Genomic DNA, 480191 nt, shown 5'->3' with positions numbered 1-480191 from the left:
ACAGAGAGAACGGGGCTCTTTGCACTAGAACTCGGCTGGTCATTATTTCTATTAGGAAGCGACGCTGGCAACGGCACTGATGCTCGTCTTGGTCAGGTTTCTCTCTCCCATTTCCCTCAGGGGGTATTCATGACCCTCATTACTGTCCTTGAGTCCCCTCCCTGCCCTGTCCCACCTCACCTCCTGCCTCACTGAGAAAAACAAGGTGCGCACAGGTGAGACTTCCTTCCTCTTTCTGCCTTTACCCCATCCCTACCCTCACAGAGGAGGCGCCTCTACACTGACGGGGGCCCATCTTTCCTCCAACCTCTGTGTTTCATCCTTTCGCATCTCTCCACCGTGTTCTACCAGCCGCTTCTCCTCTCTCAGCATCACCAGCCCCTTCTCTCCACCAACTCCTCCTTCCTCTGCAGGTACAGACATGCTTAGGTCTCCAGCTTCTAAAATACCTTCTTCCCCAGACTCTTTATCTACACTGACCTGTCCCTCTCCCTCTCTTTCTCATTTCAACTTCTAGGGGAAAATCTACGATCTTCTCACCTCCCATTTGTTTCTCAACCCAGTGAAATTTAGCGTCACCACCACGACCACTCGCCTGACACTGTTCTACGCAGTCCGATGGACCCTCGTCAGCTCCTGTCTCGCGGGAGCCCTCAGCAGCCTTGCACACCGCTGCCACTCCACCCGGTTGAAACTCTTGCCTCTCTCAGCTTCCATGACGCTCCCCTCTCGCAGGTTCCTCGGATTCCCTTTCGTGGAATCCACTTCCGCCCAGGCCTTAAATGCCGATACGCTTCCCAGGCATTTCTCCCTTGAGCCCTCCTCTCTCCCACTTCAGGAAACCCTCCGGGCAGCCTGCAAGATGCCCAAGCATGTCTGTGCCTACTGCCCGCTGCAGGGTGATGGCTTATATGACATCTTCCCCGGAGCAGCAGACCTCATAGGTAACTGCCTCCTGGGAACCTCCGCTTGGATAAGACACAGTGAACTCAAACTGAGCACGTCCAAAACAGAACGAACCTTCCCACTATTTTAGTGCTCTTTTGTATGTCTTCCCTTTCTTGGTTTCAAACATTCTTGGTTTTAAACTCATCATGTTCTATTGTTTAAACCTATTTATCCAAATTGGATAAACATTTTTATCCAGATATAAATGTCATTCTTCACTCCTCTCCATCACAACATCTTTCACTCATCCCCAAGCCATCAATCCCAATGTGCTGTTGAGTCCACCTTCCCTCCAAGGGCAGCATCTTTTCCTCAGTTCGGACCACCCTCCTGCCGTGCTAATGGTCTCCTGGCATCCAGTCCTGACCTTCTCCCCAGCTATTCTCCCCACATTCACCAGCACGAAGGTTTTAAACAAAAAGCCTGGCGTGTGACGTCCTTTGATGACTTCCTTCCTCACTCCTCCTAAGCGTGGTCCTCGTGACCCAGCCTTGCTGACCTCTCCCCCGCGACACATTAAGTTCCAGTAACGCCACGTCATTCGCTCACGATGATCTTGCCGTCTGAGCAGGAACCCTCTCGTTTCCTTTACGTGCTTCACTCTTACCTATACTTCAAGGGTCACATTAGAGGGGAGTTCCCCAGCGGGACTCTCCCAGTGGGCCCCTGCCCCGCCAATACTCCCAAAGCGCCCTGTGCTTCTGCCCTCCTGCACAGTAGACTGTAAAAGACGTTAGGTGAAATTCCAAAGAACAATGGTTCTTTGAGAGTCAAGAGAGTCAATCCTGAGAGTCAAGCAGAGCTGCCGGCACGGTGCGGCTGATCAATGGGTGCTTCTCAAGACTGAAGCATATTGAAGTCGTGTCCACAAGAGCATGAGCCCTTCTCGTCAAAATGTGGGGGGATGAGAGGGAGGAAGACACCCTTCTGAGTTCTTAAAATCTGGCGGACACTGTGCTGGGCTTTTTCTGGATGTTTTCTGACTTCATCTCATCTAATCCTCTCAACAATTCAAGGGGGGAAGGATTACTGTCTCCAACTTCTAGATGAAGAAACCAAGCCGACTGCTCTACAGAGACTTGTGATTGCTTTTTCGGCAGCAGAGTTGTTTAAAGGTCATTTCATCCTGAGCATTTCCCAGCAGATCCAGAGGTAGCAGGAGTCAGGTCTGCTGATCCAGAGACCAGAGGCTGCCAGCGTGGTCTCCAATCTCTCGCTCTCAACTCCCCACCCGCCGCTTCACCAGCCCAGGATCCGCCGCCCCGCCCCGCAATCTCTGACCACTGCCTTCCTTTCTCCATGTCCCTTTCTAATCAGTAAACAGCTGCAGGAAGCGCGGGAAGGGGGCTCACTGATCAGGTGTCGTCCGCACGAGAGCTGACACAGCAGTGACAGTGGCAGTAACAGCAGCGGCCCAACGCTCTGCTTCAGCCCGGGACACCCCCCATGATACAGCTGGGGCCCCAGGCACCCAGCTTGAAGAGAATGATGGGAAAGGGCAGGCTCTAAGCTGACGTGGGGCCTTCTGGAACTCCCCAGTTCTGTGAGCTCATCTTCTAGAACCATCTTCACCCACCCAGCTTTGCTAGCCCCCCTGAGCCCCTCAATGTCAGGGCCTGGGGACATATTAGGAGGATCTAAGCTCAACCCCCCTTGCCCACCTTCGCTCACACGCACAATACTTTGAAGGATGGCTCACTCCTCTCCTCCCAACAGGCCCTTCCGGTGGGTACCCAGGGATGATGCTGCTGGCGGGTGGCCGCCGCTGCCCCAGGCATCTGACCTCACGGTCAAACTCCTTTGTTCTGCCTTGATGCTGAGCTACGAACCGCCCCTTTTCTCCATCTGGATGATGACAGTTCAGTGTGGACAAGCCTGGGACAAATGGGATGCTGTCGACCCTAAAGCTTGTGGGACAGAGCAGTGAAATAGAAGGGCATGTGACACCCGTGTCTATACCCCACAAGGGCCCCTGCTTGGAGGCCGTGTGGCACAGCAGTTAGAGCATGGACTTTGCAGTCAGGCTGACCTGAGAACGAACAGGGGCGCTAGTGACTACCAGCTGGGAGTTCCAGTAAAAGTGACTTAACCTCTCAGTTTCCTTCATTCTCAAGGGGGAATAACAATACAGGAAACATCTCTAGAGACACGCAATGCACAGGATCAATTACCACTAAGAGCAGAGCATAACCACAAACATGTCAAGCTGTCCCTGTTCATCCTGTCTGCCCGGGCCCCATCCCAGACAGACCAGATTCGAATTGAGGGTTGACCCACGTTTGCATCAGGGTTTCTCTCTTTTTTTTTTTTTTTAATTTTATTGTGGTAGAAAGACATGAGTCACTTAACATGAGATCTACCCTCAACAAAATTTTAACTGTATAGTACAGTGTAGTTGATCATAGGTACAGTGTGGTACAGCAGATCACCAGAAACTTCTTCCCCGTTTAACTGAAACTTTATGCCCGTAGATTAGTAACTCCCCACTCCCTTCTCCCCCAGACCCTGGCAACCACCATTCCATTCTTTGATTCTATGGACTTGACTCTTTTCGATACCTCCTATAAGTGGAATCATGCAGTGTGTGTCTTTCTGTGACCGGCTTATTTCACTGAGCATAATGTCCTCCGGGTTCATCCGTGTGGTCACGTGTTACAGAATTTCTTTCCTTTTGAAGGCTGAATAGTACACCACTGGGTGTCTAGACCGCATTTTCTTTATCCATTCATCTGACGGACACTTAGGTTTTTTCCGCATCTTGGCTATTGTGAATAATGCTGCAATGAACATAAAAGTGCTAATATCCCTTCAAGTTCCTGATTTCAATTCTTTTGGATAAATACTCAGAAGTGGGGTTGCTGGATCACACGGTAGTTCTATTTTTAGTGTTTTGAGGGTACTGTTTTCCACAGCTGCTCCGCCATTTTGCGTTCCTGCCAACAGTGCACAAGGGTTCCAATTTCTCCATGTCCTTGCCAAAACTTATCTTTTGCTTTTTTTATAATAGCCATCCTGATAGGTATGAGGTGTGAGGTCTCATTGTGGTTTTGATTTTCATTTCCCTAATGATTAGTGATGTTGAACATTTTTTTCATATGCCTGTCGGCCACCCGTATGTCTTCTTTAGAGAAATGTCTCTTTGGCATCAGTATTTCTTAAAAGCTCCCCCAGATGACTCCAGTGCACAGCCAAGGCTTGAGCCTTTGTCCTGGGGGAAGGGCTCTGGACTCGAGTTAGGAAACCTGAGCTCAATGTCTTGCTGTGCCCTTGGCTGGCTCTTTAGTCTTGGCCAGTTGACATCCATTTCCTCATCTATAAAATGGAGTCGTTACCCTGCCCCCCCCCCAGAACCACGGTAATATCCCCAAGCCTCAGTTTGCCCCTCTGTAAAATGGGAATAATCCTCTCTCACTGTCTCAATGCCTGAAGATACGTACCACTTGGATCAGTACGTCTTAACTACTGTTTTTATTGTCTGGCCCCGGGTGGTGACTCTGTGCGGTTGAGTTTTGGGGGTTGTTACTGGATCAGCCTGCTTTTACTAGTTTATCACTTCCTTTTATTGAGTCATCTTTCAGTTTATTTTTATTTTATTGTATGTTTTGTTATTTCCCACTTGACTTTCACTCTTAAATGGAGAAGAAGAAACAGAAAGCTCAAAAGAAAAAGTTACAAGGGCAGACGAGACCCCAGTTGACAATTGGTGGGTCTTGATTTCTCTGCTGAGCTCAGCGCGAGTCTTTTCCGTTTCCCCCAAAGCAAGCTCGGAGTCTTGACCACATCCCAGCAGAGATCCCCCACCAGCTCCCTTCAGGTTTAAGTTCTCCTGAAGCATCTCTTCCATTTCTGCTTCTCAGTCCTGGCTACACTTCAGAAAAAATACTGACACCTGGGCACCACCCCAGTCCCATTACATCCAAATCTCTGGGGGTAAAGCCCAGGCATTACTACTTTTTCAACACTTCCAGGAGATTCCAAAGTGCTACCAGAGGGGAGAACCACTGTTCTAATCAAACTTTAGTTCCCTAAATGTGTGTCAGTGCTTGCAGCCATGTCTTACATGCTATTATATATGTTTTTCCCTGTCAAGTACACTCTTTCTGTTCCAACTAACTGGCTAGCTGCTGGTCCTCCTTAAAGCGTTGCTGGAGCTTGTCTTCCTCCCCTGGACTCCTTGGACTGAGTCAGGAGTCCCCTATACCCTGGCACAGCAATCAATGTTAATGTGGCATCTCAGCACCTACCACACTACATCAGTATCTTCTTTCTCCATCGCTCCCACCAGACTAGGAGATGCCCGAGGCGTCCCAATTGTCTATTTTCCCATTGTTGACAACAAGATCAAAAAATACTATGGAAAGAAATGAAGAAATGAATGAAAATCATCTAGTCAGTTGATTCAGAAGAACCTCAGCTCAGAGGACTCCATCGGGAGAGTGCCGAGGGTGGTCCCAAGGAGTATGCAGGGGTCTCTGTGGATAATGAAGAAATGAGTCCTACCGTGCCTGCAAGTAGGGAGAGCCTGGAGCTCCTAGAGAGGTCTACTCATCCGATCCACTCCCAACTCATAACAGTGAAAATAGAACTAACCTCTTCTTGATAAGTTGTGTCCCTGTTATTTTCATCTTTTTTTTTTTTGCGGTATGCGGGCCTCTTATGGTTGTGGCCTCTCCCATTGCAGAGCACAGGCTCCGGACGCGCAGGCTCAGCGGCCGTGGCTCACGGGCCTAGCCGCTCCGCGGCATGTGGAATTTCCCGGACCGGGGCACGAACCCGTGTCCCCTGCATCGGCAGGCGGACTCTCAACCACTGTGCCACCAGGGAAGCCCCTATTTTCATCTTTGATCACAGTATGTGGCTGTGATCACAAGACATTGTTATCAGGAGGCCTGAGGCATGTAACGTCACTAACCCTGCACTGCAGAGTCTCACCCCATCATATTCTTTTAGTTTTGTGTCTCCTTTATTAATCTGTCTTCCTCCTCGTGATGGTTAATTTTCTGTGTCAACTTGACTGGGACACAGGGTGCCCAGATATTTGGTCAAACATTATCCTGGGTGTTTCTATGAGGGTGTTTCTGGAGGAGATTAACATCTTTAAAAATTGAAATGTATTTGACACATAAGGTTGTGTAAATTTAAGGTGTAAGACATGTTAATTTGATACATTTCTATACTGTGATATGATTATCATCATAGTCGTAATTAACACCTTGGTCACATTGCATCATTATTTCTTTTTAGTGGCTGGAATAATTAAGTTCTAGTCTCTTAGCAAGCTTGATGACTGCAATACAATATTGGTGTCTATATTCATTATACTGTGCATTAGATGAGATTAACATTTCAATCACTAGATTGACTAAAGCAGATTGCCCTCCCTAATGTGGGTGGGCCTCATTCAACCCGCGGAAGGCCTGAAGAGAAGGGAAAGGCTGATCCTCCCTGAATAAGAGGGAATTCCCCCTGCCTGACTGCAATTCAAACTAAGACATTGACTTTTTTCCTGCCTGTGAACTAGAACTGAAACATCAGCTCTTCCTGGGTCTGAGCCTGCCAGCCTTTAGACTGGAATGACACCATTGATCCTCTTGGGTCTCCAGCTTACCAGCTCACCCTGCAGTGGAACTCAGCCACTTCCACAACTGCATAAGCCTTATCCCAAATATATATACAACGACGGTTCTAACCACATTTTTATAGTTCCCTGTATGTGTGTTTATATACACAAATCCCATTTGTTCTGTTCCTCTGGAGAACCGTGACCGATACAGTCCTCCGTGAAGTTGGTAGAAAATCACTTAAGAGTCACCAGGTTCCTCAATCCACATTATTCCCTTCCTTGCTGTGGTGCCACTACTGGCTGACACTCTTCCCTCCCCTCCTATGATGTGTGGCTTCCACGGTACAGGGCAGCTGACTGAAAGCAGCCAGACCTGGGCTGGAGTCCTGGTGTCACAGAATTTACTAGCTCTGTGACCTGGGTGGGTTAGTCAGCCTCAGTATCCTCACCCATTAAGTTAAAAGGACTGCCACCCAGGGGGCTGTGGAGAGGATTAACCAGATAACATGCAGATCATCTTACACAGAACCTGGCTCCAAGCAGACACTCAAGAAAAGGTAGTTCTTTAATTATTGTTATTTTGGGGGAGAGGAAACTAACCATACTTTTGAGAACTTCACTTGAATTGACAAAAAAGGCTCTGAGTAAAAGGGCCTAAAGGATATTGCAAAGGGAAAGCAGGAGCTAGTTTTAACCAATCAGAGGCCTCTTTCCCATCCAAGTTTGTGCTGTGTTGGCCCTCGCGGAAGTCACATCTCTGGATGAGCAGGGAATTAATCTACTAACATTCGTCTTCCTGGACTTACATCCTAGGGATTTGCTCTCAGGGAAACCGACACAGCCTAAAGAGAAAGGAGAAACATCCATTTGGAAAAAAGTGCTTGTTCATCCATGTCATACTCTCCCCTCCCCCTCCTGACGTCCTTCAGAGGTCAAATATGGCTCCTCCATATCTGTCCCCATCACTCTGGTCGGTGCTGTCAGCGTATCTTATCTGGGACTACAGTCATTCCCTAAGGGGTCTCTCTGTACATCTAAGTGATAGAACTGAATGCACCAGTCCCCATTTTCAAATCTTTCAGTGGATCTCTATCACTTGCAGAACTAGTTCGGAAGTCCTCCACACTCTGTCCTCTCCCCACTTCTCCAGCCCTTCCTCCCAACACTTCTCTCCCTGCAATGCCACCCCCTGGGCTTCCACGGTTCTGAGCTACCCACTCTTCCCCAAACTTATCTGTCTAGAATCTCTCCTCATTGGGCACCTGATAACTCCATCTCACCCTTCAAAATCAGCCCAGCGTTGCACCTTCCACAGAAAGTGTTAATCCCACTATCTCCTGAACCCTCCAATCTATTTTCCTGCCCCCGGCCCTTGAATTTCTCCCTGTCACAGAACTCCCACATTGCACTATAATTTATGATGTACGCGACTGTAGCCCTGTCTGTGAGCTCTTCCAGAGCAAGGAGTACGTTATATTTCATCTCTGTATTTCCTTGACCTATTAATGGGTGAGGCACCCAAAAGGCACTGAGTAAAGGTTAGGAGAATACATTTAAAAACACACTGGTTGGGGAGGGAAGGAGATGCCCACGATTCTATAGGGAGAGAACAAGGGAGATTTTGTGGTGCTGGGACAGTTCTGTATCTTGATCTGGATGGTAGGTACACAGATGCACGTTATAAAATGACGCGGGGGCTTCCCTGGTGGCGCAGTGGTTGAGAGTCCGCCTGCCGATGCAGGGGACGCGGGTTCGTGCCCCGGTCCGGGAAGATCCCACATGCCGCGGAGCGGCTAGGCCCGTGAGCCATGGCCGCTGAGCCTGCGCGTCCGGAGCCTGTGCTCCGCAACGGGAGAGGCCACAACAGTGAGAGGCCCGCGTACCGCAAAAAAAAAAAAAAAATGACGCGTAACTGTACACACACGTCATCGCAATGTCAATGTCCTGACTGATATTACAGTGGGTCCCTTGGTATCTGTAGGGTTTTGGTTCCAGGACCACCTCCCCGCCCACACCCAGGATACCAAGATCTGCAGATGCTCAAGTCCCTGTAGCAAATGTCCTTGTACAGTTGACCTGTATCCATGGGTTTCGCATCCTCAGATTCAACCAACTGCAGGTGGAAACCCGTGGATACAGGAGGCCAACTGTATATTATGTTGTATAAGGATATTGCAAAGGGAAAGCAGGAGTTTGTTTCAACCAGTCAGAGGCCTTTTCCCCTTCCAAGTTTGCGCTGCGTTGGCCCTCGTGGAAGTCACCAGCTCTCCGGATGAGCAGGGAATTACTCTACTAAACATTGATCCTTTTGGAAGATGTAACCATTGGGGGAAATTGGACGAAGAGGCCACAGGATTTCTTTCTACCCTCTTTGCAGCTTTCTGGGAATAACTATTTGATAATAAAAAGTTTTTTAAGAAAAGGAAAAATGCACTGGCAAGTCTTACTGTTCTGACTCATCTAATAAAATTATTGGGGGCTTCCCTAGTGGCGCAGTGTTTGGGAGTCCGCCTGCCGATGCAGGGGACGCGTGTTCGTGACCCAGTCCGGGAGGATCCCACATGCCGCGGAGCGGCTGGGCCCGTGAGCCATGGCTGCTGGGCCTGCGCGTCCGGAGCCTGTGCTCCACAACGGGAGAGGCCACAGCAGTGAGAGGCCCACGTACAGAAAAAAAAATTATTGGAATTGAGGGGCAGTCAACCCTGGAATTTTTCACAAAGTCTAATTTAAGATTATTTAAAACTGACCAGCTAGAAGGTGAATTATGAGAACACAAACATAACCCAAATGCGCTTCCACATCTGCTTTATTTAGAATCGTAACAAGTTTCTGCGCTAAAGGCCTTGGAATCAGTACCTAAATGGGAAGAACCAGGAGTAGAATGAATCAGGTCAGCACAGCTGTGGGAGCAGAACGAGGCCGCCTGATGAAGCACCTGAGAAAAACAGAAAGCTTCTGTGACTCTATCTGACCAGAGAAAGAGGCTGAATGGGTGGGAGAAAACTGCATTCCTGACCCATGACTTGGGAGGCCCTGGACCTAAAAATCTGAGTCCACATTCTTAGTAACTTGGAAACCCTCATGTGCTGGAGGTGCTAAAAACTGAGGTTTTGGGAAGTCCCTGGCGGTCCAGTGGTTAGGACTTCACGCTTCCACTGCAGAGGGCATGGGTTCAATCCCTGATTGAACTAAGGGAGCTAAGCTCCCTCATGCATGCTGCATGGGACAGCCAAAATAAAATAAAATAATTAATTAAGTAATTAAAAACCGAGGTTTCCAGTAAACTAGCACCTTCAACAGCGGAAGGCCTCCACACACCCAGGGCCTCTGACACCCTGAGATTCCTAGCAACCAGGGTGGGCTCACAACCTGATGATGTCAATAGCCCTAGGAGCCTGGGACCCCTAATAACTGATGTCTCTGAGAACCGTGAAGCCTTTAATAAATTGAAAAACTGAATAACCCAGGGCTTCTACCGACCCAAGACCTATAATAAACTGAGACTCTTAGCAACCCAGATCTCCTAGCAACCTGGGGACTCTGATTATCAGAGACTCCTAGCAACCAGAGAGATTGCACAACCTGGGACCCCAGCACACATCCAACCCTGGGCCTAAACTGCCTCTCCCTCTGCGGTGACTCCACACTGAACCTTGAGAGGAAGTGTGGTCAGAGAGACAGAATCAGGGGCCAAAGACGTGGGTAAAACGTTCTGATTTGGCCACTTACTAACTGTATATCCTTTGGCTTAATCTCCCTGACTATCAGACTCCTTACATATAAAATGAGAAAGATCATTGCAATCTCTAGCTCATAAAATTACTGTGAGCATCAGGTAAGAAGGCTTAAGGGAAAGCATTTTAACAGCTATACATATGCATGTTGCCATTTCCAATTGCACCCTGTCCCCTCCCATCTCAAGACCCACCATACTGCATCAATTTGAAGTCAATGTTACTTCCAAAACATCTTTCCCATGTATTCCAGCTCCATCACCACCACCAGAATCTCAAGCCCCCATTGTCTACATTGCCACCAGTTATCTTTCAAACATGCAAGTGCTATCCTTTCTCTTTTGCCCACAGGCTTCTATTGGCTCCCTTGTTCTTTGAGTCAAGTTCAACTCCTTAGCATGGTATATAAACTCTTCATGATCAAGCCCTATCTTTCCAGCTTCATCTTCAATCACTCTCCCAACTCCCACTTCCTTTATTTACTCTGAAAACAAACCTGAGTTGTGGGTATTCTTCATCTCAGTTTCACAGATAAAGAAAACAGGGCTGACGTAGTTCACGCAAGTGCATACAGCCTGGAAGCAGTGATTTGAAGCCAAGTTGGATTGTAAAACCCAAGTCCTTTGACTGCAAAGCCATTAATGCCGTTTGGAAGCTTCCCAAAAAGCATACTTCTCTGGTAAACTCTCTTAATAAACCAACTTTGGTCTTGTCCCAAAGCCCCTTCACCCTTTTCTGCAAGAGCCGCTGAACAACATTCAGCTTTGGTGGAGCTTAAATTTACACTAGGGGGCGCTCTCCTTGCACACAAAACTATATACATCATCCCTAAGAGACTATCGAGACCACGCCCAGTGATGTTTTACCTGTGGCCTGGCTCATTTTGACATGTGGTTCGAGGTGTAATTCTAGGATAAATGTAATTTTAGGATAAACTGCTTCCATGTTGCTGCTCCGCCTGCCGATGCAGGGGACGCGGGTTCGTGCCCCGGTCCGGGAAGATCCCACATGCCTGCGGAGCGGCTGGGCCCGCGAGCCATGGCCGCTGAGCCTGCGCGTCCGGAGCCTGTGCTCCGCAACGGGAGAGGCCACAGCGGTGAGAGGCTCGCAAAAAGCCCAGATATTAACATTTCAGGGGCTAAATAAAGTCATTTTTATTAACATCCTTCCTGTCAATGGAACAGGTTAACCTAAGTTTTAAGAATACACCTGGTCTTCCATAGGACTCAATAAAGCTACTCTCATTTTTCACTAAAATAAATATGACCTGAAAACAGCTGTATTTGCTGTTTGATTCTCAAGGTTCAGGGTGTGGGGAGGCTGATGGGGACAGCAGGACAATTTCTCATCATGGGTACAATCTGACATCTTCGTTTTATGAACGTGAGGACAAAAATCCCCAAAGGGGAAGCACATTGCTTCAGGGTCCATGTCAAGTAAGAGTCAGGGCAGGGACCAGATCTAATTCTCCAGAACACATCTTCATATTAATACACTCATCTTGTAATTAACAAAGAGGGGCCTCTGATGTTATCGCTCATGGGCTCAGAGGACACAGCATGAACGCTGTACGGGGCTCCTTATGGCGTATGGAAGAGAAACCATACTTGGTTCTATGGGTATGTCCAACCCTCTGAACACCTGTGAGATGGGGGAACATGTACGGATGCCTCTCAGAAGGCCTGGCTTTCCTGATGTGCTCACTCTGGTACCTTCCCCCACGTCTCGGAGATCCTCTCCAGGCTGAGATCAGGGGCCCCAGAGAGCTCTCACAAGGTGCTGGGGGGTAGGGTTGGGAGGAAAGACTTTCTTCTCTTAGACCCAAAACCAATTTCCCTCCCTAACTGCCAGGGGAGAACTCGGCGCCAGGTTCATGCTGTTCAATGGGCCTGAAGGGATTCTCATTTAGGGATGATTTTACCCCCCAGAGAACGCTTAGCAATGACTGAAGACCTTTTTGGTTACCACAAAGTGAGGAGAGGCATGTTACTGTCAGTTAGTGAGTCAAAGGAGGTGAAGGTGGATGCCCTCGACTGTTTAAAGCAGGGAAGGTGGCATCCAACCGCTGAGCCTCAGCAAGAAAAGCAATCCTGTAACACAGAATCTGTCCCATGGTGAAGCCAAGACCATCTTTCATTGATTCGAGGTCAACAAGGATGCAGATAAGTTAAGCTATGCAGAGAACTAACATTCTGAAATGCCACATCCTAAGGCTAAAAGTCTAAAACGAATCATTCAAAACACAAGGAGATGCAACTCCGAGGACTGATCAGAATCTGAACGGCTCCACTGGATCTAAAACCCAGATCGCCAACATCCCGCTAAGGTTCCCACATGGAGGGCTGTCACCGAGCTCAGAACCGACGCTGCATGAAATGCACGGAGTTCAAGGGAATGTATGGCAGATCTGTGAGCTCCCAAGTGTGCATTCCTACTGCTTGGAGGCTGGAGAGAGTCAGGCTTGGCAGAAGAAATAGAAAGGAAGGCAGAGGAAGCAGAAGTGAACGGTGACATCCAATTCTGTTTCCTTCAACATTCCAAAAACAAAGTGGAAACTCACTCTTGTCCAGGTTAATCCTTCTTTTCTCCAAGGAAGCTGGCTTTTAGTTATCATTCAGTTTTCTCATCCAAGGAAGTCACTTGACTGTATAAAAAGGCAATGGAGTTATTCCAGAGGCTTTAATCTAATGGCATTATCAGCACTTGGCCTTAACTTCAATACTTGTCCTTAAAACGTACCCAGTTCCTCTGAGTCTAGGGCAAGGGGTTGAGAACAAGCCAGGGCAAAGCTCAGGACTGGGGTCTGTAGGAGGATTTCAGCTCCAGGGCTGGCCTCTGGAGAAGGCACCCTTAAAGCCTCAAGGGGTTAAGTTCAAAAGGTAAAGCCAGCTCCAGGGTGAAAGAAACAAAGGTCAGGAAAGCTGCTCTGCCTGGGATAAGGGCACAGCAGTGGAAGGTCTGAGCGGGCAGCCAAAGCGACGTGTACAGAAGTCAGTCTTGGAAAATCTGTCCATCTGGGGCAAGACCTCACCAGCAAGTGGGTGGGGAAGGGAATGTATAGAGACTTACCTTATTTCTCACTCTCTTCTCAGGGCCTAACCCAGACACTGGTACCTAATAGGTGCTTGAGAAGTATTTGCAGAGTGAATGAATGAAAAACAAAACCCCTAGAGATACCAAGTCCACACACCTCCTTCTTGCCTCTACCATCCTGCCCTGTGGGGATGAGAGAGGATGCCCCTGCCTGCCTAGGGACTCCTTGGTGATTTATTAAATCACTGATTTTAATTAGGCGCCAGAACAAAAGGACGAACACTGCCAAGTTGCGAAGGACGAGGATGTTGTGGGAGAAATCAAATGGGAAACACGGAGCATGGAGATGGATCTGCTGATTGAGCTCTGGGAGGCTGGGGGGGAGGGGTTTGGCCTTGGCCCCGTTCTACACACAGCAGCCAGGAGGCCTGCTCCAAAGGCGCTGCTGAGGCCATGGTGAAAACCTGGTAATGATAAGAGCCACAGTCCCCCTGCCAGGAGCCTCAGGCCCTGGGAGCCAGATGTTCCACAGGACGAGAACGTCCTGTACCCGAGTCAGGAGGGGGCAAGGAGCTGAGGCTGCTGCAAGGCGGACAAGAGGCGTGTGGAGCAGACGGGGACCCACCCCACCGCCTGGAGCCAAGCAGAGCTCAGCGGCTTGCAGATCGGCCAAACCCCAGCCAGCTTGCCGTCCAAAGCCCAAAATGAATGCTTGTTGTAAGTCCCGGAAATTTCACAGTTGTTTGTTATGCGACAGCATCACTGACTGCGCTATGCCTTCTGAGGGCCTTTTCAGTGCCTTCGGTTAAAGAAAGAGTCTGGCTATTAAAAAGAAAAGTGTACAGAAAATTCGAACACTCCTTGGTTCTCCCGTTTTGGAGAGTCATTTCACAGCTTCCAGCAAAGTTGAAGATGCACGTACGTTAGCGGTCAACTACTCCGCCTCTAGGTGACTACACACTACAGAGCAGGGTCAGAAAACTGCTTCTGTAAAGGGCCAGAGAGTAAGCATTTTAGGCATTTCAGACTAGATGGTCTCTACGAGACTAGAAAACAATTCGACTCTGCCGTTTTAGCAGACACAGACAATACTGAAATGAATGCCCGTAGCTGTGTTCCAATAAACCTTTTTTATGGACACTAAAATGTGAATTTCCTATCATTTTCATGTATCACAAAATATTCTTATTTTTTTTATCCATTAAAAATGTAAAAACCAGGACTTCCCTGGTGGCGCAGTGGTTGAGAGTCCGCCTGCCGATGCCGGGGACGCGGGTTCGTGACCCGGTCCGGGAAGATCCCACATGCCGCAGAGCGGCTGGGCCCGTGAGCCATGGCCGCTGAGCCTGCGCGTCCGGAGCCTGTGCTCCGCAACGGGAGAGACCACAGCAGTGAGAGGCCCGCGCACCGCAAAGAAACAAAAAACAAAAATGTAAAAACTATCCATCGACAGGTGAGTGGATAAACAAAATGTGGTAGATACATACAATGGAACGTCATTCAGCCTTAAAAGGAAGGAAATTCTGACGTGTGCAACATGGATGAACCTTGATGTCATCATGCTAAGTGAAGTGAGCCAGTCACAAAAAGATGAATAGTGGTGTAATTTCATTCATACAAGGTACCTAGTGTAGCCCAATTCATAGAGGCAGAAAGTGGATGAGTGGACAGGGGCATAGGAAGCTATTGTTTAATGGGTAAAGAATTTCGATTTAGGAAGATGAAAAACTTCTGGAGATGAATGGTGGTGATGGTTAGACAACAGTGTGAATGCACTTAATGCCAGTAAACTATACACTTAAAAATGGTTAAAATGGGAACATTGTATGCTAGGTATACGTTACTGCAATTTTTTAAAATTAAGATTATAAAAAGAAAAAATTAAAAATTATTCTTAATTTACAACCCCATACTAAAACAGGTGGCAGTGGATTTGACCTATTGGCCGTAGTTACTAACACTTGCCCTAAAGAAACTCTCTCAGATGTGCCCGGGAGGTAAGTACAGGAGTTCATCACAGCACTGTCTGGGTTATAGAAAAACAACAGGAAATAACCTAAATATTCATCAAGAGGAAAATGGAGCAATGCATTGTGGTAGAATTGTTCAATGGAATACGCAGTGATAAGTGGAGTATGCTATAATTTATATCTAAAACTTAAAGCCCTACTGAATAATGCTATATTGTATCAATGCATACAGAAAAATGTAACGTAAGTGTAAGACCATACATAGGAATGATAAACACTGGATTCACAGTAATAATTACCTCTGAGGAGGAGGGAGAAGAATAGAAATGGGAGTGGGAAATCCAGGAAGCTTCAATTCTATCAGTAATGTTTTATTTCTTTAAATGAGATCTGATGCAAATGACACAATGTTAAGATTTGATAAACTTTTAATGGTGGGTAAATAGGTAGTCATTACGCTCTTTTCTATTCTTGTCTGATCTTTGAAATATTTCACGATAAAAAAATTAATTCATAAAAGGGGAAAAAAGCAAAGGGAGGAACACATTTTTAAGGAAAAAAAAAAAGCCAGCAGTTTCAAAGCATGCCGGTAGCAGCCAGAGGAATAACAGAAGAGGTCATCAGTTCATCTCACTCGTCCTTCTGGGTTTTCTCCACCGGCTTAGAACTCAGGGGGCTGAACCTGATGCAGAGACCCACATTCGGAACCACTGGATGGCTCTGCCCGTGAGTTTGTTCTGTGTGTCTGGAGAAGGAAGGCTGACAGATACCAGACCAGCCAACCCTGAGAGCCATGTGCCAGCCACAGCTGCTTCCCAGAGGCAAACCTGCCCTCACCCACAAGGCACAAGAAGGCATTGCAGGGCTTCAGGGTGTTTCGTAGTGAAAACCAGGTTCTCTCACCAATACCTGCAGAGATGGAAAAGACGGGGCACCTCTCAAGCCTTCTCTTGGGGACGTTGCTTGACCTTAGTTCTAGTCCGTATTTAATGCTGTCAATTAAGATTAGGTTAGATTGAAAGTAACAGGAAACCCAAACAACAGTGGCTTCAACAAGACAGAAGTTTATTTTTGTCTCATGTAAAATAAATCCGGAGGTAGATAACTCAGGGTAGTGTCAAAGCTAGGGTATGACCTGTCCTCCGGTTCCAAGATGGCAGCTGGAGCTCCAGTTATCAGATCTGCCTTCCAAGCAGCAAGACAGAAGAAAGGGAGAAGGACCTGCCTCCTCCTTTTAATTATTTATTTATTTGCGCACGGGCTTTCTCTAGTTGCTGCGAGCAGGGGCTGCTCTTCGTTGCGGTGCACGGGCTTCTCATTGCAGTGGCTCCCCTTGTTGCGGAGCAAGGGCTCTAGGCACAAGGGCTTCAGTAGCTGTGACTCGCGGACCCTAGAGCGCAGGCTCAGTAGTTGTGGTGCACGGGCTTTGTTGCTCTGCGGCATGTGGGATCTTCCCGGACCAGGGCTCAAACCCGTGTCCCCTGCATTGGCAGGCGGATTCCTAAACACTGTGCCACCAGGGAAGCCCTCTGCCTCCTCGCTTTTAAAGGAGTCTTCCAGAAAGCATCCCATGATTTTTCCACTGACATCTCATTGTCCACAACATAGTCAAATGGCCACACTTACTCCAAGAAAACTTAGGAAATGTCTTTTTCTGAGAAGCCATGAACCCAGCTGAAAACCAGGAGCTCCATTACTAAGGAAGCAAAGGAGAACAGATATTAGAGAAGGCAACTTGCAATCTCTGTCACAGTTGCCACCTTACTGTGTCACTCTGAGCAGGTGCTGCCTCTTCCTCACGCTTCAGTCAATGCATTGGACTAGGTAGGTCGGAGCTAAGATCCTTCCCAGATCTGACATCCTATTCTATGCTAAAGTGTTATATTTATGTAAATCATTGATTCCAAAGTTGGAAGAGGCAAGTGAAAGAAGCTAACATTTATTATTTACTCATGAGTGATCGATTCTTTCTCTGTTTAACTCTTTTCAACCTCATCAGTGACTATATGATGTTGGGTGTATTACTGCCTTTTAGAGAAGAGAAAATTGAGGTTCCAAAAACGGCTACACCACCTCCCAAATTCACACAGCTTTAAGTGATGGGACCAGGATTTGAACGCCACCCATGCTTCTTCACTATACCATGCTGCCCATTTCCGTATTTGGAAATAACCCAGAACACAATTCCAGGTCTGCCACTTATTGACAGTGTAACCTTGGACAAGTTACTTAATCTCTCTGTGCCTCATGTTTCTCATCTGCAAAATGGGAATAATAATGGTACCTAGGCTATAGGGTTGTTGAGAAGATTACATGAGTGAAAAACCATAAAACACTTAGAACATGCCTGGCATGTAGAATTAGTCTGCAAGTGTTAGCTTTTATCATATTAGGCAACATTTGAGAGGTTCTGTGAGGGAGAACTGAGGAACAGAGAGGATGTTCCAGGCTGAGGGAACAGCCCAGTCCAAAGCTGGGAGACGGTGATGGTAGAGTCAGGTCTAAAGGCATGAGCAGGAGTCATGAGTCTCCAACTTCCAATACCTAATCGGGGCCTCACTGTGAGGTAGGTCCTCACTAGTTACATACTTGATTTGAACAGATCTCAGGAAAACCCCTAAAAATGAAAAACGTCTATAGATACAAATCTCAAATTTTACCTTGAAGGGAAGGGAAGAATAACATACACCGGCTCCCAACTGCAAGCTCCCCATATGCTAGGAGCATGAAAAGGGGGGCAGCCTAACACCCAGAGCAAAGGACATGAACTTGGGTCCTTGCTCTGCCTGGCCCTTATGGTGCCGTATTCCAGGTGTTATGTCTTAGTATTCACAGCTGGCAGCCAGTCAGCACCAAAGCACCCTGCCCCACCTTCTGAACTTTGTCCCCAAGCAGGAAAACTTTCTCCTCTGTGTACTTAAGAAAGGGACAGCTACACAGTGTCACACCCACGGGTACATCTGGCCACAGTTCTACAGCCAACCGGAGGCCTGAGGGACAGGGCTGTCCTCCCCACGCCAGCCCCTCCCAGGGAGGAGCGTCTCCCTCTGCCAGGGACCATGTGCAGACCCAGCCTTTATAAAACTGGGCGAACCAAGATAGGAGGCAAGCACCTGAAAATGGGACTTCGGAGACCTGGGTTCTTACCCCAGATCTGCTACTAAGCCATTCTGTGGCCTCGGGCCAACACCCTGCTTGCCTTAAACCAAGGGTCAGTGGAAATAATCACAGGCTTCTTGTAAGATCGCTCACTGGTTGTGAATATTAAATGAAATAATGCACGTAAGGTGTTTAAGTCAGCTCAGCACACAGTAGAGACACAGCCCACGCAAGGCCCCTTATTTCTTAAGGTTTCTGTCAGCGTCAGCACTCTCCGAACTGTGATGATAAATCCCGTAAGTGAGGGCTTCCCTGGTGGCGCAGTGGCTGAGAGTCCGCCTGCCGATGCCGGGGACATGGGTTCGTGCCCCGGTCCGGGAAGATCCCACGTGCCGCGGAGCAGCTGGGCCCGTGAGCCATGGCCGCTGAGCCTGTGCATCCGGAGTCAGTGCTCCGGAACGGGAGAGACCACAACAGTGAGAGGCCCGCGTACCGCAAAAACAAAAAAACGAACAAACAAAAAAATCCCATAAGTGATTAGATGGCTTCTTTTTTTCGTCCTAAGCATCCTCAGTGCTTCTGCACTTAATGAGTTACCTTTGGACTCCTCCACACTGTTTATGCTTTTATGACTTTTTATCACACCTTTCCCATGATGACCAGTGGTAGGGGCTCCAGGTAACACGTTCCTCTCCTCTTCTCCAAAAGCTCCAATAAGATAAACCCATGACACAGACACACAAGGATTGTAAGCCAAATGGAAGTAAGTATCATCTTCCCTGGTACGTGGCAGACCTCGAACCACAGGCTTTCCTTTAATTTGTGTTGGAGAATTCAGAACAGGCCAAGGGTAGCTGTGGGACTTCTTAACTCCCAAATCTAGATATTGGAACATATTTCCTGGCACACACCCTGAAGCTTGCCTGCAGAGACGGTGATGAGGTCTGAGAGGAAGCTCAGCTCAGCTATATAGACAAGGATGCAAGCCTTCTAGAAGGTAGCCCCGAGTCTGGACCAAATGTGCTCCAAGCTGAGACAGTAAGAGGAGGAGGGTTTGCTGAGGAGGGAGGGAAGTTGAGCAGGAAGCAGCCCACCCGGCTCCTGATTTGGAGTCACAGTAGCCCTGTCCACTAAAGGCTGACCCAGTGACCATCCGCTTCTGCCCAGCGGTCCAAACACTCCTCTTCCTGGACAGAAGCAAAGAACAGTAGGGAGGGAGACACTACACATCCTCCGACATGCTTCCATTTGAGAAAAGCACATTTGAGAGGAGTTTCTAAAGGAAGGGGAGAAGGAGAGACATTTTCTCTTGCCCGACAACATGGGTCTTCCGTTTTTAGCCTAGCTTAAGCAAGAGCAAATCCCTACCCTTGAAGATGCACACTTGTGCATGCACACACACACACACACAGAGACACACACACACACACACACACACACACACACCTGATCCCACCTGTGCAGACAGCACCAGGTTTAAATTGAGTGGAATGATTGAGTTCTGCCTCCTCGCTGAACTTCTCATCCAGACAGAACACAGAAGTTGGACCAAAGGCACATCCAAACCAGAAAACCGTTGGGACTGCATGCCTTACATCTGGTGTACAAGGAAAGACGCTGCTGAATCTTGTTCCCAGAGCCCTTGTGGCTGACATCCTAAAAATTAATAGAAACATGGTGATTTGTCTGCCATTCTGAAACATAAACCCAACAGACCAGCAGGCCAGGGACATGGGCTCACACTAATAGGGGTTTATGGTACCTTCCGGAGAATGGGATCCAGAGCTCACCCTTGCATGAGCTGCCTGTCCAGTCATCACATCCAGGTGGAGCCCTGGGCCGGCAATGAACTGGGAATTCCTTGGTGTCCTTTCTCCTCTCAGGTCTTCCGTTACTAGCCACACGAACTTGGAGAGTTAGTTCCTCTTCTTGGGCCTCAATTTCCTCCCTGCTAAGTCTTGTTTTCTTAATTTCATAACAGGAACAATAATTGCTACCCCTATGGACTTCCCAGGCCCATGGACTCCAGCAAGGTGGGTATGGGAAGTGATCTCTCGAGGAGAGGGCATGGGGGTTACACAAAGTCCCATCAGGTCAGGAGGAGATTACCAGCCCAACAACAACAGTGATCCTGGGAAAGGAATTTTTGTTCATTTTCCAGGTGGGGCTGGGTCACCTGGAAAGACAACCCAAGAAAGCTTCTCACGGGGAAGAATAAAGCCAAAAGTTATAAGGAGCAAAACAGGTAATCCCATTCGCAGAAATAAATAATGAAGAGCAGAGAGAAAAATGGTAAAGGTGATGGATTGAAACAGAAACCACTAAAAATTAAAAAAAAAGAACCAAAGTGAGAAGTCTGTGTAAACAGAATGGTAATTAGGAGAGAAAGACAGGGTAGCAGGCAGGGGGGAAGGTCAGGTGCAGACATCCCTCGGAAATTCGGTGGGGTGGGGGTCAGAGGGCAGCAGTGGAGCTGAAAGGGGAGAGACAGATAAAGCTGGTGCCAGGGAGAAGTATGGGCAACAAGCAGTGTTCAGAGCTCTGTTCCAGGAGCAAGGAAGGTTCGGAGAGAGTGGGGGGCAGGCTGTGGAGGGAGAATATGGTCTCCCAGCTAACATCATAATTCTAGAACTGAACAAGCCCTAAAACCAAGACAGTGCCCCAAGGACTTGGGGTCTGGCTATCGAGCTCTCCAAACTGCCTCAAGACCAAGCAAACTTGGATTGCTGTCAAGGGAAAAGGAGAGGGCTAGCCAAGGACACAATGCGCGTGTACTCTATATAAAATAGAGAAACAACAGTGCTACTGTAGAGCACAGGGAACTATAGTCAGTATCTTGAAACAACCTATTATGGAAAAGAATCTGAAAAGGACTAGACATAATTAACGGAATCACTTTGCTGTATACCTGAAATTAACACAACCATGTAAATCAACTATACTTCAATTTAAATTTTTTTATTATATTTAAAAATTTTATTTTATATATTTTAATATGTATTCTTAATATAGATATGTATAATGTATAAATATATATTTATATTTTTAATATATATATTCTTTTTCAGATTCTTTTCTATTCTATATATTTTTCAGATTCTTTTAAATTCTATTCTATATATATTCTACATATATAGTCTATTCTCTCTGTATATATGAATCACTTTGCTGTACACAAGAAACTAAGACAACACTGTAAATCAACTATAAAAAAAATTTTTAATAATAAAAATAAAAACAGTACATGTGGAAAGGGCAGTGGGCAGCTCTGACAAGCTGGAGCCCAGTGCTGTGGTTTGATCCCACCACAAGGGGGAGCCAGGCCGCTGGACCAAGCGTGGCGTGAGGGGGTTGCCCCAGCAGATAAGGCAGTGGGTGCCGTGCGGGATGGCAGTGAACCACTCGGCCATCATAGGGGAAATTACAGGGGGACCCACAGAAGAAGTGATGGGGGAATCATCACGCTCAGATCCACAATAGGCTTTGTGCCAGGAGAAATGTCGGCGGGAACTCTGGAAGCGAAGAAAATGCCAAAGATTTGAAAGAAAGAACCTGGAGAAGAAGGTGCCGTGCAGGGTGAGGTTCACATATTAGCCTTGGAAAACTGCATGATGGTGGCCCAAGCGAAGTGTGTCACCCTCAGGCAGGGATGGACCAACAGGGCAAAGACAGAAAGTCATCTGAGTATTTGCTGCTGAAAGAGGAAACACGGAGCATCATTAGTGCCTATGTGGCACTTAGAAGTGTCTGTAGCCACAATTTTTTGAGCACCGACTGGGTGTAGGGCAGTGGGCTAGGCGCTCTACAGACATTAGATCCCTCAACTCACACACACACACACACACACACACACACACACACTTTATCGGCAAGAACATTGAGATGTGAGAGCGGATAAGCAATTTGCCTGAAGCCACACAGCTCGTAAGCGGCAAAACTGGGAGCTGGATGCGGGTTGGCTTGACTCCCAAGGCCACGCTCATAACTGCTCTTCTGTCCTTTAAGAAGACAGAAGGTAACTCTGCTTTGAGAGATGCTTTCATTTCTCCCATCCGACTAAAAATCGGTTCTCTAGAGCGGGAGGGGGCCCTGAGTCGTCTGCTGGGGGCTGAACGAGGGGCTTCTCTTCATTCTTCTCCAGCCGTCTGCTTCCCCCTGCCTTCACATTGTATTCTAATCATTTATTTACACATCCGTCTCATCCATTAGGCCAGTAGTGCTCCCCCCTGGCTGCACATTAAAATCTCTTTTAAAAAATAATAATTCCTGGGTCCCACTCAAGACCGATTAAATCAGAATCTCTAGGGCCAGGACTTTGACTTTTTTTTTTTTTAATTCAATGATTCAAATGTGCCATTGGGTCTGCAACCCACTATTGCAGACTGTGGGTACTTCAAGTTCACGGACCAGGTCATGGGTATCTGAATCCCCAGAGCCCAGCACAGTCTGATCCATCGCAGGGCCTCCATACATGTTTAATGAGAGGATGAACACAGAGAGCACAAGATGAAGATCAAGAATAGAGAAAGGAAAATCGGGGAGGTATTACGCAGAAGCGGGTGCGGAGAAGGGAGTGATATGAGGCTGAGAAGCAGAGACAGTCTTTTAAGATGCCAGGGGCAAAGGAAGAACCTGGATGAGGCTGTCTTGCATAACAAATCTCTAGTTAAAGCTAACATGAAGCTTCAGTGCAGAATAAACAGCACCTGCCTCAGAGAGAAATGAGGGGAAGAGGAGTCAAAACCGTGAGTTTCTCAATGTGCCGGAATGGTGGGCTTTGGGGGCCAGAAGACTTGGTATCGGTGAAAGGAGATGAAGAGGGCAAGTGCCAAAAAAAAAAGAAAGAGGGGCTTCCCTGGTGGCGCAGTGGTTGAGAGTCCGCCTGCCGATGCAGGGGACACGGGTTAGTGCCCCGGTCCGGGAAGATCCCACATGCCGCGGAGCGGCTGGGCCCGTGAGCCATGGCCGCTGAGCCTGCGCGTCCGGAGCCTGTGCTCCACAACGGGAGAGGCCACAAGGGTGAGAGGCCCGCGTACCGCAAAAAAAAAAAAAAAAAAAAAAAGAAAGAGAACAGAACTGTGATTTTGAGAACCACTGAAACATGGCAAAGAATATGACCGGGAAGATAAAACTCACAATTTGAAAATAAAATGGGAAAACAAGGGAAAGCAAGGTTAAGTATAAGAGAGGAATGAATTCCTAAGTCATCTATATGTGTATTTGCTCAAAATGCTATTGTTTCAGTGCTGGGGAAAGAATTAGAGGTAAAGACAATATACAAATGCATTTCTTGATAAAAAATCCTGTGATGAACGATGGAGATAATCGCTGTAAAAATTCTCTGAAAAAAAAAAACACAAAATGTTCTAGAAATGAAAGGTGGCGTGATTATCATTCTAAGGTAGGTGTTGCTCTGTGTGCTAAGAAAATTGGCTCTCCAAGTGTTGGTCATCGGTCAACTAAACAAACGCCCAGAGTTCTCTTAGTTCGGTTTCAGAGAGCTCTCAAAAAGGTAGGCGCTCCAGGGCTGAGTCTTGGAAGAGAACAGTGCTTGCCTAGTATATACACCAGGTACCCTGGGGCCATCTCCAGTTGGAAGAATTAGGTTTAAGTCTCTGGCTGTAACACATAGAGCCAGAAAATACACAGAAATAAAATAAAGGTAGCAGAGTAGTTAAAGGAAAGAAGGGAAATGTATCTAGCATTTATTGAGTGCATACTGCAGGCTGGGCACTGGGCATATGGTATTTTAGACCACCATCAGAATAACTCCACAACAGGGGCTTCCCTGGTGGCGCAGTGGTTAAGAATCCACCTGCCAATGCAGGGGACACGGGTTCAAGCCCTGGTCCAGGAAGATCCCACATGCTGCGGAGCAGCTATGCCCATGCGCCACAGCTACCGAGCCTGCGCTCTAGAGCCGGCGAGCCACGCAACTGAGCCCACGTGCCACAACTACTGAAGACCACGCGCCTACAGCCCATGCTCCACAGCAAGAAAAGCCACTGCAACGAGAAGCCTGAGCATCGCAACGAAGGGTAGCCGCTGCATAGCCCCCCGCTCGCTGCAGCTAGAGAAAGCCCGCGCGCAGCAACGAAGACCCAACACAGCCAAAAATAAATAAAAATAAAATTAATTAATTAAATTAAAATAACTCTACAACAGCCTTAGACTGGCCCAAGATCATATTAGATGTCAGAGTGCCTTAAGGCCCTCTTCTATTTTCACTCCATACTGTTTCCCTAGCATCACCCCATTAGCCATACCTCTAACAATAAGGACCTCTGAAAAATCTCCAGCCCAGTCTTCTCTAAGCTTCAAACCATTATATCAAACTCAGCTTAGATATCTCAAGTGCACCTAATACTCTTCAAATCCAAAGCAGATGGTTTTAACCTCTTCCCCAAACCTGACCCTCTTCTGGCATTTCCTATACCAGTGATTCCTGTTTCCAAACTCTCATAGCCATGTAGGTGTGCACACCTGAAACCCAGGAGTCTTTCCGGACACCCCATCATCCTGCATCACTGCCCCATATCGAATCCATCCCAAGTCCTATTTCTTTTACCTCCTCTCTCAAATGTATCCGCTCCCCGAACTTTCCATCTCCCTCTCCCTGCTCAGACCAAGCTATTGTCTTCTTTTGCCTTGACAAATGCTATAGCACTGGGTCTCCCCTAACCACTCTGGCCCAATCTAACTGGTTCTCCACGAAGAAGCCAAAAAGACCTTTTCGAAATACAAATCTGATTATTTCTCTACCTCCAGCCCACTCCAACCCCACCAGCTTTGAATAAACCATTTGAATGGATTCACATGGCTCTTCAGATAAAGACCACTCTCCTTCCCGTGGCTTAAAAGGTCGGGCATGGTTTGACCTCCTGCCTCATCTTCACCTTTGTCTTCCTTGTCCTTCCGCCAAAAGACCTTTGCGTGGACTGCTCCTTGGGTTTCCATTCCTCCACCTCTGAACGCCCTCTTATCCTCCAGAGACTAGATCCCTTTTAATGGAAGCCTTCCCTGACATCTACATAGATCAGTTTCCCTAATAATGTCTCATAAGATTTTCTCTCTCTTCTTAAAATACTTTAAAAACTTTTCATTTTCCACTGATTCAGAGAATCATTTGCTTGATACCTGCCTTTCCTCACTAGTCTGTGATCCCACGCGGGCAGAAATTGCGTGGCTTATGTCTGCCTTGTATCCCCACCACTTAGACGATGCTGGGCACAGAACGTGTGTCGGATGGAATTTGCAGGAGGAAGGGAGGCAAGCAGGTGGGAAAGGAGATGGCCCTGGAGTGGCAGAGTCAGGATCCAAACCCAGACTCCCTCCTGGCACCAGGGAAGAGAGGGAAAAAGGATGAGAGATGACAGGGACTTCCCTGGCGGTCCAGTAGTTAAGACTCTGCACTTCCACTGCAGGGGGCACAAGGCACGGGTTCAATCCCAGGTTGCGGATCCCACATGCCACGCGGTGCGGCCAAAAAAAAGAATGAGAGATGACATTATCTCCCCACCAACTGGTCCAGATGAAGAGAGGCTAGTCTCTTAAGGGAGTGCAGTCTACACCCGGCCATACTATCCTGAACCCGCCCGATCTCGTCCAAGGGGAAGCAGACCAGTGCCATGGTCAAGTGTGTCATCGGTCTTCCTTTCCAGTTACTTTTGACTCCCAGGCTCTGCCTCCTCAAATGAAACGGCTCCATGAGGCACCGAGAATTATTTGGATTATGTCTTCAATGTTCTCAGAATACAGTGAGAATAGTTTATGGGCCCTGCTTGGCTCTCCCTGATTCTCTTTCCAACCCCGTCTCCCATCCCTGCTTCTTCTCATGTTAGATTCTAACCAAACATGCTATGTTCCTCCAAATCTAACTTGGGACATGTGGCTTCCTCCCCGTGCTGCTCTCCCCACGCTGACCACCTCCTACTAGTCCTTTAAGACTCTCCCTGCCTCTCCCCAGCAGCTTCATCCATCTCTTGGATCCCTTCTGGTTCCTACCTTTAACCTTGAGCTGGGTTTGGGGTGAATAAATGAAGGTTTGGTTTCTTCCAGCCTGGTTGGTTTGTTTGTTTTACCACCACCTCTAACCTGTGACTATTATTATCAATCATTCCCCCACAGCACTTCACTTCTCCAAACATTTCAATGCTATTTATTGGATCATGGATGAGACAGGATTTTCTAAGCATAAAAGCAACGGAAGAAATCACTAAGGGAAAGAAAATCAATACATTTGACTACACCAAATTTAAAATGTCTGGATGTCAGAAACCATTCTAAACAAAACTAAAAGGCAAATGACAAGGCTGGGGAAAGGCTGTGCAATAAATATGACAAAGGGTTGTTATCCTTAATATATAAAGAGCTCATATAGATCGATAAGAAAAATATTAAAATCCCAGAAGAAAAATGGGAAAAGGACATGAATAAGTACAAAGAGCTAATAAACCCATAAAAAATCTTTCACTCCACCAGTAGTCAGGGAAACACAAATTAACACAATGCTAACGATGGTTCATCTATCAAATTCGGATAACATTAAAGGCAGATAAAAATGAAGAGATTAAAAAAATTAATAAAAAGTGTGGAGATCATTTGATTGTTTTCCAAGAAAAAGTAAGCACTTTCTCAACTTTCAATAGCTCCCTACCACCTAGAGAAAAAAGTCCAGGCTCCCGTCCTCACCTTCCTCTCCCGTCTCATCTCCCACCGCTCCCCGCCTCCCCTCTGACACTTGCAGCAATAATTCCCCGAGCCCAGCATGGGATGCCGGCTGCAAAGACTGCCCTTATTCGATTCTCTGTCCTCCTCCACCTCCATCATCTACTATCCCACACAATCTTCTTCTCCCAGGTAACACCTACTCCGCCTTCACAATTCTTCTGAGACAGCATCACCTTCGGGAAACTCTCGCAACCTGGGGTTGGTGCCCCTGCTCCGTGCTCTCATTACACACACGTTCCCTTACCCAGTGCTTACTGAATTAGATTAAAAATGACTCTTTATGGGTTTCTTTCTACCTTAGAGTATATGCGTCTCAAGAGAGGCATTACATTTTTATTCATTTCTGTGCCCCAGGGTTTAATCCATGTAGGTGCTCCACAGACGACTCCTGAACTAATATCAATCATGTAATAAATTCATTATTCCATTTTGCACCATGAATTTTTTTTCTTGCCACTATTCTGGTAAATGCATGTTTTATTTAAAAAGGATAAAATTAAGCCATTTTGAATGGAGAGATAATACCTCAGCCACGCCCCAGCCCTCATTTTAGTGCCCATGTTCTATCATCTTGTGGGTTGTAACCGATTAGTGGGCCATGAAATTAATCTGTGGGTCATGACCACCAATTTTTTAATGAAAAATACTAGAACTAGAAAAGAATGACTCTGGGATCTGCTGTTTCTTTTGTATTGTGGAGTTCCCCATCCACTGAACCCAGGCAGGCAGGAGTGGTGGTGAAGAACATCAGGTGGGGAGTTGAAGTTCCTGCTCTTTTTTTTTTTTTTTTTTTCCCCTGGCCTTGCTGCGCAGCTTGTAGGATCTCAGTTCCCCAGCCAGGGACTGAACCCAGGTCCTGGCAGTGAAAGTGCTGAAAGCTAACCACTAGACCACCAGGGAACTCCCCCTGCTCTCATTCTTAATAACACCACGAAAGTTACTGGTCTCTCTGGGCTTTGGTTCCCTTATCTGTAAAATGGGGATGATAAAATACAGATAGAATGAGACAGCAAGGACCCAGTGATGTTGCAAATCCTCAAAACTGCTCATCAGCATTTCTGATCCAAAGGCACTGTAACTACCTACCAGGTTCAGATGCAGCACGACTACAACATTATCCCGGCCCATCCTGTCCTAACGCCTAGCCTCTCTTCCTCCACTCCTAAATAGTTGCCCACCCTGCCTTTCTACCATGATTGAGTCATGAGCCCCTCAGACTCAGCGGGAAACACGTGCTCAGTGGCATCAGGCACATTTAGGGGTCTTGACATCTAACGTCATAGGGTATGAAGTAAATGACTCTATCTAAATTACAAATCTGACCAAATCATTCCCCAGTTAAACCTTTTCTAGGGTCCCCATTATGCTCAGGATAAAGCTTCAACTTCCTAATATAACATCTTAAGACCCTCCATGATCTGCCAACCTGTTCAACCCCACCCTCACAGCCCACCCTCCAGCCCTCCCCCATCACCTGCAATTCTCAAATGAGTCATGCTCTCTTGGCCCTGGACTTTTCCCACGTGGTCCAGTCTGCCTGGAACACCTCGATAACACTCTGTGCAAAGTCTCCACTCAGGCATCAGCTCTTCCCAGGTTTCTTCCCTATCTCGATCCCGCCCTTTCCCTGTCCCGTGCCCGCTCGGGGGCCCCTGGCTAGGCATCCCTCCCTCATTGCACTGGCCACAGTCACGTTTCAATCAACTGCTCATTTGTCTCTGCTTCTTAAGGCCAGGGACTGTGGCTTTGGTTCCATATCCCCAGCACCTAGCACTACGCTTCCGCCTAAGTAAACAGTACTTGTTTGTGGGAGAGAAGGGTGGAGGGAGAGAGAAGAGGAGAAGGGAGGGAGAGGAGGACAGAGGGAGGAGGAAATAGATGGAAATTCTTCATTTGACACTTTCCCAAAGTGTCCAAGGTCACAACTCAACTCGGGGACTTTGAACTGTAAGTCATTTCCTGAAGATCAGGCTCATGTGGCCACACAGAGTAGAAAGGGTCTCTGAAGAGAAGGAACTCCTGGAATGTGGCGGTCAGAGTAAGCACCAGGGTAAGTCGGATGCCAGGAACACGTGTTCTGTCTGGGAGATTTCACAAGCTGGAGGAGACTCTGGGCTGTGCTCTGGAGGAATGCGAGCTTGGGCAGTCAACCCTGGGAACACCGATAAGGGGCCAAGAGCTTTGATTGCCTTCCTGTTGTGAACATATTTGGGGTGGGGCGGGCACAAGGTTGGGCCAGTGATTCCAGAATTGGGGCTATTTGGTTCCAGAGCTCATGAACAGAGCTTGGACAGAGCCATGGTAACTGGGGTGACACCATCTCGAGCAGCTGCATCAGGGCATGGGGCACTTTGGAGACAGAAGTATTAACATTGGCTAATCGGTACCAGGTACACAATTGGTCATTTCACGCACACTGCTTCATGCGATTGACATACCAACCCAATGAGGCAGCAGCCTTGATTTTACAGGTGAGAGAGCTAAGGACCAGAGAGGTTAAGAAACTTGTCCAAGCTCACACAGTCAATGACTGAGCCCAAATTTGAATCTAATTCTGTCTGACTTCAAAGATCTTGCTCTTTTCACCCTCAGTTCCTATCCCTAATTCCTTCTTCATTCAGAATTTGAGTCTGATGCTCCTACACCAGGGTGAGAGGAGGTGGGGGTCATGGAAGAAAATCATGGAAGATCTATGACAATACACACAGACACTAGTGAACCAGGGCCTCAGGATGTGTCCATCGTCTGGGAAACCACACCTGGCTGGACCCCCAGTGCTTGCCAACCAGTCCCTCCCAAATGAGGAGGCAAGTTCAGCCAACTCCCAAAGGGCTAGAAGAGTCCCACCCCAAAGACAGTGCTTCCACCTCAACCATCAGTCACCAACACCAACCTGATCCAGAGACTTATTTGTCCTGCACCGGAAACAAAAGAAAGGCTACACAGCCGTGGAATCAGAGATCCTGCAGCCTAGCAGATACTTCCAAGGTCTTCAGCCACCTCTTCTCACTACTAAAAGGGCAGCATCTCAGAGCTTGAGGAAGTAGGTGGGCCAGGACTTGTCAGGGTTCAGAGATGCGATGTGGTGCTGGGAAACTTCTCCACCTCTAACCCCACACCTTGTAGATGGTATCTGAGAGATTAAGGGCTCTCTCTGGCTTAGGGCTCTGGTCCAGGTTAAAATGCAGGGACACTGACAACCACGGCAGCCACTGCAACCTTCCAGTCTGCTTATGAAAGCAGGTATTGAAAGGGAAGGGAAAAGACAAAAACAGGAGGACTCTGGATAGCTATTGGTGGAGGCCACAGATAGAAAAGTCACAGTGACTTTGTGGACACTGCCCATTCACAGCTCACCAGCAGGACAGGAAAGTTACCTAGCATGTGTTCAGGGCTGATGGGAGTGGACAATCCAGTAAGGTGTCTCCCCTGTCCTCAGGAATCCCTCTATCCTTCCATGAGAGTTGAGCCCCAGCTTCCCTCTCCTGACTCCACCTCCCCAAGTGGGAATTGGTGTGCACTGTGCTGGAGAGAAGCATCTTGCTTTTCAGGAGAGAATGAAATTGGATGGATGACACATCTCAATGACAAACAAGGCCCCAATCTTGGACTTGGGAACATAGGTTTCTGGTTCTCTAGAATCAGGCTGAGGGATTTGCTGACTTGAATTAGGACACAGAAAATGAAATGGGAACAGACATGGAGCTCCAAACATGCTTAACAGCATAGGATATGAACCAAGGCAGCCCCCAAGCGGGGGCCCTCTCCCAAGAATGAGGTTGGCTCTGAGATCCTGGGAGGAAAAAAAGTATTTCCGGTGTTGCTATATGCTTGTGATGGAAATTACAGAGTTTGGATGCAGTCTAGATTATACAATTGTGATTCTGGGTCCCCCAAAGGTCTCAAGTCACAAAAATGCCCCTCATCTTTCAGTACTTGCCAAACAAGCAGATACCAAAAGAAAGGGGACCCATCTTTCACGGATGTCACTGGTAGTGTGGAAAAAATACTTCATGGTGGTTATCTTCACCTCTGCCTGAACTCTGGAGGGTCTCTGAATATCTTATTTTGAATCATACACACAAGGCATCCTTGGGATTCTTAGCCTCTCTCCTTCCACCCTCAGTCCTCAGACAAATACGTCCCACCACACACCGTGCATCGGAATTTGACTACACAATCACACAATTGAGGGAAAGCTAAGTATATGTTTACTCTCCACCTAGTGGTAGCTAGGTAAAATTGCAGGCATAATGATAAAAAGGGAATGATCAACTCTACGTTGCTCACCTTCAAACCCAAACCTGTAAAGAGAAGGAGGGACCCAGATGCCTCAGGGACTGGGCAGATAATACAAATAAATGAAACAGGCCAGGTGAGAGAGTACAAGTATTGTCAAGAGAGGCAACTCCTACGTAGTTCCAATTGATTGTCCTCTGTGGAAAATGCAGATGAGAGTTGCCTCAACTTCTGATTGTTCGAGAGAAACCAGACATTCTGATTTAATGTGAAACCTCCTGATTCTTAGATGGTGGCTGGATTTTCTTGAAAACACTAGGTGAGCTAAATAAAGCTTACAGTCCTCCAGTTTTCAAAGCTCTGCTGTACAGATGGTGACTGTCATCTCCCCTAACTGTGGGATTAGACTGCCACTCACCAGCCACCACTTGTAACTACAACAGAGGCATCGACTGCTTTACTACACACACACAGCTGAACTCCCCAGCCGTGAAGAACAACTAACTCTACAGGAAGAAGTAGAAGGCACAGCTGAGCCACCCAGCCATGGCAGCAGGCTGGCCCTGTGACCAGCTGCTGGCTGGTAGGCACTAAATGGCCGACTGCTCCTGCAGAAAGCCTTCAGGGCCTGGGAGACCTTTATCTGGCTCTGAAGCCAGGGCTGCTTCTCGAAGGACTTCCAAGTGCTCCTCAGCAGCTGACAGCGACTGGTCAATCCAATCCAGGCCCCCGGTCAGGTGGCAGGCGTTCCTGGTCACCAGCACCAGGTGACTGACAGACAGGAGCAGGGCAGTTGTCCTAGAAAAAACAACAGGATCAGGTTCCGAAGGATCTAAGGGACTTTGCCCCAAAGCCCAAAGGGATAGAGTCTAGACTGGTGTTCCCCAGGCTGGAGTCCCTTCCTTAGGAGGTTGCTGAGCATGTAATTTAAAGAGGGTTCGATGCTCAGAGAAAGTTGGGAACATCTGGGTTAAACAAAGGTAACTGAAGCCCTTCTCAGATGATGCACGTGATAAATCTCTAAGGGGAGAATGTAATACTCTGAGTCTCACTAACTTATTTAAGACTGGGAGCCCACTTTCTGCAACACATCCATTAACATCTCCCAGAAGAGGGTTTTGTGGGACAATTTGGATCTAGTCAAGTGGATAAGCACATCCCCAGCTGCTGCCCCCTTGAAGACAGGATATTCATACCCCACCTTGGGCATCACTTAATGATTCTGAATCAATGAGGCCCAGGGCTGGTTTACCGCATCCTAAATCATTTAATTGCAAACTAAATTGAGGAGGAGGCTTTTTTTTTTCAATATTGAAAGATTCAGTGCAGAATATCTTCTATAGAGTGAGTGTGCACAGTGCATTTGGGAATGCATTACAGATGACTAGCCCATGAACACAGCTGGGCAGTAATAGGAGTGGGGCGGAGAGACCAACTGAATTGCCGTGACCCACAGCCTGTCTGGAAATTATTACACAGTGGGCCTGTGAAACAGTCATATAAATCTGAGAGACAAAGAAACATTTTTTTTTAAGTGGGTTTATAACTGGTAGAGGAACATAACAATCTCAAAAGCCTAAGTACACTTGCGTATTAGGGGAGGATCATGAGACAGGGGTTCCTGGGTACGTCCTGTGGAAGGTGAGCACAGCTTTAGCTGACCTGTCACTTGCATTCTCATTTCCTGCCTACCACCCATACCAGCGACCCACTGGGCGGCACTCACGGCTGAGGCATGTCTGCTTCCGGCACCCAAAGAGCAGACAGAGCTATGGGGGAAGTGGGAGGGAGGGAACGTGCAGATAGGACTTGGCCTGTGTGGACATTTAATCACAAAAATTCAACATCTAAGACTGGCTCTTCCTCCTCTGGGGTTTCAGGAAGAGCCCTGGCCTCCAGCATCCAGCCAGGCTTTGTTCGCTGGTTGGCTGACCATTACCCAAAGCCCAGGCAGCCTCGGGAACCCACCAACACAGCTCTCTCCTCCACAACCTGAAGAGCCGACCTCACAGATCTGATAACACCGGGAGCCCCCAGCATGAAAAGACACTCGCCCACTCCACCCCTCTCACCGGGCATCCAGGAGCTTCGGGTCCAATGGAGGGTACATTGACTTCACAACATCGTCCACTCTGGGGGGAGGCAAAAGGTTTTCAGTATTTCGCTTTTCTTATGGCCTTTCCTCCTTCCTTTCTTTCCTTATCCCTATGGTTCTCTTTTGATATTCCAGACCCAGTCTTTAGGGACTTTAACTGCATTCTCAGACAGGGACTTAAACAGAAAGACTTAAGATTCAGTTTAGAGAATATTTCTTCTGGTTTTGTTTAAGCTCCAATGGTCTAAAAAGTACAAGTTCGCACATCTGGAATGATGTTCAAGATATACGACAACACTTGGACTTCCCTGGTGGCACAGTGGTTAAGAATCCGCCTGCTAATGCAGGGGACACGGGTTCGAGCCCTGGTCCGGGAAGATCCCACGTGTCGCAGAGCAACTAAGCCCATGAGCCACAACTACTGAGCCCGCGTGCCACAGCTACTGAAGCCCGCACACCTAGAGTCCATGCTCTGCAACAAGAGAAGCCACTGCAATGAGAAGCCCTCGCATCACAACCAAGAGTAACCCCGGCCCGCCGCAACTAGAGAAATCCTGCGCACAGCAACGAAGACCCAATGCAGTCAAAAATAAATAAATAAATTTATTTTTTTAAAAAAAGATACACTACTACATTAAAATAGCATATTGCCAAACAATATGTAAAGTCTAATTGACCTCATTTGCATAAAAATGAATAAACAAAAGCTGTGAAATGCAGTGGGCAGGGGCAGTCTGGAGGAATACTCACCAGTCAACAGTGATTGCCTCCAGGAATTAGGATGGGGTGGAATTAGGGGGTCCTTCACTTTTCAGATACTCTATTTCTGCAGTGTTGTAACTTTTAAGTGTTTGTTACTTTTACGTTTAATTTTAAATGGTTAAAGGTAGTTATACAGAACACTAACCCTCCAAGTTTAATTTGGGTTCTAACTACTCCGCTGGATTTCTTTTAGCACATGGTACAGTTCATGGTTAATTTTCTTTTAATCAAATTCTAGAAGGAGCTACTACTCATTCTCATTTACATGGTTCAAGGTTTTCATCCAAATCCTTGCTCTTGGACCACCTGATAGTCAAGAAGCAAAAAATAACGATGTATTGTTTGATTCCCAAAGGCACTTGAAAACAGATGCCCTTGAAAGTCCCTGTCTTGGGACTGAGGGGCTGGTGCGGAAGTACAGAGGTGTGGTCACTCAGTGCCCATCTTAGCCGGCCCCTTTCTCTGCCCTGCAGCTGAAGCCACTCTTCTTGAAACTAACATGCTGTCAACACACTATATGGAATAAATGGAGCAAGAAAAACAGTGGAGACAAAAAACCGCCAGAAGGAGAAAGTGTGAGGGCAAAAGGAGAAAGCAAGGCCCCCGACTGATTTATGGCAGGGATCATTCTGGAGGCAATCCAGGTGCTCTGTAGGACGGGCCAGTGAGCATCAGGTGAGGTCTGCCCTCTGAGCGATGCCAAACCCTGGCTCTAGCACCACTGCTAATCCTGACCACCCAGGACTTCACTGGGACGCAGAAATCTTAATCTCTTTGCTCCTCCGAGCCCTCCTGGCGATGCTGCCTTTGTAACCTGGGGTCACGTGAATTCGTCTGGCCCCTGGGATGGCTCTCAGAAGTAACAAGAAGCATGACGAAGGTCCAGCAGATATGAGCAGTGCAGCCTCTACCAATCATGGGAGGCCAGAGGAAGGTCTGGTGCCTGCCTGCCCAGAGCCTGGGTCGGGGTCTTCAGGCCAAGGGCCGACCTAGGCTGATGCCACTCAAGTAGCCACACCCACCCGGGGTAGCGCCAGAGAAAGCCAGGAACTCCTCGGGATTATCTCCCTCCCACGTTCTCAACTCACTGAACTCCCTGGGCAGAGTTCAAGTGTACCAACTCTTTCATGTTCCCTCCAAGGGCTGGTTCCTCGTGATCTACCCGAGGCCACGGCAACGTGGAAAGCGAGGACCCCTGGAACTTCCTCAACTCGGAAAAACTCCCAACTCAGGCACATCCACGTGCCAGCCACCAGATGGCAGCACCAACTTAGTACCACCCTTCCCTCTAAGAGAAGGGCTTTATTTTCTTCACCAGATCGAGCCCAAATGAGAGGGTGGAGCTGTTGACTACAATCCTGCTGCTTGCCTCCCACACGGTATTCTGCAGACAGCCTGGAATTTGGGAGATCTGAATGATCTCTTCACCTCCCACCCGGTCCTGGAGGCTGCTGGCTGGGCCCTGGATGGGGCCGGGGGTGACAGCACAGAGACGAGGAGCTGGTCTACAGTACAGACGCCAGCCAGGAGGTCACTGCACACAGGGGTGTGGGCACCAGTGGGAAATGTGCTTGCTGGTCCGGAGCCCAGGAAGAAGGTGTGGCAAAAGGAAGGAAAGCAGCCCTGGCTGGCATGGGACCGAGGAAGAAGGAGCCAGTCAGCACTAGTCATGTGCTGGCATTTCCCAAAAAGCCTACAGGAGGGGGCACTCTGGAGGGGAGGGGAGCCGTTTGACACCGCCTTAGCCTGAAAGCCTCCCAGCGTCTAAACCCTCCTGGGTGCCCTGGGAATGTGTAGGACATAAACCACTCAAGTTGCCCCTGGAGTGTCTCAGGAGAGCCTGGTCTTTCCCCCATCCCAGCTGCTGGCCCCTCCCCTCCCCCTCCCCCGAGGCGTATGGGGACCTCACCTGGGGCTGATCCGCTTGGCCACCACGATGATGTCACTGACACTGGCTGAGGTCTTCATCTTGGCCCCCGAGCCCATTGTCATGGCAACAAGTTTTTCCGTGAGAGTGTGACAAATCTACCACAGCAGGGAGGAGAGAGGTGATCAGGAGGGACCCAGCTCCCCCCGAGGGCTTCTGCCAACCCCACAAAGCCAAACACGCCCCCCATCTCACAGCTGAGCCCCCTAACCTAACGGACAGATTGAAGTGAAAAGTACACAGAGATGAGAGGAAATGGGATGGAAGAGGCAAACCCCAGGACACGGCCGGGTGAGGAGGGAGGGCTGGGAACCTCAGATCAGGGTCAGGGTTTCGGCTTAGAGAAGCCTGAGCTGAAATAATCTGTCTAAGAAAAATCATGTGCTCTAATTTCACCTTCTCACTTAAGGGCAAAAACCTATTTTCTCTCTCGATTCCTTCACCTCCTGGCTTCGTCTTCCAAAGCGATAAAGATCGCCATGGGCACCCTCAGAACTACGGATGGAAAAAGGGCAACGGTTCCCTTTAAGCACATCCTCCAAAAGTGGAACTTATTTCAGCACTTTTCTAGGGTAACATTTTCCCATGTTTGTCAAGATGATGATAAAAGGGCCTTGGAAAAAAAGCAGGAAAACAGCAAGACTAGGACACGTGGCCTCTTTCATCGTCCACCAACCATGCTGGCCGCCCCCAAAGTTTTGCTCCCCACTTTCGCACCTCCCCGATGTCAGAACCTGGATGTGCTTCAGGCCCTGGCAAAGAAGTTCCATCACTTGCCTTATACTTGGGGCTGGAAAAGAGAGGGAGAAAGAAGCCCAACAACCACCAAGGCGAGAGCCCAGGCCCTTCCCTCGAGGCCCCATCACAGGGATTCAAGGGCACGTGGCCCAGCAAAAGGGCCTCGGGATCCCAAGAGGAAGACGAGAGGCTCTCCTTTGATCTAAGGAGCTCAGGATGGACCACTGAGTCCAATCCAGTAAGACACCTTCTGGCTGATTTAACCCACACCTCAGCTGTCATTCATTCCCCCTCCTCCAATAGGCAAGGGCAGGGGACAAAACCCAGAGCCAGGACACATCCTGGTTGGGAGAAGGGGGATGTAACATGGCGTCATTGTTCTAGACATTAGACCCGTGTATCTCCATCTGTAACCACATCTATACCCCCAAGAGATCCTTGGGATTCAATAACAAGCCTGGACTCTGGGACAACAATGTCCCACCAGGCTCTTCTTTGTCCCCCAAGAGAACAGCTGAAGGAGAGGTGGGATGAAAGACTTTTTAATATTTTGTACTGAATGACACTTAAAGCTGTCTTTTTTGAAATCCTGAATAATCGCTAGACAGAAAGAGAAATGTGTGGTTCGCCAGGTTACTGAAATGAACGATATTTGCCATTGGCCAAACATTTCAATATTATTATTATCCTATTAAGTAGGAGAGCGTCAGGCAAGAATTGAAAACCAAATGCCAAAACTATAAAAATCACCCCAAACTATAAAAATTTCCCCAAATGCAAATTGGATGCAACTCTCCACCCTGTCCTGGAGGCTGCAGGCATTAGAAGAAAAAGTCTGCCTTCAAGTTGAAGTACTCACGGTTTGGCTTTTTTTTAACACTGATTGTCCCATTTGGCTGACTACTGTCACAGTCAAAGAGGGCTGGTGAACTTTCTAGTAACTGCAGAAGCCCCAGTACAGAACTCAACTTGCTGTGGAGGGCTGAGCTCTCTGTTCATGAAAGAAAGTGCCCCGGAGAAGCTGAGAAGCCCTGCCTTCCCCTAAACACAGTCTCTATTCTGCACACAGCTTTCTCCACGGTCAGTGAAAATGTGGTCAGTGACTGCCTGTATGAGGACCAGGTGGAAAGGGCCTTGAGAATTCTAAAGCAGAACAGACCATCCAGGGGCAGCAGAAGTGAACAGTAGAAACTCCAACTGTCAGGCATGTTACAAAAGGGCCTCCTGCACAGGTCAGCACTCTTCCCAAAGTTCCTTCCCCTCGGACAGTCTGTGGACACAGATGCTTTGGTGAGCACCCCTTATCCTCCTGGGGAAACCGCAGAGTATTACCTTCAAGATGGCAATGCAGTGGGACATGAGACCCCTGGGGAGACAAGAAGCATATGTCAGTACAGGCCCACCTCCCTCCAGCCACCACCTCCGTGCTTCATCCAGTTCTGACCAGTGGGCACAGCTGGACACCACCTGAGAACAGGGGTGCCCCAGCGATTAAATGAACAAGCCCAGGAGCTAAACCGGGAGGCACCTTCTGTCCCATCTTTCCCTTTCCTCTCCCGCACCCAACCATGCTGTTTTAGAGCTCTGAGCTTCTGAGACTGTTTCCTCCACCCAGGGAAGCCTTCCCGGTATCCTCAGCCTGGGCGGTCCGGTGGTTAAGACTCCGCACTTCCACTGCAGGGGGCACGAGTTCAATCCCTGGTGGGGGAAGTTCTGCACGCCGCATGGTGCGGCCAGAAAAGGACCCAGGACAAAAGGCACCCACTCTGGGAAAGCCTTCACGAAATCCAGCCCCACCTCCGGCCAGGCAGCTCTAGATGCCGCCTCCTCCGCGTGTCCGCTGCACCGCGCACAGAGACCCCCCCCCATCATTTCTGAAATACTGTATTTTAGTAGAATTCTGCCTCCACCGCAGTTCCACAGCTGCAGTGCCTGGCCCAGAGCCCGCACATCACACCTGTAAACATCTGCCCAGTGAATGAACGGCTGAGTGGCAGGAAAGGGAGCGGCACACTCTTCTCAAGCTACAGCACCCCCTGGTGGGTGGAGGGATCTCCGAGGGAGACACCGGAGACAAAGGCAGCGTCCCTGGAGCCTGAGGGTCAAATTCACAGGCGCCCCAAGGATAACCCAAGCACATCAGGGTGACTTTAGAATAACTCTGCCTCACATCTGTGGGCCTCAGTGTTCAGGTCTACGAAATGGGGAGAGCAAGGACAAACACCGTGGTGTCATATTCTAAGTTCCCTCCACAGTGAAGGCAGGGGAAAGAGCAGCACATGACACAGTGCTCCTCGGTGCAGTGACAGCGCTCCTGGGCGCTCAGTCGAGGGCTCTGGAAAAGGAGGCCACGCGAGGGCACCCAGGAGCCTGGGTCGTCATCCCCAGGCGGCTGCGGGAAAGCAAACGGTCCCCAAGGCCTTACGAGGCATCTTCAATCCAGTCTTCGTTCTCCAGAATGGCCTCGATGTGGGGGTTGGTGATGACGACATCGTCCAGTTCTAGCTCTGAGGGCTCAGACTGGGTCTCCATGGCGCCGATGAGGTCCACAATGGGCCTGGAAGGAAAGCCCAGCTAAGTGGTTTCAAGATGGACGACCGCTGCTGACTCTCTCCTCATCGAGGCCCACATATCCGCCCGAAAGGATAAAGGGAGGGAGTAAGTTAAAGCAGGGACTTGCCCTGGAGCCAAACCTGAGGCTACTGGGACTGCACTGTGGGCAGGGCACATGGCTAGACAGTGAGTCAAGGAAGTAGGGGCACGAAAACACAAGAAAAGTGAGACAGAACAAGAGGCTCCACTAAGAGAAAGGCAGGGCTACGACCACAAGAATTACAGAGATGTACTAGACAGGGCTGCTCCTGGGGGACAAAGTCATACCCGTTTGTAACTTATTCGCCCTTCACACCTACCTTTAATGGAGAAGCTAAAGTTCCTGTTACTCAAACTGACCTGTTCTGCAGAATCAACTCCTGGGAGCGACCTTGGCCCACCGGCACGGCCCCATCCCCTCCTAGTTATACTAGAGAAGCGGGCGAAGGAAAAATACCTCGTACTTTACAACAGGGTTCCTGAAAACGTGAGACGCCACGGCAGAGCTTTCCTGGGTCATACAAATGGGCATTGACTAATTATTAACCACTCAACAGAGATGCTGATAGGATTCAGATAGAGGGGTAAGAGAAACTAAGGGTTTAGTGGCCAGGGTCCCTCGGGATCTATCAGTTAAAATATCCCTAAACTGAAAACGGCATCTTGCTTAAAAGTATGTTTCACATGAAGAAATCCGAGCAGAGAGAGAGGCGATCCTATGCTGGGCTTTCGCAGCCCCAAGTGTCTGTTGCTTAGATGTGTGGCTGGAATGTGGGCATTGGATTTCTGTTCCTATGAGTTTGGCTGGAAAGGGATTTGGCCTGTCCAAATGCTAAGTGAGGTGGCCAGTTTGGGAGAGATTTGTGCTAGGTGAACATGTTCAGAGACAGAGTCCGAGGTGGCTCCGGATGCTGGGGGAGCTGGAGGACCATTATTAAGCTCTGAGGTCTCTATAGGGAAGGACAGCCTTTGGGTACCATCTTAGAGGTAAAAAGCTGAACGACAGTTGCCCAGCACCAAACTTCTTTTTCTTTTGTCGGGGCCCCAGGGCACAGCCCCTCTCTCCTCCTTCCCCTCCCTGGGCCACTCACTTGGAATCATAGCGCTGCAGGAGATCTCGAGGCCGGCAGTAGCGCTGCCTGCAAACCACCACCAAGGCTGCAAATGAGGCCAGAAAGATGGTGGCCAGCACACCTATGGCAACAATCACCACGGTCTCCATGCTTCCAGGTGGCTGCCTCAGTCCCGGTCAATCCCCCGCATGGGCTGAAGCTGGAAAGACACAAGGGCAGAGCAGCCTGGTAAAGAAGCAACGCTACGTAGTGTGGTGGGGGGATCCTCCCCGTAGGCGGGTTGACGGGGAGGGCAGCTAGCTTCCCCGAAGTCACCTGGAGAGACCTGAGGGCCTGAACAGAATCAAGACCCATGCCCCAAATTTGATCTTTTCCTTTACTAAAAGCGTTTGCTCCCCAATTAAACGGGGATGGCCTTTTCAACCTGGAACAAAAGGAAACATTGCCACTAGCACTGTTGTTTTCACATCTGCCCCAGGCGCATGAAAGAACACCCACCTAAGGAGAAGGGTGGGACTGTAGTTCCTGAGGGTCTACTCTGTACCAGGCACTTGGTATGTGTTCACTCTTCTAACGATCCTATGAGGTGGGTATCAGTATCCCCATTTTACAGTTGAGAAAACTGAGGTCCAGAGAGGTTATGTAATTTGTCCAAGTTTATGTAGTCAGGAAGCAGAAAGCCATCCACTCAAACTGAGATGGACGGTCAGCTCCCTTGACCTTTCTAAGGAGGAAAGAGGATTCTAAAAATTCTGGGGAAAGTTTCGATTGTGAGTTTCAGCGTTGGAAACTTACAACTGGTATTAAAGTGTTTGTTGCCTATTCACTGCCTGCTTTCATTTAGGTCTTTCTTTCACACCTATCTTAAACTCATAAGCTAGAGGAACAATGGCATCTCAGGGAAGCATGTATTCACAATGTTATTTCATTGCAGGTCTCCTACTTGTGTCCTTTTGAGCAAGTCTTCTCCCCTCTCTGGGCTTTTATTTTTCCACCTGCAAAAAAGGGTGCTTTGACCTAGAATTCTGACTCCAGGACAGTACATCTTCTCTGTTTGGATTTAATGCTATGTTCTATGTCTTGGAGGGTCCAAATGCTCCTGATCATCATTCAGTAAGTATTTATTGTTCATTTACTATGCACCAAGCACTGGACTGGATTCTGGAGATTGGAGATAAGTAAGACATGGGCCCCAAAACCTGTGGAGCTGGGGGGAGAGGCAGACGGGCAGACAAACCATTTCAACTCCGTGTGCCTGTGTCACATGCAGAAGTACACAGAAAACAGAGTGCCAGTGCTTACATGCCACTGTCTAGGAAAGCTTTCCTCCCAGGGCAGGTGATGCTTGAGCTGGGTTTTGAAGGATGAGTAGGAGTTTTCCAGGGGGACTTCACTGGCACAAAGTGCCAAGGAAGCCTTCTCAGAGGACTCACAGAGTTGCTCTCCCACGTGATGTTCACTTGCCCAGGGTGAGAAGGCTGGGATCTACCTTTTTCATCTCTGCATCTCTGTGTTTGGGGGGGGGGGGCGAGGGATCCTGCGTCATTTCTCTAGATGTGTTTCTCTATACTAGCCCTCCTAAAGGACTACCTCTTTTAGCCCTTTGTCTTTACTCCTTCTCTCACTTCTCACTCTCTTTATTTTTCCCTGTCTCAGCTTTCCTCTCCACCCCTCCTTCTCTTTCCCCCCTCCCCTCCTCTCTTGCTTTCTCGGTGTTTCCCTTCCCCTCCCCCTCCCCCTGCCCCAGGTCTCCAAGACCACCCGCTTTGTTTCCTGTCTTCCTGTGCGTTTCGGGTGTGTTTCCCTGAGTGTGTAGGAGCTTTTCTGTGAGTTGTTGCTGTCTCCCTCCGTGATCGGTCTGTACGAGTGTTTCTTCGTGTGTTTTCTTTTTTCTTTGTGTATTCTCCTCTGTGAGTTTCAGGATGAGTTTTTCTGTTTCCCTCTAGCGGGTTCTAAATCCGCAAGGATAAAACAGACCCAAGACCCCCCTCCTTTCCCCTGCGCGGCCACCCAGAACACCCACGCCATACCCAGGACCTAGGGAGGGACTCCCACGCGCCCCGGCTCGCGCCACGCGGGGCTCGATGGCTCCGGGGCGCGCAGCTCCGCCTTTCCCCCTCGCGGGCGCCGGGCTCCCCTCCCCCTCCTCTCCCGCACCCCCGCCCGCCCCGCGCACCCGGCTCCAAAGCGGCTGGGGGCGGGGGCGGCCCGCGGGGAGCCCCGGTTCCCAGCTCCGCGGCGCGCCGGGCTCACCCACCTGAGGCTGCGGCTCCGGGACGCAGGCGGGGCGCTCCCGCGGCCGGGCCCCCCGCGATGGCAAAGTCCGGGCGCGGGACTGGCGGCCGTCTGCGAGCGGGGCATGCCGGGAAGGCAACGAGATAAGTCCCGGCGGCCAAACCCCCGGAGGTGGTGCGGGCGGGGGGAGCCGCCGGCCGAGCATCCAAATCCCCCGCTACCAGGCGCCGCCGTCACCGCCAGGCCCCCGGGCCGGCCGGGGGTTGGGGCCGCGGAAGGCCCGGGCAGCTGTGAGGCTGTGGCTCAGCGACCCGACAGGCGGTTCCCGCGTCCCCGCGGAGGCCGGGCCGTGGGCGGGGGGGGGGGGGGGGGGGGGGGGAGGGGGGAGGGGGACGCGGAGGGTCTGGCCGTCCAGTGGGGGTGGGGAGCGCCAGGCGTCTCCACAGGGTGGCTGGACCGGGAGCGAGTCTGCTGTGCTACCTGCTGTCTGGTTCAAATCCTGGCTCTGCCACTCACTAGCTTGTGGGCAACTTATTTCACTCCTCGGCACCGTGGTTTCTTCCTCTGTGAAAGGGACTGCGGCTTGTAAGCATCCTGAGTTAGTTAAATGCCACGATGCACGCAATGCTGGGCCCAGGGTCAATGGTAATCAGTGAGCCACGCTGGGCAGTGACAGGCAGGCCCACCCCTACCAACTGCCTGGCCAGGGACAAGAGTACGAATGCAGGACCCTGGTTGGCAGTCCTGCCCCTTCCGTTCAAACCCTACTCCATCCCATACCAAAGGGGGACTCACAGTGCATTCATAGGGACACAACCTCCACCCTGCAATGAGCCACCCCTCAGGCCTGAAGATGCCCACGACCGGCGGTGCCAGCTGCCTTGGAAGGATGGGGGTCCACACAGCCCCTGGAAGCAGGCTGGGGGCCGTTTGAGCAGGGATTTCCAGTGTCCAGAGTACCAGGAGCATGGTCTAGAAGGATCATGGTCATTCTCCCTTGGCTCGAGCTCCCAGCCCTGTGAGGAAGAGACAGGACCAGAGCAGGACCAACTAAAGCCTGGGGCCCAGGTAACCAGTCTCAGGTCAGTACTGGTCATAAGTACCAAAGGATGCAGACCAGGTCCCAGGCATTTAATGTAGGCTCTGCAATCTTGTAGCCCCTAGGCCACATCCAGCCCACAGAGGTATTGTTTTGGCTTACAGTTTTTAAAAACTCAAATTAGTTGCCAACATTTTAAAAAATCAGGAATTTTACTTATACCTCTAGATGTCTAGCTTCTTTGGAAAATGCATAAGCTCTCTCAAAATGCAGCCCATATTCTTACTGACGGTTGCAGCCCATATTGGGTGCAACCGTCAGTAAGAGAGGGGTGGCTGAATTTCCAGGCCTGTTTTTCCGGCCTACCCCCTTTCCTGCTGGGTGCAACATACACTGTATGCACATACCCTCACACTTCGCGTTCATTTAAGGGCCTGGTCCTGTGGGAGCTGAGGTTACCCACCATTGGCACTCAGGGATGAGAAGGTTGAGCAATGATTTTCTTACCCCCCAAAGGGCTTTCATGGAGAAGTTACAATCCGTGTAAGGAAAATGGGCTGACGGCAAGGCAGCAAACATCAGAATGGGTGACTGGGGACAGTAGGTCTCCATGTCTTGGGGATACCGTGAGAAGAATAGAGTGCTATTTTTGTCTTGGGTGGTTTAGACACCTGTGACTCTGTGGGAGAGATATAAAAAAAAGCCTTAACCTTGGCGGGGGGTTGTAAGTGGAAAAGACTTACCAACACAAACAAAAACAACCAAACGGAAGAAAAATCTCAGCTGCTGCCTGGAGCTGACAGTGCAAATGCCCCAATTAACCACCCACTACCCAGCTGTAGGGAGGACAGGGTGGCACTAAGGTTGAGCCAGTGCCTTTCCTAGTCAGCTGTGTCCCATCATTCTAGTAACTCGTGCCATCCCAATGCCCCTTGAAGTCCCCCCAGATTGACCTGAAAAGAACTTGTGAGTACTCAGTGTTCTTACTTGCGAGCAATAGAAATTGGTTGCTTGTCCCACGTGGAAAGGGATCTTGTTGAAAGCACCTGGGGTGTTCACAGAATCAGCGGGAGACTGAAGACCTGGATTAGGACATGGGCAGGCACCACAGGGGCTCCAAGTGCTGGGTGCCACTGCCCTGAAATGTGACCCGCCCTTCAGCTTTACCTTCATTCCGGATTCAAAGTCCTGGGTAGGACCTTGGTTGCGCAGTAGGAGGCGAGGCACAGGCAGTATCCTGCCTTCGAATATCTCTGCATGCAAGGGAGGTCCCCCAACAAAAGATAAGAGGGAGGGTTGCCAGGCTGCTCCCCACAATTCCAATACTCCTAAATACGGCCTCTCCCCACTTAATCTGAACATCAAATGGTGTAGCAAGAGTTCCCAAATCAAGGACTGAACTCAATGGGTAGCAAGGAGAAGCCAGCAGGTGGGCAGTGGGGCTGACCGTGGTGAGGCTTGGTTCCTGGCCGGTGGGTGCAAGCTCGTGCTCCACCCAGGCAAGGAGTGAACGTTTATTGAGCACCAACTATGTACCAGACACTGATTAGGCATCCTACATACTTTATCTCATCGATCTTCCCACCAACCCTGAATAGATGGTATGATTATGTTTGCAAGGAAGGAAATAGACTCGGAGGGGTAAGGCGACTTCCCCAAGCTCTTTCAGCTTGTAAGTGGTAGAGCAGGAATGGAACTCAGGACTCCCTGGCATCAAAGCCCAGACCACTCAAACCAGGAAACTACCAGCTCTTCCAGTGACCTGGGTATCAGAACACAGCAGGTTGCCGTGGCCCCAGCAACAGCTACAGTAGCTAGAGCCGCTCTATCCCAACTCTGTGTGCACCCCATCCTCAAAAATACACTTCTGGTCCTGGAAGCGAGCCTGTCCCATTGTGATATCCTTTCACTTTGTTTTGTCTTTTCCTTCTGATGCCAGCTGCAGAGTTGTATCTGTGTCATTTGATCTTCCGGGGTGATTCCTTTTGCAGCACCTAATGCTGTGTTATGTCCTAGTAATAACAGATGGGGACAGTGCTGCTTGGCAGGCTGGATGCCAAGCACCTAAGACGCTCGTGCTCATCCACTCAGGGCAGCTGAGCATCCCCTGAAAGGCAGCTCCAAAGACCGAGGTGGGAAAGGAGTGAGGTAGACAGATGTCGATCACCTACCTTCCCCCCAGCCCCCAACCCGTAGCTCTTGGCAGCAGCCCCTTCCTTCCAGACAGGCAGGACCAAAACCCCCTCCTGCCCCAGCAAGAAAAGCATCTCACATGGCCTGTAATCCTCACTAAACCCTCCCGACCCATCTCCAGGCCATCAGAGGGACAGCAGAACGGCATCCTTCACCCTCGCCAGGTAGGCGGTTAAGAGCGGGAGCTGAGCCAGGGAAACTGCGGTCTGAGGTCTGCCTCCTCTGCTTGGAAGCTGTGCGATCTTGGACAGTTTCCTCCAAGTGTCCCCATCTGGAGAATGGGCGTGACAGCAAAACCTATGGCCTCCAGTTGTTTTGAGGATTAAATGAGATGATGCATTTAAAATGCTCATCACAGAGAAAGTCGAATGGTGGCTACCAGGGGCTGGAGGGAGAAAGGAATGGGAAGTTGTTGTTTAATGGGTACAGAGTTTCCATTTGGGAAGATGAAACGTGCTGGAGAGGAGTAGTGTTAACGGTTGCCCAACAGTGACAGTGTGCTTAATGCCGCTACCATATACTTAAAAAGGGTTAAAGTGGTCAAGTTTATGTCATGTATATTGTATCACAGTTTTTAAAAAAAGTGTTCATCACAGTATGACATACAAAAAAATGGGGCCTCTTTGACATTCCTCAAACGTGCCCAGCTCACCCTACATCCTGGCTGGGCTTTGCTCAAAAGTCAGGGCACAGGTTGCCATCAGGAGGGCAGGATCCACGCTTCGTTTCTGTCTCTCGACGTCTTTAAAATTCCCTATATTCCTGGACTCCTTGCTGCTGTTGTTCCCATGGCTCACTCCCTCCCTTTGGTCAGGTGGCTGCCCAAGAGTCACCTCTACCGAGAAGTCTTCCCTGATCCCCCCATCTGAAGGAGCATCTCCCGTTGTCCACACTCCCCTGGCCTGATGTGGTTTTTTGAATGGCACTTTTGCTACCGGACAGTGCACTAAATATTTGTTTATTGTTTCTCCCCGTTCAGAATGTAAGTTCCACGAGAGCAGGGACTTGACTGTCTTATACTTTACTCTGCTGACCTCCAGTTCCTAGAACAATGCCTGGCATTTAGTAGGTGCTCAATAAACACTTGTGGAAGGAATGAACATAAAGCTTAACTATTGTCACTGTCATTCTACCGTGGGGATAGGAACTCTAGACCCATTCCCAGCACTCGGAAGCCCCCTGGGGTGTGGCCGCCAGGGGGAGGTTTAAGGCAGGAGGGTTAAGCCCATGGGAAGCACTCAGAGAGGATAAGGCAGCAGGCACTGGAAAGAAAGGAACGTTGATCTGAATTTGAGTCGCAGTTTTAAATCCCTGATTTGATTCAGAGTTAATACTTGTTTGAAGTGTTCCGGCCCTTTTATGGGCTAGTGAACAGCTTTCCAAGGAGACAGAGGCCAGCAGGGAGGGGTTTGTGTACACGCACGTCAGGCCTCCTCTGAGCTATGGGCGTGGACAGACCACAGTGAAGCCAGTCTGCCTTGCAGGAGCAAAAGCCAGCAAACTCTCAGAAGGGCTGGGGCTGGCAGCAGCGGGGGAGCAGAACCAGAAAGCAGTGAGAAAGGAGAAGGCTGGAGGAGGGCAGGGCTGGGCCAGGATCCCCACTGGGAACAAAGGCCAGATTTGCATTTCCTCTACCTCAAGGCAACTGGACAGGTGGACATAGAGACCATTAATACAGATTTCCCCCAGGGGACATTAGGGCATGTGCTCGTGGGCAATGGAGCGGGACCGGGTGGGGGGTTTCAGGGGGCGGGGGAGGAGCAAGGGAAATAATACTGTGTCAGTATAAGAAACACTTTCATGTACCTTACTTGACTTTTACCACAACTGAGTGCAGGGGGCATTCCCACCACTATTTTAGGGATGTGGAAACAGACATGGGCAAGTGACTACCTGACTGCAAGTTCAGTGCAGACTCTTGCATCTACACCAGGCAGCCCCTAATTTCAAAGTCAAGATCAAGCTGGCGACTGTGAGATAAGAGATGGGGAAGAGGGTGAGAGGTGAGTCAGACAGTCTTCCTCCATTTCAATTTCTTGACCACCTTGGAAACCATCTTCCTCAACCTGCCCCACTCCAGGGTTCATGCCTCAGCGACACATCCTCATTTCACCCCCTTGTGCCTGGACTTAAAATCGGATTGGCTAACCTCTTAAAGTGAAAGATAAACAGCAGGTCTTAGTGAAAGGTAATTAGACAGAATAATAAAAGTATCAATAACTTAGGTCATTGCACAGGGAGTTAGGTGTGCTACCTTGGTCCTGTTTGTATTTCCTGTGAATACAAAAACTAATTCGAAAAGATACAAGCACTCCTATGTTCATTGCAGCATTATTTACAATAACCAAGATATGAGAACCACCTAAGTGTCCATCAGTGGATGAATGGATAAGGAAGATGTGGAATATATATACAATGGAATACTACTCAGCCATAAAAAAGATGAAATATTGCCATTTGCAACAACATGGATGGACCTAGAGGGTATTATGTTAAGGGAAGTAAGTCAGACAGAGAGAAACAAACATCGTACGATTTCACTCATATGTGGAATACAAAAACCAACAACAAAAACATAAACAAAAGATAAACCAACCAGACAAAACAAACACATAAATACAGAGAACAGAGTAGTGGTTATCAGAGGGGAAGAGGCGGGGTGGGGGGAGGATGAAATGGTTAAAGAGGAGCAACTGTACGGTGATGGCTGGTGAGACACTGCAGTGTATACAGAAATAAACATATAATGTACATGTGAAACTGACACAATGTTATAAACCAATGTTAGCTCAATAGAAAATAAGTTTTAAAAATAATAAAGAGGGGTAATAAAATACTAGAGCAAGAGAGGAGGGCTGTGAAATCTGTCTTTAGACGTCTTTCCAAAAACAAGTGTTTTGACAATTTTAAGTGTTTTTGCCAAGAGTACAGAACAGCTCCTAACTGAGGTGCAACGAAATCCTTAGCGCAGAAGTCAAGCTGGTACCTGTGATGGGTGACGGGATTTGGGGAGAAACTGTGTTTCCCTCTAGACTAAGTCAGACCCCAGTGCTTGGGGAAGGAGAATCTCAGGGGAGTTTGAGGCATTAGGACCCTCTCAGCTCTTGAGTCAGCTGGGTTGACAATTCCCCAGGACAACCGTGGGCTGGAAGAGGTTTGTGTCACTACCTGGCATTTGTCTAAACCCTAAGGGTTTAGGCATTCCCAAAGCCATCCTAAGATGCTTGTTCTGGGTCCCCAGGACGGCAGAAACCTAGCAGGGAAGCCCATGTCTGGGCTTATAGCCCCCAGGTTGCCTTCAATGCCTCGATTGTCCACGTCTAGTTACCCACCTGGGCAGCAGCATCTCTACCTCCTTAGAGAGCGCAGGGCCAGTGGTCCAACTATGGAGAGAATCGGGGAGGGCTTGAGTGCCTCCCAAGTGGAGCAGAACGCCCCCTGATCACTTCATACAAGCTGGCTTTGGGGTCTGCTGACAATATAAAACCAAGAAGGTGCACTTCAAGGAGTGGTCACTGGGTGTCACCCCTGCTTCTTAGGCAAGAGCCCTCATGGGTTAGCTAACACGCAACCGTGCTGGAGGGAGACAATTCCTTCTCTGAGATTCAGTTTACAGGCCTGACATCTTCCGTGCCTTCTGTGAATCCCATGAGGTTCTTGCCCCTTTCTTCCCACTCCTCCCCGCCACATCCTGGCCGGCCTGGATTGGACGGCGCCTCATGCGGTAGCTCCCTCGCTCCTCTCTCCTTAGTTCACTCTGCAGAACCCACACTGCATTCTGCAGCCAGGCACTGCAGCAGATACACGTGGTGCAGAAAGTTACACGGCAAGACTGGCTTTGCTTTCAATTCATGACCACAGACCTTAAGCAGGTGCTTAGTCCTGGGGAGCCATTTGTCCACAGATGTCCAAGCTTCACACTTTTAGTCCATTAGACAACAACTTCATATCTTATCTGCAAGAGAAGATATGTCCCTCCTCCACTTTCACTTGTTTCACTCAAAAAAACAAAAGTACTAATTTCCTCATTTTTTCATACCCAATCTCTAAACTTCCCATATTTGTACACATTTTCTCCTCTTTCATTTCTACTCTGAATCCCATCCCCACCATCACCCTCTCAAGGTCCTTGGTCCTTTGCCTTTCTCTACGTTCTTCTGAATCTCCCTCTATGCTGGAGAATTCCATGAGCAAACAATGGCGTTCTAGTACCTATCATCTTCAAAATCTCTGTACCCAGTGACTCTCCGATTACCAGTCCCAGTCTCTGTTTCCTTTCAGTGCTAAATTTCTCCCTTTGTCTCAACACCATCAGAAAAGCTGTCTCCACTGACTAGCTCCCATTCACTCTTCAACCTGCTCAAATCTGGCTGGTACCCACCCTGCTCCAGTGGGCAGATTTCTCAATGTCACCATGATCCCCTTGTCACCAAGTGCAACAGACACAAGCATCTCCTTTTAACACTCTCCCCAGGACTGTGCACAGTGGACTGGACCCCTTTCTCCTCTCCTGGCTTCCACGACACTACCCTCTCCTGATTTCTCACATTTCCCGCCCTTTGTTTCCTTTGTCTTTTCTCCACTACCTGAATCTAAATATTAGAATTTCTTTGGTCTTGGTCCGAATTGTCTTCTCTTTTCCTTTTTATCCCATCTTCCTAGGTAATCACACCCATTCCTGCTGATGTATATGTTGCTATTTTATGCTGATTCCCAAATTTGTATCTTTGGTCCTTCCTCCCTATTTGACATCTCCATTTGCATGTGTCACAGGTATTTAAGACTTAACCTGTCCGGAATGCAAATCTCAATTTACACCTCTCCCAAAACACCTGTCCTCCTGCCTAGAGTCTTGTTCATTTCTATAACCAGCCCTACTGTCCACCACACTGCTCAAGCCCTAAACTTAGGAACCATCACTTTTTCCTTCACTTCTCATATCCATTCCATTAGCAACTTCTATTGATTTGATCTCAAATTCTATTTCAAATCTCCTCACTTCTTTTCATTGCTACCTACCGTCAAGCAGCCCACCATCATCCCTCCACTAAACTCATGCAAAACATTTCGAACAAATCTTCCCATTTCCACGTTCTCCTGAATCTATTCTTCACGCGGCAGCAACAGTGAAGGAAAGGGGCTGTATCTTATTCTGAGTATATATAAACATACATATGTAAAACTTTGAGGTATGCTTAAGATTTATACACCTTACTGTGTGGTAAACCTCAACTAAAAACAACAGAAACCTAAACAAGATGTCAATTCCCTAGTTAAAATCCTGCAGCAGCTTCACACTGCCCTTGGAATAGCAAACCAACCCTGCGTGACTCGGGCTTCTTCTCCAACCTCATCTCCTAACGTACTTCTTTCCTGCTTGCTAGAACCCAGCTGCCCTGACTTTCATTTAGTTTCTCTAACAAGCTGAAAGCTTTCCTGCCGGCCTCAGGACCTTTGCTTATGCTGTTCCCTCAGCCCCAAATCCTTCCCCCCTTCTTTTCCTTCATGTCACATACCCAGGCTTTCCCAGACCACAATGTCTAAAATATATCAGCCCAGACGCAAGAGGGAAGAGATATGGGAACATATGTATATGTATAACTGATTCACTTTGTTATAAAGCAGAAACTAACACACCATTGTAAAGCAATTATACTCCAAGAAAGATGTAAAAAAATAAAATTAAAAATAAAATAAAAATAAATAAAATATATCAGCCCATTTATTCTTTCTGCTCCTAAATTATTGTATTTTTATGCTACTATTATCATTGGTTTTTCCATGGTTGGGACCAGCTTTTACATTTGACTGACACCTATTACATACATGCTATTATGCTAGGTGCTATATAGATAAACAACGTCATGGGTCTTATACTCAAAGAGCAAACAGACCCCTTTTCCCTTTATTTTTTAGTTTCCATAAGTCAAGGTAGGGGTGCTTAAATTAAGAAAAGAAATCCTCAGTTCATATCAGTGCAGCATCCCCTACCTTGGGGCTGGAGTGGGGGGAGCGATGGTAAGTCCACAGTGTAACATGTTGAATTGTGTCCAAAAATACAATAGGTAAGCTCAAAACAGGGCAGATGCGCGCTTAAGAAAAAACGTTAAAAACCGTAAGCAAGCATCACACACAAGAGAAAGTGCCTTTCCTTTATTTATTTATCTATTTTCACAAATTAAGTCGGAGGCTAAAAATGCAAGACCCAGAGACCAGGTGTGTCACACCGAGACCACCACTGCAGCGGGTTCTTCTCAGATACTTCATCTTCCAGCTCAGTCCTCCAACGGACCCAATTTTGTTTGACAAGTGTAATCATTTCAACAACAGGGCCATTCAGATTCACTTCATTTATTCCCAAGCTCTTCCGAGAGCATCTCTGCTTGACTACCTCAAGGATCTCTCTGCTGGTGACGGTTCTTCTGTGGTTGTAGAGGGACAGTCTAACCGCTTCCAGGCTAACCCGTTCCAGCCACCAATCCTCCAGAGCTCCCAGTGCATCCAAGATCCAGGAGCACCCACTGAAGTCTGGGTGGGTCTGGGACAGAAACAGCATAAGGGTGAGACAGAGAAGTGGAGGCTCCCATAGTCAGGAACGTATGGTCCAACCCAGTACCCGAGTACCCATGGCTTCTGTGGATTCATGTGTCCGTGGAAACGTACGACCCACCCAAAGGGACAACAGTAGAGATGTGATGAAGGAAACTAGGCCACTGTACCTGTCAGCTCTCTCTGAGGAAGAGGGAGGGAAGGGAATTTGTAGGTATGTGAGAAAGATAACCTTTGGATAATACAAACTAACTCTGGTCACTTCAACTTTTGCGCCTTGGTTTTTCCTAATAGAAGCAGAGTTAACATCCGGCACCTTCTGAAGATGGAAAATATAGTTTTAACTTCCAGTATACTTTCACACTCTATATTCATATTAGTGAGCATTTAACACTTTCTAATTTCCCGCCTTACTTCCTTGTGCCAACAGGATCTCCAGCCAAGCTGGGAATACTTGCTCTTCCTCAGGTGTGTCCCTATGTTTTCTGGTCCCCATGCCACTGTGTATCTGTCACCTCTACCTCCCATGCCTGCACCCAGCTCCACCTTTCAAATCCCATCCATCCTTTAAGGCTCTTCCCCAAGTGCCACCTCTGGCTTATCTGCATTCCACACAATCCCCCCACTGAGGACCAGAGCACTTTTTGTTCTCAGAGCCTGTGTCACACACTGCCTATGTCATTAGTGTCCTCGTCTGAAGTTAGAGAGGCAGCAGAAACAGTCCAAAGAACGCTGCCCTGAGAATCACCCCTCCTGGGCTCTAATCCTAACTGGCACGAGACATCATGTTAGCAAGTCATAGACCCACACTGGGCCTCAGTTTCTTGAAAGGAAAGGTTTGAGGTGGGATTCTAAACATTCCTCGTGGTTTTCATAATTTACAGGTATTTGCTCAATGCGCCCCCCAACACACACACACACACACACACACACACACACACACACACACACACACACAGCAGGACCGTGAGCCCCTCTACAACAGAGCCCTCATCGTTTTCATCTGAGCTCCCGCAGCAGGTCTGGCTGGCACTTAGGCACTCAACACGTTTATCCAACCGACCTCTGGTTTTATCCTCGCAGCGCCCTGAAAGGCTGACCCAAGGTCACGGACCTGACCCTTTGGAGGCTTGAAGAAGCAGGGCGGCCTGCTAGACCCACAAGGTTTAGGACAGGCCAAGGAAAAACTAATGCTCAGAAGAATTCTTAGTTCAAGTACTCCCACCGAAGGCCTTTCCAGCCAAATGCAGGATCCCCTGCAGGAGCTCACAACGGGGGGCTGATTTTGCCCTCCGGGGGACACTGGGCATTATTTGTGGACACTTTTGGTGGTCACACTGGGAGGGAGGGCGCTACTGGTATTTAGTGGGCAGAGGCCAGGGACTCTGCTCAACACCCCACAATGCACAGGACAGCGTCCCACGCAAAGAACTACCCAGAGCCCGTTGTCAACAGTGCTTGTGGTTGAGAACCCTGTTCTGAATCACACACCTTCTCTCCTTCTCCTGTCATTCCTTAATCCCATTTTCCCTTCTTCTCCCAGAATAAACAACAGATTCCAAATGATACTACTGGAATACAGGGGGCTTCGGTACAATTACAGACATGAGCACTCAGCCTTGCTTCCTGGGCACGAAGAAATAAAATCCCATTAACATATGCACACTATTGTATATAAAATAGATAATCAACACGACCTGCTGTAGAGCACAGGGAACTCTACTCAACACTCTGAAAAAGAATAGATACATGTATATGTATAACTGAATCACTCTGCTGTACACCTGATACTAACACAACACTGTAAATCAACTATACTCCAAAATAAAATAAACATTAAAAAAAAAAGAAGTAATATCCCAAATCAAGCCTTAACACATCTTTCAGAGAATCTCCTTCCTGTCTTCCCCATAGCTTCTCTTGAAGGGGAAGACTTTCCTGATTTTGTTTTCTACAATTTGTATGCCATGGGGTGAGGTGTTGGGTGGGCAGGAAAAAGGAATGAGTGCCTACCTACTGAAAGAAATTTCTAAGTATAATATAGATGACCATTTAATGAAAACCTGCTATTTGCAACTCTTCAAAGCGACAGAACAGACGAGGTGGTGAATCCCCTCTCTGCAGGAAAAGGGGAGGGCAATTAAGAATCACTTAACAGATTAGCTGTCAACAGATACAAGAAAGGGAGACACCAAGGGCTCAGGTGTTCAGAGTTGCTGCCAACAGAGAGAAAGGCAAGTAGGAGAAGATAGCAGCCATTCACAGATCCAGTTTATAGCAGCTGTTTTGCAACCAACTTTTCAGGAACTCAACGTGTGAGGAAGGACTCCTGCACCAGAAGTTGAAGTCAAGGTCACACCCAGGGCCACTAACATGATACCTGTCTTGGCCATTCTCAGTTTGCATAAAGAGAGTCCCAACTCACTTGCTTTAGGATTTTCCCCATGTAACTAAAATATGCCTCCTTCTTCTTCCTCCTCTTCTTCCCAGAGGTGGAGCTGGCCCACCCATCCTTCTCTTTGGCTGGGATATAAATTGTGGGCTTCTTCTTAGGGAACCGTAGGCCATGTAAGCAAATGAAGTGCATGTGGAAGACTTGTCTTTACACTTCTAGCTCAGAGCACTGGCCGTAGGCAAGGGCAGCGCTGAAGAGGTTTTATAGGGAGTGCTGGAAGACACTCTTTCCTAATAAAATCAGTCATTAGTGACTGCACTTGCAAGAGATGAAGGCTCTCAGAGTCCTCAAGAGATATTAGACATAGGGTCTAAAGCCAGCTTGAGTTACCCTCCCGAAGGAGCATGAGGTGGGAAACGCATGTGTTCTTTGGCTCTTATCCCAGGTGAAAGGGAGCATCCGTTTGATGTTAGCAGCCATCCGTTTACCAGGTAATGCTCATTTCAGAAGTTATTCTTTGTATGTGCCTAACTCCAGGTGTTCTTATGACAATGGTTCTTAGCCATGAAAATTTCAATTCAAAAGGACCAGAAGTGGGATCCTGGAAGCTGTATATTTCGAAAGCATCCCAGGTGAATCTAATGACCAGCCAGATTTGGGATTCATGGGTCTATAAGACCTTCCTAAAGCAACGACACCAGATTCGTGGCTGGGGTTGGAGAAGCTCCTCACAGATGTGGTGCTTAAGTCACATGAATTTCTATCTGCCGTGGGAGAGAAATGTCTCTCTTGAAAGGCAAGTGTGTGCCTGGTTATTCAAATGCAATTAGGAACTCAGGAGACAAAGCTTGGATGGGAAAGCCAGCAAGTCACTGTACCTTCAAGACTGAAGGTTGAGAAACTGTAGATAGAGAGGCCGTGAACTCCCTGCAATTAGTATATCAGCTCAGCTACAAGGACGTGACCAGCCTGACACGAACCAACAGATAAGAGGACACCAGAGAACCAGGGTTCAAAAGATAAAAAGGACCAGAATGGAACACTCTTTCCTCTCCCACCTGGTTATGAGCCGTATCGAAGTCCCAGTGGAGGGACTGGTGAATAAGGAAGTACTATCAGCTTACATTTATTGAGCCCTAACTATGTCCTGGACCCCATGCTAGGTGCTTAACATACTTTATCTCACTTAATTATCATAGCAATATTACGAGGTAAGTTGTATGTACTTGAACTTTACAGAAGAGGAAACAGTCTCAGAGGGCTGACGTGACTTGCCTGATGTCACATCAGTGCATAAGTGTCAGAATCAGCACCTGAGCCTTTGCTTCTAACCCCACACTCTACCACCTTCCAGACCTGAACACCAGAGCCCCATGACCCTTATAATTACCCATGTGTGCTCTGTGCAGTCGCTATGTGTATCATTCATTGATGGAGAACTTGGAATGTAACTTATCCATAGTGTAGGCTCAATTCTTCTGAATTAATCATTTGATCACCACCACAGAAGCTAAACTGAACCCTTCTGTGAAAGGAAAAAGTGATTCCCTCTTACCTGGTTGTCAAAGCCACATCCCGCCCACCACTCCAACTCCTCCGCCCATTTCACCAGCTTCCTCTCATTATTTCTCTGTTTAAAACATAATCTATGCCTAGAGCATATATTGTATGATGAAGTGAATTGGACGTTTTAATGCAAAGAAGTAAATGAAAACGGGCAGGTATCATCAAGGCATTGTGGGATGGCGCTGTTCACTGGAACCGGGCAGTGGGAAGGGTCGGGCCAGGAGGGAACTGAATCAGTGCCATAATGTCAAGATGCTGGAGAGCATTTGGGGGAAGCGTGAGAAGAACAGATGTGGTGTTGCCATGGGAATGTAGCACAGAGGGCCTAGCCAGATGGCATTCTCTCGATGCAAAATATTCGGCGACTTTTGATCCCCTGCTAAGTGTAAGGTCCACGGTTATGCATGGAAATGGTGATAAATGACCAATAGGAATCACAAGACTCAGAGGAAAACGTGATCAGAAGACGCACCAACATCTACTAGAAATCTCAGTCTGCTGAAAAGGACATGAAATCAATGATTACCTGCTAATAATTTCCCTATCCTGAAGACAAAAGAAGAAATTACGCTAATAGGCATGCTAGCTCATATTCATTGAGTGCTTGCTACCTGCCTTGACTGATACGAAGCACCTTATGGACGTCATCTCATTTCATGGTTTTAACACTCAGAGATGGGTTTTATCATCTCTTTAACAAAGATGAGGAAACCGAGGCTTATCAAGATGATGTAAGGTGTTCAAGGTCACACAGGTAGTAAGTCGCAGAACTAGGAATTGAGCTGCAATATGTCTGACATCAAAATTCCCATCAATATTTCTCTAAATTAGGCCCCCTGCCCACTGGCAGCAGAATCCCTTGGGCTGCTCATTAAAATGAAGACCTCCCCCAACCCCTAACCTACACCACCGGTACAGGTATCTAAAGTTTGGGTGCCACTGTACTACCTCCGCCTCTTGAGTATGGGAAAAATGCTACTCTGAACTGAAGGGCTATTCTGTACAGAAGGGCTAAATAGATAGCAGTCAGACACAGAACTTAACGTTGAGAAGGCAGAGCTCAAAGAGATCAGAGAAAATAGTGTTAGGGTTCTATGGATAGAAACTCTAAAAGGCAGGTCAGCTCAAGAAAAACAGGAGGCCCTTCCTTAACTGGCTATGACCCCGGCTCCTCTCCTTGGTTACAATTCACTTCAATCTGGTCCTCTCTTGGTGGAACAGAAGACGCAAAGGGCAAACCAGGTTCCTACATATTATGAGTAACAGGGGCAGAGGATGGGAGTGTTGGGAGCTGGCTGACGTACAGGGCACGGAGTGAGTTAGGGCAGTGATTCAGGAGTAAGACGGAGCGAAAGGGTGTTGAGCCCGCTTTTGTGTGGAGACACCGGCGTGGCATGGAGGAGGCCTGATGAGTCAAATGCCGGGCAGATCCAGGCATTGTATTCAATAGCATATGGTGGAGGGGATTCAGGCATTGGGCGGGATACTTGATCACATGGCCTCGGAGGTCTCCTGGGTTTTATGCATTCTACTTTTAAACCATTAAAAATTTTCCCTGTGTCATTTCTTTAGAGTTCAGGTTGTCAGAATTTGGACAGAAGTACTGCTCATCGTATTCTACCTCTAGGTAGTCTGAAGAATGCATCCAGTTGACTGGATAAAGTCAGAGGGTCACACTGTGCACTTTAACATCATCTTATTTCATGATCTTAACTCCAGGAGATGAATACAGCCGCAGCTCACCAGTTGAGAAGCTTCTCATGAATGGCAGGAGGAGATGGGGTCTGGGAGGCAGATGAGAAGATGTCACCTTGAGTATGATGTCACACTCTTCCTGCAATGTCAGTTCTCTGGATACTAATCAAATATTAATGGTGGATGTTATCTGTACTAACTACTTGCTATTCTGTCAGGTGGAGGGAAGAAAGGAATTGGACTTTTCCTGACCCCAGCAATATTTTCTCTAGCCTCTACTCCAAGCTTTTAGAAGAGAACAAGGGGAATGGGGAAAAGGAGGACATCAGCCTCCCACTTAGAAATGGGGTAGGGAGGTCCTGGGGTTACCCAGGGGAGATCTAGGGTGCTGCTCTCCCTTTTCTTTACTACACACACACACACACACACACACACACACACACACACACACACACACACACACACACACACACACACACACACACCGTCTTACAAGTGAGTATTCATGTTGGATAGTGGAAGCAATCCACTACCCAAATCGGAAGTTGTAAGGTCTGGTCTCAGCTCTACCAACCTAGTCAAAGTCAGAAGCTCTTCCTGGGGCTCACTTTCCATCTGTAAAGGGGGACGTATGTTTGATTACATGGCCATTAGGATTCCTTAGAATCCTGCTACTCAAGGTCTGGTCTACAGTCTGGCTGCAGCAGCATCACCAGGGGATCCTGTTAAAATGCAGATTGCAATTCAGTGAGTTAAGATCTACTCAGGTGGGACCTGAGACTGCACTTCTAACAAGATCCCAAGTGATTCTTATACACCTTAAAATTTGAGACATCCTGCCTTAAGATGCAAGCTTCAATCCATGAACTGATTGTGGATGTGTTTTCCCTCTCATGGGATCCTATCACACTCCCAAATTTTCTAGCTCTAGGACCCCTTCCAATGGCCAGAATAGCTTGAGTTATTGATTTTCTGGCACAGGGCACAGAGGAATGCCACATGCTCCCTGAAACATAACCCTACATCTACACATCCCCATTTACAAATAAATTAACTCACTAATTAATTCATCCACTCGATTCAAGAAATATCTAAGGGGCATCAGGCACAGACTGAGGGCTGGAGATAAAAGGATGAGTAGGGCATGGCCTCTGTCCTAGCAAGGCGAGGGACTTGCCTGGACAGCCAACTCCAACTCAGTGTGATAAGCACTCTTCCTCTACCATCTGACCCTGCCTTTCCTGAGGCCTCAAACAATGTGGCTCCAGTGCCAGCTCCGGGGGACGTGCTCTTGGGACGGCCCTTTTCTGGTGACTCACGGGATACTGACAGTGATGGCTTGCTGAAGTTCTTCTCCATTCCCCAATGATTAGGACCTGTGGTGTGATCCCCCTCTTAGCTCAGGGGTTCTTTTATTTTAATGTATTGTTTGGCTGTACCTCGCAGCTTGCGGGATCTTAATTCCCAGACCAGGGATCAAATCTGGGCCACAGCAGTGAAAGCACCAAGTCCTTACCACTGGTCCACCAGGGAATTCCCAGGGGTTCTTTTGGTTTTTTTTTTTAACATCTTTATTGGAGTATAGTTGCTTTACAATGGTGTGTTAGTTTCCGCCCAGGGGTTCTTAACTTGGGATCCACAGACAGGTTATTCTGGGCCTGGATCAGGGGAGTCCACGTGCAAACTGTTTTGCATGTGTGCTTAAGACATTTGTTCTGGGAGAGAAAGTTCCCGTGTTTTCATCAAGGGAAAATGAAACCTAAGAATTGGAAACCAGTGTCTTGTTACTATCCACCTGCTGCCCTGAGACCCTGGCAGTTGCAGCCCCTTTCCTTCTCTTCTTCCTCCTCAGCTGCTATCTCCCAACTTCCTCTGAGCTTAGGTTGATTATGTTAAAAGTAGCTCTGTCGGGCTTCCCTGGTGGCGCAGTGGTTGAGAGTCCGCCTGCCTATACAGGGGACGCGGGTTCCTGCCCCGGTCCGGGAGGATCCCATATGCCGCGGAGCGGCTGGGCCCGTGAGCCATGGCCGCTGAGCCTGCGCGTCCGGAGCCTGTGCTCCGCAACGGGAGAAGCTACAGCAGTGAGAGGCCCGCGTACCGCCAAAAAAAAAAAAAAAAGTAGCTCTGTCTGTAGTATCAGCCATTTCAAAGAGCTAAGGGAAGATCCTTGTCCCCAACTCAGCATCGTCACAGGTAAGCACAGCTGAACCACAGGCACAGCGGGCAAGAAATTCCTAGAACCCGGAACCAGGTCTTGAGCAGTTGGTCCCCCGCCCCTGTCTTTAATAGCTAGAGGTGAGAAGGTGAGCTTCTTAAGTCACTTTCTGTGCTTTCAGGCTATTTTATGACAGTGACCTCTGCTATGAAAATTCCCTTCCCTTTGTGCTGTGAGATGTCTAAAGAGGGAAAGGCAGGGCTGAAGGAGTTGGGGGTGGGTGGGGGGAGGGGTCCACAGGTGGGTAAGTCATCAGTGACACCAGGGAGACAACTGTTGGGTCTGTTTTTACTCTAAAAAATGTAGGCCTCAGAAACCATAGAGAACATATACGCTGTCTTTGATGTATCATTCTTAGTTCAAATCCAACCTTAGGCATGAAAGAGGAGGATGTATGTTTTGGATAATATCTAAGGCAGAGGGTTCTATATCATTTCCATATGGTTGTGAGTGCATTATGAAGTTATTTTGCCACATAAATTCGCCTTTCTACTTCTGCTCTAGAATAATTGGGGCTCATACAATAAATTTATAAAATGCCCTTTGAATATGCTTTGTGACTATGTCCTTCCTGGCCTTCCTGCTTCTGTCTTGTGGGATTTAGGCTGAGCCATCTTCCCAGATACAACGCACCTGGTAAAGAGAGGGAGGATGGGGCAGCCCAGAAACATTCTGGGAAAGTAGAAGGATGGGAGCAAATATTTGCTGTGGAAAATTCAGAGTTGATTTTTTAGGGAGAACCCAGCACAGATCCTCTGCAGCTGGTGTCAACAGCAGACGGGTTTTTCGGACAACAGCTTTTGTTCAGTGTGAACATGTAGCATGCAGGCCTGGCCCCAAGAGAGAAGTGAACACAGCCCTGAGACCTGCCTGCAGGGGCAGGAGATGGGAATGAGATAAACGCTGCACAATGAACGGCTTTTAATGCAGAAAATCTACCAACAAGGGTGGATTTACAAACTCACATTACATAACCCATAGAGTCACAGATCATTCCCTATTCCTTCATCAAGCAAGCGTCTATTAAGAGTTTCACACGCTAAGCCCTGTGCTACTAGGGGCCAGAGCTACATCCAAGAACAGGACAGACACAGCTTCCAGTACTCATGGCCCTGACACTCTAATGTGATAGATGGACAATAGGTTTGTTAAAGTGCATTCAGCCTGTAACGAGGATGACACTTCCAGGGTGCTGTGGGGGCACAGAGCAGGGACTTAGCCAACCCTGACTCAGGAGATCATGGAAGCCTTCCTGGAGGAAGTGATGTTGAGGCTGAGAGCAGAGGGATGAGCAGAAATTAGCTAGGCCACAGGGATGAGAGGCAGGACAAGAGGGAAGAGAATTTCAGGCATGGAACAGGTTGTACTCTCTCTGGGGCATATTTGACAACTAAGGTAAACATGAAATTCTTTCATCTAAATTATAAAAACATATTTAAAATAGAAATTGTTGAAATTATGTTTGGTTTTAGAATTATTTTTGGTTTTAGTGTTTATAATCTCCTAGCATATGTATGACAACCAGAGTGAATAGATAGTCTGTACCAGAGCTTTCAAGGTGTGTGCTGGTTTTCCAGTTCTGGAATGTCTGCAAACTTCCAATGTGACTTTCATTTCTAAGTGTTACATGATTGCTTTCTCTCTCTCTTTTTTTTTTTCCTTTTAAGTATAGTAGATTTGTAATGTCGTATTAGTTTCAGGTGTACAGCAAAGTGATTCAGGTGCGTGTGTGTGTGTGTGTGTGTATTCTTTTTCAGATTTTCTTCCAAAATAGGAAAAAATTATTACAATGTGATTCTTAAAAATAAACCTTTTAGAATTTTAGAACAGTTTTAGATTATTTGATTTTTAACTTTATATTTTGAAATAATTTCAAACTTACAGAAAAGTTGCAAGAAGACTGGAAAAAAAAGGCTTCCATATATTCTTTATACACCAATAGTTAATATTTTCCTACAGCCCCACTGGACAGATTTGGGTTCAGCAAAAGAGCCTCATTGGTCTCAATGCCTGATTTTATACTAATTTGCACTTTAAATTGATTAACTACCCTTTGCATATGTTGTGTATATGTTTTACACATCGGGCTCCTGTACAAGACACTGATTAACACAGGAGTCTCCTTGCTTTGCCCATGTGAAAACCACAATTGCATCCCACCATAGATCCTACCCACTGTACAACTGCTTCTGCCCTAACAACCCAGGGGATATACCTACCTCCATCTTCCAATAATCGTTTCCAATGAGTGTGGTCCCTGGTTGCTCTAAATTGCACAGAATTTGAGATTTCTTCCTTTTCTTTTTGAAACTCAGTTTTACTGTATACTAAAACATACCAATGCAAACATTTTAGGAATGTACCACACTCTATGCAATCACCCACTTAGCCACTGACCCACCCACACAAATGACCCAAGCAAAGGATGGTCCTACCTTGGAAAGTATCTAAACCGGAGTTCTTATTCCACAAACGAGGACACTGAGATTCAGAGAGGTGTCTTCTGAAGAACGAGAGCTGCTAATGGTAGTCAGACTGCAACTCATCTCTGCCTGTGACAGAGACTGGGGTGGCTTTCTCATGGCGGACGTGCTCATGCAGGAGGTGATCAAGCTGTCTTACCCTCTCTCTTGGCCAGGGTGGGTTGTTGGATGCTGAAGCAAACGTGAGCAAGGTCCTTAGGTCTGGCTTAACGCATCTCACAGTCAGCCATAGTTTAGGAGTCCAGCCATGTCTTTCGGGGCTTCTAGATTTCCTGGTAGGTTTTGAAATAGAAGGTGGTCCTAATAGAAACACACGACTGAAGAGGTGCAGCTGCCTTAGAAAGCCATTTATAATAGAGTTTCACTGAGAAAATGCAGTCTCGGTTCCAAAAGAATTTTCTAAGATCAACCAATGTATCTGTAAATTGGAGACCACTTAAAACCCATTCTATTCCATTGAACCATTGTGCATTTCATATGTACATGTGCAAGGCACTACACCAGACTCCTTGGTGTGTGTCAAGGGGGATATGGAGAAGTTCAGGACATGGTCCCATGCTCAAGAAGCCTACAGTTATCCCAGGGAGATGATACATAGATAGATGAAAAACTTAATAACAATATAAGGTAATGTTTGATGACATGCTCAGGTGAGTGGAAGAGAAAAATGGATCACGGAACACTGGAGAAGGAAAGCAGTGTGCCATGTGGCTAAACGCTGGGGCTCATAAGTCAAATGACCTGGATGAAATTGCAGCTTCCCCACTACTTAGGTAGCCGTGCGCAAGTTACTTAAGTTCTCTAAGGCCCTTATAAAAGCTCTGGGCACTTTTGGTACCCCCAACGTGTTAATTATTATTACTCTCTCTCAGTCTGAGCGTGAACCATCATTTTAAGGATGGAGAGGATGTGAGCAGAAGAGGGCTTCGCAGCAGGGTGACAGAATCGTAATGAATTATCCACGCGAGAAGCTCCACAAGACACTTTCGTAACTTTGTTGGCATATACCAAGCCCGGGCGGAGGCGGCAATCCTGGAAACTTGATTCCACCCACCTCCTACGTTCGCACGCCTCGGTACCGCCCCCCTGAGCTCCCAGCGCCTGTCCCCAGAGGGCGCTGCCACCCCTCCGCCTCCGCCCGGCCCGGAGCGCGCCCCCGCCGGCCGCCACGCGCGTGCGCGCCGCCCAGGTGAGGAGGTGGTGGCCTTCGCCGCGGGGGCGGCTCCTCGGCCGGGGGGGCGGGGCGGGGCGGAGAGGCCGGGCCGGGGCGGGTGGGGCGGGCAGCCGCGGGGCCGGGGCCAGACAAGGCCAGAGGCGGGACCAACCGCCGCCGTCTCCGTCTCGTTGTCTCTTCCCCCACAGCGCCGGGCAGCCGCCGCGGGAAAAGCGGAAACTGCCGGGTGAGCCGCGCCGGACGAGAGCGCGCCGAGGAGCAGCGGGTCGGCCTCCGTCCCGCCGAGCCGCCGCGGCGCCCCCTTTCCCGCGCCCCGCCCCGGCCCCGCCCGAGCTCGCCGCGCGCCCCCGCCGCCCGAGCGCGCCCACCTGAACCCGTCCGCGCCCACCTGAGCCCGTGCGCCGGCGCCATGGCGGAGCAGGAGAGCCTGGAGTTCGGGAAGGCGGACTTCGTGCTGATGGACACCGTCTCTATGCCCGAGTTCATGGCCAACCTTCGGCTCAGGTGAGGGCGGAGCGGCCGTGCGCAATGCTGCGAGCTTGCGCTTTCCCGAGAGGGGGCGCCCTTGCGGTGCGGCCGGATTGGGGGTGTAGGGGGTGCACCGAGCGCGAGGGATGGAGTGCGGCCGGATTGGGGTGTCCGGGGTCCTCTGAGCTCGATGGTTGAGCTTTCCCGAGAGGGGACGCCCTGGGGTGCGGCCGCATTGGAGTGGAAGGGGCGTGCCGAGCTCCAGGACTGCGCCTTCTAGAGAGGGGGTGTCCTTGGGTGCTGTCCGGACGGGGGAGGGGGGTGTCGGGGGGAGGCAGCGCTTGGGGCCAGGCAGCTAGTGCGCTGCCCCAGGTAAGTGCTGTGGGCGGGCCGGGTGACCTAATGGAAACAAGAGTAGAGGGAAATGAAAACTTTCGGGAGAGTCGTGGCGGCCGCAAGGCTCAGGGAAGACTGGAGGGTTGTTTTGGAGAGAGCCTAGGGTCTCATCGTGGTTTCACACTTGGTTCTTTTCTTTTTTCGCTTTCGTCTTCTTTTTTTAGTTTTTCCTGGCGTGGTTCCATCGCGTCATTCAGGACGCTATGGAGTGATCCCTGAGCTGTCTGTTCCGGGACACTGGCTATTTTTTAGTTACTCTCTGAACGTAATTAGACGCGTTTCCAGACATCGAAGAGACTGCTCTGCTCTCCAGTGCCAAGATAAACTGTCTGAATTTGACAAGGCATTCATGGTTTCAGTTTTTTCAAGGAGTTGTGGATGGAACCCTTGTGTTACTGACATCCTTGAGAATGTAGTCACAACTCAACGCCCCGAGATGGGCTTCCAGGACGAGTTTGTTTTAGAAAGGCTTCTACATGGGGTTATTTCACTCCTGATAGAGTAATATGTAAGCAGAGCTTTAAAGTAGTTTGAGTTTTTTTTAAAGAAAACATTACAGTAAACGGAGTTTCAAAATAACTGAGTTGGGGGGGGAGGTGTTTCCTGGAAGTTCTGACTCCATTTCTTGTAGGTTTTAAATATCGCTCCATAAATTTAAAAGTGAAAATCTTAACCTCGGTTTGGGTGCCTAACTAATCCCACTTCTCAGTATGAATTCCCCTGTTAACTTTTCTTTTTTTTTTTACGCGGGCCTCTCATTGTTGTGGCCTCTCCCGTTGCGGAGCACAGGCTCCGGAGGCGCAGGCTCAGCGGCCATGGCTCACGGGCCCAGCCGCTCCGCGGCATGTGGGATCCTCCCGGACCGGGGCACGAACCCGTGTCCCCTGCATCGGCAGGCGGACTCTCAACCACTGCGCCACCAGGGAAGCCCTGCCCTGTTAACTTTAAGAATTTTAAAAACTTCTTTAATCTTCAAAATTGCAGTCCCCATAGTCTGCATCTGCTCTTAGCCAGGCTTCATTATGTCCCAGAGTAAGGAGCAGAGGCACAGACCGGAGTTCTACACCCACCTACCACAAACGACTTTGAGCCAGTCCTTGAGTCTGAGTTTCCTAATTTGTAAAATAATGATCTCCAAGATTTTTCTGCCCTTACATTCTTTTTTTGCTTTCACATATCATTGGTTGCAAAGTCTTGTGAGGCTTGACTCTTAAGAAAGATTATTAATGTGAGCCTAACTTAGCTCAGAAGAGAACTTTGCACAGGAGAGAATTTTGCAATTTAATTCTGCATTATGCAGGGTACTTTAGGAGGTAAGGTGGGAGGGTCCAAAGAACCATCAGATGTGTCCTTACCTCTCAAAGACATGGCATGTTTATGAAGACAGGGAGCAAGGTGAAAATTTTTATCCACTTAAATAATAGGTCAGGAAAACAACAGAAAAGTTAAGCTTTGTAGAGCTTAGATGATTCTTTGCCAAGTAATTGTACAACCTAATTGTTCCGGAAGTTTAGCAGAGGGAGAGATGCCTTAGGGTGGCTCAGAAACACCATCTAGAGGAGAGGAGGGGTTGAGAGGAGTTGCAGAGGATGGGTAGGATCTGTGTAGGTGGAGAACGTTCCAGGTGGATAAAGTGGCCAAGCAGAGGAGTGGAGCTTAAAAGCTGACTCTGGGTGTTCGTGAATAAGTTGTCCGGAGGGGAAGGAGTGGGTGTTGGGGAGTTGTGGAAGGAATCGCCGGCTCTCATCAGTATGACGCTTGGCTAATGCCCAGGTTTCTAGGTCTACCTTTATTCCCAATCACCAGGTCCATCAAGATTCGGATGTTGTATGTGTCTCACCTGCGTGTGTACTCGACCACTCTGCGAACTGGCTGCAAGTCTCAGCGCACGGGTTCAGTGATTGTTCATGGTTTATTTATAAGTTGGGAGGGGTTGGTTCCCAGGAGCCGTAAAGGGTAGCAGTGCCCTTGCCTCCTCCCCAGCTGTAAATCCTGATGACCCAGGTGGAAAGCAGGCCGCTCTCTGATAGTTGGAATTTCCCATCAGCCTGTTGTTCCTCCAGACTGTTCCAGTGTTTTAGCTGTATGAGCCTTCCTGTAAGGCTCGTGTGGACCCTTGGATATCTGTGTCCCTCTGCAGAAGGTGACCACAAACCCGCTGTAGATCCAGGTGCTACTATGTCATGTAATGTTTTCATCTCCCGGAATATGGGTGGTTGGTCCATACGGGGTGTATATTTATGGTTGTATAGAGGCGAAATTTGAGTGTATTTCATCTCACAGTGGGTGTGTGCGCACGTGCTCCATCATTCCTGCCTTCCCCAAGCTGCGGCTTCTCCTCTCACTCCCGTCTGGAATGTCCTGTCCCCTGCTGTCTATCTGGCTCTTTCCTTCATTTATGGTCTGTGACATGCATTTAGGCATTTATAGCTACAGTTTCAGGGGTCTGTGTCATCCAAACCGAATTTTAATTTTCCCTACAGTAGCACCCACTGTGACATTTTTTATAGAGAGAGAAAAAAAGGAATGTTTCGGTTACTTTTTTTTTTAAGCTTTTGTGTCATTTTCCATTTAGAATTATCTTCTTATTTTGCTACTAGTCTGGCTTTCTTTTCCTCTCTTGGGTAAAAGCTTTATTTTTAGACATCTGCTACAATCAATGTCACTTTCCCCTTACTGTTATTATTTTTAAAAATTGATGTAGGCATGTGTCTGTGCCTGAGGGTCTGGATGAGGCAAGACTCAATGATGCGGGTGAGTGTGAGTTAGCATATCTGGGAAGGAGTTTCAGTTTGTATTTTACGCTCATACCAGAACCTGCTGGTGTCTTGAGGGCCGCCTTCCCTCCCCCCAGGAGCCTCTTGCTAAGGGAGATTTGTTCTATTTATTTGCTTTTCCTTTCGGTGGAGGCACAGGTGTCGGTGGTTTTGGTGATGGTGGTAAGCTCCGCACTCCACTTCCAAGCGTCCGATCCAGGAGTCAGACGCCTGCACAAGCACCTCCAGCCTTCGCGGTCAGGCCTGGTTCCCGCCAAACCCCCGCATGGCCACTTGAAGGCCCGACCTCGGCATCCCCACCACGGTCTGCTTTCTTCCTAGCCGCTTCCCTTTTAGAGCCTTTGGTTCCTTTTCTCGTGCCTTGGGTCATTCCTGGACTTGAGTTCTAACAAAATTCACATCAGCTCTGCTGCACCCTGGCTCGCAGTGAGAGATCTGCCTGGTGCAGCCACGCGGAACATCTGGTCCTCACTGTGCCCTTACTCGCCACTTAGCCATCCTCGAGGAAGGAGGAATGCGGGCTGCTCTTCCTGAGGACAGTGGCCTGAGACATGTGCTTTTCATGTCACAGGTCGAGGAAACCCACTTTAGGCTTCCAGTTTCTAATTTTGTTGGTGGTGGTTCCTGTTTTGAGAATAAGGCATCTGCTCAGCCTGGTGTCTTGGTTCTTTGGAAATTTAATTTGTCCTCTTTTCTTACCGGTTTTTCTCTTCCATAAAAGCAGTGATTTGAAGCACTGTGTTTACCGAAGCTCCAGGCAACTTCTCACCTTTAACCTAACACAATGTTCCTTTTGTACCTTTGCTTAGACCAGGCTTTCCTCAATCTTGGTGCTGTTGACAGTGGGGCTGGGTCATGCTTTGCTGGGGGGCGGGGGGGGGGGCTGCCCTGTGTGTTGTCAGATGTTTAGCAGCATCCCTGGCCTCTACCCATCAGATGCCAGGAGCACCACTCCCCTCCCATATGACAACCAAAAATATTTCCAGATGTTGCCAAATGTCCCCTGGGGGAGGGGGCAAAATTGTCCCCAGTTGAGAACCACTGGCCTCGGCTGTTCTCACTCCCTGGAATGCCCTGGAATGTCCTCCCCCTACTCTCTACCCTCATCCCTGCCTGTCAGACTCTTCCTTGTCCTGCGAGACCAGTTCTGAAAAGTCTTTCCCAAACCTCCAAGGCAAGGGTTAACCATACCTTCACCTGTGCTCCCAAGATATATGGGCACTTGATCATAACTGTTAGGATTTATCATGCTATGTTGTTTTCTCTGCGTGTCTGCATTCCCACCAAATTGTGAGATTCCCCAAAGCCAGAGAGCCTGTCCAGAAGTGGATCCAGGTTGTGTGGTCCTTTGAAATTCATTACAGTTGGGGAGGGGGGAACCACCTCTGAGAAAAAGAGTATAAGTTATGAATGTCAGATTAGATACACGGCTTTGGAAGGGCAAGCACAAGTGAGTGGCTGTGAAGCAACCCACCGCTAGCCCTTCTGCATTTTCTATCATGCTCCAGAATTGGGCAGCTGTGTGTTCAATACATTTTAAAATGAATGAACTGGGACTCCCCTGGTGGTCCAGTGGTTAGGACTCCACGATTTCACTGCCGCGGGCCTGGGTTCAATCCCTGGTCAGGGAACTAAGATCCCACAAGGCACGCGGCGTGGCCAAAAACTAAAAAAATTAGAATAAAAAAATAAAATGAGTGAACTAAGCCGTCAAATGTTGGCTGATTGTTCTTCAGCCCATGGAATTCTTAACTTAAAAAAAGCATACAATCATCTCAAAATATTGTACTTAATTTAATACAACTTCAGTGTGTGTGGGGGGCGGGCAGGAGCAATGAGCTGCAGAATTCGTAGAAAAGCAGTGAACAGGCGCTCGCTCGCCCTCGCTCTCTCACTCGCCACACAACCTCTGTACTCTTTCTGCAGCTCTTTGATCACTTGGAAAATTAGGACAGAGGGTCCCTCTTGCTTCCTGGGGCAGAGCCTTAGGTACCCTGGTGGTCCTCAAGCACGTGTCAATCTGTGATTGGTTCAGAGCTCTCCTTCAAAGGAGCTGTAGTTCGATTCATAGGAGAGGTGAATGGCACACTAAATCTTTTTGGCTTGCATGTGAAATTCTTTGGCAACCACTTTTAGAGGCCTTCGGAAAAGGACAGTTTGCTCTGGGCCTGTTTTGCACATTGGCTTCGTATTGGGACAAAAAAATGAGAGTTGGGGTTTCAGAGCTGCCATTTGGAGTGAATCGCCCAGCCGTCTTGTTTCCTTTCCTGCTCCGTGACAGATTTCCAAGACTATTTTTATTCGGGGTCATTTGTTGACCCTGGAGACTTCTGAATTTAGCTCCCAAACAGAGCCAGATGTGGGTGGAATCAAGCGCTCAGAAGCTGCTACTGGTGTGTTTCATCACAGGTTCTGAAGGGTTCTTCTTCTTCCTTAAAGAGAGCAGCTTTGACTTTTTGCTCAACTTGGAGACGAAAGTGGTGGATCTGGTATAGATAGAAGTGTGTGTGTTTAATGACTCGCGCAAGCTGTCAGTGTCGTGAATTATCCTAATGTGGAGAGCCGTTTGCTGACATTTTCACCTAAGTCTGAGCCACCTCAGCAAAAAGGACTGGATCTCAAGGACCGGCCTCATTTTATGATAACTCTCTGGCGTCCCTTGCTGTGTTGCTGTTGGGACTGGATTGGGTCATGTGGCACTGCCAAGCCTATCTAGTGGGATCTGCTGTGAACAGTGGCTCCAGCCCCACTGGGGATGAGCCTCGCTGACATGGCCTATCAGAACGTCAATTAGACGCAGGAATGGGTTCAGAGGGTAACAGCAGTTTTAAATACACATTGCAAGCCTCTCTCTTTTTGTCTGTTCAGTTCCTTGGTTGAGATAACGGTTTTCTTTCCTCTCGGTTGGAGGCTCTCTTCAGTTTACCGGCTATGTAATAACTAGGCAGATCTCTTAGTAGGCGGTGTCTCCCCAACTTTAGTTTTTGTCATTTATGGGAAGAAGAAAGGGGAGCACATGCTTGCATCGGAAAGCAGTGAAAAGAGCACAGGCTTCGAGTCCTGACTGGCCAAGGTCAAATCCCAGCTTCACTTTCACTCTTTTTAGCTTTGTACCTTAGGGTACGTTAACTCACCTAAGCCTCAGTTTCCTTATATATGTAAAATGGTCGCCTCTTAGGGTTATTGGGATGAAATCACATGAAGTGTAAAAAGTGCCTGGTCGGTGCTTGGTACATAATTCCCTCCCAACTAATGTTAACTCTGTTTCTGAATCCTTCCCAAATGGCCTCACCTCCCTGCCCTGACCCTGAAGGGCTTGCTAATCTCACCTCTTCCTTCCTCACAAAGACAGAATCAATCGTTTTGGCTTTATTTGGGGGGCAAGAATGAAAAGTGTTCTAGAAGGGGTTGGGGTTACCTAGTGGAGAAAGCAAAAACATTGGAGATAAATAGATCTGGACCTTAATCCTGTCTCTGTCCACCACTACCACCCACGTGGGCTTAGACAAGTTGCTTAGCCTCCCTGAGTCTTGGTTTCTTCATCTGTAAAGATGAAGTGTTACTGCAAAGATTAAACTCTACCACCTGTAAAACACCTAGCGTGGTACCCATAGCATAGCATAGTAGATGCTCAGCAGACGGTCCTCTGTCTCTCCTCTCCATCCCCTCTCAGTGCAGCCCTGTGGATCAAGTGCCCTTGTTGGTCCCAACTGTCTCCGTGACTGTCACACTCATAACCCTGTTCCCTCCAGGGTGTTCTCTGATTTCATGAAGATTGGTGGCATTGGTGCCTGAGATCTCCAGGCACTATAGATGGGTGATTAACTTTAAATATAGTCTTTAAAAAAAAAACCCTCTAACATTTCCTTATTTAACTATAGACCTTATGTCTTTTTAATATAATCTCCTGGCTTTAAAGCTAGCAGCTACTTGAATTCTTGCTGTGTGCTCATCACTGTGCTGGGCACCTTGGTGGGGGTTACTTTATAAAAAGTCATTCTTTGTGGGATAGCTTAATTGGGAGTAAAAGATAACCTTAATAAATAGATCAAGCTCAGGTAGAATATGATTGAACCGAAATGAATATTGCAGACAATCAATTATTTTTAGGGCTTCCTAGAGAGAAGGAACCAGTGAAGCAGATTTTTTAAAAACAGAACTGATGGCAATGTAATTAAGAGTTGTATATATGTTATGTACTAGAGTTCTCAGGGAATTCAGAAAAAGAGAAAATGGGATTGGGAGTAGGTAGACAGTGCTCTGTGGAAGAGGCAGGATGTGAGCAGACCCTTGTTGGAAGGAGAGAGAGTTTCTCATCGGGAGACACCCCTTTCCCCTGGGCCCTGATGTCCTAGCCCTTTGCTTTCTCGCCATCCACTTTCAGCGCCAGTGGGCTGGCCATGCTGCCCACCAGCTTCCACTGCTCGAAAATATCCGCCACTACCCCCACCCCCCGCATTGTTGGCACTTTCTTCATTCCTGTCTTATGCTACCCCCAAATTCTCCCAACTAGAGACTGAGTCAGACTGATAAGAATCCTCTTCCAAAGTCAAATACTTCTAATGCAGCCCAGGCACATGAGGGTAAATTTGCTGGGTCCTTTCTGTCTCATGCTTTGATGAGGTCAGTTAGAAGGAGGGACTGAGAATTTCATTTCTGAGTAATAATTTTGCAGCCTGTCACTGCAGACCCGGGATGGAGAACTGAACTCTGGCGGGAAGGATGGGCCAAAGATAGTATGAGCCCAGTTTATTCTTGCTCTGAGGACAGAGAGGGAGGGCGCCAGAGAAAAACTTGGCTCAATTAAAAAATTAGTCTGTGGCTTATCTTTGGGCCTAGAAGAGGAAATGGAAAAAAAATTTTTTTCTTCCTTTATTTTATGCCTAATTACAGAACTTTTAAGACTCAGCACCCAGACTGCGTGGTGAATACTATGGTCTTTCCATTGTGGGTTAGAGACATATGTGAGCCAGCCTGTGACTCTAATCATGGCTTTCAACATTTCTTGGTGAAATAGAATGGTGCACTGTTGGAAAGTAGGCCATTTTAGAGTAAGGGTTTCTGATAAGTGACTTTAATTGATGGAGAAGGGATTTGAGAGCCTCAGCTGGTTCCTTTTTGATACTTTGCCCACCTTCCCGTCTCCTCCTTGTCTCAGCCTCACCCCTGAGGATACCCCAGTTTGCATTCCAGACACAGAAGCTCATGGGGGAGCAGCTACTTTATGTCTCAGTGAGACAGTCTTCATTCTCCCCACGTTTCTGCCCCTTGGTGCACACAGTATGGAAATGGATTTCGCTTTAGTGAGATTAAAGCATTAATTCTAGTAAAGCTATTTTGCTTTAATAAAAAGATTGTTTAGTGCTGAACATAGCTTTTTTCCAAAAAGTACACAGGCCAATTCAAGGTTCTGTTAAAACAAAACAAAAACTTCTGGAATAGATGGGGAAATGCATCAAGAGACAAACCCAACTTTGCTTTCATTCCTCCTCTCCATTTATGACCCACAGTCATATTACTAAGACTTGGGGGAAAAAATTACCGCTTACATACACCAGGGTCCCGTAAGCGCTAGAAGCCAATGAATTAGTCAAAAAATGGCTTCATCTAAAACAATGAAGCAAACACCAAGAGCAATTCAAACAATTTTTTCCCCTCTGATCACAAAGTCTGCTTTGAGTAACTTGTACAATAGAGGATCGTCCGTAGCCGGGTCAGGGCGATCCCGAAGGGCTTTGTCTCAAACCGCTGCTTAGTGTCCAGTATAAAGTCGAGAAAAATTTCATAGTCAATTAAAATTAAAAAGTCCAACTCCATTTAAAAAAAAAAACCTTACACTTACTTTGGATCACCCTAAAATCGGTTATGTTTCAGTTTGGGCTTTCATGGACATCTCAGTCATTTAAAATTTATTATAATAGCCTTTGATCATGAGGCTGAGTTATTTAGCCTGATTCTGCCATCCTAGCCTATGTTACTTGTAATTAAGAAGAAAACCTTTTTAAAAAAATCCTCAAAAGAACATCTCTAGAGTAGTTCAGATGTCAGGAAGTACCACTATGAGGAGTTTTTTTTTTTTTTATTGCATTCACCCCGTGCTGTCGACTCATATGTGTGTCCTACCTGTAGTCTCTAAGTCCCGAGGGCAACTTTATCTTCTTTATCGCTGAAGGCTTCTTTCCAGGCATTAAGAACAAAATGTTTTCCCTTCTATCAGTGAACGAGTAAATGAATGCATAATATTTCCACATCTTTGATTCCTGCCTGAACTATGTATTTTCGGGGTTTTATGTACTGTATTTTGTATATTTAAATAATCTGATTTTTCTGTTGTAACTCTAGTCTTTGGGGAGATAGGAAAATAAAGCTACCATTACTCTTGGGGGAGGAAAAAAGCACTAAAATATATTTGGGATCCTTGTGAAACGATAGACATCTTTTTTCTTTTCAAAGACGTGTAGAACTCAGACAGGTGGAGCTCGTCATGCATACAACAAGGGGGGAACCTACTTGAGTGGTTCTGTAATCTCGTGTTGTTGCTTACCTTAGCGAGTAGGTTACATTGTTACCAGCATCGGGAGGCCTTTATATAACTTGGTATCATTTGTTGAATGTCTCTAAAGGGACACTCTTTCATACAGCAAATCCAGTGACTCAGATCACATGATTGGTGCTCTTTCAGTCTGCATTCTGTGGTGTCCTGGGCCATGAGAAGCCGTCTTGGAGGCCAGGTAGGAGTGGAGCAGGGCTTCGGCCCCTCTCCTTTCAACAGAGCAGCTCTGCCTCTACATATTGGGGTTCCAAGGAATTTTTTTCTTGATGAGCTAATTTATTTTTATTTTTAATTTATTTTTTCAATGAAGTATAGTTGATTTACAATATTATACTAGTTTCAGGTATACCACATAGTGATTCAATATTTTTATAGATTATACTCCACTTAAAGTTATTACAAAATAATGGCTATATTTCCCTGTGCTGTACAATATATCCTTGTTGCTGATTTACTTTATACAGAGTGGTTGGTATCTCTTAATCCCTACCACTATCATGCCCTTCCCCTTTTCCCTAACCACTAATTTGTTCTCTATATCTATGACCAAGGAATTTTTTGTTTGAGAAGAAATGCTATCACATTGAAAAACCAGTTTGAAAACCACTGTTCTAGGTGCTTGTTTTCCAGATGGCTTTTAGTCTTGCAACCACACACACACACACACACAAAATTAGAAATATCTAACCAAAATGATTTTAAAAGTGGCAGTGCGGCATGCTATAATGAGCAAAGGAAGTATTTCAGTTATCCGAACTTAAGCATGGCTCTACTATATGTACTCTGTGACGTAAACGATGTACTTCAGTTCTCTGAGCCTCTACTGCCTGGTTTTAAAATGGGACTGATCCCTACGTTACGAGGTTATTTCATAAAATGAGAGCATAGATGGGTTGTTTATAGTTGTAAACATATCAAGGACACTCAAATGCTAATGCTGCCTCACGCTTGCTTCCTTAAACAGAATGTAAGGAATGTAATTGAACTTTTTTCCTAAAGGACCTAGATCATGATAGTCATAGTTATGAACAATTGTTTTCACACCTCCGGGGTTTATTGAGACATGTGTGATGTTTTGTTCCACACCAAACTGATGTGAACGATGTAACATTTGAGAGTATATGGTTACATTTCTATGGTTTCTCTTAGTGTGCCTCCCTGTGGATTCTCTGCCCGCTCTTAATCTACAAATGTGATCTGCTCTGGGACTGTCTCATGGAAGGGAATAGAGAGGAGTTAATGAGTTCTGACGAAGACTGAGGGGTTGCCCTGGCTGTTTCAATTCTGGGGCTTGAATTTTGAGACGTCCCTGCTCAGAAGTATCTTTTGATTGCTTTGGTGTGTGAAGCCAAGGCTGAGTTCCGAGTCGTAGGCAAAGTGCTAGTCCACAACTTACTCCTGCCCTTGGTATTTGAATTATTTGTGTGGTTGAACAAACCAGCGCACGCTGCATGGGTTTTTCCACACTGCATGCACTTTATGATTGCTTGTTGATTCGTGGGAGGCGGCAGCTGTTGGCAGAATCTGTTACCATTTGCATCTCTGCCTCCTAGGTTCCTGGTTTATCTGAAACCGTAACTGAAAAGAAACCTGTTCTTTAACTTCATTTATCCTCGGCTGCTGGTTCTCCAATTTGGCTTTGTATCAGAATCACCCAGCTCTTAAAATATCCAGATTCCCAGGGCTCTACTTCCCAGAGACTCTGATTTATTAAGCCTCACGAATGCCCAGTGATTCTCCTGTGCAGCCGGGTTAGGGACCACAATCCTAGGCTACTGGTTTGTCATCCATAGCTGTGTTCTGTTGAAGCTATATGGGATGTGAACTGACCGGTATAGTAACAAATGTATCATGACTTACCCAGATAATCAGTGTTCTTAGTTCTGTTGTGGTTACTAAATCAATTTAATTATTTGATAGTCACCCTTTTTTTTTGGCCACGCTGCATCGCACATGGGATCTTAGTTCTCCGACCAGGGATCGAACTTGTGCACCCTGCAGTGGAAACACAGAGTCTTAACCCCGGGACCGACAGGGAAGTCCCGAGAGTCCCATTTTACTCTTCATCCTTACAACACCTTTTCCTTCACCCTGTGGTTATGGTTGTCTGCTTTTAGCATACCGTATATTACTTTTCCGTCACCAGATTTCCCATACCAAAAAAAAAACCAAGTGTAATCATACCATCCTTATTAATACCTTGATACGTTTCCTTATAATATTTTGTACATATATAAATGTATATATTTAAAAATTTGGAATCTCCCTGCTTAAACAAGATACACTTTTGTAAACAGTTTTCTGATATAATGATGTAGTGTCCTCAGCATTCTTTTCGTGTCCTTAAGTTGTCCTTGAAAGTATGATGGCAGCCACAACGTCCTCATTCTTTTCTGGGTCTGCAGGGGCAACCCAGACAGACATGGTTTCTTCTCCCATAGAGCTGAGGGAGACATGTATGGGGAGACATACAAAACTGGTAAACAACAAAAGAATAATTACAGGTAGTAATAAGTGCTAGGAAGGAATGAGCAGGGTTCCCTCCCAGGGGAAGTGGCAGTGGTGTGTGTTCACGGCCACAGAGAAGGTGTTTTATGAGGAAGTTGACTTTAAGCGAGATCAGAAGGTCGAGGAATCTGTGTGTGTGTGGGGGGGGGGGGCGTGGAGGCAGGTGTGGGGAAGGGAAATCAGATAGGGAAGGGTGGTTGAGGCCAGGCAGAATGAGTCACTAGAGAGGGAGCTACTGATGGAGCATTAGTCAAGACCACACTTTGCAAAGGGCCTTGGGCACGAAGGGCTGAGACTTAAGTGCGCTGGGAAGCATTGAAGGGCTTTCCACATCTTGCAGTCGCTTCAGGTTGATAGCGTGCTTTTAAGTGTCTGGGTTCAGCTGCCCAAACTCCCCAGGTCTGGTGGCTGTTCTGAATGTTTGTTTTCGTCAACTTGGTGAGTGGAGTGAGGAGTTGGCAGTTGCTTTCTACCCTTGTCGTTCAGCGATAGTAAACACACATACAGTTCCGTCTTGATCTGTCGTATAACAGAGCTGTTTCTTGGAAGAGTCAGCCCCAAAACAGTGTTCTGTTGATTTGAAGTCAATCTCAATTCATGACTAATAGGCTACAGCTGATTTTGGGGAGCTGCCTTTTTCTGATTTTATGCTTCAAGCAATAGAAGAAGGATTCTGAGCCATGAATTCCCTGATGAAATCTCTGAGTTGTAGAACTTTAATGCCGGAAGGGAACCTGGAGGTTATCTCCCTGATGTACAGATACATGAAGTTAGCAACACAGAAATTATGTGATTTTTTCCCCCAGGATTCTTCAGTAGTCTAGTGGCACAGTTATAACTGGAGCAAAAATCTCTGGTGTCCTAGCTCTGTATTTGTTCTTTGGCTTCTGTCTTCCTTACCCTGGATTGCTTTGCAATCAAGTAGCAATTCTTTAACTTCCTTTTTCATCCCCCCTTCCCGCCCCCCCCTTAAAACAAACTTACTTGAAAAGATCTGAGCAGGTTGAAACTACGAAGAAGCTAACAATGTAGATATGAGGTAAATCTCTAGTTCTCTTACTGAAGGGCAACAGTACAAATACAAAATAACATTTTAGGAGCCAAAGATGAGGGTTTTAGGAGCCTGTGTTATGTGTCGACATCCACCTGGGCTCTATCAAGAAAAAAGGGGACTTGGAAGTTCTACCCTGGCTCATCCCACCTGCGCTGGAGGGGTGTGTAGTTCTCACTGCTTTATCAGTTAAAATGCCGTTGGCTGCAGTGAAAAGAAAACCTGACCAAACTGGCTTACACAAAAAGGAAGCGCATTATCTCACACAACCAGAGGTCAGTGATAAGAGAGGCTCTGGCCAGAGTCCTTAAGGGCTCTGGCTCCACTAGTCTGTGATTATCTCAGTTTTGTCCTTCTAGGGCTGGTTTCGCCGTCACACTGGCTGAGGATAGTGACAGCCGTTCTGTGCATCTCATCCAGACACAGTACCCTCCAAAGGAAGAAGAGGGAACCATCTGCTTTTCTTTGCTTCTTATTTAGGAAGTCCCTGGAAGACTTCCTTGTGTTTCATTGGTCCACATTTGCTCACATGCAAATTACTAAACCCATCACTGGTTCTGAGGAATGCGGTTATCATGATTGATTTAGAATGCACACAGTTACGTGGAAGGGAGTAGATACTGGAACAAAATCAGCTTCTTTTAGGGAGGAATGGATTTTAGGGGAGAATAGGATATTGAATAGGCAACCAAGAGTGCCTACTCTGTACACTTTTATAAGCTGTGTAGACAGAATGATGTTAATTCAGAAAAGAATGCTCAGTGTGTTGAGGGTACATGAAACTATGTCATTATGAAACTATGTCATTTTTAAATGACTGAAGGAGCCATGGAAGCCACCTAAATGTCCATTGATAAGATGAATGGAAAAGAAGATGTGGTACATATATACAATGGAATATTACTTAGCCATAAAAAAGAACGAAGTAATGCCATTTGCAGTGATATGGATGGACCTAGAGATTGTCATACTGAGTAAAGTAAGTCAGAGGGAGAAGGACAAATATCATATGATATCGCTTATATGTGGAATCTAAAAAATATGGTACAAATGAACTTATTTACAAAACAGAAATAGTGTCACAGACGTAGAAAACAAACTTATGGTCACCAAGGGGGAAGGGGGAGATAAATTAGGAGATTGGGATTGACATATATAAACTACTATATATAAAATAGATAACTAATAAGAACCTATTGTATAGCACAGGGAACTCTACTCAATATTCTGTAATGACCTATATGGGAAAAGAATCTTAAAAAGAGTGATATATGTATGTATAACTGATTAACTTTGCTGTACAGCAGAAACTAACACAGCATTGTAAATCAACCAAACTCCAATAAAAATTAATTAAAAAGTAAAATAAAATGACTGAAGGAATAAGACAGAGGATGTGATAACTTTGGTGTGTTTTCCAGCATCACCAAGCAGTTCTCCACTTCTCAGTGGACACCAACTGGGTGTCTAACAAATTTAATGTGCACAGTTCAGGTATTATCTACAGATCCTACAGGCTAAGGGCTCAGTCCCACAAGACTGCCGCCACTTCAGACAGTAAGTCCAGGCTGTCACTTGTGCTTCGGACCAACCAACTGTAAATTGGAGGTTCCCGCGACCCCTTCCTCAGATTTGATTTAATTTGCTAGAGTGGCTCACAGAACCCAGGGAAACGTTTGCTTATGTTTACCAGCTGATTATAAAGGATATAGGTGAACAGCCAGGTGAAGAGGTACATAGGCTGAGATCTGGAAGCATCCTGAGCACAGGAGCGTCTGCCCATCCGCGGTCTGCAATATTATAGACCAAACTAAAAGAAAAAGGCTGTGTATGTATTGGCCTGAACATATGCCACGATATGTGATATTGGGTTGGCCAAAAAGTGCCTTCAGTTTTTAAGTAAAAATAAAAGACACATTTTTCACTTTCACCAAGAACTTTATTGAACAATGCAGTCACCATTCTGTTCCACTACCTTCTGCCATTTTTCGGGCAACTTCATAATTCCATCTTCCCAAAACTTTTTATCTTTTTAAGCAAAGAACTGTTCCAGGTAGCTTTTACAGTCTTCCAGGGAATTGAAATTTTTTCCATTAAGAGAATTTTGTAAAGGCCTAAATAAATGGAAATCCTAAGATGCAGTGTCTGGTGAATATGACAGATGAATCAGAACTTCCCAGCCAAACTGTAGCCGTTTTTACCTGGTCATCAAATAAACATGCAGTCTTGCATTATCCTGTTGGAAGATTATGCGTCTTCTGTTGACTAATTCCAGACACTTTTCGTGGAGTCCTGCTTTCAGTTGGTCTAATTGGGAGCACTGCTTGTTGGAATTAATCGTTTGGTTTTCCAGGAGGAGCTCATAACAGAGGACTCTGTTCCAATCCCACCATATACACAACATCACCTTCTTTGGATGAAGACTGGCCTTTGGTGTGGTTAGGGGTGGTTCATTTCGCTTGCCCCCTGATCTCTTCTGTTCCACATTGTGGTACAGTATCCACTTTTCATTGCCCATCACAATTTGTTTTAAAAATGGAACGGGTTCGTTACGTTTCAGTAGAGAATTGCATGCGGAAATACAGTCAAGAAGGTTTTCTTTGCTTAACTTACGTGGAACCGAAACATCGAAGCGATTAACATAACTGGTGCAAATGATTTTCAGTGCTTGGTTTGGATATTCTGAGTATGTCGGCTGTCTCCCGCATGGTATAACGTTGATTGTTCGCAATTAATGCCTCGATTTGATCACTGTCAACTTCAGCTGGTCTACCCGACTGGAGCATCGTCCAGCGAGAAATCTCCAGCATGAAACCTCACAAACCACTTTTGACACGTTGGACCAGTCACAGCACCTTCTCCATACACTGCACAAATCTTTTTTTGTGTTTCAGTTACATTTTTACCTTTCTTGAAATAGTAAAGCATAATATGCCAAAAATGTTGCTTTTTTCTTCCATCTTCAGTATTAAAATGGCTACACAAAAATTCACCAGTTTTGATAAGTTTTTTTTTAACTGCACGCTGATATGACAGCTGTCACAATACAGTCTAAAAAAATTGTTTCAAATGAAGTTAGACGACTAAGCGCTACTGGAGCCATCTTATGGGAAAAAAAACAAACGAACTTTTGGGCCAACCCAATATGTTTAATGAAATAGGTGGTATAATTCCATTTTTATAAATAAAGAGGTGAATGGTATCCCTTCCTGTTTTAAAACAAACAAATAAAAAACAAAAAGCAAGAAGAGCCTGGGGCATCTTGCTGTGCTAGAAACAAAAGAAGTCCTCAAGGAATGATGGACAATGTAAAGAAGATAACCACGAGTCCATACTTACATAAACTAATCGGCTAATATCTTGAAATTTGTTGAGGAATGAGATCTTAGTATCTCGTTCTTAGTATCTCACTTAGTATCTCTCTGCAAAATACTCATTAATTAATATCAAAGAAAAACTAGAATATTGTTGCAGTAGAGAAGCCTGGTAGACACCCCCTAAGTAAGTGAGCATAAGGGACTGCATCAGTAATGGGACGAGTCAGATCACATACTACGGGCACAGATGCAGTGAGAACACAGTATCGCATCTTCTGAGACATTCTTGCTGAAGATGCATAACCTGGCTCTAATCAGAGGAAACATCTGGCAAATTCAAATCAAAGGACCAAATAACTGTAATCTTTAAGAATGTCACATTCATAAAAATCAAGGAAAGACTGAGGAACTATTCTAGAATGATATAACAACTGAAGGTAAAGCAAGATTCTGAACTGGATTCTTTTGCTATCGAGGACATTATTGAGACACTTGGTGGAATTTGAATGGAGTTTGAGAATTCGCTGTTGGTAAATGTATCACATATTTCCTGGTTTTGATGATTGTGTTGTGGTTGCACAGGAGAATGTCACCGTGGGAAGCACATATGAATGGGTGGCAGGGCATCAGGTCAGCGCATTGCCCTCAAGTAGCTCAGGAAGAAAGAGGCAGTTGCAACTTTTTTGGTTGCACGTTTGAGATTAAAAAAAAAAAAGTAACTGCTACCTAGCCATCCAATGGGTTCCCAAAGGCGACAGTGAGCCTCTGGCTGTAGGGATTCATTGAAACAGAAGTTGGAAGTTCACCCGCTGAGGCCATTGCAAAGGGATGTTGTACATCTGGAAGGCTGGTCTACGTGGCCTCTGAGGTCCCAGATGCTAAGATTCTGGGTGTTTATATACATATTTTAAAGTAATAGTTGAATTTATTAAATGATGTTTATGCCTTCAGTTATTGCAAATCAAAGGAGCTTGACCTCATACCAATCAGCAGGTGTTACTTAAAATTCTTTGCTAGAGGGCTTCCCTGGTGGCACAGTGGATAAGAATCTGCCTGCCAATGCAGGGGACATGGGTTCGATACCTGGTGCAGGAAGGTCGCACATGCCGCGAAGCAGCTAAGCCCGTGCGCCACAACTACTGAGCCTGCGCTCTAGAGCCCGCGAGCCACAACTGCTGAAGCCCGCGCGCCTACAGCCTGTGCTCTGCAACAAGAGAAGCCACCGCAATGAGAAGCCCGCGCACCGCGTCGAAGAGTAGCCCCCGCTCGCCGCAACTAGAGAAAGCCCGCACGCAGCAACAAAGACCCAACGCAGCCAAAAATAAATAATAAAATTTTCAAACATTAAAAAAAAAAAAAACAGAAATACTCTTAGCTAGAGACTTTGTATGCTAAGGACTGTGTATGACTCCCTACAGGAAACGTTAATGATGTCATTGGGTAAAAAGGGCATTGACACAAAAAAGAATCTGACCCCCATACAGTAGTATATAATAAATACCAGATCAGTGGGACCGATATTCTACAGTTCAGACTGGGGGATGTTTCTGTGAGCTCAGGAAGGCCTTTAAAGAGCTGTGAGATGGGGCTGGGTGCTGGAGCGTGAGTAAGACTTAGGTATGCATGGAGTAAGAGTGGAAGGGGGGCATTCCATGCAGAGGTGCCTCTGTGAAGGGGCACAGTGTGTTCAGGGACAACGAGAGGACCAGTCTGACAGGTTTGGAGGGTGCCTATAGGAGAGCCCTGCTTTAAATACAGTGTAGTCGGGGAGACAGGACTAGCTTCCAGAAAAGGGAAGATGGGGAGGAAACTCATGACGGGGACATCAGCCACTGAGTTAGATGGTTTTTTAATTTGTGAAATTCATTCATTCATGTCTCTGTTAATGCATTCAGTCCTACAAGATAGGTGTTGCACTCATTATATGAATGTGAAACATTGTATTCAGAGAGAGGAAATGACTCTCTGAAAGTCACAGAGCTGATTTAAGAGGCAGTTTGAATCGGAAGCCAGATCAGCATGACTTCAAAGCCCATAACCCTTCCTCTACCCCATCTGCTTCTTACCCATGGGAAAGGAATAGAGGGCAGTGATGTAGACTGGGGTTGCTGACTGTGTGTGTAGAATATTGGAAAGAGTATTGGGAAAAGGAGAATGTCTCTCAGTACCTCCTGTCAGTTTGAGATTGAGGTGCCCATGGGACATGCCATGAGATTATTGGAAAAGAGCATGAAGTGTGAGAAAAGGGCCAAGGACTGAATCCTAAGGAGCATCTATGCTTGAGGGACAGTCAGAAGAACCCCCTCACAGGATCCTACAGAGGAGCGTCCAGGGAGGTTGGAAGTAAACAGGAGAGTGTGATGTCACAGGAGTCCAGAGGAGAGGGTGTGGTTGGCAGAGCTGAGCACTGCCTAGAAGTCAGGGCAAACGCAGGTGGAGAAGCGTCCATTAGAGCCAGCACCAAGGAGGGCATTGGGGACCTTAATATGAGAGTGGCCTCAGTTGCGGGCACAGGTGGAAAACCGTCACAGTGGGTTGAACGGTGAAGGGGGAGGGGAAGGGAACTAGCAACCGTGAAAGGTGAGAAGGCTTTCAGGAAGTTTTCTCTGAAGGGAAGGAGAGCGGGCCGTAGCTACAGGAGGTGGTGGATGGAGTTTTGCTTTTCTCTTACTTTAAGCCTGGAAAGTTGAATAGGAGTAAATGATGATGGGAAGGAGACAGGAGAGAGAGAGAGAGAGAGAGAGAGAGAGAGAGAGGTTTGAGAGAAGAGAAGGGTCTGATGCAAAAGGTGAGACCGCTGAGGAGATGGGCAGGATGGGGGGAGGGGAATGGGGGCACCATGCCCATTGTCTACACTGCCTGCTTCCCCCCACCCCCATACGCCGAAAGTCTCCGTGCGCCCATGCAAGGCGGCCTTGCTGACCGTAGCTTCCTGGTCCCCGCCATTTCCGAAGCACATCATCCACAAAGAGCATCTGCTGCACATTTGCAACAAGGGCAGCGAAGGAATATTCTGTTTAAAGTGGCTCAATGCAGTGCTGTCTGTCTGTGCTCAATTCAGTGCTCAGTTCAATGCTGTTTGTTCCGAAATAGCTTCCTTAAAAAAAAAAATAGGTGTCCAAGGAGAATGAGGGAATGAGAATGAATACACTCAGGCCAAGAAAGCCAGTCCTGCCGAGACCACGGGCCAGCTGGCCTGGGCCAGCGTGGCCTCGGATGGGCCTCAGCCTCATCCAGGGGAGTCTAGGCCACGCTTCTCAGGGCTGAATGTGTTTTGAAACACATGGTGTTTACTCTGTCGTGGCCTCATTTACCACCATTTAATTGGGCATCTGAAGAACTATTTTGATCTGCAATAGCTGACAAAAACTGTTTTGAATAAATGAAGAGCAAAAAAAAAAAAAAAGTGCTAGACCTGTATGTTAGATGTTAAAATGCAAGACGGAGTGAGAGCCCACACTTGGGAAGAACACAAGTTTCCATCAGCAGTGGGATGGAAAAATAAATTGTGGTGTTCATACACTAGAGGAACTAGATAACAACAGAAGGGAATGGACAACAGCTCCATGCGTCAGCACGAATGAATCTCACAGTCATAACACTGAGCAGAAGAAGTTGGACACAAAACAGTCCCTACGCTGTACCTTCATCAATATAAAATTCAAACCCAAGCAACACTGATCTGTGGTGCTGGAAGGCAGGGTAATGGGAGTTTGGGGAGAGGAGAGGGAGCAGTGATTGGGAGGAGGCTAGAGCGGGGCTTCTGGGCTGCTGGGCATAGTCGTCTTAACACAGGAGTGTCGCCCAGGTGTGTTCACTTCGGTAATTCATCACAGTGTGCTTTCATGATTTGTGCACTTTTTTTTTTTTTTTTTTTTTTTTTTGCGGTACGCAGGCCTCTCACTGTTGTGGCCTCTCCCGTTGCGGAGCACAGGCTCCGGACGCACAGGCTTAGCGGCCATGGCTCACGGGCCCAGCCGCTCCGCGGCATGTGGGATCCTCCCGGACCGGGGCACGAACCCGCGTCCCCTGCATCGGCAGGCGGACTCTCAACGACTGCGCCACCAGGGAAGCCCGAGTTGTGCACTTTTCTGTGTGTGTATTACGTTTCAATAAAATGTGTTTTTTAGAAGAGACAATAAGGAAATGGTTGAGGAAACAATATAAAAATCATCAAGCAGTTCAGAGTTGGTGGAAGTCCTTTGACCTTATGCACGGCATCATAAATCTCATTGCAGCCAGTGGGGATTAACGACCAGTTTATCAGTGCCAGCTGAAGGGTGGCATGACTGCAGTGGATTTGCAGAGACTGGAAGAGCAGCTACCAGATACGGCATCTGTGCATATGTGTGAGGTGATATTCACACACGATATGTACACACTTGTATACCAGGCGTCGGTGTCTCAGAGAGACCAGAGCGCAGGTACTCAGTATAGGGTGTGGATTCAGCTAGTGTGCTCACACCCAGCAGTGTCCCAACTCCCTATCTGCAATTTGTGTGTGCTGTGGGCATAGTTACAGATTTTACTGGGCTTCTTCAACCTTTACTCTATGTTTATTGCTTCCCTTCAGATTACTTTCTGATTTCATTTTGAGTCTCGGATGCCTTCGAGAATTGCACACTTACGAGATGTTTTGAATCCCCAGCTCTGCTTCACTGGCTCAGTGGGTTTGTGTGCAGAAAGTACAAACTGATTCTAATATTAGTTTGTCAAATAAAATTAAATCTCTAACCACTGCATGAAGTGTATAGTGTGTCCCAAAGTGAGGCAGAATTATTTTTGGATTATTTGTTGTTGGCAGTTGGCTTCATCAATGATTTCCTGCCTTAGGCCAGAGAAAAAACTAAAGTTGTTTTGCTTGGATGTGCAAGCTCGTTCACTTGCAGGTTTATTTCAGGTGGAACTTTGCTTTTTTGGAGGAGGGTGACTCACTTGTGAGGAATTTTGAGTAGTTAAGCACGGAAGAGATCTGTTTTTCAGGGTTTCATAAATTGTCAATAGTCTCTACTTTGCCAGGATCCATCTTTATTTCTTCATAACCCCTTATGAGTTCGATCTTCATGAAAATTCTGGTTAATACATTTAAATTCCCAAGGGTTACCTATTGCACGTGTTTGGAATGAATGGAGAAGAAACTCTCCATGAAGTGAAATGGAGATTTTATTTTTTTTTAGTTCAGACTGATTCCAGTGTGATTCCAGTTGTTGACATTGCTGGTAAAAAGAGTATTTGACTTTTTCTGTTTTTAGGAAACTAAGACAGTTTTTGCCTATATTTGAAATCAGTAGCTCTGAAAGGTGACTTTCAAACATGTGCCTCAGAGAGAAAAAAAAAGTTAGGGAAAGATTCTTATGAATTAATTTAAAAACGTGTACACTTCCAAAGTGACTACAGGATAGCTATGTAAACTTAGGCAGATACCACACTTCATAATGTTCAACTTATTACTTGTTTCAGTTATTTATTTAGCAAATTTTCCACCTGGCATATGTTGATTCTTAGAGCACTAGTTAAGTTGTGTGAAAAAAAAAAAATCCATAATTTGTTGATCCATCCTGTACTTACCTTATTACCCAAAGTAGGAATATGGGGATGGTGGGGCTGTTTACCGAGACTAGAGGGAAGAAGATTTGGAGTGTGGGAAGGAGGCTAAGACAACAGGTAGAGGCCATGGTTCTTGTGAGTCATCACAGGGAATTGTCTAGAAGCCACATGGAAGCACAGTTCTGAAGCTTAGAAGAGTGACCTGCGCTAGGGACATAGGTGTCAGTCATCTGTAGATGGTGACCTTTGGTGCTTCTGGAGTACATGAGATTACCTGCTGGAGAATGGGCAGGGTGAGAAGTGAAGGCAGACATCACCTTTCAGGAAAAAAGTTTGGGGCCTCTTATTGAATTTGTTTTTCATACCTGGGTTTTTCCCTCTCAAAATACAAATGATCCCTGTCAAAAACTTGGAAAGTGCAAAAATATATAAAGACAATAAGATTCACCAATAATGCAGTTCTCATTTCCCAAGAAAATCACTGTTAACGTTTGGAATATTTCTTTCCAGACGTCTTCCTATGCACATGCTTTCCACACAGTTGAGATACCGCTGTGTAGACAATTTTGCATCATATTTTTTTCCACTTAACGTTAGTTCAAGCATAGTGTCATCTTGTTAAAATCATAAGTAACATTGCATTTAATATTTCTGTGCAAGAATTATTTCTCCTTTCATTATTTAGGATTGTCTTCTTAGCACGGATTCCTAGAGGTAGGATAACTGGGTTAAAAGATATGAACAATGTAAAGTTTTACATTTTATTAAGTGTTTTTCAAAATTTTTTTAGCAATTTCTGCTCCCATTGACAGATGGCTCTAATTAACATTTAAGGGTTTCACTGGAGGAAGAGTTAATAAAAGAAATAGATGAACCAGAAAGTAATGGTATGAGAGAAACTAATAAAAGAGAGCATTCCTAGAAAGAAACAGCAGCAGTAGTAAATGCTGTAGAGAGGCCACGTAAGCAAAGGATAGACGGATCCATTGGGTTTGGTGCCTGGAGGCATCGGTGTAATGGTAGGGTGCTCGCCAGGTTTACAGTGAGCTGACAGATGGATGAAGTAGATATGGTTTATTCCAGAATCATAGCTGTGAAGGGCAGGAAAGAGAGCGTTATTAGGTAGAGGGGCTGCAGAATTGATAGAAGGTGTTATGTTGTTTGTTTTTAAAGATGGGTGAGACGTAGGCCTGTGTGCAGGAATTGATGCTGGAGGACGGGAGAGAGGACGGGGTCCAGAGCCCTAGGGCCACCTCTTTTTCAGAGACAGGAGGAAGGGTGGTCAGGATGGGAGTGGATGCAGGTAAACTGGTAGGAAGTTGGAGGAGTTTCTGTCGAATAGATTTATTTTTCTCTGTGAAAGAGAAGGCAAAGACAGTGGCTGAGAGTGAAGGGAGTGGTAGAAACATCAGCTCGGTGATGAGGTGAGGGCGAACAAGTTTACTTTCTAATGTAGGTGACAGTCCAGGGAGCTGTCTGAGGACAACCGTGGGGATCACCAAGTTGAACCTTCACCAGCGTCGGAGGTTTTCCTGAGGTTGAAAACCACGTATCTGTAGCGTTTCCCATCTGTCAATCTGGGGGATTTCTCTGGCAGTACTTAACAGCCCAGGTGCAGGGGAGAAGCAAAGTAATCAGCTGGTCCTCTGAAAAAAATTTTCCTTGCAAGTATATTTAAATAACTTTAAAGTAAGTACAGGGAGGTTTATTCTCTCATAAACAAGAAAAAGGAAATGGATTGACTCTCATGGTAAGCTGGTGACCAAGGTCCTTCCAGACCTTGATAACTACTCTGTTCCCTTTGAATTCACTAACGCTTGTAGTTAGGTTTTAGAAAAAAAAAAAATTTTTTTTTAAGTGCTGGTAAAAGAAAAGTTGGCATATCCTTGTATGCTAGATCGTAGAAAAGTAAACAACAGGGCACACAGTTTAAGTGAGGAGAAAGAAAAAGAAAAGAAGGCATCATTACTATGCGATTCCTGTTCAAAACTGCTGAATGTTATTGGAGGGGCAGTAATTATTTAGTCATTGGAAGTTTTAGAGAAGCAATGAAAGAGAAGGCAGTAGAGCGCTCACAGAAGCCACTTAGTTTTTGTACTGCCCAGACATTTTACATGAAGGATACTTTTTAAAAAATTATCTTCAAATACAATTTCATTTCAGAGTAAAATGGCTGTGTCCTGTGGTGGTATTGCTGTACAGAAGGTGAAAGGGCAGTATGACAGTTCGGGGCCAATGGTGTGATGTGTTAGAGGATGGGCAATTGTCCATCTAAACATTAGTGGATAATTAGCATTATGTTTATGAGAAAAGTTCACACAGTTTGATTCACTCTTCAAGTATTATAAAGAAACAATAATTTTTTTTATCCAACTACCTTTTTTCTCTCTTACATGGTTTTGAGTGAATCCGTTTTCAGTGGATGCAAACAACCGTTCTCTGGAACAGTAGCTATTAAAATTGGTTTGAAAGCTGCTTGACAATGATGAAAAAAAATATTATTTCCCAAAGGACTGCAGTAAGCCTGATGATTTTTATGCTAGTGGAAGGCCAGTTTTTACCACAAAAATTTCCCTGTAACCTTTCATGATTGAAAACATATTACTTGCTGTTCAAAAACACAGGCAAATTAGTGAGGAGAGTTTCTAAAATAAGTTCAAGGGTTAGACATATACTTTGCAGATGACATGTCATGATAGTACAGTGTATTTCCTTCTGTGTTTTGTTTTAAACTGTAGAAAGTATATGAAACACCACAATCGGGCTTCAGACATGTTTTTACAGCTGTAAGACGAGCACACCTAATTTTTTTTTTTTTTTTTTGCGTTATGTGGGCTTCTCATTGTTGTGGCCTTTCCCATTGCGGAGCACAGATTCCGGACGCACAAGCTCAACGGCCATGGCTCACGGGCCCAGCCGCTCCGCAGCATGTGGGATCTTCCCGGACCGGGGCACGAACCCGTGTCCCCTGCATCGGCAGGCAGACTCTCAACCACTGTGCCACCAGGGAAGCCCACACTTAATTTTTAAGGGACTGTTTGTTTCAAGTGTCTGTGTCTTACTCCAGAATGTTTGTTTCTCACAATGTATTTCTTCTCTTATTTTATAATATTTGTTTATCTGACTTTGCATGGGTCCATAGGAATGTCAGGGAACTTGGCATTGCCTTTGAAATGTTCCTCTAGGAGCCTCTTCATTACAGGGCTGTTCTCTTAAAACATATATTTTAAGGAGCAAATGTGAGATTGGTGCTGCTGGGGTGAGTGAGCCCAACTACAGACCGTGACAATAAGGGTGCAGCAGACAGTAGCTGGATACTAACTGCCCCAAGGATTCACGCTTTAAGTAGTCATTGAATGACCCCACAGTAAACAGTCATGTGCTCTGCTATCAGGGGTGAGTCAGTTCTGGATCCAGCGTGACCATCAGAGCTAGCAACAGAATACAGTGGCCCTTCAAGCCAACTGAAGGCCTCTGGAGCATCCAGAACATTCCATTTCCTTGATCACTCTGAGACCGGACCACCACAGAACCACTTGTTTTCTGAAGGAGATGTCAAGAAAAAGATGAATTAATTAACTCTCTGGTAACTTTTTAGTTTGGCATCACTTTAAATTTCTGAAAAGTGACAGGACCTCCCTTGTACTTTTCACCCAGCCTCACTGATTGTTTGGCATTCGCTTTGCTGCTGCCCCCACCAATAATGTGAGAGTAAGTTGCAGGCATCCTGCCCTGTATCCCTAACACTTGAGTGTGCATTTCCTAAGAACAAGGAGAGTCTCTTACCTAACCCCAGTGCAGATACTGGAAGCAGGAAATTTTACTTTGGATTAGATAATTGTCTCGTATCAGAGTCCATGTTGAGATTTTGCCAGTTGCCCCCAATAATGTCTTTTACAGCAATTTTTTTTCCTGGCCTAGGATTCATACCATATCTCTTTGAGCTGGATTAATCTTAAATGAATTAACTATTTTGAGTGAGACGGAGAGGGCGGCACGTTTTCATTGCATGCTTTTGTTGCATGCATGTCCATTTCAACATCTTTTCTGAAGCAGAGCGACAGGAGATTTTATAGAGCAGCTGTCACGTAGTAAATACTTGTACTTCATGGCTCATGAGCCTAGTACCTTTTTCAGCAGGTGAACTACTTTCTGTATAAGCAACCACTGGTTCTTATGAAGTCTTGCTGTATACGTATTAATGTTTGCTGAGTACACTACTAAGCTTTCTTTTGTTCAAGGCTGTCTTTTTCACATGTGAGAGCTGCTATTTCGTCCCATTGAACATTTTGTATAACTTTTGAGCAAGTTGTATAAGTTCAGCTTATCTGCAGCTTGTCTTTCGCTGAGGAAAGATGACAGGTAGCCATCGTTTTTCTGCCTAAGGCCAGCAGTTGGGCTGTAATTATTCTCTGGGGCATGTGAACAAAGCAGCATATGCTTGTTACTCAAAATCACTCATAACCTCTACCGCGTTTGTTCCATTGAAAATTGCATGACGGTTTTCTGTTCCTCGTGTTTCATTCTATAAGGTGTGGCAGAGCTCTGCTTTCAGTTCATTCTCACAAGCTATGAAGAATTCCCAAAATGAGATTTTTCTTAAAAGACTCGTGGCCTAAATGGAATCACATAACTAAGAAATTCAGTACAGTTTTTAAAGGGTTATTTTATCTAATGTTATGATTCTACAAAGGTGAGAATTATGCTATCATCTCACCTCTGTATCCTGTCTTGATTATTTAAATTGTTATAAATGTTTGGCTACAAAAGGATATAATGTTCTTCCCTAAGTTGACCTAGGAGTGTGCTCTTAATGTTTATACTGTCAACCTATTCCCCTGTTTATTTAATGATTTGAAATTTTGGGATAGTTTTTCTACATAAAATTATCAGGTTTCTTAACTACCACCAATTACTGTAATTTACTTTTTTGCAAGACTGTGTTTCTATTTCAGATGATAGAATTTCAACACATAAAGTACAAAATTAGATTTTTTTCCCCAAGATACATCTAGATACTTACCTATAGATGGACCTGTATTAGTAAGTCTGATGACACACTTTGTCCATATTGCTGACTCTGTAATGCTGATCAGATATAACTTTAACAGTCGTGTGTGTGATCACATGATGTACGTGCACGTTTTGGGTAATACCTGAGATGAAGTTTAAGTAGGCATTCTGCTATTTGACCTTTCAGAGGTCAAGACCAAAGCCACAAGAGGGTGTTACCCTGTCAGCTTTCTTCTCATCTTGTTTCAGTAAGCCCAAGTTGCATTGCAGACCAACTCTGAGGCACAAAGGCTGTGTGGGGCAGGGGTAGACACCTAAACAAAATCTTAGCTCCATTACAAAGGAAGAGGAGGGTGACTAGGTGCTAGGTAGGCAGCCCCCCGAGTTCACTGTACCACCTTTCAGGTTCTTCTGGTGCCCCTCTTCTGCTATTCACCGTTCCCAAGCTATTGCAGCCACCTTTCAGTTATCCTAATTAAGCACAGGGTTTTTTTCTACAATTTTTCAGAGATTCATATCTTGTAGGGAAAGATCATCAAATAATATCTTCCTTTTTTTCAAGAGGGCAAAGCAAGGGTGTAGAAAGCCACCACATGAGTGGAAAATGTTATTGGCATGGAAATCGCATCATTTCTGTGGTGATGGAAATGTCTGTATCTGCCACAGTCCAGCACAGTAGCCGCTAACCACGTGTGGCTACGGAGCCCTTGAAATGTGACTAGTGCAACTAAGGAACTGAATTTTAAATTCTATATCATTTTAATCGACTTAAATTTAAATAGCCGCTTGTGGTTAGTGGCTACCATCTTGGATGGTGCAAGCTAACACCATTATTTACCAATCTGAGACCCTGGGCTCATCCTTCCACCTCTCCTAACTCAGGCTACTTATCTTAAAAGTGAGAATTATGCTTCCCCTGCCTTTTACATAGACTTGAGCACCAAATAACATTGTGGATATAAAAGCGCTTTAAAAATTGTGATTGAAAATGTAAAATGACATTATCAATATTAAGGCACCCCTGTCTTTTTTCCACAGCAAACCTGGAAACAACCGCTTTTTATTGGTTATCTCAGTCCTATTATTTCTCCTGTTCTACTGCTGATTATTTCTTTTAGCAAGGATAAACTTAGAGTCTATTGTATAAATAAGGAAAGGAAACAAAATTAAAATAATTCATTATTTGATAATTTTTGAACCTCATTCGCTCTTAAAAAGGTTTGAGAGTGAATTGAAGATAGATTTGTTAACATGAAAACTTTATGTATAAAAATAATATACAGTCCTTATCTGTTTTTTAATGGAGTCAAGACAGAGTTACAAAGAGGAAAGTAAAAATCACTGCAAGTCTCACCTCCAGAAAAGCCATTGTCAAGGTTTTGGTGTATCCTTCCAGATTTCTTTTCTTGTATATGTATAACGTTTTATAAAACGCAAATATGGGAACATGCTGCTTTAGCCTGCATTTTCCACTTAAAACGTATTATTGATATATTTACATGTCAATACATATACATCTACTTTGAAATAGGTCTCCAATTACAAACATAATACAGAGTTCTACAAAATTAAAAATTCAAGCATTGTATAAATATAAAATAAACAAAGAGAAATTCCCAGAATTCACATCCCCCATGACATTATTGTTCGGTGCATGTTTCTTCTATCTTTTATACACATATTGAATATGTATATACATGTCTACATACACATTAACATTATTTAAATTTTTATTTTTATAAAAATTAGATGATACTATATATACTCTTTTTAAACTTGCTTTTTTCACATAGCAACATATGTTTAATACATTTATTTTATATACAGTAAGTCCCCTACATACGAACGGGTTGCGTTCCGAGAGCGTGTTCGTTAAGTCCAGTTTGTTCATAAGTCCAACAAAGTTAGCCTAGGTACCCAACTAACACAATCGGCTATATAGTACTGTATTGTAATAGGTTTCTAATACTTTTCACACAGATAATACATAAAAAAAAATACAGAAAAACTTTTAATTGTACAGTACCTTGAAAAGTACAGTAGTACAGTACAACAGCTGGTATTCAGGGGCTGGCACAGAGTGAACAGGCAAGAAGAGTTACCAGTTGGAGGAAGGAGAGGAGGTGGGAGATGGTAGAGGGCGAGCTGCAATATCACTCACGTCTGACGTTCATGGAACGCATGTTTGTATCTTTGAAAGTCCGCAACTTGAAGGTTCGTATGTAGGGGGCTTACTGTATTATTTATTGTATTCTATACAGTAGAATATTTAATCAATTTAGTGGTGAGCCGATTTCAGTTTTTTGCTAATAAAGATATAATTGTGCTAACGAATACCTTTGTGTGTGTGTGTGTGTATAAAAAACTGTGTCTTTTTTCCTTAGTATAGATTCCGAGAAGTAAAATAAGGGGTCAAAATGTATGTACCTTTAACATTTTTATATTTATTGCTAGATTGCTCTATAATTAAAGTGATGTTAATTCAATAGAACATGAGAGTGTCTTCAAAATGGGTATTGCCATATTCATTTGGGGCAAAAAAAAGAGTTTTATTATTGTTAATGAATTTTGTTTCTGTTCCTCCTCAGTTGAAGTGGAGCTAGATGAGTTTGTGTGTATGTGTCCTTCGGGGGCTGTAGAGCACTGCCCCCCACCCCATTTTGCCTGAGTACCTTGATGAAACCCACTGCCTTTCCTTCAGTCCTGGTTCCTGGATCTGTAAACTACTTCTTCCTCCCTTATTTCTATCTTTGCATACCACCCAGTCTTAGTCTTACTTGGTGACTAAGAAACGTAAGGCTAGTAGTCATTACGAAGCATTCCATTTGATTCATTCAACATTCCATTACTAATGTGGCAGGTTACTGTGTCGCTTTGAATACATTTTATATAAACACACTTCCCATTTTCTCCTTAGTCACAGGAGTTTGTTCTTTATAGATACTCAGTGTGGTGTATGAGCTTTAGAATAAGAAGACAGTTGTCTACTTCTTGGACTGCCTCAGTCCTTTCAATCAAGAGTATTTCATAGTCTCCAACTACACACAGACATTTTGGCTTAAAACTTGAATTTAAGAAGAATTCCTGTCCTTAAGGAGAATGAGAAATAAAACAAATGACAGTGTAATTATGTGGAATAAAAAAAAAATCTCTCTATTGGAAGAAATAGTGATTTGTGTTAGGAAAAATCTTGGAGCGCTTCCTTGAAGAAATTGGGTGCTTACCCAGGCTTTGAAAGTTGGTGAGATTTTGCGGTCTGGGCACGTGGAATGGGAAGTGTATTCTGAATGAGAGTGGAGAGAAGGCGTGTAAAACGCCGTGGGTGGAAGGTTGAGTCCCACAGCATCTTGGAAATAACATGTTGCTTTCTTTGGATTGGAATAGATAACCCGACCTGAGGAAGAATGCAAGTAGCTTATCAAGGGGGGGTGGGGAGAGAGAGAGACAGAGAGAGATGGGAGCACCCCCCCTTTAAGTGTATACTGTATATAAAGGCTGTGAGGAATAATTGAATATTTCTGACGAAGCAGAATATCAGAGAAACCATCAATCCAGTGTGCATCTGACTCATAAGGGGCCTACGTGATCCCTGTTCATTGGGACGCTGCTGGGATTAACTCTCAGAAACCTTGCAGCTGACTAAACTGGTCATGCGTCACATCCCTGTGCTCTTGGTCATCTCCCAAGATGTCATCTATCTTCCCGTTCTCATACTTCTTTCTTCCTTCTTCCTTCTGACCCGGGATTGTCAACCCAAGCTCCATTGCATCTGTCTTCTCAACCTGAGACTGCACTGTCCCACTGTCCTTCAGGGGCCCTTACCTGCAAAAGTCCAGCCCCGGACCTATCAAGTTGCTCTTAGGGCGGCTGAGACTTGCAGGAGAAAATTCTACTACTGTACAGATAGGTATCAATAAATTTAGAGTTGCTACCCTCACTCAGGTGGTAAAACTGCTGGGCATTCCTCCTGTGCTCTCCTAGGCTGCTCGCCGTCCTTTCACATAGCATCTATTTCATATTCTTTCCACTAACCTCATATTTCTATCCTGCCCCCTCCCTCCTGCATCACTTTCCTGCTTCTCAGAGAGATACTTCTTCGGACCTGAACTATACCAATTCTGCCGGCACATCTAAACCCTGTGCCTCCACCCACTCTTTCCTCCTTCCTTCCTGTCTACTCCTCCTCTGCAAGGCCAGTCCCACCTGCCCTACCATGGACCCTATCTCTTCTCACCCTCACAGGGACACTGACCTCTCTGTTATCATTTTGCTCTTTTGAATCTTCATCCTTGCCCTCTCTCCCAGATTCTTCCCTTCAACATTCAAATCTTGTAGTGAACACCTATTGTTTTTCTGACTAGCATCCCTCCCTGCAGTCTACTCAAATAGTAACTCTGGGACCTGCAATTTAAATACAAGATACTCTTCCCTGTTTTGGCCACTGTTGATTGGTCCAGGAGTGGACACCTGACTCAAGCTGGACCAATCATAGTTCTTCACCAGAATTCTATATTTGAAACGAAATCGTTTTTCTCTCTCTTTTGGTGGCTGGGAATTCAGAATGTGTGTATTTTGGAACTGTTTGGAATTGAATTCTGCTTGAGTATTGAAGAGTAGAAAAAAATAATAGAGAAGAATGAGGTAACGGAGACAGAGAGAATATGAATGAATGAATTTGAAAGAATTACAGCAGAGGGGCCAAAACAGCATTTCATGAGTTCTTTATAAGCAGTGATTGCCAGCCTTTTCCATGTCATGACCCACATACAATAGGATAATATCAATATGACCCATTGAGGGAAATGAATAAGGCTGCGCTTATGGCTGGTGGGTACACCTGTGATCTGAGCACAGATTAGGAAGCTGTATTCTACAGTGTTCTGGGAGAGCATACCTTTAACCCACACCCAGGTGGGGTTACCCTGTTCCAGTGTCTGGTTCCAGGTCTTAGCTTGGGTCACAGCCTGTGGGTCCTATGGGACACCCACATAACCTTCCCATAGATTCACTTCCTCCAGGCCGCCTTCCTGAACTCCCCACAGGCCTCCCCCATGTGCTCCAGTCCCCCATGGGACCTTGCACGCTGTACTCTAATTATCAGTGATTTTTCTCTGTACCCCCTTGTACTTTGAGCCCCAGGAGGACAGGAAGCACATCTCCCTTTTCATCCTGAGAGCCCCAGTGCCTTGAGTGTAGTAAACATCTCTGGAATGAAGAAATTGTGCTCTGCCCAGATAAAAAGATTAGGGAGAAGACTGTAATTGGAGCAAAGTCTTAGGTGTAAGATTCTTTTTTTCTAACAGAGACAACTTTGGGAGCCCTGGAAAGGAAAGTGCATGAGAACTGTGTCTTTTTGTCATTATCAGTCTAGCAGTTTTGTCAGACTGAAATCTTTCAGTTTCCCATATTTTGATTTAAGTTACATATCTCAGCGTTCAAAGTGGAAAATAAGACTCAAACCATTTTCAGAATAACAAATCTCTTGTGAAAAAAATGCCCTTAAAAACCCTAAGAAATAGTGTCCATCGACAGATGAATGGATAAAGAAGATGTGGCACATATATACAATGGAATATTACTCAGCCATAAAAAGAAAGGAAATTGAGTTATTTGTAGTGAGGTGGATGGACCTAGAGACTGTCATACAGAGTGAAGCAAGTCAGAAAGAGAAAAACAAATACCGTATGCTAATGCATATATATGGAATCTAAAAAAAAAAAAATGGTTCTGATGAACCTAGGGACAGGGCAGGAATAAAGACGCAGACATAGAGAATGGACTTGAGGACACGGGGAGTGGGAAGGGAAAGCTGGGACGAAGTGAGAGCAGCATTGACATATATATATATATATATATATACACTACCAAATGTAAAATAGATAGCTAGTGGGAAGCAGCTGCATAGCACAGGGGGATCAGCTCGGTGCTTTGTGACCCCCTGGAGGGGTGGGATAGGGAGAGTGAGAGGGAGATGCAAGAGGGAGGGGATACGGGGATGCATGTATACGTATAGCTGATTCACTTTGTTATACAGCAGAAACTAACACACCATTGTAAAGCAATTATACTCCAATAAAGATGCTTAAAAAATAAAAAACCGGAAGAATAAATATGGATGTAACAAATATGGGCAGTTTCTCTGTTTCGTCCATCGGCAGAGTGATGTGTCCTTTCTTGTTTATCAGTACTGAAGAGTGCTCCGAGGCATAGTTTCTTTCTTATAGGATGGACCTCCTTCCCTGGGTTTCCCTCGTTCTCTCTCTTTCTCTGGAGGAAGCCTTTTAGCCCCAGTTTGCCGTCTATCACAGAATTTCCACGTTCACCGCTCCACTTTGCTTTGGTGTGAGAGAATCCAGACTAGAACTGATTAGTTGAAGCCATACACAGACACAGTTTTGAAGCACCTGAGGTCTGCTTTTAGGATCGTTTTCACTCCTTTGGTTCTCCGGCCCCAGTAGTATGGCTTATAATTATTTCGGTAAAACTCCAGCATGCTTTGAATTCTGGTCAAAGTTTTTTTCTTTATTCACTTCTTGGCTTTTGGAAAAATAAGGTTCTTTCTTCATTGGGACCTAGGCATACCTGTGTTGAATGCTGGAGTTTAAAACGTCCGTCTGGCTCTCTCCAAACAGCTTGGTCTGCCTTCTTGGCTTAGACCTTAGTCCTTTTTGTTTTTGCTTCCCTTTGGCTTTTGGCATTTCCTGTGTTTCTGGTCAAGATTAAGACTCTCCTGTCCCGCCTTTCCCCCTTCATTTTTGTTTTGCTGACAACCATGCATAACCACATAACCTTCCCATAGAGACAGTTCTTCCAAGCTGCCTTCCTGAACCCCCCCAGATGCCTCTCCCCTGTGCTCCAACAGCACCTTGCACCCTGTACTCTAACTGTCTAATTATTTTTCTCTACTCCCTGTTGTATCATGAGCCCCAGGAGGACAGGAAGCACATCTCCCTTTTCATCCTGAGAGCCCCAGTGCCTTGAGTGAGGTAAACATCTTTGGAATGAAGTAATTACGTTCTGCCCAGATAAAAAGATTAAGGAAGTCTTATGTTCCAAAAATATATTATGAAAGGAGATACATGGTTTAGCAGCAGTTATTTAAAAACCATAGGGAAAATGATACATAGAGTTGTCATTCTTCATGAGTTCATTTAAACATTTAATATCATTTTAAATAAAGTCACAGTTGGATTGGAATGGAGTCAGGTGTACAGGAGGGAACTTGGCTAAATAATTTCAATATTAATCTGGAAAAATAAATATGTCATAGTAGCATAGAAAGTTTGAAAAAGAAGTACTGAGTCAGGACTTAATTCTACTACTGGTACCCTAGGTAGGCTCCTTGGCTGTCCTCTTGACTTCTAGTAAATGATTTTTTCATCCTCTTATAGCCAAAGTGGTCTTTCTAAACTACATATCCAAAGCGGTCTTTCTAAAATGCATATCTGAACACTTTGCTCCATGATTAAACCCTTGAGTGGCTTCCCTTGCCCTCAGGATAAAGTACAAAATCATTTTTAAAGTCTTGCGTGATCTTGCCTTTGATGCTTCTTCAGCCTCAGCTCTTCCCACACTCCTCTTCCCACCCTGTGCTCCACTTCCAGTGACCTTTTCTCTTTCACTTCCCGATCTTTTCAACAGGCTTTCTGCTCGGCCATAAGACATCACCTCCTCCAGGAACCATGTCCTCATTCCCCACGTCCAGGTTAGGGGCCCCTCAACTCCCTGTGCGTCTCCTATCATATGCATCGCACTGTGTTGTCACCACCTGTTGACTTGTCTCCGTCCTCCCACTAGTCTGTACATGCCATAAGGACAGGAACCAGGTGTGTGCCTTCACCATTGTAACCTTAGGATCTAACACAGTGCAGGGGCTGAAGGAATATTAGTCAGATGAAATAATTATAAGGCTACAAGAATGGAAACAGTATAATTGTATTGTAAGAATTGACAGACAAATTGGTGGAACTGAAAAGAGCCCAGAAAGAGATGATCACCTGTATAAAAAATTTAATAAGTGATAAAGTATGCATCATAAATCCAAAGAAGGGAGGAATATTTGTTTGATAAATGGTACTTCCACAGCTGGTTATCGGTTTAAGAAAAGATAAGATTTAGAGAGGAGTCCACTACAGTACTGCCCAAAAGGTTGCTATACTAAAGAGTTAAATACTTTTAAAAATAGAAGAAAATGGATGGGAATATTTATAGAGAAATACTCATGTTTATAGGGAATACTTAATAGGGAATATTGTAGGGAGAAGACATTGCTAAGCTTGGATATGATCACAGATTTGACTACATAAAACTTAGAAGCATAAAGCACATTACATCTTGGGGGATGATTGCAGTAAATAAAATAAAATAAAATTATATTAAAGTAGTATGGGAAAGGAAAAGCAAAGCAAAGCTTAATACCTTGAGTGAATGAGAAAAACTCCAAAGACCCCAGTAGATAAATGCACACACACAAAACGAACAGACCATTTGCAAAAGTGAGAAATAAATGGCTAAACAAAAATATTTTCAATCTCACTGGTAGTCATAGAACCAAATATTAAAACAATAAAATACGAAATTTTTTTCTATCAAACTGGAAAAGATTTTTTTTTTTAAAGCCAGAGTCAGTGAGGACATGGTGAGCAGGTATTCTCACGCACTGTTGAGTATCAATATCAGTTGATAAAATTCTTTCTGAAGCAGTTGGGCTCTGTCTGTATCAGTACCAAAAGGTCATATGCATTGATTCAGTAATTCTACTTCTGTGAATCTAGGTTAAGGGAAAATTTTTAGATACAGATAAAGCTTTCAAAGTTGGTAATCAACAAGTTTGATTACAGCAAAAATTAGAAATAATCTAAATATCCAGCAATAGGAAAATAGTTAAATGATGACATATCTAATTGATAGAAAAATACATGACTATTAAAAATGAACATGAGCCACATTTGGGAAAAGATGTTTGCAATACATATATCTGACAAAAGACTCATAGCCAGAACAGGTAAAGAACTCCTACAAAAAAAACAAATAAAAATTAAAAATAACCAAATGATCAATAAACACTTGAAAAGTCCACAGTATCATTGTACATCAGGGAAGTGCAAGCTAAAAACCGCAAAATAGCATTACGTGTTCATCAGAGTGGTTCACATTTAAAAGACGTGACAAAAATCAAATGTTGGTGAGGGCATGAAGCAGCTGGAGCTGTTATCTATTGCTATGAAGACTATAAATTAATTCAGTCAGTTTGGAAAACTCTTTGGCAGTGTCTCCTCAGGTTAGATATATACCTGTCCCATGACCCAGCAGTTCGACTCCCAGGTAGATAAATGCACACACACAAAATGAACAGACCATTTGCAAAAGTGAGAAATAAATTCATTCAGGAGAACGAGTTCATATGTCTACCAAAAGACATATGCATGGTTGTTCAAAGCAGCTTTATTCAAACTAGCCCAAAACTGGAAACAACCCACGTGATCATAAGAACAGGAGCATGGATTAATAAACTGGTATGTTCCTAAATAGAATACTGTGTAGCTATAACAGAAGAACAAATTAGTCATGCACATGACAACATGAGTGGATCTTACCGCCATTATCTTGAACAGAAGAAGACAGACTGAAGGAGTGCATACTAAATGATTACAGTTATATGATGCAAGAACAGGCAAATTAACTGATAGTGAAAAAAGTCAGAACAGTGGTTACACCTGGGTGGCAGAACTGACTGGGAACGGACGCAAGAGAACCTTCTGGGGTGATGAAAGTTTTCTAAATGTTAATCTGTATGAGGGTTACATAAGCCTATACATATGTCCAAATTCATCAGACTGTACATTTTATATGTATGCACTCCTTTACATTTCTCACTGATTTAAAAAAAAAATCAGGAAATAAAGGACACGTGGCCTTGGAGCAGTCACTTCATTTTCTGAAGCTTCAGTATTTTCATCTGTAAGTCATAAGGATGCTTAACTTGCATGTTCGTTGTTAGAATAGCACATGGTCAGTGTGTAATGTATGACAGTTTCTGAGCAGCAAGAAATATTTTTAAATGTTTATGACATGTGAAATATATAAATTGAATATATAGTATGGTTGGAGAAATAGAAAGCAAAACTCCCTTATATGTTAAAAAAATTAATTCATAAGATATACTTAATGAATTAGATGTCGTTGGTGGGATTTTCTTTTCCTATTTTTAGTTTACAAAAATGTTTAATGACTGTTGGTTTCGTAATGGAAACCTATTAACCTTACTTTAAACATTAAAAATTTTTCAGGCAATAGTAATAAGCTCAACAAGAACCAACAATTAGTGTGAACCTGCACATATTAATTCTGTTTTAGGTGAGGTTAATTGAAGAGTGGTAACTATGACAAAGGGAGCGATAGTCATTTGGTTTTAGGGGCCACCATTCTAAAGGGATATAAATAACCTAGAACCTATTCAGAAGAAGCACAGCCAGGAAGGTAGAGAGAAGCCAGGTTGTGATATATGAAAGAAGGCTGAAAGAACTGGTCATGGTTCTCTGGGAGAAGAAATACCCAGGAGGATCTGACGGCTGTTTTCAAATTAGAAAGGCATTCGTGTGACAAAGAGTGTGTTGTCGGGGGTGAGAAGGGTAAGCTGGGACGAAGTGAGAGAGTGGCATGGACATATATACACTACCAAACGTAAAATAGGTAGCTAGTGGGAAGCAGCCGCATAGCACAGGGAGATCAGCTTGGAGCTTTGTGACCACCTAGAGGGGTGGGATAGGGACGGTGGGAGGGAGGGAGACGCAAGAGGGAGGGGATATGGGGAGATATATATATATACACGTATAGCTGATTCACTTTGTTATACAGCAGAAACCAACAGGACATTGTAAAGCAATTATGCTCCGATAAAGATGTTTAAAAAAAAAAAGTGTGTTGTGTTCTCTGTGGTTTCAAGCAGAAGCAGTATCAGCAGGTAACGGCCATTCCAGGGAACCAATTTCAGGGCTGTGTAAGAAAACTCTGTGGCGATTGTATTCATTCATTTATTCAAGACATTGATCGAGTGCTTTTCTGTTGTAGGTGTTCTGCTTAGCCTAGAGTTTGGAAAATAAGTTAACATGTGGTCCCTTCAGTGAGCTTGTGTAGTGACAAAGGAAGCTCTGCAAACAATAACAGATAATGTCCTCAGTGCTGTGATAGAAGTAGGAACAGAATGTTAGGAGAGCATAGAGGAGAGAAGCATTCTCTTCTGCAGGGAATTGGAAGAGGTAACCTTTTCGTGGAGCATTGAATGATGGGTTAATCAGTGTTTGCTAAGGAGCCAGGCAGGGAATGGTATCTGGGGCAAAAAACCAGAGCTGTGTTGGATGAACCTACCAAGGTATGTTTGGGACTAGATTGTTCAGGACTATGTAAGCAATGAGAAGTGATTAAAGAAATTTAGGAAAGGGAATGCAGTGGTGTTTTTGTGGGGGGCAGTAACTCCAGCCACATTGTGTGAGACAGACCGGATGGGGGGAGACTGGTAGCAAGATGCTAGTTGGGGGAATAATACTGCACTTCTCAGGGAGCAGACTGAAGGCTGGGGAATTGAGTGATGGAGGAGCTAGAGGCTTTGACTGTGTATGACACATTCCTGAGGTAGACTCGAGAGGTCTTGATAACAGATTGGTTCATTGGTTTAGAAGGTAAGGGAGGAAAAAAATTGTGGGTGATTCACAGGTTGCCAGCTTGGGAAAAGGGGCCTGCTGACCCCGACCTTATCTACAGGCACCTTTTGATCATGGTTGCAGGGACAGGGGAGTAGGTACCTTCACTTGACTGTCACCTTCATGAGGACAGGAACTGATCCGCTGTTTTCCCAGTGACAGTGACCCTGAGTGAGTGAACAGGTTGCCTCCCAAAGGGTCCTACTAAATTGGCGGCAATTCTTGGACTTCTGTCTTTGGTACCTAATTACTATTGATCAGGTTAAACATGATATCAAATATTATTAAAGTTTGGAAAGCGGACTCGTTTGTTTATTCAACGAATGCTGATTGAGTGCCTACTGTATGCCAGACACCATTCTTGGCTCCGGAGGAAACAAAAAAGACAAAATCCATGCTTTCGTGGAGTTTTTATTCCGTGAGGGGGAGTAGAAGGAGATGTAGTCAGAGCTGGGGGTGGCTTGGAGTCAGAACGTGTGGCATTTTTCTGAGCTGAGAAGCCTTGGAGGGTTTGAGCAGAGGAAGGACATGACCTGACTTACATGGTAACAGAGTCACTCGAGCTGCTGTAAACTGAGCAAACGGAAGAGGAAGAAAGGGCAGAGGCAGGGAAGCCGTGCAGGGGGCCGTGCGATAATCCAGGTGAGAGGGATGATGGTGGCGTGGACCAGGATGTTAGCAGCAGAGGTGGGGAGAAGTTGGATTCTGGACGTTGTTGGAAGGTAGGTATTGCCGACGGATCAGGTGTGGGGTGTAGAGAGAAAATGGGGCAGGCTCAGGATACCAGGAGCTCAGTTTGAACATGTTATGTTTGAAATGCCCAACACACATCCAAGTAGAGACGCTAAGTAGGCCGTTAGATAGACTATTCTGAGGTTCAGGGGAGAAGCCAGGCTGGAGAGAGAAATACTGTGAGTGTAGTTTATGATTTGAACACCCACGACTCAGGGGAGTGCCATACACAACACTACTTTAGAATCATGTAAAGGTCCCTTGGGAAGATTTCAGATTATGTTTTGTAGGCACAAAAACATTTTATATTGATAAGCTGCTACCTTGTACCCAAGTTAAAAGTTATTTGCATTTTAAAAACAGTGCCTTCTTAAATCACGTATAACTTCTTTACATTTGCTTTTTTTTTGTTTTGTTTTTTTTTTGCGGTACGCGGGCCTCTCACTGCTGTGGCCTCTCCCGTTGCGGAGCACAGGCTCCAGACGTGCAGGCTCAGCGGCCATGGCTCACGGGCCCAGCCGCTCCGCGGCGTGTGGGATCTTCCCAGACCGGGACACGAACCCGTGTCCCCCGCATCAGCAGGCGGACTTTCAACCACTGCCCCACCAGGGAAGCCCTACATTTGCTTTTTAGTTTTACTTTATTTTTTAAATAAACATGCCTTTTAAGTCAGTAAAATTGGTGACACTAACAATTTTTTGTGTTTGCGGCCACCTTTACTCTAAACATCCATTCCTTTCTTTTTTTTTCTTTTTGGCCACGGCATGCAGGATCTTAGTTCCCTGACCAGGAATCGAACCCGTGCCCCCTGCAGTGGAAGTGTGGAGTTCTAACCACTGGACCGCCAAGGAATTCCCCCATTCCTTTCCTGTCTTGCTTTGCCCTTCTCATTAATGTTTGTTCACAGACCGCAAGTTAATTTTAACAAATGTATAATATAATTAGGAGATAATGCAGAGTATACCAGACTTAATTCCCTAATTTATGAATGATAGCTATAAGCAGATTGGGAGCTATAAGTCATATCTAAGCATTTTTTATAGCTAAACACTTTATAATATATAAACACTGATATTCTATTTACTGTAGCATTACTTTGAGGACCCTGAATAGTACACTTTAGTAAGGAATTATGAAAAACAATCATCTTGATACAGTGGTATAAAATGAGGATTTGTTTGTTAGTGAAATCTTTCCCCTTTCTTTTAATATTTAGTGTCACACACAATTAATTAGCATTTATTAAGTGTGGAAAGCATTTGGCCCCATCTGGGGTTGGGGTAGTTGCCTCAGACACCATCCCAAAAGGTAAATAGATTGAGTTGGTGAAAGCGTGGAACTTTATTCATTCTTTCTTCTAAGCCTACTATGTTTCAGGCATTTCATTTAATCTAGTAGGTGTTAGATGTAGAGAAACTAAAGATATTCTGGAAGCAGAACACAGTACAATAGAAGTACTCTGATGGGGGAAACAGAATCAAAAAGTGATGAGAGGCAGCAGCAAAGGATCCTACTCAGCTTCACATCAGTGATGTAATGACAAGAGCTGACACTCACGTAACAGTATGTGTGACGCAAAGTGTAAACCCATTACATGTATCAGCTCTGAACAGCAGCCCTACTGAGATTGGTGCTCTGTCTCCATTTGCACTTGTGGAAACTGAGACAGAGATGTAACTTGCTCAAGTTCACAGCAAAGTGGTAGGGCCAGGATTTGACTAGGCAGGTGTCACTCTCGAGTACTTCCTTCCTGCCAGGCACTGTGCTGAATGCCTTATATACATTCATCTAATGAATCTTATACCCCACGTAGAAGATTGTAACCCCCATTTTTATACCTGAGGCTGCAGCAGCTTAGAGAGGCAACTACCCAAAAATCGCACAGCTAGACTAGGGCTCAAGTCCGGCTCAGAATCTGTGCCACTGCATTGCCACAGCTAGAAAAAGTCAAGAGATGGTGAAAGATGCCTTGCATTTATGTGTAGTGACAGTAGCATGCCTAGTTACCTGATCAAGCAATTCAAATCCCAGGAAAAGAAAGCAGCAGGTCAACATGAAATTATGTCAATATTTGTTTAAGAATAATACATAAACCTAAGTACAAATACCCCAACATAAGTTATTTTAAGTGTGTAAAAAAAAAAGTAATCCAATTCTCTGGGGCACAAATTGAGTTAATAAATGCAATACAGTTTTCTTTTTTTAACGGCACACAATTCTGGTTATTATTTTGCATCGCGGCAGTAATTATTGTTTTTTCCTTATTTACTTAGAATTGAGCATATGTTACATTGTAATTGATCCTAAGCCTTCATTTTAAAAACAAATTAGTAGAAGCCTGATGATCACATTCCTCTTTAAACAGATATTTTAATGGAATTACTAAGTATTTCATTATCTGAAAGCACTTAATTCTCTATCAGCATGGGTTCTCCTAAGCAATGTTCACACATTAGTTCGAGTGAGAGTGAAAGAAATTCCATCTGTGAAGATTTCCCTGGGTGTCATTAGTAGAGAGTACCCTTTATAGATTTCCTGCAGTAAAAATTCAGCATGCTCTAACACAGAAAAAAGAAGCAAAAAGCAATTTCTTTGTTCTCCCAGTGAATATTATGTGCTTTGAAAAAATGTTACTCTCTTTCTCAGCAGAATTTGGAAGCATTTTCTGATTCGATTAACACTATCAAAATTGCTGCTTAGAACTGTGCCAAATTCTATTTTCTTTTAAATTTGTGACACTGTTTCTTCTCTCTGTATATTGATCACAAGTCAATAATATATTTAGTAAAACCTCGTCTTTCCCTGCCTTTTGCTCTCACATTAGTATCTTTTAAAACCTTTTTTTTTGTTGTTGTAGAAAATAGAAATTGAGTATTAGGAAAAAGAAAAAAAAAAAACCTGTAATTCTTCCATTTAGTGATAACCGGTCTTAATAGTTTGTGTTTATCTGCCCAGACTTTTTCCTGCATATAGATACAGATATACAGGTAAGAGAAATGCCTATGTGATTTTTAAAAATAAAAATGGATGCCTACCATAAATAGGTATAAGACTGTATCTTTCATTTATTGCTTTTTAAAACTTTTTCCTTTGTCAATAGATAATGTCTCTTCAGCATTATCTCTATCAGCTTCATACTCTGTCTCAAAGCCTTGCCTCTGCCTACCCTGCTTTTAGTCATCCCCACTTGAATCCAATGGTAGCAGTTCCTGGGGGTACTCGGCTGTGATGCATTTTTAGTATTATATTAAATGATAATTAAGTTGTGATAATGCCATTTTCATTGGATGGAGAATTTTGCTTTAATGATGAATATCTTGATTTAAATGTTACCATTTTCTTTATTTACCCCAGTTATTTAGAACACAGTTGAGGTCAGAGTAAAATTTATTTCATGCAAGCTAAAATAGATACTGTAATCAGTTCACTTCATTCCTAGGAGACCCCCCCCAAGCCTTTATTTGGAGCCTTTTTTCTCTCTAACTTTACATATGACTCTAGAGCTAAATACCCTAGAAATTAGGGGCTTCAATTACCCGGAAAATTTGATGACATTGTAATTAAAGTAACTACACCTATTAAGTCACCTCCTTTATCCTTAGAAGAAATGTTTGTTTGATTGATGGTAAGGGGGATGCATTGACCTTTTGATGATGAGTCCTGTGCTCACCTTTTCATTACCCCTTTGCAAATTCCCCAAGGCAGGTATTCCATCGTCTGTGTCTCTGTCTCTCTCTTCCTTTCCTCATTTGTTTAAAAAAAAAACACATGAGATCATGTTCCTGCTCCTACCAAGTGATAGAATAGGGGTCCAACCTCAGGAGTGATGGCAAAGCCCATGGTTTTAGGATTCATGCAGCGTGTAACCTATATGTATAATTCACAGTGGCAAAAAAACCTTTTGATTTGGGATAAATACAGTTTTACCATTCGTTTGAAAAATAGGTATGTCTGATGTTCTGATAAACACCGGCCCTCCCTCCCACAAAAAAGGGCATAAAAGTGCCCCAAGAAGACCTTTCTCAAAGATGCCCTTGAGAGATCGAGTTTCCCTGTTCAGTGTCTGCCCAGCTCCTCCCTGTGAGTCGACTCTGTTTTGCAACTATTTCAAGATCTCATCTTAAAAGTAAATGTTTTGTAGTTTATTTTGGCATCCACCAGAGCATATTTTCCTTCTATCATTTCCATTTTCACTCCTGCTTTACTGTGTCCTGCCTGTGTGGAACTGCGGCTGCGCAGCTCAGGAAGCCCTGAGCCTTGGAGTCGGACCTGGGCTTGCCTCCCACCTCCGTTATTTACTATGAGAGTGTGGCTTCAAGCAAGTCTACCCAACTTGCACGTGCCTCAGTTTTCACGGCAGTCAAATTGGAATATAATAACGTGGAATCAACAGAACGCATAATACAGGATACAACCCCAGAGAGTCACTGTGACCTTCAGATGAGAAAAATGCATAGAAAGTAGCAACTTGCCTCTCAGCACAAAGCAAGGACTCAAAACTTAGCTCTTATACCCCCTGTGCTCCCTTAAGTAATATGAAGTCATTGATCTTGCTCCGGGGCTTACACTGCCCATTCCCCTGTCCCCCTGCCTCCACCCCCATCCTGCCCTTGAGTACAGAATTAAAGAGAACACTGGAATGTGGCATACCACTGCCAAGGGTCTACTCATGCTCTGATGGACTCGTCCACATATGCACCTGTTTCCTGTCTTCTCGTCCGAATAACACACAAGAAAGAAAACAGTCTGATTTACTTACACAAAACAATTACCTCTTAGCCAGAGCCTTTCTGGTAAATGACACCTGCCATTTGTATTACTGGCTTCCACGTCCGCTGGATCACTGGAGGCCTGAACTTGAAGTGTTTTCCAGTGTGCATTTAGCCTCTCCCAAGTTCAGTGTTTTGTCCTTTGTCCAGTATTTAACGGTTAGTGATCGTGTGCTTTCGCCAGTGGTATGGTTCTGACTTGGTAAGGGTTATCTTTTTGATGCTTTCCAATGACATCCCTTTTTCCCCTTGTTGAAAATGTAGTTAATAAGTGAGGATAGGCATCATCTTTCACCTGCAAACCAGACTTATGAAAATATTTTGCAGCTATTTGCTTAAATGAGAGTTTCATTTTAAGCTCACTTTTTCCTCATTGCCTTGGCACGAAAGACAATTCCTTGTGTACATAGTCACTGACTGACTCTTTTGTGAGCTGTAGATTCTAGAGAGGATCTAGAATCTACTAAAGTTTAGTCTTTAAACTTAATGATGTTTTTTTTTCTACTTTGTGTGTGTGTGTGTGTGTGTGTGTGTGTGTACACATTAGTTGACTAGATTGGAGGTTGGAAATATAGAGAAGTAAGGAAAAGCTTTTGTTTTTCAAAAACAATGAAATGCTTCCTACTCTTTTTTTTTTTTTTTTTTTGCTGTACGCGGGCCTCTCACTGTTGTGGCCTCTCCCGTTGCGGAGCACAGGCTCCGGATGCGCAGGCCCAGCGGCCATGGCTCACGGGCCCTGCCGCTCCGCGGCATGTGGGATCCTCCCGGACCGGGGCACGAACCCGCGTCCCCTGCATGGACAGGCGGACTCCCAACCACTGCGCCACCAGGGGAGCCCCCTACTCAATTTTTATTGTGGTAAAATAAACATAAAGTATCATCTTTACCCTTTTGAATGTATATTTCAGTGGCATTAAGTACATTCACATTATGTATAGCCCTCCCCACTATCCATCTCTGGACCTTCTTCATCACCTCAAACCAAAACTCTGTACCCATTCGACACTGACTCCCCTCAGCCCCAACTCATCCCACCCTACCCCCATCCCTTAACCACTCTACCTTCTGGCTCTAGGAATTTGACTATTCTAGGGAGCTCATGTAAGTGGAATTTGACAATATTTTTCCTTTTGTGATTGGCTTATTTCACTCAGCATAATATTTTCAGGGTTCATCCACGTTGTAGCGTGTGTCAGAATGTCATCCCTTTTTGTAATTAATTTATTTTTTTTTTATTTTTGGCTGCGTTGGGTCTTCATTGCTGCACGCGGGCTTTCTCTAGTTGCGGGCAAGTGGGAGCTACTCTTGGTTGTGGTGCACGGGCTTCTCATTGCGGTGGCTTCTCTTGCTGTGGAGCACGGGCTCTAGGTGCGCCAGCTCAGTAGTTGTGGCTCGCAGGCTCTAGGGCGCAGGCTCAGTAGTTGTGGCGCACGGGCTTAGTTGCTCCGTGGTATGTGAGATCTTCCCGGACCAGGGCTCGAACTCGTGTCCCCTGCATTGGCAGGTGGTTTCTTAACCACTGGACCACCAAGGAGGTCCCTCATTCCTAAGGTTGAATAATACTCCATTGTATATACACCACATTTTGTTTCTCCGTTCGTTTGGGTTATTTCCACCTTTTGGCTGTTATGAATAATACTGCTATGAACACTGGTGTGCAAATATCTGAGTTGCTGCTTTCAGTTCTTTGGGGTGTGTACCTAGAGATGGAATTGCTGGATCATATGGTAATTCTGTGTTTAATTGTTTGAGAAACCACCGTACTGTCTTCCACAACTGGCTGGACCACTTTACATTCCCTTGGTTCCTAATAAAATTATATAGACTTAAAAAAATTTTTTTAATAAATAATATATAGCTTTCCAACAATGGTCCTATCAGAATTGAGCAGGAAATCATAGAACGGCATGAGAAATGCATAACTAAATATTGCACTTTTTCGGGGCTTCCCTGGTGGCAGAGTGGTTGAGAGTCCGCCTGCCGATGCAGGGGACATGGGTTCGTACCCCGGTCCGGGAAGATCCCACATGCCATGGAGCGGCTAGGCCCGTGAGCCATGGCTGCTGAGCCTGTGCTCCGCAACGGGAGAGGCCACAACAGTGAGAGGCCTGCGTACTGCAAAAAAAAAAAAAAAAAAATGCACTTTTTCATGTTTCCTCAAGATAATTTTATGTCCATCAAATTAGTTTACCGTTTGGTATGAGTTGTCTTCTGTTCAAATAGAAATTTTCTACTATCGCAATAGTGTGGAAGATCTAGTGCCCACTGTGTTCTAACTCAGCCCAGGATTTTTGGTATCCTAGGTGGTATCACCTAGGTAGATTACACTGTGTCCAGTTTTATTAAATATCAAGTTTCGATAGATTTCACATTTTAATGGTAGCAAAAAACAATTACTGAAGGGATGCACATTTTTCTATAGGTAACTTTTCAAGCCATAGATTTACTCATTTGCCGCTAAATATTTAAGTTTCTATTCTTTCTCAGGTAATAAGATGGTGTTAAAGAAAAAAATATTTAAGGTCACTTGTTAAAGCACAGTAAGGAAGACTGTATTCAAGTGGGGTGCACACTATCTCATAGGGACCACCCCTGCAGTGGGATTTCACAGTGGGTGGAGAGATTGGGCTCAACCCTAAAAACAGCATGGGAATGTAGGAATTTTTAGCCAAGGAGCAGGGTGAGTGTCAGTGGATGGAAAATTACTAAGAGGAAACATTAGGAGTAAGGGGGGTTCTGGCTAAACCTCGTAACAGAATTCTTGCTGGAAACAGGCCAGGGTGATGAGACATCAGTGAGGGGGCTGGCGGGGCATGGAGGGTGAGGAACCTGATCAGATATGGAGAGCGATCAGATAGTGAGGGTGGGGCGTTCTGATTAAACTGACTTAGAAGGGTTCTCGCTAAAACTAGATTTTGCAAGGAAGTGCACAGATGCTGCCTAGGAAAGGCTTCAGGAGCTGATTAGTTTGGTCAAGCAGAGGATCTTTGTCATTGGCTATTGTAACTGAAGTATCCCTAAACATTTTTCCACATATGTCTAAAAGCATTTATGTCAACCAACTTTTATTGACTTGCTGTGTGCCAGGCTCTGTGCTCAATGGGTTGGGATGGGGATGCTGATGACAGACAAGCAAACAGACAAGTCCTTATGGTAAGTTCTGTGAAAGGGGAAGTACCGAGTATTTGGGGAGTGGATGGGAGTAAGCAAGCTACCTAAGATTTGGACATGAGAGGAGAACGTATCACCAAGATCCCTAAAAGACCTCAAAATTCTTCAGGAAATATATTCTCCCTTGAGTAGTCGACTCCCAGGATAAAGTAATAATAAACACTTTCATAGCATTTTAACATAATCTCTTGTTTGTAAAATGAGTATTCTGTTAAGAAAGCAGCAATTATGCTCAGGCTATTAAAATACCAATAGAGTTTCAAAACTCTGAATATGAGCATGTTACTGTACTTAAAGAAAATTCACCCTGAAATAAGGAATAACCTGCATTATAAAGTAGTTTATTATGGGAAAATTTCCCCTGGTTTTACTGAGATATAATTGACATATAACATTGTATTAGTTTGAAGTATACAACATAATGATTTGATATATGTAATACTGTCAGATGATTACCATAGTAAGTTTAGTTAACAACTGTTATGCAGTTAGTTTTTTTCTCTTGATGACAACTTTTAAGATCTACTCTTTCAGTAACTTTCAAATATATAATACAGTATTGTTAACTATAGTCACTATGCTGTACATTACATCTTCAGAATGTATTTATCTTATAACTGGAAGTTTGTACCTTTTGACCATCTTCACCCATTTCTCCCACCACCTACCCCCTGCCTCTGGCAGCTACTAATCTGTTTCCTGTTTCTATGAGTTTAGGAATTTTTTTAAGATTCCACATGTAAGTGGGGTCATACAATATTTGTCCTTTTCTGTCTGACTTATTTCACTTAGCACAGTGCCTTCAAGGTATGTGTTATATGTGTGTGTATATATACACACACACACACACACACACACACACACACACACACCACATTTTCTTTATCCGTTCATCCGCTGATGGATACTTGTTTATTTTCATATCTTGGCTCTTATAAGTAATGATTCACTGAACACAGGGGTACAGATAGCTCTTCAAGAGGGTGATTTTGTTTCCTTTGGAATTGCTGGGTCATATGTTAGTTCTGTTTTTAATTTTTTGAGGCACCTCCATACTTTTTTCCATAGTGGCTGCACCAGTTTACATTCCCATCAACAGTGCACAAGGCCTCCCTTTTTCCATATCCTTGCCAGCACTTATTACCTCTTGTCTTTTTAATGATAGCCATTCTAACAGATGTGAGGTGATAGCCCATTGTGGTTTTGGTGTGCGTTTCTCTTATGATTAGTGGTGTTGAGCACCTTTCCATATACCTGTTAGCCATTTGTATGTCTTCTTGGGAAATAACTATTCAGTTTCCCAGCCCATTTTTAAGTTGGATTACTTGGTTCTTTGCTATGGAATTGAATGAGTTACTTATATATTTTGGATGTTAGCCCCTTATCAGACATATGACTTGCAAATATTTTCTCCTATTCCATACATTGCCTTTTCTTTCTGTTGATGGTTTTCTTTGCTGTGCAGAAGCTTTTTAGTTTGATGTAATCTCACTTATTTATTTTTGCTTTAGTTGTCTTTGCTTTTGGTGTCAAATCCAAAAAAAGTCATTGCCAAGACCAGCGTCAAGGAGCTTACCCCCTGTGTTTTCTTCTAGGAGTTTTATGGTTTCAGATCTTACATTCGAGTAGATTTTTGTGTATGTTGTAAGGTGTAGGGATCCACTTTCATTATTTTGCATGTGGCTGTCCAGTTTTCCCAATCACCATTTATTGAAGAGACTGTCCTTTGCTCATTCTATATTTTTGACTCTTTTGTTTTAAATTAATTGACCATATATGCATGGGTTTATTTCTGGGCTCTATATCCTGTTCCATTGATCTGTGTGTCTGTTTCTATGCCAACATTATACGATTTTGATTACTATAGCTTTGTAATATAGTAATATTCTGTTAAGGAAGCAGCAATTAACTTCCATCATGCTCAGGCAATTAAAAATATCAATAGTTTCAAAACTCTGTGAATATGAGTATGTTAGCTTAATTCAAATTCATCCTGAGATAAGAAATAAACTGTTACAGAGTAATGTCATATGGATATTTTTGTTTTAATAGTATTCAGTACTTCATTTGGGTGTGAAAGTGTTCCACACAAAGCTCAACAAGTATTTCTAATGTCACAGTTTTCAAGTAAGCCACAGCTGAGATGTAACAGAGATATGCTGTTCTCTGGATAAACATTCTCTTCGAATTAATTTGTTTTACATCTTAGTTACTTTTAATTTGGCTTACTTTTTTATCCTTATTTTCTTTTTAATTATTAAAGGAAAACATCTTTCCAACAAGCCAAAGTAAATGAAGTAAAATGGGAAATTTCCGCCCTTCCCACTCCTCCCCCAATGCTACTCCCCCAGAGTAAACACTGCAAGTTTGGTGTATCTCTTTCCGGAGCATGCAAACATTTGGACGACTAACTAGTTACATATATAAGAGGTGGGAGAGAGTAAGGGAGGAAGAAGAGAGGGAGAGACATTGTGTGAGTGTGTTTGTGTGTGTGTGCACAGGCGTGTATACACACATGTATAGTTTCAACTTGAAAAGTAATATAATGTTGTATGGAATTCAGTCTACATAAGAACAAACAAATAAAATTTTAACAGGGACCATGCCAGAATAACGTTCTATAGTGTGGCTCTTTTTCCATTCAATACAATGTGTCCTTAACCTCTTTCTGTGTTAAGTGTATTGGATTCTGCCTCACTCTTTCCACTAGCCACATCATATGTCATTGTTTGGATGTAATCATCTTCCTAGTCATGATTGTTTGTGAAGTGTTGGCATTACAAGCATACTGCAGTGAGTATCCTGTGTGAAAGGATACAGATCTCTTTATTGTTCTTTACTTTTCCAAAGTTGAACTTTAAAGCCAGCTTTTCAAGTTCCAAAATGAAAGTTCATTAAGATTTCAAGTGTGATTGCGTTAAGTTTGTAAATTCAATTTTGGGAGAATTGGTACCGGTTTTCAGAGTTGCTTTGTTCCAACGAGTCCCTTGTGTTCAGCCTATAGTTTGCTTTCACTTTGTGATCATTCTGAGTCTTGCTTTAGATGATTTTATATGATCCTTTATTGATATGACAGATACGTTTGGTCTTAGTTCTATCTTAATTTGTGCAATTTGTTGTTGTTGTTGTTGCTTTTAATACTTCTTGAAAGTTTTTACCCCACATCCCATGTTTGCCTTGCTTTGTGTTGTGTGTTATTTTCCTTCTGATAGTTTGTACATTTATAATTAGTTTCTAGTGGTCTTTTTCCCTGTAGTTATCTTTGTGACTACAACTTTACATTGCCCCTCTCCCGTTCATCACCCAGTTTTTGATTAGTTATATTACAATTAGTCATTTTTCTAGTGATAGTTCAGTTAGGATTGTGTTTGGTTTTTATGGAGTGGAACTCCCACATCAGTGGGCTCACCAAGTAGGGGTTTATGTTCCTCATAAAGTGAACAGTGCAGAGGTCAGCGGTCAGGCTGGTTTCATAGCTACCCGGTGTCATCAGCATCCCTGGCTCTTGGTGCCCCCCCCCCCCCGCCCCCACTAGCCTCCGCTTTTGCGCTCATGCTTGCCTTAGAGTGGAATGCTGGTTGCTCCACCTCCAACCTCTCATCTGCATTCTGGATGGGAAGGAAAAAGAGGAAAAGGGAAAGGGGTGCCTGAACTGGAGAGGCAGAACTTTCCTAGAAACCCTCCACTGTGTCTCATTGACCAGAACTACGTTGCGCCGTCATCCCCTGGCTGTCATCCTGGCCGGGAGGGTGAGTGTGGTTATGGGGTCCGATGCCTCCCTGAACCAAATCGTGGTTCTGTTGGTCAGGAAGGAAGGTGATAGGACATCGAATAGGCAGTTAGCTCTGTAGGGTGCGGTATGTGTTCGCATGTTTAAATAGTAAGCCGTATCTTCTCATAACTTAGACTGTGAGCTGTGAACGGCACCTGCAGACGCCCGACGGGGAAGGTGAAGTCGGAATATTTAAACAAACTTCTACCTTTTTTCCTCTCCTGCATTTTGTTAATGATATGACTGTTTTTAATACACACTGTCACTTTTTTACCACATTTTCATGCCGTCCACTCATGAATCCAGCGCTTGCCTCCCTCCCGCCCTTTTGCTTCCCCTCAGCCCTTGGTTGACTTGGCTCCCCTCGAAGTGTCTTCAGAATGGACTCTCGTGAGCATTTCCATTCCTGCACTTTTCCAAATCCCTGCGTGATGCCTTTATACTAAAGGGATGGTTTGGGTAAGAAAGTTCCCCTGTCGTACTTCCTTTTCTGTGTAATCATTGCTGTGCCGTTGTCTGAGGTTGAATATTACTGAAAGTCTGAGGTTCGCCTAATTTTTCTCTTGCGAGTGACCATGACCTGATTTTTTTTTCTTGTTTTAATATTGATGGAATTATTTTGTTGCTCTTTTATCTTTGAAGCACAGTCACTTCACTCCGATACGTCCTGGTGTTCGTTCTTCTCTATTAGTTTATCTTAGAACACATTTAGCCCTTCAGCGCTTTCAAACGACCTCTTGAATTTCTTGAATTATCCTTTGGAGGCTTTTCATTTCTTTGTTCTTCAGAGACACCAATGAGGGGTATGTTGATTCTCCACGGCCTCCCCCTATATCTATTATTTTCTCTCAAATCCTTTTGTTTTCCATTGCATTTTCTCACTTTTCTCAAGCTCATCTTCTTAGCCTCAGATGCCTTTCAGCAGGGTCTTTGCTCCTTTTTGTTGCTTCCAATGTGACCTTTCTTATGTGATGACTTTTACTCTTCCTTTCCTTTCTGAGCGCCGCTAGCTCATTTTTTTCCACCTTTAGTTGTTGTATCATTTCTTTTCTCTTTTGAGCTGTTTTAAGCTCTTGTTTCATAAAGCCTTTAAAGATTACCTGTAACAAACTACCACAAACTAGTGGTAAACAACAAAGATTTATTATAGTTCTGGGGGTCAGAAGTCTGACGTGGGTGTCACGGGGCTGCAATCAGCAGGGCTGGTTCCTATCCGGAGGTTCTGGAGGAGAATCCCCGTTTTCTCACCTTTTTCGGCTTCTAGAGGCCGAACATACTCCTCCCCTGGGGTCCTCTCTCTCCACCTTCAAAGTCGGCAAAGCCCTTCCCACATCAAATAGCACTGACCTTCCGTTAGTCACATCTCCCTCTAATTCTGATTTTTGTGCCTCCCTCTCATTTTTAAGGACGCTGGTGATTCCATTAGCCCCACCCAGGTAATCTGTGATCATCTCCCTATTTTTTTTTTTTTTTTTTTTTTTGCGTTACACGGGCCTCTCACTGTTGTGGCCTCCCCGTTGCCATAGCTCACAGGGCCCAGCCGCTCCGCAGCATGTGGGATCTTCCCGGACCGGGGCACGAACCCGTGTCCCCTGCATCGACAGGCGGACTCTCAACCACTGCGCCACCAGGGAAGCCCCATCTCCCTATTTTAAAGTTAGCTCATTAGCAACCTTCATTCCCCTTTGCCATGTAAGGTGACAGATTCACAGGGGTCAGGACCTGGACATTTTTGGGGGTAAGGGTGAGGCATAATTCTGCCTACCAGAAAGATCATGTTAAAAGTAATGTCTTTGCTCACAGACATAGAGATCAGACTTGGGTTGCCAAGGGGGAGGGAGGGAAAGGAGAGGGATGGAGTGGAAATTGGGGGTTGGTAGGTGCAAACTATTACATGTAGAATGGATAAACAACAAGGTCCTACTGTATAGCACAGGGAACTATATCCAATCTTCTGGGATAAACCATAATGGAAAAGAATATTTAAAGAAAAGAATGCCTATATGTGTAAAACTGAGTCACTTTGCTGTACAGCAGGGATTGGTACAACATTGTAACTCAACTATACTTCAGTTAAAAAGTAAAAAATAAGTAAAAGTAATAGCTTTGGCCACGATTTTTTACCTGGTCTTGCAAAATTATGGTATGTATTCTTTTTTCATTTCCCACATACATGTTCCTCCCTCTTCCCTCCCTCCACCCCCTCCTTCTCCCTCTTCCCTCCCTCCACCCCCCTTCTCCCTCCCTCCCTCCTTCTCCCTCTTCCCTCCCTCCACCCCCCCTTCTCCCTCCCTCCCTCCTTCTCCCTCTTCCCTCCCTCCACCCCCCCTTCCCTCCCTCCCCCCAGTATTTTTTAGAAGTACTTCTATGTTTGTTCTTAAATAAGAGGAGTTTTTCCTTGACCCAGGCTGTTCGTCTGAGCCGCGGGTTGGAGAATAAGCTACCATAGCTGGTACTTTGAATTTAGATCTGTCCATGGAAATTCATCTCTAAGGCAGGACCTGATTTTCCCGGATCCATAGGGAAGCCCCCTCTTAATCAGTGGTGTGTATTTGTTCGTGTGTATGTACGTGTGGCGGGGGAGGTGACTTAGTTTTATTTCTCTTCAGCTGACAGGCTCCTGACCCCCCTTATTTCTCTACCACAGTACTACTCTTACCTGACTTGTAATTCTTAAAGATAAGTTTCAGTTAGTTAGTTGATTCTGAAATATTCCTAGCAGACAGACAATGAAAGGGATGGTTATACTAGACGTAGGAATTAATTAAGTATGCCTGCCTCCCACTACACCCTTTTTAAGAGTAACCACTCTCTACAGCCTGGCCGAGCAGAGGCTGTGTTTTGAGCCGTTGGATCCCCCCACCTTCAGCCTGCTGCAGCTGGGATAGGACTTGATCCAAAGACGGCCAACCTGTGGTCTTACCAGCAGCCCATGGCTTGATTCAGAGAGTGTAACTCAGCCCGTTTTAAGCACTACGTATGTTATCTAGGCTTAGATTCAAGCTCAGCCAGTTAGTAGTTGGGTCACCCTGAGCACCTCACTCAGGGTTCACGACGCCCCGGCTTCCTTTCTGTAAAATATTAGACCCTATATAATGTTTTGAGAATTAACAATAGTTAATTCACTTAAAGTGCATACAGCAGGGTCTGGCTCATGCTCAAAGCTGCATAAATGGTGGCCATTCTTATTATTCTGCTAGGCATTTGGAATTAGGAAACTGACTATGAGAGTCACCAGTAGAAACGAAAGCTGGCACGTCAGGGGACAGAGCAGAGCGCCTCCCTCCTTTTACGGGCAGTTCCCTGAAGAAGGGGACACGTGCATACGTGAATGTACACAAAGTCAAGGTGGAAAGCGCCTCATCTGGAGAAGGAAGGGAAGGGCTCTGGCAAGTCAAAGCCACGTGCAGGTCAGATTCATGAAGGACCAGAAACACATCAAAGCAAGGGAGCTGTTTCATAAAGGGCGGAGGTGGACTGAGTGAGCAGAGAGAAACAGGAGCCGGGAGATACCCCTCAGTGACCGGTCCCTCGATTTCTCCCCCAGGCTTCCCCTGAGACCCCTGCCCTTCTCCTCACTGACCTGGACATAAACACGCTGGGCCGCTCTCACATCTTGCAACCAAATTAGCCAGACAAAAGCAATGATGACGCTGACCTATACATGATGAAGAATGACTGCCGTGTCATCTCAGATTGCTTGTAGCCAACATTATGAAGTTTTCCTGTGGTGTGACTCTATCAGCAGCCATTGCTCTCTGAATAAAGTGAATAACCAGCTGCCGCAACTTTTCAACCACTGCCGACTTCCTTTTTTGTAGGTGGAACACGTTCCAGGAGTATCCTATTTTGTAATATTCCAGTTGAAGGAAAAAGCAAGGAAGAGGGTGACATCAACCTCTTCAGTCAAATTCTTTTTTTAATTTTGGTTAATCTTCACAAGTTTTTGAACTGAAAATGGGGCAGAACTTCATAAGATTTTTAGAGCAGGAAAGGATTTTAAAGATTTTCTAGTCTCACTACTTTTCGAAGTAAAGGAAACTGGACCCAGTATCACATTGCACACCCCGCCTCATCTAGTACTCACAACACCCGTGTGTGGGACAGTACCCTCTCTTTACAGATGAGGACACAGGCTTGGAGAGATGGACTCCTTACCCAAGATCACAGATACAACAAGTGGTGGAACTAGGATTTGAACCCAGGTCTTTCTGACTACAGAGCATGTTAGAAATGCCTCTGTGGGCTCTAAAGCTCAGGCTAGAGAAGAGCGAGGCTTTTATTTTACATTTCCTTCCCTCTGCGTGGTCTTTCTTTCCACGTCTCTTCCAGAAAAGAAGGCCAGAAATGTACAATTTTTAACCCGCTTTTTAACCTATGAGCTAGAAGGGTCTTGAACGTAGCCATCGACCACTTGCCTCCAAAGCAGTGAAGTATCCTGCAATTAGAGCTCTTCCTACTGAGCTGGAGCTGCTGTTGGAGATCTGTCCAACCTTCCTTCCACACAGTGGCCCTCACGTGGAACCACAGCCAGGCGGCGCTAGGGGCGACGCTCAGAGACTGCTGGGGCCTCAGTGTGCCGTTTGAGCATGACCTGAGTCATATTTGATGACAGATTATTTGCAGGAGGCAAGAGTGGTTAAGAGCTCTGGCTCTAAAAGTAGGCTGCTTCCGTGAATCCCAGCTCTTCTGTTTCATGCTTGTGTGACCTTGAACCAGAATCTGCTGCTTCTCAAAGTCGTGGTTTCTTTATCCATAACAGAAGGGGTATGTGATACATTGGATGGTTGCGAGGATGAAATGCAATCATGTATATAAACCACTTCACACAGGGCCTGCCACAGTCATGCGCAGCAGATGTTGGCCATTATTATACTCCTTGGAAACAGTGTGCAGAAACAGCAAGGAAGAGGTGACATCAGTCTCCCACAGAATCCCCTTTTATTTTGGTTAATTCTTTAAAGTTTTCGAACTTAAAACAAGTAACTTTATAGGCTTTTATAGCTGGGAAGGATTACTTTCCTTGAAAGTGGTTACTTGAAAATGGCAGCTCCTGTGTTGAGCTGACAAGACCAATTTTTAAAACTGCAGTCATGTTATGAGTGTAAAATATTCAATTCAAAGTGCAGAAGATATACATACATTTTATGACCATAATGAAGAGAGGTAGAAATATGTTCTTGTTCCGAGTTCTTTTGTTGCTAAACCATTAAATAATATGGCTGTGGTTTTCCCAATCCTCAGCAGAATAAAGAAGCTTTAATGCCCATATCTTTTTGGACTGAAAAAATTTTATAGATTTTTTAATGCATTCTCATAACATTACTATGAAGTGGCTAGCAGGTGAATACTATTTTTATTTTATTTATAACAATATACCAATATTCGATTTTAAACAATAACTCAAAATTCTCTTCTGGTTCACTACCCAGATGAATAATTTTTAAATATTTTTTGTTCTCATAGACTACATGATTTGTGTTGGGCGACAGTGATTTTTCTAGTTTCCTAGACATTTCCATGTACAGTGGAAGTCTTGGTTTGCACAGTGTACTACCAATTAATGTATAAATTGTGCCAGTGTACAATTTATTATCGTGCAATGTACTTATTGTACAAACTTACAAAATACAATAATGTGGGAACTTCTCTGGTGGCACAGTGGATAAGAATCCGTCTGCCAGTGCAGGGAACAAGGGTTCGAGCCCTGGTCCGGGAAGATCCCACATGCCGTGGAGCAAATAAGCCCATGTGCCACAGCTACTGAGCCTGCGCTCCGGAGCCCATGAGCCACAACTACTGAAGCCCATGCACGTAGAGCCCGTGCTCCACAACAAGAGAAGCCACCACAGTGAGAAGCCTGCGCACTGCAACGAAGAGTAGCCCCCGCTCGCCGCAACTAGAGAAAGCCCACGTGCAGCAATGAAGACCCAACGTAGCCAAAAATAAATAAAATTAAATCTTAAAAAAAAAATACAATAATGTACAATTTACCATTACGTGGTTTTGGGGGGCAGAGTTACACATAAATTTGAGAGGCTGACATTTGACAGGTACAAAAAACCACATGCATTTAGAATCATAATAAGTTGACCTGGAAGGGAATTTAAAAATGATTCCAGACTAGTACCTCATTAAATAGAAAATTGAGGCGCAAATAGTCACTTGTCTGAGTTACAAAGATGAGTTGTGATCGTTTTTCCTTTCCAAAAATTTTTGTGCCGTGGCTTCTATTGCCATTTGTCTTCCCCCTTTTTGTTAAAAATATTAATTTAAAAAATTATGTAAAAAATCCCCTAACAAGATAGTATTGTATTTGAAGAAGAAAGGCTGAATCCTCTTTTTATGATCAAGATGGATTAGGGTTTTGATAGTGCATTTTCCGGGAGTTTTCTACAGTGTCTGCAGTTAAGAGCATCCATCTATTAGATTTAGACCACTTTTAAAATATAAAACAATATCTAAAGCAGAACAAACTCATGGTCCACTAATTGCAAATAAATAGTGTAAGTATTTTCAAAGAAAAAATGCATTCAAGAGTTTTCCTCTCCTCTAGTATTTGAAGATGCTGTTAAAGAATTGCAGTCTATTGCAAACTGGACTGGTTAGGATCACACCGCATTGTTTAAAATTTAGTTCTAATAGTGCTCCAGCAATCAAATGGGGAGAAACCAAAAGAAGTATTGAAATGATTTCAGAGCTCAAGACTAGAAGGAATAATATCGGGCTAGGTTTCCAGTCTTTCCTACCACAGCCTGTCCTGCTCCTTTGGTCTGGAACATTCTTTCTTTAATTTAGTTTTGTTTTTGTTTTTGTTTTGGCCTGCGCAGCTTGCAGGATCTTAGTTCCCCGATCAGGGATCGAACCCGAGCCCTTGGCACTGAAAGCGCGGAGTCCTAACCACTGAACCGCCAGGGAGTTCCCTGGTCTGGAACATTCTTAAACTTCTTCCGCACCTGTCTAGCCCTTATTTATCCTTCAGGGTCCTGCTTTCATCTCAGTGGAAACTTCCCTAAACCAGTGAGGTCTCAGGTTAAATACTATGTTAGCATTCTGCTCTCCTTCATATCTCTCATTTATCTGGATTGTAATAATAAGGTTATTCGTAGTTTTTTAAAAAAACAGTGTTCCTCACTTGACTGTAAGTTCTATCAGCTCAGGAACCAAATGTCTTTTTTACTGCTACAGCCCTCATGAAAAGCATCATGCTAGATGCATAGACATCCTCCATAAATATTAATTGACTGATGGACGAATGGATTCCTTGTTTAGGATGTTGTAGCAAAGAGACGTTGAGAGGACTCAGCTGACTGCTTCACATAGGCCTTCAGGTCACGTTCATTGCTACTAGGTCACTGTGAGGAAAGGATTTGGTTAGGTTTGCAAGCCCAGAAATTTGCTTTGATCATTTTGATTATCAGTTTCATTTGTAAACAAACTTACAAGAAGCTAATTTGTGCGCCAGAATACAACTTTTCAATTTACAGTAGGAAATGTACCCTAGAACTGGGCCTTACAATCTGTGCAGGTGTGGCCGAGACAGTAATCACTGAATAACCTTGTACTTTTTTTTTTTTAATATTTATTTATTGGTTTGGCTGTGCTGGTCTTAGTTGCGGCACGCGGGACCTTCGTTGCCGTGTACGAGATCTTGTAGTTGCGGCATGTGGGCTCTTAGTTGCGGCATGCATGCAGGATCTAGTTCCCTGACCAGGGATTGGACCCTTGCCCCCTGCACTGGGAGTGTGGAGTCTTAACCGCTGGACCATCAGTGAATAACTTTGTATTTCTCTGCATTTCCCAGCCTGGCCTGCTGTTAGGTTGGGACTGCATAACTGGAACTGACCAGTGGATTCTGAGCCAAAGTGATAGCTGTTACTCTGGGGCCCAGGTAGTTAGAGCTGATGTGCTTCCTTCATTTCTTTCTCCTCTGCCATGGCAGCTAAGCCATGTGTTCTAGTTGGCAAGTCTGCAAGATGGAAGAGGACTGGGTAACCAGGATGGGACTTAAATGAGCAAGAAATAAACCTCAGTGTAAGTCACTGAGATTTCAGCGGTTTATGTGTTACCGTAACATAGCCTAGTATTACCATGATTAATACATTAGAAACTTTCTCTTGGTTTATAAATTTCCATTCAGAGAAACAAATTATAAACATGAAGATTGTTTCTTGGGAAAAACCTCCGTATTTGGATCTTACCTGTTCCCTTGAGTTTGAACTACCTCAAACGATAACTATGCTTTATATAAAAATGATGAGAATAAGAGCTAACAAATAAATGAAAATGTAAAACATCTAAGTAATTCGTAGCCCGTAACTGGGATTTTGTAGTACCTTAGAAGTCATGTTCATGATTCCTGTTGAACCACAAGTTTGGCATGTTTCTTCCACTGTAATATTTTTGGTCTCTTCTTGGTAAATAAGAAGAAAATCCAGGTTGAAGTGAGCAACTGCCGTATATCAAGATCTTAGAAATCATCTCTTTTTTCCTACATCCCTTCAGTCTTTGTGTTCCACAACTCTCAGCAGCAGCTTATGCCATAATGTGGGTCTCTTACAGGGTAATGTTTTTCATAAAGTATGTTTTTCAGTAGGATTATATTTGAGTGCTGGAATTCCAGTTCTCTTTGAGATACTCTTAGGCTTTGCCACTTTGCAAAGATGAATGAGTCAGATGTCTTGTCCTCAGAATTTTCCCATCTGTGACGGAGACTGCTAGCTATTCACCGAAACTTGTTTCCTCTTCTTTATGGGCACACCCTCCCTTGCAATTCCATGTCTCGTGGGACTGAGTCCTCGCCAGTGGAACTTCCGAGGTCCAGCCACTTACAAGCCTAGCTCCTAAAAGCCTCCCGCGTGTGATTCGTCATTCTCTGCCCACTTCCGCATCGATGCCCACGGTGACCTGGAAGTCTTGAGCTGAAGATGGAAGAGTTTCTGTGAAATGATTCACTATATGACTGCCAGCAGCAAAGGCCTGCTCCCTCTCCCCAGAAACGTTTGTGTTGGACTGATGTTTGAATAACAAACTTCGCTTGTGAAGCCACTGGAAGTTTGGAATTTATTATTGCAACTAACATCACCCTAAGGCAGCATTTCGTAGCTAACACAGCACTTTCAGAGTAAATATTGAACATTTCAAGAGTGATGAACTTATGTGTTAATTTGTAATGTAACTTAGAAGAAACAAAGGCTTCATTTTAAAATAATCTGCTAGTTCTCAGTCTTTCATAATTCCAGATGACTTGGCTCTTCCTAAAACAGCCAACCAATGGCTACTCTGATTAAGTAGGCCCTTTGTTTATCCTCCTTCCTCTCACACCACTTTATAAGGTCACATTCTGTGTTTACAAATCCAGGGAGCATTTACTCTTACTTGCAAGTGCAGTAGAAAAAAGGAAAGGGATACATGTAAAATGTCAACACACAAGTCTAATTTACGTGGCTGACGCAGACTGTGGCAGGTCACTTTTCGAAAACGTGTCGCTGCCTTGAGAAATTTACCACCATGGAAAAGCTGCTCTGTGTTCAGCCTTCCACCTAATGCCCAAGCCAGAAATCTGCTTATTCTTGATTCGTCTCTCTTTTTAACCATCTCCACCCCCATCTAGTCAGTCACCAGATGAGGTCAGTTCAGTTTCCTAAGTGTCCTTTGAATCTGTCTCCCACTGTGTTCTAGTTTAGGTCTCTATTAAGGGTCCCACGGATGCACTTTCTCCTGACTGGCCTCCTAGTTGTCTCCTGTCTTAATACCTCCATGCCATAGCCAGAATTCGCTTTCTGAAATGCAGAACTCAACACCTGTGCCTCTGTGTTGAGATCCTTCAGTGGCTCTCCCTTTGGGGATAAAGCCTAAACTTAACGGGACTTGCAAGGCCCTGTGCCATCAGTGATTAGTTCTCCTATCTTCTCTCTCACTGTCTTTCCTTCCCTTTACCTGCACTATCTTTCGTGGACCCTGTGCCCCAACCTTATGGAACTTCTTTTCTTTAAACATACCTTCCTCTGTCTTAAGCTTCTCAGCCTTTGTTCCTGCTGTGACCTCTCTGTGGAGCACTGCTTTCCCACCACCCCATCTGTATCCCCTGATCATGCCTCCCCATCCTTTAGTTCTCAACTTAGATGTTAATTCTTGGATCATCTTCTCAGATCCTCAAGGTCTGGGTTAACTGCCCTTCATTTGTACTCCAATATCACCCTGCATTTTCTCTATCATGATAGCTCCTGTGCTGTATTTTCTACTTACTTGTTTGTATACCCTGCAAGGCTGTCCGGAGGATCTCAGGCCATGATTATATCGATGATCATTGTACATAAGCCCATAGCACACTGTGTAACACAATAAACACTTGGATAAATGAGTAGTAGGAACCCAGTCTTTTTCAGATTTGTCCACAAAGTGATATTTGAGGATATAATAAAGGTGACTAAACTTAGTGCCAGAATGCCTTTCCAAATGCTGGGAAATCATCGGTGCTGAAGACCAGTCATAGGAGAAATGATTGATTCCGGATACATTTTGAAGGTTGAACTAACAGGATTTGCAGATGGATTTGCTGATGGATGTAAAGGACTCTGTGCTTATAAATTATATTTGCTTGGTGAAATTGTTCATGAAAAGATGGTGTCACGATTATGGTTAAGGTGATTGTGAGGATTAAATGATACAAAGTTTCTGCTAGCCTAGTGCTTGGCATTTGGGTAGGTATTCAGTGAATACCGTTTTCCTATTTGTAAGTGACTTAGTATCTTGTTAAGAGCAGAAAGTGAAATGCATTGTAGCTGCTCCTCCGCCCAAGTGTGCATCGGGTGTTGTTGGCGTCCAGCCTCTGCCTGCGCCTCTGCGTCCTCTCTCTCGTCCTGTACAGACTGTCCACAGGCTGTCTCGGGGCCAGAACCTCGCCCCTGACCTGGGACTCTGGTTGTCTCCCCAGCTTCCTCACTTTCAGAGTTTGTGACTGTTACACCTCACTCTTTCCCTCCAGATGAAACTGCTCCTTTTAAAGTTTTATGCTTTGTCTTTACTTCTCTGATCACTGCTCATTACGACTCCACTGTTTTCCCTTCCTGTGATTTAAGCGTTGGTAACGTGGCATAAAGAGCTGAGCCTTTTACTCTGTCGTCAGCCAGCTGGGTTTGAACTGCGGCACTAATACCCACCACCTTTGTCACCTTTGGCAACTTACTAAACCTCTCTGGTCCTCATTTCTGCCATATGTAAAATAGGGATGGAAACTTCCATTGTTGTGAGTTGTGAGGATAAGAGAGAGGTTCTTTTAATACATTTGGAATGGGGCCTAACCCATAAGAAGCACTGAATAATTGTTAACCATCGTCAGTCATAATCATACCTGGTGACTGCAGCTGCTCTGATATAACTGGAAACGTCACTTCTGTACTTGAATCTCCTCTCCTCTCCTCTCCCCCATTCTCATCCTTTGATCTTGTTTCCACTTGGATGTCCTACAGTAAACTCAAACTCGGTCTTCATAGCTAAGCTTATCAAACTGCTAATCTGTAGCAGGATGCTTTGGCTACAAGTAACAGAAAACCCAAATAAAAGTGGCTTATAAACAACAAGGGAAGTTATTTCTCTCCTATAACCAGCAATCTGGAGGCAGGATAGATCCAAGTTGGATAACCCAGTTGCTCAACCCTGTCCTCAGAGACCCAGGTCCTTTCCATTCCCTCAGCGATTTCACTGATGCTTTTCAGCTGGCTCCCCTCATCTCAAGATGAAAACCCAGGAACCGTGTACAACATTCTAAAAGGATTTCTCCCTCATCTTCGCTCAGATCGAGGAGACTTTCCTAATCTGATCACTGACGAGGGGATTGGAATTCCCAATTTCAGCTTGCTAACCAAGATGTGTTTTCCTGGAGCTGGGGAGAGGATTCCATTCCCTGAGCAGACTGAGGGTGTGTGTGGCGGGAATGGGGGTACGGGGGTGGTGGGACGCTGAACACCTGTACAGAATCAGGGCGCTGCTGGCAAAGAACGAGGGTTGGGGGATGGATTTGGGTAGAGAGCATACAGAGTCTGCTACCGTGTTTGAAATATGTCATACTTAGAGGGGGAAAAGATCTAAAACTGAAGAATTGGGAGAATTGAAGTCAGGAAAACTACGCAGTGGGTATTGTAGAAAATCAAGTGAGACCAAGGAGTGAGGCTGGAGCAGGGGGGATGGGTTTGAGAGATGCGTCTGGCATCCTCAGTGACTGGCATAGGGATAAGGAAGAAGGGCCTCATTTGCTTTCCAGTTTCTTCGTGGCTGAGTGGATAACCATTCATTGAGATGTGGAAAAGAACAGGATTTGCAGGCTTAATTGATAGGAGTTTAAGTTTCAAACAGGTTGAGTCTGAAGTACCTGTGAGACATCCTAGTGGAAATATTCCATAGGCAGTTGGAAGAAATGTCTGAATTGGAAACACAGATTTCAAAATGCTGCTCTTTTGCTCCCCAAAGTCCTGCCTTTGCCCTTTCCTTCCGTCTCGGTGCTGTTGCCCAGTGTCAAGCCCTCCTCTTCTTCCTTGATTGCCTGTCTCCAGTCAGTAGCCTTCTCCTAGGTCACAGCCTTTTCCCTCTCTTCTTAGGGAACCCATCCTCTTTTGGCGAAGCCATTGCTTCAACCACTGTGTGCCCAGGTTTCAGTGTAAGGGTGGAAGTCAAGTAACCATCTGCTGTTAAGATTAATTCAGAATTTACAAAGCCAAGTGATTTAGTTGACCTACTTTTTAAAAGGCCCATAAACATTATTAAATTACAAAAAAAAAAAAAAAAAAAAGGAGCTCGCACACCAGAATACCTCTACACTCATGCCCAGGAAATTGTGATAAGTGGACAGAGTTGTTTAAAGGCATATTAAAAGTTACAGTCTTGCCTTATGGATCCCCCAAATTACAACCAAAATTGCAACCATGAAAATAGTGTTCAGAGTATCCACTTTCAGTTTGCTCTTTAGACCTAAATTAGCTGGGAAAATCCCCACATTCTGACAGAGGACGCCCAACCATCTGTACCTTTACTGAGTGTGTGAACCCTGACCTTCAGGGTTGCCCATATCAACTCCTTGCCTGCTCCCTTCTGCTTCTCTTGCCAACAGCTCCCCAGCCTGCCCTTTCTCAGCCTCACATCTGGTGTCCCGGCACTGTCCTCTCCAGCTTCCTCGCCCTTCATATGCAATCCATTGTCACGTTGGTCCCTGGCACTGGTCACTACTTTCAGTGTCCTACCACGTCTCTGGAGTGTTTGCAGACACCTTTTAGCCACATCAGTCTCCTTGCTGTTTTCCGGTCAGACCTCTCTGCTCACCTGCACTGCTCTTGCTTCTTCCTCCCTGCCCTGTATTACCCTCATCCTTTACTTAGCCCATTTTCCTGGCCTTTAGGACAGGAGAAGCATTAAAGTAGTTTGGACCTGACATTGGGGCAGCTTGATCGCTGTGAATTTGTTTTGCAAATACTACATAGATTATGAGTTCACCTGACAATTATAGCTGGACCTCTTCCCTTAAGATAATGCAAAAGGCCTGCCCAGATATTAGCAGTTGTTATTATTGCTGTCACAGAAACACAGCATGAACGCCTCTTATTTTAAAGACAGCCGTAGAAGAGTGTGGGGAAACAGGTACTCTCGTGGAGAGGCAATTTAGGAATCTCTCTCAGAATCTACCCTAAATACACATATGTGCATGCGTATCTTTATATATGCATATACATATATCCATACAGAGCTATGTAATTTTGCGTATATATTCATATATTTGAAATCTCTCAGGATACATATGAAATTGATAACATTGGTTATAGTCAGAGGAAGGCACTGGGATAGGGTGTGAGAGAGACTTTTCGTTGCATTCCTTTGTGTGTCTTTCGAATTTTGGTCATTGAAGTATTCCTTATTTAAAACATATTTTTAGTGTACTATTCTATGCCCAGCAATTCCACTTCAAGGAATTTACCCCACAGAAATATTTGTATACGTGTTAGCAAAACTGCCTGTAAAATAGTGTTAATGGTGACATGTCTATAGTAACAGCCATGACAAAACTAGGAGCAACCTCAAAGTCCATCAGTAGGGGCTGGTGCATCTGTTACTACTTACCTGTACTGTTGTTTAGAAAAATGAGGTAGCCTAATATGGAAAGGTTGCTGAATTAGGATGTGGTAGGGTACGCTGCAGTCACAAACAACCCTCCAGTCTCAGCAGCTTAGTGTAACAAAGGATTGTGTCTCACTCAAAGAAAACCTGTGGATCCAGGGGACTCTGGTGGCAGCCACTGAGCACTCAGGCTGCTTTGATCTTGTGGCTCTGCCGTCTCAAACACAAAGCTTCCTCAATCACCAGGGTGGCGTGGTCGCCAGCTTCTCTGCTGGCCAGAGCTAATCACATGGCCCGCCTCACTGCAAGAGGGGCTGGCAGTGCGGGAGAACAGATGGAATGTTTGGGGTGCAGCCATCTTGGCCGTATCATTTAGAGTAGACTAATTTTAAAAAGCAACGTATAGATCAGGTTATATAGTGTGTGTGTGTATGTTTTATATATTATACACACACATATATACACATATATATAATTTTATTTTAAAAATAAATGTATCTGGAGCATAGGCACATAAAGTTTTCTGGACGGATGTATAAGAAGTTATTAACAATAGGAACCTCTGAAGAGTGGGACTAAGGTTTCCTTGTTTGAATTTTTTTACCATTATTTTTAATATTTTCGATCTAACAAGAAAATGTTTAAACTGCCTTAAATACTATAGTGTAGTCTTTACCTTCCATTAATATATATTGAGAGTAGAACTAACAAATATTAATTTTTGTGGTTTTTTTCAATCTGGTCTAAATTGACTCCATGAAATGATGCCTGAAAAAAAAAATTTCAGTTTTGAGAAATCTGAATTGTACAACTGTTAATTTACCTTAAATGAAATTAATTTAGCGCTCCAACATGTATGTGTGTATATAATATGAACAGAGTAGAGAGAATAGCAAAATCCACCCATGTTTGTACTTCCTTGTGTTCTTTAGTTAAGCCTCACGTTTGCCAGTTTTATAAAATGGGAAATGCCCTTCACCATTTACTCTGTACCACTCCTTTCCTGGATATGCTGGAATTAAAGGGCAGGCGAAGAAATAAGCAATTCATTCATTGTGCACAAGCAAGGAACTGCCTTGAGTCGCCTTGGAAAGCCGCATACCCAGCAAGCTATAAAAATACAGCAACGGATGACATAATCCTCACTCCTATGGGAAATATCTTAAAATATATTAATCTCTTGAGGCATTCAAAACACGAAGGTTCACTTTTACAGGTTAATGCCCTCTTTCTACAAAACCAGACATTTTCATTTACAGATGGAGTATATATTCAATGTACATTTAAAAAATACATTTAAACTCTGATTGAAAAACCAAACAGCCTACCACCTTGGATGCAGTGGCCTTAGGTTCCTTTTACAGTCGGCATCTTCTCTCTCTCTCATCAAACCCTCAGAGGACAAAGTAATCCCTGAGGGTACCTATGGCCTGAAAAGAACAATGTGGTTTGAGCTTGTCTGTCTACCAGCGAGAGTCTCTGAAACGCCAGGAAAGAGCCTGCAGCCTCTGACATAGCTCTTCCAGATCAGGTCCAGCGCCTGTGCTTCTTTGCCCGACTCCTATCTTGATGTCATTATGGACTGCCTTGACCAGGCTGAGACTATCCTGTAAATGTTAGCTTTTTCTTTCAAATACGTCTCTTGATTTTGAAGTTATTTCTTTATGTGTAAATGCTGCCTTATTTTGATGTTTTTATGACTTGATTAGTTAGTCATCTCTGCCAGTAACACACCTCCCCATCAGTTGTGGCTCCAAAACCAGACTCAGTGTATGAGGGCCTCATACCTCTCAGTGAACTTAGTACAAACTCTTTTGGTCTCCATTTCTCTGGACCCACTTTCATCATTATCATTTGGTTCACTATGACTGCTACATTCAGAAAAGATGTGTCTTTTCTTTTTAATTAATTAATTAATTAATTAATTTTTGGATGCGTTGGGTCTTCGTTTCTGTGCGAGGGCTCTCTCTAGTTGCGGCAAGCGGGGGCCACTCTTCATCGCTGTGTGCGGGCCTCTCACTATCGCGGCCTCTCCTGTTGTGGAGCACAGGCTCCAGATGCACAGGCTCAGTAGTTGTGGCTCACGGGCCCAGTTGCTCCGCGGCATGTGGGATCTTCCCAGACCAGGGCTCGAACCCGTGTCCCCTGCATCGGCAGGCAGATTCTCAACCACTGCGCCACCAGGGAAGCCCAAGATGTGTCTTTTCTGGACAAAACAAAGGCTATGAAGCTTATTTTGCTGAGGATTAGGCTTAAGTTAAATTAGATTAAAAATAAATAATACAAGGGTGGCGCCATCAAGATGGCGGAGCAGCAAGACGCGGCGATCACCTTCCTCCCCACAGATACATCCAAACTACATCTGCGCGCGGAACACCTCCCACAGAGCACCTACTGAACGCCGGCAGAAGATCTCAGACCTCCTCAAAGGCAAGAAACTCCCCACCTACCCAGATGCCCGCAGGCGACCTACACGCAGAGGCGGGGCCGAATCCAAAGCTGAGCCCCACGAGCTGTGCGAACAAAGAAGGGAAAGGGAAATCTCTCCCAGCAGCCTCAGGAGCAGCGGATTAAAGCTCCTCAATCAACTTGATGTACGCTGCATCTGTGGAATACCTGAATAGACAACGAATCATCCCAAAATTGAGGCGGTGGACTTTGGGAGCAACTGTAGACTTGGGGTTTGCTTTCTGCATCTAATTTGTTTCTGGTTTTATGTTTAGCTTAGTTTAGTATTTAGAGTTTATTATCATTGGTAGATTTGTTTATTGATTTGGTTGCTCTCTTTTTAAAATTTTATATATATATATATGTATATTTTTTTCCTTTATCTCTTTTTGTGAGTGTGTATGTGTATGCTTCTTTGTGTGATTTTGTCTGTATATTTTGTCTGTATATATTTTTTAATATAGTTTTTAGCGCTTGTTATCATTGGTGGATTTGTTTTTTGGTTTGGTTGCTCTCTTCTTCTTTTTTTTATTACTTTTTTTTTTTTTTTTGGTGGTACGCAGGCCTCTCACTGTTGTGGCCTCTCCCATTGCAGAGCACAGGCTCTGGACACGCAGGCTCAGCAGCCATGGCTCACGGGCCTAGCCGCTCCAGGGCATCTGGGATCTTCCCGGACCGGGGCACGAACCCGTGTCCCCTGCATTGGCAGGCGGGCTCTCAACCACTGCACCACCAGGGAAGCCCTAATTTTTTTATTTTTAATATTTTTTTCTATTTTAATAACTTTATTATTTTTATTTATTTATTTTTCTCTGTTTTCTTCTGAGCCATATGGCTGACAGGGTCTTGGTGCTCTGGCCAGGTGTCAGGCCTGAGCCTCTGAGGTGGCAGAGCCGAGTTCAGGACACTGGTCCACCAGAGACCTCCCAGCCCCACATAATATCAAATGGCGAAAGCTCTCCTAGCGAGCTCCATCTCAACACTAAGACCCAGCTCCACTCAACGACCAGCAAGCTACAGTGCTGGACACCCCATGCCAAACAACTAGCAAGACAGGAACACAACCACACGCATTAGCAGAGAGGCTGCCTAAAATCATAATAAGGTCACAGACACCCCAAAACACACCACCGGACGTGGTCCTGCCCACCAGAAAGACAAGATCCAGCCTCATCCACAAGAACACAGGCACCAATCCCCTCCACCAGGAAACCTACACAACCCACTGAACCACCCTTACCCACTGGGAGCAGACACCAAAAACAATGGGAACTATGAAACTGCAGCCTGCGAAAAGGAGACCCCAAACACAGTAAGTCAAGCAAAATGAGAAGACAGAGAAATACACAGCAGGTGAAGGAGCAAGGTAAAAACCCACCAGACCAAACAAAGGAAGAGGAAATAGGCAGTCTACCTGAAAAAGAATTCAGAGTAATGATAGTAAAGATGATCCAAAATCTTGGAAACAGAATGGAGAAAATACAAGAAATGTTTAACAAGGGCCTAGAAGAAGTAAAGAGCAAACAATGATGAACAACACAATAAATGAAATTAAAAATTCTCTAGAAGGAATCAATAGCAGAAGAACTGAGGCAGAAGAACGGATAAGTGACCTGGAAGATAAAATAATGGAAATAACTACTGCAGAGCAGAATAAAGAAGAAAGAATGAAAAGAATTGAGTACAGTCTCAGAAACCTCTGGGACATTAAACGCACCAATATTAGAATTATAGGGGTCCCAGAAGAAGAAGAGAAAATAAAACAGAATGAGAAAATATTTGAAGAGATTATAGTTGAAAACTTCCCTAATATAGGTAAGGAAAGAGTCAATCAAGTCCAGGAAGCACAGAGAGTCCCATACAGGATAAATCCAAGGAGAAACACGCCAAGACACATATTAATCAAGTATCAAAAATTAAATACAGGGGTTTCCCTGGTGGCGCAGTGGTTAAGAATCTGCCTGCCAATGTAGGAGACATGGGTTTGAGCCCTGGTCCTGGAAGACCCCACATGCCGTGGAGCAACTAAGCCCATGTGCCACAACTAGTGAACCTGCGTGCCACAACTACTGAAGCCTGCACGCCTAGAGCCTATGTTCCGCAACAAGAGAAGCCACGGCAATGAGAAGCCCACGCAAGGGAGAGTAGCCCCTGCTCGCCACAACTAGAGAAAGCCTGCGCACAGCAACAAAGACCCAACGCAGCCAAAAATAAATAAATAAAATGAATAAATTCATTAAAAAAATTAAATGCAAAGAAAAAATATTAAAAGCAGCAAGGGAAAAGCAACAGTTAACGTGCAATGGAATCCCCGTAAGGTTAACAGCTGATCTTTCAGCAGAAACTCTGCAAGCCAGAAGGGAGTGGCAGGACATATTTAAAGTGATGAAACGGAAGAACCTACAACCAACATTACTCTACCCAGCAAGGATCTCATTCAGATTTGACAGAGAAATTAAAACCTTTGCAGATAAGCAAAAGCTAAGAGAATTCAGCACCACCAAACCAGCTCTACGACAAATGCTAAAGGAACTTCTCTAGGCAGGAAACACAAGAGACGGAAAAGACTTGCAATAACAAACCCAAAACAATTAAGAAAGTGGTAATAGGGACATACATATTGATAATTACCTTAAATGTAAATGGACTAAATGCCCCAACCAAAAGACATAGGCTGGTTGAATGGATGCAAAAACAAGACCTGTACATATGCTGTCTATAAGAGACCCACGTCAGACCTAGGGACACATACAGACTGAAAGTGAGGGGATGGAAAAAGATGTTCCATGCAAATGGAAATCAGAAGAAAGCTGGAGTAGCAATTCTCATATCAGACAAAATAGACTTAAAAATAAAGACTATTACAAGAGACAAAGAAGGACACTAAATAATTATAAAGGGATCAATCTAAGAAGAAGATGCAACAATTGTAAATATTTATGCACCCAACCTAAGAGGACCTCAATACATAATGCAAATGGTAACAGCCATAAAAGGGGAGATCGACAGTAACACATTCATAGTAGGGGACTTTAACACCCCACTTTCACCAATGGACAGATCATCCAAAATGAAAATAAATAAGGAAGCACAAGCTTTAAATGACACATTAAACAAGATGGACTTAATTGATATTTGTAGGACATTCCATCCAAAAACAGCAGATTACACTTTCTTCTCAAGTGCTCGTGGAACGTTCTCCAGGATAGATCATATCTTGTGTCTCAAATCAAGCCCTGGTAAATTTAAGAAAATTGAAATCGTATCAAGTATCTTTTCAGACCACAATGTTATGAGACTAGATATCAATTACAGGAAAAAGTCTGTAAAAAATACAAACACATGGAGGGTAAATGGTACACTGCTAAATAACCCAGAGGTCACTGAAGAAATCAAAGAGGAAATCAAAAAATACCTAGAAACAAATGACAATGAAAACACAACGACCCAAAACCTATGGGATGCAGCAAAAGCAGTTCTAAGAGGGAAGTTTATAGCAATACAATCCTACCTCAAGAAACAAGAAACACCTCAAATAAACAACCTAACCTTACACCTAAAGCAGAGAAGAACAAATCTAACCTTACACCTAAAGAGAAAGAAGAACAAAAAAACGTGTAAGTTAGCAGAAGGAAAGAAATCATAAAGACCAGATCAGAAATAAATGAAAAAGAAATGCAGGAAACGATAGCAAAGATCAATAAAACTAAAAGCTGGTTCTCTGAGAAGGTAAAAAAATTGATAAACCATTAGCCAGACTCATCAAGAAAAACAGGGAGAAGACTCAAATCAATAGAATTAGAAATGAAAAAGGAGAAGTAACAACTGACACTGCAGAAGTACAAAGGATCATGAGAGATTACTACAAGCAATTGTATGCCAATAAAATGGATAACCTGGAAGAAATGGATTAATTCTTAGAAAAGCACAACCTTCCAAGACTGAACCAGGAAGAAATAGAAAATATAAACAGACCAATCACAAGCACTGAAATTGAGACTGTGATTAAAAATCTTCCAACAAAAACCCAGGACCAGATGGCTTCACAGGTGGATTCTATCAAACATTTAGAGAAGAGCTAACACCTATCCATGTCGAACTCTTCCAAAATATAGCAGAGGGAGGAACACTCCCAAACTCATTCTGCAAGGCCACCATCACCCTGATACCAAAACCAAAGATGCCACAAAAAAAGAAAACTACAGGCCAACAGTTTGATGAACTAGATGAAAAACTGATGAACGTAGATGCAAAAATCCTCAACAAAATACTAGCACACAGAATCCAACAGCACACTAAAAGGATCATACACCATGGTTAAGTGGGGTTTATCCCAGGAATGCAAGGATTCTTCAGTATACACAGATCAACCAATGTGATGCACCATATTAACAAATTGAAGGAGAAAAACCATATGATCATCTCAGTAGATTCAGGAAAATCTTTTGATAAAATTCAACACCCGTTTATGGAAAAAACCCTCCAGAAAGTAGGCATAGAGGGAACTTACCTCAACATAATAAAGGCCATATATGACAAACCCACAGCTAACATCATTCTCAATGGTGAAAAACTGAAACCATTTCCACTAAGATCAGGAACAAGACAAAGGTTGCCCACTCTCACCACTATTATTCAACATATTTTTGGAAGTTTTAGCCACAGCAATCAGAGAAGAAAATTAAAAGGAATCCAAATAGGAAAAAAAAGAAGTAAAACTGTCACTGTTTGCAGATGACATGATACTATACATAGAGAATCCTAAAGATGCTAACAGAAACCTACTAGAGCTAATCAATGAATCTGGTAAAGTAGCAGGATACAAAATTAATGCACAGAAATCTCTTGCATTCCTACACACTAATGGTGAAAAATCTGAAAGAGAAATTAAGGAAACACTCCCGTTTACCACTGTAACAAAAAGAATAAAATACCTAGGAATAAGACCTACCTAAGGAGACAGAAGACCTGTATGCAGAAAATTATAAGACACTGATGAAAGATATTAAAGATGATACAAACAAATGGAGAGATATACCGTGTTCTTGGATTAGAGGAATCACCATTGTGAAAATGACTATACTACCCAAAGCAATCTTCAATTCAATGCAATCCCTATCAAACTACCAATGGCATTTTTCACAGAACTAGAACAAAAAATTTCACAATTTGTATGGGAACACAAAAGACCCCGAATAGCCAAAGCAATCTTGAGAAAGAAAAACGGAGGTGGAGGAATCAGGCTCTCTGACTTCAGACTCCAATACAAAGCTACAGTAATCAAGACAGTATGGTACTGGCACAAAAACAGAAATATAGATCAGTGGAACAGGATAGAAAGCCCAGAGATAAACCCACACACATATGGTCACCCTATCTTTGATAAAAGAGGGAAGAATATACAGTGGAGAAAAGACAGCCTCTTCAATAAGTGGTGCTGGGAAAACTGGACAGCTACATGTAAAAGTATGAGATTAGAACACTCCCTAACACCACACACAAAAATAAACTCAAAATGGATGAAAGACCTAAATGTAAGGCCAGGCACTATAAAACTCTTAGAGGAAAACACAGGCAGAACACTCCATGACATAAATCAAAGCAAGATCCTTTTTGACCGACCTCTTAGAGAAATGGAAATAAAAACAAAAGTAAACAAATGGGACCTAATGAAACTTAAAAGCTTTTGCACAGCAAAGGAAACCATGAACAAGACAAAAAGACAACCCTCAGAATGGGAGAAAATATATGCAAACCAAGTAACTGACAAAGGATTAATCTCCAAAATATACAAGCAGCTCATGCAGCTCAATATCTAAAAAACAAACAACCCAATCCAAAAATGGGCAGAAGACCTAAATAGACATTTCTCCAAAGAAGATATACAGATTGCCAGCAAACACATGAAAGGATGCTCAACATCCCTAATCATTAGAGAAATGCAAATCAAAACTATAATGAGGTGTCACCTCACACCAGTCAGAATGGCCATCATCAAAATATCTACAAACAATAAATGCTGGTGAGGGTGTGGAGAAAAGGGAACCCTCTTGCACTGTTGGTGAGAATGTAAATTGATAACAGCCACTATGGAGAACAGTATGGAGAGTCCTCAAAAAACTAAAAATAGAACTACCATACGACCCAGCAATCCCACTACTGGGCATATACCCTGAAAAAAACATAGTTTAAAAAAGAGTCATGTACCACAATGTTCATTGCAGCTCTATTTGCAATAGCAAGGACATGGAAGCAACCTAAGTGTCCATCGACAGATGAATGGATGAAAAAGATGTGGCACGTATATACAATGGAATATTACTCAGCCATAAAAAGAAAGGAAATTGAGTTATTTGTAGCGAGGTGGATGGACCTAGAGTCTCATACAGAGAGAAGTAAATCAGAGAAAAACAAATACTGTATGCTAACACATATGTATGGAACCCAGAAAAAAAAAAGTTCTGAAGAACCTAGGGGCAGGACAGGAATAAAGACGCAGATGTAGAGAATGGACTTGAGGACACGGGGAGGGGGAAGGGTAAGCTGGGACGAAGTGAGAGAGTGGCATGGACATATATACACTACCAAACGTAAAATAGATAGCTAGTGGGAAGCAGCCGCATAGCACAGGAAGATCAGCTCGGTGCTTTGTGACCACCTAGAGGGGTGGGATAGGGAGGGTAGGACGGAGACGCAAGAGGGAGGTGATATGGGGATGTATGTATACATATAGCTGATTCACTTTGTTTTACAGCAGAAACTAACACACCATTGTAAAGCAATTATACTCCAAGAAAGATGTTAAATAAATAAATAAATAAATAATACAAATGTTACTTTCCTAACGTAGCTGATAGCACTAAACTATTTATTCAAAACCAGGCCTTATTCAAAATTTAAAGAATTATAAACATAGAAAGTAATAAAAAAATACATGCTTACATTGCTGAGATTTTTATGTACTTTTGAGTTAGATTTCATAAACTATTCCTAAGTATTACACATTGTAACTTGGTCCTGCCATGGATGACGAATATCTAGCCTGGGTCATGCTCGACTACCATAAGAGTTTAACAGCATCCCAAATGGTCTATACTTTGTTGAACAAAATGAGTTCACTGGTCTCACTCTTGGCTGTCACCGTAATGTCAAATTGCCATAAGGAGTTTCTGAATGCCCTCTGTTTCCGTACTTATCACAGACCAAGCAACAAACAGTTTGCAGACTGGAACACTTGGAATAACACTTCTTGGAACTATTGGAGAATATAAGGAAATGTAGAAACACTTGAAATATTAAACAGCAATAAAAATTCTATAGCTTAAAGGGTAATGAAAGAGTGGTCCCAGTGTAGCATCCAGTTCATTGACAAATAAGTTGTAGAGACAGTAAATCCTTAGTATCCAGTAAAGAGAGAGATTACTCAGGCTAGAGGTGCCAAGGAGAGAGAGCAGAGCTGGTGGGACTTGAAACACTTCTTAAAGGATAATCAAATGTTTAAAAATACAATTCGGATCAATTTTATTTTAGTCATTGTAGTATCTTGATTAACTAATTGAATTGTTCTATAAGCCCAAAATAAACTTAAACAGTCATACTAATTAGTAATATGTAAATACTGATTTTACTACATAAATCTTAATGTCAGCCTTTGAATGCAAAGGACACTTCCTTGCTCGTGTTCTTTTTTGAAAAAAAATAAACTTCTTTGTTCTTTTGAATCATTACAAATTTCTTGGTAATTACTGTGTTTGAACCAGATTCTTTGTAAGTGAGAATACTCCGTAAGTTTCCTTTAAAAAGCTCTGCTTTGCAGATGTTGTTTTGTAATATGGGATCAATTCTTGCCAGCTCAATCTTCTTTTTTTATTTATCCTGCATGTAGTTTCTATTGCATCACTTCCTTTGCAAGGGAATTGACTCCAGGATCTGGGGGTAGGGTCATTTTTTCATTGTTTTTGCACAGTGTCTATTACCTATTTATGGAATTATAACTTTCTGTTAGTCATCACCAAAAATTAAATGGGAGTTATTATTGCACCTGTCAACTGGTAGTGTGGTGAGCTGTACACAAGTGAGAGATGATTTTTTTTCCTCAGACCAGTTTTATTGTTTTTAAGCCTTAGTTCCATTTTAAAATAGGATACTGTCCCTAAAAGAATCCATATTTCTGCCTTCTCTTGAAAAATCAGAACTTGTGGCACAGCTCAGTCTACATCTCAGAATAGGAACCATCTATGAAAGTAATAGCTGCACCCTTTATACAGAGCACACACTTGTCTAGTCCCAGCCATGGCATTTGACTGACTTTCTGCTTCACTTGTGTTCCTTAATGCCTGGCCTTCACGGACAGGTTGGTTTGATCGTAGGACTAGCGTGTAAGAGCATGACTTACCCACCAAATTCAAAACCACAGCAAAACAAAACCTTCAGCTTTACCAGCACCATCAGTTACCTTTCCTAACTTGACTTATGTGCCCTTTGAATAATTACGTATAAATCTGTGTTTGAAATAAATTGGTTGATCTCAGAAATAGATTATTCTAATCTGTATAAACAGATATTGTGTGTATCTGTTTATATTGTGTGTATAAACAGATATTGTGTGTATATGGATATTTACACACACATTTATGTGAGAATAAGACAAATCTGAAAACATGCTAACAATTGGAGAATCATCGGAGTGAAGGATATTTGAGAGTTTCTTAATGCTCTTGCTACAACTTGTAAGTTTGAAATTATTTCAATATGAAAATTATTTTTAAATGTCAAAGCTAACTCTCAACCACAGATTGTCAGTGAGAAAGATTTTTTTCTTCCCTAAGTGATTAATCTTTTAGTCTGAATTTAGGGAAGGGAAACATTTAAGGCCAACCTAATTGATACCATGTCTTACAAGTTATCTTCCAGAAAAGAAAAAGTTTTTTCTTCTGGTTGATATGCAGAATAAAACTTAGAAAAAAGATTTTTTGTATGTATGAGCAGCCGAAACAACTTGTCTCTGCATCTAATTGTTGGTACCCTGACATAAGAAAGCATTCAAAGCACAAATCTTAATAAATGCAGGCTTCCATGTATCCAAAGAAGGACCTTATTAGCAGAGTGTATCCGTATTTCTGATGGGTAGACATCCACATCTTACATATTTTAAACAATCAACCATGTTGTCAAGAGGGCACAGATTTGAGCTATGTGTTCATTTGTGGTGATGAATTTGTGCCAATTTAGTCCCACACTTTGGCCTCATCAGCGGTATGTGTCTCCTAGAAGGCTGGTAAGGATACCAGCTGTAGTGCATACAGCCGCAACAGAGAACAAAGACAAATCGTCAACAACCAAATGCATTCTCCTTACTTTCCCAAATAAACCAGACGATTTGTCCCAGATTTGGGTAGTGGAAGCCTCTTTCTGCTGGCAGCAGTATCCTTTCGACATGTCCCTGTCATTCTTGGAGAACTTCCTTACTCCCTGGCTCAGTAATACTGATTCCAGGTTCATCTAGTGCTTTCCCTGGCCGGGTGATGGTATTCAGCCATTTCTCCCCAAATCCTTGGTTCCTGTTGGTGGTGTGTGGCTTTTAAAAACCAAGATCTGGGTAGTGGGTCCAGTTGTTGCTGCCAGTGTATCATTGCTTCCAGGCTTGCTCAGCAGAATTGGAGGGGGAACGTGCATACACACATATACATACGCGGGTTTCTATTTCTTTTGTCTATTTATGTTAAATATCAGGACTTCATCCCAGTACCTCCCATTTCAGTCTAACCCCCTGGGTTTATTTTCGCCGTCTCGCTTCCGTATTTGTAATTTCCTCCTGCAGAAGTGAGAAGCCTGGCTCCCATCGTCCTCAACATATTTACTTATTTCCTTAATCCTCCCGTATGTAACTGATTTCCCCAGCGTGCGGCCCCTACCCTGTTGGACACCCCAGCTGCACTGGTGGAATCCTTCTCCTGGCCTCACCACTCACACCGAGCCAGCCGCGTCCCCGGTCCCGGCTCTGCCAAGTACACTAGCCATGCTGGCCAAACTCTTGACTTTTTAAACTTAGATGACTTATAAGCAAAAACTCAAGACAGCGTATTTTCTGAAATTAGAAAATGAGAGGATTAATATTTTTTGGTATTCAATCACATAGTTTCAGTTCTTATTCACAGAGGACGATGGAAGTTATTTCAGTTAAAGACTTGGAAATAATGCTGTTTATAAGTAGGCTTAGCTTTTCTTTTCCTTTTTGAAGTGTAACGTTAACAGACATTTAGAGAAACCGTGTGCAGCTTCCATGAGCAAAGCTGAACTTCGGGGACAGCTGCTTTCTGAGGGCAGCTAGAGCTCTTCCTATTGGCCCGGTTGCAGGGGGACACTTAAAAGGAAAAATAAATATGATAGTATTTGTCTTACATTGGCCACCAGTCTACTCACATAAATTCCTTTCTCAGTTTGATCTGAGCAATAATAAAAAAGATATTTTCTGCTTTAGGAACTAAGAAAAAATAGGGAAAATTATTTGTTTTTTCCATTTCCTGATGTATTTGATCTGTTTTTAGTTTTTGACTCTCTTCTTTGCCACCACATTCTTCCTCTCTTAGTTCACTTCCTGATGTCTGCTGCTCCTGAGTGTACACAGCACTTGGTTATTTTCACAAGTGGAAAAGGACCGATTGGATCAAGCAGAGTCGTTGATTATCCATGTCTGTGTGGCTTCAGAATGTGTTGATTTTTATCGTTTGAATATGGGCCCATTTAATACTTTCCAATTCTAATAATGAATCTCTAATGCTGCCAGGTCCCTCCTCCCTTAATAAAAATTCCCTTGGGTCCCACGGCAGCATGCTAGGAATGAGTAAAAATAAATTTAAAAGAAATCTGGCTCATGGTTTCTTAGGGAACTTGATGACAATTTAGGAATAAAGCTGTAAACTGCAACATCTCAAATATCATGTAAAGATGAAAACACTTGGCAGAGCAGTAAGAGTTGATGTCTTCTGACTTTTATATCCTCTCAACCCCTTCCAAAGTCAGCTCCCTTCTCCTTACCGTAATAACTTTATCCCCAAATGAACAGCTATTATTGAGGGACCCTGGTGAGCAGCTCTCGGTATTTCACTTGGAGATGCCATGTGACATTCTTAATTTCCTTTTAAAGCTTGTTGGCATCGGAGGAGTTGCAGTATTAGCAGATTAGCACTGTGAAAGTTCTGTATGCCCCAGCCACTTCCAACAGGGATAGTAAGTGTGCCGACTTAACCTCCCTCCTTCCCCTGAGGCTACTGTCCCCAGCCCCAGAGTCAGGCTACCAAAATGACATGTATCCTACACCACTGCTAGGGGAAAGGAAGTTAACCCTTCACTCTACCTTAGACACAAAAAAGGTTGTTTAAAAAAAACAAAACAAAAACCCTCAAGCCAAGAGAGAAGGCCAGCTCTAGCAAGTAGAAAGATAATGCAACATATTAAAAGCTTTACATGAGGAGACGTGACCTTAATAGATGTTGCAGACTTCTGACAAGGAAAGCCAAGGAGAGAGCCAGGTGACAAAGTTTCTGGCCGTTCATTCAGTAAATATTTTTGCTGGTTTTAAAATCCTCTGCTCCGTGGCGGCTGTTAATTCACCCCAACAGAAACAATAGCTGAACACATAACTTAGGAGCATCTGGACAAATTTCCAGTTTCCTTACTCTTATGAAACCCCTCTGTAGTAGAAACAGATCTCCCTCCCAGGCCAATGAAAGCTTTGCTTTGTGGTTCACATTTCTCCAAGGAGAGATAATGGTTAGGAGATTGTTTTAAATATATTGGTAATTTTCTTCTTACCTGTAACTGGGCATGTGACGTCAACAGAAGGTTTGGGAAGATTTTCTGTTAATATTTAAAAACATGTGATTAGCAACATACATGAAAAATATCTAACGCAGTTCTTGATACAACAGGCGCACAATAAATATAAGTTTACTGTGACTCTGTTTATTGACTTAATGCAGGTGTTTAAGTTCAATAAACAGGTGTATTTAAAACAAAAAACAGCTGCGTTTACAAAGGAACTAATTCATTCACTTGGCTACAGAGCCATTTATTTCTCTTCAGTGTCACCTGCCACACAGCTACCACCCAGCTTATACCCAAAAGCTGCCTACCTGGTTGACGCAAGGCTGAATAGCAAAGCCTTCACATGTTATGAAAACCGGGATAAGGAACTATAGTTTTTGAAAGTGATACAGTATATTGATTAGGTGTTCTGTCATTTACTAAATTAGGCATAGTTGTGAAAAAGTGACAGGGTATGCCTGTTAGCTTTCCTGTCTCCCAGGGAGCCCAGGGAGCAGGATACCTGGGTACAGGTAAGGTAGAGGGGCTTCCTACCAGTATAAATTTGAGGGTGGGGTGGGATAAGAATCCTAAGTTTACTATATATAAAATAGATAATCAACAGGGACCTACTGTATAACACAGGGAACTCTACTCAGTGTTCTGTAATAACCTATGTGAGAAAAGAATCTGAAATAGAATGGATATATGTATATGTATAACTGAATCACTTTGCTGTACACCTGAAAGTAACACAACATTGTAAATCAACTATACTCTAATATAAAATAAAAATTAAATTAAAAATTTTTTTTAAAATGCTTAATAACTAAACATTCAAAAAAAAAAGAATCCCAAGTTTACCCTATTTAGTTTCAGTCCTCAGACATCTTTGGGATTTATCTATGTGTTTTTTAGGAGTGTTCAGTACTGTAGTTTAAGTGGTTTATAGTATTATTCAAAATGCATAATTGTTATTCATTTATGTAATTGTGCATTCCTACCAAAGAGTTTTCTGACTTATTTTCCTGAGCAGTGTTGGGTTTATAAATAGGTTAACTCCTTGGTTAAGGCAAAATGGAGTTAACTACTTCCCTAGGCATGCCAGGTGGACAAATGGTTACTGTAATCAAAAATCATTTTTAAATGAAATGGGTATAAAGGAATAAATATGTAACAGTTGAGCCCTGTGTTGGATAAATTATATTTGTTACTTGTCGATAGGAAGAGAAAATATTGTCATGTCATTAATAGGACAGTTTCCTTTTTTTAAAATATTATTTATTTGTGCTGGGTCTTAGTTGCAGCCGGCGGGCTCCTTAGTTGTGGCATGCGCACTCAGTTACAGCATGCATGTGGGATCCAGTTCCCTGACCAGGGATCGAACCCGGGCCCCCTGCATTGGGAGCATGGTGTCTTAACCACTGTGCCACCAGGGAAGTCCTAGACAGTTTCCCTTTTATCTTTGGTCTAGATCTTCATGCCTGTCATTATCAGGCAGTCAGCATCTCATAGCTAAATAGTACTATTGTGATGTAGTCATACGCTGACATTGTAAGATACATAACATCTTTTTTTAAAATTAATTAATTAATTAATTAATTTATGGCTGTGTTGGGTCTTCGTTTCTGTGCGAGGGCTTTCTCTAGTTGTGGCAAGCAGGGGCCACTCTTCATCGCGGTGCATGGGCCTCTCACTATCGCGGCCTCTCTTGTTGCAGAGCACAGGCTCCAGAGGCGCAGGCTCAGTAATTGTGGCTGACAGGCCCAGTTGCTCCGCGGCATGTGGGATCTTCCCAGACCAGGGCTCGAACCCGTGTCCCCTGCGTTGGCAGGCAGATTCTCAACCACTGCGCCACCAGGGAAGCCCCATAACATCTTTATTATGGGAGTTTTTTGTTTTGTTTTTCATTTTTACTGATTTTACGTTTTTTGTTTTTACTAATATTCTTTGAATATCTGAGCATCCTTTCTCTTGATCTGAGGGTCTCTAGTTTCTGTGGACTCTTATAGTCTCTTATAGTGACTTTACTGTGGTTCAGTTCACCCATCTTTGTATTTCCTCCACTAGGATTTGAGGAACATCAGTCAATTAAATATTTAAATACTATCTAAAAGCTACAGGGTGGCAGATGACCAAAACAGATGATGTGAGTTCCATGGTGCAGGTTTGGTAAGCTTACAGACCTTTTATGATCTCATGGGAAGAGCAGCTTTCCTTGCAAGTTCAAAATGTGGCCATTTCAGATCCATTTTCAACAGTGTGTCGAAGGTGCAGGTGCTCCAGACCTAACAGTGACTCTCTACCCTGTGTGGACATGTCCTGACACCAGTAGTAGTAGAGACTCACCTATTGTAAAGTGGCCAGTTGGCTGAGTGCCCTGTGAGTGGGCAGTATCCTTCTCATGATGCTGACCGACTTGAAATTTGAACCTTTCCAGACACCCCAGCAGACAAAGCAACACAAACTGAAAAGCAGTCCATTTACTGATGTCAACCCAACTGCGGTATTTGACAGATTATGTTTTATATTCTCAAGACTTATCTTGTTTTCATTGAGCTATACCTTAAAACGCTCTGTTTCCTTTTGCCAGGTGAATGAGTTGTGATCTTTGGTAAAAGTGTCTTTCATAGTCAAGAGATTTAGACAGTGTACTGAGAACTAGTCATTGTATTTTAATTTTTAACCAAATTGCCTGGGACCTTAGGAGATAGCCTTTATGGAAGTGGGTTTTGGATTGTTTCTAGTGTTTTCTTATACCAGGAAAGGAGAATCACTGAGTAACTTGACATGACCAAATTCAGTTAGTGAAAAATTTAAAATAGAATCCAGATATCTACTCTCTCTTTAAAATCTTTTTCTTGATTTTAAATTGGGCAGTAGAGCATGTGGTCCCCTGGCAATGTTTGCCCACCGTGACAGGTAAGGATTTCTGGCTGCCCTCTCTGTTTTCTTTTTTTTTTTTTAATTTTTATTTTTTAAATTTTATTGAAGTATAGTCAGTTTACAGTGTTGTGTTAGTTTCAGGTGTACAGCTGCGTCAGATCTTAATTGCAGCACGCGGGATCTTCCGTTGCAGCGCTCGGGGTTCTCTCTAGTTGTGGCACGCAGGCTCCAGAGAGCGTGGACTCTGTAGTTGCGGCGCACAGGCTTAGTTGCCCCGCGGCATGTGGGATCTTAGTTCCCTGACCAGGGATCAAACCCGCCTCCCCTGCATTGCAAGGCAGATTCTTTACCACTGGACCACCAGGGAAGTCCCCCCTCTCTGTTTTCTTAATACTCTCCCACCCTCTGTGTTGTTCCCTTTGTGTCCAAGGGATCAGATTTAATTAGATTGTGAGAGAAAGAAGAGGAACGTCTTCAGTTGGCTGTCCCCAGGAACTAGCCCGTCCCCAGGAACTAGCCCGTCCAAATCCCGGTCACCTCCTAAAATTCTGCTCCTCCTCCGCTGTCCCCGTTCTCGTTCACAAGCAGCATCGTGGTCTGCTCAGCTGTGGATGTGAGAAGGCTTGACCCCTCCCTCTTTCTCACCCTTCACATTCCAGTCGAAGTCATCCTGTCTCATCAGTTCTGCATCTGCTCTTCAAGCCTGTGTGCCGCTCCGTCTCTCCACTGCTCTGTCCCAACCAAAGCCCTGGTCATCCCTTCCTGGCGCTGATGCAGAAGCATCCTCACTGCTCCACCACCAGGCACTCGATCTTTTCCACCCCGTGGTCAGAGGGGGCTTGCAAAAAAGCAAATGTGATCAATACTTACAACCCTGCCCTTGAGATACAGCCCCAAACCCCTGCGATGTGCCTGCGGGGCTTGCATACTCTAGCCTCTCCCCTCACGCCCCTGGCATCACTGTCCCCTTGCTGTCTCTGCTGTGGTCACATTGTCCCGCTCTGGATTCCTCAGGCACATGTTCTGCCCTCCACCCATGCAGTGTACATTCTGTTGCCTCTTCCCCACACCCCTGTTGAGGTGCTGTCCTTCTCGTTACCCTGCACTGGGGCGGGGACAGGTCTGCCTGTTTGTTCCTCCACCCATGGCTCGCAGCACAGTGCTTAGAACCTGGGCACTAATAATGGTTTACTGAGTGAATGAATGAATGCAAATAAAATTAAAGACAGCAGTAAGAACATTTAAAGTTACTATTTCTCTACAAGGAATGTCTTACTATATAATAGAACTGTGTTTTGAAAAAGCAATCATAATCTTAAAAGGTATATATCAGAAATAAATTATTTCCATAGGGAGGGAAGGGTAGGGAAGGGAAGGGAGGAAGGAAGGGGAGAAAAGGAAGGAAGGGAGGAAGGAAATGAATGAATGAATGAATAATTCAGCCAGGCATCTCCAGACCACACTTTCTGGATGACTACCTTTGGTGTTGCTCACATGAAGAGATGTTGCTCTGGAGAAGAAAACCAAGAGATGAACTCGGGAAGCCTATAACAGCCCCGCCAGCAGCCCTGGCTAGTTTCCTATATCCTGGGAAAAGCCTAAACGTTTTTATGGAGGGGTTTTGGCTTAAGAGGGTCCGTCCTAGAAGAACGCCTTTCTGTCCATGATGCCAGCTGGATCACGATTCATTCCACTAACAAAAGTGACCCTTGCCTGAGGATAAACGCAGCACAGCACAGATGCAGCAAGCGGGGCAATGGGACCCGAGCGGGGGAAAGACACCTCCTGCCATTCAGAGGGCGGGCAGCGCCGCTCACGGTAAAAATAGGACCTGGTCTTCTGCACGACGTGCCAGTAGTGTGCCTCGGGGTCCACGGTGGAGTGTCTCATTTCTTATCACGGTCCTGGGAGGTGAGGTAGATACTAGCATTGTCCCACCTTTCAGATGAAGAAAGACCCTCTCTAGCAGAGAGGTATTATCACTTGCCCGTAATCATAGAGCCGGTTGGTGCTAAACCGCTGTCGGGTTCCAGAGCATGCTTTCTTCATGCGCCCTTCTGTGTGCTGTGAAGGTCCAGGCAGGCCTGTGTGCTGCACTGGTGGGCCGAGGTGGTATATGCTCAGGCCTTCTCTTCCAAGGCTGCAGTGTGTTAATAAAAAGTCAGCATAGAGCACCCATCCTATCTCAGATGCTCGTAAGGCAGAGTAAACCAAGAGGGGCCTAGAGTTACCCATGTGGAGGTTGTATAGTCACATAAATAGCTTAAATGTCAAGTAATTTAATTTTTAGGATGCCTTCTTTGAACCTTCCCACTGCTAGAGATGGATTAAGTATCTTTTCTCTAAGCTTCCATACCATCCTTTCTATCTTGTTGTTGCCTTAAATCTTTTCTGAAACAGCAGAGTGTGTGTATCTGTGTGTGTGTGAGAGAGAGAGAGAGGGGGGGGGGGAGGGAGGGAGGGAGGAAGGGAGAGGGGGAGGGAGAGAGAGAGAGAGAGAGAGAGAGAAGGAGGGAGGGAGGGAAGAAGGGAATGATTTTTTAAATTATGTAATTTTTAAACTCTCTTTCATTATGCTTACCACATGGCCTTGTCTGTTTATGTAAACCTTTTAGTACAATGCCATGCCTTATTCTTTGTAACTCAGGCTCCTGGCATAGTGCCTGGCACACGGCACTTATTAGTTACTCACATGTTTATGAACACACACAATCAGCAACTAGCGGAGTAGGATTCAAACCCAGGGCTCCAGGGCCGTATAACTCTAAAGCTCGTAATCTTTCCAACACAGTCCCTGCCCATCTCAGGATGGGGATAAAACGAATTGACTCCATCACATAGAGACCATGATTTTTTCCAGAAGCAGAAACAAGATGCCTTCACCCTTGGGAGAGATTCTCCCCTAAGAACTGGGGAAGGTGAACTGAGCCGTATTGAAGTTGACAGTAAGCTAATGAGTGTTGCATAAGTTTGGTACACCAGTAAAGAAAGGGATCAAAGTTTTGTGTACTTTGAAAATAAAACTGCAATATAGGCTGTCCTTTTGAAATGGGCCAGCATCATTGGTTGAAAAAACGCATACCCAGGAAACAGAAATCTCATAGATTGTAAGTGGAAGTATAAATTGCTGCAGCTTCTTTGGAAAATAATCTGGCAATAATTCATAAACTTAAATTGCAGATAATCCTCTGAATTACCAATTTCAATTCTAGAAATGTTTTCTACAAGTGTATATACACATATGCACAAAGGAATATATGCCATTATATATATAGTTGCATTGTTCATAGCAACAAATGATTGGTAATAACCAATTAAATATTTTACTGTATATTCACCCATGAAATGAAGTACTCTACAGGCATTAAAAATAAGGCTTTTCTCTATTTACTTACATGAAACCATTGCCAAGATATATATTGTTTTAATTAGAGAGACAAAAGTCATCCATGGAAAAGACTACATGAATGCATATGTGTGTGTATGCCTAAACTATTTCTAGAAGAATTCACAGGAAACCAGTGGCAGTGGTTCTCTCTGATGAGGGAAGCTGTGGCAGAGATGAGAGAAACACTTTTCACTACCTATTCATTGATATCTTCTGAATCTTTTACTAAGAGTCTGTATTGCCTATTCAAAAGTAATAAATTAATAAAATTTAAACCTACTATATAAGGAAGAGTGGAAGTTGGATTTGTATTAGCAACTTTTAATTTTGATATAATTTCAAATTTACAGAAAATTTCAAGAATACTACAAGAAACTTCCTAAGAGTATACCTTGCATTTAGTTGTTATATCTCTCTTTTTTTTTTCTTTCAGCCACGCTGTGTGGCTTGCGGGTTCCTAGTTCCTCAACCAGGGATCAAACCCATGCCCTCAGCAGTGAAGGAAATGGAGTCCTAACCACTGGACCGCCAGGGAGTTCCTGTTGTGTCTCTTCTAATCTGGATTGTTATTCAGCATTTGTCTGTTTTCTTGACTGTGAAGTTTTCCACTTATTTTGTAGACTATCCTTCAACTTAGGGTTGTTTTGTGTTTCCTCCTGATTAGATTCGGGTTGTGTGTTTTGGGCAGACACCACAGAAGTGATGGCCGTGTCCTCACTGCCTTCTACCAGGGGGAACTGTCTTTCTCTGGGTTCTCAGTCCCCAGGCTACAGGAGACACAGCTCTCCTTCAGGACACACATAGAAGCTTTCAGGTCATTTCATGGCTCTTGAGCTGGGAATTTGAATCCCTGAGGGCATCCTTTTCATTCACCACTTTTTCCAGGGACATTAGGACCTCCCAGCCAACTTCCTATGCTTGTTACTTTTCCAAGAATGTTTGAAAATATATATAGTCACCCAGCTCTTTGTTTCTTACAAAGGTTGATTAGGAGTATCCAATGGAGATTTTTTTTTTTTAGGTGAGTTTATTTTTATTTATTTATTTACATTTTGGCCACGCCTCACGGCATGTGGGATCTTAGTTTCCTGACCAGGGATCGAACCCGTGCCCCCTGCAGTGAAAGTCTGGAGTCCTAACCACTGGACTGCCAGGGAAGTCCCCGCGATGGAGATATTGATGTATCTCTGTGGCCAGATCACACCATCGACTACCAGTGCTCTCTTTACTACTAGAAATAGAGTCATTAGTGGCTGTAAATCTAATCATATTAGAGAGCCAATTCCAGAACCCCCAGAACCAGTTCAGAAAACTAATCCTGCAACAGGAACCGTCCTGCACTGTTGGTGGGAATGTAAATTGATACAGCCACTATGGAGAACAGGATGGAGGTTCCTTAAAAAACTAAAAAGAGAACTACCATACGACCCAGCCATCCCACTACTGGGCACATACCCTGAGAAAACCATAATTCAAAAAGAGACATGTACCACAATGTTCATTGCAGCACTGTTTACAATAGCCAGGACATGGAAGTAACCTAAGTGTCCATCGACAGACGAATGGATAAAGAAGATGTGGCACATATATACAATGCAATATTACTCAGCCATAAAAAGGAATGAAATTGAGTTATTTGTAGTGAGGTGAATGGACCTAGAGTCTGTCATACAGAATGAACTAAGTCAGAAAGAGAAAAACAGATACTGTATGCTAACACATATATATGGAATCTAAAAAAGCAGTACTGATGAACCTAGTGTCAGGGCAGGAATAAAGATGCAGACGTAGAGAATGGACTTGAGGATATGGGGAGGGGGAGGGGTAAGCTGGGACGAAGTGAGCGAGTGACATGGACATATATACACTCCCAAATGTAAAATAGATAGCTAGTGGGAAGCAGCCGCATAGCACAGGGAGATCAGCTCGGTGCTTTATGATGACCTAGAGGGGTGGGATAGGGAGGGTGGGAGGGAGGCTCAAGAGGGAGGGGATACGGGGTTATATGTATACGTATGGCTGATTCACTTTGTTGTGCAGCAGAAAGTAACACAACATTGTAAAGCAATTATACTCCAAGAAAGATGTGGGGGGGGAACCTCATCCTTAAAATCCTGTTCCTCTGGAACCACTCCTTTTTTTTTTTTTAATTAATTAATTATTTATTTCTGGGTAAGTTGGGTCCTTGTTGCTGCGTGCAGACTTTCTCTAGTTGCGGTGAGCGGGGACTGCTCTTCGTTGCGGTGTGTGGGCTTCTTATTGTCGTGGCTTCTCTTGTTGTGGAGCACAGGCTCTAGGCGCACGGGCTTCAGTACTTGTGGCACATGGGCTCAGTAGTTGTGGCTCACGGGCTTAGTTGCTCTGCAGCATGTGGGATCTTCCCAGACCAGGGATTGAACCCGTGTCCCCTGCATTGGCAGGCAGATTCTTAACCACTGCGCCACCTGGGAAGCCCTGGAACCACTCTTGGTACCAAAATCTGTGTTAGTTTAGGTTACCCAGAGAAACAGAAACAACAGGATAAGAGAGAGAGAGAGAGAGTGTGTGTGTGTGTGTGTGTGTGTGTGTGTGTGTGTAAACAGTTTTTGGCTTGCGTAATTTTGGACACTGTGAAGTCCAAGAGCTGCAGTCGGCAAGCAGGAGACCCAAGACAGCCGATGGTGTAAATTCTAATCTGACTGTGAACTAAGGCAGGAGACCTATGACCCAGCCAGCTCAAAGACAGCCAGGCAGAAAGGATGCCTTCTTACCCGTTTATTCTAATCAGGCCTTCGATGGTTGGATGAGGCTCGCACATTGGGGAGGGCACTCTGCTTTCCTCGGTCTGCTGATTCTAATGTAATCTCAACTAAAATGACCCTCACAGACACACCCAGAATAATGTCTGACCAAATGTTTGGGCACCCCGTGGCCCAGTCAACTTGACATATCAGATTAACCACCACAAGCACATGTGTTCGTTTGTTTCAATATTGGTGATATTAATTTTGATCAGTTGGTTTAAGTGGTTATAAGGTTTCTCCACTAAAAATTATTATCTTTCCCTTTTGTAATTAATCAGTGATTTGTGGGGAGATCCTTTGGGTCTGTGTAAATATCCTCTTCCTAGTCACACTTTCAACTCCTGGTTTAGCATACGTGGACCATTTTCTAACTCACATCATTCCTTCTGTATTTCTTAAGTGGCATTCCACTCTAAAGAAGGGCTTTTCCTTCTCTTATTTATTTCTTTTTTACATTGGTGGGGATTCATAGATTCTTATTTTATCCGAAGGATTATAATGTTCCTAACGTTACTTATTTTAATGCTTATGTGGTCCTAGATTTGGCCAGGAGCCCATTCAAGCTTGCTGCTCTGGCCTTTCGACATGTCCCCATTGTTCCTTGAGTACTTCCCTACTTTCTGGCTCAACGTGCTATTCCAGTTTCATCTTCTACTTTCCCTGTCCAAGCTCTGGAGTCAGCTTTTCCTCCAAGGAGCCCTGGGTCCTTTTAGTTAAGAAGGACGGTATTTATAAGCCAACATCTGGGTGCCATTGCTTCTAAGCTCTCTCAGCAGACGGAGCTAGGAAATGTATGTGTACATACATCATCCCCCCTTTTATCTCCCATAATCCATAAATTTATATTGAAATCTCCAATTCTAAGTCAACCCCATGTATTTTGTAACTTCCTTCTCTTAACAGTGAAAAAAAAACCTGTCTTGGTTGGAGTAGGTACCGTTCAATCATATTTTCCTGGAATAAAAATTGCTATTTATATCTAGATTATGTGAAGTTTCCCACATGAAGGGAAAGATTATTTTATGTTGGGTCATGGGGATATGGCCCATTTTTAACTAGATGACATCTTGCTATATTTAATACTCCCCGTACCCCAGTTTTTGAAAGTCACAAGGAAATAAGAGAAGTGAAACAAAGTATATAAATAGGAAAAAATGGTAATGATGGCAGGTGATATAAAGTTTTGCACACCTGATAGCCTGGATTTTCTCTGTAAGTAGAATGCAAAACCATTTTCTAGAGAGTAGAGGTGGGCTAAAGGAATTTATTCATTCATTCCTTTATTTTTTCATTCATCAAATATTTAACCACCCCCTGTAAGTTCCAGGAGCATGTTGCATGCTGAAGATAAAACAGTGATCAAGATAGATATGATCTGTACTCCCCTGGAGACAGACAATAAATAAGAAACTGCTTGTGGTAAATACTATAAAGGAAACAAGGAAGTGTGAGATGATGGGGGTGGGGTGCAGTTTCGACGGGAAAGAATTTGTTTTATTCTCAGCCAGAGCACACAGTGACCAGTAGCTGGCATGAGATGAGCCAGTATCTCAATATCAGATTGGCCTGACATGGAGGTTTTCCACGGAAGAGATTTAAGGATAGGAGTGAGTAGTTAGATTTATATTTTCAGGTCATGCCTCCTGCTGTATGGAGATTGAAAGGGGTCAGACCAATTAAGACGATACCTGTGATGGGGAAGATACCTGTGACTCCATATTCTTGCTAACACTGTGCACCATAAAACTCTTGATCTGGGCTTCCCTGGTGGCGCAGTGGTTGAGAGTCCGCCTGCCAGTGCAGGGGACACGGGTTCGAGCCCTGGTCTGGGAGGATCCCACATGCCGTGGAGCAACTACGCCTGTGAGCCACAACTGCTGAGCCTGCGCATCTGGAGCCTGTGCTCCGCAACAAGAGAGGCCGCGACAGTGAGAGGCCCACGCACCGCGATGAAGAGTGGCCCCCGCTCGCCGCAACTAGAGAAAGCCCTCGCACAGAAACAAAGACCCAGCACAGCCAAGAATAAATAAGTAAATTAATTAATTAAAAAAAACCCAACTCTTGATCTGTAGGTGAGAAACTGTATCATATTGTTGGTTGGATTTGCATTTCCTTAAATGTAAGTGAAATTGAGACACATTTTCATGGATTTTATTTTGGTATAACTAGTTGCATCAGGTTCCTAGAGTCGCTGCAACAAATTACAACAAACTGGGTGGCTTAAAGCAATGGGCATTTATTGTCTCACAGTTCTGAAGGCTAGAAGTCCAAAATGAAGGTGTCAGCCGGCCATGCTTTCCTCTGAAACTTGTGGAGGAGAAATCCTTCCTTGCCTCCTGCTAGCTTCCAGTGGTGACCATCAGACCGTGGCATCCCTTGGCTGGTAGCTGCGTCTGCCTCTGTCATCACAGGGCATCCTCCCTCGGTATCTGTCTGTCTTCACAGGCATTTTCCTCTTCTTGGAAGGATACCAGTCATACTGGATTAGGGCCCGTCTAATGACCTCATCTTGATCACATCTGAAAAACCCTATTTCCAAATAAGGTCACCCTCCCAGGTACCAGGCATTAGGACTTCAACATACCTCTTTGGGGGAACACAGTTCAAGCCACCACACTAATAATCTGCATTTTGTTCTTCCAGGTGGCTAGCTCATTTTCTAGCACTATTTATTGACATTTATTATTGGTATTATTGCTGTTTTGAAATGTCACCACTGCCATATACTGAAGTCTTCAGGAATACCAATTATGTCACCTCCGTTGTCTCCCACTTCTAGAATTCCTTCTTTCTATTTGAATTTTGTTTTTCCATTTCATTTTGCTTACATTTCTCTACCCCTTCTTCTTGGCCCTGGCTATTTTCAGCAGTGCCCATTCCCCTTTTCTTTGTCTTTTAACGTGACCTTCATTTCTTTGGGGTTTTTTTCTTTGAGCTCTTTCAGTTTATCTCCTTTAAAAAAAATGGGTTTAAATATGCTTTTGCTCTTTTTTAACAATGTTTTCTTTGATCACTTGGTTTATAGGGCTATGTTTTCTTTACATTCTTTGCTTTCATGCAGAAGTATTTTTTCATAATTTTTCTCCTTTATGGCGCACTTTTTTTTTTTCGTGGATATATTTTTTTTTTTTTTGCGGTACGGGGGCCTCTCACTGTTGTGGCCTCTCCCGTTGCGGAGCACAGGCTCCAGACGCGCAGGCTCAGTGGCCATGACTCACGGGCCCAGCCGCTCCGCAGCATGTGGGATCTTCCCGGACCGGGACACGAACCCGTCCGTGTCCCCTGCATGGGCAGGCGGACTCCCAACCACTGCGCCACCAGGGAAGCCCTCGTGGGTATTCTTGATCTGCTTTTTGTCCATCCAATTCTTTGCCTACTTTTTTCCTTGAACATCTTATCATGGGCGCCATTCTGTTTCACTTTTGATTACTGCCATCTTTGAATAGGTGTGTTTCATTCTGGGTTGGTTAGTTGCTGAAAGATAGTGTGTAGAAGGACCAGTAGATCGCTGAGTTTGGGATCTGTTATTTCTAGACTCCTTCTCACCAACACTCTGCCCTGAAATGGCAAGAAGTTTGCTTGACTAGCAAGCAGGTCCCTTACGTACGCCGTGAGACTCCTGGGAGGTGAGTTAGCATTACCTCTTCTCATTTATGAAGATCGCCTGCCATAGAGCAGTTGTATCTACTTTTTCATTTTTCTCCTCTCTATTCTGACAGTCTGCTTTTTTGCAAAAACATATTGACTAATTTCTACTCATTTCTTCACGTAGCTCCACCTTGCAGCTATTCAGAAGTGTCAAACGGGACCCATTTTGTTCCGCAGCCACCTGCATCCTGAGACCCTGCTGTTCTTGTCAAAAGACAGTTGCCTTGGCCACTTAGGGACTGCAGCCACTTCTGGAGGACTTGCCTGGGCTTTGCAGAGGCGCACACTCACTCTTGGCAGCCTTCTTCCATGAGGGCTCGTTGTCCAACACTTCACACCCTTCACAGGTTGTGTTTCCGAGTTGTAGCTAGTTTTCTGTTTCCTCATAGGTAAAGTTTTCTTTTCTGGTTTTATTTTGTCTTGCTGATTATCAGAGGGTAGAGTAGGACTCAGATATCATTACTCCAGCCTCCTTAAATGAGCATCCCTTAGGTGGTACATGAAGTTGATAGTGGACCCAACCCTAGAGAACTTGAGTGTTTAGAGATCTTTAGGAAAGAGCAGCCAGCAGAGGAGACTGAGGAGGAAAACCAGAGAACGTGGCCGCACAGAAGCCAAGAAAGAATGTGGGGAGGAAATGGGAGTCAGTGTCAGATTCTGCTGGGACACCAGTAAGATGAGGAGTCAGCCAGTGGATTTAGCAGTTTCATTGGAAACTTACTTTGGGAGGTTTGATCAAGGTTTATTGAAGTGCTGGACAGGAACCCAGATTGGAGTTGGCTGAGGAGATAATGGAAGACAAAAAAAAAAAAAAGAAAGAAAAAGACAAATGGCGTGTGTAGGTGAACATTCCTGAGAAATGTGAACATTCGAAGCAATTTAAGATTGCCTTTGCGTTGAAAAGGGAAAGAAAACAGGCCAAATCGATGTGGTTAAGCATCACCTATTTGAAACGTACGTTCTCATGAAATAAATAGTATTTATTCATGAATAAAAATATTATTAAGTACATAGTAGACTATTCACAGAGAATTTTCCTCCTGGCGATAGAGTCCATATAGTTGAAGAAGTCGATCAAGGGTAACACTGAATTCTGTTAGTGGTGAACTTAGAATCCTCGGGAGTACATTTTGGGATCTCATCATCCAAGATAAATTCCTTTTTCTCTTCCACCCGACTCGAAAGGTAAAGATAGTTTTGTCTCTCGTGTTCAGCAGGTGTTCACATTCTGCCCACTCTCCCTTTGAAGCAACTCAGATTTCTCTTTCTCTCATTTCTACGGTTGTCCCTTTCATTGAGGCCCAGCCTTATTGATCTCTTTAGCTAGAAAAGTCTTCACTTTTTTTCTTGTTTCCAGTCACATCAAATTTAGACTTTCTCAGTCTGGTTTTCAAAGCCTATCGTGTCAGAAAATAACCTAAGTGTCTATCAGGAGACGAATGGATAAAGAAGATGTGGTACATATATACAGTGGAATACTATTCAGCCATTTAAAAAAAGAAAGAAATCTTGCCATTTTTGAAATGAGGGCATTATGCTGAGTGAAATAAGTCAGGGAGCAAAACAAATACCGTACTATCTCACTTATATGTGGAATCTTAAAAAAACCCAACAAAACCCCAAGCTCATAGTTACAGAGAACAGGTTAGTGATCGCCAGAGGTGGGAGTTGGGGCGGGGAGGGGGGGATGGGAAATGGGTGAAGGGAGTCAAAAGGTAACAACTTCCAGTCATAAATAAGTCATGGGGATGTAACGTACAGCATGGTGACTAGAGTTAACAACGCCGTGTTGCCTATTTGAAAGTTGCTAAGGGAGTAGACCTTAAAAATTCTCATCACAGGGAAATATCTGTAACTCTGTATAGTGACAGATGTTAGCTAGACTTCTTGTGGTGACCATTTCACAGTATATACAAATATTGAACCGTTATGCTGTACACCTGAAACAAATATAATGTTGCATGTCAATTATACCTCAATTAAAAAAAAAAATCCTGTCATATCAAATCTGACTCCCTCCTACTTTTCCAACTGTTCCCTGACATTCCCTAGTACAAGTTTTCTGCTCTGGTTAGGCCGGCCTCCTTCCCGTACTTCTAACCTTGCCGCACGGTTCTGCCTTCATGCTTAAGTTCATGTTCGCAATTAGCACTTCTTTATCTTTAGGATTGTTTTGTGTGTGTTGCCCCACCCCCAGTGTCATACTTCTCTGTAGGGTTGTACACATAGTCTGTCCATGTCTGATCTGAGGGAGCTGCATACATCTTGACTTATAGGTAATCTTTTATAGAAGCACATGTGCAAATTAACGAGGCTATGTTTTGTAAAAAATAAATGTTTCAGGGACTTCCCTGGTGGCGCAGTGGTCAAGACTCCGCACTCCCAACGCAGGGGGCCCTGGTTCGATCCCTGGTCAGGGAACTAGATCCCACACGCCTGCCGCAGCTAAGAGTTCACCTGCCACAGTTAAGGAGCCCACCTGCCGCAGCTAAGACCGGAAGCAACCAAATAAATAATTAATTAATTAAAAATAATAATAATAATAGATGTTTCAGAATTGATGTACAAAAGACTCTTGTTCTCCAGAGGCATAACCTTGGTATTTTCTCCATCGCTACTCACTAATTCAAAAACTTTTTAGAACCTCTTTGTTTCATTCAGAAGCCAGTGAAAATATCCAGCGCGTCCAATACGTATTTTTAATAAACTCCTTAAAGAAATTGTTTTAAAAATCAGTTGCTGTTAAGCTATTTTCACCATGTCGGAGGTTTCAAAGGGGAAAAAAAAAATCTGAACAGAGCGAAGACGACAGTAGCCCTGGTGTTGGGGATGGGTACCAAGGATGGCTTCCTCGAGGAGCTGAGGTTCAGGCTTTTGAAGAAGGTGTGGGGATCTGCCAAGCAGAGGGGGGAAGAAGAGGCAGGTGGAGAAGGGCATTCTAGGCAGAATGGACCCCGTGGGCAAACCATGCAGGCATGGTGGCCTTGGGAACTGTAACTAGCTCATTAGTGTGAGAGCAAGAGTGACCTGGGCTGGAGGGGTGGGAGTGGTGTTGATGTGTGGAAGCGTGTGGGGAGTTAGGAGGGTCCAGTGGAGAGAAATGTGGAGGCCAGAGCACAAAAGGCTTGTGTGCCCTACTGTAGTTTGTATGTTACCCTTCCATATCACAAGGCATTTGTTGTGATCTTTGCCACCATGGTACCTGCTTTTAGTATCTCACCTATCACACTATGTCATTATTATTTATAATACTTCCCTGCTCTTTATTCCTTTTTTAATCCCCAGGGTCACACACAGTGCCTGACACGAAGTAGTTATGGAATAATGAAAACCTGAAATATTTCAACTATGCAGAATGAGTGATAAAAGTTTGTCATAAAAGGTTTGCACACAGAGGTCCTAGAAATGCCTTCCTTAGTCTCTTGTAAGAAGTGGTTATCCTAGATGACAGTGGCATTTGTCATCTAGGATAATTACTGCCATTCCTCCTAGAGGCAAACCAAAGAGGTGAGGATTACCTAAGTGCTTGCTTACTTCATACCCTGAGGTGCTCCAAAGCAAATGGAAATCTTGGGTTGGTGTTAAGATGTATGCTGACACCATCTACTGGTGATTTTGAGACCTAACCGAATTGAAAGTTTCGTCTTTAACAACCAAACTTCTGCTGAAACATTGTATTTAATATCGTAGTTTGTTAAGCCTTTGCCACTGTCTTCAAGTTCATAGCTACTCAGTGGATGGTTTTATCTATTGTGTTTTACAAAGATGCTCAGAAGTTTTGATAAACAAAACATTCTATTTGAAATAAAATGGAATTTCAGAGAAAGTACATAGTTGGACGGACCTGGAATCTTAGAACGACATTCTAATCTCATATGTTATTTGCTGTCTCTTAGTCACAGAGTTCCAGACTCATGAGGCAATTTTTTTGTTCTAACATCCTTCACCTTCTCTTTATTTTTCTGTTTGGACAGTGTTTTTTTAAACTAAAGAATTTTGTCCTTTCAATTCTTATCTTTGAAGATAGCTGTAGAGCATGTCCTTCAAATTTTCAGGTTAAGCCAGAAAGGCTTAGCTTCTTATTATTTTTGTGGGTCTTTGAACATGAGTTATGTAGACGTTTTGCTTATGACTCGTGTTGATTGACAGCTGAGGCAGGGAATCAAATTAGGATCACTGCATTAATTCCTTGTGTGTAGGGATTGCCGTGATTTTCGTAGCAATGTTAATAAAATAAAAGCATTCATTAAAAATCTCCTTCATGCAGAACATAATTGGATGCATAAGATTAATTGCTTTTTTTTTTAAGTACTAAATGCCAGAGGGAGGGAAGGGTATAATTATCTCCATTTTACAGGTGAAGGAGGCTGAAACTCATGGAGGTTAAGCAGCTTTCATAGGCTCGTTGCTCTTAAGTTTGCAGTGTGAGCCTTTGGACTCAGGTGTCAGGGATTCCAGGGTTGGTGCCTTTAGCTACCATGTAAACTTTCTGTCCAACAATGGGGAGGATGCAAAGGAAAACCACAGGAGAAAAATGCACAGAAAACCTTCAAGTGGTCAATAACTCTTATTTAAACATACACTAACTACTTGATAAAAATCTTGGTCTTAATTTATTGTTGACATTATCAGCATGTCTGTTTCCACTCCTAATTATAGCCGACAGCCTTCATTCCAGTGTAAAGGGAGTTTAAGGGTCTCGCCCTTTGGTCTCAAATGCTTTAGTTATTTCTCTGCTGCTGTGACTCTACAACAGGAGTGCTCAGAGACCCGGCCGCTGTCCATGGACCAGCATTCTCCCATCCTGGTGTTCCCTTCTCCCAGCTCTTGGAAGTGAGCTCTCTCTGCCTGTGCCTCTCGGCAGGTGGAGAGTGTAGTGGCAGCCACTTGTGTAGAAACGTCCATTTGGGTGTTGGCCTCACTCTGGTTCATAGGTGTTTATATGTGTGAGTTAATGTGTCGATCGTAAATATATATGGGTTTTCTAAATTTTATATTGAATTTTTTCTTTGCAAATATAGACACGTAATTTTGCGCAATTGGAGTCATATCATGTATGCTGGGGTTTTTGTTTCTTAGTTCCTCTGGCTTTCCTTCTCATCGCCCTACTGTATGTATTTAACAATACGTAAGACATAATATGCAGCCTTCCATATTTTTCCATGCTCATGTAATCATTTACAAAATATATTTATGTACAATTTATATACATATCATATACATATACAGGGTGGATTTTTAGCTTCTTATATGTGCGAGTGGTGGGATCGTGTTAACCTTCTTAAAATACACATACCTTTCAACCAGCTATCCCAGTCCTGGGAATCCGTTTCACAGAAATAAAGGCACTGAGTTGTAAGATTATGTGCCAAGAGTACTTTCTACAATATTGTTCATAATAGCAGGAAGGATGGGGGGATGATTGAATAAATAAGGGTCTATCTGCACTGTGGAATTTTAGGCAGTCATTTTTTTAAAAAGCGAATTCGATTTATGCCAGAAATGTCTCCTCTACCATTCTCTCTGGTATGGATTTTGCTGTGTTTATTTTATTCCTTTACTGACATTTTAGTGGGATTTCAAGAGGGAGAAGAAATAAACGTATTTGGACAATTTTCTTTACAACTGAAAATCTGACTAAATGGATTTCAAGACCTGCTCCGGCTTCTGTTATCTTTTCCTCCTAGAGCTCTAAGGTTGTCTTCAACTCTTTTTATTTCTTACCCTTCTGTATTTTGGAAATTAGGAAATCCCCAGCCTCCAAAATATTAAATTCTTTCTTCTCTTTTGGCTTCTAACCCCTACTTTTCTTTTCTACCAGCAGCATCCAAAGGAAGCCAGCCTCAAGCATTATCTCTAAAAGTAAACTCAGAACCGTGAAATGTCACTTCAGAAATAGTTCCTGGGATGTTTGGATTTTCTTGGAAATAAGAGACTCATAGGAAAGAAATAGCATCTCTGTATAACCACAGCTCCATCTTCCTTTTCTTTGGCTTCTGTGCAGATTTGAAAAAGGGCGCATCTACACATTCATTGGAGAAGTCGTGGTCTCTGTGAATCCCTACAAGTTGTTGAACATCTACGGGAGAGACACAATCGAGCAGTACAAAGGGCGTGAACTGTACGAGAGACCGCCGCATCTTTTTGCCATTGCTGATGCTGCTTACAAGGCTATGAAGAGGCGATCAAAGGACACTTGCATTGTGATATCAGGTATTTAAGGAGTTCCCTGTCCTTCCAAGGTCAATATGTATTTAACTTACTTGGTACTCAAGGGTCCGAACAGTTGATTAGGTCTTTTTTGAAGTTAAAAGCTTAAGTAATTTTATAGGAGAAAAAAAAAAAATGTAATGCCAGATTATTTCTATCATTTCTGAGCATCTGCTAATCTTGGTTCATTTACACATTACATATTATGTTTGGATGGACTTCTGGTCAATTGTGTAGACTGAGGTGACATGGGAAATTCATCCTCCCATCTCAAACACGGAAAACTACTGGATAAAAATCTAACAAAAATCATTTTAAATAATCACAGAGCGAAACCAGGAAAATGAAATCCTGAGGTACCAAAAAGGAAGTCTGAACTCCAAGTCATACTGGTGAACGGGAGCTAGTGACCAGGGACATACAGAGGCTGGGGGCTGGAAACAGGCTCTCAGAGCTGGGGGCCAGAGCTTTAAAGGCTGCAGAGAGGGCATCAGGTGACAGACCCTGGGTGCCCAAGCACAGGAGCCGAGCCCTCTCTGTAAAGCTGAGCTCTTCAAGGAATCTTGTGTAGTGAGTTGGGAACAAGAAAATATCTGCCCACTGACCCAGGATACCCTCTCCCAAGCTGTGGGACTTTTTTTTCATGCTAATAATACCTCATATTCGCATGAGTGGCTTTATACTTTTACAAGGCTTTGGTGATCTTTATTCCATTTTGGTTATCAGTGCAGCTCTCTGATTGGTAAGTAGGACAGTTGTGTTTCTACTTCACAGATGAGGATATTAAGGGTCAGAGAAGTGAGGCAACTTAGTGTGGGAGTTGAGGAATTATATCCTAAGGCTACATTTTATTAAAACAATTTTTTTTTTTTTGCGGTACGTGGGCCTCTCCCGTTGCAGAGCACAGGCTCCGGACGCACAAGCTCAGCGGCCATGGCTCACGGGCCCACCCGCTCCGCGGCATGTGGGATCTTCCCAGACCGGGGCACGAACCCGCGTCCCCCACATCGGCAGGCGGACTCTCAACCACTGCGCCACCAGGGAAGCCCTAAAACAAATTTTGAAGGCAGTATTATTGCCTGATTGTAAAAGGTGGCGGGGTGGAGCGGGAGGCAATTTTATAAGTGTATAAAGTGAAAGCACAAAGTCCCTTTCCCTTGAATACCTTGTTCCCCCCCCCCCCAAATTCTAGCAGTAACGCCTGTGAACAATAAAGCATTTATCCTTTTAAACATTTTCTCGGTGTGTGCAAATACGTATAGTCACACATGCATATGTAATTATAAACATAGAATTATAGAATTATGTTATAACTGCTATTCCATAACTTGTTTTTCCATTTAACAATGTCTAGTGGACATCTTTTCATTAGAGTACCTATAGAAGTCGTGCATTCTCTAACAGTTGTGTCGCATGCCATTGAATAGTTGAATCGTAATTTATTTACCCAATCCTCTACTGATGGGCATATTATTTTCAGATTTTAGCTATAACACATAGTGTAGTCTGCAGAAATAGTCTGAAAACCTTTGAAGATTATCATTGGATTATATTAGTATTTTTAGTATTTCTAGAGTATAAAATTCTACAAGTGGAGCTTTGGGTCACAAGGGATAAACAGTTAAAAATCTGGGTTGATAATTATAACCGTATCCCCCTCCCCCTCCTCATGTCAGTTGTCATGCTTTTTCTGTGACACCATATGTCTAGAGCTTGCGGCTTTTGTTTCGCTTTTTCACTAAAATTGCTCTCATTTTCTGAAAAAATTATTTCATCCCCATTAAGATTTTTTAAAACTCTGCCATAGAAAACAAAGTTATGTGAATTCTGCCATGGCCACTGTTTGTCACTTTCTCGTTTCTTTTCCACTGGACTTCAGAGTCACTAAGTACTAAGGCTATAAGGAATTAGTTTACCACGTTTTATCCCTCGATATTTTTACTAAGTAAATCTTGATCTGTAATCTGTTATTTTGCTTCTACAGTAGTTTTAATTTTTTCAACATGTTCAGATCTGTTAGAACCAATCCCATATCGACAGGATGAAATAACTCAAAATAAACCCCCCAAAAACCAAACAATGAAACATAAGGGATTTCAAATGAATAACTAATGTCAAAACTTGAAATTATTCTATTAAAAATTATTCTCTTGGTTTAAGTTGTAATCCTAAGCCTTGCACAATTTTTCCCCAGGGGAAAGTGGAGCTGGTAAAACGGAAGCCAGTAAGTACATCATGCAGTACATTGCGGCCATCACCAACCCCAGCCAGAGAGCGGAGATTGAAAGGTAAGCGCAGCCTAACAATGCGAGGAAGTCCTCACTGGAGCTTCATTTTCTATACAGACTTGACTAGGTTAGGCCTAAACTCGAATATGCATGGAGTGTTTATTAATGGTTAAATTACTTTGATTCCCTTCCTGCATACTGTCCCTGTACTTTCCTTTATATCCCTCAATTTCTATATTTGTTTTTAATAGAAAGATACTGCTAAGGTGATTCTGGTCTATCAGCACTGCCTTCAGTGTTACGTGTGCTCAGCAAAGATGTTATACTTTACTGGTAGTTGTATTGTTCAAGGTCTCACAGGTTTCTTGCTGTTTCTACTATACCAGCATCTTTTGTAAACTGTGTTCTACACTCCCTAGAGTGAAAGGGGGACTCTGGGAGGCAGATCCATGCCGTTCCATCATTGCTAGAAGCGGAACCTTGGTATTAGAAGCTCTGAATAGGGTTCATTTCCTGAACGGGTTTCAGGCCACATCATGCTCTGCTCACAGCAAGATGAGTGATAAAGCGGGTGCGCACTGTCTGGGGCCCAGTGTTCAGCAGAGTGTCTGGTACGTGGTATTTACGTAGTAAATATGTAAGGAATGAAGGGATGGGTTTTTTTTAAAAAAATAAGAAAGTAGGAAGTGTGGCTATAAAGCAACATGACTTGACTTTCTTATGTGGTGTGGACTTTTTGAAGAGGAAAAAATAAGAGCTTTCCAAAGTTGCTACTTTGAGGCTCAGTATTTATTTACAGAAGAGTCACATTCCGTATATACATCTCAATCTTCAGTTTGATGAATAGACAGAAAGGAAGCTGGGTTGGTCTGAAAGCAGAGAGTTTAGACTAGACTACCCTGCATGGGTAGAATTGGGCTAGATTGCCAGGTCAGAAGAGGTATTTTTCTTAATAGTGATATATCCCCAATTCTGATTCTGATTTGCAACCTAATAGGACAAGAACAAGGATATAAGTAAGTTTTTAAAATTTCCTTTGGAGCTGAGGAGAGTAACCGGCTGAGAACTAAATTAATTTTATTTCTAAATCCAGTTGGTACAGTGGAGTAAGGCATATTTACATTTACTAGTTTTTTTATTATTATTATTTTTTTGGCTGTGTTGGGTCTTTGTTGCTGCGCTCAGGCTTTCTCTAGTTGTGGCAAGCGGGGGCTACTCTTCGTTGTGGTGCGCAGGCTTCTCATCACAGTGGCTTCTCTGTTGCAGAGCACGGGCTCTAGGCGCGCGGGCTTCAGTAGTTGTGGTGCATGGGCTTAATTTCTCCGCGGCATGTGGGATCTTCCCGGACCTGGGCTCAAACCCGTGTCCCCTGCATTGGCAGGCAGTTTCTTAACCACTGTGCTGCCAGGGAAGCCCCATTTACTAGTTTTTTAAGAGCATATCTTACCACAGTTTGATAGACACTTTCCTTTATTTACCATAAGCAAGCAGTTTCCCTTGCCCCAATTATAATTATACTTTCATTCATGAGGAGATAAATTTGTAGGGTCACTTACAGTGGTAGTGGAAGGACCAGGGGATGTGGTACATCAGGTTATTTCGGCGATATGCCCATATAAGAGGAATTTTGTCAGTGAAATAGAAACAAAGACATAAAGCCTAGAATGAAGTTAAAATACATCCACTGGGAGAGACTGCTCTATAAAGAGTTAGCATTCATCGAATAAAGAATGACTTAAATACCTGGTACCAAAGAGAGATTCCATACAGCTTCAAACGAAATGATGAGCAGTTTCTAAACTAATCAGGACCACATTTATGATGTATTAACCAAATGCAGTAAATTTCACTAGGCTTTATAAGCAAGAACTTTAAAAAATAGAATCATTTTCTGTATCACCCGTTCTTTTCAGAACATCTCTTTTTAGGATTTTTCTTTATGTAAATAAAATATGTTCATTGAAAAGAAACAGTAAAATTTACAGCATGTTGTAAAACATGAAAGTTCCCTGAAATTCCACCCTACCTACCTCATCAACCTAGGTAACCATAGTGAAGTGTGCTGTACCCTCCAGGTTTGTAAGCATTTATACTAACGTGTGTGTGTGCGCACACACACACATGCCCCCACACACGTGCACACACACACACACACACACACACACAAATCCTGCAATACGTATTATTTTGCAACTTCATCTCTCATTCATTAATGTTTTCTGCACATCTTTCTATGTCACTACATATTATACTGGGAAACAAAAATTTATTTTTATCCATCCCTATTGGTGGACATTTAGGTTGTTTGTAATATAGATATTTTTTGATGTTACAAACAATGTTACAGTCAGCATCTTTGTACACAAATTTGCATGTCTTTTAATGAAATTTAGTTTCTTTAAAGCCCCAGCCTTTAAAACTTTCACAGTGACTTTCATTTATCTGTGTTAAAGAGTGAAGAATATGTTGCTTAAGTCCAACTGTGTCTTGGAAGCTTTCGGAAATGCCAAAACCAACCGGAATGACAACTCAAGCAGGTTTGGAAAATACATGGATATCAACTTTGATTTCAAGGGGGACCCTATTGGTGGACATATCAATAACTACTTACTGGAGAAGGTAAAAAGTGCTTAATTTCTGAGGGTAATGTTTGCAAATGCTGATTTTTTTTTTTTTTGGCCTAGAGTTGTTTTTTCAAATTGAGTTATAATTAACCTACAGTATTAGTTTCAGGTGTACCATGTAGTGATTCAGTATTTTTATACATTCTAAAATGATCACCACAGTGAGACCAGTTACCATCCATCACCATACAAAGTTTACAGTATTATTGACTATATTCCCTGTGTACATTACCTCCCCGTGACTTATTTATTTTGTAACTGGTAGTTTGTACTTCTTAATCCCCTTCACCTATTTCATCCGTCCCCCACAACCCCATCCCCTCTGGCAACCACCAGTTTGTTCTCTGTATCTATGAGTCTGTTAATGCTGAATGTTTTTTATAAAAACCTGATTATATTAGTAGAATTTCTTTCATTGCCCCAAAGTAGCTTTTAATCCTGTTCTCTGTTCCTTCCTGCTCCTCAGTTAGCTTTCTATGGCAAAATAATCTCTTTTTGTGTTCTCTTATTAGCCCTTACAGTATCAAGCTGGGAAAAGTTATAGACTTTGTACGTAAAGGTTTAGGTGGGGGTGGTGGTGAGGGGTGCCAACTTTTGGGTAAGGTTTAACAAAAACCTATCTAGGACTAATCACTTCTACTCCTTCTACACAACCTCCCATGTTTTTATTTTAATTGGCAATCTCGTTTTCTTCTAGTTTCTCTTTGTTCACTGCTTTATAGTAGCATAGATGTACTTTGTGATCTTACAGTCTAATTATGCTGCATTAGGTGTGTGAAAATTTAGAGTGTGTTTTTATCTGCCCATGTGAATGATAGGCCCAATTTGTAGAAGATTCCAGTTAAAACTCTCCTCTTGGGACTGCCAGAGAGGTTGTGTCCTAACTAATCTTGAGTAGATTCATCTGGTTATTACAGTGGAGATTTTACTAGAACTTTACTAGGTTAAGTCTCCATCTTGAATTGTACTCAGATTTGAACTGACATGCCTTCTCAGTTAAATGTTTTCCATCTCAGTCACACCATAGCAATCTTTGTGGCAGCAGAATGCAGTATAAATCTTATTTTTGTTTGTTAAACTGAAGTCAGACTGTTAAGGAAATCTTGCTTTATCAGAGTCGGTTGAAAAATGACAGGAAGTGCCAGTTATTATCGATCTTTTTTCCAGAATGTTTCATGGCTGCACTTTACGTACGTGCTCAACCAAAAGAATCCCCTTGAGTGAACATACATCTTGAGTCCTCTCTTAAGAGCAGTCTTTCTGAAGCCATCTAAAGCAGAGGTCTCTGTATATGGATTTTGTTCAGCTCACTTTCTTACAGGACATAAGGCATTGCTCTTTGAAACGCCAGCAGACCCTCAGGAAGGGAATGTTGAGAATATTCCTCCCTGAACATTCCTTCCTATTCTCCCCACTTGCAATCCCCCCACCCCAAAAGTTTCCTCTTTAGGCTCTAGGTTTAAAAAATCAAAATAGCTTCATTTTCAGAAAGTTTAAGGAACTCTGTTTTTAAAAGAGTAAACAGAGTTGTCAAAAAATTGCACAGAAAACCCCACAGAGGAGATCTAGTTTCAGGTCGGTCCCATCCGTGCGGCCTTTGGGACATTTCAGTGCACTGTTGATACAGGATTCCCTGGGAAAGTGGCTCTCACTTTCTCATAGGAGTACATTCTCAGATTAATGATTTTTTAAAAATTTATTTTACTGAACTGCAGTTGATTTTTACAATGTGTTAATTTCTGCCATACAGCACAGTGATTCAGTTATATATGTATATTCTTTTTCATATCCTTTCCCATTATGGTTTATCACAGGATATTGAATATGGTTCCCTGTGCTATACAGTAGGCCCTCGTTGTTTATTCATTCTATATTATATATTCTATAGTAGTTTGCATCTGCTAATTCCAAACTCCCAATCCATCCCCCCGATCCCCTCTCCCCTTTGGAGATCACAAGTCTGTTCTCTGTGTATGTGAGTCTGTTTCTGTTTTGTAAGTAAGTTCATTTGTATTATTTTTTAGATTCCACATATAAGTGATATCATATGGTATTTGTCTCTCTCTTTCTGACTTGCTTCACTTAGTATGGTAATCTCTAGGGCCATCCATGTTGCTCCAAATGGCATTATTTCATTCTTTTTTATGACTGAGTAGTATTGCATTGTATATGTGTCCCTCATCAGATTAATGATTTTAATGTGCTTTTTTTTTTTTTTTTTTTTTAGTCTAGAGTGATTGTGCAACAGCCAGGAGAAAGAAGCTTTCATTCTTTCTATCAGGTTAGTAATCTGTTATGCAGATAATCAACCATTTGCTCAGTTGTGCAGGAAATGGATGTTTTTATTTGGGGCTCTCTCCTGTCCTGTGCCTCCCATGCCTCCGTTGGCCCGCGATACGTTGCACATGTGTGCACACACGCATACACCCTACCCCGTGGGCTTCTTCAGAGACTTGACGAGCATGGCTGTTATAAAGAGCTAGCAGGTGGTTAACCAACCAGACAGCTGCCTTAGTTGAGCATCCCCTGTGTTTCTTTGCAGTGTAGGTAACATTTTAATGACCCTAAAAGCTTTTGAAATGGTACATTCTGAATATGTTAAATTAATTTTGTCTTATTTTTGAATTGAAGCTTTTGTTCCCATTTTGGGGTGTTCCAGAGATGGGACTAGAAATTCAGTGTTGTTTTCGTTAAAAAAATCAATTTTAAAAATCCAGTAGTTACATGTTTTCAGTAAACCAAAGTGTGCAGTTTAATATAGAGGATTTAAATGTATCGCCTTCTAAAATGCATGTTCTATGTAGGAGGACTATGCGTATTGTATTTGTGTTTTTGTTGACAGTTCGCCATGTTTCCAATAAACTAGCTTTCTACCAAATATAAGAGTTCTGTTCGTTTCAGGAACCTGACTTTTTCCGCAGTTGAGTGAAAGTGTTGGCATTTGTCTTTGTCCAACACTACAGTCCTGGTTACCCAGTTGTCCTTTCCTGGGATATAGAGATTGATGAGGAAAAGCTGTTTGTTTCCAGTGGGATTCAACATATGACTGGCTGCTGACACCTCTTAGTTCTGAGGCAATATTGACTTTTTCTGAATTTGAAACATAACCCTATGCTGTCCAGATAACAAGGCTGCTAAGCACGTGACCACCACAGAGCACAAGCTCCTGTTTTACAAATGGCCACAGTCAAAGCAAAACCTTTCATGCCAGTTATGTTGTGAAAGGGCTAAGACTTTTTTAAGGAATTTTCTTCATGACTGTATAACATTATCCATCACTGATGATGTTGAAGCCATTACCTTCGAGGTTTAAAAAAATAATCTTCAAAGCTAGAAACAGGAGGACCTAAGTGAATTGGCCCAGAAAATGAAAAAAAGCTAGACTACCAGTAAGAATACATGGTGTGTTAGGTTCAGGATGTATTTTGCTAACTTATTTTTAATTAACTATTTTTCAGCTACTCCAAGGAGGTTCAGAGCAGATGCTCCGCTCTCTGCATCTCCAGAAATCCCTTTCATCCTACAACTACATCCATGTTGGAGCCCAATTAAAGGTAAGAGTTTCCTTTTTGAGATGATTCAGAAATAGAATCAGAGAATCAGAAGGGACATTAAATAATTATCTGGTCCAGGCAGCTGCCTTTAGGCAAATGAATGGCTCTTTTATTCTATTCTATTTTTAAAATTCTCAGGGACGGAGATTCAATATATTATTGACTCAATAACTTTGCCTAATAACCCATTACTGAATTTTATCACCATCCGATAGGAAAGAAGCTTCTCTCTTATGATCTTGTGGGGTTTTAAAAAATTTTTAATCCTATTACTTTTATTTTGACACTATAAAAATATTGTTACAAGTAGGAAACCCACCGCAAAAGAAGGTACCATATCATTTGGCCAAAGGCAAGTTGGTAAGACAAAAGAAAGTTTAAAAGCACTGTGGTTAAAAATAAATAAATAAATAAAAGCACTGTGGTTGAACATGGATATCAAAGATTGCCATTCACTGTTCTTTCCAATAATGATTTTGATGTGTTCTAGAAATAGTTTTGTGACCCTTGGAGCATTTCTATTCAGCCTTCAAGTTTTTTCCATTTTTTTCCCCTTCCTTTGCATGTAAGCCCTTGCTCACACATATGCAGATCTTTTTGCCCTTTTATTTCTAATTAGTTCTCTGCTATATATATAATACAATTTCTGCTAGCCATTTTATAGCTAGTCCTAGTAATATAGTAGCTTATTGATGATAGGTTATAAAACAGTAATTGCAGTGTTATCCAGTTTTGTTGGGGGAAAGGTGTGTGTGTGTGTGTGTGTGTGTATATATACACACACACATACGCATACACACACGCACACATATACACACACGGACATACATGGAATGAGATCTGGAGGGCAGTGCACCAGGGTTTTACTTGTTTACTCTGGATGGATGAGATGATGGATATTTGTGTTCTGCTTTCTCCGCATTTCACGTTTCTTCTATAATCGAAAATGCACAGCTTTTGTAGTTGGGAAAAATAAAAGAATTTATAAAAGGAAAGAATCTAGATGTGGGAGGTGTTTCTTTTTTTCTTTTTCTTTTTTGTAATTATTGCTCTTCATCTTAAGCTAATTATATCTGCATTACTGGTTTAATGGTATTTTTATGATTGTGCATATAAATAAATGATATTTAGCGTTTTGCAATTAATTTTCCATTGTTTGAAATTTAAGTTGCATGAATTTTTTACTTTTACAGTCGTCTGAGAACAGGATGTTTGGCTGAAAATTAATTGAAAGCAAACAAAACCCCAGAGGGCAATACTCCAGCTTTCTGAGAATAGGTCAGAGGTACTCTAAGGATGTATAAAGGATTGTAAAATCAACACTTAAAAAGCCAGTGACTGAAAATATTCTTTTTAAATCGAATTGTCTTATTGACCAAGTGGCTTTTGGCCCGATCATGTAGAGCCCCACAGAAAGCAAGTATTAAATAAACATTTAGCCTTTTTTTCAAAGCTAAATTTAGCTTAGGTTCCCTTTCCATCAAAGTTTTCCATTCCTATTCCTCCCCCTCCTTTTTTTCTGCCTCTCTAATAAAAACAAAGAAGCAATACATGATCACAGTCAAAACCTAAAATAAAGATGAACCAAAAGGAAATAAAAATATGCTAACGCTCACCATGCAGAGATAATTATTGATAACAACAGTGTATGTGTGTATATTTATTCATGGAATCATACAGTAAATCCTGATGAAATAAACCTTTTACTATATTATAATATAATCATTAATATCTTCCCATGTAAACAAATATAAATTAATAGAATGATTTTAGTAACTGTAAAGTATTGCACTCTGTGTGTCATACTTAGCTATTCTCAAATATAGGACTCATGTACAATTACGACCCTGTGGGTTGCAGGTGAGGTAAGACCCAATTAAAAGTCACCAAAAACAATAAGGAACTTGGTTATCTCACATAACAAGAAGCCCTAGGATGGGGCAGTTCCAGACGTGGCGAATTCCGTGCCTTAACGGTGTTGATAGGGACCCAGATGTTCATTTGTTTCTCCCACTTACCAGTTCTGCCATCCTCACTGGGTCGGGCTGGTCTGCTACAGCTGATTTTCCTCATGGTCCCCAAAGGGCAGCAGCAGTTCTAGGAGTCACAGGCAGAGGAAACGTTCCTGGCCGTAACCCTTGATAAGCTAGGGAAACCTCATGTCTTATGGACCAGAATGGCATCACATGCCCATGGCTGACCAATCACTTGGTAAAGGGAATAAGGTCCCTGTGATTTGTTTAGACCAATGAAGATTTACCTCCTGAGGCTGGCGCCAACTCTGAAGAACGGGTGCACTCAGGGAGGGGTAAGCAAATCAGGGCTCTATCGACAAGAAAGAGGTGGGGCTGGGGAATGCCTGTCAGGTAAGCAGCTGACAGTTGTCCCCAGGACAACACGTAGACTTTGTGTCTGGTTTCTTTGCAGTTTCGACATGGTTGCAGCATCTAATAATAGTAATATCTGATACTCAAGTGCTTTTTATGTGCTAGGAACTAGGGAGGTGCTTTATATAAGTTCTCATTCCATTCCCACAACAACCCTGTAAGAAAGGTATTATTATGCCCATCGTACCCACGAGGAAATTGAGACTTTACAAGGTGGACCGTCTCACTCAGAGAGCTGGGCGGGGGAAGAGCTTGCCTGGTCGTGTCCTGGACGTTAGAGGAACACGTGCCCATCAGGCAGAGGGGAATCTTCCCTGTGCTGTTCCTTAGCAGGTGAGCATCAGGCCAGGTGTCTGTGTCCCGGCCAGAGCAGAAACTCACCAAGGAAGAGATCAGGCCCTGCGCAGATGCTGCTTTGGGAAAACTGCTAAGATAGGCAGTTACCGTTGCTTTATTGTAAATTTTATTGACACACGTGTATTTCCAACCTGAGGGCTACAGATCCTCAAGGCAGGCGATTTATCTTTGAACCCCCGTCTTGGTCTGGCTGGGCTGCTACAACAGAAATACCGTAAACTGGGGTGCCTTATACACAACAGAAGTTGATTTTCACAATTCTGGAGGCCGGGAAGTCCAAGATCAAGGCACCTGCAGAGTCAACGCACGCTTCCTGGTTCAAAGGTGGTGCTTGCTTGCTGTGTCCTCACAGGGCAGAAGGACCAAGGGATCTCCGGGGTCTCTTCTATATGGGTACCCATCCCATCGTAAGGGCTTCACCCTCAAGACCTAATCACCTCCCAGAGACCCCACCTCCTAACACCATCACCTTGGGGGCTAGGATTTCAACATACGAATTTGGGGGTTGGGGGACAGACATTTATTCTACAGCGGCACTTCTGTGCCATTTAAAGATCTGACTTGCTGAATGTTTGTTGAATGCCTGAAAAAGTGACGTGATAGTCCCAGACCATTTCCTAGCTTGCTGAATGATCAAGGCAGGCCCCTTGGCTTTGGGAGGCCTGCTCTTCCCCACCCGTGGAGTAGAAAGCCTGACCGTACACGCGTGGGAGTGTTGTTTCCAGCCAGGACAAGACTAATCGTGGAACAGAAAGCCACAGACGACAGTAGGTAGCCAGGCGTATGTCTCGGAGGCTCCGTCAGTCAAGAGTTTCCATTTGTGGTCTCACATCTCATGCCACTTCCTCCACTCATCCTGGAGCTTCTCTGAGCCAGCTCAGGGCTTGCTTCCTCACCGAAGTTTCCAGAAATGTTCCTCGTGCTTGTCTTAGGTGACGGCGACTCTCACAGTTGGGCACTGTGGGTGCTGCGTTATGTTTCTACCCCCAAAACCATTTTTATTTTCTTTGAATACCCATCATCCCTTCAATGACTTACTCCAAAGGCATCAAGACCTTGGCTACGCTTGAATTTAGTCTCATAGTTTTTGGATGTTAATGCTCACATGCAGCGTCTGTGACCTCAGTTTCCTGTTTTCATTCCTAGTCGTCTATCAATGATGCTGCAGAATTCAAGGTAGTAGCCGACGCCATGAAAGTCATTGGCTTCCAGCCCGAGGAGATTCAAACAGTGTATAAAATTTTGGGTACAATTCTTCACTTGGTGAGTGGGGACGCCTTTCAGAATTCTTCGCACCTCCCTGTGGGACTAGGATGTTATTTCAGAAGGTTTGGGGTTTTGTAAAAAGTAATTTATGTAGAGAAAATTCCTCTGACATTTTGAAGAAATTTACTCTATCTGTAGTTTCCTCCTATGTGTTCTAATAATATGAGGGATTTTCCAAGCCACCGTGGGTTTTGAGACAGTGGCTTTAGTTCGTTCACTGCCTTCCTGGTATGTCAGACTTCGAACTGGTTAATTTCAAAGGTAAAAGGGTTCAGCAGTGATGTGACCACCAGTGGGATAAGCTAAAATCTCTTGAACAGAGCAAATTTCTAAAGGCATTTGAAACATAGAATCATAGATTTCTAGAACTAGAATTTTGGCGATCTCATTTTATAGACTGGAAATGACTGGCTTAAAAGCACATCCAGTTCATTGCAGCCAACACCACGGACCACCCTGGCCCCCTTATGCACAGGTTATTTTCCACACATCACACCAACCTTAGAAGTAAAGAACCATCAGTCAGAGTCCTTTCATTACTGTCTATATGATTAGAGATGTTGAAAACATAATGAACATGTAACCTGGTAGCAAATGAGTGACAACATGGATACAAGTCTGGAATAAAAACGACCTTTCACTTTCCTGTGGCGAGATTTAACTCTTAAGTGAATCAGAAATACACAGGACCTATATGGAAAATATTATATAGCAGTATATAAACAATCTCTTAAATGCTCCTGACTAGGAAGACTTTAACATTCTAAATTGTCTCATTCTTTCAACTAGTTTATAAATACGGTGCTACAATAATCCTTCAGAATCCAAAGAGGAATTTTGTCTTTCAGTTGATGTAATGATTCTAGAATTTACCTAGAACAATAAACATGTAAGAAGGTCGAATAAAATGTGTTAGCGTAGTGGGGTAGGGGGAGCAGGGGAGAGGAGGCACGACTAATTCCACCAGGTTTAAAATGATAGTAAAAGCCACAGTACTTTAAAACTTGCTGCATAAATTCAGCACCAGAGTAATCAGCAGATTAGTTCATGTGCTGGACACTTGGTAGGTGGCTAATAAGTATTTATTGCTTTTTGAATGAGTGGAATATAAACGGACTCAAAAACTTGGTGGGAATTAATATGTAATAAAGGTGATATTTCAAATCAGGAGGAAAAGCTAGACTATTCAATTAACGGTGTCGGAGCAACTAACCATCTGAAAAAATAAAGTTAAACTTACTTTACACCACATACCAACATACATTCTGGTGGATAAAAAGCTTAAATGTAAGAATAGCTGTATGAGGAATAGAAGAAAACATTAAATATTCATAAAATCTTCAGAGTAGGAATGATCTAAGTATAACACCAAAGAAAAACCCTGAAGCAAATGATTCATAGATTTGACTACATAAAAATGTAAAATTTCCATCCATCAAAAACATATGCTGAAAATTAAAATATAGATGAGTGTCTGGAGAAGGAAAAATGCATAAAACACTAGGCTTTTATATGTTGAGATATTAATGTATTTAGGAAAATAGGCGCTCCAAACAAGATCCCTTGGAATTCTCTCTTAAACTAGCAAATATACCCCTGACATCGTGTTTCAGAATCTCACTGGAAGTGGTGTGTCTTGGTTTTTCTCTTCTGATACAGGGAAATTTAAAGTTTGTAGTGGATGGTGACACGCCTCTGATTGAAAATGGCAGGCTTGTATCTATCATAGCAGAATTGCTGTCCACCAAGACAGAGATGGTTGAGAAAGCCCTCCTTTACCGGACGGTGGCTACGGGTCGTGATATCATCGACAAGCAACACACAGAACAGGAAGCCAGCTACGGCAGGGATGCCTTCGCTAAGGTGGGATTTTAAAGGCACTGTGTCTGCCTTGTGAGGGTTCTGGTACCAAAATCTCTAACATCATGGGGAGGAGGTTGTTTCCATACACCACCAGTTCTCTGTGATGCCAGCTGGGTGTCCTACAATTTAACTCGATTCTAACACTGTCTACCGGAGATAGTATCATAGTATCACATCCCACAGGGTAAGGGCTCAGTCCCGCAAGCCTGTCCCCCAACACACACACACACACACACACACACACACACACACACACACGCACGCGCGTGCGCGCTTATCACCTGTGCTTCTGACCAACCAGCTATAGATGGGAAGTACCAACAACCTCCTCCTTGGATTCCATTAATTGCTAGAGTGGCTCACAGAACTCAGGGAAACATTTACTTACATTTACCGGTTATTAAAGGATATGATAAAGGATACAGACCAACAGCCAGATGAAGAGATCTACAGGGCAAAGTCTGGGAGGGTCCCAAGAACAGGGGCTTCTGTCCCCATGGAGTTGGCGTACATTACCCTCCCAATGTGCGGATGTGTTCGCCAACTGGGAAGCTCCCAAACCCTGTACTTTGGGGATATTATGGAGCGTCCTCATGTAGGCACAGTCAATTATTAACTCCATTTCCAGCCCTCTTCCCTCTCTGGAGGATGAGAGGTGGGACTGGAAATTCCAAACTTCTAATCATGGCTTGGTGTTTCTGGTGCCCAGCCCCCAGCTAGGAGCACACTCAGAGTCACCTCCGTAGAGTAAAAATGCTCCTAATGCTTTTATCACTCAGAAATTTACAAGGGTTTTAGGAGCCCCGGGTCAGGGATGGGGTCCAAGACAAACATCAGAACAAGAGATGCTCCGAGTGTTCGTATCACTTAGGAAACTACAAGGGTTTCAAGAGCTCTGTGCCGGGAACCAGGGGCAGAGACCAGTATATTTTCTATTATCTCACAGCCTGGTGTTGATCTCAGTTTCATTTTTAGTGAAATTCTATGAGGAGGTGTTCAGACGTTCCTGGAAAGTAGGTTAAGCCTTTTGAAACCAGAGTGGTACTTTTTGACCAGCACGGTCTCAGCACCCCATGGCTGTGAGCATCGCTGCCAGAAACATTCTCAGAAAAGCAGAAGCCGACTGACTGGGGAGCTCAGGGCCCCTCGCTTGCACAGGCCCCTTTTGTGGCCCTTCGTTTTGCTTTCCTCACTCGATAATGCTTCGTGCAAGTCTCCTTCAAGCCAATTGGTGGACCCATTGTTTTAGTGTCTGTGTGGTGATGGGACCATAATTTATTAACCATCCACCTCTTATGTCATTCACCTTGTTCCCTTTTTTTTTGCCACTACAAACAACGCTGCAAATTCTTGTCCATCTTTCCTTACACACCAGTGCTTTTATTTCAGTTAGATGGCTTCCCAGGAGTGAGCAGGTCAAAGGACACCCTGATCTGAAGCTTTAAGTGACTGATTTTCTGGGTGTACAGTGATACCTCATTGTTACTCTAGTTTTCATTGCTAGTGTATTTGAGCATCTTTTCCTATTTTTGTAAAGTATTTACATCTGTTCTGAGAATTGTTTGGGTATACGTTTGTACATTTTTCTTTGGGGCTGTTATCTTTTTATTGTCCATTTGTAAGAGCTCATAACTTTAGCCTATTGTCTGTTATCCATGTGGCAAATATTTTATTTTCCCAAGTTTACATTTTCTCTTTTTCTTGTTTGCTGGTTGATTAGGTTGCTACATACTCCATTTTTTTACTCTTGTAAACCTCTTGCTTGGTTTTTAGTCTTCAGAGGAATTTGAATTTATCCAAATGCAATGGAGAGTGGCATATTTTAAGCAGAGGCAATGTCAGCAAGTTTGAATTTTTAAAATGATGGCTCTGACCTTAGTATGAGAATCTTATGGAGCAGTGGGTAGGGCAAGGGTGGAAGCAAAGAGACCAATTAAGAGGATATTTCAGTAATCCAGGAGGATGATGATAGCAGCTTGGACAGAGAAAGTAGCAGTGGAAATGGGGAAAAGAGGATGATTTGAGACAGACTGTATCTGGAGAATAAAATCCACAGGACCTGTTGTTCTGGGGATGATGGAATCAAAGATAATTTCTGACATGGTCCAACCCACCTCTCCTGTCTCATTTCCTGCCATATTCCAGACTCGTTTCTCCCCTTTACCACATTAGACTTCTCTCAGGCCTTACATGTTGTCTTTATCCCTTTATCCTTCCAGCCACAGGGCCTCTGCACGTGCTGTTTCCTCTGCCTGGATTGTTCTTCTCTCCCCCTCACCTGGTTAACTCTTACCATCCTTCTGATCTCAGCCCACTTTCTCAGAGAAGCCATCCCTGGCCTTTCTGAACACTGAACAGGTTGAAGTCCCCTCACATCCCAGGCACCTCATCCGTGTGTGCGTGTGTGCGCGCGTGTGTGTGATTTTCCTTCACTCTACTCCCTGAGCTCCTTGGAGACAGGGACAGTGTTCATGTTACTTGGTACAGTATCTCCCACAAGCTGCACAGAGCAAGTACCCAGCAAACATTTAATGAGTGAATGAATCCCCAAGTTTCTGTTTCTATTTATTTACGGTTGAAAGTTGGGTAGGAAGGACTTCCCTGGTGGCACAGTGGTTGAGAATCTGCCTGACTATGCAGGGGACACGGGTTCGAGCCCTGGTCCGGGAAGATCCCACATGCTGCAGAGCAACAAAGCCTGTGCACCACAATTACTGAGCCTGCGCTCTAGAGCCCGCGAAGCCACAACTGCTGAGCCCGTGTGACACAACTACTGAATTCTGCGCACCTAGAGCCAGTGCTTCTCAACAAGAGAAGCCATTGCAATGAGAAGCCCGCACAATGCAACAAAGAGTAGCCCCCGCTCGCCGCAACTAGAGAAAGCCCGTGCGCAGCAACAAAGACCCAGTGCAGCCAAAAATAAAAATAATTAATTAAATTAAAAAAAAAATTTTGGGTAGGAACAGTTTCAGGAGGTGGGAAGATAAATAGTCCAGACAGGACATAAGTTTGAGACAGCTGTGAGACATCCAAGAGTGTTGTCAGGTAGGCAGTCAGACACGGGAGCCTGGAGCTCAGAGGAGAGGTCTGCATTCAGGTGATACATTAGGGGTAATATTATATCACCGTTCTTTAATGTTGTATGAAATGACTTAAAGGGGAGGAGATAGGGAGTGAAGAGAAGAGGACTAGGGAGAGCTCCAGCTTTCAGAGATCAGGTAGAGGAGGAGACCTCCTAAAGGCCACCGAGGAGGGGTAGCCTGTGAAATAAGAGGAAAATTAAGAAAGTGCGGATTCAGGACTTCCCTGCGGGTCCAGTGGTTAAGACTTCACTCTTCCACTGCAGGGGGCATGGGTTCGATCCCTGGTTGGGGAACTAAGTGCCCGCATGCCACCTGGCATGGCCAAAAACCAACTGACAAACAAGAAAGTGTGATATTACGAATCCCAGAGAGCAGAATGTTTCAAGACAAGAGTAGGAAATTGGGTTGAGTGATGCCGAGTATCTGAGTAAGACGTCCCTGTAGAGGTACAAGAAAGGGTCCATATAGAGGTGCTTGGGGTCCTTGATGAGCCATTTCAATGGAGTCATGAGAGAGACGTGAAGACTGGAGTGGCTGGAAGCGTAAAGGGGGGAGGGCGAGGGGAGGAATGGAGGTGATGTGTATGGATGTGTGTAGGTGAAGAGAGCGGGTTGCTGGAGGGAGATGTTAAGGAAAGGTTTTCTAAAGATGTGACACTGCAGTGCACGTTTGTGTCAGGATGTGAATGTGTGTGAGTGTGTGGTGCCTTTGTCCCTGTGTGTGTTTGCATGTGTATCCTTGTGCATTGACTGTGTATTTGATTCTCAAGGAATTTGAAATGGTGGCCTTGTGGCTCAGATCTTTATTTAGCATTATAAATCAATGTTTATATATTTAGAATCCATAGGGCATAGAACTCATTGGTTCTCTGCTTTTTATAGTGGATGAGATTAAAATAAAGCCATGAAGTGACTTATATGAGGCAGTAGGCAAATTATGGGTCTTAGCAGGGCACAGAAACACACCTAAGGAATGTTGTTGGAATTCAACACGTGTAGTGACCCATAATAATCTTTTAAAACTCCAACCATCATGCTACGTCGTATAATTTTTAAACAGATGATCTGCATTTTTCAGCTTAGAGGATTAACAGCTATGCTAAATGGTAAGGAGGAGGTCAATACGAATTTAATTCAATAGGAATTTAAAACATCACAAATCCAAACAGGGGACTCATTTCCAATGGGCAAGAATTTACGATGTCATTTTCATCACAGGCCATATATGAGCGCCTTTTCTGTTGGATTGTTTCTCGCATCAATGATATTATTGAGGTCAAGAACTCTGACACCACCATCCACGGGAAGAACACGGTTATAGGTGTCTTGGATATCTACGGCTTTGAAATCTTCGACAACAACAGGTAAACCGGATAAGGTCCTGAAAACCCTATTGTTTTTTGTTTGTTTGTTTGTTTGAGCCTAATTGATTCCTTTTCTTGCAGCTTTGAACAATTCTGCATCAATTACTGCAATGAGAAGCTCCAGCAGCTGTTTATTCAGCTGGTCCTGAAGCAAGAACAGGAGGAGTACCAGCGGGAAGGGATCCCCTGGAAGCACGTGAGTGGACTCGTACAGACTGTTCACGATAACGTCAACTCGTAGCATCTTGGGTACCTGCTGGTCTTCTTGGGTGCTTGAAACACCTAAACCTTAGCTCTCCTGTTTAGGATATTGAAATATTACAGTTCATTTTCAGGGTTGATAGGTGGGATTTCTCTAATTTGGTCGGAGTCTGGTTGGTGCCCAGAAAAGGCTGAGTTGAAAATCAGTAAACTTATGTTCACTTTACAGCTGATACCACATAGTTTTTTTGATTCACATCTGTTAGAGTTTAGCATCATTTATAAGTTATTCAGAGCAGCAACTTGTGCCTTCAATTGGCTGAACTTTGCTTCCAAACTGAGTTTCTTCCCCTTCCTTCTTTCTTTTTTTGCTCTTATTTCTCCTTTTTTCTTCTCCTGCTTTGTAAGCCAAGTGGCATTTTATTGTCTTTGGTTAATGAGGTTCATATTCCCTGAAACCCATGCATGAAAACAGGTGTATTAACTTTGATTTCCATTTACTTTCCTTTGTGTCACACAACAGTTATCACCTCTCTTCTCCTGGCTCTCTGTGAACTTTGTATTTGTCACTAGTCCGATAAGATACAGCCAGACAGTATGATTGATGCAGGGTGCAATACCACAGATCACAGCTAAAAACATGACAGTTAGACCTCCTGTTCACGATAGAAATGGGACCTTGTAATTTTCTTTGAAATTTGTATTTTTAAACAATTTTGAGGACAGACATAAAAAAATCAAAAACCTCTCTGAGTTTCCGTAAATTTCTGTGTTTATCCTTTTGCCAAATAGTATAGATAATGAAGTCCGTATTTGTATTTTGATATCCAGTGTAAGCAGTAAAAAGCTATTTGAAATGCTGTATTTAAATTACTTTTATATTCCTTCCCATCTTCCTACTTTCCATCTCCTCTCATTCAGAAAAAGGAGATACTGGTATGATAACCAGCTTTCCTGCTTCAAATTTCTTCTTTGCCTTCCATCCATCGTGTGTTAAATGTTAGAATACTGTAACAATTTTGTTCAAGTATAGTAGTATGAATTCTACATATTTACAAATAAAGCAAAGGGTGTATTATTACTTTTTAAAAGGAACACCTACAGTTTTGATTCAAAGAGTGAAGTCTCATTGCATGTTTAAGATGGAATTCAATTCAGTTAAGTTTACACGCAGCTTTCTTAGAACGAATCTGTTGCATAACATAATACACGATTATAACTGGGGCTTAGGTTTTTATAGCAAACTTAATCATAAAACTTGTTATTCAGATGTGGTTCGGAGATACTGGTCCAAAATACCCTTTAACAATCAGAATATCAAATTCCACAGGCATAGTTGATAAAGGGAAAAGTGAACAGTTGCAGGAGACTATTCCAAGCATCTGAAAAAGGAGCAAAAGCCCTTTAAAACAATTCTTAGTGAAATAAAGCAAGAAAAATGTGACCTAGCGGTAACAGAAAGCTCACTCCAAAATAATAGTTACTGAATACAGCCCAGGTCCCCAAATTAGAATCTCCATCTGGGCAAGTATTTCCTTTAAAAACCCCAAACTTTAGAACGTAGTGATTAATTAAAAAAAAAATTATTATGGAAAATTTCAAGCACACATAAGAGCAGAGGTCACAATATAATAAACTCCTTGTACCCATCACTCAGCTTTAATAGTTATCAGGGAATTGCCAGTCTTGTGTCATCTGTACCCCACCCACCCCCAGATTATTTTGAAGCAAATCTCAAACATCACATTATTTCATCTGTAAATATTTCAGTGTGTTTCTCTAAAAGATAAAGACTTATAAAAAACCATAGGCACGACACCATTATCACACCTAAAAAATTAACAGTAATTCCTTAATGTCATCAAATATGCAGCCAGTGTTCATATTTCACATTTCCTCAATTGTCTTAGAGCTTTTGGTTTTGCTTTTACAGTTTGTTTGAATTTGGATCCAAATAAGTTACTTACGCTGTGATTGGTTGATACGCCTCTTGAACATCCATCGATTTTCTCCTCTCTCCCCTCCGTCCCTCCCTCCCTCCCTCCCTCCCTCCCTCCCTCCCTCCCTCCCTCCCTCTCTCCCTCTCTCTCTCTCTCTCTCTCTCTCTCTCTCTCTCTCTCTCTCTCTTTTCCTTGCAATCTTTTGTTGAGAGAATAAGTCATTTGTTCTTTAGAGTTTCCCACTGTCTGGATTTTGCTAATGGGGTTCCCGAGGTGTCACCTAATCTGTTTCTCTGTTCCTTATATGTCTTGTACATTGGTTATTAGATCTAGAGTCTTGACTGGTGTCGGGATCACCGTCTATTTCATAGGTGGTATGTGAACTTCCACCAAGAGATTCATAATGTCTTGTCTCCCTAACTGATTCGCCTTTACATGATTTTGGTGCAAGTTTACAAGTCATTTTTAGGTGCTGAGAACTTGACTCTCAGGCACAAAGCTGCTCTATTTGGAGTGAGGGTGGGAGCCCCAGAGCCCTGTGCCCCTGAGCCATCCCCTCTCATCTCTCTTTGTCCCCTGCATCCGCTAAGAAACCTCCTGGGAATACCAGGTTGCTGGAAGAACCTAGTTTGAAACCCACGACTGTAAGCAATGTTTGAAGCCACATTAAACTGTGAACCAGAAGCTACTGGACTCTTCAGCAAAGACTAATCACTTTTAGTTACACAGTTGGAATTTGGGGAACTTAATTCTTTTGTTCTTGGCACAAAAGACTTAATCTTTAATTCCATAGTCACAAAGTCTACGATTTCAGCTGTTAATTAATACAGAGTTCCTGCTTTTTGAATATTTTAAGCATATTTTTTCCGAAGATAGAAATAACTTTTCTCCATAATGAGAAATGTAATAAGTGCCCACAATAAAAGTGAATACTTAGACCAGGGCTTCTCCATCTCTGTACTAACACTTTAGACCCGATAACTGTTGTGAGTCTGTCCTGTGCTTTGTAGGGTGTTTAGTAGCATCCCTGGCCTCTTCCCACTGGATGCCAGCAGCATTCTACTAGTCACGACCACCTAAAATGTCTCCAGACATTGCCAAATGCCCCTGGACGGCAGAGTCACCCTCTATTGAGAATCACTGATTTAGACAAACCAGAAAAGTATAAAAAACAAAGTTTGCAGAAAAGCCACCCAGTTTGCAGACTTTCAGTCCATGGAATACAGAGGAGGACTTGCAAGACTAGGGATGGAGCTGAAAGCCACAGACAGATAGCTGGCACGAGCCCTTGGATTTTAAATAGCATTGAACAGGGATCCATGAGACACAGTAATACTCTTGTGAGTGTGTCGATCTTACAGAAGGTAGTGGGGACAACTCTCAGCTCAAGTACCTCCTAAGTGAGGTGGGGCACATCAACACACAAGATTAAAATGTATAAGCTGCCCGCCTTCCAATGAGGCACTACAGCTTTCCCGAGTCAGGGCCACGTGTGCTTTCTGTGTGTATGGTGACACGTAGGCTGCAGCTATCAGAATAGACAGGTGTAGAAGAGGATTATTACACAGACCTCGTGTGTGCTGAGGTGGCTAGAGAGCATGCAGTTATTTACAACTTTATTCAGCCTTGTGGAAGCAAATGCAAAGCTTATCCTTTACGGATACTTATATCTCAGAATTAAATTTTTTTATTGTACCCTGGAAGCCTCTGTTAGACCCATGTGTGCTTTTTAACTTTTGGAAAACTGAAGGAGATACTCTTGGGGATTTTTAGTCAGCCAGGGCCGTGTAACTAAAAATGCAAGTTCTCGGAAACACCTTAACTCCATCAAGTTCAATATCAATGAATACCTCAAGGTTATTTGTTGGTACTTAGTGAAATCTGGGTCTTGCGGTTAACAGCCAACAGGTTGAGGGTCTGATGAATAAGATTAGGTGCAGGATATGAAGACAGGATTAAAACAAGAGTTAGCGAAGGGAGAAACATTACTTTATAATTTTTGCCTGGAGCTGTACTCATTTAAGACAAAATGTTTTATGATAAAAAGTCCACAAATACATTTTTTAAAATAAATTTATTTATTTGTTTGTTTTTATTTTTGGCTGTGTTGGGTCTTCGTTGCTGGGCACGGGCTTTCTCTTGTAAGAGTAGCGGGGGCTACTCTTCCTTGCAGTGCGCGGGCTTCTCATTGTCGTGGCCTCTCTTGTTGTGGAGCACGGGCTGTAGAGCGCAGGCTCAGTAGCTGTGGCGCACGCACTTAGCTGCTCCTCGACATGTGGGATCTTCCCTGGCCAGGGTTCGAGCCCATGTCCTCTGCATCGGCAGGCGGATGCTCAACCACTGCACCACCAGGGAAGCCCCACAAATACATTTTTAAAAAAACCTCTGTTAGAATGTGTGCTCATTTTAGCGTTATCCCTCATTAGTGTTGTTCACCTCTTTGACGCCAAAGTGACTTAAATTCCTGATACATATGGAGGCATTGCTGTTGCACCTGTTCCTGGTTTCCGTTCCCTCTGGAATTGCCCCTTTGCTGTGTCCTACAGATTGATTACTTCAACAATCAGATCATCGTGGACCTCGTGGAGCAGCAGCACAGGGGCATCATTGCCATCCTGGATGACGCCTGCATGAATGTCGGCAAAGTCACCGATGAGATGTTCCTGGAAGCGCTTAACAGTAAATTGGGCAAACATGGTCATTTTTCCAGCCGAAAGGTAGTGTGTATAATGAGAACTTCCTCTCATTTTGATCATTAAGATTTTCCTCATTGTTTGACAGAATTAAATGACTTTATATGTCGGGTTGAAAGAATGTCCACTCAAGTGAGAAGGACCATAAACATCCATGAAATGATGTATTGCTGTGGATAAATTCTGCCTTTCTGGTTTATAGGATAGCGAGATTGATAGACATCATAATGTCCAGGAGAGGGAGCTCTAGACTATTCAATTTGCTAGAGGTAGGAAAAATGAACATGATTCTTTAGAAAGCATGATGTCATTTATAACCAATAGATACAGAGTCCTTGTTCATGTGCTAGGATTTTGCTCCTGCATCTGATAATTCTGGCACTGAAAATAGCTTTTGTCCTTGACTTTTTACTGTAATCCTCAGTTACAAAAATGTAGTATGTGTTCTCTGCTGTAGTTCTCCCGACTATGTGACTTTCTTGAAAACAGAGAAATTCTAGCTGAAATCCTAGTGTTACAAGGAAACTGGTTCCTTAAATGAATGGTTATCCTTCTTAAGTCCCCAATTTTCACATTCTAAAAATGTTACAAGCAGATCGTATCTCCATGATAGTTGGTGGCAGTCGTGGTTATCCGACATTTGTGCTGTGCCTTGCATATAGTATGTTTGCCGTAATACTTGGCATAGAAGAGACACGCCATCACCCCTAGGTGTTCCCTACAAATGTAGGCTTGTCTAACAACCATAAACTGAAGGAAAAACAGGCCCCATTCTTCTTCACTTCCAGAAGGAAAGGGGCCAACGTTTCTGCTCCTCCATAATTCCATATAAATCTATGACCCACTGCCACTTTTTAGCATGAATAAATCTGGATTCTGACTTTGTCCCTTCTGAAATTATGTAATCAGAACAGTAAGATTCCCCAACTAACTGGAGAAAGCACAGATCATCAAGAAATAGATTACTGGCTGATATTTATTTTAGACTAGTTTATTTCTAAAATATTCTCCTTGGTCTGTTACTGAGGACTAACTTGTAGCGTGCTGTAAGTCAGCTTTCAGATGCTACAGTCTGATCTTTGACATTAGGGGTCTAGCTAGGGTTATTCCTTCAGTCATTTCCTATTTATAACACAGATACTTAAGTGCGTCTCATTTTCCAGGTACAATCCTGGGTGCTGGGGACAGAGCAGTGAGCCAAGTTAGAAGCCACGTAAATAATTCAGAGTGGTGCTTTTAAAGACGGCATGATTACAGGGCAAATGTCCTGTCTCTGAGGGGTTGGGTATAAATGTCCTTTATAGTCACAATTCAGGTTTTGGAGACTCGCCTGGCATTGGTAGACAATCTGTGTTTGTTAAATTCAGTTGAATTGGTCACAATCATACCAAAGAGATCTTATGAAATATTGAATTCCAAACTAAAACAGGCAAGGCTCCACTTTGTTTAAATAAATAACTATGATTCTCATGTGAGAAATCACTTCATTTTGTTATGTTTCACCTTGGCCATTTATACACTCGGATTTATCAACCAAATATTTTGAAATATAATTTCATATTTACAGTAGAAACTGTACGTACGGTACTTTTAAGCAGCTGCTACTGACTTGATAGGAAATGCTAAATAGTAATTTATCTGTGGAGGTGGAATTTTTTTTTTTTTTTTTTTTTTTAATGTGGGAGCCCAGGTTTTCCCAACTCTCAGACCAGGTGGCTCCTTTCTCCCTCAGCATCCTCCCCCAGACAAATCCTGAGATGGAAGTTTTTTGTGTGTTCTTTTCTGGGATTTTTGCCTAATGAAGGAAAGAAATGAAATAACCAAGCTGTCAGGATATTTTCATCACTATGCGTCTTTCTGTTAAATAAATGCTATTATTCTGTATGTTAAAGCAGGTATTATCATTGCTATTGGTTATTAATGATTAGCTAGAATTACTGGCAGGTTAAATAAGGAGTTTCTGGCTTATGCTTATTTAGGGGCTAAATTGTTTCTCATGCCTTAAAGTTATCATGGAGAGGCAGGCAGATGATCCAATAAACCATAAAATAACTGTAAAATATTATTAACATATCAAGTTGAATGATAAATACATAACTTATATTATTTTTTATAAAGTAAAGAAAAATCTAAAAACTTCTGTGTTTAGATCAGTTAAGACTTTGCAGTATCCAAATGTAAGAATATTCAATTATAATAGTATAGATATCTCTTGGGTCCTTTTCCTTTGGGCATTTGATAAGTAAAAGGGTTTTGTAAAAGTGGTTAATAAGAGAGAGAGAAGGAAAGAGGAATGTTAGACACTTTGGTCTCCATAGTTCATTTAACCTCCAGACCAACTCTCTGAAATAAGTGATTACTAAAGGAAACAGAGCAAGTAGGTGGGAGAGCCAAGATTGGAACCTCAGAAGTCTGACACTGACTTCCTATAATTATTCATTTGTTGAATTAATAGGCTAATTATTCCTTTAATAATCTAGACATCCACATAGAACCCACCGACCTGGTTAGGGTTGTTTGTTGTCTGACACTACAAGTCAAGTGGTGTTTGTATGTAACTGCACTCGATGCTTAGGGATTCTTAGACGTCTGCTTTTGAATCTGTAGGATATCAAGTGATCCTTCACAGGGCGGTCAAAGAATCTAGGTGCTACTGTAATAAGGAAATTGCAGAAAGTTATAGAGACCCAGGGCTATATAAAAACTGCCTTCCCATAAAGTTCCTCTTCAGTGAGAAACAGCCGCAGAAGGTTGATCTGGGAAGCGATAGACCTGGAGTCCCGGCTTAGCAGAAGACAGGTGAGCCAGGTTGTTGTGTACATAGGAGAGTACAGACATTGCATTCAGTCCCAAGAATCCTTCCCAGAGCTACCGCTTACCAGCTGGACCTTGGGCCCGTTACCTAATCTCTTTGAACCTTAGTTTCCATGTATGTAAAAGAGAGCCCATAATACTTAGTTTAGATGTCAGTTGTGAGTATGGAATGAGATGTCCATGCCTAGGAGGTAGCAAACCCTCAATATGGTCCTCCTTAAGTGGGACATGGAGGAGAAAGAGACTCTGTCAGTCAAGGTAGGCTGGGCTGTGTTAAGATAGCAGCCAAGATTTAAGTGTCATAGACAATAGAAATCTGGTTCCCTCCCAGGGAACCAGACTTCTTCCATCTTCTGGCTCTTCCAGCCCCTGGGGACTATCCTTCTCTGCATCCAACTAGTGGGAGGTGAAAAGAAAGTACAGAGGAGAATCACCCACTTCTTACCTGCTTTGGCCTTGAACAGCCTCAGCTCACTTGAACTCACCTTCCATCATCCAGAACTTGGTCCCTCGGCCAAGAAATGAAGTCTGACTATGTGGACCTCTGGTGAAAGTTCTCGGTCTTTACCACATGTGCCAAATTAAATCAAGCCCCACTCAGTGTGATTTCCTTCCTAATGATATCGTGATTTGTGACATGATTATCCTCTCCTCTTAAGTTGGAATATATTTTTAGGAAAGAGAGAATGTCTGTTTTCAAGATCATCCCCTTCTTGATTTCTTAGCTCTGCGCCTCGGACAAAATCCTGGAGTTTGACCGAGATTTTCGAATTCGACATTACGCAGGTGACGTGGTGTGAGTATCTTACTGTGGTACCCGATGTGATGACTTGCATGCAGCCTCGCTTCAGAAAATATAGTCAAGGAAAATGGAAATTGCTTTTTGTATTCATTTGCATTTTCCAGCCATTTCATATGCCAGTATATTTTAATTTCTTCACTTAAAACATTGCCATAGCTTCATTCATCCCTTGCTTTTCAAACATTTATTGAAGACACACCACGTGACCATACACAGTTCCTGGCATTGTTGGCACTCAGTCAGAATCAGCTGCTGGTTAAATAAACCATGGAAGTATGTTAAGAACTGGGATAGAAAGGTGGGTAATATGGGCCGTGCCCTGAAGAAGCTAACAGTTTAGTGGAGGATACAGGCAGAATACATGATAAGTCGTTATAACGGAGAACAGAAAGGGTTAAATTGGAGACACGCAAGGCATTATGGGAACACTGAGGACGAGTAATTAACCCAGAGTGAGGAGTGTGGCCAAGCCTTGTAGGAAGTGATGTCCCAGCTGAGTCCTAGAAGTAAAAGAGGCTTAGTCAGAAGACAGAATTAGGAAGAGAAGAGTAAGAGAGGGCATTCCAAGCAGAAGAGACAGCAGGCCTGCAGGCCCAGAGGTGAAAGTCACCATTGTACATAAAGAACTACTAGTGGTTGGGTAACTATATGAGCAAAAACCAGTTTACCATATGAATTTTCAAGTGTTATTTGAAAAAGTGAAATTCTCACAAGCTACGTTTTCTGATTATAATACAATAAAAGTAGAAATTGGGGAAGAAAATGAAACTAAAAAAATATAACCACCTTAGTATTTTCATTTCCTAGGGCTGCTGTAACAAATGACCACAAATTGGTGACGTAAAACAGTAGAAATTTATTCTTTCACAGTTCTGGAGGCCAGAAGTTAGAAATCTAGGAGTCGGCAGGGCCACACTCTGGAGGCTTTAGAGGATTGTTCCTTGCTTTCCCCAGCGTCTGGTGGCTGCCAGCATTCCTTGGTTTGCAGCTGCATCACTCCAGTCTCTGCCTCTGTGGTCACACTGCCTCTTCCTCTTCAGGGTGCCTGTGGTAAATCTGCCTCTGTCTTAAAACTGCACTTGTGTTGGCATTTAAGGCCCACCTGAATACACGGGATGAATTTCTCCTCCCAAGGTCCTTAACGTAATCACATCTTTTACCATATAAGGTGACATTCGCAGGTTCCAGGGAATTTGACATGGTTGTCTTTCAAAGGTGGCATTTTCCAGTCTGCTACACTTACTATGTTTTGCCCACCCAACACTCACTGCTTACTATCTTGTTTTTGTTTGAAGTCCCCTCTTTTCCTTTCTGCTTATTTTTTACATTAGGAATTCTATTCATGTAACCCATTACAGGAAGAAATTAAACAACAACAGAAAGCAAATGATTGTCTCTATAGATGCCAAAAAGACATTTGAGGAAATTTTAATAGCTGTTCCTGATTTAAATTAAAACTCTAGAATCATAAAATAAAATGGCTCAAAATTATCATCCCCCCTCTGTCAAACTAGCCGTTAGTGCTGGGATGGCGCCATTATCCGCTTTTTCTGGTGCTATTTCCGGGTTCCAGAATACTGAAGAGGGAAGATCCAGTACCACACAGATACCTGCCTCTGAAAATCCAGGCCTCTCTTATAGGGTACTTTTTATACAGCCCAGGTTGGCATAACTGCAGAGCTGGACAGAGGCCTTAGAGAACATGCAGGGCATGAAGAAATTTATGCAGAGTGTGTAAAATTCTTACCCAAGGTCACACAGCGAGTGTATGGAACAGCTGAGACAATAACTAAGCTTTCAGACTCGCAGTCCAGAAAGCTAGCCAGCCCCACAGGGGAATATTTGATGCCTCAGACCTACCCTCCTCTTCTTAAGCTCTTCTTAAGCTCTTCTTAACCCTTTTTCAGATTTTTGCTGGGTATCTTCTGTGAGCACAATACTTTATAAAGTATGGTCCCTGCCCACAAAGAGCTTTCCATGTAAGATGCATACGTACATACATGGTTGTGTGCATGTAGTTATTAACACACACTCCCATATATATACACACATACACACATCTATATGCATACACTGATACAGCAAAAGATGGTTGAACATAATTGCCATATGAGTAATAATGTGTTGTCAGAATTCAGAATAAGCAAATGATATAATACTTCTAACTGTGTGTGGTAAACCCAGGAAGGCAGATGCTGGTCCTTGGGTGCTAGGAATTATTTTTATAGGAAAAAGGGGAAAGGAGGCTAAAACTATTTAGGAAGTAGTAACTAGGCCCATTTGACTGGAGTGTATCCTTTGGTGGCATAGAGAAGTAGAAACACCTAGAAAAGTAGATTGAGATCAAATCACAATGAGTCTTAAAGGCCAAAATAAGGAGTTTGAAGTTGAATTGTATGGGTCCAGTGATAGGTGAAGAGTCAGGTGACTTCAAGGGCTCAGTCAGAAGAGACTTGCAGGTATTAGGAAGAAGACCGAGGTTGGAGGACGCAAGGAACTAATTTTGGACCTGACGGCCTTAAAGTATGCCCACGGGCAGCACAGCCTGAAGGAACGTTCTTGCAGAAGTAGACATGTAAGGCTGGAACATTGGTGCGAGGTCAGGGTTCGATGCGATTGACAAGGAAGACGGTACAGTCAGGCAAGAAAGGAGAGCTGGAAGCAGTGGCTGCCTCTGTAGGGTTGCTACTTACCCAGCCTCCTCTCAGCCTGCTGTACTCATGTAGAACCCTCCCTTCCTGTTATCCCCCGCTCATCCCCCAGTTTTCTCCCTCTAGAGCCATGCCAGTCACCGCAGCAGAGCAACCCCCATTCCTACCTTTGTCACCAGCTGCAATCTTAGCTGGACCTTCAAGACATTGCTCGCGTCCCTTTCTCCAAACCATGGACACTGACCTTTTCACTTCCTCTTGAGCACTCCTCGCATGTGCCTGCTCCCGCCCTTTCATTTAATCGGTTTCCCTGTGTGATCTGCCTTCCTCTTTCTCTTCTGCTTATCCAAATCTTACCATCCTTTGCAGTTCTTCTTGGATTCTTTTCTCCCACCCTGAGCACAGTGAGCAAGCCTTAGGCAAGTCATTTGACCTCCCTACGGATGAGACTGTTAGATCCTGTACGTTGCCGTTTTGCTTTTATCTTAGGAATGCTGGATGATAAATACAGCTGTCTTTTTAAAAGTCATCGCCTTGAGGTAAGCAACAAACCAGTAGAGAATGATGACCTTAATCATAATGATGACACTGATGTTTGCTCTCCTTTTGAGGACTAGAAACAGCACCCACTCTGTACAGGAGGTGAATTTGTTATTCTTTAACCCAGCACTGGGTGGACAGTATTAGCTCTATAGATGATTGGTTGCATAATTTAACTGTGGAAAGGCGTGTAGACTTCTAGAAAAGCTGAAAAGTGGCTCTCGCTTGGTGAATAATGTGTTTTCTTTTTCTTTTTTCTCAACTAGCTATTCTGTCATTGGTTTTATTGACAAAAACAAAGACACTTTATTTCAAGATTTCAAGCGCCTCATGTATAACAGGTAGGATTGAAATTGTATTATTTGTCTTTATGTTAAGCTCTTTGACATGTATATTACATAATATGTATGCACGTTATTTTATGTGACAATTTTAAGAGTTTCTGGTAATTTTTCTAGTTCTGCTTGACCATACTTAATGAGTGAAATAATATATTACTTTATGATGATAAAATCTGTAAACTTAGGGCAGGAACCCTGTTATTAATATGATGTTCCTTGATTTCCCTTGGGTCGCCTCAGTTTCTCTGTTCATTGCCGCCATCCTCCAGCACCCCCGCCAGTGTACGCAGCAGTCCCCCGGCCAGGCCAGTGGCCATGGGAGAGTGTCAAATAACCTCTGGCCCAGCCGAAAGCTTTACATACTCAGATTCCCACTGTAGTGTCTTTGTAGTGTCTCCAGCCAAGGGACCACCCTAATATCACAGTGGCTGTGGTGTCAGTGGTGACAGATCCTGAATGGTCAGAATCTTCTCACAATCCAAGAAAATGGGAAAAATCTGTGGAGAAATAAAACCAGGCAGAGGAGAGCAAGTTCACACCCAGTACGGATACCTTGGAAAGAAGGCCTACGAAGAAGAGAAGCTTCCTAGCCAGCTGCTCCTTTTGGATTAAAGTGTTGTCGCTCGTGTATTAAGTCTACTCAGCCTGTTGGTCAGTAGTTCAGACAAGGTATATGGCGCACCTCTGAGCTACACTTTCTTCTGTGCTCTTGGGGTACAAAGCCCCTGCCCTCCCGAGGTCTTTTATTCTAGTGGAGATGACAGTTAATAAAACAATAAAACAACGAACTTTCAGGTGGTAACAAGTGCTGTGAAGAAAAGTAAAGTAGGTGAGAGATTGAAGGGTACAGACCAGGAAGGGCCGGGGAGGCATTACAGGTAGGGTGGTCGGAAAAGGCTTCTTAAAAGAGAGGTCATTTGAGCTGAGACCTGAGTGAAGTGAGAGCGTGAACCATGAACATGGCGGGGAAGAGAGGGAGAGCATTCAGGCAGAGAGAAGGGCTAGTTCACCAAGGCATTAAGGTGGGAATGAGCTTGGGTGTGTTGAGGACGGGAGGAAGGCCAGTGTGGCTGAAATCAGTGAGGGGAGGGGAGAGCGATTGGGAATGACTGCAGAGAGGTCCACAGGGCCCAGCTCATGAAGAGTCCATGAGCCAAGCATGATGAGAAGCCATTGGAATGGATGATGTGATATGATCTCTATTTTAAAGAAATCATTGGAGCCGCTGTGTAAAACCCAGACTGTAAAGGGCAAGAGTAGACATGCAGAGACCAAGTAGGAGGCTCGTTTAGTGATCCAGGCTGAGGCATGGATGGGGTTACAGAGATGATGAAAAGTGGTCTGAGTGGGTGATGTTCTGAAAGTAGAGCCAGCAAGATTTGCTGGTGGATAGGATGTGTGATGTGAGAAAAACAGAAATCAAAGACGATGCCTGAGCAATGGGGAAGGGATGCTTGACTGTGGGAAAGACAAGAGGAGGCGCTCATTTTGGGGGGAAATCAATAGTTTCGTTTTGGATATGTTTTGTCGGAGGTGCGTTTTGGGCATCCGGTTGAAAATGCCAAATAGGCGATTGTTTGTGTGCATTTAGGGCTCAGAGTAGAGGTGGGACTAGAGATGTAAATTCATGGTCACCAGTCTGTTGATAGTATTTAAAGCCATAGTCCTGGGTGAGTTTGTCTAGGGTGAGCAGAGAGAAAAAATAAAAGAGAGAAGAGGTTGATTGAAAGATGAATCCCTGAGATACTCTACCATTTCGAGTCAAGCAAGGAAAGAGGAACTAGCAAAGGAAACTGAGAGCACGCCTGTGAGTTAGGAAGAAAGCCAGGAATCTGGTGTCAGGGAGGCCAGGTCAAGTAAAAAAGATAAACTGTGTCAAACACTGTCAAGAGCAGAGTTCTGTGAGGACCAAGATTCACCATTGGATTTGCAAACATGAAGGTCATTGGGACCCTGACAACACTGGCTTCAGTAGAGTCGTGAAGACAAGATGTCTGACGGAAGCAGGCGCAAGAGAATGCAGAAAATGAGAATGTGGAGAAGGTGTGTTTCAACAGTTCTTTCAAGAGGTTTTGGTATAAAATGGTTCATCTGTATGGATGAAGCCTCCAAGAGCAGAGATGGAGCCGTCACCACTAGAAAGTCACAGAGATGTGGGAATGTGAGAGGGGACCCATGTAAGGGCTGGTTTGGGGAGAAGAGAGTTTCAGAAAGAAGTTTCAATGCTCGGTTTATCAGGTAAGATGCACCCATTTTGAGAGAGAAATCAAAGAGTCTGGCGTTGCTCTGTGTGTAGAAAATGTCAAAAAGTCAAATCGGAAAAACGGCCTCAGTCGGCCAGTGACAAAGTCAGGGTGTGTTGCCCGGGGAAGGCAGCAGGCTGTGTACCAGGAGGCTGCACAGGGTGGCATTGGTTACCTTCTTGAATTATCACAGCCCAGAGGTTCAGCTCACAGAGAACAGCTGCACCTTCTAGTGGTGGATTCACGTAACCCCCAGCTCACAGGACCAATGCAGAAACAGACCGGCGAGCAGGTTTATTTCCAGTGGACAGTCTAACGGTCTCATGGTATGGAACACTTGCATGGGGATAACAGGCTCTTCTTCCCTATTGGAAAACCTGCCTGGGAAGTCAAATAGAACTCTGTTAACTGACCGTGAAAAATATCACCTATAGAATGCTTAATTGCTTGATAAGCCTGGAATCAGAACAAAGGAACTTAGATAAATCCAACAATTAAGGGCATCAGTCTAAGATGAATCCATTTCACAACAGGGATGGTCTTGCCAAAGGTATAAAAACATTAAAAGTCTGTTCATTGCAACTTGTATATATCTCCGTAGTAGGAAGGGCCTTGCCAGGGGGATGGAAAGTCTTGAAATGATTTTGGTTAAAACCATCCTCCTAGATGGTGTTTAGATGGGCTACCTTTGCCTTTTCGATGCTTCCATGGCTAAATGACCTTTCCAAATTCAATCCTTTCTTTCTGTATATCTGTTTAAAGCGTAATCCCTGGACCTCTAGTTCTGTAGAGTATCCGTGCATGGGTGCAGACACATGCATGTGTGTGTATATATAAAGGGAAGGAGGCAAGGAGCAAGCAGGTGGCATGCAAGGTGCACAGATCGCTCTACCACTCTCTCGTTAGCCAGCTAAGTTCCACCTTATCTGTTATATGTACTGGGTTTCTGGATAAATAAGCTTCCCTTTTAAGGGAAAGTTTCTTTTAAATAAGTTTGAAAAGTATGTTGACTTACTGGCCTGAAAGTTCTTTTTCTTTAAAACAATTGTATGTGTCTGTTTTGATTCATTATGCATCAGTTCTACTGTTTAATAATGTAATAATAATAAACATCTTATTTCCTTCATTCTCAACATTCCCCCCTCCCTTCATTTACAAGATAGTGTCTGAAACAAGACCAAAAGGGAGTAAGGTGCAGCTGAGGGCAGAAAAGCCAGTGATTTTCTGTCTTTGATGTGCATCAGGATTTTCAAAGTGCACACACTCTAGTTTCTGGAAATTCTATTCCAGAGATGTTAGGAAGGCATCCAGGCATTGTGGGCACTAAAGGTTGAGAACCATTGCCTCAAGTTCTCTCTCTGCTAAAGATTGAAATGGAAAAGTTAAGGAAAAGCAATAAACATTTATGTGGTCTTTTTTTTTTTTTTTTTTTTTTTTGCCGTACACGGGCCTCTCACTGCTGTGGCCTCTCCCGTTGCGGAGCACAGGCTCCGGACGCGCAGGCTCAGCGGCCATGGCTCACGGGCCCAGCCGCTCTGCGGCATGTGGGATCTTCCCAGACCGGGGCACAAACCTGTGTCCCCTGCATCGGCAGGCGGACTCTCAACCACTGCACCACCAGGGAAGCCCTATGTGGTCATTTTTATTGATACGTGTATCATTGGAAAATTATGGAATAGGAGTAGAAGGTAATAAAACTGGGTCCATGAACCACAGATCATGCATTATTTTATAGCCACTTTTGATGGTAGTTGTCCCAGCTTGCTGGCAATGGCGAGGGTTAGGACTGTTTTTCTTTTTCTGCCTTCATTCACAGACGCAGTCCGTCTTCACCTCACCATTTATCTTCCTCACTCTTGTCATCCATTCTGGCAGTTTGCTGCTATTATTTAGAGCCTTTTTGTACAGAAATTTACTAGGTGTTTGGGGAACCAACTCAATTTTCTCAGTTTTATATCAGGAAAAGAAAAGTGGGCAAAATGATGGCAGCAGTAAACACAGTTAGAAAAAAAAAAAAATCCATGTTAGGTCTTTTCTATTCTCAATCCCCAATTAAAAAAAAAAAACTCTGACGAGAGAAAAGTTTCCAGGATGCAAGCAACATTTCGAGTTCCAATTACTTTAAAATCAAAAGCACCCAATGTTGTGTTCGTTTCAGTTGTACAGCAAAGTGAATCAGTTACACATGTACATATATCCACTCTTTTTTAGATTCTTTTCCCATATGGGTCATTACAGAGTATTGTTTAGAGTTCCCTGTGCTATACAGTAGCTCCTTACTAGTTATCTATTTTATATATAATAGTGTGTATATGTCAGTCCCAACACAACATTGTAAATCAACTATACTCCAATAAAAATTTTTAAAAAATCAAAAGCACCCAAAATGAAACAGGAAGAAAATCAGAGCCGAGACCACTGTACATGTTTATAAAAATTTCTCCACTGAGCCAAATAAATACAGTATATCATTTTTAGCCTGAAAACTGGCCTCAAGTACACTTTAAGAATTGGATTGCAGCCGTCTTAGTGTCACATCAATAAAATATTGTAACCGCCGGTGCTACCTATAAATGTGTTCATAATTCAGCTGCAGTAAAGGGATTTACTAGATGACAATGTAAAAGTGGTTATTTTCTATTCCTATCTGTGCTTTTTGAAAGACCTGGCTTTTTGTGACCTATACTGTATGAATATTTGTTTCAATTAAAAGATGCTTTCTCTTTCATGACTTCTGCCCATGACATTGAGGATTGTTTTCCTACTAGTGGTTTGTTCTCATTCTTTTAACGACCGCCAAAACCATTTTATTTTAGGTATATGGTACCAGAGCTATGCAACCATTTGAGGATCCTGCATAATAATAACATCGAGGTCACTTTAAAGAAGTTTAAAGAATTTTTCAAATGTGGTCTCGTTTGGACACAGCTCACTCTGTGGTGCAGTATCTGTAATTATACTCTCAGCCTAATTTTCTGGATGGAATCATTTTTCCAATCAGGGCTTGTGAGTTTTGTCTGCAATGCAATCGTGGCTCCCAGGATACAGTTCAACAGGATTGCTTAGCAATTCATATTCAGCTTATATGAATGTAGCATTCAAACCACTCTTTCTGTGCTTCTCAGTTCAAATCCTGTGCTGAAGAATATGTGGCCCGAAGGCAAACTGAGCATTACAGAGGTGACCAAGAGACCTCTGACTGCCGCCACCTTATTTAAGAATTCTATGATTGCTTTAGTAGACAACCTTGCATCAAAGGTAACTACTGTCTTTTTTAAATATCCATTTAATTTCATAGATTCCCTCTTGATGTATGTTATAGAGAATGTATGTGTGCTCTGCTTGGTAGGTGATTATAGTAAATCAAATTGAAGAACATATTGAAAGTGAGTGTTACAATAGAATTCTTAATCCTGTTTTGTTTGTTTTTTAACATGGCTTGGTAAAACAGTTGTTTGTGTCCCAGATGAAATGCTCTTCTTAAATTTGGGCCTTTTATCCTACTGTAGTCATTAATGGGAAAGTCTTAGTCAGATCTTTAAAAAAAAAAAAAGCAGTATACTACAGGTATAGTATATGCCTGACAAAATAAACTTCAGCCCTGTGCTGAAGACAGGGCCTGGCTTAAAAAAAAAATCTTGAAATAAATTGTAACATATACCGTCTTTCTGTTGTATCTGAATACAACATGACCAGATAGAGGTTTAAGAGGAAGTTTAGTATTTAAGTATTGTCCTTAGGGTGTTTTAAATAGATGTATTTAAATAGATGTATATAAAAAAAAAGATGTATTATTGGCAGTTATTTCTGCTTTTTATTGTTCCTTTGAGGTCTAATACTGTTTGAAAACTTCAGTCTGGGATTTTTTTTCCCCTTAAAGAACAGATTTCTACTCTTAACTGCTGCTGTTGACAAGTTTGATAAATTAGGCAGCATTCTGGGACTCATTATTTTTAGTGCCTTCATTTTTATCTTTCTCTTCTGGTGCTTTTCCAGTATATTTTTTCTTCTTCATTTTTAACTTTTTTTTTTTTTTTAAATCAACTTCCTCTCTAAAAATTTAAATCTATATTATTTTTGGTTACTTCCCTGTGGATAAATTAGGCAAATGCCACAAGAACACATCTATTCAGTAGCTTTCTATTCTTTTCGTCAGGATTCTTTGCCCCCAGGTGACAACAGATAAGCACAGTGTGTAGGCTTGTATAATCAAAAATCCAGAAAGGCAGGGGAGGGGTAAGGACACAGGAGCATAGACTAGAATACCCTTAGGGCCCCTCCTCTTGTCCCTCAGCTTCTCTCTGCATGTCAGCTTCAACCTCTCTCATCCAGCAAGAAGGAAAGTGAACCTAGAAGGAGCGCATGGGACACAAGAAACAGAGTTGAACACAGAATTTTATAAAATGTATTTTATACAATACATTAATCATAAATATATTGTTTATAAAACATATTCGATTTGTTCAATTAACTAGAAAAGAATCACTTTTGTTTTCTAAATTTGGTAGTCAAATGTGAATTTTTAAATAAAAATTCTAGAACCATCTATAATTTCTGTATGGCCAATTGCGTTCAGCTACTAAACAACTGAACGCTCCCTCCCCAAATTAGTGGCTTAAACAAGAGAGACAGGGCTTCCCTGGTGGCGCAGTGGTTGAGAGTCCGCCTGCCGATGCGGGGGACACGGGTTCGTGCCCCAGTCCGGGAAGATCCCACATGCCGCGGAGCGGCTGGGCCCGTGAGCCATGGCCGCTGAGCCTGCGCGTCCAGAGCCTGTGCTCCGCAACGGGAGAGGCCACAACAGTGAGAGGCCCGCGTACCGCAAAAAAAAAAAAAAAAAAGAGAAACATTTATTTCTCTCTCTGTAAATGAAGTACAGGAGAAGTTATCCCAGCACTGGTATAGCAGCTCTAAGGTTATTAGAGACAAGTTCCTTCTGTCTTTCTGCTCTACCATCCTAGTGCTTGGCATCCCTTCTCCGGGTCCAAGATGGCAATTGGAGCCTCTTCCCTTTTAAAGAGACTTCCTGGAAGTCTCATATAGCACTTTAGCGACATCTCATTTGCTGTACCTAGTTGCCGAGGAAGCTGGGAAGTGCCTTTTTATTCTGGTCAGCAGTGCACCCAGCTAGAAGTAAGTTTTCTGTTTTGAAGTAGGAAAAAAAGTTACCGTGTGTGAGGTAGGCAACGAGTCTAACAGTCTCTGCTACAGCTCCCCAGGCTGTGTGAGGTGGGGGAACAAGGGAGAGAGTAGGGACAAGCAAAAGAATAGAGACAACCTATCAGTCTAATAGAAGGCAGGAAGGTGGGCAGGGCAGAAACAAAGGAAAAATGTTACATTTAGAAAATACATACATGATAGAAATAAATCTAATTAATTGGTACTCACCATAAATGTAAATAGACTAAACAGACTGGATAGGTGGAAAATCCAGGTACAGGCATGTCTTGTTTTATTGCAATTCACAGATAGTGCGTCATTTTTTACACATTGAAGTTTTGTGGCAACCCTGCAACAAGTAAGTTTACCAGCAGCATTTTCCCAGCAGCATTTTCTCACTTGTATCTCTGTGTCACAGTTTGGTAATTCTTGCAGTATTTCCAACATTTTCTTTATTGTTGTATTTGCTATGGTGATCTGTGACCAGTGCTCTTTGATGATCTATGACTCGCTGAAGGCTTAGGTGATGGTTAGCGTTTTTTAGCAATAAAGTATTTTTAATTCAGGTGTTGTTTTTTTTTAGGTATAATTCTATTGCACACTTAATAGACTATAGTGTCATGTAAACATAACTTTTATATGCACTGGTAAACCAGAAAATTCGTGTGACTTAGCCTATTGCAGTATTCATGTTATTGCCATGGTCTAGAACTGAATCTGCAGTAACACCAAGGTTTTGCCATGTTGTTTATAGGAGCTACCTAGTTGACACTATGCAGAAAGATTAAGAACAAAAAGGTGGGTAAAGATATATCAAGCCCCCCCCCAAAAAAAACCTGGTGGAAGCAATATTAATGTGAAAAAACATAGAACTTAAGGGAAAAAAATTATTATTACAGATAAAGAGACTATCATAATAAAATGAAAATACTCAATAAAGCCATTTTGAACTAGCTACCTAACAGCACAGCCATGATGGTACTTGAACTCTATAAAGCAAAAAAAAAAAAAAAAAAAAGAACCTGAAAAAATGTAAAAGGCAAAATTGACAGGTCCACAGTCCCAGAGGGAGATTTTAAACCAACTCTACCAGAAACAGATCAAGCAAAAACCTTAGTAAGAGTGCAGCAGCCAAATTTAAACTTTATCTAATAGATCAAAAGATCTCTATACCCAGGGGATAAGAAATACATATTCCTTTCAGGTATACATGCAACATTTACAAGAATTGACCACATGCTAGATCACAAAAGAAGTCTCAACTGTTGTAACAAATGTATATATAGATGCACCTCCATCCTCACAGCAAATGAAATGAAAATCAGCATTAAAAAAGTTTTTTTTTTTTAATCTGCTTGGGAACTTAAAAATACTCCTAAAGTGGTCTACTTGTTATGCCTTTATTTAAAAAAACAATAACAACAAAAAAAAAAACAAGGAAGACTGAAAGTAAATGAGTTAACTTCAACTTAAGAAGCCAGAAAAGGAAATCCAAAGAAAATCTAAAGAAAAAAATTAAGAAAATAATTTTTAAATAGCAAAAACTAAAAGTAATCAAAAAATTAATCAAATAGACCTTTAAAAAACTTATTTTAAAAAGAGAAGATAATGTTAAGAATGAAAAAATGATACAACTTTATATACTGCAGAGATTTTTGAAAGTATCAGAATATTATGAACAACTGTATGCCAGTGAATTTGAAAAATTAGTTTTCTGGGAAAATGTTATCAAAATTAACTCAAGAAGAAATAGAAAGCCTGAATAAATTTAAAGATTCTGAATCACTAATCAGAAGTCTGCCTTCCCCCAATTCTGCCAAGAACTTCAGGCCCAGATGGTTTTACAGGTAGGTCTTACAGATCCTTCAGGGAGCCAGTAATTCCTATCATACATACACTGTTTCCTGTTTTCAAGGAAGGGAAGAAGAGAGGCCACTACCCAATTCATTTTATGAGCTTAATATTACCTTGGTACAAGGTTAACATGAAAAAATGAAATTAGAGATGATTTTCACCTAGGAACATCAACATGAAGATTTTTAAAATACATGTAAGTAATGCATTTTCCAGCAACAGGGTGAACAAAACACCCCCTAAAACCAACTGAGAGCAACCAAAAATTGGTAAGTTATGAAAACCAGCTTCCTGAATACGGTCATGAACTAACAAGAAAGCAAAGAATATGCAGGCCTGGTGCTGAGTGAAGGCAGAAATTAACTGAATGAAGGGAAAAATAACTAGAGCACCAGAGCTGCTTTCACCCTCTCAGCATCTGTTGAAGTGGGTGACTTTGAGTATAGGTATCCAAGGCTGGTCCTTGGAGGGAAGCCCAGGGCCTGCCCAGAGTAGGGTGACTAACAAGGGACCACAAACCACATGCATACTCACACATATGTACACACACAAACACACGCACACACACAACGGTGGGTCTCCAGAGGGCTGCCTCCTCAGAGAGCTACCTCTAGAATGAGCTAGAAATAACCCCTCATTATCTGAAAGGAAAACTGCCTGTCTTGGTCCTTGGCACTGAGCCAAGCAGGGTAGGTGACCATCCCCTGAGAATTTATAATTGTAAGCCAGCTTTTATGAGATTTGCAGTCCAAATTCACACTACCTGGGTGGCCTGAAAAGGCTCAAGCCTGGTCAATTCAGGTCTGGTATTGCCCCCAGGCATCTGATGGAAGCAAGGTGAGGGAACCACCTTCACTCCAGACCTTAAAGAACTTCCACAGATGGAGTTCTAAGGAAAATAAGGAGTTCATAGTGCTCTGCAGCGGGAGAGGCCACAGCAGTGAGAGGCCCGCGAACCGCAAAAAAAAAAAAAAAAAGAAATGAAAGGCCTAAAAATATGAGAACTAGTAATTGAGAGCAGGTAACTAGGCAATTGATAGAAATAAAAACTAAATAATTAAAACTCAGTGGATAGGTTTAACATTAGTTTAGACAAAGCTGAAGAGAGAATAGGGAAATGAAAGAAACAATTGAAGAAATTATCCAGAATCCCACTTAAAGAGACCAATAAATTAAACTTATAAGAGACACATTAAGAGACATGGAAGATAAAATGAAAAGGTCTAACATGCATCTAACCAGAGTCAAACAAGGAGAGGAGAGAATGGGTAGAATGGTAGAAGGAAAAGAAAAAAGAATTTCAAGAATGATGAAAGACACCACTCTACAGGGTCAGGAAGTCCAGTGTATCCCGAGCTGGAAAAATTAAAAGAAATCTGCTCCCAAGCACCTAGTGAAACCCCAGAATACCAAAGATGAAGAAAATACCTTAAAAGCAGATTAGCTTTGAAGAGAAAATAACTAAACCAGAATTCTATACCAAGAGAATTCATATTTTTCAAGAACAGAGACACAACAAAGAATCTTTCTGAAAAATAAAAAGAGAGTTAGAACCACAGTAAAGGAAATTCTAAAGGATATATGTCAGATAGGAGGATGTCTGATTACTGAATGAAAGTCTGAAATGCAAAATGAAGAGCAAAGAAATTGGGAAATATGTGGGTGCATATAAATAAGCTGACTCTGTAAAATAATATTTTATTGGATTAAAAATACAGGTTAGAGCTAAGTAGCACAACAACAATAGCATATAAATTGGAAGGGTGGGTGATTATAATTCAACTGTTTAAGGTCCTTGGTTGTTCAGGAAAAGGATAAAAGTATTGGTTATATATATACACCAATACCAAAAGTATTGGTATATATATATCTCATGAGTTATAAATACATATAAAATTTTCTAGTGTAGTCATTGAAAGAATAGAAATGAGTTTATAACTTCCAAACTAGTGGTTGGGGGTGGGGGAAGCCAGAATGAGAAAAAAAATCATTAGTCTTAAAAAACATAGGAAAGAGGAGACAAAATAACATAGGAAAGCTGGGACAAATAAAGATGGTAGAAATAAATCCAAATATATTAGTAATTACAGTGAATATAAATGGAGAAAAACTATCAAATCAGATTAAAGAAAAAGAATACAGATACATTGCCACTTATTAATGACATCTAATCATAACAGAAAAGTTGAAAGTTTACATTTAAAAAGATATATCAGGCAAATTCTGACATTCTGGAACCTTAATCCAGTTTCAGGACCTGTAGTGGCTCAGCAGTGAGCTGCCTCCCATCCCTGAAAGTGCCAGACTATTTTCCATTCACCTTTAACTCCCAGGTTTAGCTCTTCAGGATTCCAGACCCACGTGTAGTTCTGCATCCAAGGTCTCAAGTTCCAGCTTTCATCCCCTGAACCCCACAGGCTGTCAGCAGCTGTGCTCAGCCTCACGGCTGCCTCTCCAGATCGACGGTTGCCTCTAAGACACCCCTCTGGACTTTAGTCTTACTCTCATCTCGGCTATGTTATCAGCTCTTGATGCATTGAGATTTCTCCCCTCTCCCCATATTTTGTGTAGCACTTTTTTTCAGTGACTTCCTCAGGAAAGTTGATATGAATTGCCTAGTCCTCCATCACCAGAAGTGCATTTTCTCAGAGTCCACACAGTGGTTTTGTTTTGTTGTACTTTTAAATATTTTATTTATTTATTTTATTGACATACATACAATTGACATACAACAGTATATCAGTTTCAGATGTACAACATAATGATTCAATATTTGCATATTTTGCAAAATGATCACCACAATAAGTCTAATTAACATCCATCACCATGCACAGTTACACTTTTTTTCCCCTGTGATGAGAACTTTTAAGATTTACTCTCTCAGCAGCTTTCAAATATACAATACAGTATTATTAACTATAGCACACAGTGTTTTTAAATGCATGTCTTATCGCCACCTAGATAAGCCTTTTGCATCTAAAGAATGACTTCTACTAATTTTATATACTTCTTGATACCTCATAAAGCACTCTGAACAGTCAGTAAATTATTAAATGAACTTGAATTTGCTTTTGACTCTATTTGATACTGTTCAACACATGTTAAATATCAATAGATGAATATCTATCTAAATCAGGTATCTTCTGCCTAATACATATACTGATTGGTGTACTTTGGCAAAGGATGTTTTTCACAAAAATATAGGGAGAAACAGGTTTGTAAGTGCAAGATAATAAGATCACTGTCAACTTTGGGAATTTAACCTTAATAAGACACTTAGAATTTGTCAAATTTAGGATTTCTTAGGTTGAGTCAACCTGGATATTTACAAAGGAGAGAGGAGGCGGTGTTTATAAATTGAAGCAGAATGCTGATTAAATATAGAGAGAGCATTTCCACTGGCTTCCTTATCTGAAGGTTTTTATGTTACTAACCGGGATGAAAGGGCATCCCCCCACCCCTTAGCGGGTCATGAAGTGTCTATTCCAGTGTTACCACTTCCTGTGCATAATCAGTCAATACTGGTAAAATTCCATTCAACTGGTTTCTGTTTAGTGAAGTTACTTATACTACTCAAATGATACCTTACACTAAGATTGCTTTGCCCACATGATTGCATAAATTATTGAGTTCAAAATATTTTCTAATTCATACTGTAATTTTCTTTTGGACCCGAGGGTAATTTAGAAGTATATTTCTTAATTTCCAGTCATATAAGATTTTCTAATTATCTTCTTGCTCTTGATTTCTAGTGTAATCTCATTTGATCAGAGGATAGACTCTGTGTGATTTCAGTCCTTAGAAATTTGTGAAGTTTTCATTATATGTTTTGTTTATGTGTTAAAATTATTTGCATTTAATATTCTATACACATCCATTAGTTTGCTAGTCATATTATTATTGTCCAATGTTTCTGCATTCTTACTAATTACTTTGTTTTGTCAGTGCTGAAACGTGTGATAAAACCTACTTTGATTCTGAACTTGTCTACTTCTTGTTGTACCTTCCATTTTTGCTTCAAATATTTTGAGAATTTATTAGGCTTATTCAAGTTAGAACTGTTATATCTTCCTAGTGTTTGAGTCACTTATCACTATGAAATGTCTTTATATTGCTTTTTGCCTTAAAGTCAGCTTTGCATGAATAAAAAAGTTAAAAGCAGCTTTTCTTTTGGCCAGGGCTTGCATGGTCTATCCTTTTCCCCCCTTTTACTTTCAACCTTTCCATATCCTTATGTTTCAAGTTTGTCCCTCATAAATAGCATATAGTTAGTTTTGTTGTTTATCCCTTCTGACCATCTTTGTCTTTCAAATAAATCATTTAGTTCATTTATTCTTTTTTTTTAATAAGTTTATTTTATTTATTCTTGGCTGCGTTGGGTCTTCATTGCTGTGTGCAGGCTTTCTCTAGTTGCGGCGAGTGGGGGCTACTCTTTGTTGTGGTGCACGGGCTTCTCATTGTGGTGGCTTCTCTTGTTGCGGAGCACGGACTCTAGGCGTGCGGGCTTCAGTTGTTGTGGCTCGCAGGCTCTAGAGTGCAGGCTCAGTAGTTGTGGCGCATGGGCTTAGTTGCTCCGCGCATGTGGAATTTTCCTAGACCAGGGCTTGAACCCGTGTCCCCTGCGTTGGCAGGCGGATTCTCAACCACTGTGCCACCAGGGAAGCCCAGTTCATTTACTCTTAATGTAGCTATCGTATGTTGTATTTAAATCAACCATCTCATTAGTGCTTTCTGTTTGTCTCTTGTATATTTCTTTTTCTTTGCTTCCTAATCTTTTTGATTGATTACTGTGGGCAAAAGGTAAACAAAATTCTATTCCTTCTGCTTGATAACCTCAGTTAAATTTCTAGCTCTATTCCCCTGTTAACCTAGTATGATGTATATCAACTATATTACTAGGCAACATCACTTAAGATAAAAATTACCCCTATTGGTAAATTGCACCTGTACTGGGAGAATGATAATTGTCTGGTGGGGATGACATACTTTTGGCTTCCTGAGTGTGATGACTCATGGATTAGGCATGTCCCTTTCAAGGACCCTGGAAGCTATGTCATTAGAGTTGTTACAAGAGATATTGAATCCTATGGGGCATGAGGCTTTTAAACCAAGGGCACTTCCCACATCTGTCTGATACGGACTCATCTTATTGTGCCCAAGCTATTACCTGACTGCGGTATGGACTGCTGCACAACCTTGACGTGCCTGCTGGCAAACCATGTTCTTGTCCTCCTGGGTAGACTCCTGCCAAGTGCGGGCTGTAAGTCTTTTGAGTCAGAATGTTTAGTTAAACCTAGGGAGGCATCCTTTCCTTGCACTGCCGCGCCCCCCCCCACACTACCACTCAGTATTGCAATGATTTTTTATTACTACATTTATTCACGTTATTATTTTGGAAGATTTACATTATAATATTGTTTTGGTGGTTACTCAAGTTATTACAATGTCATTCTGGATTATAGAAATCTAATCTTATTGGGTGCTTTTACCTCCTTCCTGGACAATGCAAGGGCCATAAAACATCTTAATTCCATTTGTCTTCCTCCCAGCTTATGCGCTCTTTTGGTCATGTACTTATAAATATTTATTTTATATATATATATATAGCCAGTAAGATGATGACATCATCATCATCATTATTATTACTCCTAGGAATAGTCAACATCTGTTTAGATTTACTCATTTATTACTTCTTTTTTCCTCTTTCTATATCACCGAGCTTCCTCTTGGACCATTCTTCTTCTGCCTGAACTTCATCCTGTTATATCTGAGGCCTGATGTTGACAAATTCTGGAAATATTTTACGCTGTTTCCCTTCTTGAAGAACGTTTTTGCTGGGTGTGAAATTCTACATTGGCAGTTCTTTAAGCATTTCACAGACAATACTCATCTGTCTTCTGGATTCCATTTTTTCTTTTGAGAAGTCAGCTGTCAGTCTATTTGTTGCTCCTTTAGGTAGTCAGCCTTTTTTCTTCTGCTGCCCTTCTTTGGTTTTCAGAAGTTTAACTGATGTACCTAGGTGTACATTTTTCTTTTTAAATCTTGCTTGCAGTTTGTAGAACTTCTTCAGTGTGTTACAGCTTAATTGTTTTTCATCAATTTTACAAAGCTCTTGGCTATTAGCTCTTCAAATATTGCTTCTGCCCCTTCTGTCTCCTCCCTTTGGGACTCCAGTTACTTAGACCACTTTACGGTGTCTTGTGTGCCTCTTAACCTCTCTTCTTTATTCTCCATCTCCATGATCCATTCTGGGAAAATTCTTCTCACCTTCCTTCTAGTTTACTAATTTTTTTCTTCACCAATTTCTAATCTACTCTTCTACTGATCCACTGAGTTCTTAATTTCCATTATTGTATTTTTAAGTCCTAGGTTTTCCAGTTGGTTTGGTTCCTTTCTGTAGTTTCTGGTTCTCTAAAAAAATTCTCAATATTGTCTTTTGTCATCTTGAACATGCTAAGCATAGTTGTTTTAATATTTCTATCTGATAACTCCAATATCTGGACCCTTACAGATCTTTTTATTTTGTATGTTGTTTTGCTATTTCTAATTCATGTTATCTTGGCTCCTTATATATCTGGTTAACGTACTTTGTTCCAAACATTAAATTTGCAAAACTGTTTATAGAAATAATTGGAGGCCCAAGTTTATGTAGTCTTTCTCTAGGGAAGATTTATCTTTGCTCCTTTTAGGCACGTAAAAGCACTGATACTCCGAAGAAGCTATTCCAGTTTGAAGGACTGAAATGATTCAAAGGTGAAAGGAACACTTAGTGTGTACCAGGGCTGTGCCAATTATTTTACATTCTTCCACAATGCACTTTTACCACAGCTTCTGCCTCTTTCTATTAAATTACTCCTTCTGTTACTTTTAATCATGTTTCTGTAAATACACAAAAACTTGATGTTTACATGTCTCAATTGTTTACACCCTAGCTTTACCCCCTTTCTGCTATTCCTGATGAGTCCTAAAATATAATAATACAAAATTGTAACTGAATGCCTGAGAATTTCCAGGCATTTAATTGAAGGGAAATTTAAGTTGAAGGGAAAGGAAGAATTTTTTTATAAGTCTATGCCTGAGAAATGAGAGTCACAGAGCTTAATTTGACACAGCTAACACTAATGACATGTCAATGTCTTTAGTCTGGGATTTTTCTCCAGTGAAACTTATCATTTGCCGATTCATTTCTTTAGGAACCATATTATGTACGTTGCATCAAACCCAACGACAAGAAGTCCCCACAGATCTTTGACGATGAACGCTGCCGGCATCAAGTAGAGTATCTTGGACTCCTGGAAAACGTGAGGGTGCGTCGGGCAGGGTTCGCCTTCCGCCAGACCTATGAGAAGTTTCTTCACAGGTGAGAATAGACTAAACAAGGAAACCTGCTAGCACACTGAGAATTATGGAGTCCTCTCCATGTTTAACCGTGCATCAGCTCCTGTCAGGCAATCTAAATGTTTGTTGAATGAACAGAAGAGATGAGGAAACTGCAACTGTGAAAGACCTTCCCAGAATCGGCAGGAGTCCCCTCGAGTCTGTGGTTTACGGACCATGGGGAAAAATTTTATTCTTCATGGGGAAAATGGGGGCATGTAGTATAGGAGAATAAACAAGGATTTGGAGTCACAGCTGGGTTGGAATCCTGGCTATGCTACTCATTTGCTGCCCGACCTTGAGCTAGAAATTTAGCTTCTTTGACTGTCCTTCTGCATCTATAAAATGAGTATAGTAACACTACCTCATAAGCCTTTTGTTGTGAGGATTAAATTAACCAAAGTAAAAAGGCTACGTGCCTGGCACATAATAGATGTTCAATTAATGCTGTTTAGCATTACCAATATTGCTAACTGTAATAATAACAAAATATTAAGTAGTTAATCATGGAGGCCCTAAAATTAGTTTACCTGATTGAATCCTGGCTTTGCCATTTCTTAGCTTTTTGACCTTAGGCAAATCATATAACCTTTCCATGCCTCAGGTTCCTATGTATAAAATGGGGGAAATTAATTAATTTTTTTAAATGGGAATAATAATGGTAACTACCTGGTAGGGCTGCTGGGGGATGAAGTAATATATGTGAAGTACTTAGAATGGTACCTGGCATATAGTAATCACTCAATAAGTGTAAGGTATCATTGCTATTGTTATTTATTGTTACTAACAATAATGATAGTTGACACCTGGTATCATAAAAATAGTGTTTTAAATTCCATCTATTCATCTATTTTAAAATATTTATTGAGCGTTTCCTATGTTGTAGATTGCAGATTCCACAAAATATGAATAAACAAATACATAACATATTGATTGGTGAGAAGAGTCTCTAAGGAGATAATAATGGCAGGACGGGGTCAGCCATACAAAGGTCAAAGAAAAGAGCAGGTGGAGCAGAGGAAACAGCGGAGAAAAGTCTCTCTTGCAATAATAAGTGGTGTTTTAGGTACCAAACGTCATCCAGTGTGGTTGGAGGATGCTGAGTGACAGGGCAGTGGTGCAGCATGAGATCGGAGATGGACATAGGCCAGATCATTTTGAATGTTGTGATCCAGACTAAACAGTTCAGATTTTGGCTAAGTGTGGTAGAAAACCACTGGTGGATTTTATGCAGGGAGCAACCCAATCTTATGGATGTCTTAAGATGTCACTGTGGCTGCTGTGTGAATAGGAAGCAAGGAGACATTTAGAGATGCTATTGCAGGAATCCAGGAGAGGCAGCTCAACGAGAGTGCCTTGAACAAGGAATTATTGCAGATCCAAGAGTAGTGGACTGATTCAGGGTATGTTTTGTGGAAAGGTGGACTAGACTTGCTCATGGATTGGCGTGATGAGAGAGTAGTAGAGAGGGATGAAGGGTAACAAGTCGATTCTGGCTGGAGCATCTGGGTAAGCATGGTACCATTTGCTGAGGTGAGAAAGATGGGGGAAGAGAAGCTTGAGGAGGCGGACATGAAACTGGGGCAAAGATGGAATCAAGATTGTCTCCTGACTGTGTTAGGTTTGAAATGGCTACCAAATGTCTAGGTAGAAATACTAAGTAAGTTCTTAGCCATACAAATCTGGAGTTCTGGGAAGAGTCCAGGCTGGAAATAGAAATTTTGGAGTTATTGGTATACAGATTGTATGTAAAGTCTTGGAGCTGGATAGAAAAGAGGAGGAGGCCCATGCCAACATTTAGCTTTGTGGTCTGACATGAAAGAACGAGCAAAGAGAGAGAAGAAGCAACCAAGAAGCTAGAAGAAATATCAGACGAGGGTCATGTCACAGAAGCCAAGAGAAGATGGCATTTCAAGAAGGAAAGTACAGTTATCGTATTAAATGTTGCTGCGTCATCAAGTAAGGTAAAAGCAGGAGCTTAACCATTAGACTAGGCAACATAGAGGTCAAAGGAGAAAAGGCTGGACAGAGCCCCATTTGAGCAAGATGGGGAAGTGAAGTGAGAAGTTGGATGTCTCTGGACAACTCAAGAATGTGTGCTATGAATGAGAGCAGAGAAAACTAGAAGCAGCAGCCAGAGTGGAATGTGAGGTCAAGGAGATACTAGAAAATGTTTGTATGCAGGTGGGGATGATTCAGAACAGAGGGAGAAACCAGCGACACAGGAGGGAGGGAGATAATTGTAATAATAACATCCTTGAGAAGGCAAGGAATGACATCCCAAGCACAAGTGCAAGATTTGTCAGCTTTAGATGGGAGCAGGGATGCTTCACCCTTAGCAACAGGATGAAAGGCAGAGAATATGAATACAGATGCAGGAAGCCTCGAAGCTTGGCTGATGGCAAAGATGAAGATGTTCCTGTCTGATTGCTTCCATTTCCTCAGTAAAGTATGAGGCGAGGTCATGAGCTGAGAGTGAAGATTAGGAGATGTGGTGTAGGAGGTTGGAGGGAAAACGAAAATACTCATTTTGGAGAGTGGGAAAGCATAGGTGTGTATAGTAGTTTTGCTGCTAGGAAGATCTGAGCGCCCACTTGACATTTGAGGTTATAAGTGTACAGTGACACCACCGAGCACTGTCTGTTGTTCTCCACCAGTGTTCAGCTACTTGTGTGAAGAAGTGAAAGGGGAGCTTCCCTGGTGGCGCAGTGGTTGAGAGTCCGCCTGCCGATGCAGGGGGCGCGGGTTCGTGCCCCGGTCCGGGAAGATCCCACATGCCACGGAGCGGCTGGGCCCGTGAGCCATGGCCGCTGAGCCTGCGTGTCCGGAGCCTGTGCTCCACAACGGGAGAGGCCACAACAGTGAGAGGCCCGCGTAACGAAAAAAAAAAAAAAAAAGAAGTGAAAGGGATTTACACTAATTGGAGACTCTTGGAATGAATAAAACTTTATAGCAGAATAGCCTAGAAAATTGAAACAGTTTTATACTGATCAAAAGGTTATGCTCAAAACTGATCATTTTCCTTATTGAAATCATACTGTTCTTGAAACTTGGTTTTTTTAAAATTGAGGCTGTAGAGTAGGAGTGTTGTCATGAGTAGAGATGTGTTCATTCTGAGTCTTGACTTCAAACAGTGTCAAATTATATTAATAGGAAGATTGTTAGTCCCTTGTCATTACTCAGAATTCTAGCAATTACTCAATTGTAGTATTGATTTTTGTGTTGTCACGTATATAAGATCAGCAGAAGTTAAGTATTAGAATGAGCAGGGTAGGAATGGGTAACTATAGGATGGGGCTGAACTAAAAGTATATTTACCTAAAATATATATTTATCTAACTAAAAATATATGATCATGACACCATGATAATAGAAGCCATGGAAAGAAGTTGAAATAAGAGAATAAGCAAGCTCGATCTGGAGGGGACAAGGACTTTTCAAGTGCATATCCTCACTCTTAATCTCTTTATGCACCTATTTTACTTTCAACTCAAGATGTTTGGTGTGTTTTTTGGCATGAAAGACATGCTATGAGGATTGAATTCTGTTTTCTAATGCTCATGTAAAAATAGAAAAGATTAAAAAGAACCTATGCATTTCAAATATGATGGTCTTAGGAGTACAAGCTTAAATCTCCCATTCCCACTCCAGAACATCCCCCAATAATATAAAATACGTGTATTTAAAGCCACGTTAATGCATAGCCGCACTATGGAATCAGAAGGGCGATTCTCAGTGAGCCTTAAAGGTGTGAATCACTCCTAAATACAACACGAAGCAGACATGAAGGCCCAGAAGTAAGCCAAGGTCACAGTTTTAAGGAAAGACTGCCTTGTGAGGTTTGAGCTGCCATTCAGGAAGCATCTCAGCTACTGTGCTGGAGTTCACCCAGCTGCCGCACCAGGAGGTTAATGGCCAGTGCAAGTAACCACCTCAGCAACTGTAACGGAGACGTCATAGGTATATTGGCCAAGACTCAGGAAGCAAAAGTAGCCACCTAACAAGAGGCCAACAAGTGCCAAAATGTACACATACGTAGAAGGACTCTGGGAAAGGAGACGGGATAACAGTCAAACATCTGAGAAAGGCCAGACCAATGAAAAGGAGACAATAAGCTCAACAAATAAAAAACCTCACCCCCAAGGGACCAGAGCAAGGAGTGAAAGACATTAGAATAAACCTATTTCATATTCTCCAAGAGATAAAGGAGAGAATTATGGTCCTAAAATAGGAGTACAAAGTTAGAAACAAGAACAGATAGTTATTAAAAAGAACTAATTAGAGATTTAGAAAATGAAAACCAGATCAAGCACAATGAAAGAGTGAATTGTCCATCAGTAGAAGGAGTCGGCAATTTGTAGTGTCATCATACAATGGTTACTAATCAGCATTAAAGAGAATGAATGACTAATACAGCAACAACATGGATGACTAAAACATTATGCTGAAAAGGAGTCGCCAAAGAGTAATTTCTTGATGCTGCCATTTACACGAAGTTTAAGAACAGATGGAAATCAGAGCAGTGCTCTGGGTTGGGGATTGACTGGAAAGGGGGAAGGGCAATGGGGGAACTCTTTGAGATTATGGAGATGATCTGTATCTTGATCGGCATGTCAGTTCCATGGGTGTACACACTTTTCAAACTTACTGATTCGTGTACTTAAATGTGTGCATTTTACTATACATAAAGTTTACCACAATTAGAAAAATTTTTTTCTTAACTAAACTTCCTTTAAACAACTTAGTGAGCTAGAAGATCAAGCTGAAGACTTCTTCCAGACCTCATCACAAAGAAAAAGAGATGGGAAGTACTAAAGAAAGGTCAAGCCGCGTATGAGGTTGATCCAGGAGAGCCAGAAGCCATCTAACTGGAACTCCAGAAGGAAAGAGGAGTCTAGGGGTCAGAATGAAAGAATACACTGAGTGTAAAACATATGAGGTTTTTAAATGAAACTTAAGTACATTATGTTCACTTTCAGAATGTTAGACATAAATAAAAATGCTTAGAGCTCCCAAGAAGAAAGAAAGGCAAACTACCTATGAGGAAATGAGACTCATACTGACATCAGACTTCTCATTAGCAACAGTCAGTGTAAACAGACAAAGGAGCAGTATCTTCACGGTGAAGGGGAATGAAGTTTATGCTTAGAATTTTATTCCATGCCAAGTTATCATTCAAGAGTGTGGGCAAAATAAAAACGTTTTCTGACATATATAGGCTCAGAAAGTTTACTATTCTGAGAGGGTCTTAGACCCTCTGAAAAATCTCTAGAGGGTATACTTTAGCAAAAGGGAGAATAAATGCAGGAGGAAAATATGGAATGCAAAAAAGCAACATTGAACAAATAAGTAGGTAAAACTTTTTGTGAAATCTGAACAAGTATTGACTGTAAGGAGGAAAAAGAAGTCTGTAGTAATCATTTGCAACAAAAATTAAAATAGTAGTGAGAAATATAGAGAAGTAAAGACTTTTGTACTCCTTATGGGAAGAATATAGATGTTAATTAACTAGACAGGAAAAAGTATGTATCTTTACATATTTAATTTTTCAGAATGATAATGATAATAGTGCTGACAGTGTCAAGTGCTCACACCATATGTACCCGACACTGTTTTAAACAGTCTGCATGTAGTCTGTCCGGAAAGCCGACAACCAGATGAGGAGAGTGTGTTGCCGCCATTTTATACAGATGAGGAAACCGAGACACACGAAGGTGAAGGAACTTGCCTCAGGTCCCGGAGGCAAGTAGTGGTGTAGCCGTGTCTGAACTCAGGCAGTTGGCTCCTGAACCTATCGTCTTTAACAGTGCACCGCCTCACAACTGAATGTGCGGCTTTATCAGAGGAAGGAGTAAAATGGCATAAAGAAAACTCAGTCTGCCTAAGAGAAAACAGGGTAAAAAGCAACAAAGAGAAAGCACAATTAATAGAAAACATTAAATGAGAAGTTGAGAAAATGGAAACATATTAATAATCACAATAAAAGTGTCAAACTTGCCCTTTAAAAGGCAGAATTGTGGAAAGACTGAAGTCTCTCCAGTTGATGACTATCTAAGTCGAGATTAGGTCCTCTCTACTAGAGTCATCTAGGAAGCGTGCTGGATGAGATGGTGGGATGTGCATCTGGGAAGATGGTCTATCCCTCCTCTGCAGGCTGTGTTTATCTGCCACTTTACATAAAATGAGTTTGTTCACATTGAAAAACTGACATTTTATTTTAATGTCATACTGATTGAAGTAATTAACAGTGGGACATGGGGTAGGATGGAAGGTGTGTAGGACATTGGATGAATGTTTTCAGTACTGGTGGGAGAAAAAGTAATATTTTCTGCAATGAGTTTGTGCTTTTAGATTCTGCAGATTTTTTGTAAGCTAGCTTTGAACCTAAATTTCTACTTGTCACTTTCATTTTCATTCTTTTATTGAAAAAGAGAGAGAAGGATTTTAAAGGTACTGATAACCTTAAAAGCTGCTAAAGTCTTTCAGGGAGGTAAAACTGGTTGTCAGAAAGCAGTTGAATTTAGCTTTTTAATTTACAAGTTCAGGATGCTGGTTTGCTGAAGAACTTGGGGCATGCCCTTGACCGTCAGGAAGAAAGGAAGGGCACCGTTACCCTGATGTGTTAGCTGAGCAGTGTGGCAGTAGGATTGCTTCTAGTTTCTGCAACACGCCTAAAACTTTAAACAAATGCCATTACTCCCTGTTGACTCTTATTCTATCGATAGTTCTATAATGAATTTGGAAGTTTTTAGATTTTATTTCCTTTTTTCACGTGACGTCGCTTAATATTACCTTTCTCTTCATATTAGAACTCTTTGGTTTCTGTTTCTGTCTCTATCTGGCAAGTGACTAGACTTTTAAATGTATTTTCTTCCATTCATTCATTCAGTAGCTATCTCGTTCCTCATTGTATGGTGGACAACACGATAGGCACATGGCGTATAGCGGGGAACAAAACAAAATCCCTGCCTTCGTGGTACCCATAGACTGACATTCAACAGACAAACACACAAATCGATATGATTACAAACTGCGATGAATGGTGTGAGGAAAAGAAACCCATCTGGCTGCCCTAGAGAGGAATAATGGGGGTGAGGGTTGATGGTTGATGAAGGAGAATCAAAAACAGACTATGAGGAGTCTCAGCCTTTCAAAGAGTAGATTAAAAAGCATTCCAGGCAATGGGAACAGCATATGCAAAGTCTCCAAAGCAAGAAAGAGGCAACCGCATTACAGGACCCTAAAGAAGGCCAAGGCGACTGGAGTAGAACAATGAAAGCAGGAGAAAGTAAAAGATAAAGATGATGTGAGGCTCTTTAGAATACTACTCTGGCTGCTAAATATGCAGAATGGGTTGAAGAGGAAATGGAAAACAGGTTAGGAGTCTACTGTAGTAAACTTGATGGTGGCGTATATTAGGATTGTAGCAGTAAAGATGAGAATAGTTGAATTTTAAATATATTTTGGAGGTGGAGTCAATAGACCTGATGATGGATTAGAAGGAATGATAGAGAAGAGAAGGGATCAAATATGACTCCCAGGAAACTGAGGACATTGAGGTAGGAAGGACTGAAAGAGGAATTTAAGATACCTTTAGGTCTATATAGGCATTGGATATGTGAGTCTGAAGCTCAGAACTGAGAACTGGGCGTGGGAGAGTAAATGCATGAGTTGAAAAATAAAGTGGATGGAATAGATGAAGCGACGTGGGAGGTTGTACATAGAGAGAAGGGGGCCTGATATGAGCTCTGGGACACTCCAGCATTTTGGGCGTCCAGGAATGAGGAGTTGCCAGAAAATGAGATTGAGAAGAGATATCCAGAGAGACAGAAGGAAGCTAGGGAGAGTGTGCTGTTGTGGAAGCGAAGATGGAAATCAGGAAAAGAGAGAGACATCAAGAAGAAGGGATCAGATGCCCCTTAGATACATAGCATCTTAACCAGAAGTGTGTAAAGCCCTAGGAGGAGAACATGAAGACTCCTGAAAGGCATGAAAGTAGACTTGAACTAATGGAATGATATCCCTTGTTCTTGGATAGGACAACTCAGCATCAAAGTAAATTTACTGAATGTAACATGGGAACCCAATAAAAATACCAGAAAGGATTCTTTTGTTTTGTGATTGTTTTTCCCTGGAACTATGCAAATTGACTCTAAAGTTCATATAGAAAAATGAACACATAGGAATATCTAGAAATACCTTTAAAAAGGAAAAGAAGGAGAAAGGACCACCAGATATTAAAATATACTTATAACATCTATAATTAGACATTTGCAATTAGACATTTGATGGGGCTGAGGGACAGACAAAGCAATGAAACAGACCAGAAAGCCCAGAAATGAACGGAAGTACATATGAAAGTTTAGCATATGATAAAATGGCATATTAAATCAGAGGGAGGAGGACAGACGTTTTAGTAAATAATATCGGAAATAGCCTTTTGTCAAAAGTTGGATCCGTATCAAAATAAACTCCAAATGGACCAGAGATCTAAATGTACAATGTGAAAACATGTAAGTACTAGAAGAACCCGTAGGTGAATTACTCTGTAACCTGAACGTGAGGAAAGCCTTTCTCACTGTGTCTTAAGATTCAGATGCAGTATGTGAAAAACGTTACTAAATTTGACTACGTGTATTAAACAACTTTGCACCAAGGGTGGAGGAGAAGTACTGCAGTAGGCAGCCTTCTAAGCTGGTCCCAGTGATCCCCACCTACTGGTATTCATGCCTGTGTAATCCCCTTCCCGTGAGTGTGGGCTGGCCCTAGTGAATTGCTTCTAGCAAAATGGAATGTGTCAAAAGTGATGGGATGTCGCTCGTGAGATTAGGCTACAGAAGGCTGAGACTCTGTGACTACTGTCTTACGGTCACCCTCACGAAGAAGCTGGTGTGACTACTGTCTTACTCACGGTCACCCTCACACTAACCTAGGGCCACGTACTGAGGAACTGCTGGCTGCTTGTATGTAAAATTGCAAATGATCTGTGTATTGACCTTATGTGCAGAACTGTGCCTAGTTTTCTTTTAGCGATGATACTTTATCTGAAGATCTGCTTGATGTCCTTTGAAGCGAGTCATATTGTTCATAAGTGACGTTTTGTTCCTTCCCCAGTCATTTATCCGTTCAAAAACCCATGAGAGAGGCATCCTTTTCTTGTTTCTGTTTGTAAAGACAATGCTTCCAAGGTTGCCACATTACAAATAATATTTGCTGCAAGTTTTTGGCAAATAGCTTTTATTAGATTAAGGAATACCCTTCTAATCCTTGTTTAGTGAGTGTTGTATTTTATTGAAGGAGTGTTGTATTTTATTGAAGGCTTTTTCTATGACTCTTATCAGGCTGATGAAATTCATCCCTATTCTAGTTTGCTAAGAAGTTTTTTTTTCTTTCTTTCTATGAAGCATCTTGAATTTTATTGGATAGCTTTTCTGCATCTATTGATACCACATGGTTTTTCTCCCTTAACCCGTGCCCTGTTCTTTTTTTCATCCAGGTACAAAATGATCTCTGAATTCACCTGGCCCAACCATGACCTCCCTTCAGACAAAGAAGCTGTCAAGAAACTGATTAAACATTGTGGCTTTCAGGATGATGTAGCTTATGGGAAGACCAAAATTTTCATTCGAACACCCCAAACATTGTTTACCTTGGAAGAGCTCCGTGCCCAGATGCTCGTAAGGATTGTCCTCTTTCTACAAAAGGTAATTTAATATTTTACATACAAGGATAAGGCCTTACTTTTATGTTCTTAAAGATGAGTTGAATGTTTTCTTTGATTCAAGAAATGTTCACGATGGTATATTTTTTTGCATCTATGCATATCTTAAGAGTGTTTTCTGTTGCCTCGACACATGGAAAACTCACTGGGCTGCGTGAACTCAAAATTATTTTATCCTCAAAACTCTGAAGCTATTTTGTCTTCTGGTATTTAGAAACAGAGAGATGTCTGAAGCAGTCTGGTTTTTGTCTCTTGCAGTTAACTGAGTTGTTTCCCTCAGCTTAACTGCATAAAGGACTTTTTCTATCTTATAATTTACAAGCTTGGCCAGCCTGTGTGAGACCACCTCCCTCACCCATCACGACCCACCGCCAGCACTTGCCAAGATGTGCGGTGCTGACTCAGCGGTCCTCGTAAGACCATGGTACCTGTCATCACTGATCTGTGCAGGGCCCCTTCTCATTTCATTCAGTCACTCAGGTATTTCTTTTTATCCCTCTTACCCATTTCCATACCTTCTGATTGAACCATTTTAATGTAAAAAAATTATATATGCATATAAAAAGAAATCGTGTTCCTCTAGGAGAATGTCCTTGGGATATCCATCAGGGGAAAGGTGGCTGGGTCATTGGGTATACGTAGACCTAATTGGCGTAAGTAGTGCCAGGCTCCTCTCCAGAATGTCTGCCGGTTTGCACATCACCAGTTTGTACGTAGAGGTTACTATGTGCCCACATCCTTAGCAGTATCATCCAGGTACCTAAATTTTGCCGGACTAGTAAGTGTAATGATATCTCATTGGTGCTCTACTTCCTATTTCTCTGATTACCATTGAATTTGAGCATCTCATTAAATGCTTGTTGCTTTTTGGGGTTTCCTATAAACTGCCTGTTCATATCTTTTATCCATTTTTCTACTGTAATTGGTATCATTTTCTTGTTGATTAGCAGAAATTCCTTGACTATTTTAGACATTAATCTCTATTCACTTTAGATAGCATACATATATTCTCCTGTTCTGTCGGCATTCTAATGAACTTTCTAATGTGCTTTGTTGAAGAGAATCCTTAATTTTGACATAATCAAATTCTTTGATTCTTTTTTTTTTTTTGGCCTTATATTTTGTGCCTTGGAATTTTATTTAAGAGGGCTTTCCTTGTATCTAGGTCACAAAGGTACTATCCTATGTTTTCTTCTATGAACTATATAGTTTTACCTTTCACATTTAGGTCTTTAATCCATTCAGAATCCATCTATGTATGTGGTTCTCTCTAGGAATCCAGTTTCACTTTCTTCTATATGGTGAGCAAGTTTTCTCAATACCATCTAAATACTAAATAATCTGTTGTTTCCCTATTGATTTGTGGTGCCACTTTTATTATGTATGAAGTTTATATATATATATGCATATACATATATATGTATTCTGTTTCCGAGTGCTCTATTCTGTTCCATTTCTGTATCTGCCTCTTTTCATACTACTGCCACGTAGCTTTTATTGTAGTATGTTTTAGTATGTGGTAGGATAAGTCCATCTTCTCTACTCTTCTTTATTGAGGTTGATTATTCTATACATAGACCTTTATTCTGTAATATAAATTTTAATCTGTGTTTATTGAGTTCTTTAAATTCGACAATACTTTTTATTAGGATTGCATTGAATATATAGGTTAATTTTAAAGGATTAACTTTTTATAATATGAAATCATCTTAAGAGTATTGAATAAGCTTATTTAAATCATTTTATTGACTTTTAGACTTAGGTCTTATGAACTCATAGTTAATTCCTAGATATTTTATTGTTTTTGTAGCTGCTGTGCTTTTATTATTGTGTTTTTATTATATTTTCTATGTGTCAATGTCGGTATAGAGAAGTAATATTGGCTTATGTTGGTTTAACTGTATCCAGAATGAAACGTTTCTTGATTCACATTTGTTGATTCTATTAGTTTTTCTGGGTAAAAGATTATATCATGTGCAGATTATAAAAGTTCCCTTCCAATTGCCAAGATGTTTCTGAGTGTTGGTCTCGTTCGTTTATTTTTCCTAGAACTCAGGAAAACTTTTGGAGTGGAATACTAAATTCTGTTTCATCTTAGAACAATTTCCTTCTATTAATTGTTTTTTTTTAATACTGCTTTTACTCCGTTCCGTTTTCTTTCTCAAGACAGCTTGTAAATTTGCAAGGGGAATCTCTGTTTTTTGTCTGCTGGAGTGAGTTATTTTCATGCATCTGTTCTACTGTATATTCAAATCCTTACTTTTGATCTTCCCTACTTACCAGTGGGAGTTTTTGTTGTTGCAGATCTGATACTTTGTCTTTCTTCTTCATACCTATCCAAGACATTGACCAGACTCAGGGCTTGGCCTCTCAGTTTGGTTGGGACAGTCCTGGTTTCTGACTGTGGTCTGTTGTAAATATTAGTAGGAAACCTTTCACTCTCAAAGTGTCCCAGCATGGGTAACAAATGATACAATAGTCACCCTACCGTGAACTCACTTTCTTTCCACTCGCTGGCTGGTAGAATCCTCTTCTTAAATCTACATCGGCATTTTGTTTACTTCTTTCACAGTTGTCAGTGTCCCACAAACTTTCACCTATTGCAGCTCTGTCAGCCAAAGATGGGGCCCACCCTGTCCCTCCCCACCCCAGGGCCCAGCTCTTACAGAAAAGGTTGAATTCCAGATATACACGCCTACTAGGACCCGTCCTTTCTCAGTCCTCTCTACAGCACCTCTGCTTGCTTTCTGGTGAGAAATTACAATTTCCACCTAGAAAAGAGAGATTCTAAAAGACAAGGGATGGCTGCTTCAAAAACTATCACCTGCACCCTGGAGGGAAAGCTGTCCAGTCTTCTCTGTGGTGTAGATCTTGCGTTTCTTAACCATAAGGCAGTGAGTAGGGTATGACCTCCCTTTAAATTCTCAGGCAGACCATCCTAGAGCACGATATACGTGATCTACTCATTATGTTCTTCGAACCAACTCCACAGGCCATAAAATTAGTGAGAATTTCAGTTTCTGGGAAGAGGTCATCAGTCACCTAACTTTCCATGTGACGTGTTTTCAATTTTTCTGTTTCCTTATGGGAATGTAGTGTGACGCTGTAGAGGCAGCATCAGGAGATGCTAATTTAAACAAGACTCCCCAACAATTGACTTTTTAAATTTCCTTTTTAAATAAAAATTAGCTTTGTCTTTTTTATTATATAATTAAAGTGCGCTCATTGTAAAAACGGATTCAAACCATAATGAAAAGTATAAGGAAATCCATGGGAAACCACCTAAAATCCCACCATCCAGAGGTAACACACCAAGTGTGAATTTTTTCCATTCTTATCAGTGAGAAATGCTACCTCGTTTCTACTATTTCATTTTTTATTTTCATGACTACTAGCAAGGGTGTGTTTATTGGATTGCTTCCTCTGTTACTCATTTTTATCAGTGGCCCATTTTTCTGGGATTGTTTGCCTTTTTCTTAGGAATTTCTGGGAGCTATTATCTTTATGTGTTGCAGCTATTTTTCCCAAGCTGTCATTTGTCGTTTGATTCTGTTCATGGTATACTCTTTGATGTGAAATTTTTTCACTGAATGTAATGAAATATGTCCTTTTCTTTATAGTTTTTGAGTTTCTTCCAGAAAAAAATTACAGATCTGGGATTTCGTTTTGTACATGGTGTGATGTAAGGGTCCAACTCTATTTTGTTCCAGGTATTCAATTCCATTTATTTAAAAAATTCCTCTCTTTTTTCCAATTTAAATTGAAATTCCACCTTTGATTAATATTAAATGCCCATATATGCTTGAATCTATTTCAGGACTCACTATTTTGTTCCATGGTCAGTTCCTATGCCAGAATTGTACTGTGTTTATTATAGTACATCTTAATAGGTTTTAACATGTGAGAACGTGGCTTTCAGTACCTGTTCTGTGCCTTAGTAGAGATTCAGTGTCAAGTTAGAAGAATCAGTGACGTTGCCTAAAACCAGAACCTCTAAAATTAATTGTTCTTAAAGGAATAAACTGTATAACCACAAAGATTGCAGAGGAGATACAAACTATGTTGCTTTCTGATTCGTAAAAAAATTTCTAGTTCTCCGCTGTCACCATCTAAACCATTAACCACTTGGTATCAAGAATTATGGATAATCCGTGTAGTGCTTCTCTTCATATACTTGGTCATATGCTTGACATTTTAGAGGATTTTTGAAATTGCTAGAAATATCTTTTTTAAAGAAATAACCCTCTAGATTTCAAAGAATTGTATTGGTTTTATAAGTACATAAGTAATAGCAATACAAGTTCATGTAGAATCGTGAAAAAATAGAAATCCTTTTATAGTTTTAAAATGTAATTTTCTTTTATATTATACATAAATTTAAATCATAACATACCATTGTATAATACTTTTCATTATAATTTTACATGTGTAAACACTTAATGTACGTATTTATAATAACTGACTTAGTCCTTAATATGATTTACTAGAGTTTCCTCAATCTGTCTGCTATTACTGGATGTTTGGGTATTTCCAGTGATACATTCTTACAGGTCCCATTGCAGGGCACATCTCTGTTTACTTAGAGTAGTGCCTGACACCAAGTCCAATAATGATACCTGTTGTTATTACTACTGCTACTGCTATTACTACTATTAAGTATTTGTAAACATCCTCGATTATATTCTTGGAATAAACTCACAGACACAAAATTGTTGGGTTAAAAGATGCGTACTTTTAAGATTTTCTATACCTGTTGTCAAATGGCTTCCAGAAAGATTGTGCCAGTGTATGGTCCCACCAACTAATGAGTGAAAGACCTTGCCTCACTGAAGCACTGGATATTTTCATTCTTACAAATACCCTTTCTGGATGACCTAAAATCTGAGTGTTTTGCCTGAATACAGGCATACCCCAGAGATACTGCAGGTTTGGTTCCAGATCACCACAAATAAAGCGAATATTGCAATAAAGTAAATTACATGAACTTTTGGTATCCCAGCGCTATACAAGTTATGTTCACATAATACTATAGTCTGCTAAGTGTGCAGTAAAATTATATGTAAAAAGAATGTACATACCTTAATTTAAAAACACTTCTATTGCTAAAAAATGCTAACCATCATCTGAGCCTTCAGCGAGTCATAATCTTTTTGCAGTAGTAACATCAAAGATCACTGATCACGGATCACCATAACACAAATAATAATAATGAGAAGGTCATCTGCAGACAGTGACAGTCTTACTTCTTCTTCTCCAGTTTGGATTCCTTTTATTTCTTTTTCTTCTCTGATTGCCATGACTAAAACTTCCAAAACTATATTGAATAATAGTGGTGAGAGTGGGCAGCCTTGTCTTATTCCTGATCTTAGAGGAAGTGGTTTCAGTTTTTCACCACTGAGAACGATGAGAAAACCATAATTCAAAAAGAGTCATGTACCACAATGTTCACTGCAGCACTATTTACAATATCCAGGACATGGGAGCAACCCAAGTGCCCATCAACAGATGAATGGATGAAGAAGATGTGGCACATATATACAATGGAATATTGCTCAGCCATAAAAAGAAACGAAATTGAGTTATTTGTAGTGAGGTGGATGGACCTAGAGTCTGTCATACAGAGTGAAGTGAGTCAGAAAGAGAAAAACAAATACCATATGCTAATGCATATGTATGGAATCTAAAAAAAAAAATGGTTCTGATGAACCTAGGGACAGGGCAGGAATAAAGACACAGACGTAGAGAATGGACTTGAGAACACGGGGCGGGGGAAGGGTAAGCTGGGACGAAGTGAGAGAGTGGCATGGACATATATACACTACCAAATGTAAAATAGATAGCTAGTGGGAAGCAGCTGCATAGCACAGGGAGATCAACTCAGTGCTTTGTGTCCACCTAGAGGGGTGGGTTAGGGAGGGTGGGAGGGAGATGCAAGAGGGAGGGGATATGGGGATGTATGTATATGTATAACTGATTCATTTTGTTATACAGCAGAAACTAACAAACCATTGTAAAGCGATTATACTCCAATACGGATGTTAAAAAAATGAGAAGGTTCGAAATATTGTGAGAATTACTGAAATGTGACACAGAGACACGAAGTGAGCAAATGCTGTTGGAAAAGTGGCACTGATCGACTTGCTAGATGCAGGGCTGCCATAAACCTTCAATTTGTAATTTAAAAAAAAAATCTGTGAAGGGCAATAAAATGAGGTATGCCTGTATTTAAAACATCATTTTCTAAGAAACCCTGGATGTAGTACCACATGTTTGCCTCATTAAATTAAAAGAAATGAAGCTGTGTAGCCAGTGGGATTTTTTTGGTAAGATCATCTTCTCTTCCTTTCATAATATGCAGTTGCTTTACTTCCCCACACACCCTCTACACTGGAGCTTGTGTGTGTTCTTTACATCACGTTTGAATGAGAAATCAAATAAGGTGGAATTTCTAGACAGCACTGAAGAAACTACAGTTTTCAGAATTACAGCTTCAAGCAAGGAGGTGCCAAGACATCAGTAGTCAGTTCAGCAGCAAACACATGGGGCTGTCAACATGTGTAATGATTGTTTTAAGTGTGTTGTGCAGCAGAGCTGTCCAAGCTGATTTCCTTTTAGCTTTTTTCCATCTTCATCCTGTACCTTCCTGATTTGGTGTTTCCTGTCATCCATCTTCTATACGTTGTATTCATTAATTCCCAGAAAATAAGATACTTACTTGTTGTGTGGCTGGGGAGATCCTGAAAGAAGACAATAGTTTTCACTGTTAACTGGTAGTTAACCGTTAACTGATTTTTAATGAAAATATCTCACCAAATGCATTACAAAGCATCACGGTTCTCTAATATTCTGTACTCACTTAGTTTTAAATACTTTGCTCTCTCAGAAAAAGAGTGGGGGAACTTCCCTGGTTGTCTCGCAGTTAAGACTCTGTGCTCCCAATGCAGGGGACCGGGTTCAATCCCTGGTCAGGGAACTGGATCCCACATGCCACAACTAAAGATCCTGCATGCTGCAACTAAAAAAAGATCCTGCGTGCCGCAACTAAGACCCAGCACAGCCAAATAAATAAACATTAAAAAGAGAGAGAGAGCTTATTAAAAAAAAGAAAGAAAGAAAAAGAGTAGGGTACAGAACCCCTCAAGAAACTCCCTTATTTTTTTGGTGCATGCATAGTTTTAAATGTATGTTCTCATCCTAGGGTATCATAGGACAAGATCAAAATCATCGTATAAGGTGATATTAAAAATGGATTCTCAAAGGGAGATAGAAAAGTACTGGGAGACTTCATCCTTTGTGTGGCCATTACCAACAAATATGGAATGAGGTGATGGATTTTGAAGAGTGGATTTCTTGACCCACCTATAAGACAAATAGAGGCTTTTGTGAATTGTGCCTTCTTTTGGGGGAATTGGCCCTTTCTTAAAGAGCATCTGTAATCGATTATAGACAGACATCTTAATTGGTCACTATGTTATGTATTTGGGCCAATTCAGATCACACAGCTTTGATCCTAGCTCTAGGAATAGATTTTATCCTTTCCAGTGTGCCATGTTAAGAGGCCAAGGCCCCTCCTCTGTCACGTACTGAAGGCTACTAAACATAGATATTCTTTCTTAAAATAATATCTTCAGGCTCTAATCATTTTTCTTCAAGCAATTTGTGGTCACCCTGAGATCACAATTATAACTCTCAAATTCCCCAGCAGCAAGGGCTGCCAGCCCTTTGAAAATTTAAATTACGCTAGCCTCTGACCTGCTCCACACTCCATGCCATGAGTTTTGTGGGTTTTATTTCAATCCTAAATATGGCTCACAGCTTGTAGCACCCATGACACATGAGCTGTGGGGTCCATAGTCAAGCTCGAATCTGAAGTCAGTTGTCAATCTTCTATTATAGTCATGTGGAATTACAGACATGTTTATATGGGAAATACAAAAGCTTCATGCTATCAGTGTTCAGATCAGTCAGCCTCCTGGGTCACTTGGCTCCCAGAATTTTATTTTTGCTTATCTGGTGTCTGCCTGAAAGGATAGTAGTGGCTTGATTATTAGGTCATAAGAAAATTGGTGCAATCTCAAAGGCAGGACAGGGGAGAACAAAGGAATGAGTGGAGGAGAAAGTGTGGAAAAGATGTGAACGAGAAAAAAAGGTGATGTAACGCTGAGAAAGGAGGAAAAGACATCAAGTTAGTGAAATAAAATACTCAAAATGTAGGCTAAAATGATATGTGATTGTCATTTCTAATTTTATGTGGAATTCAAGATGGAACTGTAGAGGGCTTCCCTGGTGGCGCAGTGGTTGAGAATCCGCCTGCCAATGCAGGGGACACGGGTTCGAGCCCTGGTCCGGGAAGATCCCACAAGCCGCAGAGCAGCTAAGCCCATGTACCACAACTACTGAGCCCACATGCTGCAACTACTGAAGTCCGTGTGCCACAACTCCTGAGCCCACTTGCTGCAACTACTGAAGCCTGTGCACTCTAGGGCCCGCGTGTCGCGACTACTGAGCACGTGTGCTGCAACTACTCAAGCCAGCGCACCTAAAGCACTGAAGCCCATGTGCTCTAGGGCCCGCATGCCGCAACTACTGAGCCCGTGTGCCACAACTACTGAAGCCTGCACGCCTAGAGCCCATGCTCCGCAACAAGAGAAGCCACCACAATGAGAAGCCTGCGCACCGCAATGAAGAGCAGCCCCTGCTCGCCACAACTAGAAAAATCCCGTGTGCGACTACGAAGACCCAGCGTAGCCAAAAATAAATAAGTAAATATTTTTTTAAATTAAAAAAAAAAAGGCGGCTCATGTATCACAAGAACTGCCCTGGTTGTTTTTTCCCAATTAATAATATTATTTTTATGTTCTTATATTTATTAAATTCGCATTTTTCATTGTTTTTTTAATTAATTTTTATTGGAGTACAGTTGCTTTACAATGTTGTGTTAGTTTCTACCGTACAGCAAAATGAATCAGTTATACATATACATATATATCCATGTTTTTTTGGATTTCCTTCCCATTTACGTCACCAGCACTTTACATTCTTATTGTTGGGTTACATTATAGTCCCAGTCACAAGAAGGATCTTGTGAAGAGTTAAGAGTGGCTCATAAAAGCATAAACGTATAATGAAAATAGCAAATTCTGAAACTGAGAATAATATCATCACTATTAATTACAAGTAATCGCAAAGGTTAATATAGGTCTGAGTATAATAATTTTGTAAACCAACCAGAGAAAAAGTGTGAATAGAATCATTATCTGAAAATTAGATTGTATGGGTGTAGTTATTCATTTGCCCCTATTCCCTGATGTACTGTCTATTGTGAAACTTTGTCGAGTAGTGGCATGAGGCTATGGGGCTTCCACATTATTTTCAAACAAAGCTCACTGGCTTCTTTGTGAAACCAGTCAAGTGTTTTATTTCTCAGACGAAAAGCAAAATAATTCTCTCTCATATGAAATTGATTACTTTTGCCCTTAAGTTAAAAAAAAAAAAAGCTACTAATGTAGTAGCTAATCTTTACTGAGTGGCAGGCAGTATTCTGAGCACTTTACGTACATTAACTAAATCTTTATAAGAACTCTGTGAATGAGTGTCTACCGGTATTTTTCATCTAATAGGAAAGAGAACTTAAGCCACTTGAATAGCTGAGTGCCTTGCTGGAGGTCACGCCAATAGTGGACCCCACAGCTGGGATTTGAACCCAGTGGTGCAGCCTTCTGCACACGTTTAACCACTATTCACTTATACCACGGTAGCATCATTCAGTGTGCACTCCTCATAGGAAAAACAGGTATGACTCACACTATTGAAGAAAAGTTTATAAAACCAGCCACAGAGATGATGATGGAATCATACTCAGAGAGAAAGAAGAAGGTGATTTGGCCCTAGTGATGTCTGAGTCATTGACTATTGAGTATGTGAACTAAGATATATCTTTACTACGATTGGAAGGAAACACTGATGTTTCCTGTATGAATCAGCTCTTGACATATGTACGGTAATGAAAAGTGATCAGGGACTCTCTTTTACTGAGAATACATACTCCAGGAGAAGAGTTTTACTTGTTGTGTAAGTTACTTTCGAGCCAGGAGCGGGTTGGGAAAGGTATGTCTGGATGACTATGGACAAAGCATAAACTGAATTACAGGAAGGGTGGGGGAGGCATGGCTCTGTGACAAGAGAGGTTGCCCCCAGTGCCAGTCCACTCACTGCTTTATTCATGGGAAATATTTATGGTCAAAAATACGCTGCTTGACCTTGGCTAGTATTGAAAGAAATAAAGAAAAATGTGCCTTTGGTCAGATGACCACCATTGACATTATGTCTTTTCAGTAGGAGGTGAGAAGAAACGGATAGCTAATGTCCTTTCCAACACTGTGATGTGTGGCCGGGTGGGAGAAGGGCGCTCATTGTATTTTTTTTTTTAACATCTTTATTGGAGTATAATTGCTTTACAATGGTGTGTTAGTTTCTGCTTTATAACAAAGTGAATCAGTTATACATATGTTCCCATATCTCTTCCCTCTTGCGTCTCCCACCCTCCCTATCCCACCCCTCCAGGCGGTCACAAAGCACGGAGCTGATCTCCCTGTGCTATGCGGCTGCTTCCCACTAGCTATCTACCTTACGTTTGGTAGTGTATATATGTCCATGCCACTCTCTCACTTTGTTCCAGCTTACCCTTCCCCCTCCCCATATCCTCAAGTCCATTCTCTAGTAGGTCTGTGTCTTTATTCCTGTCTTACCCGTAGGTTCTTCATGACATTTTTTTTCTTAAATTCCATATATATGTGTTAGCATACGGTATTTGTCTCTCTCTTTCTGACTTACTTCACTCTGTATGACAGACTCTAGGTCTATCCACCTCATTACAAATAGCTCAATTTCGTTTCTTTTTATGGCTGAGTAATATTCCATTGTATATATGTGCCACATCTTCTTTATCCATTCATTGTATTTTAAATGAGTAATAAACATGGATTTGTCCATTCATGACTGAATAGGGGTATACAACGAACAAGACAGGGCTCCATCCAGAGGAAGCTGACAGCCGAGTCAGAAGGGAGATGTGTTAGCGCTCAACCAGTGCAGTAGAGTAATTGTGACACTGTTGAGCAGGTAATGACTGCCAGGTGGGCTCAGAGAACAGTCACCCACCTGAGCTGGGAGAGAAGGCTTTTTGGAAGGAGGAGAGATGCCAAAAAGTCGGAGAACAGCTCTGTTAGGTTCACATTTTACTTGGAAGTCCATTGTATGGAGGACAGAGATCTTAATCTCTATTTCATAATTCATTTATACAGGTTGAGTTCATTGGAGCTGGGTCATTGATGTGAGAGCAGGTTAATTGTCGCGAAGGTTAGTGGGTAAACTAAACTTCCTGTGACAAAAACAGGGAACAAAGTTGTCTACAAAAATATCAAACAAATGTTGTTTTCCATAATAAATGTTTACTCGTCTTACTCCTTGGAATTACTGAAACTGCCCTTTCAGTGTTACAGGAGAGTTCTTTGCCCTCCTTAGAAATTAGGACAATTAGGAAGCAAATATACATGGCAGCCATGCAACTCATGGTGACAGAATTAAATTTAGCTGAATTTTATCACAAGTTTATAAATATTTACTAACCTTTCCCCTGTTATCTAACAAGACGTAAAGAGCTAGCTCTGGATTTGTCTTCTCAAAGCACCTGGGTCAGCAATTTCCATTCTGTCATGGTTCCGCGTTAATAACTGCTAGGAAAGGCTGGCAGCCTTCGATTTGATTGGGGTTTTTTTTGTTTGTTTGTTTTTGGTTGTGGCTTACAATATTCTGTTTACACACTATACAAAGTCTCTGCAGCTTGAGAGAAGGGGTGCAGAGGCAGGAGCGTATTTGGAGAACCTAATAGTTTAGGGCGTAGTTCAAAGTACCTCTGAGACATTCGAGTCAAGATGACCAGCATATTGGATGTACGAGTCAGGGAAGCAGAGGAAGTAACAAATCTCAAGAAGGAATGATCAGCAGTGTCAAACATAGAGTCATCCAGCAAAATAAAGGACTGAAAGTGCCCACTTAATCTGGCAGTTGGGAGGTCACTGGTTTATTAATAACCAGCATGTTAAAGATGATCAGGGTGAAAGGCAGAGTACAGGAAGAGAAGAAAAACACACCAAGTAGTAGAATCCTCCAGGAAGAAAGTATGTTGAACATTTATTGGTAAATCATGGTAATATGGTAATGAACATAGGTATGGAAAGTATGTATGTTCTTAATGAAGAAATCAAGGAGTATTTATCATCTACAAGACATTTAATAAACTACTATTGAATGTTGAAGCCTTACTCCTACATATATTACTAAACAGTGCTAATAAAATAACATTATTCAGTACAAGTCATTGATTTTTATTATTGTGAAGAAAATTTCTGTTGATTTATAATGTAAGCCAATAACTGAAGCCATTTAGTATTTACGTATTGACAAATGCAAAGCCCCTTTGGAGCAATAAAAATGCTTCAGCAAAAATTCAACATTAGAACGACAGAGCATCCTTTCTTCTCTCTCTCTCTCTCTCTCTCTTTCTTTCTCTTTATTGTTCCCTACCCCCCTCCCCACCCTTTTCCTCCTCCCACCCAACTGAGGAATAAAAAAGATAAAAGCATATTTGGAAAATAATGATGACATGTCAAAAATAACTTGTTTCTTATTTATCTCCTCTCAGATACTGCCAATAAGAAGCCACTGCCACCCCTTCCCCAGCCTGTTCCCCTGTAGGTTGGAAGCAGATGATTTGCTCTCCTGAAAGAGCAGCACATCCGTTGCCCGGGTGATATCTCATTACTAAGGCAACCAATTTGGTGCATCAGTGTGAATCCCAATTTTAAAATGTAATTATGCCAAGATATGTACATATGCTTGAGATCTGCTCAAAAGAAATCTGTTCTCCTTTGGAAGGAAAACATTTCCTATGTTAGTTGAAAGAAAGGGGGAAATACTTCTTTTATTCTTTGCTAGTTATAAATACACCTTTCAACTGATCTCCCACCATGCTTAGTGAAAGAGCTTGCACTGGTTCTCTCTCACCACTTTTTTTTTAACTGGAGATCTTCCCTTTCCAAGACACTTCTCTCTTGAGACCTGTCACTCATAACCCAGCAGCTGTTGTCACCATGACAACATTTCTGGCCCCTATAGGTGGCGGAAGGAAAAAAAAAAGAGTGGCTCCATTTTCATTGCACTTTTCTTTTTAATTGCTGGGAACTCAAGAGATTGACTCTTTGTAAGGAATTAGTTAGTGAAGGGGAAGTGATTCAATGAATAGGTGTTTACGTTAAATTATAAAACTTGTGAACAATTCAGTGAGGATTGCCATCCCAGACTCAAATGAAAGATCTTATTGATAGGAGGTGTACACCAAAAGCTTGGCTGGAGGAAGACGGCCAAGCCAAACAAAATACCATTGAATCACTGCTGAGCAATTAATTTTTCTTCCTCCTCGACAAAAATTATTGTTTAAAAATTAAAAGCATATTTGGGTGCAGGGAATATTTAATTACCAATCTTATTAAATAATGAAACCCATGCAACTCATTAAGTTTCCCATTTGCTGAAGCTTCCAGGAAGCTCAGGGTTCAGATTTGTACTCAGATCCAGGAACCGTTCTTAGCTGGGGTTTCAAGTGTGACTGTCACCCTTCCTACTGAGACCCCCACCCATTGCCTACCTGTCCTTCTTTTATCCTCAGTTGGGTGACTATGTTGTCTATGTAACTTTTTTTTTTAAATTTATTTATTTTATTTATTTTTGGCCACGTTGGGTCTTCATTGCTGCGCGCAGGTTTTCTCTAATTGTAGCGAGCGGGAGTTCCTCTTTGTTGCGGTGCGCAGGCTTCTCATTGCAGTGGCTTCTCTTGTTACGGAGCACGGGCTCTAGGCGCATGGGCTTCAGTAGTTGTAGCACACGGGCTCAGTAGTTGTGGCTCGCGGGCTCTAGAGCGCAGGCTCAGTAGTTGTGGCGCACGGGCCTAGCTGCTCCGCGATGTGTGGGATCCTCCCGGACCAGGGCTCGAACCCGTGTCCCCTGCATCAGCAGGCGGATTCTTAACCACTGTGCCACCAGAGAAGCCCCCTTGTCTATGTACCTTTTATGTAAGTTTCCTCCGATCTTTTGGAAGTAATTGGGTGACACATATTAAAGGCAACGGTGAAAATATCATAATGGGTATTCACTACCTAGTGGCAGTGCTGATATTTCACGTAAAATATCACCCCCCAAAAAAGATGATTTTCAAAACTGCCTTTTTAAAAAGCCCTTTCTGAAGTACATAATTTTGCCACATATTTCATTAAGCCAAGACACTTGATGGGTGACAAAATATATCCTCATATCCTATTAGGTATATAAAAGAATATATGTGGTTTAAGTGTAAGGGCTATGGTGTTGAGGTTTACTTTAGTCTTTTTCTTGCTATAGCACTAAGAAATCTTAAGTGTGTCAGAAATTGCTTATATCTTTGTCGTGGCACATTTAAACACATTCTGCTTGGACTATTAAGTTTTGCTAACCAAAAAAAAAAAGTTTATGAAATATTCAACGTGTTCTGGGAAATGTATCATTATTTATTGCATATATTTAGAGCATTCGGTTTCTCTTTATGGGGAGACGTATAGTGGCTTTAAACTCGATCTTTTTCATTTCAGCACATGCACAGTATAAATACCTCTAACGTACAAAAGGCCCTTCCAGAGAAATGAAATAAATACCTCACTAGAAAACTGAGGAAAACTATAGACAATCAGTCCACCAAAAAAAAGGAAAAATGGCCAGCAACTATATTTTCACCTATCAGATACTCAGCGTTTGTTTTTTTTTTCTTTTAATCCTACACAGTGTTGTTGATGATACGTTTACTAGTGGCATGAGAGTAAATTGATGAGAACTTTCTGGACAGTAGTTTAGCAATGTGTTTCCAAAAAATCTAAAAGTTGGGTTTGCCTCTAATCTAGCAATTATGCTTGTAGAAATTTATACTAAGAAAATTCATGTAAAAATCCAGTTGTAAGAATTTTCTCTTCAGTATTTCTCATGAAAGTGGAAAATAATGGAGAAGAATGTTAAGAAGTGAGTCATATAAGTTGTGGTATATCCCTACAATAGAAAACTAAGCAGCCATTAGCAGTGACAATATAAAGAAATTTAATAACATCAAGTGCTCATGATAAATGTTAAGTGAGAATATGTGTTACAGAACAGGATGTTCAGTATGATTCCTTTTTAACCACATTGTTAATTCTAGACATACCTACACCTGCATGCGTGTGCATGCGTGTGTGCATGTGTGCACGCACACACACACCCATTATATAGACTGAGGAGGAGTCATCCCTTTGGGGGCGTTTATTTATAACTAAAGAAAATTTAGGGCTATTTATATTCAGTATTTTTTGTCAGACAGTCTTACTGTTGCCAGACATCACTCTGCATTCAAATTCAGTGCTGCAAGGAGGATCTGTATTTTTTTATTGAAGTATAATTGATTTACAATGTTGTATTAGTTTCTGCTGTACAGCAAAGTGATTCAGTTAAATATATATATATGTATATATATACATATATACTTTTTCATATTCTTTTCCATTATGGTTTATCACAGCATATTGAATATAGTTCCCTGTGCTATACAGTACAACCTTGTTGATTATCCACTCTATATATAATAGTTTGTATCTGCTAACCCCAAACTCCCAATCTATCCCTGCCCTACTCCCCTCCCCCTTGGCAACACAGGTCTGTCCTCTATGTCTGCAAGTCTGTTTCTGTTTTGTAGATAAGTTCAGTTGTGTCATATTTTAGATTCCACATATAAGTGATATCATATGGTATTTGTCTTTCTCTTTCTGACTTACTTCGCTTAGTATGATAATCTCTAGATCCATCCATGTTGCTGCAGATGGCATTATTTCATTCTTTTTCATGGTTGTGTAGTATTCCATTGTATATATGTACCACATCTTCTTTACCCAGAGACTCTATATTTTTAAGAAAATTTAATTTCAAAATAAGATGTTTACTAGCCAGTTGTCCTGAGTTGGTCTTATTGTATTTGTGTAGATACAAACACCCAAAGAAATCAAGCACTCATAGAAAATATGTCAGTGACAGATATCCTCGGGGAAGTAAAAATACAATCAAGCACTCGTGATTTATGTTTTTTGGGTTTTTTTTTGTAGTATGTGGGCCTCTCACTGTTGTGGCCTCTCCCGTTGTGGAGCACGGGCTCCGGACACGCAGGCTCAGCGGCCATGGCTCACGGGCCCAGCCGCTCTGGGGCATGTGGGATCTTCCCGGACCGGGGCACGAACCCGTGTCCCCTGCATCAGCAGGCGGACTCTCAACCACTGCACCACCAGGGAAGCCCAAGCACTCGTGATTTAAATGCAGGTTACAGACCAAGTACTTTATTCACAAGTGTACTGTACTTTGAATGGATTATAGGGCTTCCCTGGTGGTGCAGTGGTTAAGAATCCGCCTGCCAATGCAGGGGACATGGGTTTGAGCCCTAGTCTGGGAAGATCCCACATGCTGTGGAGCAACTAAGCCCGTGCACCACAACTACTGAGCCTGAGCTCTAGAGCCTGCGAGCCACAACTACTGAGCCTGTGTGCCCTAGAGCCCATGCTCCGCAACAAGAGAAGCCACCACAATGAGAAGCCCACGCACCGCAACGAAGAGTAGTCCCCGCTTGCTGCAACTAGAGAGAAAGCCCGCGCGCAGCAACAAAGACCCAATGCAGCCAAAAATAAATAAATTTATTTTTAAAATGGATTGTAAATAGGAACAACATAGAGCTGTAATCACATTATTTCCATCTAAAATTTTAATTGTTTTTATTATAAAGTAATACGTATTCATTGTGAAATTTCAAAATATATTTAAAGAAGGAAATAACATCATCCATCATCTCACCACCAGAAAGGTAACTACTGTTAGTGCTTTGGAAGGTGTCATAACAGTCCCTGTCCTACTCTCTCTTACACACACTGTTTTCTAAATTGAAGTCATGCTGTGTACACTGTAAAGGGCTGTTCCAGATGAAAATCAGCAGAACCACGGTGATGGTTGTGGTATGGGGCCCCTGGACCACTTCTGTATGATCTTCCAAGCTTCTCTCCTTGACTCACATCTGCAAAGCATCACCATCTGAGTTTTAATGATGTTCCTCTGTTCAGAAGCCCTTCAATCACCTACAAAATTCAGACCAGGCTCTGCCAGCATCTTTCCCTGTGCCACCATGCAGCATCATCATGTTTTTCCCTGCACTCCCACATACATCTGTCCCACCTGTGCGCTTTACACATACCATTTGCCTTTGCCTTTTGTATCTTCAAATTAGACTCCACCCCCTCACTCAAGCCCTCCTGGCCAGACTAGTCTAAATAAAGTCATCTTTACTTCCTTCACCAGCACCCATTTGTCGATTTTATGTGGCTCTCTGAGGCAGTAACTTCAACAGGAGGTGGGAGCTGTGGGCCTGCTGTTAGTTTGGAGTTTGTGTAAGGTTCTAGGTCATCACTTCCTTTATCTGTGAAACGATAGGCTTGGATATGGGCACATCTGTTACAATCAAGTATGAGGTGTATTATGAGTAACTTGGTATTAATAATAAGTTAGCAAAGGTAATGAATTAATTTATAAATAGGAGCTGATGTGAGTTTATTTCTATAAAATTTATATTTGATTTCTTGAGTGGGCAAGAAAGGCCCATTTCAGGGATGGTACAACCCCCGAGGGTTGTTGCACGTGTGTTGCACGTGTGTTGCACGTGTGTTGCACGTGTGAATGTCCTTCCTAAGGTGTGCCGTGGAAGAGTCAGGGCAGAGAACCTCCCAGCTGATGGTTTATAAGAGGTCTTCAGCTCAAAGATTCCCGCCGAATTCTAAGATTTCTGTAGGCTGTAGATCATCTATTAATTTTGCACATTTGTCTTCTCTCCTCAACCAGATTATACATTGTTGAGGGAAGCAGTGTCCTTATGCTTGTTTGTACTCCACCCAGGGGCCCCAGCATGATGCCCTGTGCACAGTGCCTCACGTGGTATTTTGACAATAATATAGTGTCATGACTCAATACTAGGTGCTCTGGGATTATAGAGGTTCCTGTTAGCTATGTTATGTTTATTAATATTTAAGAGCTAGTCATATGCATTTAAATGAGGTACCTTCATCCTACCAAGCAAATGGAGTAATTAGTAGGCATAAGCGTTATTCCTAACTGGGAAAGAAGCCTTTAAGTTTTAACTCTGCTGCCAGAGCTGAAGAATCGCTAATTTCTGTGTAATTTCTAGTCTCTACTGCTGCCTAACCAGCAGGTGGTTCTTGGCTTCAGTCAACCACCAGGCACTTGGGTTCCAATCCCAGCTCCAACACTTACAAGATGAAACTTTGGGACCTCTCTGTTCTTCAGTTTCCTCATCCGTAAAAGGGAAGTAAGAGTACCCACCTTATAGTATGGTTGTGAGTATTAAATGACTTAATATATTCATCATACTTTGATCAGTGCCTAGCATATGGCAGGTACTATATGTTTGCTATTCTTATGAACATTGATATTATTAATATTAATATTATTATTATTGGTTTGGGTATATATCAGTTGACCATTGGCATAATTATGCCACAAACCACCTGTATTGGTTTCCTATGACTACTGTAAAAATTATCACAAACTCGGTGGCTTGAAACAACAGCAATTTATCCTCTCACAGTTCTGGAGCCCAGAAGTCTGAAATCAGTTTCACTGGGCCAGAATCAAGGTGACATCAAGGCCACACTTCCTCTAGTGGTTGTAGGGGATAATCTAGTCCTGGCTTCTTCCAGCTTCTGGTAGCTGCCGGAATTCCATGGTTTGTGGCTCCAGTCTCTGCTTCCGTAGTCATATGTCATCCCCTCGTCTGTCTTCAGATCTCCTACCACCTCCCTCTTATATAGATACATGGGATTGCATTTAGGGTGCAAACAGATAATCCAGGATAATCTCCCCATCTCAAGATCCTTAACCTAATCACATCTGCAAAGTCCTTTTTCTGTCACGTGAAATAACATTTACCGGTTCCAAGGATTAAGAGGTAGAAATCTTTTTGTGGGCGGGGGGGGGGGGGGATTGTTCAACCCACCACATCTCTGAAACGCAGTGGCTGTAACAGAATTTACTTCCTCCTCACGCATCCGAGGTTTGGCCATTTTGGGCTGAGTCCATCCCAGGCGGTGGGTTGAGTACAGATTGGCTCCACGTGTGGCTTATTTTTTTCTGGTGTCAATGAATCCCAGGGGCATGTTCTTCTCATGGTAACAGCAAAAGCCTAAGAGGGCAAGGCTGACCACACAAGCACATTTCAAGCTGTCCAGGTCACATGTATATATATCTCATTGACCAAAGCGGGTCACATCAATGGGGTGACCCATGTAGGTCAAGAGTAAAGGAATGAATATTTGCTATCATAACAACTTAGCGTGGGGTTTTCTGTAGATGACAACTAACTTAAAGCTACATTAACAATATATGTATTTGGAAGAGGAAGAAAATCCAGGATTCCAAGCAAAGTTATTTAGTAATAAGACAGTTTGCTATAGTTGTTATTTGAAGGTTAAGTCAAGACGCTACGTGTTTTGTAGTCTTAGCCTGGCCAGATACAGCCCTGAATGTGATGATCACAGGAAACTTGTTGCATGATATTTGATTTAGAGGATAAACCTCCACAGATGTGGAATGAGCTACCTAGCTCCTTTTGCCGTAATGTAGTGACTCAGTGAACTCCTTGGAGATGTGAAAAAGAAGCAAGAGTTTTCTGCCCCTCTGGCAGAACAGAATCTGTGCTGGGTAGCCTCGCAAGAAGAGAAGGGAACTAGAGAATACCTGTCAGCTGCTGAGTTAAAGCCAAAGTGACATTAATTACAGTATCTTCTCAGTCATCCTTGACCTATGAGCCCGAATAGCTAGTTCATCTAAGTGATCTAACCAAGAGCTGGTTCCTTATACTTTCATTGGAACCTGATTTTTGGTAATTTGAGAACTAGTATACAGTATTTGTATATTTCAATTGGATAGAATTTCCCAGTCTAGGGTTTTTTTTTCCCCCCTCTTCCCTCTCATTCCAGTAATAGAGGAATTAGATTATTCTCACAGGCCCAGTGAAAGAAAGGAATAATACACAGCAGAGTCTATGAGCTCTTTCTCAGTCTCTTTGGCTCCAGGACAGAATAAGGATGTACCAGGTCACATTTTCCTCAGTCACTTGATAAAAAGCAGTGACACTAAGGTGTTGACTTGTGTCAAGGAAAAAAAAAAAGGAAGAAAGTAAAAAGGCAAAGGGGGAATTTTTCCTGAAAAATCCTGTAACTGGGCTGAATAGGGAATTAGGAACTTAATTTAGAGTATCCGTATTTAAGATGAAGATTTTTACGTTTTTAGTGAAAGAAATTCTTTTAACGTAAACGAAACATTCACTGAAAACCAGACTTTTCACGCCTCATGTTCCTCACTGGCAAACTGGCAACAGTCTGCCAAGCAGATGCTCATTCATGCTAGACTGCTCTAGAACCATCAAGGGTCACCACTGATTTTGAAATTCCCTTAAGACTTGAGAACTGCATGGCAGCTGCCGTGTGTTCCTCCCTTGAATGTTTCATCATGTGCTTGGCTGGCTGCCCTGTTGTGTAACAGGATGAGTTGTCTGTTTCTCTTCAGTGAGCTCTTAAACCCTAAGGTTACTTGGTTGTAAAACATTCCGTGGGGCCTTTTTCACAGATAAGTAAGTCTTCTTTTAAACTTGTAACAAAAGATCTTTAGTATATTCAAGCCAATAAGTATCCATTCATTCAACAAATGTGTTTATTGCCAGGCACTCTTTGGAGACACCCAGATGAATATAATAGCAATAGTCCTTCTCCTCAGGCAGCATACGTTCTAATTGAGGAGTAAGATAAAAAACGTAGTCAACAAATAATTATAAATTATGTAACAGTTATGAAGGAAAGGAAGGCTTTAATTGGGGCAGTCATTCAGAGGACAAGGGAAATAGGCTGGTCAGGGAAGACCTCTCTGAGGAGGTGACATTCAAGTGAGACCGAAAAATTGAGAACGAGCTGACTCTAGGAAAAGTCCAGGGAGAGGAGATGCAAGCAGAGGGAACTACATGAGCAAAAAACTCTGCAGCAAGAGAGGGTGTGAACGTTTGGAAGGCATTTCCAGCAGTATCACTGCCATGTGTGTGCTTCTGTCACTTTTTTTTTTTTAATACTGGTGCACATGCCTTTCTTCAAGGCTCAGTGCAGCAGAATTTCTGTCTGAAGTTTTCAGCTAGAATTTGGGTTTAGGTTTTCTGGAAGGTTACCTGGAGGGCAGCTAAGGAAGAGTTCCATGAAATATTGATCACAAGCCAGTTGAGATGAGTGAAAAAGACCAAAAAGAAGGGTAGCGTTTGACGGTCCTAAAATATTTCACAGACCGAAAGAGCTGTTTATTGGCAAGTCTAACGCTGATGTTCGTTCTAAAAGCAGTCCGATTATTCTCTAAATCCAAGATGGGGTGAGCTGACTTTGTATGAAAATGCTGATTTAATATAACTTATATATTAAATCTGTAGACTATACCCTTTCACTGTAGCTTACACCTTTTTCAGTCAAGTAATTTTATGTATGTGGGTGGGTGGGAGTGTGGCTATATATATATATCCTGATTGTTATATATTCCTGATTATTTCCCAGTGTTTTTTTTATACAGCTATTTCAGAGGAGACATCCTCATAGAGATTTCCAATGTTAACTCTTCTTAATGCCTGACCAGGTGGGATCTGACTTAGATTCATTCCACTCACATATGTTCGATCCAAGTCGAACATTTCTCCTGTCATATTCATCAGCCGTAGCTGGTAACTCATTTGTATTTCAAAGAGTCCAGAGCTTTAGTGGGCATTTCACACACCTTTAATTATGGATAATCTACTAGAGTAGACACGAGTTTCCTGCCATTCATGAAGTGATTGTGAATAAAGGCTGTCTTCTATTTGTGATCGAGACCACGCCTCACATAGAGCTTAGTAACAAAACAAATTCTTTTTATAGGCACATATTTAAAGTTTTTTTCTAAGAGATGTGCAATTTATCTATTTTTATTTATTACTTAAATTTTTTGGCCACACCCCGAGGCATGTGTGTTCCCCGACCAGGGATCAAACCCACGCCCCCTGCATTGAAAGGCAGAGTCTTAACCACTGAACGGCCAATGAAGTCCCTAGACACATATTTGATTTTTTTTTACATCTTTATTAGAGTATAATTGCTTTACAATGGTGTGTTAGTTTCTGCTTGATAACAAAGTGAATCAGTTATACACATACATATGTTCCCATATCTCCTCCCTCTTGCGTCTCCCTCCCACCCTCCCTATCCCACCCCTCTAGGTAGTCACAGAGCACCGAGCTGATCTCCCTGTGCTATGCAGCTGCTTGTTTCTCAAAAAATATCATTGTATCACAATGTGTTCAGTTGCAAGGAAGGGAGAAGGGGAGAAAGAGAGAGTAGGAGGGAAGGGGAAAGGAATAGAGGGGAGGGGAGGAGGGGAGAGCGTAAAAAGAAAACTCAATTCAGACGGGCACCGAGTGTAACGGGGATTTGTTTCATACCTCAGGAAGCCTTCTCTTGGGTCATCTTCATTCTCAGTGTGGCTCCCCCTTGTGGTTGCCAGATGGCTGCCAACAGTTACAGAAGCCACGTTTCGTTATTCAAGGAAATCTCTTCCAGAAGTACTTGGACATTCTCTCCGAAGAGTGAGAAATTTTCTTTCTCAGAAACACCTAGAAAATGTCTTCTCATGTTTTATTAGCCACGACCAATAACCATGGCCAGCAGATGTTAAAAGGCAAAATGCTAAAGAGCCTTCGTAAATGTAATAAAAGTTTAGCTTATTTCATATATAAAAAGCCCTTACAAATCATTATGTAAAATTACAAATATGTGATGGACAGAAACAAGGAATGAAGAGAGAATTCACAACAGAAAAAATTCTAATAGCCAGTGAACTTTTTATATTCCTAATCGAAGCAGTTGAACCATAGCAACAATATGTTATCCTATATCAATCTCGTTAATCCTTTTTAACTCTTCGCATGGTAGAGTTTGGAAATGAATACTTTAGTATGTGGCATTTGGAAATATAAATGAGTCACAGCAGCAATTCTATTTCTAGAATTAGAATATGTACAATGTTACTCCTAAAATGATATTTTAAATTGCAGAAAACACCAGAAATACCGCACAGTAGGAGGTTGGTTAACTGACTTATATGCATGTATCTGGTTGAGTACTGTGAGGCCGTTCAGAATCACATTATAGGAGGACATTTGATCACATGGGAAAATGTGCTTGATGTATCAAATAAAAAGCATTACAAAGCACTTTACGATATTATGTGATCTCGGTTTTGTGTAAAATATGTATGTAACCATCAAAGAAAAATGAATACGTTGGACCGCACACAATTTTTTTAAAAGACAACTTCTGTATGGTAGTATACCATAAATAGTACCAAAAGATCATTGCCGTACTGGAAAAACTATTTAAAATGCTAATAACAAAAAGATGATTCTCTTAATTTATAAAGAGCTCATACAAATCAATAAAAGACAATCCAAAGAAAATGGATTTAAAAGCTAGAAATATGCAGTTTATAAAAAAGAATTTTAAATGACTGATAAAAAAGTACACGTTATATTTATATTAGTTGAAAAATTAATTATATTCCTGTTGACATCCATTTTAACTCTCTTCTGACTTGATTGGTATCTAACTAAGAAACTTCAGTCTTCAAATATTATGTTATAAAACATTTCTTGGGAAAGAAATAGATTAGGTAGTAGGATTTTTCAGATTTGTAAGTACAAGGTTGTGTTTCCGGTAGGATTTTCAGTAATATAGTTATAGCTATGTGTACAAGTATAAAACCTCAACATCACTGAGAAAACCTAGCATTTTAGTTTAGATGTTTCTCTAAATAGTAGCATTTCTGTCTGTCCCACCACAGCATTTTTCCAGCATGAGCTACTTAATACTCTGATCATAATAGTGTGTTGCCTACTATTATGAGAAATCATGCACCCAACAGTGCAGTTGTATTCTTTTTTTTCTCTTTGGCATTGAGTTATGACCAGGAATGATCTTCATAGTTTTTTAATCGTATTATGTTCAACTTGTGTAAATTTGAACTGTTGAAAAAGTACCTATCCTTAATAAGTACACTTTCTCTTATCCTGCCATTCCGCCTTACATTAATTACAGTCTAAGACAGAAAAATAAAAAGGGGAAGCATATTTAATGTTTACCCAAGTAATCTAAGGGATTATTTCCTTCCCCCAACATCCTGAAATCCCCCCCCTAGGAAACATCATCACCATCGGTGTGAACACTGGGAACCGGTAGCATATTTGGGGTACAGGGATACATTGAAGAGCGCTGGTCTCAACAAAACCCTCCTGGCGCCATCACCCACTGCCTACAGCCAGAGCCAGGCTCCTAGCAAGAGCTGTGAATATGAATCACATTCGTTTGTAGAAGCAGGATTTTTAGGTCTGAAAAATGACTGTTTCTCAAAGCCAAGCGTTTGCCAGCAAAAAATATATTAATGTATGACTTCAAGAAACTTATGTCAAATGTATTCCCTGCTTTTTTTTAATGTTGAATTATTAGTACGAGAAACATAAAGCAGCAACGTACAAATATATGTCAAGCATAAGTGCTTTAAAAACCTATTTTTAATGTATATCAAGTGTCTAGCATAAGACCTAGTGCATAATAATGAAATAAAGTTTTCTCTCCCTAGTCTGAGGAGTCATAACCGTAATCAGATGAAAATCAAAGATAGTGGTTGTCAATGCCATGCGCACTTTAGATCAGAAAGAACCTTTAACACTTTAAAATTTTTGTTCATTTTCAGTAGCTGTTAAGATAGAATATGCGTATGTGCTCTTATAAATCATCTAGTGTAACATCCTTGCTTTACAGCCGAAGCACCTGAAGCCTGCAAAGTAGTGTGTAGGGAATGCTGGCCTCTCCAGGGAAAGATTCTTTCCCCTCCACCCCAACTCCCTGCCACTCAGGGAGCTGTCCCTCTCGCAGTGCTGGACTTCCTTGAAAGAGCCTCACTGTGACAGGAATTCAAGCTTCTTTACATGGAGGTTTCCATTGTTGTGGCCTTTGACCAGATCTCAGTTTTTAGGGGATCAGTTGTAGTTCTTTCCCAGTTATCTCATAGGCATGTTTGGTTTTTCCTAGAATATCATAGGTGTCCCCTGTTTCCCTCTATATCTCCGATAGAAACCAAACGTACAGTAGGAATTCGGGAAATTCTTATGGAACGAACAAATGCTCAGTAATGCTTATGCCACCATGGCATGTTTTGGGACGGCATATACTGATCCCCTTCAAAATGAATGAGTAGTCTGTGTACAAAGGGTTCTGTAGTTAAATTTTGTTTTTAAATTTTAAAAATTTAAATGTTTTTTAAATTTTGTTGAACAAAGTTAAAATAGGTTTACTTACATAGAACTTCTTAGAGCTTTTAATATGCTAATGTACATTATGAATCTCCAAAAAGGACTTGCAGTATGCAGCCTTCCTGAACTTACTGAAAATGGAACCCTTTTTTCAAGGAGCATTTCAAAGGCCCTGTGTTCCAGAATTCACTTTTGAAACTCTATAGAAGAGAATGTTAGGATGCACCTCTGGCTGGTCCTTTCAAATACCAGTTATTATCTGAGTTTTTGAGAGATTTAGGGAACCATTCAAAATTGAGATCATTTGCAAGCGTCTGAAACAAAGGTTACTGGGTTTTCGGTGGTTTTTTTTTTTAAGGAATTCTGCATGTTCTAGATGCTAGATATAAAGGAAGAAAAGTCAGAACATTTGTTACATAAGATAAAAGCCCAACCTGTCCCCTGACTGGTTGATGAGCCACCTCCGTCTTGGATGACAGTGGATCTGGGGGTGGACAAGGCAGCAGGTGTCTTCACACAAACTTAAAACATCCCCAGATGCCTCGTTGGATCTACTGAAATGTCCAAACACTTGGCCCAAACCCTGAGGTTCTGCGTCCAAAAGCAGTTCTGAAATAGCCTTGACCTGAGCGATTTTTGAAGATGAATTATCAACTTTGTACCTCTTAAGAAAAAAAAATGTTTTAACCAAACAGAGGAAAGCAACCACTTCAGTAGAGCCCCACAGGCAGTTTACTTTTGAACGAGATTGAATCCTGAAAGGCCCATCAGAATTACTTAACCTGTTTGCTGGATTAATTTTGTTTTCATTTATCTTCAGAATAATTGCAATTTGATTTTTGACAGAGTTAATGTTGAGCTAGTCTTCTGACAATAATTGACTAAGAGGTTCAATTGCTTCTTGATGTTACAGTTACAAGGAGGTTGTCAGACTATAGCATCATCATATTAGGCAACGATTGTATGCACTAAAGAATTTCTAGGCTAATAGGTCTGGAGAAGGCCATATAGAAAATGTATGAGTCCCAAATGAAGGTTCACAAGTCACCTAACTTGGCAGGTTAGTCTACCAGACCAAGGTAAAGCTCAGGGGTGATCATTTCTAAATTACACCTCACACGCACATAGTTAAGTTCATCAGGATAATTTATAATGATCAGGCTCACACATGCTCTTTTTTTTCTTTTTTTGGAAGGGGGTGTCTCTTCATTTGAAGGTTTTACATCTGTTTATTGACTGAAGATCTGGTTATTTCATCTCTTTTTTTAATTTTTATTTTATACTGGAGTATAGTTGATTTACAATGTTGTGTTAGCTTCAGGTGTACAGCAAGGTGATTCAGTTATACATACACATGTATCTATTCTTTTTCACATTCTTTTCCCTTATAGGTTATTACAGAATATTGAGTAGAGTTCCCTGTGCTATACAGTAGGTCCTTGTTGGTTATCTGTCTTATATATAGTAGTGTGTATATGTTAATCTCAAACTCCTAATTTATCCCTCCCCTCCACCTTGCCCCTTTGGTAACCATAAGTTTGTTTTCTAAGTCTGTGAGTCTGTTTCTGTTTTGTATATAAGTTCATTTATATCATTTTTTTAGATTCCACATATAAGTGATATCATGATATTTGTCTTTCTCTGTCTGCCATACTTCACTTAGTATATTTCATTATTTCTTAATTTCTCCCCTAGGTCATCTGAAATGCTATTAATTTATCTGTAAAACCAAGGAATTTTGTGTCAAAATTTATGCTGAGAACTTACAAATTATATTTACTGGGTCTTAGTTTCTTCTTGGTACATATTAACCTGCTGTTCTGGTAAAAATATGGGTACTGCACTAGCATTTTAAAAATAGCACATCAGGTCTTTATTCATTTTGTCCCTCATAGAGATATTTGGGTTGAAGAGGAATAACTCAGAAAATTTTTTCTGTCTTTGAATCTTCCTTTAAAATAACTCCTTCGTTAATCAATCATGAAATATTCCAAAATGGATGTCGTATTCTAAATATGATGGGGTGTATGGATACCAAAGATAGATTTTGTGTATTTTACAATTTGCTCAGAGTTCAACCTGGTACCTAAATAAATTCTCCTCCACCACAACTCTTCAGCAACCATATACTGTCAGAACTCAGCCAGAATTACTGTATGGAGGACTTAAGACTAGAAATAGAAGAAAGATGCTTCTCCCAAAAGTTCTCCCTAGGCATGGAGGGCCTGGGAAGCTTGGAAGCTGGAATTTTGAAGGATTTCAGTTGTAGAAACTAAGAGAATATCCAATTCAGGGCAACAGGGAGCTGTTTGAGAACAGGCAGAAAAGACCCAACACCCATAATGACTAGAAAACAAAAACATGGAGAACAAGAGAAAAACAGAAAGCTGACCTGTGTTTGTTTCTGCAGCTAAACTGAAGATATGTAATTGACCTGCTTCTTAACAGTGTTACCTAGGATGCTACATCTTTTGCAAAGTGTATCTTGTACTTTAATGACTGACAGATGTTGCTTTGAAATGCCTGACCACCAAGGAAGAGGAAAACATGGTCAAATTAAGATGGCATTATGAAACATCTGGTTAGACATGACAGACTGGGCTTATATCTACTCATCTCAGAACCCCTCAATCAGCAGTAAAGGATGAAAATTGGAGAAACCCACAGGGACAAATAGAACCATAATGGAAACAACAGCAGAAAAGAGGCATCAACATAATTTTGGAAGTAAGTGAACGTGTGGTCAGCCCCCCAGGCTGGTGGAGAAAGCTGAAATCTAAGTGCCTGCAGACAAGCAAGCCAGGCCACCAACCATTGGGCTGTAGGAAGATTCAGGATGGGAAGGACCAGGTACCTCTGTAGCTAGGGGTGAGGGGTGGAGCTGGAGGAGTAGAAGGGTTGAAACTCTGTATAAAGAGCAATTATAACGACTTCCCTGGTGGCCCAGTGGTTAAGGATCCACATGCCAATGCAGGGGACACAGGTTTGATCCCTGGTCTGGGAAGATCCCACGTGCCACGGAGCAACTAAGCCCATGCGCCACGACTACTGAAGCCCGCGCTCCTAAAGCCCGTGCTCCACAACAAGAGAAGCCACTGCAATGAGAAGCCCGCCCACTGCAACGAAGACCCAACACAGCAAAAAATTAATTAATTAATTAATTATTTTAAAAAGAGAGCAATTGTACACCCAGCTCTCCTAACCTCACAAAGTTGGAGGAGCTCCCTCAGTCTCATTCTGATAGAAGACAAAAAGTTTACTCTGAAGAAATTGAACCAGAGAAGCTCTGGGCCTGGGGACACCATGCACCAGTGGAGGAGAGGGGTCAGGCACCATGTTGAAATCAAGTAAATTAAGTGAAAGTCTAGATACGAAAGATATCCTCCAGCCCCCTTCACTCAGAATTCTGGCAGCAGTGAGGGAACAGTTTAAGGTACGGACATTACTGGGGTCCCCCACAGATGGCTGGTCCCCACCTAGTCGCCCTGTAGTGGAGTCCACCACCCACAAAGCACACATACAGAGCTTCCAAGTGGCTTTTCACTTTTCAGTGGATGGACAGCCAAGGATCCCCAGACATTCAAGCAAGGCCTCTAGCTCAAAAGACCAAGACGAAGACAAACGGGAGAAGAGGGGATTTATAGGTAACAGATGCAATGTAGGGAGCAGCATAAAAAGCAAAACCATAATTCATCTGCTTGAGAGGAAGGATGCTTTTGTAAAACAAGAGCAACATGCTTTGCTTTTTTTTTTTTTTTTTTTTTGCGGTACACGGGCCTCTCACTGTTGTGGCCTCTCCCGTTGCGTAGCACAGGCTCCGGACGCGCAGGTTCAGCGGCCATGGCTCACGGGCCCAGCTGCTTCGCGGCATGTGGGATCCTCCCGGACCGGGGCACAAACCCGCATCCCCTGCATCGGCAGGCGGACTCTCAACCACTGCGCCACCAGGGAAGGCCAACATGCTTTTAAAAGGGATATTTGGAGAATGAGGATGAGTTCTTGAAAGTGGAAAACGTGACAGCAAAAATGAAAGATTCAATATCAGGCTTGCAAGATGAAGTTGAAAACATTCAGTCACTCAACAAATACTATTTTTTTAAAACATCTTTATTAGAATATAATTGCTTTACAATGGTGTGTTAGTTTCTGCTGTATAACAAAGTGAATCAGCTATACATATACATGTGTCCCCATATCCCCTCCCTCTTGCGTATCCCTCCCACCCTCCCTATCCCACCCCTCTAGGTGGTCACAAAGCACCGAGCTAATCTCCCTGTGCTATGCGGCTGCTTCCCACTAGCTATCTATTTTACATTTGGGAGTGTATATATGTCCATGCCACTCTCTCACTTCGTCCTAGCTTACCCTTCCCCTCCCCATGTCCTCAAGGCCATTCTCTACATCTGTGTCTTTATTCCTGTCCTGCCCCTAAGTTCTTCAGAACCTTTTTTTTTTTTTAGATTCCTGACTTACTTCACTCTGTATGACAGTCTCTACATCCATCCACCTTATTACAAATAACTCAATTTCGTTTCTTTTTATGGCTGAGTAATATTCCATTGTATATATGTGCCACATCTTCTTTATCCATTCATCTGTTGATGGACACTTAGGTTGCTTCCATGTCCTGGCTATTGTAAATAGAGCTGCAGTGAACATTGTGGTACATGACTCTTTTTGAATTACGGTTTTCTCAGGGTATATGCCGTACGACCCAACAGATACTATTGAGTGGCTACTATGTCCTTGGCACTGTTCCAGGCAGTGGAGATTCATCAGTGAGCAAAAGAAGCAAAGATCCCTGGCCTAGTAGAGCTTAAATTCCAGTAGAGGGAGAGCATAAACGATACAGTCATATGTAAATTACAGGTGTTGTAGAGTGTTAAGTGCTGGAGGCAAGAGAAGAAAATAGAGCATGGTACAGAGAGTGGAGAGTACCAGGAGGGGAGGGTGGACAAGGGGAATTTTTTACATAGATGGTCAGGGCCGGGCTCATTGGGAAGGTGACAGCTGAGCATGGACTTAGAGAGTGAGGAAGATAGCCATGTGATATGATATCTGGAGGAAGATCCTTCCAGGCGTAAGGAAAGGAGACAGGAGGCCTGTGCAGGGTAGAGCAGGGCCCAGTGTGGCTGGAGTGAGCCAGGGAGAGGACAGTGGAAGGAGCTGGGCAGTGACAGTACCAGCTCATGTGGCCCTTGTGGGCCAGGGGAGGGGCTTTGGCTTTCGCTCTGGGGGAGCTGGAGCACCGCAGCAGTGTTTTAAGCAGAGAAGTGACACGATCTGACTTTGGTCTTAAAAGGATCACTCGGGGGACTTCCCTCATGGCGCAGTGGTTAAGAGTCCGCCTGCCCATGCGGGGGACACGGGTTCGAGCCCTGGTCCGGGAGGATCCCACATGCCACGGAGCAACTAAGCCCGTGCACCACAACTACCGAGCCTGCTCTCTAGAGCCCACGAGCCACAACTACTGAGCCCGTGCACCACAACTACTGAAGCCCGTGCGCCTAGAGCCTGTGCCCCGCAACAAGAGAAGCCACTGCAATGAGAAGCCCACGCTTGCTGCAACTAGAGAAAGCGCGTGTGCAGCAATGAACGCAGCCAAAATAATTAATTAATTTAAAAAGAAAAAAGGATCACTCGGCTGCTGTGTTGAAAATTAACTGTAGGGGGTCAAGGTACTGAAGAGAGGAATTGCGTCTAAAATTCAGTAGCAGGGATGTGTGACCTGTGGCCCTAATGTTCTCTTTTTTATACCTCAGTGTGTCCTCCAATTCACCCGCTCTGTTCGCCTCTATCCTTGGTTCCACCTAAGAAATGAGTTGCTTGCCCTCTCCGTCACCCTGATCCCTGCCTTGTACCTTCTGATAACTTCCTCTCCCAGATCCCATCAGATCTCCTTCAGGGTTCAGCCCCCACTCTCTTGCATCAGATCCTAAAGCACATAATGTCTGGTTGGTTCCACTTTTCATGTTCATATTGTTGAATGAGGGCCCCTCTGGCTCCCTGGTTTTTTGCTGAACCTCTCTAGGTATAATCAAATAAGCATTAAGCATTTGCTTATTGAATATAATATTTAGTTTTCCCCCTTTTTAGACACTCTGTCATCAGGCTAAGTCCTCTCTGGAGGTAAGCTTTGTATGACTTGAAAACCTCCCACAGTTTAAGCTCTTTAAACAAAGAGGGAAACGGGAAGATCTGTCTCATACCTTAAGTTCCAACCTTCAGACCCTTCACGAGACGATCACCCACAGCCTTTCTCCCACACAAAGGCCTGGGGAGCGTGTCCGTTTATAAGGGAAAATACATGAATCATTTTTTGCATAGAAATCATTTGCTTGCCTCCGTAGTTTTTCACTGCTACTTCTCTGATGTTAGAAAAATAAATAAAGCCGAAGGGACTTCTGATAAAGTTGATGATATAACTGCAGGCCCACAAAATTCCTTTCTCCCAAATAATATAGTTAATATAACAGATGTAATCATGTAAACACTATTGACTTTAAATTTTGATGTAATTATTATCGGGATTATAAAGGAGAGGTAATAGTGATGGTAGGAGAGCTAAATCACCAATTTCTGTAATTTGGGTAGGGTCTCAAAGGATCAAGAAATAACAATACATGTGTATTTACAGCATGTGTGTATACTGCGTATATGTATGTGTGTACATATAAATAAATTATATGTGTATTTAACTGCCACGAGAGGAAGCAGTTAAAATAGTTGGCATGAAATGACACTGTGAGATGGGGAGGTGGGCTTAGGTGGGCAAGGGGAAGGGCTGCTGTCTTTTTTATAGCATTTTTGTGCTATCTGATATTTCAACTACACAAAACCTAAATAAACTAAGGACACAGATGAAATCTAAAAGGTTGTCCAAAAAAAAAACACCTACCCCTTAAAAAGTACCTACTTAGACATTTTTTTTCAGATTATACTAGAGTCTAACCAAAAACATTTTAATAAAAAGTCTTTATAAAACACTTTTTGAAAATTATAAGATTGATTTCCTGTATAGATGTGGCTCCAGGGGGGTCTTAATTTCCTTCCTCTTAAAAAAAAAAAAAAAAAGCAACAAACAGTATGAAACTTTAAAAATGTGTTTTCTTTAAAAAACTGCATCACAGATTTCTACCCTCTAATTGTACTCTTTTGGTTTTTCAAGATACTAAAGAAGGGACCTTTATTTTAGCGCTTGGGTGGAGGCCTGACAAAGCTGTGTGCGCGACAGATTTGTCTACAAGAAGAGAGGCATCTTGACGAAAACAGGTTCCTGTGCTGATGCCACAGGCAGCAATGAGTGACTTTTCACTGCCTCTGTGTCTTTATATATTCTGTTTATACGTGAGCTCCAGGTTCATCAGAAGTTGCTCCTATGTCGCGTTTCCCTCACATATCATGGCTTTTCTTGACCCCTTAGTTCCTCTTTGGGGTCCGTGGATGGCCTCCTCATATTTGTACAGCAGGCTGGAAAGGGAGGGCTTTGCAAGCACATGGTACCTGTTTAGGAGCCTTCGTGAAGACCAACCTAAAATGGCTGAATAAAAGAGGTATCACACCAGTTTTTCTGAGAGAAAGTGGTGGGCACAGATGGGGATCTAAGAAGAAATAAAAGAACCCTGAGCGATCCTGGAGAACCCATACTGTGAGCTTTGAACTGGAGGTTGAATATCTTGGTCCTGAGAGGCCAGAGACAGGGAGGGAAGTAGTACCCTCCACCTAAGAACTGAGACAGTCAGTTAAGTAGCAGCCGTGAGTATCACCTGGAGCGTGATGGCGATGTGTACGAGGAGTTTATCCAAGAAAACAATGAGGACGTTTGGGGTCTTGGGACTGTAGGAGCAGAAAGGGAAAGAAAGGGATTTATACTGGAAATACCGTGGAAGAAAGAATACGTTTGGTGGTAGAAAGCATATTTAGGGGAAGAGCCAATAATGAAGATCACACCAAATTTCTTTTTACTTGAGAGATTGAGAAGTATGGGGTCCTGAAAAACATATAAATATCTGTGAGTTCACCGTGTTTGGATAAAGCAGGCGCTGAGACGTTTACATAATGTCTGATTGATTTCTGATCACTGAAAAAATTTAACAGATTCATATTAGTAACTTGTTTTTTACCCTTTCTCCACGAATACATCTAAATTCTTGGGACTTCACCTGGGGAGGGGGGGCTTCACAGACTGTATAAATCAGTTCATACATCCAATGCGACATTACACTAGTGGCCAATGTGTATAATCTGTTCAAAGCTAGGTTTCATAAGAGAACTGTGGTTGCTGATGGCTTTGTGTTCTGACTCATCTTGCTTCCTTTCAACATTCTTAAAATATTTATCCAAAGATAATGGTATTTTGGCTTTCTTCTTTACACGACCGTAAAGTTAGAACAGGGCTCTGCTTCAGACTCCATGCACGCCTCCTTAGGAGGTAACGAACAGCTAGACACTGAATCAAAATGACGGCCGTGACTCCTAGTGCCATCTGTTGGTGGCAGGCAGAACTGACATGCTCTGGCTGATTTTGTGACGCATACAAATTGCCAGGTTGAGCTTCTAAGTAAAGGAGCTTCTGTGATTTCAATGTGATCTGCTACTCAGCCAACCAGCAACATTTTCCTTTTTTTTTTCCTCTATTGCGAAGGTGTGGCGGGGCACCCTGGCCCGTATGCGGTACAAGAGGACCAAGGCGGCTCTGACAATTATCAGATACTACCGGCGCTACAAAGTGAAGTCGTACATCCACGAGGTGGCCAGACGCTTCCACGGCATCAAGACCATGCGGGACCACGGCAAGCACGTGAAGTGGCCGGCCCCGCCCAGAGTGCTTTGCCGTTTCGAGGCAGCCCTACAGGCTATTTTTAATAGGTAAGGACTTGGTGTGTGCTGCATCCGTTTGTGGCAGTACACGTACTATATAAATGTACAGATCTGAGACCGTGACATTAGCTCCACCATTTGCTACGTGACGTTGCTTTTACCTTGTGTCTCCACCTTCGTAGCTTTCACTTTCAAAGGGCATCTGCCGACCCCTCCAAATAATAGAACGGTCCGTTTATTTTTCCCTTAGCAGTAGACAGCAGTATGCCACAAGGCCTGAATCAAGCCAAGTTTAAGATAAGCTAGTAGCATGATGTCTCTACTTTCTTTTACTAGCAAAAAGATAACTTTATTAAAATCACCACACATCACTCACACTAGGATGTCTGTTCATCCTCTCAGAGCAGGGGTTCTCTATCCCGCACCTGACATTCACAAGGAGTTTATAAAACACACTGATGCCCAAGTCCCACCTCCAGAAAGCCCTGTTTAACGGTGCTGGGGAGCGGAGCCCAAGCGGAGGTCCTTTTTAAAGTTTTCCAGGTGATTTTAAAGTAAAAGGCAGAAAACACTGTTATAGAGCAAGCTATTTTTTTAAACAAATAAGTAAATAAGTTAATTAGTGCCCATGCAACATTTGATACCTTTCCAGCTAATCTTCATTTTCTTAATAAACTGCCCTGCATCTGACTTTCTAGTTATTCATAGCTCCTTTCTCATCGTTTTTTGAGCTTGTTTGTTGACAGCGTGCACCAGATATGTTTAGCTATGTCTCAGGTACAGCCATCTAGTCACATAAACTAGGCTGATGGTTCTCAAATGTGGTCGTTTGGCATTATGGTATTCCGCCCAGAACACCATGAACTAATTAACGTATTGATGTCATTGATGTATTGAATGTAAATCAATGTATTGAATGGCAGATATCAAAAAGAAAGAAAACGCATGCAAGGAAAACTCTTTAATACATATCTCATTTGCTTTTAAAAAAAATGATTGCTCATAAAAAGAAAAAAATAGAACAGGAGAGCATTATTGAAAGCAAAAGCACCCCAGCCCTCCATTCTCCCATGCAATACTATAAATGTTAGCTGTAAATCTTGGCAGACTTTTTACTGCACAGATAAATCTTTTTTCATGAATTATGTCATCTGTCACCTGCATTTTTGACGTAATCTAAAAAGTGATTAAATGATACGTGAATATATGCTCATTTTTTTTGAAGCGACATAGGGACTTCCCCGGAGGTCCAGTGGTCAAGACTCTGTGCTCCCACTGCAGTGTCATGGGTTCGGTCCTGGTCGGGGAACTAAGATTCCACATGCTACGCGGTGCAGCCAAAAAAAATTTTTTAAAGTAAATAAAGTGACAGAATATAAAAATTTACAGGATATAAAGTTGAAATCCTCCACACCTCCTCTTGTCTCTCCCCATTTTATTTCCTTCCCCTAAGATAACCACTCATTAACAATTAGTTTGCATCCTTCTAAATCTTTGTCTACACACTTGCAAACACACACACACGCAAGAGAAGCACGATACAGTGGTTAAGAACACACACCCTGGAGCCTGGGTTCATATTCTAGCTCTACCACTGACTAGCTGTGTAACCTTGGGCAACTGAGTTAACCTCTCTGTGCCTCAGTTTTCTTATCTGTAAAAGGGCCATAATCATAGCACCTGCTCATAGGGTTGTTGAAAGTATTATGAGTAAATATGTATAAAGCATTTCAGATAGTGCCTGACACGTAATAGGTACTATGGAAATGTGTGCTTATACTGTGAGTGTGTATGCATTTGGGTTTTCTTCCCCTCTCTTTTTTCCACAAGGAGGACTCTATGTATGGTTATATGACTTTACTTAAAAATAAGTCTTGGAGACCTGTCCATCACAATAAATAAAGATCTATGTCATATCTTTAATGGCTGCAAAGAATTATTGATTTTGATGATGTCGCACTGTAGACTTGGAGGTTTTATGTATGGCCTAGAATTGATTATTTTTTGTAAAACTCAGTTTATTCATTCAGCAAGTATTTACTCAACACCTGCTGTGTCACAAACACTGACTTAGGTTCTAGGGATACAGTGACAAACAAGAAAGATGTGAAATACTGTCCCAGCCTTCTTAGGGCTTATAGTCAATGAGCATTTTGAACATAATACATCTGCTCTGTGTCTTGACTGTAGACACACACACACACACACACACACACACACACACACACATTGAATGAATCTTGCCAGCTGTGTTAATCTAGTTCAAAGGCACACTTTTTCTGTAAAGGGCCAGATAGTAAATATCTTAGGCTTTGTGGGCCCCATATGGTCCTCGTCACATATTTTGTTTGGTTAAACACGTAAAAACTATTCTTAGCTCTATGGGCCGCGTTTGGCACAGGCTGTAGTTTACCAACCCCTGGTCTAGTCCCTGTATCACATCTCATTTATTCTTGCGTTTTTGATCTGTGGAATCCTGAGAGAAGTGTGTTCAAGGATTTTGCTGTGATTGTGGGGCCTTGTTTTCTTCTGCCGCCTCCGTGTGTGTCTAATCGTGCTTCAGCTCGCTCCCACGCCTCCTAGTAATTCTTTTTCATCCTGGGAAGGCTGGGAGCCTTCCTCACGCCCAGCTTCCTCTTCACGTGGCCAAGGCTGCTCACTTTTCCGGCGGCAGCTGTTGTCGTCTACACGTGTTTAAAGATGGCAGGTTACTTGATCAGGATGAGGAGGCGTGTGCTACACCACCCCCAGCTTGGGTGGCTCGGGTCCGGGTTCCCCGGCACAGCTGTTTGCCATGGGTCTCTGGAGTCGGTCAGCTGTGGACCCTGTCCTGGGCCCCTGTGGGCAGTGAAGAGGGGACAGGCTGACCGGGCACAGGGCCCCCTTGGCTCTGTGGATCCTGGCCCCGGCTCTCCCTCTGACACCCCCTCCTGTTCCCCTCCCCCAGGCCCCTCCTCCAGCTGCCAGGACTCCTTGCTTGTCCTCTCACACACCAGACAAGCTCACACTTTAGAGCCTTTGCACGCACTGTCTTCTCTTCCTGGAACAAGTATCCATACAGCTGGCACCTCCACTTCCTGCTCACACATCCTTATCAGGGGTGCCTCCCAGAACACCCTCTGTGACTAACACCTGCCCCCGGTCCTTCCCTCTGCTGCACTCCTGCCCCCCTTTCCTTGCCTCATTTTCTTCCATAGCACTAATCACATCATCCATACTGTGTATTTGAGCATTGGTTTATATCTCGTCTGTCTCTGCTCTCTAGAATATCAGCACCTAGCAGAAAGGACCTTCATCTGTTTGTTTACTGCTGTGCTTCCACTCCCTAGAACGGCATCTGGAGTTTAGTACGTGCCTAGAAAACATTTGCTGAGTGAATGAATGATGAATCTGAAGTTCCTACACCCTAACTATGGATATGAGAGTCCACGTATCACTCAATTCCGGTTGCTTCCAAAACACGCAAACAGCAGAGGAAGTTCTACAAAAAATCTCTGTCCCCGTACAGCTATGTGTATTTTAACATGAGGCATTTTACTTTTTTTAGGGTAATTCTATTCAATGGCTGCTTCAGTCATTTTTGAGAATGAATGGGATGTTATTTCTAAAGTCTCATACATTTTGCTTGTTTACTTATAGATGGAGAGCATCCCAGCTCATCAAGACCATACCTGCTTCAGACCTGCCCCAGGTTAGGGCAAAGGTTGCGGCTGTAGAAATGTTGAAGGGTCAAAGGGCTGACCTTGGGCTCCAGAGGGCCTGGGAGGGCAACTATCTTGCTTCGGTAAGTCCAGGAAGACAGAGTGGGATCCACTGCTGCTCCCTTAACAAAGAAAGAGAAGAATTTTTCTCCAAGTATTTGTAGAAAGACTAAGACACCTTCAGAAACTAAATTTCTATGAGAGATACTAAACTAAAAGATTTTATTGCTTCTCAGTGTACGATATTCGATGTTTCCCTCACTTTAAAGAGAGTTCTCTGTCTTGTACCCATATGAATTACATTTAAACCTTCCCTTGCATAATTCAGCAACTATTTTTAATCGCCACCTTTGTATCAGTTATTCCCAAAGCTGGGAATTCACCCTCTCTCCCATTCCTTATTTTTAAAATATTCTAGGATCGTTGGTGTTATAATAACCCTTTAGTAGCTTATCATCTGGGATGGGGAGGTAAAAAGTACATGTGTGAAGTTATGTGAGTAGAGTTATAAAGCAGTAAAAGACTGCCTTCTCATCTAAAATGTTAAGCAGGGCTTCCCTGGTGGCACAGTGGTTAAGAATCCGCCTGCCAATGCAGGGGACACGGGTTCAATCCCTGGTCTGGGAAGATCCCACATGCCGCAGAGCAACTAAGCCTGTGCGCCACAACTACTGAACCTGCGCTCTAGAGCCCACGAGCCACAGCTACTGAGCCCGCGTGCCGCAACTACTGAAGCCCACGTGCCTAGAGCCCACGCTCCACAACAAGAGAAGCCACTGCAATGAGAAGCCTGCGCACTGCTACCAAGAGTAGCCCCTGCTCGCCGCAACTAGAGAAAAGCCCGTGCGCAGCAACAAAGACTCAGTGCAGCCAAAAATTAATTAATTAATTAATTAAAATAAAATAAAATAAAATGTTAAGCCTACTCATTTTATCGTGTTTCCTTTTTCTTTCAGAAGCCAGATACACCTCAGACCTCAGGCACCTTCGTGCCCGTTGCGAATGAACTGAAACGGAAGGACAAATACATGAACGTCCTCTTTTCCTGTCATGTCCGTAAGGTAAGGCAAGCTTGAAAGAGACCTCCTTGGAAAGAAAAGACTGATTTCAGGTGAAACTGACTTAGCTATGACCACAGTAAAACAGAACAATAGGTACATAACTGGCTGCATCATCAGTGAGCTCTACCTGTATATATGGTGAGGCATTGATGGAATGGCTAAGTCACTACAAGTTTAGGGTTAGGCTATAAAGACTAATTAGGGAAGTGAATATTTTTGGTAGCCATTTCTTTTTAAGACAGGAGAAGGGGAATCTCCCTGAGGTCAGGGATTTGTATTTTTCTGCATGTATCTTTGATAGCACTTTGTCTGTAGCACACGGGTCTGGCTTGTATTTAACGGCCATTCAGTACTTTTTATACATGTTTTATTATGATTTTTTTAAAAAAAACAGGGAACGGGGAGAAAACGTAATTTGGAAAAGGGAGAAGGACATAGTGAGACTTGGAAGTGGGGTGGAGGGGAATTATGTGCTATGACTATATTTGCTTATCTGAAGCAGGACACATGAGCACTATTTTCTACCTGGGGATGAGAGCAGTTGAGCAAGTGGAAATATGGAAGCTGGAAAGTGGAAGGAAAGGGATATAGTTGGTGTTTAAAACCTTAAAACACTTGTTTTCAAAAAAGAGAGGGAAAATTGAGATGATTGTAAAAGAGCATTTTGAAAAATTATGCAAATAAATTTTAAAATACCAATGAAATGGGTGAATTTAAGAAAAATATTGCCTAGATTGACCCCAGAAATGATATTGACATAAATATGCCAATATTCCAAAGGAGGAATTAAGAAAATTATCAAAGAATTACTTATAACAAAGGTCCAGATTTAGGTGATTTTAGAGCTGTTTTGTATCACATCTTCAAAAAGTGCATAATTGCAGTATTATTCAGATCAAAATAGTGAAATATTATTTTTCAACTATAAATTTAGCAAACTTTAAAGTGTTGATAACAACCAGTATTCTCAAGGGTTTAGGGAAATGCTATTGGTAGGAGTATAAGGTACAGTCCTTTTGAATGGACAATTTGGCAGTACTTATCAAAATTTAAAATACACAGACCAGGACTTCCCTGGTGGCACAGTGGTTAAGGATCCGCCTGCCAATGCAGGGGACACGGGTTTGAGCCCTGGTCCGGGAATATCCCACATGCCGCAGAGCAACTAAGCCTGTGCGCCACAACTACTGAAGCCTGCACGCCTAGAGCCCGAGGTCCGCAGCAAGAGAAGCCACCACAATGAGAATCCTGCATACCACAACGAAGAGTAGCCCCTGCTTGCCACAGCAATGAAGACCCAGTGCAGCCAAAAATAAATAAATAAATAAATAAATTTTAAAAAATAAATAAAATGAAATACACAGATCACTTTATCTAGGAATTCCATAACTCAGGATTTATCCTGAAATATATTTACACATATATCCAAAGATAGATATATGAATAGTTTCATACATTGTAGCAGTCAAAAAACTGGGTGAAAAAACATAAGTATGCATCAGTATGTGATTGGATTAATAAATAATCATGTATGAACACAATAGAATACAGTGTATCTACTAAAATGAATGAAAGGATAAAGGTTAAAAAAGCAAAAGGACAAAATATGTGAAACTGGTTTTCAGGACAGTGCACATGCGGGAGGGTTGGACTGGGAGTTTGAGGTTAGCAGATGCAAACTATTACATATAGAATGGATAAACAACAAGGTCCTACTCTATAGCACAGGGAACTATAGTCAATATCCTGGGACAAAACCACAATGGAAAAGAATATTAAAAAGGATGTTTATATGTGTATAGCTGAGTCACTTTGCTGTACAGCAGAAATTAACACAACAGTGTAAATGAGCTGTACTTCAATTAAGAAAAAAAAAAATACAGTGCACATCCAGCAAGGAAAGACAGTGATCCCCGAAGGATGAGAAACAAATGAAGTGAGCCCTACCGTTAGCCAGTTTACTTCCTGGAGAGAGTTCTGGACTGTGGCATGAGCAGGGGGCAGCCAAAGCAGAGCTCGGTAGGCTCCCTAACTGGAAAGACGGAGCTGCGAGCTGGGAGATTCTAAGATAGCTAGAGTTTGCAGCACAGAGTACCAGAGCAGAGAGAGTGCACAGAGAGAACTCCAGAGATCTTCAGAGGGTCCACTTCAGGTATTCAGCTGAGTAGTTCAGCACATGCATGTGAGGAAACCACCCAAGGCTTGGGAAAGAACCACGCAGAGAATTCGAGGTAACAATGCCCAGTGCTCACACAGGGTTGCAAGTAGTGCCTGTCCCCACAGCCAGATTGGAAAAACCTCATGATTCATGGGACATTGGGTAGAATCCTGACAAGAACCTTGGCCTCAGTGGTGGGGTATAATTAGCCCTGACTAAACACTGCCCTAATCCCACCCAACAAATCACCAGAAGAACCAAACTGTTTCCAAGTAATCTAACAGTGTCCCAGAACAAAGCCCTCAAATATTTATAGGAATACAAAATATCCAGCACTCAGAAGATAAAATTAGAGTGCATGGCATCCAATCAAAAATTACCAGGCAGGGCTTCCCTGGTGGCACAGTGGTTGAGAATCTGCCTGTCAATGCAGGGGACACGGGTTCAAGCCCTGGTCCGGGAATATCCCACGTGCCACGGAGCGACTGGGCCCGTGAGCCACAACTACTGAGCCTGTGTGTCTGGAGCCTGTGCTCCGCAACAAGAGAGGCCACGACAGTGAGAGGCCCGTGCATGGCGATGAAGAGTGGCCCCCGCTCGCCGCAACTAGAGAAAGCCCCCGCACAGAAACAAAGACCCGACACAGCCAAAAATATAAATAAATAAATGAATTAATTAAAAAAAAAATTACCAGGCATACAAAAACAGCAGGAAACTATAACCTAAAATGAGAAGAAAAATCAATCAAACTGATCCAGAACTGACACAGATTATAGAATTAACAGACAAGGTCATTAAAACAATTGTTTTAATAAAATATGGATATTTTATGAATAGAAATGAAAAATATAGTGTCTGAGGTTTAAAAAAAATACGCTTGTTGGAGTTAACAGTTTAGACATATGCAGAAGAAGAGTAAACTTGAAGATATAGCAATGAATGAAATACAGAATGAAATACATGGACTTCCCTGGTGGCCCAGTGGTTAAGACTCCGTGCTTCCGCGGCAGAATGAAATACACAGGGTTGGGGGGCGGGGAGAGATGCTTCCCCGAAAGAACAGAATATTAGGATGCCATGAGCCAACTTCAGGTGGCCTAATATAAGTGCAGGTGGAGTCTCTGTAAGAGAGAAGAGGAGGGAAAATTTTCTAATATTTGAAAAAATAATGGCTGAAATTTTTTCACATTTGATGAAAACTATAAACTCATCAACAGACATCAAACACAAAAAAACATGAAGAAAACTACGCCAAGGCACAACATGACAAAACTGCTTAAAACCAGTGATAAAGAGAAAAGAGACCGAGGAAAAAGATGAGGATGCATCCGAATTTTTGTCAGAAACAATGCAAGTGAGAAGACAGTGGAGCACCAACTTTAAAATTTTTTTATAGAAAGAAAAGAAAAACAAACCTGTCAACATAGAATTCTGTATCTAGCAAAGGGTATCTTCCAAAAACCAAAGTGAAATAAAGACTTTTTTAGGCATGTCTGAAGGTATGCACTCATGGGAAACGTTAAAGGGAGTCCTTCAGGCAGAAGGAAATGTGGACATACCCCAAAGAATGAAGAGCAAGGGAAATGGTAGCTACGTGGGTAAATACCTACAACTTTTATTATCATTTAAATCTCTTTAAAAGATAATTGACTGTACTGCAGTGTTCATAGCAGCATTCTTCACAGTAGTTAAAGGTGGAAATAACCCAAATGTCCATCAACAGAAGAATGGGTAAAGAATATGTGTGTCCATTCAGTGGAATACTGTTCAGTCATAAAAAAAAAAAAAAGGAATGAAATACATGCTACAATGTGGATGAACCTTGAAGTTACTATCTAAGTTATTAGACACAAAAAGACAAACCTTGTGTGATTCCACTTGCATGAAATATCTAGAACAGTCAAATTAATAGAAACAGAAAGTAGAATGGTGGCTACCAGGGGCTGGGGGGAGGGAGTAATGGGGAATTATTATTTAATGGGTATTAGCGTTCAGATATTCTATGGAAAAAAGATCAACTCAATACAATACAGACTTTTTAACAAAATAGAGAGCAGCTTGTTTTAAACTTAGAATGAAATACATGTCTCCAAGAAAAGCTTGCTGGCAGTAGGTTGGGCTGGTTACCAAAGTGTAGAGTCTAATTCTGCACTCCTAGATCCAGAAACTCTATTTTATAAGTATACCTAGAGCTGATCAGACAACCAAGAAATGACTTTTGCTAACCAGATTCACACACCCACACAAAACAGTATAAGCCATAATGCCAGTTTTTGAATTTGACAAAGGAAGGTACCATTTTAGTGAATTCATTTAGTGAATTTATCTACTATCTAGGATACCTTCCTTTCTAGTATCAAGATATCTGGGAAGTCAAATTAGTCATCAGAACAACTGATCAGAGGGAGTTGGATGGTTTTGAGAATTACATCATCTGCTATAGAAAAGCCTGGCATCTCTGATTCTGTCTTTCTACTGATAGCAATTTGATGTCTGACAGTATGTCTCTCCCTGGGTCCTACTGCATAAAAACTGAAAACTTTTTAGTCATGCTTCTGTATTTCTAAGTTCCATGCAAAATAATACAGTGTCTTTCTTCACATTATAGCTTAGATAATGTCATCTTTGGAAACTTTTCAGTCCCCAAGGATGAACCAGGGAAACGATACGATTTTACTAAAGCCCTCTTCTTTATGCTTTGGTTCTTTTCGAAACAGCCACTTTCCATTAACTACAATTATAAAACGTCCTTTAAGGTGGGAGACCTGGTAAATAGTTAGTTGCACCCATAATGTGTCCTCTCCTGGTCTGACTCCAGGGAAACTTTATCTCTGGCCCCCTGTGGAGTTGATGAAACCTACAGACAGATCCCGGGAAGTGTTCAGGCAAGAGCAAGTGATAGGGATTTTTCTCTGGTTGAGGGTTTTAGCTTGGGTAATAGGAGACATCAGATGAGATCTTATCTAATACTGAGTCTGTGATCTAGTTTTTCTCTTACATTATGAGTTTAAGAGGAACAAAGATTGTGTCCCTATGCCAGACCTACTTTAAGTAAGTCTGAATTTACAAATTCACATGTGTACGTAAGACATTTGTCTTTGCCGCTTTGACTGAGCTGAGTTATGCAACTCAAAGGAAAAGTCCTTCGTTACATCAGTGTCCTTCCCACTCATTTGATTCATGCTTTAAGGATGATTTGAGTTGCTAAACCTCAAGGTAAAGTCTTACGACCTGTTCTCTTTAGAAATTACATTTCTACATTAAAAAGAATGAATTGTTTCTAAACAGTGCTTCAGTGTAACTGCTGCTTTTAGGTTTTTGTTTGTTGATTTCCAGATTAACTCATGGACACATCCTAAGAAGGGCTATACCCTCCACTTTACCACCGTGCCTATTGTTTTTTTGAATCTTGTGTGACCTTGTGAAATTATGCAACAAGTTTTGTTTTTTTCATTTTCTTTTGCAACACACTCATATTTCTCAGTGTGATTTCACAAAAGCTGAGGAGCCCTACTTTTACTTGTCATTCAGATTCCATTTTAGATGTTCTCTGTTTTCTGTACTCTAAGACGGATACAAATGACTAGTGTTCTCCCAGAGGGTTTTCACAAACCAATGTTCCATTGAATATGAATTTGTTTTTTTAGGAGTTCCACAACTAAATGTATTTGGGAAAGGCTGGGTTAAACAGTTAAACATGCTTTTTAAGTGCAGAATTCTATAAGCCTTTGATGTATCCGTGGGATCTGAACACCACTGGTGGGCGTGGGGTGGGGGGGGGAAGGGGGAGGGGACGAGGTTTGCAGTTCCTCAAACTGCTTGACTTGGAAACCTGTCTCTCACAAAGCATCGCACAAGGCTAGGGTTGTGCAAAACAACTCAGAAAAACGCTGATGTAGAAGCTCTGCAACCACCTTGTTTCAGCTCTTATGACAAGTGCCAGTTCTCTTTTATGGCAAAAACCGTTGCTATGTGAAGTAAATAATTACTACCAAGACTGGCTATTACTTTACCACATAGACTCTGTTTTTCTCTTAATTACAGATACCATTTTTGTCAAGTTGAAGACTGGAAAATATGCTCTGTGTAAAGGAATGTTTAGAAAATGGACTGATTTCTAAAACTATGAGGCAAAGGGGAGAAGACAATAAAATTCAAACTAAAACTTGAAGTTTAGTTTGCTGTATCCTACCTATAGCAATATATTCCACTATATCCTACCCTACCTATCCTAATTTAGTTAACTGTATCACAACTATACCTTCTAGTCTGCTAAGGGGAAGGTTCTTAGTGGGTTCTTTTGTTGTTTTGTTTTGTTTTGTTTTGCTTTCCTTTTCCTTTCAGTCACTGAGACACATGACATGGTAGTCATTCAGAAATTTTCAGTGCTTGGTATCTTGATTTAAATATTACCCAAATCTAAAATTGAACCGTCCTAATCAGCAAGTTGTTAACAACTTATTTACAAAAATATCCTGTGGTTAATTCTGTCTGTTAGGAAAAGATTTACCTGCAAATGTGGGCATTCTCTGACTCTCTAACCAAGTAGCACTCTGCAGCACCACACACGTACATTTTCTGCCAAACCCATTATCCAGGTTTGTTTTCTTCATGTGAAATTATATTTATATTTATTTGTGTTATGTTTTTATTTCTATGAAATTACTTTCACTTTTTACTTTCTTATCTATCTCAACTCCCATCTACCAGTCTCAGACTCCTATTGTAACAGAGGACTTCATGTCATTCCTTCGTATGTCATCAGCAGTTTTTAAAGTGCTTGAAAATGCACATTGTAAACTTTGGGGGAAAAAATTCTCAAATTACTTAACTTGAGTAAATGCTTACCAGTCTAACTTTTTTTCAATTAATAGGAGTCAGGTGCTGGATTTCAAAATGTAGAAAAAAATAAGCTCAATCCCATCTTTAGATTTCTGGTAATAAAAAGACACATTTCTCAATGAAGTTGTGAGTCTAAAAGAGATCTTAGGGACTTCCCTGGCAGTCCAGTGGTTAGGACTCCGTGCTGTCACAGCTGAGGACCTGGGTTCAGTCCCTGGTCGGGGAACTAAAATCCCACAAGCCGCACAGGGCAGCCAAAAAAAAAAAAAAAGTTTTTAAATAAAAATAAATAAATAAATAAAAGAGATCTTAGAAGGGTAGCTACTACCAAGCAACGCAGCGTTACAAATACAGACTCGGAACCACTGAGGACAGCTCCTCAGGTCCGTTGGCATTCTGTGTGCAGAGTCTTATAGTGATGGCTGGTGGTAAAAGTCTTGCCCTCCAGGGACTTAGACTCTGAAGGGAAAAATTAAATTAATGCATGGAAAAGATACTTTATGAGAGAAAAAATGTACAAGTAAATCTCAATAATTTCAACAAGGAGAATAAAAAATAACAAAACAGTAATCCATGTGCTTATATAGTACATGCCATGTTAGGGAGCTTTTCATGACGGAGACAGCTGACTAATAAAATGGCTGCCAGCCTCAGAAATAAAAAAGTGAGAAGTCCGTGGTTGCTCTTTCTTCAGTGAAGACATGAAGCTTTTCCACGACCCAGCTGGGCAGTGGGGCCTGAAGCTGTTGAGCCACTATGCTTTCACTTGCCACTGGGGAAATGCTTTTCTTACATAATGCATCCTCCGCAGTGTGCTGCAGCCGTCTTCCATCTGTTTTCCAGCCAGACAGTTCCTGTCGTCAACACTGATTGGCTCATGTAGGGAAGAAGACTACTTGAAATTATCCTGTGGGATTAAAAGTGCTCTCAAAGCCTGTTGACTTCTCTGGTGGCTCAGTGGTTAAGAATCTGCCCGCCAATGCAGGGGACACGGGTTCGAGCCCTGGTCCAGGAAGATCTCACATGCTGCAGAGCAGCTAAGCCCGTGCGCCACAACTACTGAGCCTGCGCTCTAGAGCCTGCGAGCCACAACTGCTGAACCCGTGAGCCACAACTGCTGAAGCCTGCGCACCTAGAGCCCATGCTCCACAACAAGAGAAGCCACCGCAATGAGAAACCCACGCACCACAACGAAGAGTAGCCCCCGCTCGCCGCAACTAGAGAAAGCCTGCACGCAGCAACGAAGACCTAATGCAGCCATACATAAATAAATAAGTAAATTTTAAAAAGAAAGTAAAAACAAGCTTAAAAAAAAAAAAGTACTCTCAAAACCCACTGGTCTGCAAGGATGTACTAAGTCCTACAGGTTGCCCACTTCTGTACTAGGGGGCTGTGAGGTACAAGAAAGTAGGCACCATACGGTCATTACCCTCAAGGAGCTTCCAGGAAGGCTGGAACACAGGAGTACTGTTCATGAAATAGTAAGGCAATAAATAAAAACCTGCCCTGCATATCTGAGATTCTACATTGTTCTTGTTCTGTTCATGCATTTGTTTGTATTGCGTTATAATTTATGTACAGGTAAATGCACAGATCTCAAGTATACAGTTCACTGAGCTTTGACTAGTGCACACGTCTTTGTAAATCACAACCCCATCAAGATACAGAACATTTCCATCACCGGAGAGAGCTCCCTCAGCTCCCTTCCCAGCCAAGCCCCGCCACTACCAAAGGCAACCACTGTTCCGATTTCTTTTACCACAAATTAGTTTAGCTGTTTCTTAACCTTCATTTAAAAAAAAAAAAGAAATCCTACAGTTGTATGTGAGATTTTTACTTTGTTTTGAAGTGAATTTGTTAGTCTTATTTATGACTATTTTGATAACTTGTTTGTAGCTATTTTATAAGGAAAGCAGCTTTTGGATAGACTTCCAATTTTAAGACAATCTATAACCTTTGATATTGGCTCAGTTAATTAGAGCTCGATTAGTGACGATATAGTCAGTAGATTTATTATCACAAGATTAATAAGTAAAAACATCTTTTGCTAAACATAGCTTCAACTATAAGTTTAAAAAACAGCATTCCACACAGCTATTTTAGCAAGTATACTTTTCATGACAGGCATCCATGGTCTAAAAGTTAGAAGTCAGCTGTCCTTAAAATTATTAAAACATTCCAATTATTAAGTGAGAACTTCTGCTTTCTAAGAGACTAAGGATAGATGTAACTGAATTGTCTTGGTTTTATAAGCATCGGCCAACCTTCCTCCCTATCATTTTCCACAAGCGAAGAATAATGATGTAGCCAGTGTTTTCCTTTAGCAAAAGCACTTAGACTGGGGCTTCCCTGGTGGCACAGTGGTTGAGAGTCCGCCTGCTGATGGAGGGGACACGGGTTCGTGCCCCGGTGCGGGAAGATCCGACATGCCGCAGAGCGGCTAGGCCCGTGAGCCATGGCCGCTGAGCCTGCACGTCCAGAGCCTGTGCTCCGCAACGGGAGAGGCCACAACAGTGAGAGGCCCGCGTACCGCAAAAAAAAAAAAAAAGGCACTTAGACTAATAGTTTCTCCTATTCTCAGGTATCCTGCTTTAAAAGTAAAACCTGTGCTTTTTGGTTTCAGGGTCAATTTTTTGTTTCATTCTTAATTCTGCATGTATCCTATATATTGATTCTACAGCTGTGTTGTAGAAGTTCAGAAAAAAGCCATGAAAAAAGAGTGAAATAATGTCATTTGTGGCAACATGAATAGACCTAGAGATTATCATACTAAGTGAAATAAGCCAGACAGAAAGGTAAATACCATATGATATCAGTTGTATATAGAATGTAAAAAACAAAAAAAGATACAAATGAACTTATTTACAAACCGGAAATAACCACAGACATAGATAACAAACTTATGGTTACCAAAGAGGAAAGGGGTGGGAGGGATAAATTAGGAGGTTGGGATTAACATATACACACTACTATATATAAAGTAGATAACCAACAAGGACCTACTGTATAGCACAAGGAACTGTACTCAATATTTTGTAATAACCTATAGGGGAAAAGAATCTGAGGGGCTTCCCTAGCAGTGCAGTGGTTAAGATTCCACGCTTCCATTGCAGGGGGCACACGTTCGATTCCTGGTCGGGGAACTAAGATCCCTCATGCAGCACGGCATGGCCAAAATAAATAAATAAATAAAAAGAATCTGAAAAATAATAGATACACATACGTATAACTGAATCACTTTGCTGTACACCTGAAACTAACTCAACATTGTAAATCAACTATACTTCAATTTTAAAAATAATTTTTTAAACTTTTTAATTAAAAAAAATTTTTAAATAGAGAAAAAAGAATGATCTTTTTTTTAATTAATTTATTTTTGGCTGTGTTGGGTCCTCGCCTCTGTGCGAGGGCCCCCCCAACCGCGGCAAGTGGGGGCCACTCCTCATCGTGGTGCGCGGGTCTCCCACTGTCGCGGCCTCTCCCGCTGTGGAGCACAGGCTCCAGACGCGCAGGCTCAGCAGCCGTGGCTCACGGGCCCAGTCGCTCCACGGCATGCGGGATCCTCCCAGAGCAGGGCCCGAACCCGTGTCCCCCACACCGGCAGGCAGACCCCCAACCACTGCGCCACCAGGGAAGCCCAGAATGATCATTTTTTACTAGAGGAATTGAAGAGGTTTTATAATAGAATGAGAAATTGAGCAGTATCTTGACATATACATGGATAAAGAGAAAAAGGAGGGAGTAGAAAATCATAAACAGTTAAGAGAGAGCATGACATGAGGAAACCTGTCAGAAAGGAGCCAGAGCCCTTGAAGAAATATGTAAAGTCAAATAAGTAGAATAGTGGCAGACAGGAAAACTCTTGAAAGTCAGATAAAGGAATCGTGGAATCTGAGTGGCAGGGTACCTTGGAGATCCTTCGACTTCCTGTTTAAAGCCTGTCCCTTCCACCGCACCCACATCAGATGTCTGGTTAGCTTACACTGAATCCTTCCTGTGTGGGCACTTACTGCCTTCTCATATGGTGCATTCTTTTTATGGAGAGTAATAATAATGAGGAAATTATTTATGTTATATGCAATAGGAAGGCACTATCTGTTTTTGAATATTTAATCTTTTTTATTTTGTATGTTACAGCTGTACAGTGTAGTGATTCACAATTATAAAGGTTATACTCCATTTATAGTTATTACAAAATATTGGCTATAGTCCCCATGTTGTACAATATATCCTTGTAGCTTATTTTATACCTAATAGTTTGTACCTCTTATTCCCCTACCCTTATACCACCCCTCCCGTCTCCCACTGGTAACCACTAGTTTGTTCTCTATATCTGTGAGTCTACTTTTTGTTATCTTCACTAATTTGTTGTATTTTTTAGATTCCACATATAAGTGATATCATACAGTATTTGTCTCTCTCTGACTTATTTCACTTAACGTAAGTAGATTTAATGTAGAACATGTAGATTCATAAACATGTTTTAGGGAATTTAATCTGAAATATACCTGCCCAGTGCATTAGGAAAGGGACAGAATGAGTTGTTTCAAATAGGCTTTTTTTTTTAACAGCTTTATTGAGATATGATTCACTTAACATACAGTTCGCCATTTTAAAGTATGCAGTTTTAGTGTGTTCAGAGCTATATATCCGTCACTACAACCAATTGCTAAACGTTTTCATTAACCCAAAAAGAAACCCCACACCCCTTAGCTGTCTTCCCCCCAAACCTCCCATCTCCCCCAGCCCTATGAAACCACTAACCTATGCTCTGTTTCTATAGATTTGCTTATTCTGGACATTTCATATAAATGGAATCATACAACATATGGTCCTTTGTGACTCTTTTCTTTTACTTGGTATGTTTTCAGGGTTCATCCATGTTATAGCATGTATCCGTACTTTGTTCTTTTTATTGCCAAATTATATTCCATTGTATGGATACATCACATTTTATTTATTCATTCATCAGTTGATAGGTATTGAGGTTGTTTCTACCTTTTAGCTATTATGATTAAGGCTGCGGTGAACATTCAGGCACAAGATTTTGTGTGGATATGTTTTCAATTCCCCTGTTTATATACTTAGGAGTGGAATGTCTGAGTCACATGGCAATTCTATGTTTAACCATTTAAGGAGCTGCCAGACTATTTTCTAAAGCAACTTCATCATTTTAGACCCCGACCAGTAGCGAGGGTTCCAGTTTCTCCACATCCTGGCCAACATTTGTTACTGTCTTTTTTATTATTGTCATCCTAGTGGGTGTGAGGTGGTACCTCACTGTGGTTCTGATTTACGTTTTCCTGATGGCTAATGATGTCAAGCATCTTTTCATGTTTTTTACAGCCATTTGTATGTCTTCTCTGGAGAAATGTCTCTTCACATTCTTTACCCATTTAAATTTGGGGGGGGGGGTCTTTTTATTATTGAGTTATATACTCTAGATACAACGTATATTCTATTCTTTATATATTCTAGGTAAAAGTTCCTCTTCAGATATATGATTTACAAAATTTTCTCCTATTCTGTGGGTTGCCTTTTCACTTTCATTATAATGTCTGGGTTACGTGTTTTTAGTTCTTTAATTCTTCTGTGTTTTTCTTGTTTTCCCTGTTAGATGGTAAACTTGTGAAATTTACATTGTAAAATTCCACAAATCTGGAAACACTCCTTTTCCATCTCTGTTGCATCCAGAGAGTGGTCATAGGTGGCGCACATCTATTACAGAATCTGGCTCCACAGCCAGCCACCTCTGCTTCTAGATGTCTCCCTGACAGATCATTTGATTTCATTCTCGGTGATATATTGTGGTTTATTATTTTGTTTTCTTACAGGTGAATCGCTTTAGTAAGGTGGAAGATCGAGCAATTTTTGTCACTGACCGTCACCTGTATAAAATGGACCCCACTAAGCAGTACAAAGTGATGAAGACGATCCCTCTATACAACGTAAGTGTCCTCTGCTTCTCTCTGAATAAAGGATTCTTAACCTGGTGTTCATAGACCACGAGTGGTCACCAGGCTGATCACTAGAACCTCTGGGGCTTTAGGGACTCCGTGAATTCCTGAAATTTTCTGCCAATCTCATGTTTTTTACAAAAGTACGATTTTCTATAAGGAGGATCAACGGTTCCAATAGAATACGAAGGCATTTTTTTTTAACGTGTAGGACTCTGCATTCTATGTGACCTTTATCAGTAATCCTAGTCACTACTTAAATGTTATGACATGAAATGTATTTTCCTATTGATTTTCATAAGCCTTGTTTTTACGTGGAAATGGAATCAGGTAGAGAAGTAGTATGGAATTACTTTATGAAAACGTTACCTCTCTTTTAAATGTAAAATGTATGCTGTTTCCAGAAGTTATTTTCACCAATATAGTTTACTTCTGATCGAAACCCGCTTAGTTATTCACTATCTCCGTGGGGTTTTCAAATTCTGTAATCATTCCTTATTTGAAATATGAAATTTGTGGGTGCCTCCTTGAGTTTCAATTTGAGACTTAAGAAAATTTTTTTATCCTGCTGTATGGGGTCTGCTTTACGAGTGACTGTTTGTTCCGATCTTGAAAAATCTTCCTGGACTGCTGGATCTTTCCACGTGTCAGGTGACTTTCCTCTGTCCGCTCGTTCTTAAAGAGGGAGGTCTGGGTTTGTCCAATCATGGGATCTCTGAGGAGTATTATTTAAAGATTGTTTTAAATCCTTTTGGCCTCTGCAAAAGGGAATAGGAAACATATTGTTTTATAGTTTTATTTAGTTAAATCAGGAGTCCTGTTGGCTGTGAGGTTCAATGAAGACAAACTATTCCTGGCTTTGCTCAATAATTTAGAACATCCCTGCAGGCCTGTCACCTGATGGTGAGGCTGGGATTCGTCTCCGTCACCCAGTCCCCCCACCCCACACACACGTGCATACACACCTTTCTCCCTTTCAGTAGGAAGGCGAATGGATTGCAGCTAAGAAGGAGATGATGTTCTAATACATTCTTGATCATATGTAGTCTTCTTAGCAAAGACTTGTAATCTTATAAAGCCATCACAGTTTAAGCCTAATAACCCTGCAGTCTCGACGAAGGAGATGAAGGAAGATACAGGAGAAAACCAAATTTTGTCAAAGTCTAATAAAGTGTACTTTATTTCTTTTCCTTTCTATTAAAGGGAAATCAATCAGGCACGTGATACGAGTTCGATAAGTAGTTAACCAGGTCTTTGAACCAAAGTTGTTTTCCCAAACTACCTTCCTTTTTCATGTTGACTGGTGTATGTTTAGAGTCACTCTTCCCCTTCATCATCATTATCATCATCAGTGTTATCAATAATATCATATTACACAAAAATTAACCATGTTTTGCCACGGAGCAACTAAGCCCACGCACCACAACTACTGAGCCTGCGCTCTAGAGCCCGTGAGCCACAACTACTGAGCCCGTGTGCCACAACTACTGAAGCCCGTGCGCCTAGAGCCCGTGCTCCACAACAGGAGAAGCCACTGCAATGAGAAGCCCGCTCACCGCAACTAAGAGTAGCTCCTGCTTGCTGGAACTAGAGAAAGCCTGCTCGCAGCAAGACCCAACACAGCCAAAAATAAATAAATTTATTTTTAAAAAGAAATTAAAAATGTTTAACACTCGTAAAGGTAAACGATGTCAATAGGATGGATACACACTGTCACAGATGCTGTCGGTACTCTGCCCACCTCCCCTTGTATTCCCTTACCATTTTTGTACACAACAGCCTAACTTCTGACAGCCAGCACCTTTGTCGAAAGGCTTCCCTCAGGCTGCCAGAGTCCACAGAGGGCTGGAAATGCCTACCCACCCCCCAGCCACCCAAATGACCAGTGGGTGTGGGGTATAAATGCTCCATCCCCAGCATTCATCGGTCACAATGATTCTCAGGTGTGTTTAACACCATTTGCTGGAGCTTTTCTGTAGGAATCAGGTGCGTTGCCGGCCGTGTTAGCTGCTTAGTAACGGGACCTACTGGCTGCTTTCCCTTCCTGAGCCACCTCCCCACTCCCTTGCCCGTGTACCTGCACCTCCCGAATCAATTCTGAGGCTCATCAGCCTTTGTCTCGGGACCTGCTTTGGGGAGGAACTACCCTCTTAGGAGGGAGCAGATTGAATGGGGCACAGGACTTCCAGCCGTGTCTACCTATAAAAATGTTGTTCAGTCTGAAGCAAACACAGCCAGATATTGTCTGGATCATAGGGACATGGGTGTTTGTTATTTTATTCTTTATCCTTTTTGTATGAAATGTTTTGAAGTTACAAACAAAGTTTAAGACAAGGAACCTTTAAAAATGATACTGCTAATAGCAGGAATGAAGAAGCTGGGAGGGGATGAAGGAGAAAGATTTCAATCTTAACTAAATTGAGTTTTGGGTATTAGTGAAACTTGTAAGTACATACCCCATAGATCACTGGCGTCTAATACTGTAAAGGAGCGGCGGGTAGCATTCAGCACTTAGGATAAAAATTTAAGAGCGGACAGAGGCATGTATAATTGGAGGCTGAAATTATGAGTCTAGAGGGAGAAGGGGCAGCTGATTTGAGAACGTCCATGCTTAAATGGTGGGGAAAAGAGAGTGGCTGAAGGAAATGGAATAAAAAGGAGATCTCTTCTTTCTGGACCTCCATTTTCTCCTCTCCTAATGTGCCGAATGAGCTCTAATTTCCCTTCAGTTCCATAAGGTTATGAATTATTCCAGGAAGGAAAAGAACTTTGGGAACACTGTGTTTCAGAATCAAGTTGGAAAGTTTTCAGAAATGAGAGTAATCAGTGGAAACATATAGCTGAGGATCCCGCAGTTACTCTTCCCCTTCTGTGCTCTTCATTTCTCCTTCTGCCCTGGTGCCTTTCCTGTGTTAGTTGGACTTTTCTGGCTCCAGGGAAGAGATTGGTATTAGCGAGAGGGGGAAATTTCCCTCTGTCCCTGTCGAGTTCCTGTGGCTGGACTAATAATAAAATTGACACGAGGCAGATTAACAGGAGAAAACCCAGCTTAGTTTTGTGGGCACAGGAGATCATAAAATGATGCACAGAGAGTGACCAAAAGTAGGTAACTTTTATGTCTTTGTGTATAAAGAAACAGTAAATTTGTGAGGATCGGACAGGACAGAGAAACTTAGGTTCGGGTGCATAATTATAAGGAATTTAAGCAAAGATTGGGCTTGGGTAGTAAATTAGTAAAGAAGTAGCAAGGTTTATTTATACAGGCTTCTCAGACCTGAATTCCCTGTCTCTGACGATAATGATGTCTTTCTACCTCCCGGCCCAGGGAAGGCACCTTTCACATGAGAGGTTTATTTCCTAGTTTCAGAGGAATAAAGAGGAGCATCAAAGTGTCCTTCTTGCATTGGTTGTTTCTTAAGTAACTAATTCAAAACAATCGATATGCCACTGAGACATATTTGGGGGCCTGCCCTGGGCCCCAGTATGACTATATACTATCTCAAGTAATGCTTTGCTTTGTTTTTGATAAAGGATACACATGGTAGTAAGGGAAAGGAATCTCATAGAAACCCAGGAAGCTATTCAGGTTTTAAGGCAGCTCTGAGGGATCATATTATTCCATGGCCCCCTCAGCAGCATGTTGCTTAAGATGGTCTAAGTTTCTGCCATTCGCTGTCTCTACGTCTCCTTGTGTGTCTTCTTACTAACAATTACCTTTCTTGCCAGATGGCCTGGGCCAGTGCTAGGCTTAGGTCTGAGTCAGCCAACCCAACAAACCATTAGAGTTTCATCCTGCAGTAGCATTGAACACCGTGTCTCCGATGAGGCCTCACCATGGCAACCAGTTCTGCAGGATCCAAACTGGTACTTCAGCTCCTTGTCAAGGACTTGCAAATCTATGCATAGTCTTCCCTGACTTCTCCTAGCATAGCACGGATAATGACTACAGTTCATTTGAGGTGTAAATGATCTCTTCCCTCTACAATTTTTGGCTGTTGTCCTTAGGCCCCAGCCACATTTGGACCTGCTGATTATTGAGGTGGGTCATTAGGTTTTCCTAGTGGGAAAGAGTCAGTGGGAGAGCAGTGCTTCAAATAGGCTACATTCATCAGGCATCCTTGGGTCCTTGGACGCTTCCACCTACCGCCATTCCACTTGCCAGGATCCCGGTCTTTGTCAAGCAGGACCTCAATTGCGCCCATGGATGACCACCATAGGTAAGAATTCAGCTGATGCTGCAGTTTGACAATGTGTCTAGCCAGTTTTCGAACCTGTGCTTTCAGTGGAAAAGTATTTCCTCAATTTCTTTACAGCTCCCAGCCAGGCAATATGGGACCACTATTTGTTGCTTTCCTAATGCACCATAAAAAGTACCCATCCAATTCATTGTCTGTATCTTCTAATTCATTGAACTTCTATAAAGCAGCAGCACCTAAGTGCCCCAAGCGCTTAACTTTAATGGGCACTTGGTGTAATTTAAGTAAAACTGAGAGCACTGGATTGGCAGACCCTTGGAATATTTTATTGACATGTAGCACACACTCTACTGCTGTTCACATCTGGGCAAATATTTTCACTTGCTTATTGAAGTATGCCCTACATGCAGAAAAATGCACAGATCTTAAGCATATAGCTTGACAAATTATCACAAAGTGAGTTCACCTGGGTAACCATCCCCAACATCAAGATATAAGTCATTAAAACCCCACGTGTCCTCTCGCAGTCGCTACCTCTTCCTTCCTTTTCAGAGGCACACTTTTGCTCGTTTTGAGCTTAATGTAAGTGAAATCAAACACTGTGTATTCCTTTTTGTGTTTCTTTCAACATTATGTTTACGAGAACAGCCACGTTATTTCATATAATTCTAGTTTGCGCATTTTCATCACGGTGTAGCATTTCCTTGTGAGAATATACCACAGGTTGTTTATCCATTCACATGCTGATGGATATTTGAGATTTTTAAAATCACTCTTGTGCATGTCTTTTGGTGTCTATATGATGCATACATTTTCATTGGACAAACGCCCAGGAGTGAGACTGCTGTTGAATTTTAGTAGATAGTTCCAGTTTTCCAAAGTAGTCATACTGGTTTACAACCCCCATCCCCACCCCAGCAAAATGGGAAAGTTCCAGTTGCTCCATTTCCTCTCCAACCCTAGGTACTGACAGTCCTGAATTTCAACAGTCCTGGTAGGTATGTGGTAGTTACGGTTCTAGCTTAATTGAGATATAACAGACATATAACATCGTGTAAGTTTAAGGTGTACAGTGTGTTGATTTGATACATTTATCTGTTGCAGTACAATTACCACCATAACATCAGGCAACACCTCCATCACGTCACATAATTGCCATTTCTTTTTGTAGTGAGAACATTGAAGATCTGATTACTTGGCAACTTTCAAGTTATGCAGTACTGTATTATTAGCTGTAATCACCATGCTGTATAATAGACCCCAAGAACTTATTCCTCTTCTATCTGGAAGTTTGTACCCTCTGATCAATATCTCCCCATTCTCCCCACCCTCCCCAGAGCCCCTCTCTCTGTTCCTCCGAGTTTATCATTTTTGGATTCTACATATAAGTGATATAATAGAGTATTTGTCTTTCTCTGTCTGACTTATTTCCATTATAATGCCCTCAGGATTCACCCAGGTTGTTGCACACGGCAGGATTTCCTTCCTTCTCACGGCTGAACAATATCGCATTGTGAATGTTTACCACCTCTCTATCCATTCATCCATTGATGGAACACATTGTGGGTTTTCTTTGTGATTCCCTTATTACTAATAAGGTTGAGCCCCTTTCTTTGTGTTTATTGGTCATTTGGATGTCTTTTATGAAGTGCCTGTTCAAGTCTCTTGCTGTTTTTCTGTTGGGCTGTCTTTTAAAGATTGATTTCTAGGAGTTCTTTTTATATTCTGCCTGTGTGCCCATTGACAGTTACATGTGTTGCAGATATCTTCTCCAGCTCTGGGACTTGCCTTTTCATTCTTTCAACATTTTTCATGTTGACATAGTTTATCAGTTTTTTCCTTTAAGGTTGATGCTTTTTTATTTTTGTTTAAGAAATCATTCCCTATCCCAAGGTCGCGAACATATTCTCATCTGCTGTATCCTATAAACTTTATTGCTGTGCCTTTCACATTGACATCTTACAGTCCACCTAGAATTGATTTTTGTGTATATGCGAGGCAACAGCCCAGGGTTTATTTTTTTCCCGTATGGGTAAACAGTTGAAAAGACCATCTTTCCCCCATTGCTCTTCAATCCCACATTGATCCTAAATCAAGTGTGTCCATATGTCTCTTCCTAGTTTCTCTACTCTGTTCTATTGGTCTGTTGTCTATCTTTGTGCCAAAGACAGTTTTAATTACTGTTGGGCAAAGATTTTATGAACTCTAAAATTATAATAAATTTCCAAAGTCTCTCCCTTCGGTTTCACCCTCCTCCCAGTATAATGTTCTCATTAGCTATATCCATATGAAGGAAGAGAGAGCTGGGGATGCTGGTAAAGCCAATCCTAGCAGAAGGGACAGCTTGCTGTTCACCCATTTTCTTTGTCAAAAAGTCAGATTCCTTTAGGAGTCAGTCAGGTTCAGAAATGAATAAAGTTCATACCCATCAAGGGGCAGCCACCACTCCACTGTCATCCATTGTGACCACGCCAGAGTCTAGTATGCCAAACCTTCGGATTCACCTAGAAAAAAAGCTGAAGTCTGTATTATATGTAAGATCTCCTGATGGTTAAATGCCGTGTAAGCCAAACAGAACACGTCTTGTAAGGCGTATTCAGCCCACAGGGCACCAGTTTGCTGCTCCTATTAAAACAGGTGTTTACCATGGAGAATGGACTTGGAGACACGGGGAGAGGGAAGGGTGAGCTGTGACAAAGTGAGGGAGTGGCATGGACATATATACACTACCAAACGTAAAATAGACAGCTATGGGAAGCAGCCGCATAGCACAGGGAGATCAGCTCGGTGCTTTGTGACCACCTAGAGGGGTGGGATAGGGAGGGTGGGAGGGAGGGAGACGCAAGAGGGAGGGGATATGGGGATATATGTATACGTATAGCTGATTCACTTTGTTATACAGCAGAAACTAACACAACATTGTAAAGCAATCATACTCCGATGAAGATGTTAAAAAAAAGGTCTTTACCTATTTGTTACTCTTAAATGAGCTATAACCATATGCCTTGGCCTCCTCCCTGCCAACCTTTAAAAATTCTAAAACCTGTGGTATGTTTTATTCTAGATTTTACGTATCAATAGTAGAAACAAACACTAACCACTTCTCACTTATAGAAAGATATAACTGGGTGTGAGCTTTAGAAGAGTATATTTTCTACTTCGATTAGCCAGGAAGGAAAGGAATAAAGGAAATCTTTGATATAGGTGTATTTCCAACCTTTAGAACCTTCTACCCCTTCAGAGTTCACTGCTAATTCTCTTCTTCTGACTTTTTATTATAAAATTTTTCAAATGTACAGAGAAGTTGAAAGGATATTACAGGGAGCACCCATATGCCCTCCACCTAGATTAGGTATTTAATTTACTTTTTGTCATATTTGTTTTCTCTCTCTCATGACACTTCTCCACTAAAATGCTCCCGTGTGGGGCTTCCCTGGTGGCACAGTGGTTGAGAGTCCGCCTGCCGACGCAGGGGACGCGGGTTCGTGCCCCGGTCCGGGAGGGTCCCACATGCCGCGGAGCGGCTGGGCCCATGAGCCGTGGCCCCTGGGCCTGCACGTCCGGAGCCTGTGCTCCGCAGCGGGAGGGGCCATGGCGGTGAGAGGCCCGCGTACCACAAAAAAAATAAAATAAAATAAAATAAAATGCTCCTGTGTGCATTCTCCTAAGAATAAGGACATCCTGCTTCATAACCACAATACCATTTTCATATCTAAGAAAATTAATAATATTTCCATAATATTTAATATAATACATAATCATTATCCATCATTTGTTATACAACTCATATTCAAATTTCCTCAGTTGTTCAAAGAATGTCTTTTATACCCATTTTTTAAAAATCCCATCTAGGTTCATATTTTGAATTTGGTAGTTACATCTCTTAGTCCCAAACTGTATCTCTACACACACACCCATTTTTTCATGATAATCACTTTTTAAAACAGCATTACTGAGGTATAATTTACTGTTATAGGCTGAACTGTGTTCCTTCAAAATTCATTTGTTGAAGTCCTAACCCCCAGTACTTCAGAATGTGACTGTGTTTGGTGGCAGAATCTCGAAAGAGGTAATTAGGTTAAAATGAGAGCATTAGGGTGGGCCCTGATCCACTATGACTGGTGTCCTTATAAGAAGAGGAGATTAGGACACAGACACTTACAGAGGAAAGATCATGTGAGGACACAGGTTGAGATAGACATCCACAAGCAAGGAGAGAGGCCTCAGAAGGACCCAGCCTTGTCCACACTTTGGTCTTGGACTTCCAGCCTCCAGAACTGTGAGGAAATAGATTTCTGTTGTTTAAACTACCTAGTCTGGTACTTTGTTATGGCAGCCCTGGCAAACTAATACATTTAGAGTACTTACCCCAAAATTCACCCATTGTAAGCTACAGTTCAGTTACTTTTAGTAAGCTTATGCAGTTGTACAAACAGGACATAATTCCAGTTTTGGAACATTTCCGTCACTCCAGAAAGTTCTCTCATGCTCATTTGCAGTAAATCCCCACTCCCAACGTCAGCCCTAGATAATCACTGATCTTTCTGTCTCTATACTTTTACCTTTTCTAGAAATTTCATGCACACAGAATTAAACAGTAGATATTGTTTTGTGTCTGGCTTCCTTTACTCAGCATAATGTTTTTGAGGTTCATCCGTGTTCCATATATCATTGGTTCTTTCGTTTCACTGCTGAGTAGTATTCCATTGCGTGCATCTGCTATATTTCATTAGTCACCAGCTGATGGACATTGGGCTGCTACGTATGTTCTCATACAAGACTTTACATGGCCGCGTGTTTGCATTTCTCATGGGTGGCTATGCATGAATGGAATTATTCCATATGGCATTTGTTTAACTTTGTAAGAAACTAGCAAACTGTTTTCCAAAGTGGAGGCTCCATTTTACATTCCCTTCAGTATGAGACTTCTGGTTTCTCCACATCCTCACTAACACTTGGTATGTATGATGTTGAGTTGTTTTTTGGTTTTTTTTAAGGGACAATACTTTTATTTATTTATTTATTTATTTATTTATTTATTTATTTTGCGGTACGCAGGCCTCTCACTGTTATGGCCTCTCCCGTTGGGGAGCACAGGCTCCGGACGCACAGCCTCAGCGGCCATGGCTCACGGGCCCAGCCGCCCCGCGGCATGTGGGATCTTCCCGGACCGGGGCACGAACCTGTGTCCCCTGCATCGGCAGGCGGACTCTCAACCACTGTGCCACCAGGGAAACCCTATTTATTTATGTATTTTTTAAACATCTTTATTGGAGTATAATTGCTTTACAATGGTGTGTTAGTTTCTGCTCTATAACAAAGTGAATCAGTTATACATATACATCTATCCCCACATCTCTTCCCTCTTGCATCTCCCTCCCTCTCACCCTCCCTATCCCACCCCTCTAGGTGGTCACAAAGCACCAGAGCTGATCCCCCTGTGCTATGCGGCTGCTTCCCACTAGCTATCTATTTTACGTTTGGTAGTGTATATATGTCCATGCCACTTTGTCACAGCTTACCCTTCCCCCTCCCCGTATCCTCAAGTCTGACATTGAGTTTTTCAAGAGTCCAGCACTGACCTCGTCTGGATTTGTCTGATTGTTTCCTCATGGTTCATGTAACTTACTCTCCTAGTCCCTGTATTTCCTATAAACTGGAAGTTAAATCAGGAGGTGTTAATTTTGTTTCGATAGTACACTTCTACATACTTCAGATTATACCTTGCATCTCAACGAAGAAGGCACACATACAGCAAACTCTGCCTTGTGGATCACCTTTGGAAAATGTTTCATTGTAGCCAAGCTGTTATTATGTTGCCCTCACTGTAGCCTAAATTTCTAACTGCTTGTGGAACAGATCCCATGTTTTCCTGTGAACAATTAGAATTTAGCATAAAAAACTAAGATAAATATTGCCATCAGGTATTTACCTATTAATAAGTTGCCCATCAGTAACAATACCTGTTATTTTCAGTTTCTTTTCCCAGTCTCTTTTTATAACAAAATTCTTCCACTGCTTTGCTGTTTGATAGTTCTTTTTTTTAAAGTTTTCACAGTTTATGAATCCTCTTTTAAAATCTGCACAGTTACATCAGATAAAGTCACTGCATAATCTTTACTCCTTTCTGTCAGCACCATCAGTGACCTTTACAGTTCCCCTGACTTTGTTCATTCTGTTCTTGTGTTCCTTTCACTGTTTTCTTGAAGTCTTTTTCTTCTCATACAGGCCGTGTCTTGCAAGTCTGTGTATGGCTTTATTTTTCTTTGCATCGTCCGAGGAATCGTAAATCACACCAAAGCCATTTATCTTGCCACCACCGAAATGGTTCCGAATCCAAACACAAAGATGACACCTAGTGTAGTCTTGTACATTTTGTCTGGTCTTTCCCAAATTTCTTAGATACTGTTGCCTTTCCAGGATGAAGGACATCCGTGACCATTTGTTTCCATAGTTGGTTGGTCATGAACTTCCTGGTCTAGATAGTTACTGTGTCATTCCTAATGGTGGTCGATCCTCAGGCAGCCAGGGAGGAAAACCTGGATACTTCTTATGTGTTTCTACAATTATTCTCTCTCTTCCCCAAACCTCTGGCAACCACTAATCATTTTACTGTCTCTATAGTGGTGCCTTTTCTAGAATATCATATAGTTGGAATCATACAGTATGTAGCGTTTTCATTCTGGCTTCTTTCAGTTAGCAGTAAATACTTAAGGCTTTTATATGCCTTTTTGTGACCTGATAGCTTATTCTTTTTATTGCTGAATAATAGTCCATTGTATGGATGTGCCGTAGTTTGTGTATCCATTTGCCTATTGAAACATCTTGGTTGCTTCCAGTTTTGGGCAATTGTGAATACAGCTGCTAGAAACATTCACAGGCAGGTTTTCGTATGGACGTGAGTTTTCAAATCATTTGGGTAAATACCTTCAAGTGCAGTTTTAGCTCCTGTGATAAGGCCAAATTTGGCTTTATAAGAACTGCCAAACTGTCTTCCAAAGTGACTATCATTTCTGCAGTCCCGCCAGCAACGATCGAGAGTTCTGTTGCTTCTTATCCTCACCAGCGTCTGCTATTACCAGTTTTTTTTTTGTTTGTTTTTTGTTTTTGTGCAGTACGCGGGCCTCTCACTGTTATGGCCTCTCCCGTTGCGGAGCACAGGCTCCGGACACACAGGCTCAGTGGCCATGGCTCACGGGCCCAGCTGCTCCACGGCACGTGGGATCCTCCCGGACTGGGGCACGAACCCGCGTCCCCTGCATCGGCAGGTGGACTCTCAACCACTGCGCCACCAGGGAAGCCCTCACGTATTTTTCTGTTACCCTAAATTATATAACCCAGCCCACACTGGGGTCTCAGTCAATCTTTAGTTACAAGAATCATCTCTCCCCTCTCTGTGGTCAGTTGGTTTGTGTTCAGGAGTTAATGACTGATCTTGCCATAAGCCTAAGCAAAATATAATTAAAAGATAAATTTGAGACCTTGTTTTTCCCTTCCATTAGCAAAAATTCTGCAATCAATTTATCATTTAGCCATGGTTCCAGTCACTCTTCACAGGAGAGATAAAAATGGGAAACCGTGAAAGGTTTTTGAGAATACCCTCACAAATGGCATGGTCAACTAACTGTACACAGCAACCTGAGGACGAAACACTCAAGTTACAGGTGACCCCTTTATTAACTACAGCGTGACTTTCTAGGGACAAATGCTGCATAGTTAGTTAGGTTAGGAATCGGTGTTATTGTCAAATTAGTGTCATCCCCCTTGAGTCACTCTCGACACTATATCTGTAAATGGTAATATCGAAATAAAGCATTAATTCCAAAACAGTTTTCAAGAAAGTTTAAAATTTATACAGGGTCGGGGGCAGTGGGATCAGAATCCAAATGTTTCGCAAAGCAGGGAGACTCGTGGTAGCTGTAGCTTGACGCAGAGAACAAAGGCAAGAAGTAGCCCATACAATTAGCCACGTTGTGTGCAAAACTCTGGTCACAGCCTCTTTAACTCCGTGTGTCATCCTAGAGATCACTATAAATCAGTGGGGAAAATTGCACCCCATGGCTGTGGCACATTGCTCGAATCAATGCAGTGGTGCCCCTGCCTTTCGAGTTCCTGTGGGCATGGCCTCTCCCCAGCCGGCGCTCAGGGAGCTGATTGCCAAGACTGAGTTTAATTTGCGTAAACATGAAATCTGTTCACCGGTTTCGAGGGAGACCGCATAAACTGAAACATTTAACCTGACCTCAGCTGGAGCTCCTCTCACCCTTTTGTTGGGGGAACTGTGTTGGTTTTGCCCACAGTTGATGGGTTGGTTTGAAAAATACTTGAATCTGCCCTTGAATGCTATTTGATATAGTCCCTTTTTATCAGTATGGGCTTGATGGCTAAGGAAGCAGCCAGTTAATTTACACAAATACCTCCTTTAGTTCTATGGAGAATACGAAGCAAGCGGGCGGGCGGGAGAAGAGAGACGATTATCTGAAAGGGTGCGACTGTTTTGCAGAGGTAAATGGATTGTAATTCTGCCAGGCATCATGCTTTATTACTCTATCTGACAGTGACTGGCTAGAAAGACACTGTTTCATTTGGAAGATAGATTGTCCTTGTAATATGTTACAGGGCTGAATCCTGCTAAAAATCCATCCGCCTGCTGGCTTTGCTCCCCATCACCATTGCTAAAGCACCCTGCCCTCGTGGCATTGTCCCAGGAGAAGGTGTTTCCATGGTAATCTCAATGGAGGCAGTCAGCTGACGTCTGGCACCGCCTGAGCTGACGCGCGCCAGCCTTCTCCTCTCTCACTGCTCCCTCGAGCCTTTAAACTATATTTATTAGTCCTCTTTAATGGAAAGTATATAACCCCTTAATGTCAGACACTGAGTGCACTCGGGTTAATTTATTTATTTGGGTAGCAAGCTTACTACCTTCCTAATTAATTCTCGGCACTTCCTGCAAGCTGTATTATTTTGAATATCTTGTGCAAACGTTTATATTTTTGCCTGTTACAACAAAGAGCATTGCTTAGCAAAATTGGGTATTTGGAAACCTCCGTTCTTAGAAAAAAAGCAATGTCTATATTAAAGAAGAATTTTAAAAGATAAAGATGTTAGGGAATCTTTTCTTGCTCTGATGCTGTGCCAGTGAAATGGTCCACTGTCCTTGTAATTTCTTTTAGCACTCCATTATTTTATGATTGGATTTGAGTGAGCCACATGGTTTTAAAATACTTCTAAGAAATGTGACATCTAGCCGTGTTATCTCATTTTTTTTTTAAATAAGAGAAAAAAGTCAGAATTTCAGAGCTAACCTGAAATTGATTGTTTTCCTGACATGTGTTTGGAAGTAAATGCCTTTTGTTGTACCGGTTAGAGACCGCCACTTAATGCTAAGCCATACTAAATGAGCAAACTGACTTACAGTGTCAGAAGTCAGTGCTTTGGGACAGGAGGTAGCGTCCATTTTGATTAGTACTGTGCGTGGAAATTCAATTGCAAATGTAAAAGATGTATCAAAGCGGGGTTTGAAAGCAACAATCATTAGAACCAATGTATGACTCCTTTGAAAAGCTATCTCTTTAAAGAAACACAAAGCCTTTTTAAAAATAAAGCATAAGAAAATTAGTATGACACCACCTCATTTATCCAGAGGTCAGATTGCTAGAAACAGGATCCTTTTAAAACAAAGCCCTGACTGGAGGCGTGCACATAAAAGATCTCTGCATTTGCAGAAACAGACGTCACTAACCTTGCAGTAATAGGTTTCCTTTTACACAACTGTCTTATGAGAGCTCTCTTTTCCGCAGTCAGCCTTTTTGAACACCTACTACGTGCTGTGCATTTGCCAGGCACTAGCAGTAGAATAGTCTGTCACTCAGTCTGCCCACAGGCCCGCGGGAGAGGCAGAGAAGCAAACCAGCCCGCCCGACACAGGCCTGTGGCAGCTGTATAGGTACAGATGACTGTACCTTCCTCTCCAGGGGAAACTGTCGCTCAGCAAGGTAAAGGAATGGCCCAAGGTCACAAAGCTCACAGGCAGTGTAACCTGGCTTCCGTTAGACCCTGGAGCCCTCAGAATCGCAACCCTGATGGTAACCTCCTATCACCGCCTCCCATTTTATGATGAATAACGCATACAACTCAGATCCTATTTTAAGAAGAGGAAAGAAATAGAACTAACATTAGTCGCATGCCCAGTGTCAGGCATTTATTAGGAGATTTTTTTCTCTTATAAATTAATTAATTAATTTATTAATTTTTGGCTGTGTTGGGTCTTTGTTGCTGCGCACAGGCAGCTACTCTTTGTTACGGTGCGCGGGCTTCTCATTGCGGTGGCTTCTCTTGTTGCGGAGCACAGGCTCTAGGCGCACGGGCTTCAGTAGTTGTGGCTCTCGGGCTCTAGAGCGCAGGCTCAGTAGATGTGGCGCACGGGCTTAGTTGCTTTGCGGCATATGGGATGTGGGATCTTCCTGGACCAGGGCTCGAACCCGTGTCCCCTGCATTGGCAGGCGGATTCTTAACCACTGCGCCACCTATTAGGAGATTTGAATATACTGTGTCTCCATCTTTATAAGAATTCTGTGCAGGAAGTTAAGTATCATTTATCAATGAATCACTTGAGTTTCCAAGTACAGGACTGATGAAAATGGAGTTTACCTCCTGCCCCAAAGCCCTGACTTTCGACATTATAACTGGATTTGCTTAGTACCGTTTACCATAAGCAGTCGTCTCTAACCGTTACAATTCCCAGAGGTATTGGTCACTAGTGTAGGATTTCAGTACAGATTTTCAGACACCAGAGCCCAAAAGCCCTAGTGAGCCATAATGCCAAGCATCTTCTGGCTTAGTTGAGTGTGATGCTCTCTCTTTTTTTCTCTCCCCCCATTCTCCTTGTTTATTTAGGTCTTTCTTACAATATTAATTGCTTCCTAAAATATTTCATCGTAACCTTTTGAGGATAAGTGACTTGTAGGCCTTGGGGATCCCGCAGGAAATGACATAATCAAGACAAGAGCTTGTGTACCAGCCCTGTTCTACCTGTCAAGGACTCTTAAGGTGTGGTGCATTAGGGTACAAAAAGAAAAAGGAAAAGCAAAACTTTCGCTTCATTTCCTTTGGAGAAAAAAAAACAGCACTTGGAATCGAGCTGCCACATTGTACTTCCATTTGCACAGCTGTTTCTCTCTTAATTGCAATCCTGTCTTTTCCGAGAATAAACATGTAGGAAAAGGTACCATAGTCTCAGGCCAGAAAAAAATATGGTGCTTTCACTGCTAACCTGATACTTAGGAGATTTGAATTTGATTTCATTTAGTTTCCGCTTTTCAAGCCCAAATCAAAAATGTTTGTAGCTTCTAACTCGGGGGTTCTCAACCTTGGCCGCACATTGGAATAGCTTGGGGAGTTTTTTAAAAATTCTGATACTCAGGCCACATCCCAGACCAATGAAATTGAGTGTGGGTAGGCACCAGCATGTTTTAAAGCTCCCTAGTGTGCAACCAGGGAGGCAGTCCACTGATCTAACTATTCTGTTAACCAAATTTATTCACTTTTGTCGTTCTAGCTATTTCTTGGAATCATCTGTTGAAAGTTGGACTTGCCCCCAGATTCAGTTCTGCCATTAGATTTTTCTCACCTCTGTGTGTGTGTGTGTGTGTGTGTGTGTGTGTTTGCGTGTGCGTGCAAGCACATGGGCACATGCACACATCCGTGGGAGTGTGACAGGGAGAGAGTGTGTGTGTTTTCTGGAAAGCCTTGGGAACCTGTGATCTGTATCAAAAATTAAATCTTCTTGAAGGTACTGACTATGGTTTCATGTTTGCAGACGGTCTCATCGGCAGATCTTCCTTCAACAAGAGTAGTAGAGATAATCACTTTATGTTTGCTGACTTTCATCCCTTGTGATGGACGTCACCATACACTGTCTCACTTGATCCTCCCCACATCACTGGGAGGCAGTCCTGCACTGGTCCTGAACTCTTAGGTATTAAATAAATGAGCTTAGTTCTTTGTTACTGGTTGAGGTTCAGAGCAAACGTTCTTTACACTGAATTATTATAGCAGAGTTCTAATGCACTACAGGGAGAATCTGATTTTCTGACATAACAGACCGAAAAAAAGACTTTATTTTATTGGAACTATATCTAAATAAAGGCGTCTTTACAACGTGTCGGGGATGGAGATGCATCAGGCAGGGTAGGTGGAGTGGACAAGTTCAGGATCCCTTCTCCTGACGTTGCTAGCTTACTTCTTTGGCTTCTGTGCACGGAACAGTCACTTTGCTCCATAGGAAGGCTCCTCCCGTGTCTGCCCTTACTCCCCTTCTCCTCCATCCCTTACCATTTCACGAAGCCTGTTGAATTGTAAAAATATCTCATGTTGCATTTAAAGACTATTACGCTGTAAATGGTAAAGGACAAAAGGAGAGTCACATCCTGGTGGGCCATGTCTGGCAAACACAGGCCTTAGGATATGTGGAAGCATGTGGGTAGTCGTTGCATTTATGCCCCATTTTAACAATAGCACCCACCCCAGTGGAGTGTTGAGGCCTGAAATGAGATGCATGTAAACAAGTCTGCAGTAATGCATGTGAAGTCCTTAGCATAGGCCTTGTCACATAGTAAAATGCTCAGTAATTATCAGCTCTTAAACCCCTTGCAGACCGGCAGTCCCAGTGCCTGTGGACAGCAGAGGGGTGGGATAAAGTCAGCCCTCAGCATCCTCACTGTTTATTCTGTCCTCTTGCTTGTCCTTCTGCCTGGAGTGTTCTCCTCCCAGATAACTGCCTGGCTCCCTCACTTCATTCAGCTCTCTGCCCAGAATAACCTCCAACGGGTTGTCTAGAAGCATCCATCCTATCCCTCTCTACACCTTTGTACTGCTGCTATATTCCTCCTCATAGACCCTGTCACCACTGTCACCTTATACAGTTGTTTACGCTCTGGCTCCCCCTACTCCCTATTAAAATACAGACTCCATGAGAGAAGGGCTGTGGCCATATAGTAGGTGCTTAATAAATGGGTATTGATGAATGCACTGGAGGGGTCAGGACTGGTGACAGGGAAAGCAGTTCAGAGGCTGCTGCTATAATCCTGTTAAGAAATTACAAGGGCCTGGGCTTCCCTGGTGGCACAGTGGTTGAGAATCTGCCTGCCAATGCAGGGGACACGGGTTCGAGCCCCGGTCCGGGAATATCCCACATGCCGCAGAGCAACTCAGCCCGTGCGCCACAACTACTGAGCCTGTGCTCTGAAGCCTGCGAGCCACAACTACTGAGCCCTCAAGCCACAACTACTGAAGCCTGCGCGATTGGAGCCCATGCTCCGCAGCAGGAGAGGCCACCGCGATGAGAGGCCCGCGCACTGCAACGAAGAGTCGCCCCCACTCGCCGCAGCTAGAGAAAGCGCACGCACAGCAGTGAAGACCCAACGCAGCCAAAAATAATAAATAAAAATATAATAAATAAACTTTAAAATATATATTTAAAAAAAAAGGAAATTACAAGGGCCTAAACTCAAGCAAGGATATTTAAAGGGGTCAGGGGATCTGGATTCAAGAGCTATTTAAGTGGTAGAAGGCCTTGGGCATCGAGAGGAAAGCATCTAGACTCATAGGTTTCTTTCTTGAACAACTTGGGTAGGCGGTGATGGTTACTCACCAAGATGGGAAATGTGGGGGGGGGGGGAAGCAGAGATGTGGTAGGAGAGGGTGGAAATAAATTCAGTCCTAAATGGATTTCATTTGAGGAGTCTGAGGAAAAATGGAGAGGCCCGCTAGACGATTAACTGTCTAGAGAACAATCCAGAATAGAGACAGATTTGGAAGCCACGAGTGGGTGGTAACTTAAACCGTGAGTGTGGATAAGAGCATCCAGAGAGGGTGAGGAGAGAAAGGGGAAATTACCAGGAGAATAGGGCTTTTAAGGCTACGATGAAGGGTAGGGCTTTGATAAAGAGGAACACGTGGGAACCATCGGAGTTTCCTGAGCAGAGTGCCCTTCGACCTCATCTATACCTTTCACTTTTTGTCCTCCACACATGCAATAAATTGTGATCATCTGCTGCCTGCTGCGGCACTGCAGCCCTGTGCTAGGTGCTAGAAAGAAAGAGGGAAGAGACTGCCTCTGCTTATTGTTTAGTGGGTGAGGCAAACAGATACAGACATCACCGCAGGACAACTCCTCACGCGCTACAACAGAGCAGCATGAATTGCTGAGAGAGTATGGAGGAAGGGTGGACATGGTTTCTCAGACAAGGAAGAGTTTCAGGGAGTCATAAGTATATACAAACACTTGTGCACTTTTCTGTACAGAGTACCTGGGGCTTTTTTGAGATTCTTAAAGGGATTTGTGAATGACTGCTTTTGGCAACGCAGAGCGACAGATTTTAAGAGGCCTGCAGAGGTTGGTCGTTTAGGAAGCCAATCCTGACAACGTTACCAAGTTTGGACGAACTGGGAAGTGGCTGGTGAAATAACTACCATCCAGTAAATACGCTTTGGGGCTTGGGACACGGTGCCACTGGTGGTGCTGAATTGAAACAGGGCCCCAAGAAACCCAGTGGTTAAGGCAGGGTAATGAGTTTCATCTTGGTTAAGTCAAATATGTGGTCCCCATGGGCCCTCCATGGGACCCCTGTCTGAGTTTTCCCCAGACGGGCCAAATACCCATCTGGCACTGCAAGAAGTGTCTAAGCTGACGTTCACATTTGAGAATTACCAGTATCTTAAGGAGAGGGAAGCTTGCAGCCCCCTCTCCCGCTAGGCCCGCATTGTCCACTCCTGCAATATATGCCTCTTGGCTGCCCAGCTGCACCATGTGCTCACTAAAGAGAAAGCCACACTTTCTAATGCATCCGCGTGCGTGATCTAGAACAGAGAGTTGGAACTTCCGGTTCTGGACAAGATAGAATAGATGTGTTTCTCCCTATCCTCCTCGCTAAATACAGCTAAAAACCCTGGACATCATCATATAAAACAAACGTTAAGAAGACTCTGAAAGGTGGAGAGAAAGTGAACGAGCTCTGGACTTTAAGACTTGAAAAGCAACATGGCAGTGAGCTCCTTGGGATTTCTTTTTGTCTCTGTACATCCCAGACTGCATTGCTGGAGAAGCCCCCTATCCAGATGGACACAGACAAGAAAAGCTTGCTCTCTCTTGCCAAAGGACCAGGAAGTGGGCAGCCTATTTGACAACAAACATTCTCTGGAAAAACACCTAGGAGGTTTGCAGGCCCCCCTAACTTCCATCAGCAAAGGCCTCATGGAAAGCCTGGACCCCTACCCTTGCCTGAAGTGAAGAGGTACCCTTCCCCGTCCCCACTGGGGTGGCATCAAAGAGGCCCAAAGGGAGCCTGGACTTGCACCCCCCCACCCAGGGAAAGGGTGGTGCCCCTTCCCCTCTCCATAGGGTCAGGGGAGGTCAGGGGAGGGGCTAGCTTTCCACCCGCTCCTGGTGGCTCTAAGGTGCCTCTCATACTCCCCAGCAGGGTGGTATTGGGGAGCCCACGTGGGGCCTGGACTCCCACCCTGCAGTAAAGCATCGGTGCCTCCTTCCCCTACTGGTCCCTTTTTAGCAGAAGCCTGACAGAGTAAAAGATTTACATTAAATCCAGGGTCTCATAACATAATACCCAGAATGGCCAGGATGTGATCAAAAGTCACTCTTCATCCCTAAAATAGAGCAAAACTAGTCTACATGGATTCAACTTGCTGACAAACATAAGGAAAGGAAACCTAAAATTTTGAGGGAATAATCTCTGCATTGAGAGGATCATTAATTTGTAAGGTTAAAAAAAAATTCAATGAAAAGACCAATAAGGAAAGTAACTTAAGTTGGTATTTTAAGAGAGAAAAGAAAATAAATTCAAAATCATAGAAAACTTGATTAGTAAAACAATTAGCTCTGTAAAATGATAATTCGACTGTCTAAGATGAAGTTATGTAATGGTTTCACCTAAATCAATGGTCACGTGTGATTAGAATCACTTGGGGAGGTTCTAAAAACTATAGATGCCCAGCCCCATCCAAGACCAACTAAATCAGAGTGGCCCCACTGATTCTACCATGCAGCCGGGGTTGAGAACGTTGGCCTAAATGAACCATAGGGGATAAAGAGACTATAAGTGGAGAAATTTTACAACTTTTGCATAGTCAGAATAGACGTGATGGAGTTTGTGTACTGAATGTTGCATGCTCTTTCTAAAGAAGGGCCCTCTTGGGCCATTTATCTTGCTTCATACACCCTTGTGATGAATCCGATGATCTGGTCCCCAGCCCACGGCGATAAATCTGCAGCAGTAATTAAAAGGGAGTCCGTCCCTCGCAGGCAGGCATACTGATGGTTGCAATGTATGAAAACTGAAAGTACAGGAGGGCTCTGAGGAGATTTAGTTTAGTTCTACTAGATGGCTTGGTATTAAAAACTTGTTGGAGTGATTTCTTGAGCTGTCTCCTCAGAGCAGTCTTTTTGGAATTAAAGTTCAATTTTTCAAGAAACTACTGAATACCGAGCTGCAAGACAAACCCTGGAACTCAAACTGCCAATAATCTAGGAGAGAGACCTCCAGTAGGCCTGTCTGAGATTTTTAGCGAAAAGAAAACAATTAGCCATGTGGCTGATACCCACGAACTGGCAGGTTCTAACCCCCTTTCTAGTAAGGAATTTGACACACTTAATCTAAATATGAAAAAGTCAAACTTGCGCGCCACAAATGAGGTACTTGCACCAAAAGGGAAAAATGACTCAAACGTTTAAATTAAGAAAGGAGGCTATGGCAGGCCCAGATTCCTAAATTCCTAAATTCTCTAAAGGAATTTGTATCGTAAAGTACAAAGTTCATTTGTGATGCGAACGTTATCTAGGTTGTAAATTTTCTTCTTGATGGTGCCCTTAATCCCTGTCAGGATGAGGAATATTTGGAAGAAATTGGAGTTGAATATGGAGATGTCAGTTATTCAGTGCAGTTAGATGGGTTGATACTGGAAGTTTATTGAAGAGTTTTTCTGAGTTGCTTTCATGAAGCTGTTAAAATCAAGGGTTGAAAGGCCTTATCGATAAATAGTAGAAACTTAGCCCTTTTGTCAGTTGATTACAGTGATTTTCATTGACCTGAATAATATTGATCAGTAGTACCAGGCTTATAACTAAGTGCTTGTGCCTAAAGTTGATTAAACTGGCTTTCAGACAATTTTTTTGTTACTGCTCATGGCATGTATTTTGTAGAAAAGGGTCTGTTTCACCATTAGAATGTCATGTGCTTTACACACACAGGCATGATTTTTGGAACATGTGGTCCGGGGGGTATGGTCATAGGAACGCCAGTAGCCCTGAATATGCATCTGTTTTAAAGCACATTTACTAATTACTGTTCACCATGACAACTCTGAATCCTTAAGAAAGTAAAAGAATAATTTTATAATGTTTAATGAAGCTGGAAAATATTTCTGAAAAAGAGTGTGTTCTTACATGTTCTTCCAACATGGTAAAATTTTTTTAAATGTTTTCTTGAAAGTGATTTTTGTTTGTAAAGGCATAAACTCTTAGTTATCCTGAACTATGCATTCTTTCCATGACACATTTACAAAATTAGGATTTCTCTATTTTCTGGTCACTATTGCTGCATAACAGTTTACCCCAAACTTACAGCCACCTCCTTTTTATTATGGTCATAGGTTCTTTTTTTGTTGTTTTTTTTTTTTGCGGTACGCGGGCCTCTCACTGTTGCGGCCTCTCCCGTTGCAGAGCACAGGCTCCGGACGCGCAGGACCAGCGGCCATGGCTCACGGGCCCAGCCGCTCCGCGGCATGTGGGATCTTCCCGGACCGGGGCACGAACCCGCGTCCCCTGCGTCGGCAGGCGGACTCTCAACCACTGCGCCACCAGGGAAGCCCAGTCATAGGTTCTTTTGGGTCAGGAATTCAGAAAGGGCAAAGCAGATGGCTTGTCTCTGCTCTGCAATACCTGGGGCCTCAGCTGAGGAGACTGGAAGGTTGGGGGGTGACTCAAGGGCTGAGAGCTGGAATCATTTGAAGGCTCATTCACTCAGATGACTGACACCTACCTGGGCTGGGAGGACTTGAAGACCGGGGCTACTGACTGGAGAGCCTTTTGAGCCCTTTCGGAGATTCTTGGCTTCCTTATGGCATGGTGGCCGCAGGGTAATCAGGCTTCTTACGGGGGGCCTAGGGCTCAGAGCATGAGCGTCCCAGAGAACGAGGCAGAAGCTGCACCCCCTTTCTATGACCTAACCTCGGAAGTCACACAGCATCACCTCTTTGCATTTTATTGGTTAGAAGCAAGTACTATGATCAGCCCAGATTCAAGGGGAGGGAACAGAGACCCCCATCTCTCAATGAGAGGAATGTCAAAGGATTTATGAACAAATTTTAAACCCTCCACAGTCTACCCCTTCATCAAAAATTATTTTCATTACTCTGACATTCAAAATATACTCACCCCCACCCAAGATGCCCCAAAGTCTCATCCCCTGATGTCATCAGGTTCAGGGTTGTGGTCCAGGATCTCATCATGTAAGTCAGTTTAGATGCAGTTCCTCAACTAGAGTTCCTTCAATCTGAAGACCTGTGAAACTCAGGTCCTTAAAAGGACAAGTTATCTGCCCCACATACCCAACATACAATGGTGACACAGGGATGGGATACCCCACTAGACACTCCCCATTCCAAGAGATGGGAAATGGGAGGCACCTAATAGTCAAGGGCCATCTGTGTTTGAAACTAAGCAGCCTTCTTGGTCTGCTTCCTGCCCATCAAAGGTTGGGGGTCCAAAAGCCTCTGCACATTTTGCAATGTCTCTGTCCCTTTCAGTCCAACCTGATACAATTCCTTTGAAATCTTGGTGGACTTAACTGTGCATCAGTTTATAATCCACTAACACCACACCCACAAACCTCTGCAAGATAAGCTGTCCTGTACCTGGGGCTCCTTATGAGCTACTATGGGACAAGGTCCCTAAGACTCTTAAGAGCCCCATTGTTTAATAGAGAAAGGCACGCCCTGGAGATCTTTAATCTGCCTGGAAGTTTCTATGCAACACTGCCTTAGATCTTTCTGAGGTTTTGACAGAGGATTTTACAGTCCCGCTCTGGACTTGATCATTGCCCTGAAACCGTTTCCCAATTTGAGAATCATTTGCCATCTGGAGAAGCTGGGAATAAGAAACAGTTTTATTTTCAAACCCAGCAAGTGCCGGCTGCTTTATATTTCCTCTAAATTTTGCCTGAAAGCTGAACCGTTCTGTATTAAGATCATCTCTCTCCTCTCACATGTTTTCATAGACAGCAAGAAGCAGCCAGATGGCATTTCCAGTGTCCTGTCTAGAAATCCTTACCTAGATCATTGAATTTGTTAGGGACGTTTTCTGTTTTCTACCTTCCCATAGTCAACAGTGTTGTCAAATTTCCTGCCACTTTGTATCAAGGGTCCCCTTTCCTCAAGCTTGAAATAATATTTTCCTTGCTTCCCTTCAGGCCCTTGTGACTACCTCCTTAAAGCCCATCGTGATTCCACCAGCAGGCTCCTCAAGGCTCTTCCAGCTGCCACCCACTTCCCAAAGCCAGTGTCAACTGTTTTAGTATTGTGTTCCAGTAGCACCTCGCTGCTTCCAAATTTTGATTCCAGTCAACTATCGCTGTGTACCCAACCACCCCAGACTTAGTGGAGTAAAATAAATGACCATTTTATTATTTTTTTTAATTTTTATTTTGTTTTGGAGTAGAGTTGATTCAATGATGTGTTAGTTACAGGTGTACAGCAAAGTGATTCAGTTATACCCATACAAGTATCCTTTCTTTTTCAGATTCTTTTCCCATTTAGGTTATTGCAGAATACTGAGCCCAGTTCCCTGTGCTGTACAGTAGGTCCTTGTTGGTTATCTATTTTGAATATAGTCGTGTACCACCATTTTATTAGGATCATGGATTCCACGGGTCAGGAATTTGGAAAGGGCACAATGGGGCCAGTTCACCTTTGTTCCACAATACCTAGGGCTGTGGTTGGGAAGACACGAAAGCTGGAAGTTACTCAACAACCGAGGCCTGGGATCATTGGGACCCTCATATGCTCACTCTTTTGGCGCTGGGGCTGGGAGGGCTTGTACCAGGACTGCTGACCGGAGGGTCAACCCTTGAGAGGCTTGAGATCCTCACGGCACAGTGACCTCAGGATAGAGCCACCCCCTACATAGTGGCTCAGGGCACAAGCATTGCTTCCAAATGATGAGGGATAAACTCTTATTTATCCCAAACTCTGCATTATTTCTATGACAGATCTGCTTCGCTAAGATCTCTGATTTATAGCTAGTTGGGCCAAGGAGAGAGAGGAAGAGAAGGAGGAAGAAAGAGGGAAAGGGAGAGGAGAAGGGAGGTCGGGAGAGACAGATGAACAGAGAACAGAGAGACAAAGCAAGAAATAAAATCACCAGGCATCCTACAGAAAGTCGGAACATCTGTCTTCCAAGCTTCTGAATGGAAAACAGAATGAACAGTATGTTCTCCATCGTCGAGCAGCCAAATCAATTTGTTAATTGAGATCAAAAGAGCATAAATATTATAACTCTGCCGTCAAACCAAAGAACTGAAGTAGGGAATAGAAAATCCCAAAGGCCAAGTGTATATATCACAATACAAGCAGATACCTGAAGAAACTAAATGATTTTCCTACAATTTTATGAAAGCTCTTTGTGTTTTAAGCACATCCCTGATTGGGGTGGGGGGCAGCCCCAAGTTAGTGAAGTCCCTTGGAGGTGTTTGCAGAGAGCACTAACCACGGAAGAGAAGAGATCCCCCCACTCAAGAAGACATGGAGTAGCTGCTTCCTGGGAGTAAGTCTGGAACAAGAAGGCCCCAGAGTGAAAACTAGCCAGGAAGCCCTGTAAAAAGGCATGCATTCTCCTCCCTGGTCAGACCTGGATGGCTTTAAAGGAGTTGATCACCATTATAAAAGATTAACTCTTTTCAAAGTCACAAGAGCTCAAGGGCTCGTGGCCTATTCCATTATTAGAGAATTTTGTCATAAAGTATCAGGGCCTCTTCTCGTGATTCTCACATTCTCCAGAAGTCTTCAGTTTTTTTGAAATTGTTGTTTGGGATCCTGGAATTTACTGCTAGCATTTTGAGGCCCCACAGTTTTCAGTGACAAAGCTTGTGCACACACGTACAGATGCAGACAGAGAAATAAAGATAGAATATGAAGCAAAAGAGACAGCAAGCACAATTTGAAAAGATACTTGCACCACAATGTTCACTGCAGCACTATTTACAGTAGCCAAAACACGGAAGCAACTTAAATGTCCATCGACAGATGAATGGATAAAGAAGATGTGGTACATATATACAATGGAATATTACTCAGCCTTAAAAAAGAACGAAATAATGTCATTTGCAGCAACATGGATTGTCACACTGAGTGAAGTAAGTCAGACAGAAAAATATCATATCGCTTATATGTGGAATCTAAAAAAATGGTACAAATGAACTTATCTACAGTACAGAAATAGAGTCACAGATGTAGAACACAAACTTATGGTTACCAGGGGAAAGAGGGGAGGAAATTAGGAGATTGGGATTGACATATGCATACTACTATATATAAAATAGATAACTAATAAGGACCTACTGTATAGCACAGGGAACTCTTCTCAATACTCTGTAATGATGTAAAAGAATTTTTACAAGAGTGAATATATGTTTTAAAAAAAGACAGCAAGCAAAATGACTTGTGGTTACAGTGGACTTTGGGGAAGTATTAACCCTGTCCCTGTTCTTGTCCTACAAAGTTAGGCTGAACCTAATCCAACAACTGTGGGTTTATAGCCTCAACATAATTTTTTTTAATTATTGAAAACTGGAGATTAGAAACCAAGGATTATCTGTCATTAAGAGAAATCAAATGAAGTTAAATTCTGTTGCAATGAATCTTACTATGAGAATAATATATAGGCCACCAAAAAATAGTTTAAATTCCAAACCACCTATTTCAAGCAATTTGAATAAACCTATATTCTATTATTATCATATTTTAAATAGTTCCTTTAAGATTACCATTATAGCATTTGTCTGGTTTGTCACCTTCAAAGATTAACTATTTTCTTTGTAAAATTCTCATAATCCTAATGGTACAATTCATGAAAACAGAGAAAAGATAAAGAGAAAATTCAGTATTTTGTGAGTTTGTTCTTACTATCGTGGACCTCTGGCTTTCTAGGTCCAAGTAATGAGCTAATCTTTTTAGCTCTCAAAAGCTAAGTAAGCCAATTTGACTTACAAATATAGAGCTAAGTCTTAAAAAAGAACATTCAGAGGAAACTCTCTGGCATGTTGGTAATGTTCTGTATCTTGATTTGGGTGTCAAAACTCATCCACCTAAACACTTAAAAGTCTGTGAATTTTACTGTACATAATTTGTACCTCAATTTTTAAAATCCTATTTGACTGATGGGTCAAGATGTATGGAGTATTTTGGTGTGAGTAGGGTCATATGTTTTAATTTCCAGTTAATTCTTTTCTTACCTGCTATTTATAAAAATAGTAAAAGATAGACAGTATCTATTAACATACTTAGTCTCTGTCATTTAAAAATTGTATTAAAAGATCCAGGCCAAAGTCTCCATGCTCAGTCATGATACTTGTTTCTAGTCCAGTAATAACTTTTCTACAGGGGAGGAAGTCTATTCTCTCCTTTATCCACAATGCTTTGCTGCCAAAGATTACCAGTGGTTAGAAAAAAGTTAAAACTAATATTATAGGGTTGATATGATAATAAATACATTTGAGTATTTACCAACTTTCTATGGAGAGAGATACTGTTTTATTTTTATTTATTTATTTTTTATTTTTTATTTTTTTTTTGCGGTACGTAGGCCTCTCACTGCTGTGGCCTCTCCCGTTGTGGAGCACAGGCTCCGGACGCGCAGGCTCAGCGGCCATGGCTCACGGGCCCAGCCGCTCCGCGGCACGTGGGATCTTCCCAGACTGGGGCACGAACCCATGTCCCCTGCATCGGCAGGCGGACTCCCAACCACCAGGGAAGCCCCGAGATACTGTTTTATATACCGTGGAATACTGTAAAATAAAAACAGTACAAGGACACAACTTCATACTTGCCTTGAAAAAGTGAAAGCTGTCAAGCAAGGAGATAATTCTAGTGGGACAAACACACAGATGACGCATAAATGTGACCTATTAATCAGCTGAGCGATATGGATGCATTTCTTATTAATGAACCATCCTTATACTTGTGAACTGTGCCCTCATGGTCATGGCGTATTAGCCTGCTGAATTGAGTTTGTTAATTATTTTGAATATTTGTGTCTGTCCTTGTGAGACTGGTCTCTAGGTGTGTGTGTGTGTGAAAGAGATCTTCATCAAGTTTTGCTACCAGGATTCAATGAAATGAGTCGGGATGGTGTCTGTTTATGTTCTAGAGCATTTTCCGTAGCGTAGGAATTACCTGGGACTTGATGGCCTATACTACCATCATCTGTGCCCAGGAACATTTAGGAGAGTGTTTTCTGCCAACATAAAAAAAAATTCCCCTAGTTATGAATTGATTCTGATTATTTCATCTTTCTTTGAGTCAATTTTTAGTAATTTGTATTTTCCTGTAAAAGCATGCATTTCACAAATACTTAACTTACTAATAGGAAATTACAGATGTTATTCTCATAATTTCCAAAGACATCACACCTTTTCTTAAATCTCTTTCTCATTCCTCATGTTAGAGATCTGTGTTTTTGCCTTGTTTTTTCCTGATTAAACCCTGACAAGGGTTTGGTTCTTTAGTGGTCTTTTCAAAGAACCAGCTCTTGGGTTTATCATCTATATTGTTTTTCTCAGTCATCGATTTCTGATTTTATCTTCACTAATTTTTACCTTGATAGATTTCTTTTGCTCTTTCTCTAGGTTTTTGGTATTTCATTTACTTCCTTTATTTCTTATTTAATAACAAAAGTATTTAAGGCAATGTGTTTTCCTTTGAATGTAGCTTTGGCTGCATCCATGAATTTTGATGTAAAATTCTCTTTCTCATTAACTTCTTCATTGTCTGTAGTTGCAACTATAATCCAGGAGTTGCCTAAAGAGATACTTCTTTTAAAAAATTCTCAGTGATAAGGTTGTGTTGTTAACCTTTATATAATTTCTAGTTTTACTGCACTGTGATCAGGGTCAGTGCATATCCTACTTTTTGTAATTGGGGAGAGGAACGTTACTTTTGGCCCAATACATAATACATATGTGTAAGTGTTTCGGGGACCACAATACATGTGTGTAAAAATTCCATGTAACTGATAATCAAATACGTTGACTATTCAGCCACTCTCCACACTCATTTGCTTTTTGCCTGCTTGAACTGCCAACCACTGGGTCGTCCACTAAAATCACAACTTGGTCCATTTCTTTTGTATAAGAATAATTTTTGCTTTGTATGTTTCAGTACCATGTTATTCAGTGCATGGAGAAGGTGGTTTTCATTTTTTGCTGTATTTTTGTCAATATAAAACGAAAAAGTTTTGTTTTTTGCCTTGGATTTTGCTTTGTCTGTTATTACTATTCCCATCCCTAGTTTCTTTCTGGTACGTCTTTGTCCATCCTTTCATTTTTGTTCTGTGTCTTTTTGTTTTAGACGCATCTTTTATAAACAGAGTATAGTTAAATTTCTTTTTTGACCTAATCTGTGACCCGTTTTCCTCCAATAAAAGAATTGTATCCCATTCACATTTCTTATAGAAACGGACAAATTTTGTTTTCTTAAATTTGATTGTGTTATTTGAACGCTTTCCATTTTTAATACTTCTGTGCTGTTTCCTTCTCTTCTTTTCTAGTTGCTATGTTCAAGTTTTATTTATTCTCTTTTTACTAACAATTAGAAAGTTATAACGTTCTTTTTACTTGTCTGGTTATGTTCACTGTTTGATCCTCCATAGGAGGAGGGTCTAGGAGAATTGAGTTAGATTAGCATCAGAGATTGTATCTGCCCTGCTCAAAGCTTCAAAACCAAAGAAGAGGAAGGTTTAGATTTATCATAGCATAGAGATCTCACAGATTATGAAAAATAAGAAGGCAACTAGTAGGGGGAAGAAGCCCTGATAAGGAGTTTCACTTTTGTTCAGAGAACTTGTGTGTTCTGGCTGCCCGAAGATAACTGAGGTAGGATCCCTTCCCTAACTAATGTATTTGCATACAGTACCTCCCTTGGCATGGTACTTGTGTAAAGATTTTCAGATTTCGCTGGCATCTCTTCTCTTAGAGTGTAAAGACCCTTGAAGGCAGGAGGTTTTGCTTATTTATCTTTTTATGCCTCTGAGTTGCTCCTATTTGATCCTTGCCACAATCTTATGAGGTAGATGAGGCACCTAGTAGGATCCTTATTTTGCAGAAAAGGAGACAGATGGCGTCCCCCAAAATTAAATGATTCGCTCAGGCTCACACGGTTGAATTGAGATGAACACGCAGGTCATCCCTTACTCCACTGCTTTTTCCCATCTAGCATCCTGTCTCCCAGAACACAAGAGACATCCTGGATGCTGTCTGTCCTGCCTTGGTGACAACAGGATCTTAATCTTTCATTATCTGTGCAGCAGAGGAAAGTAGGTGCTGTTTTCCCTCTTTTCTGCTGGGACTCTGGCATGCGCATAGGACTGAGAGCACACATGAAGAATTCCTATGCCCATCCAGGTGAAGCCACTCAGGCAGGGCGGAATAGGGAAGGGCAGGAAGGGAATTCCACACCCTGAGGTGGGAAGGTGGCTGAGAAAAGCCATAGGCGCCTCTGCTGTAGCCCGACAGCATCCAGGAAGGGACCTTCTATCTGGATGGTTTCAGCATTCACTGCTGAATCGGTCCCTCTCCCCGGACCCCTGCAGCTAATGTTCCTGGGATATGCAGGCGGAGTTAGTGCTGTTAGAATTCTCATTTTATTAGGCTTTAATCAAGCTCTCCTGTGAAGTGCTACATAAATTTCATTTTGAATTTTGTATATAAAATAAATGAGAGAGAAGGATCATAGACGTAACATGTTTTTTTAAACGAAAATGATATTTTTAATTTACTCATATAAAAATCATCTGGGGGTGGAGGAGGGAAGGATTGGGAGTTTGGGGTTAGCAGATGCACACTAGTATATATAGGATGGATAAACAACAAGTTCTACTGTATAGCACAGGGAACTATATTCAATATCCTGTGATAAACCATAATGGAAAAGAAATGAAAAAGAGTATATATATATATATAACTGACTCACTTTGCTGTACAGCAGAAATTGACACAACACTGTAAATCAACTATACTTCAATAAAATATTTTTAAAAGGAACTTTAAAAAAAGCCAGTGTACACCAAACCAAACCAAAAAACAAAAAAAATCATCTAAGTGTCAGAAAGATTGATACATTCTCTTATCCATGGCCTCAGAAAACCCATGATCTAACGTAGGTTTGTGAAATGATTTCCAACTCCTTGAATATTTTCCCTTCTCTCCATTGAGCGCTGACCCTCGTATTCTTTAAAATCAACCTAAGAACTCACCTCCTATGAAAATTTATTTATGTGACATTTAGGGATACTTATTTTTACAGCTTATGTTCATTTGTACATGTTATTTGGAAAAGCATACTGTGATAGAAAGAACATGGGTCTGGGTCAGTCTGCAGGCCTGAGTTCCAGTTTCAGGGTCTGCAAATCAGCTAACTTCTTTGAGCCTCAGTTTTCTTATCTGTAATATATGGGCATGAGACTAAATGATCTTCCAAACGTATGAACTGTTAAAGTGTTCTTCAGTTGTTGGGTATTTGTCTCTTCCACTCATCCAACTGGATATGAATCCCCCTAGAACAGAGATTATACCTTCTGCATCTTTGGTACTTCCATCCCCACCCCCAGGCTGCCTGGTACTCTGCATTGCCCCCAGTGGGTATCCTGTCAATGCTGATTGCGAGACTGACAGCACCTGTGGCAGCCAGGAGGTGGCACTTTGGTATTTTCTGCAATAGAAGAACAAACCACTGCACAAGAAATCACTCGGGTTTCTGCTTTATTGACCAAGGTAGATCTAGGGATCAAGATAACCAAGGAGCTATATTTTTTTAATTTGCGTATAAATAAATAAAATTGGCTTTTGGTAGTGGTGATTGTATACAGGTCTGTGCGTCTTAATACATGCACAGATTTCTGTAACCACCACCGCAACGAGGATACAGAGTCATTCCATTACCCCCAAAAAACTCCTTTGTATCAGACTCCCCCTGACCCCAGTCCCTGACAGCTATATTCTAGAATATCACATAAATGGAGTCGTGTAGTAGGTAACCTTCTGAGACTGGCTGCTTTCACTCAGCGTAATGCCTTTGAAAATAAACCGTAGTGATGCATATCAATGATTTGTATTATTAGTTCATTCTTTTTTATTGCTGAATAACATTCCATTGTATAGATGTATCACAGTTTGCTTATTCACCTATTGATGGATATCCTGGTGCTTTCCAGTTTGGGGCAGTTATGAATAGAGCTGCTGTAAACATTCATGCGTAAGTTTTTGTGTGAACATAAATTTTTATTTCTCTGGAATAAATGCCTAGGACCGAGATTTCTGGTTCATGTGGTAATTCTATGTTTAACTTTTTGAGTAACTGCCGAACTGCTTTCCCAGCGATCGTACCATTTTACATTCCCACCAACAATGTGTGAGAGTTGATTGTTCTACGTCCTCTTTGGCATTGTCACTTTTGTTGTTGTTCTTCTTCTTTGTTTTTATTTTGGCCATTCTGATAGGCTTGTGGTGATATCTTGTTACAGTCTTAATTTGATTTCTGTAGTGCCTAGTGATGTTGAGCACCTATTTGCCACCTATAGGTCTTCTTTGGTGAAGTGACTTCACATCTTTTGCCCATTTTAAGTTGACTTGTTTGCTCTCTTGTTGAGTTTTAAGAGTTCTTTATATATTCTGGACACAGGTCCTTTATCAGATATATCTCTGCAAATATTTTCTCCCAGTCTGTGGGCAGTCTTTCCATTCTCCTACCAATGTCTTTCTTAGAGAAAAGTTCTAAATTTTATGAAGTTTAGTTTAAAAGGTTTTTTTTTGTCTTTTATGAGTTGTGCTTTTGGTGTCATTTCTAAGAAATCTTTGCCCAATCCAAGGTCACAGAGATTTTCTCCTGTATTTTCTTCTAAAAGTTTTATGGTTTTACATTTTACATTTAGATCTATGACCCATTTTGAATTAATTTTTCATGAGGTGTGAGATTTAGGTCAATGTTTATTTCTTTTGGCATGTGGATGTCCAAATGTTCTGAGTTACCCAAATGTCCAAAGTATCCTTTCTCCATTGAACTGCCTTTGCATCTTTGTGAAAAATCAATCGGTCATATTTGTGTGAGACTATATCTGACTCTCCATTCTCTTCCCACTGATCTATGTTTTTGTCCCTTTGACAATCCTTTTGACAATTACATTGTCTTGATTATTGTAGCTTTATAGTAAGCAAATCAGCTACTGTGAGTCCTCCAACTTTGTTCTTTTTCAAATTGTTTTGGCTACTCTGCTTCCTTTGCCTTTCCATATACATTTTAGAATCAGCTCGTTGATATCTACCAAAAATTCTGCTGGGACTTTGGTTGGGATTGCATTAAATCTATAGATCGATTTGGGGGAAATTGGCAGTATTCAACAATATTGAGTTTTCCAAACCATGAACACATTATTCCTCTCTGTGTATTTAGATTTTCTTTTATTCCTGTCATCAGCATGTTCATTGGATTCCTTTCATCAACATTTCATAGTTTTCAGCCTACAGGTCTTACACACATTTTGTTATATTTATATCTAAGTATTTTTGGTTTTGAAGTTGTGTATGGTTTTGGTTTTAAATTTCTGTTTCCAGTTTGTCATTGCTGGTATACAGAAATATTTTTGTCTGTTGACCTTGTGTTTTGTGACCTTGCCAAACCCACTAATTAGTTCTGAGAGCTATTTTGTAAATTCCTTGGAATTTTCTATATAGATGATCATGTAATCTGAAAATAAAGTCATTTGTTTCTTCCCTTTTAAACTGTATGCCTTTTAATTTATTTAAACCTGCCTTAAGGCACTGGCTAGGGCTTCCAGTATGAAGTTGCCCAGCAGCAGTAACAGTAGAAATCCTTACATTGCTCCTGATCTTTGGGGAAACCATTCAGTATTTCACCACTTTGTAAGATGTTAGCTGTGGCGTTTTTGTAGATGTCATTAATAGGTTGAATTCTCTTCTAATCCTGTTTGCTGAGAGATTTATATCATGAATGGATGTTGAATTTTGTCAAATGCTTTTTCTGCGTCAATTGATATGATAGGTTTCTTTTTTATATATCTTTATTGGAATATAATTGCTTTACAATATGTTAGCTTCTGCTGTATAACAAAGTGAATCAGCTATAAGTATACATATATCCCCATATCCCCTCCCTCTTGCGTCTCCCTCCCACCCTCCCTATCCCACCCCTGTAGGTTGTCACAAAGCATCAAGCTGATCTCCCTGTGCTATTCAGCAACTTCCCACTAGCCATCCATTTTACATGTGGTAGTGCGTATGTCATTGCTACTCTCTCACTTTGCCCCAGCTTCCCCTTCCCCGTGTCCTCAAGTCCATTCTCTACGTCTGAGTCTTTATTCCTGCCCTGCCACTAGGTTCATCAGTACCGTTTTTTTTAGATTCCATATATGTGCGTTAGCACACAATATTTGTTTTTCTCATTCTGACTTAGTTCACTCTGTATGACAGACTCTGGGTCCACCCACCTCACTGCAAATAAGTCAATTTTGTTTCTTTTTATGGCTGCGTAATCCATTGTGTGTGTGTGTGTGTGTGTGTGTGTGTGTGTGTGTGTGTATATATATATGCCACATCTTCTTTATGCATTCATCTGTCAGTGGACATTTAGCTTGCTTCCATGTCCTGACAATTGTAAATAGTGTAGCTTTGTGGTTTTTTTTCTGTTGCTATGGTGGATTACATTGATTGATATTTTTCATACAAAACTAGCTATGCATTTCTTAGATTAACTCCACTTGGTCATGATGCATTTTTGTTTTTATGTATTTTGGGATTTGATTTGCTGATGTCTTGGCCATTCTAATTACATCCATGTTCATGAAGGATATTGGATATTGGTTTGTAGTTTTCTTGTACTGCCTTTGTCTATTTTTGGCATCAAGACAGTGCTCATAAAATGAGTTGTGAAGTGTTCCCTTCTCTTCCGTTTTCTAGAAGAGATGTGGAGAATTGGTGTTATTTCTTCTTTAAATATTTGGTAGAATTTACCAAGGCAATCATCTGAGCCTTCTGGAGTTTTCTTTTTTGAAAGGTTCTTAACTACAAATTTAATTTCTTTAATAGATATAGCAGTATTCAGGTTATCTATGTCTTCTTGGGTAAATTTTGGTAGTTTATGGCTTTCAAGGAATTGTTTGGTTTTGTCAAAGTTGTTGAACTTATGTGCATAAGGTTGTAAATATTCCTTTATTATCCTTTTAATGTCTATGTGGTCTGCAGTAATAGCCCCTCTTCCATTTCTGATATGGGTAATTAGGTCTTCTCTCTTTTATTCTTTCAGACTAGAGATTCAGCAATTGTATTTATCTTTTGACAGAACCAGCTCTTTGTTTCATCGATTTTACCCTATTGTTTTTCTGCTTTTAATTTTGTTAATTTGTGTTCTTATCTTTATCATTTCCTTTCATCTGCTTGTTTCATGAAGCTCGATAAGGATTAATGTCATCAGAGTTACTGAGTAGAACCATTACAAACTGTATGTTTAAATTCATTCTTTTGAGAACCACCCTTACAGTTTCCATGCCTTGTCTCTTTGCAGTTGACTGGTCTGAGCGTCTCCAATGGGAAGGACCAACTGGTAGTGTTCCATACAAAGGACAACAAAGACCTCATCGTCTGTCTCTTCAGCAAACAGCCAACCCACGAGAGTCGAATTGGAGAGCTGGTTGGAGTCCTGGTGAATCATTTCAAGAGGTAAAGTTTGATTTTTGTTTAACTAAGTTGAAAATATATGATATCTTTCATCATAATTCTCACTGAACTTGTTTTGTGCCAATTTTAGTGTACTAAGTTATTTTCCTTCTTAAGGAAAACTTAAATCATCTGTTTCCCAGAAGGCAAAATTAGCATCCAGCCTTCGTTTCAAGATTAGGGATGATCGTCTACTTTTCCAGCCTCCAGCTGAACCAACAATGAGAGATTTCCCCAACGGTGATTTCTTCACTGCCAATCCAAATGTAATTAAATCCAAAAGACAGAAAACTTACTTTATATTCTTATTGTCACAGCTTCTCATTTACCCCACATATAATCAGTTAGAATAGCTACTATGAATATAAACAAATGAGAAGGCAGGTTTAGGATGACATGTAGGTCCACAAAGACTAAAAGGATTTTTTTTTTTATTTAATAAAGTGATTTATTTTCTCACAATTCTGGAGGCTAGATTTTGAGATCAAGGTGTCTGCAGGGTTTGTTTCTTCTGAGGCCACTCTTCTTGGCTTGTAGATGGCCATCTTCTCTCTGTGTCTTCACATGGTCTTCCTTCTGTACATGACTGTGTCCAAATTTCCTCTTCCTTCAAGGATACCAGTCATGTTGGATTAAGACTCACCTTAATGACCTTATTCTGACTAAAGGGATTCTGAAGAGGCAATTACCTCTGCAAAAACATGGAGTCATGAGGGAACGTGGCATTGTCTGAGAACTTCATAGTAGCCCTAGGCGATACCTGGGGTAGTTGTTTATGTCTGTGTAGTGAACAGTGAAGTGAGAGATATAAAAGGGGAGCAGACCCTGATGGTGATGGGGACCAGTGAATGGATCATTTCAAGCAGAGAAGTGACTTGTCTGGTTATTTATTAGAGTTGTTTTAGAGATGGGGTTTCTCTTCCCAAAGGAGGTCATGGAGTATTTGGAGTTGGGTGTTTCTCTGACTCCAAACTCAGATGTTCTTCCCGTTGTGGCACACTGTCTCTGCCACCCCACCACCCTGATGCCAGAAGGAGACCACTCCTCCAAACTCAGGGACTGAGAAATGAGCCCAGTGTCCAGTTCCTTTTCTTCCTAAAAGACATTTACTAAGTTGCCAACAGTAATCTAGTTCCTCATGAGTATTTCTTTTCCTTTAAGTTTAGACATGGCTTTTCTCTAAACAAAGGCATATTTAGAATCTGATGTCCGCACGTATAATTCTACTGTGTTCCTTTTTACTGATAAATGTATGGAGTATAATTTTAAAAGTGAGCTGCACAGGCCATTTATTTTATGTTCTTAAACCTTGTATCCTAGATCAAAACAGATCTTTAAATATCTTATATAATTAAATGTTTTTAAATGCTATAAATAAAATAATGTTTCATGGTCATCTGGTGGGAAAAAATAAGATCCAGCTAAGGAATTACCAAAAGATAATAATAAACATATAGGCCTTTGAAAAATTCCCTTCCATCTGCCAAATAATTATAAAGTAAGAGAAATACTGAAGAGTTTAGAATGGAAGGGAAAGACATGGAGAAGGCATCTCTACAATAAAGTCTATAACTCAAATAAACAGGCCTGTTTTCCTCCTAATATGTAGTTATAGCAAAGTATGGATAATCAAAGGGATTTTAATCTTTACCTTTCATTTGGATGCCTGTAGTAATAGTTTTTGCCTGGGAAACTGAAATATTTTTTCTCAGTCTGAGTCCTTGTTTCTCAAATTCTAACCACTGTTAAATGCCTCCACAAGTGGTGGAAATATGTGAATCTGGTTCGAGAATCCATCAACTGCTTTCTTTTCCTAGCATGTGTTCTAAGATACATTTCTATCTCGAATATATGTAAGAATTTTTTAACATCTTTATTGAAATATAATTGCTTTACAGTGGTGTGTTAGTTTCTGCTGTATCACAAAATGAGTCAGCTATATGCATACATATATCCCCATATCCCCTCCCTCTTGCGTCTCCCTCCCACCCTCCCTATCCCACCCCTCTAGGTAGTGACAAAGGACCAAGCTGATCTCCCTGTGCTATGCAGCTGCTTCCCACTAGCTATCTGTTTTACATTTGGGAGTGTATATATGTCCATGCCACTCTCTCACTTCGTGCCAGCTTACCCTTCCCCCTCCCCATGTCCTCAAGTCCATTCCCTACATCTGCGTCTTCATTCCTGTGTTGCCCCTAGGTTCTTCAGAACCTTTTTTTTTTTAATATAGATTCCATACGTATATATATGTGTTAGCATACGGTATTTGTTTTTCTCTTTCTGACTTACCTCACTCTGTATGACAGAATCTAGGTCCATCCACCTCACTACAAATAACTCAATTTCGTTTCTTTTTATGGCTGAGTAATATTCCATTGTATATATGTGCCACATCTTCTTTATCCATTCATCTGTCGATGGACACTTAGGTTGCTTCCATGTCCTGGCTATTGTAAATAGAGCTGCAATGAACATTGTGGTACATGACTCTTTGTGAATTATGGTTTTCTCTGGGTATATGTCCAGTAGTGGGATTGCTGGGTCGTATGGTAGTTCTATTTTTAGTTTTTTAAGGAACCTCCATACTGTTCTCCATAGTGGCTGTATCAATTTACATTCCCACCAACAGTGCAAGAGGGTTCCCTTTCCTCCACACCCTCTCCAGCATTTATTTTTTGTAGACTTTTTGATGATGGCCATTCCGACCAGTGTGAGGTGATACATCATTGTAGTTTTGATTTGCATTTCTCCGATGATTAGTGATGTTGAGCGTCCTTTCATGTGTTTGTTGGGAATCTGTATATCTTCTTTCAGAAATGTCTATTTAGGTCTTCTGCCCATTTTTGGATTGGGTTGTTTGTTTTTTTGTTATTGAGCTGCATGAGCTGCTTGTATATTTTGGAGATTCATCCTTTGTCAGTTGCTTCATTTGCAAATATTTTCCTCCCATCCTGAGGGTTGTCATTTCATCTTGTTTATGGTTTCCTTTGCTGTGAAAAAGCTTTTAAGTTTCATTAGGTCCCATTTGTTTATTTTTGTTTTTATTTCCCTTTCTCTAGGAGGTGGATCCAAAAGGATCTTGCTGTGATTTATGTCATAGAGTGTTCTGCCTGTGTTTTCCTCTAAGAGTTTTATAGTGTCTGGCCTTACATTTATGTCTTTAATTCATTTTGAGTTTCTTTTTGTGTATGGTGTTAGGGAGTGTTCTAATTTCATTCTTTTACATGTAGCTGTCCAGTTTTTCCAGCACCACTTATTGAAGAGGCTGTCTTTTCTCCATTGTATTTTCTTCCCTCCTTTATCAAAGATAAGTTGACCATATGTACATGGGTTTATCTCTGGGCTTTCTGTCCTGTTCCTTTGATGTATATTTTTGTTTTTGTGCCAGTACCATACTTTCTTGATTACTGTAGCTTTGTAGTAGAGTCTGAAGTCAGGGAGCCTGATTCCTCCAGCTCTGTTTTTCTTTCTGAAGATTACTTTGGCTATTTGGGGTCTTTTGTGTTTCCATACAAATTGTGAAATTTTTTGTTCTAGTTCTGTGAAAAATGCCATTGGTAGTTTGATATGGATTGCAGTGAATCTGTAGATTGCTTTAGGTAGTATAGTCATTTTCACAATGTTGATTCTTCCAATCCAAGAACATGGCCTATCTCTCCATTTGTTTGTATCATCTTTAATTTCTTTCATCAGAGTCTTATAGTTTTCTGCATACAGGTCTTTTGTCTCCTTAGGTAGGTTTATTCTGAGGTATTTTATTATTTTTGTTGCAATGGTAAATGGGAGTGTTTCCTTAATTTCTCTTTCAGATTCTTCATCCTAGTGTGTAGGAATGCAAGAGATTTCCATGCATTAATTTGGTATCCTGCTACTTTACCACATTCATTGATGAGCTCTAGTAGTTTTCTGGTAGCATCTTTAGGATTCTGTATGTATAGCATCATGTCATCTGCAAACAGTGACAGTTTTACTTCTTCTTTTCCCATTTGGATTCCTTTTATTTCTTTTTCTTCTCTGATTGCTGTGGCTAAAACTTCCAAAACTATGTTGAATAATAGTCGTGAGAGTGGGCAACCTTGTCTTGTTCCTGATTTTAGTGGAAATGGTTTCAGGTTTTCACCATTGAGAACAATGTTGACTGTGGGTGTTTCATATATGGCCTTTATTATGTTGCGGTAACTTCCCTCTATGCCTACTTTCTGGAAGGCTTTTATCATAAATGGGTGCTGAATTTTGTCAAAAGCTTTTTCTGCATCTATTGAGATGATCATATGGTTTTTATCCTTCAATTTGTTAATTTGGTTTATCCCATTGATTGATTTGCGTATATTGAGGAATCCTTGCATTCCTGGGATAAACCCCACTTGATCATGGTGCATGATCCTTTTAATGTGCTGTTGGATTCTGTTTGCTAGTATTTTGTTGAGGATTTTTGCATCTATGTTCATCAGTGATATTGGCCTGTAGTTTTCTTTTTTTGTGGCATCTTCGGTTTTGGTATCAGGGTGATGGTGGCCTCGTAGAATGAGTTTGGGAGTGTTCCTCCCTCTGCTATATTTTGGAAGTGTTTGACAAGGATAGGTGTTAGCTCTTCCCTAAATGTTTGATAGAATTCGCCTGTGAAGGCATCTGGTCCTGGGCTTTTGTTTGTTGGAAGATTTTTAATCACAGTCTCAATTTCAGTGCTTGTGATTGGTCTGTTTATATTTTCTATTTCTTCCTGGTTCAGTCTCAGAAGGTTGTGCTTTTCTAAGAATTGGCCAATTTCTTCCAGGTTGTCCATTTTATTGGCATATAGTTGCTGGTAGTAATCTCTCGTGATCCTTTGTATTTCTGCAGTGTCAGTTGTTACTTCTCCTTTTTCATTTCTAATTCTATTGATTTGAGTCTTCCCCCTTTTTTTGTTGATGAGTCTGGCTAATGGCTTATCAATTTTTTTTATCTTCTCAAAGCAGCAGCTTTTAGTTTTATTGATCTTTGCTATTGTTTCCTGCATTTCTTTGTCATTTATTTCTGATCTGATCTTTATGATTTCTTTCCTTCTGCTAACTACGCGTTTTTTTGTTCTTCTTTCTCTGATTGCTTTAGGTGTAAGGTTAGGTTGTTTATTTGAGATGTTTCTTGTTTCTTGAGGTAGGATTGTATTGCTATAAACTTCCCTCTTAGAACTGCTTTTGCTGCACCCCATAGGTTTTGGGTCATTGTGTTTTCATTGTCCTTTGTTTCTAGGTATTTTTTGATTTCCTCTTTGATTTCCTCAGTGATCTCTTGGTTATTTAGTAGTGTATTGTTTAGCCTGCCTGTGTTTGTATTTTTTACAGTTTTTTTCCTGTAACTGATATCTAGTCTTATAGTGTTGTGGTCAGAAAAGATACTTGATATGATTTCAATTTTCTTATATTTACCAGGGCTTGATTTGTGACCCAAGATATGATCTATCCTGGAGAATGTTCTATGAGCACTTGAGAAGAAAGTGTATTCTGTCGTTTTCAGATGGAATGTCCTATAAATATCAATTAAGTCCATCTTGTTTAATGTGTCATTTAAAACTCGTGTTTCTTTATTTATTTTCATTTTGGTTGATTTGTCCATTAGTGAAAGTGGGTTGTTAAAGTCCCCTACTATTATTTTGTTACTGTCGATTTCCCTTTTATGGCTGTTAACATTTGCCTTATGTATTGAGGTGCTCCTATGTTGGGTGCATAAATATTTACAGTTGTTGTATCTTCTTCTTGGATTGATGCCTTGATCATTATGTAGTGTCGTTCTTTGTCTTATTTTAAAGTCTATTTTGTCTGACATGAGAATTGCTACTCCAGCTTTCTTTTGATTTTCATTTGCATGGAATATCCATTTCCATCCCCTCACTTTCAGTCTGTATGTGTCCCTAGGTCTGAAGTGGGTCTCTTGTAGACAGCATATGTACAGGTCCTGTTTTTTTATCCATTCAACCAGTCTGTGTCTTTTGGTTGGAGCATTTAATCCATTTACATTTAAGGTAATTATCGATATGTATGTTCCTGTTACCATTTTCTTAATTGTTTTGGATTTTTTATTGTAGGTCTTTTCCTTCTTTTGTGTTTCCTACCTAGAGAAGTTCCTTTAGCATTTGTTGTGAAGCTGGTTTTGTGGTGCTGAATTCTCTTAGCTTTTGCTTGTCTGTAAAGGTTTTAATTTCTCCATTGAATCTAAATGAGATCCTTGCTGGGTAGAGTAATCTTGGTTGTAGGTTTTTCTCTTTCATCACTTTAAGTATGTCCTGCCACTCCCTTCTGGCTTGCAGAGTTTCTGCTGAAAGATCAGCTATTAACCTTATGGCGATTCCCTTGTATGTTATTTGTTGCTTTTCCTTTGCTGCTTTTAATATTTTTTCTTTGTATTTAATTTTTGATAGTTTGATTAATATGTGTCTTGGCGTGTTTCTCCTTGGATTTATCCTGTATGGGACTCTCTGTGCTTCCTGGACTTGACTATTTCCTTTCCCATATTAGGGAAGTTTTCAATTATAATCTCTTCAAATATTTTCTCAGTCCCTTTCTTTTTCTCTTCTTCTTCTGGGATCCCTATAATTCGAATGTTGGTGTGTTTAATGTTGTCCCAGAGGTCTCTGAAACTGTACTCAAGTCTTTTCATTCTTTTTTCTTTATTCTGTTCCATGGCAGTGAGTTCCACCATTCTGTCTTGCGAATCACTTATCCATTCTTCTGCCTCAGTTATTCTGCTATTGATTCCTTCTAGAGAATTTTTAATTTCATTTATTGTATAGTTCATCATTGTTTGTTCGCTCTTTAGTTCTTCTAGGTCCCTGTTAAACGTGTCTTGTATTTTCTCCATTCTATTTCCAAGATTTTGGATCATCTTTACTATCATTACTGTGAATTCTTTTTCAGGTAGACTGCCTATTTCCTCTTCATTTGTTTGGTCTGTTTTGGGGTTTTACCTTCCTCCTACATCTGCTGTGTATCCTCTGTCTTCTCATTTTGCTTAACTTACTGTGTTTGGGGTCTCCTTTTCACAGGCTGCAGGTTTGTAGTTCCTGTTGTTTTTGGTGTCTGCCCCCGGTGGGTAAGGTTGGTTCAGTGGCTTGTGTAGGCTTCCTGGTTGAGGGGACTGGTGCCTGTGTTCTGATGGTTGAGGCTTGATCTCTTCTTTCTGGTGGGCAGGACCATGTCTGGTGGTGTGTTTTGGGGTGTCTGTGACCTTATTATGATTTTAGGCAGCCTCTCTGCTAATGGGTGGGGTTGTGTTCCTGTCTTACTAGTTGTTTGGTATGGGGTGTCCAGCACTGGAGCTTGCTGGTCGTTGAGTGGAGCTGGGTCTTAGTGTTGAGACGGAGATCTGTGGGAGAGCTCTCGCCGATTGATATCACATGGGGCCTGGAGGTCTCTGGTGGTCCAGTGTCCTGAATTCGGCTCTCCCACCTCAGAGGCTCAGGTCTGACACCCAGCTGGAGCTGTCAGCCACACAGTAGTTCTGTGATCATGGACCAGGCAGTTAACTTCTCTGCGCCTCAGATTTCCTTTAGTGCAGCACCTCCTTGCCCCAGAGGCCCAGTCAGGTGTGAGGGAAGGGCTGTTGCTCACAGGCTCTGCAGGGAGGAAGCCGACGAGGCTGGCGCAGGACGCTTTGAATATACGTAAGAATTTTAAATGTCTTTACAATTTATAAATGGAAGGAAGAGAAGACTGTCAAGATACTGGATTTTTTTTTTAGTTCCTTTTTTTAATCACTTCTTTGTGTGTTTATTTATTGGCATATAGTTGAATATAGGGCTGTGCCCTAAGAATACAAGGATGGTTATCCATTAGAAAGGTCTATCTATTCACATAATAGTTCCTAATAGAACCCAAAAGTACTATTTGATGAAATTGAATATTTATTATTCTTCATAAATCTTCAGTAAAATAGGAATAGGAACAAAAAAGAAGCAAACCTGCAGCTGCCAGCCATAATCATTAGAGCAGAAATGGTAACAGGGATCCACCCAGAGCACCTTTGGGCTAAGGAACTTCTAAGTCATGCTGACCCCAGTGTGTAGAAGGTGAAGAGGAAGGACAGAGTCAGCCCAGGGAGGAAGTGGCCGCAGGCAGAGGCTGCTGCAGTTTGGAGAGAGGATGACGTGAGGTCAACAGCCTGAATTGAAAGTGTAGGACAACCCTAGCGTGGCAACCTCACCTCTTCTAGGGCTGCATTTCAGCACATAACTGCCCCCACTCAAAGCAAATAATGAGCTGGAAAGAAAACAGCAAGAGAACTGTGCACGGGCAAGACGAAAATAAGGAGCAAAGGAAACAAGGAAAGCCATATGAAGAGAAAAGGAAAATACGGGAGTAAACTTTACATTAAAACGGCAGGGCGGGACTAGCCTTACCCTTATGCCTAAAACAACAACAACAGCGCAAAGACAGGATCTGTGAAACAGCCATTTTCAAGACCGTAGATGTCAGGCAGTGAAGGACAGTGATTCCTGAGAGGTGAAAAGCAAACAGGGTGAGCCCTACAGTTACCCCAGCACACTGCCTTGGGTGAGCTCCAGGCCATGGTGTGTGCAGGGGGAACCCAGGGGAAGCACAAGGACTCCCTGAGTTCAGGAGATGGAGGCATGTGTCTGGGGAGACCAAGTAAGCTAAAGTTTGCAGGACAAAGTACCGGAGAGGAGCAGAGAGAGAGAAGGCTAGAGATCTGTGTAGGATCCCCCTCAAGTCCCGCCTAATGAATCTTAGGAGCAAGACCCAAAAGGATCAAACTGCTACCAAGTAATTTAACTGTGTCCTAGAACAAAGCTCATGAATATGTATAGCAATGCAAAAATATCCACCCCCAACAAGGTCGAATTCACAATGTCTGGCATCCAATCAAAGATTACCAGGCATACAAATAGGCAGGAAAATGCAATCCAGTATGAGGGGAAAGCCATCACCCAATTGAAACCAACCCGGAACTGACAAAGGTGTTAGAATTAGCAGACCCAGACATGAAAACAGTTATTATAACTAAATTTCAGGTGTTCAAAAGTTAAGTAGAGACATGGAAGCTATAATAAAAAGACTCACCAAACTTCTAGATGAAAAATGCACTGATGTTTGAAATATTTCATGATTAAAAACAAAAATGTTAAAGCTTATGGCTTTCTCCTGTACCTAATGAATTTCTCGTGACCATCTCCTCTCACGAGCTGAAGCCAGCCCTTTCCTGGCACTTCCTTCTATACTAATCTGAAACTAAATCCAGCTAAATATAAATTAGCCTTTCTCTCAGCTCCTTCAGTCTTTACTTAACCTGGACCCATTATTTCTGCCTCTGCAAGAACTCACGCACACATTTCACATTTTCTAAAACATTTGAAGATAGTCTTTTAATAAAGTGTATTCAAAGGGGTGACATTTACAATATTTAACAACTAGCATGGCTCAAGCACAGACCATTCAGAACAGACGCCCTCCAGAAACGCCTGATCTGGCCATACCAGCAAGTCCTGGCTACATTCCACAGACCGGAAGTTATACCAAAGCAGATAGGTAGGGGTCCCAGAGTCAAAAATATTTAGGATTCCCTGATGAAGTTAAACAGGTTTCTTTACTGCAGTACTTCTCAGAGCTTTTAATATGCTTTGTTCATTTTAAATACAGCCAATTAAAAAATTGTAAGGACATATATATGTGTGCATGTATATATATCACACACACACAATTATGTATATTATAGACTATATCCAGAAAGACATTCAGGAAATGAGTAATTGTGTTTGACTCTGGAGAGGGGAGATGGGGTACTGGGAGAAAGAGGCATAGGAGGTATAGGAGGGAGATTCATTTTTCATTGTAAACCTTTTGCAACAAAAATATGTGTTATTTATCTAAAATTTTTTTCATTTAAATAGTAAACGGCAGCTAGTTTTCAGGTATATTATAGATGGCTCTAAATTCATGGTTATTTTCCTTTTCTGTTTAGAAAAGTAGAAAAGAACAAAAGAGCTTTCTAAGTGAATGATTTATCTCATGGCATTGAATAAGTTGAAATAAACCCAAATAAAACCTTTTGGAATACTACTGTTCTCCTGTTCTCTGGGGTCCCATTGTGTCGGTCACATGAAGCTCAGGTGAGGTTTCTTTGTGGTGGTTATGTCAGTGGTTTCCCAGGCCAGTTTGCTTTGCAGAGGTTATGAAAATGGCTGACTTGACTTTCGGTTTGTATCTCATGCTCAGCAGTGACTACCTACCGGTAGTGAGCTTTTCTGCCCACTAGTAAACAGATGGCCTCACACCGGCCACCCTACAGAGTTACCTGAATTACCAGAAACTCTGTAATATTAAGCTGTCAAAGGACCCATCTGCCCTAAGCAGCTGTGCAGGCATTCCTGTCTGGAAATGCTGGAAACCTCAGTATAACCCCAGTCTTAGGCACAGAAACTTCTTATTTTTCCTGTTCTGTTTCTGTGGATGAAAGCCACAAGTCAGTGCCATCTGCTTCTTGTTTTTCATAAGCAGCATCTTTCACATCTGCTTAATTAAAGGAGCACCGCTACTGAGTTTAACTGAATGCCTGACCTGCTTCTCTGTTGTAGTTTGCTTATGGTTTTTTTTTGTTTTTTTTTTTTGCGGTACGCGGGCCTCTCACTGTCGTGGCCTCTCCTGTTGCAGAGCACAGGCTCCGGACGCGCAGGCTCAGCGGCCATGGCTCATGGGCCCAGCCGCTCTGCGGCATGTGGGATCTTCCCGGACCAGGGCACGAACCCGTGTCCCCTGCATCGGCAGGCGGACTCTCAACCACTGCGCCACCGGGGAAGCCCTGCTTATGTTCTTTTTAACTCACACTAAAACTATGGGTAGAACCAGACGAAGAAGCAGGCCGTTGGTTATGGCCACAGGGGCCAGGGGAGATGAGGCCTCTTGAGCAGGGGTGAAGGTGGAGGAGTGAGGCCGCCTCACAAAGGCCTCTGCTCCTGGCCTCTCCGTCCAGTGCTTCCGATGCGCACGCCTTCCTGCTCCTCTGCCCCTGAACCCGGATACCCGTTTTCCTGGCTCCTAATCTGTATTCCCAAACTGCTCTCCTTGAATGCCTGGCTACTAATCATAGTAGTTTATATTACAACTAAAAATATTTACGTGAAATAGAGAAAGCTGAAAATAATGTAGATAGACAACTCCAGTTGTCCCTCAGAATCCGAGGGAAGATTGGTTCAAGGACCCACCGGCAGGAGGTCCGCAGATGCTCAAGTCCCCTAGTCGGCCCGCTGTATCCACAGTTCTTTATCCGTGGATTCAGCCAACTGGGGAATCGTGTGGTCCTGTAGTATTTGTTGAAAAAAATCCACGTATAAGTAGATCCAGGCAGTTCAGACCTGTGTTGTTCAAGGGTCAACTGTATAGCAGATTGGTTAATTAAATTACGGCATCTTCTGAATGGAGTATTGGGGCCACTTAAAATGATAATTATTGAAGTCATCTGATTCCTGGTGACAGAAAAGTGAGTGACCACAATTCACCCTCCTCTGCTTTCCAGTAGAGATATACATGAAAACATAGAAAGAGATGCCAACGTTCCTTAGCACAGGAAACTAGAAATGTTGCTCAACCAGAGGTCCCCTGAGAGGTACATCCTCCACCTCTGCTCACACGTCACCTCATCAGGCCTCCCTAACTGTCCTGTAGAGAATAGCAGTTCACTCACCCCAGAACTCCCCGACTCCTACTCTGCTTAGTTTTCCCCCGCGGCGTTCATCTCCATCTGACACTGTATCTTTAGTTTTTGCTTACTGCATATATTCCCACTAGAACATAAGCCCCATGTAAGCAGAGACTTTACTTCTATTTATTTCTATTTCACTGCAGTTTCCCTAGTGTTCAGAACATCCCTGGCATTCAGAAGACTCCCAGTAGATAATTGTTGAAAACGGAGGCTGGCTGATGGGGCTGTCTGGCCGTAGGATACTCCTAGCCCTTTCCTACCAATATGTGCGTGTTGCCCACCAGAGGGTGGTAACTTAGTCCCCCTTCTGTATGAAGGAAAGGAAGAACTCTTTTACAGTTTCCTTCCCTTTATGAATACTTCTCGTCTTATACCGATTGCAGGATTACCACTCTAAGCAATGTAATACATCTGGGGATAGAAGTGAATAGGTATTTCAGGATATTAAATTAGCAACTAAAAGAGCTGTGGGCTGAAAGAGCCATGGGTATGTTGTATGCTGGGGGTGGCAGCTTTTCCTTTACTGTTTTGTTTTGTTTTTTAACAACTTAAAAACTAGAAATAATTTCAAACTTTCCTTCTCAGTAGGCTGACAAGGCAGCAAGATGTAGGGGTTCCCACTCAGATCAGCATCTTCATAGTAAGTAAAAGACTTCGAAACCACATCTCGAGGCTGTGTCCATAAGGCAGCTCTCCAGCTTAGAAGCGGAGAAATGGATTCCAACTATACACAGGTGGACTTTAAGGACGACTCCAGAAGAATCCGTATGCCCCTTTCGTGCGAGAACACCAGAACTGTCTCCTTAGTTATGAGACCTATAACGAAAGCCGGTAGCAGTGAGAAAGGTGCAGACTATAGCCTTAAAAGAAAAAACAAACATATTTCTGAAAAGGAATATAACAGAAAATTCACATTTTAGAAACTAACTGTATTCTGAATAAAATTCAAGAAAGCCTGGATTCTACATAAACAGACCAAAGATTACGTGACAGACTGAGATGAAGAGGGTCCTGGCTGAGAAACAAAACTGTCCAATTATTTGAATGAAATAAGAAACGATATTAAAGAATTTAAATTAACATGAACATGTAGAAATGACACAATTGGTATTGCAGAAAATAGAATCAATATGAAAGAAAAGTTTAAGACGGTCTCTTGGCATACAGAGGAAGGGGGTAATAACAATGAAGCTGACAGATATAGAAGACAGAGAACAAAAAAATCTACATTCAAATAATAGGTGTACTTGAAAAAGAGAAATACACTGGGCAAAAGTAAGACTTGTTTTATTGGTTCTAAGGAATACATTTTTTTTAATTTTAGCATCTCTGAAATTGGGGTGTGACTTACAATTGGTGGATTCTTACAGTGATAATGGGCAACATCTTAGTGATACACAAATAAGGGTACATCTTACAGAGAAAGCATCTTATATTCAATAAAATGTGTCAGTTTAAAACATAGTAGAAGAAAATCTTCCTGTGTCAGAGTAATCAAGATTGCCATCACATGGGTAAGATGCCTACCCCAGTAGAAGTCACTTTGGCCAGAGAAGTGGGTCTTCTCAGAATATGGAAGTCTCCAGTAAGACCAGGGGAAGAACATTTTTTGGAACAGGGCAAAACAGCTGGGTGAGAGTGTTTGGAGGTGAAGTATTTGAGGCCAACATTTCACAAAAGAAGCAGAAAGTGGTGCCGTGCAGAAGAAACAAATAGTGTAACATCATTATTGTGAAAACACAGAAACCATATAAAAATCCGTCAGAATAAATATGGTTAAATATGTTATGGTGTTTCCATACAAAGAAGTAGCATTTGCCATGAAAGAACAATGAGAGTCTTTCTTTTTTTTTAATTATTTATTTTTGGCTGCGTTGGGTCTTTGTTTCTGCGTGCAGGCTTTTCTCTGGTTGCGGCGAGCGGGGGCTACTCCTCGTTGCGGTGCTTGGGCTTTTCATTGCGTTGGCTTCTCGTTGCGGAGCACGGGCTCTAGGTGCGTGGGCTTCAGTAGTTGTGGCACATGGGCTCAGTAGTTGTGGCTTGTGGGCTCTATGGCACAGGCTCAGTAGTTATGGTGCACGGGCTTAGTTGCTCCGCGGCATGTGAGATCTTCCTGGACCAGCGCTCGAACCCATCTCCCCTGCTCTGGCAGGTAGATTCTTAACCACTGTGCCACCAGGGAAGTCCGGTGATAGTCTTTCTTTATCAGGGTTCCTTAAAGTGTGGGCGGCATCTGCACTGGGATCACCTGGAGGTGCTTGTTCAAAAGGCAAATTGCTGGGCCCCATCCCAGGCCTTCTAAATCCAGATCTCCAGGAATGTACACCCTTCGTGAGCTACCCAAGTGATTCCCATTGGTTTCATGAACTGACACAGAAAATGGCCAGGATAAGCACGTGATATTTTCATAGGGCCTTTTTGCTGAAGCCATGTGACAAAGGTAGCATTTTTTTTTTTAAGCAAACCACTAAAGCTTCGTGTTTTTAAAATGATTATTACCAACTAAGGTGCAAAATAAGCGTCTCCTCCTACCCCAGTGAAGAGAGGCAGAGTGAGGAATGGTCTGAGGTTCAGAGAGAAGGGTGAACGAGGGGTGGAGGTGAGAAATGAGATGAGAATTGGCAGGAGCCAGGATTCTGTTTACCGCCTCTGCTTGTCCCAGAAAGAGCCACTCCTCATTCTAAGCAGTGGTCTTTAATTACCCTATGAAGTTTGCAGTTAGGACCTGCCTGCCCATTTCCAGGTAGGATACCCCACCTGCAAATAACAGGCTTCCATGGAATGAACTTAGTCCATTTCTATATAGTCATACCCATCTGCTATACACAAAAGAACCCCAGAGAGAAGTCTTAAAAGCTTTTCAGTGCGACTAAGGCAGGACCAGAATCAAACAGCATTGAGGTGTAACAGCTGTTTAGGACTGTGAGCCATCTACCGACTTACCATTTCTCTCGCTCTGCACCGTGCCCGTCTGCCTTGGTCAGCAGCTGCCCTTGGACAAAGCCCCCTCAGAGGACATGCAGGGGTGCACGGTCCTCCTCAGCTTTACCTGCTCTTATGACAGAGATTTACTGGAGATTTTTGTGCGGATCAAAGATACTTATTTGCTCTATGAAATATCCATCTTTGCCTTTCATGTTGAAAGAGAAAATCCAAAAGTACTGGAAAACTGATCATCTTTTCAGCATCTCTGCAGGAAGATATGGTACAGTTAGAGTAATCGTATTACTTTTTTTAAAGGCCCACAGCACTAACATTACAATATATGTTAAAATGGAGATCTTTCTATGAGGTATTCATGACTTCACCAAATGATTATATACCCTGGTTTGTGCTATCTGTTGGAATTTTTTTCCTAAATGGTCAGATAGAACTTTTTAACTTAATGAGTTTTTGAAAGCTCTCTTCATGTGTTTATTTCACATCTCATCAGCTGTATAGGAAGCATAATGTACTTAAAGTATTTTATGTGAAACCAACACTGCTATATTTTCATCCTGTCATTCAGCCTTCATTCTCTGGAACACCCACTGCAGGTCTGGCTATGGGTGAGGGGGGCGAGGGGGTAGGAGGGATGCAAACATGGACCATTTGGTCCTTTTCCTCAAACAGCACTTAATCTCATGGGGAAGACTGTATGCATGCTCCATTGTCTGATACATGCTGCGATGGGGCTGTGCCATGGACGCACAGGGGATGAACTGGTTCCCTTTGCCTGTGAGAGTCAGGAAAACTCCGATAGAACAGGTGATAATCCAACTGGGTCTTCAGGGCTGGCTGGAGTTTTATCAGTTGGGAATGGAGCAAGGTTTTCCCCCAGAGAATGGAGCAGAATATGCAAAAGCTTGGTGGATGGGGCTTCCTTGGTGGCGCAGTGGTTAAGAATCCACCTGCCAATGCAGGGGACACGGGTTCAAGCCCTGGGCCGGGAAGATGCCACATGCCGTGCAGCAACTAAGCCTGTGCACCACAACTACTGAGCCCATGTGCCACAACTACTGAAGCCTGCGCACCTGGAGCCCGTGCTCCGCAACAACAAGAGAAGCCACCACAATGAGAAGCCTGCGCACCACAACAAAGGGCAGCCACATAAGCTGTGATAAAGTGAGAGAGTGGCATGGACATACATACACTACCAAACGTAAAATAGATAGCTAGTGGGAAGCAGCCGCATAGCACAGGGAGATCAGCTCGGTGCTTTGTGACCACCTAGAGGGGTGGGATAGGGAGGGTAGGAGGGAGGGAGACGCAAGAGGAAAGACATACGGGAACATATGTATATGTATAACTGATTTACTTTGTTATAAAGCAGAAACTAACACACCATTGTAAAGCAATTATACTCCAATAAAGATGTTTAAAAAAAAAAAAGAAAAATTGCATCAAAAGAAAGAGAAAATAAAAGCCTAATTCATTCTGATAAAAAAAAAGAAGTCAAATATAATATCTCATTTTTGAAATTACCCATGAAAACTGGCAACCACTCTGTTGAATAAAATGTTTAGCAAATTTAAATAAATAAAAAACTCTCAGACCTAAAAAAAAGTAGCCACCGCTCGCCGCAACTAGAGAGAGCCCACGCACAGCAGCAAAGACACAATGCAGCCAAAAATAAAAATAAAAAAAAATAAAAAGGTTGGTGGAAAAAAGTAGTTGAAATAGGAGTTTATAAGACCCCATGCCAGTAACTTTGAACTTTATCATATAGGTTATGGGGAGAAAATAAGTATTAAAATATACAACTGCCCAATGACACAAAGCCTAATGACACAGATATCTTCCATGTTAGAGATGCTCAGGAGGGCAAAACAATTGTCCACTTAAGGGAGATGGAAATTTGAAGACACTAGTTGATATATCATACGTCCGTGGCCCCCATATGCCAAAAAGAATGAATTAAATGGAGAAAGAGCTAGCAAGGTAGAGGTTAGAAAGACGAGTGCAACTCTTAGTAAAAACATCAGAAATCAAAAGTCGTCAAAGGAGTAAGAGCTATAACAAAATTCCTTAGCTTTTGTAACTTCCTTCCTGTTATTCTGGTGACCTAAAATATATAGTTACTAGCAAAAAAATTCCCTAAGATGAGAAGGAACTAGATTTTTCCTTCATGGACAGAGAAGAAGTAAGAGGTTAAAGAGGGGTCACTGCATGCTACAGCCATTTTTAAGGGAGAGAAGGTTCTTCTCCAGGGGTAGATGATGGTGACGCTGCCGAGAGGGTGGAGGCCCTTGGGTGTGGGGACATTTGTCATTGGGTCTCTGCAGCAGCCCCTTCTTCTGAAACCTCCCTCTTCCCTGTCATTCAGCTCCATGGTTCCCACCAGAGGCATTACATCCTTACATCCCCTGACTCCCTGGAAGAGCTGAGTAGCACAGGGATGGCACCTGGCCCACACTGCACCACTTTTCCCTTCCTCAAGGTTGGTGGGCCTCAGACCAGAGAAGACTTACGGGTCATTGCCTCTCTGGAAATTGGGAGCTGTGGTGACTGCATTTCCAAAGGTGGAGAAAGCTGCTCTCAGAGAGAATGGCATAGATGACCCACAGAGAAGCAGAGACGGCAGTGAAGGAGAATGTGGCGCAGTCGGGCCCCGTGTCAGCTGAACTGTGTGGCCGGCCTCCGTGTGGCCTCACATTGTATGGCCTTGTTTGACACTAAGATCTTGCATCATCTGATGCAGGCTGATGGATCAAAAATCAGTTCTCCAGTGCACATGTGGTTGACAGGACTGTGCTGTATGTATACTTGGAAATTGTCAGGCAGGTGAAGTTTTTATTATGTGGCTTTTCTTTCCACTTTTTTAAAACTAGATTTTAAAACTCAATTTGCCAAAAGTCAGTTTGCCAAGTGGCCAATTCACTCAACTTGCAAAAATGTGCAGAGTTACCAAAAACTGGTTTCGAGGAGTATCCTTGAATTTGTTCCTTGTAACAGCATTTTAACGCGTGTTCAGGTTAAAGAAAACGAAGCCTTTTGGATTAGCTTAGTCTTTTTTGTGAGTTTTAGCTGAAAAATGGACCTCACTCTATTTGCACATGTATTGTTTGGAGTTTACTTAGAATCGTTAGGAAAGGATATCCTTTTGTTAGATACCTGCAAAGAACCAGCAAGCACGTGTGTCTTTTAGACAAGCGCTGTGCTCTTAGGGCCTCAGAAGTCCACAGAACCATTCCCAAATAGCAGTGCCTCATATTACGGTTTGACTCTCACAGAGAGGCAGCCTGCATTTCAGGTCATCCAGACTCAAGCTTTTCCTAGAAACTGGCATCACCCACTTTCCACACCAGATCTTAAAATACAAAGCAACTGTCAGAATCCACAGATGTTAACATTTCCTTATGGGAAATTCAGTTTGTACTACATCTTCAAATTCTCCTTCAGTTATTTTCCATTTGATATTTAGTATTCTTCCATCAAATTTGCGCAAATGACTAATTCATCTCATTTACCAGTTTACCAAAACTTTGTTCCTTTTGACTCTTTATAAAGTTTACAATTCGGTTAGATGAGATGGCAGCTAATAGCTTTTGAGAATTTCCAGGAAGTGTAATTGATCAGTTTTCATAAGGACAGTCTAAGGAGTCCCTTTGTCTCTGGCCCTGCTATTGTAGCTGGAAGTAGCTGGAAGAGAGGAGAGTGTGTGCCCCATGCACCTGGGTGCCAGACCTGGTGGGGAGGGGGGACAAAAGGGACAGGCTGATAGGTGAGGGAGAGCTGGACGGCCCAAGAACCGTAAGTGTCCAGCCAATCCATCCAGCAAAAACTGGATAAACAAAAAAACAGTTTTGTTAAATATGCAAATTTGACAAATTTGTCATTCAGCATATTGATCTTTGGTGAATTCACATTTGGCAAATTACTTTTCCTCAATGAATTGTCCTAGTTCATAACAGGTTCCCCTCACTTAAGCTAGTAGGAGCTGGGTTTGGATCCCTGTATCCAGGAGTCCTAACTCAATGCACTGAAGTCCTGCAAAAATCAACAGCTTTGATACACTTGTACCTACTAATAAATAATATAGCAGATGTTGTTGGATCTTGGTAAAACATATAGTTGGTACTTTATTGCCAACATTTAGTATTCCTCCTAAGATACCTGTTGAACCTGCCTCTAAACTCTTTTTTTTTTTTTTTAATTTTTTTTTTTTTTTTTTTGGCTGAATTGGATCTTCGTTGCTGTGCGCACGCTTTCTCTAGTTGTGGCGAGCGGGGGCTGCTCTTGGTAGTAGCCCGCGGTGCGCGGGCTTCTCATTGCGGTGGCTTCTCTTGTTGCGGAGCACGGACTCTAGGCACGCAGGCTCAGTAGATGTGGCACACGGGCTCAGTAGTTGTGGCTCGCGGGCTGTCGAGCGCAGACTCAGTAGCTGTGGCTCACGGGCTTAGTTGCTCTGTGGCATGTGGGATCTTCCCGGACCAGGGCTGGAACCCATGTCCGCTGCGTTGGCAGGCGGATTCTTAACCACTGAACCACCAAGAAAGTCCTCTAAACTCTTTTTGGAGTCTCTTTAGCAGATTCAGGCGTCCCTGTTTTGTAAATATTAGGGTGTTAAACTCGTCTGTAGCTGTTAGAGATGTTCCTTTATAAACTGATATTGTGAAGTTGTATTTTATCCAATTTAACTTTGCTGATTTTGTAACTGAGCTTTTTAAAAAATGCTTGAGAATCTGCCAGTTGTTGGTTGTAGTTTTTTCCTCATCTCTGGGCATCAAAATTGAAGACATCAGTTATTTGGAATTTTTAATTGCTGTGTTAGTGTCTACGTTGCCAGACAGACATCATTCCATTTTCTTCTTCCTCCATCCAGAGACATATCCTCATCTCTATGTTTTGTTTTTTTGATTGACGTAAAGTTGATTTACAATGTTGTGTTAGTTTCTGCTGTACAGCAAAGTGATTCAGTTATATATATGTATACATTCAATTTTATATTCTTTTCTATTATGGTTTATCACAGGATATTGAATATACTTCCCTATGCTATACAGTAGGACCTTGTTGTCCTTGTCTCTATGTTTTCAATTCTTCCCAGCATTATTTTAATTTTTTCCTCAGGGGTGAAATAAAAAAATCTAATACACGATTGAAATGAAAATAATAGATTGTCAGGTCTGTTGGAAGAAAATGGATTTTGTAATGACAAATGAGGCAAGTCTGAGGATAGTCAAACTCAAGACTTTAGCAAGCAGGTCTCAAAAAAAATACAGAAAAAGTGAGTGTTAATCCATGACTAAACCCTCTAAAATAAAATATGCTCAAGAAAAGAAACATTCCCCTTACTCATGAAATCTCTACAGTTTTATATAACAAACAGGGGAGGAAATTAAAGAAACCGACGTGGCTGAACCTATATCAGCCTGAGCTCAAATTTAAGAAAACCAGGGAGAAAGAGAGAAGGAAGGTGGTAACCACAAGCAGTGATAAAAATGTCAGTTGCCCGTAAAAATACTGTCAAGAAGACCTAAGTCATAGATGAGCTGAGACTTGGGGAAAATAATAATAAAAATGAGGGAAGAACACTGCTTTGTTGAACAAGGATGGGAAAGCAGTATCATGTGAATAGGTGTTTTCATTTTACCCACCAAGAAGTGTTTCTGAAACTAAAAGCAAGCATTAGGGAGAGTAAAGCCCAACTAGGAAAAAGAAGACAGCTGGATGTTGTATTAGTTCCAACCTCCAAGCCAGGCGACTCCCATCCCGAGATTCGGGAAAGATTCAATAGGAACCCCTGTCCACTGGCAGGAATCTTTGAGCAGCCAGAGAGAATTGAAAAGGTGCCCCCAAACTGAAGACAAGCTTTCCTAGTTCTGCAAATGTGAACAGAGATCCAAAGCTTATAATTCTTGTTGAACCTGACATAACCTTTCAGCAAAAGTCTAAAACCAACAGTTATATTTTATAAGTACTTAGTGAAAAAAGTAACAAAAGTGAGAAGAAATTGAGTTAGAACTCACCTCTCGATGATTTCCCTCAAACACTGACTTAGGTAAAGACATATTTACCAAGTTTGCAAATAGCACAAACCCAGGAAGGATAACTTGTGTTTTGGATGAGAGAATCGGGTTTCAAAATATCATCAGGCTAGAATGAGAAGAAACCACAAAACTGACATAAATGTAAAGTTCTGCCTTTGGGTTCAAAATGTCATTTGCACACATGTGCCCTAGGAGAGCCTCTCGGGGGGCCGTGAGACCCCCCCCCCCCAAGACTCTAGTATCTGTGATTCAGTCATGTGCAGCAGTGGCGTGCAGCTGAGAAGCTTACTGCTGGAGAGGAAAGCAAGAGGTCATTCTTTCATATTTAATTGGAACCATTTTCTTGACCTTTCAGAGGGCAAGGAGCATAGAATTTTCTAGCGCTTAGAACACTGAAATAGTGCCAGAAAACAAATTCTTATGTTTTGCTCAGTTGTTTCAACATGGCATACGTTCCTGGCCAGACCCTCTGCAGAGCCCAGGCTTCTCTCTGTAGAAGGGGAAGGCTTGTTTTGTTGAACTCAAAGCCCATTGTCCGGGCTTCCCTGGTGGCGCAGTCGTTCAGAGTCTGCCTGCCAATGCAGGGGACTAAGGGTTCGTGCCCCGGTCCGGGAAGATCCCACATGCTGTGGAGCGGCTGGGCCCGTGAGCCATGGCCGCTGAGCCTGCGCGTCCGGAGCCTGTGCTCCGCAACGAGAGAGGCCACAACAGTGAGAGGCCCGCGTACCGCAAAAAAAAAAAAAAAAAAAGCCCATCGTCCAGCCTTTCTGAAAAAGGTAATAGCAGTTACTTCCTTTAGCTTCTCTTTGACACAAAGCAAAATTGTTCCCAGCCTCCTTTTCTTCATATTTGAGACCAAAAGAAATAGCCAACATGACATTTATGATTTTTTAAATGGTTTTTGCATTTAATACCTTATTTTTGGCTTTCCTTTTTTTTTTCTTTTAACTTGTCTAAAAAATTATGGAATGTCAAATTTTCTGTAATTGTCATTATTAATTTTTATTTTTTTTTTTATTTATTTTGGGCTGTGTTGGGTCTTCGTTGCTGTGCACGGGCTTTCTGTAGTTGCGGCGAGCGGGGGCTACTATTTGTTGTGGTACGCGGGCTTCTCATCACGGTGGCGTCTCTCGTTGCGGAGCATGGGCTCTAGGGCCGTGGGCTTCAGTAGTTGTGGCGCGGGCTCAGTAGCTGTGGCTCGCTGGCTGTAGAGTGCAGGCTCAGTAGTTGTGCTGCACAGTCTTAGTTGCTCCACGGCATGTGGATCTTCCTGGACCAGGGCTCGAACTCGTGTCCCCTGCATTGCAGATGGATTCTTAACCACTGCACCACCAGGGAAGTCCCGTTGTTATTAATTTTATAACCAGAACAAATATTTAAAAGTTATGAGATTATTTTAGAATCTCTTTTCTTCTAGAAACAAAGCAACTAACAACCAGTAAATTACCGTGAAATTTTCATAGTGGAAAAAAATCAGCTTGATCACAGGCATCCATCCTTGGTGAGAGAGAATCATTACTAAATGAAGCAAAGAGTTATATATCCTGGTCTTAGAAAGATACCAGGCCTAGAGACAGCATAGAAAATGAAAAGAATCTGACTGAGGCTATAAGGAGAAAAGAAACTTTGGTATAAAATGGAATAGGAAAGCAGCCTTACAATAGTACTAGATGACTCAGAGAACCCCTTGTCAGAAAAAAAAAAAAAAAAATCAAGGAACCGTGTGTTAGAGAATATTATATTGCTTTCTAACCGAGACAAATTAAAAAAACTCAAGCCCAGCCTCACTAAATTATGCCATTCAGAATTAGTAACTTCTGACTTTCCACATCTGAGCCTTCTTTGATGCATGGCGATTCTTGGCCTTCTCTGTTCAGCATGTGCATTGAATTAACAGACCTGGAAGGAATGAGTATTTGACAGGAAACAGACAGTGTGTCTTCTGGTCTTAACTCCACCACCAGCTCACTATAAGCCCTTGAGCAGATCAACCTTTTTTAATTAAGATTAAAAGTCTTCACCAAATTTCTTTATTCATTTAAAATAATATATTTCTATTTGCATGATGAAAAAGCTCTGGAGATGTTTCACAACAGTGTGAAACATTACTGAACTGTACACTTACAAATGGTTCAGATAGTAAAAATAAAATAAAAGTCAGTGTTGGCTACTGAGCACTGTAGAAACAGGGTGAGGGGGATATATATCTTGAGGCTCAATCATTTATCAGACATTGTCTTAGGCATAGTGATACGAAGACCCACCTCCTGCCATCAAGAAGCTTGTGGTCTGTCAAAGGAGATGAATGCATAACTCATGATAAGCTTGTAAGAGTATAAAGAAAGTGGCTTAATGCGCAAAGGTCAGAGTATATCTTTAGACCGAAGTGAGAGACGTGAAAAATGTTCTGGGGAAACTTCATCAAAGAGGAGTGGTGTTTGTACCAGGCTTAAAAGGAGATCTCCAGAGTTTAAAAAGTGGCCTTCCACGTCTATCCAAGATGGAGTAACAAGGATGAAATTTACCCTCTTACCTGATACAACAAAAAAAAAAAACAGACAAAATATATGAAACAATAGTTTTCTGGATACTAGATATCAGACAGTGAAGGATGGTGATCCATGAGAGCCAGAGAACAAATGAGGTGAGCCCTACAGCTGCCCTGGCTTACTGCCTTGAGAGAACATCCAGGCTGTGGCACAGGGAGGGGGAACCACTATGGAGCCTGGGGCCTGGGAGACTAAGGCCACTGACGTTTACAGGTCAGAGTAACAGAGGAGAGAGCTGCACAGAAAACTGGAGATCTGCAAGGGCCTCTGTTAAGTATCTACCTGAACACCGATCATGTTGTTAGAAAACCACCTGAGGACAAAAGAACAATCAGGAGGATTAGAAGGAGCAGTGCCTGGTACTCACAGAGAGTGGGGGGTAGTACCTGTTCCCAGCAGCCAGATTGGAAAACTTCATCCAATATAGTACTCAGAAGGATCTTCCTTCAGTAGTGGGGAATAATTGGCCCTAGACTGAGCACTGCTCTGGTTTCCTCTAACAAATTTGAAAGTAAGACCCAAAAGGATCAAATTATTTCCAAGTAACTTAACTGCAACCCAGAAAAAGCTCAAGAATATTTATAGGAATACAAAATTATCCACCGTCAAGTAGGTAAAATTCATAATGTCTGGCATTCAATCAAAAATTAGCAAGCCTGCAGAGAAGCAGGAAAATGAAACCCATTATGAGGATAAAAATCAATCAGAACCAACCCAGAACTGCCACAGATGTTAGAAATAACCAACGGGACATTAAAATAGTTATTATCACTTTATTATAACAGTTAAAGACATGGAAGATATCAAAAAAGACCCAAGTCAGACTTGTAGAAGTGAAAACTATGTCTGACATGAAAATACACTGGATGGGATTAATAGCATATTAGACATTGAAGAAATCAAAGATTATTATTAATAAAGTGAACTTGAAGACATAGCAATAGAAACTATCCAAAATGAAGCACACAGAGAAAAAAATTTTTTTGAAAAAGGAACAGATCATCAGTGAACTATGGGATAACTTCAGCCAGTCTAATATATGGGTAAATGAAGTCCCCGACCAAAGGGGGAAGACAGAAAAAAATATTTAAAGAAATAATGGCCGAAAACTTTCCAAATTTGATGAAAATCTCATAAACCAACAAATTCTAGAAATTACACCAAGGCATATCACAATCCAATTGCTCAAAACCAATGATAAAAATAAAAACTAAAAGGCAGCCAGAGGAAAAAGACATATTTTATACAAAGGAATAAATATAAGGCTGTAGCAAATCTCCCATTAGCAACAAAAGTGAGAAAGCAGACAACATCTTTAAAATACTGAAGGAAAAAACTGTCAACCTACAATTCTATACCAATTGGTAATAGCTTTCAAAAATGAAAGTGAATTAAAGACTTTTCAGACACACAAAGGCTGAAACAGTGCATTTACCAGTAGATTCACAGCACAGAAATGTTAAAGTTCTTCAGGTAGAAAAAAATATGTATACCAGATGGAAATACAGATCTCCACAAACGAATAAAGAGCACTAGAAATAACAGCTACGTGGGTAAATATATAAGCTTCTTTCCTTGTTACTTCAATCTTTTTAAAGGCAATTGTTTAAAGAATGACAGTAACAAAGTAATACGGGTCAATTCGTAAATTGACCCTAACCAACCGAATTGTTCCTGCCCCTAATAAGAGAGTTTCAAAAATGTGAAGCAAAAACTGATAGAACTACAAGGAAAAAATGGAGAAATACACAATTATAGTTGTAAATTTCAATGCCCCTCTCTCAATAATTGATAGAACAAGTCAACAGAAAAATAAGTACGCATACGGAAGACCTGAACCACACTGTCAACTGAATTGACCTAATTGACATTTATAGAACATTCTACCTAACAGCATCAGAATACACATTCTCTTCAAGTACATATTTGCCAAGACAGACCATATTCTGGGCCATGATACAAGTCACAATATAAAGGATTCAAGGTCCCTGCCATAATGAAATAAAATTAGAAATCAATAACAAAAAGATGGCCGAAAAATCTCCAAATAAGTAGAAGGCAAATAACACGCTTTAGAGCAACACGTGGGTCAAAGAGTTGATTAAAATGAAGGATAGAAAGTATTTTGAACCGCATGAAGATGAAAACACAGCATATCAAAATTTATGTAATGCGGGCTTCCCTGGTGGCACTGTGGTTGAGCGTCTGCCTGCCGGTGCAGGGGACACGGGTTCGCGCCCCGGTCCGGGAAGATCCCACATGCCGCGGGGCGGCTGGGCCCGTGAGCCATGGCCGCTGAGCCTGCGCGTCCAGAGCCTGTGCTCCGCAGCGGGAGAGGCCACAGCAGTGAGAGGCCCGCGTACAGCAAAAAAAAAAAAGAAAAAACAAAATTTATGTAATGCTGGTAAAGCAATTCTTGGGTGGAAATTTATAGCACTAAATGCCTAGAACAGAAAAGGAGAGAGGTCTCAAATCAGTGAGGTCGGCTCCCACTTCAAGAAACCAGAAAAATAAGAGTAAACAAAATAAGCCAAAAAAAGAAAAAAGAAGACAATAAAAAATCAAAGCTGAAATCAATGAAATAGAAAGCAGAAAAACAGTAGCAAATATCAGTGAGACCAAAATAAAATAGCTCAGCATCTAATCAGATGAAGAGGAAAAACAGATGGCACAAATTACCAAATCAGGATGAGAGAGGTGATATCCATACAGATTCTACAGATAATTAAGAAGATTAAAAGGGAATATTATTATTACATTTTATGCCAGTAAATTTTGACAGCTTAGATGAAATGGGCAAATTCTTTAAAAGGCACAAACTACACCAAAGCTCACACAAGAAGAAATAAATAACCAGAATAGTTCTTTGTCTATTAAGGAAACTGAATTAGTAGTTAAAACTTTCCCACATGGGCTTCCCTGGTGGCGCAGTGGTTGAGAGTCCACCTGCCGATGCAGGGGACACGGGTTCGTGCCCCGGTCTGGGAAGATCCCACGTGCCGCGGAGCGGCTGGGCCCGTGAGCCATGGCCGCTGAGCCTGCGCATCCGGAGCCTGTGCTCCGCAACGGGAGAGGCCACAGCAGTGAGAGGCCCGCGTACCGCAAAAAAAAAAAAAAAAAAACTTTTCCGCAGAGAAAACTCCAGGTCTAGGTGGCTTCATTGGTGAATTCTATACATTTAAGGAAAAAATACCAGGTATATGCAAACTCTTCCGGAACGTGAAAAGGAGATACTTCCCAACTCATTCTATGAGTCCAGCCTTACCCTGATATCAAAACCAGACAAAAATATTACAAGAATAGAAAACTACAGAACAATATCCATTGGGAACATAGATATAAAAAATCTAAGCAAAATTGAGTATATCCACTTCAGCAGTATATAGAAGGAAAAATCAAACCCAACAATATATAAAACGAATAATATATGACCAAGTGAGATTTATCCCAAGCATGCAAGGTTGATTTAACATTCAAAAATCAATCCATGTAATTCACCATATAAATAAACTAAGAAGAAAACCCGTATGACATCTCAATAGATGCAGGAAAAGCATTTGATAAAATCCAACATCCGTTTCTGATAAAAGCTCTCAGCAGACTAACAATAGAAGTAACTTCCTCAATCTGATAAAGGGCATCTGTGAAAAGTCTTTCACCATGTTTAATGGTGAAAGATTGAATGCTTTCCCCCTCAGACAGGATTCAGCACAATTGGATATTTTTAGGATAGTTACATTGTCCGTTTTGGATAATTGTATTAATTGGATAATTTGTATTGTCACTTTATAGTGTCACTTTGGGAAACAGTGGCAGTTTTTTTAAAAGTTAAACATACCTAACCCTCCTAGGAATTTACCGAAGGGAAAAATGAATGCATATAAGCACGTAAAGACTCATACACAAACGTTCATGGCAGCTTTATTTGTAACAGTCAACTACAGGGAATAACCCAAGTGTCCATTAACAGGTGAATGGGTAAGCAAACTGTGGTATCCATACAGTGGACTCCCACTCAGCAGTAAAAAGAATGACTATTGATACACGATGCCACATGGCTGAATTTCAAAATTCATTTCAAAATGAACGCTTGGTCAAAGAAGCCCACCTTAAAAATGTACATACTGTGTGATTCCGTTTCTATAAAACTCTAGAAAATACAAACTAAGCTACAGTAACAGGAAGCACATCATAAGTGGTTGCCTGGGAAAGGAGGGTAGGTGGGGAGGAGGCAAGAAGAAAAGATTACAAAGGAGAACAAGGAGACTTGTGGGGGGCAGCAGATATTTTGAGCGTGGCCGTGCTTTCAGGGTATATACACATCTCAGAACTCTTCCTGTTGTACGCTTCGAATGTGTGGAGTTTATCAGATGTCAGTGATGCCACAATGAAGCTGTTAATAAGCTTGGGACTGGGCTTTAGAGTCTAGGGAAGGAGGTCCAGGTGAGACGGGTCAGTGCATTGGGGGTAGAAGAAAACAGCATGAACAGAGCCTTAAAGGGAATACTTGAAAATACATGGGCTCTGTTCTGAGAACAGTGAGAAGTAGTCCGGTGTGGCAGCCTCAGAGGTTGTACAGAGGGAGTGGCAAGAAATACTAGAAAGGTATGTAGGTGTGACCAGATTGTCAAGGAACTTGAAGGCAGTGTCATGAGTCTGAACTGATGCCAAAGCAGGAGGAAGTTGCCAAGGAGAACATGTAGAGTGAAAAGAGGGACCAGATTGGAACCCTAGGCAAATCCCGTGTTTAATGGATGGGAAGTCAAAAGGGTAGAAGGAGACTTGAGGGAAGTAATCTCTTGGAAAGAAGAGGACAGCATGATCAAATGCCTCAGCGTAAAAAGAGATTAAGACCCAGAAAAACCCCCAAGAAAGAATTAATCAAAAAGATTGAATGGAAGTATAGTCTGGTCTTTAAAATGTTAGCTTATCTCTTTCTATTCTAAATTCTATGACTTTACACTCAGAAATTTAATTTTTTTTTTGGTACTGTACCAGTTCAGGAAAACCAGCTCCGGATATCTCTTTAGTGAGTGAGAACCTGAAAGTCCAGATGTAGATGTTTTAAACTTGACCGGCCAGTGCTGACTCCCCGATGAGCAAGGTTCTGAAGTTGTTATTCTTCCGCTAGGTGAAAGCAGTCATTCTGCAATTGGGAAACAGTGGTTGATCCTAAGAGATCAGGGTATAGTTTTCAAAGCTTATACACATAGGGATTCTGATACCGCATCTCCCATGGGACCCTCTATTACTTGACGGCAGTTTACTGGACCTCTCATGTGGGTTGAAAAAAGAACTTAAGGGACTTCCCTGGTGTCGCAGTGGTTAAGAATCCGCCTGCAATGCAGGGGACACGGGTTCGAGCCCTGGTCCGGGAAGATCCCACATGCCGCGGAGCAACTAAGCCCGTGCACCACAACTACTGAGCCTGCGCTCTAAAGCCCACGAGCTATAACTGCTGAGCCCGCGTGCCACAACTACTGAAGCCTGCATGCTCTAGAGCCCATGCTCCGCAACAAGAGAAGCCACCACAATGAGAAGCCCACGCATTGTAGCAAAGAGTGGCCCCCACTTGCCACAACTAGAGAAAGCCTGTAGCAACAAAGACCCAATGCAGCCAAAATAAAGAAAGAAAATTATGTTTTAGAAAAAGAACTTAAGGCCACGAACAAAGGGAAATAGTTTTACAAAGTAACTTGTTTTATGTATGTAAGCTTTCAGAGCCATATTCTACTACTTCCTTATATACAATTTCTGCCAATTGTTTCTTATATTTTATAAACCCAAGCATTCTAACAGCTAACTCCATGGTCTCTTTGAAACTTGTTTCTGCATCTTAAAAGTCATCCCATCTGCTGGATTCTTATTTCAGTGCTATTTTCAACTGTCACTAGTGGAAGCTAAATCATATTCACTATTTTGTGACTAGACTCTGAATCCTGGGTAAATAAACTCAGCATTGTCAGTTAAATGATAGCCATCTGTTCAGAAGAACAGAACTCAAACCTGAAAGTATACCTTTAGCAAAAGGAAAGGTGTAAAAATAAACATCTCAGCACCCGACAAACCTTGGTTAATTGTTAGATATTACACATTATTCCTGTTCTAAGTCACTTAACCTTTCTAGAAGAGAGGCAGTAATAAATCAAAGCTGGTGTTTATCACATTGAGAAGATGTGAATATTAACTCCCGGAAGCATATTTCTTAGCCCCTGGCCTACCATCATATCATGTAGTCCAGGTGGCTGGTTTAGGTATCCTGAACAGTGTGTGAGGTGCTTTTGATATGTGTTACAGAATTTTATTTAGGGTTTCATACTGTTCAGAAAACTTTTTCACCTTTGTTGCATAAAAGATTAGACAGTTACAGTCGTCCCCAGGAACCCTTGGCAGGTGACTCTAAAAGCAGATTCCTGGGGACTTCCCTGGTGGCGCAGTGGTTAAGAATCCACCTGCCAACGCAAAGGACACGGGTTCCAGCCCTGGTCCGGGAAGATCCCACATGCTGCGGAGCAACTAAGCCCATGCGCCACAACTACTGAGCCTGCGCTCTAGAGCCCACGAGCCACAACTACTGAGCCCGTGCGCCACAACCGCTGAAGCCCGTATGCCTAGAGCCCATGCTCCGCAACAAGAGAAGCCACAGCAATGAGAAGCCTGTGCACTGCAACGAAGAGGAGCCCCCCGCTCGCTGCAACTAGAGAAAGCCCGCACGCAGCAACGAAGACCCAACTCAGCCAAAAATAAATAAATTTATTTTAAAAAATAATTTAAAAAAGTAAAAGCAGATTCCTGGGGACTTCCCTGGTGGCACAGTGGTAAAGAACCCACCTTCCAGTCCTCAGGGGACACGGACTAGATCCCTGGCTGGGGAACTAAGATCCCACATGCCACATGGCAACTAAGCCTGCACACCATAACTATTGATCTCGCCAGCCTCGACAAGAGAGCCCATTTGCCGCAAACTACAGAGCCCACGCACAGACAGAGCAGACCGTGCACCGTAACAAAAAGATCCCACATGCCTCAACAAAGATCCTGTGTGCCGCAACTAAGACCCATCGCAGCCAAAATAAATAAATAAAAATAAGGAAGATAAATAAATATTTTTAAAATGAGTAAATAAATAAATAAATGCAGGTTCCTGAATGTGCTGTCCTTCGTAGCTTCCATCCTGGATAGAGGAGTAAGAAGGTCAGGAGACCCAGGTTCCTTTAAATATAAAACCTTATGGTTTAAAAAAAAAAGACCAAAAAAAAAACCTTATGGTTTAAAAACTTGCCATCAGTTCTAGTGCTTGGAACCTAAACTAGCAAATAGGGCAGAGTAGCACGCTTGCCCGTTCTACAGTGTTCTTCGTCTTGCACATTTGGGAAAACAGATTTTTTTGGACATGCTTCCTCTTCCTTCTGCCTGACTCTCCCCTGATCTACCTAGCAATGAATTAAACTTATTGCAGTTTTGTTCTTGGATTCTGTTAGCAGATTCCCTTTAGTAGTAAAAAGGAGTCAGATATAAGGCTTTTTGTGGCTTTTAGGTTCCTGTCTGCCTTGTTTCTGCACCTCTGCTGTTGTCAGATCTCTCAGACGAGGGCACTGATTGACCACAAACCAAAACAAAAAGATGCTCCCTTGCTGGTAAGCATCATTGGAACCTAGCTTTTAAGAAGTCCTGTTTCTTTCCGGTGCTGTGGGTATGCTGAACCTGGGACTGATGGCTACTAGAGGTAGTTGAGCAGATAACCATCTTGGGAATTCTGGAGTCCATGTGATGAACTTATTCCTCACCCCTCAATCTAGCTTTCATTTCTCTGAAGAGCAGTCATCTAGACACACTCCAAAGAAAGGAACAGGAATCCTTACCAGGTAATGGATGGAAAACGATATTAGGAGAAGCCTGCCCCAGATGGAATGGTGAGTGAAGGCCAGGGCATACGATGGAAAGAGGGGACCTGCAGAGCAGACAGAGAACTCAGTGCATCTAATCTAATAGGCCTGAAATAAGAAGATCGGTATCTTGGGCTTCCCTGGTGGTGCAGTGGTTGAGAGTCCGCCTGCTGATGCAGGGAACACGGGTTCGTGCCCCGGTCCGGGACGATCCCACATGCCGCGGAGCGGCTGGGCCTGTGAGCCATGGCTGCTGAGCCTGCGCGTCCGGAGCCTGTGCTCCGCAACGGGAGAGGCCACAACAGTGAGAGGCCCGCGTACCGCAAAAAAAAAAAAAGAAGATCGATATCCTTAAGTCACCCCAAAAATCCCTTTTCCAGTTGTATGTTATCACACCACATGTATATTTGATGTTGTTTAACCAAACAAAATTTATTGTAAACGTAAAACTTATAATAAAACCTCACTTATTTCTATTTTACTCATTCAAAATTTTCATCAGGAAGGAAAAGGATGCAAAAGAAATCAAACGTAAGACTTTGTAGCTTGAGGCTCCTGCCTAGCGATTTTTTAATGGATTGGGCTGTACACACAAGGTCAGTCAAAGGTGGCAGGGGTGGAACTGCAGGAGGCATGAAGGACTTTGGGCCTGGACCAAAAGGAACCTCAGATTTAGAAACTTGTTAATTCTTTCAGTTTTGCTATAGATTATTATCGTCATGCTTAGTATTATGTGAAACAGTCTATAAGGTCTGGATTTTTTTCATCAGAATGAATGCTTTAGGTTTGATTTCTATATATCAACTTTTCATTGCTTTCATTAATGAAAATAGTAGTAGTAACTACTTCTTACGGTCCTATTATTATATCCATTTATTTACATAAATTATAGGATTTAATCTTCAAAGTCACTGTACTGCAGCGTAGACATTCTTATCCCCATTTTACAGGTGAAGAAATGGGTTCAGAGCATATAAACGATTGACCCAAGGTCGCAAAGCTAATTAAGTAGCAGAGCAGAGTCAGAGTCAAACCCAAGTTCTCTGACTGTAAAACTCAGGGTCTCTGAAAGCCACGGTCTTCGTGTGAAGACCAGGAGCATAAAAAGCTTGACAGGGACATGTGTCTTGACTTTCAGAGAGCATTAGCTGTACCACACCTTGTATGGCTTTGCTCTCCTTTCCTCAACCTGTAGAGTGAGCCCCGACTCAAAAGTGTGAGACTTTCTGTAGATAAGTTAGATGCCAGAGATACAGCAAGACACCCCTCCCTCCCGCACTGAGTTTACAAATAGATAACAAAAAGCAATTACAGTTCTACTGAGAACCATGCAGGTGAACTGAGAAGTGCTGTGAATAAGAGGTTTGCTTTAAAAAAATTTTTTTTTTAAATTAGGTAAAGACTTGTAGGAAAATATTTAGCCTAATCATGAGAAGAATTTGTGGAGAACTTCCTATTTTTAGAAGAAATAAAATTGAATTTCTTTACTCAACGAACTATAATTCAACCTAATTCAGGCAAAACTAGCTAGCTTTGCAGAATTTTATCTTTTTTTAAAAAACATCTTTATTGGAGTATAATTGCTTTACAATGCTGTGTTAGTTTCTGCTGTATAACAAAGTCAATCAGCTATATGTATACATATATCCCCATATCCCCTCCCTCTTGCGTCTCCCTCCCACCCTCCCTATCCCACCCCTCTAGGTGGTCACAAAGCACCGAGCTAATCTCCCTGTGCTATGCAGCTGCTTCCCACTAGCTATCTGTTTTACATTTGGTAGTGTATATATGTCCATGCCACTCTCTCACTTCGTCCCAGCTTACCCTTCCCCCTCCCCATGTCCTCAAGTCCATTCCCTATGTCTGCGTCTTTATTCCTGTCCTGCCCCTAGGTTCTTCAGAACCTTTTTTTTTTTTTTAGATTCCATATATATGTGTTAGCATACAGTATTTGTTTTTCTTTCTGACTTATTTCACTCTGTATGACAGACTCTATGTCCATCCACCTCACTACAAATAACTCAATTTCGTTTCTTTTTATGGCTGAGTAATTCCATTGTATATATGTGCCACATCTTCTTTATCCATTCATCTGTCGATGGACACTTAGGTTGCTTCCATGTCCTGGCTATTGTAAATAGTGCTGCAATGAACATTGTGGTGTACATGACTCTTTTAGAGTTATGGTTTTCTCTGGGTATATGCCCAGTAGTGGGATTGCTGGGTCATATGGTAGTTCTGTTTTTAGTTTTCTAAGGAACCTCCATACTGTTGTCCATAGTGGTTGTATCAATTTACATTCCCACCAGCAGTGCAAGAGGGTTCCCTTTTCTCCACAGCCTCTCCAGCATTTATTGTTTGTAGATTTTTTTGATGATGGCCATTCTGACTGGTGTGAGGTGATATCTCCTTGTAGTTTTTGTTTGCATTTCTCTAATGATTAGTGATGTTGAGCATCCTTTCATGTGTTTGTTGACGATCTGTATATCTTCTTTGGAAAAATGTCTATTTAGGTCTTCTGCCCATTTTGGGATTGGGTTGTTTGTGTTTTTGATATTGAGCTGCATGTGCTGCTTGTATGTTTTGGAGATTAATCCTTTGTCAGTTGCTTCATTTGCAAATATTTTCTCCTATTCTGAGGGTTGTCTTTTCGTTTTCTTTATGGTTTCCTTTGCTGTGCAAAAGCTTTTAAGTTTCATTAGGTCCCATTTGTTTATTTTTGTTTTTATTTCCCTTTCTCTAGGAGGTGGGTGAAAAAGGATATTGCTGTGATTTATGTCACAGGGTGTTCTGCCTGTGTTTTCCTCTAAGAGTTTCATAGTGTCTGGCCTTACATTTATGTCTTTCATCCATTTTGAGTTTATTTTTGTGTATGGTATTAGGAGGTGTTCTAATTTCATTCTTTTACATGTAGCTGTCCAGTTTTTCCAGCACCACTTATTGAACAGGCTGTCTTTTCTCTATTGTATATTCTTGCCTCCTTTATCAAAGATAAGGTGACCATATGTGTGTGGGTTTATCTCAGGGCTTTCTATCATGTTCCCCTGATGTATATTTCTGTTTTTGTGCCAGTACCATACTGTCTTGATTACTGTAGCTTTGTAATATAGTCTGAAGTCAGGGAGCCTGATTTCCTCCAGCTCCGTTTTTCTTTCTCAAGTTTGCTTTGGCTATTCGGGGTCTTTTGTGTTTCCATACAAATGGTGAAATTTTTTGTTCTATCCCTGTGAAAAATGCCATTGGTAGTTTGATAGGGATTGCATTGACTCTGTAGATTGCTTTGGGTAGTATAGTCATTTTCACAATGTTGACTCTTCCAATCCAAGAACATGGTATATCTCTCCATTTGTCTGTATCATCTTTAATTTCTTTCATCAGTGTCTTATAGTTTTCTGCATACAGGTCTTTTGTCTCCTTAGGTAGGTTTATTCCTAGGTATTTCATTCTTTTTGTTGCAGTGGTAAATGAGCATGTTTCCTTAATTTCTCTTTCAGATTTTTCATCATTAATGTATAGGAATGCAAGAGATTTCTGTGAGAATTTTATCTTGTATGCATCACCCTGAGTAGTCTTTGCCAACTACTGATACAGTTGTTTCCTTTGTTTCCTGTAAACATCTTTTTTGGGAATTTTTAGTTGGCACTGAGATTGTACCTATAACTGTGTACATGTGAATTCTCTTCACTTATACCAGGTGGTGAAAGACAATGGAAAATTGTCTGTAACGCACTGAGAGGAAAGTATTGTCAACCTATAATTCTTTACCCAGCCAAAGTATTAATCAGGTGTGAAATTAAAAAACCAAAACAAACAAACAAGGGGAAAAACATGGTCAGAGAAGCAGAGGCTTTTCACACACCCTTTCATAGGAAATTTTCTGAGGATATATTCCCACAAACTAAGGTAATAAAACCAGAACGAGGAAGACGTGAGAACCAAGATGTAGCAGATCCAAATCAGGACGGAAACAAAGCCTGAGCGGCAGCTGTGGTTTAAACTTGGCAAAGCCATCCGTCCAGATCAGAGCGAGCAGATAGAGGGCATCAGTGAATGGTCCCTGGGGAAAGGGGGACTCATGGGTTTCTGTTTTATCCTTAAAAAGCTAGACCATGACGACAAAAGGCAATTATAAATTCCAAGGGGGAAAAAAACATTCAAGACAGAACATATTTTGGGACATTACTGAAGTAGTGAATAATAATTACATGGTTGCAGTAATAAAACACTGCTTGATTTCCAACTTTTGGAATTAATCTTAGTCAAAGCAATTGCTAAGCATGGAAGCCTTTGAAATGTTACAGAACACTGAGTTGATAATAGTCAATATTTTTTTAATGCCTTCTATGTTCCAGGCACTGTTCTAGATGAGGGGATACAGTGAACAAAAGAGCTCTTAATGCTCACATTCTAGAAGCCGCGGGGTGGGGGTGGGGCGGTAAACAGTAAACACATACAAATAAGTAAGAGAATGTCTAGAGTAGCATGAAGATAAACAGGATAACATGAGAGTGCATAGCTAGGGGTAAGAGGTTGCTTTTGCTCACACAGACCTTTCAGAAGGAGTGATGCTCCAATTAGGATTCCAAAGATGAGGAAAAGGAGGAGATCCGGGGTGTTACCAGGCTGAAGAGCAAAGGCCTTAAAACAGGAATGAACTTGTGATGGTCAAAAGATAAGGGGAGGGAGATGCAAGAGGGAGGAGATATGGGGGTATATGTAGATGTATAGCTGATTCACTTTGTTATACAGCAGAAACTAACACACCATTGTAAAGCAATTATACTCCAATAAAGATGTTAAAAAAAAGATAAGGGCCAGTTTAGCTGGAGCAGAGCAAATGAGGGGGAGAGTGTAAGAGCGTGGATGTTAGAGAAAGCCCAGGCCAGATCATTGAAGGTTTTATGGGCAACAGTGAGGGGGTTGCAATAAGAGACCACTTTTTAACAAGAGGAGTGATGTGATGCGATCTGATTTATATTTCAGAAAAATCACGCTGGCTCTTACGTAGAGGACAGATTATAGCGAGGTAAGAGGTGCTGGTCCTGGAGAGAGAAGGTGATGACTTGCACTAGTGTTTTAGCAGTGGGGACGGTGAGAATATATTTTGGAGACAGCGATGACAGGACTTATGTGAGGTGAAAGGGAAGGAGAGGGTTCATTTCTGGCTGGAGCACCTGGTAGTTGGGGTAGCGTTGACTGAGAGTGGGGTATTTGGGATAGGAGCACCTTTTGGAGGTAAAATCAGGAGTCCATTGTTGGAGATGTTAACAAAGGAAATATTCTCAACCTCGAGGAGGTACAAGTATTTGGGAGGGAGGCAGAAGCGCTAAAAGGATAGAGATGCCAGGATCCTCACCTTACACAGTGAGCAGTAAAAATATGGTTTCTTGTTGATGGAACAAAGCAAAGGATACCTATATTGTTTCATGTAATAATGAGGGTCCAAAGTGATACAACCATACTGATTAAGTTACAGATGAGGGGGGCAAGAGGAGGCTATTAGTGATATAAATGCAGATGTGTCATAAAAAGAAGTCAACGGATAACATCTAAAATTGGTAAATTAAGAAAGAACTGTATGAGCAGATTATTAAGTGATTGGAGCAAACCATCAAAAGAACTAAAAATAAAAGCAATTTAAAAAAACAAGCGTGAAAGAAGGGAACAGTGGGTCAAGGGACTGTTGCTTTTTTTTTTTTTTTTCAGTCCTCTGTGTGGGTTATTTCATTAAAGAATGAAAGGGTAATGTTTTAATGGCCTCAACAAAATCAGATTTTCTGCATATGGCGTGGAAGTCCTTTTTGGTTTCCCAAAATTAATTGAACAGTGGGGAAGGAAGGGGGTATTAAAAGTCTTATTTCTCCAAAATACCAAGAATCTTCCACTTTAAAACATGCTAGAAGGTGGGTGTGCTACCAGGTGTCAAAAGAAAAGGTTAGTCGTCTGTTCCTTTCTTGACCTGTAGGTGTTTCAACAATTCTAATTTAATTTAATTCTAATTTAAATCATGTTCCGTGTCCTCTACCACCTTCTAGAGAACCATCCAAGCCCCCACCAGAATTTACGGTTTTTCTGGGCTATTTGGCCAACTTAATGGAATGGAGAGTCCCAGGAAAGGAAGAAAGGCTGGAGACGGAAGGCAGTGCAAAGGAGCAGAGTGGCAGCCACAGAAACAGACACTTAAAAAGTGACTGTGGGGACTTCCCAGGTGGTCCAGTGGTTAAGACTGCGCGCTTCCAGTGCAGGGGGCGTGGGTTCGATCCCTGGTCAGGGAACTAAGATCCCGCATGCCGTGCTGCACGGCAAAAAAAAAAAAAAAAAAGTGACCACGGAGGGGAGGGCCACGTAGGGGGTTGCAAGTATACTGCTTAGCTGGAGATCTGTGGTCAATTCCTTGGCCACGTATCTATCAACAGAAGTGTCTTTACCCACCCACCTGCCTCCTCTCTCCCATCCCTCCAGCCCAGCAAGCTGAGGACACACTTGCCACTGACTCACCTGCTCTAGCATAAATAGGGAAGAGACCCTTTTAAGACCTCTTCTGAGTGATGTTCTGAGTTACTCTGAGGAGAAATTCTCTTCCGTGTGCTTCTGTTTGCTTTTCTCTCCACCCTCTTAGCCTGTTTGTTACTGTGATTCCTGCTTCTCCTTTTGCCCCACATTCTCCCTCCCAGACCCCTTCGTCCCTGGAACCACCCTTTCCGTAGCCTGGGCTCAGCTACTTTCCCTCACCTCCTCCCCCGCAACAGACATGCACACTGGGTGGCTGACATCCATGAAGATTAGTTACAGCATCGATGGACACCCTTAGGATGTGCGTGTTTTAGGAAGAGGAATGTTGTGTTAAAATTCCATCCAGGTTCCATCCCTCACTCCTTAATATTTAACTTAATGCCTGAGACCCCAAAGCATGGCGTTATAATATCCATCTGTGCTCAGAGTAATCCCACCAAACTCGAATTTCACCCAGTCTCATGGATTTTCTGGAACTTTACAACAGAAGCTTTGAAAGCATGAGCAATGTCAGCAGAGCCTTAAACAGCGTGATAACCTTAGCTTACTGTGGATGTGCGCTGGTAGGAGGAAACTCTCTCATTCCCATCTTACAACCAAGAAAGTTTGACTAAACATCAGGACAGGTTTTTGACTGTCAGAGACTGATGAAATGATGGGAACTGCAGATATAACTGCTTTCCATCCTTAGTGAAACCTGAAAATAGAAGTCATATTATATTGTTGCCCGGGAGCAGATCAGGTAACTTCTGAGGTCCCTCTGCTTCTCGGTTCTGCTCATCTTTCACTGGCAATTCATGGAGTATCGTGAGACTGTAGGGTTGGGACGAGCTTAAAGATTCCAGCCAGTTCCAGGCAATGGTCAGACTTCAACAGAACTCATCCCTGACTGCTTAATAATTGCTCTGTTTGTAAGGACCTCCAGACAAATCGATTCCACAGCTCCTTTGGTGATGTATTTAAGGATCTTAAATATCCCACTCAGGAAATTTGGTCCTCTTCCTAAACCGAAATTTCCTATGCTTTGGTTTCTTCTCGTTCTCAGGAACTGTAGGAACAGCTGTCACCATCTAGTGACTCACCTTATGATACCTTCATATACTCATCTGACCTTTTATCTCCTTCATTCATGGGTCTTATTCTCTGGCTCTTTAATATATTCAAATTATGTGTGCTCAAGATCAAAAACAGTTGGAAAGCAGTCATAGTGGGGTGACTACTGAGTTGTGTCTACTTCCTCACTCTGTAAAGTTACTGGAAATTCAGTTTAGCACGATATACCCATCACTGACCAATCATTGCTCATCACTCCCAGATGCGTGCTCTGAGAGACAGGAAATTCACGCTACTGGGCGTGCACGCCATTGCTCACCCAGAGGGAGGCGGCATTTCTCAGTCTCAGTCTGAGAAACTTCCATTCGCTTCCCTTAGGTGCTCCCCATTGTAAGAGACGGGTTAGATTGGGAGGGGCCCCGCACAGGAATGTCACAGGTGTCTTGGCTGTAGCAGACACAGCACAGAGTCTGTGTGCCAGCCTGAGAGCAAGTTACAGTCCAAGAGGCCTGAGCGCCCTTGGGCCCGAGACAGCTCAGAACCCTCCAGAGATGAGTCACCCTTCGCAGGTTCGGCATTTTGGCCTAGAGCGACACCATCCCCAGTGAACAGTGGAAGTGAAATATGCCTCTTACTGTCTCCACCGCTGAGAAAACGAATTGCTCGTATTAGTTTTCTATGATACCAGGACAGTCAGTGGCTCGGGAATAAAACGCTGTGGTCATGAACATTTATTGACAGCACAGACCTCAAGGTATTTATTGAAAAGCTATCAGATTCTCTAGTCATGGAATTGATTTATTATCAATGAACATTTACTGAGCACTTGTGACACAGGAAACACCCTTCTGTACATCGTGGGTAGCCACACGCATCGTTCAGTCCCCGACCCCCTAGCCTTGACAGCCAACATGAACCCAGACGAGCGCTGGTACCCCAGTGAAGTCTGTGTTAAAGGTGCATGAAAGCATAGAGGCCGGAGCCCCTAACTCTGCCTGGGAGAGTACAAGGTGCTGTTCTTCCAGCTGGTCTGGAAGCACTTGTCCAGCAGAGAGGCAGGGAAGGGCTGAGGTAGGGCACCGGAAAGCACCGGAAAGGCAGGTACCTCGCAGGGGCTGATCTGGGTGGGACAGATTGACAGGCACCTTCTATGTGAAATGACCGTAGGTCCTCGCTTGCCAGGGACAGTCGTGGTTTATGGCTATTGCCCCAACATAATAATTAATAGAGCTGCCTCTTTTAACTCTGAAGAGCGTCCCAGACAGATGGTCAGTTACACGGCCACCTGACGTATACACTGTGCAGGTGGGCTTAGTAGGTTTTGTGAAGCAGGGAACTAATCAGATTCGTGTTCTGGAAAGATAGCTCCAGCAGCTATGAGGAGGACAATTTGTAGAGGGAAGAGACTAGAAGCAGAGAGAGAAAGAGAGAAGTAGAATTAGATACCACTTGCCTTGAAAACTAACTCTGTCCTAACCATATTCCAAACACAAGCTTGCCTAAGTTGGTTATAAGAACATCTCTGTCTCCAGTTATAATTTTTTGAACAGCCTCAAAGCTACATAGATGTTCTGCATGTGTCTTGGTCTTTTAAATTCTTGGTAATTTTCAGAAATTATATTAGCAATGTATCTACCAACCTGACTTTTTTTTTTTTTTTTTTTTAACAATATCACAGAGACGAAGATTCTGAGAAATTCTTGGGGGGGAAACATCTCCAGACTTCCTTGGAGAAAAGGTCTCTGCAAGGTAGAGGAGCTCTGATTTGCGCAAGTTTGTGTTAAAAGGTCATGCTCTTTTGATAGGAAGCTGCTCCTGGCCTTTATTGTGACATTCCTTTGAATGGCTTTCCTAGTCTTACAAACAGGTTTTACCAAGCCACCCACACTTCTCAGGTGTTTTCTCTGAGACAGATGACTTGGGCTGAGGTGTCTAAGCCATGGAGCTGAGTTCATTGGACCTGGAGACTAACCAGGAACAGTGGCCTCGTTAGCGCCCCTGAACTAACCCAGCACAGCCTCATTGCACAAGGCACTTCCGGTAAATGCACCTTATAGGTGGATGTCTGTGATCGCCCACATCTGGGGCACGTATGCTTCCTTCCTATGGGGCTGCTTGGACAGGCTGACTAAGCATGGTGACAGCACGAGACCCCGCAGCGGCCAAGTCATCTGGAAGGGCCTGGAGCCCAACTTACCAACATGTTCATGCTTGAGAAGCAGCGTGATGTGGCCGAAAGAGCACAGGCTTTGGACTGAGACTGGCCCGCGTTTCAGTGCATCTCTGGACGAGACACCTTGGGTGTTTTCTTAAACCTCTGGGTACCTTATAATTCATCACCCATGAGTGAGGATAACAATGCCTGCTTTGCATGTTGGTGGAATGGGGTTAGTCTAGCCAAACAACGAGCACAGCTGTGGCACATAATAGATACTCAGTTGATGGTGGCTGAGTTTATTCCTGTTGTCATCGTGATTATTACGGAATCGGTTCTGTCCCAATACAGCCATTCATCCAACAAATACTTCCTGAGCACATATTACTTGCTGAGCAGCGTCCTCTGCACCAGGGCTATAGCCATGAACAAAATAAACAAGGCTTCTGTCCTCAGGATGCTTAGACAGACACCCTAATTCACCTCGTCTTCCTTCATTCACTTTTTTTTTTCAGTTGTTTATAACATGTTTTATCGTATGTAATTTTTCAACATTCTTTTTTTCGTATTCTTTTCCATTATGGTTGATCACAGGATATTGAATATAGTTCCCTGTGCTATACAGTAGGACCTTGTTGTCTGTCCTCTTCATTCACTTCTTAATTTATCAGCTTCTGCCCCCACTGCCACTTGTTACCCTTTGCCAGTGTCCCCTTACCCTCAGCCAGAAACTCCTGTCTCCTCAATACTTTTACCCCATTAACACCCCCGAAAGGCCAGCATCTGCACCTCTTCCTCACCTGCAGGCACACTCACTTCCCTTCACAGGTGGTCCCAGACTTACAACTGTTTGACTTAGAATGTTTTGACTGTATGATGGTGTGAAAGTGATAATCATTCAGTAGAAACTGCAATTCACATTTTGAATTGTGACCTTTTCCCAGGCTAGTGATGTGCATCCCTGACTCTCGTGATGCGGGGCAGCCACGCCATCACGAGGGTGAGCCACCGACACAGGTGTGACCTCTCTGTACCCAGGGGACCATTCTGTCGTTCACTCTCAGTACAGTGTTCAACCAGTTACAGGAGATATCCAGTGCAACAGACATTGTGTCCGATGATTTCGCCCAACTATAGGCTAATGTAAGTGTTCTGAGCATGTTGAAGGTGGGCTGGGTTCAGCCGTGATGTCAGTAGGTCAGGCGTATTAATTGCATTTTTGGCTTATGGTATTTTCAGCTTACAATGGGTTTATCGGGATGTAACCCCATCATAAATTGAGAAAGATCTATACTTCCTCAAGCAAGCGGCCCACACTACCTACCTTGGAGACGTCTCAGGTGCTAGACCTTCTGCTGGAAACTGACCCCCATTCATCTTTCAGGTTTCAGCTTAGATGACCCCATCCCCAGACAAATTTAAGTCCTCATGTTCGTGTCATCTAGTAACACCCTATTTTTCCCTCATAACACCACAGTTATAATTAATTTGTGTGCATGTGTTAATTTAGCATCTGTCACTTTCAGGAAGTTGTGAGGAGTTCCACAAGGGGAGGTCTGTGCCTGAGGACCAGTCTAGATGCTCAGAAACTATGTATTGAATGAATATTGATTTAGGAAGCCACAGATGGATTTCTCATCGCTGAAGGTGTTTGATCGTAATGAGGAACTTTGAAGCAGGTGTGTGGAATTGGCCTTCAGTGCTGGACTCCTTGTTCAGATGCCACTGGTGGTAACACAGTCCCTCCCTGAGAGTGTTTAGTGATGACCACGCTGTAGGTCAGTTTGGTCCCGAATAGATGTGTCCTCAAACCATTGCTGGCCAAATGAAGAGCAGCTGCTCTCAGGGACAGAGGCAGCAGAGCAGGTGACTGAGAGCTAAGGGTTGAATGGTTCCGGAATCTGAGCAGCTGCTCCCTGGTCAGGGTTCCAGGGTCCAGTGGAGTGAGGTTGAAGAGGGACAGAGGTGGGAGCTGCATTGTGAAAGTGGGTGCTGCCAGGATGCCTTCTGTTGCTACAGAGAAGAATCTTCTCTTTAAGGGACAGGTTTATTAGCACATGACAGTGTTTCCTACATGATGACATTATTTTTAGTTCTACACAGTATGCAACAGCAAGCACTGTCATCAAAGGTGATGGACTGTTTGTATAATTCTGAGGCTAGGGGGTATGTTTTCTCTAGAAGGATCACATATTCCCTTTGTAACAGTGACAACAAAATGCAGATGGGCCTTGTTGGGCTTCCCTTCTGTACCCTCCCCGTTAAATGTCACATGGCCTTGAGCCTGGGATGACTCCTTAGAATGAAGCGGAACTACATGCAAGGGCCTCTGTGCCTCTTTATTTGTCTTCTCTGTGCTCACCATTACCTTCCTTTCATTTTCTAGTTATCCGTCCTCTTAGTCTGTCTCCCCCATTAAACTGTACGCTCCCTAAGAACAGGGGATGTGTCATGTGTATATCTGAGTCATCCACTGCCCCAGCACAGGAAGCGCTAAATAAACATCAAAGGAGGGAAGGAAAGAGTCAGGTAGGCTCTGGTCAGAGGAGTTCACCCTGGGTTGTACACTGCACCGAAACCCTGACTGTAGAGCCACTTAGCGGTCATTGCCAAGTATAGGGTGTCGGCTTAGAAAGAAAAGGAACCTAACACGCTGACTGAGATTTTCCTAAGTGACTTTGAAGGAAGCTGATGTCGGATCCAGATTTGTGTGAATAATTAGAAACTTCAGAGCGAGCATAAGAAAAATCTACCTGCTAAATGACAGCCCTCTTCTCAGCCCATTTTGACCCAGTCTGGAAGGGAAAGAAATGCAGAGGTGTGAGGTTCCGCTCCTTTTGTGCCTGGGCTCCGCTCCCAGCCTCCCACAGCAGCCAGGACCCCACGCGGTTGCTGGAAGCCGGTGTGGTTACAGGGGAAAGTGCTTCTACAGACAGTCTGCTAACTGACTTCCAGGTTCTGACAGATAAAGTTAAGCAAAGCAGATTATTCCCACATAGCCTTTTTAGCCCAGCAAGAAAGCTAGTAAACCAAAATAACATCATACCAAAAAAGGTTTAAAAAACCAAATACATTAAATCACATACTTAGTAGCTCATCTTAAACCGAGACACAGCAGTTTAAGGCACGATTGAAGGTCGTGCGTGCAGTGGAGGGAGGTGGCGGGGGACAGAGAACTGCACGATTTACTGGGTCCTCATGGGTGAAGCAGCCCTTCACTCTCCTGATTCTTACTCAGTTTGAAATCGTTCCCACTGGCACCCAAATGCGTGGGCTAAGTACATACTTCTGAGCCTTAGATTAACCTCATCCTCCAGTAATCACTATGTATTTAGAAATACCTATGTTAGCAAAGAAAATTCACCCAAAAAAAGATACCAAAAAAGATAGAAAAAATGATACACATTTGAATACATATCAGCTTCATTAATAATCAAAGGTATGTTAACAAAACAATAAGATACTACTTTTCCCTTCAAGTCAGTGTAGTTTATTTTAATGATAACGTTCTACATTAGTGAGAATGCAGTAAGATTCTGCATTGGTTTATTGCTAGTGAGAGAGGTAATTGATACAGGTCTGGAAAACCATTTGCAAGCATGAATCAAAAGACCTGAAAACCTTCCTGCCCTTAAAAGGAATGAAAGGAAATATAATAGAATTTAATATTTAATGTAATAGCATTTATTTCAAGGATTACATTGTACATTTAGAGTCAGAGGAAAAAATAACATTACTAATTTTGTAATGCTCATATTCTTTGTCCTAACAATCACCTTTCAAGATATATGTCCTCAGAAAGTAATTAGAAATGTGGACAAAAATCTATATGTAAAGATGCGTGTAGCAGTTATCTATAAATAGTGAAAACTGTACACAACCGAAACATTGAAAGAATATCTGAACAAATACTTGTATAGCCACATGATGAAGTTTTTTACAGCCGCTAAAACTTATCTTTACAAAGTTTCTGATGTCAAAGGAAAGTGCTTATGATATAATAAGTTTTTAAAGTACAAAATATTATATCCAAATTGCAATCACAGATTTGAAAAGAATATAGACATAAAAAGGAGTAGAAGAAAATATACCAAAATGGTTAATGCTAGGTGCTTTTGTTCTTACTTCTTACAATGTTTCTGTGCTTTCTAGCTTTATTCCAATGACAATCAAGGGAAAATTGTAAGAAAAAATCATTTTTATGGCAAAATTTAATCACTAGAAGGGTATGTTAAATATCAGTGTTACTATGTAAATATGTCAAAATATTAACCAAGGTTCTCTCCCGAGATGGTGAGATAGTATTATGGGTAAAATTTTGTTTCTCCTGCTTTATACTTTCCTCCATTTTCCAAATTTTCTACAGTGAACATGTATGAATTTTAGAATTAGATAAAAAGAAAAAAGTTGGAAAAAATGAAAGCAAAAAAAGTGCAGAACGTATAATAGGACTGAGTTAATGACAGTAATAAATGTTGTTAGTTTGCTTGTAAAAATCTTCAAAAACATAGCTTTCTCTGAATGATTCACCAACTAATCTTGAGAGTCAGAATTTTAACTTCCGGTGTGAAAGTTTTGTATCATGGATCATTTATTTTAGTTGTCTCTGGGTATTAAAATTTCTTTTTAATTCAAACCCTCCATGATATACGTATTTTTCTCGCAGCAAGTTTCTGAGACTACTGCTCATCTAGGTTGGCTTTGTCTCAGCAGTCCTTATAAACTGGACGCTGTATCTCTAGTGACCTACCATGGCCATATACATCAGCTACCATACTTATGCATAAGGAGGGATTAGGTGTTTCCCAAAATAGTTCAATATTTTAACAACAGGCATATTCAGTTTGCCACAAACACTGTTTTACAGTCGAATGAGGTTTACTATAGGATAGCTACCCTGTTATTATGTGCACAGCACTGATAAACACAGAAGGTGAAGCTGAAAGGTCAAGAAATACTTCATTTAAAGTTCTGTGGCTGGGAATGGACATAGTTTATTTACATTGCAAGAAATTGATGATAGGTGATCACTAAAAGAGGAAGGTATTTAAGAGGGTAGAAGGAGTATTAGGGATGGAAATAATAAAACATGATTAAAAGGTAATGGTCATAAAGCATATGAGAAAAATAAACTTAACTTCAAACAATTAAGGTCCCTATTGCATATGGATTACAAGTATGTAGGGGTTTTTTTAAGACTTTTTTAATGCAACCTTTCTTTAAGGAACTTCCACAACAGGCAAAGGGCAGGAAATTCAAGATCACATTCAGTAATTTAAAAGCCCTTGAAGGACAGTTTGGTTCATAATCAAAAGAAGATTCATAGCTGAGTAGCCTTGGGCCACTAAACCTCGGTTTATTTCCTATAAAAAGGGGATAATACCTGGCCAGCTGAGGATCAGATTAAAATGTGTGTGTGTGTGTGTGTGTGTGTGTGAGAAAGCACACACATGAACACACATTCTGGGGTACTTGATAAGCACATGAAGATAATAACAAAAATAGTTAACACTCATCTTGTCCTTATTCCAAGCTAGGCTCTATTCAAAGCACCGTACGTGCACTGACACACATAAACGTCACAACTTGAGAAGGGTGCTATTATTATCCTCATTTTATAGCTGAAGAAACTGAGGCACAGAGACGTTCAGGAACTTGCTCGAGAGCACAGCTAATTAGTAATAGACAAGCACCCAGGCATCCTGTACTCTAGATGCTGCTTCCTCTCCAATGTAAAGCACCCGTATTATTCAAAGCGGAAGGAGTGAAATATTTAGAAACGGAAGCACGCTTTAAAACAGAAAATGAGAGGGGCAGAAGAGACCTTGGAAATAACCTCTGTTTCCTCTCATCTCCCTGGGGATGCATTCTATAGCCAAACCAGTGAGAATTGTGGAGGGAGCCCTTTTCTCATGAAAAAGATGTTTCCTGGGCTTTCTTACTGTCAGCAGTTGTGTTACCTGACAGTGAGCCTTGAAAGGAGAACGGTTTGTCTGCCGTTTCAAACCACAGGTGCGACCACGTGATGGTAGCTGCGTGTTACTTATTTTCCGTTTATCCTGCAGTGAAAAGGCACTCATATAATGTGCTTCCCTAAAGTGTGAACCAAACACTTTTACTCAAACTTCAAAGAACACCCTTCACTTCCAAAAGCAAAGTCTTTTTCCCTCGTTGCTCCGTCTTAAATTAACTGTTAACCATCTGGTGCCCGACATTGTTTTCTGGTCCGGTCGTGCTCAGAAATAAGTTGTTTCTATTGGGCCTCGGCGCTCCAGTGTTGGAACTTACTCTTTGGAGATCAGGGCTCTGCCTCTGAGAGTGTGTCTTTTCACTGTCCAACTGCTGCTTATACAGATAAACTGTCATAAACTAGCCCAGAGATCAGCAAACTGTGGCCCACGGGCCACATGTGGCCCGCCACCAAGGTGGTTTTGCATTTTTAAATGGTTAGCAGAAAAAAATCAAAAGAAGGATAATGTTTCATGACGCCTGAAAATTACATAAAATTCAAATCCATTGTCCACAAGTAAAACTGTCTGGGAACACAGCCGGGCCCGTCCGTTTACGTCTACACAGCAGCCAAGCTGAGTGGTTGCAGCACAGATTGTATGGCCTGCAGAGCTGAAATATTCACTTTCTGGCCCTTTAGAGAGAAACTTTGCCGACCCCTAACTAACAACGCAGCATCTCAGGCCCCATCCAGTCTGGTCACTTTTACAGAAATAGGCTAAGCCTCCCGAGTTGAAAGGCTCACATTATTTCGCTGAGTAATAACTGCACTGCTGAAACCTCAGTCGGATTTGACACTCTGTCCCACAAGTCACTGACCATCTCTGCATTTGGCATACTTAAACTAGACCATCTCACTCTTAAGCTGCCTTAATTGGGGTGAGTGCCCTGCATTATTTGTCTGTAAAATATTTGAGGTTTCTGGGAGCACACTGTAAAAGAAACATCGGGCTTCCCTGGTGGCGCAGTGGTTGAGAGTCCGCCTGCCGATGCAGGGGACATGGGTTCGTGCCCCGGTCCGGGAAGATCCCATATGCCGCGGAGCGGCTGGGCCCGTGAGCCATGGCCTCTGAGCCTGCGCGTCCGGAGCCTGTGCTCCGCAACGGGAGAGGCCACAGCAGTGAGAGGCCCACGTACCGCAAAAAAAAAAAAAAAAAGAAACAAACGTCAGTTTACAGGTTCCACACAAGGAGCCTATAAATTCCTTAGATTAAGGAATGTGGCACAATTCACTTTCTGACAGACCCAAAGGCACTATGATATTCCTCTTTTCCCTTCTTTTAATTCTATGGTTTTAATGTTAGGTTTTCTGTTGTTCATTTTTTTTCTGAAGCTCAGAAATTAACTGTTAACTAACCAGTTGCTAAAATTCATTTTAAAATTTGGCTAAAACTTTTTGTTGCCACAAACCCCGTGCCTGCCCAAAATCTGTGAGCAGCGTTTCATCACATGTGTGAGTTGTAGCAGCTGCTCGGTCCCAGCATCGTTTCCTCCACCCACTGGGAGCCCCTTGGGAGCCCCTCCTCCATTCATTCAGAGCGCATGCTTGTTGAGTGCCTACAGTGTACCAGGCCTTGACCCTGTACCCAGTGTCCATCTCAGAGCCCCTACAGTCCATTTCAGGGTTTGTAAAGAAACAATTGCATTAGTGTTGTTAAAAATACAGTTAGAGAGGGACTGCCCTGGCAGTCCAGTGGTTAGGACTCCATGCTTCCGCTGCCATGGGCCCGGGTTCAGTCCCTGGTCGGGGAACTAAGAATCCACAAGCCATGCAGCACAGCCAAATAAATAAATAAAAATAAAAATACAGATAGAGAAAGGTTGGTGGAGATGAGCATACAGTGCCCCATGGGAAGACAGAGGATACGTTACAGAACAGCTGGCCTTTCCATTGTCTGTCCATTCCATAAGGAACTATGTTCTCCCAGGTGTGAGGCCCCAGGTGAGGTCATAGCCCCAGTCTTCCTGGAGCTTACACTCACGTAGGGCAAACCCCCCTCCCAAAACAAGTAAACAAATGAATAAAAATAGTTCTCTATAGTAGCAAGTGCTAAGGAGGAATAAACAGGGCTCTGAGACAGAGAATTAAAGGAGGTGACCTGTTTTGGATAGAGTGGTTGGAGAAGGCCAAGGGCAGAGGTGACATTTAAGTTAAGGTTCGAAAGACGAAAAGGAGCTCTTCATGTAAAGATGGAGCCAGGCAGAAAAAATGGTAGGTGCAAAGGCCCTGAGGCAGAAGAGAATTTGGTGAGTTGAGAGAAGACCAGGAATTGGAGAGGCAGACTGTTTAGAAGGATGAGGAGTTAACCAATCCTGGGAGCGCGGTGGAGAGGAAGGAGAGGTGTGGCTCTGCGGGCAAAGGTTTAGAACAACCAGGCTTGCTGGTGGATAAGCATGTGACTCGGGGAGCCCCGAATATGGTACTCTGCCGGGAAGAGCAGGGAGAGCAGGCTGGGACGCCGATGCGGAGCCAGATTGTGACAGGCCTCGCATATCAGGCCAAGGGATTTGGGTTTCATCCAGTAGACAACAGGCAGCCAAAACGGGAATTTTTGTGTCTCTAGTTAAAAATATTTTTTTCTGATAACAAAAGTAACTCTATGTGTGGAAATTTGGGGAAATGTACATGAGAACACTGAAGAAAAAAAGTCTGTATGCACACATGCAAACCATTGTTAACATTTTTTGTATCTTCTTTTGCATACCGATATAGTTTTCCAAAAATGAGATTTTTTTTAATACAGTCTATTTTATAATTGCTATTTCACTTAACATTGTAGAGCAATCATTCTGAAAATGTCTTCCTGTGTCACTCAGTATTCTTTTCCAGCACAACTTTGCATACCTGTGTGGTATTTCATGCTAAAAATGAACTAAAATTTATTTATATTGTTTCATTGTCAGCCCTTAGAGTTGAGCATCTAGAATGTTTCTAGTGTTTAGTTCTATAAGCAGTGCTGTGATAATTGTCCTTAGAGGGATGTATTTATTTCTATCCATGATTGTTTCCTTAGGAATTCCTAGAAGTGGAATTGTGGGGTCAAAAGGCATATATCCTTCAAGGCTTTCTATCCATATTTCTAGATAAGCTTTCTAAAGCTTGTGCCATTTTGCACTCCCACCAGCCAGCTATCATCGTGCCTCATGTACCAAGTTACTCACTCAGCACTGGATTTCATTTGCCAGTTTGACAGAGAAAAAACTTCTGTATATCTGTCGTTTTCATCTACATTTTTTAAATGAAATTGAAGTTTCTCCCATGGGTCTACTTGTCATCTGTACATGTGCTGTGAATTGTTCATATCCTTTGCCTCTTTTTATCTTTTGGTGCCTCCGTCGTTGGGTTACTAGTTTGTAAGAGCTCTTTATCTATGAGGACTGTTAACCCTCATATGGTGCGAACATTTTCCCAATCTGTCTTTTTTTAATTGCATTGTTTTTCTACAGAAGTTTCGCATTTTTGTGTAATCAGATCTGCCTTTTCCTTTAGCCTTCGTGTGAATGCTTTAAAAAGTCTTACCCGTCCAAAGGTTAAAGACTCACTTATATTTCCTTCTCATTCTGCAGTAGTTTTGTTTCGTATATTTCAACACATTGTCATCTTTCATCAGACTTCCGTGTTAAAAAGACAACTGGAGAATTGTGGAGGAGATCTTAGAGGGAGATGAACTGGTATCAGGGGGCCATTTAAGTAGTTACTGCAGTTGGCCAAGACGTATGGGGTCATGCCAGTGAATCTAACCCCCAGACACAGTCCAACTGCACAGCACATGCCCATCAGTAAAATCTCATCACATGTAGTGATTCTCAGCTGAGGGGAGGCAAGTGGAAGAACTCCCAGCTCAGTTGGGAATCCCTGGTGGAGATTTAAAGGAAAGGGGATTTTTTTTTTTTTTTAACAGCAGGTTCTTATTAGTCATCCATTTTATACACATCAGTGTGTACATGTCAATCCCAGTCTCCCAATTCATCCCACCACCACCACCACCCCCCGCATCTTTCCCCCCTTGGTGTCCATACATTTGTTCTCTACATCTGTGTCTCAATTTCTGCCCTGCAAACCGGATCATCTGTACCATTTTTCTAGGTTCCACATATATGCGTTAATATACGATATTTGTTTTTCCCTTTCTGACTTACATCACTCTGTATGACAGTCTCTACATTCATCCATGTCTCAACAAATGACCCAATTTCGTTCCTTTTTATGGCTGAGTGATATTCCATTGTATATATGTACCACATCTTCTTTATCCATTCGTCTGTCGATGGGCATTTAGGTTGCTTCCATGACCTGGCAATTGTAGATAGTGCTGCAATGAACATTGGGATGCATGTGTCTTTTTGAATTATGGTTTTCTCTGTGTATATGCCCAGTAGTGGGATTGCTGGGTCATATGGTGATTCTATTTTTAGTTTTTTAAGGAACCTCCATACTGTTCTCCATAGGGGCTGTATTAATTTACCTTCCCACCAACAGTGCAAGAGGGTTCCCTTTTCTCCACACCCTCTCCAGCATTTGTTGTTTGTAGATTTTCTGATGATGCCCATTCTAACTGGTGTGAGGTGATACCTCATAGTAGTTTTGATTTGCATTTCTCTAATAATCAGTGATGTTGAGCATCCTTTCATGTGTTTGTTGGAAATCTGTATATCTTCTCTGGAGAAATGTCTATTTAGGTCTTCTGCCCATTTTTGGATTGGGTTGGGGTTTTTTTGATATTGAGCTGCATGAGCTGCTTGTAAATTCTGGAGATTAATCCTTTGTCAATTGCTTCATCTGCAAATATTTTCTCCCATTCTGAGGGTTGTCTTCTCATCTTGTTGATGGTTTCCTTTGCTGTGCAAAAGCTTTTAAGTTTCATTAGGTCCCATTTGTTTATTTTTGTTTTTCTTTCCATTTCTCTAGGAGGTGGGTCAGAAAGGATCTTGCTGTGATTTATGTCAAGGAGTGTTCTTCCTATGTTTTCCTCTAAGAGTTTTATAGTGTCCAGTCTTACATTTAGGTCTCTAATCCATTTTGAGTTTATTTTTGTGTATGGTGTTAGCGAGTGTTCTAATTTCATTCCTTTACATGTAGCTGTCCAGTTTTCCCAGCACCACTTATTGAAGAGACTGTCTTTTCTCCATTGTATATCCTTGCCTCCTTTGTCATAGATTAGCTGACCATAGGTGCGTGGGTTTGTCTCTGGGCTTTCTATCTTGTTCCATTGATCTAGGTTTCTGTTTTTGTGCCAGTACCATATTGTCTTGATTACTGTAGCTTTCTAGTATAGTCTGAAGTCAGGGAGTCTGATTCCTCCAGCTCTGTTTTTTTCCCTCAAGACTGCTTTGGCTATTCGGGGTCTTTTGTGTCTCCATACAAATTTTAAGATTTTTTGTTCTAGTTCCATAAAAAATGCCATTGGTAATTTGATAGGGATTGCATTGAATCTGTAGATTGCTTTGGGTAGTAGAGTCATTTTCACAATATTAATTCTTCCAATCCAAGAACATGGTATATCTCTCCATCTGTTGGTATCATCTTTAATTTCTTTCATCAGTGTCTTATAGTTTTCTGCATACAGGTCTTTTGTCTCCCTAGGTAGGTTTATTCCTAGGTATTTTATTCTTTTTGTTGCAATGGTAAATGGGAGTGTTTCCTTAATTTCTCTTTCAGATTTTTCATCATTAGTGTATAGGAATGCAAGAGATTTCTGTGCATTAATTTTGTATTCTGCAACTTTACCAAATGCATTGATTAGCTCTAGTAGTTTTCTGGTGGCATTTTTAGGATTCTCTATGTATAGTATCATGTCATCTGCAAACAGTGACAGTTTTACTTCTTCTTTTCCAGTTTGGATTCCTTTTATGTCTTTTTCTTCTCTGATTGCCGTGGCTAGGACTTCCAAAACTATGTTGAATAATAGTGGTGAGAGTGGGCAACCTTGTCTTGTTCCTGATCTTAGAGGAAATGCTTTCAGTTTTTCACCTTGAGAATGATGTTTGCTATGGGTTTGTCATATATGGTCTTTATTATGTTGAGGTAGGTTCCCTCTGTGGCCACTTTCTGGAGAGTTTTTATCATAAATGGGTGTTGAATTTTGTCAAAAGCTTTTTCTGAATCTATTGAGATGATCATATGGTTTTTCTTCTTCAATTTGTTAATATGGTGTATCACATTGATTGATTTGCATATATTGAAGAATCCTCGCATCCCTGGGATAAATCCCACTTGATCGTGGTGTATGATCCTTTTAATGTGTTGTTGGATTCTGTTTGCTAGTATTTTGTTGAGGATTTTTGCATCTATATTCATCAGGGATATTGGTCTATAATTTTCTTTTTCTGTAGTATCTTTATCTGGTTTTGGTATCAGGGTGATGGTGGCCTCATAGAATGAGTTTGGGAGTGATCCTTCCTCCGCAGTGTTTTGGAAGAGTTTGAGAAGGATGTGTGTTAGCGCTTCTCTAAATGTTTGATAGAATTCACCTGTGAAGCCATCTGGTCCTGGACTTTTGTTTGTTGGAAGATTTTTAATCACAGTTTCAATTTCATTACTTGTAATTGGTCTGTTCATATTTTCTATTTTCTTCCTGGTTCAGTCTTGGAAGGTTATACCTTTCTAAGAATTGGTCCATTTCTTCCAGGTTGTCCATTTTATTGGCATAGAGTTGCTTGTAGCAGTCTCTTGGGATGCTTTTTATTTCTGTGGTGTCTGTTGTAACTTCTCCTTTTTCATTTCTAATTTTATTGATTTGAGTCCTCTCCCTCTTTTTCTTGATGAGTCTGACTAATGGTTTATCAATTTTGTTTATCTTCTCAAAGAACCAGCTTTTCATTTTATTGATCTTTACTATTGTTTTCTTTGTTTCTATTTCATTTATTTCTGCTCTGATCTTTATGATTTCTTTCCTTCTGCTAACTTTGGGTTTTGTTTGTTCTTCTTTCTCTAGTTCCTTTAGGTGTAAGTTTAGATTGTTTGAGATTTTTCTTGTTTCTTGAGGTAGGCTTGCATAGCTATAAACTTCCCTCTTAGAACTGCTTTTGCTGCATCCCATAGGTTTTGGATCGTCATGTTTTCATTATCATTTGTCTCTAAGTATTTTTTGATTTCCTCTTTGATTTCTTCAGTGATCTCTTGGTTATTTAGTAACGTATTGTTTAGCCTCCATGTGTTTGTGTTTTTTACATTTTTTTCCCTGTAATTCATTTCTTTTTTTTTTTTTTTTGCGGTACGCGGGCCTCTCGCTGTTGTGGCCTCTCCCATTGCAGAGCACAGGCTCCAGATGCACAGGCTCAGTGGCCATGGCTCACGGGCCTAGCCGCTCCGTGGCATGTGGGATCTTCCTGGACCGGGACATGAACCCGTGTCCCCTGCATCGCCAGGCGGACTGGGGAAGCCAGTCCAGGGAAGCCCTCCCTGTAATTCATTTCTAATCTCACAGCATTGTGGTCAGAAGAGATGCCTGATATGATTTCAATTTTCTTAAATTTACTGAGGCTTGATTTGTGACCCAAGATGTGATCTATCCTGGAGAATGTTCCATGTGCACTTGAGAAGAAAGTGTAATCTGCTGTTTTTGGATAGAATGTCCTATAAATATCAATTAAATCTATCTGGTCTATTGTGTCATTTAAAGCTTGTGTTTCCTTATTTATTTTCATTTTGGATGATCTGTCCATTGGTGTAAGTGAGGTGTTAAAGTCCCCCACTATTACTGTGTTACTGTCGATTTCCTCTTTTTAGAGCTTTTAGCAGTTGCCTTATGTATTGAGGTGCTCCTTTGTTGGGTGCATATATATTTATAATTGTTATATCTTTTTATTGGATTGATCCCTTGATCATTATGTAGTGTCCTTCCTTGTCTCTTGTAACATTCTTTATTTTAAAATCTATTTTATCTGATGTGAGTATTGCTACTCCAGCTTTCTTTTGATTTCCATTTGCATGGAATATCTTTTTCCATCCCCTCACTTTCAGTCTGTGTGTGTCCCTAGGTCTGAAGTGGGTCTCTTGTAGACTGCATATAGATGGATCTTGTTTTTGTATCCATTCAGCGAGCCTGTGTCTTTTGGTTGGAGCATTTAATCCATTCACGTTTAAGGTAATTATTGATATGTATGTTCCTATTACCATTTTCTGAATTGTTTTGGGTTTGTTTTTGTAGGTCCTTTTCTTCTCTTGTGTTTCCCATTTAGAGAAGTTCCTTTAGCATTTGTTGTTGAGCTGGTTTGGTGGTGCTGAATTCTCTTAGCTTTAGATTTCTCCATCGAATCTGAATGAGATCCCTGCCAGGTAGAGTAATCTTGGTTGTAGGTTCTTCCCTTTCATCACTTTAAGTATATCATGCCACTCCCTTCTGGCTTGTAGAGTTTCTGTTGAGAAATCAGCTGTTAACTTTATGGGAGTTCCCTTGTATGTTATTTGTTGTTTTTCCCTTGCTGCTTTCAGTAATTTTTCTTTGTCTTTAATTTTTGCCAATTTGATTACTATGTGTCTCGGCGTGTTTCTCCTTGGGTTTATCCTGTTTGGGAGACTCTGCACTTCCTGGACTTGGGTGGCTGTTTCCTTTCCCATGTTAGGGAAGTTTTCGACTATAATCTCTTCAGATATTTTCTCGGGTCCTTTCTCTCTCTATTCTCCTTCTGGGACCCCTATAATGCAAATGTTGTTGTGTTTAATGTTGTCCCAGAGGTCTCTTAGGCTGTCTTCATTTCTTTTCATTCTTTCTTCTTTCTTCTGTTCCGCAGCAGTGAATTCCACCATTCTGTCTTCCAGGTTACTTATCCGTTCTTCTGCCTCATTTATTCTGCTATTGATTCCTTCTAGTGTATTTTTCATTTCAGTTATTGTATTGTTCATCTCTGTTTGTTTGTTCTTTAATTCTTCTAGGTCTTTGTTAAACATTTCTTGCATCTTCTCGATCTTTGCCTCCATTCTTTTTCCAGGGTCCTGGATCATCTTCACTATCATTATTCTGAATTCTTTTTCTGGAAGGTTGCCTATCTCCACTTCATTTAGTTGTTTTACTGGGGTTTTATCTTGTTCCTTCATCTGGTACATAGCCCTCTGCCTTTTCATCTTGTCTATCTTTCTGCGAATGTGGTTTTTGTTCCACAGGCTGCAAGGTTGTAGTTCTTCTTGCTTCTGCTGTCTGCCCTCTGGTCCTGCCACGTGGTCTTAATCTGGACGTCCAGTGGTCGTCTCGGTGGATCTTCTCTTAGAATCCTTCTTGCTGGAATCCATCTTGGCTGAGCAATGTGTGTGCCACCAGGAAGGACCCTGGATCAGAATCGGAAGGGGGGTATTTAACAGAGGTTTAAGAGAGGTGCTGATTGGCTATAAGTGATAAGCAAAGTAACTGGTGACTCTGGAGTTTTTATTTGGGTGATTGTGGTTCTGTTAACCTAGACTGTAGAGACCGGCAGAAACAGCCTTAGAAAGGAGGAAGGAGCATGAAAGGTGATAGAGACAGCTTAGGACTTACTTGTTTTGAAAGGGTATAGGTCGATTTAGGTTGAGATAACCATGCAATGAGAAACGGGTGTCTGGAGCCCAGAGGTCTACACTGGGGAATGTAGATTTGGAAGCCAGCTGCTTAAAGGAAGTTGAAGCAGAGGGAGTGAATGAAACCATCCATGGGAGGAGAATAAGAAGGAAAACATGGCCAAGAAGGAACTCTGGGGAATGCTAAAATACAAGGGCTAGGGGAGGCATGTTGAAGAGGGAAAACAAGCAAAAGGAACTAAGAAGAAATTGCCGAAGAAGTAGGAGAACCAGAACACAGTGGTCCCAAGAGAAGAAGAGTTTCAAGGATAGAAAATGGTCTCCAGCATTGGACATATCGTTATTCTAGGACGATAACTGGGCTCTTCTCTGTACAGTCAAAACCCACCTCCTTTTTCAGCTACCGCTAGACTCCTCCTTGTGCTTCTCATGTATCAGACCCATTCCCAACTCCTTATAGCTGTGCATCCTGCTTCCTCTGCCCACAGCGACGGTCCCCTCCTTTTCCACATGGTAAACCACTCATCTTCCAGGAGCTGCCTCAGACGTCACCTCCTCTGTAAGGGTAATCCTGCCTACCCCTCCCCAGAATTGTCCCATTCATGCTCAGAACTCGAGTTCTTACCGCTAGGCTAACGTGTCACCTTGTGTGGCAGTTACCTACTTATCAGTGCTCTTCAGATTCAGGAAATACCCCTAGCAAGGGAAGAGTAAACTCAGCATTCACTGGGGTCATATCCTAAAACAGCCTATGGCATGTTTCTTTTAAAGTCCTGTGTTTTATTTTAACCATTAAGCTACTTTTCATGCTATTTTTCATTCTGTCTTTTTAAACACTGGCTTTAATTTGAGTGTTAAATGTTCCCAGTTATTTACATGGAGTAAAGCTGATCCTCCTGGAAGATTCTCGTGTTTGTTCCAGGGCTTCACTTACTATAATACACTCCTGAGTAGCCAGGGGAATTGTACCCCGGTTTAAGAATCTCAGGTTTACACACCCATATCTCCCACGAGATCAAGAACACTTCCACTACAGAGATTGTGTCTTCTTCAATACCATACTCCCAGTGCGGTACCTGGTACGTCGCAGACGTTGATATTTATTTACAGAAGCAAAGGAAGGAGAGTGGGAGGAAGGGGATGGAAGACAGCTGAATGGATGAGGGAAAGATGGGAGGAAGAGGGTAGGTGGACAGATGAACGGGAGGGAGGGAGGGAATGGATGGATGGATGGATTGCAAAATAATGTTAAAGAATAAACAGTACAGGAGTAAAGGGAATGTATATACTCTCTTAAAAAGCTTGACCGTAAGGTGTGATGAGAGAGGGAACAATAGCCAGGAGGGCACTGGCATTCAGGATAGTTTCTTTTAATTTGGGGGCATTTCATGGCTCGTGAGGAGAAAAGAATGGTGGGCTTTTTGGTCTTTAATGGGAGACTTGTACCTGCTTTTAGGCTGAGGAAAAAGCAGATAGCCAGTGGAGGAGAGACCAAAAATATTCATTCAATTCACCCAAGAAATGTTTATTGATTACCAATAATATGCCAGGCACTGTACCAGAGAGTAAGCAAGACAGGGCTTTTATCCTGGTGGGCATATAGGGGAGAGAGAGAGAAAGGATGCTGGGCTATCGTCCAAGAGAAGACGGAACCTCATGCTGATTTGCTGCTTTCTCAGGAAGAGCAAAATATTTTAATGTTAGTCTAGATCGAACATAATTATGGAGGTAAGACTGCTGGGGAAAGAAAACCACATGCATTCCAAAGCCTCCTGGATATGATGGGTGGGTGGGTGGGTGTGTGTGAGAGAGTGAGAGAGAGAGACATGGGGAAAGAATAAGGCTGGATGTGTCCAATATATATTTGCCAAAAAGATTTCTCTCCTGTGATTCAAACAAGGTAGTGCCTTCAGGATATAGAAGTGGAACAGAGGCAGAAAAAGACGTGGCTGAGTCTCCATCCAGGCAGTTGGCCTACGCTTTTCTGGTATTTAGTAAGTGACTCATTTCCCTTCTGTGTGGTTGTCTTAGCATATTCTGCATAAAACTAGCTGTTACATCCAAGTGGAAATAAAACATGTGATCTGGGCATATGCTGCATCTCGATTTAATCCACTTCATGATCACATTGATGTTCATTCTCTTTGAGTCTATAGTTTAGTCCATTTCACAGACCCCACCCTCACCCCCAGAAGTCATTTATTACCAGCTCTGTGTTTAGTGACAGTGAATAAAATATTTTCAGTGTCAGAAACTAGAAGATCTCATTTGTAACTCTAGATCAATTCTGTTTCATAGATATTATTAAGAAGAAATGGCTGTGAATTGGATGAAAAGATTATTTTTAAATTACTCCATTTTTATTACTTCTGTTCCTTTTATTGTAGGCTATCCCCAAATACTTTTTAGAAGTCGGCAGAGTGTATTCACAAGTACCTTTTTAATTACTTAGAAAACAAATCTATAAAGACTAAAAACATTGGACTCAAGTGTGTGATCTGCTCATTTTTAATGATGCAGAATTATAGAGGCCTTACTAATCCTCTGTGATTAACTGTGGAAAATTTTGCTTTCATCTTTGCAACAGGTTAGATCATGAGGCAGTGAATGCCAAAAAAAATCACAACCCTGTACTATCGAAATTTTTGTACTGAATATTGCTTAAAAGAAATCACTGCTCAAAGCTTTGAAAATCATTTTGTTTTCCATGGTAATTGTAAAGAGACTTGATCTAATATAAATATTAAGCTTTAAATTGTTTATAGAATACTGAGTTAAGGCACATTTTTATAGATTTGATACTTTTCTCAGGGTTTTTTTGTACTTTGCAGTTCAACCTCACAATACTCCCACAAGGTAGAGAGTGGAGTTAACAGTATCCTTCAGTTTACAGATGAGGATAAGAGAGGCATCTGGGTTAAAGAGGCCTGTCACAGGTCATACAGGTAAATAGACATCTGCAGATATCACAGATCTTGCCACCAAAGAGTTTAGAGTCTAAGGCAGAGGCAAGTGAGCATTTATAAGAGTAAACCTCATTCCCACGAGCAGAAAGAAATTACCTTAACGGCACTAAACATAGAGCTTCAGGAAGCTGCAAGGTCAGTGTTGTGTGCCTCCTCTGACCTTGCTGACCTTTCCAGAAGGTAGATCACTGCTCACCGCCCTTCTTTAAATCTCGGTGTTTCTATTTGGAACAAAGAGCAATACATTTTGTGGCGAGTGTGTGTCTATGTGTGTGTATAATTTGAGTCTCATCCAAAGCACGGCTTCCCACTGGCACTGAGGAACGGGTTTCTTCCCCGTGGGGCAAATGGTCGTAGAGTCAGTGATCGGCTGAGATCCTCTTGTTGAGCTCAAACACATCCTAACCTGGCTCGTTCTCATTTCCCTCTCCTCCCATCCATACCCGGATATTCTAGAGGACAATCTTTCAGCCCGAACCAAGTTTCCTTAGTTTAGCACTCAGTGGAAGCTCCAACAATGATTGCTCTTCGCTCATGTGAGGAACAGACCAAGACTACTGTCCAAACACAGACTGGTCTTAGTAAATTCTCCATCACTGGTTGTACCCAAGCTGAGAGCAGACAATCAGCTGGGATGTCTTAGAAGGTGTTGGTTGGTTGGAAAAGAGAATCATGAAAGCCTTTTCCTGATCCAGGCATCTATGATGCTAAGGCAGCAGAAGTCACCTTTACCCCTGTGGGCACAGCTTGTGTGATGTGGTAACACCTATGCAGTATGGAAGAGCATGGCGTTTATTTAATTTACCTGCCTGCGCTGAGCTGCACGTTCCTGAGCTGTAAAACTGGGATAAAAATACCTGCCTCGCGGGATTTTCAGGCAGATAAATTTAAATCATGAAACAGAATGCAAAATGCCTGGTGCAGGGTCTTTTATTTGCTAAGTGATGGTTATGTTTAAAATTCCCCATATACCAGGTACCATTACATATTCAAAAAAGACTTGACGGCTGCACTGGATAATAGCGTTCTCCCTTTTTGTGACTTGGTCAGCCTTCAGTATTGGCACTCAGCAACAGCCTAGATAGTGCAAACAAAATAAAACAAACATCACTTTGTACTCTGAGTTGCATCCCTGAACTTGCATTTGGGCATTACTGATCTATCCATAAACCTTTAGGCTTTATAGGATATGAACTATAATAGAATTTAGGATTTGTTTCTCAGGGTCTCAAAAGACAGAACTCATTTTTCCATATTTGGAAACACAAAGATTTGGGGAAGCAGTGGTTTCTCTTTAAACAGTATCCCTAACAGCTATCCCCCCAAAAATCCTTTGTCTGCTTCTCTAGGAAAGGTGCTGGAAAGGAGCCAGCATGTAGGAATTAAAAAGACAACTGGTACAGAATGAAATGTGTGCTAAAAATACCGAAACCAACAAGGATTAGTCTGAAAGCAGAATAGAGACTCTGTATGCCCTGCTTCTGGATTTGCTCAGAGCGGTGATGGCTCTGTGTTATTTGGGGAATGACAGTAATTACGGAGCTGGGGTGCTCCTCAGCAGAGACAGACGGAGCTCCAGAGTGGAGGAATGGTTTCCATGGCAATAGCATCAGCATCTGAATGACTTCCTGTCACAACAAGTTGGTGATTTAATGAGTTCATTACTGAATTCCAAAGGAAAACTACAGAGTGGATGAGCTACTGTTCAACCCTCCAAGTGCCTAAATCCATAATGGGAGAGCCATTTCTTTCAGTGCAGCATCAGAATGGAAACGCTTGTATAATGCTCAGGGCCGTTATACAAGCAGCCTGGGGACTCCGAGGCGGGTGTACCAAGGGGAGGGAATCCAGAACTGAATCTGCAGCCACGTGGTCTGTGGAGGCCTCAGTGCCTGTTATTCCAGGGGTGTGAAAGAATTACTTGAGTCTCCGTTCTAAGCTTGTCCTGTCCAAACCTGATGAAATTAATGATCACAGGAATCTAGCCCAGGGCTTCAGATGCATACCCTCAAATAGCCCAAGTCCTTTAGAAAAAAAGCCGAGAAAAGAGAAACAGACCTTAAATTCTAATAGTGTACAAACAGAAGCAAAGGAGGAAAGCATGTCAGCCTACTTCTATTCTACAATATAGTAGAGAGAGAGAGACACTTAATATGGAAAAAAAAAATCATCCAGATACCTTCAGAAATCTGGGCTGTCATTCCTGTGGTCAATTGCGTATGAAATTTGAGCAGAGAGGTAACGTATTACAGTAAGAATGTATCCTAATTAACCTTTCATACCTTGCTTTCTTTGCTGGTGAAAATCGACCATCTGGCTGGTAAAGCCATACAACCTTAGTCTGATCGATCCACTGGGAGCCAGAGGAGGGCAGAGTAAGGGAGTGGTCGTGATTCTTCAGGACCGCCTTGTTAGTCGGAAGTGCAGTGGTCTTCCGTTCCTCTCACATCCATTTCCCCATTCGTTCAATAAATATTTGATCCCTCAAAGTGTTCACAGTCTAATAAGGGGGGCAGAATAAATTCAGAAGGAAGCGCAATAAAGGAAGAGAAGGTGCTGCCGTGTGGGGGCCGCTGGCTGGACGCTACCCCTGAGCCTTGTGCTTCGGGTACGTTTTTCTCCTTCAGCTTCTCGTAAGCCCACATGGGTTGGGTATCGCTCCCATTTTTCGAATGAGGAAGCTGAGACCCAGAGAGGCCATGTCGCTTGCCAGAGATGCCCACGGCTGGTAAGCGGCAGGGCCAGGATTTCAGCTCAGTCCTCGTTGACTCCTCGGCCCGTGTTCTTATCCATTCTTCCTAAAGAGAGGTGCAGACTTGGGGCCACGGCGTGAAGCGGGGAGAGGTCAGAAAGGAGGGGATACTTGATGGGACCTTGGAAGGTGGGCAGATTGCTCCTCCCCCCCTCCCGCTACATTAAGCAGTGGCTCCGTGTTGGTGCTGTAAGGCAGGTGGGCCAGGTCTGGGCTCAGTTACAAGAAAGAGGAAGTTTAGAGAAGGAAAAACCACAGAGAACTAAAAATACTCATTTTATCTTCCATCTAATATTCTACCAGATCAACTAATAAGGTAGGAAATTTGACTAATTTATATATATATATATGTATATGTAAGTATATTAGAATAGCATAGAAGGTAAAGGGTGTGTGTCTGTGTACACATGTGTGCACATATGCCAGTACTGATCCTTTTCTGTTTTAATAAAGAGAAGGAAAAGCCTGGCTGACAGGACACCCATGAAGAAGGTGTAGTTGAGTCTCATTTGTCTATAGGCGAATGCACTGACTTTCAGACATGACATCTGCATATTTTCGCAGGATCCCTGAGAGCTACTGGCCTTTCATTGTTTTTCTAACCCTAACCAATAAAATACACCGGAGCCAAGAGACAGTTGCTAGTGTTTGCTAAGAGTACTGCCCTAAGACGTGGCCACTGACAAAAGTTCTTACCAATTCATCCCTCCTCGTGTTTGGAGGATCCTTTACAATATAGCTCCGTTTCATTAAGTCCCATGTACAATTTAGACAGTGTTTTAAAAAGAATGCCAGCATCAGATAAAACTAAGCAAGCCCTTATTGCTGTAACAGACACAGGGTTATCTAATCAAGAGTTAGGCAGGGTCCCTGCAGGGCAGCACTTGGGAGGGTGCCTCTCACCTAGAGTGTGATATGAAGGGGTCTGCCCCAGAGTTGGGCAGCATGGCAGCCCTCCTATTCCAGGTAACTCTCACCAGACACTCAGATCTGCGCATCACAGATTACAATAACTGGAGTGGAAGTTATCCACTTCAGTTACCCAGATGCTGGATTATCCAAATCCAGCATCTCCTCGCTCCCCACGTCGTCTGCCCTGGCGTGGGTGCCTCTGGATTAGGGCACTAGCTGCCTCTGAGGGTTAGAGCCCTCCCTGGACTTATCACAGACTGTGCTTATGACAATCATGCCTTCCTGTCCCCAGACTGTGGGCTTTTTTTGAGCATTACCTCCTACAGGTTTGCAAATGCATTTTCCCTATGCTGCAAGGTGTGAACATCACGCCGTTTTTGCTCTTTAGCTGTCCCTTCCATTAAGTACACGTGTCTGAACGTGTGCATCAGTTAAGTGCTAATACACCAACAGGGCCACGGCTAAAATGGATCGTGACCTGGGTCACGAGCGAGGCCATGCATCCCTCCCTCATCGCTCCATGGGAAGCAGGTGGTGGGCGAGTCTGCACATGTATGCATTTAAGATAAGGCACAAGAGCAGTCGCGCTGGGCTCCCAGCCCCAGAGAAACAGGGACGTTCTTCAGTCTGGAAAGCAAGGGGAAAATCTTTCCTTTTTCCTGGGAGAGATTTTGCTGTAGTAGCGGTGCCGCGGTAATTCTCTTAAGGCCCAGCGGTCATTGAGCACGTTCACTTCTTACTCTGTGTCACTCTGCTTGCCACTGAGCATATAAAAATGAGTAAGACACAGCAGACAGACAGATGCCCTGGAGCATGGTGAGTGCTGTGAGAGACTGTGTGCCCACAGCTGACCTGGCGGAAAGGATGGGTGGTCTTCAGAGCCTGTAGGGGACACTTCCTGGAGACATACAGCTGAGGATACACAGAAGGGGAGGAAAAGAGGAATTAGCCAGGTGAAGGCAGCAGAGAAAGAGAGTATTCTAGTAAAAGCAGGGTGTGCTGTGCCTGTTTCAGGGGACTCGAAGAGGTAGTATAGCGGCGGGGGGGCGGGGGTGATGGAGGCTGCCCTGAATGAGGGTTAAAGGGATGAAAAGGGGCCAGAGGTAGGCAAGGGCCAAGTCCCATAAAGCTTCAAATGCCAGGTAGATAATAACAGTGGTCACGTGTAGGGTATCTACCAAGTGCCAGGGACTTTGCTAAGGCCTTCCATACATGTTCTGTCTTATTTATCTACACATTCTCCTGGAGCTAAGACTGGACCAAAGACTGATCCTGTAGCCTGGCTGTCTATCTAGAGCTTTACTGAGATATAATTCCCATACAATATACTTCACTCATTTAAAGCATATAATTTTCTGGTTTTTAGTATATTCACAGTTGTGTGACCATCACCACAATCAACTTAAAACATTTTCATCACCCCAAATAGAAATCCCATACCTATTGGCAGTCACCCACCCCCATTCCCTCTAAACCCCTAACCCAACCCCAGGCAACCATCAATCTGCTTTCTATCACTATGGATTTTCCTACTCTAGATGTTTCATATAATGGAATCATAAAATAGGTGGTCCTTTGTGACTGGCTTCTTTCACTTAATGTAGTGTTTTCAAGGGTCATGTTTGTGGCGGCAATGTATCCTATCACTTCCTCATTCCTTTTCATTGCCAAATAACATTCCATTATGTGGACAGACAGCATTTTGTGTATCCATTTGTCAGTTGATGAACATGCGAGCTGGTTCCACTTTTTGGCTATCATGAATAAGGCTGCTGTGAACATTCCTATATAAGTTTTGTGTGGATTTGTTTTCATTTTTCTTGGATATATACCTAGGAGTGAAATTACTAGGTCATATGGTAACTCCGTGTTTAACTTTCTGAGGAACTGCCGAATTATTTTCCAGAGCAGTGCACCATTTTATATTTCCACCAGCAGTGTATGAGGGTTCCAGTTTCTCTGTTCCTTGCCAATACTTGTTACGTCTTCTTTATTCTCACCATACTAGTCAGTATGAAGTGGTATTTCCTTGTGGGTTTGATTTGCATTTCCCTGATGACTAATGATGTAGAGCATCTTTTCGTGTTTCTTTTTTTTTTTGGTCAGTTTCGTATCTTCTTTAAAGAAATGTCTATTTAGATCTTTTGATTATTTTTAAATTGTCTTTTTATTATTGAGTTCTAAGAGCTCTTCGTATATTCTCAATACAAGTTCCTTATCATTTATATTATTTGCAATCTTTTTCTCTCATTCTGTGAGTTCTTTTCACTTTCTTGATGGTATCCTTTGACACACACAAGTTTTTAATCTTGAAGTGCAATTTATCTCTTTTTCTTTTGTTTCTTGTGCTTTCTCTGGTTGTGGCGAGCGGGGGCTACTCTTCGTCGCGGTGCACGGACTTCTCATTGCGGTGGCTTCTCTTGTTGCGGAGCACGGGCTCTAGGCGCACAGGCTTCAGTAGTTGTGGTACATGGGCTCTAGAGCGCAGGCTCAGTAGTGGTGGCGCAGGGGCTTAGTTGCTCTGCGGCATGTGGGATCTTCCCGGACCAGGGCTCGAACCCATGTCCCCTGCATTGGCAGGCAGATTGTTAACCACTGCACCACCAGGGAAGCCCTGTATTTCTTTTTTAATCAAACTATTGCATGAGTAGGCTGATAATGGCTCCCAAAGATATGTCCATGGGCCTCCCTGGTGGCTCAGTGGTTAAGAATCCGCCTGCCAATGCAGGGGACACGGGTTCGAGCCCTGGTCCAGGAAGATCCCACATACCCCGGAGCAACTAAGCCCGTGCGCCACAACTACTGAGCCTGCGCTCTAGAGCCCGTGTGCCACAACTACTGAAGCCCGTGCGCCTAGAGCCCGTGCTCCGCAACAAGAGAAGCCACCGCGATGAGAAGCCTGCGTACCGCAACCAGAGAAAAGCCCGTGTGCAGCAACGAAGACCCAACTCAGCCAAAATTAAAGTTAATTTTTTAAAAAATTTTTTAAAAAGATATGTCCATGTCCTAATACCAGGAACCAGTGAATGTTACTTATTTGGAAAAAAAAAGGTCTTTGCAGATATAATTAAGGATCTTGAAATTGGGAGATATACTAGATTATCCAGGTGGGTTCTAAGTACTACCATGACTGTGCTTATAAGAGAAAGGCAGAGGCAGATTTGACACACACAGAGAAGGTTATATGAAGACACAGGCAGAGATTGGTGTGATGCAGCCACAAGTCAGGGGATGCTGGCAGCCGCCAGAAGCTTCAAGAGGCAAAGAACCCTTGAACCTCTGAAGGAATGTGGCCTTAGAAACATCTTGATTTCAGACTTCTGGCCTCCAGAACTAGGAGAGAATAAATTTCTTTTTAAGCCACCAGGATTGTGGTAATTTGTTGCAGCAACCATGAGAAACATACAGCGTGTTTTTTTAAAAATCAAATAGTGGAAGGGTTTTTAATGAAAAGGTATATAAACAACATGCTTATGCTGTCATCTTTTAAAAATTTATCATGTTTTTTTATTTATTTATTTGGCTGCATCAGATCTTCGTTGCAGCATGCGGGATCTGTAGTTGCAGCATACGAACTCTTAGTTGCAGCAGGCGTGTGGGATCTAGTTCCCTGACGAGGGATCAAACCCAGGCCCCCTGCAGTGGGAGCGTGGAGTCTTAACCACTGGACCACCAGGGAAGTCCCTATAAATTTATCATGTTTAGACATTATCTATTGACCTTTGACTCTAAGAGATGATGGTTTATTTAGCTGCCGTTGGTCGCTCCCTCCCAATTACTGTTAGTTTTTTCACTGTCTTTAGTTTACTAATAGTTACTCTTACAACTCAGAATACTGCATTATCAAATCGAAGATGCTGTCTATTATAAGATGCACCAGTATTTTATATTCCACTAAGGAAAACAACATGCCAATTATACTTTTAAGGTATCCTCCAGAGTAAGGAGTATCCCGGTTTCAAATATATTAAAGGTTGGAAAGATGTGAGCTTTTATAATCTGTGAAATACAAAAATATACAAGAATCTCTTTTTCACACTCCATCAACTTCAGACCTGACCATCTCTTAACTCACCAGTATGTGGAGTGAAGATACAAGTGCCCCTGCTTGAATTTTTTGGCACTTAGAGCTTTACTTTTACATTGTTAATATTAATATTTACACTGTTTTACACTTTGGTGATTGACTTTAAAGCTGAAAACCAATAACTAGCCTCTTTATATTACTATGTTATAGACATAGTTTTCTTCAGAGCCAAGCAGTGTACTAGGATACGTTTCTTTCTCTGTGGATTCATTTCTTTCTCTAGGATCCCTTTGCTACTTAATGGGCAGCCCTTGGTTCAGACTGTTCATTTCCCATCCCCTGATCTAGAAGAATAAATTCTGACCCTCATATCTTGGAACAAGAGTCAAGATTTTGGGACTTCCCTGGTGGTCCAGTGGTTAAGACTTCGCCTTCCAATGCAGGGGGTGTGGGTTCAATCCCTGGTCGGAGAGCTGAGATCCCACATGCCTCGGGGCCAAAACCCAAAACATAAAGCAGAAGCAGTATTGTAACAAATTCAATAAAGACTTTAAAAATGGTCCATACCATTTTTACTTTAAAAAATAAAAAAATTTTACTTTAAAAAATAAAAAAATTTTTTTAAAGAGTCAAGATTTCAACTTGGAAGGTTTTGAATAATATAGATTTAAATGATTGTGACATGGGTCACATAAGACCAAAATAAACACCTGAAAATCTAAAATTCTTGAGACCTGGTCAGTGTGGGTTATCTTAGGGCACTAGGAGGAAACAAGTCCGCTGAAGTTGTATTTCTCCATTTCTTGGGTAAATCAAGTAAGACAGAACAGAGAAATGTCTTTCATCCAACCACACATTTCTGGGTCAAAGGTGGCCTTTTAACTCCAAAAATAGAATTCTTCCCAACCTCCACTTCCTGCTGACAAGAAGTGTGAACGCTTCGATTTCTAGCTGTGAAAGGATGCGATTCATGGGACTTTTTTTCAACCACCAAAATGAAATCCTGGGTAAAGAAGCATAAAAGGAGTCAGTAACAATTGTTGGAATATCGCCAATGTTTAAGGCTGCCGAGTGGAAAATTCTACAGATCAGACCCAGGTCTGATTCCAAGAAATAATTCAAACTTTAAAATGAAATATACTGCATAATAATATTTTCTTATTCATACTGTTTTTTTTTTTCCAACTGAAATCTAATTCTGAGAAACTAATAAATTGGCATTGCCTTTAGAATTATCCATTTGAAAATCTAGGAAATTAAGCCAGGACATAGGGTTCATCACTCACTTAACCCAAACAGCCATATTTCTGGTTCATTTTCATATCTAAATCAATAAGAACTCACTCACTTTATCCAGCTGTAACAATGAAAGTCAATTTGGAGTTTTAAATGACCTGATACAATAGGATCTTCTTTTGTTGTCCCTCATCAAGACGTGACTTATGATTTCATACTGGTTTCCTTTTTTCCAGATCTAGAAAATAACAGAATCAGAGTCTGTGGCTAGGAGACTTGTAACTCTTCTCTGCTCCCTTCTCTCTTACTGTCCCCTGCCTCTCATGTCTTTGAGGACAGACGCTCTTCACAGGAACAGGGTGACACATAAGAAACTGGCCATTCTCCCTCTTGTTGCCACAGGCTTGTATCTGCAGGGAAAACACTCTGAGATTCTCAAACATTTTATCTAAATGTTATTGGGTTTTCTATAAGTATTATATAAGTACAATATTGTCTCTCTTCCAACAGATTGAACTCTTGGTTTCAGAAGTATGTTTTTCAATTATTTACTTGATTACTTCGTTATTTAATACATGCTTGGCAACAAATGCTCTGTGCTAGGTCATAAAGTGAAAATTCAGTCAGCAGTTAAGTGAGCAAAAGATGCTGTGTTTTCAGTTTTATGCTTTAAGATGATGTTTTTGTGTAAGCTAAAAGTTTCGTTTCATTTTCCCAAAAGTATACCCTTCTCTTCCAACATGGCTTATGGATTAAACTCCAAATTTAATTAAGACAGAAAAGAACCTTTCATGGAAATAGTATACATGCTTGATTGGGTGGGAAACTCCCTTTACATGTCATATTCTCAGGCCCGCACTCAGTGTCTCCTGTTACTTTGCAAAGACAGACGTATCACAAGTGGCCACTGAATACAGCTGTATGGACTTAGCTGAATGATTTTCATTTTTCTGGAGAACAAAACGTTTGTGTGTTAACTTTCCATTCTCTGTCCATAGCTGGACACACATATTGGCAAGGATGCCACCTGTTGCTCCCTGCTGACTGAAGCACAGCAGCTGGGGGGTTTAAGAGTTAACCATATTTTGCTCACTCAATTCTTGGGGCCCTCCAGCTGGTTCAACAATACGGAAACACATGCGCATATCGACAGGGTTTAAGAGGAGCGGGCAGAGGGATTTATTCAGTGGTGGAAACACACATCCCAAAAATGAGGAGTTAATATTAGCCCTAGCATTTGTCATGGGAGCATCAGCAGAAACTTCCCACACCCTCTTCAGCTGTTTTTTAACCTCACCCTTTGCAACAGATTATTGTAGAAATCACTAACAAGCTTCTAGATATCACACCAGTTGATTTAAACTTTCCATACAAAGCACTCCTCCCTTGAGACTTGGTCTGTCTACATCCACCCTCATATTACCTGGTTCAGGGATATTCCTCTTAAAAAAAAAAAAAAAAAATCACTGCGTTTTTTCCTAATTAGGAAAGTAATTACTGCATGTTCATGGGTAAATTGTGAAAAACATAGAAAAGTCTAAAGAAGAAAATTTAAACCACCAGTGATTTTGCCATGCAGAAATAACCACTGCTATTTTAGTATCTATGAAGTTATGATGGAAAAAGCAAGTTTCGTAATTTGGTTTTCTCGCTTAATATACTACGAGCAATTTCCCAGTAACACAAAACTTCATGCAGTCATTTTAAAACCGTTTTTGTTGGCATTTGGGTAGTTTTCAGGGGTTTTTCATTGTAATTTGTGCTGCGATGAGTATCCTATAATAAATCCATGCTGGCATTTCAGATTATTTCCTTAGGATAAACTTGGGATAGGGAAGGGGTGACGAGGAAGGAGTGTGCTGGCAAAGTGAAAAGCAAGTGAAAGCCAGCAACTGCGAGCAGGGCCGAGGAGGATCTGGAAATAGCTGAGTAGGTCTGGAGCCCCGAACAGGAGAGGCAAGCAGATCACAGAGATGGCGGCAACAGTTTGGACTTGTTCCTGAGAGCAGGGAGGAGCTCAAGGAGAGCTTCGAGCAAGAGATCAGATTTGTAACTTACTTACATGTTTATATCTTTGTAAGATCATTCTGGTTGCAGCTTCAGGAGTGGAGGGGAGGCAGGGAGACTGGAAAGGAAGCTGTTGCAGTGATTTGGGTGAGATTCGATGGAAGTGTGGGTAGTGGAGGGGTAGTAGGGGTAGTAAGGATGAAAGGAGAGACATGGTGAGAGAAAGAGGGTGGAGTCTAGGAGCATCTGCAGGCTTCTCAGGTGGGCGGTTGTACAATAAACCAACCAAGAGGAGATGCCCAGGAGGCCGCTGAATCTAAGGCTGGGGATTCAGATGGGCTATAGGTATAGATTTGGGAGTTATTAGCATATAGAAGTGAAGCCATACACATGGAGGAAGAGGGGAGAGGTGGGGAGAAGAGGACGAGAACGTTAAAGAGCAGGAAGACGAGAACATGCTGTACCACGGAGGCCACGTAAGAGGGGGTTCTAAAGCCACCACGTCAGGCACTTCAGGGATATTAAGGGACAGGAGCGAAGGTAGAAAACCAACTATTGGCTGAATTCATTGACCTGGAAAGCCCAGGGAAGCAAGCTGCCATAATGAAGGCTGGCTTCTTAAAGAGCGTCTCTCATTCATTTCATACCACCGTGCAAAATAACCTTCGTGTGGACAAAGGTAAATAGAATTGTTTTATACCCAGTAATGGGAGCAGAGGGCCTCAGCTCTGCTGTGACAGAATGGACACACCAGTCTCTACGTATTCTAAGATGCACATCGAATTTTTAGTGAGATCGTCTACCCAGTACTGGTTCTCTTGGACTTTGAATAATCCCCCATTTATGCTTCTTAGATTAATCCGAATACCCCCACTGTGGGCACCTCTTTTAAGGCCGTGGGTCACCACGAGGGGTTGGGACTATACTGTTTCATCTGCTACAGTCTCTTAATTTCTGGGTTCGTGTCATTGAGTAGGCCCTATTCGTAGCAGATATAAACTTGTGTAGAGGTTCGAAAGACGGCAGGTCCTGTCTGGTTAAAAGAGAAAAGAAAGATGGAGACCAGAAAAGGGCTCAGAGAAAGATTCATATTTTTATCATTCCTTTGTCTCTGGTACTTGTTTCAGAGAACTGTCTTCCCGCTGCTTAAGCTGGATGTCGTCAATGGAATTCTCAGTAGCCATACTGGAGCCAGGGATGGTGCAGGGTAGGGCCTCGAGAGCCTTCTTACCCGACAGGAGCGTGATGGAGTAGATGCCACGCCACAGCAGATCAGCTCTCTGGTGATGGTGGTTTGCAGCCACATAACGATGTAGCCATTAAGAGCGAGTGTAAGCTTTAAGTTCGGTGGCCTCTACGATAGTACCATGTTGTGAGTCCTGGTGCTACTGTTGAAACATGAATTTTTCCTGTTCAGTAAGCAAACAGTATGAAAAATAATAACTGCTGCTTAATAGTCTAGAAGCTGAACTGTTGTCCCAGTCACTCTTGTCCACATTGCAGCATTATTTTCTGTGTATATGTTGAATTCACTTCCCCATGCCGGTCGTGCTCGTCAGGTGTTAGAATAATCTAGCTTCTCCTGGTAGTCATCATGCCGCATGCACGTGGCCTTTTTGTTTGATTAATACAGAAGGTGGTTAATGCTGAGCCAGGTTTAGAAAACTGGGGATTGATATCTCCAAATGCTGAGCTGATCTCATGTTTTTCAGGAAATACAATGACCTCTGTAGAATCTTTCTCCAACAACATTCTTATTTGCCCTTCATCAAGGTTTATTTAGTATTGCACAGTAAGCTCACACTATAAATCAGAGCTCTTTCAGATGAAGCGACCAGTTGAAACCCAAAATCGAATAGCCTGGAAGGAACTCACAGAGTTGTAGGACCCTGGGGGCTTAAGCACTAGAAGCAAGACCCTTTTTTCTTCCCCGAGCCAGACTCTCTCGGCCCCACTCCCCCCAGTCTCTGTGTGTTGGCCTCATTCTGTCTTACTACAGGCTGCTTCTACACAGGGGAAAAAGTGGCCATGGGAAGCTGCAGGCTTGTATTATGCCAGCGTAGCAACTTCCAGGAAAGAGAACATCTTTCCTACTTCAAAATCTATGAATCCCAAGGAAGGTCCACTCTGTATCACATGACCTCCATCCAGGCTCAAGCCCTGAGGCTGGGGAGTGTGGTCCTGGCATGGGCACCACTGCCTGTGGCTGGAGTCGGGGTAGATCGGCTCTTGGAGGCCTGGAAAGATGTCTCTTATCATTGTCCCGGAGTGTCCTGATGAGTCACAGTGAAATTATTCTATTCTTGGCGTGAAGCTAACAGTCTGTATTTTTTTCTACCCCTCATTTAGTATCATGTTTTATATTTCCTTATGCTGTACATTATTATACCATAGGTTGGGACACAATCACTGTGACTTAAAAAGCGCTTTCACATACATTATCACCTTCAATTGTCTTTACTAAGCCCAGCCATTTGTAGTTATACTAACCCCATTTTACAGATGGACAAAAAGGCTTAAAACCAAAGACCGCGGAGGCAGGAGAGTTGGGGGCCTGATGAGCACACAGCTTCTGGCTCCTTTGCTAGTTCCTCTTGGGGTCAGTGCCTTAAGACACCCGTATCTCTGTCTGGTTTGGGTCTTTGTCTTTGCTTCTCCCCGGAGAAAGGAGACTGTGCCCACTGCAGCTGGCCCTTGAACAACACGGGGGTTAGGGGTGCAACCCTCCCCGCAGTCGAAAATCCAGGTAGATATAGTCGGCCCTCCATACGCCTTGTTCCTTTGTACCCAGAGATTCATCCAACCTCAGCTGGTGGAGTACGAATCCGTGTGTAAGGGGACCAGCGCGGTTCAAGGCCGTGTTATTTAGGGTCCACTGTGCTTTTCCTGCAAACCCCCCCACAGCCTCCTCTGTGCCGACCTCCCCTCCTCCTCCAGTGCTGCAGATACTGTGCATGTTTAGTAAGTGGCGCTGACAGGAAATGAATTGGGGGTTTAAGACGGTATCGTTCAAGGGTCGGTCCAACTGGGAGCCCGGGGCTGTGGTCCCAGCCACAGTGAGGGGACTGGTCTCCACATCTGTGGACCCGCGGGGAGTCAGCACAGGGCCTCCTCCGTGGCCGGGAGCCTGTCTCTGGAGAGCCTCTGGTATTGCTGCCGGGCCCAGGGAAAGGGTGATCGTCCCTGCCCCCGGGCATTTCTCACCTCCTGTGCCCCTTCGTCTTCCCTTGGAGAGACCATAGAAACACCATAGCCTCCTAAGCTGGAAGCCGTTCCCTAAGCTAAATGACACCCACCCCACCCCCCAAATGCCACAGGAGCCCAAAGATCGCACCCACCCAAAGCGGCACCCGTACCACCCATGCTGGCCGCGGCCACGAAGCGCACCCAGAAATCAGATGCCCCTGTAGTCCTCTTTTTAAAAATAAATCACCGCCCGGGAGGGTACCACTTATCCCTAGGGAAGAGTTTTAAGATGGAACAGAAAAAGGGTCAGGCCTTCCTTCACCCCTTATTCTTCCTGAGCGAGCAGCTTCTTAGAGGTGCAGGCAGGTCCTTCCCTTCCCTTGTTCTGAGGTGTGTGTTCCTCTCCCCGCTGACCAGGGTGTGCACACCTCAAAGGGAAGCCTCTCCTCATCTTCCTCTGCTTCCCTTCTTGTCTCCATCGTGCGGCCGCGATGCCTTCTTGGGCTCTCCCCGATTAAGCTGGGGGAGATGGTCCCACACTTCTCTTTTTCAATTCACAGCTGCCTGTTCCAATTTGCAGTGAATTACTCTAGAGATGGCCTAACGCTGCAAAGCTAGATAAGAGCAGTTGCTGATTCACATCCAGGAGGGGTGGGCGTGTGTGTTCGTTCCGAATTTTGATACTGGCTCCACGTAGTGAATATAATACTATGAAATGCTTGTTCTCTTTTATTGCTCCCCCACTATAATGCTTGTTGGAACTGAGTCAAAAGTCTTATCAACTGGCCCATCTACCTAAACTGTAGCTTAGTTTCTCGTTGCTGCTGTAACAAATAACCACAGACTTGGTGGCTTACCAGTGGTCCCCAACCTTTTGGCACCAGGGACTGGTTTCGTGGATGACTGTTTTTCCATGAGCGGTAACGCGAGCTTCGCTCACAGGCCCGCCGCTCACCGTCCGCTGCGCGGCCCGGTTCCTAACAGGCCGCAGAGCAGCACCTGCCTGCGGCCTGGGGGTTGGGGACCCCTGGCTTAAACAACAGAAACCTGTTTTCTCACAGTACCGCAGGTCAGTAGGCCGAAAGCAGTCAAAATCAGTATCGCTGATTTGATTCTGGCCTAAAGGCAAGGGGTTAGCAGGACTGTGCTCCTTCCAGAGGCCCTAAGGAGAATCTGCTCCTTGCCTCCTCCAGCTTCTGGGGCAGCCGGCACCCCTTGGCCCGTGGCCACATCCTTCCAGTCTCTGCCTCACTGATCTTTCTCTCCTGTCCGTGTCAAGTCTCCCTCTGCCTCCCTCTTATAAGGACACCTGTGATTGCCCTTAGCATCCACCTGGATAATTCAGGATACTCTCCCTGTCTCAGGATCCTTATGTAATCACATCTGCAATGTCCTTTTTTGCAATATAATGTTACAATCACAGGTCCCAGGGGTCAGGATGTGGATATCTTTTGCAGGGCTGTTCTTCAGCCCACCCTCTGCCCATCCCCATAATTCCCACGCACATACCCCCAAGTTCTATGGAAGGGTTAGCTACCCTCCCTCTTGACTTCCTGAATCTGAGGAGACCAGCTTCCCTGCACTGCCCTTGTGCTTGTTATCTGTGTACTTTCTGCCATCTGCAGAAGCCGCGGGGTCCTGGGTGTCTCGCAGCCAGCCCTCCAGAGGGCAGAGGACGTTAAACGTGTCCTCCAGTCAGGACACCCTCTTCCCCCAAACCTGGTGGGCCAGGACGGGCACAAGCCTTACACTGGGTAGACCCCAAACAGGCCAGTTTTGTTACCATGAGAATCAAGTTGTTTTGCGTTTGCTTAGCTTTGACTCGTGCGGGGAACATCTTGCCTCTGCCTGTCTGACAGGGCATCTCTAGAATGTCAAGCCAGCAAGGGCAGGAAGCAGATCCTTGGCCCCTGGCCCACGGTGCCTGGCAGTATCTCAACAGACTAGACACCCAGTCACCACTCATCTTGCCCACACCCCTCGGATAGCCACGCGGGCCTCCCCCTGCTGTGGTGGGCCCCCACCAGCTAGTTATCTCACCAGCATACAGGGTGGATCTGGAGGCACCAGACACGGCTTCAGATGCCACTAGTGTCATTCTGAAGCCCTGCGTTTGGATGGAGGTCTTGTTCCTGTGACCTTTTTTCAGGCAAAAAGTTGAATCCCATGCCAAATACTGTTACAGTTATAAGAGGCATGTGCTGTCATCATAAACACCATGTATACTGCTGCATAAAGATACCACTTGACGGTGAGGGCTGGGGAAAGACACCCATTGTGAAAAGGTGAAAAACAGTCCTATGAAAAGTCATCGTGGAGAGACCAGCGGTGGTGCTGTATGGCACTGCTGATAATTGCGGGCCCTGGCATCAGCTCCTATCTGCCGGGAGCAGAAAGTTAGGGGTGGGGAGAAGAAGGGACTTCGTGGGGCCCATATGTGACAGAACACTTCCTCTCCACTGTAAGAATTCTCTCGAAAGGAAATGGAAAACAGTTCCGGGTGGTCAATGGAAGATTTTTCTTGGTTGGAAACCTCTGCTATCTCCTCATCAAGAAGAACTGTGCCTGGGGCTTCCCTGCTGGTGCAGTGGTTAAGACTCCTCCTGCCAATGCAGGGGACACGGGTTCGAGCCCTGGTCCGGGAAGATCCCACGTGCCGCGGAGCAACTAAGCCCGTGAGTCACAACTACTGAGCCTGCGAGCCACAACTACTGAAGCCCGCGTGCCTAGAGCCCGTGCTCCGCAACGAGAAGCCACCGCAATGAGAAGCCCGCGCACTGCAACAAAGAGTAGCCCCCGCTCGCCAAGACCCAACACAGCCAAAAAAAAGAAGAACTATGCCTTGAAAATAGGGGTCCAGACTTACCAGCCCACAAAAAACAAAGGCTTCATGCAGGAGAATGACCAGGAGACAGAGGAAAAGTCTCTAGCTCCTTCCGATTATCCAGCCCTGGTTTCCACTTTTCCTTGATGTATTTCTCTTAGACACAGATATTATCCAGGTGTCTACAGCGTAACCTTTTCATACCTATAGGCACAATTGAAGACTTTTTTCAAACCCAGAATTAACAAAGGACGTGATCTGAATCGATACAGTGATGAAATAGAGGCTTAGAGAATTGATTTGAGGAGCAGAGCTGGATACGGTCTGAAAAAATGTATAGGAGGGAAGGAAAAAAAGAGGGAGTTCTTGGTGAGTCTGGAACGTTATTCATCAAATACTTACAGACCACCTACTATGTGCTGGGCCAGACACTGGGCTAGGAAGTGGAGAGACAACAGAGGACCAGACCCCAACCCTGCCCAGGAGTTTACAATCTACTTGTGGGGAGGGCGTACTGGATAAGTAAACAGGCGATTACAATCCAGTGTGTTAATAAGTCCATTGAAGAGACAGCCCTGTCTTGAAGGATCAGAAAAGGCTCCCAAAAGTGATGCTGATGTTGAGAATCAAATGACAAATAGAAGTTGGTCTGGAAAATGGACCAAGAGCCTTCCAGGCAGATGGGTGTATGTGGGTGAAACCAATAGACTAACAGCTGCATGACCCAGAGAGATGGGGAGGTAAGTGTCTCAGGGGGAGAAAAGATGGTGAGAAGCGGGAGGAAGCATGCAGTCCAGCCCAGCTCTCCCTCCAGCTGAGTAACCCAGCCTCTTGTACATTTTAGCTGTTGTCACTGAAGGTAGGCTCCCCGCAGGCCTGCCAGCTGCTTCATTCATCCTCTCTGCTTTCTTCCTGAGACCCCAAGAGACAGTGGCCCCCTTTCTGAAATTGGAAAGCTTAGAGGGAGGGCCTTAAGGAAGCTGTCAGAACCAGAGCCCACCGCAGTGTCTCTCGTCCCAGACCTGACAGTTCTGGGGCAGAGAAATTTGAGTCCCAGAAGCTGAAATACATCTTCCTTTCTAGCAGGGTTCTGGACTCATCCCTAATCTGGGGCAGCTTACCGGATGCCCAGCTCAGGTGTCACACCTAAGACACCAGGGGGAAAAAGTTCTTGGGATCACCTGAAAAAAAGGAATTTTAGAAATCACCTGATAAGAAATGTCAAGTAATGCTGACTGGAACTCAAACCACAGCAGGTGCTTTCCACAGCTGCATGCCATGTGGTGACCGTGTTTGAAGACTTTGACTAAATGAGGCTAAAAATAACCAGGAATGTAAAACCCTTCAGGAGTCAGGTCTCTAAATGAGATAGCCCAAGAAATCCACATGGGTATGAGGATGGGGAAGGGGAAGGAGAGAGGGGAGGTATGTCTTTGAGCCACTGGGTCAGTGGTCAGAGGATTATCACCTGAGAGGTCGAAGAAATAACACTGCTGGAACCCAGGAGCCTGCTGTTCCCCTTTCATATCAATTGGTTCAACGTTGTGGTACCCATTTTACAGATGGTGAAAAATGTATGGTGCCACGTGAACTCTTTCCGACTGAGGATTCCTAATCTCAGCTCTAATCCAAGTCCAGTTGACTTCCTACAGAAAACAAGAGTAATGAAATGTAGAAATGTCACCGCCTCCTTGTTTCCATCCTACACCTCGGCCCTGGTAGCGTGGTGAGAACTTGTGCCACTCTGCTAAGAAGCAACCTTTCATTTAGTTGTGAAACTGAGACTGGGACTTTCTCTGCAGTGGAAGAAAGAGTAAGGTGACATCAGAAGGAAGCACGCTTCACCAAAGACAAAAGCAAAAGGATGCTTTTTATATTGTGGGAAACTCAGAAAGATAAACTCATTTAGCCCCAAAGAAAATAGATACGCTTGCCCATACAGAGAAACCACCAATGAATATTTTTTACTGCATTTTTCTAGTAAGAAAAACGAATTTGTCCCTGGTTGTAGTAGCTCTGTAGTAATCATCATAATAGTAACCACAAAGGCTTATTAAGTGTTTATACTCCAGACACTGTTGCGAAAGCTCTTTGCCACGGATCACGATTTTTTGATCTTCACAAAATGTGTGTGAAGGGTGATACTACCGTTATCCCTATTTCATGATTAAGGAAACTGAGGCCTGGACAGGTTTAGAAATTTGCCCCCGGTCACACTGCCTGTCAGTGGAGAAGTCAGGGTTTGCTCCGACCAGACTCAGGATGCTTTCTTTAGTTCACTGCCTCGGGTTCTGTTATTTTGTCATAAAGACTACATAGACTGACTTTTAGAATCTTCTCAATTTCCTGTGAAGAGTTTTTCTGTTTTTCATTTGCATTTTGCGCTTTCATTATTGGTGATATTTGTTACTTCTACCCTTTCCTTTCCTCTTATAAACTAGATGAATGGACGCTGAGTTGGAAATCTGAGGTCTGGGTGAGAGTTTCACTTCTGTCGCTACCTATCTAAGTGATCTGGCCCAGTTCACAGCCTCTTTGGGCCTGGTTCCTTCTCTGGAAAATGAAGCTGTAGGATTGTAACGAAGGTCCACTCCTATGCTGAATACCCCCTTTTCTCTTTCCTCCTACCCCTCTTGTCCTCCCATCCCCCCATCTTTCTTCCTTCCTTCTTTCTCGTCCTGGCCACTAGCAAGCCCTCAGGCCCTCCGTCCTCTGCGCTTCTGGTCTTCCGTCTTATACATGGCAGGCAGGCAGGCAGGGGACGTGGTGTGAGAGCACACCCTTGTCAAGAAGCTTGGGGACACGGATAGTAAGGGGATGGACAAGCAGTGTGAGGTAGCGAGTGGAACACGGCCATCCTCAAAAGTGTAGGGTAAATCAGCCTTGGCTTTGGGACCTCTCTGCCTCTGCTCTGGTTTTTCCTTGGTCCCCATCATTAGTGTCCTTGTACTGCCCTTCGGCTTCATATCCCAGAGTCCTCTTTGTACCAGGTCATCCCATCCTCCTGTCGTGCCTCATCTGAGCATCACGTGGTACTTGTTCTGTATCCCGTTCCCTCAGGACTTTGCTGTCTGTTAAGGAAACAGTATGTCTCATCTTCCTAATGTGCTCACTCAGCATCCCCTCCAAGCATATACTTTATCTCGTCTTTTTTGGCTGCATTGGGTCTCCGTTGCTGCACACGGGGATCCTCTAGTTGTGGCGAGCGGGGGCTACTCTAGGTTGCGGAGCGCGGGCTTCTCATTGCGGTGGCTTCCCTTGTTACGGAGTACGGGCCCTAGGCGCGCGGGCTTCAGTAGTTGTGGCACGTGGGCTCAGTAGTTGTGGCGCACGGGCTTAGTTGCTCCGCGGCATGTGGGATCTTCCCGGACCAGGGCTTGAACCTGTGTCTCCTGCATCGGCAGGTGGATTCTTAACCACTGTGCCAGCAGGGTAGTCTTTATCTCATCTTAAGAAACATCTAAAAATTAAGAAGGCCTTCAAGAAATTATGGTGGTTTGGGGCAGAATTCTTTCATTCTGACCACCAGTGGAGGACCTACTTTTGCTCCAAAGGCTTCCTAACCCTGAATCCAGTGCTTTCATGATTAGGAGAGAACACCAGGCCTCCCATGGTGAGATGGGAGTCAGCACGGCAAGTGGGAGGATACCCCAGGAAGAGAATTTATATGATAACTTTGTCATTTTTAGTTTTTCTTGTAACTACAGAACAAAAAATCATTTGCTCCTGAAGAATATGTCCATTTCATTAGACATGTATGTTTGAAATAGTCCGGAGAAACAGTTTACTTAATTCTGGTTGGCTGGTTAGGATGCCACGGACTAAGAAGCAACCGCCAGCCGCGTCTCAGCCAATTAAGGTTTTCCCAGCTCATCTGAAATTATTGGGCATTCATTTCACTGGTATCTATTTTTTTTTTTTTTTTTTTTTTTTTTAGCAGTACGCGGGCCTCTCACTGTTGTGGCCTCTCCCATTGCGGAGCACAGGCTCCGGACGCACAGGCTCAGCGGCCATGGCTCACGGGCCCAGCCGCTCCGCGGCATGTGGGATCTTCCCGGACCGGGGCACGAACCCATGTCCCCTGCATGGGCAGGCGGACTCCCAACCACTGCGCCACCAGGGAAGCCCCTCACTGGTATCTATTTAATATTTAATATTCCTCAAAGCACAGGCTACCAAGCAAAGGAGCAACTTACATGAGGCTGTGAAAATTCCTCTTCCTTTAACTGCCTCAGAGTTCTTTCCAGTTTGTTGATGACTGTGTGGGAATCTGTGGGCCTTCGTCACACCAAGTCAGCCCCTAAAGGGAGCCTGCTCCGCCGTCCACCAGCAGAATACTCCTCTTAGGCTGTAGAAACAGCGTGCGTCGCCTGAGCCATCTCCTCCCTATTTTCGGTGCGTTTCCAAGGAGTAGGTTGTTTGTCATGGTTTGGGAGAACGTCACCGTCAGGACGCAGTGACACTAGGGGGAGGCACGCCCATCTGTCCCTAAGGGAGAGGTCCAGAGGGAATAAATAGCCTGCTGGCCAGAATGTTCTAGATGTTTCCCTGCTTAAAGCAGCCCCTCAAGGTTAGAGCCTCTCTCAAGGCCGAGTTCTAGAATTCTCAGCTTCCAGAATGGAGGTTTGGTCTCTTCGGTCAGTCCTTTAAAAGACAGTGTGTTATCTGTAGGCCTTGCTGAGCAGAGGGGGCTCATTCCCTGCCCTGTGTTCTCAGCATCTTAGCCCTTCCATTCGCTGTTTATTCTCCAGCTGCTGGGAAGATGAGCTTTGCCAGTCATCTTTGACTATGGTCAGGTCAGAATTCTGGGACGCAAGAGTAATCGCAGTTTGCATTTCTCATTCTTATTCATGGTTTTTCTGTCACTGGCTGTGGCAGGGGCTGGATGAGAAGACTCCTCCCATACCCTGGGATGCCAGCACGGCTTCCCAGATGGTCCCCAACTACTTAGGACTCTTGGAGTAGACACAGCGCCTGTCCAGAAAGAGAGACCCAGTTGTATGGGTCAGGAAAGGGCCCTCCGTTCAGTCGGAGACCGCGCCCTCTCGTTCCTGCGAATCCCGCAGCTCGCAGAGCAGTTGGGAGCCAGCCCCCGCCAGCCCACACTGCCCTGTCAGCAAGCCTGTTATTCATCAGCATCCCTCTTTATTTTCTTACCAAGTATGATGCTCCAGACCCAGGCGAGATGTGTCATACAGGGGGGACTTCACCTGGTGGATAAGAAGGCATATGTTCCTGCCCACGCTCTGCTGAGTTTTCAGAAACTTCCCGGACACACCCGTTGGTCTTTGTTTGCCTTCACGGCGAGGCCTTAAGGCATCGTGCTCCCAGGATGTTTCTGGGCCCAGTCCCTCTTACACTCTGGAGGCTGGTCTCCGGAAGTCCTCTCTGCAGATTTCACTTGTGCGCCGCAGCCAGCCATCGCCCTTGCCTGGGATGTGGCAAGTCCCATCATGGGCTCAGCAGTTGCAGCGATGATTAAGGCCAGTTTCTGCCCTCAGAGTACAGTTTCATGAGCTTTTCCCTGTTTGTGCTGAAATACAGTTTGAGAGAGAATACCATGGGGTGGGGCTTCAAGTACCCCCCCCCAAAAAAAGGCACACAGATTGATTTTCTTTTTCTGGAGCAGGCATCTGAGCAGGAAAATTGTCACGTGTGGCAAACTGCTGCAGGACGGTTCCCGTGGGCCTTGGTCTTTAGGGTTTCCGCTAATCCTATTTCACATGTCTGCAGGCTAGCCCTTTCTCCTCCCTTTCCTTTTAACTATTTCTGGCTAATTCACAGCCCTGTTTTTTTTTTAAAAAAAAAAAGAGGGAGGAAGGAAGGAAGGAAAGAAAGAGAGAAAGCAAGCCTATTTGTCCAGATAGTCCGTTTCTTGATGTTTTTGTCTTAAACCAGTCACATACCCTTAGCTAACCCAAATCCATATCCCCATTCCCTTTTAGCAACCCAGTGAGCTCATCAATATGCCAGCAGATGATCTAAGCCCCCAATTATCACCTTCTCTAGAAAGACAAACAAACAAAAACAGCCGGAAGGAGGGAGGGCGGATTGGAAGCGGGTGCACGATAAATGATGCATAAAACTACAGCCTAAAAGGGGCCTCCGCCGCCCGGCCCCTCGGTGGGCATGCGTGTGTGTGAGCGCACATTTTCCACCCGCCGGCCGAAGCACCCCAGCTCCGGGCCGGCGGCGGCGGCGGCGGCGGCGGCATTTTAATGTCAGATGGAATCGCTAATGCCCGCGTTGCCATGGCGACCGCGGGAGCGGCAGAGCTAAAAGCCGCTGCCTGGGCCCGGCGCCGCCTCCCCCGCGGCAGCCCACCCGGGCGGTGCAGATTCGCTTTGTCTTACTCGCTCCCCGCCTCCTCCCTCTCCCTCTTTCCCTCTCTCTTTCCTTTTTCATCCCCCTTCTCCCCCTCTTCCATCCTCCCTCCCCTCCCGGACTCCCTCTCCTTTGCTGCCCCGCCCCCACGCTCCCCGGCACCAGCCCTTCCCGAGCTGCCGCAGGTCCTGGACCCCTGGCCTCCGCTCCGCCGCAGGTGCCAGATCAAGCAGCCCGCTCCCCTCATCCGGAGGCATAGACAGGCCCGGGGCCCGTTTGTTATTCTTGGGGACCTTAATGCCTCACTTGAAACCAGTCTTTTAAAAAGAGGATTAAGAAAACAGGAAGTATTGTTCTTCCCGCACCTGGACGTCTGCCCTAAGGCACATGGTCTGCCTCTCCGACCCCGGCCCGCCGTGGTCACCCTGGCGTGAGAGGACCGGCCGAGGCCCCCCGTGGCCGCTCGTTGCCCCCCGCCGCTCCCCAGAGTGACTGGAGGTGACAGTCATGGAAATGCACATGCCTCGTCTGGCCTCGGAGAGAACACAGCAGCTATGGCAGTTCCTCACCTAGATGGGGTTCGCTGCCCCCAGAGCAGAATTACCAGGGCTTCCAAGGCCTGAACTCCTGATTGGGGGCGGGGGGCGGGGGGGTAGTGTCCTGTACTGCTATTAGCATCCACCTAAGCTGGTAATGAAGAGCACTGAGACCATAGTAATGACCCCCAACCCGTAACCCTTGTGTCATCCATCTTTGTCCTGGGGCAGCATAGCAGCTCTAATGGCACTGGCTTAAAATGTCAGATTAGCTCATGGTCTAGCTGATGCCCTCATCTTCGAGGAAAAAAAAAAAAGCAAAAAGAAAACAGATTTGTGCCACTCTATTGGAGTGTCTGTAAAAAGGACACACCATGGTCTCATTAGATTTTAAAAATAAAAGGCATTTTCTAGACACCAACGGTATCCAACACATAGTTAGGTATTTGGTTTAACACTGTGTTTTGGAATGACTTCTTCCATGTTCTGAAGGCTACACCTAGTATTTAAATGATGAAACACTGATTAACAGCCAGCAACCTTGGCCCACTCCTACTTACCATGGTCTGGAGTCAGTGGCTCTGCAGTATCATCTTGCTTCCATAACATACCATGGCCCGTCACTGTCATTCCTACATCTGAAATGAAAGGTACGCCTTTAAGGTGGTTAAAGGCTGGGGTTTTGCTTTAGAGTCCCTGCCCCCCAGTGAGTATACATGTATATGTATGTGTGTATTGGCTACATTCACACAGAACAATGCCTGCACGGACGCACACACAGTAAGTGGAACTGCGGTTGCCTCTAGGGAACACTTTCCCCAAGAGTAGCTGAGACTAGACTACATCCCCGCACTGATCGCAAAGCATTCTGCACTTCTTACGTTCAGAGCTCTTCCCAGAATTAGGGATAAACAGTGATAAACAGTGATGAGTGTGTAATTCACGTTTACGTACGTCTCCACACCGGACTATAAGCTTGGTGAGGGCAGGAGCAACACGTGTCTTTTATGCCCCTGTATCTTCAAGGGCCAGCACACATTCAGGACTTAGTATGTATCTGTTGAATAAAGAGAAGTGGACAAGAAGGAGGGTGCCGACAGAGTGATGGGGCCTGGGGGCTGTCCAGAGGGTGAGCAGGGGTGCCCATTTCCACGGTCCTCTTGTGAGCTTAGGGGCCCCCCAGAGACTCCACCCTTCCTGTACAAAGTACCTCAATAAAGTTGTTCTAAGTAATTCTTGTGTAACTAGAATATGTCTGAAACTCATCAGAATAAAAAGCTTGATGAATCAGTTAAATTGTAAAATAAGGGGATTTTGCCTTTGTCATTTGCCAAGCCAGTTCCTGAGCAGCTGACTGGAGCACTTACCCAAGGCAAGGCAAGGCAGCCCTTCTTTCTGTTCCTTCCCAGGGAAGGTGATGCTTTGGTGCTCTGCGGCAGGGGCTCACAGGAATACTACCCAGGGCTTTAAAACACTAACAGGGGCTTCCCTGGTGGCACAGTAGTTAAGAATCCGCCTGCCAATGCAGGGGACACGGGTTCGAGCCCTGGTCCGGGAAGCTCCCACATGCCGCGGGGCAACTGGGCCCGTGAGCCACAACTACTGAGCCTGCGCGTCTGGAGCCTGTGCTCCGCAACAAGAGAGGCCGCGACAGTGAGAGGCCCGCGCACCACGATGAAGAGTGGCCCCCGTTCGCTGCAACTAGAGAAAGCCCTCGCACAGAAACGAAGACCCAACACAGCCAAAAATAAATAAATTAAAATAAATTTAAAAAAAAGAAAACACTAACGAACATCCAAGGGCCCACATGCAGACGGGCTGATCAGAGTCTGTCCAATAAGGACTGACCACTGCTTTGCAGATGCTCCTCTGACAATTCTGGTGCTCAGTCAGGGTTAACAGTGTTGCTGAGGGCTCCCAGAAATGGAGGTTAGGGGAAGCAAGAAACTCACCAAACCCAGAGATTCAACTTCAGCTGTGAAGCTGACGCTGATACACTCTAGGCTGAACAAAGAGATGACTGGCTTCAGCCCACTTCAGGTTGTTCCAGCACTACTCACAGAACCTCTCTTTGCCTTAAAACGCCTGCAGGGTCCCCTCCTTTGACAGTCGTTTAAAAAAAATCAGCAACTGTCTAATCAGGGCACGAACCATTTTTCAGACTTGCCCAGGCAGGAGTGACCTAAATATTACTCAGGGTGTCTGACTTCCAGCCCCAGAGGAAGAGTGTATTTGGTTTGATTGTTTTTATGCTGATGAAGTTGAGCCAGTAATTCAAGGTCCCCATAGGGATGGCTGAATCATTCGATGCTATGAATTAGTTCTTCAGACCGAATGCAGTGGTGCAGAGCTATTATTGAATTACTCACTTTTCAATAGCATCACTTATGCGCTCACTCAGTCTAATTTGTTGTGCCGTTTTTAATTGATGTGAGCTAAAATGAGCAGAACTTGGAGGGTTTGGTGGGAGTGGCCCAGCCCATTTATAGCAGCCAGGTATGAAGAGTAGATCTCTGGAAAACGTGACTAACCCATTTCCGAGCCAACGGGCATAGAGGCAGACTGCTCTGCTCTCTCTCCCAGGTAACCCTGCAGGCAGTAAATAGAGCCTGTATTAGAAGCCACGAAAGCTGTAAACACACACAGCAGGGAACTCTGCCCAAATTGCCCAACAAGGTATCAGGTGCAATTGACATTCCACTAGAAGTGTGTCTTCCGCAAGGTCAAGGCAAATTTGGCAAGAAGCCACATGGGGACACTTCACGTTGAAATCTCTTAGGAAGCTGAGGACAGGGAAATAAATGTTGGTCTTGGGCTCTTCAATCAAGTTAGTGATTGTGGAGAGAACAGGAACCCTTCAGGTCAAGCAGGAGAAGCACCAGCGTGGCCTGGGCAAACCCACACTGTCTTTCCCAGACAGCAGGCTCCAGCCTGGATCCAAACAACCTGTTTCTGGGAACTTAAAATCAGAACTAAGATGGATAGCGGTCGAGTGGTCTCAAGTCCCCTACAGGGCCTCTGATGTGTATCCCAGCAGCAGCAGCATGGTGAATGGTCTCTGTAATGTGGGATTCCCGGGGAAAGTGGGCCTGGAGCACCGCCACTGGTTCCTCTCTCATTATAGGGCCAGAAATAGATGCCGCATCCCAGGAAAGGGGAAGTAAGGCTGCATGGAATGTTTCATCTGTTGGAATATTGTTCTGCGCTGCCTGACAAGATTACTGAGTTCTCAGTCCTGTAGCAGCGGCATTGAGTAAGAGTCTGAAAATTGATGCATTATGTACTTGCTTAAAATAGCAAATGCAGAAAAGCAGAGCTGCTAAGAAGTGTGCAGAACATATTGATGGAAAGGCCTACGTTGCCTCTGTCATCACCAGCATGAAAGGGTGTATCGGAGCAGGGGGCGGATTTTCCATCAAAAGCATTCGTGTGGTAAAGGCTTCTGTACCACAATGAGTCAGGGGTACATTTTTTAGCTAACATAACTGAGTGCAAATCCTTCTGTTCTCAAACAGGTGGTAGAAAGTGAGCAATTTGTTTCTTTTCATCTCAGTGCTCTGGGTTGGTTCATGAGATAGTTGCTTCTATTTTAACCTTGTTGAGTTCCCCCTTCGAACAGAAATCCCCAGTTCCTTGCTACCTAATCAGATATTCCGCGCCGTGGATCACAGCTGCCTGGATGGGCAGCAAGGTTTAGTGTGAGTGAGGTGGAAAGTGCAGTCATCTGCCCCCCGAGAAGAAAACATCATCTTTTGTCAGCATAGATGGGATCTTAAAATACTCAAGAACAAGTTAAAAGGGCTTTCTGGAATCGACAAGCCTTTTTACCAATATGGCCCTAGGAGGTGGCACGGTTATTGCTTAAGGGGCTATCCATGGTCAAGCGAAGAGGCCTTGAGACACAAGGGCAAGGGTCCCTTCAGCCCCTGTATCAACTGTTTAACCAACATTCTAAACATAAGGATCTCCTTCTTTAAAGCACTTGGCTCCATTAACAGACGTTCAAGGGGCACTTACTCCGAGCCAGGCATCGCCCTAGCCCCTGTGCCCATGTATAGTTTGTCCTTTTTTTTTTTTTTTTTTGCGGTATGTGGGCCTCTCACCATTGTGGCCTCTCCCGTTGCGGAGCACAGGCTCCGGACACACAGGCTCAGCGGCCATGGCTCACGGGCCCAGCCACTCTGCGGCATGTGGGATCTTCCCGGACCAGGGCATGAACCCGTGTCCCCTGCATCGGCAGGCGGACTCCCAACCACTGCGCCACCAGGGAAGCCCTATTTTGTCCTTTAACTCTCACCAAAACCCTTTGGAAAAGCATTACCACTGTTTATTATCCCAGTTCAGGAAACCAAGCTTCAAAGGGTAAGTGATCACCCAGAGCCATACAGCTGGATTCACACCCTAGACTGGCTGATTCCAAAGGCCTGTTCTCTCCACCAGGCCCCATTGTCTCCTGTCTCGATTAAGCAACATTCCTAGAAATACACAGAACCTGGAAGTCCCAGTCCCCGTCTCCTCCCTGCTGCCGCTGCCAGCTGCAGTGTCTGACTCCCGGGTGTGTTATAGCCAGAGTTCCAAAGGACTGGTTAGTATCCACGAGAAATCACTTTTTCCAGGCTCAGCAAGCAGTTGGATGTGCAAACCGCCCCTACATGGGAACTTGAACTAACTGTTCAGTAAACCATAATGTGCTGATTGTTGTTGGACAGTGACCAGTTTCCGGTTTCCTATAGGTCACCACAATTCTAGAGAATGTGACCTTTTATTTGCAGAGCAAGAATTAGGCCTTTCTTTTCCTCCCCAGCCCCCCGCCTTTATAATTTGCACTATTGCTCCTAGGAATACTGCTTTTAAAGTTTGGACATTTTCAGATAAAAATTGCTGGAAAGAATGGTGGGAAAAGTATCAACAAGTAGACCATTGATGGGCTTCCCTGGTGGCGCAGTGGCTAAGAATCCGCCTGCCAATGCAGGGGACACGGGTTCGAGCCCTGGTCTGGGAAGATCCCACATGCCGCGGAGCAACTAAGCCCGTGCGCCACAACTACTGAGCCTGCGCTCTAGAGCCCGTGAGCCACAACTGCTGAGCCCGCGTGCCACAACTACTGAAGCCCGTGCGCCCTAGAGCCCGTGCTCTGCAACAACAGAAGCCACCGCGATGAGAAGCCCGCGCGCAGCAACGAAGACCCAAGGCAGCCGAAAATAAATAAATAAATAAATTTATATATAAAAAAAAGACCATTGAGACTTCCCTGGTGGTCTAGTGGTTAAGACTCTGCGCTTCTACTGCAGGGGGCTCAGGTTCAAACCCTGCTCAGGGAACTAAGATCCCACATGCCGTGGGGCATGGCCAAAAAAAAAAAAGAAGAAGACCGTTGAATAAAAAGTGAGAAACGTTAAGGAGTTTAGGGTGCATGAGAATGGTACCCGGGCTGCTCACTTGCCATTTTAACACTGAATTGTCAAATTGGAGGCTTATTTGCTTAATATAGCACGGAATCAGGATAATATTGTAAATACTTACTTTATAGCAGAATTTGCTTACAAAATAGGTTTGGGAAACAATTTTGATATATGCTCTCCCCACTGGATCACACAGTCCTTTAAGGGAGGGAGAACAATGAGGTATATGTTCCCCAGTGAGTCCTCATAACAGGTAGCGACACCCTTTGGATCATTTCCAGAGGAAGTGAAACTCAACATTGTCCAAAACCAAACTCACTCTGTTTCCTTCTCCATCACCCACGCTGACAACCTAGAGATGTGGAAGACGCTACCTTTTACCATCTACGTTCAGTGGTCACCAAATTCTTGCTCTGAAGCATCTCTCAAACTTGACCTGTGTCTGCCCTGTTAACAACCACAGCCCTTTCTTCCCTGATTTAGTTTCCTACCTGGTCTGCCTGCTTTTAAATGCCCCCATCAGTCTATCCTCCACACCACCTGTTTCCTATCAATTTCATGTATTCGCTCGTTTATTAAATAAGCACCTACTTTATGCCAGACACTCTTAGGCACAGCGATAAGGAGGAGGTCCCATTCCTGTGGAGCTTCCCTTTAGGAAGGGGGTGGGAGCCATAGGAAGACAGACAGTGAAGAAGCCAAGAATCAAATAGGTCAGTTTCAGATAGCGGTAAGTGCACGGATAAAAACAAAGTATTATCTCTCTTCTCCACTCAAGAATCCTTAAGGGAGTCCCCATTGCTTGCAGAGTTAAGCCTAAACTCCTCGCCTGTTATCTACCCCAGCCTCTCTCCCACCACAGTCTCCAGACACAGTTGCATCCTGAACTACAGCCCCACGCTTGCCGTTCCCTGCATGTTCTCTAAATTTCACTTTTAGGCTTCAACAAGGTCATCTCTGTTCGTCCAAGTCCTCTTCACCCTCCAAGGGGCAGTTTGTCACCTCCTGTCTTTGGGTTTTGGAGATCTGGGCTGGGGAGGCCCAGGTAGGCTGCAGGGAGGAAGGGCAACTAGAGCTTGAGGGACCTCGCTGGAGGGAGGAGAGATGCCGGCCAAGCTGGGCGAGGCTGCTAGGCGGAGGGTGTGCCGTTCCCCGGGGATTCAGCACCCTGCCCCGCGGCTCTGGCTTCCTCCATGTGGGTGGGGAGCAGCGTGAGGAAGAGAGATCAGGTCACATTCCGGACCGGGGTGCTGAGAGCCCAGTTTATTCCCATGATGCATCTGCATTTCAAAGCCTCAAGCTCCATGGCCCAAGGGGCTGCACCCAGCAAGCAGGCAGAATCCTTCACTCCCCCCACCTGTGCTTCCTGAGCGCACCCTGCAGCCCTTTAATGGTGCCAGCTTTCATGCCTTACATAGTAGCTATTTGTCAGCAAGTCGGCCTCCCTCCCCAGTCTCTGAGCTTCTTGAGAACGGAGTCTGTTTTATTATCTATCTTCTATCCCAGAGCCTTAGACTCAGATATTTGATGTAGGACATGTTTCAAGATAATGCCGAGGAATTCCTGAGCTCATGGCAAGACTTCTTCTTCGTTCCCAACCCTGTTCAAAAGTACCATCATTAATCTTATTTAAGCATTCTTTCATGACTCTCTTTTCAGTGTATATGTCCCCTGTGTGTGTGTAGCTGCAAACCGCCTGAAATGCCCAGTTCTCGGATGGCAGAGACTGGGGTCCTGCAAACTCCCCTGTGCAGTGGGCCACAGCCCCACACACATAGAAGCTCAGATGCTCCTTGATGATGGTGAATAGAACAGGTAGATACAGAATGGTATTCCAACAAACCACTAAAAATCATCTGTTCAAAGGAAGACGTGGGTCCTGGTTTGTGTTCAATCCAGGCTTATTTAGCACCTTCATTAATGATGTGAATAGAAAATAAACACCAATGTTCACAGACGGAGCTAACTTTGGAGGTACTGTTAGCAGAAGTATCAGGACAGGAGAAGCAGAAACGTAAGCAGGAAACAGCCAAGATGGAAAAAAAGAAGAAAAAAAAAAAAAGCTTAACACAGCAAAGAGGAAAATAAATCTCTCAAACAGATATTTTTTGATAAAATAAAGCCCCAAAGACAATAGAGCAAATCACTGAGATGAGAAGTTGAAGGGAGACAGAGAAAGAAGGGAGAGGTGGGAAGAGAGAGGAGGTCATGGAGGGTGGGATGGACGCAGAGGACCTGAGCTCAGGCTCCAGAGCCGACACCCTCTTGTTGGAGGTGACGGGGCAGCGCCCTGAGGGGACACCACCCCTGCCTGTGATGCCGCTCTGTCCACAGCTGCCATCCCATTTGTTTTGTGGTAGAGGTTTGGTTTGGTGGTGTTTTGTTTTGTTGCTTCTGTTTTCTGTTCTTTCCTCATATCTGAGGGAGCGGTGGGTTTGTTCTTTTAGTTCAGTTTTGAAAGGTTTCATTATCCCCAGCATAAAGCATCAATTTGGACATTTTGGGAGGGACCGAGGAATGCAGCCTGTAGAGAGTCCAGATTCCAAATATATAAAGCAAAGTGGAGCGTCCTCACTGCCTTGGTCTCTGATGTTGGTGGAAGGGAAGCAAATCCAAGGGCCGAGCAGCAGTCACTGGGCCTCTCAGGATGGGCTCAGCCCGGCCACGTCCAGCACACAGAGGCCAGGCCCGGGTCCGCCTTGCCAGGGGAGGGCCCCCGACGCACGAAGAACAGGAACCTTCTGGTTGACAAAACCAGAAGCCAGGAGCCTCCAGAGAGCTACAGGCCTCCTCAGGGACTCCAGCTGGAAAGTCAAGATGCCAGTGTGCCGGGGAATAGTTTTAAAAAGTACCTGAATTCTCCAAGCACCAGGAGAGCACCCCTTCTTTGACAGCCTGGAATCAACCAGGCCTGGAAACACCAATGTAAAATGTCATAAATGCCCAGGAAGCGAACGACAAGTGGTGACAGTGGGGGTCATGGCTGTGGGTCAGGATGCCCCAACCTTAACACCATGACAGCAGATTCCAAATGCTATTTCCTGACTCGTAAGCACCAAGTATTAAAGAATTGCACGCAGCAGAGGTATTGCCCCACGCTACAGCTAGACACGTCCGTTCATCTGAGGTCTAAATGCAGTGGGGCAAAAAAATAAACCTAAATAAATAAACAAATGGAAGGGGGCTTCAATGTGTCACTCAAGAAACAGACACCACTTTGCAGCCGTGCAGAACTCCTCGACCTTGCTAAGCTTCTGTGCCCTCATCTATGGCGTGGGCATCATGACAGTGCCTCGCAAGGTGTCAGCAAGGATTAAATGAGATGATACATGTAAAATGTTTAATACGGCGCCTAGTGTGTGGAAAATTCTCCATCAGTGGGAGATGATGATTGTCAAGCTCCCCTCCCCCAATCCAAGACCCCTTTTACAGCTACACAAGACGCGCTGCTAAGTAGCACCAGCCATGGCCAGCAGACGGCTAAGTGATCCTGGGGCGTATCTGTTCATATGACTCCGGGTGTTACTGAGAAACATGCATGGAACCAGTGTCTACTCATCTCCATTCAACCTCAAAAAAAAAAAAAAAATGACAACACGTTCATTGATGTAATTCCTGGAACTTCTTCAACCTTGCGTGTATGTTTCCAAAAATCCATGAGTCCAAACGTTTGTCATCCTACGAACATTTTTGTTTCCCTGAGAACTTCATTAGCAATGGGGCAGCAGCACCTAATATGTGAGAGTTTGGATTTACCAAGCAGAGTAATGATCCACTTTGCAGAGGGTTCTTTGGCTCCCGAAAAGCATCCCTGGAACAGTGAGCATCCCCAGGGCCTCTTCATCTGCCTTAATCACACTCTGTACCTCAACACACCCTTGCACAGAGCACAGTGCCAGGAAGGCACCTGCTCCCCAAAGCCCAGCCCCTGCTCACCGATGGCGCCAACTCACTTCTCAGCAACACTGCTTTGAAGATGCTTGACATTGCCCTCAGGTCTTCTGGTTAGTGTCCGATGTCGAAGTGAGTCCCAACTGCTTTCTTAATTACGTCTCTTTCTGTGACAGTTATGGAACTCCTATTCGTATCAGATGCTGCCCTAGGAGCTCTTGATCAGGGGATGAAAACTGCTCAGAAGCACTTAGTAAGTAGGGAGCTCAGCTAACGATTATATCTATGACTAGTTTAGTGGCAGCGTGCACAGAGGTTAAGACTTGGACTCCAGCCCGGGTGCCTGGGTTCAAATCTGGCTCCACTGTGTGACCTTGGCAGGTACTTAGCCTTGTTGGGCTTCATATCCTCTTCTGAAAATGGAACTTACTTCGTGCTGTCATGAGGATTTCATGAGTTGCTGTTTGTAAAGCACTTTGCAAAAAAGCATACAAGGACTTCCCTGGTGGTGCAGTGGTTAAGAATCTGCCTGCCAATTCAGGGGACATGGGTTCGAGCCCTGGTCTAGGAAGATCCCCCAAGCTGCAGAGTAGCTAAGCCCGTATGCCACAAATACTGAGCCTGCGCGCCACAACTACTGAAGCCCATGTGCTGCAACTACTGAAGGCCACGTGGCCTAGAGCCCGTGCTCCGCAACAAGAGAAGCCACTGCACTGAGTAGCCCGTGCACAGCAACGAAGAGTAGCCCCTGCTCGCCACAACTAGAGAAAGCCGGTGTGCAGCAAGGAAGACCCAATGCAGCCAAAAATAAATAAAAAAATTTTTAAAAAGCATACGGTACTTATTATTATATTCTCCTTTTATTTGATTTCTATTTGTATTGCATTATAGTCAGAGAAGAGTTTCAGTCAGATGCTAATTCTTAAGTATTTATTGAACCACCTTTTAGGGTCTGTTACCTATTCCAAGTGTACTTCAAAACAACGTGTGTTCTCTAATTGTTGGGCGTAGTTGAGCACACAAGCTTATGAATTGGGTTCAAATCTATGTTATTAATTGGGTTCAAGTCTATGTTCTTTTAATATCTGTAGATCTATACGTTTTGGGGAAAAGTATATTAAGATGGTTGACTATTTGCAGACATGTCGTTATATCTTTGCAGAGCTCACGCCATCTCACACACACGTTTTTAACTTTTATTTTCTGGAGTGTATCTTCCTGGTGAACGACTCCTTAATAAAGGAGACAGTTATCTCACGAGTTCTCTTCCCCAGCCAGCTTTCTTGTGATTAACATTTGCCTTATGGACCTTGTTCCGTTCCCTTAACTTTTCTTTGTCATTAGGCTCTAGATGGGTCTCTTGCAAATAGTCTTATAGCTGCATTTCTCAGTTCAATCTGAGATCTCCCTTTTAACAGGGATTCACATCCATGTCAGTCTGTGTTTTCTCGTCCTCATGTTTCTTTGCTCCTTTTCTTCCCCTTTCCTCCCTTCCATTAAGTGAAGCAGACTTTCTTCTCCCCCTCCCTTCCTTCTACTTCTCTGGAACGTGTACGCGGCCGTCTCACGGTCTCATTTACCGTCCATTGCCATCATTCCGCAGCTTGTCTGTGGAGCCTGAAGTTCATCGGCCCCCCTACCCTCCTCCCAGATGAGACAGGGACCTTGAAATGCTTCCCTGGGGCCACACCCCGTCTCTCATGTTGTTCTTCTCCAAGATGTCGTCCAGCGTTGGTTTAACCCCCCCCCCCCCGCAATAGCCATCTTCGTTGCTGCTGCGTTTACAGTGAACGCTTACTTAGATTGACCTGCACGTCTGCCTGCTTGTCTGCTCCCCACGTGTCGCCCACACCACTCTTTTCCTCTGGATCCATTGTCTTTCCTGACGGACGACGACGGGTCCTTCTTCACCTGAGAGCTGAGCTTGCCCGACTTCCCCAGGTTCACCCTTGTTTTGTCTGAGAAAGTCTCCCTGTGGCACTCGCACTCAGGCGATGGGTTGGGGATAGAATTCTAGGTTGACGGTTGTTTTCCTTAAACCCTTTGATGAGTCTGTGTTTTCACTTTCCCCCTCATATTTGATGAGAAAGCCTGTTATTCCTTTGCAAGCAATGTCTCTTCTCGCTCTGGGTGTTCTTCAGGTTTGCGCTGCCTTTGGTGACCTGCAGCGGATCTGCTTTTCAAGAGGTCAAGAAAGCTTGAGGTTTCCGGTTTTTACTGAAAAACCTTTGTGTGTGTGTATCTCCTCACGCCATGGTTCCGTGCCCTTCTGCCAGGCTGGGAGGCAGACTCCTGGTGGGCTTTCCTAGGCCGGGCAGCCTCATGCTGACCTCAGGCCTGGTGCCCTCGCAGTGGCCTGCACGTCCTGGGCTCGGCATCTGCTGGCCTCCCATCCCCTCCTTCCTCCTGACTGCCGGAGTTTACCCCCCCTTTCCTGCAACCTCCACTGGGGAGTTGTATTCACATCGGAGACACTTGTAAGCGGTCGGGAAAGCTTGTCAGCTCCGATCGTGCTGTTGGAAGCAGCACAGCACCATTGCCTGCTCAGAGCTTCGAGAGAACTGGGGACACAGATGAACACCCAGCTCAGCCTGGGGGTGGGGGTGGGAGGCGGGCAGTTCTGGAAAGCTCCAGGGAATGACTGAAGAGGTTTCAGCAGGGGGACGACAGGATCTTTTTCGTGCCTCTGATGACACTGTGTAGGACACGTTTGAAGTAGGGTGCCGGGCAAAGCGAAGACAGAGGAACGGGTTAGGAGGCTACGTCTGGAACCAGGAAAAAGGGGCTGAGGTTCTGGGCAGTGATGGTGGTAGTGGAGAGAGAATGAGAAAGTGAAATGAATAGAACTTGGTGCCCTGACCTGGGCAGAGGAGGGATCCAGGCTGATCCAGGCTTTCTGTCTCCATGATGGGTAGATGATGCCACCTCTCCCCGGGACAGGCTTGACAGGAGGAGGGAAGCAGTTTGGGGAAAGGGTCAAGAGGATGAGCTCAGTGTTGGACATAGGAAGACTCGGCCGTCTGCGGCACGTTCAGGGGATTTGTCTGGTCGGTGGCTGCACATACGTGCTTGGACCTCTTGCTGGGACAGGGGACACTGGGTAATTGTCTGTCATTGAAACCACAGCATGGGTGACACACTGTAGGAGAATGTACAAAATGAAAAGGACTAAAGGTAAAACAATATTTAGGGAGTGAGGAAACAGAAACATACTCCTGCATGATTCCTGCTGCTTCTTGAGGTCTGACATGGCCCCTTCTGGAAGCCTACACCGGCCACCCACGCTTAGGTGGCCCCTGTGCGTATCTCGGTGTTTGTTAAACTTTGCCCATCCTCTCAGTGTTGACGGGTGCCTTGAGGTCGGGGCCTGCACCCCACCCATTTTGTGTTCACTCTCTCTGGACGAAGCCCACCTCATTGTGGGCGCTTGGTAAATACCCGCCAAGAGAAGGAGAGCGGGTGGGGGAGGGATGGGTGATGGGGGCCCAAGAGAGGAAAGCCCTGGGGGAAGGGGGTTCCGCCCACTGGGCCAGGAGCCTGCGCCGGGGGCCTCGCGACGAACGTGCTGCCTGCCTAGAACCATATAGTGACTGGAGTTTTATTTTCTAAATAAAAGTGGTGTCACCCCATCCCTCACCAGCTACAAACCCAGAGAGGACTCAGTAGATCGGAGATGCAACGCCCCCCCCCCCCAGGATTGCTGGCCTCTTAGACTCGCTCTAGAAGTGACTGTGGTCGAAGTGTCCATTCAACCCTGACAAAAACAGAAGTAGCCCTTCCTAAAGGAGGATTTTGAAAGAGCTGCCCTCTGTGATTTGACATGAACAGAGGGACTTCCTTCTGGAAGGAAGCGAAACACACGGGGAACAGCTGCAGACATGGGCGGGCCACTGTCCTCAGGGAGAGCTGGAGACCCTGCCCTTGTGTCCCGGCGGCGTCCAGGTGGAGGGCCGCCTGTCCTGATGACGCTGGGGTTTATCGTGAAACACTCGCTCCGCGTATCACCCCTGGGAAAAGCATCTGTTTACGACCTGCCTGTGCTTGGTGCAAGGCAAGCTTCCACACACACACACATCCTGTGACCAAACACAGAGAATGCTGCGTTAGTGCCGAAGGCTCTGGAACTGCTGGCCACTCCCCCAGAGGATCCGTGCACCAGGCCGCTGCACTTCTCCTCACTCCCATCCCGGTTCCCTTTCAAGTGTTAGAGCTCCAGTAGGAAATGCCACTGGAATGCCATGGAGAAAAGAGGGTGGGCTCAAGTCCCAGGCTGCCAGGGGTAAGAGTCTTCTGCCGACCAGGGGTCTGTACAGGAGGGGACATGTTCTGGGCTGCTTCAGCCCCTGGAGAGACTTGGGATGTCCCACCCTGTGCAGGACTTTTCAATGCGCGGCTGCACCAGCACGCCCGCGGATCCGGTCTTTCATTGACCCGCGGATTTCTCTGATGAGCAGAGGACTGGAGGAAACGGAAGCAAAGTAACTTGATCAAGGCCATTTGCCTGCAATGATAGCTTGGAGCAGATGAAACAAGATGAAAGTCCCCGAATTCCACAGTTTGCTGAGCCATTAAATCCTGTAACAGAAGATGGGGAGGAAAGCCCCTCCCCCTTGCGGCCAGCCAGCCTCCATCGCAGCTGTCACCCGCAGCTATAAAATCTTTCTTTTCTTGAAAAAAATAAGGAGGGTGCTCTGGTTCCGTAAAGATTTCCAGTGTGTGAAGCGCCAGCAGGAGATGTCACCGGACCCCCTGGGGTGTCCACTCCCTGTGTGTTGCTCGGGCCCTGCCACTGCTCTGTCTCCAAAATAGGCACAAGAAACCCCTCACTGGCCTTAAAACCATTTTGGTTTGAACTTAAAATGGGGAGAAAAAACATGGTTTGAGGGCAAGTTCTTATTTTTCCTTTAGATCGACCCATTTTAAAAAGATTATTGCGTAGACTTCCCTGGTGGTCCGGTGGTTAAGAATCCGCCTTCCAGTGCAGGGGACGTGGGTTTGATCCCTGGTCAGGGAACTAAGATCCCACATGCTGCGGGGCAACTAAGCCTGCACGCCCTAGAGCCCGCGCACCACAATTAGAGAGAAGCCCTCACGCCGCAATGATAGATCCCACGTGCCGCAACTAAGACCGGACGCAGCCAAAAAAAAAAAAAAAAAATTTTAATTATGATAAAATACCCATAACTTAAAATTTACCATTAGTCACAGTTAGTACATTCACAGTGTTGTGCAACCGTCACCACTGTCTAGCTCCAGAATATTTTCATCACCCCAAAAGGAAACACCCTGACACCCTGACTCCTCTGCTTTCTGTCTCTGTGGACTTGCCTGTTCTGGACATCTCATATGAGTGGAATTACACACAGTATGTAGCTTTCTGTGTCTGACTTCTTTCACTTCGCATAATGTGTTCAAGGTTCATCCGTGTTGTAGCAGATGTCATTACTTCATTCCTTTTTAGGGCCGAATAATATTTCACTGGATGGATAGACCACATTTTGTTTGTCCCTTCATCAGCTGATAGATATTTGGGTTATTTCTACCTTTTCTTTTTTTCTGAAGTATAGTTAATTTACAATGTTGTGTTAGTTTCAAGTGTACAGCAAAGTGATTCAGTTATATATATTATTACATATTATGTATATTTATTATATATTATATATATTTATTATGTATCATATATTATTTTCCAGATTCTTTTCCATTATAGGTTATTACAAGATGTTGAGTATAGTTCTCTGTGCTATACAGTAGGTCCTTGTTGTTTACTTATTTTATATATAGTAGTGTGTATATGTTAATCCCAAACTCCTAATTTATCTGTCCCCCCATTCCTCTATCCCCTTTGGGAACCATAAGTTCGTTTTCTATGTCTGTAAGTCTATTTCAGTTTTGTAACTAAGTTCATTTATACGATTTTTTTAGATTCCACATATATAAGTGATGTCACGTGATATTTGTCTTTCTCTGTCTGGCTTACATCACTTAGTATGATAACCTCTAGGTCCATCCATGTTGCTGCAAATGGCATTATTTCATTCTTTTTATGGCCAAGTAGTATTCCATCGTATATATGTACCACATCTTCTTTATCCATTCATCAGTCAATGGACATTTGGGTTGCTTCCATGTAAATAGTGCTGCAGTGAACACTGGGGTACATGTATCTTTCTGAATTATGTTTTTCTCTGGATATATGCCCAGGAGCAGGATGATACTATAAAACTCCTAGAGGAAAACATAGGCAGAACACTCTTTAACATAAATCGTAGGAATATCTTTTTGGATCTGTTTCCTAGAGTAATAGAAATAAAAACAAAAATAAACAAATGGGGTCTAACTAAACTTAAAAGTTTTTGCACAGCAAAGGAAACCATAAACAAAATGAAAGAACCTACAGTATGGGAGAAAATATTTGCAAACGATGCTACCAACAAGGAATTAATCTCCGAAGTATACAAACAGCTCATGGAGCTTAATATCAAAAAAAAAAAAAAGAAAGAAACAACCCAATCAAAAAATGGGCAGAAGACCTAAACAGACATTTCTCCAAAGAAGACATACAGGGACTTCCCTGGCGGTGCAGTGGTTAAGAATCCGCCTGCCAATGCAGGGGACACTGGTTCTAGCCCTGGTCCAGGAAGTTCCCACATGCCGCGGAGCAGCTAAGCCCGTGCACCACACTACTGAGCCTGTGCTCTAGAGCCTGCGAGCCATAACTGCTGAGCCCGTGTGCCACAACTACTGAGCCCACATGCTGTAACTACTGAAGTCCATGGGCCTAGAGCCCGTGCTCCGCAACAAGAGAAGCCACTGCAATGAGGAGCCCGTGCACCGCAACGAACTAGCCCCTGCTCGCTGCAACTAGAGAAAGCCCACATGCAGCAATGAAGATCCAGTGCAGCCAAAAAATAAATAAAATTAAATAATTTTAAAAAGACATACAGATGGCCAAAAGGCCCATGAAAAGATGTGCTAATTATTAGAGAAATGCAAATCAAATCTACAATGAGGTATCACCTCACACCAGTCAGAATGGCCATCTTCAAAAGGTCTACAAATAATAAATGGTAGAGAGGGTGTGGAGAAAAAGGAACCCTCCTACACTGTTGTTGGGAATGTAAATTGGTACAGCCACTATGGAGAACAGTATGGAGCTTCCTTTAAAAACTAAAAATAGAGCTACCATATGACCCTGCAATCCCACTCCTGGGCATATATTAGGAGTTTTATAGTATCCAGTCTTACATTTAGGTCTTTAATCCTTTTTTTTTTGCGGTACGCGGGCCTCTCACTGTTGTGGCCTCTCCCATTGCGGAGCACAGGCTCCGGACGCGCAGGCTCAGCGGCCATGGCTCACAGGTCTGGCCGCTCCATGGCATGTGGGATCTTCCCGGACCAAGGCACGAACCCGTGTCCCCTGCATCGGCAGGCGGACTCTCAACCACTGCGCCACCAGGGAAGCCCCATGGTCTTCAATCCATTTTGAGTATATTTTTGTATATGGTATTAGAGAATGTTCTAATTTCATTATTCTACATGTAGGTGTCCAGTTTTCCCAGCACCACTTATTGAAGAGACTGTATTTTCTCCATTGTGTATTCTAACCTCCTCTGTCATAGACTAAATTGACCATAAGTGTGTGGGCTTATTTCTGGGCTTTCTATCCTGTTCCATTGATCTATATTTCTCTTTTTGTGCCGGTACCATACTGTTTTGATTACTGTAGCTTTGTAGTATAGTCTGAAGTCAGGGAGCGTGATTCCTCCAGCTTTGTTCTTCTTTCTCAAGATTGCTTTGGTTATTCAGGGTTTTTTGTGTTTCCATACAAATTTAAAATTTTAAATTCTGTGAACTAGAACAAATGAAAAATGCCATTGGTAATTTGATAGGTTCTGTGAACTAGAACAAATGAAAAATGCCATTGGTAATTTGATAGGGATTGCATTGAGTCTGTAGATTGCCTTAGGTAGTACAGTCATTTTAACAATATTGATTCTTCCAATCCAAGAACACAGTATATCTTTCCATTTGTTTGTGTGGCCTTCAGTTTCTTTCATCAGTGTGTTATGTTATAGTTTTCAGAGTACAGGTCTTTTGCCTCCTTCGGTGGGTTTATTCATAGGTATTTTATTCTTTTTGATGTGATTGTAAATGGGTTTGTTTCCTTAATTTCTCTTTCTGATATTTCATTGTTAGTGTATAGAAATGCAACAGATTTCTGTATATTAATTTGTACCCAGCAACTTCACTGAATTCATTGATGAGCTCTAGTAGTTTTCTGGTAGCATCTTTAGGATTTTCCATGTTTAGTATCATGTCATCTGCAAACAGTGACAGTTTTACTTCTTTTCCAATTCTCTTATTGCTGTGGCTAGGACTTCCAAAACTATGTTGAATAAAAGTGGTGAGACTGGGCATCCTTGTCTTGTTCCTGATCTTGGAGGAAATGCTTTCAGCTTTTCACTATTGACTATGATGTTAGCTGTGAGTTTGTCATATATGGCCTTTTTTGTTTTTTTTTTTAATTTTTATTGGAGTATGGTTGCTTTACAATGTTGCATTAGCTTCCACTGCACAACAAAATCAATCAGCCATACACATCCAGATATCCCCTCCCTTTTGGACTTCCTCCCATTTATATGGTCTTTATTAAGCTGAGGTATGTTCCCTCTATGCCCACTTTCTGAAGAGTTTTTATCATAAATGGGCATTGAATTGTATCCAAAGCTTTTTCTGCATTGTTGTAAATAATGCTGCTATAAACATCCCTGTACAAGTTTTTGTTTGAACACCTGTTTTCACTTCTTTTGGGTATATATCCAGGAGTGGAATTGCTGGGTCGTGTGGTAATTCTGTGTTTGACTTATTGAGAAAGCAAACTCAATCCACGTTGTCTTACTTTGTTGTCTGCTGATGGCAGTGTGGACAGCACCAGCCGGGGGCTGCTTAGCTGCCTAGCTCTTCAGACCAAAAAGCCAGTTCTTCTTCCTGCCCTCAACACCTGGAACCACTCACCCCCCTCTCTTCTGCCCAGATCCCACGGCAGCCCCACAGAGACAGGCAGGGAATCAGGGCAGGGCCACTCAGGGCTGCGGTGCTGGGGCTCCGCTTGCTCCAGGCCAGCCAGAGGATGAGGGTCGAAGGACCCCTCACCCAGATCACGGGCTGTGCATCTATCCCCAGGGCAGCCTGGCTCCCGCAGGAATGGAGAAGTGCCCGAGTCACTGCCTCCAATGGGCTCTGCTATTTTTATGTCCAAGTCTGGTTAAAAATAGCCGTCCTAAGCCAAGGTTTTAGCTGCAGCTGACAAGACATTAAGCATCAGATACCTAATGCCCATGAGAGATAACCACGGGTCTCTTCCTGTGTTCATTTTCTGTTTCTACAAGATGTTTAACAAGAAAGGGGGCTTCCCTGGTGGCGCAGTGGTTGAGAATCCGCCTGCCAATGCTGGGGACACGGGTTCGAGCCCTGGCCCGGGAGGATCCCACATGCCGCAGAGCAACTAAGCCCATGCGCCACAACTACTGAGCCTTTGCTCTAGACCCCGTATGCCACAACTACGGAAGCCCGCATGCCTAAAGCCTGTGCTCCGTAACAAAAGAAGCCACCGCAGTGAGAAGCCCGCACACCGCAACGAAGAGTAGCCCCCGCTCGCCACAACTAGAGGAAGCCAGGGCACAGCAATGAAGACCCAATGCAGCCAAAAATTAATTAATTTTTTAAAAAAAGAAAGCAGGTAGGAAACAGCCATGAGGAAAGCCCCTAACAACATCTCCATCCCTGCCCCCTGGGCGCTCCAACAAAGCCCAGCCCAGTGTTCTGGGCACTCAGAGGCCAAGAGCGCCACTGCCCGCAGGCCCCCTTCCTGCGGAAAGTGAGTCTGAGTGATGGTGCCGCCCAGACCAGCCGGTGCCTGGGCAGTGCCTCCCTGTCCCCTGGGCCAGGCGGGCGGAAGCACAGTTGTGCCGGCCTCCCCTGCCGTCCGACCCTTGGCATCCCGTCCAACGCCGAGAGCAACAGCCACCCAGGGAGCCTGGCCCGCCCGCCCCCAGCGCCAACCTGGGGAAATGAAGGCGTTCAGAGCACAGGGAGCAGGGCCTTCTCCTCTCACCTCCCAGCGCGGAGAGCGCCGATGAGGCACGAGGCGCAGCGCGGGACTGTGCCGGCCGCTGAGTCTCCCAGCTCTTGCATCTGCGGCATCTGAAGTGCGTTCAGTGCCCAGCCAGGCGCCTGAGGAGGCGCTGCTCCTCCCCAGCAGGTGCGCAGCCACCCCGCGGGCACTGGGCACTCCGGGCCCTCCGACTGCTCAGCAGGTGGGAAGAAGCCCCGCTGGGCCAGCAGGGCCACGTGGCTCCTGGGCAGGGGAACGCGCTCCTGCCCCGCACGCTGCCAGCCACACAGGTAGAAGCACCGCTGACCCTCCCTCCCACTTCCCGGCCTCCAGGAAGCTGACGTCCAACCGGTTCTAACAGCGGGACCCGCGACAGGCAGGGCCGAGCCGGGACTCACAGAAGACATTTCTCTCATCGTCGTGGTAGTCAGGTACCATGTGCGGGGAAGTCTCCACTTATCACTGGACGCAGCGCCCCCAGGGCTCCGTGTTGCCACCAGAGAGAACTGATAAACAGTGTCATCAGAGCCCCGTGCTGTGACATCCCCCTGCTGACATCTAAAGCCCAGTGACTGGTCCTCAGCCTCAGGCCAGAGGGCGGTGGCCGTGCCGCACTGCGGCTCCCTGCCCTGTACTGCCCCACAAGCGGGTTCTCAGGAGCCCGGCAGCGCCTGAACCTCGGGCCCTGGCTCCCCCAGGGCTTTGGTTCGGGACCGCAGCCCAGCACCATCTCTCCCGGCCTCATCCTCTCTGTGCCCTGGCCTGGAGACACCTGTGAGGCCCAGGGGCTGCCGGGGAGACTCCCCCACCTGGGCCCCCTGCTAACCGCCTGTCTTCTTTTCGGTCCTTCCAGTGAGAAGCGCCACCTTCAAGTCAACGTCACCAACCCTGTGCAATGCAGCCTGCACGGGAGGAAGTGCACCGTCTCCGTGGAGACGCGGCTCAACCAGCCGCAGCCCGACTTCACCAAGAACCGCTCGGGCTTCATCCTCAGCGTGCCGGGCAACTGATGCGCAGGGAGGTGGGGCCGCCCGAAGCCCGCCCGCTAGGCTCCACGCTGGGAGGGGCCCCCGCCTCCCCTGCGGCCCCTCCCCGAGGCCCACCCCCTGCTTTCTGCCTTTGGCCTCCGTCTTCCTCGGTCCCAACTGTCCGCAGACCCCTCAGCAAACCAAAGACCCCGTGTCCTGCCCAGCCCCTAGCCACCACCCCACCCCACCCCCCACCCCCGACTACAGCTCCCCTGCAGTCAGAGAAGGCCGCCCGCTGCCAGGCCAGGTCAGCCTGCCTGACCCTGTGACCAGCAGCTGGCCCTGCAAGGCGAGGGCTTGGGGAGCCCGGATGCAGTTTCTAGCCAAAGCCATGCCCCCGGGTCGGGGGAGGTTTGGGGGACATGAGCTGGGGAGGTAGCCCTGCTCTCTCCCTGGGCCCAGCTGCCCTCTCCCCAGGGTGATGGCAGCCCCATGCCCTGGCTCAGGGAGCTTCTCAAAGCTCCTCGTGGACCCCCTCCCCGCCAGCAGCCAGCCAAGACCACCAGGTGAGCAGGTTCACCTGTAGGGCCAGCCCCTCAGCCCAGGAGCCAAGGGCCGGCAGTCTGTCCTGCCCAGAGCCTGCCCCCAGCCCCGTGGCCACCTCCCCAGAGAGCGCAGCGCAGGGGATGCTCCAGGGATCATCTTACTTAACCGCACAGCCTGGGCCGTGGTTGTCTTGCACTTACTTTTGCAGTTTGCTAATCATATCATGTCTGCTGTGCCCACACTCGTGTCAGGAACGCTAATTAATAAAATAGAATGGGGGGTGGGGAGCAGGGGAGCAATCCGGGGTTTGGAAGTTGCCCCTCCAAACACCTCTGCCTCACACTCACGTGGAGAACCAGGACTGGGGTGGGAGGGCCTGAGCCCCAGGAACTTGGGGAAGTGGAGCGACAGAAACAGTGCGGGGGTCCTGGCACTGCAGGCCAGGCCAGGAGAGCCGCCGCCTTGCCAGTCCCTGCCCAGCAGAGCGCGCGTGTGCTCCAGATGCTTCCGGGACCACCCTCCTCTGAGCCTCAGCTGAGGAGGACGCCACACACCCCCTGGGCAGCCCGGGCCTCCCGGCCTGGAGCCTTAGAAAAAGGAAAGACTCAGGCACCCCGTGTGGTCAGGGGGCCGAGGGTGAGCCCATGCCCCAGGAGGAGCCGAGCAGGATGTCAGAGAGGGACGTGCTGACGTTTTCTCCGCTTTCTGCCACAGAGGCTCCCCCTGCCACCCCGACCCCACAAAGCATACCAGGTGCCACCTCCTGTGCCTGCCGCGGCCCCCTGGCCGGCTCCCAGGTGGTCCCAGCAGCTTGGTCTCGCGGCTGCCCCACCCCTGCTTCCCAGGGCTCAAGCACATTCTCACCCCGTGCAGTGCACAGCAAAGAGTCCCGCCGGCATCCTGGCCTTGGAAACCCATTCATCCTCCAAGCCTGGTCAGCTGCCCGCACGGGACCCCGTTCAGCAGCGCCCATAGCTTTGCCAATCGCCTTGACACTATCGATCCATCTTAACTGGAACATCACCTCTCCTTTCCACTCGTTTCCCCAAACTTGTTGCTTTACTAGATACATGGAAATGTATGTTTTAGACACACCAAAAACATGCCAAACGAATGCCGTTCAGAGGCTGGAGAGGACGGGGGCTGGAGTCCTGCCCTCCCACCTTTTGGTGTCGCCTCTGGTCCCTGAGCCCTCAGCCAGAGCACCACCGCCGTCCACAAGCACTTTTTCATGATGTCCTACAGAAAGTCACAGTGTCTGGCAACTGAAGAAAGAATTTCGGGTGTGATCACAGCGCTGAGGGGAAGGCAGGAGGACACAGTGATTGTATGCGATGAAGTGTTTCTCTTGATTTAATTAAATGCAGTTTTATGGTTTGGTGCGTATATTCCTATTTTCTATTAAATTAACTTTATTTCTAAAGCATATTTTGATTTATCATCAAGAGCAATAAAGCATTAAATCTTACGTTTAAAGGTTCTGCTTTTTGAATTGAAAACTGTATCTACAGTTGTCAAATTTTGGCTTCTATAAACTGTTAACCCAGAGGATGGAAGGGAGCATTAAACACAAATCAGGTAAAAATGGAGGATAGTTTACGTGGGGCTGTTGATGAAAAGTATTCAATGGTGAGTGCGAAGCTGGGGGGAGGCGGAGCCAGGAGGCGGACAGGCAGTGGAATTAAATCCAAACACTTTCTCCCACCATTTTGAGGCCTGTGCACTAGACTTGAAGCTCATTGCTTTCACGTTTACTGAGATCGAAGCACGCATAAAGGCAAGGCTGGGATCTCCAGGGCTGCAGCTGGAGGAGAGGTCTGGGTGAGCCGTGGCTCGTCAGCCTCTCCCCGAGCCCTCAGGTTGGGGTCGGGGAGCTGCAGACAAGCAAGGCCCTGCGGGGAGATGGGGCATCCCCAGCACCCAAGGGCCCCGCAGCCAGAGGATGCTACCAGGTCCCCGGTTACTGGCGGGACGGAGCCCGCAGTGATGGCTTCTGACTCAGACAAAGGAGGTGCCCTGATCACAAGGCTGACAGCTTCCAAGGTGCCACCTGAGCTGCGCCCCGCCCCCAGGCCCAGGGCAGCTCCAGCCAGCGGGGGACAGGGCCAAGGGGGTTGGGGGGGGGACCAAGTCCAAAACGCCAGGTCCCAGCAGCTCAGGGTGGTGGCGTGAGTGGGCACAGACCGCTGGCAGTACAACCAGTAGGGGGCCCCACCCTTGCCACAATTAGGGGCTAGGGTGGCTGCTTATCTGGGAGCCCCGGGGTTGGAGTTCTCTCTTTCAGAAACCTGCACAGAGCTAGGCTGGTGGGGTTGAGCCACATGGACCCCTGCTGGCCTGGGAGCCTCTGGGCCGTGGACCACGAGCAGAGCCAGGCCCAGGACACCTGGAGCCACAGCCTTAAGTGCCAAGCCGGCTGCCCTGCAGGACCCGCTGAGCCAGCCCTCGCCAGGCCATGCCTGGGCCCGACCCTCTGGCTGGAGGTCCCGGTCACCCAGCTCCGCCAAGGCAAGGGAGCCTTTGGAAAGCAACTCCTGAGAAACCAAAGTTGACTTAACCTGTGCTGCTTTCTTAATCACCTTAACATGAACGCGCTTGTTAAGGCCTCTCCCCTAACCCTCCCTCCGCCCATACTCCCCTCCCCCACAATGCAATCCAATTATGTTTTAAGCGCAGGAATCATTTATAAGAGGGGCCCCCAGCCTGCTCGTGAAGGATGTGCCCACAGAAAAGGTCTATGTAATGGATGGTCAGTGCATTTTATTTACTCAGCACAGTACAAAAATAAATAAAAATAAGGGAAGGGGAATTAAATTACAGCCAAACTGAGCTTCATGACCTTGTCAGATTATAAACCACACATACTTACAAACACGCTACGCATACATACAAAATGAGACAAATATAAATTAATATTAACAACACCCACAGTTTGGTCAAAGAATAGCTACAGAAGAAATTGCACTAAAAAACCAACATACATCGCACGTGTGTAATTAGCAGTTTCAAATATACAGCTATGAATAATTCCGAGTGAAAAAATGGTACATTCTCTTTTCATTGCAAGTTTAACAACGGCTGGAACAAAACTAAGTTCTAATAACTGCATGGAAAGAATATATCAACCCTTCAGGTTTACAAGAAAGAGAAAAACCAAATCCTGAACTATTATTCCTGTGACTTGTTCTGTGCACGGGTGTAATTTTCACAGCCATCTGTTCTAAGATTATTTTTCTTAAGACACAAAATGCTCCTGGTTTGCATGCACAATATCACTGTAAAAGCAACAATGAAAGAATAAAGGGTTTTTTTTTTGTAGGTTAGTTTTTTCCTTTTTTTTTAATTGTTCGAAAAGTAGTCTTCATAGCAGCATGTCAAATGGGTTCACTGCTTGCACACTCAAGCGTATCAGTTCCTCTACACAATACTGATGACCAGTGCAAGGGAGGGAGGAGACCCCACCAGGCTTCACATTGATGGAACTAGAGAGTTCTTTCCTTAGTCCCCAACCACTCCTGAAATTTGCACCGCCTCCAAAACTTAAAAAAATAAATATGGAGAGAGAAGGAAACGCACAGAACTGGAATCCTGCGGATGCGCCTTCCCGCAGTTTCAGGCCCAGCGCAGCCCGCGAAGGAGCGACTACAGACCCACGCCCCTGCTCTTGAGAGTCGGCACCCGGACCCCCCTCTCGTGTGCCGCCAGGGCCCGCTGCCCCCACGGGCCTCCTACCTCAGGTCACACATGGCAGCAGGATCTGCACAGACGGGCTGGGTGACAACTCCAGCAGAGAAGAGGCGCCGCGGCGAGGTCCGCGCCAGCAGCCGCGGGTTCCTTCCAGCCCCGCGGCAGGTTATCTGGCTGGCGGTCCTGAGAAAGGCTCAGCGTGGGCCTCGGGGCGCAGCTGCGGCCAATGCTCTCCGGCTCGGGCAGGCCCTCTTCCTCGGGAGCACCACGGGCCCGCAGTCTCAGCTCCGGGCCTATTAAATCGGGACCTCAATTTCACAGCTTTTTCTTTTTTCTGTGAATTTCAGTAGTGCTTCTGCTGAAATCGGCAGCCACCTGGAAGCTAATCCTATGTAAAACCGCCCCCTGCCTCCCCCCAGCCTCCCCTTCCAGCACCCCCTGGGGGACTGGGACTGGAAGAGAGAATTCTCTGTAGCATCTTCACATCAGTCTTTGTTCCCCAAAGCCGAAGGGACAGAGAAAGACTTGCTCCCTTCTCTTGGTCCTCTCCCAAGCCCCAAGCCACCGATCTGGGAGAATCAGAAAGAAAATTGATTAAGTACACATCATGTGTTTTTACAGCCACCAACCAGGCTAAGGTGGAAACCAAAACCAGCAGCTGCAAATGATCAGTTGTAGAATCAGCAGGCAATCAGGAGTTCTGCTCCCGGCTTGTAATTGTCTCCAAGGTCCAGCTGTCTCACTGGCCCTTTCGGGACAAGGCTTCACCTTCAGAAGAAACTGAACTGTCTGGGAACAGCTTTAAATCAACAGAGGTGAGGGCGGGGGTACATCATGACCCCATCACCCTGATCCCTGACATCACTCCCCACCGCCCCACAGCTCTGCAGGACAAATGTCACGTGCACCAGCAAGAGGCCTTAGCCCTTAGGTGGGCACCGGCTCAGTCCCAGGCATGGCAATCCCACCTGCCCAGAAGGCAGGCTGTTGACAATGGGCACCTGAAGCTGTCCTGGCCTTCACCACAGGGTGACTAAGCTGCATGATTCAAATGAAAAATTCACCCAGGAAAGGAGTTGTCCCCAGCTTCACCCCACCCCTTTAGAGCTGGGACCCAAAATGAAAGAACTTAATGAGTCAAACCAGCTTGTTAACCAACACTGCCAACACCGCTGGGAGCAGGGGAAGGGGGGCGAGTTCCATGTCTCCACAAAAGGAAAGCCCTTGTCCCTAAAAAAGAAAAAAGAGCAAACCGGGTCGTGCATGGTCAAACGACAGGACACACTCTTTGCACCAGGCCGGCTTCCCCTCAATTGAAGAGGCTGTCCCAGGGCCATGGGCATCTTGCCTCACAACCCCACATGCGGCTCAGTCAGGGTGGCTGGCTCCAGGAGCCTCTGGGAGAATGGAGGACCCAAAACAGGACCCGGAAAAGGGCCTCCAACCAGAAACTCTGGGCTGCCTGGCTGTGGGGAGCAGAGGGTAGCCTCCCCTGCCTTGGTCCAGCAAGAGCACAGGCGGCAGAGGCAGGTCAGTCCTTTGAATTCCCCAAAGTGAAAGGTCAGGAGCCAGGGTGTCTCTGAATACATCTTCTGAATTTTGCACAAGGTTCGGGAGTTCAAAAGCATCCAGAGTTCTTGGCAGAGCTGAAGAAAACCCCAAGGAGAGAAGGTGGGAAGGGAGGGGCCCTTCGTGGCTTCGCTAGACACATACTGTACACAAAATCTGATTTAATAATAAATTTTTAAAAATGAATTGAATCCTTGAGCCGTGATGCAGGCTAGCAGGCTCACCGGTCCAGCCCTAGGAGGAGCCGCTTCTTGTCCTCCTGGCCACTCTCGTTCTTCAGGTCGGAGAACACCTGTGTGAAGTAGTGGGGGTCGGCGTTAATCTGCAGCATCTTGGAGCTCATGAGGTTGATGACGGAGAGGCAGCGGTCCCAAAAGGCCTCCTTGCAGCTCTCCACCAGGAAGGGCTTGAGCGGGTAGGAGATCTCATTGCCCATGTAGGAGTAGGAGAGGTACAGGCAGGTCAGCAGGACGGCCTGGAGCTCGTGGTCAGAGCCCACCTCAGAGGAGATGACATCCCGGCAGAGCATGTAAAGGAAGACCACGTTGGCGGGCGTGATGAAGCCCTGGTCCTGCCAGCCCTGCAGGAGCAGCGAGCGGTCCACGCTGCGCAGCCAGAGCACAGGGTCCGTGGGGGACAGGTGCTTCAGGCGGTAGCACCGGCGACAGAGAAACTCACCCAGGCAGCGCAGCAGCTCGCTGGTGGACGCCTGGACAATGACCCGTTTGGGCGTCCCTGCGGAGGTGACGGCAGGATGCGGGGCCTTCTTGACGGAGGAGGAGACCCCGGTCTGGGAGCCCGAGAGCTGGCTGGCAGGGGCTGCGGGCGGCTGCGCCGGTGGGGGCTGGGCGAACGTGGACAGGTTGGCGCACGACAGCGACTTCTTCAGGTTCTCATTGTTGAGGTGCGTGATGTTGTTCTGGTAGCTGCTGTTGGGCTGCACCTTCTTGGAGTTCTTCTTCTTGGCCGACACGGCCACGATCCTCTTCCAAGGCAGCACGGAGATGATAGAGTGCCGCTTCAGGTTCTTGTCCTTGGCGTTCTTGCTGTTCTGCACGGCCGTGTAGTGGCCCACCGTGGCCGCGCCATCCTCAAACAGCGTGGCCTTCCGGTAGCTGGGGGACAGGGACAGCACCGTGCCCATGGTGCCGCTGCGCGCCGGGCGGGTACCTGCGCCCCTGCGCGCCCAGCCTGCCGGCCGGAGGGACGAAACAGCTCACCAAGCCCGAGGCGGCCAGGGGGAGGCCGGGGCGCTCCCGGGGTCGCTTACCGCCCCTTCGGATCTGTGTGGAAAACAAGATGGTTCTCAGCACCAGGCGGGGCTCGCGTCGCGCTCCTCCGCCCCGGCCTCGGCGGCCCCGCGGACCTGGCCCCGGACCCGCGCCCAGGCCTTCCCCGGCCGGCACGGCCCCGCCCGCGCCCCCGCGCCGCAACCCGGCCGCTCCACTGCGGCACCGGCACCCGCGCCCGCCAGGGTCCGGATGGCAGCGCGGGGGACCGGGAGTCGGCGGAGGTGGCCGGGGACCCCGCCTCGAAACCGCACGCGGCCGCGACCCCGGCCCGGCTCCCCGGGGACAGCGGACGGCCCGAGGCGCAGGCTTACCGAGCAGGTGGCTCCTGCGCTCTGCACCCTCCGCAATGCGCGCCGCGGCTCGACGCCGCGGTCCCGGCGCTCGGCGGGGCTCGGCGGGGCTCGCGCTCGGCGGCGGCGGCGGTGGCGGCGGCGGCGGCTCCGGAGCTTCTGTCCAAGGTTCTGCTGGCGCCGCGGCCCCGCCCCCCGCTCGGCCGCCTTCGCCGCCGCCGCGCCCGCGCCCGCCCCGGCGCGCACCTCAGCGGCCTCCCTCTCGGGCGCGCGCGCGGCCCACGCGCAGGCCCGGCCAGGCCTAGTCTCGCCCGGGAGCCGGAGCCGCCGCCGTGCTCAGCATCAGCTGCGCGCGGTGCTGGCAGCGACACGGCCGCGAGCCCCAGGCGCCGCTCTACTCGCCGCGCCCCATCCAGGACCCGGGCTCGGGCGGCGGGTACTCGCGGCACCGCCCCGCCCCTCCCCGCCCCGCCCCACGGGGCCGCCCCCCTCCCACACTGCTCGCCGCCCTCTCGGCGCCGCCCCACCAGCAACAGCCCGGCCGTGCGAGAGTCGCGGGCGCACCGCGCAGCCGAGCTCGGGCGGGTGGAAAAGCTCCGGGCGGGGCGGGGCCGAGGGCCGACCCCGCCCGCCGCCCCGCCCAGACACGTGCTGCCTTTGTTACCGCCGCGGCGCCGGCAGCTGCGGCCGCGGGGGCGCTCTCGGCCGCGTCCCCGCCCTGGCCGCCAGAGAAGCCATCCACGGAGGCTAGGACCCCGAGCAGCCTCCTTCCATTTAACCTCCTCGTCCCCGGGGACGTAAGCTAGGGAGCTCAGGGAGCAAGGTGGGGAGAGGCTAAGCCTTTGCTGAGGCCGCCTGAGTGCCCCAAGCATCCCAAGGGGACTGTCGCATCAGTTTTGAGTGCCTTTCCCTCTGGGATCTCTGTTGCCCCATCCCAGGTAAATGCCCACGGCCCAGGTACAGAGCGACTAGCCTTCCCACACCACACCTGGGACAGAGCCCTGAGGCTTCTGGCTCGGTCGCTGCCCCAGAGAAGGGCCAATACTGAGCCCATCACAAATGCGACCTCAAAATTTCCACCAGCCCTCTTGTTATAGAACAACTGAAGCAACTGCTTCTCCAACCAGCCTCTGATCTGCTGATTTAAATATTTTTCATGCTAAGCATATATAATTTGAAGATTCGGTGCCCATAAAATTATTAAATTCTGAGTAAAACTCTGGTTCTAATAAGAACTTTTCCTCTCACAAGGAACAAGAATCCAGATTCTTCACAAAGGCTATTCTTCACTATTCTTTGTTTAGTTCTGGAGATTGACTCAGATTTGACCACAAACCTGGGAAACAGGAGACTTAAACAATATCTTAATCCAAATTACCGCCTCTGGACCTGGTGATGAGGAAGTAGCAGTCCAGAGAACACCCAATCCCCTGACTCCCAGGCCACTCCAGCACACAACCTGTGCCAGTTCTGCCTACTGCTCTAAGCAGTAAAGAAATCTGGTATCATTCAAACAATGCTACCATCATCAGAAAGTACTAGAATTTGCTAAAGTACTACTCAGAGATTCCTCTGTCAACAGTGGCAACAAAGCTTTAGGGGCCTTGGTGACCATACAGTGGGAAATGCATTACTCTGTACCCAGAAGGCTACTTCTTGTAGAGTCCTTGAGAAACATCCACAGTAGCTGTCATCTTAACTTAGAAGATAAAGGCAGGCCCTTAGCCCAGTGTGCCCCTCCCTCTGAACATTCCTCAGTGTACAACCCCTACCTGCTCTTCAAATGGAGCTATCCTCCATAGTAAGGAGCTCTAAGAAGCAATCTCCTCCAGGTCCACTGGCCCAATGACTCTCTTCCTAAGGCAAAGTTGGACCCCAGCCTTTTTTCATCCTGCCCCTAATGGAGGCCCAGCTCCTGAGTTGGCCCATGTCCACACTGCCTTTCCTGTGTTGAGCAGGGGTTAAGTGCTTTCCACTTCCCAAAATATGCTTAGATTTCTAAGCCTGTAATCCACCCCTCAGAACTATCTGGAGCCGCCCTGTACTTACCTGTACCTACAAAATTTCAATACTAACTATTCCAATTCATGGTGGGCAGTACCCAGCTCCACCCCACCCCATTTCCCAAACCATGGAAGCTCGCATTGGCCTGGGCCTTTTCCAGCCTGCGTCCTCTCTTGCCTTTGCCCAGCCAGCCCTCCCCTACTACCTTCAAAAAGAGCTCTTGGCAGAACTACTCCAACCTCCTCACACTTGTCAGAGGCAAAGTCATGTGTGCAGCAGAGCATGAATGGGATGGCACTGCCAGCACAGTGGCTTTTGTGACCGAAGAACCCTGGAACCCTGTCCACCCGTGTTGTGCCTGCTCTGCCTGTTTTGAGGCACCACACCACTCCTCTGCTCACTCAACACACCAACAACCCCCCTCCCCCTCCCAGCTCCCAGTACTTCTCCAACTGCAAAGCGAAGAAGGAATAGCTACAATCTGCCACAAATGGCAGATCAAGGACCCAGGAGGCAGACCTGGATGAATGATGCACAGCTGTTTTCTTCTGTCTTCACCAGAGAACTGCAGGGAAGCTCTCCAAATCCCACCCCCATCAATCAGCCTCTTTATCCTATAGTCTATCCCTAGCTGCCGGAAAGGCCAGCCTGCGCGTTACATGCACGGCTGGGATGTCCATGGAGAGTTCCCATCCTCTGCATGCCCCTTTCCCACACCACTCTGAGGAAGGGAGGCCAAGGCCACAGCCAGCCAGCTCTCAGAAAGGGTTCCAAATAAAGCAGGTCTGAGCCCTGGCTCCTGAGGAAGTCGTGCTTTGTTCTCTCAGGCATCACAGAGCAGCATCTAGTGGCCTTTCTGGGCAGCACAGGTTACATAACTAGCATGCAGCGGGGCTCCACAGCCAAGGGACGCAGCCGCCGCTCCCAACGCCATCAGGATCTCATCAACACACAAGGAAGCCCGGGCACCGTGAAGCCTGGTGCCAGGAAGGGCCCATAATTGAGGGAGCCAGGCCCATGCTAGCCCATGGGCTACCCCACCCTCTCAGCTGCACCTAGATGCAGCTTACCGAGGCCTGGGAGGGGAAGCAGTCCCTCGAGGTCTGGAGCAGCGCTGTCCAAAAAAAACCATGAGCCACAAATGCAAGCCCCGTAGATAATTAAATATTTTCTAGCAGCCACATAAAAAAAGTTAAACAAACAGATATATCTTAATAGTACATTTAACCCAATAAATGCTCAAAATATTTCAACATATATATAAAAAAGAAGTTGAGCAATTTTTCTTTTTTCACATTCTTCAAAGTCTGGTTTGTTTACATTTGCAGGGCATCACAGTTTGAACTAGCCACAATTTCAAGGACTCAACAGCCATATGGGGCTCATGGCCACACACTGGACAGCACGGGTCTGCAGAAGTCAGCAGACCTGCCCAGGGAGATGACGAGAAGGCTGCTGCCCCACTGAGCTCCTGGGACTGCCCTCCCCCCACTGCTCGGGCTCTTGATCCCTTTGGAATATTTTTAAAGTCCTTTATTGAAGCACAACTCTTAAGTAAAACTATACACAGAGACACAATACTGAAAGAGAGCAGAGAGTGGCTCAGACTGGAGTTGGTGGCTAGAGCCCACCCTCCCTCCCAGTGGCCCCAGAGCCCCACAAGACAGGTCACTCCCAGGGTCTGAGGGGTAGTATAAAATCAATCCTTTTGAACAAGATTCCAAAAGACTAAAACTAAGCCACAAGTGAATGCCAGGGCTCTCCAGGCACCTGTACTTCCATGACTTCATGTAGCACTCCCACCACAATTACCTACCAAGAAAGCGCCATCCTTGTCGTGTAAGTGAGGAAACAGGCTCAGAGGATATTACAACCCAAACCCCATGTCCTCACTGGACCATGATGCCTTGGAAAAACAAAGATAACTGAGCCCCATTTCCCATTTTAGCCCTCACAGACCAACTTTCTCACCCAAAGCCCTCCACTTGACCCCAGATCTAAAGGTCTCCCATGAAGCAAATGAGACAGTAGAGCTTTGTCCAGTCTAGAGGGCTACACAGAGCTGTCTGGACTTGGTCAGAAGCCCTCCAGCACTCAAGAAAGGACACTTTTTGAAAAAAAAATTGTTTTTATTGGAACTCATCTGAACATCAGATATACCTGGTGTTGGTTAGCAAGAACCGTTTGTACATTTGATATTGATGGTGCCAAAACCAAAACAGTGACTGGACATGATGGGGAAAGATGTTGAGAACAAAAACCTGATTTTGGAGAGGAAAATAAAAGCCAGTCAGATTCAGTGAGGATGCAAAACCTGGTACAACAAAATCCTTTTACAAAATATAAATTTATTACGAAAACCTGGAAGGATAATCTGACAAAGGGAAAGAAAGATAAAAGGAGGCCAGCAGGAAGGAGGCAGGAGGAGGGGGAGAGGAAAAAAGAAGACAAAGAAGAATGAGAGGAAGAAGAAAATATAGCTGAGCACAACAGAGGTGCAGAAGCTTACCTGCCCAAATGGCATTAAAAGCCTTGCTATGTAATCTCATCATAAAACAAAGCATGCTGGAGTACAGTGCTCTACCTCCCATCCGTTCCATTTCTAAGAGGTAAATAAAGAAAGCTCCCTGGGAAGGGGACATGAGGTTGCTCAAAAACCCAACAACAAAAATTGGGAGGAAAAAAAAAAAACAAACAACAACACACCCCACAGTCTCATTTCCGATGTTCACTGTTTAAAAAAGGAATAAATCCATCTGACAGCAGGAGAGAAGCAGGGGGATGGGGAGAGAAGCTGAAGTATTTCAGACAGCCTGGCTCCCCTGGAGGGGGGAAGGAGGAAGGAAGAGACATGGGATGGTCTCCTGGTTGAGAGAAGGGGAAAGAGGGGGAGAGAGAAAAGAGCAGAGGAGAGGGGCAATTAAAACATTGACATCTAATCTAGTTTACTGTGTTAAAAAGAGCCACATGCACAGCAGGCCCCCTGAGGGCCCACACTGCTCCCTGTGTGGCCATGGTGACACTAGCTCCTGGCCATGTCCCCATTCCTTCCCAGGTTGGAGCGGAGCCGTGCAGGTGCTGCTGCGGCGGTGGCGGCGGGACCTTCGGCCAGTCTGCTGGAGCCATTGTTGGGGGGAGGGCGGGGGGATGGGCCACATGGCAGGGGAAAGGACACCGAAACGCCTCATTTCAAATAAAAAGGAAAATAGCAGTCTATACACAGTTGTTTGTTTTGGTTCAGTACAAACAGAATAAAAAGTCGTTGCTTTGATAGTCAGGCGAACACCCAATTCTGAAGAGGAGGTGAGGTGACACCCAGCGGGTGGGTTAGGAGCCCCAGTGGCTGGCGGAGCGCCTGGCTTGGTGGCCCTCTCCCAGGAGGCAGAGAGCACAGCTTTAGGTAGTGTAAGCCTTTTTCCTTTTATTTAGAATAACCTTTTTTTTTCTTTTTTTTCTTTTTTTAAGCAATTTCCCCACTCCCAAGTTGGGCCAGTAAAGATTACATGAAAACTGGCACACCTATCGGCTGGAATACAGATGCACCAAATGAGGATTTAAAAACTTTCTGAGCGAAAAGTAGAACAGAAAGAAAAAATCTCCTAGCATTTTCCCCAAAGGTTTCACTCTCCCGCCACACACACTCTCCAAAGGACCGCTACAGATCCAACTCTGCAAGAGAAGACAGAGCAGTGTCAATCGGGGAAGCCGCAAGGCCACCAGGAGGCTTTCAGTCTCGACAGGCAGAAGACAGCGCTGCCCGGGCCCGGGTCCCGGAGTCAGCACTCACCTATGTCAGTTTCTTGGCTTTGTTGTAGAGGGAATCCACTACTTTACTCATGTTCTGAATTGTTTCCAGAGCAGCTTCGTAAGTTTTATCTACTGGGGGTTCATCAAAAATAATCAAGACACCCTCCCCCTGGTCCAAGATCCCTGCAGAAAACACAAGCAAACCCAGGTAAAAGAAAGGATTAGACACACGAGCATTTGAGAAGCAGCCCACTCCCTAGCTGCCTCACTTTCTCCAGAAAGGAGTAGAAACAGAAGTCATCTTCCTGTTCCATTCGTGCATGTTTATTACACTCTCATCACAGGCATAACAGGGGCAAGGATCCCAGGGAACCACCAGGTGATACAATGGAGCATCTTCTTTCAAGATAAACAAGAGCATGATGCCTCTTCACCATTTCATCACCTCCACCAGCCCCCTCGCCGGTACGACTGTTACTCACCATGAAATTTCTTGTCAAGAATCATCTGTGATAATTTCCTTTCCACGTCGGCCTAAAATCAAAGCACATGATTAAAGGGCCCAGCATCTACTAGTGAGAGATCACACTGACATGAAAGCCTTGTATAAAAGGATCTTATGGCAAATGGTCTGAAAATAAAACAGCAACAATGCATCTGCAGCTCTCAGCCCACGGTCCCCAGTCCCCACTGAGAAGCTTGGGAGCTTTGCAATAAGGCCCAGCGGGTGTAAACGGCAGCCCCTCCACATGCCCCTTTCCCCATCCCTACCCTCAAGACAAGCTCAGGACTCCTTACCTTGGAGAGTTTGATGAGGCTAGATATGTGTTCGATCTAAAAGGAAAGGTAAAAAGACACCAACACTGAAAGTTTTACTTCTGCCTCTAATATCGGGATGAGGGTGGTGCTGTATCTTGAAATCCTGCCGAATGTCTCTACAGGGACAGATTCTCTTTGGCTGTGCTTAGGTCTCTTGTGCTTGGTCCATCTGCCTACCCTGCATCACTACAGACAACAAATACACTCCTGTCCCACACACCCAGAACAGAAAGCATTTACCACATGCACAGTGACTACAAAAGCTAGGAGGAGACTGCACTGAAAACAAGCAGGGGCAATCTCACCAGCCTCTACCCCACAGCAACCCTCTCCTTGACTCTCATTCCCTGTCAAGAAAATCCCAAGCTCTTGGGGGTCTCTCGCCCAGCAGGCACACCCTTGGAAGTGAGTTCCTATTCTGAATGGTTGTGGGAAGGGAGGTGGCTATAGTGAGGACGCCTAGCCAGAAACCCCCTGCCACCAGAGAAGAGCTAGAGTCCCCAAGAGGGTTCTTACCTGTACTCGGGAAAAAGGCTCAATGACTCGGATCAGATTCTGTTCCAGCAAGTTATCATACAACTTGGCCAAGTGTGTGCTGATGATTGGGTCATCCCGGAGCTCTGCCCGGTAATCTGTTAGAGCCTGCCAAAAGAGCCGAGATTGGCACAGAAAAGGACTTGAAAGTCACGCTACTCGCAGCTTCCTAAGTAGTGAGCTGGCCCTTGTAACTACATGGTTGACTGTAGTTCTGGAGGATTTGGGAAGATGAAAGAACAGCCACGACTGAAGGCAGAAGAAAATGAAAAGAAGTGAAAGGTGGAGCCTAACCCTAGGCACCATCTTCCTGTCCAAAAGCCTCACACTGACAGCTCAAACCATGTAAGCCCTAAGAAGCAGCTCAGCTTGCAAGCTAAATTCACTGCAAAAGCAGTTCTCAATATGTATTCCACAGAACAAATAAGGCCTCCATAGGGGCAGGAGGAGGGGGAATTCTGAGGTTAAATAATAGGAAATGCTGAATTCCACAGCTAGCTCTTGGGGTTTTATAAGGAATATCAGCACAGAAAACAAAGTACCTTTCTAATTTTGTTTAGCCCTAGTGTTTCCCAAATATCTGATCACAGACCCTTTTTTTAATCCCTACTAGAAGTGTTCCATCCAAATTGGGGGATAAAATGATCTAGACTCTTTGTTTATTTGTGTATGTGATTTATTTACCTTTAGTAATGTTCTCACAATATCCCAGCCTCATGTCAGCTGTGCTATAAGGTGTTAAGGGAAGCAAGCAAATCATGCCAAGTAAGGAAATGAAATTGGCAAGAAACCTCAAGTAAGATGATGAACCCTGGGGACAGTCAGAGAGCCACATGGTCTAGTTTCTGTCCATACTATTTTTCTTCCTGGATCTAGGTTTGTTTTTATTAAGTTGGTCATTATACTCAGACTAAGAGAGAGGCTCAGAAAAGTATAAGTCTCACCCGATTGCTTAGACAAGTTTTTCTCCCTTTCCAAACCTTCACAAACATTGAGTGAAAGGCACAGGAGGCAAGGCCAGCCTAGAACTTCTGTCCTAAGGAAGTATCTCTCAGCCCAGATGCACACACCAAAACTTCTCTTCTGTCCACAGAGGAGAAGCAGACCTGGCATTTCTGGAGCTGAAGTAACATCTAAGACCATGCTGCATGGTGCTTGTGTCAGACTCTGACACACATGAGCTGTGTGACCCAGGCCTCCTCTTTAAATTCCAGCTTCCCCAAGCATAAAATACAGGTAACAGGTTTGTTGTGAAAAATCAAATGAAAGGGGACTTCCCTAGTGGCGCAGTGGTTAAGAATCTGCCTGCCAACGCAGGGGACATGGGTTCAATCACTGGTCCATGAAGATCCCACATGTCGCGGAGCAACTAAGCCCACGTGCCACAACTACTGAAGCCCGCACTCCCTAGAGCCTGCGCGCCGCAACTACTGAGCCCATGTGCTGCAACTACTGAAGCCCACACGCGTAGAGCCCGTGCTCCACAACAAAGAGTGGCCCCCCACTCACTGCAGCTAGAGAAAGCCTGCACACAGCAATGAAGACCCAACGCAGCCAAAAAAAAATCAAGTGAAAGAAGGATGACAGAACTTTTTGAAACTGAAAGGTACTGTATATAAATGAGGTATGACAATTCAACAAGTTTCATTGTACAGAAGTGCTTAACTACTTCCTGGTTTTGATACTGTACTATAGATAAGATGTAACCACTGGGGAAAACTGGGTGAATGGTACATGGGATCACTCTGTACTATCTTTGCAACTTCTTGTAAAACTATAATCACTTAAAGATTAAAAAAAACTTTTTAAAGTGCTTAAATGCCCCTCCCCTCCACCAGTTCCCTACCAACCCAATACCTTGCTTACCTTTTCAAAATCTGCCAGTGATCTGTTCTTGCTAGCCTGAGCCACACATTTTAATGCTTCTGTCTAAGAATAAAGAGAGAAACAGTGAAAGTGATCTGCACACTCACATCCCAACAAGTCTCATAAGGAACATGCTATGTCCACACAACTTCTGGCTGCAAGGAAGAACCTGCCCCACCACTCCTCTTCTTCAGAGGCCTAGGAAGAAAAGCTAGAGGAATACCACTGTGTGCCAACCAGTTTCCCTTTGAAAGCTGAAGTGACTTAAAGGTACTAGGAAATAGGAAGTTTTCCAAAAAAGAAACTTTGATAAAGCATTCTCCAAAGATGACAAGCTAAAAGGGAAAATGGCCCGAGAAGTGCGATTTCCTCGCCCCTCCTCCAAGACTCCCTATCCCTACACCCCACAGAACCCTTCCTGCCCTCAGACTTGATCATACCTTGTGCTTTATAAAAACTCATTCTGCTGGGTTTGGTGCAGGGCACAGACCAAGATTTACTTTCATTAAGCTTGAAGCATCAAAATGCTACGTATCATACTGAATGTTAAAACCCCAGTGATGAAGGTATAACCAAGGGTTAAGGGGCAACTTCTAACTTTATAAAACGTTATAAAAGGTACCCGACCAAGCTCTTAAGTCTCTACTCAGCACGAAATCTACATTCATCTTCATCAACATTCATCTTCCTGAGTGCCTGACTCCTGCTTGAAAGCTGTCATCAAGGAACAAAGGACCAGAGGGAACTCCTCTTGTACCAGCCTATGTACTTAAACAAGGAAGGTAGTGTCTTATACTGCAGACTTTAAAAATGATGCAAAGCTAATCGTTAGTGTAGTTTGTCTCCAGCATTTGTCCTATAGACAGAAAAATGTCATAATGAGAATAGCATGAAACTTAAAGCCAGATAACCCAAGTTCAAAGTCTCGCTTCACCATTACTAGTTATCTGGCCTTGTTCTGGACACCTGACCTCTCTTAGCCCACCTCCTCAACTCTAATTCTAGATATGATAGTCTTTCACTACAGAAATAAACAATATTCTTTTGGTCAAAACTAGGAGCTGATCTGAAACTTCTTCTGATGAAAAGCCAATTAGGGCCACTTGTATAGAAGGAAGAAATCATCTGTTGTGGACATTCTGCCAAAGATACAGTGAGATAGCCAACGTGTCTGCTGTTTAGAGACAACTGCATTTGAAACCTAGAAAGACTACTTTTACTTTACCAGTGATAATCAAGTGAAGTACAAAGTGATGATGCAGACATCTGAGACATCATCTTTACACAGGTCACACTCTTACCTACTCAGGCATAAAAGCCATCACAAATAGGGCTACCGACCATCAAAGGCCTCTTCTTGACCACACCCAAACTCAGGACAAGAGTGGGAAGGTACTGATAAGAGAAGCACTTGAGTCATCAAAACCTAGTTTCTGCACCAAGCAATCTGACCTCTCTAAAGCATACGCGCATCAGACCTTACCCGGCTCCACACTCTTGGAGAATCCAAGATTTCTTATTCCGCGCATGAAATTTTCAAGCCAAGATCATGGTAGATATACTTTCCGGTCGAAGCTAAATGCAACCTAACTCACTGTAAATGCTCCAGTTCAATTCTGAGTTCTGTTAAGTCCCTCAAACCACCCAATACCCAAAAGAGCACCAAACATTGACTTTTCAGGCCAAGAATTAACAGTACAGGAAATATACCGAACGTGCTTAATGAAAAGAGGGAGGAAGAAAGAATGAAGAGCGGAATGGAGACCTGAAGAGCACGGTCTCACTGAACACCATGTCTAATAACACGCTGCCTCAGAGTGAGCAGAGATCAGAACTGCAGTCAAGGCATCCCCTACCTGCCTCCCCGCATACCGAAGTGCAAGCTTCCCGCTCACCAAGGCCTGGACATCTTCTGGGCTAAAAAAAAAATACATACTCGGTCAACTGCTCCAGGATATTATGCTTCTAAGCATATGTTCAGGCAAATATCTTTTCCTCTGAAAAGACTCTGCCCACAGAGGTAATAAGCCCCCACCCCTAAACCCATAGGCCTCTCACACCATAGACGCTAGGCTTTCTCCACTCTGGTCTCAGTGCTGAAAAGCAAGAAAACTCAACGTTAAAAAGAAAGCCACACTGGGAATTCCCTGGCGGTCCAGTGGTTAGGACTTGGCGCTTTCACTGCCGTGGCCCCGGGTTCAATCCCTGGTCTGGTCAGGGAACTAATAACCCGCAAGCTGCACGACATAGCCAAAAAATAAAGAAAGAAAGAAAAAGAAAGCCACACTGAACCTACCAGAAGTAATAGACCCAACAGGCAAAATGATACATATAAATCAAATCCCAGTATAACAGATCTTTCAAAACACAAGCCCTGTTTAATCCCAAGATCCAAAAAGAATCCCAGTCAGTATCTCATTTATTCCCAAAAAAGAATGTGGAATAATTCTGTAAATCTTTAGAAAAAGATCTAGCTGTCATACTTGCCGTTGTCGCCTTTTTCAAACCTCCCCCTAACCTCTCCTTTAACCACTCCCATTCTGGGTGGCCCATTGGCTGGTGCTGGTCTGTAAGCCATTTCCTGGCCCTCTGTCCTGTGCTCAACAACTCTTCTGGACAGCATTGTAGGATGAGGAGAACACTCAGAGGGGCTGGGAAAGAGATTTCTGAAATCTGTCTCCCCAGTTCTGAAAGACTAGCAAGGAAAAGTGCTCTGGATTACCTTCGATCCTCCCATTCCACCTCAATCAGCCCCACGAGGTGGCAGCCGCTGCTTCTGTAACTGGCCAAAGTCCCTGCCCAAGCCATCTCTGCCATGGCAGAAAATCTTAGATGAAGGACCTGAGTTCTCATATCCCAAAGTTAATGTGCACCTACGTGTTGAGCATGATTTTGCACAGCAACATGTACTTCAGAGATGTGATGGCCTTGGGGCTATCGATGGAGTCATAACCCTCAAATGCCTCATAGAAATATGAGTATGCAGTTTTCCAATCCTTCTCCTCTGCTGCATGGATAATACCTGGGCATTGAAAAGAAAAGAGTAAGAACCATATGAAATAATAGAACCATAAAATGTCACAGCTGGGAAGGGCCTCAAAAATCTATCCCAACCTCATCTACTTACTGATGAGGTCAGGAAAGAATAAAGGACCTGCCCAAAGTCACTGCCATCTAGTGGCAAAGCTGGGATTAGAACCCAGGTCTTTGGCCTCCCAGTTCAAGTCACCTTTCCAATATTAATTCCAAAGGAGTTAGAGACCCAACAAAAGGGGATCCTAGAAACCACATATGGTAACATCTTTTCGCACCACCACATCAGTCCTGCTATCCATTGGAACCACTAGAAAAGGCCACATTTACCCTCCATGACATTACCTTCACGGGTCAGAAAACTGACACAAACATCCCTCCCTGGTCTGCCCAAATTACTAGTTTTAATAACATCAACCATTTAAGATAGCTTTTCTAAACTTGACACTTTTATAAGTAAGCAGCTTTCATGAGAGAGAAAAAGAAAATCCAACCTCTTACAGTCTCATTTCAGATACTGGTCATTTATAGATAGATGCGATCAGTAAATGGATTTCATGTAATGCCAAATCCATGAACTTAATTGTACACAGTTAAGCAGTATTACGCTACACTTCATCTAACCAGTTCTCTACTGTTTAGAAGTTGGGTTGCTCCCAATAAGCCTAACTTTGACTGAACCTGCTATTACTTCCAACCTATGCTATCACGTGGGATGACGTGAAAATTAGTTCTTCCTAGCTTGGAAGGCAACTAAGCCCTAAGATTCTGTGTATCAGTTCTAACCCTGCCTCAGCCACATCCATTTGTTTACCACAGGGCTTCCCAACTTTTCCACATCAAGGTACACGAATAAAGTATTCAGCACACTGGAGTAAAAGGATGAAACTGCTTACACATGACCCCAGGGGATCACTGTTTCAGACCACCCGTCACATACCTGTATGCCTGGCATGCCAGTTGGGAACTTATGAATTAATAACCACTACTGAGTGATATGTGCCAAACCTACCCAAAAAGCCTCCTGTTTAGAGGCTGAAGGATTCAGGTCCTTCTACTACTGTTCTTAACTACAGAGGCCTGGAGAAAACCCACCCTCCTCTGTAGCCAAGGAGACCTCCCTCAAAAATACCCAACAGACTACTAGCACTGCCAAATTAAATGAGACAAATGCCCATTTTCCCATTCTTCCCAGTCCAGAGCTAGAATAGACCAGACAAAAAATAAGACTGATTAAATAAAGAAAAAAGTAAAGAAGAGCTGGTATACTGCTTTCCAAAACACATTAGCAAATAGAGACCACATTAGGACTACAAGCATCACAGCTGGCATAGGAAATTTATTATTTAAAGAAACAAAACACTAGACTGTTACTCATTCAACACAAATATTAACAAGGGCCTACCATGTGCCAAGCACTGATATAACTACTATAGAGAAAATAAATATGAATTAAGGCCCTGAAGGAGCTCACAGTCTCACAGTGGTCATCAAAACAGAAACAAGGAGATTAGTACCATAATACGTACCAAAGAATATACCTTTCATAGGGAAGTCCAAAGTAAAGAAGGCACAGAAGAGGGTTTATAAGGCAGACATGTGAGCTTGATCTGGAAGGATGCATAGGAGTTTGCCAAGGGGAGAAGATGGAAAGGGGAATTCCAAGCACAGAAGACAAAATATATAAAGGCACAGGAGCAGCAACACATAAAGTCATTTGGTGACTAGGACTGAAAACCAGAGATAACCATGAAAAGGATGTCTTCCTTCTCAATGCACTGTTAAAGTAAAATAGCCTGGGGATAATGGGGAACCATTGGAGTTACATGATCAGATCTCTGTTTCCAAAAAATGACTTTAGGACTAGTAAGCAAGATGGATTGAGAAAAGTGACTAGGGACAGTTAGATCAGTAAAAGACTACTCCAGTGGTCCGGTGGCATTAATTAGAGCAGTGATTGTAGAAATGGAAAAGAAAGGGCAGATTTGGAGACAGACTCAACCTGATACATCAGAAGAAAGAGTGACTGAGGATAATTAGTCAAGGGAGGAGAACCAAGAAGACAATGCTGTCAAAGAAGCATGGAGTGCTCAACAGTGTCAACCCCCCCAAATCTGACAGAGGATAGAGGGGAGTTACTGTCTTGCAAGGAGTCAACAGAGACACCAAAGTAATGACATTCTTTCAACTTTTCCAAGAAGCTTGACAGAAAAGGAGAAGACAGAAGGCTGTGCTTTTTCAGCTGGGGCCGTTCAAAGACTGAGAGGAAGGCCGGGGGGCCGGGCGTGGCGGCAGCAGTGGGCGCTTCAGCAGTGCGCTCAGCCAGGCCCCCTCCCGCTCCCCTGCCCCTCTTGTTCACGTCCTCCCAGCAAGGAGGTCGGCACCAATGGCGGTGCCTCGGAGGCCGGCGAGGAGAGGGAGGCCGTGGGCAAGAGGAGGTGCCTGGGCTTGTTGGCCACCGCCTGGCTCACCTTCTACAACATCACCATGACCGCGAGGTGGCTGGTACTGCCTATTGCCACGGTACGTTTTTATATGGAAAAAGGAACACACAAAGGTTTATATAAAAGTATTCAGAAGACACTTAAATTTTTCCAGACATTTGTCTTGCTTGAGATAGTCCACTGTTTAATTGGAATTGTACCTACTTCTGTGCTTGTGACTGGGGTCCAAGAGAGTTCAAGAATCTTTATGGTGTGGCTCGTTACTCACAGTATAAAACCAATATAATTTTTTTATCATCTTATATCCTGTCGGAGTTGCTGGTAAACTTCATACGATACGCGACATACGATATACACTGCCTTACCACACATGAAGAAAACAGGAACGTTCTCAATAAGACTTCCCAATAAATACAATGTCTCTTTTGACTACTGTCATTTTCTTCTTATAACCATGGCCTCATGTATACCATTGTTTCCACAACTCTACTTTCATACGTTACATCAGAGAAGACAGGTGCTTTATGGAGAGGTGACTGTCGAAAAGGATGATTAAATGATCCCTACAACAAGGTGCTTTTTCCAGAATAACCAGGATTACTGGAGTCCAAGTTTTAATAACAAGAATAAACAGCTTGATGAGAAAAAAAAAAGACGGAGAGGAAGATCCAAGTGGAGATGAAAAACTAGACTTAGAATTGAAAAAACTGAAGACTTAAAAAGGACAGGTAGGGGCTTCCCTGGTGGCGCAGTGGTTGAGAGTCCACCTGCCAATGCAGGGGACATGGGTTCGTGCCCCGGTCCGGGAAGATCCCACATGCCACAGAGCGGCTGGGCCCACGAGCCATGGCCGCTGAGCCTGCGCGTCCGGAGCCTGTGCTCCGCAACAGGAGAGGCCACAACAGTGAGAGGCCCGCGTACAGCAAAAAAAAAAAAAAAAAAAAAGGACAGGTAGAAGGATCATGCTTGATAATGGGTAAAAATGAACAATGATACAAATTCTGGGGAGGAAAGAGAAATAAAGAAGGTTCACATAAAAATGGCCTCTATTTGCTCTGAGAAATAAGATGCAAGTTCATCTCTTGACCATAAAGAAATAACATAATGAAGAGTAGTGGCTTAAACAAAGTGCCGGTATTTGGTCAAAGCAAGGTACTGTGTGATAAGAGCTTACATTCATCATCTCATTTAATCCTCACTCTCATCCTATGAGGAGGTACAATTATTTATCACCATTTTTCAGATGAGCTAAAGAAAAATTTAAGTAACTTGCCAAGTCACACAGCTAGAAATTTGCAGAACCAAAATTTCAACCTAGAAAAGTTGTTTTCTAGACTTTTTTCTAGAGCTTCTGCTTTTAACCTGAATCACAAAACATGCCATTTGATACTTACAATACCTGAGAGGCAAGTATGGTAGCTATTATCTCCCTCTTGCAGTTTTACATGGAAACAAAGATTGCAAAGAGGTAATACCAGGTAACACTAGTTAGTCCTCTGACTCCAATAATGCTCCTTCAATAATGATAAGTTATAACTAATAAAAGCTGCTGACTACAAGAAAAAGTATTCTATTGCCAATCCATGGCCTCCTAACCCCAAAATTCACACACTCCATCAGAAAGCAACCCACTACACTCCACTGAGATAGGGGGGTGGGGGGGTGTCTTTCCTCAGCCTAGATCTGAGGCCCTTTAGAAAAGTCCAACATGCTTTACAAAGGTCTCCAAGTGACAAGAGACTTGGGTTAGTCCAATTCTGGAGAGAAGTGCTACCATTCTGAGTAAGTGACTAAGATGGAAGATAAGGGAGAGCTTTTTAAACCTAAGTGAGACCTCTCTAGGGTGTTGGCTCTAACAATCAGTTTGCCTGGTCAACCACAGATTAAGCATGTTCTTAATATATTTTAGGCAGTTAACAGCAAGTGAAGAGGAGGGGGGCAGCTAGTGAGAGAGGTAACCTTCCATTGGTTTCTCTGAGGAAGCTTGAGCCAAAACAGCCAATTTTATTCTCCAGCCCCAACCCCCCAGTCCTTTCACCTGTGAGGTAAGATGAGCTTTAAGAAAACATGGGGTGTTACCTGACTGCATATCCAAGGTGGCCTGCAATTTAGGGGGGCAGTAAATGGCATTTGCTGTGGTTCGAGCAGACGTTAAGGCAGCTCGGGCTTTTGGCAGGTTGCTCAGGGCATGGTATGTTTTGCTTTCTAATAGCTGTACTTCCACCAAAAGGGCTTTGTCATCCATCTTTTTCAACTCCCGCAGCAACTGAGAACCTGGAGAAAGAAAAAACATATACCTCCTTTGTTAGCCATAATCTTAATATTTTAATATTGTAATATTTCCCTCTCACCCTCATAAGAACACTCAGGATAAAGAAATCTGCCTGAACTCAAAATGAGGTTATTTATTTGCAAGATTTAAATTTTCTGCTAATGTGCTATCTTCCAAAGAGAAACACAGATCTCTCTGAAGCCTTTCTGCACACAAAGGACATTACAGCTGAGAATCATATAAGTTTACTCCTAAGATTTGAATACAGTGGGAATCCCCACCCAGAAAATGCTGAAATTACTTATCCAGTTCAGAGAGACACTTGATCTCACTCTCTTCCTGTCCAATAATCACAAGACTACATAAGAAACACCAGGCACTAGGGTTGGTGGGGGAAGGAAGGAGCTTTGGATATACTAACATCCAAATAGACCTTCTTTCCCCTGCTCAACATCACTAGTTTAGTCATTAGGGAAATGTAACTCAAAACCAAAATGAGATACTACTTCACACCCACTAAGATGGCTAAAATTAAAAAGACAGACAATATTAGGAAATGTTGGTGAGGATCTGGAGAAACTGGAACTCTCCTCATACATTGCTGGTGAGAATGTAAAACGGTGCAGCCACTTTGGAAAACAGTTTGGCAGTTCCTCAAAAGCTAAACAGAGTTACCATATGACCCAGCAATTCTACTTCTGGGTATATTATACCCAAAAGAAAAACATGTCCACATAAAACCTGTTCACAGCAGTATTCATAATAGCCAAAAAGTAGAAACAATCTAAATGTCCATGAACTGATGAATGGATGAATAAAATGTTGTACAGCTATACAACGGAATATTATTCATCAATAAAAGCACTGCTATATGCTACAACACAGATGAACCTTGAAAACATTATGCTAAGAGAAAAAGCCAATCAAAAAGACCACATACTGTATGATTCCATTTATGTGAAATGTCCAGAATAGGCAAATCTAAAGAGGCAAAAAGTAGTTAGTGATTGCCTGGGAAGGTGGGCAGGCAGAGATGATGGATGGGGAATTAATGGGAAGAGACAACTAATGGGTACAAGGTTACGTTCTGGGGTGATGAAAATGTTTGAAATCAGACAGTGGTGACAGTGGCACAACTCTGTGACTATACTAAAAATCACTGATTGTACACTTTTAAAGGGTGAATTTTATGGTCTGTGAATTATATCTCAATAAACCTGTTATTTTTTGTAATGCTACTAGTTGTTTGAACCATATGAAATTTCCATTTTTGCAGGATAAGAATTGAATATTGGCAATTTTTTCAACTTAATAGATCATGAAAGCCGTGTTCTTCCATCTGGGAAAAACAGTCCAGATGTATCCATTAATTTAAAAAAAAAAGACAGCAGGCAAAGATTTCATGGTGTTTTAAAGCCAAAAGGAAAAGCCTTTAGTTGGCCCACTTCAGGTTTCCTATGTATTTGCACCCAGTTAATTTCTTGATATTTAAAATAGATTTTAAGAATAATTATAAACAGATACAGTAGATGTAATAGTAAATATGAGCAATTTGACTCTTTTGTTCTCTAAAGTTGACAGTTAGTTTCTTAGAACTTCTAAATGGCATTTTTCCATGACAGATTCAGTAAATGTAAGCCACACTAAATCCTTCTTAGAAGTAAGCAGAATATAAATTATTAATATGTAACTAATAAGAGTAGCCAGGTTTGGAATACATTCATTTAGCCAGCTACAGACGCCTTACTAGCTTCCACCAGCTTACTTACCCAAATGCAATGCTTCCTGGTACCTCTTGGTATCAAAGTACAAAGACACCAGTCTTGCCTAGGAAAGAGAAAAGGCATTGACTGACGGAAAGGGGAGGAAAAAAGCCAAAGAAAGAAATCAAAGATTGACAGTCACAGAACTGTTACTGTTGAATATTCAAGTCCTGATGAAAGCATCAAATTCAGCCTAAAAAATCATCTAGCCCATGATATTATCTCCTATTATAGCCAGTGACTGACTAAACCACGTTGCTGCTTACTTTTCTGAGCCAAGCAGCAGGTCTGTCTCAAAACTTCAACCAGAGCAATTCTCATGAGTGGGACACTGCTACCAATAATTTCAGGTGCCTGGATAATACAAAGTTGCTGAAAATACTTTTGATCACGATGGTATTACTTATATGCACAGTCCTTCAAATGCCTAGAGATCTGAAATCAGTACTAATGTAGGCACATACCTCCAAAGCTTGGCGTAAGAAAGTTCTCTTCTCTGATTTGGCCCATTCGATGCACTCTAAACACAACTCGACCTGCAACAGGGAGAGACAGTACGTGCAACATTATGTCTTCATGTTCTTCCCACAAGCCTTGCTCTGGAGAACAGCTTTCATCTCCTCCTTACATACCCATATTTACTGTCTCAGTGGCATGCCTTGATCCCCAGTATCTCAATATGTAATGATTATAGCATAATGGAAAATCAACTTGGCTTTTTACACACAAAGTATCTTTGTGCTTAGATTGTATTCCCTTGGAAAAGAGCTTCATCTTCAAGATTCCTCTTCTACTGTCCCAGGAGGGACCCAGGCTACATACATAGCGCTGGAATGTAGATTTCTATAATGGCTGAGAAATATTTAAAGCAGAAATTTCTCCCTGAATAGTAATAGTAATGTGTTCATGTGACTATATTGGTCATAAAGGGGAGAAATTCTCAGCCTAGGCACAAGTGTCTTACTCCTAACAGTTGCTTGTAAGACTCAAAAGGCCCAGCTGGCTTTTCCCTTCCAGATTCTAAGAAGTGCAACCAACAATTCTCATCACAATACAGCAAACTTAGCTTGTACTAAAGGAAGTAAAAAGAAATGAGAATTAGCCTAACACTTTAAGGGGCTTTTAAGCTTTCTTTAAAGGCACTTTGAACCCCAGTTCTATATGCTACCCAAGCAGTAAGGTACCATGCAAAGTAACTAACGTAAAGTAGTGTTCTATGCTAGATAGTCTACATGCCATAGGTACCCTTGCCATAGTAGCTCTGACAAGTACATATTAAGAGCTTCAGATCTTGTATCACTTCTGTTACTGCGAGTTAAGATTCATAATCAGAGCATAAAAAGAAACTGAGCTTTCCAGAGAACTAAGTGCTAAAAGAACAGGTTTTTATGTAAATCCCAATTTCTCTTAAGAGATGTTACAAGGAGGGAAAAGTAAAGGGACATAATCCAAATTGACAGACCTGTCTTTAGATAAATGGATGACATTACATGGTATTTGGAGGATTCACCAGTAAGAGTCAATGAAATCTTTATAACTCACTAGAGCCCCCTAGTGGCTACTTAATCCCCAACGCTAAACTCAACTGCCCTCATACAGTAAATTCTACAAAACCTAAAATAAAAGCAAGCCAATCACAATTTCAGTTTTGAGTCTTGTTCTAAAAAGCCAAACTCAAAGTAATATCTCTGTTCATGACATGAATGGAACTGCAAATATTTTGCTGAACATTTTTAGCAACAAGAATAAAAATCTTCAGTCCTACGTGTCTTCGGGGGCTAAGAAATGCTTACCATCAGTTTTACCCAGCAAGCTTTTTCAAACAATGCAGAAATGAACGCCTAGGCTCCTGATCCAGTAGTCTGGAATAAAAGGTTGGCCACTCTGATGTATATCCCTAATTAAGAAACACTGAGTTCTACTCTAGCATCTCAACCTGTCCTCATTTCCCTGACAGTCCAGATGTTAAGTGACTCACCCAAGGTCACGTATTCAGCTGTTGGGACCAGAACTTGACCCTACCTCAACCCAGCTTTAATAAACTCAGGTCAATACAGACATTTCTCCTACAGCGGGGAATTTGTACAACATGAACTGCCTATCTGTTATCAATTACAGGGTACATGCTTTGCAATATCTGGGACTATAATTGGTGAAACCAGTGCTTCAGTTTTAAGAAAAAATTTTAAAGGCCACTGCCCTTGCTACATAGCTTGAGAGGTTTTGTCCTTTGTTAATGCTAATGATGACTGATAAAGGGGATAAGAATACACAAGAAGCCCATGCTTCTGGAGGAAGCCCTACTTGAGTACAAAAGCTTGACACAGTCAAGATTAGGTATTTTTTAAGCTTTAAATAAATACACTTAATCATTTTTTATGTGCCTTTATTAACTAAATTCCTAAGGGAAAAAATTAACTACCATTCTAAGTCTGAAATTCTCTAGCACAAACTCCCTTTTTTCCCTTGAAATAATTGTTTCATTAACAGGATTTTTGATGTAATGTTTCTTAAAATGTCCGATTGTGTTTTAGCTGGATACACTATACCAAAAAACGGCTCCCCATAGAAACTGCCTAGAGATCCCTAGAAGGTAGAAAGAATTCTGGAATTTCAGTTCACTATTTGGCAGGGATCTGGTTCACTCTTCTTGCTCCTCTCTTCACCCCAACTCTCTACTCCCTTCCCCTTGCTAACCACCCCAATCCTCAGTCCCCCACCCCACCCATATAGCCTCACTTCCTAGGCTCTAAACTTTAGTACTGCAAATTGCAAATGACCAGAACCTAACCTGAATCATATCAGCTTTCGGAATACAGCAAGCTGAAGATTGCTCTGTAGATCTGACTTATGGTCAGTCCCCAAATACAAAAAGGCAAGGAAAATCCCCTCCCCCATACTCTTGGTGTTAAACTCCCCAATACTCTAGCTCTTGGTACCAAACGCCCCCAAACTCCTAGCTCTCTTAACAATGTCCTAACACTTCATATTTTGCCTCAGGCCTCAACAGTACCCTGACAGTGATCCACCTATGACTTGCTCCTCTATCCTTTCCCATTAGTCAATCAAAGAATTTTAAAAGTACCTAGAATTTTCCAAGATGAAGAAGACCATATCCAATTTCCCCAGGTCAGAGGCCTTGAGTCACATAAACAAATGTAGTAACAATACCCCGTGCTTATATCTCAAGTCAATAAACTTAAGTCTTAATTCAACAAAGTATCTCCTGAGCACCTACCATCCGGAAGGCATAATCCATACATTCCCTCAACAAATACTAGTTATGTAGCTTCTCTGGGCCAAACTACTCTAAGTGCAGAGGATGAAGCAGTAAATAGGACACAGTACCTATCCTCATGAAACTTATACTCTAAGTAGGAAACAGATGTTAATAAGTAAAATAAATACGAAGAAAGCAGAGACAGGTATTTTAGATAAGGTGATGACAGAAGGTCTCTGAGGAAATGAGATGTAAGCAAAGATTTGAAAATGATGTGAAGAAAAAAGCCGTGTTAAGATCAGGCTGAGAGTGGGACTTCCCTGACAGTACAGTGGTTAGGACTCAGTGCTTCCATTGCAGGGGGCACAGGTTCGATCCCTGGTCAGGGAACTAAGATCCCACAAGCAATGCAGCATGGCAAAAAAAAAAAGTCAGATGTATAAAAATGCCCCAAATCTAGAACAGTTTAAAGCTAAGGCAAAAGGCCAGTGTTACAGCTGTAAAGAAAGTAAAAGAAAGTATATGGTAGGTGAGGTCAGAGGTAGCCATGGTTAAGGAACAGCCATGAATTAGGAATGAGAAAGGCACTGTGGTACTACAACGGATATAGGGCTTCACCCAAATGAGACTATATTACAGTAAATAAAATAAAGCAAGGGACTTCCCTGGTGGCACAGTGGTTAAGAATCCGCCTGCCAATGCAAGGGACACAGGTTCAAGCCCTGGTCCAGGAAGATCCCACATGCCGTGGAGCAACTAAGCCCATGCTCCACAACTACTGAGCCTGTACTCTATAGCCTCAAGCCACAACTACTGAGCGCGCGTGCCACAGCTACTGAAGCCCATGCACCTAGAGCCCATGCTCTGCAACAAGAGAAGCCACCGCAATGAGAAGCCCGTGCACCACAATGAAGAGAAGCCCCCGCTCGCCACAACTAGAGAAAGCCTGCGTGCAGTAACAAAGACCCAAAGCAGCCAAAAATAAATAAATAAATTTATTTTTTAAAAAAATTTTAAAAAGGAAAGAAAAGAAAGCAACTGTTCAGGTAATCATCATACAAGGCATAATCAAAGATATAACATGTACAAAATATAATGTGGATCACTGAAGAGTTAAGATCACAGTGACGTCAACAAGGAAAGATTTCAGAGGAGGTGGTACTTGACATGGAACTACAGAAGGGAAAGGTACTATCATGAAGAGTGTACTCAGCAAGTATCCAACAAGGCTGGCATGTTTGGTACACTTCATAGAGTACTAAGAGATCAGACTGTCATGCTAAGCTGTATTGTAGAAAAACATGTAATACCTAATTCTGTAGGCAACAGAGAGTCACTGAAGGCTCAAGTTACAGGTGAACAGAGAGGGGAATAAAATGTTCAGAGGGTTACTTGGTGGGGATATCTCTCAAAATGGTGGTACGAGGCTTTTGCAGTAGTCTAAGTAAGAAATAATTCGTAAAGCAATTATACTCCAATAAAGATGTTAAAAAAAAAAAAAAAAAAGGGCTTCCCTGGTGGGGCAGTGGTTGAGAGTCTGCCTGCCGATGCAGGGGACACGGGTTCATGCCCAGGTCTGGGAGGGTCCCACATGCCGCGGAGCGGCTAGGCCCGTGAGCCATGGCCGCTGAGGCTGCGTGTCCGGAGCCTGTGCTCCGCAACGGGAGAGGCCACAACAGTGAGAGGCCCGCGTACCGCAAAAAAAAAAAAAAAAAAGAGATAATTAGAACCCATTGTATATATCAACAATACCTCAAAAAAAAAAAAAGAGAAGAATTAGAACCCAAACTAGATGGCAGCTGTACATAGAGAACAAATATAAAAAGAGGTGGAGAACAGAGATTGAAGAAAGTTGCACTGACAGAATTTAATAAATGGCTGGATGTTGATGTTGCCATGTTGAGTTTGAGGTGCAAGTAGCACCATCTGGATGATTGATAATTTATTCCAAAACAAGCAAATAACCTATAATCCACAAAAATTACTGAAAGAAGACCTGCTAAGTGGATTAAGATCTCACTCTTGATAAAAAGCTAAACTACTGTGACTTCCCTGGTGGCACAGTGGATAAGAATCCACCTGCCAATGCAGGGGACACAGGTTCAATCCCTGGTCCAGGAAGACCCCACATACCACGGAGCAACTAAGCCCGTGCGCCACAACTACTGAGCCTGTGCTCTAGAGCCCGTGAGCTACAACTACTGAAGCCTGCGCGCCTAGAGCCCGTGCTATGCAACAAGAGAAGCCACTGCAATGAGAAGCCCACGCACCACAAGGAAGAGTAGCACCGCTCACCACAGTTAGAGAAAGCCTGCACACAGCAACGAAGAACCAACGCAGCCAAAAATAAATAAAATTAAATCTTAAAAAAAAAAAAAAAGCTACACTACTAAACATCAAAAACAAAAGAAACCAACAGCTCTTACTCAGCACTAAGATGACACTGACAATAAAATGATACAGTACCTGAGAGTGTTTCCTTTCACCCTAAGATAAGGAAGAAAGGTTTCTAGTTGACAAAAAAGTAACGTGCAATGAACAATAGCAATGTACACACACAGTTAAAAGGAAGGCCTCTCCAGACATGGAATGCATGACAAAGGCCAGTAAAACCCACTAGCCAATTACAGGAGAGCACTAAATTATGATTTCAATAATTTAGATAAAGGAGTAGAACTGATCATTAAACAACTGCAGTTCTATCCAGAGTCAACTCTATGTTATGGGAAGGGACAAATTCCAAGACTTCAGCGTCAAAGAAGCAGCTTGGATAATTAGTTTTTTCTGCCTAAAATGTTCCAAGTAACATTTATTAGTCTGTTTCAAGCTAATACTTATTGGTCAGCCCATTCTAAGGCATCCTAGGGGACTTCCCTAGCGGTCCAGTGGTTAAGACTCCATCCACGCTTCTTCCAATGCAGGGGGTGCGGGTTCGACCCCTAGTTGGGGAACTAAGATCCCACATGCCGCATGGCGTAGCCAAGGAAAAAAGAACAAGGCATCCTAATTCAAACAAAAGATGGGGTGTCACTTTTTCATGAGAACAAATACAATTTAAAAAAAAAAATTAGGGTTAGATATAAGAGTAGTACCCCTTAGAAAAATCACTTTTTCTTTTAAATTATTCATAAAAATAATTTTAATGCTCTGGTTCAAAAGGCAGCTATCTACATATCTATTTTTGATCTACTGTCATGAAACACAGTTCTCCCAGAAACAAATGAATTTGAAGAATTCACTACAGATGAATTTTCTACAATGAAGTTAGTTTATGGTGTTTAAACTAGGTTTCAAAGAATCATTAAGGCAAGAAACCAGATTTTACAAAATGGTTTTTGTAAAACCATTTTACATGATTTCAAAGTGAGATCCATATGTCCTAGGTTTCTGAAGTTCCCCATTATTTACTCAGTATGCCACTAAGCCCCTTCATATCTTTTACACCCACAGAGGCTATGGCAAACAATGAAATATATATATATATATATATGTGTATATATATATATAAAATAAACAACTACCAATTCCTATCCCTGCCTTTATACCATCTGACGTTTTATATATTTATTACCTGCCTTCATCATTAAAATATAATTCTCATGAGAGCAACAACTGTATGCTGTTACAAATGAATCCCCAGTATCTATAACAGTGCCTAACACATAGCAGGCACTAGTGAGTGCTGATCAATAAATCTACAGAAAAGACAACTGTAGTCTCCTACAAACAGATTCAAGCAACCACCATATACCCTGCTTGAATCTGCCACTTTTTACAGAATGAATTTTAACTTTGGTAGCGTCTCCTTCTCCTGAATTGCAGACAATACAGCTACCTTTGAAGAATGGGAAGAGGCTCAGTGATTCCAAAGAGGCACTCTTCAGTGCAGCTCAGGGTCTAGTCTGAACTCACAGACGACATGTACAGGTATACCAGTCACTTCTGCACACACAAGACGAAAACAGATGGATGCTCACCCCTCAATAAAGGCATAAATGCAGTACAAGACATGCCAAGAAGGGATGCCACAAGACTTAATTAGTGCTCACAAGGAGCTTTGTGACACAGAATGAAAGGTACCACAGACACAGAAAACATTACAAAGGTGTGGCAATACAATACCTCAAAGACAAGAATCAGTTTGTGACCCTGATGTAATGAGGATTCCAGGGACCACTGACAATCTCCACTTACAAAGCAAAGCATGGAACAGACCCAAAGTATCAAATGCCCTGTAACAAAGAGAAACTGACATGATAAGTCCTGCGCTGTCCTCCCAGTTGTCCCTTCCACATTAGTATCACAATGCAGGCAGGCACTTCTTTCACTGAAACAACACTTTGCTCCACAGTGTCTACCTTCTGTCATTAAAGTAGCTCACCTCCTGTCCTGTAGCTGCTTCCATATCAAGAAACAGATCAAGAAGAGATCGGACCAGACGAGCTGCTTTAGCCTTGCTGATGGAATTCAAGAAGGGTCGCACATACTTCAGCAGTCCTCCAAGCTCTGTGTGGAAGGCAATTCAGACAGGAAAAAGTACACATCAATATTAAGGACAAAATACCCATTAAAAAATGACCCAAGATCATAAAACCAGTAATTATGTCTGGAATCAGTCAAAATGAAACTTAGTAGGAATTTAAAGCATTCTTAGCAGGTAATGGAGTAGCAAAAAAGTTAACAACATATACCAAATCTGTATCCCATTCCCCACTCAGCCTCTGGAATACTGTGAGGGTCCTGGGAAAAGCTTATGTCTGTCTGCCTCATGAGTACAGCAAAGTACTCACACTCTCAGAAAACAGTTTTCTAGAACACAAAATATGCTATGCCTCTTCCACCTTAAACAAAATTACTTCCCCACAGCTACCAAATTTATCAGGTTATAGGAGTTAAATTTTTTTTTTTCCTAATTTCCAACCAAGTCTGTCTCAGCAGTTCCCCTTAAACAGAGATTTTTCAATTCCAGGTTCCTTTTTTCCTCCCTTCCTGAAGTAATGCCCAGCTTAGCCTTTTACCAATATAATTTCCATGGCACTCTTCTGAATCAACTTTTCACATAAAAGTTAGGGTGTTTGTCCCTTAAAGTTATACTATAACCTTTTAAAATTCCTCATTAATCGGCAAAACCTAAGTCTTAAACTATGACAAAAAAGCCATCAACCACAGAGGTTCTGCCCACCCCTTATGTAAGAAAAAAGGGTGGCACAGTAATCTAAGGGAGCACCTTTAGAAACAAACGTGAAAATTAGAGAATATGTCAACTAAACAACTAAGGAAGTTCTTTTGGAATGTAGGTTAAAATTACTTTAGTGCCACTGCCTCCAACTGTAGACTCATCCTCCTGAGAACTCGAATTCAGGGCAAGCAAGCCTCCCCCTCCTGAGAATGCTAATTCAGGGTCCTGAATCCTCATCTGCCTGCGCAGTCACAGGATACATGAGACTGTGTCAGGTATAAAAGGAACTTTATGCAGAGTGGAAAAGTTCATCTTTCCCTTCACTCCCCAGTACTGACCTGTGAATCCCACCGTCTAAGATTTTTTTCCAATTCTGCCACTCCATTCACTCCTGTACTGACTACACACACGCCTGCTTTCAGGCCTCGCTCATGCTGCATTTCCACCTGGAATCCCTCCCCATCACTTCGACCTATGTAGATCTTAGATATCCTTTTAGGTCCAGCTGAAGTCCTAGTGAGTCTTCCATGCCAATGCCAGGCTACACTGATTTCTCTCCCTCAAATTACTTTTGCATTTATGCAAACTTCAATTACGTTATATAATCATAGTTTTTTAAAAGCAGTCTAGTGCAATGTCCCTTCTGAAACAGCATTTCCCTCTATGCTTGAACAAATCTAAACACTCGCTAGTGACAGAAATATTCAGAAAGTAGACGATTCCAGTGTTGGTCAAACTAAATTGTTCTTTTCTGAAACATGATTCTATACCCTCTTTCCACGTGGCTTCAAATATTTGAAGGTAACTATCACTCATATCTCCCTAACTTTCCCTTTCTCCAAGCTAAACAGCTTTAACTATTTCAACTGTTCCTCCAATGTCCTGGTTTCTAGATTGCTTGTCACCTTAGTTGCCCTCCTCTGAATTAACTCTAGTTTGCAAATGTACCACTTGTGGTCCCCAGAACTGAATCAACGTTCCATGTAGGGTCAGACCAGTAGTCATGGCTTAATTCTTCTGATTGGACTGCCACATGTAACACAAGAAGCATGTTTTGCTTTTGCTAATAGCACTCTTTGTTCAGACTGAGTCCATAAGGTCTTTTTGCATAGAGAGGTAATTCCCCACGTTCTTCTGTTTTGATAAAATAGTTTAAGTATATAACTTTATACCTTCCACACTGAATTTAATCTTGCTGGCTTTGACAATAACTCTGAATCTTAATTCTGTTCTCTACTGTACTGAATCATCTACAAAAATAAGCACACCTTCTGATATGGCTTTAGCTCTACTGCCAGATACTGACCAGAAGAACAAGGACAGATTCCTATGACATGATGCTAGAGACTTCCCGTCAGGTCAACAAATGATCCATTTGTCATGGCAAATGTTCAAAGACCCTGCTTACATCAGTTATGTTGTCTATATCATTCTTCCTATCCCAGGGGTTGGCAAACTTTTTCTGTGAAGGACCAGACAGCAAATATTTATGGCTTTGTGGGCTATATGGTCTCAGCGGCAGGTACTCAACTCAGCCAGTGTAGTACAGAAGCAGTCATGGGCAGTATGTAAACAAATGTGTATGGCTATGTTCCAACAAAACTTTATTTACAAACACACTTAGCAAGCCATTGCCTGTGGAACCCTGCAAATCTGCTGTCTGATAAGGCTAACCAAAGAGAACCAAGGTGAGTTTGGAATAACCTTTTCTTAATAAACTCACTGCTTTATGTGCTTAAAACCTACTTATCAAATAATCTGTCCTGGAACTTTACTGATGATTACCAGTTTACAGTGTCTAGAATTTATTCTTTTCATTATCTTTTTGAAAAGTGGAATAATGTTTTGCCCATCCTCAGTTTCCTTATACCTCTCCACCCTCCATGATTTTTCTCAGAATAATAGTGGCTCTATAAATATATCTGCTACAACTATTCTTTTGATATTAAAAGACAGTTGTCAGAACCTAGAAACTTGAACTTATTTAAAAAAGACTACCTGCTCTCTCTTCTCTCACCTACTTTAGCTTTAATTCTCTCTTTCTAATGTTATTTCTATCTTTTTCTTTTTGAAAATCATTTTCCTTCCTGGAAAAGGCAGAAGTGAAACATGAGCTAAGGAGTCTGCCCTTCTCTCCAGCACTTGCTAGCATTACAGTATCTTCTCCAAGTTATTCTTCTAACAGAAAAACAAATGACCTCTTAGTTGCCAAAGACTCAGTTCATTTTCCATTTTAGTCTATTACTGTTTCTTAGTCGTTCTTGGTTATATTCCGTTTCTTTACATTTTCACACTGATTTTTTTTTTAATTCTTATAGAATCATACTGAGTTTTCCTTCTATTCTTACTGAAATTATTTGCAACTGTGTGACCAGAACTTCCTTTTCAGAACCTCACAGAACTCAACACACTCCATTAAGAGTCTCAGGCTATGAAATCTGCAGATCCTGAGCCTAGGCATCATGTCTGATGATGAACACCACTACTTTCAATCACTATTCTGCATCAGACACTGTCTTATTCACTAATTCCCAAGTGACTGATGTCCATCAGGGACCCTACCTTAAACTTTTTGAGTAGAGTACTTAGCACAGTGCTAGCCCTATATTAAATGCGTAACAAAACAAAATTGGAAATCAATGGAATAGAAATATTTTCTGTCCTCGGGGAACCCAAAAATCAAAGGAAACAACACAAACTGATCAATTATTAATAGCAAAGATAGGTAAATGAGTGTAGGCCCCGAAACTTCCTTACTATACCTGTCAAAGTCTTTCTTAGAAAACAATAAGTAACCTGGAAATGTTTTTTAAAGTTCTTATGATTCGCCTGTTAAATTCCAATAAGTTTCCCTGTACACTTCTAAACTTCTCAGGTAGGTCACAGGGAGGGGAGGGCAAGAAATAAGGAGAGAGTAAAGCATGAAATAGTAACTTCAAGCAAAGCAGTAACATTTTTGGACAAATTTTCTGAAACACTGACTATACTACATGCTGTTTTTAATTATCCATTCTACTTGAGAAAAACAGACATTTGGATCGTTCAACAACAGAAAAATCATTTCAGGGAATTCCCTGGCAGTCCAGTGGTTAGGACTCTGGGCTCTCACTGCCAAGGGCCCAGGTTCAATCCCTGTTCAGGAAACTAAGATCTCAAGAGCCATACAGCGCAGCCAAAAAAAAAAAAAATCATTTCACCTGGTTTTCTAATTCTTTCAGGAAAATTACCTTATTAATTATATTTCATGTGGACTAATGATAAAAAGTGTTTTGCAACCCCAAGCTCACATTAACTGACAGGCAAAAGAATCAAACATGTTAAATAGGAGAGAAGTCAGCCTAAAATGAAAAAACCACCACCTACCACTGATAACTCATAAGTGGATAACTATGGAAAGCAAATACTTCAAGGTCATGAGCTCTGAAATAGGACTACATGGATTCAAATTCTGAGTCTCCCATACTAGCTGAGTGCCCTTAAATAAGATATTTAACTTTTCTGTGCTCAGTTTCCTCAGGTATAAAATAGGTAATAGTATATACCTTACCAAGTTGTTTCGAGGATTCAATAAGCTAAATCCTGTTTGGGCTTAAAACAATAACTAGTTCATAATAAGCACTCAAAAACGGTTTTTCTCATTACAGATATTTTTAATGATTTTTTTTTTTTTTTTTTTTTTTTTTTTGCGGTACGCAGGCCTCCCACTGTTGTGGCCTCTCCCATTGCGGAGCACAGGCTCCGGACGCGCAGGCTCAGCGGCCACGGCTCATGGGCCCAGCCGCTCTGCGGCACGTGGGATCTTCCCGGACCGGGGCACGAACCCGTGTCCCCTGCATCAGCAGGCAGGTTCTCAACCACTGCGCCACCAGGGAAGCCCTTAATGATATTTTAAATAAGGTACAAGATTCATATAAATACATCCTCCCAATTTCATACAACTTTATTCAACTTTCTATTGACTGAGCCTAATAATTAATGTTATCATCCTTAACTGGAAAAGATTTTTGTTTTCAAGTTCAAGGAATTTTGCTAACTTACACGTATCATCCTTTTGGATAACAACATAATTTGGGGGAAAGTAATTCACGAGATCAACCACGTTTAATCCATTCTAATCAGATAAGCCCTAAATTCACTTTAAAGTTGACAAAAATCATCCATTTTAAGTTTAAGCAGGCTACTCTCTAAATACTATTGTCACTTTACTGGTCAAAAGCCCTTCCTTGTCAACAAGACTCTCCTTCTAAGGACACACCCATCATCAGAATATCATCTCGAGCTTGCAAAGTCAATGGTTCAATTACAACTAGAATGTTTGGGCAACAACAGGCACAAAGCCCTAGGTACCAGTGGAGAAATCCTGGGAAGGTTCTCTCCATTTAATGTCTTACTCATTGTGTATCAGACAGCAAAGCCACTTCCTTGGACACAAAATGCCTAGTCATTTTGAAGTCAGGGGCCTAGAGTCACTATCCACCTTAAATACATCACAGCAGCTCCATGAAATCACCAAAGGCTGCTACTGCCCACATGTAAGGGAATGCAGTGAAAATCCGAACGAGAAACAAATCACAGGTCACTATATTCCAAAAGAAACAGGATTTTTTTTCCTCATCTGCAGAACAAAAGTCTTCAATGAAAGAAGTGAGTGTAAAGGTCTCTTAACTTCCTGATAGAAAACTAAAGCTCAACAAGTTGGCAATAAAATTGAATTACACTACCAATAAACTGTATGGATGCATTCCTATGTTCTCTCACTCCAACCAAAAAAAAAAAATTTCACGCAGCATTTCAGGTAAAAGAAAGCAATCCACTTGTAGCACTTACCTGCAGCTTGTCCAGTCTTCGCCAGGAGAGACCCCAGTTCCAGGATGCTCTGCTCTTTGACCTGCACTGCCTCCTCATCATTCTCCTGAATGTCACGCTTCACTGGGAGAGGAAAATGCAAACTCTCTTAAAATTCTGACAAAAAATGAAAACTAAGGGAAATTTCACCCTCACAAGACCAACTACAAACTCAAACAGTTAGCAAAAGACAAATTCTAGATAGCTTTTAAAAAAAACTCTAAACAAGAAAAAGTAAAATGATCATGCAGCACATGTCCCATGTATATCATAAGAATAGATTCCTCTCTTTTGATTTTAAATGTGCCTTTTCATTCTACCAATTAGAATTTCCCTTACCCACATACATTGAGATTTCTGTTGCTGTCACTTGGTTAATGCAAAATTCAAACAAGTTCTTCCAGTTGTGGTGGTAAGCCCCATGCCAGGAACTATGTTATGTGAAAATATTAAACATGCCTGTCTGTGCTTTACCTGCCACAAACTAAAATCAAATGACCAAGTTACTGATAACTATAAAGTCAAAAGTCTTTCAATAAACTTTAGGCCTGTGGAGGGCCTCAGCTGATGGGTGTGTTAGGGATAAATAATTCTACAAAGCCATTCAGGAAACATAACCCTGTCAAAGCTCCAGTGTGATCCTTAGGAGGGAATGCTACTTTAAGGGATTCAGGACCTGTTAAAATAACTTTGTGCTATGTGTCCCACTTCCAACTGTTAATAACTATTCTACCACTCAAACACTGGACAGCCTCTTCAAGTTTGTAGTGATAATTTTAGCAATCATCACTAGTTATCACTTCTCTCACAAAGCATCATGACTTGACAAAAACCAAGATTTTGATACTCCATGATGGAGTCCGGAAAAAGTAAGGCTGTCAACCATCATGACTCAAGCTTGTTCTAACAGGAAAGTTTTCAAGGGAACTCCCTCCTAATATAGTGGGCAAGCAAGAAATACTCTAATTATAATGTTTACCATAATTCACACTTTATATTAGGCAATAGGCACAAAAAATAAAATAAAATCCATGCTTCTCACATTAGTTCTAAATATTAGTGTGTATTCACAGGAAGAAAATACACATTGAAAATGACTCTGGTTCTTAACTATAACTAACTTAAGTCAAGATGAGAACTTCAAAAGGAAACACCCTTTATTTACCAATATCATCCATTCACTGATGCATCTTAACCCCCACTCCCTCCCTTTTTCTAGTAACCCCAAAGATAAAGACATCAAGATCTTGTCACTGTCCTTCCTCCATGAAAGTCGGGAGTACCAAAATTCAACGGACTAATGAGTCGACATAAAAGCCAACAGCCTTGAGGTCCCACATACACGTGCAAACTACTTGTTGATTCAACCCGAATCTTCTCAAGCTACATTAAAAAAAGATCACACTACATGTGCATTGAAGAGCTAGCCCATGCCCTAACTGAACCCTTGATGGCTGAACATTAAACGCCCTCTCTGTCATCATAAATTTATTTCTGGTCACACCTGAATCCCAGCAGAAAACTGTCGGAAGCGACGGGCTCCGGCTCCCATTTCAATTTTCCAGTCGTGTGCAAGGTGTTAGGCAATCATATTACAGTGCTAACATGTTTTTCTTTGATTTTCTCCAGCAACGTGCAGCCGGCCGGTTCCAAAGAGTTCCCAGAACTCCGCGGCTGACAACTAACTCCCCGAACTCTCTTCCACCCTCTACGGCAGACTAGGACGATTAGTCACCTCCTCTGGCCGGGCGGTCCCACGCCAACACCTAGCTCTTACACCCTACACGGGAGGCAAAGGAACGTCTCGGTCACTTCCCCAAACCAAATACCAATCCGAGATGTGTGTCCCCTCAGTATTTCAAACCACACTCAGAAAGAGACCCCCTGAAGTGGAGCCTTCCGCGGAGGGGCTGCGAGAAGTAGCAGCTCCCAGCGTCCCGGGGAAGGAAACTCCAAGAGAAGAACGAGCGCTTGCGCTCGCGCTCCCACCCGAGCAGGCTGGGCTGAGAACAACGGCGGGAAATGCCTGTCCAGAGCGGGTTTCGCCAAGGCCCTCAACTCGAGGCGCTCAGCCCAGTTCGCGACCAGCCCACCGGCCAGCACCGCTCGCGGTCCCGGGCCAGCCCGCACGGGCCAGAGCGGGAGACAAGGCTGGGTAGTGGTGGGGCCCCGGCTCGGCCCACTCTCCCACACCGCGCCAAGCCCACCGTGAGTCAGCAGCCGGCGAGTGGACGCCGGGGTTGCCTCGGGGCTTCCCACCGGGGTGGGGACCAGGAAGCCCCAGGGAGCTCCGAGCGGCCTGAGACCCCGGCCCGGCCCCCCTCACACAAACAGTGAGTCAGCAGCACCAGAGCCGGCTAGCCTGGCCCCACTCCGCCGCCGTGGACCGACACAGGCCGAGCTGGGCCGGTGGGGCCGGAGAGGGGGCGCGGCGACCTTTACCGATGGAGTGGAGGATGTCGATTGAGGCCTCCCGGTCGGTGCTGAGTAGAGACTGGGCTCTCTGGAACTCCACCACCGCCGCAGCCGCCATCTTACCGCTCTCACACCGTCCCCGGCCGAGGCCGCCGACGCCGGAAACACACGCCCGGAAGGCCCACCCTCGCGGCTCTCCCCACTCCCCTCATTTGCCCCGCCTCCTCCATTCCCAGAGCACCACGGGAGTTGTAGTCTCTCCGCGGGGCGGGGAAGGAGGGACGTAGGGGTGTGGATGAGAGCTGGGGAGCTTGCCGCCCACCAGCGAGGCTCTCCAGCACCGCCCAGCGGCTACCCACGAATAAAAGAGGCGGTGTCTAGCAATAAGAGCCCGAGACTAATCCCCACCCACCCTAAAAGAGGCCTCTTAACCCCGACTCCCCTCGCTCGCCCTTGACAGAGTATTTGAGCACCCGGTGGGTATCCAGTGAAAGCTGTTTAGCTTTCTTTGTAGCTTCCACATTCAGCTATTTATTCACGGCAATAAATGATCGTATAAAGTGCTCGCTATGTGGCAGACAAAGAATAGCACCATTCAAATGCGTTCAAGTGTCCGGCAACACGTGGGACTCGCGCGCGCGCGCGCGCACGCACACACACACACACACACACTTTCCAGGCCACGATCCTACAGAATCCTAGCCAGGCTGTGATTAAACGCACCAGTGTTAGAGAAAACTGATGTTAGAAAGTAAAATATCAACTTTGCCCCCATTCACTCCATCCCTCTTGGGGGGTCACATAGAAATCTAACAGCTACTCCAACTCCCCAGATCAATAAAGAAAAAACGGATTTTTCCTTCCAATGTCTCCAGTGCCTTCAACTAAAATCACAGATATCTGAAAAGCTGTCAAGTAGAAGGGAAAAAAAGACATTCTATGTGCCCACTGAGGGTTGAACTTAAAGAACTAAAACGTATACAGGCAGTGCAGTATGAGAAAGATCTTCCTGCAGGTGAAGACAATCCAAAAACGCAATATGCTGGGACTTCCCTGGTGGTCCAGTGGTTAGGACAACACCCTTCCAATGCAGGAGGCATGGGTTCAATCCCTGGTCGGGGAACTAAGATACTGCATGCCGCATCTCCCAGCCACAAAAAAAACCAATATGCTGTCCCCTAATGGAACCTGTAAAGGGAACCAACTTTGCACTCCTCTGTGTCTGGGTTAGGCAATTTATATGTCTATTTCCTTTTACTTTATCAGCAATGTTCTGTGAAGAATATATTATTTACACTCCATTCATAGATGAGGAAACAGGGGGTTTTAAGTGATTTGGTGAAGCTCGTATGATAATTGACAGCACTGAGATCTGAGAGTTAGGGAATGGGTTCCTAGTTCCTGGATGTGTTCAAATGAAAACTGGATAACATCTCATCAAGTTGTAAACAGGATTCATGACATTGATTGGGGAATTGGATAGAATGGCTTCTAAATGTCTCCTAAAACTGGGCCTTTCTTTGCTCAAAAAAGGCATTCCTCACTTCTCAATTTGGTACGCAATTAATATTGTACCAGAATGTTAATGGGCTGTAAAATTCCAAAGCTGAGACCAACAGGCCATATGTATCCCCACCTTCTAAAGAAGCGTTACCAGTTACAACCCCAAAGGGCTTGCTAAAAAGTGACTAGGCCAGTCCTGTAACCTTCATCCACTCCCAGCCTACAGCAGGGAGACATAAAAATTCTAAAGGAATTCATTAGAAGAAATCATAGAATAGGACAGAGTGCTTACCTCACTACAAAAAGGGGGTACTACAAAAGACTAGGGGAGTCTGCAAAACCTCTCTCCCAAGCTGGTGAGTCTTGCTGACTGTAGGAAATTTTAAGTTCATCTCTGCGCAACCACCATTGTGAGAGCTGGAGGTGAACCAGGTATGTTTCTCCGGGAGTTTGGGGCCTTCGTGCACATTCATGAAAAGAGTCACCCACTTTTGGACTGCAGAATTCTAAATTAGTGAAGTTGGTTGATACATCCCACAACAGGACAAGGAGAAAGGGCAGCAGTGAGGCAGCCTCCACTACCTGTGTTTGACATGGGCCAAGTGCAAAAGTAGATTACCCAGGACCATCTTGAAAGGACCTATCAGTAGGGCCATCTGCCAGAGTGAGGAGACCTATAATAAAAGGCTGGAATGATGGACTTCAGGAAGCATTCACTGAACAGGGATTGTAAGGTCCACCAGCGGAGCTGCCAAAGAACCCACAAATGCTTTCAACAAGAGAGAATCAGCACCTATACTTTCAATCCAGTAACCATCATAGCACTCTGTTTTACTTTCTACCTAGGACATAACACAGTCTGTGATTTTATTATTTCACCTGTTTAAATCTCATCTCCCTCCACAAAGTTTCAGGGACCTCATCAATCTTGTCCAGTTATAGTCCCAACTCCTCCAATAGCAGCTTGCACAAAGGGCAACCACTCAATAAATATTTGTTTAGAATCTGTCCTTCCACAATCTTCTGCTGCCCTAAATATCCATGTCCTACACTATGTGACTATTCACTTGAGCCATTGCTGACTGCATTAGGGTGACTGTGAAAGGGCTGTCACAGATTAACCAGTGACCTAGGGCATATAGGGACTGGCCTGAAATGATTAGCTGGACCAATACAATTCCTCCCTCAGGAACTGGGGAATTGAGACCCTGAGCCAGTTAGCCAAGGGAATGGAAATCAAAATCTGTCACTTGGAACCAACTAGAGCCAAGCTGGTAGAAAGAAAACTCAGTAGATGAGTGGAGAGAAGCAGGAATATCATGGAAGGAAATCCAAATACCTCCATAGAAGGCCACCTCAGTTCCTAACAACTTTCTACTTTCCAGTTCTTCTCCCATGAGGTCCACCCACACCGTATTCCCCATTCTTGAAATACTGTGACATTTCCTTTCCAAATATCTTCCAATCCTTATTATTATGTGAAGAAGAAAGGTCCAGTGAGGTGTCATTATGTTTTTAATGGCTCTCTATTAAAGATATTCCTTTATCTTTCTTTTTAACAAAGTGAGAGGAGGCAACAGTATCTAGATGGAGTTTAGATTTCCTTGTTTTTGTTTTTATGGATACATTCTAGTTATGGCCAATAATACTACTGGTTTTCCATTGAAGGTAGAGACATAAAATTACAACGAAAAACAAAGTGGGTCAATTTAAATAACTTTTTCCATGTGGACATGGAAAAAGCCAGGAATATGTACAATAAGCAAATGACTATTTGGGCTAGAAAACCAAATCCTGATTTTAATATCACTGTGTAGACAGCCATCTACCTTTCCTTATCATTCTTTTTATTCCAGAATCACATCTCTAATTGGAAGACCCAGTTAGTCCTTTAGGTTCCTGCCCTAGATTTATAATCTTTAAAGATGACTTTCAAGTTACTCCTGGCAAAGGCACTACATGCTGTAGAAGAGTACGGAATTTGAAGTCGGACAAACATGGAGCACAAATCTTTACTACCAACTAATTGTCAAATTACTTAAACTCTCTGAGTTTGGTCATCATTAAAATTATTTTAAAAATCTACTTCACTTTATGGTTGCACAACAATGTGAATGTGCTTAGTATCACAGAACTGTGCACTTTAAAATGGTTAAAATTGTAAATTTTATTATGTATGCTTTACCGCAATAAAAAAATCTACTTCACAGAAGTATTTGAAGATTATATTTTCAAAGACAGTGGAACACTTCACCACTATGACTGACACATGTAAGTGCTCATTAAATGGCTACCATTAAAATCATCATCAAGTTGCTGAATAAATAAGCTGTGGCACACACTACTCCCCTTCCTCAGAGAGCCTACTTGGAGGGCTAAACAAATCTAATTGGTGATTTTTATAGCAATAGAGGGGCAAATAACTGTCAGTTCTGTTTCCCATCTTAGACTTCCTCACCCTTGGTCTGGCCTCTTTTCCCTCTCTGTCAAGCTTCTTTCTGTCCCAAGACAACTCCCAAACACACTACAAAGCCCTAGTATCCCCTCATGCTACCTATAGTCCAAAGCTATTTCTTTCCTCTCTATACTTGTTAATTTTTCACTGAGCTTTCTTTGTATCCCATAGTTGAGCAAATAGGGAAATGCTATAAGGTACTATCCTGCTAATACGAGAGTATATACTCCTCCTCTTTCTTCTGTGCCTATACTCTGTGCAGCAGACAGGAAGCTAAGGTTAAGAATTCTAAGCTAGTACTGATCCCTCAACTCTACACATTCCCTGCCATTGGAGCTATAGAGAGAGAAAGAGAGAGGAAAAAAAAAATAAAGAGTACACAAAGTATGTCATTATTATCTTTTCACCCCTCTTTGGAAATCCTTCTCTCTCACACTGCCACCTCTCCCCAGACCTCCAATACCTTGCTGTATTTGTGTTTTATTATGGTTCTCCTTCAGTGAAAGTCTGTCAGTGATAAACTTTGTCTTTGACTGAAATGTCTTTATTTCACTCTCATTCTTAATTGTTCGTTCCAGTGGGTACAAAGTTCCTACACTGACACTTATTTTTACTCAGCATTTCAAAGATATTAAAGATGACTCTTCTCAGTCTAATTGAAGTTCCTTCATAGGCAATCTGTCTTTTCTCTGGTTAATTTTAACATCTCTTCTGTCCTAGGCTCTCTACAGGTTCACTACAAAGTATTTACACTCTGATGAAGACTTTCTGAGTCTGAGGATTCATGCCTTACATGAATCCTGGAAATTTCTCAACCATTATCTCTTCACATACTGCCTCCTCTACCTCTCTTCTCTCTGGAAATCTTTTTAGACATAAGTTAGATCTACATTGTCCAACACAGTAGTCACTAGCAACATGTGGCTAGTGAACACTTGAAATGTGGCTAGTCCAATCTGAGCTGTGGTACAAATGCAAACTATCAATACACACTGGATTTTATTAAAGACACTATGGAAAAAAAGTAAAGTATCTCATTCACAATTTTTTTTTTTTTTTTTTTTTTGCGGTACGCGGGCCTCTCACTGCTGTGGCCTCTGCCGTTGCGGAGCACAGGCTCCAGACGCGCAGGCTCAGCGGCCATGGCTCACGGGCCCAGCCACTCCGTGGCATGTGGGATCTTCCCAGACCGGGGCACGAACCCATGTCTCTTGCATCGGCAGGCAGACTCTCAACCACTGCGCCACCAGGGAAGCCCTCATTCACAATTTTTACACTGATTATATGTCAAAATGATCATATTTCAAATTAGTCTCACCCGTTTCTTTTTACTTTCTTTAATGTTGGTACTATGAATTTTAAAACTATATACTTATCTCACATTATATTTCTATTGGACAGTGCTGTTAGACTATCTGCTTCTTTTCACCATATTTCTTATCTATTCCATCTCCTCATCTCTCTGTGCTACATTCTAGGTAATTTGTAGAAATTATTTAATAGTTCACTGATTATATCATCAGCTGCTTCTAATCTGCTATTTAGTCCATCCACTAAACTTTAATTTTAATTAAATTTGAAATACATATTTCCATTTCTACTAGATTTATTTGGTCCTTTTTTCAAAGTATTGTATTATTATTTTTTGGGTTCCTTCTTTCATGTTCTTAATCATTTAAACCAGTCTATAATCTGTATCTGATAATTATTTGATGTTCTTGGGGATCTAATCCTACAGGTTGTTGTGTCTGCTGACTCTCCCTCCTGGAGGATTGTCTCCTCATGTGTTTGTAATTTTGGATTGTGAGCTCATCTTCAGCAGGGTTTTATCTTCCTTATTCCTAGGAGACCTGGGTTGGGTTTGCTTCTGCCAAACCATCCTGATATCACTGTCCCATGACAGTAATTTATGTTAGTTTACAGACTTTGGGGAATTCCTACACTATACAGATAATAACAGACATGAAGAACAAAGGCATCTACCAAAAAGATAACTGATGTCCCTGAGGTAAGGAACCTAACAAATAAAATGGGAAAATCATTCAAAGAAATAATTTTTGAAAATTTCTCTTTTACAAATGAAGAAATTAGTTACAGATGGAACAAACCATGTTCCAAGAAGGAAAAACAAAAAAAGACACAGAATGATGACACCGATCTCTATCCCAGTTGAGTTGCTAAACATCAAAGAAGTCTTTGAACAACCAGACAGACAAAGCAAGTCGACTAAAAGGGGTGAAGTGGAGTGGGAATCAGTCTTATCTCAGATGTCTCTAAGGCAAGATTCAATGCCAGAAAACAGTGAAATATTGCCACAAATTTGAGAAAGAAAGAAAAATGTGGCCCAAGAATATTGTTAAATATAAGAGAAACAGACAGATATTCTCAACCTGAAATATATCAGGGAATACAGAACAAAGTGCTTTTCTAGGAAAAAAAATATTGACAAAAATCCATGGATTAGGGACTTCCCTGGTGGCACAATGGTTAAGAATCCACCTGCCAATGCAGGGGACACAGGTTCGAGCACTGGTCCGGGAGGATCCCACATGCCGCAGAGCAACTAGGCCCGTGTGCCACAACTACTGAGCTTGTGCTCTAGAGCCCATGAGCGACAACTGCTGAAGCCCACACACCTAGAGCCCGTGCTCTGCAACAAGAGAAGCCACTGCAGTGAGAAGCCCGAGCACCACAACAAAGAGTAGCCCCCGCTTGATGCAACTAGAGAAAGCCCATGTGCAGCAACAAAGACCCAACCCAACCAAATAAATAAATATTTTTAAAAATCAGTGGTTTTAAAAAAAATTCTATGGATTAAAACAATGAACTCAATAATGGGAAGGCACTGCTGACAGTAAGCAGTGATTCCATTTAAATATAGAACTAAGACTGAACAGGACAAAAAGTAAATGTCATAAACCTTGACAAATAATAACATCAAAAACAGGTGGGGAGAGAAGACAGAAAGTTTATCAGTATTAACTTCAATTTCTTCCTCTATCCATAGTAAGATGTTAAGTATCCAAAAATAAAACATGTGGTAAAATATACAATGATTTCAATTTTTTAATGTTTTTAATGTCCTTTTTCTTAACTTTGAAGTGTCTGGGAAATAATAGCTCTTCCAATGAAGAAATATTTACTGAAGTTCAACCATTTCTTGAATTTTACTTTCTTTTTGCTGTTGTTGTTAATTTCTGAGGAAAAAAGTAGAGAAAAGTAGTAGGAATTATAAAACAAACTCTTACATTCCTACCACTCAGAATTAATAATTATAAATGTGTCGAGTGTGATGCATTGTTTTAGGGAATGTAACATTAAAGAGAGATAGCTAATGTCCCTTTTAAGCTCCATTCTTAGTCCCATCTCTCCTATGCAGAGCAAAAACTTTTCCATTCAGTTTACGTAGATAAACAGACAGATAGATAGATATCAGTAACTGATATATAGTATTGCCTTGTGCGAACAATCATTTTTTATTTATATAATGGTAGCATATCAAACATATTATTCTGCATCTTGCTTTTTTCATTCATTGTTCAATGAGCTGCATATAAGAGCTAGTTTATTCCTATTAATGGCATAAATTCCACTGTGTGACTATTCCACATTTATTCATGCATTCCACTATTAATGAACACTTCGACTGTTACCCTTGGATTTATTTTTTGCTGTTACAAACAATGCTCCCATGAACATCCTTGCACAAGTGTGAAAGTTTCTCAGTATACCTAGAAGTGTAATCATTGGATTATAAAAATAGGCACATTTTCAATTTTATTAGATACTGCCAAATTGCTCTTCCAAATGACCATGTGTCAATACACCCAACCCTCAAAAAAAAGGAAAAAAAAAATTTTTTTAAGAAAAAAAAAATACACCCAACCCTTTCTCAAGTGGTGTGACAGAATACCATTTTCTCCATATCTTCGACAGTACTTGATATTTTGGGCCATCTAAGTGAAATAGTATCTTGTTGTTTTGTATTTGCCTAATAGGAATAGGGTTGAGATTATTTGCATGGCAGATGGAGTCTTCCTTTTAAAAACTGAAATTTCCTCTTAAAAAATTTTTCCTCTATATATAACACTTTGGTATTAAATTGTTACTCTAGATGACTTTTGGCTACTATTTGCCTGCTGTATCTTTTTCTATTTAATATTTAGGTTTTTTATGTTGTTTTACATGTGTCTCCTGTAACTATCATATGGCTAGATTTTGGTATGTGTGTGTAATTTTAATCCAAGCTGAGCTTTTTTAAAAGTAGTGTATTTGGGCTTCCCTGGTGGCGCAGTGGTTGAGAGTCCGCCTGCCAATGCAGGGGACACAGGTTCATGCCCCGATCCGGGAAGATCCCACATGCCGCAGAGCGGCTGGGCCCGTGAGCCATGGCCGCTGAGCCTGCGCGTCCGGAGCCTGTACTCTGCAACGGGAGAGGCCACAACAGTGAGAGGCCCGCATACCGCAAAAAAAAAAAAAAAAAAAAAAAAAAAGTAGTGTATTTACTGCGGTAACCTACATGGGAGGGAAGTCCAAAAGGGAGGGCATATCTGTATGTGTATGGCTGATTCATTTTGTTGTGCAGTGAAGGCTAACATATAACATTGTAAAGCAACTATACTAAAATAAAAATTAATTTTTAAAAAGTAGTGCATTTAACCCATTTTCTTTATGGTAATTTATAAAATAAATTTTGAGCACTCTACTTAATGCATTTTCTCCTTTTTATCTCCCCATTGCCATATTCCTGACTTCCACTGAATTGATCATTTCTTCACTCAGTTTTTTTCTACTCTCTTTTGTTTGTTTTTGTTTTTTGGCCACACCACGTGGAGTGCAGGATCTTAGTTCCCTGACCAGGGATGGAACCCATGTCCCCTGCAGTGGAAGCGTGGAGTCTTAACCATTGGACCACCAGGGAATTCCCCCTCTACTCAACTTTTACTCTTCTACGTGGCTACCTTTAAATTGTTACACATATAAACATTATTTTTCTAATAATATCTAGAGGTAATCAATATCTGTATCTCCCCCCTTGAAAAGACAGGGTTCCAAAATCCTTGGCATGTTTTCACTTCCTCTTGCTGAGTGCTTCCCTCAGCAAGCAAGTGCCCCAAAATACCATACCTACCACATTGTTATGACTGGAATTTTGGCTCATAACTACTTTAAAACTTTTAAATCCAATTAATATTTCGACAATAAGTTCTGCTCATTAATTTGTTTACTGTTTCTTCTTGTACGTCATCCTTGTTCTTGCAAAGCACATCTTCTGTCAAAGAAACCAACTTAAAAAATGACATACCTGTAGGAGTATCCTTTGTGTGCACCTAGGTTGGAGCACCCCTAGGGTAAGGCAGATGTTTCACTTCTGGATAAAACTGAACCTGGGTGTGAGGCTGCAGAAAATCTAACTAAAACAACTAAACGTAGTTATTTCAGAGTGAATTTATGCGTGGCAAATTTTCTAAGCTCCTTCTGTGCCTCTAATTATTTATATTTTCTCCTCAAATTTGTGTGATGGTTTGGCTGGAATATAATTCCTAATTGCAACATTTATTTTCCTTTCAGCACTCTAAAGAAATTGTTTGTGAAATGGGCAGGTATAATTCTGACTTAAAAAGAAATGTGGGACTTCCCTGGTGGCACAGTGGTTAAGAATCTGCCTGCCAATGCAGGGGACATGGGTTCGATCCCTGGTCTGGGAAGATCCCACATGTTGTGGAGCAACTAAGCCCGAGCGCTGCAACTCCTGAGCCCACGCACCTAGAGCCCATGCTCCGCAACAAGAGAAGCCACCTCAACAAGAAGCCCACACACCGCAATGAAGAATAGCCCCCGCTCGCCACAATTAGAGAAAGCCCGCGCGCAGCAACGAAGACCCAATGCAGCCAAAAATAAATAAAATAAATTTTTTAAAAAAGGAGAAATGCGACATGAAAAAATTTGTCTCTTGGTTGCAATCTTGTGGACCTAAAAATACTTTCTTTACGCAAGAGTTGCAACATGCTGTGACTTGCCATTCTCTATGCCAATAAGAAATACAAAGATAAAATATTTACAATCCATCCAGCTAAAGAAAGAGCCTTGATCAAGGAGAGTAAAAGGTCTCAAGTTAAATTTGACATGCTCTGTTTTCTATCATAAGTTACAGCCCTTCTTGCTGTGCTTTGTGACACAACTGTAACATAATATCAAATTGTTTTATGTCAAACCTTTTCTTTAACATGTGAAATAAAATCTCCTCACTCCAATGTTTGGGTTAACTCCAAAGCTCATAAAACATGTTTCAAAGAATTGCATAAAATCAAAATATCAAATGTAAGAAATATTGGTCCATAACATATGCCTGTTATTATTCAGTTAAATTATAAATTGTCTCAATTCTTTTATGTATGCATTTTCCCTCCAATGTATAAATAATGTGTAAAACTTCTGGGCAGAGAGAGCAGTTCAGTTTTCTGGCCTCCCTGTGCTATCAAGCTTGAGTTTAAAGATACATCATGAAGTCTTCTAAAAAAAAGAACATAGCATGAAGCTCTGTTTTTCCCACATGCTCCACAGCATTCTCGTGTCAGATGTTGCTTAAGAAAAGTCACATGCCAATCTGATTCTTATTCTTTTCTCAGAAATCTGCTTTTCCTCTCTGATAATTTTAAGAGTGTCTTTTATTTTTTGATGCTCTAAAATGTCATTAGTACATGACTCTGTACAGGCTTTTTCTTACTTATTCTGTCCAGCAATTATCTCCAAATCTATAAATCACAAATAAAATTCAGGTTGTTTTTCTTTAAATAAAAACAGTAAAACTACTGTAAAATTTATATAAAGGAGAAAAGTCCATGAATAGCTGAGCTAACCTTAAAAAAGAAGAGAAAATGGGGAAAAGGAGGCTTGCTCTACCAGATATTAAGACATATTGCAGGGCCATAATAGGTGGGTATCAGTGCAATAGACAAAAGGAACAAGGTAGAAACCTCTAAGAAGGACCCATTTATAATGGGAATTTGATATACAATAAAGGAGGCATCACAAATCAATGGGGAAAGATGAGATCATTTATTAGGTGGAGTTGGAAAAACTTGCCCACTACATGGAGAAGAATAAAACTGCATTGCTACCTAACATCATCTATAAGGGTGAACTCCAGATGAGTTAAGGAAATAAATGTGAAAGTAAAACCATAAATCCAACTGAATAAAATGTAGGATGAACTTTGTGACCTAGAGACAGGGAAGAACTTTAAACGTCAAAAGCACAAACCAATACAGAAGAACAATCAAGAATTTGATTATATCAGAATTATTTCTATCCATGAAAGATACCACATAAACAAAGTTAATAGGTGACAGAATAGAAGAAGGCATTTGCAAAGTCTAAAACATATAGGGGATTAACATCTAAAGTATACAAGGACTCAAGGTCCACCTTTCTGTTCAGCCATTCTCAGCATTGCTTTTGTCCCCATGTGGTTGCAAGATGACCACTACAGCTCCAGATAGTGTATCCTCACACAACTGCATCCAAACACAGGAAGCAGTCGTTCCTTGTGCGTCTCTTGGTATTGTGGAGAAATACTCATAGAAGTCGCCTAGCAGAACTCCTGTCTGGTCCCACTGGTCAGGACTGGATCACACATCAATGCCCCAGTTGCAAGGGTGACTGGAAAAACAATTGGTGGGCATGTTCAGCAACTATGGTGGGAGACAGCCTGGCCAGCAGGGGAGAAGGGTTGGAGAACAGCAGTTAGAAGATTAACAAAAAACGTTGCCATATCTGCCCTCCATTTTCTCCACTTTCTCCTGTCACTCCTATTAGATAGATGTGAACACTCGATCTACCCCCCCCAATGGCTTTCATTCTCCACCTACTTTCTTTTCCTACTGCGTTCTGAGAGAATTTCTCCATCCAGTTTTCCAGAACAGTATTCACTCTTCTGTGTATCCACTCTGCCATTCAACCCACCTATTGTTTTATTTCAAAAAGTATGTTTTTCATTGTTAAGATCTCCAATTTACTTCATTTTTGTAATGCCTGTTCATGCTCTGTGGATGCAATATACTTGCATCTCTCTGATGATATTATTCTAAAGGTCTGTTCCAATTCTATTAGCTTTGTTTCCTCAAGTGAAATTCTTCTCTTTTTTTAATTCGATTTCGAGGTGCTACTCAAGTACACAGGGATTATTTACCCAAGATCCAGTTTTTCTACTGAGATCAGTTTTATGATATGTGAATTATATCTCAATAATGCCTTTCTTTGTTGTTTTTTGTGGGTTTTTTTAAAGAAGGAACTGATTGCTTACACTTCTGCCTCTGAGAGGAGTACTCAGACTTTTCCTTGGGCCTCTGAAATTACACTCTGTACTAGTGAGGATTGTTTGGAAACCCATCCTGTGCAAGCACTGGAGCATTACTAGCCTTACAACCATTTATAAAGGGCTTTGTGGCATCTACAACTTGCTCCATTTGTTTTTCCTCCACTGGGCAGAAGTAAAATGATTAAAAATAAGGATCACAAGTCAGAACAGGACTCAAAGTGCTAGTGTTACTGTAGCTAGAGGCTAGCAGTGAAGTGACATCATGCTCTGCCTATCGATCTTAGGAGCTCCTTGGCAGAAGGGAGCTTATCAAGTATCTGATAGTGAAACTTTCACATATATTACTTCACTTCATCCTTAAAGCCACCTTTAGTAGCAGGCACTACAGATCTCTGTTTTACAGATGAGGAAACTGAGGCTAGTTTAGAGAAGTTAAGGAACTTGCCCAGAACCCACAATAAGAAAGTTGTAGAGTCACTGTAAAGCACCAGGGAATTATACAAAGATCAAGGAGAGTGAGAAGACATAAACTTACCTCACCTGAGACAACTCCAACAAACAAAGCCACTCAGATGTCACCATTCAATGGCTGTGTTCTTGGCAGGCATTTTGATACATAGGCATTTGGTAGCTTTCCTCTGGAAGTCTCCATTTCTCCTCGATTCTTTTTTTCAGAGACAATTTTTCATGACCTTTTCATTACCTGGATCATCTCACGAGTATTTCACTGTCCCTCTCTGAAGAATATTCTAAGCCAAATAAATGTCCTACCTTTACCTGATGGTCTGGTGCAAGCTAGTAAATTCGAGGACCTCTTCCCTGACTTTGCTTCTCAGGATCTGATGAACATTTCTTCAAGATATGGCAACACAGAACCACCAGCATATCATCAGACCTGTGAAGTCTAGTCAGAGTTTCATGTATCTCAGAGAGGGTCTTTCAAACTCATGTTTATTCTTAGGCATCACAGGGAGTCTGTTGTCTTTTATCGATTAGAGGTCGCTGCTTCAGTCGGTTTTAGCCATCTTTAGTAACTCAAACTGCCGTCGCCCCTCCCCCGCCCCGCCTCTACCACCACACACACTGATGCACAGAGCTGCAAGGTTTCATCCTGCACAATGCTTCTCTGACCAGCCTATAGTTTACCATTGTTTTGCCACAGTAACAAGACCTATATAACAGAAGCCTGGTCTCAGATAACATTAGGACTTGCCTCCAGTTCTTCTGACTTCTAGCCCAGGTTCCCTTTGCATTAGTCCATGCTGCATCTTATGTAGATGATTCTGACATATTATGTGCAAAATCTGGACAGAGCTGTATGGTTACTAGACAAATAAGCCATCTGCATTAAGTCGGTAAATCACAAGCTACATTTTTAGAATGTTTCTCTTCTCATTTGGCTAATTCAATAATACAGATATCTGTCCAAATTTTAAACAAGAATTTTGTCCTGTCAGAATTAATTTTCCTAGTAGAAATTGTTTCTGGTACAAGGTGGTAGCATTTCCGTTATGTAATGTATAAAGTAAATGTATTCAATATGTATAATCTGAGTGACTAGTAACAGCTTTTCCTGATATCTCACAGTTTCTCTTTGTTCATCAATTTAATCAGTGAGATTAAAAGACAGACATCTTACATATGACTCCTCATACACCTGGGTTTTCGATTCCATCTAGTATCTATAAATTTCCCTTTTCAAACCACCTCCTTAGGATCCTTATCAGAGAGCAAGGAACAGAAATTCTATGCCATTAGATCAGCAGAAGGTAAAAAGTACTCTCTACATATTATTCCATTTAATCCTCCCAATCCTTTGGAAATAGACATTATATAACAACAACAAAAAAGCACATTGCTATAAAAGATCCGAGGTAGTATTCAAATCCAGGTATTTCCAACCTAAGAACTCATGTTCTTCCTTCTATACCATGAGTTAAGAAGCAGACACACTCATGTAATAATATGACACAACTGTAACATAATTTCTCATAAGAGAAATATAAAAATGTTCCCCCAAACTCATGGTTCCTTTTATTTAGTATAAAGAGAAAAGATTCTTGTTAGCTAGCAGAAAAACTGGAGAAGACTTTGGGAGAAAATAGCAATTAAGAGAGGCCTTTAAGGATGGATAAAATGTCAACAGGTCCTGAAAATATAGGCATCAAGTAAATTCACCATGCAGATTCACAGGGACTGTCTCTCATAATCTTATCGCTCTGAAAATTCCTCAGGACTCTGAATCCCTGCTCATCTTCAGAGTTCTCTCCATTCCATCTGCAAATGCTCCCTGAGCCCCACCCCAAACCAAACTTTCCTTTATAAATTTTCTTTCAAGACTCTTAGGGTTATCATCGTTTAAAAATAGCCTATTAGCTCTGAGGCATAAGGCTTTTTAACAGCACTCTGAATTCTACTCATCCCATGCATTCTGATTCATTTGCATCTACCTAATAGTGTCTTATCTTGGTTTGTACTTCACAAGATTTCTTTCAGAGCCCTTATAAATATGGCCTGGTCTCTATTCCTCCTCAATAGCAATTCCTAGTCTAAAAGCTAAAAGCAGTAGGCCTAAGGATGTGTTTATTTAAGTGTAATATGAACTGGATAAAGAGATCTAACAACAAAGCTAAAAAACAGAATGCATTTCCTTTGATGATCAAATTTTAACAACACACAATTTCAATAACTGGTACAGTAATATTTTCATGAAAATTTCTTTGTATTAACAACAATGGAAAACTAATGTTAGAAGGGAACTCTAACTCTTTACTGAGTTTACATACCTTTGAGGTACAAATAAAATGCGCCAAATATTGCTCCAGCTGTTTGTATCACTGATAGTAGAATAACTGTACTTACTATATGCTAAGCACTGTGGTAAGATTTTATTTAATTTCCATTACCCTATAAAGTAACACTAGTGCTTTTTTTTACAAACGAAATTGAGATTCAGAGAAGTTAAGTCACTTGCCCAGAGTTACAATGCTAGTCAGAGTCAGGATTTGAACCCAAACACTGTTGATTTGAGCCCAAATCACTCTGATGACAAAACTTCTGTTCTTTCAGTTACAGAATGCCACCTTCATCCCCAAATCCTGCACAAAAGAGGTGGTCAAATTACAGAACCAACATGAGATTTTCCCAAAATTATCAATTATCTCACGATGTCCCCATATGTGGGATGATGGTTAGTCACTAATCAAATCTGCATCTGAATTCCACAAAAGCAACCAGAGATACTAGGCAATGTTAACACATGCCCTCTACCAGATATTGCAAATCTATCATCCAAAGGCCAGTCCTGGTGGAAAATCTTGAATTGGCTTTGGTAAGGAGACTAGCAGAGCCAGAGGATCTCCCTGAAGGCTAGCATTCTCTGATTGGATGGTAGCACTGCTCAAAATAATTCCATTATTTCCTTGGGTAGAGGTCTTACGTCAGAATAAATTATCAGAATAAAGGGATCCCATTCCAAAAGAAAACCAACTCCTAACAAAGCTTTTGTTATGGCGCTCACAGGGTCACTTCCATATGAAGTAAGGAACTCTACACAACACAGAAAAGAATCTGCAGGGACTTCCCTGGTAATCCAGTGGTTGGGAATCCGCCTTCAAATGCAGGGGACATGGGTTTGATCCCTGGTCCGGGAACTAGGATCCCACATGCTGCTGGTCAACTAGGCCTGCGCTCCACAACTACAGAGCCCACACGCTCTGGAGCTCACATACCACAACTAGAGAGAGGCCCGCGTGCTGCAACTAAGATCCAACACAGCCATAAATTAAAAAAATAGATAGTTAAAATAATTTAAAAGAAAAGAATCTGCAATAGATTTGTATATTTTTCCTTGGTATCAGATCTGTATCGGTGTAATTAATATGTATATATGCTCCTGAAGGAGCACAAGTGTATTTAATATGAATGGACTATTTATTCATCACTGATGCCTAACTAAAAAAAGCGCAAATTTTTCTGAGTCTATAAGAGACATACCCTAGGGGCTTCCCTGGTGGTGCAGTGGTTGAGAATCTGCCTGCCAATGCAGGGGACACAGGTTCGATCCCTGGTCTGGGAAGATCCCACATGCCGTGGAGCAACTAGGCCCGTGAGCCACAACTACTGAGCCTGTGCTCCTCAACAAGAGAGGCCGCGACAGTGAAAGGCCCGCGCACCGCGATGAAGAGTGGCCCCTGCTCGCCGCAACCAGAGAAAGCCCTCGCACGGAAACGAAGACCCAACACAACCAAAAATAAATAAATAAATTTATTTTTTTAAAAAAAGAGACATACCCTAGAGGAATGGTTTCTCTCTTTCTCAAAATTTAAAAATACCTTTCTACTTAATTATGTTATTGATATGCTGATCACTTCAACATCCCTGCGGAGCTAATAATGATAATAATCACAGATTTTCTGTTCTTCATTTCAGGGGCTTTTGTTTTTGCTGAAGTTTGACTCTTTTCATCTACTTCAAGCAATAGATTTGCCATGTTTTATTTCTCTCCATCTTTTTCAGATCTAAAAATAACAACACAAGGGCTTCCCTGGTGGTGCAGTGGTTGGGAATCCGCCTGCCAAGGCAGGGGACATGGGTTCAAGCCCTGGTCCAGGAAGATCCCACATGCCGCAGAGCAACTAAGCCCATGTGCCACAACTACTGAGCCTGCACTCTAGAGCCAGCGAGCCACAGCTACTGAAGCCCGCGCACCTAGAGCCCGTGCTCCACAACAAGAGAAGCCACTGCAATGAGAAGCCCGCACACCACAACAACGAGTAGCCCCCGCTCACCACAACAAAGAGTAGCCCCTGCTTGATGCAACTAGAGAAAGCCCACGCGCAGCAACGAAGACCCTATGCAGCCAAAAATAAATAAATTTTAAAAAATAAAATAAAAATAACAACACAAAGCTACAAAGCATTAATTATCTAAATATTTCTAATAAACAAAATTGCATTTTGGATGCAAGGGGCCAAATTATGCACATAGATTAATCACTCTTTCCACAAACACAGTATCAAGGAGGGTGGCCTAGGTTCAATGTTCTAATATATCACTCAGATTTTTTGGAGGAAAAAAATTATAACTGTGGAAAATACAATTTTCAAAAGTATATCAAATCAGCTACATAAATTATGAAATATAATTCCAAAATGGTGTAAAAAAAACACCAATTCTTCCTTGAAACAAAAAATGTAATATATCAAATCAACACATTGTACACCTTACCTTACACAATGTTACATATCAATTATTTTTCTCTCAATAAAGTTGGGAAAAAAAAGAAAAAATATATAACAGAGTATGAGTGCCATCACTATCTATCATTAACACCTCCCAACAATCTGTCTCTCCCCTAATCACTGTTTTCATATAAACATTTCTGACTGTATATTCCAATGTTGTCTGTTGATGTTACCTGTGGTCAGAGTTCTTGTCTTATCTTTGGTTCCCCAAGATCTAGTACAAAACCTAGCACAAAACCTACTCTATAAATGATCACTGAACTGAAATAAACATCCTTTATGTATCTTTGAGGCACAAGTGAAATAGTATATGCAAAAGTACTTTGGAAATGACATTGGATTTGTCAATGATTTCTTGGATATGAAAAAACAGACAAACTGGACTTCATAAAAATTCTTTTACTTTTGTGCATCAAAAGATACTATCAAAAGAGTAAAAAGGCAACCCACAGAATGGGAAAAAATATTTGCAAATGATATATCTGAGAAGGGATTAATATTCAGGCTATATACAGAATTCCTAAAACTCAACAGCAACAACGACAACAAAAAACCAACCTGATTCAAAAATGGACGAAGGACTTGAATAGACATTTCTCCAAAGAAGATCTACAAGTAGTCAAGAAGCACATGATAAGACACTAAACATCACTAATCATTGGGGAAGTGCAAATCAAAACTACTATGAGGCCTTCCCTGGTGGCACAGTGGTTGAGAGTCCGCCTGCCGATGCAGGGGACACGGGTTCGTGCCCTGGTCCGGGAAGATCCCACATGCTGCGGAGCGGCTGGGCCCCTGAGCCATGGCCGCTGAGCCTGCGCGTCCGGAGCCTGGGCTCCGCAACGGGAGAGGACACAACAGTGAGAGGCCCGCGTACTGCAAAAAAAAAAAAACCTCCTATAACACTTCATACCCATTAGGATGGCCACTATCAAAAAAAACCCAGAAACAACAAATATGAACTGTTGTTGGGAATGTAAGCTGGTACAGCTGCTGTAGAAACAGTATGGTGGTCCATCAAAAAATTAGAAATAGGGACTTCCCTGGTGGCACAGTGGTTAAGATCCACCTGCTAATGCAGGGGACACAGGTTCGAGCACTGGTCTGGGAAGAGCCCACATGCCACGGAGCAACTAAGCCCGTGTGCCACAACTACTCAGCCTGCGCTCTAGAACCCGTGAGCCACAACTACTGAGCCTGCGTGCCTAGAGCCCATGCTCCGCAACAAAGCCTGCGCACTGCAACGAAGAGTAGCCCCCACTCACCACAACTAGAGAAAGCCCGAGAGCAGCAACAAAGACCCAACTCAGCCGAAAATAAATAAATTTAAAAAAATAAAGTTGTCTTAATGTTCCAGGTTTTTTACTTTTTCACACAATTTTTTTTAATTTAAAAAATATTTTATTTATTTATCTGCATCAGGTCTTAGTTGCAGCATGTGGAATCTTTAGTTGTGGCATGCAAACTCTTAGTTGTGGCATGTTGAATCTAGTTCCCTGACCAGGGACCGAACCCGGGGCCCCTGCATTGTGAGTGTGGAGTCTTAGCCACAGGACCACCAGAGAAGTCCCCCATATGAATCTTAGATTATTGTCAAGTTCCAGGGAAAATCATTAGGCATACTGTTTAATTTATAGATTTGGAGAGAACTGATATTTTTCTGATATTACATCTTTCCATCTATGAATCTATCTCCATGACGTCAGGACTTTTTTGCTCCCTAATACTATCTTGCAAAATTTTCCATTGCATCTTTCATTACATTAATTTCTGAGAAGCTTATGTTTTAAGTCACTATTATAAATTGGATCATTTTTCTATTATATATACTAATTGTTACTTGTAAGAATGCTAATCTTTATATAACAGTTACCTCTCTGAACTTTCTAATAGTTTGTAGATTCTCTTGAACATTTAGTGTAGACTTCCTTTACAATTAGGACAGCTTTTTTTTTACTTTTCAATTTTATATCCCTTAGTACTTTTTCTTGTCCTTGCACAAAATTGAATAGGTGAGAGCAGCAACTTCTTGTCTCGGCTCTGTCTTTTTTTTTTTTCGGCTCTGTCTTTGATGTAACTATTCCTAAAGTTTCACCATCAAGTATGCCATTAACTCTAAATTTTTTATTATTAGCAAATTAAAGACATTTTTTTCTATTTATTGTTTGCTAAGTTCTTATCATGAATGAATAATTTTATCAAATTCTTCTGCATATGAGCTTATCATATGATTTTTCTCTTTTACCCTGTTGGTAGATTTTCTGATGTTGAACTAGTCATTCATTCATTCAACAAATATTTATTGAGTGACTGTGATGTGCCAGGCACCGTTTTAGACTCTGGGAAAAGCAGGGAACTGACCAGCAAAAACCCCTGCCCTCATGAAGCTTAAATTCTATTTGGGAAGACAGATAATAAACAATAAAATAAAATACAGCACAACTCATAAGTGCTCTGGAGAAAAACAAAGCAGAGCAGGAGGGTAAGGAGTGCTAGCTAGAAAATGAAATTTAACTAGGATAGTCAGGGAAGGGCTCACTGGAGTGACATTTGAGGGAAGATCAAAGAAAGTCCATGGTAGGCTGAAGGAACCACAGGTGCAAAGCCCTCAAGGCAGAACTTTTAATTTTGCCACTGAAGAATTTTGAGCAGAAGAGTGATAAATATGACTTATATTTTAAAACAATTTTTAAATTCTTGCATTTCTAAAATACATCCTCTTTGCTCATTATGCATTATTTTAGTACACTGCTAAATTTGTGAGAATGTTGTTTTTCTTTTCTCTCTACTCCTGAGATTGGTTTCTAATGTTCTTTCTTGAACACCCTTGCTCATCCTTATATTAAGGTTGTAATCTTGCAAAAAGCATCATAGAATGAGTTGGTTGTTACTAGTGTTTTCTTCCCATTACATGTACTAACTGTAATGCATGTACAAGAATGCTTTTGTTTTTTGTAAGCTGATTTTTTTTCTTTAATCTGCTATACTAATTTCTGATTGAGCTGCACCATAATTTTCCACCACGACCAGGGAGTCTGTCAATTTCTCCTTGCAGTTGTCGGCGAATACACTGGAAGGTACATAGTTTTTTACTTTAGTATCTTCTTAGATTTCTTTTACCACTAGGTACTGTCCCTTCTTATCCTAATTAATGGTTTTTGCCTTAAAGGTCATTTTGCCTAATAATAATATGCTGCACAAGCTTCCTTTTAGTATTTACCTGAATTGTTTTCTCCTTTTCAACACTTTTCAAAAATTAGGTTTTAGTTGTGTCTCTTTTAAGCAACATATAAATGAATTTTTAAAAATCTAATATGGCAAACTAATTTTTTACAGAGGAGTTGATTCACACTTTTGACTACTGATGTAGCTGGATTTATTTCCCTACTTTATATAGTTTTCAATATATTTGTTATCCTTCTGATTCTTTTCTCCTGCCTTCTATTGAATTGATAGATTTCTATATTCCCTTTTATAGCTCTGCTTGTTTGGAAATTATAGATGCCTTCTTTTTCTTTCAGTAATTATTATTTTTTTTTTTTAGTAATTACTCTTATTTTGTTTTCTTTTTTCCTTTTTAGGCTGTGGCATGCAAACTCTTAGTTGTGGCATGTTGAATCTAGTGCCCTGACCAAGTATCGAACCTGCGTCCCCTGCATTAGGAGCACAGTCTTAACCACTGGACTGCCAGGGAAGTCCCTATTCTTACTTTTAGAGGGCACACTTAACTTTACCTTTATTCTAAATATTCTTCAGCTATGTTTGCCTTCCTCCTGAACATAAAGAGGTTCTTAGTGAAGAGGTCCTCTCTCATTAGAGCAGCTGTTCTTCGAATGTGTTTCCCGAGACCCATTCAAGAATCTGCAAGGTTAAAGCTATTTTATAATATTACTAAGATGTTGCTTTTCCCCCACTCTGTTGACATTTGCACTGATGATATGAAAGCAATGATGGGTAAAACAGCTGGCACCTTACATGTATCAGGGCAGTGGTACCAAACTGTCCCAGCTGTCATTGTATTCTTCATTGTCATGCACTCACAGAAAAAAAAGCCAATTACGCTTAAGAGTGCCCTTGATGAGGCAGTAAAAATTACTGATTTTATTCAATTTTGACCCACAAATATGTCTTTTTTAAAATCTGGGTGATGATATAGGAAACATGCATAAAGCACTTTTGCTGCACACAGTACAGTGGTTGTCTCTTGGAGAAGCACTCGTGTGATTGAGTTTAACAAGCCACTTTTTTTTCACAGAACATCATTTTTATTTGAAGAACGACTGACAGACAAACCATGGTTCTGCAGACGTGGGTATGTGACAGACATTTCCTTGAAAATGAAGTGCTCTTGTCACTTCAAGGAAAAGAAAAAAATTTAAGCTGTCAAGAAAAAAGGCTATTAATATATTCCCTTCTCCAACTACATGTCTGTGTGAGGCTGAATTTTCTACAGGTATTTCAATTCAGAAATAAGAATTTATGAATAATGTGATTCATCTATAATAATATATACATGAAAATGAATACCTGATTCATATATAAGAACCCAGTTGTCTTCTAAGCCACACATTAAAGACACTGGCAAAAATGTACAAACAATGCCATTCATTAAATTTCTATCTTGGGAAATATTTTTCATAAAAATGTTAACATGTAGTAGGTTTATTATTTGCAAATGAAATAGCATTTTTTAAATATTAGTTTTAATTTCTAATATGGCAAATATCAGTTGATATAACCCATGTAACAAAAGCTCTTTGGGCCTACAATAATTTTAAAGAGTATAAAGGGATCCTAAGACCAACACATTCAGGAACTGTTGGTTTATTTCAGCTTTTTTATCACAAAAAAATTGTCTACTTTGCAGTCAATAACTGATTTAAATGTACTGACTTGTCAAATCATTTTCTATTTTTTTAGCCACCACCTCTCCTATTGCAGAAACTGCCTTTGCTTCTTTTTTTTTTTTTTTTGCAGTACACGGGCCTCTCACTGTTGCGGCCTCTCCCGTTACGGAGCACAGGCTCCAGACGCACAGGCTCAGCGGCCACGGCTCACGGGCCCAGTCGCTCTGCAGCATGTGGGATCTTCCCGGACCGGGGCACGAACCCGTGTTCCCTGCATCGGCAGGCGGACTCTCAACCACTGCGCCACCAGGGAAGCCCTGCCTTTGCTTCTTTACTCCCACATCTTCTCTGGATTCACTTTTCTCCTTGCAGAAATGTATCCTTTAATAATTTTTTTAAATAAATTTATTTTTGGCTGTGCTAAGTCTTCGTTGCTGCGTGCGGGCTTTCTCTAGTTGCAGCGAGCGGGGACTACTCTTCGTTGCAGTGTGCAGGCTTCTCATTGTGGTGGCTTCTCTTGCTGCAGAGCACGGGCTCTAGGTGCACAGGCTTCAGTAGTTGTGGCACACAGGCTCGGTAGTTGTGGCGCACGGATTTAGTTGCTCCGTGGCACGTGGGATCTTCCTGGAGCAGGGCTCAAACCTGTGTCCCCTGCACTGGCAGGTGGATTCTTAACCATCGCACCACCAGGGAAGCCCTCTTTTAATAATTCTTAAGTGAGGTTCTGTACTAAACTCATGTCTAAAAATGTTTCTAACTTACAGTCATTCTTGAATGTTATTTTAGCTGTGGATAAAGTTCTAGGTCAATATATACGCCCTCAGTATTTGAGACATTGTTTCCTGGCCTCTATTGTTGCTGATGAGAAGTCAGCTGCCATCGTAATTGGTGGCCCTTTGTATATGGTGTCTTTTTTTTTTTTTTTTTTTTTTGCTGTGTTGCGTCTTCGTTGCTGTGCACGGGATTTCTCTAGTTGAGCCGAGCGGGGGCTACTCTTCGTTGCGGTGCGCGGGCTTCTCACTGACGTGGCTTCTCTTGTTGCGGAGCACGGGCTCTAGGCACGCAGGCTTCAGTAGTTCTGGCCTGTGGGATCCAGAGTGCAGGCTCAGTAGTTGTGGCGCACGGGCTTAGTTGCTCCCCAGCATATGAGATCTACCCAGAGCAGGGCTCGAACTCACGTCCCCTGAATTGGCAGGTGGATTCTTAACCACTGCGCCACCAGGGAAGTCCAAGAACTAGGTCTTAAATAGTGTTTTGAGCCTACTTTGATACCCTTAAATCACAGATCTAGCTACCGAGTCAACCGAGACAAGGCTACTTGTCTGTTTTTGGTTTTAAAAGACCCAAAAGCCATGTTTTTCTCATTTACTCTCATTGGGCCCAGTTTTTTATAAAGCAGCAGTCCCAGGCCGAAAGTCAACAGTTTTCCCAGCCTGCTTTCACAAACTGACACCCATCCCAGGCCCTGGCTTTGATCACTATTCCTAGCTCTTTTGCCTCGGTCATGGAGCTCTCAAAAAGATTTTTACGAACAGAGGTCATGGTCTTGGCCACCCTGGTTCTAGACCCAGAGCCCGAGTTCCCACTCACCATGAGGGCTTTCTCTTCTATTTTTAGTCACATAAATATATCTGCTTTTATCTTAACCATTTTACCTGTTATTGTTAAGTGTGTGAGGCAGGGGAATTGTGTAGAAGCATGAACTCACTTTAATATCTCAATCAGAGGTAATAACTTACTTATACATTTTAAAAAATGATAATGTACTTTGTAAGCCAAAATAAAGCTTTAACAATTTTAACATTTACTCTCTTTACTGTAACAGAGGCAAATAAAAAGTGGAGTTATGGATGCAAAGAGGAGAAAGAGCCAAATGCTTATCACGGGAACTGGAAAAAGCTTCACATTTCAACCAGCTGTTTGCCCACATCCTAAAATGGTCTATGGATTCACTGGAACCATAAAGGAAGAAGTGAAACAAATACTTAATCATATCTAATGAACTTGTTAGAAAAGAGTGATACAATACTTGGTAGAAATGTCTCATCAGAGATGAAATAGAAGCTATTCCCCTGCAGTAGCGCAGTGGAGCCAGTCCTTTGTGGGGCAGGAGGTGCACAAATATCAATTTAGTTTGCTTCATCTATGTGTCTCTGGTCTGCTCTGTCCTTTGTTATACATGGAAACTGGGGCAGTTTAGCAACTCATTAAGAAACACACAAGAAGATGGGCAGCAGATCGGGAAGCATCATGGGCTGGGGCTCACAGCAGTGGTGAGAGCAAAGCAGTCCCCAGTGAACTAGGTGTCAGGTAGGTCAAGAAAGAGGGTCAAGTTCTGAAAACTGGAATACGGCAGAGAAGGTGGAAATAAGACAATGCTCTGATACTAAAACACACTAAAGTCAGAATGAGTTCAACAAATGAGGGCAGGGAGGAAGTCAGTCCCAAGCCTGAGGTTTAGCTGGGTTTGTGGTTGAGACTGAGTGGCTCCAGCAGTGGAGATAAAAGACCCAGGTTAGACAAGGAGCCATACGTGTTAAGTCCATACATTCAGAGCATGAGACCTATCACCAACATGGATGAAGATCCATGAAATTAAACTTTAGATATTTTAATGCTGTGCTCTAGTTCTACTTTTTAGTATTATAAGTGGACATTAATTCACAAACAGCAAACTATAGGAACCTGCCTAACTCAAGAAAGAAGCAATTTGCATACAGAAAGAGATATGAATATAAATTCAAGGTATTATTAAAGACAAGTTCATTCCCTTTTCTCCTAGCTGTCAATAGTAAAACTTTAAAACAATGTACCCCAGACTCAACAGTACTATTAACTTTTTCTAAAAACTGCAAAAAAAAATCTACTTCAGATCCAAATTTCTTGGTCAAGTAAAACTAAGAGATTGATCACTAAATTACAAAAACAAATCCATATGTAATAAGCTCAACTTTTAAATAAAGGTTTCTTCCCACCAGTGCCGGAAAATAAAATTTTCATGAGTTGGCCTCACAAAGGTTGTATCTAGACCAGAAATGCCCAATTAAAACAGACATAATCGAAGGTGCTGAGTTCTGAGTGGTTAAGCACTATGGACAAGGTACTAGCTAGTCAGAATGGCTACTGGTAAGGTGAGTTTGAATTATTGCCTGGAAGGGTAATAGCAGTGTCATATTAAACATTTACCCAGGGCTTCTTTTAAGTATTTAGGGAGGTGACATACCTTAAATATTAATGTTACTGTTTATTCATCAAATATTTATGGAATCCATACTATGGACCCAAACCCTGTATTAAGCACTAGATCTGGTTCTCAAGGAGCTTACCATGAGTTACATTGTTAATAAAAGCATATTATTAACACAAAAATTAAAATAAATTATGTGCTGTGTGCCAGATATTGTACTAGGTGTTTTATATTAGTATTTCACTTAATTCCATTTTAAATGTGAGAAAACTCAGGCTTAGAGGTTGAGTAACTTGCCCAAGTTCCCAGAGCTAGGATCTGGTGCTGTAATTAGAACTCCAATCTGTTCCAGAGCCCCAAATCCTATCCATTATGCATATTGCCTCTGGTAAGGGAGATAAGACATAAAGAGCATAATTATCATATAAGGTCAAAAGTGAAAAAGGAAAAAAGAACTGTAGATAATTAAGGACATTCAAGAAGACAAATTTCTTCCAAGTGGGGAAACAAGGAATGGCTTTGTGAAGCAAGTGATATTTACACAAATTTTTGTCAGATGGATAGGATCTGGTTGTACAGAGAAAGGATATGAAGGACAAGGTGTAAAAAGTATGGGTGGTGGAAGGCGTGTTGCACCAGGAATCGGAAGATCAGGTTCAAGCTTTACTCCTCCTTAACTGTGCACACGAAGTAAGCCACTTACCTCTCTAGGCTTCAGGTTATTCTTATGTAAAATGTCCAGTATTGTTCATTAAAAAAAAACAAAACAAACATAAGCTATATGCAAGAAGATAGTCACAGTAGAGTCATTTATAAAAGTAAAATCTAGGAAACAACTTACCAACAATCAAGAAACGGGTAAATAACTCAAATTATTATGCAGCCTTTCTGACAATAATTACGGATACTGTAGCAACATAGAAAAGTGTAACAAACAGCAAATAATAAAAACTATTCAATACTGCACTATTACAAACATACATATGACCAAAACTAAAGCATAGTATACAGAAATAAAATTTGAAAAATAAAAATACACATGCCAAATCTGTTCCCCAGACCTCAAAGTAAAAAAACTCTAGGGGGCTTCCCTAGTGGCGCAGTGGTTGAGAGTCCGCCTGCCGATGCAGGGGACACAGGTTCGTGCCCCGGACCGGGAAGATCCCACATGCCGCGGAGCGGCTGGGCCCGTGAGCCATGGCCGCTGAGCCTGCGCGTCCGAAGCCTGTGCTCTGCAGCGGGAGAGGCCACAACAGTGAGAGGCCCGCGTACCGCAAAAAAAAAACCTCTAGGGATTCTCCAAGTGACTCTGATGTATACCCAGGACTGTGAGGCACTGATAGGATATCTAATGTTTCTTTCAACTTGAACATTCTAATTCTTTAAGTGCATTTCGTATACCATGGCAAAGTAGACAAGTGCTAAGAACAGATTATAGAAATGTACAGGGAATAAAAATTAGTTTGGGGTAACTGCACCACAGGATCTGTCAAAGAGAGCATGAAGGAACATGAAGGCCTTGATAGGCTAAGGAGGGGTTTGGACATCATGCTGTTGGCCATAGAAGGTTATCTATAGCTTCTGAGCTAAGTAAAATAGTGAGAGCAGCACCAGAGCTCTCTGGAGTCTGGAGTCTTAGCAGCCTTGGGGTTTCTGCCGCCTTTGGCTGGCATCATTGGGTTTAAAGGGCCCTCACTGGTCTCCAAAAATGTCCGTAATTTTCTTATGAAGACAATCTAAGATAGCTCTCAGGGAGAGCAGGGATGTCAGTTACCTGGCATATTAGGTAGTACTATATTCTCCCTCACCTGAGGCAGACTTCACTAACCAATCACAGTACTCTTTCCCAATAAGCCTGGTTGGCTTCAAAATAATTCTCAATACTTCTCATAGCCCTCCAGGAAGCCAGGAGACCCTTCTAATGGCAGAGATTTTTCCATCTCCCTACTCTTGAGCCTTAGAAGCAGAACCTACTCCTTCAATCTGGCTAAGAAGTGCTCCAAGGATTGGACAGGAACTCTAACGGTTCTAACTTCCTTTTGTGTGTGTAACTACATCACAGGTTCATCTCATACCAAGGGAAAAAGAAAAAAAACGGCAAAGAGGAACGTAATTCCTAGTTAAGGTAGTGAACTTTAAGGATTGAAAATAAATCATATAAAAGTACAGACAAAAGTAAATTTATGTATAAAGGAGGGGTGTGGGGGGAAAGCTGGCTTTGGTCT

General features: G+C 43.1%; 4 protein-coding genes, 2 long non-coding RNA genes and 2 pseudogenes across 10 annotated transcripts in view; 2 read left to right on the top strand and 6 right to left on the bottom strand.

Annotated features, from left to right (window-relative positions):
• Window positions 1–31270: 31270 nt before the first annotated feature.
• Window positions 31271–43025, bottom strand: TMEM98 (transmembrane protein 98). The gene is made up of 7 exons (XM_082679343.1): window positions 42761–43025; window positions 40522–40702; window positions 39264–39395; window positions 38171–38204; window positions 36083–36198; window positions 33389–33448; window positions 31271–32114 (listed from the first exon to the last, which is right to left on the bottom strand). Exons 2-7 carry the CDS (start codon window positions 40650–40652, stop codon window positions 31907–31909), a joined length of 681 nt encoding a protein of 226 aa, XP_082535469.1. The 5' UTR covers window positions 40653–40702; window positions 42761–43025; the 3' UTR covers window positions 31271–31906.
• A 15122-nt stretch (window positions 43026–58147) lies between these two features.
• LOC309838057 lies at window positions 58148–64663 on the bottom strand. 2 transcript variants are annotated; one of them, XR_014298312.1, is made up of 4 exons: window positions 64436–64663; window positions 62826–63190; window positions 62610–62717; window positions 58148–58264 (listed from the first exon to the last, which is right to left on the bottom strand). It is a non-coding gene; the product is annotated as an uncharacterized lncRNA (long non-coding RNA). The 2 variants fall into 2 exon arrangements; XR_014298313.1 differs by having other exon boundaries at window positions 62826–63044.
• Window positions 64428–412897, top strand: MYO1D (myosin ID). Its single transcript, XM_082678981.1, has 22 exons — window positions 64428–64551; window positions 162886–163094; window positions 165286–165379; window positions 167773–167938; window positions 170171–170224; window positions 171402–171497; window positions 175388–175504; window positions 177167–177370; window positions 181671–181816; window positions 181898–182012; window positions 186504–186674; window positions 190190–190260; window positions 193724–193798; window positions 199167–199299; window positions 210249–210415; window positions 219929–220136; window positions 254323–254546; window positions 258138–258282; window positions 259156–259260; window positions 272095–272208; window positions 307269–307423; window positions 410769–412897. Exons 1-22 carry the CDS (start codon window positions 64457–64459, stop codon window positions 410923–410925), a joined length of 3021 nt encoding a protein of 1006 aa, XP_082535107.1. The 5' UTR covers window positions 64428–64456; the 3' UTR covers window positions 410926–412897.
• Window positions 282531–299683, bottom strand: LOC309837886 (small ribosomal subunit protein eS24-like; annotated as a pseudogene). Its single transcript has 2 exons — window positions 299659–299683; window positions 282531–282929 (listed from the first exon to the last, which is right to left on the bottom strand). The product of its transcript is annotated as a small ribosomal subunit protein eS24-like (transcript).
• Window positions 412898–416905: 4008 nt separating the features above from the next.
• On the bottom strand, window positions 416906–417829 carry CDK5R1 (cyclin dependent kinase 5 regulatory subunit 1; the record flags this gene model as incomplete). The annotated part of the gene is made up of 1 exon (XM_082679668.1): window positions 416906–417829. The coding sequence occupies one exon, from the start codon at window positions 417827–417829 to the stop codon at window positions 416906–416908; it is 924 nt and encodes a 307-aa protein (XP_082535794.1).
• Window positions 417830–422602: 4773 nt separating this feature from the next.
• Window positions 422603–452557, bottom strand: PSMD11 (proteasome 26S subunit, non-ATPase 11). 2 transcript variants are annotated; one of them, XM_082678406.1, is made up of 15 exons: window positions 452436–452557; window positions 449976–450077; window positions 444351–444475; window positions 442436–442456; window positions 437214–437285; window positions 436756–436813; window positions 434794–434988; window positions 430115–430259; window positions 429094–429154; window positions 427238–427300; window positions 425354–425479; window positions 424817–424852; window positions 424501–424552; window positions 424059–424201; window positions 422603–423940 (listed from the first exon to the last, which is right to left on the bottom strand). In XM_082678406.1, exons 1-14 carry the CDS (start codon window positions 452524–452526, stop codon window positions 424059–424061), a joined length of 1290 nt encoding a protein of 429 aa, XP_082534532.1. In that variant the 5' UTR covers window positions 452527–452557; the 3' UTR covers window positions 422603–423940. The 2 variants fall into 2 exon arrangements, with proteins under 2 accessions (XP_082534532.1, XP_082534533.1); XM_082678407.1 differs by lacking the exon at window positions 442436–442456.
• Window positions 432122–433374, top strand: LOC309837885 (very-long-chain (3R)-3-hydroxyacyl-CoA dehydratase 1-like; annotated as a pseudogene). Its single transcript has 2 exons — window positions 432122–432136; window positions 432472–433374. The product of its transcript is annotated as a very-long-chain (3R)-3-hydroxyacyl-CoA dehydratase 1-like (transcript).
• A 16917-nt stretch (window positions 452558–469474) lies between the features above and the next one.
• Window positions 469475–480191, bottom strand: part of LOC309837678 — a 13012-nt gene continuing 2295 nt past the window's right edge. Inside the window, exons 2-3 of the long non-coding RNA XR_014298286.1 lie at window positions 478670–478690; window positions 469475–475862 (exon numbers count right to left, since the gene is read on the bottom strand). This is a non-coding gene — a long non-coding RNA (uncharacterized lncRNA). The remainder of the gene's footprint in view (window positions 475863–478669; window positions 478691–480191) is intronic.

The sequence above is a fragment of the Grampus griseus genome (genome assembly GCF_964374135.1).
Source record: "Grampus griseus genome assembly, chromosome: 20".
NCBI lineage: Eukaryota > Metazoa > Chordata > Mammalia > Artiodactyla > Delphinidae > Grampus > Grampus griseus.
This window is presented reverse-complemented; position numbering and strand designations above follow the sequence as displayed.

Coding starts and splice junctions, on each gene's coding strand:
- TMEM98 (XM_082679343.1), bottom strand. CDS start 40,652: ATGGAGACCGTGGTGATTGTTGCCATAGGTGTGCTGGCCACCATCTTT. Junction 36,199..38,170: donor ACTGCATTGCCATCTTGAAG/GTAATACTCTGC, acceptor CTGCTGTGGTAG/ATTTGTCACACTCTCACGGA. Junction 33,449..36,082: donor GCCAAGCGGATCAGCCCCAG/GTGAGGTCCCCA, acceptor GCCTCCCCCCAG/AGTGGACGATGTTGTGAAGT.
- PSMD11 (XM_082678406.1), bottom strand. CDS start 452,526: ATGGCGGCTGCGGCGGTGGTGGAGTTCCAGAGAGCCCAGTCTCTACTC. Junction 425,480..427,237: donor CACTGGCAGATTTTGAAAAG/GTAAGCAAGGTA, acceptor CTCTTTTGGCAG/GCTCTAACAGATTACCGGGC. Junction 424,853..425,353: donor AGCCTTTTTCCCGAGTACAG/GTAAGAACCCTC, acceptor CTTTCCTTTTAG/ATCGAACACATATCTAGCCT.
- MYO1D (XM_082678981.1), top strand. CDS start 64,457: ATGGCGGAGCAGGAGAGCCTGGAGTTCGGGAAGGCGGACTTCGTGCTG. Junction 175,505..177,166: donor TGGGTACAATTCTTCACTTG/GTGAGTGGGGAC, acceptor CTTCTGATACAG/GGAAATTTAAAGTTTGTAGT. Junction 258,283..259,155: donor AGGGCAACTATCTTGCTTCG/GTAAGTCCAGGA, acceptor TTTTTCTTTCAG/AAGCCAGATACACCTCAGAC.